The 576,716-nt window shown below is 43.6% G+C and overlaps 13 protein-coding genes, 2 long non-coding RNA genes and 3 pseudogenes across 38 annotated transcripts; 9 read left to right on the top strand and 9 right to left on the bottom strand.

Annotated features, from left to right (window-relative positions):
* Window positions 1-1,135: 1,135 nt before the first annotated feature.
* On the top strand, window positions 1,136-7,087 carry FAM219B (family with sequence similarity 219 member B). Of its 2 annotated transcripts, none has more exons than XM_077123776.1 (5): window positions 1,136-1,432; window positions 1,649-1,736; window positions 2,442-2,519; window positions 2,960-3,008; window positions 4,479-7,087. In XM_077123776.1, the coding sequence occupies exons 1-5, from the start codon at window positions 1,219-1,221 to the stop codon at window positions 4,641-4,643; spliced, it is 594 nt and encodes a 197-aa protein (XP_076979891.1). In that variant the 5' UTR covers window positions 1,136-1,218; the 3' UTR covers window positions 4,644-7,087. The 2 variants fall into 2 exon arrangements, with proteins under 2 accessions (XP_076979891.1, XP_076979890.1); XM_077123775.1 differs by having other exon boundaries at window positions 1,180-1,432; window positions 4,476-7,087.
* Window positions 7,088-8,277: 1,190 nt separating this feature from the next.
* On the bottom strand, window positions 8,278-24,565 carry MPI (mannose phosphate isomerase). 3 transcript variants are annotated; one of them, XM_077123770.1, is made up of 8 exons: window positions 24,480-24,565; window positions 17,965-18,092; window positions 17,022-17,222; window positions 16,131-16,272; window positions 15,619-15,801; window positions 10,042-10,215; window positions 9,235-9,443; window positions 8,278-8,977 (listed from the first exon to the last, which is right to left on the bottom strand). In XM_077123770.1, the coding sequence occupies exons 2-8, from the start codon at window positions 18,073-18,075 to the stop codon at window positions 8,759-8,761; spliced, it is 1,239 nt and encodes a 412-aa protein (XP_076979885.1). In that variant the 5' UTR covers window positions 18,076-18,092; window positions 24,480-24,565; the 3' UTR covers window positions 8,278-8,758. The 3 variants fall into 3 exon arrangements, with proteins under 3 accessions (XP_076979885.1, XP_076979883.1, XP_076979884.1); XM_077123768.1 differs by lacking the exon at window positions 24,480-24,565 and adding an exon at window positions 18,586-18,684; XM_077123769.1 differs by lacking the exon at window positions 24,480-24,565 and adding an exon at window positions 18,510-18,621.
* Window positions 23,498-52,837, top strand: SCAMP2 (secretory carrier membrane protein 2). 3 transcript variants are annotated; one of them, XM_077123774.1, is made up of 10 exons: window positions 23,498-23,693; window positions 42,440-42,508; window positions 42,883-42,981; window positions 43,480-43,608; window positions 44,875-44,992; window positions 45,574-45,702; window positions 46,338-46,497; window positions 47,560-47,661; window positions 51,018-51,138; window positions 51,315-52,837. In XM_077123774.1, the coding sequence occupies exons 1-10, from the start codon at window positions 23,637-23,639 to the stop codon at window positions 51,447-51,449; spliced, it is 1,119 nt and encodes a 372-aa protein (XP_076979889.1). In that variant the 5' UTR covers window positions 23,498-23,636; the 3' UTR covers window positions 51,450-52,837. The 3 variants fall into 3 exon arrangements, with proteins under 3 accessions (XP_076979889.1, XP_076979887.1, XP_076979888.1); XM_077123772.1 differs by lacking the exon at window positions 43,480-43,608 and having other exon boundaries at window positions 23,500-23,693; XM_077123773.1 differs by lacking the exons at window positions 23,498-23,693; window positions 43,480-43,608 and adding an exon at window positions 23,923-24,027.
* Window positions 52,838-53,457: 620 nt separating this feature from the next.
* Window positions 53,458-60,662, top strand: ULK3 (unc-51 like kinase 3). 7 transcript variants are annotated; one of them, XM_077123763.1, is made up of 16 exons: window positions 53,458-53,635; window positions 54,297-54,437; window positions 54,521-54,641; window positions 55,177-55,281; window positions 56,078-56,221; window positions 56,410-56,492; window positions 57,054-57,209; window positions 57,406-57,511; window positions 57,711-57,751; window positions 58,023-58,125; window positions 58,261-58,325; window positions 58,414-58,492; window positions 58,567-58,604; window positions 58,974-59,021; window positions 59,254-59,320; window positions 59,426-60,662. In XM_077123763.1, the coding sequence occupies exons 1-16, from the start codon at window positions 53,534-53,536 to the stop codon at window positions 59,440-59,442; spliced, it is 1,416 nt and encodes a 471-aa protein (XP_076979878.1). In that variant the 5' UTR covers window positions 53,458-53,533; the 3' UTR covers window positions 59,443-60,662. The 7 variants fall into 7 exon arrangements, 6 of the variants coding, with proteins under 6 accessions (XP_076979878.1, XP_076979879.1, XP_076979876.1 ...); XM_077123764.1 differs by having other exon boundaries at window positions 57,144-57,209; window positions 58,564-58,604; XR_013160548.1 differs by having other exon boundaries at window positions 53,459-53,635; window positions 58,564-58,604; window positions 58,974-59,026.
* Window positions 60,663-65,273: 4,611 nt separating this feature from the next.
* On the bottom strand, window positions 65,274-69,608 carry CPLX3 (complexin 3). 2 transcript variants are annotated; one of them, XM_077122356.1, is made up of 3 exons: window positions 69,387-69,608; window positions 68,124-68,211; window positions 65,274-66,390 (listed from the first exon to the last, which is right to left on the bottom strand). In XM_077122356.1, the coding sequence occupies exons 1-3, from the start codon at window positions 69,548-69,550 to the stop codon at window positions 66,166-66,168; spliced, it is 477 nt and encodes a 158-aa protein (XP_076978471.1). In that variant the 5' UTR covers window positions 69,551-69,608; the 3' UTR covers window positions 65,274-66,165. The 2 variants fall into 2 exon arrangements, 1 of the variants encoding a protein (XP_076978471.1); XR_013160050.1 differs by lacking the exons at window positions 65,274-66,390; window positions 69,387-69,608 and adding an exon at window positions 66,459-66,596 and having other exon boundaries at window positions 68,124-68,234.
* Window positions 69,609-70,506: 898 nt separating this feature from the next.
* LMAN1L (lectin, mannose binding 1 like) lies at window positions 70,507-82,084 on the bottom strand. The gene is made up of 13 exons (XM_077123778.1): window positions 81,812-82,084; window positions 79,381-79,535; window positions 79,169-79,276; window positions 79,022-79,080; window positions 77,389-77,488; window positions 76,917-77,037; window positions 76,015-76,070; window positions 75,207-75,339; window positions 74,744-74,895; window positions 73,651-73,718; window positions 72,689-72,809; window positions 71,897-72,024; window positions 70,507-70,845 (listed from the first exon to the last, which is right to left on the bottom strand). Exons 1-13 carry the CDS (start codon window positions 81,978-81,980, stop codon window positions 70,695-70,697), a joined length of 1,521 nt encoding a protein of 506 aa, XP_076979893.1. The 5' UTR covers window positions 81,981-82,084; the 3' UTR covers window positions 70,507-70,694.
* A 5,319-nt stretch (window positions 82,085-87,403) lies between these two features.
* CSK (C-terminal Src kinase) lies at window positions 87,404-105,766 on the bottom strand. The gene is made up of 13 exons (XM_077123779.1): window positions 105,556-105,766; window positions 92,269-92,348; window positions 91,863-91,976; window positions 91,649-91,761; window positions 90,983-91,202; window positions 90,017-90,110; window positions 89,791-89,856; window positions 89,606-89,705; window positions 89,423-89,513; window positions 88,974-89,047; window positions 88,688-88,883; window positions 88,490-88,576; window positions 87,404-88,266 (listed from the first exon to the last, which is right to left on the bottom strand). Exons 2-13 carry the CDS (start codon window positions 92,281-92,283, stop codon window positions 88,084-88,086), a joined length of 1,353 nt encoding a protein of 450 aa, XP_076979894.1. The 5' UTR covers window positions 92,284-92,348; window positions 105,556-105,766; the 3' UTR covers window positions 87,404-88,083.
* Window positions 105,767-131,123: 25,357 nt separating this feature from the next.
* Window positions 131,124-137,196, bottom strand: CYP1A2 (cytochrome P450 family 1 subfamily A member 2). Of its 3 annotated transcripts, XM_077123782.1 has the most exons (8): window positions 137,141-137,196; window positions 135,462-136,301; window positions 134,728-134,848; window positions 134,144-134,233; window positions 133,772-133,895; window positions 132,794-132,880; window positions 131,955-132,042; window positions 131,124-131,864 (listed from the first exon to the last, which is right to left on the bottom strand). In XM_077123782.1, exons 2-8 carry the CDS (start codon window positions 136,290-136,292, stop codon window positions 131,745-131,747), a joined length of 1,461 nt encoding a protein of 486 aa, XP_076979897.1. In that variant the 5' UTR covers window positions 136,293-136,301; window positions 137,141-137,196; the 3' UTR covers window positions 131,124-131,744. The 3 variants fall into 3 exon arrangements, with proteins under 3 accessions (XP_076979897.1, XP_076979896.1, XP_076979895.1); XM_077123781.1 differs by lacking the exon at window positions 137,141-137,196 and adding an exon at window positions 137,012-137,125 and having other exon boundaries at window positions 131,124-132,042; XM_077123780.1 differs by having other exon boundaries at window positions 131,371-132,042.
* A 15,096-nt stretch (window positions 137,197-152,292) lies between these two features.
* Window positions 152,293-158,362, top strand: CYP1A1 (cytochrome P450 family 1 subfamily A member 1). The gene is made up of 7 exons (XM_077122357.1): window positions 152,293-152,400; window positions 154,742-155,600; window positions 156,154-156,280; window positions 156,369-156,458; window positions 156,553-156,676; window positions 156,817-156,903; window positions 157,076-158,362. Exons 2-7 carry the CDS (start codon window positions 154,770-154,772, stop codon window positions 157,359-157,361), a joined length of 1,545 nt encoding a protein of 514 aa, XP_076978472.1. The 5' UTR covers window positions 152,293-152,400; window positions 154,742-154,769; the 3' UTR covers window positions 157,362-158,362.
* Window positions 158,363-201,286: 42,924 nt separating this feature from the next.
* On the top strand, window positions 201,287-206,783 carry LOC143651440 (E3 ubiquitin-protein ligase RFWD3 pseudogene; annotated as a pseudogene).
* A 3,694-nt stretch (window positions 206,784-210,477) lies between these two features.
* Window positions 210,478-250,979, bottom strand: LOC143652298 (uncharacterized). Of its 2 annotated transcripts, none has more exons than XR_013160551.1 (4): window positions 250,373-250,979; window positions 245,344-245,449; window positions 219,522-219,699; window positions 210,478-210,617 (listed from the first exon to the last, which is right to left on the bottom strand). It is a non-coding gene; the product is annotated as an uncharacterized LOC143652298 (long non-coding RNA). The 2 variants fall into 2 exon arrangements; XR_013160550.1 differs by having other exon boundaries at window positions 245,344-245,463.
* EDC3 (enhancer of mRNA decapping 3) lies at window positions 250,685-332,968 on the top strand. Of its 3 annotated transcripts, none has more exons than XM_077123784.1 (7): window positions 250,685-250,861; window positions 273,974-274,184; window positions 278,661-278,974; window positions 298,780-299,115; window positions 320,225-320,378; window positions 324,550-324,767; window positions 327,121-332,968. In XM_077123784.1, exons 2-7 carry the CDS (start codon window positions 274,021-274,023, stop codon window positions 327,453-327,455), a joined length of 1,521 nt encoding a protein of 506 aa, XP_076979899.1. In that variant the 5' UTR covers window positions 250,685-250,861; window positions 273,974-274,020; the 3' UTR covers window positions 327,456-332,968. The 3 variants fall into 3 exon arrangements, with proteins under 3 accessions (XP_076979899.1, XP_076979900.1, XP_076979898.1); XM_077123785.1 differs by having other exon boundaries at window positions 250,698-250,716; XM_077123783.1 differs by lacking the exon at window positions 250,685-250,861 and adding an exon at window positions 251,011-251,162 and having other exon boundaries at window positions 327,121-332,967.
* Window positions 259,613-261,183, top strand: LOC143652294 (annexin A2 pseudogene; annotated as a pseudogene).
* Window positions 322,757-344,444, bottom strand: CLK3 (CDC like kinase 3). 4 transcript variants are annotated; one of them, XM_077123787.1, is made up of 13 exons: window positions 344,100-344,442; window positions 340,477-340,628; window positions 339,694-339,910; window positions 337,774-337,870; window positions 337,431-337,497; window positions 335,059-335,175; window positions 334,095-334,261; window positions 332,651-332,745; window positions 332,433-332,562; window positions 332,058-332,140; window positions 331,385-331,464; window positions 330,961-331,051; window positions 329,887-330,298 (listed from the first exon to the last, which is right to left on the bottom strand). In XM_077123787.1, the coding sequence occupies exons 2-13, from the start codon at window positions 340,626-340,628 to the stop codon at window positions 330,122-330,124; spliced, it is 1,473 nt and encodes a 490-aa protein (XP_076979902.1). In that variant the 5' UTR covers window positions 344,100-344,442; the 3' UTR covers window positions 329,887-330,121. The 4 variants fall into 4 exon arrangements, with proteins under 4 accessions (XP_076979905.1, XP_076979902.1, XP_076979903.1 ...); XM_077123788.1 differs by lacking the exon at window positions 344,100-344,442 and adding an exon at window positions 344,056-344,093; XM_077123789.1 differs by lacking the exon at window positions 329,887-330,298 and adding an exon at window positions 330,305-330,548 and having other exon boundaries at window positions 344,100-344,444.
* A 19,616-nt stretch (window positions 344,445-364,060) lies between these two features.
* Window positions 364,061-461,782, bottom strand: ARID3B (AT-rich interaction domain 3B). Of its 3 annotated transcripts, none has more exons than XM_077123792.1 (9): window positions 461,641-461,782; window positions 458,637-459,286; window positions 386,742-386,813; window positions 386,467-386,539; window positions 372,150-372,333; window positions 370,855-371,135; window positions 370,475-370,729; window positions 368,865-368,963; window positions 364,061-366,609 (listed from the first exon to the last, which is right to left on the bottom strand). In XM_077123792.1, exons 2-9 carry the CDS (start codon window positions 459,198-459,200, stop codon window positions 366,440-366,442), a joined length of 1,698 nt encoding a protein of 565 aa, XP_076979907.1. In that variant the 5' UTR covers window positions 459,201-459,286; window positions 461,641-461,782; the 3' UTR covers window positions 364,061-366,439. The 3 variants fall into 3 exon arrangements, with proteins under 3 accessions (XP_076979907.1, XP_076979906.1, XP_076979908.1); XM_077123791.1 differs by having other exon boundaries at window positions 368,865-368,966; XM_077123793.1 differs by lacking the exon at window positions 364,061-366,609 and having other exon boundaries at window positions 366,858-368,963.
* Window positions 439,132-445,890, bottom strand: LOC143652299 (E3 ubiquitin-protein ligase makorin-1 pseudogene; annotated as a pseudogene).
* A 90-nt stretch (window positions 461,783-461,872) lies between the features above and the next one.
* LOC143652301 (uncharacterized) lies at window positions 461,873-467,499 on the top strand. Its single transcript, XR_013160552.1, has 3 exons — window positions 461,873-461,989; window positions 462,456-462,578; window positions 462,669-467,499. It is a non-coding gene; the product is annotated as an uncharacterized LOC143652301 (long non-coding RNA).
* Window positions 467,500-552,520: 85,021 nt separating this feature from the next.
* Window positions 552,521-565,244, top strand: UBL7 (ubiquitin like 7). Of its 2 annotated transcripts, none has more exons than XM_077123795.1 (11): window positions 552,521-552,595; window positions 553,561-553,773; window positions 554,539-554,658; window positions 557,992-558,074; window positions 558,845-558,929; window positions 559,501-559,558; window positions 560,283-560,416; window positions 560,676-560,725; window positions 560,991-561,158; window positions 561,753-561,875; window positions 564,762-565,244. In XM_077123795.1, the coding sequence occupies exons 1-11, from the start codon at window positions 552,556-552,558 to the stop codon at window positions 564,897-564,899; spliced, it is 1,212 nt and encodes a 403-aa protein (XP_076979910.1). In that variant the 5' UTR covers window positions 552,521-552,555; the 3' UTR covers window positions 564,900-565,244. The 2 variants fall into 2 exon arrangements, with proteins under 2 accessions (XP_076979910.1, XP_076979911.1); XM_077123796.1 differs by having other exon boundaries at window positions 552,557-552,645.
* The last annotated feature ends 11,472 nt before the right edge of the window (window positions 565,245-576,716 follow it).

A 576,716-nucleotide genomic window follows, 5' to 3' on the forward strand; every position in this document is an offset into this window, starting at 1 on the left:
CTTGATTAGGTCCCCATCAGTTTAACAAGCAGCTGGCCAGAGAAAACCCTCTTATTTGGAGGGAGGTACCTGTGTTCAAATTCCAGGTTTACCATTTAACTGGTGAATTTAATTACGTCTCAGACTTGTTTATAGAACAGGAATAACTACTCCATTGGAAAGTTATGAAAATTAAATATTAAGTTAAACCACTGAAATTGCTGTTTCTGGAGGTCAAATACAGCTTGATAGATTATGCACCAGAGGGATCTATAAAAATGATTACTTTGTGCTCCTGATTTTTCAAAAACTCCAACTTTAAATTCTTCCTTTTTCTATCCTGCCCAAGGTATAGTTCCGCCAAGCCGTTTCGGTGGCCCTCAGTTGCACACTTGATCTACCCTGTGGAGGTTAATAAATTAGCCCTGGACAGCTCATGAGATTTGGCAGTTCCTACGGGCGTCCAGGGCTTCTTTCCAGCCAGCCGCAAGCACATCCCTTGGGGGCCAGGGAAGTCAAGAGTCTTGACAGTCTTGACACAGCTTCTTGCTCTGCCACACACAGACTCAGAGCGCACTTTCACCCTTCTTCTCACGGCCTATTTTGCCCTTCTTTGTCACAAACGTGCAAAATGGGGCCTAGGGGAAAATCAGGCTTCTCTAAGGTTTGAGGTACCGCATGATGTTGGCGTCAGATCGATGGGCCCAGGCATTGCTTCTAGCTGTCACCTCCGCAAGGTCCTTGAACCTCTCAAACTTGCTTCCATTTCTGAAGGGTGCTAATACCTCTCTTCCTCGTCCAGCGGTTTTCGGTTCAACCCAAACTCCCCCCGGGTAGGTCCATCGAGGAGCTCTTGCTATGGGTAGACGTCCCCCAGGGGAGACTGCGAGGAGAGTGGAGAAAAAGCGCGTGCGAGGGCTCGCATTGGCCCGGCTCACACACGCGGCAGTCCACAAATACCAGTATTTAATAGATACTTATTTGAATAGAGACAGAACTGAATCTAGACATCTCCATACTCAGACGGAGTACGAACTCCGCGGTGTGCGGGAAAGAAGGGACCGATACCATCCAGTCCTGCCGAAGGGCGGAACGGTTGGATCAACCCCATAGCAGACGAGACCGGAAAGCACCGGGCCTGGACGGTTCACGCTTGCGCGCAGCCAACTTGCTAAAGGAGAGTCTGCTTCCCTGCTGTGGGCAGCTCAGTAGCTGTCAGGGGCGGGGCGTCGCCAGGCCATGGCAGCCGCGGAGCCTAGCGGGCGCGCGGTGCGGGCGTCCGCCCCGAGAACCCGGTCCGGCGGAGCCCCGGACCGCGCAGCAGGAGCTGCGGCGCAGCCTCCTGGACGAAGCGGCATCGAAGTCCCCCGTTTGGGGGAACGGACCCTCGCAGCGGTGGAGAAGCGAGGGCCGTACATGGTGACGCGAGCGCCTTCCATTCAGGCCAAGCTACGTGAGTGCGGTCGGATGGAGGGTCTCTGCTCCGGCGGGCTGTCGCGTTTCCTGGGCGGGCTCCGGGATCCCCGCTGGGCCTCGCTCCCGGAAGGAACGGGTTAGGTGCAGCCCACTCCCGCCCCTGAAATTCTGTTGGGAAAGAGCTGCCTCCCGACATTCGGGAGGCACGGCGGAGTGGGGAAGACCTCGCTGACCCGGGCCCTTTGACTTCCAGAGAAACACCGGGACCTGGCCAAGGCCATTCTGCGGAGAAAAGTCATGCTGGGAGCCTCGCCGAATCGCCCCGATTCTTCAGGGAAAAGGTCTCAGCAAGCGCCACCTCCTCTGTGCCCGGCAATACTCAAAGAAGGCTTTAGTCCCCAGGCTAGCAGACAGAGGCCCCTGTTTAAAAGCCCAGCTAGTGATTCCCTTAACGGCAGTCAGTCCACTATCATTAAAATGAGTAGGACAACTTTGTCTTTCTCTTTAAGGATATGACAACAGCAGGGAAAGGACTTAGGAGTAAGGGGATTATTTCAGTGCATGGGAGCATTCCCGTGTCTGAGAATCTAATTCAGGGACAAACATTGCTGCAGGGGTTCCCAAGAGTGAGGATGGAACAGCCTTTGCGGTATTTTTTTTAACAGAATAGTAACCTCTCAGATCTGGATAAGACTTCATCCAGCGTTTCCATTTACAGATTAGCACTGAAACAAAGAGGTAAAAAGATTTGCCCAAGGACTCTACAGTTTTTCTGTTCTCTGATTTAATAAAGGGCTTAAGGTCCCTAGGGGTGACTTTTCCAGACTCATAAAAAGGGAGTGTACAAAAAGCGAAGTGTGTTTTTCCCCAGTAGCAATAGCCAGATCCATGGAGCTGCAGGCAGTGGTGGCTGTGTGACCCAGTAGAAGGCAAGTGTGTGATGGGATAGAAAGTAGGTCAGGAGTAGATGAGGAAATTCTGGCTTTCCCTATGAAAGGCCCATGCTTTCACCTCTGCTTGGTCTCTCCTTCACCATGTCCCCTCAGGTCAGTGAAGTTTAACAAGGGCTATACAGCTCTTAGCCAGAATGCAGATGAAAACCTGGTGTCCCTCGACTCTGATAGGTGAGTGCTTCTCTTGGAAATACCTCTCAGTGAGTGACTTGGATAGTACTGCAAGTCACTTGGTACCCTTCACTTGTTCCCTGTCTCCTCCAAGGCCCTTCATGCACATCCCAGGGCTGTCCTCTTCTGAGCACTAACCCTTCCTAGGATGGCTTGGTTAGGAAACTTGTAAATGATTATGCTACCCTTGAATTTGGAATACCACCATTGGGGGGTAATCACCCCACTCTCTTATGTGTGCGCTGTTAATGACAGTGGCCCTGTCCCTGCCGAGACCAATTAAGGGAACCATTTATATTCACAGATTCATGGCCTGAGTTTTATAGTGTGTGGTTTTTGCTCTACAGATTCCCCAGGCCCAGTTGCATGCTTGCCACCTTGAATATGTGGCTGTGCTCCACAGTCATTCCCCTGAATTGATTGTCTTCTTCTTCTCCTAGTGATGGGGAGCAGGAATCCAGATACTCCTCCGGGTATTCCTCTGCAGAGGCAAGTTCAGAGTACAATTTTGGGTGGGGCCAGGTTATAGGCAGCATTGCCACCACTGCCAAATGCTTGTCTGGTGCCTCCTGTGTCCATAGCATTGAGTCAGGCTTCTGATGTGTTCTCACATCTTCCTCTCTGTCCTCTTATCCCAGCAGAGGTATAAGCATCTGAGGAGGGCTGTTAAGAGTGCAGGAAATCATAGCTCCTCAGGGCTGGAAATGATCACCAATGTCTTTTACTTCAGGCTACCATTCAGAAAAGAAATCCTTTTGAGAAATCCCAGCTAAGTGTTTACTAGCCTCTGCTTCCTTGACTCCTTCTTGTAATTGGGTACTCACTAACTCCTTCTCCACTCCACCTCCACCCAGTCTCCTTCTGCACTCCACACCCACTCCCCCAAAACACACACACACACAGTCCCTTCTTTGGGTAGGTCTTAGATAAACCATTCCTTATTGATTTGAAATGTCTCCTACAGCATGGATTTGGTCCACTGTTACACAATGACTCTATTCTCCCTTCTTTTGGTTGTCTTTTATCTGAGGTCAGCATTCCTATCCTTTCCTGCCCATTTTCTACCAAGCTTGCTTCCAGGCCAAACATATTCTGTTCCTTCAGTTGTCCATTATGGAAATATACCAAGACATTCCTGGGCTGGCCTTGTGGACATGTTTCCAGAGTGAACATTCTGAGTGTCCTAGGAATTTAAAGCTAGTACATGTAGCTTACTGCCTTTGACAGGTGAACTGCTGGGGACATGACTATATACTGCTGTTGTTTCTTCCTTATTCTCCTGGAAACTCTGGGCCATGCTTTGAGTTTCTGCCAAAAAGAATAGGGGAAGTTTTTAACATTGTGTCCTCTTTGATGCCTGCATGTCTCAGATTGTTAAAATTGTGATCCAGAGGAAGTCTTACAGTATACTCAGTCTCATATATTTTCCTTCTACTCAGTAGAACTGGTGAAGCCAGGCTGACAGGTTCCACTTTGCAGGGAGGGACCTAGTTATGCTTGAAGGAGAACATGTCTAACCAGCAGTGCAGGCAAAGCTGCTCCCCACCCTGTTCCCTTGCAACCCATATTCTTCTACTCTAGCCTCATTGTTCCGATATTCTTCAGCCTTAATAGGAACCAGTCTGGGTTCCCAGGGGGAACAGCGTGAACAATAACTTTCAACAATAATTTGGAATGTAATGATTTTTATCAGATCCCTCAGGATTCTTTAGTTGGAGCAGCTTTTTAATTGGAGGGGTATAGTGACAGCGCAACCTGTATATACTGAGGCTCCTGGTGCCCTACTGCTGGGTGAGGCACACCTAGGAAATGGCGGCACTTCCTCTTCCAGGGATGTGTGGGGCTAGCCTGGAGTGGAGCATAGACAGGAAACCCTGCTAAGGAAATTTGCTTTTAAGGCAGCAGTTATTTTTGCTTTGCAGCTAAACTCATGGTTCCCTCCTCTTCTGCTCTTAGCAGGTGAATCAGGATGTAAGCCGGCAGCTACTCCAGGATGGCTATCACCTGGATGAGATTCCAGATGATGAGGATTTGGACCTCATTCCCCCCAAGCCCATGGCCTCCTCAACATGCTCCTGCTGCTGGTGCTGTCCTGGAGACTCATCTTCCTGTACCCTCCAGTAGACATAACCTCAGGTGGACTCACCAGGATAGGAAACCTGCTCATCATTATGTCAGCAGAGTCCCATTGGCCCTTCATAGTCACAGTGCAGTGGGAACAGCTCTCAGCCCCAGAATCACTGTGGGCACTAACCTCCTGGGAAGGTCAGTGACCTATAGGTACCTCCTACTGGTGCTTCTCAGGCCATAAGACCCCATTTGGGCTGTAAGGTGATAGGTGGAATTCTGCAGATTTTCTCTGTTGGTAAAGCAGTGTGGAGAAACCACTTTAATAAGAACAGATAACAGGAATTTTGGTTCTGACAGTGGGTGACAAAGTTGGCTAAGAAAAATACTTGCAGACATCTTGACTGATATTTGTCATCATGCTCTATGGGAGGAAAAAAGCTTTTGTGCACACTCTGTGATGGCTAATGTTTTATGGAGGCAGAAAATAGCACTTTATGGCTTGCAGCTAGGAATATTGACAATTTAACCACCTGGGACCAGTTCAAAAAATTCCACATGGTATCCTCCTCTCCTAGGTTCTAAGATGGGTGATAGGTTTTGTCCTTCAGGAGGCATAAAGCAGGGCCCTTTTGCCCTGCACTGTGAGTCTGGCTGTGGCAGGGATTATAACAGGTTGCTTAATGACATAGCAAGATCATGGCTTCCAGAATCCCTGCATGTGGTGCATCACCAAGTGAGTGATACAACTGTATGGGTGGATTTAGTGATTCTAGCCAGTCCTTCCCTAGTCAGACAAAAACTGCTTCACCGTGCACATATTTATGTACTTGTATTTCCTTAGTTGCCATTCTTAACCTTGGTCTTGGCTAATTTCACCACCCAGTCTTCCAGCTCAAGGCTGGGAAGGTTCTGAGGCTGTTCTTAGAAGCCTGCAGTTTTTCTGGTTAACAGCAGAGGGAGCTGCAGGGAGCACTCTGGTGTTTTCCTATTTAGCTTTCTAAACTTTGACAAGTAGCAATGAGTGAGAGGTGTATGGAGGCAGCAGTGTGGGCTTTGGCCAAGACTGAGGTTCAGACAGAATGGCCAAGAGGGGACTAAGCCAGCTCATGGGGCCCCTGCCTGAGGAGAACAACCTGCCAGTGCAGGAAGCCTCCCTTCACCCCAGCATGGGACATTCCTATTGCTTTTTTGCCTTCCATATTCCTCTGAATACAGCCTCATAGTAGGTACTGGCTCAGGATTGGGCGTTACAATAAGCATCCAGGTGCATTGCAGCCTTAGCCCCTAGCCTGAACACATTAGGGACAGGCCATGTTTCCCCTGTGATCTCCATTAGATAGCATCCCTTGCTGCAACAGGTACTAGAATTTAATTTTTACTTCACCCAGGAGTGTGGATTGAATGAGTAGACTGGGTTTCCAGCCCAAAGGGCTTGGCAGTCAGGATTGGGGTTTGGACCCCACATGGGAAAATGCCAGTTTGTTGTTTCATTTTATGTCTGTGACTGCTGGAGACAGTGATTCTTCTTGCTCTTCTGCAGGAGGTGACTGGAAGACTGAGAAAGTCAGATAAAAAGATAAGGCCTTATTTGTCATTTGCCAGACAACTTCCTAATGAGGGTAATCCCAGCAGGGCTTTGACCAGTAGCTATCTTTGTGCTTTTCTGAAGTTATGGAAGATTGAGGGGAATACAAGGTCTCCAGGGAGCTATAGGTGACTTACTCTGCTGATTCGCAGCTCCATAGCAGGGAGTCAAGTTGGGGCCTGTGGAACTGGGGAGGTAGCTGGTTATTCTGGTGTGGAATGGGACTCTATGAGCGCTACCTAGGTGCCCAACGTTCTGAGCACTTTGTGCAAATGCCTACAGGGAGAACATCTCCATTCTGAACCCCTTCACCCATCCACGGAGACTATAACAAGGCTTTAATGGTCTCTGCAAAAGTGGAGAAGGGCTGAAAAAGAAAGGGCTCACATATGTCAGATGTGGTAGGGGAGAAAGAACCTAGCACGGCCAGAAAGTGGCTTTGGAAGCCAAGTGTGAAACCACATTTCTGGGGATGGGGGTGAGTTTGGGTAGAAGAGAGTAGCAGGGGTATTTGATGGCTGCTAAGGGTGAAGATGGCAGCAGGACCCCAAGACCAAGGCCCTCTATAATGAACACTAGCATTCTTGGCTGTAGTTGTCCCTAAAGAGGATGTTCCGGAGCTGAATGACCCCATTTAAGAGGCATTTCCTTTGTGGAGAAAGCATTCAGGGGCCTGAAACAGGGGACAGCGTATAGCAAAGCAGGTTATAAGCAGCTGTAGTCATGGGCCAAAATCCCAATAAAGGCACCAAGGTGTGTCCAAAGCCAAACTGCCTTAATTCAGGGTACTGGGTGTTATGTAGGCAAGTCCCCTGGGAGAATACCTGGCTTGCTTCACAGATGAGGGTAGCACCAGATGGAGTTTACAAAGGACTCCACATAACTGTGGGTTACCCTTCTACAGCTCTGAAAGTTTTCTACAGCTCTGAAAGAATAAATGCCATCATGCTAGATCAGCTATGTGTATTGTGTTGCAGTTAGACTTTTTATAAAATGCCTGGACCCAGTCATTGCCCTCTCTGAATTCTGAGATGAAAAAAATAGCCTAAAAGCCCCAGGTGTAGCCCACCCCCAACAGCCCCATTTCTGCAGCTGTTCCCGATGTAAGTCATGTCCTGTCTGCTTCATACGGGAGCATAGGTGAAATAGGCCCTTATACATCACTTCTCTTTAGAATGGGTTCTCTTTAGCAGACCCTTTCTTCCCAGGTCTTTATTCTTTTCAACTAAAGAAAATTTGGAGGCCAAAAACAACAACAGACTGGATATAACTTTTCGGAAGGTGGTTTCCTGGAATGCCATTGTAAGAGGGGCCTACTGTGGCAGCAGCCCAGAAAGATTCTTCTGTGGAAGTCAAAACCCTTACCTCACAGGAAAAAGTTGATAGTGTGGGTCTTTGCTCAGTCTGAGGTGAAAGGATCTAAGATTGCAGGTCAGAAACCTGAATGAACAGCAATATTAGCATTTGTGCAGCCTCTTGCAGAGGTGTGTTCCACCACTAGAGGGTGGGCACTGAAAGAGTAGATACCCTCCTAGGAACTTATTGCCAACTCAGAAAAGATAGACAGCTTTGTCCTCAGAAGGCAAACTGCATCATCTTATCTCTCTACATCCCTGTAAAGGACAACGATTGTGCCCTTGAGAAGGGGTCAGCACACTTTTCCTGTAAAGGTCCAGATAGGCAGCAGTTTTGCCTTTGCAGGCCAAAAGGTCTCTCTGGCACAACTACCCAACTTTGCCACTGCAGCCAGAAAGTATGTAAGTGAGTGGGCATCTTCAGATTTGACCTGCTGGCCTTAGTTTGCCAACCTGTTTTAAGGGCAGCTGAGACACAAGAGAGAAGAATGTTTCACTGATGACTAGTATATCCTTAGACCCAACTTCCTATGTGCAGAACCAAAGGGCCCACGGCCTGCCTGCAAGCTCCACATCTGAGGCTGAAGCTGGCATCCTCCCACTCCACAATAAAAGGACTCTGGAGTCCAGCCTGCCCACCCCACAGGAGCTGTTTGAAGCAGGAATAAAGCAAAAACTGAACAACATCCAGGAAGGGTTCTTTCAGCTCACTAAAGGGACTAGAATGCAAAGACTGTTCCTCACCCCATGACCTTGACATAAGTAATCTTTAATTGCTTTGATCCAGCAGGAGAGTTAGTATGAGCAACCCTAGTCCACAGGCCTACCTTTCCCCTCCTCCTCTGCAACAGAGGAAATGGGAAGTCTCAGAGCCAGAACTGTGTTTGTAAATATGAATGGCCTTCCTTACCTCTTGCTTACTGGTTTTGGCCTAATACTGGCCATAGATGACAGGGGTAGCCTAATGCTGTAGGTTGGGGCAGAGCTGCAGAATGGTGAAAGAGAATACAAGTTAACCCTTAGTCTTCACATTGGCCCTTCCCAAACAAGGATGGTTTAGCCTAAGTGCTATCAAGAGTCACTACTTTCTAGCTCACTTAACACAAGCATTCTCTTCTCAGCTCTTTCAAAGGTATATCTAAAGAATTTAGGTTTAGGGTGGGCCTGAGAAGGTGAGGCTGGCTGGGATTTAGGGCAACTGGCAAGGAGAGTTGGGGAGCTTGTGACTTCTACAGCAAACAACAGGCCCGGAATATCAGCAGATCCTTAGGTGCAGTAAGCTTTAGAGAGACATTCTCATTGGCCCCAATGAAGAGGACCCCGCCACGCTGTAGCGGGATTGTTGTCTCAGCTGTGGGTATGCTGGCTGTCACTGATCCCTGCAATATCAGGAGGATGCTAGCAGAGTCCAGGGCCAAGACCTCATATTCCCCAACGGAGCCAGGGACCTAGGTGGAAAGAAACGGTAGGTTGGTAAAACACAGATTCTGTCTGTCAGCTCAAGGATACTAAGAGGAAAGTATCCTTTCCTCTCACTCACTCAGAGAGGAGTGAGCAGTCCCTATAGCTATTCCTCCACCCCTTGAGCTTGACAAAAAGGAAACCCAGCCCCAAAGTGTTGCCAGTCCCTGGGTTCCCCACATTGTGGCACTTGCCAGGTTCCTCCTCATGCTTCACAAAGGACACTGACTATCCCCTCACTCACCTCAATCTTCATAACAGTGAAGTCTGGCACAGGAGGGTCATAGATGAAGAGGTATGGGTCCTCCTGGCTCGGTTTTGGGAGAAAGATCCTGTCTGTGCTGGGGGTGGGGATATAGCTGAGCATTTCACACAGGGTTGGTACATCGATGAACTTGGGTGTCAGGCCAGCACGCACTGTGTTGTCTGAACACGCCATGCACTCCACACAGTCTGTGGATAGACAGTTGGCATGTGCTAAGCTGATGAAATACTTTGGAGCTTGGCTCTACAGGGCTAGGCCTCTTAATCTGAGCTCTATAAACTCCTTAAAGAGTTAGGTAAAAATGCTATGTGAATTGCATTCTTTCTTGGAGAAGAGGCTAAGAAAATAGGTGACAGTTCACCCACAATAGTCAGGAAGAATCAGGTTAACCCCTGGCAGGGCCTAAACCCTCCACAGATTTTGTATTCTCCCACTTATACCATAGAATCCTATGCAGAGGGGCAAGTAATTACAAAGTCAAAAAACTGATACCCTTCTGTGGCAATGGGCATATTTTAATATAAATATCTCTGGGTAAATAGAATGGACATGCAAAGGCAATGTGATGCATGGGAAAAAACACCAGCCTTGGATCCAATGTAGCCTAGGTTCAAATGTGGTTCCCATATTTATTAGCAGGGTTTGACATCAAATATCATGACCTCACAGGGTTGGTGTGGGCCCTTAGAGAAGGTCTCCTTGACTACTCTTTGCCCCTTTTGTCCAGTTACAGAAACAAGGCCTAAGGGGGATGGGAGTGAAGCTTACTGTTAAAATGTGGCTCACCTCCTTTCAGGTATGCATGGGGCACATTGGCCTCCAAAAACATGGCCTCCCCAGGCTTCAGGGTAAGCAGGTTCAGGAAGTAGATGGCAAAGCAGCCAATATCACCTGGGTACTGCTGGTGCAGCTGCAACAGAAGCTCTCCATGGATGTTCTCCATCTTGTTTCCAGCAGCCGCTGAGGGTCACAGAGCACCCCAGTGCTAATTAGAAGACTCAGTGGTGTTCAGTCCCCCTTGGCCAGGGACCCTAGGGAAGGGTGCCTTTCCACACAGATCCAAGGATTGAGGTGAATCTGTCCTTCTAGTCACATTCCAGGCCCTCTGAGGTCCAGCCCTTGATATCCCAGCCCACACAAATGACATTTATTCATGTTTACTGGCTAAGTGCCCAGGACTCTACTCAGCACTAAAAGGGCTCAGGTGTTGTCCTAGGATAGACTTTCTCATCTCATCGCCACTGACATTGTGGGCTGCATAATTTTTTGTTGGGGAGGGGACTATTCTGTGCATCGTAGGCTACTTAGCAGCATCCCTCCTCTACGCACAAGATACTAGTAGTGCTGCCCCATCCAGGTTTTGACAACCCAAAAGTCTCCAAATACTTGCCAAATGTCCCCTGGAGGACAAACTCTCCCCTGGATGAGAACCATTACCCTTGGACCTTGAATTCTAGTTAGGGAAATAACCCAAAAGAGTTTCATGTAGGGTGACCAACTGTCCTGGTTAGCCTATGACTTTTGTAGTTTTAGCACTAAAAGTCCTACCTCTCAGGAAATCCCTCAGTCCCAGGAAAACTGGGATGGTGGGTCACCCCAGACTGCATGAGGCAGACTGTGCCCAAAGCCAAAATGTATCCAGAAAACTGACTAGGGGGGGATGAAGTCTAGCCTAGGCTAGAGTGGTGAGGGAAGGCTCTTCGGAGAAGCAAGGGGGAGTATGTGCTGGGTCACCCTGAATGTACAGATAAGTAGAGAGGGTATTTGTAAATAAAAGCAGCATGTGTAAGAGACATGAAGGGAATTGCTGATGCCCACTCTATACTAAGCACTGGGGACACACGCAAAGATCAAGAAGTGTGCCTGGATTCCTGGCCTGGAGAAACCCCCAGTTTTAACAAGTATAGGAGCCAAGCATGATAAGTGATTATGAACAGGGTATAATGGGAACTCAAGGCAGAAATAATCTGTTCTGCATTAAGTGCAAGAAATCCCAAAGGTAGAAGCATGCAAGCAGAAAAAAATGTAAAAAAATAAACATCAAGTATGATGTGTGAATAAAACTGTTAAAAAATTAACAGAGATACAAGTGCTGGAGAAAATATGGAGAGATTGTACCTATTCACTGTTGGTAGGGAAGTAGAATAGAGCAGCCCCTCCAGAGGGCAGTGTGGTGACTCCACAGGAGGCTAGGGGTGGGGTTGCTACTTGATCCTGCAACCCCGTTGCTAGGTGTATACTTGAAGGAATTAAGAGGGGGACAAGAATGGATATTTGCCCTCTGGTGTTTGTGGCGGCAGTGTGATTTGCAATGGATGGAGGTGGCCTAAGGGTACATTGACTGAGGAATGGAAGGTGGAACTGTGGTGTATACTTACAGCAGACTACTGGGCAGCTACAAGAAAGAATGAAGTTGTAAGGTATGCAACTAGGTGAATGAATCCTGAGGACAGTATGCTGAGTGAAATGTCAGAAACAAAAAGACATATATTATCATGCCACACTCATTCGGACTAACTATAATATACAAATTCAGAGATTTGAAGTTAAGAGCATGGGTTATCAGGTTGGGGCCTATTGTAAAGGGTCCTAGATTGTAAGCTCTTACAGCAGTCACATCTCTTCCAGAGTTATAACTTTTATTTCTAAATTCTGAGATGCTGAAATATTTGTTTATAACCTGGCTGATACCTGGAACTTCGGGTATTTGTGACACCTGAGACTCAATGTTAGACCCCTGAAGTTATGAAAGTCAGCATTATCCCATATATAACTGTTTAAAAAGCTGAAAAAATTATCAGACTTCGACTGGAGATATGAATGAAGGTGATCTAGATAGGACTAAGGTAAATCAGAATGCTAGGTAAAGGATGATATGGCCTATATTTCAAAACTTTAATTTCTGTGTGAGACCAAAGGAAGACATTTTATTTGGTGCAAAATTTCTATTTTTGGTAGCATAATATCTAATTTAATTTGTATAGTCAGTTTATTCAAACACATAATTACATGGAAGCTTAGGGAGTAAAATCTTTTGGTTTGCACACTTAGTGTGATGCCCCGATATATCCCGGAGTAATTTGGGCATAGAGAATAAAAAAGTATTTGCAAAGCCCCCTGGAGGGACTGGGGAGAAAGGAGGAAATATTCAACTTCCCCATCCTGATGTTTTCACAAGCATTGGGGACAACCAATTTAATAGGCTGAACCCTTGATCTTGGGGCTTACCCCTATGAAACTTATTTCTGCAAAGGAGAAGCTAAGCCTACTTATAATTATGCCTAAGAGTTACCCCCAGAGAACTTCTTTTGTTGCTCAGATATGGCCTCACCCTTAAGTCAACTTGGCAGGTAAACTCACTGCCCTCCCCACTACATGGGACCTGACTCCCAGGGATGAGCCAGGACTCAACATCATGGAGTGAGAAAGCCTTCTTGACCAAAAGGGAGGAGAAAGAAATGAGACAAAATAAAGTTTCAGTGGCTGAGAGATTTCAGAGTTGAGAGGTTATTCTGGAGGTTATTTATATATATTATAATACATTATATGTTATTTATATACATTATTATATACATTATAATATATACATTATTATATAATGTATCCCTTTTTGGCTTATGGTGTATTGCAGTGGCTAGAGGGAAGTAACTAGAACACAGGTACTTGAACTGTGTTGCAGTAGCCTTGATTCTTTTTTTTTTTTAAGTCTTTATTTTTTAAATATTTTTATTTTTTTAAACATAATACACAAACATGAACAGTCTTACCATATGATCATTCCATTCTTGGTATATAAACAATAACTCATAATATCATCACATAGTTGTGATATTCATCACCATGATCACCTCTCAGAACATTTTGCATCAATCCAGCAAAAGAAAGAAAAAAAGAAAAATAATTGTACATACCATACCCCCTACCCCTACCCCTCACTGATCACCAGCATTTCAATCTACTAAATTTAACATTTGTTCCCCCTATTATTTATTTATTTTTAGTCCACATGTTTTACTCATCTATCAATAAGGTAGATAAAAGGAGCATCAGACACAAGGTTTTCATAATCAACATAGTAGCCTTGATTCTTGAAGACAATTATATAGCTTTTATAGTGTGACCCTGTGATTGTGAAAATCTTGCAGCTGACACTCCCTTTATCCAGGCCATAGACAGATGAGTAAAAAATAAGGACAAAATACATAAATAAATAATAGGGGGGTGATAAGGGGTAAAAAGAAATGGATAGATTGCAATTCTAGTGGTCAATGAGAGAGAGGGGTAAGGGATATGGGATGTAATATAGAGCTTTTCTTTTTTCTCTTTATTTTTCTGGAGTGATGCTCCAGAAAATGTCATAAAAATGATCATAGTACCACTGTGGAAGGCAGTTTGGCGGTTCCTCAAAAAGCTGAATATAGAATTCCATACGACCCAGCAATACCATTGCTGGGAATCTACTCAAAGGACTTAAGGGCAAAGACACAAACGGACATTTGCACACCAATGTTTATAGCAGCGTTATTTACAATTGCAAGGAGATGGAAACAGCCGAAATCTCCATCAACAGAAGAGTGGCTAAACAAACTGTGGTATATACATACGATGGAATACTATGCAGCTTTAAGACAGGATAAACTTATGAAGCATGTAATAACATGGATGGACCTAGAGAACATTATGCTGAGTGAGTCTAGCCAAAAAATAAAGGACAAATACTGTATGGTCCCACTGATGTGAACAGACATTCGAGAATAAATTTGGAATATGTCATTGGTAACAGAGTCCAGCAGGAGGTAGAAACAGGGTAAGATAATGGGCAATTGGAGTTGAAGGGATACAGACGGTGTAACAGGACTAGATTCAAAAACTCAAAAATGGACAGCACAATAATACCTAATTGTAAAATAATCATGTTAAAACACTGAATGAAGCTGCATCTGAGCTATAGGTTTTTGTTTTGTTTTGTTTTGTTTTGTTTTGATTTTACTATTATTACTTTTATTTTTTTCTCTATATTAACATTCTATATCTTTTTCGGTTATGTTGCTAGTTCTTCTAAACCGATGCAAATGTACTAAGAAATGATGATCATGCATCTATGTGATGATGTTAAAAATTACTGATTGCATATGTAGAATGGTATGATTTCTAAATGTTGGGTTAATTTCTTTTTTTCCGTTAATTAAAAAAAAAAAAAAGAGAAGGGGTAATTGGAGCTGAAGGGATACAGACTGTACAACGGGACTGGATATAAAAACTCAGAAATGGACAGCACAATACTACCCAATTGTAATGCAATTATGTTAAAACACTGAATGAAGCTGCATGTGAGGTATAGGTTTTTTTTTTTTCTCTATTATTGTTTTAATTCTTATTCTGTTGTCTTTTTATTTCTTTTTCTAAATCGATGCAAATGTACTAAGAAATGATGAATATGCAACTATGTGATGTTATTAAGAATTACTGATTGTACATGTAGAATGGAATGATTTCTAATTGTTTTGTTAATTCTTTTTTTAATTAATTTAAAAAAATAATTAAAAAAATGATCATAGTGATGAAAACACAACTATGTGATGATATTATGAGCCATTGATTGTATACTTTGGCTGGACTATATGGTGTGTGAGGATATCTCAATAAAAATTTTTTTAAAAATAAGAAAATAAACATCAAGCATATGCTTGGTAAAATGACCAGTTCATTGGGCTCAAAGGTGATGGGGGAAACATGTAGAGATGGAACCAGAAGAGAGTTCTGGGGCCACCTGGAGAAAGGGGTAGAGCTGCCAGGGTAAGGAGTTGAGATTGCACCCCATGTGCCACATTATCTCACAACTGACGGTCCGTTCTGCTTGTGTTTTTCACAGCTTGCATTGACTCCCCGGCCCGAAGGTGACACGACCACACCTATCACAGTCACTTCTTGAGCTCTACTTAGTTAGCACAAGGGTGGGTACATAGTAGGTATTTAAGGAAAGATCTAATGATTGAGAGCTCTGAGTTTCAGGCTTTTGGAAGAGAGGGAAGATCCCCCTTTTCACTTCCGGTTCTCTAGTCCTCAAATGCAAGTCCATCCAAGTGAGCAGCTGAAGGACATCTTAAGAGTTTTCTAGGCCTGTCTGCCCCCAACCATCCAGAGAAGATGACCAGTTAGGAAATGCCACTCAATCTAAGACCTTGCTCCACAAAGACTTGGAAAGAAATGCTAAGTCACCAACACACTATCTAAGTTGGGCCCATTTTAGTGTTCTACTTGGGCAAAAGAGTTAAGAACCCTGTTCCCATAGCCTACTTACTATCTGCACAAGGGAGCCCACATTAGGAAACCGCAACCACCTAGAACTACAAACATGCCCACCTTCCTGGGAGATCCGCTTTACCAACAGGTTGAGCTGCTCTACCACCACCTTCTTCTCACTCTTCATCAGGTGGGAGAAACAGGACTTCAGAGCAGAGGACACGATGTGCAAGTTGCTGCCTATGCTATGCTTCAGCTGTGTTGCTGCATTTTCTCCAATCAGAAACCGGAACTCAGGTATCTCTGCAGGAAGGCCAGCCCAGGGTCCATGTCAGGAAAGTCAAGATGGAAGTGACAGAAATGGGGACTTCCATCCCTGATCAAGGAGCCAGACAGTGCTAAGGAAACTGCAGTGAAAACCCACCAAACACTACCAGCCCTAGGTGACCACACCTGAGTCTGCTCCCATAGGCCTAGCCTGCTGATTCCAAGAACTGCTTTATGAGGCCAACCAGCCCCTCATTTCCTGTGACATTCAGCCTCTGTTCTCTGCCATTATTCCTGTTCTGGCCCAGGTTCCACAGGCATCTTAGGCCTAGTACACATGCACTTGGCATTTTGCCGAACCTTACCCTTCAGAAAGGCTACAATCTCCTCAACTGGCCGGAAGCCGCACAAGCCCTGGAAGGAGGTGAGGGCAATGGCCATCTCTGGCTTGTGGTTGACATCAGGGTAGTGCTCTGGAGCTTGGTGATGCAGCTTCTCTGCTAACTCCTGTGGGGTGGCCAAGGGATGAGGAGGATGGCCAGGGCACAGCCATCAGCTAACAGAAACAGCAGTCCCACCCAACCCCTGTTCTCTACCCTCCTGTTTCCAGATAATAGTGACTTCCTGCCCCTGGCAACAAGCCCACGATGCAGACGTAGGCACAGGGGCCAAGCATGAGGGAGAGCTGGGGCAGATTTTAAGAGACCTGGCTTGCAAATCAGGAAACCCAGACACCAGACCAAGCTCTGACAAGACACAAACCATGCCATGTAACTTTGGGCAGATCCCTCCTCTCTCTGGGTCTTACTTTACACATCTAGTATGAGAGGTTTGGACAAATGACTGTTCAGGCTGTGACTCAGGGATTTGTGCTGGCACTCTTCATGGGGTGGGGCTGAGGCAACAACCAGAGAACCTGCCATGCCCTGTAGGGTGAACTCTCCCAGAGACCCAGGTGGGAAGTTCGCAGATATAAACAGAAATGGGTGGGGTTAGGGGTGCCCAGGAAGAAGTTGTCCAGGAATGGGCTTGGAAAAGCTCTCCTGAAATAGGCTGGTCAGCTGTCTACTTAGACCTAGCTGTCCGGTATGTCACCCACATCTGGCCTTGCAGAGCTAAATTAGAAGTTGTCAAGCCTTGATTTAGCTTTGGGCTGGAGCCTGACATGGGTGGGGTAAAAGCAGCAGTGAATGTCATGGGTGGGCCTTGACATAAGCCCTTCTCTACTCTGACCTCTGCACCTGCTGACCCTGTACCTTGTTAGGGTGTGCCTGGATGGACAGGGCCGTTTCAACTGAGAGCACTTTGAAGAGGAAGGGCAGCTGGCCATTAAAGATATCCTTGACCTTTGACCCCAAGCAGTCCTGGTTCTCAGCAATCCACTGGCCTAGTGTCTTCTGTGGGATGCGGTTGTCAAGGATCTTAGCATCTCCCCTGCGGTGGGTTCCCATCCATAACTGGAAAGACAAGAAACTTGGGAGGTAAGGAGGAAGAACCTGGCACCAATAGCCTGCCTACCCCAATCCCGTACTGTGCACCAGGGCAGCTGAGTCTGCAACATCCTCACACCACCACGAACTTACAGGGAGGCAGCAGACAGATCCTAGAACTGCAAGGAGTCAGGAGATTTAGGTTCTAGTTCAGGTTTTGCCTCTAACCAGCTGTAGGGCCTTGGGCTAGTTACTTCCCTTCTTAGGGTCTGTTTCTTCTGTCTGTCCAATGAGGAGAATGACACCTGCAATATCAAGATCACTGAAGAGCTGTGACTCTCAAATGACTCTGTGAGTACTTAACACTCATTTATTCTAGTCTCAGAGGCAGAGGCCTTCCTATACTTTGGCTTTCTTCTACTATATGAACAGGAGGGAAAAAGTGCAAAAATTAGTCAAAATAAAAACTCCAGTTAGTAGAGTGTTCCCCAAGGCTAAATTAAAATTCAGTAAGTGCTAAGAGTTCTTGGAGGAAGGATGGTGCTGGAACTCCAACATCTGGGTCTATCAGCCTGCACTGATCTGAAGAGCAAAGAAGGCCTCTGACCTCCTTGTTGCCCCACCCCTCCCAGCTGCCCCATATGATTTGCCAGAGGTCCTTAGTCCTTTAAGTGTACGGATCCCTGGGGTACCCCTGGTCCTTTGAGTGGAGGGGTCTCTAGGTATCTCCTGTGGGATGGGGTGGGTCGAAATACTGCCCCCGTCTCACCTCTGCATATGGTTTATCCTCAGAGATCCGAAACTGTGGGTCGCTGCTGGCCAGCAGCTGGGCCACTTCGCTCTTGGAACCCATCTTCCCCCAGGTATACTGCTGCACCATACAGGAAAGTGGGAATACTAGGAACACAGACAGAGGATAGCTTCAATCCACTCCTCAGTCCCGACCCCAACCGTCCCGGGGAAATCGGGCAGGAGCTGAGCTTTTGACCGGGAGACAGAGTCAAAGAAGGGCCTCGTAGGTTGATGGTTGAGACTCTTCTCCTCTGCAGGCCTCAGTATTCCCATCTGTAAAACAGGCACTAAGAATCTTTTGCTGACGTGAAGCAGATAGCTGCCTTGAGGTGAAGGGGAGGAAGCGGGAGATGCCCATACCACCACACGCCTTCTCTAAGTGACCCACTCGCGGCCAAGGAGAGAGAAGTCCCCTATCCTCAAGACCTTCCCTCAAGGACAGCACTAACTGCTCCATCCGGTGGCAAGTGCCTCCTCCCATGCCCAGCTCCCATCCTTTCCGGCGGAGGGGTATGATCGAACCGGCAGACGAGGCCGGGAAGAGTTTCCAGGACGGGATCCAACCCCAATCTCGCCGGCGCCTCAGCGGTCACCTCACCTCGTTGAGCCGCCATCCTCGCGGCCACGAATGGGGCTAACCACACGTACAACCTTCCCGGCAGCACCCGCGGCCCTCTTCACCCAGAGATTCATGGGAAATGTAGTCCCTTGAGCGCCTCCTCGCCAGGTGCCCTTCGCACCCTCCGCCACCCGGGATTGCGGCCCGCAAGCGTGGATCTCAGTATTTATTCCTTCCTTCCTTTGCCAAACACGTTTATCGAGCACCTACTAAATACCAGCATTGTTCTAAGAGCTGGAGATCAGGAAACAAGATAATCCCTCTGCCTTTGTGGAGCTTATATTTTGGTGAGGGAAGACATATAAAGAAGTATGATAAATAAGTAAATCATAGTATGTTGAAAGTAAGAGCTGTAAAAAGAGAGTCTGGTCGTAGAAGGCAGTTTGCAGAATTAAAAAGGTGGTCTGTGTAAGCCTCAATGAGAAGGTGAGATTTAAGCAGGCTTGGAAGTGAGGCATGAGGAAAGACCTAGGGCAAAAACCCTCAGGTGGGAACATGGAAATGTGCTTGTCAGGTTCAAGGAAAAAGTAGCAAAGAGGCCTGTGTGCCTGGAGTAGAATGAGAAGGAAGAGAGTTGAATGAGGAGGTCAGAGAGCAAAGGAAGTGGGCAGAGCTTGGTAAGCTATATATAGTAAATGAGGCAGGTTAGATAGGGAAGAAGGGAGGGGGAAGTGATCCTAAACCCCACAAGTTACTTTTGGTGTGTACACTTAACCCCCACACACCTAGCCCACATTCAGGTCAGCACCTGTAAAGAACCAATGAAAAAGTGCAGCTCATTAATCCCTTATTACTATGGTCACAGGGGGAAGGGCCTCTCCAAGCCCTTATAATGCAAGGATCACGTCATCAGACTGCTTTTCCTCCTTTGGAAAATGCTAGTGCTCACTCCCTTCGAGTGTGTACTTTCATACATATTAATATTAAAGTTTTAGCTGTGCACTGACTAGCGCTGGAGTTCTTTCCTGCAGCTGAGTTGCCTGCAGCTGAGTCAAGAACCTTCACAGCATCAGCCCCTGATCGGGGATCTAGACTTCTCCAAGAATTCCCACAGCTTTACAGCATCATGCTTATTAAACTCTTTGGCTGTACACACTGACTAGTCCTTGAAGTCTTTCTTGAGACTGAGTCTAGAACCCTTACAGCGCCAGACCTTGGTTGAGGTCTCGATTTCTCCTGAGAATTCCTGGGGGTGTCCAGCTTCAGTAAGGACTTGGGGTATTCTGAGAATCTCAATTATTAGAAGGTTAGAGCAAAGGACTCCTGTGATCTAAGAAGGAATTTACAATGCTTGATGGGTGATTGCAAATGTCACATGCAAAACCCTTAACCTCCCTAAGTTTAGGTTTCTTCTTCTGTAAAATGAGGATATTGAGGCCTGCCTTACAGGCTTGTTTGAAGGTTGGATGGAACAGTGTGGAATGGCCATCAGGCAGGCAGAGTCTTGATCCTCCCTTCCCTGCAAACGTGTGCTACAGGAGCTCATAATCCTAGCCTTTCAGGCTGAGCTGTTCACAGGTAGCACATAGAAATCAGGAAGAGTCACCAGGAGCCCTGGGGATGAGGAAGACTGATGCTGGCCTTGGCTATGGAGTAATTTTGCTATATCCTGTAGAGACATCTGGACCGTCTTAGACAACTGCCTAGGAGGAGGGCAGCCAGCTGGAGGGGTGCAGAAGCACAGGAGCCAAAGCTCCAGGGAACCTAGAATGAGGGACTGAGGTCCTGACTTGGTTCCCCACCCTACCCCATCCCACTCCACCCCACACATATACTGATTCCCACAGCCTCTACCATACATGCCCTGAGTTTTCTCTAACGTTCCACCAGGTACATACATTAACCTCCCCTAGAGCTCCCTGGCACAGATAAATCAACCTGCATTTCAGAAGAAGCTTCACCATACACTAAAGGATAACAAAATGGGAAACACAAGAATCACTCAGACAACGCGGACAACGTATCTTTTACTGAGTCAGGCTTGAACAAGAAGAGGGGAGACAAAACTGTGAAAAAGCCCTTGAATAAGGATAAGGAGTGTCGATCAAAGTCAGCAGGCCCTATGTCTGGCACAGACCCCTACCCAAGAGCTACCCACTTATGGGAAACACCTGGCAGCAGCCAACCCTTCTGAAACGACCCCTACCTGAATGGGATAGAAGAAAGCCAAACAACCCCCCACCTTCTACAGAGGGTTGAAGAAAGAGCCCTGAACAAGGAAGGGGGAAGGGGAATAGGTAGAGCTAATCTATAATTGTTCTTTACTTGCAAGAGTGCCTGCATGCTCCTTTGTCTGCATGTGTACATGTAGTTAATAAATTTCTTACCTACTTGCCCTATTTGTGCTGTGCCTCTGAATTCTTTCTTACGGTATAGCCAAAAACCTAGGGAAACTAAACTTGATAACAATACCTTGGAATATCTCTCCTTCTCATTATCCCCACTTTCCTGGCCATAGAAATTTTGGGGAGAAGGATGAACTCAGAGCTCCCTTACCACGATTACGATTGAAGTCAGAGCTAGGATCATTTCCACATGGTATCCCCACAAAGGGAGGAAAAAACTCGGATTGACAGAAGAACAGACTGACCACGCCCCCTGTCCGTCCCACCCACCTTTGGCCCAAACAGGAATAATTTTAAGGAAACTAGAGTATTTGGAGAACCTAGAATCTTTCCATTTCACCTCTTGCTGTTCTCTTTCAAATAGAACTGATCACATTTTATTATCTGGTAATTATCTGCTTTCACTAGACTTTTAGACCCTATGTCTAACTCAGCTTCATATTTCTACCAATGCCTGGCTGAGAGCTCAAGCTAGAACGGCAGCTGACATTTCTTTGTTATGAACAGGATACTATGCTAAGCACTTTTCAAGAATCCTCTCACTTCATTCTCAAGACATTTCCATGAGATAGGTAACTGGTATTAGCTCAATTATGGAGATGAGAAAAAGGAGTCTCAGAGAAGAGAAGGAACTGGCTCACCGGCATAGATCTCCAGTCTGCAATACCTCTCTCCTGAATGAATGAATAAATACATGAATGGTGCCTCTGTCACAGGGAAGTGGACAAACCCTAGGGGATCTTCAGAGACAGGTGGCTGGGTAAGCTCCACGTTGGTGACAGTTAAGCACCATTCTTTATTCACCAGCCTAGCACTAGACTAGGCTAGAACAATGAGGAGGCAGGACAAACTCATGTCACATGTACCTGTCTATTCTCTTCTCAGGCTTCTGGCAGCAGAGATCTCCGTATGCTGCCCTTAGAAGGGTGGCTGTGGGGGCTTGGGGATAAGGAATTTTTAAGGGAACACATACATAATCCCTTCTACCCCTCTACTTAGGGACATTTCCTGGAGAAAAGTTGAATTGAACCCTAAAGGATAACCGGGACTTAGAATGAAGAGAGGAAAGTAACAGAACTAAATGGGGGAAGTGATAAATATTTACTAAATGCCTATTGTGTGCTTGATACTATGTGAATACCAAAAATATAATGGAGAGCAAAATAGACCCAATCATTGTCCTCATAAAGCTTGCATTCTAGTGGGGGAGAGAGAAACAAATAACGACCTATACAAGTGCCCAATTACAATCTGCAATAGGCATGATGGAGGAAAAGTACAGGGTAATATATGAGAGCTTATGACTGGGAACCTCATCTAACCTAGGGAGTAAGGAGAAGCTGCCCCTGGGAAGAGACAGCTGTGCTTGGATGCAAAAGATAAGTAGGAAGCAATTAACTAGGGAAGACGGGAGGCATAGTTTAAGAGTACACCAGGTAGAGGGAACAGCATGTGCAAAGGTCCTGAAGCAAGAGCAAACATGAGACGTTGGTTGGAGGGACTGAAAAGTCATCAGGGATGCTGTTATGCAGGTATGTGGACAAGAGGGGTGGGAAGGAGAGACGGGTGGGGGAAGATCCTGCAGAAACTTGCAGCCATATTAAGAACTTGGGCCTTTATAGAAAGTAATTGAAGGATTCTAAACAGAAAGTTCCATGACAATTTTGTCCCCTTTAAACAGATCTCTGGTTACAACATGAAAAATGGCAGACTGATCAGAAATATTATGTTGTATATACATTAGCACAATAAAACAAAACAAAACAGACTATGTAAAGTGATAGAAGGGAGACTAATTAGCCGCTCTGTACTAACTAGTCCAAGTAAGATATAACAATGGCTGGATTCGTCGCAGCAAAGATGAATAAAGCCAGAGATATATGAATAAATGTGAGTTTGTGGGGAGTGAATCAGCCACTTCCCCCAAGGCTGAGAGCTCTTTTGCTTCATTGGCTCATTCGCTTAATACATATTTGATGGCCCAGTTCAAACACCAGCTCTGGCCCTAAATTTATCTAGGCCCAGGTATCATTTTCCATAAACGGGGAAACTTTCTGATACCAGCGGGCAAGCCCTAAAAGAAGCGAGGCTCTGCTCGTGTTGGGGATCGCTGCACGGTTCCCGTGCTTCTGTCTCAGAGTCTGGAGCTTCCGAGGAACCCTCCTTGTTCTGCGAAGGCCTCTCTGGGGTCAGGAACTCCAATCCCCACTCCGGCCGAAGTAGGGTCACACTCCAGTCCTCTGCGAGTGACCAGTGCAAGTTTCTCGACCTTGACCAACAGGAAAGTGAAGCTTCCTGCTCCACTTTAGGGAGTCTACTTTAGAAACACAAAGTTTGAAGCTATCAGACCGACAGGCAGTTGGGAAAGGCTCCGGCCCCGCTTCAGGCTCCCCGATGCCTCAGCGCCGCCCCGACCTCCGAAGCACAGGCAGAGGGAAAGAGCTATGGAAGGTGAAAAGCGCCCAGGAGCCCACAGCCGGTGGCTCCTCTGTAGTGGGTTGGGCAGTGGGGTGGAGCGGACCTCTGTGACGCCACAAGACCACACCTCTCAGGGAAGGCGCCGCGCCTGCGCCAGAACAGCTGCCTCGCTCGCGGAAGTGGAGGGTCTGCAAGGAAAGCGCCGCTGGCTCTGGGTGCCGGGAGGTAGCAGCGCTCGCGGAGCTCGCCCGTCGGCCCTCGAACGCCATGTCAGCCTTCGACACCAACCCATTCGCGGACCCAGTGGACGTAAACCCCTTTCAGGTAGAGTTTCTAACTCACAACTCTGTTTAGGGTCAAGGGCCGCCGCCTAGGCCTCTTTTGCTGGAGCCCTGAGACGTGGCGTAGGAGGGACGGGCTATCTATCCAATGAGAAAGCGGGCTCTGAGAGCAGGCCTATCGTGGCGCCTGATGGGCAGGACTAGCAGCAGGTGGAACAGCAAGGGGGCGGGGCTCTGTAGCCGGGTCCGAGGTGGGTCTTCTAGCAATTGGGATGTAATCCTTCCGACTGGGCGCTTCTGGGAGAGGGGACGGGAGCGGACCCTTAGAGAGATTCCTCCGTGTCAGGGAGAGAAGCGTCCGCGACGTCGCCTGCAGGGTAATTAATATGCATCGACCTACGAACTAGTCTGATCTTTCAAACAAATGATCGAGAAACAATCTTCCTACTTAAAGTAAAAGCCCTTCTGCCATTCAGCTGAGCGCACAGGGATATTCTCTTTCCATGATGAAAAGCTGGGACTTCTGTCAGCTCCCAGAGCTCCTTGTGCCTTTTGTTTTATTTCTACTCAAAACCAGTTCTGAGGAACTCACTTGTGCTGACTGGCTGTTTATGAGCCCTGATGTTTCTGCTCTGTCAGAATGTCGCCAGGTACATTTATACAGCCTGCTGGTACTTCATGTGGTTCATTACAGCTTCAAAGTTTCCTGCAGGTGCAGGGGAAGTCCTTGGAGGGGACCTTCCTGTGAGTCAGCATGCACTTTTCCCTCTTGAATACCTCCAAAGGTCAGAGCAAAGATAAAGGGAACGTGAAAATTAAGTAATTATACCTTGTCAGGAGAGTTTTGTTTCCTTCTTGGTCTGGAGGTGACTTAGCCAGTCAGAGCCATCAAGGCAATTTTGGGTTGCTTGTTCTTTGTGACATCAAAGAATTCTAAGCATTTCTCTTGTAGCTTAAAGCTTGACAGAACCTTTGCAGAGACCTTGTCTCTTATGTAAGACAAACAGTTGTCTCTAGTAGCAGAGTAAAGAAAGAATATGTGCATTTTTTTTCCTTCCAGTGTCTTCTGGTAACTGTTTTTGCTTTAATTATAAAATTGCTGTATAATATTGGAGTTTAGATTTTAATAAAATTCTAGGTACCTTTTTTGTGTATGGGAAAATTTACCTTTTTTGTTTTCCCCTTGTCAGAATCAGAAATAAAATATCTGCTACTATCTGACAGTCAAGGTGTCAGCTGTTCAGTGATGCAGAAAGCCTGCCACTGGGCGCGCTAGTTGAACTAAGTTCTGCCTTGTGTTAGTATCTACTTGAAAGTCTCAAACCACATCTCTAGACCCAGAAATTATTGTGCAAACTGTGGTAGACATAACTTCTGCATTCAAGCAAGACTGTCTATCAGGCAGCCCCAGGATATGGCAGAACAGGAAGCAGCTGCGGTCCTGTAAACAGCAGCATCTGATGGGGAATCCTGTGTGGGAAGAAGAGAACTGGCTGGCTGCAATTCTTCTCCACCTCATCCTGGACTGAGTTTTTTCCTCTTGGCACACAATTGTGTGGGGAGAAGCAGCTTGGAAGCCTCCAAGTTCCTTTTCTTGATCAGAGCTGCTCTTCCTCTCCTGATGATAGAAGCTTCTGCTTCCTTGACTGCCAGGGATGAGACATTGGGAGGGTGCAGCCTTTGGGTGACTGGTTATAGACCCACCCTCATTTACCTAGGGTGTTGGCACTGGAGAAGGCAGGTGGAAGAGTGATAGACTTGGAAACTGGCACTGAGTCAGCCTTTCAAAGTAAAGTTTTCCTTCACTCCATAGAATGGTGTGGGGAGGACGCTTTACAAAAATATAACTGGTAACATGATGTGCGGAGTCTGTGATAAACAGAACTGGGGAGGTCCTCAGAAATCTGTTTAACCCCTTTAGTTTAGAGGTGAGGGAACCCAAGACCCCAGTGAGGATGGGACATACCAAAGTGTCCGGCCAGCAGAAAGGGGCCCAGAGTGAGGTCTCGTCATTCCCAGGTGTTTGAAGCTCAGACATTGCTATTCAACTACCTCAGGCTATGTGGGTCAACTAAGGAAAGGATGTAACATCATCCCCATTGTCACCATTCCTGAAAGAAGAGTACTAGTAGTAATGAAATAAAAAATTATTATTAGCTGAGCTGTTTTTTTCCCCATTGTGGAGGGATGGGATGGTACAGATTTTATTGTGCTTTTTAAGACAGTACTTTAAAGCAGCATATTCCAAGTTATGATTGACATATCCCAGATACAAGTGTTCAAAATTCTGTGGCCAAATGAATTTGGCCATTTTTCTTGAAGATTGACAAGGCCTGTGAGTTTTTTAAATGCTCTGAGACGTCCTGCAATGAACTATTTGTTCAACTTTATTTGACCCAGCATTTCTCAGAGTTGTTCAACCGTGGAACTCTTTTTCTGCTAACTGTTATAATATCCCATAAAATTCACAATGTTTCTTTAAGTCCACTTCCTTATCCATGTTCTTTACCAACCTGCTTCTGTACTCAACTCCCTCTCCTCCCCACCCCTCACCTCCTGCACTGTCGTGTATGCTTTTATGACCACTTCCTTGGGTATAGGTATAATTGTGATTATTAGAAAACTTCCTGCAAAGTGAGACAGTTGTGAATGAAGAGCCAAGTCCAAGAGTGCAGAAGTTTTACCAAACTCGTATGAGGAAGCAGGAAATGGCAAGCTGAGTGAGTGCTGCTGATTTCACAACCTCCATTAGCACACCCTGATGCCTCTGTTAATTATGGCACATCTACTTTGTACCTTCTGGATACAAGGCTCCCTGCTTTGGGCTGATTCCAGGGTGTCTGCCCTCAAAAGTTTCTCGTTAAGTCTTGTCAGGTTGTTGAAAGGATAGAGGGGTTAAGGGTAGGGGCTGCACTGTACATTTTATTTTTCAGCTGACCACTGAAAATCACACAATGCTGCATCCTTACTTGGCTGTTCTGTCACATTATCTCTGGCAGACAGCACCAATCTCAGGGAGAGGTGGGGGCCAGGCTAGGAGTTGGTGCTGAATAGAGAAAGCCTTTCAGTGTTGGTGAGTTGCCAGATCACACAATGTCATTTTCACACATTGCCTCCTTGCAGTTAAAAGATAATCTCAGGGGTGTGGCTGCTTCCCAAGGATTTAGCACATTTCTCTCCTGTGGGAGGAGAAAGGGGTGGCAGAAACGTGACTTGGGTGTGAACAAAGTTGCATGAAATTCCTTGCACAAGCATTGAGGGCCTCACCACTTCTCAGAGCGAGTCAGTTCCATCTTGACCAAAGCCTTGAGAATTCTCCAAACCACCAGATGATTTCAAACCACAGGAAATTTTAAAATTGCAAGGTGATTAATAGTTCAACTCTGACTATACGCAGTTGCCCAGATGGGACATTCCTACCTTTAGCCCCCTTCATCGGATGAAGGCATTAGGATTAGTGCCTAGAGCCAGGCTGGAAGTTAGGAAGCACTTGACCAGAGACAGGTGAACTTTGACTGTACCTTCCATTAGGTTTTCTGTGGAGCCACTTGGTGTAGGATAATCCTGTGTTCAGATAAATGGTAATGTTTAACCAGTGCAAACAGGGAATACTTGCCACCCATTCAGAGAAGAGTGGTGTGCATATTACACTAGCAGAATGTGACACATCCAGTAAGCACCCTTTTGAGGTGCCCATATTTAGTTCACATCGCTGACAATGGCTCCATGGGGTTGGGTGGGAGATCGTGGTGAAAGGGTGTAGAGTGAGGTCAGCGCCTTCTGATCTGGCAGGAGAACTTAGAAGTGCTCACTGATAATGACAACACACTGTGGGGAAGATAAGGACAGTCAGAACTTGCCTAGAAGACCTGTGAAGGATCTGAGGAGGAAGGGCAGAGCCCTGTTGGGGGAAGGGCTCAGGCTGAGAGCAAAGACCTGGCAGATGGAAAGAGAGGTTGTTTCTAATGAAGGAGCACCAAGAGCAAAAATTGCTTCTGCTTATTGTCATCCTTGTGCTCCCTTGTTCTGTCAACCCCACAGCCCATGCTGCAGCCCCAGGCACCTCCTCAATCTCAGATCTAGTGGTCTTGGAGCCAGGAGCTTGGGATCTGCTGCTGCCTGTAACACATGCTTGTTTAACAAGTCTCTCTTCAAATTCCCTCTATCCCTGTCTCCTTTGATACTGATAACTCTTACCTATGTCTGCTATTTTCACTTCCTGTCTCGTACATTGAGGGGTGTCCCTGAGGTCTGTACTTTTCTCACTTTACTCTGAGTGATCTCTTCTATTCCTGTGGCCTCTGAGTAGCAGCCACACACCAGCTATCCCAAGATCTGTTTTCTAGCCCTCACCTTTCTCGTGAGCCTCAGCTCTCAACTGGAAACATCCAAATATACTCCATCCAGTCTGACTCCAGTATCTTCTCAGACCCTTACCCTATCCCCACATACCCACCCCCGATAAACCTGTTTTTCTTTCTCTGGGTGGCCCTGTGTACCAGTCACACGTTGCAGCAGTCCAGTCATTCACCTCCTTCCTTTTTCCTCTTTCTTGCCCTGTAGCCCCTCCATTCCCTGACCAACCCAAAGAGTTACCAAATCTGTGGCATCTACCTAAGGAGAGTCTCTGGCATCCATCCCCTCTTCTCCATCCCCAGCTGTCATGCCTTACTTCTCACTTTCGCCCTCATGGACTCTTGTCTCTGGCTTGGCTTCCTGTTATTCTCTGTCCTCTGTTCCTTGTGCTCTCCTCACTGCTGGCAGAGATGGTCTGGTACTCCCTGCTTACAGATCCCTGATCATTCTCCATGTCTAGAGGGTAAAGTCCAGACTCCTCGAGTTGGGGCCTCCTCTTCTACAGGCTGGTTCCCTGACACTCCTGGTTCTCCCTCTGCACATACATCCTGCGCCACAGCCTTCATGTCCTCCTCTCATTCCCGAAACACATACAAGCTCTTTTTTAAAGATTTTGTGTCTTTGCAAAGGACTTTCTTGTTTTCCTCTTTACTGCTTGCTGAATTTCATCTCTCAAAATCCAACCAAGGTATCAACCTCAGTAATGTCTTCCCTGAGTCTTCAGACAGTGTCAGTCAGTCACCCCCCTCCTTTCGGATCCTGTCCTTTGTCCTCAGCCCATTTCAGCATTGGGTGGTACCACTTCTCACCCTGGCTTCAGTTTTATTCTCTGTACTCTCTTGAGGGCAAGAAGCAAAACTTTTTCTTGATGTCTCTAGCATAGTGCTTAGTGTGGAATGGTTTCTTTAGGGAGTCCGCAGATAAGAGGAGAGGAAAGAGGCTCAGTTTGAGGATAGACCCTGCTTAAGGGAGTCCTGTGCCAGTTTACAAAAGGCCTCAAATGCAAGGCCAGATAGTTTGAATTTAATTTCCTGAATCATTTTGTACCACTGCCCTTGGCTTTGTTCCTTTGGTGGGTTCTCAGCCTCTCTTTTAAAAAACGTGCATGTGGGCGGGCCGCAGTGGCTCAGCGGGCAAAGTGCTTGCCTGCCATGCCGGAGGACCTCGGTTCGATTCCCGGCCCCAGCCCATGTAAAAAACAAACAAACAAACAAAATACAATAAAACAAGAAAATGTTTAAAGATGTTTCCCTTTCTTCCTCCCTTCCTTCCTTCCATCCTTCCTTCCTTCTCTCTGTCTTTCCTTCCCTTCCTCCCTCTCTCTTAAAAAAAAAAAAAAAAAAAAAAAAAAAAAAAAAAAAAACGTGCGTGTGTGTGTGTGTGTGCATGTGTTGTGTGTATTTAAAATGAGAGTAATATAATTACGTCGTAGAAAATTTGGAGAACCTAGTTAATAAATCGTCCACGTTTCTACTGATCTTTTGCAACCATGGTCATTTTGACATGCTTTCTTGATAGACTTTTTGTTTGTTTGTTTTTTTAATGAAGTTGTAGGTTTCCAAGGAAATCACGTAGAAAAGAGTGTTCCCATATACTCCCTGTTTTAGTGCATAGCCAGCTCAAGCAAATACCATGAAATAGGTCCCATAAACAATGGGAATTTATTAGCACACAGTTTTGAAGCCGGGAAAATGTCCAAATCAATGCATAATCAAGGTGATGCTTTCTCCCCAGAAACTGGCATTCTGGGGCTGGCTGCCAGAAATCTTTGGTCCTTAGTTTGTCACATGGCAAGGCACGTGGTGACATTTCCTGGTTTCTACCTTCTTTTCCTTGTTCTGTTGATGTTCAGCTTCTAGCTACTCCCTCTGGCTTTCTTTCTCTCAATTTCATTCCACTTATAAAGGACTCCAGCCAGTAATAGGATTAAAACCCATCTTGATTGAAGTGGGCTACACCTTCACTGAAGTAACCTCGTTAAAAGCTCCTGCTTACTGTGGGGTCACACTCACAGGAATGGAATAAATTTAAGAACATGTTTTTCTGGGCTACGTACAGCTTCAAATCACTACATCCCCTTATTATTAACATTTTACATCAGTGTGGTACCTTTGTTATAATTGATGAAAAAATACTTTTGCATATGTACTATTAACTATGCTTCATAATTTACATTAGGGTTCACTGTGTTATATACTCCTGGTTTTGTTTTTTTTTTTAATTTTTTTATATTCTAGTGACATGTGCAACCTAAAATTTCCACTTTCAACCGCATTCAAATATACAATTCACTGTTGTTAATTAGGTTCATAATGTTGTGCTACCATCACTGCCATTCGTTACCAAAACTCTTCCATCATGCCAAACAGAAGTTCTGTACCAATTAAGCATTAACTCCCCATACCCTCTCCCCACTCCAGCCCCTGGCAGCCTGTATTCTGGTTGCTGACTTTTGCTTATACTAATTATTTCATATTGGTGAGATTATGCAGTATTTGTCATTGTGTCTCACTTGTTTCACTCAGTATGTTGTCTTTAAGGTTCATCCATGTGGTTGCGTATCAGAACTTTATTCCTTTTTATGATTAAATAATACTCTATTATAGTGTATGCCGCAATATGTTTGTCATCTATGGATGGACACTTGGGGTGCCAATATCTTTTGGCAATTATGAATAATGCTGCTGTGAACATCGGTGTGAAAATATCTGAGTCCCTGTTTTCATTTCTTTGTGAAATATACCTAGAAGTGGAGTTGCGAGATCATATGGTAATTACTATATACTTAACTTTCTGAGGAACCACCAAACTGTCTTCCACAGCGGATGCAGCATTTTACATTCTCACTAACAATGAATGTGTGTTCCTCTTTCTCCACATTCTCTTTAACACTAATTATTTTCTGTTTTCTAATAGTAGCTATTCTAGTGGGTATGAAACGGTATCTCAGTGTGGTTTTGATTTGCATTTTTGTAATGGCTAATGATACGGAGCATCTTTTCATGTGCTTTTGGCCATTTGGATGTCTTTTTTTGAGAAATGTCTATTCAGATCTTTTGGCTATTTTTAAATTGCGTTGTTTGTCTTTTTGTTGTAGAGTTGTAAGATTTTTAAAAATATATGCAGGATATTAAACCCTTATCAGATATGATATGTGATTTCCATATATTTTCTCTCATTTTATGGATCATCTTTTTACTTTTGTGGTGAAGTCCTAAAGCGCCATTTTCAATTTTTTTGTTTGTGCTGTTGTGTTCAGTTTTTTCATTTGTGCTTTGTCTAAGAAATCGTTGCGAAATACAAAAGTCTTTAAGATGCTTCCCTATGTTTCCTTTTAGGAATTTTATAGTTTTGGTTTTTACATTTAGGTCTTTGATCCATTTTGAGTTGATTTTTGTATAGGTGTGAGGTAGAGGTCCATTGTCATTCTTTTGCATCTGGGTATCCAGTTTTCCTAGCACCATTTGTTGAAGAGACTGTTATTTCCCAATTGAATGGACTTGGCACTCTTGTAAAAAATCAGTTGGCCATAGATGTTAGAGTCTATTTCTGAACTCTCAGTTTGATTCTATGGGTCCAGATGTCTATCCTTGTGCCGGTACCATGCATTTTGATTCTGTGGCTTTGTAATAAGTTTTAAAAACAGTAAGTATGAGTCATCTAACTTAATTTTTTTTCAAGGTGTTTTTAGCTATTTGGGCCTGTGCTGGTTTGAAACTGTTATTTACCCCAGAAAAGCCCTGTTCTTCTAATCCAGCCTTGTGGATACAGACCAATCGTGGGTGGGTTTTATTAGGTTGTTTCCGTGGAGATGTGACCCCACCCATTTAGGCTGGGTTTTAATTAGCTTGCTGTAGTCCTTTAAGAGGGGAACATTTTGGAGAAAGCTCAGACACAGGCATCTGGAGATGTAGAAGGAGCTGAGAGGCCATTTGAACCTAGAAGCCAGGAGAGAAGGACAGGAGATGCTGCCATGCGTCTTCCTTGTGACAGAGAATCCCCCTATACAATAAGCCTTTCTTGGAAGAAGATATCCTCTTGTTGGTGCCTTAATTTGGACATTTTCACAGCTTTAGAATAGTGATTTGTAACTTAATAAATCCCTTTATAAAAGCCAATTTCTAGTATATTGCATTCTAGCACTTTAGCAAACTGAAACAGGGCTCCTTATCCTTCCATGTCAATTTTTTTTAATGTGTCTCCCTACATATGTGTATTTCTAGATCTATACATATATATATACACACAGAGGCAGATATGTGATATGTGTGTTATAGGGAATTTTGTTCACAGGTTTTTTTGGGGGAAGTGGTGGTGGTGCATGAGCCAGATATCAAATCCAGGTCTCCCACATGGCAGGTGAAAATTCTACCACTGAACTATCTGTGCACCCCTTCCATGTCAGTTTAACGATTGGCTTTTCCATTTCTACAAAGAAGGCTGTTGCAATTTTGATTGGGATTGGGTTGAATCTGTAAATCATTTTGGGTAGAATTGACAGCATAACAATATTTAGTCCTCCATTCCAAGAACTCATACTGTCTTTGCATTTTTTTAGTCTTTGATTTCTTTTAACGATGTTCTGTAGTTTTCCAAGTACATGTCCTTTACTTCCTTGGTTAAATTTATTCTTAGATATTTGATTCTTTTACTTGCTTTTGTAAATGGGATTTTTTTCTCTTGCTATCTTCTTCAGATTCTTCATTATAAGTGTATAGAAACACTACTGATTTTTGTACGTTGATGTTGTACCATGCCATCTTTCCTGAATTCATTGATTAGCTCCTAGTAACTTTGTTGTGGATTTTTCAGGATTTCCATATGTAGGATCATTTCATCTGCAAATAGGGAAAGTTTTACTTCTCCCTTTCCAATTTAGATGCCTTTTATTTCTTTCTCTTGCCTAATTCCTCTGGCTAGAATTTCTAGGACAATACTGATTAGCAGTGATGACAGTGGACTTCCTTGTCTTGTTTCTGATCTTCGAGAGAAAGCCTTCAGTCTTTCACCATTAAGTATATGATGTTAGCTGTCATACCCTATATCATGTTGAGAAAGTTCCTTCTAGTCCTGGTTTTCTAAGTGTTTTTTTTTTTTCCCAAGGAGTAGTGGGTTTTGTCAAATGCTTTTTTGTGTCAGTTGAGATGGTCATGTTTTTTTTTCCCTTTGTTCTTTCAATGTAGTGTATTATATTAATTGATAGTCTTATGTTAAAATACCCTTGCATACCTGGGATAAATTTCACTTGATCATGGCATATAATTCTTTCAGTGTGCTGTTAGATTCAATTTGCTAGTATTTTGTTGAGGATTTTTGCATCTCTATTCATAAGGGATATTGGTCTGTGATTTTTTCTTATGGTATCTTTATCTGGCTTTGATATGAGAGTGATGTTGGCCTCTTAAAATTAGTTAGGGAATTTCCCTCTTCAATTTTTTGGAAGCTTTTAAACAGAATCGGTATTAATTATATAGTTCAGTAAAATTCCTTTGGGAAGACATCTGGTTGTGGGCTTTTGTTGGGAGATTTTTTTATTACTAATTCAATCTCTTTATTAGTTAATGGTCTTCTGTTTCTTCTTGAGTTAGTGTAGGTACAGTGTGTTTTTTTAGGAATTTGTTCCTTTCCTCCATGTCATCTAATTTGTTGGTGTGCAGCTGTTCATAGTGTCCTCTTACAGTCCTTTTTATTTCTGTGGTGTCAATAGTAATGTCCCCCTTTTAATTTCTGATTTTAGTTATTTTTGTCTCATCTCTTTGTTTCTTTGTTGGTCTAGCTAAATGTTGATTTTACTGATCGTTTCAAAGAACCGACTTTTGGTTTTGTTGATTTTTTTTTTTAATTCTCTATTTTGTTGATCTCTGTCCTAATCTTTGTTATTTCCTTTCTTCTGCTCACCTTGGGTTTAGTTTGCTTTTCTTTTTCTAGATCCTCCACTTTGTGAGGTTGGATCTCTGATTTGAGATCTTTCTTCTTTGTTAATGTGAGCATTAAGAGGTCTGAATTTTCCTCTCAATACTGTCTTTACTGCATCCCGTAGGTTTTGGTATGTTGTGTTTTCATTTGCCTCAAGGTATTTCCTAATTTCCCTTATGATTTCTTCAACTCATTGGTTGTTTAAGAATGTGTTGTTTAAATTCCAAGAATTTGTGAATCTTCCAGTTCTCCCTCTGTTATTGATCTCCTGTTTTATTCCCTTGTGATTGGAGATGTGTAATTTCAGTAGTTTTGAATTTGAGACTTGTTTTGTGACCAAACAGTTTGTCTGTCCTGGAGGATGATCCATGTGCATTAGAAAAGAATATATTCTGTTGGGTGAAGTGTTCTGCATATGTCTCTTAGGTCTGGTTGTTCCTGCCAGTCTTTTTGCATATGTGTGCTTTTTACAAAATCACTGTTTGGTATTCATGTAACAAAGCTTTTTCTGATTGCTGCGCTGTCTTCATGGCTGTTATTTTTAGTGGCTGATTAAGCTGTCGAGGGGATGTACATTAAAACCAACTTACATTCTCTGTTGTTGGATTTTTAAGTTATTTCCTGCTTTTCCCCCCTATTATAACATTGTATTTTTTTGAGGGGGGAAGGTGGTACATGGGCTGGGAAGAGAACCCTGGTCTCCCACATGACAGGCTAGAATTACCACTGAACCACCCGTGCACCCTTCCCCCTGTTATAAATAACGGTGCAATAAGTATCTTTGCAGACACGGGTTTTTATGTGTTTTTGTCACATTTCCTCAGGATGAATTCTCAGGATTCCGAGTCATAGAGCACCATGGTAATTGTGGCCTTTTGTGAGCTTGGGACCCAGCCAGCCACTCTGGGGATGATTGGCCTTTCTGTTCTGTGATACACAGTCTCATCTCCAACGCAAATAAGACTCACAGAAGTTCCAAATGATTGGTGACTCTTTGCCTCAAAAAGACTCTGAATTATTTTAGTCCACGAGGTATTCAGTAAGTGTTTATTTGGGGCTTGAAATAAACTCAGCCCACACTGGGAACATGAGTGGAGCACAGGATGGGGAAAACAAGGAAAAGTTAACAGTGAGCTCAAGCACAGTCAGGACTTGTGGAACACATGGAAGGAGATTTCCAGACCTGCAGAAACGAGTATGTTTTTCAGGCCCTTCTTGGCAGAGCGCCAGCCTGCCTCTGCCTGCTTCTTTCCTCCCTTACCTCACAGCCTCACCAGACGGGAATATTTCCCTGCCTGGAGCCCTGGGCCCTGCTCACCGTCTTCCCTGGCTCTTGGGACCCCGCCTTCATCAAGTGTCACTCCCTCCTCCTGACACCGCTCAGCCTGGGCTCCGCAGCAGTGCACACACAGCTCACTGCAGTCCCCGCACACCTTGTGTGTGCTTGTCTCAGTCACCAGGCTGTGGGGCTCAGAAGGGCAGGAGCTGGGCCCAGTTTCTCTTGGCATATCCCGCGTAACTGTTTGTAGCTGTTGCTGAATGAAAAGGGCTGAGTTTAGGGACAGCTGCTTTGTTATAAATTCAGTAAAGGCTCCCGGCCAGTCTGAGTCCCTTGGGCAATGAGGGAGGTTTTAAGTTACTTCTTCTTTGTAGGTGAAACTTAACCCTTGCTAAAGTTATCCTTTAAATGACTACGTGACCCACTTAAGAGGCAGCTCATGCTTGATGAAGGGGAAGAAGGGTGGCTGATGTTGACTTTCTGTTTGTGACTTGCAGGGAAAGCTGGTGGTCCCTGCCGAGACCAGTCATCATAGTCCTTACTTGCAAGGCTCTCCGTGAGCCTTACTGAGGGTGTGCCTGAAGAACCAGCTCTTTGAGAGCCAGGAATCAAGAAATGAGGAGAAGCCCTCTCCTGGTCACTCACAGTACCCTGGCCTTTGTCCCTCTGTTTTAGCTTTTAAGCTATGGGAATACAATATACCAGAAGCAAAACAGCTTTTAAAAAGGGAATTTATTATTATGTAAACTGCAAGTTTACAGTTCTGAGGCCGTGAAAATGTCCAAATTAAGGCATCCAGAAAAAGATACCATAACTCTAAAGAAAGGGCTGATAAAGTTTGGGGTTTCTCGCTCAGCTGGGAGGGCACATGGCGACATCTGCTAGCTTTCGCTCCTCATTTCATAAGGCCTCCTTTGGGCCGGCTTCCTTCTGCATCTCCAAAGGTCTCTGGCCGTGTGGACTTTGTCCACACTATGGGCTCTTTCCAAAATGGCTCCCTCTTAAAGGGCATCCCCACCTTTAATGGGTGGAGACACATCTCCATGGAAATCATCTAATCAAAAGTTATAGTCTCCATTGAAACAGTCAAGAAGATCCCACCTGTGAAGAGATATCAAGGATACTCTCTAAAGCAAGAATTAAGTGGTATTCCTCCCTTACCCTGAATTTTGATGTTAAGGCTATGATAATGATTGCAACAAAGACAAAATTATCACTAGCTTGTTATTTAGAAAAATATGAAAACAAAAGCCGATTATTTCATAATGATAGACTGTAAACAAGTATAAGTTGTATAAAATGTTTTAAATTTTTAAGATTGTTGACTATAGTTATTTTTACATTACATTTACTTTATTTTTTTAGTGGTTTACTTAGGGTTTAAATTTCGCTTCAAAATTTAATCTAGTTCAGAAAAGAGGGGAAAGAAGTGTAACAAATAAGGTATCAGTGGCTCAGTGAGTTCAAATAGAGTCAAGGCTTTATTTTAGTTAGACGTTGCTACCTATCATAACTTGCCAAATCCCAACCAGAACCATTCCAGCCAATCCTAAAGAGCACCTAGGGCGTTATATAAGATTCTGCAAAGGTTCATGTACTAGGGTAACTTTCCGGAAACCTACAACCTCCAGATGAGTCCCTGGACCAGGCAAGTGGTGAATTGCAGAGGGGCCAGTCCTTCCAGGACGTCAGCTGGTTCCATCCCCCATCCCATATTATCGACAGCTCCTTCCAACATGAAAAAGTTAGAGTGGGCATAGCCCCAATACCCATAAAGAATGGGAGGAAGATCAAAGGTGATAGTGGAGTTATACAGAGAAGGTAGGGTTTAACAAATGTGTATGATTTGCTCAATCATTGTATTGGTATTTCTTTTGTTTTCCAGTATCTTAGAGCAGCTAGAAGTGACGGCCTAAAATTGTGGAATTTGGGCCCATACCAAACTCTGGGATCTGTTCTACAACTATTTGTTGCGATGTGCTTTGACATTTATTGCTTTTTTGCTTCTATGTTATTTTTCACAAAAAATGAACTTATGTATTTCTACTAGCCCCCAGTGTTTTGGAGCAACTAGAAGGAAAAATTTGAAATAGTGGAATGGTAACCATAACAAACTGTGAAATCTGTTCTGTAACTGCTTGTTGAAGTGTACTTTGAAAATCATTGCTTTTCTTTTATTTTCTTTGTATATATGTTATATTTAACAATAAAAAATGTTTTTAAAAAATCCCACCCAGCAATATTGTATGAGAATTAAAATAACATGGCTTTTCTGGGGTACACAACTGTTTCAAACTGGCACACCCTCCATAGTGCAGGTTATTCACTCAACCACAGATTTCTTTGCACCCTACTAGGCTCTGGGGATGCACTGGTGCACAAGACAGACCTCTCAGATGGACGATCTTGTGTTTTGGAAGACAGACAAGTTTGGGTTCAGGATCTGGCTGAGCTAGGTACTGAGATCCTGGACAAGCCACTTCTCTCTGAGCTTGGGCTTTTTTTCTAGCTGCAAAATGTAACTATGCCTCCCTCACAGGCTTGCAGTGAGGGTTAAGTAAGGTAGTAGTATGTTGTAGCGTTTCTCAGCTAGGGTTCACCATCGGAGCCACAGAACACAGAAACTGATTGGCGTGCCTTTACTCAGTTCTCTCAGGGATGGAATAGAGCTAGTATTCAGTACACAGGAGAGAAGTCATTACAGACTGTGAGTGCTTCAGGGCACTGGGGTTTAATTCTCTCAAGCAGGTTGAGAAAGGCTAGTAGAACCTTCTTTTCTTTTTTTCTTATTTATTTTTACTGCTGTAACATATATACAAATATTCCACATTTAGACCACTTTCAAATATACAGTTCAGTGGTATTCATTACTCACACAATGTTGTGCCACCATCACCACCATCTGTTACCAAAACTTTCCTGAACAGAAACTCTGTAGAGCCTTCTCTTCTGACAGTTTGACAGTAGTGGCCAGCCTGGGGTGATCGGCATTTCACAATAGTAGACACTCAGTAAATGCCAGCCCCTTCCCTCCACCCCCCATTTTCCACTTCTTTCCCCAGGCCTCAGCTTCTCTTGAAGCTACTTACATCTTTGAGAAAGGGTCCAGGTTCAGATGAGAAATATCCATGTCTCACAGTGTGTTCTAGGCTCCTTTTCCAGCAAGATGCTCCTGGTTTGCAGCTGTGAGGCAGGTGCCCTCCCTTTCTCTGTGTCCTGACGTTTGGACAGTGCCTTCTACAGAATGTGTAAGGAGCTACAACATGCAGACATTTTTTCTCAAGCATCTGCTGAGCTTGTGTTCTCCATCAGGCGGTTCACCAAGCACCAGAGAACTAGAGAGGTTAATTAGGCACAGAGACATTTGGCTGCAGAGTTTATAGCCTTCTAGTGGAGGCAGGATTTGTTCACAATGAGCCCAGTGAGGGGTCCAGGGGCCGAGTCTTGAAGACTTTAGAAAAACCAGGAGGGATCAGTGTGGACCAGGGTAGTCAGCCTCCCATTCCTCACTCTGTCCCAGACTCCCTTCTGGGTGACGTTGTTAAAGGAAAGGACATCTCTCTCTGGGCTGGGAGGATGCTTATTCAATGCAGGTTCCTTGGCCAGGTGTGTATACATGCTTGCACCTGAAACTGCTGCCCTGTCCTATAGTGGCTCAGACTTGAGTAACCAGTTCCTTAGGTGGTGATTTGATTTAATTGGCTTCACCTCATTCTCTCGGCTGTATCTCCTGAACCTGGAAGGAGAATAGATACTGACACCCGAGTCTTCCTTGCTGGAGGCCAACCCAGAAATTCTGGAATAAAACTGTCAGTTGTTCAGCCAACAGATAATCTCATTTCCTTCCTTCCTTCCTTCCTCCCTCCCTGCCTCCCTGCCTCCCCCCCCTTAATAAAACATACATACAAAAAAAAAAGCAATAATTTTCAAAGTGAATTTTAACAAGTACTTACAGAACAAATTTCAAAGTTTGATATGGTTTACTACTCCACATTTTCAGCTTTTCCTTCTATGTGCTCCAAAGTACTGGAAGCTAAAAGAAATATCATTATAGTGATTCAGCTGTCATACTCATTTCATAAATCCTGTCTTCTCTGTTATAACTCCTCCTCCTTTGATCCTATTCCCAATCTATAGGGGTCTTTGGGATATGCCCGTTCTAACTTTTTCATGTTGAAAAAGGGTGTTGACAAAATAGGATGGGGGGATGGAATTAGTTGATACTCTTTTTTTTTTCTTTCACATGGGCAGGCACCAGGAATCAAACCCAGGTGTCCGGCATGGCAGGCAAGAACTCTGTCACTAAGCCACCATTGCCCACCCTAGTTAATGTTCTTTTTTTTTTTTTTGTAATTTTTTAAATACCAAAAAACACCAAACGCAAACATTCCTATTTTGATCATTCTGTTCTACATATATAATCAGTAGTTCACAATATCATCACATAGTTGCATATTCATCATCATGATCATTTCCCAGAACATTAGCATCTATTTAGAAAAAAATAAAACGAAAACAGAAAAAAAATTTATACATACCATACCCCTTACCCTTCCCTTTCACTGATCACTAGCATTTCAAACTAAATTTATTTTAACATTCGTTCCCCCTATTATTTATTTTTATCCATATGTTCTACTGATCTGTTAACAAGGTAGATAAAAGGAGCATCAGACACAAGGTTTTCACAATCACACAGTCACATTGTGAAAGCTATATCATTATACAGTCATCTTCAAGAAACATGGCTACTGGAGCACAGCTCCACATTTTCAGGCAGTTCCCTCCAGCCTCTCCATTACATCTTGCATAACAAGGTGATATCTGCTTAATGCGTGAGAATAACCTCCAGGATAACCTCTCGACTCTGGAATCTCTCAGCCATTGACACTTTGTCTCATTTCACTCTTCCCCCTTTTGGTCTAGAAGGTTTTCTCAATCCCTTGACAAGCTGAGTCTCAGCTCATTCTAGGATTTCTGTCCCATGTTGCCAGGAAGGTCCACACCCCTGCAAGTCATGTCCCACATAGACAGGGGGAGGGTGGTGTGTTTGCTTGTTGTGTTGGCTGGAGAGAGAGGCCACATCTGAGCAACAAAAGAGGTTCTCTTGGGGGGGACTCTCAGGCCTAATTTTAAGTAGGCTTGACCTATTCTTTGTGGGGTTAAGTTTCATATGAACAAACCCCAAGACTGGGGGCTCAGCCTATAGCTTTGATTGTCCACACTGCTTGTGAGAATATCAAGAATTCACTAGTTGATGTTCTTGAAGAGGCTGGCCCCTCTGGGATTCAGGTTTTATCTGGCCTAGAAATCCTCTGGAAGTTATAAGTTTCAGGAAAATAAACTTAGCTTTTGTGGCGTCTCAGTTAGAGCCCTAGGTGTTCTTTAGAGTTAACAGAAATGATGTTGGTGGGACTGTGGTCAACCGTTGCAATTAGCAGTATCTAGCTGAAGCTTGCTTAAGCGTAACCTCCAGAATAGTCTCTTGACTCCATTTGAACTCTCCTAGCCACTGATAACTTATTTTGATACATTTCTTTCCCCCGTTTTAGTCCAGAAGGCAGTGTCAATCTCATGATGCTGGAGCCAGGCTCAACCTTGGGAGTCGTGTCCTCTGTGGTCAGGGAGACTTTCACCCTGAATGTCATGTCCTCCTTGGAGGGTAGGGTAATAATTGTCCTTGTACAGCTGAGTTTAAAGAGAGAGATATGAGAGCCAGCCATCCTCTTTGCCCCAGTGGCCTCCCTTGTCACTTTGTCCAGGTTGTAGGGATGGGGTCCTGCAGAAGGGACATGGCCTCAGTCTGTTTTGCAGAGGAGGTTAGGAGAGGGAGGTGTGGGTGCTGTAGAGTGTTAGGCTCTGCTCCTGTCCAGAAGCACATAATGAGTTGGAGCTTGTTCCCCACTCTTGGCTTGGCTTGGGGGTAGGGTCAGACACAGTCTCCCCTGCTAGAAACTGGTGGTCCAGATGGGAAGAGAAAGTCAGTAAGTGGGAAGAAGTTAGAGAGCACATTGAGTGTTGACTCTCAGCTCTACAAATGGTAAGAGGAGGGAGGGAGCCCCCATGTTGAAACCTCTGATAGGTTACTTCACCATGGCCATTGTCCCTTTCCCACTGATAAATTGAAGGGATTGATAAATGAAACATTGTGTTTTAAGAGTTCGGTCTGGGGAGACTTACTGGTGGAAGTGAGGTTGGCCCTAAAGGACAGGAGCATCCGGATGAGTGGAGAGAGGGCAGGGAGTGAGGGGCTGAGGGCAGGATGCACACCCTTCCAATCCCAGAGGCAGGTGGCTGCCCTTCATGCCTGTTCCTCCAGAGCCAAAGCATCACTGCTGAGCTGGATCCAAATGCCATTCCTATGGAGGGGAAGGGGAAGACAGGGATGAAGACAGCCTAGGCCAACAGGGAGGCCATGAAGCCTTCAAAGAGAATGGCAGGGGCTGATGCAGGCCCTGGGCATAAGGGCTGGCCTTGAGCAGAAATCAGATTGGGAAGGGAGGATTGCAAACTCAGGGGAAAAGCTGTGTTCTGAGGGCAGTTTTCCTTTTTTTTTTTTGCAAGGGCAGGCACTGGGAATTGAACCCAGGTCTCTGACGCGGCAGGCGAGAAGTCTGCCTGCTGAGCCACCATGGTGGCCCACCTGCAGTTTTACGTTTTTGAAAAGAATCTAGGGAAAAAAATAAACCAAAAACATTTTCCTGGATTTCTATCTGTACTGAATATATCTGTACTGATAGCCAAGTGTGCTTGATTTTATAAGGAAAGCACTGACAGCGGCAATAAATGTTTTCTGTAAAATGATAACACAGTATAGAAAAGTTATAAAGTGAAAAATAAGTCTCTACCCAACCACTCCACTTATTCTGCCCCCTAAAAGCCCACTCCTTGGAGGTAAAGTCTGTGGGCAGTTTTAGAACTTAAAGGTCACAAACAACATGAAGGGTCATTCTCAGGCCTCAGAATGTCAGGCTTGCTTTGGGTCTCTTCTGAGACTGAACCTCTCCTCCACGAAGGGAGAAGAGATTGCAGCTCTGGTGTGGCTGGAGCCAAGCTTAAGGGCCCTTGGGGAGAGGCTTGTCAGGGCACTAGAAAGGGCCATCAGTAGGCTCACCTCAGCCAGGTGTTACGGGGATGGGCTTCTGATCCTGAGAGGAACCAAGAGGTAGTGGTACCCCTCACCCCCCGCGGCTCACTCCCCTCCCCAGTATCTAAATGGCTCTCATTTGCCTTCACAGGACCCCTCAGTGACCCAGCTAACCAATGCCTCTCAGAGTAACATGGCTGAATTCAACCCTTTCTCAGAGGTTGGTGAGCATTCTGAGTCCCCTGGTCCTCGGGGTGGTACTGAGGGTAAGAAGTCTTGGCAGACAGCTCTGAGGACCTGCAATCCTCAAAGGGACAGTCCTAACGTGAACTCAAAGGTGAAAGGAAGAGGGGGAGGTCACCAGAGGGTCTTAGAATTTCCCCCCTTGGGGTCCAAGATCTGGGCCCTACCTGAGCAGGGCAGGGATATGGGTTGGGCACCGGATTGCCCTGTGCCGGGGGTCTCACAGACGGGGCCCAAGCCACCTGGGTTCTCCTCGGCATCTGACCGGGAACACCACTCACCCTGCTATGGGTTTGCCTCATGTCCCAAACTCGTGGCACTCACTTCACTCCTTTGCTCTATCTCATGCAGACAAATGCATCAACAACAGTTCCAGTCACACAATTCCCTGGGCCCTCCCAGCCAGCAGTTCTCCAGCCCTCAGTGGAACCAGCCCAGCCTACACCTCAGGTACCGTTGAACCCTTTGGCTTCTCCACTATGGAGAGGGATGCACCCAAACCAGTAACTGAGCCCTGAACTTGGAGGACAGGCAGAGGCCCTTAATATCTCTAGTTCCCCTTCAAGGAGCTCTTGCTAATTTCTTTAGGGCTGGCCACTTTCACCCTTGCAAGTGAAAGCATTACCTTGCCAACTGACATTCTTTCCCCCATATCACCCATCACTACCACCACCAAAAAAAAAAGCTCTGCTCACCAGGTTGACATCCCCAGTGTTTTCTGGGAGAGCTTTGCCCTTGCCATGCCATTCCAGACTCTCCTTAGACCCAGAATCTCTTCCTTCCTTACCTCATTTATTCCTGCTTTCCTGCCAGTTTTCCTTTGTCCCTTCCAAACACTTTGAATCTTACCTGCTGTGCTCCCGGCAAGGCTCCATCGTCTTGTAGCCCTGTCCCCTGCTCCTCACTTTCCCTGGTGAGCATGACCCACAGTGGAGTTGTGTGTTGCAGCTCCTGCTTAGACAGGCCAGCAAGTTCCTGCCTACCAGGTTCGTAGCAGTGAGCAAGCTTTCAGAAAGGCAGATGCTGCTAGGAGGAGATAGTACTCTCAGAGACAGCTACATGCGAACACTACCAAAGGTAGGCAAAGTATAGATGAGCAAGAGTGAGGGCAAGGCGCCTGGAGCCTGCCCAAGCTGGGCTTGAACCCCCACAGGTCCCAGGTTGTTCCCAGGGTCTGGCCAGGCTTGCTGTGAAAGTGTTGCCCTTTCCTTGGGCCCTGAGTCACTCCCATGGCCCTGGAATCTTATGGAGGCAAGGCTTGGATGCAGGGGTGGCAAGGTTTTCTTGTTCACCTGGGTGGTGTCTGCAGAGCCCTGGCTCCTGTTCAGCTGAACCATGGACTTGGGGCAAGGGGACCGAGACCCTCAGTGTTTAGTGTGGTCAGTTCTAGTCCTGCTTCTGCCCCAAATGCCTGAAGTTTACCTCCTGAAGGCAACCTTAGCTCTTTGGAGAGAGAATGTGTATGTGTACATATGCATGTATATATGCCTGGCCAGAAACCCTCTGAGATGACCAATTTGATATTTGATCCCCTAAAAGAACTGTAGGCTCATTCTTCAGGAACCTGGCCCAAATGGCTGCAGCACCTAGCAGGAGCAGGGTTTGGCTTGTAGCACCCAAGCCCTGGGACCAGTTCTTTACCTCACTTTCATTTCCCTGGCTACCTCACTCAGGGGCCCCTCTCATCCTGAAAAGGGAATAAAGCTTGGACTCATCGCGTGGTGAAAGCCAGGCAATGCAGGGCTAAACCTAAGGAGCTGTCCTCAGGTGTAGCCAGTCACGGCCCAAGTGATCATCTCAGTCCAGGTGGAACTACTTGGGCTTAAATACAAATCCCCAAGGCCCAGGTACACAGACTGTCCTAAATGTTTTCCTTCCCTGCGCACTGCCAGCAGGTTTGCTCTGATCCGCCTTTATACATATACCCCTGTATATGTATAATGAGGCTTGGGTCTTGATTTCTGGCTACAGACTAGTCCCTTGTGAGGTCTTTTCTTTTGCTGTTACCCCCAAAGGTCACTATAACTGAATTATGCCTGAAAAGTCTCCAGTCTAGGGAAAAAGGGAAGAATCTGCCTGGGATAGTCCTCCTGTCGCATGCTCAAGCAGGAAGTGCTCTGGTGACAGCTGAGAGACTAAGGGTGGGGGCCATAGGAGGCAGGTCACCTTGGCCTCCCTATGGTGGGCCCTAGTATCCAAACACTCTCTGGGGCTGGGACTGGCTCTGGGACTCCATGCTGGCCCTCCCTGCTTGGTGCAAGGCATTTTGACCTTCTGCCAGGCTGATACCATTCCTTTGTCTCTTGTGTCTGGCTGCCCACCCCCCACCCCCATTCCCTCCAGGCTGTGGCCTCTGCAGCCCAGGCTGGCCTGCTTCGGCAGCAGGAAGAACTGGACAGAAAAGCTGCCGAGTTGGAGCGCAAGGAGCGGGAGCTGCAGAATACTGTGGCCAACTTACACGGTGAGGAAGGAAGGCTACTCAGAGCCTAAGTCTGGCCTGCCTGGGGCAAGAGAGTTTCCAAGTCATGCAGGAAGGCCCCTCCCAATGCCACCCTGAGCCTCCTTGTTCCTGGGGCAACCTGGGAGGTTTTACTGAGCTCTTTTTTTTTCAACTGAGCTCTTGATCACCTTAGAATAGTTTTAGTCCTGGGGATGAGCAGGAAGAGTTAGAAATATTGGAGACCTGCAGTTGAGTGCTGGATTATGTAGATGGTGTCTGAACTCTTCCAACTCTAAGATTCTTTGATTCTTTGGTACGGTAGGGGCACTGGTCCCAAATTCCTTGCTCATGATAATAATCCCTGCTGTCATGCTTATGGGTTGGTTGTTAATAAAAATAATCACTTATGTGTTTAGCTCTCTGCTTTTCCAAGTGCTTTGGGAGGTCTGTTATCTTGGAATGAGTTTCTGTGTCTTTCCCTTCACCCTTCTCCTATCCTACCCCATGCTCCCTGAAGTCCCCAAGCCCTGGTGCTGGAGTCTCTCTGGAAACCCTGCCTCTGAGGCTGGGCCATTGCTTGTCACTCTCTTCTTTCCACACAGTGAGAGAGAACAACTGGCCACCCTTTCCCTCGTGGTGCCCCATCAAACCCTGCTTCTACCAGGACTTCTCCACTGAGATCCCTGCTGACTACCAGCGGACATGCAAGATGCTCTACTACCTGTGGATGCGTGAGTCCTGCCCCTCCCCCGGAGCCCATGGTGAGAGTGGGTGGGAACTGAGAGCACTGCCAGTCCTCTGGTCACTGCTCCGTCAGGTGCATGCTTTCTGCAGACTCCAGCCATCCTTGGTGGCTGGGAAGGGCCTCCTGCCCCATAATTGGCCCTCTCCAGCCATCCTGGGAGCCTCCCTGCAAGTAGCAGTCCTACCACAGATCAGGTAGGACTAGCCATAGGCTCCTAGATCCTGGAGAGTTCATTATGCTAAAATGCTCTCCTTAGGGAAAGGCTTGCTCTCACCACGGGCCCCTCAGCTCCTAGGGGTAAGGTTAAAAAACTTTTCCTGAACCTCCACTGTGGGCCATCCAGGCATCTAGGGCTGGGAAAGAGAGTTACTGAGAAAAGGACTTCAAACCCTGCTCCCTTGCCCCTCCACTACCTAGCGTCACCTTTTAGGAGCTTAGTGTGGTTCAAGAAAACCAGAATATGGAAGGTAACCCTGCCTGTCATCCAGACCAAAGTCCTCAACTGTTTCTGCACCTGTCCTCACAGCATGGGCTTTCTTTCATCTCCCAGGGATTGGTTTGCCATGTTGGGGAGCCCTTTAGTCACCCTGGTGCAAGCCCATCTCTCTCTCCCCTCCCCAGTGCATTCAGTGACTCTGTTTCTGAACCTGCTTGCCTGCCTGGCCTGGTTCTCAGCTGACAGCTCCAAGGGAGTGGATTTTGGCCTCTCGATCCTGTGGTTTCTGCTCTTCACCCCCTGTGCTTTCATTTGTTGGTATCGACCCACCTATAAGGCCTTTAGGTGAGTGGGGCTGGGGCAAAGCATGACAGTATGGCTGGCATCTCAGATAGCAGGTCTGGGCTCATAACTCTGGGCCCTGATCCCTGAGAATAGAATGGTGGCATATTTACTTTCTCTTCCCACCAATAAAAATTGCCAGAGCAGACAGAGACCAGGAGCCATTTTTTTTCAGTGGTTGGGTCCCTAACTTACTGTGTGAGGTCTGCCCTGGACCGTGTCCTTGGACTAAGCACTAGAAAGCTGAAGAGGGGATCAGGAGCCTTTCCTGCCCTCCCACTACTCCCAGTCTCTGTAATGAAGTGTCATTTCAGTCACTGGGAAGAGGGAGGAGACCGTTCTTAGGGTCCTCCCCTGGGAGCCTCTAAAGAGTATACAGCCACACCGCTGGACAGGTGCTGTCAGTTACTTCTCTCTTTACATGTACACTATCCCCCCCACCTCCCCAGCTTTCATATTAATGGATCCACCTCACAGACACATAGGGATTCTGGAATTTTACTTCATAGCTGATGCTTCCAGGGCTGGGAGCCCAGCAAGCCTCTGGGAGATGGGTGGGGCAGCAGCCACACCATCCCATGTACTTGGCAGATGGGACCTAAGCCCTCACTGAGTTCTAAGCATCAGGGACAGATGGAGGTGCTCAACCTTTTATAGATTTGTCTGGTGTTCCTTCCTCCCCACGTTCCTTTCTCCTCCATCCAGGCCCATAGTTTTATTATTAGAGATTTATCCCTTTGGCTTAGACTTTCGAGCCTGTTATAAAATAGAAATAAATACTTCAGGAGATGGAGCATTAAGGTCCTTTATTGTCCTTGGGAGACAGCAACTTTATTAGTCTTTGAGGAAGTGGCTCAAGCATTGCCTTCTTAAATTGCAAGGCGGTAGAAGGTGGGCCCTCCTCGATTGTGGTGGATAGTGTCTGAGTGTGTGTGGCTTTATGGACACTGCGGCTGATCCTCTGGAGGTCTGCCTGCTCTCCCATCCTGTCACCTGCCTCTCAGTCCTGCAGATACCATTCTAAGTGAGCCCTCTTGTGACTTCTTTCTCCCTCTCTCTCCACAGGTCTGACAACTCTTTCAGCTTCTTCGTGTTCTTCTTTGTATTTTTTTGTCAAATAGGGATCTACATCATCCAGTTGGTTGGCATTCCTGGCCTAGGGGACAGGTGAGGCCTGGGGCAGCACAGAGGGAATGTTGCTTTGCATGTGGGAGCTCAGCCTCTCATGCCGTTTCATAGCTCCCAGAGGGCTCCACAGATAACCCTCCTTCCACTGGGAGAGGGGTAGGTGGGCCAGCTTGGTAATAAGCCAAGCAGGGACCTCTCTGTCTCACCTTAACTCTCCACTGTCTGGGATAGCATGGTAAACTTGGCCTGAATCTAACTTAGACTGCCAAGCCAGTCTAAGGCCATTGCAGCCTCCTCTTGTCCTGCCATGCCCTCCTAGAGACTGGTGCTCCTTCCTCTGCTCTCAGACAAGCCTTTGGGTTTGGTCAGTTCCTAGTGGATGCCCTGGCCTTTTGTTTTTGGACCTCTAAGTTTCTACTTTATTACAGAGAAATTTGTAGTAAGCTATTTGTAGCCAGCTATTCCTGGCTTATTTTCTCAGATAGTTGTGAGGATTCCATAGAGATGGACTTTCAGATTTTCCCCAGGAGGGCCCTCAGCACTGAAGGCAGTGCCTACTTTCTGATTCACTGCAAATAAGGCATAAATGCTGAAGATAAATTTGGTAGAATATGTAGTGCCTGTTGTATTAAATAACAGATGACTATTTGCCATTTTTACTTTATTAATTTACTAAAAAATTCTAGGACAATTTTATACTAAACACTGTTGAGTTTTGTTTTTTTTTAATCTATTGCCTTTTACATCCTGAACTGTGACTTTTTCCAGATACCCTATAACTTTGGGAGATGGGGTCCAAGCCTTCCCCAGATAAGTTGGTTTGAGCTTCCTAGATACTCCAGTCCTTAATTCAGTTAGTCTCGAAAAGAAAAGCTGATGGCTGATATTTTCCTTTCTGCTCCAATACACAGGGAGCATTACAGAAAGGTCAGGCTGGCCCTTGGCTGACTGTACTATTTTGGTCCCCTTCCCTGGCAGAGCCGGCAGGTCCAGAGCAGTGGGGGAAAAGACTGACCTTGCCCTCGGAGCAAGTGCACACACCTCCCACCAATTTTTTCTTCTACCTCACCTTGCTGTGTCTAATATGGCCCCTTTTGTCCTTGATCAGTGACCCAGTTTCATTGTTCATTACCCTAAGCAAGATCCTGGTAGAAAGGTTGTGATTATTAACTGCTGTGTTTGCACCCTTGGCCAGAAATCAGAAGGCCTGAGTTCTGGTCCTGGTTCTGCCCCTCACGTCCTTTCTGATGAAGGGCTGGACTAGATGAGCTGTGCAGACTCAAGCCTCCTAATGCCTTTCTAAAGCCCTTCTGTGACCATTCTCACATCTCACTCACAACGTTATCTCCCCCTTCTTTTTGGTTATCAATTCTATTAATTAGGTTGCAGTTAACATAAAATTTACCTTACTTTAATTTAAATTTACTTTAAAATCCAGCCATTTTAAGGTATACAAATCAGAGGTATATAAAATATTCATAGTGTTGTGTAACCATCACCACTGTCTAGTTCCAGAACATTATACAGTCATTCCCCATTAGACTCTCTTCCCCCGTGTCCTGGCAACCACATATCTATTTTGTCTTTATAAATTTGCTTACTCTCAATATTTCATATAAATGGAATCATGTAATATATAACCTTTTATATCTGGCTTCTTTAACTTAGCATAACATTTTCAAGATTCATTCATGTGGTCACATATATCAGAACTTCATTTCTTTTTATGGCTGAATAATATCCCATTGTATGGATATACCAGACATATGGTTTATCTGTTCATCTGTTGATGAACATTTGGCTGTTGTGAATAGTACTGCTAGAAACATTTATGTTCAGTTTGTGTGTTTTGTTTTTGTTTTTTGGAACACCTGTTTTTAATTCTTAGGGGTGCATATCTGGAGTAGAATTGCCAGGTTATAGGGTAATTGTGTTTTAACCACCAAATTGTTGTTTACTGTAGCTACACCATTTTATATTCCCACCAGCAATGTACAGGGGTTTTCATTTCTCTACATTGTCACCAACACTTATTTCCTGTTTATTTTTCTTACACTAGTGGGTATGAAGTGGTATCTTGTGGTTTTGATTTACATTTCTCCAGTAACTAATGACATTGAATATCTTTGCATGTGTATTTTGACTGCTTATCTTCTTTGTGCATTTTGGCCATGTCTGTTCAAATATTTTGCCTATTAGGCTGTTTTTTGTTACACTGTAAGAGTTCTTAAGTACAAGTTCCCTATTAGATTTGTGACTTGCAGATATTTTCTCCCATTCTGTATAGTGTCTTTTCACTTTTTTGAATAGTGTCTTTTGATGTACAAAAGTTTTTAATTTTGATCAAGTCCCATTTATCTATTTTTTGTTGTTACTTGTGCCTTTGGAGTCCTAGGAAACCATGGTCAAATCCAAAGTCATGAAGGTGTTCCCCCTATGTTTTCTTCTAGGTGTTTTATAGTTTTAGCTCTTTAAAGATCTTTGACCCATTTTGAGTTAATTTTTGTATATGGTATGAGGTAGGGGTTCAACTTCATTCTCTTACATATAGATAGCCAGTTGTCCCAGCACTATTTGTTGAAGAGATTATTCTTTCCCCATTGAATAATCTTGGTATCCTTGTCAAAATCAGTTGGCCATAGATAGATGGGTTTATTTCTCAGTTCTCGGTTCTATACCATCGGTCTCTTCTTATGCTAATACCACACTTTTTTTTATTAAAGAAGTTGTAGGTTTACAGAAAAATCATGTAGAAAATACAGAGTTCCCGTATATCATCGTATTATTAACACCTTGTAGTACCCATTGTTTCGATTACTATGACTTTGTGTTGAGTTTTAAAATTGGGAAATGTGAGGATATTTTCCCCTTTTACAGATGAGGACACTGGGACTTAGAGAGGTGACATGACTGACTGAAGGCAGATCTTAGGTAGTAAGGCAGAGGGGCTGTCCCTTAGTCCTGCTGGAAGGAGCCAAGGTGATAGTGTGAGTGCAGGGGGTTGGCCAGTGGTATCCTTCCCAGAGGGTGGGCCCTCAGGAGAGAGCAACTTTCCATGCCCCCAACCCTACTCTGAAGCAGCAGGAAAAGGCACCAAGTGCTACCCTGAGGGCACAGCCACATCGTCCCTCCCAGACCTCACATGCTCTAAGATTCCCAAGTGAATCCATCTTCAGGCCCTAGTAGGGGACAGACTGGGGTAGTGTGGGGTCTGTCAGCCTTCCCAGGATCCTGGTGTCTCACAGGCCAAGGTCTTCTGGCCCACAGAGCTCTATGCTGCAGGGAGATTCCCTGGGCAGTGGTTAGGATATAGCAGCTACTTGCAGAAGAGTCCCTCAAAGCGACTTCTGGGGCCCATTCCCACTTATGCCTAGTCTGGTCTCTTCCCTTTGTAGTGGTTGGATTGCAGCCCTGTCTGTACTGAAGAATGACTCCTTGGCGGTGGCAATCATCATGATGGTGGTAGCTGGATTCTTTACCCTCTGTGCAGTGCTCTCACTCTTCCTCCTGAAGCGGGTGAGTGGTGGGGCTGGGCCAACAGCCCCCAGAGGCCCAGTGATTTTCTCCAAAGCTCTGGGTGGAGGTCAGGCAGGCTTGAGTTCTTGGCTGTCCCTTTGGGTGTACAACCCCGATGGCTAGGTTCCTGGTGGGCCCAAAGGCCAGGCTCCTCTCACCCCAGCCTCTCTTCCCAGGTGCACTCCTTGTACCGCCGGACGGGAGCCAGTTTCCAGCAGGCCCAGGAGGAGTTTTCCCAGGGCATCTTCAACAGCAGGACCTTCCGCAGCACTGCCTCATCTGCTGCACGAGGAGCCTTCCAGGGGAATTAGCCCTCCTCATGTGGGCTCTCTCTCCTCCCTTTACCCCGGCCTTTTCTCTCACCTGCCTTCTGAGCTGCACTTTCTGTGGGTGCCTTATGTGGTGGTTATGCCCAGCACAGACCCGAGGAGGGTCTCGCCATGGCTCTTCCTCCTTCCTCAGCTTCCCCTTCTGTCCGAGGGGAGAGAAGGGGGCACAGGGCTTTTTTTTTTACACAAGAGAAAAGAAAAAAACTCAAAACTGTCTTTCTTTCTTTCTCTGGTGACAGTTTGGTAGGATTCTTTTCTCTTTCTGGAAGCAGTGGGATCTTTGTTCTCCCCACTGCACCCTCAACACAGATGCTTGGGGAACACTGGCTGACTGGGCCAATCCCGCCTGAAGTGTAACACCAGATTCCTGGGACTTCACTCCTCCAGCAGGCTTGATCTGAGTCTGACTTCACAGACCCAGCCTGTGGCCTCCGCAGTCCTGCCCTTCCTTCCCAGACCGGGGTAGCCTCTGAAGGGCTGCACTTTAGAAGAGCTGCAGGCTGTGTGGGCAGCTCTGTTCCCCAGGTGGCTCTGGCTGGTCTCTGGACTACCAGAGCCCCTGGTTTGGCCACCTCGGGTTCTTCTCTTTCCCATGTTTCTCACAGATTCATAGCCCTTAGGTCTCCTGCACCCTCCTGGGATGGGTAGCATATTGCACCCTATGGAGCCCTCTGGGGCCCTTCCTGCTTCAGACTTACTGAATGTGTAGAGGGCTTGGTTGAAATTTGGGGGTGGGAAGGGGAGAGATAGAGAGGACACTGACTCCAAGTTGTCCTGCTTAAGTCTTTGGCAGTTTCCTGGGAGGATGGGGTCTGGCTGTTCTGGTATGGTTGGTTCGGCCCTGTTTATTTTGACTTCCTCTATTCAGGAGGAACAGCTGCCATTTCCCTTAGCCTCAGATTCTACACCACCTACCTGCATTAGCAATATCCAGCTTCTGTGACCCTTGGTAAGGGCAGGAGCAAGTAGTCCAGAATTAACATTCGTCAGGCTGGACTGATGAGCCACCTTTGACACTGAGGCTAATCCCCAGAGTTCCCTCCCTGCCCCTGGTAGAGACTAGGCCTCCTTGCTCTCATCCTGGGCATTCCCCAGGAGGTGTGTCACTGTGATGGGCATCTAGGATTCCATAGTTAAAATCTGTACCTTGTCCTCCAGCAGCGTATGGAAGTGGGACTTTCCAAAACCTTGTGGGTATCCTGCCTCTGGGACCTGGGCCCTAGCCCACCTATTCCCAGAGCCACTGGATAATAATGACAGTGGCCAGGGTCTTGTAAACTGCTTTCTGGTATTACGCGCCCCCCTCCTCCATGTACAAATGTATATGTTATAGCTCAATTTTGTGCTTAAATAAAAACAACATTTTCGGATGGCAGTGGTCATAAGTCTGGTGGACTTGGAAGGACAGGGGTGGCCCAAGGCGCAGGGGCTGAGGCTCTCTAATGACAGGTGAGGGGGGCAATCAAAATGCTACTGCATCTGGCCACCTGGGTCCCTGACCTGTCTACAACAGCAGGAGGTTGTGGCCCGTCCCTCCACATAAAAATGGCAGATGGAACACTGGGGAAGGGAACTTGGCCTCTTCCAAAGGCCCTTTCTTGTCCCAGTACTTCTACTTTTAGGTATAGGCCCTGGGGGACCTCCTTGAATCCCCCTTTCACACCTCAGGGGGTCTCTTCACTCTTTGGCCACAGTTCTTCCCCCACGCTCATCTCTGGAATGCTGGTGCGCCTCCGGGAGATTCCCGGGGCGGGTGACTTCGACTGCTGTCCTCGGCTCGCTTCTGTTCGGCCGCAGGAGGGCCTGAGAACCCCCAAGTGGACCCTGCGGGACCGACGGGCCGTGTGATTTCCAGGGCGGGTGAATGGCCGGGAAGAGGCAGCCTGGAGCGCGAGGGAGGACCCTGGGGGCTCGCGGAGCAGCGGGCGCCCCGCCCCCAGGCAGGCGCGCTGCGCTTCCGGCGGGCGGCGCTGGGGGCAGCGTGGAGTCCCCGCCCGGCCTCCCGCTCCGCTCCGGGCCGGAACCCAGCGCCGCAACCAGGAAGCGGCGGGCGCGGGGCAGCTGGGATGGCGGCGCCCCCCTGGGGCCCCCCGCGGCTGGACGGCTTCATCCTGAGCGAGCGGCTGGGCAGTGGCACGTACGCCACGGTGTACAAGGCCTACGCCAAGGTGGGTGTGGGGGCGGGGCGTCCCTGCGAGGGGCCCGCGGCGGATCACCGGCCAGGGGCGCCCTGTGCCGGGCAGGAATTGGGTGGCACGAGGAGAACTTCCAGAGGCCCTGGCCCCTGTGCCTGCCAAGCCCCGAGCAAACCCTTCCGAGTGCCAGGTAGGAAAACTGGGAGAGGTTAGCGACAGCGTGAGCGCTGTGGGGCAGGCCACCTGTCTCGCCCGGGTCTGACTCCAGTGGAGAAGGTTGGCGCCGACGGCCAGCCGTAGGTCTTAAAGACAAACACCCGCACCCGTGCAGACCAGTGTTTTGTCTGGAGAGATAGGTGGAGATCCCTTCAGGGCTGGAGCATGAGTGTCGGTGGGTGAGAAACTGGCTAAAATAGGGAGGATTCCACGTAGGCTGGGAGGAGTCGGGGACTGGGTTCTAGAAGGCTGAACCCAGTTAGAAGGAAGAGTGGCATGGCTTACGGGGCACTCTAGAATACAATGAGAGTTTAAGAACCGGTTGGCTTGGGAGGCTGGGATTCCAGAATCCGTATATTTCCTCAGCTTGAGAAGGGGAAGCGGAGATGTCGGTCTTCCCAGCAGGGGGGTGTGTATGGGGGCAGGGGGAACCAAACCCTTCCTTCAAGGTGAGGCCCCAAATCTCCTATCCTCCAAGAAGGATACCCGCGAGGTGGTAGCCATAAAGTGCGTGGCCAAGAAAAGTTTGAACAAGGCGTCTGTGGAAAACCTCCTGACAGAAATTGAGATCCTCAAGGGCATCCGACACCCCCACATCGTACAGCTCAAGGACTTCCAGGTGCGGGCCTAGGGTGGGACTATTTCCAAAGGGACTGGAAGAGGGACAACTGCTTCAGACTGCCTCTTCACCTCTAACCACAGTGGGACCGTGACAACATCTACCTCATCATGGAGTTCTGTGCAGGGGGCAACCTGTCTCGCTTCATCCATACCCGCAGGATTCTGCCCGAGAAGGTGGCTCGTGTCTTCATGCAGCAGTTGGGTAAAAGCCTTTGACCCCCAGCCTGACACCCCTTCCCATCTTTGCCTTCTCACCTCACCCCTGTCCCTGGCTTTGCAGTTGCCCCCTGCCCAGCTTGGATTGTTAGGTCCCTACCTTTCCCATGTGCCCAGCCCTGGCTTAAGTATATTGTAAGGGAGAAGGAACTCCCATCTTTGAGGAGTCCAGGTTTCCACATGTGAAACATAATTTAAGGACCTTGTAGAACATTCCAGGGCTGAGTGGGTAGGACCCAAGTGTTTGCCAAGGGAAAGAACAGGATCTTAAAGGGCAGGGGCATCCAACAGAGCCTCTGGGAGGAGAGACGTGAAGGGGGTAGAGGAAGATTACTACTCTAGGTAGGGAGCAAACTCTTAGAAGTAGTGGGAGCCTGGCGCTTGTAGGTGAAGCATTCAGTAGACCATCCAGGCCTGCGTGAGGGTTGTGCAGGCTTAAAAGGCAGCTGTAAGCCTGGGGAAGCGAGAGGTTGGTGTGAGATGGGCTCGTCTGACCTGTCTGCGTGGGTCCCGCCCCTCAGCTAGTGCCCTGCAGTTCCTTCATGAACGGAACATCTCTCACCTGGATCTGAAGCCCCAGAACATTCTGCTGAGCTCCTTGGAGAAGCCACACCTCAAACTAGCAGGTCTGAGTCTGGAACAGCAGGGCCCGTGAGGTTTGGAGGGTGGGTGTGCAGGGGCCTCCCTCTGCCTGGACTCACTCAGCACCCCTGGTTCTCATGGAGCCCTCTGTTGAGTCATCAGAGAGTGACAGGCTGGTTGATCCAGGGTTGGCCCCAATATCAGAAGGTCGGACTTTTCTCAGGCCACCCACAGTGGCGTAATGGGGAAGTTAGGGCTCAGTCTAGGGTCAGGGTCAGGGATGAGTCTGGAGTCAGAGTCAGGACTTGTTCTGTGACCAGGGATCAAGGCTAAGTCTACCCCAGGCTTTGCAGCTGCCGGGATTGGGGCTCAGACTGTGATTCAATCTGTGGCAGCGTAGGAGGGAATGAGTTGGAGAGGGAGGTGGTGCTTGTGGTGGTTCCTGACAAAATTTGGACAAGATTTGACTTGAGATTGGAAGCCAGAAAATGTGGTATAACCTAAGTTTGGTGGAGCAAGAAGGGAGGGTTCTGACCCCTCATGAGGCCTTCTCCACATGACTGGTGTAATCAAGGAGGACTTTCTGGGAAAAGACTGTCTGGAGGTACTGAGTAGGGTGAGATCTATACCCCCAGGGGACAATGTAGGAGAGCATTCCAAGCTGAACACAAGAAAAATGGCATGGGCAGAGACTGGGAAGCAGGCTTGATCCTGGTGAGTCGGGGGTGCAGGGGGCAGGTAGAGAAGAACCATGCAGCTGGGGCCCTGAGGAGAGGTTTTAAAGGCCAGGACCTAAAGCACCTAAAATCTGAGCCCTGCTGCCTGGCCTCTTATCTACAGACTTCGGCTTTGCACAGCACATGTCCCCATGGGATGAGAAGCATGTGCTCCGCGGCTCTCCACTATATATGGCCCCCGAGATGGTGTGTCAGCGACAGTATGATGCCCGTGTGGACCTGTGGTCCGTGGGGGTTATCCTTTATGGTGAGAGCTCTGTCCCCACCCCAGGGTCTGTACTGTGTGTCCTTAGGCAAGTCCTCTCTGGGGCAGTCCTGAAGGGTTCTACCTCCCCAGGGTCGTTTCTCTGATGGGCATCTGGCCTCCTCTCCAGGAGTGGGCCAGGCCAGGCTTGACCCCTCTCTCCTAGCCTCCCCTCTGCCTCCCTTCCACAGAAGCCCTCTTCGGGCAGCCTCCCTTTGCCTCCAGGTCGTTCTCAGAACTGGAAGAGAAGATCCGTAGCAACCGGGTTATCGAGGTGGGTCTGGCCAGGCCTTGGTAGCCATTGGGAGCATGGAGGGGCAGGGTCCTGCGGTTGGAGACTCACCCCCATCTGCTGCAGACTGGATTGTGGTCTCCAGGCCACCTTCATGGTAGTGGGACGTGCTCTAGACTGGAAATTGAGGCTCTTGTCAATTCCAGAGACACAGATCAGCCTGCAGAAGGCCTGCTCCACAGAGAACTGTGTAGAGTGTAGAACTCCACAGAGAACTGTGTAGAACTTTCTGAGTGAAAGCCATGGCAGACGCAGGGCCAGCCTGCTTAGGCACGTAATGCATGGAGTGGGAGAAGGATCCATAAACTGGGTTATACAGTGGCTAAGAGCTCCACTGAGCATGTGCGCAGGAGCCCAGGCAAGGCTGCCCAACTCTCAGCTGGCTCTACCACCTTGACCCATCATCATTGTTCCTCTCTGTCTCTAATTCTCCCTCTGTCAAATGTGTATCTCTGGGGCATCCGGGACAGGGTGACCCTGCCAAGCCCTGGGCAGGAGTGGAGGTGCTTGAGCCCAATGTGATATATCCCCTGCCTCCTGCAGCTCCCCCTGCGGCCCCCACTCTCCCGTGACTGCCAGGACCTACTGCAGCGGCTCCTGGAGCGGGACTCCAACCATCGCATCTCCTTCCAGGACTTCTTTGCCCACCCCTGGGTAGACCTGGAGCACATGCCCAGTGGGGAGAGCCTGGCACGAGCAGTGAGTAGGCTAGTGGGGATGGGGTGGGGTAAAGGCAGGTTGAGGGTCTCGTCTGCTCCCTTCATGGTAAGCAGGTGGCTTGAGACAATAGAGAGCAGAGGGTGGACTCGGGGGACCTGCTCTAACCCTACTCGTTTTGGGCAGAAGAGGGTGCAGGGCTGGGGGTAGGCGTGACTTCTGCTCCGCCTGTCCCCAGACCGCCCTGGTGGTGCAGGCTGTGAAGAAGGACCAGGAAGGGGAGGCTGCAGCCGCCTTGTCTCTCTACTGCAAGGCTCTGGACTACTTTGTGCCTGCTCTGCACTGTGAGTCCCAGCCGGGGCCTGTAGTCAGATTTGGCAGGGGTGGGGTCCGCCATAGTTGCAGTGGATGGATTCCAGAAGATCTCCTCTGGGAGATAAAGCAGAGAGGAAAACTGGAACTTGGTGCTTTGGGGGATCCCAGAGGGTTTGGAGTAAGCCAGGAGTCATTCCAGGCTCCTCATATAAACCCCACCTTTTGCAGATGAAGTGGACACCCACCGAAAGGAAGCAATTAAAGCAAAGGTGGGTGAGTGAAAGACCCCATGAGGGATCAGAGAAGAGGTGGGGAGGACAGCAGGGACCCTGAAACCTCTGGGAAATGGCTCTCTCAGAACCTGAGCTTCCTCTCCTGGAACAGAATGCTGGGAAGAGGTCAGACTTTCCTCAGCTGATTGCCGGCAAGTTATCACAGCTTGGGCCAGTCACTGAGGACCCCAAGGGAGGACTGGGAGGCAGGCAGTTGCTGGGAGGCAGGGTTGAGGCAGCCCCTCCTCAGCCCCTCTCCCTCCTACAGGTGGGGCAGTATGTGTCCCGGGCTGAGGAGCTCAAAGCCATCGTCTCCTCCTCCAATCAGGCCCTGCTGAGGCAGGGGCCCTCTGCCCAAGACCTACTCAAAGGTAGGCCCCAGCCCCTGGCTGACCCACCCGGCCCCTAGCAGACCTCCCTTTGAGGGGAGGCAGGTTGTAGTAGGCTCTCTGAGATAGGACGACAGGCTGCTCCCCTCACCCTGAGCGTTTGCACTCTCATCCCAGAGATGGCCCGGGACAAGCCTCGCCTCCTAGCTGCCCTGGAAGTGGCTTCGGCTGCCATAGCCAAGGTATGTGCCCAGGATGGGGAGGGTCCAGGTGGGACAGCGAGGAACCTCGGTCACAGCCCTGGGTGACCTGGTTGGTGTCTGGCTGCAGGAAGAGAAAGTTGGTGGGGAGCAGGATGCTCTGGACCTGTACCAGCACAGCCTGGGGGAGCTGCTGCTGCTGCTGGCAGGTAAGGGCCCCGTCTGCGCATCCCCGCATGCCCTGACTGGCCTGCCCTCACCAAGTGCCTTCTTTTTGCAGCAGAGCCCCCAGGCCGGCGGCAGGAGCTGCTTCACACTGAGGTGCCCACTAGGGTTGGGAGGGTCATGGGTGGGACTCCTCTTCCCCTTTTACTGATTCTCTCTGTGGGGACCTCTGCAGATTCCCTCTAGAGTTCCCTACCCTCGGGGTTTTTTGAGTCTGGGAGTCAAACCTCCCAGATGTGACCCTTTCAGGGGTGGAGGGTGCTCGTATCAGGGCAGTGAGTTAGCCAGCGTCTGGGAGCCCAGCAGCAGAGAATCAGCTGGACAGGTGTAGTCAGAAAGGCCTCCTGGAAGAGGGAGAAGGTAGGGGCCTCAGGGGAAGCCATTCTAATGGGGCAGAGAGTTCTCAAGAGCATCAGGGCTGAGGCCCGCCCCTCCCACATCCACGCGCACGTCTTCCCCTGGCAGGTTCAGAACCTCATGGCACGAGCTGAATTCCTGAAGGAGAAGATCAAGGTGAGGTATGGGCCATCATGGGGTGAGGGTTTGGGTGTTCTGCTCCTCTCTGCCTGTGGCTTTCTGTCTCCTAGTCCCTCTTGTGTGTCTCCCTTTGTCTTCCTCTCCATTCATGTGAAGGCCTCTCCTCCCGGTCTCTGTCCTTCACACTCTTGATTGCTCACTGTTCGGTGCATCTCCTGTCTCTCTCTCTCTCTGCCTCTCACCCTTGTGCTGCATCTGTGTCCCACAGATGAGGGAGTCTCGCTGGGAAGCAGAGAGCCTGGATAAAGAGGGACTGTTGGAGTCTCTTCGTAGCTGTGAGTCCTGCCCTGGGGTCTGACCATCCAAGCAAGGAAGGGTGAGGGCTGGGGATGACCTTGCCGGAGATCTGAGATTGCCCCTCCCTTCTTGCCCCTGCACAGCTTGTACCCTACAGTGACACCTGAGGATGACGGGACAGACCATGGGCTACCAGGACCCTGGAGTTGAAGGTCCACTCATCCCAGGCTGGGCCTGTGGATCAACCTCCAGAATTTTGTGGCCCTCTGCAGCTCTGGAAACATCCTGGGGAGGGGACTTCCTGGGTTGGCAACTCTGAGACTCCCATCCCAGGGTCCCTGGTCTCCCTCAGGCACTCTCCTTCCCCTGGAGGTTGGCCCGTGCTGTGCGCTAGGTCTTGGCCCCAGGGTGTAGGAGTCAGGACCCTGGGAGAAAAGTAATTCTTTCATGTGACCTTTACCTTGAAAGTTTAGAAGTTGCTATTTGGTGGTTGCTGGGTCCTGATACTGTCAATTTCAGGATCTGAGCCTGCAGCCTTGGAGGAAGGGGCCATCAAGGCTTTAAGCATTTGTGCTCTGAGAAGAAGGCAAAGGACCCTCTGCAGGACAATTCTGCTCTTGACCCCTCCCTGCCATGCCTACTGGTATCTTTCTTGGGATCCCTTATTCCAACTCACCTCCCTCCTTGCACTGGAATGAGGAACTCCAAAACCCCTTAGGGACCACTGAGCCCTACAGAATTCACCTGTCTTCTGGAAGCGTACCCCTGACCACCATCTCAATATTTTAAGATAATACTTAAAGCATGAAAATAATGTACTTTGTAGGAATGGTGCAAATATCAGAAGCCCATGCCTTGTCCCTCCCCTGGTGCAGGGGCATAAGGGGAGGGGTCCTTCACCCATACCCCTCCCACTCCTGCCTCTTCTCCAGGGCCCCCCCCCCCCCCAGCTTACCACAAATTTGGCACTGTGCTAGAGTTTGGGGGTCTGTAAGATGTAAACTTTATGGCTGTCTGTCCCGTCCCATCAGGCTATGGGAGAATCAATGCCATCTAGGACCCCTGATTCTAGTTCTGACTGCCGGGGGTGACCCCGGGCAAGCTGTTTCCCCTTTCTGGGCCTTGGTCTCCCTGTCTCTCCAGGAGAGCTACAAATACCTCCTCAACCTACAGCGTGAGGGCAGAGTGACTTTAATCAAGAGAAGAATGTACATGCTTGGAGTTATTTTAGGATTTCTCTAAAAATCAGAGATGATGTTGGTGGTGGCTCCTAACTCCTTTGCCCTTAAATTCCTCCTTGGAGCAAGAGTTCTCTATTCTCTCAGGAGGCTGGATGTAAAGAATGGAATTCATTGATTCTGTATTAAATTATTTTCTGGACTTGTGCTTCTTTTCTTGCTCTAGGGAAAACAGAAGAGACAGCCCTTGTTCACAGGCTGGGGCTAGAGGGGTCCCAGGGAAATCTGGGTAACCTGAGGCTAGGGCTGGGGTAGATCATGGGTGATGGGGCGTAATGGCCACATCAGTCTCTAGCCCTCAACCCCTAGGGGAGTCCCAGATAGTCAGGCTGACCAGCCGTGGTTTCTGCCACCATCGCAGGATGCCCGGGCTGGGGGAAGCATAGGCCTGGGAGTCTAGGCAAGGCTTTGCCCACTGTGCGTCTCAGACTTGCTGTCTGCACCTTGAAAAGAGGAGACACTGTTCAAGTTCAGTGCTTGAAATGCCTGCACCGTCCCGCACCCCAGACAGGGCCGGTGGGTGAGCACTGAGCTGGCTGGGGGAAGAGGGCATTCTTTGGGATGTGCTGTACTCAGACCCAACCCCCAGCACCTCCGAGCTGGAGTTGTTTCCAGTGAACGCGCACACGTGTGCTGCATCCAGCTGGTCTGGGACTGAACAGTGCTTGTTGGGAGCAGCCGTGGGGACTTAAAGTAAGGGAAGCACATCCCTGGGCAGCTGTCATTTACCCAAGAGAGCACTTCCTAGACTTCTCAGACCACCACCAAGATACTCAATTTTCCTTACAGTTGCTAAAGTGCTTCTGATACAGGGAGGGAAACAGACCCTAGAAGAGCAATCAGTTTTCCTGAAGCCTTTGGCCTGGCCTTTGGGAGGCAGTGTTGCCCAGTGACCCAGAGGACAGGTGCTGGAGTCTGTGGCCTGGGCTAAAATCGGGGCTCTGCTACTTTGGTTGTGAAATTTGAGACCCGTTGATTAACCTGTTGCTTCCTCAAAATGAGGATAAGGATAAGTTCCTGGTCGGATTTTTTTTTTTTTTTTTTTTTGAATGCTGTATGGCAGGGTCACATCTCATTGTTTTTCCATGTGAGTATCCCGTTACTACAGCACCATTTGTTGAATTTTTGTTTTTGTTTGTTTGTTTTGCTTGTTTATTTTGGGGGAAGTGCATGGACCAGCAATCAAACCCGGGTCTCCTGCATGGCAGGCAAGAACCTCGTGGGATTTTTGTAAGGATTAAATGAGGCATTGTACACGAATCTGGCACATAGTAAGAATTCAATAAAATGTTATTTTCAGATCTAGGCAAAGAAATGTACTGTGCTTCAGATTATTTCTGGAGATTGGCTGGACAAAAAGCCCTGATAAGTAAAGTGAGGGAAAGGGAAGAAGGAGAAAGAATGGACCCTGTTGGGTGGGTGAATAAGAAGCCTGGGTGGGAGGGAGCGTGGAAATGAGGCAGGGTGGAGGATGGCGGACTGAAATTGAATGGAAGGATGATGGCATAGAGGACAAGCCCACAGACCCAGTTTTTAATGTGTAATATCTGTACTGGCTGGCTGAGAACAAGGGCCTGAAATTTTTATACATATGGGTGTGGAGTGGGTAGCCCCCATGGGGGAGGTGGGGGCAGATGGCAGGAAAGGCCTGGGAGGCTGGGGGAGAAGGGCCCTCCCTGGGCAAAGCCTTTGGATGGCCTCCAAGCTAGCTCTGGTTCCAAGCCTCCAAGACATCTGCCAAGGAGAGCAGCAACCGAGCTGGAAGGCTAGAAGGGGAGGGAAGAGGCGAGGGCTCTCTGTAGGGGCTCTCCTATTTTTCCTCCAGGGGGTCCTCTGAAGTCACTAAAGCAGATGCCCCTGGCTCCCTGCAGTGTGCTGGATGCCCCACCCTGTCCTGTCCTCCAACCTACACTCAGTTTCCCAAGCCCAGAGCCAGTCCTGGGCTTTGCTAGGGAGAGTGCCCGATCCTGGGCCTTCTCTGTCTCCCAAAGAGACAGCCCTGGAAGCTTGGGAGAGGTGGTTGGACCTCTGGAGCAGATGGAGGCTCCCAAGTGTCCCTGGGTCCAGCCTGCCCCTTCTTTTGCTAGCTGGGGGCTGGGGAAGGACACAAAACCTTGGTTCCTGCAGGAGGCCATTGAAAAGGGATCCAGTCCCAAGAGGTCAGTGTGCCAACCCAGCCCTCCCTGAGAGGGAGACAGCCCAACACGGAGGCTGGGGCATGGGGACAGAGGAAACATCAATGACTACTTTCCCCCAGAGTAACTCACACCCGCACCTATACACTCAAAGTCCAGAGACTCACAAACTCACTCAGATTCAGACGCTAATAGGCCAGGGACTGCAGACACATACACAAAAATACTTGAAGTCATGTACGAGCTCAGGGATCCCCATGCAGATATCCATATAGATTCGCACAGACATGCGCGCACACACACACAGCTCTTGTTGAATAAGGCTGAGACAGCTGCAACGCTGCTGCTCCTCCGGGCCCAGCCCACCCTGGCTCCCTTGCGTTTCCCAGGCTGCTAACAGATTCTGACAACAGCCAAGGCTGGCAGGCACTGGGTTAGAGGCAGGCTGGGGGCTCCGTGCACCCCCACCTCCCATTGCCAACTCCCTTCACGTGGAACTCCCTGCTGGTGGAAACAGGGCAGGACCTCCCAGCATCACCAGGACCAAACGTCAGCTGGACCAACAGTGCCCGCAGTCCGGGCTCAGCGAATCAACTCCCCCCAGATATCCCCAGTGCCTGCTTGGGGCCTTGTGTCTGACGAAAGACCATCTGGCTGTTGGGGGAAGGGGAGGCTCTCCATACTCCAAACCCAGCTCCCTGGTTGCCCTCCCCAGCTCCTCCCTGGGGGCCAACTGGCCTCAGGGAAATCATATGTTCCCTCTGCGCCCCACCTCCCCATAGGAACTGGGCTTGAGCTGTCCATGGGTGGGTAGAAGGCAGGCGAAGGGCACTGGAGACTTCTCGGGCAGGGCCAGGGCTGGCCATCCATCTTCCTGAAATCCCCAGTATTACTGAGACAGTACTACTTGAGGGGGAGGGCCGGGTAGCAGCCTTCCGTTTCCTAAAAGTGTGGGGTGGTATCAAAGGGGCTCTGTCATCACTGTCAACATTTCCTATAAAAGGAGAAGAGGAAAGAACAGGAGACAGGGAGGGAGAGGGACTAGAGTTAAGTGTCCCGATTCAGGACCAGCCTGGAAGCCATCCAAAGACTTTGTCCAGAGAGGGAGAGGCCGGACAAGGTCAGCAAGCCTGGCGAGCCCTCAGCCTGCCCTCCTTGTCCATCTCACCTGGGCCCCAGAGCTAGCTCCTTCTGCCCCAGAGCTGGCTCCCCCCCCCCCCCCCCCCCCCCCCCCCGTTCCAGGGATCATCCAGACAGGTCAGGGACTTCTTGAGGTTTCTAGGCTGCGAGGTGGGGGGAGAGGGATCCCAGCCTCCCTCCTACTCCCTGACCCCAGGCTCCAGCCAGCACCTTTTTGTGAGGGTTTGGTGAGTGCTGAGCCTGCCCCTGCACTGCAGTTGCCTCAACACCGGTCTCGCCTGCCTCTTTCCACTCCGCCCTGCAAACCACTGAAGGGGAAGGGGTCTGTCCAGTCCCATTAGGTAGAAGGCCCCTAGAGGGTAGAGTGCTGACGTGGGTCTGACTGCTGATGTGACTGAGGAGGCCCATAACGCAACCCCCGCCCCCCGCCCCGCCTCGTCAAGGTCTCTTGCAGCTCCAAAAAGGTCAGGAGGGATTTTTGTCCAATGGCTGATGGTCCTTTTTTGGGGGCAGCCTAAGAGCAGCCCAGAGGCAGAGGCCCCTTTCCAGCGATGCTCAGGAGCGCAGGACCCAGCATGCCAGCCACAGCAATGCCGCCTGCTCTGGGGACTGTGTCCCTGTCTGTCTTTACCCTCCTGATCCCACACCTTCTCTTTCTGACCCCTCTTCCACCTTCTCCCACCCCACCCCCCAACATTACCTACTGGGTAGGTTTTGAATGCCTTTTTCTTATTTTACAAAGGAGCCCTAGTGGAAAGTTTGCCCCTGAAACCAAACTTCAGATGGTGAGTCTTGGCTGGCTTCCCACAGGTCAGTGCCTCAGCAGCAGCTGGGGCCCCAGGGCTGGAGGGAGAACACCTGGACTGGGCCTCTGGCACTTTTTTTCCCACCCAGCCTCCTGGGTGGCCCCGCTTGAAGAGCCTATTTCTTGGTTTCCTGGGTTCTCCAGCAGGTGAACAGGATGAGACTTCGGACCTTCATTTTCCCGGGGAAAAAAACACAGGCCCAGAGAGGGAAAGGGACCTACCTATTCAAAATCACACAGCTCCATCTCCAAGGTGAGAAGGAAATATAGACACAGGTGCCAGAAACAGCCATGGCTGAGCAGCAGACCCTCTTGTGATAACATCTCCCCCAGGCGCGTTCCCATCCAGTTGGCTGCCACATCCATCTCAAAGCCCTTATCTGTTTCATTTGGGTCTAGGCTGGACCACCTAGATCTGGTGCTCAGTCAGTGCGGTGACCCCACCCCTCCCCAGGGCCTTGGGAAAGTAGAGCTTGAACATCTCAGAGTCTGGTGCTCCTGGGCAGGTCCCACAGAAGACATTTCCTCTCCTAGTGCTGGATTTCTCCTCATACCTATGAAGCTGTGGGTGAGGAGGTAAAGAACACCCCTCCAAGAGCAAGGTTGGGGGTTTGGGGTACAGAAGACTCCTGGAGGTCAATAAGAAGTGGGAGGATAGACTTGTCATTTGGAGTTTTTATTTTTTACTGAGCTAGAAGAAGTGATCTCAGTCATGAAATCCAGAGAAAATTCTACAGGAACAGAACAGAAATGGGCTGGGCTGCAGGCCCAGAGAAGGCCTGGAGCTGCATGGCTGCTGTTCAGTGCCAGCTTCAGCCTTGGCACTCGGCCCCTCACACAGCATTGCTCAGCTCCCAAGAGCCAGAGCCCACAGTTGAAGCATTAGCTGCCCAAGGAGGCTTGAGGCTGTGGCTGCAGCTTCTGCCTTGCCTGAGAAAAGGACTGGGTTGGCTCCAAAGGGCAGGGAGGCCAAGCTAGGAGTCTTAGAAGTCACCTGTATGTCCCCATTTTACAGATGATGAAATGAGGCCCAGGTGGCTTTCAAGGATGGTAAAGTTGGAGACTTGAACTCAGGCCTCCTGTTTGCTGTGGGTCTGTGTCTACCCAAAGCCACCAGTGAGGGTATTTGAATGTTGGTATCTAGAGAGGCTGGGCACCCAGGGGAGCTGGCCTGTGTGTCTGTGTGTGCCAGGATTTGTCTGTGGCTTACGTCTCTCTGCACATCCCAAAGTTTTTGTACCTCTCTATGTATCTTTCTGTGGTGCTCCTGTGTGCAGACATTTGGAACCGTGGCGAGAATGGGATGGGGGTTTTTCTACAACCTTGGAAGGTCTCCTCAGGCTGAGTAGGGAAGTGGCTCCTAGGAGGGCAAGTGAAGAATAAAGACTTAGTTCTCACTGGAGAGGGAGAGATCAGAAGACAGGATTGGGACAAGGGTGAGAAGGGTCCTGGAGCCCAGGTAGGTCGAGGGAAATAAAGCCCATGATGGCGTGTCGATCTCTGGAAGTTGAGCTCATGTGGGCCCATTCCTGCAGTCACCCCACTGGGCAACCCATGGAAGGTTGTCACATGATGTGGCACTTTTCAGCTGACTGCTTGAGGTCCCCCAATGTGGCCTGGGCCTTGTCCTTGAGTGAACTGAGGTCCAAGCCAGGGAGGCTGGTCAGCTGCCCAAGAACAGAGGCCCTTTCCTCCTCCTCCTCAGTGTCCTCCTCAATCATCTTGGCCAGCTCTCGGGGCAGTTCCACGTCTCCACCTGCCATCTGGATCTGGCTCTCATCTGTCTCGTTCTGAAGGGAAGAGGGGAGGGGCACAAGGTGGTGTTGAGGGGGTTGGGAGAAGGCCTAGACTGAATTCCAGGCCCCTGGATTCTTGAGCCCTCGGTGCTCACCACCACATCCCAGAATTAAGCATTTGACACTTGGCGCATGGAGATCTTGCACTTTTATACCTTGTGCTTTTATACCACCTTACTTCACTCTGAGATGCTGAAGGACTAGCATGGTGAGGAAAGATAAAATGAAAATACCTGTAAGTCACACACACATAGTCAGCTATGCATATACTATTTATCTTTAATTACACTGCAGGATGTAACCAATAATAGTGATGGGTTCGTTCCATTTATCAAATGGCAGAACCCATCTGCCTTTCATTGACTGGGTGCTTTTAATTCTCACAATAACACTGTGAGGCAGATATCTCCATTATTCAAATAAGGAAATTGAAGCTCAGATCATTAAGTAAGTAACTTGCCCCAGATCACTCAATTAGGAAACAGGGAAGCTGAATTTAAACCCATGTCACTGATTCTAAAATCTGTGCTGTCTTCGTACAGCGCCTTCTTATGGTTATTGTACCCTCCTGTCTCTCTCTGCAGGGCTCTGCGGCTTTCCAGCTTTGTGTTTACTCAGCTGCATGCAAGTCTATCTTCTTTTACTGAACTAGGAGGGTCCCAGTGACAGGAGTTGTGTCTCTTACATGTTTAGAACAAGTATTTAGGAATGACTCTGCTCCTACCTGGGTATAACTCCACAACTTTTCAAAAAGGAAGGCTTTGGGGACCTATTTTCCCTCTTGAGAAACTTCCAAAAAGACTGTTAATCTGAGAAGCCAGGGGCTCAGTAAACATCTCCTGAATGAATGAATGTAATGTCCACGTATCTGATCTCTCAATTCAAGTGGAAGATCAAGGTTAAGAGTGCTGTATCACTATATCTCTGTTTCCCCTCAGAGATCTCTGCGCACAACTTGTGCTTCAGTTTTCCTCCTTGTGCAATGAGAGTAGAACACTCACAAGCCCACCCCTTGCTGCAGGGCCAAGCAGAGCATGGGAGCAGGGGTCTCCTGTGGCATCATCACTGACTGCTTGACCAATAAAGGGAATACTTTGCTCTCTACAAGCAGATTCTATATCCTGGTAAGCAGTCTTGGGATTTGGAACAAACATAGGCTCAATATTCACAGGCTTGAACTTCTACCCCAACTCCATCATTTGCTGGCTGAATCACCTTAGCCAAGTCCCTTAATCTCTCTGATTCTTAGTTTCCTTATTAGTAGATGAGTTGCAATGTTCTTGGGGCATTAGGTGAGGGAGTGAAGGTCAAGTACCTGACACCCAGTGTGCTGCATCCTCTGCCCCCCATTTCCCATGTGTTCACAAGCTCCAGGAGCATTCACTATTCCCTACAGTAAAATCTACTGCCCTTGTACTGCCTTCTGCCTCCTCTTCAGGTCCTCTGCCCACTTTCCTGGGCCTGACCCATGAAGGCATCAAAGAGAAGGGACCTGGCCTGGCTCCAGACACACAAACTTGATCAGTTCCCAGAGAGCTGGCTTCCTCTTGGACCCATTGGCAGGTGCTGGTTAACCATGAGTGAGCGAGGCCTAAAGGAGCGAACCATGCACCCTGAGAGCCTTTCCGAGTTAGAACTGCAGCATCCAGAGCAAGGTGAAGGAATCCTAAGTCCAGAGCCCAGAGTCCAGAGTCCAGGATATACCCCGCAGCCCAGGCCCCGCTTACCTTGGGTAGCCGGTATTTGTCTCGGAAGTGGCTCCGCAGTGTGGCCCGCTCTGCCTTCCTCTGGGCGAACTGCGCATCCCGCTCCATCCTGCCAGGGCACCGGGGGGGTGGGGTGGGGTGGGGGATGGGGGCAGAGTCATCGCAAGAGCAGGGAGAAGGGGCAAGAGCTGCAAGGAAGTGCGGGAGGGGTCTCTGCATATAGACCCCTGGGCTGGATGTTTCCATAACAATGGCCTATGTGTGAGGAGGGCGCCCACCCCTCCCTGGCGGGCTGGATTAGTTGTTGCCTCCTTTCACCTATCACAATGCCCTATGTAGTCCTTGCACCTGTCGCTGGATGGAGCTGGCAGGGCTGGACATCAGTCTGTCTAGCTCTTTCTGCGGACCCTAATATGTGTTCCGGGCAATCTCCAACTCCGCCCATCATTTCCCATCCCTGACAGGGGGAAGCAGTGTGTGGGAAAGTAATGGGGACAGACTTGGTTTCACTTCACTACCTCTTTCAGTATGTCCTTGGGTAAGTCACTCAGTTTTCTCTTCTGTAAAATGGGGCAATATTTCCCAACTCCCCAACACTGTTGTGAGGATTAAGTGAAATATTGATAGTGCTGTGTTATAATGGCCAGGGGCTATGATGAGTTGTTCACATGCATTAACTCATTTAATCTTCATAATAAATATGGAAGGTATGTACATTATGATTACCATCCCCATTTTACAAAGAGGAAGCAGAGCTACAGAGAGGTCAACTTGACTAATCACCCAGCCAAGAAGAAGCAAAGCCAGGATCCGAAAACAAGGCCTCTAGCTCCAGAGCGTAGCCTGTACCTCCACTCTGGCTACTTCTGTGTCCCAGCACTGCTGGCTCCCAAAAAGGCTCACTACCTATTAGTGCCCCTTTCAGGATCTGTCTGTGTGACTGCGAGCACCCCTCAGCTACACCTCTTTTCTCAGAGCCCCAGCTGGAAGATCCAGGCGGCTGGTACCAGAGCGGATTAAGGGATTACTTGTTTCATCAGAAATGCACGTGCCCCCAGCCTCCCACCCCGCGCCCCTGTTGTCCCCCACTCCCCACCCCCTCTAAGAAGCTGGGGTCAAGTCCTAGGTTTGAGATGGGATGGCACTGAGGGCAGCCTAGAGGGCACATCTCAGTCTCCTACCACTTCTAGGAAAGGAGGGGAGGGGGGCTTGGACCTGAGGCTAGAAGGGGCGGGATGGGCAGCTGGAGGGGGGTCTTTGGGGCCGGGAAGAGACCCCACTCACTTGTCTTCCACCAGTTGCTTCTGATACTCTTCGTACTCCTCTCGGCTCATGCCTTGTGCTTCTGCCGCCGACTTTTCCCCGTCCCCTTTGTCCTCGCCGCCCCCCAGGCTCCCGGTAAGGTTCTTCAGCTGGCCGCCCACCATGGTTTTCACCATGAATGCCATGGTCTTCGTCAGCCTGGGCACCGGTCTCCAGGTACCACGCGCCGGGCCCCGGCACGTCCGCGCCTACTTCAGCACCAGATCTCGCGGACAGCTCCCGCCGCCCGCCTGCGCCCAACGCTCTGCGCCGGCCTCCGCCGGTGCGGGCCCGCCCCCACCTCCCCAAAGCCCTCCTCACGGGGGGCGGGGGGCATGCACGGGGCTGAGGAGGCTGCACCACGTGCCCGTTCCCCACTCCCGCCTCCCCCACGTGCTTCCTTCAACGCCAAGCTCCGCCGGGCACTGCTGACAGCAGATTAGGGCTTGTGGGGGGTAGGGTCGCTTCCCAGGGGAAGGGGCTGCGCTAATACACGCCCGGAACCCTGCCTCCTACCCTGCCCCTACTTCCTTCTCTCAGGGATTGTTGATGGCCAGGATTTCAGGTGGGAGGTCTGAGTAGTACCAAGAGGGCAAGGATTTTGGGACCCCTAGCTCTCTACCCCATCCTTCCCCTTAACCCGCAGCCCCCAAAACTGACCAAAGAACTTGACACTGGGAAAAGGGAAGGGAGATTCCAGACGGGGATTCCCAGTTATGACTCTGACAGCTCATGCTCTGGGGGTTGTCGGTCTGTCCTGCTAACCCCTGGAGTTGCAGGGGAGTGGGGAAGGAGAGAATTGCTAACGGTGATGTTGGTGAGCCAGGGAAAGGCACCTAAAGATATCACTCCCTGTTCTGGGTAACTGTGGGGACAGAATTATACTTAGCTCTCCCCTGCCCCGCCCCCACCCCTGCACAGTCCTCTACCCGTCCATAGTCCAGAGCTCAAACCCTATGGAATATCTGGTCTGTTGGAGGGCAAACGTGCCCTTGACCTCCTTGCCAGCTTGGAGCGCATTCTCGGCCATCTATCCAAGGGAGGTTGGAAAACTTCAGAGAGATTCAGGCAAAGCTAGAAGGTAAATGATCACATCAAAGCATGGGGAAAGGAAATCTACCTTTAATGGGGTGGGAGCTAATTACCCAAAAGCTATGCTGTAGGTAGGAGTTGGGTGCCCAGAGAGAGAGAGAGGAATAGAAGTCACTTTGACACTTTGAAGACACAGCTGGGCAAGCCCTCTGTCCTGCAGGCATGAGAAATGGACATTTCCCTGGACTTTGAGGTGAGTCATGCATGCATGCTGGGGGTGTGGGGTTGCCTCTTCAGGGCACCCAGGGCACCCAGGGCACCCAGGGCACTGGAGACTTGTGATGCAGGACTCACAGGAAGGCTGCCTGCAAACAAACACTCCTGAAAGCTCTTGTCCCGCTCCTGCCGCCTGCCAGGGAGAGAAGAAGGTTTCTCAAGCCTCTCCTTTTTGGGCCCTTGAGACCAGACCTCCCACACTCACCTCCCACACTCATGCCCCAAAGCCCTCCTCTGGGACCTTGTCTGGCCCCCTTGGACGGCCACATCAGGTCCACATTCAAAGCCTGCCGAGGTTGATCCAGTTTTCTTGTCTACTGCACTCCTCATCACATGAGTCTGGTGTCGTCATTTCTATCTCCAAGCCTTGGCTGTTCTCCACACCTGGAAAGCTGTCCCCCTCCTACCGTCCTACTCTGCCTTTATATCTCAGCCTACTTCTCTCCTCCTGTAGGATACCCCCTAGCCCACACTGATTTTTCTAGTGTCTTGAAATTCCACCAACAAAGACTGTCAGTCTGTTTCTGAGGTCTTTAGCATACCCCACATCTCTAAATGCTTCATCCATTTAACAAACACCCACCAAGCCAAAATGGGTATCTCCTCTACCTTTTTAATTTTTTTTGCCCAATTTTATATTCTGGTCTTACCTTTTGCCCCATGGCACTGAACTTTCTACTTTTTCTCCAAAATCCTATGCTTTTTTTTCATGCTTCCATGCCTGTTCTCAGGCTGTTCCCTCTGCATCGGTGCCTTTGCCTAGCTTGCCAGCTGGAGAACTCCCAGTCACCCTTGAAGACACATCCCAAACATCCCTTCCAGGTCAATTCTCTGATGTCCCTAAGTTGGATCAAGTGCCTTTCCCTGCTCTCCAAAAGCCCCTCAGCTTCCTGCCATCATGGCACTGACTATGAGGGTGTGGCTGTCAGTTACTTGTTGACTTCTCAAACTAGAGCGTAAGCTTTGTCCTCACAAAGGCCCAGATGGGGCTGGGGGCTTAGCAGGTGTTCAGTAGTGCCTGCTGGAAAAATGGGTCTTTGCCTGGGCTGTGCTGCTAGCAAGCTGGTGAACCAGGCAGGTCTTCTCTGGACATTGGTGCCCCTCTCTCGGGAATGGCTATGGTCCTGTTCAGATCCAAGAAATGTTGGGTTGGTATGGGAAACCCTGCCCAGGGGAAGGCCCACCTGAGGTTTACATAGCAGAAGAAGCCTACAGTTTGCATGAAGAGGAAAAACAGGAAGATGCCAGGCCGCAGACACGAGGAGGCCCCTAAGGACCGACCAGGTTGGCGGGGAGTTTTGGCTGCCGCTTTCTGAAAGGGAGGGTTTAAGGTCCTGGCTCAGCTTCTTTGCGAGCAGGAGGGAGGAGATCCTGGAATCTGGGCTGGGTGTGGCTCTGTTTCTTTCCCCAGGCTTGGGGCACCCTGGCTCTCATCCAGGGAACTTGGAGAGGGGGCAGAGTACAAAGCTGCCTCCCCCGCCCTAGCTCCCATGGCTCCATCTGTGGGAACAGCAGGGAAGGCCTGGGGCCTGGGATTGTCAGGGAGCTGATGGCTCAAGAGAGGAGAGGGGGTGGCTGGAGAGCAAAAGACAGGGTGAGGGTGAGCAAGGGAAAGAATAAGATGGTACAGGAATAGGGGGAAAAGATGGCTTTACCACTGAGTTCTAAGTGGTTTGAGTACAGTCCCCCCCCACTTCATTTTTGGTCACTAAGAGGGTTGGACCAAGTGGTCTCCCTGGACTCTGGAACTCTCCAGAGAGCAGACAGGGCAGTGAGAAGGTCACATTTGTGTTCTTGTGTGTCTATGTGTGTGTGAGTGTACATGCACACACAAATCCACAGTTGTGCCTGCCAGGGGTCTCAGGAGGGGGAGACAAAGAGCAAAAGGTGCCTGGGCCTGCAGAAGTGCTGAATAAAGGGTGGCTGAGGCCAAGCCTCAGGGATGGGGACCCCCCACCCCCCGCCACCACCACCACCGAGCTCCGAAGATCCTTGTGCAGGAGGCCGAGGATCTGGTCCAGCTCCGAGAAGTGATGCTGGGTGCCCACGGGCAGGTAGAAGACCTGGGCTCCTGAGGCCATGCGTGTAGCTGCTTCCCTAGGTGGGGAAGGGGACCAAGGAAAATGATTCATTGACCCTTCTGAATGTACCCAATCACTTAGCCATTTCTCACCATCCCCACGGCAGCACATGGGTGGGGAACAGGCCCCATCCTTTCTAGGGATTAGGTTTCCCCCACCACCAGATTATCTCACTGGATCCTGGTACAGCTTCATCTCAGAGAAGGGTCTCCCTAAAGCTGCCTGTCTCAAATCCATGTTCCTCTGGGCTCTGCCTTCCACCCCCAGCCCTCTGGGAATCTAGCTCCTTCCCATCTTCCTTCATACTGTCCCCAGACATCCGCGCGCGCGCGTGCAGGGGTGGGCCCTAGCCACAGTATTTAGCTCAAAGCCTCCCTCTTCCATGGCATCAAAGGATCTCCCTTGAATGCTGGAAAATTGGGGAGGGGGGGTAGCCAAGGAAAATCCGGGACTGCCTCCTGCAACTGGACATGATCTTGGTTGTCCTTCCTACAAGAAGCCTCATCAAAATTTTCCCTCCTCCCAGGAGCTGTCACTAAAGCAAGGCTCAGATTTACTAATCCTCCCTGGGGTGGGAATGACTGACAGAGGCCTTCATGAGATGCTCCTCCCAGGGAGACTGGCTTCTGAAATAGGATTTCCAAAACTTTTAAACTTGATTCAGTTAAATTCAGGTCATCTCAACAACCTAAGCAGCCCCCAATCCCTCCCTACGAGCCAGACCTTGTGCTCAGTGCTCGGGAAATAATTAAAGGAATAACAGGCTAATGAAGGGACTTCAGACAGATAAGCAAGTTGGTGTAGGAGGACTTCTCTTCCCTCCACCCCAGGACCCCTTCCTTGCCCTGTGCCCTCACCTCATCTCTTGCAGATCCTGGAGCAGTACCTGCTGCCCGCGGAGCAGAGCGCTGACCTTGGCCAAGTCCTGTAGAATGACCAGTGTCTTCTCTCGGGGCCCAGGAATCAGCCCCTCTCACCTCAGATCCACCTTTCCCAGGAACACTGCAGCCCCCACCCTTCCCCAGAAACCTTACCAGATTATTGCCTGGGGCTTCTTCATTTTGGACCCGTTGAGTTTATTTGATCCCTGTCCATCCAGGCTCTTGGGTTCCCCTGCTCTCAAACCCTTCTCCCTAAGGGAGGTCGATTTTCCCCCAACGGTGTCCATTCCTGGACTTTCTCAAAAGTCCTTCCCTTTCTAAAAGTGGTTCTGCCCCCTGAAGGAGACAATGGCCCCACTCAATCCACTCAATCCTCCTTCTTCCAAGGTACAACCCAAGCTGGGAGCCAGTGCTAGTATACTCCCAAGGCTTGGGCCCCCACCACTAAGTCCCCACTTCAGCAGCCAATCCTAAACTGTTCTGGTTTTAGGACATGAGATTAAAATCTGGATCTGTCAGAGCCCAGCAAAGCCTACAAGAGCCTTTCCTTCCCCTCCCCAGCACCTCACACCCTGTCTGGGTTCGCCTCTCAGGCCCCCCCAACTGGGCACCATGGGACATGCCTCCCTGGGGGAGGAGTCAAGATGGTAGTGGAGCGGAAATAAAGAGTCTGGTGCATCTGAGCATTAAGCAAGCCATATGCAAATCACATGCGAAGCTACAAGCAAATTAGCACCCAGACTATTTCTGTCATTCGTCTATAGACCAAAGTCCAAGTACCTGGCATCTTCTCTCCCCAAGCTCAGCCACATGGCTCTTTGGGCATTTGTTTGTGCAGAAATGCTCCACCACACTCTCCTACCCAGCTCCCAACCCCATCCTGTGCCCGGCAGCATTTCGTGCTTGCCCTCCTTCCCCTCCAGGCCTTGGTGGGGTGCAGCTCCTGAGGGTAGCACCTCTTTCTCTGTTTGGAAGGAGAGAGCCTGCTGGGGCCATCGGACCCAATGCCTAGGAGCTCAGCCTCCCCAGGCCTGCAGGAGGAGCCTTGGTTGTCATAGAAGTCGCTCACCCAGATTCCCTCAGGTCTGGCCTGGCCTGGGGACCCCAGCTGCTGCTTCCATTGCCTCTCAGCCTGGGCCAACTGTTCGGAGAGACCCTGGAGAGCCTGCAGGATCTGGCTGTGTCTGCCCAGCATCAACTCCAGATCAAAGAGTCTTTCGCCTGGGGAAAGAGGCAGAGCTGGGATGGGCAGCCAGTTGGGCTAGGGCAATGGATCCAGTCTTTGGGGGCTCTTTGCAGTGGGAGACAGGAAGGGCATGAGTGGCTTCTGCTTCCAAGCCCCTCACCTGGAAAGATGTGCCTGGGTGTTGAAGTGGGGATAGGACAGAACACCTGGGCCCAGGTCTCACCTAGTAGTGATCTCTGCAGACTTCTGTCACCCCACTGGTTAAAGGACTCCTGGTTCTAAAGGAGGAGGGTCCTATGACTCTTATATGGGTCCTTCCCTGCCTGTTTGCTCCCCAGATCCCTACCCCCTTCATGGGCTTCAGAGTCCGATTTTGGAAGTTTGTCTCTCCTTGTGTCCAGGGCCAGCCTTGCCCTCAGCTCTTCCAGCTGCCCTGCCAGACGGAGCTCCTCCAACTCCAGAAAGGGCTGGGGGGGAGCCTGGAGGAGGAAGACAAACACTCAGACCCAAAGCCCATGGGAGATCTGGGGGCCAGGGGAGCCTTCCCCAGGACTTTCCATGAGCCCACTCTTCCTCCCGGACAAAACCCAAGCGTTCACCCTAAACAGGGAGAGCCCTCATCTCTCCTTCAGTTCAGCCCTTTGAGCCCTGCCACCACTGCTGATCCCCACACCCTTCCCTCCCCACTGTGATCCAGGCCCCAGCCTGTTTGCTCAGGCCTCGGCTTTGTATATGCTGTTCTTCTGCTAAGCCAACCCCTTCTGCACCTTCAAATTCACCTCCTCCAGGCAGCCTTCTCGATTCTACCTGGCTTGGTTAGAACCCCTCCGCTGTGCTCCCACATTTCCCCTGTGCCTTTCAGCACCCAGTACTGATCTGGGTTGTAAAGTAACAGTCTGGCTCCAACCATCCTAGAAGGTGCTTGAGGACAGGGCCTGGCTCTGGGCCACCTCCAGCCCCAAACACTGCCCAGCACAAGGCCTGGCCTGAGCAGAGCTCAGAGAATAGGTGGGGATGAGGGATGGAATGACAGGTCCATGGGTACCATGGCCTGAGTGTGTAGAGGTTAGGAGAAGCATTGGGGAATGCAAAGGGTCCCTGGGTTGCCTCTCCCCCAGCCCTTCCCCCAAAATCAGGTCTGGGATTGGCATCACCTCTGGACCTGGCTCGCTCAGACTGAAGGTCAGGAAGGACAGGACATCATGGTCATCTGGGAGGGATTGCAGAATGGAGAAGGGGCAGTAAGACCCTCCATCCAATAGCCCCTTCATTCAGTCCTCACCACTGCCCCCCCCCACCAGCCTCATCATACCCCAGGGAGGCAAGACAGCTGGGTGACCTTGATAGCTTCTCTAACCCTTGTCTTGCTCACTTCCAAGAGAAGGTGTGAAGATCAGACAAGCAAATGGGTGGGCTGTGCGAGTTGACTCCCACACACAGCCAGATGGGGGAAAACTGGACCACCCCAAAATATCCTGTGCTCGAGCTGTGATAGCAGACTCTGTGATGCCTGCAGGCCCCCAGAGCGTGCTGTCACCAGTGGAGGCAGCCACGCAGTGGCCACCTCTCCTGTTGGTGGCCACCTCTCCTGTTGGTGGCTCTCACCATGTCACTCTTCCTCAGAAACTGTCCATGGCTCCCCAGTGTCCAGAGTGTAAAGACCAAAGTCCTGGCTGTCAAGGATGCCCACCTTCTTCTGCAACCTGCTTCCCAGCTGCAGGCCCCTCCACGGGCTCCCAATTGTATTGCATCCCTTGCTCTATTTCCTAATCAGTCCTTGCCTCGTCCACCTGCCACTACTCTCAGCTAGGGGCAATTAAAGAGCCAACACTGGAGCAAAAACTTCTATCTCATTTAAGACTTTTAATAGCCTTGTCAGGAAGATGTAACTTTCCCCCACGGTAAAAAAAACTTTCCCCCAGAGGGCACTGTGACTTGCCCAGGTCACACGGTGAGGAAATGTGTGACCCCATACCCCTGGCCCCTGAGAAGGTGTGCTCAGGAGGGTACATCTGGCACCACCTCTCTGCTCCTTCCCTTGCAGCGGGACCCTCACCTGCCAGGGTGCTGGTGGCTGCTGAGATTCCAAAGAAACCTCCAGGGGCCAAGAGCAAAGGTCCCACATCGACGCAGACCTCTTCCCGGTCACTGGGAGTGAAGCCACTGTTCAAGGATACCTGAGGGGCACAGATGGCATGAGTCCCCAGAGATAGAGCCCCACCTCTCCCCTGTCCCTAACAAGGGCACTGCCCTCACCTCTGACTCACTGTGTCCCCTGGCCCTGAAGGAGGATCTCAGGTCAGCTCTAATGAGGATGTGCTATGCACACGTGCTAGGAGGACAGCCCATGTGGGTGTTGACCCGTGTGTGTCAGTGATCCTGCACGGTGTGTGTATGCCAGGGATGCTGTGTCACAGGCCCAAGTCCGTCAGGGCCATGGGCACTCACATGCAGCAACTCTAACTTAGAGACCCTGTCATCTGCCCTTGCCACCTGGAAGATGCACAAAAGCAGGAGGGGAGACTCACGCGCAGCCTCTGCCCCCAGTAGGTGATCCGAACTCTGACTGGGTATGGTCGATTGCGGAAGTCGCGGTGGCAGGAGCCCAGCACCTGGTTGGCTGTGTCCCTGTGGATACTCGGAATCCAGCTGGGCCACACAGGACCCAAGGCCTGCCCAGTGGGGGTGGTCCCAGCGGCTGCTGTGCCAGACCTGCAGTGCCACCCCCTCCCCGCTGGGTGACCCAGTACAGGATGTGTCTCCTGTGGTCTAGCTCGAGTCTCTCCTGCTGTAGACTACTTCCTCAGCAGAAGAGAGAGGAGCAGAAAAGCAAGTCCTGCTTGGCACAGGGGTGGGGTCTGGAGCTTACAGAAGAACTAGGGCGGGGCCTCCCTCTGGCCCTTCCACTTGGGGGCAAAGGCCTGGACCAATGCTGGGGCTTCCACCCCCCCATCGGCCAGGCCGACTGCCTCATCCCACTGTTCTCCCTCCTTCCCTCCTCTTCCTTTAGGCTCCAACTTCCCTGCCTTTAGATGGGGCGCCTTGCTCCTCTCTCCCTTCTGTCAAGGGCTCAGCCTGAAGCAGGCCAGACTCAGGCCAGACAACAGGAGACACACCCCAGCGGCCAAGGACAGTAAGGCCAGTTGCCCTTCCCCATGGGGGTGGTTCAGCAGGCTCTGGGGAGCTAGGAGAGGACTGGTGAGCGTGTGAAGTCCTGAGATTCGCTGGGCACGCAGGACACTGCAGGCAGCTCACCCTGGAGCATCTGTCCCTGCCGCCTTCAGCCAAGAGGGAGGCAGCACCCAGCCAGCTCCAGAGCAGACGATCGGGTTTGCACTGAGTGACCTTGGGCAAGCTACCTCATCTCTCCAAACCCATTTCCCCATCAGGAAAATGAGGTTAATAATTGAAACGACCTCATAACATCATTATGAGGGTTAAATGAGACAATGAATGCACAGGGCTTGGCGCTGAGCCTGGCATACAGTAAGCCCAGCTCCATAAATGTTAGCAATTATCCTAATTGTTATGAGCAGAGGGATGTTTGCTGAGAGACATTGACAAACTGGCCTAGCCACTGAGGAGGCAGCAGGGCTGGGAGGGGTGAGGGGCCATGTCATCTGGAGAAGGGAAGGTGCTGGCAGGCAGGCAGCCGGTGCAGGGGGAGGGCGTGGACTCTGGACAATTATGTCCGGCCTCGAACCTCAGCTCTGCACACGGTTGTGGGACCTTGGGCAAGTCACCTCACTTCTCTGGGCCTCTATATCCTCACCTGTAAATGAGGATGGGCAATTCCCATTTATTAAGGGGTGATGGCGATTAATTGAGAAAATGCGAGTAAAAACATTCAGCACAGGACCCCAGTCTCCAGCATTTTACGTCCTCCGCTGACCTGGGGTTCTTGGGCCAAATGAACTGAGGACTCAGTGGGGCAGTTCCAGAAAATAGCGAGTAAATTCAGGGCCTGGGCCACAGGGGCACGGCCGAGGATGAGTGAGAGGGAGTTCCTGGGGGTTAGCCATCAGCTCAGTGTGTGAGCCCAGAAGCGTGGTGCAGCCTGGGAGGGGTGAGCTCCCAGTCAGGGCTGCAGCACAGGGCGGTGTGTGGCGGTGCTTCCGGCCGAGGCATGGGGATGGAGAAACGGTGCAGACAGATTCTTACCCCAGTGACTCGTCGGGGGCGAGCCCATCACTGGCCAGCACATGGATGGCAGGACTGTTCTGCACGGGAGATGACGAGCAGCCTGAGCCGCGGGCACAGGGCGGAGGGGCGAGGACAGGGGTGGGCAGGCAGGAGACCGCCACTCACCTGGGTTTCCTGGGCTAAGGAGTCGAAGATGATCCCGATGCCGTCCCACGGGGCCAGTCCCCCCAGGATGGAGCCCTCCTGGCCCCTGTCCGGGGTGTACCACACGGCCTGCGGGTCCCCAGCCCCTCAGCTCCGAGGTCCGTGTGGGCCACGGCTCATCACCGTCTTCTCTGACCCACCCCCTCTGCTGGGGCTTGGCAGGGGCCACTCACCATGCCCTGGGCTCCGCGGCGGCCGGGCCCGGTCACCCTCATCTGCATCTCCACCTCCCAGGCGGAGGAGAGGACAGAGGCCCTGCTCCACACGGCGCCGCTCCGGTTCTGCATGGATGGGGCCAGCCGCACCTCCTCCAGGCCCAGGATGCTGTCTGGGGGCCACAGCAGCTCAGGGCCCGGGCACCCCTCCACCCCTGGCCCCCAAGTATCCTCTCTCCTTGGTCTGGGCTGGGCTCCGGGGGAGGAAGGAGGTGACACCTAGACCTGCCAATAAATAACTCCGGGCCGGGCGGATGCAGAAGGCAAGTGAAGAAATGGGAACTGGGGCTCAGCAAACTGGAGGGGCCCTTGCCAGGCAAAGGCAAAGGAGTACCAGGTCCAGCCTGGGCGCTTTACCTGCAGTTTCACTTAAACCTCACAAGTCTGCGGGCTCTGCTTTTATAAAACCCCATTTCACAGATGACGCTTGGAAAAGTTAAGACTCTAAGTGGATTGAGACTCGGGTTCATCTGACCCCAAAGTACAAGCTTTTTCCACCAAGGAGAGTTTTCCTGTTCAACACTCTCCATTTCCAGATGAGGAGATTGAGCTCCGTGAGTGAAAAGGACTTGCCTGAGACCACACGACACAGCAGAGCATTTTATAGAGATTTTCCGTGTGGCCGTTCAGTACTGGGAGGGACACTTTAGTGAGGTCAGGTGAGGTCGAGGCTTCCTGCTGGAGGAGACCTAGGGACACTCCAAGGTGAGGGAAGCATGAAAGGTGCAGGGACTGAGCCCTCAGGACAGGGAGGAAAGGGTGAAAGATGGAGTGTGTGTGTAAGGATTATCACTAATGGGAAGAGGGAAGAGGGAACCATCCATGGTGGAAGGGAGGGACAGAGAGAGAAACTGAGGCAGGCACTAAGGGATGGGGGAAGCACACCAGAGGCTCCACCCCAACTGGTTCCCCATTCTCCAGACTGCCAGCCTGGAACCTGGCCTAGGGCCCAGTCTCTGCCAGGACTTCCGGAGACTGCTAATCCAGCCTGTTTGCTCTGCAAAGGCCAGGATGGGGGCAGGGAGACTGAGCTGCAAGGCAAGAAGGCCAGGCTCTTGAGAGCCACCACTGACTCTGAAGTGACTTACAGGAGGCAAGGGCTGTCCAGTGCCTAATTTACACATCCTTCCCAGCTGTGGAGTGTTAGTGGGAATTCTTCCCACCCTGTAGGCTCCCCAAGACTAACTCAGACCCGTGTCCCTGGAGCCTAGGACAGGGCTGGGCACAGAGGGGCATAAGAGGGTGGGAGTCAGATGAAAGAATGAATGAATTAATTAACAGACAAAGAGCAGAGCGCCGGGTGATCTTGGAGAATGTGCATCTGGGACCCCCACATAGTCTACAATGTGACAGACTTTGCAAGTCCCAGAGGCAGGGTCTGGCATACAGTGGGCTTGGCACTGTGAGAAAGCTTCGTTCTGGTCCTTTACTTACCTCATAGGCTGCTTGGGGAGGACAGGCTAAAAGAGCCCCCTGACATGGCCTATCATCTTTAAGGGGCCCCTGGGATATTCTTTGCTGGTCTCAGACAGGAATCATGCTGTGTGTCTGATCTTACATCTCATAGATTAACGCACAACAAGTCTGCTTGCTTTCTTCCCCTTGCCTGCTAAGAGGCTCTGAACAAAATCCCAACACTGGCCGGTGGATGGACCTCACAGCAAATGTTTTGACAATAAGTCACCCCTGAACTCATGCCCCAACCCTAACCCTGGGTTTCATTCTTCTTGCTCACTCCTAATATAAGCTCCTCTCTATCTCCTTGGTCCTTGTAAGTCATCAAAAATCCTTTCTAGAACAAGACCAGGTAAAAGACAGATTCTTTAGAGGTCTGGGTTTGTAAAGCCCCAAACACAGACCTATGGGTCAAGAAGCTTTCATGCCTGCTTTGTCCCCCAAAACAGCCTGGAGAGGGATGGTTCCCTCTCTGGCCAAACAGCCAGATGTGAGGCTACCTCCGTCCCGGTAGCCCCCAGTGTTTGCGGACAACTGCAGGCCTGGCAGGACGGAGCCAAGAGAACGGGGGTTTGTGCTGGTCAAGTTGTCTCGTTTCCTGTGTCTGGGCCTGAGTGTATGAACATGCGTGTGTGTATTCACAGGTCCAAGAGATAGAGGAAGGAGAGGGAGTCCAAAGAGAGGCAAAAGGAGAAGAGAGAAGCCTTAGGGCAGAGAAGGAGAGAGGTGGAGAGGAGAAAATGAGGCTGGTGGGTAGGGGTGGAGCTGTGGTAGACAGAGCCGGAGACTAGCCTGGGAGGGGTCCTGGCCAATCTGGGTGTGGGGCCCCTAGCACAGACCCACTCCCCACCCAGTCACAGCCACCCAGACCTGGTCAGCCCCTCTGACCCTCTGAGGGATACTAGGCACAGCTGTTCACTGTCCCGACCCTCACCTCCGTGATGGCTCCAGAAAGGGATTCCAGCCCCAGGCAATGCCAGTCTCGGTCCTTTGAAGCTGAGCTTGTACTCAAACCTGCGCCTAGGCAGACTGCCCGCCTCGGGGCTGTGGCAGGCCAGCAGGAGAAGGCAGAACAAGGTATGTGGGCCACCAACCTCAGGCATTGTGAAGGGATCTGATCTCCAGGCTCCAAGGTGGATCCGTGGCTGGGAGGCCAGGGAGGGGCTCCTGGGGCTGTCCCAGGCCGGGAGGAGCCGGGGCTGGGCCAGGAGCTGGTTTTTGGCACTGTCCCCTCTCTCCCCACCCCAACACATCCTGTTCCTTCCAGGCCTGACCTAGACCCAGTCCCTCTCTCACCTCCAACCAAAGCTGGGCTGTCCCGTCCTCCTTGCCAGCCTGAGCTCTGCCAGGGCTCCTTGACTCGGCCGTTGTTGCCCTCCCCTGAGTCCCACTGCTGGGGGGGCCACAGGGATGCACAGGGCCAGGCCCCCTCCTTCCACAGCCTTGGCCTCGCCTCCCTTTTGGGGAGACTGGCCTCCACCTCCCGCCTCCTTCCCTGCAGAGGGATGTACCCCAGTGCTCAGCCCCTCCCCATATTCCTCCTCCTCCTCAGCCTCTCCTCTCCACACCATCTCTCCAGCTGTGACGCGCAATTCTCCTCCAAATGCTCATCCCTCCAAGCAACCTGATTTCTGCAACAATAAATTACATGAAAAAAAGAAAGGGAGTCTTAAGGGACCAAGCAAATAAATGCAAAGTGTGGACCTTGTCTGGAGCCTATTTTAAACCAGTCGACTTCAAAAAACAAAAGAGAGGAACAGTTGGGGAAATGTGAACAATAGTTATCTGATGATATTGAAGAATTATTAAGATTTTTGAGAGTAATAACGGTGTGGTGGTTAGGTTGAAAAAAAAGAAGGGGTCTTTTTGTCTTTCGGAGAAACATACTAAGGATTTACGGATGAATGATACAACAACGCCTGTGATTGGCTTCAAAATACTCCAGGGGCCGAGGGGCCAGGTGGTAGGGTTGGCTCAGGACTGGCCTGGAGTTGACAATTGTTGAAGCTGGGTGGTGGGCACACGCAGTTCATCATCCTACTCTCTCTGCTTTTATATGTTTGACAATTTCCATAACAAAAAAGTCTTTAAAAGGTTAGAAATCTTGTATTTCAAATATTTTTATCCAAATAAAGGTTGGTTTTCCAGTGTGACTAATTCACCAAGAATTGTCGCTGGCTTATTCTGTAAACTCCCAGTAGGATCATAACAGAAGCTCCTCAAATTGATTAAAGCCGAGGTGATAAAGGAAAATTTTAGGACATGCTAAAAGAAAAAAAAGTTCAGTTCTCAACACTAAGCCCTCCCCAAGCCTCCACTGACCGCCCCCCTCCTTCGCAGTTGCGCTCCCAGGGGGCCCCACGCTGTCCCCACTTCCTCGTTTCCCTCCTGGTCCTGAACGTGCTGCCTTCTCACTGCTCCTGTCCCCTACTGCTCTAGCAAGAACTTTGAAGACCCCTGTTCGCTGCACCCACCTGCTACTTCTCAAATTTGACCTCCCCTCCGACTCTACAATGTGAAATGTTGCTGACACTACCCCTGCTTCCCTGGTCCCTGAAAGGCCCCCTTCCCTGCGCTGAGACAGGATGCCCCAGAGCCCACCTGCTTTCCTCTTGCTCCCTGGCTGCACTTTCAGCTGCGCCCCCTCCTGCGCCTCTTATGCTGGAATTCCTCAGGGCTCGCTTCTCTCTTAACTCTCCCTATGCTCCTGGCCAAACTCATCCAGGTCCAGGATTCAAGCATCCCTGTCATGCCCGAGATTTTCAAATTTCTCTGTGTAGCCCAGCCTTTCCCCGGAGCTGCAGGCCTGGATGCCTGACTCACCGGGAAGATCCCTGCTTGGCTGTTACAAAGGCCCCAGCCACAACACATCCAAACAGAACCCTTCTTCGACCCCCCACCCATCTCAGAGTGCAGCACCCACCCCATCATGCAAGAGATCGAAGCCCCCACCCCACCCCACCCCAGATCCCTTCCTCCTCTACCTCATCCCCTACACCCAGCCACCAGCAAGCCTGAAATCAGCTCTTGTCACGTTCACACTGTATAACCTAGTTCCTTAATCTTTCCAAGACTCAGTTTCCAATTTGCAAAATGGTGGGGGTAATAGTATATACCTCCAAGAGTTGTTGAGAGGGTTTACGTGAGCTAGTACGTGAGAAGTGCTCAGAATGGCTTCGCCAACAACGGGTGCTCGATGAAACGGCAGCTGTGTTCACCTTCCTCTCCATCTGTTTCCCCAGCCCAGGGCACCATCGGTTCCTCCTGCTTGAGGGGCTGCAGCTTCCCCACCGTCTCCCTGCCTCCACTCTGGGCCCCCCACCTCCAGGCCAGACCAGAACTGGAAACTTTCTAAAATGCAGACCCGATCGTGTCCCTCCCCTGTCCTAAAGCCTTCCATAGCTCCTAGCCATCGTCACAGTTACCGGTCTCCAGCAGGGCCCACAAAGCCAGGTGGAGACTGGGCCCGGCTTTCAGTTCAGCCTTACTCGTTCCCCAGCCGCACCCCTCAGCACCTTAGCTCCGTCACACTTGAACACCCACAGTTCCCCGCCCTCAACGGCTGCCACACCTCACCGCCTTCGCTCAGGCAGTGCCCTTCCTCTGCCAGGAACACCCTCGCCCTCTGCCCCTGCCTGTCCTCCAGGTGTCTGAGATGCCGCCCGGGCCCTGCTGCCTCCTCTGCCTCACTGGCTCTGTGCTGGCCAGCAGGCAACACCCCAGCTTTTCTGGACTCCAAGCTGAGTCTTGAGCAGCTTCTCCCATTTGTCAGTGAGCTCCTTGAGGGTGGGAGCTGTGTCTTGCTCATCTGTGAGTGGCCAGTGGTCGGCTCAGAGCAGGATGAGAAAAGACAGATGGAAAACAAAGTGAGACTGGGAGAAAGAGGGTGGGGGTGGGGCGGGGTGCACGGCGGGCAGACTCCTGCACCGCCAGGTGGGGAGAAGCGAACGCCTAGCTCTGCAGGCCTGCATTCCTGCACCTAGTCGATTCTCTTGCCTGCCTGGCTCCTTTGCAGGTTCTGAACCCAGAGCCCGGTTGGCCCGGCTAGTGAGATTGAGATTATTAAATCCCCGCCCACCCCTTCAAACAGCAAGGTCAGGGGGAAACCACCATGGCGAGCGTATTTACACTACATGGACATCAGCAGACATCCTAAATCAGAGATCCCCCTACCCCTCTTTCACCCTAGGTTTGGTTGTTAAACATTTAACAGCGCCCCGCTGCTTAGCTCTCTCTCCCTCTCTGCAGTTTCCCTGGAAGGACATCCCTTTCCCTGCTCAGGCCCATTCCTCCCTTGTGCTCTGGATTCCAGCCTCTTCTTCAGGAAGATTCCACCATCACCACTATCATCCCTTTCCCTCTGTCTTCCACCTCCCTCTCAGTACTCAGGCAAGAACCAAAGACAAATGTCTCTTCCTCAGCAGCCAAATTTGCTCAAGCCTCTGCCGTCTTAGAAAATCCTCCCACATCTCTAATTCTCATCCTCTTTCATTTATAGCTAAATTCCTTAAAAGATCATCGGCCCTCCCACACCGCTCACATCCACCTCCTCTGCCAGCACGGGTCTCACGAAAGTCACTACCGATTTCTTGGAGCTAAAACCCATGAGCAGATCCATCTCCTTCTCCTGCAGATGCCAGGAGCCCCAGACCCTGGCCACTCCGCCCTCCTGAAACTCTTCCCTTGGCTCACACCTCACTGCTGGTTTCCTACTGGTCTTGGGCTGCCTTGCCTTGTTGACCCCTTCCTCTTGACTTTTAAATGAGAGCTGGCTGGTTTTTCCTTTTCCCTGTCTTCCCAGAGTGACCTCATCTTTGCCTGTGGCCTCAGGTTCACTCAACCAACTTACTCAACATCTCTTGGCAGTTTCAGAGGCACTTAACTCACTTTTCTTCTGGGACTTGTGAACCCCAGCCCCTCCTGGTTGTCTTGCTCAGCAGGGGCCCTGCCACTGCCCTCCCCATCCATCCTGCTATGATGTCAGGCACCACTGTGGCTCCTCCCTCTCCTTCACCTTCAGGCAGAATCCACTGCCAAGTTTGGTCAATTTTACCTCTGACATCTTTCCAGAGTCTGGCTACTTCCTGCCATCATCTCTTACCTAAGCCAGTCCTCACTGGTCACTCCACACCCACTGAGCTCCCCAAACTTTCTGCAGCAGAAGCTGGGCATTTCAAAACTACACTTCTTATCAAGTTACCCCATTTAAAATGTGTCACCGGCACCCCAGGGCTCTTGGCTTGCTAGAAGGCGAGTTTTTGCCACAGCCTCACCTCTCCAGCCCCACCGTACCCCTCAGCCCTGCACTCTGCACATTCTCACTCGGTCTCCTCTGAGATCCTGGAACACACACCCTCCCTCCAGTCTCAGCAGCTTTTCTTGGTATGCTGGCTACGCTGTTACTTCTTATTTATCCTTCTGACCTCAGCTTAAATGCTGCTTCCTTCAGAAAGCTCTCTCTGATCAACAGACAGGACCTAATCTCCAATTTATGCTTCTTTCATAGCCCTAATCAGCTTGCAATTATCTGTATAGGGTTACTTGATTGCCTGTCTGCCCAGCTATGGACTCCATGAGGGTCTGTGTTGCTCACTGCTGAACCCTAGTGCTAGCACACTGCAATGTTTGTTAAATGAGTGGTCTGGTTTTAGAAAATTAGTCTGGCAGTGTGCAGAAAGGATGAGTAGAGGAGGAAAGGAGCTGGTGCACTGGGCTAGGAGAGATAATGATGGCCAGAATCGGCAGAGGCAGTGGGGGTGAGAAGCAGTTCAGCTGACAGAGAGAGGAAGGGTCAGAGTCCTGGCTGGCCAAGTGACCTCTCCCAGTTTGTCTGTGTGAACAAATTCTGCCCCTCATCCAACCATGGAGGCTCTCAGCTCCACTTCCAGCACGGCTTGCCTTCTCAGTGGAAGGCACCCAGGGGCAGGATTTCCCCCACCCTCTCGTGTCCTCAGACCTTGCAAAATCCAGCAAGCACAGGGCTTGGCACATGGTGGGATGGGGATGGGCATCTTCAGTGGACTCGAAGAACTGCTGGAAGCTCAGAGCCTTTTCCCCATCACCCTTCAAGGTTAGCATTTTCCTCAGTCTTGAACATAGGGTGCAACTAAGACCCCAACCCCCTATCTGGCCAGGCCTGGAATCCCCACCCTTGGCTCCAGCCCTTCTTGTACTGAAGGCTTGAAGAGCACAGCAGTAAAGGCAGCTGGAAGACCCAGCCAGCATCCCGTGGACTGGGCCACGAGCACCAGCGCCCGGCCTAGACTGCAGCAGGACAGGGGGGGAAGGGAGTGGGCAGCGTGAGCTCACCCACGGGCAGACACAGGACACTCGCTCGTGCAGCTGACACAAAGCGGCGGCTACATCTCCCGGCCGGCCGTGCTCCCCGCCCGCCCCACGAACAGGGCAAGCACAGCCCCACTCACAAAGACAGGGGGATGGACACGATGGACACAGTGAGGGTGGGAGAGGAACCCGGCAGGACAGGCAGGCTCGGCGGAGGAAGCGCCGAGGCCGGGCAGCGGTGTCCTCATGGAGCGGTTTATTACGATTCCATCTCACAAGGCGGTGGGCAGGCGGCAGCGGTACATGAAATCCAAGCCCCTGACAGACGTCTGCCTCGGGCGCATGCAAACAGTGCAACATGGGCAAGCGCAAACACGGGGCGACCGAGGCGACACGGGACACGCAACACGGAATGGGATGAGGGTGGGACGGTGGGTCCCTAGAGAGGGGCCCGGTCCCCAGACCCTCGTGGGCAGGATGGGAAAAAATAAGATTCGTACTTCTTGTAAAATGCCCATTTGCTGGGTACTTTCTTTCTCCTTATCTTGAAAAATCATAAAAAATGAAACACACGGAAAAAAAATCTCAAAAAAAGGAAAGGAATAAAACTCTTAAGAAGGCAAGAGATGGGAGGCTGCGGAAGCATGACCATGGCAGGGCATCTGCCTCCTGCTCCTCGGCCTCCTGCCTTCTTGGCGCCTGGTGCGGGGGCTCCCCAAGCCCCATAGGTGGGTCCATGAGAGAAGGTGCCAGGCAAGGCAGAGTCCTTGGCAGGCCAGGGGGCACAGGCTGGAACAGAGGAGAGGCCCGCTGGCTGCTGGGGCTCAGTTCAAGCATGGGCCCAGTGGGCAGGGGGCCCCCAGGCCCACATCTACGCAGGTTCAGTCCCCACAGGCCCACGACCTGGGTGGAGCTGGGCAGTCACAGGTGCAGATCGTGGGTTTTGATGTGCTCAAGCTGCTCGCGGAGCTGCAGGAAGGAGGGCCTCGTGGCAGCATCCAGGTTCCAGCAATTCTTCATGACCTCGTAGACCGCGGGTGGGCAGCCGTCGGGGGCATCCATCTTATAGCCTTTCTCCACCCGAGGGACAACATCCTTCAGGGGCTGTGGGCAGTGGAGGGGAGGGTGAGCTGGCACAGCGCCTGACCCCAGAGGGGAGCCCTTCTAGAAAATGGACTGGAAGCTCCCGAGGGGAGGTCTGAGGCTTCGAGGCCTCAACCTGGGGAGGTAGGGCCCAAGAAGGTCCCCACAGCAACCCCGAGCCCACCCTTGCGCCACGCCCAGCCCCGGCCCTGGCCACGCCCCTGGCCCTAGAACCCACACTCACAATTCTTGGATAAGGCACTCGCCCAAAGGAATAAATTTCCCAGAGGAGGATTCCAAAACTCCACACATCAGACTTGGTGGAGAATTTCTGCCATGTGAGTGGGAAAAGCAGCCGTCAGGCCCTGGGAATCTGGGGGTAGGGGATACCCCAGGATCCCCGCCCACCACTGCTCAGGCCCTGGAGAGACGCTTGCCCCACCTTCTCTCTCAGGGCCTCAGGAGCTGTCCATTTGACTGGTAGCTTGCCCGTGTCCTGGGTGCTGGAGGCTTCCTTGGTGAGGCCGAAGTCGCTGACCTTGGCCACATTGTCCTCGGACACCAGCACATTGCGGGCAGCCAGGTCCCGGTGCACGAAGTTGTTGCTCTCCAGGTACTCCATGGCCTCGCAGACATCGCTGGGGGCAGGCCGGACACGTCCCCTCAGATGCGGACTCCCACAGCAGGGCGGGGCCCGTTTCCCCACCCCCAGGGGCTGCTGCACTCACAGTGAGAACTTGAGGAGGCAATCTCCACCCAGCACGGACCGTCCCCGTGACCGCAGGTAGTCCACCAGGCTGCCCTGGGGCAGAACAGACAGACCAGCAAACCCCACAGGTCAGACCTGCCCTCCAGCCCTCAGGAACTGGCCTGGGGGCAGGGTAAATGATGACACCCAAGGGAGAGGTGGGGAAAAAGGAACAGGGGGAGGGGTTGGAATGACTGTTTCCATTTCACAGACGACGAAATTGAGGCTTGGAGAGGTGATGTGACTTGTCCCAGGTCACAGTCAATAAATGATGAGCCAGGACAGAGGCCAGGCCCCAGGTGACTTCAAAGCCCAGGTGGCAAAGCTCATGTGGAAGGAGGGGACAGAGGAACAGGGCCCAAGGGCATGGCCCGGGAAGAATCTCGGGGCAGCTCCAGGAGGGGGCTGGATGGCAGGACAGGTGCACACCTTGGCCATGTACTCAGTGACGATGTAGAGCCCGCCTTTTTCCTCCACGACCACGCCCAGAAGCTGGACCAGGTTGCTATGCCGGAGTTGCCTGGAGCAGTGCAGGGATGGTCAGAGCCTGCCCAGCCTCCCCTTCACCCCTTGCCCGAGTGACCCCCCCACTCCCCTCCTGCCCCAACTCACGTCATGACTGAGGCTTCAGCCAGGAAAGCCTGGGCAGTGGCATCGTTCTTAATGCACTTGACAGCTACTTTGTTCCCTCGGTAATCGCCCAGCATCACATCTGGGGGAAAACAGGGCTGGGCTGTTCCCTGCACTCCCCACGGTTCCTCAGCATTTCCCAGGGCTCCCACGCATTTCCCACTTACCTCCAAACTCCCCCTTGCCAATGGTCTGCAGCAGCTTCAGGTCCTTCATGTTCAGGGCCCAGCCACCTACGGGAAGGGACCAGCAGGGGCACTGAGGCAAGGGCGGGGGTCACAGCTTCGGCAACAGAGGCAAACTGGACTCTAGAATGTGTGGAGGGCTCTCCAGAGCCAACAGGATGGGGAGAGGTTGACAGGCAACTGAGGACTGGGGTGGAGGGGCACTCACTTCGGGAGAATTCATCCTGAGCCGCCACCGTGCCCTCCATAACCTTTGGCTTGATGAGGCGAGTACAGAGCCCATCTGCGTCCGAGGTGTAGTGCTGGGGACGGGAGGTGAGACCCTCAGAGCCAGACCCCCTGGCCCCTGACCCAGGCAGCTCACACACGCCACCGACGTGTTACCACCAGGGGGAAGCAGAGGCTGGTCTCACCCAGCCAGGAGATGCCAGAGGGCGGGAGATGAGGCGAGAGCTCACTATTACCGGCAGGGTAGGGTTTAGGGAGGACCCAGATTCTAAGATGTGGCCCATTTGCCCAGCTGCTCCACACCCAAGTGCTGGACAGACACTTGATTGTTGCTACCACCCTGGGCCTTGCCAGTGTCTTGGGTCAGAGGCACAGGCCTGGCTCAGTCATCAGCATCTAGTCAGCTGTGCCCAGGGCCCTCCCCTGCCCAGGCCAGCAGCAGGTAGGACTTGAGAGTGAGCACTAGGTCTGGCAGAGCCTTGGAAGCTGGTGGTGTGCACACACACCTGGGCATGTCATGCAAGTGCAAGAGCCCAGGGGGCCTTTGACCATCAAGGCGTACAGCTCAGGAGCACGTGTCCATACATGACAGCTGTAGCTCTGCAAGTGATGGAAGGAAGCTGGTTCTGGGATCCAACAGACTTGGATCCTAGTCTTGGCACCCCACTCTGTAGCTGTGTGGCCTCAGGAAAATCCTTTAACTGCTCTGAACTCTCATTTCCTGGTCTACAAATCGGGGTCAGTGGTACCCTCCCCTGCGATGGCACTGAGAGGTCAGAGAGCAAGCAGGGTATGCAGCAGGGGTCCATCGAGTTGCAGGCTCAGAGGTTGTATGACATGCCCAAAGTTACCTGCCAGAAGTGGAGGGACTTGGCCAGAACCCAGGTCTGGGACCCAAATCCCCCAGGGGACTGAGGAGCATGGCGGTCGGGGAGTGACGCCTCACCTCCACCAGCTGCATGAGGTTCTCAAAATACACCTCCTCATCGATGCTGAGCTTGCTGGCATGGTACATGATCCGGTAGTGCTCCACCTTGCCCTCGCAGCTCACGCACAGCGTGTAGTCCCCAGGGTAGTTGGTGCTCTCCCGCACCAGGAACAGGCCTGTCTCTGGCGGGTACAGAAGCCGCTCCGCCTGCTCTCGTGTGATCTTGCCGTGGAACCAGCTGGGGAGCAGTCAGGCCAGGCATTATGGCGCCCCAAGGGTCCTGACCCTGGCGCCTCCGGCAACTCGCGCACCACCCAGTCTCCACTTTCTGAAGCTCTTCTCTCTGCTCGGCTTCCTCCCAAGGTTCTGGCTCATTCAGCCAGGCATTCAAGGCCCTCGGCGTCTACTTCCCACCCCGGACACACATGCACCCCACCTGGCTCTGCATGTGCTGTGCCTTCCCCTGGAGTGCCCATCTTTCTCCAGCCCTCCTACCCCCATCTTCCTCCTATTTGGGGTCCAGCACCCAGGTCCTTCCCTCATTTGGGGAAGTCCTCACCATACATTCTAGCCCCTTACTCTAGCCTCCCTGTTCTTCGCTGATTCTTTTCTCAGTTTCAGAAGCTTTTCTTTCTCCTTCCTCCCGAGGCTGGGAGGTCCCAACCTCTTCCCAGCAGTACTCACGGCATGAGGCTGAGCTTGGTGCCTGCCTTCACGCCCTCCCGTTTCTGGACGTAGTTGGCTGGGATGATGCCTTCACGGCCCACCTTGTTTTTGGCTTTGTACCAGTTTGGGTCCTGGGGGAGAGAGTAGCCCAAACAAACTCAGTCTCACCCATCCCTACAGGGAAATCCATGGGGGTGGGGGGTGAGGCAGGGCATATAAGGTCCCCAATTACCTTGGTGACGGCCACAATGGTGAGCACGTCTCCTTTGCAGAAGGGAAGGTCCTGCTCGGCAGTGCCATGGAAGTTGTACTTGGCAATACATTCTGTACCGGACGGCCAGGCGGCCTGCAGGGCAGTGATGTGGGTGGGGGCAGCCTAGGGCTTCTCTCCACCCACCTGCCCACTCATATACCCTTGAGGTTACAGTCTCTCAGCTGCTCGGTTCCCTCCGTGAGCCTGGGTGAGATACCCTACCCTGAAAATCTGCAGTTTCACCAGTGCTGTGTGCCCAGGGTGGGACGGGGTTGGGAAAGGGGAGCGTGGATCGTTCTGAGCCTGTGTTCTTCCTCCTTTACTCAGCAGCCCCTTGGGGAAGTGGGGGATGCTCGACAGTCCCAAGACCCCACTCCCCTGGTACCTGTATTGCTGACATCTTCTCAGGAGATCTGGAGTCCCTGTGTCACAGGAAGGCTGACCTGTCACTTGGTACCATGAGAGCTGCAGGGACACAGGGGAAGACCAAGGAGGAGGTGTGAGGAGACAAACTTCACCTAGTCACTGAGCTCTCACTTCCCCCACATGAGGATGAGCATGTGCTTAAAGGCCTGCTGGGCTGGGCTGGGGCGAGGGCCTTTCTCTCCAGCCTTTGCAGGCTGAGGGCCTGCCCAGCCCTGGGGTCTTTCCCAAGCATGCTGGCTAGGGTGTGGGCAGGAGCAAGAGGGCTGAGGGCCCCCAGGAACAGAGGTGGCCACCAGCCCCACCCCTGGAGGGGGTCTCCTGGGTCCAAGAGAATGGCTGACACGGGTAAGGGAGGCTGGGAAGGTTTGTAGTACAGTGCCCCTGCCCCTTCAGCCCCAACACCCATGGCAGCGATCGCTGTGCGGGCAGGACGGGGCGGGGGAGGGGGGGAGCTCTTCTGTGTGATGGGCCTCCCAGCTCCTTCACCTGTGACAGCCTGAGCAGTAATTCTAAAGCTGAATGTTCCACGGCCCCATGACCCAGCCTTCCCACTTCTAGGTCCCCACCCAGAAGAAACAGTGCACATGTTCACCAACAGACACAGGAACAAGCACAGCCGCACTCCCTGCAGCAAACCTCAAAACTCCCTGACGCCCAACGAGAGGAAAATACAGCAGATGTGGTGCATTGACAGAACAGAACACTATACAGCAGCACATAGGAATAAACAGCAACTATGGAACAACACTGATGAATTGCTGAACATGATGTTAAACCAAGAAGTTCAACACAGAGAGTACATACTATGGTTCTATCATATAAATCTGGCTAACATGATTTCTGTCAGGACAGTGATGACATCCCCTGCCCACACAACAAACAGCGGGGCATGAAGACGATGCTGGGTGCTGGTTGTATGGACTGCCCAGGCCCAGTCACGGGTGAGCTGACTTCGTGGTAATTCACCGGGCTGTACCCTTACGATTGGTACATCTTTGGGTTGGGTGTGAATGTTTTACTGTACCAAGGTTCACCCCCCAAGACAGCTACCTCTGCCTACCCTCAGCCCCAGAGCAGCAAGCAGCCCCTGCCTTGCACACACATTCTTTGCGGCCCCAGCCCAATGATCCTTCCACCATCACCTCCCAAATGCAGCCCAGAGCCCCCTTACATTCATCTTAGGGCTACTGTCCCCTTAGACAGGGTCAGTGACTTGTCCATGGTCCCAGAATGTTAGAAGAAAACTTCCTTCACATGCCTTTATATTGGGCTCATGATAGGACAGAGGAGGTGGGCGGCCAGGCTGAGGGTCACAGACGTTGGCACCTATTTCAGACCAGGCAGTGAAGACATTTTAGTGCATGTGCCCAAGGGTGAGGGGTGAGCAGGGACTGTGGCATTAGGTGGGCTTCCTGGAGGAGGGAGCACTGGCGCTGAGCCTGAAGACTGGAGAGCTTTGAAAGGCAGAGGACAAGCCAGGAGGCACCCTAGGTTTGTATGATGGCTGCAGCAAAGGTGTGGGCAGGAGACAGGTACAGCTGTGAGAAAGTGAGCTGGCTGGAAGCTGGGGGGAAAGAGAGAGGGAGGAAGACAGACTGGGCCATTCTGGGGCCCGAGAACCCTGAGTTTCTAGAGTCTACCCTGAGCACCTCTTGTCATCCTGCTGTGGGAGACTGCTTCAAGTGGGCCTGTCTTAGACCCTACTGGGCCCAGGGTATGCTTATGGGGTACCTCGAATGCCAACCTGAGGAGCTAGACTTTGATGCAATGGGGCCTGGGAGGTTTCGCCAGGGGGGCATGTAATCCAGAGAACCAGAGGGAGTTGGGGAGGCCTGGCCAGAGCCCAGCAGACTGACAACCAATCCCAGGCCTCACACCTGGGTCTAGAGTCAGGTAACCTGGCCTCGAATGACTCTACCCCTGTGAGTCTCAGACCCTTCACCCGGAAAGACAGGACAGAGGGCCCCTGCAAGCAAGCTGTGGAGGGAGTGGAATGAGAAACTGAGCTCGGAAGCGTCTAGGGCAGGCCCAGCACGCACCTCCCAACTCTCCCTGCAGAGGGGCTTCTGCCTCTCAGAACACAGCCCTTCCAGCCACGAGGGCAGCCCGTCAGCCTCTGCCTCGCACAGGAGGAAGAGCCCCACCCCAACACACACGGGATTGAACCATCAGTTCAGGGACCTCTCCCTGAGCTCCCGTGGGAGTAGGCTACAGGGTGAGCTCTTCTTACTCACATTTTATAGAAGTGGAAACTCAGGGGAAGAGAGGCCCAACGACTTGCCTCAAGTCACACAGCTCATTAAGCGTGCCAGCCCAGAGCTTGAACTGGGGTCCCACTGGGTCTGGCTGGGCCCCTAACCTTCAGGGTTATTTCTGAATAGAGGCCCTGCAAGCTCTCCTTATCCCCTAGACTCACCACCAGTGCAGGAGGCCGTGGAGGCTGCGGTGTTGTTAGCCACCCTCCCAGCTGTCAGTTTGCAAACAATCCCTTCCCAATCTGCAGCTGCTGCTGCCGCCTCCCCACTGACTTGATGATAATAATAAAAATAATAACAGCCCCTATTTTCTGAGCCCTTATTCTGTGCCAGGACCTGTTCTTGGAACATTATGGCTCATGTAATTGTCACAACAACCCCAAGGGGCTCAGAGACTACTATTGCCCCACTTCACAGATGAGGGCCTTGAGTGAAGTCCAGAGGCAAGTGAGCAGCCTGTCACACTCTGCCATGTGCCTGAGCCACTGGCCCGTCCTTGCTGGCCCCAGTGCCTCCCTGCATCTGTGCACCTCACCATGCCCCAAGGAGCTGCCAAGCTGGGATACTGGTCTAGGTAAGAGTGACAAAGTGGGAAGCACCCACAATCGGCACTGGAGCGGGGAGGGGGGGACGATTTTGCTCTTCAAGGGAAGAGCAAGTTCAGGAGTGGTCAGAAAGGGCCTCCTCAAGGGGCTGGGCTTAGAAGGACACCGAGGCTACAGAAAGGAAGAGTTAATCCCAGTTTCCCCATCTGTACAATGGGTTGGCGATGTCCCTGAGCTGCAAGGACTGCTTTACGGCCTGGAGTTGCCACTCAGCACTGGGAGCAACGCCAGTCTTGTGACAGAAACACTGCAAATGGGAGCTGCTGACCCTCTCTAACGGTCCCACCCCAGTAAGGTTAGGAGCCTAGGATGGCTCAGCAGCCTGCCTCCTAGTGCCTAGGCTGGAATCCCCCTCCGTAAGGCCACGAGGGTCTGGCCAAGCCACCCCTGGGGTGTGAGCCCTGTTTCCTTCCAGGTCAGCTCAGGCTCAGAGCCAGAGTCACTGGGAGGGGCCACTGTAAACCAAGGCCTCCACTATCCTGCCTGGGTTAGACACAGAGTGTGGAACCTTCCTGAGGTTATTTGAACCAGGGGCAGGCTACTTTGTGGGGGCTGTCAGAGGCTTTGGTCCTGCACCTGGCTCTGAGGCCACCTTGCTGTGTGATCTTGGGAGAGTCACCTGACCTCTCTAGGACTGCTGGTTGTAAAGCTGGTTCTAAACTCAGCCAAACCTCTTTTCCACCTGCAGTTCCCAGACAGCTGTGCCTCACCCACTTCCCATCTTGGCCTGCCATCCCTACTCCTTCCCCCTTCTCTACCCAAGGAACTTCCACTCAATCTTCAAGGCTCAACTGAGGAATCTCTTCTACTGCACACCTAAGAAAAAACAAAGCAGGGCAGTCCCTGCAGTGCTGGGTATAGCGGTCATAGGTTGGGAGACAACTTTATATTCATTAGTAGGAGACAGAGTAAATAAATGACGAGATAGCCCTAACAGGGAACACACATCCCTCCAGTTCTGATGGGGACAGAGTAGATCTCTAGGTGCCGGTAAAGAACACTCTCCATGATACAGAAAGTAAAACACCAAGAGATCCAGCTCAAGCTCCTGACGGAAAAGTTGTTGAGGAAGAGGAGAGTGACACAACTTCTAGATTAATTAGAAAGAGGAAAAAGCACCTTCACAGGGAGGTTTGGCAGACACCTTAACCAAGAGATCAAATTAGGCATCACCAACCACGGACAAGCAAATGCTGCATGCCTCCTGACACACAGAGGTGGACGCCCACTGCCTGTGTGGTGTCCCTGCCAGAGTGGCAGGAAGTAATCAGACAAATCGAAAACAACTGGCCTGGATCCTTAAATCATTTGGGGACTGTGGTAGTTAGATGCAGTTGTCAGCTTGGCCAGGTGAAGACACCTAGTTCTGTTGCTGTGGGCATGAGCCAATGGTACGTGAACCTCATCTGTCGCTGATTACATCTGCAGTCAGCTAGGAGGCGTGCCTGCTGCAGTGAATGATGTTTGACTTAATTGGGTGGTGCTTAAATGAGAGAGCACAACGTAGCACAGCTCAAGCAGCTCAGCCCAGGCCTCTGGAGATGTAGAAAGAAGTCACCCTGGGGAAAGTTGTTGGAACCCAGAGGCCTGGAGAGAAGGCCAGCAGAGATCACCCTGTGCCTTCCCATGTAAGAAAGAACCTCAGTTGAAAGTTAGCTGCCTTTCCTCTGAAGAACTAACGAAATAAATCCCCTTTATTAAAAGCCAGTCCGTCTCTGGTGTGTTGCATTCTGGCAGCTAGCAAACTAGAACAGATTTGGTACCTGAGAAGTGGGGTGCTGCTGCGGTTTGCAAATACCAGACATGTTGAAACGGTTTTTTGGATGGCTAAGGGGAAGACTTTGGAGGTACTGTGAAGAGAAGGATGGAGAAGTCCTGGAATGCTTGAAGAGACTGTTGGTGTAAATGGAACCACTGCCAATCTGGACAAAGGGGGACACAAAAGGGAAGAACTGGTGTTTGCAGAGTGACAACCAAGGAAGCTTGGGTCTGAAGCCAAGAAACCTCAGCTAGGAGAGTGGACCCACCCATATACGTAGAGAAGGTGAGTTTACCCTGAAGGGCAAAGATGAGTCTCCCATCTCATTGCAGTGGAAGAGTTGTGCTGCCTCAGGCCTTGGAAAATGTACAGTACACTCCTTGGGGACTGGGGAGAGCCTGGCTGCCACCACATGGAGGGGTTGAGTGTGTGCTCCAGAAATGGCAGAGCCCAGGGGTGGCCCCGATGCCTGGAGAGAGTGGAGCCGAGAAGAAGGTGGTCTCTTCAATGTTCCCCAAGGTTGATTTGGAAAGAGGTGGGCCACTGCATAAGCCCTTGGAAAGGGTGGGACTACCACTTTCTAAAGCTGAAGGATAAAAGACTTTCAGACTGAAATCCAATGGTGTTTGCCCTGCAGATTTTCCTTCCGATTTCTCCCTATGGATCCTGTGACTGTCCCTCCTTTGCCTATTGGCACCAGATAATTTGTTTTGAGATTCACAGGTCCACAGCCAGAAGAGAATTTTTTGCACCTTAATATTGTTTAAGGTGATGCGTGTAGTTGCCAAGTTGATAAGGGGTGGACATGTGGTAGTTAAGATCCAGTTGTCAACTTGGCCAGGTGAAGGCACCTAGTTCTGTTGCTGTGGCCATGAGCCAATGGTATGTGAACCTCATCTGTTGCTGATTACATCTGCAGTCGGCTAGGAGGTGTGCCTGCTGCAATGAATGATGTTTGACTTAATTGGCTGGTGCTTAAATGAGAGAGCTCAACTAGCACAGTCCAAGCAGCTCAGTATACCTCATCTCAGCACTCATAACTTAGCCTAGGCCTTTGGAGATGCAGAAAGAAATCACCCCAGGGAAAGTTGTTGACCCAGGGACAACAACTGGGGAAACAGAAATAATATCATGGAATTAATGTTAATTTCCTTACATGCGATCATGGTGTTGTGCTTATGTAAGAGATACATCCTCAAGTATGTAGGGGGTAAAAGATAGCTCTGCAACTAACAGTCAAATAAGTCAGCAAAATAAAAAGCTGGAGAAAAAAATAAGGTGCAGAAGATTATCTATGATACACTATTAATTGTGTTTTTAAAAGAGAGCATGAAATACACATATAAACTCAGAGATGCATAGATTATCTTTGTTAAGACAGGAAACTGATAATAGAGGTTGCCTCTGGGACAGGATGTTGGGAAAAGTAGGAATCAGAAATAAAAGGAAATAAAAGGGAAACTACTTTTTACTGCATAATTGCTATTTTGAGCTATCTGAAAAAAACAACAAAAAAACACACCTCTGCCCGGAGCCTTCCTAGGTTCCCAGCTGCGCTGGCTGTTCTGGGCCTCCACAGCCTCTCATACATCCTTGTGCTCCCGTAAGAACCTCACTGGCCCTGGCCTGTGGTTTAGGGCAGCTGGGGGTTCTGCAGGGGAAAAGTTGAGGCCTGACTCATGTTTGGGCCCAGAGTGGCTGCTTGGTAAATGAGTGCTGAATGAATGAATGAATGAATGAAAAGGGGAAGCCAGGCTGGCTGCTCCACACCCAGGTCGCAGTCTGACGTTCTCATAACTGATGGGACTATTTTTAACTTCAAAAGGACAGCAGCTGTCACCCCACCCCCATTGGGCTAGGGGACAGGGGGCTTGGGATGTGGCAGGGTCAATGCTTCACCCTGACTTCCTGCCCGAAATCCTACTCCCAGCAGCCTTTCTGCTGGGGTCCCGGGAACAGGCTGGGCATTGTGCCCAAGTGCTGAGGTCAGTGGCTGTGGCCTCAGGCAGGCCTTTCTTGGGAGCCCAGGCTGGGGGTGTGGGAGGGTGTGTGTATGGAGAACAGGGGATTGGAAGCTAGAAACTCCTAGGCTACCCTTTCTCTGCCCTCAGGGCAGTGGCAGACCCCAAAAGCAGGTGTAGGCTGAGGGCCAGGGTAGGTGGAGGGGCTCCTAACCCTGCCCCCTTACCAAACCTCCACTGCTTAATGAGGCATGGGAGCCTTCAGTGACTATTTATGCCTAGCTAAAAATACCCACTGAAAAGGGAAGTACACAAGAGACTGGGGGGGGGACGGGACACTTGGGGTTGTGGCCTCCAGAGACGACAAGCAGGATCAATATGCCTCCTCACTCTTGGAGCCGGTGTCTCAGGAGCCTTCCTGGGTGCCCAGCCCCATGCTTGGTGCGCCGGGGATGGGCAGCAGGAAGAAAGGGGCCATGCGCGCCTGCCCTTGGGGGGACCAAGGACTCCACTTGTTGGTTTCTCCTCTACGCCCAGCCCTGGGTTGGGAACCCTAACAAAACGCAGACTGGATCCTGTTCTTCTGACTACCGGATGCCCAATCATGGCCGGGGAGCTCAGTGCCTCCACAGACTGAGGAAAGACAGGATACTCCAGAAAGCCTCCAGGAAGACTGGGAGGGTGGAAGATCTGGAAGGATTTCAGGTGGAAAAAACTAGAAGGGCGGGGCTGGGTCAGGCTAGGATTAAGACTCCAACCTGCGTTAATTAAGGCAGAAGAGGGCTCAAGGAAGAAGTCCAAGGAGGCCTCGAACCAAGCTCAGAAGGTCCCTACAGGTTGAAGGGCAGCTAGCTATAAGCAGAATTAAGTCTCACACATGGGCACAGCTCTTCTCGCCCCCAGACAACGGGCAGTGCTCCCAAGGAGGGCGTGCTACGCAACAGTAGTTGGGCTGGTTTGGCAACTATAAAATCAGCCCCACCCCTGGTTATGCAGCACCTTCCCTGGCAGAGGGAGTCCAGACTGAGGGCACTGTGACAATCCTGGCCTCACACTGACTCCAGCGGCCCTGGCAGGTAGTCCCAGCATCCGCAGCACCCCCACTTCACAGATGTCTCGGGGTACAGCAGCACCAGAACTGGGTGTGAGACCCTCCCTGGGGGCGGGAAGGATGCCCACTTAGGCTCCTGTGTGCGCTGCCCCACCCCATGGCTTCCTCAGCCCTCCTGCCCTAAGGCCAGGGACCAGTTCAATGGCTGAAGAATGTTAAAAACCAAATATCAGCCACCCCCAATGGCTTAATGGGACCAGAAATCCCATCTAGCAGTTTGGGAGAGGTGGGGGGCTGGGGTTAGAGGAGGCTAACAGGGGAGCCTCCTCCCACAGCACCGCTGTGGCTTGAGGCTGCCACTCCTGGCCCAGAAAGGTTTCTAATTACTGCTTTGGAGCCTAATTACCTCCATGTGCTGGGCAGCAGGGACTCGGGCCTCCCCAGGGCTTTCACCCAGGCCCCTACCCACCCCCCTACTCCCTTAAGCACAGGCTGTGATCATGGTCTCCTCATCTGCATACATTTACATAGAGCCCCTCAGAACTGACCTAAAGAATCCTTAAATGTCATGTCCTTCACCCCCAAAATTCTCTTCCTCCCAGGTAACAGATGGGGAGACTGAGGCCCAGAGGCCCACAGGTTCTGGCCCCTAAGTTCCTGGTCCTTCTACCTGAGAACTGCGACCATCAGAGCACAGAGGTCAGAAAGGAAAGCCGAGGGGCTCGTGGCAGACAGACAGACAAGACTTGCTACCCACTAGAGGCAGGAGGGGACTATCACCCTTCCCCACAGGGTGGACTGTAAAAATGAAACAGGGCCTCGTGTTAGGTACCGAATCCTCAGAATACGGCTCTTGTGAGGCAAGTACTGCTGATCCTTGTTTGAGAGGTGGAAACAGGCTGCGAGGAGGAAACAGGCTGCGAGGAGGGAAGCAACCCGCCGGGTCACCCAGCTTCCGAAAGGGAGAACAGGCATTGGAACTCACATCTGCCTGACTCTTGGTCAAGAGGAAAAACCTCCACGGTTTCCCTGGGCAGATGGGGGTGGGAGGGGCCTGGGCTGCAGCTGAGGGGAGGTCTGCCCAGGGCATAGGTGAACTCTGTGCCAACTGCTTGCTGAACTCCCCTCTGCCTCTGACCTCCTCTACTGGTCAGCAGGGACCTCTCAGGTCTGGTTCTTCACTCTTCCCTCCTGTCTCCCTGAGCATGGGCAGCACAGGCCACAGAAGCACGGGACAGGTGAGGACCAGGAGCTTGGCTGGGTGGGGCCAGGTTAGGCAGGGGTCAGATGATACCCAGGCGTTCAGGGGCCCACAAAGCTTTCAACCTAGCTGGGGGTAGAACAAGCAGAGGAGCTTGTTCCTTCGACTCTGGGCCCAGACCACGGAAGGGGCGGGGGGAGACGTTGTGGGGGAAGCTGCGGTTGGAGGCCCAGCCCCACCGGGGCGTACACAGCTAGTGTGCGATGAGAAGCTGCCCCCTCCCCCCAGCACCTCAAAACCAGGAAGAGAAACCAAGCAGATAGAAAGGACAGGGTGGGCTGCAGGGAGCCCTCCAGGCCTGGGGGGCCTGCCAACGGTAGCTCCACAGGTATGATATGGACAACTGCTGAACAAACCACTTTTTCCTCTGGGGCCTCAGTTTCCCCATGGGAAAAATGGGATTCTCTACCTATTCCTGGTGGTCTGCCCAATTGGTGCAGCTGCAATCAATGGGTGCTGCAGGCTGTATCATGCCTGATAAAAGAGCACCCCTAATTGGTGAGCTCTGGCCTGTCTCAGGGTGCAAAAGCTCACCCTAAAAGCCAGCCTCTCCCTGCTCACTTCTCCCCTCAGCCACACAGGGAGCACACTAGTTCTTCCTTCACCAGCTCTTTATTTTTAGGTCTGAATTTGACTTTAATCATTACTTAGCGGATTCTATTTCCAGCCCTCAGATGAAGGGACCCAGAGGGGAGGAGGAAGGGAGGCAGTGCTCCCTGCCTGGTGTGGGGGGTAGCCTCCTCCTCCACCCATCCTGTCCCACAAACAAGTTGGAGGGGGGACTGAGAAACACTCAGCCGGGCCAGCATCTTCGGGAGGACCCCACCCTGTGACCTCATCGCAGCCCAAGCTCTGGGACAGGAGGGCAGCTGCAATGCCAACTTCCCAGGCACCAAGACCAGGAGGGAGAGAGACACTCCACAGGCAAATATCTGGCAGCCACAGCCTGAGGTTGCTTGACTGAGGGGCCTCTACACTGAATGTGCCACCTAAGGAGGAACCCCTGCCTAGGTTAGTCCTGGGCCACCCCGAGGACTCATCTGGGGCTAAGGTCTCTTAGGCCCAGTTAGTTCCAAGCTGAGATGAGTTTGCGCCCATTGCCCATGGGGCAGCCCTGGGGGAGTGGGGGGGGGCACTCCTAGTTACCCTGGTCTCCACAGAAGGCAGAGGGAGAAGAAATAAAACATCACAAGAGAACACACTCAGGTGAGGCCTAGGGGACACTCGCCAAACAGGAGGACAGTTACACCTGAGAGTTCCTCAATGACTCTGCAGGACTTCTGTGTTTCCTTCCAACTCTCAGCTAGATGAGGCTGGCATGGCTGCCCCTGGGGCTTAGAACGTCTGGGTTCCTTGCCCAGGTCTCAATTTCCCCAAGGGGCTGAGGGGACCTCTATTCCCACTGGGGAAATACTTGCCCTAGGAAGTAGCCTAGATGGGAGGCAGGAGGCAGCCAGGCTCTCAGAGAAGAGGCCTGTGTCCACTCAGCTCTAGTGCTGGGAGGCCGGAAGCGGGGGGTGGGTCAGGCCCCGGAAATCAAACAGCAGCCCATCTTCCCAGGGCAGGTCAATCACATGGTGATGAAGAAGGGGGAAGGCAGGAGGCGGGGCAAGGCACTGGTCATAGGAGCCCAGAACCTCAGTTCAGAGGACCTTGGGGCAGGGGCCATCCTCAGCCCTGCCCGGTAAGCAGTTAGCCAACTCGGTCCAGGGCTCAAACAGCTCAAACAGCTCAAATAGCTCCACCACACATCCAGAAAGCCTGCTGGAGGCATTCTCTCCACACCACCCCACTAATAAATGGGAAACAATGCATAAGCTCAGTAACAGGGCTTGGGTGAAGTTGCTCTGGCAGAGCTATTTGGAATATTCTGTAGCTTTTTAGGAGGAAAGTTACTTAGCCTGTGCAGAATGTGAGAAAATGCCTATGGCCCCAGTAGTAAATGAAAAAAGGCATCATGGCTTGTACATTCGAACGGCAACAGTAAGAAAAGAAATCAGGAAAAGCTGGCAGGAAACTCCAAAATGCTAATAATGACTGTGTCAGGTAAAGGAATAGTGGGTGATTTTTGTTTTCCTTTCTAGATTTTCTGTAGTGCTGTTTTGTTACTTTCAAAGTTAAGAAATTAGTACTCAGGTAGCAGCCGGCCTGCCCCCAGCTCAGATCCTGGCATCTGCAGACGACCCCAGCATTTTCCACTACAGGGCAACTGCTTGACTACAGGACACAGTAGTTTCTCAGACACACAAGGAGGAGAGCCAATAATCTCTCCTTACCTTCTCTTTCCCAGACCAAATACTCCTGTTCTTTGGGAACTGGGTCTCAATCCTCCAAAATACCTCAAAAGATGGAGCCCAGAACTAGACACACGCTGTCCTGCCCAACTAGGCCACATTCCCTAATAAACCACCCAGAGACTTTTTGGGGGCAGTCATGTCACACCTGTGCTCATTCGGTGTGTCCTCTCTCCAACCCTTGCCATGGGACACTCCCACTTGAGGCTCAAGCTCTCTAGGCCCAGAGTCCCCTGGGAACATCTTCTGGTCCTTTCATGCTTTCCATTTGATGTAGAGAGAAGAAAAGCCCCTTCAGAGGGGGAGGAAGGTACCAAGTTTCCCAAATGAAAACTGCACACACACTAGTACCTTCTACAATGGCCTTGGGACTCCACGCCTCATCCTCACAGCCCACGGTTCATAAAAAGCATCTAACCATGCCAGGTCCCATCCACAGGCTGGTGAGGAAGTTAGGGCTGGGGCCCAGGACAGCTGGGTCCCCTCTAATGTCCCTGATGGAGCAGCAGGGAGAGAACCCTAAACCAAGGGCAGGGGCCTCGAGTTAGACAAAACTGCCAGCAACCCCAACCAAGGAAGCCCAGGCACTGCTCAGCACCCTCCAGGGACCACCCCCTCCTAGGATAAAGATGAATCTGCCATACTTCCAACCTCACACTTGCTGCCTTTGCCCTGTTCCTACTGTGGACATGCTAAGACAGTGGGACACCCAGGGTGCGGAGTTTTGCAATAGGCCCTGTGGGTGTTCCCATTCTGACAATGGACCATGCAAAGGGTGTAGGGAGCTACCAGTGGTATCAGGGCTCCCATTTTCCTGATCCTGAGCCCATCCCTGTTCTGAACTTGGCTGTTTCCGTGCTGGGGGGCCGGGGAGGTGGGGAGGGCAGGAGGGCTGGAACACTACTGACCACCAAGTTGTTCCAGCTCAGAGTCAGGGTCCAGGACTCCAGCATCCTTGACACACCACACAGTTCGCACCTCACACCTACCACATCTCCTACCAGTGGGACCTAGCCTCAGCCACCAAGGGGAAATCCCACAGACAGTGCTGACGCTGAGTACAGACCAGAGGAGCTGGGGCCGGAAGCCCTCACCCTCCTCTCTAGTCCTCTGTAGAGGAGCACGTGCTCACCCCGCACCATCCCTCCTAGGCCACCTTAGTCCCTAGTGGGTGATGGTGCCTTCCAGACTCCCCTCCATCCATGGCAGCCCAGCTCTGCAGAGATGGGGTATGAAAGGATGGTATCCTAACTCTGCCAAAGGTCTGGGGGTAGTGACTTCCCCCTTTGGGCCTCGTTTCCTTGGTCTATAAAATGGGTGGGGAAGTAAACCCTTAGTTAAATTCCAAGGATACAGAGGCTGGACACGCCCATTCCTGACAGCTGGCCTGGGCCCTGGGAACCTGGGAGAATGGGCTGACCAAGCTGCATGGAGGTGAGGGCACAGTGCTAATGTCCAGTGTCGCCTGCACCCAGGATGGAGGCCCTGCCCAGTTTCCCTGCCCAAGGGTCAGAGGTCTCTCAGCTCAGGCCTGGTCTTCTGGGAGGCAGAGGGTCAAAGGCTCCAACCCAGGACCTGGGCCTATGATAAGGTTCAAGGGAAGTGGCTGGGCCCTGGGCTGCCAGAAGCTAGCAAGGCCTCGGTGGGGAGTGGGGAAGGGGTCAGACCCATGCAGGCCAGGACACCTGCAGGGAGGACCTGGCCATGGAAGAGCAAATTCCCATGGAGTCCAACATCAGGGTCCTGGCCCACCCTGGCACCAGGCTCCAGCCACCGCCCCCACCCCCATCCCCCCAGCTCCACAAGGGGGGGAACTCGGGTAGGCCTGGGCCAAGTCTGTGTGGCTCGCAGGGCAGTGGCTCTCCCCGCGTGCTCCCCTCCCGGTCCAGTTCTGACAGGGACTCCCGGGAGAATTTGAAGCTGGGAAGGAGGGGATAAGGGAGATGGGGGATGGGAGTGGACGCGACGGAGGCAGCCACGGAAGCGGGACGTGCGACCTCCACCGTCCTCCCTCGGTGGACACTCACACCCCGCCTCCTCCCGGGCCGCCGGGCACTCACCTCTCTCCCGGCGCTGCGGTCCGAACCAACTCGCCGCGGGCGGCATCAGCGGCCTGCGGGACAGTCCATGCGGCCGGGGGGAGGGGGGGCGCAGGGGTCCTCGGGGGTGCGTGCCAAGAGGTCCGGGGACGGAGAGAGGGGGGAGGCAGGGCGGCCAGACCGAGGCAGGGGGCAGGCTGCGCGGCCGGGTCGGGGAGGGAAGAAAGACGGGGGAAGGGGGGGTGGGAGGGAGTAGGGGGGAGGAAACAATGTAGCCGGCGCGGCCCCCGCAGAGTTTCGCTTCCGAACGCCGCTACCCAAGCTCGACTTCGGATGGTCGCGTCCGCTGCCAGGGGCCGCCCCTGACGCTCTATCGGGGGCCGCGGGGGCTCCCCGCGCTCCACGTCCCGGAGGCTCCGGCGGCCACAGGCTGCCTAGGGCGGGAGGGGCGGCTGGCCGGGGTACAGCCTCGACGGCGGTGGGGACAGGCGGTCTCCCCGCTCGGACCCCACCCCGGCAGGACCCCCCGGGACAGGGCACGGGGTGGGGCGGGAGCGGGAGGGCGGCGGCGGTCTCGGCGGCGGCGGCGGCGGCCAACCTCGGCTCGCCCGAGGCTCCGCTGGGAGGAAGCTCGCAGGCCTGGCGAGAGGAAGCGCGGCCCGGATCCTCCGCCCGCGGCAGCGCGCCTGCGCGAGGGGGCCTGCCCGGCGTGCGGCGGGGCGTGGGCCGGCGAGGCGACGCCCCCTGCCGGGCGCCGGCGGCACTGCGGGGGGGGTGTGTCCGCGCCCACGCCCTGCCCCCACCGGCCTGTCTGTGTTGGAGGCTCCTGAGGGTCCCCCTCAGAGGGTCGACCACCCCACCTTGAAACAAGCTCTGAGCGCTCTCTTGTCAGCTTTCCCAAAGTAGAAGCGATGGAGGCCGGGCCTCTCCTCCAGTCTGTAGGGGGTGGGCCTCACTGGCCGCAGTGAGCGTTCATTCATTCATTCACTCATTGCTCTCTAGGAGATCTCAGTCTGGTGGGAAGACTGACAGGTTAAAAGAAAATCGCAAAGAAATAATTGATAAAAGTAGAGAGGTGATGTACAAGGTCCACAGGAAGCAGAAAAGAAGGGAGGGTTGATGGGGAGACTTCACAGAGCTGGGACACCAGGCAAAGGGAACAGCATGGGGGAAGACAAGGGAGAGGTGAGAAAGGAGAAAACTTCTGGGAACTATAAAGAGCAAGCAGCTTGGGGTGTGGTGAGGTGAGAGTGGTAGGAGATGAGGTCCCTGCAAGCAGCATGGGCAAGAGCAATCACGAAGAGCCTTGTGGGACTTCCTTGGACTTTATTTCCAGCCTTATGGCAATGAGGAAGTTGTTAAAAGCTGTGTGACCTTGGGTCATTTACTTAACTTCTCTGTACTTCAGTGTTCACATTTGTTAAAATGGGGAGAATCATAGCACTAATATCTTAAGATTTTTAGGGAGGAAATGAGTTAATAAATTTAAAGTGCTTAGTGTGCAGTGGCTGGTACACGTTGAGTCCTTAATTAAGTATTGGCTGATATATATCTTTGCGGAAAGTGATCTGCTCTGAGCTACAGGACCACCAGACAGTGTGAGCTGGGGTTGGGGGTTGGGGCTGTGGTGGAGGAAACTGAATATACCAGTGTCAAAGGAAGGAGTTCAGAAGCATCAGGCTTGTGTGGGCAGAGAGGAGGGTGCCTTCCCTGGTGGGGAACGTGAGGCATGTTGGCAAAGTTTTGGAACCCAAAATAAATATGGAGGGGCCAAGGGAGTAAAAGGGACAGGGAAGGGCCCTGTGGGAGATAGTGCTGGGGAGACATGGTGGCTGCAGATTGCAAAGGGTCTTGAATACCAGGAGCAGGAGTTGAATGTCCCCCACCCCACCCCAGAGAAACCACAGGTTGTCCCTCTGACCCAATAAGCCCCTGGGTCAGCTTCCTAGCAAGGGGCCAGACCTTTGGGGGAGAGAAACAGCAGTAACATGCTTACCCTTTGGGGAGATATCCAGGAAGTCTAAAAAAATATCTGTGGTGTAATGGAAAAAAAGCATGAGTTTTAAGTTCAAATCTCAGGGTTAACTCTCAGCTTGTCCATTTACTAGCCGTGTTAGTTGCCTGAGGTCTCTGAGCTGTTTCCTCTTCTATAAAACCAGGCTCAGAATACACCTTTCTCAAGGGAAGTGGTGCAGATTCAGCAAGACAGGAGCCTGGGGGTGGGCGAGGGGTGCGTGGGGAGGGTGCTCAGCAGGGCTGATTTCCCTTTCTTTCCTCCGGAGATCTAGATGGAATGATAAGGTGGGGCCGGATGGAGGTGGGGTGGGGTGGCTGCCTCTCTGCCCTCAGCTGCTCAGCAGAGACTTCTGGAATGGAGGGGTTGACATCTCCTTCCCCTCCCCCTGCCTAATCTGTTGGCAGGATGGGAAAGAAGGGACTGTCAGGATTTGGAGAAAAATATTCCAATCCCTGAGGAGCTTCATCACCAACCTGTCTCCACCCCCTTCATCCCCCAAAACACTTGACCCTTTTCCTGCATGCGCCGATTGTGAACTTTGGAGTCAAATAGACCTGCATTTGAATCCTGCCTCCACCTCACAACAGGAGTCGATGGAAGATTTTTAACCTCTCTGCACCCCAGGGACTGGGGCTAAAACCCTGAACAGATCAGTCACAGGCTCCAGCCCATAGAGCTATCCTTTAGGGGGAGTGCCAGACAAGTCACCTCCAACCTCCTCATTCATTCATTCATTCAGCAAATCCTTAGTGAGTACCTACTAAGTGCTCGGTCCTGTTCTGGATGCTCAAGATGAAGGAATGACTACTACCACCCCGATTCTTGCCTAAGGGGGTAAATAAATAAACAGTAATTAGACAGTGGTATGAAGGAATTGAGCACGTGATGGGCTTGACAGGATGGAGAGATGGTTCTCCACTTTGAGACCCAGAGGAGAAGGTGGAGCCAGACCTTGGAGGAATGGGGGAAGATGTTCCAAGCCTAGGGCACCGGGAGGTTTTAGACCCAGGCTGAAAAGGGCTCTGCGGCCAGGGGACATCCAGAAGGCCAAAGTGGTGAGACCAGCAAGCAGGGGAGAGTGGCCTGAGAGGAAGCAGGGAAGGCCAGAATCAAGTGCCTGATCCTGTAGGGCATTATGGGCCTGGGATTTTATTACATGAGTTTGCATCGAATCTTGTAGAAGGATTTTAAGCCCGGGAGTGGCATGATCTGAAATGTGTTTTAGAAGGCCTCTCTGGTTGTTGGGGAGTAAGGGGGAGGGGCTTAAGAGTGAAGGGTGGAGAGAATGAAGAGGCCAGTTAGGACGTCCAATACCGCTGTTACCCTGGCCCAGGCCAGCGATGTTAGGCGCGGGCTCTGGTGGAAGTAGAGGGGAGACGAGAAGTGGCTGGAACAAAGGAGAGTCGACTGACAGCTCTATGCAAAGTTGGGTGGCTCTCCAGAAGTCCAGAGCTGAAGCATTTAATGGCTGGACTGGGTCTGAGTCCCTGGGGACGGGAAGGGCCCCTCCTTCCTCCACCCTGCTTCTTCCCCTCCCCCAGCCTCACTGCGCCAAGATGACAGTTTAGAGAAGCTGGTGTGAAATAGTTTGAAACTCAGACCTTCTGGGCGGTCCCCTGGGGCAGAAAACAGGAAGCCAAGATTAAAGGCAGATTTTCTGCAAAGTCCCTTTCTATTTCCTGCAGAGCAGGTGCTGGGGCTGAGCTGCTGAGCTCGCTGGGAAAGGGCGCTGGTCCATCTCTGCTCACTTTCAGTGGGGGTGGGACCCAGGGGAAACGGGACCCCTCGGAGGCCAGCCCTCCCGCTGGGGTAGCTGTTCTTAGGCCTTGTGATCACTGGCTTCACCAGGGAGCTCCTGCCTATTTCCTTGGAGAATCAAGCCCTCTCCAGAAGGAGATTGTGGAAGGTGGAAAAAGCTGTGCTGGGAACAAGTCCCCAGCTTTGGCATCACCCAGGCCTGGTGTGAATCCCATTTCCCTACTGCAGGTCTCACTGACCCTTGGGGTTGAGAGTGAGAGGTACAAGCAGTGGAAAGTGTGGCTTAAAGGGGAGAGTGACCAGGGAGAGCAGAGCAGAGCAGTGCTGGGCTGAGAACCCCTGTGGAGAGACAGAAACCAGAGAAACAATAGCCGCAGTGGCCTCTGTCATCTCAACATCGGGGGCCACAGGTTGAATGGCTGAGCTGACATCACAGGTGCTGAAGGCTTGGGAAAACAGGAGCCAGCAGGCCTCTCCCCAGACCTCTTCCCTGGAGCAGGCGGTCTCCAGTAGACTCATCAAGTTGAGAAGCTCAGTCCGAGTGCTCCAAGGGGATGTCCGAGTGTGTTGGTTGGAATCTATTATGTACCCCAGAAAAGCCATGTTCTTTTAATCCAATCTTGTGGGGGCAGACCTACTTGGGTGGGACCTTTTGATTAGGTTGTTTCCATGGAGATGTGACCTTGCCCATTCAAGATGTATTTTAAGCTGCTTACTGGAGTCCTTTAAGAAGGAGACATTTTGGAGAAAGCACAGACGCTTGGAGACAGAAACACACCAGGAAATGCTAAGCAAGGACCCACCTGAAGCTGAAAGAGCCAGAACCTGGAGAGAGCCCAGGGCACTCAGGGCAAAGCCACGGCCTCCCAGATAACTCCTCTCACTCTCCTTAAGGAGCCTGAACTCCCATCCTGAGAAAGCCCGTCCGAATCTAGGGAGTGTGACTCACTGACTCATTGAATCTAGGGAGTGTGACCTCCTCTGGCTGGATGAGTTTTATGATGAGGCCCCCACATTGGTCTGGGAGACCCAGGTTCTAGGAACAGAACTTGCTTCTGGCTTTGGACAAGTCCTCTCCTCTACGCCTCAGTTTCCCATCTGTGCACCGAGTGGCTGAATTTGGTGATCTCTACAGTCCGATTCCTTGTGCCTAAATGGAGCTCTCTGGGCTGCTGCAAGGGGGTGGGGTGGGTGGGGGCTCCCACTGCCTCTAACTTTTATCGCATTCTATTTTCACTTATTCTCAGCCCCTGCAACAGTAAGGCAGAATTTATTGAACACCTACTAAGTGCCAGGTACTTTATTATATAATTATCACTAATGATAATAGCTAATATTGATTACTTACTATGTTCAAGTATTTCATGTTACATGCAGGTCTGTTCTCTCCTCTGTTTGCTCCAAGGGGATGTCCGAGTGTGTTGGTTGGAATCTATTATGTACCCCAGAAAAGCCATGTTCTTTTAATCCAATCTTGTGGGGGCAGACCTACTTGGGTGGGACCTTTTGATTAGGTTGTTTCCATGGAGATGTGACCTTGCCCATTCAAGATGTATTTTAAGCTGCTTACTGGAGTCCTTTAAGAAGGAGACATTTTGGAGAAAGCACAGACGCTTGGAGACAGAAACACACCAGGAAATGCTAAGCAAGGACCCACCTGAAGCTGAAAGAGCCAGAACCTGGAGAGAGCCCAGGGAAGCTAAGAGATGAAATCCAGAGTTTTCCCCAGAGAAGCTAAAAGAGGACCCACATATGCTTAGAGAGAAAAATGCCCCAGAGATGCTAAGGAAAGACCTGCAAGACACAGAGCGAAAGCCACTGGCAACAATAAACCAGTAGCAGGGACCAGCTGACGTCAGCTATATGCCTTCCCAGCCGACAGGTGTTCCAGATGCAGGTGGCCTTTTTTTGGAGTCCTGGTATCATCTTGTTGATGCCTTAATTCTGACATTTTCATGGCCTTAGAACTGTAAATTTGTAACCTAATAAATCTCCTTTGTAAAAGCTATTCCATTTCTGGTTTTGCATTCTGGCAGGTTTACCAAACCAAAACACCTGGGAAATTAGTCTTTATGTCACGACGGTGGTAGCAATCCTGGTGGTGGTGGTGTGGTAGCCTGGTGTTAGCAATGTTCTATAAAAAATATTTTTATTGAGAAATATTCACACATGTATAGTCCAACCATATTATATAATCAGTGGCTCACAATAGTTATCATCACATAGTTGTTTTTTCTTTATCATAATCATTTTTGGAACATTTGCCTCACTCCAGAAAAATAAATAAAAAGGAAAAAAATAACTCATCTATGCATGCCCCTTACCCCTCCCTCTCATTAGCCCACAGTATTTCAATCTACCCAATTTTTACCCTTTATCTCCCCCATTATTTATTTATTTTTATCCTTATTTATTTATTTATTTATTTATTACTCATCTATCCATATCCAGGAAATAGAGCATCAGACGCAAGGTTTTCACAATCACACAGTCACATTATGAAAGCTATATCATCATACAATCGTCTTCAAGAGTCAAGGCTACTGGAAGACAGTTCAACAGTTCCAGGTACTTCCCTCCAGCTACTCCAATCTACCATAAACGAAAAACGGATATCTGTATAATGTGTAACAACAACCTCCAGGATAACCTCCCAACTCTGAAATCCCTCAGCCACTGAGACTTTATTTTGTCTCATTTCTGTCTTCCCTGTTTTGGTCAAAAAGGCTTTCTCATTCCCGTGATGCTGGGTCCAGACTCATCTCCAAGAGTTCTGTCCCACATTGCCAGGGAGATGTACACCCCTGGGAGTCATGTCACACTTATTGGGGAAGGGCAGTGAGCTCACCTGCCAAGTTGGCTTAGAGAGAGAGAGGCCACATCTGAGCAACAGAAGAGATTCTCCAGGGGTAACACTTCGGCATAATTATAAGTAGGCTTAGTTTCTCCTTTGTAGGAATAAGCTTCTTAGGGGCAAGCCACAAGATCGAGGGCTCAGCTTATTGAATTGGTTGTCCCCACTGCTTGGGAGAATATCAGGAATTCCCCGGATGGGGAAGTTGAATATTTCCTCCTTTCTCACCAGCCCCACAAGGGAACTCTGCAAATACCTTTTTATTCTTTGCCTACATTACTCTGGAATATATTGGGGCATCATTCTAACCTGGACAAAGCAGCAAGAGCTCACACCCTGTTCAAGATTCCATGCAATTATGGTGTTCAAGGAAACTGACGATGCATGTTAAATTAGAGGATATCCGGGTGGTTCGGTGGTAGAATGCTCGCCTTTCATGCGGGACACTGGTTTGATTCCTGGACTATGCACATCCCCTTCCCCCCACAAAAAAGGCAAGTTAAATTAGATAATGTGCTACCCAAAATATAAATTTTAGCAATGGTTTTGACCCAACACAGAGGCCACTGGAAGCTGGAGGATCTCAGACTTGTGGCCTGGGTCAACCTGCATACCAGGCCTCCCTCGGCCACCACCAGTGGTTAACCGGCTGATCCTTTTGATCTTGAAGGTCCCGGGTTCCCCAATTTGGTGTCTTCCTGGAGTAGGCAGGCACAGAGCCAGGTCCAAGACAGGAATTGGTTGGAATGCCAGGAATTCCTGCAAACTGTCTCAATGCTTCCCCACTGGCACCTGTTTCCCTCCTTTTTAGTCCCCTTCTTGAATATTCTGTCTGGTTGAGGCACAGATGTCAAAAAGGTGATAAGAGTTCCCAGGCAGGTTGTGCAAGTGTGAAGAACTGAGCAGAGGACTCCTCACTGGAGAGCATGGCCCTGCAGGAGGAGAGATGCCTGGGAGGCAGGCAGAGGGGGCCGTCGGAACAGAGGCTCTGGAGCTAGAAGGGGGAAGATTTCGTAGAAGGGCCAGCAGGCCTGGATGGGTTCAGGAGCAGGGTATGGGGAACAGAGTCTGCGGGGCCTCCTGTGGACCACCAAAGTTTTTGTATGTCATCCTCAGGGCAGAGGGACCTCACTATTGAAGGATTTTACCACAGCCTCTGCTGGTCACATTTGCATTTTAAAATGATCCCTCCAGCTTCTGGGTGGTGAATTGCTTGGCTTTTTGTCCTCTAAGAAGCCTGAGCTGACCCCTTCCCATCCCTGGGGCTGGTTTATTTCCCTCTGGGGCTCACTTCTCACGTGGTGATTTTTTCCTGATCTGCTATAGGAGGCTGAAAACTGGTGTTCAAAAGTTGGTTGAATGAATGGATGACGTGAAGTTCGATTAATAATAATAGTAATAACAATAACAGGCAACACTAATTAAGGGCTAATGATGTGCCAGACACTGTACTAAGCATTTTCCACATCGTGTGAATTTAATTCTCACCATATATTCAGAGGGAGGTATAATTATTATTTCCATTTGACAGATAAGGGAACCAAAGAGAGATTTAATGAGAGAACTCAGTCACCAGACCCTGGGTAGGGAAAGGACAGAGGATGCCATCCCATCATTTTAACAGCTTCAGGATCAACGACCTGACCTGACCCCACCCATATGTGTGACCTTATTCAAAAGTCACTTAAACTTTCTGAGCCTGTATTGCGTCATCTCTGAAATGGGAACGAGAGGACCCACCTCACAGGATATCTATGATGCCAACCTGAGATGATACATTGCTTAGTACGGTGCTCTGGCACAAGGCAAACTTTCACTCCCTGGCTGTTAGATTAATATTTTTTCTCTGACTCCTGAAACAGGCTTTGCAGTACAGGCTCACGCGCTCTCCCCTGCTGTCTTCTAAGCGTTCAATTGAGCTCCCCCAGGGTAGGGCCAGAGCTTTTGTCTGATCCTCAGCCTACGGTTGTTGAATGGTTGAACAGTGACTGATGAACTGAAAACCCTCACCCATCCATTCACCAAATATTGAAGGTGTTTTACAATATTCCATGTTCTTGCTTTTGTCTTCATGGGCTCTGGCAGCAAACACGGCCGGACTGGGCAGTGCCAGAGCTACCCTGGTTCCCACCCAGGGGCCTGGGGGCCCCAAGCTTCCTGCAGGTTGGCACTTCCACCCAGGCTGGCCAGGGTCCTCCACCTGCCAGGTGTCACCTTTGAGCAGGACCAACCTCTCTCCGGCAGCCTCCCAGGCTCTGCCCTGTGGGTTGGAAGCTGTTCTGACTTCCTCAGGAGTCTTTCCTGAGAAAGCAGTAAAAGGGGTCCTGGGGCTGTCTGTGATGCAAAGGTGGGAAACCTGGCGAGAGATAAGGAGCAGGTGAGGAGAAGGGGCAGGAAGTTTTCCCAGCTTGGGCAGCAGAGGGAGAGTTACTGGGCACTGGTGAACCTCAGTCAAAGCTTTTGCAAATAGGATGTAAATTCTCCTGCCCAGGTGTTGTACATGTGCACAAACCTGTGCGCCAACACCTGTCCGTATCAGAGATCAGGTGAGCTCTAGAAAGACCCCTCACCTGGTTCTGAGTGGGGTGGAGTTGGGCAGGGAGAGGACCTTCCTTGAGCCGAGGGAGGTTCTGGAAGTCACTTCCTGTGAGACCAGATGAGGCCTGAAGAGCCTAGCTTCAAGGGAAGCACCCCTTCCCGTGGGTTATTGAGGCCCTCAGAGTTTAGTTCTGGAAAGTGGATGTCAGGGTGGCGTGAGCTCTCTCAGGACAGGGATTGGCTTCTCTGTCTCTCCAGTGTGCAGCCCAGGCCCTATAGCGGTACTTGTTTGTTGAATGAATAAGTGAGTGCCTGAATTCTCTTTGGGGTCTCCTGGTGCTTTTGGCATTGTCACCTCTGCCACAGGTCTTAGGCCTCCCATTCCAAGGGGAAAGTCCTTGCCTACATCCCTGTTGTTCTTTCCCGCAGCCAGTCTCCTCGGACTCCCTAATCTAAACCTCTGGGTCCCTAGCAGCACCCTCCTGACATAAAGGTCACCTCTCCCTCTAGCCAGGGTCTATTCTGGTTGGAGAGAAGGGACTCATCCTCAAAGACTTCCTCCTTCACCCCAGGGCCCGCACTTTGATTCTGTTGCTTGTGGCCTCAGGTCCTTCAGTTCCCCAGCTCAGCCCTCAGTACCCATCTCCCCCACGTGGCCCCGTCAGAAGTAAGCTTGGCAGCCTCAGAGGGAAGCCAGGCCTGCCTGAGCCTGGGGACTCTATACCAGCCTCTTTGTCCCGGGTGCTTGATATTGACAGGGACCCAGCATTTGTTAAGTGACTGAAAGAAAGATGATGAGGTGACAAGACCAACACTTGGGAGGAGCTGGTTGCTTCCCTGGTTGCTCCCAGCTTGTAGTGCAGAGGCTTTGTAAAAGTAAATACGTAAACATAAATACAAATATAAATATTCTCTGGTGCAAAAAGGGAAAGAGACACCCCCACCACCACCACCACTGCTTCCCTCTTAGAGCATTCTTTAGAAAACTTGTCCTTGGAAATCCTTCCTCTGCCCCTTTGAGATGCATGTAGATTTTTTAAAAAAAGCTAAATAAGGTTTTTGCCAGCTTTACAATTCAGAAATGTCAACACCAAGCAATTTAGCATCCTTATCTCCCCAGTTCCATGGGAGTTTAGTTTAGGCTTCTGGCTCCAAGTTTTAATTATCTACCTTTCATAAAGATATGGGAAAGAAGTTTTATTCTTTTGGATAGAGGCAACTAACAAACAAAGACCACTCCAGTTACCAGATGAGCTGTGATTGACAGGTGATGCTGTCAAGTCCTCTTCCTTCAGGACTAGTTATCCTTTATCTTGAGGACATGTATGCAACTATGTAACCGGGTTGCTTCTGCTTGACTATATAAAAGGGTGAATTTTTTTTCTGTCTTTGCAATCTCTTTAGCCTGTAATGCATCATATTCTGTTTTAATGCTCAATTCAATAAAAAAATGGTTTTTCTTTCTCTCCTACCTTTGTGGAGAGGTTTTCTGGGTTGTGAGAAGAGTTTCTTGTTGCTAATGTTATTTCCCTAACAGCTTCAAGTCAGCTCAGGTAGGTCGTGTGATGTAAGGGCAGCAGTGCCAGGAGCACCAGAGACCCTTGGAGAAGATTCTCCGTGGCGGCGGGAAGAGAGGCCAGCAGCAGCCTGCCTGTTCAAACCGCGCTGGAGGCCGCATCGCAGCTGATCTCAGCACAGCCTCTCCCTGTAGCCGTCTTTGGGTGCCTGCCATTTCCCCAGCCTGCTTCTCTCTGGTGTTCCGTCAGCTGCGTGAGCAGCCAATGTATTTTTGCTCAAGTTAGCTGGAGGTCGGTTTCTGTCGTTTGTGACTTAGAACGCTGACTGGTGCCCCCCTGCCGCCCACCCCCATCGTGGCGGGCGGGACGCTGAGGTAAGGATGTGTGGGAAGTACCAGATTCAGAGCGGCGATTAGACAAAGGCCATTGTCTTCCCCTCGCACTCCCCGCTGTTTCTCGCCTTCTGCCCGCCTTTACAATCAAACCGGGTCTCTTCCGCAGCGCTGGGCGTTTGGTTTCGCTTTGGCTGAGGGGGAACAGCGCCTCCTGGCGGTCAGAGTGCAGACACCAAGGGAAGGGGGAAGCCCCGAGCGAAGTCAGAAGGCTCTGGCCAGCAGCCCGGCCGCCACGTCCGGACAGCGGACGCAGGTCTGCTCTGGCAAAGATGGTCTGGTAGGAGCCCGGAGAGGACCCTGTCCCAGGCTGGACGAGGGCCGGAGCCAGAGCTGACCCTCTCCAACCTCCAGGGGCAGGGCTGGCTGGGGCTGGCTGCGGTGGATGTGGCAGGGCTCTGCCAGCTCTGGGAACCCAGGGCAGCTGGAAGGGGAGGAGATAAGGCCATTTCCGGAAAGCGTTGGCGTGTAGGTTACCCCTTCATTACCAAGGAGACGGAAACCAGCCTCCCTTCCGGAAACAACCCCCAGTGGTCCCACGTCTGGCTTGGGAAAGGCCTTTCCAGATGGGGTATGGGTAGGGGCGGCCAGTTCATCACTTGCCTGCCAGGACTCCCCAGGGTCCCCTACCTTGGGCTGCACCACCATTTGGGCCACCACCACTTTGACTTGCAGGGCGCCTGGACTGATCTCAGCACTGCTGACAGCCCACACATTTTCCTGAATAAAAACGGCCCAGAGTACAGGAAGCAGGCACCCTTTGTTGAACACTTACTGGGCGCTGGGTGTTCAGACATTTGCTCTCATCTGATCCTTCCCCTCCAAGGAAAAGAGGCCCACAGAGGGTGATCTGTCCCTCACCTCTCAGCAAAACCACCCCAAGGCCTGGGTTTTTCCCGCTGCATGAGCAGCTGCCCAGACCACATCTCCACAGGTATCAGGCCCTGGGTCATGGGTTTGACTGGTAGTGAAAGTTCTGCCAGCTCTGGGTAACGTTCACACCCTGCCTGCCAGGCCTCTGTCTCGGTGTGCACGTGTGCTTGGTACAGGGTAACCTCCTGCCAGAATCTGTCAGGGCAAGAGGGACTGGGGAGATGGACCTGGACCCTGTCGGGGCGGTGGGGGGGGGGGGCAGAGAAGGGTACAAATGGAGGCAGAGTCAGGAAGAAGGCTGTAAGAGGGGTAGCTGGGGTCAAACCTCTGGCTTCACAGTTTGTCCTGAGCCCGCTCAGCAGACGTTGGTTTGGACTCAAGCTCTTTGAGGAGCTGCACAGGGGCATTGGTGCCAGGTTGGAGTGTCATGCATTGGTGCAGTGACTTCAGTAAGCTTGAGATCAAATCCCATCTCTGCAAATGACTATCTGTGTTACTCTTGGTAAGCACCCTCATTCTCTGCACCCCAGCGTCGCCATATGCCTATGGGGATGAGCACATGTCCCCACTAGTTATCGTGAGACTAAGTGCGGGTCAGAGCAAGTGCTCAGGGAACAAGAAATCAAAGGGCACCTGGACTCCAAACATCTCTGAGATTCTGGGATTTAATTCCTTTGACTCCAAGATCCCTGAGAATAAGGGCAGGGTTGGGGGAGTGTAGGATCTTGTAGAATTAGTAACTCCCACCTGTGTACCTGTCAGTGCCCCGGTAATACTGGATTACTCACCAGTTGCTCCTGCTAAGTGACTAGTCTGAAACCCCAGCACAGAAAAGATGATGGGTCAGTCTTGCAGATAGCGAGCTTTCCATCCCTGGAAGTATGAGAACAGAAGTTGAACACTTGGCATGGAGTTGGACACAGAATATCTACTTCTGCTGGTTCTGTGAAGACCAGGACAGAGAATGATAGGGGGTGGGGGTGGGGAAATGGCCCGATCTTGGGCCATTTTTTTTCCTTTATTTTTTTCATATAACTGGGCATTTATAATCACAATCAACTTTCTTCTTCTTTTTTTTTTTGTGAAAAATAACATGTACGAAAAAGCAACAAATTTCAAAGCACATCACAACAATTAGTTGTAGAACAGATTTCTGAGTTTGGTACGGGTTACAATTCCACAATTTTAGGTTTTTACTTCTGGCTGCTTTAAGATATTGGAGACTAAAAGAAATATCAATATAATGATTCAGCAATCATTCTGATTTGTTAAATCTTACCTTCTCTGTATAACTCCACCATCACTTTTTGTCTTTCTCCCACTCTTTAGGGGTATTTGGGCTATGCCCATTCTACCTTTTTCATGTTGGAAGGGGCTGTCAGTAATATGGGACAGGGGAATGGAACTAGTTGATGTTCTGGAAGGGCTGGTCCCTCTGCATTTCAGGACTTATCTGGCCCTGGGACCCATCTGGAGGTTGTAGGTTTCTGGAAAGTTACCCTAGTGCATGGAACCTTTGTAGAATCTTATATAATACCCTAGGTGTTCTTTAGGATTGGCTGGAATGGTTTTGGTGGGGGGTTGGCAAACTATTATAGGTAGCAATGTCTGAATATAACTGAAGCTTGCATGAAAGTGACCTCCAGAGTAGCCTCTTGACTATTTGAACTCTATTATTTGTTATTTGTTCCACTTCTTTTCCCCCTTTTGGTCAGGATGGAATTGTTGATACCACGGTGCCAGGGATCTCATGTTCCCCATAGCAGGGAGGGCAATGATTTCACTTGCAGAGTTGGATTTAGAAGAGAGAGAGGCGATCTTGGGCCATTTTTAGTGACTTCTCCAGAATTTCTTCTTGAAGCTTCCTTTGCAAAACAACTCACCTTTCTTCAGATTGCCTTTTTATTTAGGATGGGCCCCCCAGGGCAGCGAGTGAGGGTCAGCAGTCTCAGAAAGCATGTGCTTCTCCGATTGTCCAGGAGGCGGCGGTCCAGACTGCATTTTCCTGCTCCAGCTCCCGGTGCAGGCCGGGGGTGGGGGTTAGATCGGGCAGGAGAACTGCCTGGGGGCAGGAGGCGGGGCAGACCTGTGCAGGTGGTGGGGAGAGGCCGGTCTCCCCTCTGCAGATCACAAACTCAACTTTTTTTTATGGGGCTGTGTAAGGGGGTAAGTTTTCCTTTGAACTATGGGGTCCTGCTATCAGTAAAAAGTTTGACAAATTGGAAGACCACTGTTATAGAGAGTGCCTGGGAAGCCTTCCAGGTTGGAGTTTAGGGGGGTCCCTGACAGATTCCCACCTCCTCTGGGGCAGGGAGAAGCCAGGAGGAAGTGACATGGTGCCCAGGGAAAGGGAGCTCCAGATGGTAGGGCTGACCCCCAGGTTGGAAGCATTAAGCTAGCTGACTTCAGGCCCTATGGTGAGCTGCTGGGGATTTGGGGACTGGGGCCCTTCCTGGAGTCCCTTGCAGCACCCCCAGGTAGGAGGAACATGGTGTTAGCTTTCTGGTTTTCTGGGAAACTGAGGCCTTGCAGGGAAGGGAGGCTCAAGGGGGCACTGGCTGGGCAGGAGTGCCTGTCCTGCATGTAGTGTGTGTGCTCATGATGGTCTGCTAGTGCCTCCTCTACATCAGCTGCTCCCCTGGGCTCAGCAGGGCCACAGTTGTGGGGCAGGCACCAAGCAGTTCCATCCTTCACTCAGAGTAGGGGCCTGGAGGCTTCTCTCTGGGTGAGATGTGGGGGCTGGGAGGAGTAGCTTGGGGAGAAGGTAGCACAGCCCCTTGTCAAACTCATTAGAAACATCCCTGGGCGTGCAGGGCAGAGAGGGTCAGGACTTCTTTGGGCTCCAAATTGGGGGGTGAGGGCAGACACCAGAGCCAAAAAGACCCCAGACTAAAAGGAGGGGACCCTGCCCAGTTCCACCCTCTGCCTCTGGGTCCTGTGGCCATGGGGAGGGAGGGGTGTAGGGGAAGGGGGCTGGCTGTTTAATCTCATCCACGAACCAGCTTCCTAGATGCCTATCTAGACCTCAGTTTCCCCATCTGTGTCATGAGATTCACTCATTCATTTATTCATTCCACATTTGTTTAGTGTTTGGCGAAGGGCAGGGGCTTTGCCACCCCACTCCCCTGGGTTTGAGTTTTTTCTATGCCCTTGCCTACTGTGCAATTTTAGGCAATTCATGTGATGTTTCTGGGCTTCAGTTTCCTCATCGGTAAAAAGGGGAGAGTAATAACATGTGTCCATAGGACTGTCGTGAGGATTGAATTAGTATTACATAATGAGGGAAGTGAGAATGGGTTGCTGTCCTTGGGTTCAAACATGCTGAGAATGCCACACTTCTGAGCCCAAAGAGGCAGAGACACACATATGTGCATACTCTCATGCACTGGAGTTTCTAAATGAAAGGCGCAACTTTTTTTTTTTTAAATGCCAAAAACACCAAACAAATGCAAACATTCCTATTTTGATCATTTCGTTCTACATATATAATCAGTAATTCACAATATCATCACATAGTTGCATATTCATCATCATGATAATTTCTTGGAACATTTGCATCTATTCAGAAAAAGAAATAAAACGAAAACAGAAAAAAAATTTATACATACCATACCCCTTACCCCTCCCTTTCATTGATCACTAGCATTTCAAACTAAATTTATTTTAGCATTTGTTCCCCCTATTATTTATTTTTATTCCATATGTTCTACTTCTCTGTTGATAAGGTAGATAAAAGGAGCATCAGACACAAGGTTTTCACAATCACGCAGTCACATTGTGAAAGCTATATCATTATACAATCGTCTTCAAGAAACATAAGGCACAACATTTTAAGAGAAACACATTGGGGTGCGCAGGTGGGTCAGTGGTAGAATACTCACCCACCATGCGGGAGACCCAACTTTGATTCCCGGCCCATACACCACCCCCCACTCCCCAAAATAAAACAAAACAGAGAGACACATTGATGCAGGTGTGAAGAGGAAGAGGAGGGACCGACTCCAGGCCTGACATTACCACGGGCTTGGTTATTTGGGGGCTTTGTTGGTGCTCACACATGTGTGTACACACTCACGTATACATATAGCCTCTCTGATTGTCCCTCCCCCCATACCATCTCTGGGGGATAGTACAACCAGGGGAATGACCAACTCCTTTCCCTCTTATTCCTCACCCCAGGTCTCTGCCATCCTGTGGAAGGGCCTGGAATACACAGCGGAAATAGCATCAACTTAATAGAGTCAAAAGATCTAGGTGCCAGTTGTGGCTTCTCCTATTTCTTGGGGAGGCCATCTCCTCTCTCTGAGCTTCTGTCTCTCCATCTCTAGAATGGCCTTATTTCACAGATGAGGGGGGTATTTTGCCCAAGGGCACACAATAAGCCTTTTCCTGCCACAGGGCTTTTGCACATACTGTTCCCTTTGCCCAGAACTCTTTTTTCCCTCTGCTCTTCTTGTTTAATTTTACCTCCACTGAGAAATCTGCCCTGATCAACCTATGTACAGTCAACATCTTTTTTTTTTGTCTCTTAATTGTACCCTGCTTCTTCATAGTTCCCATTACAATTTTCTTTTCTTTTTTTTACATGGGCAGACACCGGGAAAACGAACCCGGGTCCTCGGGCATGGCAGGCAAGCATTCTTACCTGCTGAGCCACTGTGGCCCGCCCTCCCATTACAATTTATAATTGGGTATTTATTTGTATGTTTTCTTTTCAGTGTCTGTCTCTTTCACTTACCATGAGTTAGGCCATAAGCTAGTTCATTGCCATATCTTCATCTGACAGCACTGGTGCAGAGTAGGTGTTTAATCAATATAATATAAATTATTTTTTTGAAGTAGAAAATCTAATTTCATGTTACAAAATCCAAAAGTTACAAAAGGGTGAGATTTCCCTCAAACCCCTGTCCGGTAGACATCCATTTTCCACCCTAGAAGAGAAACTCTTGCCTTTTCTTGTACATCCTTCCAGGATATTCTCTTTATATATTAGCATATGCCTGTGTTAAAAAATACAAATTGTAGCAAACCTAGATATGCTGTTCTGTACCTTGTTTCTTTGTTTTGTTTTTTTACTTAATGATATATCTTGGAGAATTTTCCATATCAAGCCTATTATTTCATATGAGTCTATTGTAATTTATTTAGTCACTTCCTCTACTATTGGAATGAATGCAATGCTGCAACAACAGAAAGCCTGGGACATGTTATTGTCATTTTGGGCAAGCTTTTAACCAAAGCATAAATTGTACAAGTGGAGGGTGGGCCACGCTGGCTCAGCAGGCAGAGTTCTCGTTTGCTTCCTGGGTTCGCTTCCTGGTGCCTGCCCATGCAAAAAAAAAAAAAAAAAATTCTAGAAGTGAAATTGCTGAATCACAGGAAATTTGACAAATGTTGCCAAATTCGTTTTTTTAAGCTGAAATTCACTCTCACCAATAACGAATACATGTGCCTGCTTTTCAATATGCTAGCTGAGGCAATATAACCTTTGTTACAATTGATGCAATATTAAAATATTATTTTTAACTATATCAACTATAGTCCATAGTTTGCGTTAGGTGTATTTTTTCCCATATACCACCCTAATATTAACATCTTCTATTAGTGTTGTACATTTGTTATAATTCATGAAAGAACATTCACATACTTGTACTAGTAACCTCAGGGTTATATTTATAAATATAAACATAACCTATATTAATATATAACTCTATATTTATCTTTTGGTGAGTGAGGTTAAGCATCTTTTTACATTTTAAAATTCATCAACAATTTTCTCTTCTGTTAATTATTTATATCCTTTGTCCATTTTTTTTTTATTGGGATTGTTGGTGTGTTTTTCTTATCATTTTGTAGGAACTCTTTGCATGTTAAGGAAATTAACCTTTTGTCTGTGTATCATTCAAGACCCCAGCAGGAGCGAGATGGTAGACTCAAATCAGTTTGATTTGGGGAAGGTTAATACAGGGACTATTTACAAAGGTGTAACTAGGGGAACTGTGAAGGGAAGGCAATGGCCTGAGAGGTGCCAGAGGTGGAAGCAGTTATTAGAGCCCAAGGAGAGAGAGCTGCTGGAGAGGACACGTCTCCTCTGCTGTCAGAGCTCTGCCTGCGGGGACCCAACTAGGGACTTAGGGGACGAGGCCCTGCAAATGGGCTTTCCGGGACAAGCAGCAGTGAGGACAACGCAGTTAGGGATTGGGAAAGTGGAAGGTATTCAGCACATCATTTGTCATATGTCTTTTGACATTCTTTGATTTTTTAAAATGCAGAAATGATTTCTTCTTATGTGATAGAATCCATTTTTTCCTTTTATAGTTTTTGGACTCATGCCAAATTTAGAAAGGCTTTTCCACTCTCAGATGATTTAAAAAAAAAAATCAATTTTCTGTTTTCGTCTTGCCTTCTATGGTTTAATTTCCAACATTTTAAATCTTTGAACCATTTGAATTTATTTATTTTGATGTTAGGAGGGAGACAGAGATCCCCGATTTCATTTTTAACATTATTTATTCAATAATTTATCTTTTCTCCACTGATTTAAAGTGTCACGTTTTAATAAAAACTTTTTATGAATGAATGGATTGGGAGCACAGCTGTATCATCCACCGCACAGCATTAGACCCCATTGTTTCCCTACTGGGCATCCATCCCCAGAGCCCTGTTAAACCCCTCATGTCCTCGGGACCCCTGAAGCAGAGGTGGGGTGGGGTCCACAGAGGCTGCAGCTCCGGGGGCAGTCCAGCCACGAATATCAGCCGGCTGGTGGGGGTGGGGGTGCATGCATAGTAAATACCATAATTGTGCGTGCCTAAGACAGTAGATTTGGGGTCGCCCACTCTATGTGGGCGCACATGGACAGGTGTGGGCCTGGAGTGATCAGGTGTATGCATGTGCGTGAGTTTGCCAGGTGTGTGTTCAGGTAGATGAGCATGCCATTCGGGTATGTGCGTGCTTGCAGCCGGGTGTGTGTTTGCAGGTGTGCCTGCTATCTCCTGTGCCCTCAAGGCCAAGCGAGCTGCTCGCTCTCCGCCTGAGTCCTAGTTGCTACGTGAGAATCGAGGAACCTCTCAGTTGCCAGCTTAGCACTTCCCCCGAGGTGGGGCTGGACGTGGGGAGGTGGATGGCCGGATAATCAGGCAGGTTAGGGAAGCTTGTGCTCCACCTGTTCTCTCGTAATGGCCACACCTGATGTCCAGAGGCGGCCCTAGTGGCACCACCTTTCTGTACAGGGGAAATGAGACCCTGCCCAGTGCTTCTGGGGGCCACAGTGGGGTCTCTGTAGTTGGGCAATTCCTGAGGCACGGGGTCCCCAGACTTCAGGATCCAGTGCGCATCAAACAAGACTAGAGCCTCTGAGACAGTGTCACCCAGTTCCCTCCTAACACATACATGTCCTTTGGGTAGGGGGTGGCTGCTGCCCAGAATGAGGGTGTCTTTTGTCCAGAGCCTTTTGAGATACCTTGCTGGGTGAGGACAGACTGGTGGAAGAGCAGCACCCTCCCCATCTGCTGTCTCTCCCCCCACTCCTGCCTCAGAGAGTCCCTAGTCTGATGGTGGAGACTCTGGACCCACCTGCTGTGAGTGTGATTGTGCCTGTGTATGTGTTTGAGATGGAAGGGAGTTTGGGGGCCTGGAGAAGGAGCTGCCACATGAAAGGAGCCCTGAGTGTTGGAAGGATTTCAGGCGGAGGGGGAGAGCATTCTCTGGGCAGTGCGCTGTGCCCTATGTTCTCTGGAGGGATTTCTGGGGCCCTCACCTAATATCTGCCGTGAGCGGGAGCTTTGGCACAGCTCCCAGCTGGATCCATCTCTCACCTGTCCTGGCTCAGCCTGTGGGCCCCCCTGGCTTCCTTTGCTCAGTCACTCGCGCCATTGTCCAACACTCATGGAGACTGCTCTGGGCCAGGTCACCCGCTGGGACACAAAGACAAATGAGAAAAGAGACCTGGATCTGGGGAGGATTGGGGGGGGGGGCAGTCCCCAGGGGAGGGAGTGGGGGATTTCTGGAAGGGTCCTCTCTGAAAGAGGGGGTGGGGGTGGGGAAGCCAGTCCAGGTGGTAGGGACAGGATGCACCAAGGGTGGGAGTCACTGAACACACAGAAGCCCTTCCCCTGAGCAGCATGGGGGGTCTCCTGGTTTCCCTGGGGCAGGCGACAGGGGTGGGGCCTGCCCCACCAGGAGGTTGTTTCCTTCCAGCAGCAGCTCCTTCTCACGCAACGGGCCGGAAGGAGTTGGGGGCCCATTGTTCCTTGGCACGCCAGCAGCCCCCCAGCCCTCCCAGCTTCTGGGTGGAGGGAGCAGTGGAAGGAAGTAGGCTGAACCCAGGCCCTGGCAAGACCCCAGTGAGAGGGTGCAGGGTCCCCGGAACGCAACTCACACATGTGTGCCTGGGATACACATTGCTGAGCATGCCACGTGGGTTTGGTCCCGCCCTGAGACCACCCTTCCTTTTGTTCCTGGCGCTCGAGGCGCTGATCTCCTTAGGCTTCCCACCAACTCTGTGGAGCAGGATTATCACTCCCAGTTGCAAGATGAGAAAATCTAGATTCAGAAAGTTTGTGTAACTGGCCCAGAGTTATCGGGTGAGCAGGGACTTGGATTAGATGGTGAGCCAGCCACTGCCTTATGCCCCTTCTCAGGCCCTGCTTTGGGATTGGACTCTCTTGTCATTCATTATTAGCCCAGGATGGAATGGGGAATGCAGAGGTGAAGGGGTGGCCTGGGGAAGCCTATCCAGTGTCACCACATTATCCCTCTAGAACCTGAACCGCTCAGGTGAAGATCAAATGTTCCCTCCCTTCTTGGTGCAGTGTGAGAAGCACCGGGTGGGCCCCTTGCCCAAGTGCCCACGGCTGCACTGCCTGGACGCCCACCATCCCAGCTGCAGATCTTTGAGTTCAGGCCCCAACTTCAAGGAGATGCTGCCAACCTGGTGTCATATCAGATCAGAGGGGTAAACAGAGTCGGGTCCTGGGGGGTGGGGGATATCCCTGGGGCTTGGGATATAACTGTCTCTGACGGCAGCCCTCTCTCAGGGACAGGAGCCCATGATAGCATAAGGTGGATGGTCAATTCATGGGCTGGCTCTTTGAACTGCATAATCTTTGAGCTAGGAAAATCCAGCCTCTACTTGGTTTCCACCTCTCAAACAGTGTGCTAAATACCCTTCTTTCAGACAGCCTGCTCCCACCTCATTCCTTTGTCATTTGGAAAATCCTACCTTGGGAAGCAAGATACCAGATTAACCTGCCAGTTCAGATGCTGAGGGGGAGACCCCAGTGACTGGGTTCATTTGCATAGAGACTGAGGAGCCCCTGGGAAAGAGGTTATTTTGAGGGAAACAAGAGCCAAGCCTCAGAGGTCCCTTCAGGTAAGGGGTGAGCTGGTTTGTGATAACAATGGCAATGGTTCCTTGCTGGCTTTTTTTCCTAATTTGTCACAAGGCCCGGTCTTGGAATCACAGGGAGGTTTGGGCCAGGGTGGACACTGCGGCAAGAAGAGCCAACCATTGATTGAACTGTGACCTCTGACCTGTATGACCTAGCTCAAAAAGATGATTTGAGCCAATCAAACTCTTCTCTCAAGAACTTGAACTAGGGTGGGCCACAGTGGCTCAGCAGTCAGAGTTCTCACTTGCCATGCTGGGGACCTGGATTCGATTCCCAGTGCCTGCCCAAGCAAAAAAAAAAAAAAGAACATGAACTAATTGCTACAAAAGAAAGATCTGATTGGTGTGGATGCTTGTGATGGAAGGAGTTGAGGATCTTGCCTAGACAGAGTGGGAAGCCTACAGAAGGCATTTAACTTTCCCAGTGAGGCATAGGTGGAATTCCCAGCCTAGGAATATTTCCATTTCATCTTTCCTAAAATACTCCTCATTAATATACCAATACAAGGCCCTCACTGTATTTTGCCCACATTCCTCTAAGCAAGGCTGGCAGATCAGGGGTCATTGTTAGTAGCCCAGTCTTCAGTTTCATGGTATTGGAGAAGACCTCAGAGATGACTGAAGATGGAGGTCTAAGGTTCAGAGAGGGGAGGGACTTGCCCACAGTCACCCACACCTAGAACCTGAGCTCAGCTCTCCTGCCTATCCAGCCAAGGGCTCTTTCTAACTTTCAACACTGTTCATGGGTCACGTTGCATTTCAAAGCCACCCTCTCTATCCAGACCATCCTGGCTAAGCAGATGACAGCAGGAGAGAAGAGATGCTGGATGTGGTGTAGAGGAAATGGCACAGTCCTATGTTCAAGTCCCTCCTCCACCAATCCCAAGTTTGTGCTCTTTTAGCTTCAGATTCCTTATCTTAAAAGTGGGATAATGATGCCAACTTCCTAAAGTTGTTGTAAGAACAAACTGAAGGATGCGTGTTCAGGACCTTCCAGGAAAGGGCAGGACACAACTGTCCAGTCTGCCTCCAGCCTGCTGTGGGGGCAGGGGGTAGGGACTGGGTAAAGTCTCTGAGTCCACTCCCTTCTCCCTTGGCTCTGGCCAGAGGGGAACCCTAGGTCAGCCTGAGTGAGTTAAAAATTGGCCAGATGTGCGTGAGAAGCTCAGGCTAACTCCTGACCACAGGAAACCAGATGGGGCAGTGACCAAAGGGTGACCACTGGGCTACCTTAGGCTGGGCCTGAAACCTTCCAGGGAGCTGGGCCTTGGCTGGATCTTGGGTTGATGGAATATGGCAGTGTTTGTTTGTTGGGGGTCTTTACATGTGCCACTAGAACGGAGCAATGAACATCCTACTAGTCCAGGGGTCTGGAGGGTAGGGCCATGCGCCCCTCAGACTGGAGCTTCCAGGGCAACAGTATGTCTCCTGTCTCAGACAGGACCATGTTTCCTGGGACTCTCAGGACTGGGCAGGTCTCTTCCCTTACACTGAGATGTCAATGGCAGGGTTGTGTTCCCTTCAGTTTAGGATTCCCAAGAAGAGTTCTGCTTCCTTCCTTAGATTGGGGCTTTTGGGGCAAGGCCACATCCGTGGGCGCTCCCAGGACAAGACTGCATTTCCACCCTCAGACAGGAGATCTTAGAACAGAGCCATTTCTTCTGGAACTCCTAGGGCTGGGCTGTGTCTCCCTCCTCAAACTAGGACTCTCAGGACAGGGTCATTTTCCCTTTAGACTGGAACCCCCTGGTAGGGCTGTGTTTCTTCACTGAGCTTGTGATGTCCAGGGCAGGGTCATAAGATGCTCAGTGTAGGGTTCCCAGGGCGGGACTCTGTCTTCCCCTTCAGGCTGGGGTTGCTTAAAGCAGGGCTGTGCTGCCCGCAATCCGAGAGTTGTGCTGGCTCTCTTCTTTCAAATGGAGGCTCCCTAAGGGGTTTGCTTTGGGTTTGAGGATAGATATGGACAAAGACAAGTAGAGCTCAGATAAGGTGCTTCTCCCTGTAAGAGTTTAGCACAGACTCCAGCTGATCTATTTTTTTTTTACTCCAGCTGATTTTACTTCTTATATTTATCTTCACTAAAACCAGGGGCAGCCATGATTATTTCCAGAATGTTGGGGCAATTATGCTACTGGATGAACATTTTGGAAATGAGGGTCTTGCTCCTTTTCATCTAATCTCAGAGAATCATAATTTGTAAAATAAATAAAGCTGAGCCCTGATTAGTAATAAAGAAACCAGAAATAAACTGAAGGAACTCTTTTGCAAGAAGGCAGATGGCCTATATTAGACAGCAGCTCCTGTTGTTCAAGGATGACACTGCAGCCAAACTTTATTAGGCTGCAGGCACTACTCAGAAGAAGTGGTACAGACTGAGCTCCAGGAACTATACATATGGTGGCATCAAGAGGGCTGTTTGGTTTTCTGTCTCTAAGCCCAACTCTGCAAATGAAACATTGCCCTCTCTTTTTGTGGGACAAGATATCCAGGGGAGAAAGTCTCCCTGGCGACATGGGAGATGACCCCCAGGGATGAGCCTGGCCCTGGCACCGTGGAATCAACAATGCCATCCTGACCAAAACGGGGAAAAGAAGTGGAACAAATAAGGTATGAGTGGCTGAGAGAGTTCAAAAAGAGTCGAGAGGCTACACTGGAGGTCACTCTTACACACGCTTCAGTTAGACACTTACCTATTATAACCTACCAAACCCCAGCCAAAACCATTCCTGACAACCCTTAAGAATCCTAGGGCATTATTTAAGATTCTACAAAGGTTCCATACACAAGGGTAATTTTTCAAACCATACAACTTCCAGATGGGTCCCCGGACCAGATAAGTCCTGAAATGCAGAGGGGCCAGCTTCTCCAGAACATCCACTAGCTCCATGCCCCTATCCCATATTATTATCAGCCCCTTCCAACATGAAAAAGTTAGAATGGGCATAGATACTCCTAAAGAGTGGGAGAAAGATCAAAGGTGATGGTGGAGTTACACAGAGAGGGTAGGGTTTAGCAAATGAGTATGACTGCTGAATCATTATATTGATATTTCTTTTAGTCTTCAGTATCTTAGAGCAGCTAGAAGTAAGAAACTAAAATTGTAGAATTGTAAACCATACCAAACTCTGAAATCTGTTCTACAACTAATTATTGTGCTGTGCCTTGAAATTTATTACTTTTTTGTATATATATTTCACAATTTCAAAAAAAAGTTAAAAAATAAAAGAGGGCTGTTTGGAAAGGGGTGCTGGCTTGGTTAAAGCCCTATAAACCCACTCCTAGGACTCCAATCTCTAGGGGCTGGTCAACGTTGGAACTACTTTATCACTAGACTTTCAATTTGAATTGTTAGTGCCTTTTTTTCCCCCCAGAACACATCCCTAATGCAGTAATAAAAGGCAATAGTAAAACAGGATTCACTTTGCAGAAATCTGCCCTATTGCCATGTGGCTGGTTAAGTCTGTTCCAGGAAGCAGGGATTCATGATAGAGAGGTGTGAGCAGCTACTTTTCCTGCGTCATTTCTCTTCTCTTTCTCAGACCCTCCCTGACGATTCCTCTAGCGTTTTCTTTCCTCCATCCCTCATACCTGGGTGGGCACTCTAGAGCCCCTGCAGACATAAAGCAGTTGTCTTGGAAAGAGCCTAAGGCTGGGGGTGCATGGGGGGGGGCAGCTGAGCGGTTCAGGGGTGTGTGTGTGGCTGGGGGTTGGGGTTGGGGTGGGGGTGTTTAAATCTCACCATCCTTAAGATCCATTCTTCTGTCTCTAATTTTCAGTGGGGAGCTATGCTGTGGGGAGCAGCCTTGCTCACGCAGAGAAGGTAAAACATAAGGAATAGCCCTCTCATTTTGCAGAGAACAAAACAACTTATTATGCACTCAGAACTTAGGGCTCTCAGAGGTCATTTTACCCAACCCTTTCCCCCTGTTTCGCAGGTGGAGACACGGAGACTCCCAGCGCTGTGCCAGGCTTTGCTTGATTTGACACCATGGTTGGAGCCAGAACTGGACCTGGGGCTCGTGACAGACAGTCCAGGGCTGTGTCTTTCCCTCGCAGTTCCCTGGGCATCATCCCATGAGTGACATGAGGGACCATCTGAGTGGACACATGGGCTCTGCCATGGTGGAATTAAGCCCAGCAGGTGCCCCACCCCCGAGACTTTGGCCGGCAACCCAAGCACTTCCGGGGGAGCTTATCCTCCCCAGCTGCGGGTGAACAAATCAAGGCCCTGTGAGAAGTCACAGGTTCTACTTTTTGAGGAAGGGCATGAGGGGGTCCTGGTTCACCCGTCTGGGTTTGGCTCACAGGGCTGGGTCTCTTCTTTGTTTCCTTCAAGTCCTCAAAGCTTGAGAAGAGACAGGGAAGAAGAGAACAGTGAAAGAGATGCCCACATGTGACTACGAGGAGCCAAACAGACCTCTTAGAAATGAAGGCTTACTGACACAGGCTGCATGTGGCCAAGCCCTAAAGACATTATGCTAAGTGAAAGACGCCGGTCACAAAAGGTACATACAGTATGATTCGATTTATAGGAAATGTTCTGAAAAGACAGATCCATAGAGACAGAAAGCAGACTGCTGGATGCTTAGGACTGGGGAATGGGAGTGGGTGGGTGGGGGAAAATGGGAAGGGATTGTTGATAGGTATGGGGTTTCTTTTGGGGGTGATGAAAATGTTCTAAAATTGATTGTGGTGATGCTTGCATGACTACGTGAATATACCGCAAACCCTGGGATGGTATGCTTGAAATAGCTGAATGATATGTGAATTATATCTCCATAAAACTACTTGAAAAACAAAAAGGAAACAAGGGTTGAGCCCCCTGGGTGACCCCCGAATCCGCCCCTTCCTCGGCCTAGTGGGACCGTCTTCACTTAGCGGAGGAGCGCAGCCGGGCCTGGAAGTGCTTGCAACGGGGGAACTTCATGGTCAGCCCGTAGATGGGGGTGGCGTCCACCTTCACGCCGGGGGGCACGCTGAACTCCAATCGCTGCAGCAGGATGGCCAGGAAAAGGAAGACTTCCCACTTGGCCAGAACCTCCCCAATGCAGCGGCGCTTGCCCATGCCAAAGAGAATCACCTTCTCGCTCAGGGTCTTGTTGATGCTGGTACCTTCCGCGGTGAGGAATCGCTCAGGCCGGAACTCATACGGGTCCCCCCACTGCTTCCTGCAAGATGGGCGGAGGAGGTGGGTCCCCAGGGCTGGGAGACCCTGGGAGGAAAGGCCTGGGAGAAGCTTCTGAACAGAGACTTCTGGGGCTAACACAAGTGTGAGAATAGCTTGAAAACAGTGAGAGGTTAATGGGAAAGGTCCAAATTGTACTTTGATGTTCATTTCTTTTACAAAGCTCTGTCTGAAATGATCTGCCTTGAAAATAGTGCTTCTAATGTTCATTTGTTACTTTAAAGAAGTAAGGCCTTGACTAAACAAAAAATTTAAAGAAGGAAAATGCGTTTGTCTCCATCCTACTCAAAATATACCTACAGTGAGGGTAACCAGCCCACAAGTCCTGGTTTCTGTTTTGGAGTAATTTAATTATTAATAGCATCCCCTTTCGCTCTCAACCGTGTCCCAGTTTGAAGAGTAAATTAGATGGTCCCCCTACCTGTAGATAAAGTGGGGTTTTCCTAAAAGACGTCCCTGGGCCATTCATATCAGAATCACCTAATGTAATACCGCTCCTTAGACCTTCCAAAGCAGAGTCTTAGGGATGGGTTCCATAATCTGTAATCAACTTCCTGGGTGGTTCTTACACCCACTAACATTTGAGAAGCACAGGTCTAAAGTTGGTCACTTAGATCAGTCTAGAGAGCACTTGAGGCACCTCGCCTTCATTATGTCACCAGTTCCTAGGGGGGCACACAGCCTCCCTGGCTGCTGAACTTTCTCACCCTGTTTAGTGGGAGCCATGTACTCACTGGTCATGGTTGACCTGCCACTGGTTTATAAAAATGCAGCGGCCCTTGGGGATGTAGAAGCCATTCAGCGTTGTGTCTCTCGTGGTGCTGGGGAGAGAAGAGGATGCTGTCAGGCGCAGGAGCTGGAGAGCTGGAGCACGTCTTTGGGAGCTACTTGCTCCTAACTCGATCCCAGCCCGAGAGCCTGCCCACCAGTCTCCGTACCCCGCACTGGAAGGGAAGGAATATGAAGAATGGGAGGAGTTGGAATTATTCTTCCCCTTCCTCGACTCCTGTTCCCCAACTTTATTCCGTGTTTCCTGAGCTACTAGGTTCGTGCCCAGCTGTGCACTTGGCCAGTCTCTGGAGACAAGAAGCCAGTCCTGTGGGACCGCCTTGCCTGACTGGGGAAGTCTCTTCCTCCAGGAATAACTAGACCAACATATGGGGAGAAGTAAATTGTTCACTAGCTTTCTTGCCATTGTTAAAATTCCAGACATAAGACAAATGACTGTGAGTCATGAAGAAGTAAGAGAATGAGACCGTGTTGGCTGGATGAGCCAAGAAGGGCTTCTGGGGGAGGGGAAGCATGTGTCAGGATTAACCTTGGGTGAAGAGAGGATTCCAGTAGCCAGTGTAGAGGACAGTAGACGTTCCAGGCAGAAGGTTCAGCATAGGCAAAATTGGAAGCTGACCAGAAGGTGATTGTGGGGGATGGTGAGGCCAATTCAGCTGGAACAGGAGGTGCTTGTAGGGAGGGAATGTGAGTCAAGGTAAATGAGAGTTGAGGTCAGAAGTGTGCTTTTCTCCTGAGAGCCCTGGAAGGAATTCCATCCGGGTAGTTTGATAATATTTGGACTGAATGGGGCAGACTAGAGGCTGGAGGCCTGTAAGGAACCTGGTGTCATGGCCAAGAAGGAGATACGTAAGCCTGAGCCAAGCCAGGGCTGAAACACTTGGAGGAACAGACATGGTAAGGGCAGAATGGGCAGGGCTCACCTGTGGGGGATGGTGAAGGGAACAAAGGACGAGTGTCGGAAAGTCTCCAGGATGAAGGCCTCCAGGTAAGGCAGCTGGGGTCTGTCGGAGAGCTGGGGCCGCCGTGCCCTGCCAATCACTGTGTCTGCAGAACAGAGAGGACAGATGGGGCTTAGGGGCTGTCCTGCCTGCTCTAGGACGTCTGGATTCCCTACTATACCATGTGTCATTCTACACGGGACTATGCCCATTGACTTCTCTGAGACCCTCCTGATGCCTCAATGTCTTCTGGGCAAAGGCGGGGGCACCTGTGGCTTGGCACAGAAAAGGCACATAGCTATGTGCAGAGTGAACAAATGACCCAAGACCAGAGGGTTGGGGAACACTGCATACCCAACTCCTTCTGGATCTTCCTCTGTACCTCAGGCTTCGTCACAAGATACATAAGGCTCCAGGAGATGGCTGTTGTGACTGTGTCAAACCCTGGGCGACAAGAGGTGAGGTGAGGCAGGGAGGAAGACAGGACTAAGACAGCAATGACCAAGCACCCACCATATACTGGGCATTGTCTTTCTCTGGCCTTGGCCTGTGAGTTTCCTGAGGGAAAAGCCTGGATATCCTGAATACCAACTTGAGTCATTGGTTTGTTCTTTTTTTTTTTTTTTTTTGGTGCATGGGCCAGGATTGAACCCAAGTCATTGGTTTTGTAATTAGCTGTTGGAATCACGAGGATATAGACTTACAGGCCAGAGAAACTTGAGATAGGAAAACTGAGGCCCAGAGGAGGAGAGGGATTTGGGGGAGCTTCCACTAGGAGTTGATGGCACACTGTGGGCTCAAACCCTGATCCTGAGCCATCTGGATCGTTTACCATCTGGCGTGTGACTGGTGGATTATTTGATGGGTTTGGGGATGAGGCAAGGCAGTGGGTAACCAGTAAGTACTAATGGATGGAGGGGCAGGGGTCTGGCTCCTACCGGCCCCAAAGAGGTCGTTGACAAGGCTGACGATCTTCTCCTGGGGGATTAGGCCACTGCTGGTTCTGGGCCCATTCTCGCTGTGCTTGAGTAGGGCACCCGTGATGTCCTGGATACTGTTCTGAGGAGGCACAAGCTTAGCGGACCCCCGGGTACCTCTGGGGCCAAAGGCTGGGCCCTTCACCTGGCCCCACCCCACCTGGCATGTCTCGGGGGGCTGGGCACTCTCTTCTGGCTTCCAGGCCTTAGGTTGGGGGCTTACAGCAGAAGCCTGTAGCAACCCTGGGTAGGGCTTAAATTGTCACTTTTTGCTGCAGTGACCCTTCTTCCCAGGGATTCAATTTCAAAGGAGGAAGAGGCTGGTGTGAACATAGGGAAACAAAGTGACATCCGAGGTGGAGATTAGCCTCTGTTGGGGTTCAGGTTCCTGCAGAACAAAGGTCCTCTCAATCATAACAGCTCCCCGCATTGCAGAGTTCTGCCAGGGCCCCAGTCACATGCCTTATCTCTCTGGGGCTTTGCAGCTGCTCTCAGAGGGAGGCCGTAGGGATGAGGAAACTGAGGGCCAGAGTAGGGGAGGGATTGGCTCCAGCTCACACAGCTGGTCTGAGTCTTTCCAGAGCCTCCCTAGGGCTTGGCAGCACATTGGCTGTGTGGGTACTTTGGAGCCAGGTGAGAGGGGCCACGCCCAGACCCTGTGGGGTGCCCCTTTGCCACCTGAACCCTGGGCTCACCTTGTCAAAATCCTGATAGTGTTCCTGGACCGTTTTCTGCAGGAACTGCAGGAACCTCTGGTTGAAGGCCTTGAACTTCTCCAGGCTGCTGTTGGGCAGGTAGCGAAGGATGGGGAAGAAGTCCACGGGGTTCCCAGAAGAGGCCGACTCCACAAACTCATGGCTACTTTCTATAAGGCTAAGCATCTCCTGGCTGTTGTGGGGGAAGTGCTGCCCGAAGCACATGGCACCGATGACACTGGCCACCGACACCACCACCTGGCTGTAGGGGTCAAAGTGCCCAGCCTCTGCCATCAGGTTCTGGAACCTGCTGATGAGGGCCTCGGCCTCCTTGCTCACATGCTCCTCCAAATAGCAGGAGGATGAGGAAGCCGGGTCCGAGGCCAGGGAGAAGGTGTTGAGGGCGTTCTGGGCCAGGCGCCGGCGGGTGGCCCACACCGGCCCAGAGTCCGGATTGAAGGAAAGGCTCTGGCCGTCAGTGATGAGGGTGAAGCTGTAGAGGTCGGGTCGGCCCTTGAAGTCGTCCCCCTGGCGCACCAGGGCCTGCTGGATGGTGTCCAGGCCGCTGAGCACCACCACGGGCGTGCTGCCAATGCGGATCTGCATCACGTCCCCGTACCGCCGGCTCAGCCGGGTCAGCGCCAGGTGCGGATTCTTCCCCAGGGTCCGCACGTGACCGATCAGGGGCCAGCCCCAGGGCCCTGGTGGACTCTTCAGGCCCTTGGGGACAGGTGGCCGCAAGGCTCTGACCACCCAGAGCACCAGGCAGAAGATGGTGGAGGCGAGAAGGAGCTCCGTGATGGAGAAGGGAGAAGGCTGGAACAATGCCATTTTTACCAACTACAGGAAAGCGGGAGGAGGAGGCAGGCTGAGGTGGAGGTGGAGCCATTCGTTCACTCATTCATTCATTTTCTCACTCATGCAATAACTATGCATGCATGTTCAGTGCTTGGCTCCCAGCTGGACACCAGAAAGACTAGGATACATGCCACACCTGTGCCCCAGGAGGAACCACTTAGGGTAGCTCAGAAAATGAGAACTAGGAAGCAACCTCAAGGTGACCAACTTGAGTGTCTGCACCCCCAACTCTGCTTGTCACTTTTCCCTTCTACTATAATTTCCAAGTTTTGAAACTGGAGCAGAGGTAATTGATTACTCGCAAAGAGGGAAGCTGAAGGCAACAGCCATGCCAGCCTCCTAGGCCGTGTGTACCCTGGGCGTTGTGTCCTACCAGTGCTGGCTTCCTGTGTTCCCTCTCCTGCCGATACCTCCCACATACCAGGGAACAGGGACCTTCCACTTCAGGGGACTAAGGGCTGGTGCAAATGGCCTGGGATGACCCCTTCCCCAGGGGGCTCTGTCAGCACCAAGAAGGGTGCTTCTGAGGACGCAGTCTTGGAGGCTGAGGTTGGGGTTGGGTTGCAACCAGAGCTGCCCTTATACCAAGTGGGGAGCCCTCCCCAACTCTCTATTCCAACCACAGTTAGCGTTCTTAGAGATGGCCTAATCCCAAGTTCCCCATTTAAAAATGGAGAAACTGAGGTCCATACCTGGGCAGCAAAGACTAGAACTCAGGCCTCCTACCCCCAACCAGGTGGCTCTATCCTTCCAATTCCATTGATTCCCAGGATGTATAGTGGGGGATCCCAGCGACTGGGAAATGGGCCCAAGGAAGGTACCTGTGGAAGCAGGGGCTTGAGATCAGCAGAGCGATGGGGAGTAGTCCAGAGTTTCTTTCTGCTCTGGGCGAGGGGACCTTTTATAAACACCATTCCCTTTCTCATTGGCCCAGCTGTCCTGGACATCTGATATCAGAGTCACCTAACAAAGTTGGAAGGATCAGCCTTTGGCCTTGGGCCATGATCCCTCAGCCCCACCTCCATCCAAAGCCCAGGCGCAGCTTTGGGAACTGGCCAGAAGGTACTCTGGATCCTGGGGAGGCAGTTGCAGCTACTCTCAGGGTCCAGGGCCGGGGAGCCTGTTTATTGACGGGCAAAACAGTGCTGGAGGCAAAAACCAGGCCTCTGGACTGGTCTGGTGTTCCTTCCCATGAGGCAGGGCCCTTCTCAGGCACTCAGTCCCTGCCAGTCACAGAGCGGAGGCTCCCGGCTCCTCTCCAGGAGGAGGCTACGTGGGGTCCCGCCAACAACCTGCCCATCTGGACAGGGAATGAGCTCCCTCTGAATTTCAGCCCATGTCCCTAATCTGAGACAACAGATGATAAGGATCCTAAAGAGAGACCCCCTCACCCTCCTCCCTCTTGTGTAAGAGATGGTGAGCAATTTAAAAGTGATTTTAGAAAATCCGTTCCTCTGGGCAACTGGCTTGGACTCTTTAAAAATGGCAAATGCCATTAAAAATAAAAAAGATAAGGGCCTGTTCTAGCACGAAGAGACTAAAAAGACCAACAGCCAAATGAAATATGTGAATCTTGACTGAATCCTGAATTAAAAAGTAGAAAAAGCTACAAAAGACAATTGGGGCAACTGGGGAAATTGGAGCATATACTGGAGATTAGACAATATTATGAAATTAATGTAATTTTCTTAGTTGTGAACATTGGATGATGATTATGCAGGAGAAATGTCCTTGTTCTTAGATGGCCCATGCCGTAGTATTTAGGGGTGAGGTGTCATGATGCCTGCAATTGACATTCAAATGGTTCTGTTAAATGTGCATCTATGTGCACATCTATTTGTGCATAGAGAGAGGAGAGAGCTGGAGCACATATGGCAAACATCAGCTGTGAGCCTAGGCGAAGGTATGATGTATGTTCTTTTTTATTTTTTTTTGGCATGGGCAGACTCCAGGAATCAAACCTGCGTCTCCCTCATGGTAGGCGAGAATTCTGCCACTGAGCCACTGTTGCACTGCCCTATTGTATGTTCTTTTAACTTTTCTGAAGTTTGAAAAATTTCGTGATAAAAACAATGAAGGGGAATGAAAGGAGTCTTTAAGGTAGAGAGCTGTTTCTTGGGAAGGAGCCCTTGGTGCTCTGCCTGACCGCTGGGGAAGGAAAGAAGAGGCCCCTCCTCCCACAAAGGCAAATGAGGGGAAACACAGGAGACCAGCTCTTCAAGAAGGGGAGAATGACGTCTCACTGTGAGTTCCGATGGGTGGAGCGTGGTGAGGGAGACTGCGACATTTATGTAGACATCACACGCTGCCTCTAGGCCAGGCATTGTTTTTGAGCTTGATTTGTATTAGTTAAAAGAATTTTTTTGCAATAATCCTATGGGATAAATATTACTGTTCTCATAGGACAATCGGATAATAGAAGCATAAAGATGTCGTGGGATTTGTTCTAGGGCGCCAGCAATGTGTCAGAACTAGGACTTGGACTTGATCTCAGAAGGTTCTGCTCCGGGCCACTACTCTAGGTACTTGCTTGACATAAATCCCTGGATTTTGAGGAAATACGTGAATGTGGAGACTGACTCAAGCAGCCTGTGATGACAGGGGCAGCAGAGCACTGCCTTCATGACTCAAGTTGGCTGTCATACCAGGATATGAGGTTCCAAGGGCTGAGTGGACACTGCTGCAGGGATCCGGAGATTTAAACTGCATTGATGGGACCTCACTGCAGAAGTCTGCCTGTGGGGTGGGGGCCCAGCAGAGAGAGTTAGGGGGTATGTCCTTTTGGTAGTTAGGTTCAGGTGTCAACTTGGCCAGGTGGAGGTGCCTAGTTCTATTGCTGCGGACATGAGCCAATGGTATGTGAACCTCATCTGTTGCTCATTACATCTGCAGTCGGCTAGGAGGCGTGCCTGCTGCAATGAATGATTTTTTATTTAATTGGCTGGTGCTTAAATGAGAGACTCAACGTAGCACAGCCCAAGCAGCTCAGCATACCTCATCTCAGCACTCCCAGCTCAGCCTTCAGAGATGCAGAAAGGAATCACCCTGGGGAAAGTTGTTGGAACCCAGAGGCCTGGAGAGAAGGCCAGCAGAGACCACCCTATGCCTTCCCACGTAAGAAAGAACCTCAGTTGAAAGTTAGCTGCCTTTCCTCTGAAGAACTATATGTTAACTAAATAAATCTCCCTTTATTAAAAGCCAACCCGTCTCTGGTGTGTTGCATTCTGGCAGCTAGCAAACTAGAACAGCCCTGGAAGGAGAGGTCAGCCAGAGAGTATATCAGCTACATTAGGAAATGCATAAAGTGGAGGACATTGTTGGGGCTCAACCCTCCACGAAAAGCTGGCAGTGGAACATCTCGACACACAGGGACATCCATAGTCCAAAGAGAAGACAAACAGTACCAGGCTAGTAAAAAGAAGTTGGCATGTGGTCCAAGGGTAGTTCAGTGAATTCTCACCTGCCATGCAGGAGACCCGGGTTCGATTCCTGGTCCACACACTTCCCCCCCAAACCAACCAACCTACCAACAACAAAAGTCAATCAAACAAATTCAGCAAACGGTGCTGCAATATCGGGATAATCACATGGAAAAAGGATGAAATGTGATTCCGGGATTCTCAATTGTGATTCTCTCCTATGGCCCTCCCCCTTTCCTGGAGGAGAGACCAGCCTGAGGCAGGAGGCAGGGAAGAAAGGAGGGCAGAGACAGCCTCTCCCCTTCCCATTCGCTCAGGTGGGAGAGAAGGATGGGAATGGGTCTTGAATTGGATGTAAGAAGCAACTTTTGATTTAGACTGGATTGAATCAATTTGATTCATGGTTATGTGAGAATAAAAAAAAAAATAATAATAATTAAATAAATGAAATTAAATAAAAGAAAGAAAGCTATGGAATCTACCTGCTAAAATATCAGGGGTCAGGAACCAGAAATCCGACAGAGAAAGAGTATGTTTAAACAGCATAGAACAGCTTTTAAAGGAAAGCTGTTTCCTGTCTGCCCAATCTAGCTCACTCAATAAAAAAGGTCAAGGTTTGAGGTTATCCAGAGAAAGTTGATAATTTCTCTTTTTATTTTTAATATTTTAAAGCCTTTATTAAATGGTAAGATACATACAGAATAGTGCATATATCATGTACAACTCAATAAGTTTCTACAGACATAACCAACCTATATAACCAGAACCCAGATGCAGTTACCAGCTCTCCAGGTAATGAAGCGTTACCAGCTCTCTAAAAGCCCCCAGTGCTCCCTCCCCAAGGGTTAGCAGGACCCCAACTTCTAACAGCAGAGGTTGGTTTTGTCTGTTTTGGTTCTTTATAGCATTGGGTGCATTTGTAGTGCATTTTCATTGCTATATGGTGTTTTGTTATGATTGGAATAGACAACCATTCATGCATCCATTCAATTACTGTTAGACATTTTAGCTGTTTTCCTTGTTGGGCTCTCATGGGCACTGCTGCAGTGAGGATATTCTCCAGCCCCACCCCCAACAGGGTCACATTTTAATTCCTGAACTTTATAGTTCAGCATTAATATTACTGCATGGTAAAAAAAAAAACAAGTCCAGTGGTATTTTTGATATGAAACAAACTTGTTTTATGGAAAAACTATCTACACAGACAGCCCATCTTTTCTATTCAATAGCCACAATTAAAATTAAACATAAAATCTCCAATTCAGGGGGAACTGCTTCAATTTAAGTTATTCCAGGAAAAATGGACCAGTTTACATATTGCAAGGATGATTTAAAGATTGCAGCTAGAATTATTATTTTTAGTTGCCCCCTCCCTTCCCCCCAGTGAATTAAATTGTAGTTTGGGGACATTTTTCTCCCTTCAGCATGGTCTCATGTCATAGATGAGCAAGCAAACCAACACTGAATTATTTACAGTTAACTTGCTGTTCTAAAAAAAAAACCTCAATTTATTATTTTGAATTCATTACATCCATGGAAAATACTTTTGCTCTTTAAAAAAGTAGTTTTTATATTATATCCTTGTTTATGGAAAAGCTTCATGTGCTGTATACTAACTCTGACACTTAAGAAGCACTGGCAGTGGCAGAAAGTAATTCTGAAGCCCCAAATGTCCTTTTGGGAAGGTTTTCCTTGTCTTTACTTTATTTTGCTCTTTAGTCCCCCTAAATTTTTCATAACTATTTGGAAAATCATCTTCTGGCTTTGATTTCTCCATTGGTGCCACAACTGCTTCATCTTCATTAAACCACATCTCTTCATCCTCTTCCAAGGATGAGAAATCTGTTACTATGCAATAAAGATGGCACACTGTTCAGTCTCTGATTTTGTCTTTTTCTTGTTCTTAATTAATCTTCAATCCTTTGAATGTCTGAACATGTTCAATTAATTCAAGTGACTTGTACAAGTTTTCAACTTTCTGTGCAGTAAGGGACTTGATATCTTCCACTATTATGAATTCAAACACAAAATACCTGCTGAATTCAACAGATTGTATCGAGTTTCATTATCCAGAAGAGCATTTATAACAGGTTAGAAAAAATTCCCCTTGGTGATGCAATAATTATAAAATTCTTCTTTAAGGTCAATTATCTGCCTTATAAAGCGAAGAGCACACAAGGTCAAGAAAGTGTGCTTTGCATTAATTAAGACCACAACTCCTCTTAGCAGGTCCTTGTTCATAAATAGAATTTCTATGTGTCATGTGTTCCACACAAAACGCAAATGACTCAGAAATTAAGGCAAGCAGCCGTGCTGTTTGATAATGATTCTTTTCACATTGGTCTTCTGAAGTATTCATCAAATGTGGTGCTGTGCTCTCTCTCTAAGTCAACTTGGCAGATGAACTCACTACTCTCCCCCTCTAAGTGGGACAATACTTCCAAGGGTGTAAATCTCCCTGGCAACGTGGGGCAGAACTCCCAGGGAAGAGCCAGGACCTGGCATCATGGGAAAGAGAAAGGTTTCTTGACCAAAAGGGAGAAGAGCGAAATGAGACAAAATAAAGTGTCAATGGCTGAGAGATTTCAAACAGAGTTGAGAGGGTATCTGGAGGTTATTCCTACACATTATGTAGATGTTTATTTTTAGTTTATGGTGTACTGGAGTAGCTAGAGGGAAGTACCTGAAAATGTTGAGCTGTGTTCCAGTAGCCTTGATTCTTAAAGAAGCCTGTATAACTATATAGCTTTTACAATGTGACTGTGTGACTGTGAAAACCTTGTGTCATGCTCCTTTTATCCAGGGTATGGCCAGATGAGTAAAGAAAAAAAATAAAATGGAAAAAATAAATAAATAATAGGGAGAGATACAGGGTAAAAACTATGTAGAATGAAACACTGTGGTCAATGAGAGGAAGGGGTGAGGGGTATGGGACATATGAGTTCTTTTTTCTTCTTTTTATTTCTTTTTCTGGTCTGATGTAAATGCTCTAAAAATGATCATGGCGAAGAATAACCAACTATGTGATGATATTGGGAGCCATTGATTATATAATATGGTTGGACTATATGTGTGTGGATATTTCTCAAGAAAAAAATATATTTTTAAAATGGCATAGGCAAAATGGTGTCCCTGTAAATCTGGTGCTTTTTGGGTTTTTTTTGCCTTAATTCAGAGTCTGTTATTGGTACAACTTCTTTAAACTTTGCAGTTCATGTCAAGAATTCCTTAGGATTTTTTTGGCTGAGCCAAAGCATCCCATGCCATCCATGATATGCTCATCAGAAAACATTATGCAAACAGAGCTGCTTTATTTAGGAATAAGATTCCTTTAATGATTACATGAAAATGGTGTAAGCCTTCAGTGTTTTCTAAGTTCCTACAAACTTGGAACAGCTTGTGCTGTGAGCAGTTTTGCACATGTCTTTTGTATGAATTTCTGCTATGTATAGATCTGTTCAGCTTCTGTAGATTCTACCAAACAATTTTCCAGAGTAGTTGATTGAATTTTGTGCTCCCACTTGCTATGTAAGAGGCTTCTAGCTACTTCTCATTCCCCACAACACTGGGTATTTTCAGTCTTTTTCATTTGAGGCATTCTGGAGGGATATTGACTACTTACTTTTAAAAAAATTTTTTGAATGGTATACTTTATTTTGGGGCCTTTTTAATAAAATGCAGTCATTGCAAGTGTGTGTTTGTACAGTAAGTTACATAAACCAATTTAAAATTAAACCAAACAAGGAAAAAATATACAGACACAGATATCAGCATTTCTTGAATTCTAAATATTAAACACTAACTTAAATGCCATTTGATTAGCTATTAGCTATCAAAGTGATAGACATTCTCAAAATATCAACAGAAAGTTATTGCCACAGGGCAAGGCTCATGGTGGTGTCTGCTGGTCTCTCCCTTCTTTTCTGGGTCTCATTGCTTTCAGCTTGTTTCCATGGCTTTCTCTCTGTATTCATTCTGTTCATAAAGGATTCCAGTAAGAGGATTAAGATGCACCCTGAATGAAGTAGGTCATACCTTAATGGAAGTAGCCTCATCAGAACATCCTGCTTATAATGAGTTTGTACCCACAAGAATGGATTAAATTTAAGAACATGTTTTTCTGGGGTGCATACAGCTTTGAACCACCACAAGCACCTGCTATGCCTACGCTCAGTGCTGCATGCTTACCACAGGGTACATGTAGCTACTGGGCATTTGAAATGGGGCGAGGGCAACTGAGGAATTGAATTTTAAATTTTATTTAATTTTCTATTTAAGTAGCCACGTGTAGCTAGTAGCTACTGTACTGGTAGCAGAGCTTGAGACTCCTTGCCCACCCCGTGCCTCCATTCCACAGTCCACACTGCCACCTAAGCGACCCTTCCAAAATGGTAAATTTGAGCATATTATACTTTAGCTTAAAACTTCTGTTTGGGTTTGCTACAGCTGCCAGAATGCAATATACCAGAAATGAATTTGCTTAGCCACCGCTTTTGCAAAGGTTTCTTCAAAACCCTTTTCCAGCTCTCGTTGGCCTGGCCTGGGTCATGTGCCAGCATTATATTCTGGTATGGGATCAGCTCTGCCAGACCTAATGGCTGAGCATGTGGGTGGTGTAACCTGCAAAAGAAAGTAAAAATGCTATTGCCAGAAGAAGAGAGAAAGGATACTGGGTGTTCTACTTTGCTAGCTGCCGGAATGCAATACACCAGAAACAGAATGGCTTTTTAAAAGGGGGATTTAATAAGTTTCTAATTTACGGTTCTAAGGTCGAGAAAATGTCCCAATTAAAACAAGTCTATAGGTACATCCAATCAAAGGCATCTAGGGAAAGATACCTTGAGTCAGGAAGGCCAATGAAGTTCAGGGTTCCTCTTTCAAGTAAGAAGGTAAATGGTGAACACAGTCACAGTTTCTCCCTCAGCTGGAAGTGTACATGGCCAACACGGCGTCATCTTCTAGCTTTCTCTCCTGGCTTCCTGTTTCATGACGCTCCCCAGGAGGTGCTTTCATTCTTCATCTCCAAAGGCCGCTGGCTGGTAGACTCTCTGCTTCTTGTGGCTATGACGTTCTGCTCTCTCAGAATCTCTCCTCTTCTTCAAAATGTTTCCTCTTTTTATAGGATTCCAATAAACTAATCAAGACCCACATGATGGGTGGAGACACGTTTCCGCCTAATCCATTTTAACAACCACTCTTTATTTTTTTAATTAATTTTTAAAATTAAAAAATATATATAACAACAAACAGATGAAACATTCTTAACATATGATCATTTCGTTCTGCATATATAATCAGTAATTCACAATATCATCACATAGTTGCATATTCATCATCATGATCATTTCTTAGAACATTTGCATCAATTCAGAAAAAGAAATAAAAAGACAACAGAAAAAAATTCATACATACCATACCCCTTACCCCTCCCTTTCATTGATCACTGGCATTTCAATCTACTAAATTTAACATTTGTTTCCCCTATTATTTATTTTTATGCCATATGTTTTACTTGTCTGTCAATAAGGTAGATAAAAGGAGAGTTAGACACAAGGTTTTCACAATCACACAGTCACATTGTGAAAGCTATATCATTATATAATCCTCTTCAAGAAACATGGCTACTGGAACACAGCTCTACATTTTCAGGCAGTTCCCTCCAGCCTTTCCATTGCATCTTGACTAACAAGGTGATATCTATTTAATGCATAAGAATAACCTCCAGGATAACCTCTCAACTCTGTTTAGAATCTCTCAGCCATTGACACTTTATTTTGTCTCATTTCGCTCTTCCCCCTTTTGATTCTTCCCCCTTTTGATCAAGAAGGTTTTCTCAATCCCTTGATGCTGAGTCCCAGCTCATTCTAAGATTTCTGTCCCACACTGCCAGGAAGGTCCACATCCCTGGGAGTCATGTCCCACGTAGACAGGGGGAGTGCAGTGTGTTTACTTGTTGTCTTGGCTGGAGAGACAGGCCACATCTGAGCAACAAAAGAGGTTCTCTTGGGGGTGATTCTTAGGCCTAATTTTAAGTAGGTTTGACCTGTCCTTTGTGGGGTTAAGTTTCATATGAACAAACCTGAAGATTGGGGACTCAGCCTATTGCTTTGGTTATCCCCACTGCTTGTGAGAATATCAGGAATTCTCCACTTGGGGAAGTTGATTTTCCCTCTTTCTCATCATTCCCCCAAGGGAACTTTGTGAATACTTTTTTACTCAGTGTTCAAATCACTCTGGGATCTACTGGGGCATCACTCTGGACAAACCTACAAAATCTTATGCCCTACTCAAGTTTTCATGTACTTACGGTATTCAATTAAGCTGTTCACATAAGTTATATTAGGAATTGCAATGGTCAAAATATAAATTTTGTACCAAATAAAACATTTTTTGCTTTAGTCTCACACATAAATTAAAAATTTTAAATACTAATTACCATCTATTTTCAACACCTTGCATAATGACATTACTTTGTTCTTCCTCATGCAAAAACATTTTTAAATTTGTACATTTAGTCACTATCATTATACACTCTAGACATTCCTAGATTATACCATCTCAGTGTTTATGATCTATCTTTCCTTCTGATTTCATTTGTGCCCCCAGCCCTCCTCCCTCTATCATTCTCACATTCAGCTTCATTCAGCATTCTAACATAATTGTATTACAGTTAGGTAGTATTGTGCTATCTATTTCTGAGTTTTTACAATCAGTCCTGTTAACAACCACTCTTGATCACTCAAGATTGCATCAAGATCACATCTCCAGGGAGATGATCTAATTATAGATTTGAATATACTGTACCAAATAAGGATTAGAAGAAATGGTGCCTTTACAAAATGGGATTAGGATTAAAACATGGCTTTTCTAGGGTACATACATCATTTGAAACCATCACACTGGGCATATAAAACCCAGAGACGTCTACCAATAGATTGATTGTGTAATTTATTGTCCAAGCCAGGACTTCTTTGAAAGTGAAAGTTAGGTCAAAATGTTCCAACCAAGACTGTCCAGGGACTCTAAGTAGAGAAGCTAAGAGCCAGGATCCAGGGGCTGCCCCACCTGAGCCCTGGATCTTGTAAACTGAATTTTTGTGGCTCTCTGGGCACAGACAAGAGAGGAGCGGAAGGTGCTCAGGGCTCAGATCGCAGGTAGGGTGGAGTAGCTGGGTGGGGTGAGCACATATTGGGAGACAAGTTTCAGTTCTCCACATCCACCCAGACTCCACTCTGCCCAAACTGCCTCACCCCAACCTCTGACTACCGCGCTTCTGTTCATGTTGTGACCTCTTTTCATTCCAGAATGCCATTCTAATATTCCTCGTACTCTATGACTCTTCTCCTATTTTCTACTCTCCCTGATAGTCCCTTCAACACCCCCAGCCCTGTACCATCTCTACAACATAGGCTCTGTTTGGGATATAGTTCCTGTCTCCACCCCGTGAGTTTGTTGGGAGTTTGTTGGGGGTCTTGCTTCTTCCCCATCCCCTGACATGGAGCCCTCAGGAGGACACATGAGGCTGGATGACTCTGTTGGGTCAAGACCCTCAGCCCTCTCCATCTCTCTAGCGCAAAGCCCTTGCTCCTCCCCCTGACCTCCTGCCTCTGCATTCCTGGTATCCATGGTTGGGGAATCCTAGCCAAAGAGCTTCTCACGCAAGGCATGCAAACTTTGACCCAGGATTGGCCGTTCAGCTCCAGGTCAAGGTTCTCTAACCTCCTGCCTGTTTCCCTCCTTCTCTGCCCAGCGCTGGGTGAGGGCCCCCTTCCAGTCGCTGCAAGCTGTTGTTAGCTGAGGCAGGGCTTGGGGGATGGGAAGTCAGCACCTCACGCCTGTCCAGCGCTATGGGGAGATGGGAAGCCCTGCCTCAGGGGCTGAGCCTGTCCACGTTTGGTCATCTGGGGCTTCAGTGGAAGGCTGGGACGGTAAATTATGGTGCAAAGAACACTGGCCTGGAGGCAGAAGGCCAGAGTTCTAGGTTCTGCTTTGATCTGCCACGTGTCCTTGGGCCTTCTCCTTTCTGGCATCAGTCTTTTCAGCAGAGAAGTGAAAGAAGTTGGCTTAATTAACTAATTCATTTCTTTGGGGTCAAGAGCCCCTTAGAGAATCTGAGCAAATATACCTTCTACTAAGAGAAGGGATTCCCAAGTCCTTTATTAGAAGTCCTAGCTCCAGATCATGTCTCCTAATCATGGACTGGCTGCTATGATTCTCCAGATCTAGGGCATTGGTGGGGACTCTGGGGAGCACGGGGAGGGTGGGCTGCAGAACAGGATATGAGATCTGGGTGCGTCTTCTTTCCCACTTCCCCACAGCTTCCACACTGGCGATGTCTTCTGTCTGTGCCTCTACCTCCAGCTGGAATTGGAGGATAGATCTCTCTTGAGTACCATAAAGCCCCACAAGCAGTCAAAAATGCAGCAGGTAGAATGATTGGGAGGATACTAAAAAAGCTCAGCAAGACCTTCTTTGTCTCCTGCCTGTCTGTTGCCTAGGTTTCTACAATGATAGCATCAGCACTTGGGACCCAACATCATCCTTGCCATGTGTTCTATCTATAACTCCTTTACCAGCTATTAATATCTTGCTGAGACTTGGTTTAATCATATGGATTTCCCACAGGTTGGTGTTTTGTGTTAAGACATGGAGAAAGGAGAGGCAGCCTATCTTGGGGTTGTAGCAGGGTTCAGATGTGCTGAGAAGTACCATGGAAAAGTATTAGAAGCATGCAATAGGAGAAACTTAACAGCTATTGAAGTCCTAGGAAGGATACCTGGAGGAGGTGGTATTTTAGCTGAGACTTAAAGAAGGGGGCATTACAACTCAGAGGTGAACTCACTGCCCTCTCCCCTACATGGGACATGACTCCCAGGCATATAAATCTTCCTGGCAAGGTGAGACAGAACTCCTGGGACAAGCCGGGACCCAGTATCATGGGATTGAGAAAGCCTTCTTGACCAAAAGGGGAAAGGGAGAAATGAGACAAAAGAAAGTCTGAGTGGCTGAGAGATTTCAGAGTCAAGAGGTTATTCTGGAGGTTATTCTTACACATTATATAGATATCCCTTTTTAGGTTACGGTATATGGGAGTGGCTAGAGGAAAGAATATGGAACAGTTGAACTGTGTTCCAGTAGCCTTGATTCTTGAAGACGATTGTATGACGATACAGCTTTTACAAGACTGTGTGATTGCAAAAAAATTGTGTCTGTTGCTCCTTTTGTCCAGAGTATGGACAGATGAGTAAAAAAATATGGACAATAAATAAATAAATAATAAAGGGAATAAGGGATAAAATAAATTGGGTAGATTAAAATACTAGTCATCAATGAAAGAGAGAAGTAAAGTATATGGGATATATGGGTTTTTTCTTTTTATTTCTGTTTCTGGAGTGATGCAAATGTTCTAAAAATGATCATGGTGATGAATACACAACCATGTGATGATATTGTTAGCCACTGATTGTACACCATGTATGGATTGTATGTGTGTGAAGATTTCTCAATAAAAAAAATTTTTTTAATCTTTTTTTCAATTTTATTAATTAAAAAAAAAATACAAGACACAAACATTCCCAACACATACACTCAGCAATTCACAATATCATCACATAGTTGCATATTCATCATCATGATCATTTCCCAGAACATTAGCATCAATTCAGAAAACGAAAAAAAAAGACAGCAGAAAAATATAACAAACAGAAAAAAAAAATTTTACAGGCCATACCCCTTACTGATCCCTTTCATTGATCACTAGCATTTCAAACTAAATCTATTTTAACATTTCTTTCCCCTATTATTTATTTTTATTTCATATGTTCCTCTCTTCTGTTGACAAGATAGATAAAAGGAGCATCAGACACAAGGTTTTCACAATCACACAGTCACATTATGAAAGCTATATCATTATACAATCATCATCAAGAAACATGGCTACTGGAACACAGCTGTACATTAAAATTTTTTTTTTTAAGGGGGCCTTAGTAGTAGAGATAGGCAGGCCAGGTAGGTCCTGCTAAAACTTCTGGTTTCTAGTCTCAGAGTAGTGGGAACTATTGAAGTTTTTTGTTTGTTTGTTTGTTTTTTTAAATTAAATCAATTAATTGTTTATTTTTAAAAATTGTTATTGCGATGATATTTATACAACATCACATTCCCCTACTGAAGGGTTTTAAGACAGATGGTGACAGAATGAGATTTTATATTTTTTAAAAGATCACTCTGGGTACCACAGTGGGGAGAAGGGACTGGAAGGGGCAAAAGCAAATGCGGAAGCCAGTTAGGTGACTGTAAATTAATTTAGGGAGCAATGACTTACGTGGGAATGGACTAGAGGGTGGCAGTGGGGCTGGAACACTGTGTCCTTGCCGCTTCCATCTATTCTCAGCCCAGCAGCCAGAGTGTTCTTGCACTGCCCAGAACCCACCTCTGCCTCCACACCAAGCAGAGGGAATCCCAGTTCCTCAATGGGGTGCTTCTGGCAAATGGGGCAGGGCTGCCCCCCATAGACATCCCAGCTCCCTGGGCACTCAGTGCCCCCAAATGCAGCTGCACGATTTCATAGCCCTTGGGACTGCTCCTCCCTCAAGAGGGGTCTTTGAATTTGCTATTCCCTCTGCCAGGTACACTCTTCTCCCAGGTATTTGCAGGGCTGGAGTCCGCACCCCTCCTGCCTCAGCTCAGACTTTGGGTCACCTCAGCAAGGCCTTCCCTGACCACCACATTTCGAATTATAATCCACCCGCACATAATTCTGACCCCTTGTCTGCTTTTGTCTTTTTCCTACAGCAATCTTCACTTTGACACACTCTGCCTTTTGCTGTGTATGGCCTTTCTCCCCCTACCCAAATGTAAGCTCCATGAGAGCAGGAGGTTGTCAGATCTGTTTACATCTAAACGGGATCCGGTGTCCATAACAGTGTCTGCATATTGTAGGCTCTTGGTAAATACTTGTGCAATGCCTAAGGTGGCAATTGGGCTGCGTGGGATGTGAGGAGGCCAGAGACATCTCTGCCTTCTAGTCTGGGCCAGCAGATGGATGGCAGCGCCATTTGCTGGGATGGGGAGCAGAGCCGGGGGGGCATGATTCTGTTCCTTGGGGACACGCTGAACTAGACAGACAAATACGGCTTTTACTCTCTGGGACAACACGTACGTTGGGAGCGGCAAGGATAGCAGGCAGCCAGCCAGGTGGTATGCCGGACGGTTCTGGAGTTGTGTTCTGCCCCAGGCGAGAACCAAAAATGAGCACACACACAAACGGCCGCTTGCAGGCGGAGTTATGCACGCAAACTGGGCCCCCTGCCCTGTCCCACTCCTCATCCAATCTCGCACCAGCTAGGCCCTCTGCTTCGTGGCTCCTCTCCCTCCACCCGGCCCTCACACCCCACGAATGACTGGCCCTTTAAGAGCCCCGCCCCTCACTCCCCCCACCTCCCCACACCCCCACCCCCGTCGCGTGACAGTGCCAGGACCCGAGCTGGGCTGGGCGGCTGGGTGACTGCGCGGGCCTCTGGGCCCTTCTCACGCAACTCCCGGGCACCGTGCCCCCCACCAGGTGGGGCGGGGATAGGCCGCGTGACCTCTGCACCCTGGAAAGATGTACCGGACTCAGGCACGCCAGCCCGGGGAGGGATCCGTGCCCTGCGGCGCCCTCCCCTCTTCCCACCCCGCGCTTGGTCCCTGGGACCCTGCCCCTGTCCTGCCCGAGGGCTCCGCTCCAACCTTCTCATCTTGCCACCTGGAGCTGGCCGCGCAGTCCCACTCGCCGCCCGATTTCTCTACCCAGCCAAAGCACTAGCAAGCAACCCGGCGTGCCAAGAGGGAAACTGGAGGGCCAGTGGGTCCCGGCTGGAGGTGTCCCTGGGTTGCAGCATGCCTAAGGTAGCCCTCCAGGCGGCTCCGAGCTGCTAGTAAGCACTCAGCAAGACTGCATTTCCACCATCGATTCCCCCCAGAAGGTCGAGGAGCGCGAACTCCTGCTAGGCGCCCGGGCACTGGGGCCCAGGCCAGCCCTTCGGCGCCTCTGCCCTTCCGGCCCGGGTGACCTCGGGGCTGGGGTCGCTCCGCTTCGCACGCAAGCCGGGACTAAGTAACCCGTAGGAAGGAGGTCTTCACTCGGCAGCCCCGCCCCTGCCTGCCGGTCCCCCATCCGCTTGTAGTGAGGGGGAGGCACTTGCACGCCCAGTGGTCCTGTGGGTGCAAAAATGGGGGAGAGGCGTTCCCAAGCCCGGGGGATGAGGCCCCCATACCCTCTCTCCTGATTATCCCGGGACTGCTCCCACACGCCCCCACCTCAGATGGTTCCTGAGCTGTTTACGAGGTAACTTGGAACTGGGGCTTCCAAATGTCCTCAGCCCATTTACGTGACAGCACCTAGATAATGGGTTCTTGCCTGTTGACGTCTTCCTCATCCCCACCCCCTCACCTCCCATCCCCCGCTTTCCCTAGCGTCCTGGAGCTAGTAAAGCCCCTCAGGCTGCCCCTCCCCCATCTAGTCCCCGAGCTCCAGGGAAAAGGGCGTGGTCACGCGTGCGAGCTGCCTATAAAGGTGGTTGTGCCTTCATCCCTGAAGGTGACAGCCTTTCCTGCCTCTTTGGGCTTCTTGGCTCCAGAGACCACTCTTCCTATCCCAGCATAGCATCTCCTCATAGTCACAGGTGAGTGCTGGGGCTTCTAGCTCACTTCTTTCTCCCAATAAAAGAAAAATTTTGGTGCTTCCTGGTCACCTTAGATAGCCACTGGTCCAGCACCTCTGAAAAAGGAGGCTGAGTGTCTTTAGAGACCAGGTCCCTGCTGGGGAAACTGAGACCAGAGGAAAGGCAGGACTTGCCCAAGGTCCCACAGCCCAGTCTTCGGCTCTATCACCACTATCTCTGGGCTGCTTTGGTGCTTTGCCATAAGGTCTCAGTGGGAAGGGGGCATGAGAACTCAGCTGAGGGAACCCGGGAGCATATGCAGCCCTTTTCTCAGGCTGTAAGATGAGGGGGGCATCTCCCTAGGTGCTCAGGGAGGATGGAAGCAGGGCTGGGTTCTTACCAACTCTAGCCTGCTTTATCTACAAATTATCTTCAGCTAGCTTTTGCCTCCCAAGGGGTGTCTTGTCAGACCTGAGATGTTCTGGTCTCAACAAGAGGCTGATCTGAGCAAGAGGCTATGCCAGTGACTGTCTTTTCTGTCCTCTGCTGTGGGACAATCGTGTGAGAGTCTACCAGGTGCAGGGAACAAGAACAGAAACATGACTCTGAGAACTCACACTCACATCTCCCTTGGCCTGCTATCATTTTACTAAGGGTGGAGGCCCTTAGGGCATCTGCTATGTAGAAAGGGACACTGTGCTACACCAAAGCCTGGTGGCTCTCCCAGTTCACTTAGGGAGCCAGGGCTTGAGTGTACTTTGGGATTCACTTCCTCCAGGAAGACATCCCAGCCTAGGAAGATGACCATAGTACTTGTGGTTAGAACCATACAACTCTTTGTGGTGGGTTCCCTATCTTGGGTGGTTCTTTGTGAGTAAACCTCCCGAGTCAAACTGTAAGGTCTCTTCCCTGCGATCCATCTGGTCACCCTGAATGGGGAGCTCTCATCCCACTTACTTTCCCAGGTAATGTAGCAGGAGCCCAGAAAGGTAAAATGTCCAGTTCAAGGCTACGCCATGGAGCTTAGAATGCTGGGCCTCCTGACCTCCAAGCCTGGAAACCAGGCAGATGTGTTAATCAGAGCCCGATGCCTTGGAGAGAATGGTTCAGGAGTTTACACATCCTCTCTACAGATTGCCCTAGACCAAGCCTAGAGAGAAAAAGTATCATTTTAGCCTCTGTTAAGTCTAGATCCATTCCTGATTTCCTTTATTCCAGGCTGGAGTATTCCTGTAGTCTTGACCTGGTTGGTGCCTTCCATTTATCCTCAGCTCTCTAGTGACTGGCATGTGGGGGAGCCTTGACCATTCATACGTTGAGAACTGAGTACAACAAAAACCCTGGTCTGTATTACTGTGACCAGGAGCCTCAGTCTAACTGGTCTCTAGCTCCTTTTGAACTGTGGGTCAGTTGAACTCAGAGAGCTGGGCCTGAGAGCAGTGTGCCTGGGTCAGTGGCCCCCTCTATCCCCTTTCCCAGGGTTGGTGGTATTCCCTAGAACCCAGGACTGAGCAGGTTCTGGCAGAATGGAGGGTTCTGAAAAAATCCCTTCATTAATCTGACTGCCCTTCAAAGGAAGGCCTCTGTAACCGGAGTTGGGAACTTCCAAAGGAACTTTCCCTACAAGGTCTGAGCCCTAGTCCTGGCTCTGCCACTGACTGCTGGGTGAGTAGGCAAATCAGTGCCCCCTCTGGAGGTCAATTTCCCCAAATGTGACCTGGTACCTGTGGAGCAAATGATCCTCAATTCCCTTGATAGCAGCGTATTCCTAAGTGTGGTGGGCAGTACCTTGAGACTTTGGTGATACACATTGATTACGCATTTATTTTAATGTGTATTAGGGGAAAAAAAGCAAACCCATATTTTCTCACAGATATTATTATTACGAATAATTCAAAGTGGGTGGATTTAAGGTTCGTTTTATAAAAATAGGAAGTAAATAATAGTATGGATGCTAAATGGAATCCAAGAATGATATTTGGGAAATGCTGGTTTAGATTGGTACAGGAGTTAAGAGAGGATGTTCTGGAATTTGGCAACTTGGGTTGAAACCTGGATCCAACACTTCTTGGCTGTATGAACTTGCACAAGTTACTTACCGCCTGTAAGCCTCACTGTAGTCTGCTTCATAGGCTTGTGTCCAGGACTGAATGAAGCAATCACTGTGAAATTCTTGGCACACAGTGGGAGCTCAACAAACAGCTTCTCCCCACTTCCTTTACCTTCCCCCACCCCCCCGCAGTGGGCAGTTGTGGGTGGGAGGGTTTCCCCTTTCCTTGACCAGCGTGCTGACATTTTAGGATTCTGCCTCCTTCTTTCCCCCATCTGATGTCTTATCTTTCCCTGCTGCCCCACCTTTCAGCAGCCACCTCAAGAGCCCTAGGCTGATCATGCTTTCTGTATTTGGAATCACCGTCTCGGCCTCGGAGCTCCTTCTTGCCTCCACCGTCTTCTGCCTGGTGTTCTGGGTGGTCAGAGCCTCATGGGTGCCTGTCCCCAAAGGCCTGAAGAGTCCCCCGGGGCCCTGGGGCTGGCCCCTGATCGGCCATGTGCTGACCCTGGGGAAGAACCCACACCTGGCGCTGACCCAGCTGAGCCAGCGGTACGGGGACGTGCTGCAGATCCGCATTGGCAGCACGCCTGTGGTGGTGCTGAGCGGCCTGGACACCATCCGGCAGGCCCTGGTGCGCCAGGGGGACGACTTCAAGGGCCGACCCAACCTCTACAGCTTCAGTCTTATTGGGGATGGTGAGACCATGACCTTCAACCCTGACTCAGGGCCAATGTGGGCCACCCGCCGGCGCCTGGCCCAGAACGCCCTGAAGAGCTTCTCCATGGCCTCGGACCCGGCTTCCTTGTCCTCCTGCTATTTGGAGGAGCACGTGAGCAAGGAGGCTGAATACCTCATCAGCAAGTTCCAGGAACTGATGGCAGGGGCCGGGCGCTTTGACCCCTATAGGTATGTGGTGGTGTCAGTGGCCAATGTCATCTGTGCCATATGCTTTGGCCAGCGCTATGACCATGACCACCAAGAGTTGCTTAGCATAATCAACTTGAGTAATGAGTTCGGGGAGGTGGTAGGCTCCGGGAACCCTGTCGACTTCATCCCCATCCTTCGGTACCTGCCCAATCCCACCCTGAATGCCTTCAAGGACCTGAATAAGAGGATCTGGAGCTTCATGAAGAAGATAATCAAGGAGCACTACAAAACATTTGAGAAGGTACAGGATGGGAAGAGGCAGACGGGTGGCTGGGGGCAGGTAGGGTCAGCGGCCAAGAGGCAGGAGATAACAGGAGCAGCCTGGGGTTTGGCAAACTATCAGGGAGCCCTTGCCCTGGGATTTTGAAGCCAACAGTAGAGTGGACTCCATCCTTGGCAGGGAAATAAGACTTTTTCTTCCGTAGTCCTTCTACCCATTCATTAGACAGCAATATTCACCAAATAATCACTCTGTGCAGGACCCTGGGCCAAGCTTGTGGGGATCAGGAAGAATCAAAGGCTGCAACTCCTGTGCTCATAGCGGAGAAAAAATTAAAGAGCACATCAAGATGATAATGGTACCAGATTATGTATGTCAGGTGCCCCTTGAGTCAGGGCTGCCAGTTTTCTGAGGCCGGGGAGAATCTTGGAGGGGCAGAGGGCAGTAGGGACAGCAGTCCCAGAGGTGGGTTGCCTTATGAACAAAAGTGCTAGGAATGGTGAGGGGCCAGGCCTGGATGGAGAGGTAGGGCTGGGATGGGGCTCTTACTCATTTATGGGCCTTCCCCACCCAGGGCCACATCCGGGACATCACGGACAGTCTGATTGAGCATTGTCAGGAGAAGAGTCTGGACGAGAATGCCAACATCCAGCTGTCGGACAAGAAGATTGTTAATACCGTCTTTGACCTCTTTGGAGCTGGTAGGAGCTACCCCCCTGGGCCCTTCCTATGCCCAGGTGCCCTGACTCACCATCTGTCTAACTTCTCCCTCTGCTCTCTCCTGTCCAGGATTTGACACAGTGACAACTGCTATGTCCTGGAGCCTCATGTACCTGGTGACAAACCCCAGGGTACAGAGAAAGATCCAGGAGGAGCTGGGTAGGTGGTGGCCTTTTTCAAAGGGCTCTAGGCAGGGGGCGCTGCCAAGGTCTGGGCCACCTCTTAACACTGTCTGGTCCTTTGCATTCTGCAGACACAGTGATTGGCAGGGCACGGCGGCCCCAGCTCTCCGACAGACCCCAGCTGCCTTACCTGGAGGCCTTCATCCTGGAGACTTTCCGACACTCGTCCTTTGTTCCCTTCACCATCCCCCACAGGTGAGGCCCACAGATCCACCTCTGTCTAATACTGTGCCTTACCCCACTCCAGGAGCCTCACTTAGGGCTAATAAGAGGGTCATGGGAAGCAGGGGAATACCCTGTGGCCCCCAGCCTGACTGAGCATCCTTCCTTCCCAGCACCACAAGAGACACGAGCCTGAGTGGCTTTTATATCCCAAAGGGCTGTTGTATCTTTGTGAACCAATGGCAGATCAACCACGACCAGTAAGTTAAAAGGGGCAGAGGAAACTCCTGGGCTCACTGGGCCCCCCTCTCCCAGGCTTCAGACCCTTTCCTGGGCCACTTGCCAACCTTTACCCTTTAGGGCTGGGGCTGAACCCACTTGATGTTTCCTAGATCCTAAACTGCCATATCAGCTGCCTCACTGTGGTTACAGGAAGCTGTGGGGTGACCCATTCGAATTCCGGCCTGAACGTTTTCTCACCAGCGATGGCACAATCAACAAAGCACTGAGTGAGAAGATGATTGTTTTTGGCATGGGCAAGCGGAAGTGCATTGGTGAGACTATTGCCCGCTGGGAGATCTTTCTCTTCCTGGCCATCTTGCTGCAGCAGATGGAATTCAGTGTGTCGCCTGGTGTGAAGGTGGACATGACCCCCATCTACGGGCTGGCCATCAAGCACGCCCGCTGCAAACACTTCCAGGCCCAGCTACGCTCTTAAGGGTATCAGCACTCTGAAGCCTAGATTCCATCTGGGCAGGTGGGCCAGGGGGCTGACCCAGGGGGTCTAAGTTTCAACCTGAAACCCACAGATATCGGTCTGGATGATTTTTTGCTGTCTGAGCTGTGAGCAAGACTGAGGGGCCATGTCTGTAACTCCTCTGGACATTCCCCTCTGGACACTGATCACAGTGGGCACAGCATAGGCCATGTAGGAGCTGATGGACCTTTGGAAGTTGTGCTTGAGTTAGGAGGCCTGGTAGGGTTAGGAGGTCCTGAGGCTTCTGAGAACTTCTGAAGAATGCCTTGGAAGCCCCTGGGGTCCGTGGTTGGCTGTTTCTCTAGGAGGCTAACTGTCTTGAGACATGTTTACAGCAGGCCATGCCAGGACCTTTTTCAAACATTTTGACAATTGGAAGCTCTCAAGAGGGAAAGAAAGGGGGTGCGCAGGTAACTCCCTGGTAAAATTCCCATCTGCCATGCGGGAGACCCGGTTTGATTTCCGACCCCCTGGAACACAGCTGAGCAATCTAATCTCATGTACCTGGGATACTGCTGGGGGATCCTGTTCTGCTCTCCCTGCTGGCAGGAACAGGGCTGGCTCCCGGTCTTGAAACACTCCTGTTCCTGTCTGGGCGGGACTGGAAATTTGTGTCTATGAGGAGCAGGGAACACAGGAGTGCGTGCATCCAGGCATGAGTCCCAGGCCCAGAGTGACGGGGTCGTAGCTCAGTCACCTTCTACTGGTCTTCCTTCTTTAGGCCCTGCATTAAAATGTCTATTTTTAACACTGAATGAAGCTGCATCTGAGCTATAAAAAAAAAAAAAAAAAAAAGTCTATTTTTAATGTTTGCATACAAGGGCCTTGTTATTCTAACCTGTATTGTACTTGCATATTTGCATTTATCACATATAAGAGCTTAAGAACCATTTATTTAATACAATCGAGAAAATTCTAACCGGAGTATTCAGAAATATGTGGGAAATATCTACCTGAACTAAATAAATAAAGATATTATTCAGAAGTCCTGCAGGTGGCGATTTTTTGAATTGTGAATGAAGCCATCACTCATCTAAATGCCCACCCCAAGCCCAGTCTTGTGTTGGTTTCGCTGTGGAGAGTGGAGAGGAGGAGGAGGAGGAGGAGGAGGTGACACCGAGGGGGCAAAGCTGCAGCTCCCGGGCAGCTCACAGTCTGCTTGAGAGACAGGACTCTGTCATTTCACTGCCGTCTTCTCTCTTTAACATAACACACGTTGATAGAGAGTAAACTCTGGACTAGGGATATAAAGTGAATAAAACAGGGTCTCTGCTTCCAAGAGCCTCTGAGACTGATTGAGGAAACTGGCACACAAACATATCATTGCAATTCATTGTGATGGGGGCTTAACCAGAGGAATGTCCACCGTGTCCAGGAGGCGTACAAGTGGGTGAGGCCCAGAGCTGCAGGTGGGGTGGTAGTTTGTGCTCTGGGAAGTTACCAGGACTTGGGGATATCTGAGCTGAGCCTTCCTTGAAGGATGAAGGTCAGACTTACTTGGGTCTCAAGGCATCAGTTGCTAAAGTACAAGGAGATAGGTTCTAGTCACAGTTTTGGGGGAAGAAGGGGGTACACAGCTCAAAAGTAGTGTTTCATTCTACGCTCTTCATGCTCACATCAGATCCTGTGGCCATATTAGGATCCAAGATTGGTCACAGACAGAGAACAAGGCCTTTGGTTGTTGGGCTCCCAGGAATGTGGCCCAGATTTCAATGCCAAAAGGTGCTATCTTATCTGGGATGGCAGAGTGGTGGTGCTGAGTAGGCACAGAGGTGGGACCCAAGTAACCAGGAACTGTTCTAATGGAGGGGCTGAGGGAGACACATCTTAGGAAGTGACCTCTGGCCCAGCATTCTTCCTGAAGCATTGTGCTGTGGTCATCAGTTGGCCATTCATACAGCATGCTTTCCAGCAGGCATAGGGAACTCCCACATGCCAAGGGTTTCAGACCTCTACAAGGAGTAAGCCGAAGTTAGCTAGAGCAACCCTCTCAGGCAGGGGGATGAGAAAATTGGTACCCAATCACCCCTGAATGTATTTACTTTTCACTTAAGAAATAACTCTGCTATGTATAGACAGTCCTGAAAAATCTACAAGAAGGCTACGTGAGCTAATAAATGAATTCAGCAGGGTAGTGGGGTACTGACTAGATCAACACACACAAAATAGTGGTGTTTCCATACACCAGCAGTGAATAATCCTAAAAGGAAATCATAAAATCCATTTATAATAGAAACTAAAAGAACTGTATACCTAGGAATAAATTTAACCAAGAATATAAAGGACTTATACACAGAAAACTACAAATATTATTGAAATCAATGAAAGAAGACCTAAATAAATGGACAGATATCCTATGCTCTTGGGGAGTGTATTAGTTAGGGTTCTCTAGAGAAACAGAATCAACAGGGAACACTTGCAAATATAAAATTCATGAAAGTGTCTCACGTGACCATAAGAACGCAGAGTCCAAAATCCACAGGGCAGGCTGCGAAGCCGATGACTCCAATGGATGGCCTGGATGAACTCCACAGGAGAGGCTCACCAGCCAAAGCAGGAATGGAACCTGTCTCCTCTGAGTCCTCCTTAAAAGGCTTCCCATGATTGCATTTAGCATCACTAATTGCAGAAGACACTCCCCTTTGGCTGATTACAAATGGAATCAGCTGTGGATGTAGCTGACGTGATCATGACCTAATCCTATGAAATGTCCTCATTGCAACAGACAGGCCAGCGCTTGCCCAATCAGATGAACAGGTACTACAACTTGGCCAAGTTGACACCTGTCCCTAACCATGACAGGGAGGAAGACTTCATGTTCCATACAGGGGGTAGATTTTCCTTGAAGAATTGGGCTTATAGAGAGAGGGAGGCCATATCTGAGCAACTAAAGAAGTTTTCTGGAAGTAACTTAGGCATAACTATAGGTGGGCTGAGCTTCTCTGTTACAGAAATAAGCTTCACAAAAGCAAGTCTCGAGAACAAGGCCTTGATCTATCGACTTGGGAGTCCTTCATACTTGAGACAGTATCAGGGGTTTCCCGGGTGGTAAAGCTTAATAGTTCCATATTTTTTTCTACCATCCCTCAAAGGGATTTGCCAGTACTTCTTACTTAACTGCCCAACATACTCCAGATATATCCAGAGATTACCTTAAGCTATACACTATACAGAATTACAAGCTCTTATTCCCAGTCTGAAGACTGTGTGTTTGGGTTGTTTAAATGAATTATCCAGACAGATTGAGTTAGATTATGTGCAACAGAAAATTTAGGCTTTGGGTAAAATAAACCTCTCTTCCTTTGGTCTCAAACAGCAGGTGAAGTTCTAAAATACAGACAATGATGTCATCCTTAACCCTGTATTCTGATTCACCTTGGTCCTAATCCAATTGGCTTTGTTTTTATCTAATTGAAGCCTGAACTCTTTTTTGGTTTCTTTAACAGTTCTACATAGCAATGCTGAGTTTCAGAGCTGCACAGCTCCAAGTCTGAGGTGTCCCACAGTCAGCCAAAGTTCCAGAGAGATAGCAGGTTCTACATATATAGCACAGCATCTCAAAATCTAGAAATAACATTTACAGCTTCAGACTAAATGTAACTGCTGTAAGAGCTTACAATCTAGGCCCCAATTTTGTTATAGGTATTTTCTGAAAGATACCATACAATGTTTGTTATTTTGTTTCTTGCTGATTTTGTACCACATAATATCCCCAAGGTTCATTCACTCATTGCATGCCTCATGACTTCATTCCTTTCTGTAGCCACACAATATTCCATCCTATGCATACATTACAGTCCACCATTCTACTTCTCAGTCAATGTATCCTTCAGCTACCTCCATCTATTGGGCATCATATATAATGTCCAAAGTCAACAATCCATGTCTCACATTATCCTCACTTAGTTGTGCAATCATCAACACTCATTTTTAGATGATTTTCATTACTCCAAAGAGAAACCTAACCAATAAGCATACTCTTACCAAATAGAAAGTCCAAACTTCCCCATAACTCTTGTCCTTTACCCCCAATATTTACCCCTGGTATTGCTGTGGTACTGTTGATATCTTCCTTAAATATAGATCATAGCATGCAATAGTAGTTCCCCCCATGCCCCTCTATTATTGATTCTTTGTATAGGATTCATACCTTTGAAGTAGTTCATGCAGGAAACCTATTTATATTTGGTTTCGATCAGTGGGATACATGGCTCTATACAACCCCTTTCAATCATGTTCACCTTCAATATGGCAATATTACTTATAAACCCACTAATGAACTGCCTTCACTTCTATCCATTCCCTCACATTTAAGTTCAACCTCATTGGGTGACCAATCACCCATCTCTAGCTTCTGTGTCTTTCTAGGTCATCTGTGTTGTATAAGATAAGCCTCTGAGTTTACTATTGCCAAGGTCTTAATAGTGAAATTATACAGTATCTATCTTTTTGTGTCTGGCTTATTTCACTCAGCATTAAGTCCTCAAGGTTCATCCATGTTGTTATGTGTTTCAGGACCTCATTTTGTCTTACTGCTGCATAATATTCCATTGAACGTATATACCACATTTTGTGGTCTCCTACTGTTATTGTTGAAACATCTATCACTCCCTTCAGTTTTGCCAATGTCTGTCTCATGCACTTTGGAGCTCCTTGATTGGGAGTATAAACATTTATGATTGCTATATCTTCTTGATGAATTGACCTTTTAATTACTATATAGTGTCCTTCTTTGTCTCTTATTATATCTTTACACTTAAAGTCTGTTTTGTCTGATATTGGTATAGCTACCCCTCCTTTCTTTCATTACAACTTGCATGGGAAATCTTTTTCCATCCTTTCACTTTCAATCTATTTGTATCCTTGTATCTAAGATGAGTCTCTGGTAAACAGCATATAGCTAGATTATGTTTCTTAATCCATCCTACCAATCTCTATCTTTTATTTGGTAAATTTAATCTGTTAACATTCAAAGTTATTACTGAAAAGGCATTTCTTTTTTTTTTTCAATTTTTTTATTAATTAAAAAAAGAATTAACAAAACAATTAGAAATCATTCCAATCTACATGTACAATCAGTAATTCTTAATAACATCACATAGTTGCATATTCATCATTTCTTAGTACATTTGCATCGATTTAGAAAAAGAAATAAAAAGACAACAGAATAAGAATTAAAACAATAATAGAAAGAAAAAAAACCAAACAAAAACAAAAACAAAAGACCTATACCTCACATGCAGCTTCATTCAGTGTTTTAAGATAATTGCATTACAATTGGGTAGTATTGTGCTGTCCATTTCTGAGTTTTTATATCCAGTCCCGTTGTACAGTCTGTATCCCTTCATCTCCAATTATCCCTTCTCTTTTTTTTTTTTTTTAATTAACGGAAAAAAAGAAATTAACCCAACATTTAGAGATCATACCATTCTACACATGCAATCATTAATTCTTAACATCATCACATAGATGCATGATCATCTTTTCTTAGTACATTTGCATTGGTTTAGAAGAACTAGCAACATAACCGAAAAAGATATAGAATGTTAATATAGAGAAAAAAATAAAAGTAATAATAGTAAAATCAAAACAAAACAAAACAAAACAAAACAAAAACCTATAGCTCAGATGCAGCTTCATTCAGTGTTTTAACATGATTACTTTACAATTAGGTATTATTGTGCTGTCCATTTTTGAGTTTTTGTATGTAGTCCTGTTGCACAGTCTGTATCCCTTCAGCTTCAATTACCCATTGTCTTACCCTGTTTCTAACTCCTGCTGAACTCTGTTACCAATGACATATTTCAAGTTTATTCTCGAATGTCCGTTCACATCAGTGGGACCATACAGTATTTGTCCTTTAGTTTTTGGCTGGATTCACTCAGCATAATATTCTCTAGGTCCATCCATGTTATTACATGGTTCATAAGTTTATCTTGTCTTAAAGCTGCATAATATTCCATCGTATGTATATACCACAGTTTGTTTAGCCACTCTTCTGTTGATGGAGATTTTGGCTGTTTCCATCTCTTTGCAATTGTAAATAATGCTGCTATAAACATTGGTGTGCAAATGTCCGTTTGTGTCTTTGCCCTTAAGTCCTTTGAGTAGATACCTAGCAATGGTATTGCTGGGTCGTATGGCAATTCTATATTCAGCTTTTTGAGGAACCGCCAAACTGCCTTCCACAGTGGTTGCACCCTTTGACATTCCCACCAACAGTGGATAAGTGTGCCTCTTTCTCCGCATCCTCTCCAGCACTTGTCATTTTCTGTTTTGTTGATAATGGCCATTCTGGTGGGTGTGAGATGATATCTCATTGTGGTTTTGATTTGCATTTCTCTAATGGCCAGGGACATTGAGCATCTCTTCATGTGCCTCTTGGCCATCCGTATTTCCTCTTCTGAGAGGTGTCTGTTCAAGTCTTTTTCCCGTTTTGTAATTGGGTTGGCTGTCTTTTTGTTGTTGAGATGAACAATCTCTTTATAAATTCTGGATACTAGACCTTTATCTGATATATCATTTCCAAATATTGTCTCCCATTGTGAAGGCTGTCTTTCTACTTTCTTGATGAAGTTCTTTGATGCACAAAAGTGTTTAATTTTGAGGAGTTCCCATTTATTTATTTCCTTCTTCAGTGCTCTTGCTTTAGGTTTAAGGTCCATAAAACCGCCTCCAGTTGTAAGATCCATAAGATATCTCCCAACATTTTCCTCTAACTGTTTTATGGTCTTAGACCTAATGTTTAGATCTTTGATCCATTTTGAGTTAACTTTTGTATAGGGTGTGAGAGATGGGTCTTCTTTCATTCTTTTGCATATGGATATCCAGTTCTCTAGGCACCATTTATTGAAGAGACTGCTCTGTCCCAGGTGAGTTGGCTTGACTGCCTTATCAAAGATCAAATGTCCATAGATGAGAGGGTCTATATCTGAGCACTCTATTCGATTCCATTGGTCGATATATCTATCTTTATGCCAATACCATGCTGTTTTGACCACTGTGGCTTCATAATATGCCTTGAAGTCAGGCAGCGCGAGACCTCCAGCTTCGTTTTTTTTCCTCAAGATGTTTTTAGCAATTCGGGGCACCCTGCCCTTCCAGATAAATTTGCTTATTGGTTTTTCTATTTCTGAAAAATAAGTTGTTGGGATTTTGATTGGTATTGCATTGAATCTGTAAATCAATTTAGGTAGGATTGACATCTTAACTATATTTAGTCTTCCAATCCATGAATACGGTATGCCCTTCCATCTATTTAGGTCTTCTGTGATTTCTTTTAGCAGTTTTTTGTAGTTTTCTTTATATAGGTTTTTTGTCTCTTTAGTTAAATTTATTCCTAGGTATTTTATTCTTTTAGTTGCAATTGTAAATGGGATTCGTTTCTTGATTTCCCCCTCAGCTTGTTCATTACTAGTGTATAGAAATGCTACAGATTTTTGAATGTTGATCTTGTAACCTGCTACTTTGCTGTACTCATTTATTAGCTCTAGTAGCTTTGATGTGGATTTTTCCGGGTTTTCGACGTATTGTATCATTTCGTCTGCAAACAGTGATAGTTTTACTTCTTCCTTTCCAATTTTGATGCCTTGTATTTCTTTTTCTTGTCTAATTGCTCTGGCTAGAACCTCCAACACAATGTTGAATAATAGTGGTGATAGTGGACATCCTTGTCTTGTTCCTGATCTTAGGGGGAAAGTTTTCAATTTTTCCCCATTGAGGATGATATTAGCTGTGGGTTTTTCATATATTCCCTCTATCATTTTAAGGAAGTTCCCTTGTATTCCTATCTTTTGAAGTGTTTTCAACAGGAAAGGATGTTGAATCTTGTCGAATGCCTTCTCTGCATCAATTGAGATGATCATGTGATTTTTCTGCTTTGATTTGTTGATATGGTGTATTACATTAATTGATTTTCTTATGTTGAACCATCCTTGCATACCTGGGATGAATCCTACTTGGTCATGATGTATAATTCTTTTAATGTGTTGTTGGATACGATTTGCTAGAATTTTATTGAGGATTTTTGCATCTGTATTCATTAGAGAGATTGGTCTGTAGTTTTCTTTTTTTGTAATATCTTTGCCTGGTTTTGGTATGAGGGTGATGTTGGCTTCATAGAATGAATTAGGTAGTTTTCCCTCCACTTCGATTTTTTTGAAGAGTTTGAAGAGAATTGGTACTAATTCTTTCTGGAACGTTTGGTAGAATTCGCATGTGAAGCCATCTGGTCCTGGACTTTTCTTTTTAGGAAGCTTTTGAATGACTAATTCAATTTCTTTACTTGTGATTGGTTTGTTGAGGTCATCTATGTCTTCTTGAGTCAAAGCTGGTTGTTCATGTCTTTCCAGGAACCCGTCCATTTCCTCTAAATTGTTGTATTTATTAGCGTAGAGTTGTTCATAGTATCCTGTTATTACCTCCTTTATTTCTGTGAGGTCAGTAGTTATGTCTCCTCTTCCATTTCTGATCTTATTTATTTGCATCCTCTCTCTTCTTCTTTTTGTCAATCTTGCTAAGGGCCCATCAATCTTATTGATTTTCTCATAGAACCAACTTCTGGCCTTATTGATTTTCTCTATTGTTTTCATGTTTTCAATTTCATTTATTTGTGCTCTAATCTTTGTTATTTCTTTCCTTTTGCTTGCTTTGGGGTTAGCTTGCTGTTCTTTCTCCAGTTCTTCCAAATGGATAGTTAATTCCTGAATTTTTGCCTTTTCTTCTTTTCTGATATAGGCATTTAGAGCAATAAATTTCCCTCTTAGCACTGCCTTTGCTGCGTCCCATAAGTTTTGATATGTTGTGTTTTCATTTTCATTCGCCTCGAGGTATTTGCTAATTTCTCTTGCAATTTCTTCTTTGACCCAGTCGTTGTTTAGGAGTGTGTTGTTGAGCCTCCACGTATTTGTGAATTTTCTGGCACTCTGCCTATTATTGATTTCCAACATCATTCCTTTATGGTCCGAGAAAGTGTTGTGTAAGATTTCAATCTTTTTAAATTTGTTAAGACTTGCTTTGTGACCCAGCATATGGTCTATCTTTGAGAATGATCCATGAGCACTTGAGAAAAAGGTGTATCCTGCTGTTGTGGGATGTAATGTCCTATAAATGTCTATTAAGTCTAGTTCATTTATAGTAATATTCAGATTCTCTATTTCTTTGTTGATCCTCTGTCTAGATGTTCTGTCCCTTGATGAGAGTGGTGAGTTGAAGTCTCCAACTATTATGGTATATGAGTCTATTTCCCTTTTCAGTGTTTGCAGTATATTCCTCACGTATTTTGGGGCATTCTGATTCGGTGCGTAAATATTTATGATTGTTATGTCTTCTTGTTTAATTGTTCCTTTTATTAGTATATAGTGTCCTTCTTTGTCTCTTTTAACTGTTTTACATTTGAAGTCTAATTTGTTGGATATTAGTATAGCCACTCCTGCTCTTTTCTGGTTGTTATTTGCATGAAATATCTTTTCCCAACCTTTCACTTTCAACCTATATTTATCTTTGGGTCTAAGATGTGTTTCCTGTAGACAGCATATAGAAGGATCCTGTTTTTTAATCCATTCTGCCAATCTATGTCTTTTGATTGGGGAATTCAGTCCATTGACATTTAGTGTTATTACTGTTTGGATAATATTTTCCTCTAACATTTTGCCTTTTGTATTATATATATCATATCTGATTTTCCTTCTTTCTACACTCTTTTCCATATCTCTCTCTTCTGTCTTTTTGTATCTGACTCTAGTGCTCCCTTTAGTATTTCTTGCAGAGCTGGTCTCTTGGTCACAAATTCTTTCAGTGACTTTTTGTCTGAGAATGTTTTAATTTCTCCCTCATTTTTGAAGGATAATTTTGCTGGATATAGGAGTCTTGGTTGGCAGTTTTTCTCTTTTAGTATTTTAAATATATCATCCCACTGTCTTCTAGCTTCCATGGTTTCTGCTGAGAAATCTACACAAAGTCTTATTGGGTTTCCCTTGTATGTAATGGATTGTTTTTCTCTTGCTGCTTTCAAGATCTTCTCTTTCTCTTTGACCTCTGACATTCTAACTAGTAAGTGTCTTGGAGAACGCCTATTTGGGTCTAATCTCTTTGGGGTGCGCTGCACTTCTTGGATCTGTAATTTTAGGTCTTTCATAAGAGTTGGGAAATTTTCAGTGATAATTTCTTCCATTAGTTTTTCTCCTCCTTTTCCCTTCTCTTCTCCTTCTGGGACACCCACAACACGTATATTTGTGCGGTTCATATTGTCCTTGAGTTCCCTGATACCCTGTTCAAATTTTTCCATTCTTTTCCCTATAGTTTCTGTTTCTTTTTGGAATTCAGATGTTCCATCCTCCAAATCACTAATTCTATCTTCTGTCTCTTTAAATCTATCATTGTAGCTATCCATTATTTTTTCTATGTTTGCTACTTTATCCTTCACTTCCATAAGTTCTGCGATTTGTTTTTTCAGTTTTTCTATTTCTTCTTTATGTTCAGCCCATGTCCTCTTCATGTCCTCCCTCAATTTATCGATTTCATTTTTGAAGAGGTTTTCCATTTCTGTTCGTATATTCAGCATTAGTTGTCTCAGCTCTTGTGTCTCATTTGAGCTATTGGTTTGTTCCTTTGACTGAGCCATATTCTCAATCTTTTGAGCGTGGACAGTTATCTTCTGCTGCTGGCGTCTGGGCATTTATTCAGATTTCTCTTGGTGTTGGACCCAGCAAGGTTGTAATATTTTTCTGTGAAATCTCTGGGTTCTGTTTTTCTTATCCTGCCCAGTAGGTGGCGCTCGTGGCACACGTTTGTCTGCGGGTCCCACCAGTAAAAGGTGCTGTGGGACCTTAAACTTTGGAAAACTCTCGCCGTCCTGGGGGTTCGCTAGCCGAAGCGGCTTGAGCCGGCCCGGGGTCTGAACGCAGGGAGGGTTGCTGGTCGCCGCAGCCAGGGAAAGAGCCCGTCCGAATTTCCCAGTCGGCCCTGGGCAACAAGCGTGGCGGGAGGGCGCCAGCGGCAGCGGCCCGCCCGAGAGAGTGCACGTTCCCCGGGAGTCACGGGGTCACCGTTCTCCGCGGCCTGGGGGTTTCCGATCCAATTCTCTCAGTTGGTCCGGGGGCTGCGCGTGGTGTGGGCGCCAGTCGCCTTGGTTTCAGGGGACCACCTCTCCAATTCTCCCAGCCGGCCCGGGAAGGGGGAAGGGAGTAACTCCGGCCGCTTCCCGCCCCGCCCGGTAAGGCCCGCGCGCCTTGGCGATCTCACCCGAGCTGCTTCTCTCAGCCAGCCAGCCGTTCCAGGATGGGGTACGCTGTCTTTTTTATCTCTGTTGTGGCTTTGGGCGCTTTCTGTATCGTTTCTACTCCCCTAGTAGGTGTCCTGGAGAAGAAACTAAGATCCGCGCGTCTTACTAAGCCGCCATCTTCCGAAAAGGCATTTCTTGAATCCATCATCTTATCTTTTTTATTTTGTCAGATCTATATATTCTTTTCCCTCTTTTTCTTTGTATTTAAATTACCTTAGTGGTACTCTTCAATTTTGTGCCCTCCTGCAGACCTCCCTCTTGTTTCTGCTTTTATCTTTCTCTTCTACTTGCTTTGGGGTTAGTTTGCTGTTCTTTCTCTGGTTCTTCCAGGAACAATTAAGTCCTTGATTTTTGCTGTTCCTTTTTTTTTTCCCAATATATGCATTTAGGGCATTAAGTTTCCCTCTCAGCACTGCCTTTGCTGCATCCAATAATTCTGATATGTTGTATTCTCATTTTCATTAGTCTCCAGTTATTTACTGATTTCTATAGCAATTTCTTCTTTGACCCACTGATTGTTTGAGTGTGTTATTTAATCTCCATATATTTGTAAAAGTTCCGTTTTGTTTTTTTTTTGGTGGTTATTGATTTTCAGCTTCATTCTGTTGTAGTCAGAGAAAGTGCATTGAATAATTTCAATCTTTTCAAATTTATAATTACTTCTTGTGTGCCCCAGGATATGCTCTCTCTTGGAGAACATTCCATGAGCACTAGAGAAGAATGTATATTCTGGTGCTTTGAGATATAACAATCTACATATGTTTGTTGTCTAATTCATTTATCAAATTCTTTAAGTTCTCTATTTCCTTGTTGATCCTTTGTCTGGTTGTTCTAGCTGTAGAGGACAGTGGTGTACTGAAGTCTCCCACTATTATTGTTGAGACATCTATTGCTCCCTTCATTTTTGCCAATGTTTGCCTCATGTACTTTGGAGCTCCTCTATTGGAAGCATAAACATTTAGGATTGGTATTTCTTCTTGGTGAATTGCCCCTTTTATTAATATGTAGTATCCTTTCTTATCTTTTATGATGTCTTTACATTTATTTTGCCTGATATGAGTATAGCTTTCTTTATTATAGGTCCTGATATTAGACTGCTTTCATTTGGTTACAACTTCCATGGGACAACTTTTTCTATCCTCTCACTTTCAATCTATTTGTATCCTTGGGTCTAAGATGACTGTCTTGTAAGCAGCATATGGATGAATCATTTATCTTAATCCATTTTGCCAATCTATTTTTTAATTGATGAGTTTAATCCTTTAACATTCAAAGTTATTACTGTAAAGGCATTTCTTTTTTGTGTGTGTGTGTTTTTTGTTTTTTTTAAACATGGTCAGGCACCGGGAATCGAACCCGGGTCCTCTGGCATGGCAGGCGAGCATTCTTGCCTGATGAGCCACCGTGGCCTGCCTAAGGCATTTCTTTTTTTTAATTTTTATTGACAAAAAATAACAACATACAAACATGAACATTCTTAACACATGGACTTTTCATTCTTGGTATATAATCAATGAATCACAATATCATCACATAGTTGCATATTCATCACCATGATCATTTCTTAGAACAGTCGCATCACTCCAGAAAAAGAAACAAAAAGAGAAAAGAAAAAACTCATACATACCATACCCTTACCTCTCCCTCTCATTGACCACTAGTATTTCCATCTACCCAATATATTTTAACCTTTGTGCCCCCTATTTTTTTCCTATACCCTTACCACTCCCTTTCATTGTTCACTTGTTTTTCAATCTACTCAATTTGTTTTAGCATTTGTTCCCACTATTATATATTTTTAATCCATATGTTTTACTTATGTGTCCATACAGTAGATGAAAGGAGCATCAGACACAAGGCTTTCACAATCACACAGTTACAATGCGAAAGCTATATCATTATACAATCATCTTCAGGAAACATGGCTACTGGAACACAGCTCTACAGTTTCAGGCACTTCCCTCTAGCCTCTCTAATACACCTTAAACTAAAAGGGGATATCTATATAATGCATAAGAATAACCTCCAGGACAACCTCTTGACTCTGTTTGAAATCTCTCGGTTACTGATGCTTCATTTTGTATCATTTTTTTCTTCCCCTTTTTGGTCAAGAAGTTTTTCTCAATCCCTTGATGCTGCGTACCAGCTCATTCTAGGATTTCTGTCCCATGTTGCCAGGGAGGTTTACACCCCTGGGAGTCATGTCCCACGTAGAGAAGGGCAGGGCAGTGAGTTTGCTTGCCATGTTGGCTGAGAGAGAGGCCACATCTGAGCAACAAAAGAGATTCTCTTGGGGGTGACTCTTAGGCCTATTTTTAAGTAGGCTTAGCCTATCCTTTGCGGGAATAAGTTTCATATAATCAAACTCCAAGATTGAGGGCTCAGCCTATTGATTTGCTTGTCCCCACTGCTCACAAGAATATCAGGAATTCTCCAAATGGGGAGAAAAGGGGACTTTTCTCACCATTCCCCCAAGGGGACTTTGCACATACTTCTTTATTCACTGTTCAAATCACTCTGGGATTTATTGGGGCATCACACTGGACAAACCTACAAAATCTCATGCCCTATTCAATTTTCCACGCACTTATGGTGTTCAATTAACCTGTCCGTAAAAGTTATATTAGGAAATGCACTAGTCAAAATATAAATTTTGTACCAAATAAACATTTTTTGCTTTAGTCTCACACAGAAGTTGAAGTTTTAAAATATGAATGACCATTTATTTTCAACACCCTGCAATGTGTACATTCCTCTGTTCTTCCTCATGCAAAAACATTTTTTAACTTGTACATTTAGTCACTATCATTGTACACTCTAAGCATTCCTAGATTATATATCTCAGTCTTTATCGTCTTTCTTTCTGGTTTCATATGTGTCCCCAGCCCTCCTCCCTCTATCATTCACACATTCAGCTTCATTCAGGGTACTTACATTATTGTGCTACAATCAGATAGTAGTGTGCTATCCATTTCTGAATTTTTACAATCAGTCCTGTTGTACAATCTGTATCCCTTCAGCTCCAGTTACCCATTATCAACCCTATTTCTATCTCCTGATAACCTCTGTTCTTAACTGAAATTCTCCAAGTTCATTCATTAATGTTAGTTCACATTAGTGAGACCATACAGTATTTGTCCTTTTGTTTCTGGCAAATCTCACTCAGCATAATGTCCTCAAGGTCCATCCATGTTGCTACATGCTTTATGACTTTATTCTGTCTTACAGCTATGTAATATCCCATTGTATATATATACCACAGCTTGTTTAGCCACTCATCTGTTGATGGACATTTTGGCTGTTTCCATCTCTTTGCAATTGTAAATAACACTGCTATAAACATTGGTGTGCAAATGTCCGTTTGTGTCTTTGCCCTTAAGTCCTTTGAGTAGATACCTAGCAATTGTATTGCCTGGTCACATGGCAATTTATACTTAACTTCCTGAGGTACCGCCAAACTGCCTTCCACAGTGGTTGTACCATTTTACATTTCCACCAACAGTGGATAAGTGTGCCTCTTTATCTACATACTCTCTAGCACTTGTCATTTTCTGTTTTATTGATAATGGCAATTCTGGTGGGGGTGAGATGATATCTCATTGTGGTTTTGATTTGCATTTCCCTAATAGTCAAGAAAGTTGAGCATCTTTTCATGTGCCTTTTGGCCATTTGAATTTCCTCTTCTAAGAAGTGTCTGTTCATGTCTTTTGCCCATTTTGCAACTGGGTTGTTTGTCTTTTTGTTGTTGAGCTGAACAATCTTTTTATATATTCTGGATATTAGACCTTTACCTGATATGTCATTTCCAAATATTATCTACCATTGTGTAGGCTGACTTTTTACTTACTTGACAAAGTTCTTTGATGCCCCAAAGTGTTTAATTTTGAGGAGTTCCCATTTATCTATTTCTTTCTTCAATGCTCATGCTTTGGGTGTAAGATCTAGAAAACTGCCTCCTATTACAGTTTATAAGATATTTCCCTACATTTTCTTCTAAAAGTTTTATGGTCTTGGAGCTAATGTTTAGGTCTTTGATCCATTTTGATTTAATTTTTGTATAGGGTGTAAGATGTGGATCCTCTTTCATTTTTTTGCATGTGGATATCCAGTTCTCCAAGTGCCATTTATTGAAGAGACTGTTCTGTCCCAGATGAGTTCTCTTGAGTGCCTTATCAAAGATCAATTGTCCATAGACAAGAGGGTCTATATCTGAACACTTTATTCGATTCCATTGGTCAGTATATCTAACTTTATACCGTGCCATGCTATTTTGACCATTGTAGCTTCGTAATACAACTTAAAGTCAGGTAGTGTGAGCTCTCCGACTTCATTTTTCTTTCTTAGGACATTTTTAACTATTCAGGGCACACTGCCCTTCCAGATGAATTTGGTTATTGGTTTTTCTATTTCTGAAAATTAAGTTTTGGGATTTTAATTGGTATTGCATTAGACTCTATAAATCACTTTAGGTAGAATTGACATCTTAACTATATTTAGTCTTCCAATGCATGAACACGGTATGCCCTTCCATTTATTTAGGTCTTCTGTAATTTCTTTCAGCAATTTCTTGTAGTTTTCTTTGTATAGGTCTTTTGTACCCTTAGCTAAATTTATTCCTAAATATTTTATTCTTTTGGTTGCAATTATAAATGGAATTTTTTTTCTTGATTTCCCCCTCAGATTGGTCATTACTAGTGTATAGAAGCACTACAGATTTTTAAGTTGTCGATTTTGTAACCTGACACTTTGTTGTACTTATTTATTAGCTCTAGTAGTTTTGCTGTGGATTTTTTTTGGTTTTCAACATATAGTATCATATCATCTGCAAACAGTGAGAGTTTTACTTCTTCTTTTCCAATTTTGATGCCTTGTATTTCTCTTTCTTGTCTAACTGCTCTGGCTAGAACTTTCCCTCAACACAATGTTGAATAACAATGGTGACAGTGGACATCCTTGTTTTGTTCCTATCTTAGGGGGAAAGCTTTCAGTTTTTCCCCACTGAGGATGATGTTAGCTGTGGGTTTTTCATAAATTTCCAAATGTTGAGGAAGTTCCCTTCTGTTCCTATCCTTTGAAGTGTTTCAACTAGAAAGGATGTTGAGTTTTGTCAAATGCCTTTTCTGCATCAATCGAAATGATCATGTGGTTTTTCTGCTTTGATTTGTTGACATGGTGTATTACATTAATTGATTTTCTTGTGTTGAACCATCCTTGCATCCCTGGGATGAATCCTACTTGGTCATGGTGTATAATTCTTTTAATGTGCTGCTGGATTCGATTTGCAAGAATTTTGTTGAGGATTTTTGCATCTATATTCATTAGAGAGATTGGTCTGTAATTTTCTTCTCTTGTAGTATCTTTGTCTGGCTTTGGTTTGAGGGTGATGTTGCCTTCATAGAGTGAGTTAGGTAGCCTTCCTTCCTATTCAATTTGTTTGAAGAGTTTGCGCAGGATTGGTACTAATTCATTCTTGAATGTTTGGTAGAATTCACATGTGAAGCCATCTGGTCCTGGACTTTTCTTTTTTCATTACCTCCTTTATTTCTGAGGGGTCAGTGGTTATGTCTCCTCTTCCATTTCTGATTTTATTTATTTGCATCCTCTCTCTTCTTCCTTTTATCAACCTTGCTAAGGGCCCATCAGTTTTATTATTTTCTCAAAGAACCAACTTCTGGTTTTGTTGATTTTCTTTGTTGTTTTCATGTTCTCAGTTTCATTTATTTCTGCTTTAAGCTTTGTAATTTCTTTTCTTTTGCTTGCTTTGGGGTTAGTTTGCTGTTCTTTCTCTAGTTCTTCCAAGTGAACAGTTAATTCCTCTAATTTTGCTCTTTCTTCTTTTTTGATACAGGCATTTAGGGCAATAAATTTCCCTCTTAGCATTGCCTTTGCTGCATCCCATAAATTTTAATATGTTGTGTTTTCATTTTCATTTGCCTCAAGATATTTACTGATTTCTCATGTAATTTCTTCCTCAACCCACTGGCTGTTTAAGAGTGTGCTGTTGAGCCTCCAGATATTTGTGAACTTTCTAGCCCTCTGCCTATTATTGATTTCCAACTTCATTCCTTTATGATCTGAGAAAATGTTTTGTATGCTTTCAAAATTTATTGAGACTCGCTTTGTGACCCAGCATATGGTGTATCCTTGAGAATGATCCATGAGCACTTGAGAAAAAGGTGTATCTTGTTGTTATGGGGTGTAATGTTCTATAAATGTCTGTTAAGTCTAGTTCATTTATTGTATCATTCAAATTCCCTGTTTCTTTATTGATCCTCTCTAGATATTCTGCCCATTGGTGAAAGCAGGTAATTGAAGTCTCCAACTATGATGGTAGATATGTCTATTTCTCTTTTCAATGTTTGCCTCATGTATTTTGGAGCACTCTGGCTCGGTGCATAAATATTTATGATTGTTATGTCTTCTCATTGAATTGTTCCTTTTATTAATCCATAGTGTCCTTCTTTGTCTCTTTTAATTGTTTTACATTTGAAGCAAATTTGTTGGATATTAGTATAGCTACTCCTGCTCTTTTCTGATTGTTGTTTGCATGAAATATCTTTTCTCATCCTTTCACTTTCAACCTATGTTTGTTCTTGGGTCTAAAATGTATCTCCTATAGATACCATATAGATGGGTCCTGTTTTTAAATTCATTCTGCCAGTCTTTGTCTTTTGATTGGGGAGTTTAATCCATTAACATTTAGTGTTAGGGCCATATTTTCTCCTACTATTTTGCCTTTTGGATTTTATATGTCATATTTAATTTTTCCTCTTTTTACCCTTACTGATAGTCTTCATTTCTATACTCTTCTCCACACCTCTTTCTGCTGTCTTTTCCTATCTGTCCCTAGTCCTCCCTTTAGTATTTCTTACAGAACTGGTCTCTTGATTACAAATTCTCTCAGTGATTTTTTTTTGTCTGAAAATGTTTTATTTCTCCCTCTTGTTTGAAGGACAATTTTGCTAAATATAGAAGTCTTGGTTGGCAGTTTTTCTCTTTTAGAATCTTGAATATATCATACCACTGTCTTCTCACCTCCATGGTTTCTGCTGAAAATTCTATGTATAGTCTTATTGAGTTTCCCTTGTATGTGGTGGATTGCTTTTCTTTTGCTGCATTCAAAGTTCTGTCTTTCTTTTTGACATCTGACATTCTGATCAGTGTCTTGGAGTATGTCTATTTGGATTTATTCTGTTTGGGGTATGCTGCACTTCTTGGATCTGTAATTTTAAGTCTTTCGTAAGAGTTGGGAAATTTTCAGTGATAATTTCCTCTGTTAGTTTTTCTCCTCCTTTTCCCTTCTCTTCTCCTTTTGGGACACTCACAACACATATATTCATGCACTTCATGTTGTCATTCAATTCCCTGAGTCCCTTCTCATATTTTTCCATTCTTTTCCCTATATTTTCTTTGACTTGTCAGATTTCAGATGTCCCATCCTCAAGTTCACTAATCTTATTTTCTGCCTCTTGAAAACTAACATTGTAGTTTTTCACTGTTTTTTTTTCATTTCTTCTACTGTGCTTCCTATGAGTTCTGTGATTTGCTTTTTCAGACTTTCCATTTCTATTTTTTATTCATCCCTTCTCTTCTTTATATTCTCCCTCAATTCATTGATAGATTTTTGATGAGATTTTCCATGTCTGTTCAAACATCCTGAATTAATTGTTTCAACTCCTGTATCTCATTTGAATTGTTGGTTTGTTCCTTTGACTGGGCCATATCTTCAATTTTCCTAGTATGATTTTTTTATTTTTTGTTGGCATCTAGACATTTAATGTCCTTAATTACTTTATTCTGGAGGTGTTTTCACTCTTTTTCCTAGGATTTTCTTGCTGGATGACTTTGCTGTCTACCTGTTCTTTGACATTCAGTTCAGCTTATTCAAGATCTCTAGCGTAGGCTTTGTTTAATAGATGAGAATTTTTCAGCTCTTGTTTTCTTGTTTCTTGTCCTGCCTGTATGGTGCCTTTTTATTTACCCCTCCCCCCCTTAGGAAGGTCTACTTAGGTATTTTAGATCCCAGACAGATTTTCCCAGACCAGACTGGCCTCCTCTCTGGAGCAAAGAGTCACCGGCATCAGTTTTCCCTGATGAGGGTGAGACCCACCCAGCAGGTTGACAGCCTTTGCCATGAAGCCTCTGAACTTGGTGTTTTTAATATCCTGCCCAGTATGTGGTGCTTGTCTGCCTGCAGGTCCCACCAGCATAAAGTGATGTGGTACCTTTAACTTCAGACTCTTCCTGCTGGGGGTGTGTTGAGACAGAGGAGAGGCTGTAGGCTGGCTTTAATGGCTTCAGTTTTCCAGTCCCTGGTGTCTGAATTCCTTGAGGGAGGGATTCCACCTGAGCTGGGCCCTACCCCTCTCATGCGGAAGGTACAGCCTCCAAGGAATTGCCTCCTTTCACCTGACCAGCGTCTTTGACTCTTAGACAAGCTTAATTCCACCTGTGCCTGGGGCAGTTGGAGCCCGAGAGCAGTTAACTGTAGAAACAAAGAAAAAAAAATCCTTTTCAGAGCAGGACCACCTCTTCCTTGGGTTTGTTAATCAGGAGCTTAAATTGATATGTTGCTCTACGTATCTCCAGGTCCTATGTGCCCCCTCTTTCTTTTTTTAGGGTCCAGACCTTTTTAAGTATTTTGTGCTGTCCAAGCCAAATTTTTTTTTTCTCCTTGTCAGCCCTGCTCCCTCTGCACCAGGGCAAAACCTAGTAATTTTAGCTTTTATTTGAGGTTTAGCTGAGCTGGGGGCCCATTTTTAGTAGTCAGAATTTGTTATTAATCCCACAACTAGGGCTTGGTTGAGCTTAGTCCTGTACTGTTAGTAAAGTCTCTTTCCTTTCCCCTCTGGGAACCAGTCTGTTGGGGAGGGGTGCCGGCCTTCATGACTTGGTGAACTCACAGTTCTGGGTGGGCTCGTACCTGGTCCAGCTTATCCAGACTAGTGTACGCTGTGTGTCCAGTCACTGATGTGGCCCCAGCAGTTGCTCTGTACTGTTCCTGGCTATTTACTAACTGCTTTGGAGGATGAACTAAATCCCACACCTCACTAAGCTGTCATCTTGGACTCTCCCTATATTATGCGAATCTAAAGGCATTTCTTGAACCTACCATCTTTTCCTTTGGTTTTTATTTGTCAGATCTATATATTCTTTTCCCTCTTTCTCTTTGTATCCTTTGAGTTACCCTTACCCTTCATTTCTGTGCCCTCCTCAAGACCTCCCTCTTCTGTCTCTTTTTTCAGCTGACAGAACTCCCTTTAGTATTTCTTGTAGGGCTAGTCTCTTGTTAACAAATCCTCTCAGCCTTTGTCTGTGAAAATTTTAATCTCCCCTTCACTTTTTTAAAAAACGTTTTTATTGTGTAGTATAACATATATACAAAGCAAAGAAAGAAAAAAGCAATAGTTTTCAAAGCACTCTTCAACAAGTAGTTACAGGACAGATCCCAGAGTTTATCATAGGTTACCATACCATCCTCTCACATTTTTCCTTCTAGCTGCTCCAGGATATATTCTCCCTCACTTTTGAAGGACTACTTGGCTATATAAAGAATTTTTGGCTGCAGGTTTTTCTCTTTCAGGATCTTAAATATGTCATACCACTGCCTTCCTGCCTCCATGGTGCCAATCTTAGGTGGATTTCTTTGTATGTGGTGAGTCACTTTTCTCTTGCTGTTTTCAAGATTCTCTGCTTCTCCTTAATATTTGACCGACTGATTAGTATGTGTCTTGGAGTAGGCCTATTAGGATTTATTCTATTTGGGGTTCATTGAACTTCTTTGATTTTCATATTTATGTCTTTTATAATGGTTGGGAAGTTTTCCCCCATTATCTCCTCAACTAATCTTCCTAGTCCTTTACTCTTCTCTTCTCCTTCTGGGTACTGATGATTCTTATGTGAGCTTCATGTTATCCATCATTTCCCTGAGATCCAATTTAAAGTTTTCCATCTCTTTTGCCATTTGTTTTTTGTGTGTTTGAATTCAATTTTAATGTTCTCTTTTTGCTTATTCTATCTTCTGGCTCTTCAAGTCTGCTGTTGTGCATGTCTAGTATACTATAAATTTGGTCTACAGTATCTTTCATCTTTGTGGTATCTGCTATTTTCTGATTATTCTTTATGTTCTTCTGGTATCTTCTTGATATCCTTTATGTCAATAGCCAACCCAGTCAATTTATTTAGGAAATTTGTATGAACATCTATGATTAGTATTCCAAAGTTTGTGTCTTCTCTGGTGTTTTAATTTGGTCATTTTGCTGGGCCACATCTGCCTGCCTTTTCATATGCTTTGTGATTTTTTTTGTTTGCTTTGAGGCATTTGATTATCTTTTTTTTAAAAAAAATTTTTATTGATGAAACAACATACAAACACAAACATTCTTAACATACAAACATTCCATACATGGTATACAATCAGTGGCTCACAAATATCATCACATAGTATTCATCACCAGTAATTTGCATCACTCCAGAAAAAGAAATAAAAAGAAAAAAGGAAAAAATCATACATACTATACCCCTTACACCTCCCTCTCATTGACCAATAGTATTTTCATCTACCCAATTTATTTTAACCTTTGTGCCCTTATTACTTATTTATTTTTTATCCATATTTTTTACTCATCTGTTAAGGACTTACGCTTTTAATGTGAAATGGGAAACCCCTGGAGGAACAAAGTGCAGACCTGGAAAGAATCCCTCTACCTTATGACATAGAGAGTCGATTGTATGAGTCCAAAGGCAGAAATAGGGAAATCAGGCAGGATGCTATCAAGGTGATCCAGGTGAGAGATGTGGGTGGCTCGACCAGATTGGCAGCAGTGAAGGAGGTGAGAAATGGCTGGATTCCAAATAAATTTTGAGAGTAGCATTTGCTGGTGAACTGGATATGGGATGTGAGTGAAAGAGAGGAGTCAAGAACAACTCCAAGGTTTTGGGCCTGAGCAAATGGAAAGAGGGAGCTGTCATTGAGATGGGGATGAGTACAGTAGGATCAGGTTTGGGGGATAATATCAACATTTTGTTTTTGGACCTCCCTGTTAAGTTTGACACTCCTGTTAGACATTCAAATGGAGATGTCAAGAAGGCAAGTGGATATGAGACTGGAGTGCAGAGGAGAGTTCTGGCCTGGAGATAGAAAGTTGGGGATCATTGGCATTGAGAGAGTGTTTCAAGTCATGAAAATGGATAACATCACCAAAGAAGTGAGTATAGACAGAAGAAGGCTGAAGACTGGGTTTCAGAACACTTACACATTTAGAGTTGAAGACAAGGAGGCTAAAGGTAGAGACAAACAGGGAGCGATCCTAACATTTTTGGAGTGTCCTCTCAGTTTACTGATTTTACTCTCTGTCAAGAAATATTTATTGAGCACCTACTGTGTGTCAGACACCTACTATGGACAGACAAATCCCAGCTGTTTCAGTTTGCTAATGCTGCTGGAATACAATCTACCAGAAAATTGATTGGCTTTTATAAAGGGGATTTATTAAGTTTCAGGTTACAATTCTAAGGCCATGAAAATGTCCAAGTTAAGGGACTGAACAAAAGAATACCTTCTTGGAAGAAATGCAGCATCCGGGTTCCTCTGTCACATGGGAAGTCACATGGCAACGTCTGCTGGCCCTCTTGGGTTTTGTTGCGTTCAGCTCCTGGTTCCAGTGGCCTGCTCTCTGAGCTTCTGTCTGCCTCAAAGCATCTCCAAACTGTGCCTTGGTTTGATTTCTCTGCTCCCCATGTCGTTTCTCCAAGCATCTTCAAACATTTGCATCTGAGCTTTCTCCAAAATGTTCCCTTCTTAAAGGACTCCTGTAAGCTAATTAAGACCAATCATTTTTTTAAATTTTTAAATTAATTTTTAAATTAAAAAAAATTACAAGAAAGAAACACAAACATTCTTAACATATGATCATTCCATTCTACATATATAATCAGTAATTCATAATATCATCACACAGTTGCATATTCATCATCATGATCATTTCTTAGAACATTTGCATCAATTCAGAATAAGAAATAAAAAGACAATAGAAAAACAAAATGAAAACAGAAAAAAAATTATATATACCATACCCCTTACCCCTCCCTTTCACTGATCACTAGCATTTCAAACTAAATTTATTTTAACATTTGTTCCCCCTATTATTTATTTTTATTCCATATGAACATACTCGTCTGTTGACAAAGTAGATAAAAGGAGCATCAGACACAAGGTTTTCACAATCACACAGTCACATTGTGAAAGCTATATCATTATACAATCATCATCAAGAAACATGGCTACTGGAACACAGCTCTACATTTTCAGGCAGTTCCCTCCAGCTTCTCCATTACATCTTGGATAACAAGGTGATATCTACTTAATGCATAAGAATAACCTCCAGGATAACCTCTCAACTCTGTTTGGAATCTCTCAGCCATTGACACTTTGTCTCATTTCACTCTTCACCCTTTTGGTCAAGAAGGTTTTCTCAATCCCTTGATGCTGAGTCTAGCTCATTCTAGGATTTCTGTCCCATGTTGCCAGGAAGGTCCACACCCCTAGTAGTCATGTCCCATGTAGACGGGGGAGAGTGTTGAGTTTGCTTGTTGTGTTGGCTGGAGAGAGAAGCCACATCTGAGCAACAAAAGAGGTTCTCTTGGGGGTGACTCTTAGGCCTAATTTTAAGTAAGCTTGACCTATCCGTTTTGGGGTTAAGTTTCATATGAACAAACCCCAAGACTGGGGGCTCAGCCTATAGCTTTGGCTGTCCACACTGCATGTGAGAATTTCAAGAATTCAACTTGGGGAGGTTGAATTTGCCCCCCGTTCTATTCATTCCCCAAAGGGAACTTTGCAAATACTTTTCCACTCACTGATCGAATCACTCTGGGATTCATTGGGGCATCACTCTGGACAAACCAACAAAATCTCATGTCCTACCCAAGGTTCCATGTACTTAAGGTGTTCAATCAACCATCTACATAAGTTATATTAGGAGATGCACTAGTCAAAATACAGATTTTGTACCAAATAAACTTTTTTGCTTTAGTCTCACACATAAGGTGAAATTTTAAAATATTAATTACCATCTATTTTCAACACCCTGCAGTAATGACATTGTTTTGTTCTTCCTCATGCAAAAATATTTTTAAAATTCGTACATTTAGTCACTATCATTATACACTGTAGGCATTCCTAGATTATACCATCTCAGTCTTTATTGTCTATCTTTCTTTCCGATTTCATTTATGCCCCCAGCCTTCCTCCCTCTATCATTCTCATATTTAGCTTCATTCAGTATTTTAACATAATTGTATTACAGTTAGGTAGTATTGTGCTGTCCATTTATGAGTTTTTATATTCAGTCCTGTTGCACAATCTGTATCCCTTCAGCTCCAATTACACAATATCTTACCCTATTTCTATCTCCTGATGGTCTCTGTTACCAAAGAAATATTCCAAGTTTATTCACTAATGTCAGTTCATATTAGTGAGACCATATAGTATTTGTCCTTTTGTTCTTGGCTAATCTCACTCAGCATAATGTCCTTAAGATCCGTCCATGTTGTTACATACTTTGTAACTTTATTCTGTCTTACAGCTGCATAATATTCCATCATATGTATATGCCACAATTTGTTTAGCCACCTGTCTGTTGATGGACATTTTGGCTGTTTCCATCTCTTGTTGATTGTAAATAAGGCTTCTATAAACATTGGTGTGCAAATGTCCGTTTGTGTCCTTGCCCTCATGTCCTTTGAGTACAGACAGCATACAGATGGGTCCTGTTTTTAAATCCATTCTGCCAGTCTATGTCTTTTGGTTAGGGAGTTTAATCCATTAACATTTAGTATTATTACTGCAGGGATAGTACTTTCTTCTACCATTTTGCCTTTTGGATTTTATATGCCATATCTAAATTTCCCTCCTTTTTACTTTTACTGATAGTCTTCATTTCTACATTCTTCTCCACACCTCTCTCTCCTGTCTTTTCAAATCTGTCACTAGTGCTCCCTTTAGTATTTCTTGAAGAGCTGGTCTCTTAGTCACAAATTCTCTCAGTGATTTTTTGTCTGAAAATGTTTTAATTTCCCCAGCATTTTTGAAGGACAATTTTGCTGGATATAGAATTCTAGGTTGGAAGTTTTTCTCTTTTAATAATTTAAATATATTATCCCACTGTCTTCTCGCCTCCATGGTTTCTGCTGAGAAATCTAAGCATAGTCCTATTGGGCTTCCCTTGTATGTGATGGATTGCTTTTCTCTTGCTGTTTTCAAGATTTTCTCTTTCTCTTTGACCTCTGACATTCTGATTAATAAATGTCTTGGAGTGCATCTATTTGAATTTATTCTGTTTGGGGTTTGCTGCACTTCTTGGATCTGTAATTTTAAGTCTCTCATAAGAGTTGGGAAATTTTTAGTGATAATTTCCTCCATTAGTTTTTCTCTTCCTTGTCCCTTCTCTTCTCCTTCTGGGATACCCACAACACGCATATTCATGTGCTTCACATTGTCATTCAATTCCTTGAGTCCCTGCTTATATATTTCCATTTTTCCCTATATTTTCTTTTTCTTGTCGGAATTCAGATGTTCCATCCTCCAGTTCACTAATCCTGTCTTCTGCCTCTTGAAATCTACCATTGTAGGTTTCCATTGTTTTTTTCTTCTCTTCTACTGTGACTTTCATTCCCATAAGTTCTGTGATTTGTTTTTTCAGACTTTCAATTTCTTCTTTTTGTTCACTCCTTGCCTTTACATCCTCCCTCAATTCATCGATTTGGTTTTTGAAGAGGTTTTCCATGTCTGTTTGTATATTCTGAATTAATTGTTTCAGCTCCTGTATCTCATTTGAATTGTTGGTTTGTTCCTTTGATTGGGCCATATTTTCAATTTTCCTAGTATGATTTATTATTTTTTTGCTGGTGTCTAGGCATTTTATTACCTTAATTAGTTTTTTTCTGGAGATTGCTTTCACTTCTTTTACCTACGGTTTTCTTGCTGGATTAATTTGTTGTCTATCTGTTCTCTGACGTTCAGTTCAGCTTTATCTGGACCTCTCATTTAGGTTTTGTTTAACAGAGGAGAATTTTTCAGTTCTTGTTTTCTTGTTTCTTGCCCTGCTTGTATGGTGTCTTTATCTCTCCAACCTTAAGAGGGTCTACTTAGGTATTATAGACCCCAGCCAGATTTTCCCCGACCATACTGGCTTCCTATCAGGATGAAAGAGTCACCTGCATTGGCTTTCCCTGAGGGTGAGACCCAGCAGGTTGAAAGACTTTCCTGTGAAGTCTCTGGGCTGTTTTTCTTGTCTTGTCCAGTATGTGGCTCTTGGAATGACCTTGAGCTGTGGAACTGGGTAGTGGTCCATTGATTTTTTTTTTTTTTTTTTGCGTGGGCAGTGTTCTAGTTTGCTCGCTGCTGGAATCCAATATACCAGAAATGGAATGGCTTTTAACAAGGGGAATTTAATGAGTTGCTAGTTTACAGTTCTAAGGCCAAGAAAATGTTCCAATTAAAACAAGTCTAAAGAAATATCCAATCAAAGGCATCCAGGGAAAGATACCTTTGTTCAAGAAGGCCGATAAAGTTCAGGGCTTCTCTCTCAGCTGGAAGGGCACATGGCAAATACGGCGTCATCTGCTAGCGTCTTCTCCTGGCTTCCTGTTTCATGAAGCTCCCCAGGAGGCATTTTCCTTCTTCATCTCCAAAGGTTGCTGGCTCGTGGACTCTCTGCATCTCATGGCTACATCGTTCTGCTCTCTGAATCTCTCTGAATCTCTCTCTCCAAAATGTTTCCTCTTTTATAGGACTTCAGAAACTAATCAAGACCCACTCAAATGGGTGGAGACATGTCATCCCCTAATCCAATTTAACAACCATTCTTAACTAAATCACATCAACTAGGGGAGATGATCTCATTACAGTTTCAAATATACAGTATTGAATAAGGATTATTCTACCTTTAAGAAATGGGATTTATATCAAAACATGGCTTTTCTTAGGGGACATATATCCTTTCAAACCAGCACAGGCAGGCACTGGGAAATGAACCTGGCTCTCCAGCATGGCAAGAAAGAATTCTACCACCCAACTGATTTTTTTTTTTAACTTTTTTTATTGTGTAGTTTAAGATATATACAAAGCAAAGAAATAAAAAAGCAATAGTTTTCAAAGCACTCTTCAAAAGTGGTTAAAGGATAGATCCCAGAGTTTGTCATGGGTTACCATATAATTTTCACACATTTTTCCTTCTAGCCGCTCCAGGATATAGGAGGCAAGAAGGCTTAGATACTGTTTCATCATCACAATCAACTTTTTTCCTTCTTTCTTTTGTGAACAATAACATACATACAAAGAAGCTATACATTTCCAAGCACAGCACCATAATTTATTGTAGAACATATTTCAGACTTTGACATGGGTTACTATTTCACAATTTTAGGTTTTTAATTCTAGCTACTCTAAAATACTGGAGACTAAAAGAGATGTCAATTTAATGATTCAGCATTCATATTCATTTGTTAAGTCCTTTCTTTTATGTATAATTCCACTATCACCTTTGGCCTTTCCATACCTCTCATTGGGGTTGTTTGGGTTATCACAATTCTAAATTTTTTATATTGGAAAGGCCTGTGTATTAGTTAGGGTTCTCTAGAGAAACAGAATCAAGAGGGAACACTTGCAAATATAAAATTTATGAAAGTGTCTCACGTGACCGTAAGAACGCAGAGTCCAAAATCCACAGGGCAGGCTGCGAAGCCGATGACTCTGATGGATGGCCTGGATGAACTCCACAGGAGAGGCTCACCAGCCAAAGCAGGAATGGAATCTGTCTCCTCTGAGTCCTCCTTAAAAGGCTTCCCATGATTGCATTTAGCATCACTAATTGCAGAAGACACTCCCCTTTGGCTGATTACAAATGGAATCAGCTGTGGATGTAGCTGATGTGATCATGACCTAATCCTATGAAATGTCCTCATTGCAACAGACAGGTCAGCGCTTGCCCAATCAGATGAACAGGTACCACAACTTGGCCAAGTTGACACCTGTCCCTAATCATGACAGTCCACCCCTTGTCAACTTGGCACCTATATATATATATATCACCTTAGACCATACTTAATTTCCAAATGAAAACAAATAAGCACACATTTTTTCTTTTACCTGACAATACTCAACTGTCCTGCATATAACTGAAAACACATTAAATCTCTCCAGAATAGGGTGCAAATCCTTGGGCAACATTCATTCTTAAACTTGATATCTTACAACCTAAATAGTATAACACAAACAAAACAGCATTACAGTCCTCGTTTCTATAACTGATCACGTGGTCGAAGTTCGTATTTATCACTACCTTCTTCCACTACCCATTCCATCTTCCCTTTCCCCTCAGCAAGCACTTCAGCTGGCCGTGGTTCTTTGCCTGGTGGGGTGACCCAAACCTTCATTCCTGAAGTCTCAGAGCCATTAGTGGTCCTGCCTGGATTGTATTGTTGCAGTTTTCCATTGATTTTAATCACAGGGCATGGTAGTACTAATAGACGCCCCAGGGGATCTCCTATATTCCAAGAAAACTCTTCTTTACCTCCACTATGTAGTTGCAGTCCTACTTCCTTCTGATAGTCAGGGTCAATTACCCCAGACGATAATGTAATCCCCTTCTTGGTGTGTTGATCCAGAGGCATAAGTAGCCCAAAGTGACCAGGTGGCAATCTTAACTTCCAGTTCAGTGGTATCACTGTTGTTTCTCCTGGAGAAAGCACACCCCATTTTGGAACTAAAACCTGTAGACCAGCAGAACTCAGGGTAGCAGAGACAGGAAGCAAAAATTTTCCTAGTGGATCACTAGGAGTAATAGTGAGTGGCACCACACCCATTCCACCCCTTGGTTCCTGGACCCATGGATCCTGGCTATGGGAGAAACAGCACCATACAGTGGACGCTGATTCAGAGCATACACAGCTTCCTGGAGAACATTACCCCAGCCTTTCAAGTTTTTGCCACCTAGTTGGCACTGTAATTGAGTTTTCAAAAGGCCATTCCACCGTTCTATCAATCCAGCTGCTTCTGGATGATGGGGAACATGGTAAGACCAGAGAATTCCATGAGCATGTACCCATTCCCGCACTTCATTTGCTGTGAAGTGTGTTCCTTGATCCGAAGCAATGCTATGTGGAATACCATGACGATGGATAAGGCATTCTGTAAGCCCACGGATAGTAGTTTTGGCAGAAGCATTGCGTGCAGGGAAAGCAAACCCATATCCAGAGTATGTGTCTATTCCAGTTAGAACAAATCGCTGCCCCTTCCATGAAGGGAGTGGTCCAATGTAATCAACCTGCCATCATGTAGCTGACTGGTCACCTCGGGGAATGGTGCCATATCAGGGGCTGAGTGTGGGTCTCTGCTGCTGGCAGATTGGGCACTCAGCAGTGGCTGTAGCCAGGTCAGCCTTGGTGAGTGGAAGTCCATGTTGCTGAGCCCATGCATATCCTCCATCCCTACCACCATGACCACTTTGTTCATGAGCCCATTGGGCAATAACAGGAGTTGCTGGGGAAAGAGGCTGACTGGTATCCATAGAACGGGTCATCTTATCCACTTGATTATTAAAATCTTCCTCTGCTGAAGTCACCCTCTGGTGTGCATTCACATGGGACACAAATATCTTCATGTTTTTAGCCCACTCAGAAAGGTCTATCCACACACTTCTTCCCCAGACCTCTTTGTCACCAATTTTCCAATTATGGTCTTTCCAAGTCCCTGACCATCCAGCCAAACCATTAGCAACAGCCCATGAGTCAGTATACAAACGCACCTCTGGCCAGTTTTCCTTCCAAGCAAAATGAACAACCAGGTGCACTGCTCGAAGTTCTGCCCACTGGGAGGATTTCCCCTGACCACTGTCCTTCAAGGACACCCCAGAAAGGGGTTGTAATGCTGCAGCTGTCCACTTTCGGGTGGTACCTGCATATCGTGCTGAACCATCTGCAAACCAGGCCCGAGTTTTCACTTCCTCAGTCAATTCACTGTAAGGAACTCCCCAAGAGGCCATAGCTCTGGTCTGGGAAAGAGAAGGTAATGTGGCAGCAGGAGTGGAAACCATGGGCATTTGTGCCACTTCTTCATGTAATGTACTTGTGCCTTCAGGACCTGCTCTGGCTCTATCTCGTATATACCATTTCCACTTGACAATAGAGTGCTGCTGTGCACGCCCAACTTTATGGCTTGGTGGGTCAGACAACACCCAACTCATGATAGGCAACTCAGGTCTCATGGTAACTTGGTGGCCCATGGTTAAGCGTTCAGTCTCTACTAAGGCCCAGTAGCAGGCCAAAAGCTGTTTCTCAAAAGGAGAGTAGTTATCTGCAGCAGATGGTAAGGCTTTGCTCCAAAATCCTAAGGGTCTGCATTGTGATTCTCCTATAGGGGCCTGCCAAAGGCTCCAGACAGCATCTCTATTTGCCACTGACACTTCCAGCACCATTTGATCTGCTGGATCATACGGCCGAAGTGGCAGAGCAGCTTGCACAGCAGCCTGGACCTGTTGCAGAGCCTCCTCTTGTTCAAGTTCCCACTCAAAATTAGCAGCTTTTCTGGTCACTCGATAAATGGGCCAGAGTAGCACACCCAAATGAGGAATATGTTGTCGCCAAAATCCAAAAAGACCAACTAGGCGTTGTGCCTCTTTTTTGGTTGTGGGAGGGGCCAGATGCAACAATTTATCCTTCACCTTAGAAGGGATATCTCGACATGCCCCACACCACTGGACACCTAGAAATTTTACTGAGGTGGAAGGCCCCTGTATTTTTGTTGGATTTATCTCCCATTCTCTGACACACAAATGCCTTACCAGTAAATCTAGAGTAGTTGCTACTTCTTGCTCACTAGGTCCAATCAACATGATATCATTAATATAATGGACCAGTGTGATGTCTTGTGGGAGGGAGAAACGATCAAGGTCTCTGCGAACAAGATTATGACATAGGGCTGGAGAACTGATATACCCCTGAGGTAGGACAGTGAAAGTATATTGCTGACCTTGCCAGCTGAAAGCAAACTGTTTCTGGTGGTCCTTACTAATAGCTATTGAGAAAAAAGCATTTGCCAGATCAATAGCTGCATACCAGGTACCAGGGGATGTATTGATTTGCTCAAGCAATGATACTACATCTGGAACAGCAACTGCAATTGGAGTTACCACCTGGTTGAGCTTACGATAATCCACTATCATTCTCCAAGACCCATCTGTTTTCTGCACAGGCCAAATAAGAGAGTTGAATCGGGAAGTGGTGGGAATCACCACCCCTGCATCTTTCAAATCCTTCAGAGTGGCAGTAATCTCTGCAATCCCTCCAGGAACACGGTATTGCTTTTGATTTACTATTTTGCTTGGTAGGGGCAGTTCTAGTGGCTTCCACTTGGCCTTTCCCACCATAATAGCCCTCACTGCACGAGTTAGAGAACCAACGTGGGGATTCTGCCAGTTGCTCAGTATGTCTATGCCAATTATACATTCCGGAACTGGGGAAATAACTACAGGATGGGTCCGGGGGCCCACTGGACCCACTGTGAGACGGACCTGAGCTAAAACTCCATTGATCACCTGGCCTCCATAAGCCCCCACTCTGACTGGTGGTCCAGAGTGACGTTTTGGGTCCCCTGGAATTAATGTCACTTCTGAACCAGTGTCTAATAATCCCCGAAATATCTGATCATTTCCTTTTCCCCAATGCACAGTTACCCTGGTAAAAGGCCGTCGGTCTCCTTGGAGAAGACTTAGAGGAAGGTTTACAGTATAAATTCGTAGCAGTGTAACAAGTTTCTCCCCCATAGGGACCTGGCCTCCCCTTCATTCAAGGGACTCAGGGTCTGTAAACTGTTTCAAGTCTGGAAATTGATTAAGGGGCCATGACTCTGTGCTTTTGTAATTCAGGTTAGACTTCTGTTCCCTTGACCTAGAACTCTTTTGTTTATACAGCTCCAACAAGAATTTAGTAGACTGCCCTTCTATTGTATTTCTAGGCACCCCATGATTTACTAGCCAATGCCACAAATCTCTGCGTGTCATATAATTTTGATGCCTCCTTTGAGTTTGTTGTCTATTATAATAGCCGCGTCTACCCTGTCTTTGGTGATTAAGTGCTGCCACCTGGCTTCTGCCAACTCGGGATCCTGTCATCCCCATTGTGTTTAAGGATTCCAGCTCAGTGACAGCAGTTCCTACAGTAATATCTGACCTACAGAGAAGTGCAACCACAGAGCTCTTGAGGGATGATGGTGCTAGTCTCACAAATTTATTTCTCACTATTCTGGTAAAAGGTGCATCCTCTGGACATTCCTGGGGTGTAAGAGCAGGCTTTGCATGATCAATCCACTCTAACACCCCAATCTCTCTAAGCCTCTGGATCCCCTCATCTACATTATACCAGGGCAGTTCTGGCATTTCAACCTCAGGTAATGTTGGCCACCTTTTGATTCATGTTTCAACCAATCACCCAAACAAGCTGTTAACACCTTTTCTAACTGCTCGAGCTATAACACTGAATGCAGAATCTCTGCTTAGTGGGCCCATATCAATAAATTCAGCCTGATCCAGCCTTATATTCCTCCCACCATTATCCCACACTCTTAAAATCCATTGCCACGCCCACCCTCCTCTCCCTCTTCCCCCTTCTGCTCTGGCGGCGCTCCATCTGCCATCTTATCCTTCCCTTTCTCCTCCTGCTCCGGTGGCTCTCCAACCACCACCGTGCCCTCTTCCGCCTTCACCGGCTCCTCCGCCACCGGCCTCGACAGCCTTGCCACCCTCACCTTTCCTCCTCCGGAACAGCTACTGGGGGAGTAGAGACGATACAGAGCAGCTCCCGGAGCCACAATGGAGATCAAAGGAACGGCGTACCCCATCCTGGAACGGCTGACTGTCTGGTAGAACCAGCTCCGGTGAGATCGCCGAGGGGCGCAGGCTCTCTCGGGCAGGACGGCAAGCAGCTGGAGTCCCTCCCTTCCTCCTTCCCAGGCCAGCTGGCAGAATTGGGCAGGCGGTCCCCTCGGGCTGCGGCAGCCGGCGACCCTCCCTACGTTCGGACCCCCGGGCTGGCTGGCACTCTTCCAAGGCGCTTCCGCTGCCGAACCTCCCCCACGGCGAGAGTTTTCCAAAGTTAAAGGACCCACAGCAACTTTTACTGGTGTAACCCATAGACAAACGTGTGCCACGAGCACCACCTACTGGGAAGGATAAGAAAAACAGAATCCAGAGATTTCACAGAAAAATATTACAACCTGTGGAGTCCAACACCCAGGGAAATCTGACTAAATGCCCAGACGCCAGCAGAAGATAACGGACCACGCTCAGAAAATTGAAAATATGGCCCAGTCAAAGGAACAAACCAATAGTTCAAATGAGATACAGGAGCTGAAACAACTAATGCTGAATATACGAACAGAAATGGAAAACCTCTTCAAAAACGAAATTGATAAATTGAGGGAGGACATGAAGAAGACATGGGCTGAACAAAAAGAAGAAATAGAAAAACTGAAAAAACAAATCACAGAGCTTATGGAAGTAAAGGATAAAGTAGAAAAGATGGAAAAAACAATGGATACCTACAATGACAGATTTAAAGAGACAGAAGATAGAATTAGTGATTTGGAGGATGGAACATCTGAATTCCAAAAAGAAACAGAAACTATCGGGAAAAGAATGGAAAAATTTGAACAGGGTATCAGGGAACTCAAGGACAATATGAACTGCACAAATATACGTGTTGTGGGTGTCCCAGAAGGAGAAGAGAAGCGAAAAGGAGGAGAAAAACTAATGGAAGAAATTATCACTGAAAATTTCCCAACTCTTATGAAAGACCTAAAATTACAGATCCAAGAAGTGCCGCACACCCCAAAGAGATTAGACCCAAATAGGCGTTCTCCAAGACACTTACTAGTTAGAATGTCAGAAGTCAAAGAGAAAGAGAAGATCTTGAAAGCAGCGAGAGAGAAGCAATCCATCACATACAAGGGAAACCCAATAAGACTATGCGTAGATTTCTCGGCAGAAACCATGGAAGCTAGAAGACAGTGGGATGATATATTTAAATTACTAAAAGAGAAAAACTGCCAACCAAGACTCCTATATCCAGCAAAATTGTCCTTCAAAAATGAGGGAGAAATTAAAACATTCTCAGACAAAAAGTCACTGAGAGAATTTGTGACCAAGAGACCAGCTCTGCAAGAAATACTAAAGGGAGCACTAGAGTCAGATACAAAAAGACAGAAGAGAGAGGTATGGAGAAGAGTGTAGAAAGAAGGAAAGTCAGATATGATATATATAACACAAAAGGCAAAATGGTAGAGGAAAATATTATCCAAACAGTAATAACTCTAAATGTTAATGGACTGAATTCCCCAATCAAAAGACATAGACTGGCAGAATGGATTAAAAAACAGGATCCTTCTATATGCTGTCTACAGGAAACACATCTTAGACCCAAAGATAAATATAGGTTGAAAGTGAAAGGTTGGGAAAAGATATTTCATGCAAATAACAACCAGAAAAGAGCAGGAGTAGCTATACTAATATCCAACAAATTAAACTTCAAATGTAAAACAGTTAAAAGAGACAAAGAAGGACACTATATACTAATAAAAGGAACAATTAAACAAGAAGACATAACAATCATAAATATTTACACACCGAATCAGAATGCCCCAAAATACGTGAGGAATACACTGCAAACACTGAAAAGGGAAATAGACACATATACCATAATAGTTGGAGACTTCAACTCACCACTCTCATCAAGGGACAGAACATCTAGACAGAAGATCAACAAAGAAATAGAGAATCTGAATATTACTATAAATGAACTAGACTTAATAGACATTTATAGGACATTACATCCCACAACAGCAGGATACACCTTTTTCTCAAGTGCTCATGGATCATTCTCAAAGATAGACCATATGCTGGGTCACAAAGCAAGTCTTAACAAATTTAAAAAGATTGAAATCTTACACAACACTTTCTCGGACCATAAAGGAATGATGTTGGAAATCAATAATAGGCAGAGTGCCAGAAAATTCACAAATACGTGGAGGCTCAACAACACACTCCTAAACAACGAGTGGGTCAAAGAAGAAATTGCTAGAGAAATTAGCAAATACCTCGAGGCGAATGAAAATGAAAACACAACATATCAAAACTTATGGGACGCAGCAAAGGCAGTGCTAAGAGGGAAATTTATTGCTCTAAATGCCTATATCAGAAAAGAAGAAAAGGCAAAAATTCAGGAATTAACTATCCATTTGGAAGAACTGGAGAAAGAACAGCAAGCTAACCCCAAAGCAAGCAAAAGGAAAGAAATAACAAAGATTAGAGCACAAATAAATGAAATTGAAAACATGAAAACAATAGAGAAAATCAATAAGGCCAGAAGTTGGTTCTATGAGAAAATCAATAAGATTGATGGGCCCTTAGCAAGATTGACAAAAAGAAGAAGAGAGAGGATGCAAATAAATAAGATCAGAAATGGAAGAGGAGACATGACTACTGATCTCACAGAAATAAAGGAGGTAATAACAGGATACTATGAACAACTTTACGCTAATAAATACAACAATTTAGAGGAAATGGACGGGTTCCTGGAAAGACATGAACAACCAACTCTGACTCAAGAAGAGATAGATGATCTCAACAAACCAATCACAAGTAAAGAAATCGAAGCAGTCATTCAAAAGCTTCCTAAAAAGAAAAGTCCAGGACCAGACGGCTTCACATGTGAATTCTATCAAACATTCCAGAAAGAATTAGTACCAACTCTCCTCAAACTCTTCAAAAAAATCGAAGTGGAGGGAAAACTACCTAATTCATTCTATGAAGCCAACATTACCCTCATACCAAAACCAGGCAAAGATATTACAAGAAAAGAAAACTACAGGCCGATCTCTCTAATGAATATTGATGCAAAAATCCTCAATAAAATTCTAGCAAATCATATCCAACAACACATTAAAAGAATTATTCATCATGACCAAGTAGGATTCATCCCAGGTATGCAAGGATGGTTCAACATAAGAAAATCAATTAATGTAATACACCATATCAACAAATTAAAGCAGAAAAATCACATGATCATCTCAATTGATGCAGAGAAGGCATTTGACAAGATTCAACATCCTTTCCTGTTGAAAACACTTCAAAGGATAGGAATACAAGGGAACTTCCTTAAAATGATAGAGGGAATATATGAAAAACCCACAGCTAATATCATCCTTAATGGGGAAAAATTGAAAACGTTCCCCCTAAGATCAGGAACAAGACAAGGATGTCCACTATCACCACTATTATTCAACATTGTGTTGGAGGTTCTAGCCAGAGCAATTAGACAAGAAAAAGAAATACAAGGCATCAAAATTGGAAAGGAAGAAGTAAAACTATCACTGTTTGCAGACGATATGATACTATACGTCGAAAACCCGGAAAAATCCACAACAAAACTACTAGAGCTAATAAATGAGTACAGCAAAGTAGCAGGTTACAAGATCAACATTCAAAAATCTGTAGCATTTCTATACACTAGCAATGAACAAGCAGAGGGGGAAATCAAGAAACGAATCCCATTTACAATTGCAACTAAAAGAATAAAATACCTAGGAATAAATTTAACTAAAGAGACAAAAGACCTATACAAAGAAAACTACAAAAAACTGCTAAAAGAAATCACAGAAGACCTAAACAGATGGAAGGGCATACCGTGTTCATGGATTGGAAGACTAAATATAGTTAAGATGTCAATCCTACCTAAATTGATTTACAGATTCAATGCAATACCAATCAAAATCCCAACAACTTATTTTTCAGAAATAGAAAAACCAATAAGCAAATTTATCTGGAAGGGCAGGGTGCCCCGAATTGCTAAAAACATCTTGAGGAAAAAAAACGAAGCTGGAGGTCTTGCGCTGCCAGACTTTAAGGCATATTATGAAGCCACAGTGGTCAAAACAGCATGGTATTGGCATAAAGATAGATATATCGACCAATGGAATCGAATAGAGTGCTCAGATATAGACCCTCTCATCTATGGCCATTTGATCTTTGATAAGGGAGTCAAGCCAACTCACCTGGGACAGAACAGTCTCTTCAATAAATGGTGCCTAGAGAACTAGATATCCATATGCAAAAGAATGAAAGAAGACCCATATCTCACACCCTATACAAAAGTTAACTCAAAATGGATCAAAGATCTAAACATTAGGTCTAAGACCATAGAACAGTTAGAGGAAAATGTAGGGAGATATCTTATGAATCTTACAATTGGAGGCGGTTTTATGGACCTTACACCTAAAGCAAGAGCACTGAAGAAGGAAATAAATAAATGGGAACTCCTCAAAATTAAACACTTTTGTGCATCAAAGAACTTCATCAAGAAAGTAGAAAGACAGCCTACACAATGGGAATCAATATTTGGAAACGACATATCAGATAAAGGTCTAGTATCCAGAATTTATAATGAGATTGTTCAACTCAACAACAAAAAGATAGCCAACCCAATTACAAAATGGGAAAAAGACTTGAATAGACACCTCTCAGAGGAGGAAATACAAATGGCCAAAAGACACATGAAGAGATGCTCAATGTCCCTGGCCATTAGAGAAATGCAAATCAAAACCACAATGAGATATCATCTCACACCCACCAGAATGGCCATTATCAACAAAACAGAAAATGACAAGTGCTGGAGAGGATGCGGAGAAAGAGGCACACTTATCCACTGTTGGTGGGAATGTCAAATGGTGCAACCACTGTGGAAAGCAGTTTGGTGGTTCCTCAAAAAGCTGAATATAGAATTGCCATACGATCCAGCAATACCATTGCTGGGAATCTACTCAAAGGAATTAAGGGCAAAAACTCAAACAGACATTTGCACACCAATGTTTATAGCAGCGTTATTTACAATTGCAAAGAGATGGAAACAGCCAAAATGTCCATCAACAGACGAGTGGCTAAACAAACTGTGGTATATACGTACGATGGAATATTATGCAGCGTTAAGACAGGATAAACTTATGAAGCATGTAATAACATGGATGGACCTAGAAAACATTATGCTGAGTGAGTCTAGCCAAAAGCTAAAAGACAAATACTGTATGGTCCCAATGATGTGAATTGACACTCGAGAATAAACTTGGAATATGTCATTGGTAACAGAGTTCAGCAGGAGTTAGAAACAGGGTAAGATAATGGGTAATCGGAGCTGATGGAATACAGACGGTGCAATAGGACTAGATACAAAAACTCAAAAATGGACAGTACAATAATACCTAATTGTAAAGTAATCATGTTAAAATACTGAACGAAGCTGCATCCGAGCTATAGGTTTTTGATTTGTTTTGTTTTGTTTGTTTTGTTCTTATTATTATTACTTTTATTTTTTTCTCTATATTAACATTCTATATCTTTTTCTGTTATAATGCTAGTTCTTCTAAACCGATGCAAATGTACTAAGAAACGATGATCATGCATCTATGTGATGATGTTAAGAATTACTGATTGCATATGTAGAATGGTATGACGTCTAAAAAAAAAAAAATGGTCAGCACAATACTGCCTAATTGTAATGTAATTATCTTGGAACGCTGAATGAAGCTGCATCTGATCTATAAAAAAAAAAAAAAAAAAAAAAAGAGATAATGACCCTGTAAGAAGTACCAGGAAGAAAACAAATAAAAATTGAGTTTTCTGATTTAGTATTCAATATGTATGTTAACTCATGTTAATGTAAATATTAAATATGCATATTAAAAAAAATCCATTGCCACACATATTCCCCTGATTTCTGTCTATATAAATTGGAAAACTCACACAATTCTTTTGGAGTATAACGTACCTCCTCATGTGTGATACTTTGTACCTCACCTTTAGGGGCCTGTTGGGACTTTAGTCTAGTTATAGATCTAGAAGAAATGAGGGGTGGTGGGGGTGGGTCATGAAAAGAATTAGAAATATCTTCCAAGCCATTTGCTTCAGGGCTTTCATTTGCAGTTTCATCTGGTGAAACAGGATTAATAACTCTAGGACTAATCCCTTCAGGAGGAGGTTGGGTGGCCAATTCCTCAAGGCAGGCTGGAGGTGGGGTGGCTATGTCCTCAGGGCAGACTATTACAGGGTTATCTAAAGAAGGCTCAGCATGGTCTAGGGTTTCAACCTTAGCCCCAACATCATTATCAATCCATATGTCACCATCCCATTTTTCAGGGTCCCACTCCTTTCCAATCAATGCCCTCACTTTAACGGCATACACCATGCAAGACTGAGATTTCAGTTTACGTTGTAAAGTTGCTACTCTAACAATAAGATTCTGAGTCTGATTTTCAGAGATCTCAAGTCTACGGCTACAGGAAACAAGATTTTCCTTCAGGATACTCATAGAAACCTCTACATCTTTCAGACGGCGCTTAAGCTTCTCGTTTGAAGCCTTAAGCCCATCCCTTTCACCCTTTAATGTAGACAGTGTATCTAACAACAACCAACCAACATCTCTATAACTCTTATTCCTACAAAACTCTGTAAAGGTGTTAAAAACATTATCCCCCAGAGTCTGGCTTCGTACAAGCCAAGCATTAGGAGAATCGAATGATGATATTTTGACTATCTCCTTTGTCAACTCAGTCCATGGATTGGGAGTGTCATTCTGATTACGGGAATCAGAGTCCTTAGTGTCTCTGAGTCCAATCAGAGTAGAAAACCATTCATAAAAACCATTTTTAAGATTCTGTTCCTTAAGAACCACTCCTGGTACCAAGATGTATTAGTTAGGGTTCTCTAGAGAAACAGAATCAACAGGGAACACTTGCAAATATAAAATTCATGAAAGTGTCTCACGTGACCGTAGGAACGCAGAGTCCAAATCCACAGGGCAGGCTGCGAAGCCAATGACTCCGATGGATGGCCTGGATGAACTCCACAGGAGAGGCTCACCAGCCAAAGCAGGAATGGAATCTGTCTCCTCTGAGTCCTCCTTAAAAGGCTTCCCATGATTGCATTTAGCATCACTAATTGCAGAAGACACTCCCGTTTGGCTGATTACAAATGGAATCAGCTGTGGATGTAGCTGACATGATCATGACCTAATCCTATGAAATGTCCTCATTGCAACAGACAGGCCAGCGCTTGCCCAATCAGATGAACAGGTACCACAACTTGGCCAAGTTGACACCTGTCCCTAACCATGACAGCCTGTCACTAATATGAAGTAGGGAGATGGAACTATCTGATGTTCTGGAGAGGCTGGGCTAGATTTCAGGACTTATCTGGTCCAGGGGCCCATCTGGAGGTTATACGTTTCTGGCTAGTTACTCTAGTGCATGGAACCCTTGTGGAATCTTATAAATTGCCCCAGGTGTTCTTTAGGATTGGCTGGAATGGTCCTGGTTGGAGACTGGCAGGTTATGATAGGGAGCAAGGTCTACCTGAAGCTTGTGTAAGAGCAACCTCCAGAGTAGCCTCTCGACTCTCTGTGAATTCTCTCTGCCACTGATCCTTTATTAATTACACTTCTTTTCCCCCTTTTGGTCAGGATAGAATTGTTGATCCCACGGTGCAGGTCTGGATTCATCCCTGGGAGTATCTCCCACGTCACCAGGGAGACTTTCACCCCTGGATGTCGTGTCCCATGTTGGGGGGAGGGAAATGATTTCAACTTGCAGAGTTGGGCTTAGAGAGACTGAAGCTATATCTGAGCAACAACAGAGGTCCTCCAGAAGAGGTCCTACTTAAACATGCCTATAGGTAGTCTAAGCTTCTATGCTACCTACATAAGCTACACAGGAGTAAGCCTCATGATCGAGGGCATGGCCTATTGATTTGGGTGTCCCTAAAGTTTGACACAGTATCAGGGGATTCCTTGATAGTAAGGTTTAATAGTTCCAAAGTCTTTATCCCCTCCCTCAAGGGAGTTTGCCAATACTTTTTGATTATCTGGTTAATATACTCTAGGATGTTTCCAGGCATTACAGTCTATACAAGATTAAAGGACCTCTTTCTCATTCTGTGCTCTCTGTTTCTGTTGTTCAAATGAGCTGTAAAGATAGGTTGAATTAGACTATGCACTACAGAAAACTTCAGTTCCCAACCAAGTAAACCTTTCTTCCATTGGTTTCAAAGAGTACGTGTGATTCTAAAATATAGACACTGTCTTCCTTATCCCTATATTATGAATTACTTTAACCCCAACCTATTCGGCTTTGTTCTTATCTCTGAAAATCAGGTTATATATATATAACAGCCTCCCAAAATCCAGAAATAATAATCACCACTCCAGACAATGTGTCTGCTCTAAAAGCTTACAATCTAGGCCCCTGTTTTCTCATAAGCATTTTCTAAAGGTGACCATACCATTGTTGTTTTTTTGTTTCTGGCTTATTTTGTCTCACTAAATGTCCCACATGTTCATTCACATCATTGCATGCCTCATGACATTGTTCCTTTTGTAGCAGCACAGCCTTCATTCATAAGTATACACCATCATTTGCCATTTTACTTCTCCATCAGTGCATCCTTCAGCCACCTGCATTCATTGGGCATCATGTAGAGGACCCAAAGTCCACAGTCCATTAACATTCTCAATTTTAGATAATTTCATTGTTCCCAATTGATTTTTGATGAGGGTGCTACCTCCACTCAATTGGGGAAAAATAATTTCTTCAACAAATGGTGCTGAGACAACTGGATAGCCACATGCAAAATAATGAAAGTGGACCCATAACTCACACCATATACAAGATTAACTCAAAATGGACCAAACACCTAAATATAAGAGCTAAAACTATGAAACTCTTAGAAGAAAACATAGGGAAATATCTTTGGGATATGAGTATTAGGCAATGGATTCTTTACACCAAAAACACAAGCAACAAAAGAAAAAATAGATAAGTGGGACTTCATAAAATTAGAAACTCTGGTGCATCAAATGCATAATCAAGAAAGTGAAAAGACAACCTACAGAATGGGACAAAATATTTGGATACCATATATCTGATATGGGTTTAATATTCAGAATATACAAAGAACTTATACAACTCATTAAGAATAAAATTAATGACCCAATTAAAATATGGGCAAAGAACTTGAATAGACATTTCTCCTAAGAAAATATATAAATGGTCAATAAGCATGTGAAAAGATACTCAACATCATTATTCATTAGGGAAATACAAGTCCAAACCATTAGATACAGCTTCACACTCACTAGAATGGCTATTTTTTTTTTTAATGGAAAATAACAAGTATTGACAAGGATGTAGAGAAATAGGAATTCTCATACATTGTTGGTTGGAACATGAAATGGAAAACAGTTTGGTTCCTTAAAAACTTAGAGAATTATCATATGACCCAGCAATCCCACTTCTAAGAATACACCCATAAGACTTGAAAACAGGGATTCGAACAGATACTTGTACACCAATGTTCCTACCAACATTACTCACAATGGCCCAAAGATGAAAGCAACCCAAGTGCCATCAACTGATGAATGGATAAGCTAAATGTGGAACATACATACAATGAAACAGTATTCCGTTGTTAGCAGGAATTGTTAATGAAGTTCTGATGTGTGCTACAACATAAGAACCCTGACGACATCATGTTGAGTGAAATAAGCCAGACACAAAAGAACAAATATTGTAAGGTTTCATTTATGTGAAATAACTAAGAATATGCAAATTCAAAGTGACAGAAAATAGAGTATAGATCACCAGGTTCTGGGGGAAGAGTAAAGAGAAAGTCAATGCATAATGGATGGGTACAGAGCTCCTGTTTGAAGTGATGGGAAATTTTGGTGACGGATGACGGTAATGTAGTAAAACATTGCAAATGTGACTAATGCCACTGAATCACATGTTTGGAAGTGTCTGAGAGGGAAATTTAAGGTTATATATAGTTATCACAATTTTAAAAAAGGAAGAAGAGACTCAGCAGACAATGGCAACTAAATACAAAACATATAGTATCTCAAAATAGAAGAGAAAATGTCCAAAAGGACTTTACTGGGACAGTTGAAAAAATTGGAATATAGACTATGTGCTTTGTACCAATGCTAAATTTCTTGAACTTGATAACTATATTTAATGTGGTTACATAAGTGAATATCCTTCTTCTTAGGAGATGTAAATGAAAGTATTCAGAGTTCAAGGAGCATCTTGTATGCAATCTACTCTCAAATATTTATAAAATAGATAGGTATGTAAGTAGATAGATGGAAAGAATGATTTAGAAAATGTGACAACATGTTAAAAGTTGGTAAATCTGGGTATCTGGGTAGGGGATGTATTGAAATTCTCTGTATTTTTTTGCCTGTGCTATTTTTCTGACTTTCCTGTAAGTTTGAAATTGTTTCAAAATAAAATGCTAAAAAAATGCATTATATGCTACAACAGGGATGAACCTTGAAAACACTGTGCTAAGTAAAAGACAGACACAAAATTCATATTGAATGATTCCATTTGTATGAAATATAACTGTTCAGATGAAATATAATCTGTTCAGAATAGGCAGAACAATAGAAACAGAGTAGCTTAAAGGTTGCCAGGGGCTTGGAAGAGGGGGCAATGAGAAGGTATTGCTTAATGGGTAAGGAGTTTCCAAATGTGGATGATGAAAATATTTTGTAAGTAGAGCAAGGTGGTAGCTGCACAATACTGTGAATGTATTAAGTACCATTGAATACTCAGTTTAAAATGACTACTTTATAGAGCATATTAAGCAGATAATCAAAAAGTATTGGCAAACTCCCTTGAGGGAGGGGATAAAGACTTTGGAACTACTAAATCTTACCATCAGGGAATCCCCTGATACTGTGTCAAACTTTAGGGACACCCAAATCAATAGGCCATGCCCTTGATCCTGAGGCTTACTCTTGTGAAGCTTATATAGGTAGCATAGAAGCTTAGGCTACCTATAGGTATGCCTAAGAGTTACTTCTGGAGGACCTTTGTTGTTGCTCAGATGTAGCTTCAGTCTCTCTAAGCCCAACTCTGCAAGTTGAAATCATTTCCCTCCCCCCAACATGGGACACGACATCCAGGGGTGAAAGTCTCCCTGGTGACGTGGGAGATACTCCCAGGGATGAATCCAGACCTGCACCGTGGGATCAACAATTCTATCCTGACCAAAAGGGGGAAAAGAAGTGTAATTAATAAAGGATCAGTGGCAGAGAGAATTCACAGAGAGTCGAGAGGCTACTCTGGAGGTTGCTCTTACACAAGCTTCAGGTAGACCTTGCTCCCTATCATAACCTGCCAGTCTCAAACCAGGACCATTCCAGCCAATCCTAAAGAACACCTGGGGCAATTTATAAGATTCCACAAGGGTTCCAGGCACTAGAGTAACTAGCCAGAAACGTATAACCTCCAGATGGGCCCCTGGACCAGATAAGTCCTGAAATCTAGCCCAGCCTCTCCAGAACATCAGATAGTTCCATCTCCCTACCCCATATTAGTGACAGGCCCTTCCAATATAAAAAATTTAGAATTGTGATAACCCAAACAACCCCAATGAGAGGTATGGAAAGGTCAAAGGTGATGGTGGAATTATACATAAAAGAAAGGACTTAACAAATGAATATGAATGCTGAATTATTAAATTGATATCTCTTTTAGTCTCCAGTACTTTAGAGAAGCTAGAAGTAAAAACCTAAAATTGTGCAATTGTAACCCATGTCGAAGTCTGAAATATGTTCTACAACTAATTGTAGTACTGTGCTTTGAAATGTATAGCTTTCTTGTATATGTTATTTTTCACAAAAAAAGAAGGAAAAAAGTTGATTGTGATGATAAAAAAGTATTTAAGCCCTCTAGCCTCCTATATTCTGGAGGAGCTAGAAGGAAAAATCTGAGAGGATTGTATGGTAGGCCATGACAAACTCTGGGATCTGTCCTGTATACTTGTTGAAAAGTGCTTTGAAAACTATTGCTTTTTAATTTCTTTGCCTTGTATATATGTGATACTATACAGTAAAAATCAAAGTAAATAAATAATCAGAAAACAATAAAGAGCTCTTGGAAATTAAAAATAGAGGTTGCCAAAATAAAATAATCAGAAGAAAGTTAGGAAGATAACGTTAAGCAAATCTCCCAGAAAACAGAACAACAAATATTGAAGATTGGAAATATCAGAGAAAAGACAAGAGGAAAAGGCTCTATGCAAGAGGCCTCGTGTCCTGCAAATAAGAGGTCCAGAAAGAAATAATAGAGAAAATTGAGAAGACATCATCAAGAACTAATACAAGATAGTTTTTCAGAAATAAAGGAAAGGCCTTTCTCAATTGAAAGGGCATCACAAGTGCCCCTCAAAATTAATTTAAGGCAGAGTTCTGGCCTGCCATGCCGGAGGCCTGGGTTTGATTCCTGGTGCCTGCCCATGCCAAAAAATCAAAACAAAGCAACAACAAGAAAAAACTTATGGGCGAGCCACAGTGGCTCAGCAGGCAAAGTTCTCACTTGCCGCGCCAGAGACTTGGATTTAATTCCCGGTGCCTGCTCAGGCAAAAAAAGAAAAGAAAGAAAGAATTAATTTAGAATGATCCATGTTTGGAATTGTAAAATTTCAGAAAGTTAAGGTTAAAGAGAAAATCGTAAAAGAACTAGTGAAAACAAAAGTCAATTATGAAGGAATCAGAATCAGGCTATATTAGATTTTTCGTCATCAACAGGGAATGCTATAAGATGACAGAGCAATGCTATCAAATATATGAGAGAAAATGAGTTTTAGTTTGTAATTCCAAATCCATCCAAAATGGATGTCAACCAACAGCAAGAGAAGACGAAAGACATTTTCGGGCATGGAAGGATTCAGAAAGTTTATTTCTCATAAATCCTTTCCTAGAAAGTCACTAGAACAAAAATTCTAACAAAATGGGAGAATAAAGTCTCTCATACACACGATGAAAAAACAAAACCAGGAAGATAGAAATCCAAGAAAGAGTGAATCTAATTTAGGAGAGGAATGAACATCAGTACCAGAGCTGGAGAGTAAGCCGAATGCTCAACCAATCCAGACTGGAATTGGACTTTAGAGGTTGCTAAGAGGAAAGGTAAAGATGGAATTCAAGAAATCTATACAATTTAAGGCGGGGAGATACGGCTGCTTAGGAAGTGGCGGTTGGGGCCCGGGCAGTGCTGGTTCTACGAAAGCAGGAGCTGCCACTGCGCGGGCTCACGAGCTCTACGCGTCCTTCTGTCTTCAGTGACGTCTCATGAAGCAATGGAATATAATCTTCAGGAGCAGATTGATCATCATGCTGCAGAACTGCCTGCTTCTGCTGAAGTGGTCAGCAGCCATGTGACACCGCCCCTGCTTCAACCTGCTCCAACCTGCTCCACAGGTGTCCATTGACCTGACAGAGGAAGTAGACCTTTCTAGAGAAGAGAATGAAGAGAATAACAATCCAGGAACTTCAGAAGAGAATAGGCAGGAATCTGATGTTAACGCCACTGTCCAAGTGTCTTCACTGAATTCAATGAACAGCTTTATCACTGGGCTACAGAGGCTTCATGGCATGCTGGAATTCCTGAGACCTCCACCTTCAGACCATACTGTGGGGCCAGTAAGAGCAAGGAGAAGAAGGGGGTCTGCTTCACGTAGGACAAGGCACAGAGGGTCTCAGAGGGCAGACAGTGCCAGATCAAGAGCCCCATTGGATGCTTACTTTCAAGTGAGCAGGACCCAGCCTCCCTTGCCAGCTGCCTCTGACCATTCAGACACTAGGAGTCTTGTCTCTGAAGACTTGCAGGTATCAAGTAGTTCCGAATCTGACAGTGACAGCTCCACAGAGTATGAAGAGGTTGTCCAGACAGAGGAATCTGGGACAGTCATTCTGGAAGATTCTGAGAATGACTCAGCAGAGCCACCAGGAAGTAACTCAGCAGAGCAAGAAGCTACGTGTATTGATGGAGGAGACATCCTCCCCAAGCAGTCTCCCCAAAAGTCCAACTGTCTTCTCTCTTCTGTTCCTGTGGATGAGGAAGAAGGGGACACTTGCACAATGTGTTTGGAACAATGGACCAATGCTGGTCTCAGCATTACACTGTGGGCACCTCTTTGGATATAGATGCATTTCTAAATGGCTCAAAGAACAGGCACGAAAATGTCCCCAGTGCAACAAGAAAGCCAGGCACAGTGACATCGTTGTCCTTTATGCCCGAACCCTAAGAGCTTTGGACACTAGTGAACAGGAGTGCATGAAAAGTTCTTTGCAGAAGGAACAGATGTTAAGAAAGCAGGCTGAATTAGAATCTGCACAGTGCCGGCTCCAGCTTCAGGTCCTCACTGATGAATGCACTAAGCTTCATAGTCGTGTCCAGGAATTGCAAAATCTTATTGTGCAGCATCAGGATCAAGTTCTGCAGCAATCCAGGAACTCCCAAGCACATTTCCTAGGCTGCCTTCCTTCCAGCCAGGGCCAGCACAAGTACCATTTCCAGAAATCCTTCACAGTGTCCCAGACAGGGTACTGTCAAATCATGTCGTACTGTGATACTTTGAGCTGCCTGGTAGTGTCACAACCATCTCCTCAGACCTCCTTCTTTCCAGGCTTTGGTGTAAAGATGCTGAGTACTGCCAACATGAAAAGCAGTCAGTACATTCCATTGCATAATAAACAGATACGTGGACTGGCTTTCAGTGGTCGGTCCAAAGGCTTGCTGCTCTCTGCTTCCCTGGACAACACTATTAAACTGACCAGCCTGGAAACAAATACTGTGGTCCAAACTTATAATACTGGGCGCCCTGTCTGGAGCTGCTGCTGGTGTCTTGATGAAAACAATTACTTCTATGGTGGACTAATCCATGGGTCAATTCTGGTGTATGATCTGCGAAACACAAGCTATCATGTCCAAGAGTTAGTACCTCAGAAAGCCAGATGCCCATTGGTATCCCTTTCGTACATACCCAGAGCAGCCTCTGCTGCATTTCCACATGGTGGGGTGCTGGCTGGAACCTTGGAAAATGCTTCCTTTTGGGAGTTGAAAATGGGCTTTTCTCATTGGCCTCATGTGCTGCCGTTGGAGCCAGGGGGCTGTACAGCCTTTCAGACAGAGAGCAGCACCCGGCACTGTCTTGTGACTTACAGGCCTGATAAAAACCACAACACTTTACGAAGTGTGCTAATGGAGATGTCCTACAAAGTGGATAATGCTGGAGAGCCAGTCTGTTCCTGCCATCCTGTACAAACATTCCTTGGGGGACCCAGTTGCAAACTACTGACCAAAAGTGCCATTTTCCAAAGCCCAGAGAATGATGGCAGTATCCTGGTGTGTGCTGGGGATGAAGCATCAAATTCTGCCTTGCTATGGAATGCTAGCAGTGGCTCCTTGCTGCAGAAACTGCAGACTGATCAGCCTGTCTTGGACATCTGCCCATTTGAGGTGAACCATCACAGCTACTTGGCTACCTTAACAGAGAAGATGGTCCACATCCATAGATGGGAGTGACCACAATATTGAAGCCTGTCAGACATGCCACTGGTTACGTTAAACTGGTACCAGCAGCTCTGAGCAAGATCCCTGCTTGTTGCTTGCGGCCTAGAACTGTTGGGGTGATGGTTCATTTGGATGAGTGTGATTCTACAACTGCGTCCCTGAGGCACTATATATTGTATCTGCTTTGTCAATCAAGAGAGTGAGTGTCTGGCATTCCATCCACATTCTCAGTTTCTTGGGTTAAAAACCGTCATGGATCTTGTTGGTTTGTTGTGTCATTTCTCTGCTGGACCTTAGAGTTTTCTTCAAGCACTCATTTAGGGTAGTGGTATATATCCAGAATTTTCCAGGAACTATGACACCCCAACTGAGTGATCTTATCACTTGGGCCAGTAGACTTGGGAATTCTGAGTCTCTGAAAGGACCAACCATCTTGCTGCTTCTTGGTGGATGAAGAAGATACTTCAGTTAAATACAAGAGGGCACTATAGAGTCTTGATTAAGATTTGATTTGTTTCTGACCTTGAGTGGTGAAAACTTTTTGGTACCTTGTTCTCTTATCCCACAGAAATGTGTGGTAGTGTACATCTGGTGTGCTTTGTGGCACTATGTCCCTGGTGTGCTGTGCTGGGATATTGGCAAGCTCAGGGCTGGAAGTGGCTCATGAGCCATAGACCCTATCCTAATGCTGAGTGCATTAAGTTCAGTTTATTGTGAGAGCTAAGGAAGGAAACCACTTGTTTGAGCAGTGAGGAAGACCCATTTTTCCTAGACAACTTAGGATTTGTTTTATATAAGCCATACTTTGAAGACCATTTTCCTTCTTACTAGGAAAAGATGAGTGATATATCAAAGCTGTTACCTGAATCATCTTCCTCCTCCTGCCCCAGTAACAGGATAAGGGAAAGGGGCCACCCAAGATGGCTTCCAAAAGTGAAGCTGCTCAGACTGCTGTCGAAACAGGACAAAGGGTTTGTCTCTTCCTTTTTGAGAGAGTTCATATCTGAATAAAGCTAAAGTCCTTGGGAGTGAGGGGCTATTCTTGAGAGTGTTCATAATTCCCAGGTAAAGCCTTCCCCATGAGAACTGATGCTTACTTCCAAGTTTCTCTGATTTGCCTCCGTTCTTAAACTTTTCTAAAGGTCTTTCACGTGAAATGGTTGTTCTCGGGAAGATAGTAGCAGTTGGAGAACTGTGTGGGTGATGGAGAGATGTCTGTCAGCTTCCATTCCAAGCCTGATTGTCCTAAATCGAGAGCTGCACTTTTCTCAAATAAAGACCTCATTTACATATGTGTCCTTTTGATAGTAAAAACCCACAGCCCAAGGCTACCCTGCTATACCATGGGTCCACATTAGAACTTGCACATTGATGTTCTGTCCTTGAGAGATGATAGCTTAACACAGTGTGATTTTATTAAATAATTGTTACAGAGATGTTGTCTTTATTGTTCATACATAACAGTTCTGACTTACTACAACTCGGGAGCTGTTTCCAGGATTTTTCTCACCAGTAAGAGATTTTGGGGTCAATTTCCCTAGAATTCCAAGTTCTAGTGGTACTTTTTAGTGGCTTTTGTGTTGGACTAGTCTCCCTGAATTGCTCTCCTCCCATCGCATATTTGAGGACCTCTTTCAAAAACCCAGCTTCTGGCCCTAGGGCAAATCCCCCTTTTCTAAGATAAGAGCTTCTTTCTAATATATGGATGCTTAAGATTGGTTGCCCAGGTCTCTGACTGGTGGCAGAACAGTATCTGAATTTATAAAACTACAACTCTTGGTTTTAGCAGACTGTCACAGAGAGGATACAGGTGGTCACTCCTTGACTGCCTTTGTTTTAGAACTGGGATACAATTGGGATTTGATTTTCCTGTCCCCTTGGCAGCGCCAAGGGCTGGGGCCTGAGTAGATTGAAGTACACTCAAATTATTTGGTTATTAATTCCGCTAAATGTACGAACCAAGGGACATATTACCAGGGAAGTTGGGTGACTCTTATGTCTTGCCATTCCTTGCAGAAGTATACACGTGGAATTAAATTCATGTGACTATATAACGTAACCAATTTCTCCAAGGAACGTTCCCCTCTCCCTCCATCTGTAGCCGCAGGTTCAGGTCTCCTCTGCACCACAAGGTTCTCTGCCTCACCATATTTCTTCACCCCTATCTCTTAAGGTTATTTTCCATAGGTTTGGATTTAAGTGAACTTAAAAATGTCTTGGCATTATATATATCCTTGTACCTATTTTGGAAACAGGACAGTGGGTTCTGTGTTTTAACGTTAAGTTGAAAATAAAGAATTTACCACGTGAAAAAAAAAAAAAGAAATCTATACAATTTAGAACCAATTAAGAAGGCGATAAAAGAAGGTTCAAGGAAAAAAGAAAGGCAGTGAAATATGAAAAATGCAAGGGAATACAGCATTTATGGTTCCTTCTGAGAAGACCTACTTAAAAACTAAAATCCAAGAAACCAAAGGAATAATCAAAATTTAAAACTAAGGATTTAAGAAGCTGAAACTCCCAGGCATGAGCTTGGTCCTGGTGTGGTACTGACATTGCTTTCCTGGGCAAAAGGGGGAAAGGAATTGTAACAAGGTGTTAGTTGCTGAGAGTTCAAATAGATTCAAGCCTACTCTGGAGGCTACTCTTATGCAAGCGTCATCTAGATATTGCTGTTTTATCATGGTTTGCCAACCCCCAATCAAAATCATTCCTGCCAACCCTAAAGAACACCTAGTGTGATTTTCTTCTTTTTTCTTTCCATTTCTTTTTCTGGAGTGATGCAAATGTTCTAAAAAATGATCATGGTGATGAATATACTACTATGTGGTGATATTGTGAGCCATTGATTGTACACCATACACGGATATTTGATATGTTAAGAATGTTCATGTTTGTATATTGTTTTAATTAAATAATACAAAATAAATTAAATTTTAAAAAATGACTACATTATGTGAATTGCACCTCAATAAACTGCTTCTAGGGAAAGAAAAACCATCAGTGTTTCTCAGCTGATTTCAATGAACATGATTTCCTAGTGTTGTGGCCCACTAACAGAAGTGTGGTGATGGTTGTGAGAATGGTCTTAGCAGACAGCCAGCTACAAGGAGCTTAACTGACTAATGGCTCCCTGCTGCCATGTCCTGAAACCATTGGAAAGTCCGCGTGGAGGTCATGCTTCCCATGGGCTGCTCGCAGCAAATGGCTCACCAGCAGGTATATGAAGACAGGCTAATCCCTGGGAAATAGAGGACTCCATTAATGGCCAACTTTGACTGGAGAGCTACCCATCATTCAGGCCCAAGCTTCCTTAGACTGCATGGTAATCCGGCATGCTTCTACACAACTATGCTGGTTTGAAAGGAAGTATGCCCCCTAAGAAAAGCCATGTTTTAATATAAATCCCATTTCATAAAGGTAGAATAATCTCTATTCAATACTGTATGTTTGAAACTATAATGAGATCATCTCCCTGGGTGATGTGATTTAGTCAAGAGTGGTTGTTAATTTGGATTAGGTGATGACATGTCTCCATCTGTTTGGGTAGGTCTTGATTGGTTTATTGGAGTCCTATAAAAGAGGAAATATTTTGGAGAATTAGAGACTCAGAGAGGGCAGAGAATGCTGCAGCACCATGAAGCAGAGAGTCCATCAGCCAGTGACCTTTGGAGATGAAGAAGGAAAATGCCTCCTGGGGAGCTTTATGAAATAGGAAGCCAGGAGAGAAAGCTAGCAGATGATGCTGTATTCGCCATGTGCCCTTCCAGCTGAGAGAGGAGCCCTGACTATGTTCACCATGTGCCATCTCACTCGAGAGAGAAACCCTGAACTTCATCAGCCTTCTTGAATCAAGGTATCTTTCCCTGGATGCCTTTGATTGGACATTTCTATAGACTTGTTGTAATTGGGACATTTTCTCGGCCTTAGAACTGTAAACTAGCAACTCATTAAATTCTCTGTTTTAAAAGCCATTCCATTTCTGGTATATTGCAATCCGGCAGCTAGCAAACTAGAACAACAACCGTCCTGTGGTTTGAAATGATTTATGTACCCTAGAAAAGCCATGTTTTAATCCTAATCAATCTTGTGGGAGCAACGGTTTCTTCTACTTCATATTCAGTATTATAATTTGGAAAGTTGATTAGGTTATCTCCATGGAGATGTGACTCGATCAATTGTGGGTATTAAACTTGATTAGATGAAGACATGTCTCCGCCCATTCTACATGGGTCTTGATTAGTTTGCTCAAATCCTTTAAAAAAAGAAGCACTTTGGAGAAAGCTTCAGAATGCTGCCGAACCAGTGTTGCACAAAAGGCAAGGTGATATTTGTGGCCATTTAATTTATAGACTCAGATTTACAAGTAACACAGACTTCAGTGATATGAAACCAGAGTTTATTGGGTGCACAGGTGGTGCAGTGGTAGAATGCTCGTCCTCCATGTGGGAGACCCTGGTTTGATTCCAAGATCATGCACCTAAATAAAAAAGAAAAGAAAAAACAGAATTTATTAGGAAAGTAATTAAAAGATTATTAGAATTGAGACAGAGTTACATCACCAGATGGGACAGCATCAACATCTAAAGAGGAGTGCTGGGGAATCTCAGAGACAGCATTCAGGGTCTGATTAGTAAAAATCCAAGCAGAGCATCTTCTTCCCATATGAGATTCTCTCTATCTCATATTTGAGATTCCCTCTAGTCTCACTGTCTGCATGCAGTGTATATGGTATTGTTACACAATAGTGGCTAGAGTCCAATTAGATTACGTGACCAGGCCCAGGTGGTCCTCTAGGAACTGGCTGGGGACCAAGAGGAGTTTCCTGGGACCTAGATAAATCCTTTTTATCAAAATGCACCTCTTTCTGGGAGGACAGCCAGTTCTAGTTTGTTTTAGTTTGGCTAGCTGTTCTAGTTTGCTAGCTGCCGGAATGCAATATACCAGAAATGGAATGGCTTTTAAAAAGGGGAATTTAATCAGATGCTAGTTTACAGTTCTGAGGTTGAGAAAATGTCCCAGTTAAAACAAGTCTGTGGAAATGTCCAATCAAAAGCATCCAGGGAAAGATACCTTGGTTCAAGAAGGCTGATGAAGTTCAGGGTTTCTCTCTCAAGTGGAAGGGCACATGGTGAACACGGCATCATCTGCTAGCTTCTTCTCCTGGCTTCCTGTTTCATGAAGCTCCCTGGGAGGCATTTCCCTTCTTCATCTCCAAAGGTCGCTGGCTGGTGGACTCTGCTTCTCGTGGCTGTGTCGTTCTGCTCTGCTCTCTCTGAATTTCCCTCATTATCCAAAATGTTTTCTTTTTTATAGGACTCCATAAACTTATCAAGACCCACCCAAATGGGTGGAAACATGTCGTCACCTAATCCAGTTTTTAACAACCACTCTTGATTAAATCACATCTCTAGGGAGATGATCTGATTACAGTTTCAAACATACAGTATTGAATAGGGATTATTCTACCTTTACGAAATGGGATTTTGATTAAAACATGGCTTTTCTAGGGTCCATACATCCTTTCAAACTAGCACAATACCAAACACCAAGAACCAGTGAGAGTGGTCCATTATAAGTGCAAAGGGTCTTGGGAAGGGGTATGTATGAATTTTACCTCTTCATCTATTTCTTGTAAAGCATTTTCCACAGAATTTTTATTATCAGGGAAATAGATATATATATTGTTATATTATAAGTATGTAATTATAGTATATATTGTTATTATATATATTGTTATACAATATTCCACATGCATAATGGCACAAGGTCCTTTTTGAGCAGTTGTTAGATTTAGTCAAGTTTAGTTCTTTCCAGTGGTTGGTGTTATTTGCCACAGAAGTCCTGCAGCTGCATCAGTCAGGAATTTTGCACAGATCCAGCCGTGAGTGGCATTATGCACTTGGGCATGGGTGTAAGTCCATGATGGCAGACTGTCAGTCAACCCCTCAGTTGAAGATGAACACTGTAACATACTTATTCACGAAGAAAAAGTTGATCAGTGGGCAATAAAGGATAAATATCTTTAATTTATCCTTTCCAGCATAGGTCACTATCATTCTATTATTATTTCTCTCTGCTATTATTTCAGTTGCTATTGGTCTGTCTTGGTTGTGTTTCTTTATTCAGATTTTGTCGCTAACTTTGATATCAGTAGAGCCAAATTTTCCTACACGAGTTGTTACATTAGGAGCATGATTTAGCTTTTCCCAGTTTCCTTTTTATAAGGAGTAATTATTCATTGCCCTTAAGATGGGAACCATTGTCACTTTGGATTGGTAAAAAGGGATCCATAATACAGTGTAATAATATCTAAAGTTTTACAAGTCTTTCTTTGGGTGGCATGGTGGTACACACTGGCGACAAGGACTCCAGAGCAGGTGTCTGCACAGGTGCATATGTACTGGCACCCTCTATTACAAGGACCATTTTTGGAAACATCTTTTTTACAAATTTTATGTTGATTTTTAATCTGATTTAAAATAGAAAAAGGTGAATCAGCTCTTCTGGCATGTGCTCACCTGCGCACAGTTTGTGAACCTAAATGTCCAGATTGCCAATTGTGCAAGAATGGAGTCTTCTGCAGTAATGGCATTCACAGCAATTTTTGCCAAGGGATCTGTGGTAGCATTATACTCACTTTCAGGTGAATTTAGGGTCAAGTGGGCATCTACATGAAAAACAGATACATCAGTACATTGAACAATGTTCCATATTTTTTCATAATGTTTTTTCCCATAATTTCCCTTCCATGTTTTCTCAATCATTGTTTCCAGATAGACATTCAAATATTTAATCCACTAGCCATTGTTTATGAAGCAATAAATCATTTTCAAACAATGTGATGATTTATTTTTCTTACACAGGTAAGAACGTGATAAAGATAACATAAAGTACAAGAAGTTATTCTGATAAAAAACAGACTCTCCGCTTTTTACATTGATTATTTAGAAAAGACTTTTGTAACTTTTCACTAAAATGGACTAATAGTCCAGGAAAACTTTGCCACTTTAACAGAGGAAAACCAAATTTTAATCTTGCATCCGTATATAATTTGATAATACAGCTTTTAAACATTTTGTAGATAGACTTATTAAAATCTGTCTTGATTTTGACCATAATTTCTTTTTCTGTGAACCTTTAGCAACTTATATTTATTCAGGCTTTGTCCTATACTTTTTCCTCATTTTGTAACAACCATTTATTTTATCTCAGGATAAAACTGTCTTTTTTCTTTTCTTTTAATAAAAACACATTTTTAATATCATTTATATTTGTTACTAAAATGACCTTGGAAATTGTCTGCAAACAAACATCTCACCATGTATATAAACTGTGCCAGTTTGAAAGGATGTATATACCCTAGAAAAGCCATGTTTTAATCTTCATCCCATTTCGAAAAGGCAGCCGTTTCTCCTAAACCCTGTTCAGTACTATATGTTTGAATCTGTAATCAGATCATCTCTCTGGAGATGTGATTAAATCAAGAGTGGTTGTTTAAACTGGATTAGGTAGAGGCGTGTCTCCACCCATTTGGGTGGGTCTTGATTAGTTTCTGGAGTCCTATAAAAGAGGAAACATTTTGGATAATGAGGGCAATTCAGAGAGAGAGCAGAGCAGAATGACACAGCCATGAAAAGCAGAGTCTACCAGCCAGCAACCTTTGGAGATAAAGAAGGAAAATGCCTCCTGGGGAGTTTCATGAAACAGGAAGCCAGGAGAAGAAGCTAGCAGATGATGCCGTGTTTGCCATGTGCCCTTCCAGGTGAGAGAGAAACTCTGACTGTGTTCACCATGTACCCTCTCACTTGAGAGAGAAACCCTGAACTTCATCAACCTTCTTGAACTAAGGTATCTTTCCCTGGCTACCTTAGATTGGACATTTCTACAGACTTGCTTTAATTGGGACATTTTCTTGGCCTTAGAACTGTAAACAAGCAACTTATTAAATTTCCCTTTTTAAAAGCCGTTCCGTTTCTGGTATATTGCATTCCAAACGGTATATAGCAAACTAGAACAATTAAAATCAAAATTAAACTTGTCAGAGGGCAGTATAATGGTGGCTCAGTGGCAGAGTTTTCTCCTGCCAGGCCTGAGACCCAGGTTCAATTCCCAGAGCCTGCTCATGCCAAAAAAAAAAAAAAAAAAAAAAAAAAGAATTAAACTTGTCAGAATAATGCCAAATACTTAAACCATTTTTGTCAGTGCATTTTTTTCACACTTTAAAAAACAACTTTATTGATTTATAATTTATAAACTATAAAATCCAACCATCTTAAGTGTACAATTCAATGATTTTTAGTTTATTTACAGACTTATGCAACCATTTCTAGTTTAGAACATTTCCGTCTTGACCAAAAGGGGGAAGAGAAAATGGGACAAAATGTATTTTCAGTGGATGAGACATTTCAAACAGAGTTGAGTGATTATCCTGGAGGTTATTCTTATGCATTATATAGAAATCCCTTTTTAATCTGTGGTGTATTGGAGAGGCCAGAGGGAAGTACGTGAAACTGTTAAACTGCATTCTAGTAGCCTTGATTCCTGAAGACGATTGTGTAACTATGTAGTTTTTACAGTGTGGCCTTGTGCTTGTGAATATCTTGTAGCTGAATCTCCATTTATCCATGGATTAGACAGATGAGTAAAAAAATTAAGGACAATAAATAAATAACAGGGCTTTGGGGATAAGGAGTAAAAAAAAGGGGGGTAGATAGCAGTACTAGTGGTCAGTGAGAGAGAGGGGTAAGAGGCATAGGATGAATGGTTTTTTCTTTTGTTTTTATATTTTTCTGGAGTGATGGAAATGTTTTAAAAATGATCGTGGTGATGAATACACAGCTATGTGATGATATTGTGAACCATTGATTGTGTGCTTTGGATGGACTATATTGTGCATGAAGATATCTCAATAAAAATACATTTTTTAAAAAGACCCTCCCCCCAAAAAATTCTAGATGTGGACTAAAAAGCAGGTACAAAACAACAGATAAATAAATACATAACTTCATAACTATTCATCTGCCTTCTAGCTACATAGAAAAGATTATTCATCCGCGCGGGCTGCTCAGCGACCTGCTGATCTTCCCAGACTGACTCCCCCACTTTGGGGCAGGCAGCCCTGCCTCTGGGGCATCAGCTGTCACCACCTGCGGGCCTAGACCTCAACTTTGGGCCAGGACCCAAAGCCTCTTTTACCTATTGCCAGGGAAGTATGAGCAGCAGGTAGCTTGCTACTCCCCTGATGATTCTTTCTGCCAGCACTGCCTCATAGGCAGGGGGAGGACCCAAGGACGGCAGAGATGGCAGGGCCCCAAATCTTCTCAGCCTGCAGTGGCACAGATGTGGGTCTCTACCCAGAAACTGACCTGCTGTGTGACTTTGGCCAGTCATTCTTCCTTTCCTCCAGCCTCCCTCTGGCTTGCAGCACCCCCTCGCCCTTCCTCCCCAGCCTAGCAGTGGTTAAATTCAAGGCCGACATCAGCCTGGTTGACCACGGACAAACAGTGTGGCTTTGGCAAGTCATTAGATATCTCTGAAACTCAGTTTCTTCACCTGGAAAATGGGACTTCAAGGGGTGGTGATGAGGGTTAGGCAAAGTCATATACATACAGGATTTGACTACCCCAGTGGGGACTTGTGTTTGTGTTACTGCCCATGGGAACTGTCCTTACCAGATTTTTTACTGTGTCCCAAAAGACTTGGCATAGAGTTGGCTTCAGTGAATATTTGTAAAATAAATAAATGAGTGTCACAGCGAACAGCAAAAGAAAAAAAAAGATAATTCATTATCTCTGGTTGGGGAGTTCAGATTTAGCTAAATTTTTATTTTTAGTATTTTGTTTATGGGCATTTTTTAGGTTTTCTGTAATGAAATTTAACAGCCTCTGACGTCCAGACATGATCTGACAATTACAGTTAGACCTCAGTATTATTACAAGGAGTTCTGACACTCACAGCCAGGCCATTTTGTTCTCTTGTCGGAAATAAACAGTATCACAACACCAACTTCAGACAAGGTTACTCTGAAACCATGACAAAACGACACATAACAAAGCCACTTCCTAATTTTGCCTAAGGACAGACAAAAATAAGTTTGCTATGAGATACCTAATCAAAGAATTAACTCCCATTTCTAAAGAATCGAATCTAGAGCTAACCTTTGCTTCCTTAGACCCTACCCCAAATAATGACCCAATCAAAGCCCAAATCCTATAATAGGTTCTTTATAATACCCTCCTACTTAGACAACCGAGGATTCCCATCATGGTTTGTGTTCTCCCTCACCGCAGTGAGTGACAAACCCAGCTTGTTTAACTCCAGGTGTGTCCCTGGTTGTCTTTGACTGAAGTCCATTGATAGAGTTAAAGGTTCCACTGAGATTCAGCTGAAACCATTACTGCCCTGGACCGAAACCCTCAACTCAGTAACAGTGAGCACATCTATGGTGGTTTGAAGCAGTCAGAAGCTGAAATTCAGTAGAACCCCAAGAGAAGAGAGAGGCCAGGAGAGGCCACGATGTGACTTGTCGCGTGACAGAGGAGCCAAGGCCTGCAGGCAACCAGCCCCAGGACTTCAGCGTCCAGGAAGAAAGCATCACTTTGACGACAACTTGATTTGGACTTTTTCCTAACCTCAAACCAGGAGCAAATAAATTCCATTGTTTAACCCAAGCCATTTCATGGTATTTGTTGAGGAGCCAAGGAAACCAACCTCTTGTATCTCTACTTAAGGTGCCACCTGACCTTGGCTGGGCAATAAATTCAAACTGAGCTGAGCTAAGGTGTTTCATTAAGGCCCGTCAGTATTGAGTTTATTTTGTTTTTCTAGAAATAGGTCTGTCTTTGGGATTTTGGTTACTCTGTCAGATTTGTATTGTTCTTTTGTGAAATTGTTTTCTGGCATCTAGCACCTCCTTGTCCATCTGTCTGCTTGTCTAATGCCTCAAAGGTTATATGTCTATAGAGGGAAAGCCTTTAGGGAGGGGACAGGTATAAACCTTAGTCCCCATCCTTAAGTTGGCTTCAGGGACTAAGAAGTTCAGAAAGTTTCCCCTCACACTTGCTTCTTTCATATAGACCGTGTCCGGCGTCACTATTTCAAAACCTTAAAAGGACTCTTCTTTAGTCTTGTTTTTGCATCCCTGAGAAACTGCTTTTGTTTTAGTTTCCGCCTGTAATCAATTTTGCCTAGTCCCTGATTGAACAATTAGCCTTTGACCAAGCTCCAGAGACACAAAGTCACACAAGCATCATTCTGAAACTCACATTGAAGTTCTTACGGGGTCTCTTTCATCTAAAGCGGTTCCTTCTCCAGGCAAAACACCTGCTTCTTTGATGTTTTTTCACCTTAGAGCTAGCTGCTATGCTATCTTTTTAACTGGCACAATTTCGCCAAGGACAATTCAGAATTGCAGTGGCCACTTTTGGTGAACTTTAATGTGGACAGATTGCTCATTTGAAAGGTGCCTTAGAGTTGTTCCACTTTCAGCTGTCCAATGATCTGCTTTCTTTAATTGGTATGAGGAGGCTTCTAAATGCAGTTCAGATGCAAAAATTGTCTCCCTAAAATATCCTTTAGCTAAAGTTAAGGCATGATGTAAGAAACTGTTTTCCTATTAGCAGCTTTAAATGGTAAAATATTCACTATTAGCTCCTGATATTGACATTCCCAAATGTCCTTTCCGCTTCTTTGGTGATGGTTCAAAGTCAGAAATCACAGATAGGTTATATAAGCAAAAACTGGCAAATTACCCTATCATGTGAACTTCAGAATTTGACCAATATATTTTTTAAATTATTTTATTAAATACCAAAAAACACCAAACAAACGCAAACATTCCTATTTTGATCATTCTGTTCTACTTATATAATCAGTAATTCACAATATCATCACATAGTTGCATATTCATCATCATGATCACTTCTTGGAACATTTGCATCAATTCAGAAAAAAAATTTATACATACCATACCCCTTACCCCTCCCTTTCATTGATCACTAGCATTTCAAACTAAATTTATTTTAACATTTGTTTCTCTTATTTATTTTTATTCCATATGTTCTACTCATCTGTTGACAAGGTTAGATAATAGGAGCACCAGACACAAGGTTTTCACAATCACACAGTCACATTGTGAAAGCTGTATCATTATTCAATCATTATCAAGAAACTGGAACACAGCTCTACGCTTTCAGGCAGTTCCCTCCAGCCTCTCCATTACATCTTGGATAACAAGGTGATATCTACTTAATGCGTAAGAATAACCTCCAGGATAACCTCTTGACTGTGTTTGGAATCTCTCAGCCATTGACACTTTGTCTCATTTCACTCTTCCCCCTTTTGGTGGAGAAGGTTTCCTCAATCCCTTGATGCTGAGTCTCAACTCATTCTAGGATTTCTGTCCCACGTTGCCAGGAAGGTCCACACCCCTGGGAGTCATGTCCCACGTAGACAGGAGGAAGGTGGTGAGTTTGCTTGTTGTGTTGGCTGGAGAGAGAGACCACATCTGAGCAACGAAAGAGGTTCTCTTGGGGGTGACTCTTAGGCCTAATTTTAAGTAGGCTTGACCTATCCTTTGTGGGGTTAAGTTTGCCTGACTTATTTTTAAAGTTGCTGCACCATTATAGAGTTCCACCAGTAATGTATGGGTATTTCTTTTTATGGACAATAAATAGTATATCATACTTTCTTTCAAAAGACACCCAGATGTCTCCAAAATGAGTCAAGAAGATTATTTAGGAGAACTTCCAGGATGGTTAACTGATTCATTCTTTGTGCATATTCTTCAAGCTACAATTCTCACAGTGGAAATAGCATAACTATAAAAGATTTGAAACTTGTCTCTGACTTAGCAGAAGTCCTATAGGATATCACTTACGCCCTGAAAGCCCAACAAACTAGCCTACGTTCATTAACTAGAGTTCTCATAGACAATTGTACAGGTCCTGATTTCCTCTTACCTAACCAACGAGGAATTTGTGTTCTAGCAAAAACTACACACTGTGCCTATATAAATACTACAGAGCAAATATAATAGTTTGTGACTAGGCTAAAAGAAAAAGCCTCCTGGGTCTCTAAAACAGACCCAGCTGGGTTCTGGGTTTTTGCTAGAACACAAATCCCTAGATTTCATAATCTAGGCCATTGGCTTTGAGACTTATTACAAGGACTAAGAGTCATTTTTGATTGTGAAAATTGTCTCTGTCACCATTAGGTCAGTGTAGCCTGTACTACTGGGCAGAACATTGTCACATCAACTGATTCAACAATCCTATGACAAAATGAGAATAGATTAATCCTGGTTCATTTATAGATTATATCCAGCAGACCCTTCTTGATCTTAGCTGGTAAAATCTTGGCACTGTTGAAAATCTGAGATTACCTGTGGCCTGACGTCCTCTGTCCTTGACCAAAAATGAAGACTGAGAAAGATCAAAAGCAGCCCCTGGCGCCAGGGCTGATCTGACATTTACATCCCTCACGGTCTGGCTCTTCAGTTCTCTTGTTCTCCCGTTTTCTTCTCCTAGAACACCAACCTCAGACAAGCACCTACTCTGACACTATAATAAAATGAAACAAAATAATCATTTCATAATTTTGCCTAAGTACAGATAAAAGCTACCTATAAATACCTAATCATAGAATTGTCCCCACTTTCTGACAGCATCCGACCTAGTGTGAACCCACAGTTCCCCAGGGACTGGGGTCTCCCTCACTGCAATGAAAAATCAGCCCAGTTTGTTTAGCTACAAGTTTGTAGGTGTGTTCTGGGGGTCCTGGGCTAAAAGGCATTGACAACATATATTCATGGCATTTCTAAACAGAAAAAAACAATACAAGTTTACATACACACATACGTAATTTTCATTTTTATGAGATAAACAACCTTGTAATCACGTCCAGGTCAATTACCCCAGAAGTTCTACACATGTCCCATTTCAATTATAACCCACTCCCTGCCCCCCAAAGAAACCATACTCCTAACTCTCATAGTAATCATTTCTTCATTCTTCATAATTTTATCACCAATCTTGTATTCCTAGACATACAGTATTCACTTTTAAAAATTTGATATGTCTTTTAGGTCTCTTTTAACTTACAGGTCTTGCCTCCATCCTTTTCTTTTCCTACTGTTTTTCTATTGAAGAATCCGGGACTTCTGATCTATAGAGTTTCCCAAAGTTTACATTTTACTGATTGCACAATCATGTTTCAGCTCAACAAGTTCCTTTACCTTTGGTTTTTATTGCAAATTAGCAGCTGGACCCAGACGGTTGATCAGACGCTGGTTCAATTCCTTTGGCAATTCTATAGACTGTGCTGTGCTCTTTCATCAGAAGGAACAAAATGTCTACTTTTCTCTCTTTCTCTCTCTCTCTTTTGATGTCAGCGGTTACTGAGTGCAATGCTCAGATTCATTAATTTATTGGTGGTTGCAAAATACTGACATTCAATTCTTTTAATTGTTTTTCACTTATTTGTTGGAATGCTTTTATTAAGAGAGGCACCTTGGTGATGGTAGCACAATATTATGAGTGTACTTAATACCACTGAATTGCACACTTGAAAGTGGTTAAAATGTTAAACTGTGAGTTATATATACGTTACTAAGATTAAAAGTTAAAAAAGAAAAAGAGAGAGATGCCTCTGAACTACTCTTTTGTTATCCAGAGATACAGCTCGTCAGGAAGGGTAGGATAAATGCCTGACTCTTTGCATTGCTTTATCACTTTTCAAGAAAGTGGATTGGTTCCTATTATCCTCTGAAGGTGACCAGATATATTTTTAAAATATCATTATGAAGTCATGGATTCAAACATGCTTGAGGGTTTTAATCAGTGGCAGTTATTACTATTGACACTCAAATTGTCCTATTTCTAACAACTCGCCGCCTTCTGAAGTTGGTTTATAAGTGACTTGATCCATTCCAGGTAGTCTTTGCAGCTTCCTTGCGATTTGGTATGGCAAAGTGCCACTTTTCCTCTACTGCCACTGAGGGGGTAGCTGCACATTCAAGCCAGGGTAGTCTAGGCAAGGAGGTGGGTGCTGGGGGTGGGAAGGGGGAAAGGGAGAAGGGGCATGGTGGACAGGGCAGGGCAAGGTGCGGGGAGGGACAGGGGATGAGCGAGGAGTGAGGGGTGGCAGAGATAGACAAGTGTAGAACTTTAACCTTACATAGAAAATTACTCGTTGACTTACGACTTTTCCTGGTGCTTCTCTTGCAGAGGGAGTATCAGTTTCTCAAGATGTGGGACTGAAGTATATGGTAGTGGAGGGGGAAGGGTTTTCCAGGGAGCAAGAAGGTATGCAACATGTAGTTTTCAACCAATTTAGCTGTGGGGAACATGCAAAAGTGTCCTGAACTCCTAAATGTTTTGTCCAGTAGTCTGACCCTGGAGACAAGCTGGGGAGGACCCCTGGCTTCCAGACCTCCTGAACCTTAGAACAGAGCCCACCCTGTGGACTATTTACCAAGATGACCTGGGATGCTACCCAGCCCTCCAACCCCACCTCCAACATCCAGGCATTTGGTCCAACTCTGTTGCTGTAAGCTGAGATCACCAATCCTGAATATTTTAATAGTTGGCTTGCAAGGTCCTAGTAAAGAAAATCAGGAGCCTCAGTCTGCATGCAACTCTTCAGACTTCCCTGAGAACCTGAGAGGAAATGGCTAGGCTGTTATTCCAGAAACTTTAAAGCCCCTGACAGAAGCAAGTTGCTGAGCTGCTTTCTTTCTAAGGGAAATTGGGCTTTTGGGGAGTTGGGGGGAAGCAGGAGGGAGGGATGACAGTACAGAGGAACTGGGGCTGGGAGGTGCCTCATGCAGGAGGCTGGGGCTGCTGCCTCCCCAGTGCCAGGTGTCTATTTTCCCCTTGGGTGTCTTTTTAAACAGGCAACCCAACCTCCTCTATTTCCTGGCCCTGTTCTGGGATCCCTTTGTTTGTTTGTTTAATCCTTGTTCTTTATCTTATCCCCTTGTTCAGTATTTATCCTTTCCCCATTTTTAAATTAAGACTATTCTTTCTAGTTTAGACATAGAGAATGAAGTATGAGAGAGCAGGCCAAGGGAGGGATGTGGATTACAGGAGATTATGGGAGGGGTGAAACAGAAAAAAAGGCATTGGAGTAGAGAGAGCTGTTGTGAATGAGTAGAGGAAACAAACTGGACTCCTTGGTGTCAGGTTTGTAATCCAGCTTCATCTGCTGGGATTCAGGTTCCCTGTTTACTGCATCTCACTACTGCTTCATGCTTAAATTGGTTTCACTCAGATGATTTCAGCCAAAATGTAAAGCTATCCCCTCATAAATCTGGGCTCATTGTTTGGAGAGTTCTTTCTTAATGGGAGCTATGAATTGCTACAAGTTTGATGGTGAGGCGAGTTTCCATAAGATGAATCCCATTTCCCTTTCATCTTCCCTGAATAAATTGATGCTGTCTACTGGTTGAAAGAGTTTCTGAACTTGAAAACAAGGATAATTGTGATAATAATGTTAAAAGTGAAAAAGCTAAATTTGTAAAGAGTACTGGGTATTCGTTAGGCATTATCTATCTTAAAAAATTTAAAGATAAAATTCAGATAACATACCACACACCCTTTTAACCATTTTGAAGTGTACTATAGGGTGGTTTTTAGTATATTCACGATGTCACACAACTCTTACCACCAATTGGTTCCAGAACATTTTCACACCCCAAAAAGGAAACTCCATACCCATTGAGCTTACCCATACCCATTTCCCATCCACCTAGCTCCTGGCAAACATTAATCCACCTATATTCTGTTTCTATGAATTTGCCTGTTCTGGTTATTTCATATAAACGCAATCACACAATATATAGCCTTTTGGTGTGTGGCTTCTTTTACTTGGTGTAATGTTTTCAAGATTTCTCTATGTATCACATATCAATACTTCATTCCTTTTTTATGGCTGGATAATATTCTGCTGTATGGATAAACCATGTTTTGTTTATCTACTCATCACTTGATGGACTTTTGGGTTGTTGTCACTTTTTGGCTATTATGAGTAATGCTGCTGTGAACATTTTTGAATGAGTTTTTGGGCGAACACCTGTTTTAAATTCTTTGGGGGTATATACCTTGGAATGGAATTGCTGTGTCATATGATAATTCTACACTTAACTTTTTGAGGAACCGACAAACGTTTTCTACAGCAACTGTACCATTTTATATCGTTGCCAGCAATGTATGAGAGTTCCAATTTTTCTACATCCTTGCCAACACCTGTTTCCTTTTTTTTTTTTTTTGATTATTATTTATTAGTTTGTTAAGCCACCAGAGTGCAATATACCAGAAATGGAACGGCTTTTAAAAAGCAAATTTAATAAGCTACAAGTTCACAGTTCTAAGGAAGTAAACATGTCCAAATTAAGGCACCAATAAAAAAGGCTCACTCAAGAAAGGCTGATGGCTTTTCTGAACACCTCTGCCATCTGGGAAGGCACATGACTGGCATCTGCTGTTCCCTTACTCCCGGACTGCATTGCTTTCAGCCTCTGTCCCTGTGGGGGTTCCTCACTTTGCTTCTCTGGGACTGGCTTTCATCTCTTGGCTTCTGTATTAGTTAGGGTTCTCTAGAGAAACAGAACCAACATGGAACACTTGCAAATATAAAATTTATGAAAGTGTCTCACGTGACCGTAGGAGTGCAGAGTCCAAAATCCACAGGGCAGGCTGTGAAGCCGATGACTCCGATGGATGGCCTGGGTGAACTCCACAAGAGAGGCTCACCAGCCAAAGCAGGAATGCAACCTGTCTCCTCTGAGTCCTCCTTAAAAGGCTTCCCATGATTGGATTTAGCATCACTAATTGCAGAAGACACTCCCCTTTGGCTGATTACAAATGGAATCAGCTGTGGATGTAGCTGACGTGATCATGACCTAATCCTATGAAATGTCCTCATTGCAACAGACAGGCCAGCGCTTGCCCAATCAGATGAACAGGTACCACAACTTGGCCAAGTTGACACCTGTCCCTAACCATGACAGTCCACCCCTTGTCAACTTGGCACATATATATATATATATATATATATATATATATATATATATATATATCACCTTAGACCACACTTAATTTCCAAATGAAAACAAATAAGCACACATTTTTTTTTTTTACCTGACAATACTCAACTGTCCTGCATATAACTGGAAACACATTAAATCTCTCCAGAATAGCGTGCAAATCCTTGGGCAACATTCATTCTTAAACTTGATATCTTACAACTTAAATAGTATAACACAAACAAAACAGCATTACAGTCCTCGTTTCTATAACTGATCACGTGGTCGAAGTTTGTATTTATCACTACCTTCTTCCACTACCCATTCCATGTTCCCTTTCCCCTCAGCAAGCACTTCAGCTGGCCGTGGTTCTTTGCCTGGTGGGGTGACCCAAACCTTCATTCCTGAAGTCTCAGAGCCATTAGTGGTCCTGCCTGGATTGTGTTGTTGCAGTTTTCCATTGATTTTAATCACAGGGCATGGTAGTACTAATAGACGCCCCAGGGGATCTCCTATATTCCAAGAAAACTCTTCTTTACCTCCATTATGTAGTTGCAGTCCTACTTCCTTCTGATAGTCAGGGTCAATTACCCCAGACAATAATGTAATCCCCTTCTTGGTATGTTGATCCAGAGGCATAAGTAGCCCAAAGTGGCCAGGTGGCAATCTTAACTTCCAGTTCAGTGGTATCACTGTTGTTTCTCCTGGAAAAAGCACACCCCATTTTGGAACTAAAACCTGTAGACCAGCAGAACTCAGGGTAGCAGGGACAGGAAGCAAAAATTTTCCTAGTGGATCACTAGGAGTAATAGTGAGTGGCACCACACCCATTTCCACCCCTTGGTTCCTGGACCCATGGATCCTGGCTATGGGAGAAACAGCACCATACAGTGGACGCTGATTCAGAGCATACACAGCTTCCTGGAGAACATTACCCCAGCCTTTCAAGTTTTTGCCACCTAGTTGGCACCGTAATTGAGTTTTCAAAAGGCCATTCCACCGTTCTATCAATCCAGCAGCTTCTGGATGATGGGGAACATGGTAAGACCAGAGAATTCCATGAGCATGTGCCCATTCTTGCACTTCATTTGCTGTGAAGTGTGTTCCTTGATCCGAAGCAATGCTATGTGGAATACCATGACGATGGATAAGGCAATCTGTAAGCCCACGGATAGTAGTTTTGGCAGAAGCATTGCGTGCAGGGAAAGCAAACCCATATCCAGAGTATGTGTCTATTCCAGTTAGAACAAATCGCTGCCCCTTCCATGAAGGGAGTGGTCCAATGTAATCAACCTGCCACCATGTAGCTGGCTGGTCACCTCGGGGAATGGTGCCATATCGGGGGCTGAGTGTGGGTCTCTGCTGCTGGCAGATTGGGCACTCAGCAGTGGCTATAGCCAGGTCAGCCTTGGTGAGTGAAAGTCCATGTTGCTGAGCCCATGCATAACCTCCATCCCTACCACCATGACCACTTTGTTCATGAGCCCATTGGGCAATAACAGGAGTTGCTGGGGAAAGAGGCTGACTGGTATCCATAGAACGGGTCATCTTATCCACTTGATTATTAAAATCTTCCTCTGCTGAAGTCACCCTCTGGTGCGCATTCACATGGGACACAAATATCTTCATGTTTTTAGCCCACTCAGAAAGGTCTATCCACATACTTCTTCCCCAGACCTCTTTGTCACCAATTTTCCAATTATGGTCTTTCCAAGTCCCTGACCATCCAGCCAAACCATTAGCAACAGCCCATGAGTCATTATACAAACGCACCTCTGGCCAGTTTTCCTTCCAAGCAAAATGAACAACCAGGTGCACTGCTCGAAGTTCTGCCCACTGGGAGGATTTCCCCTCACCACTGTCCTTCAAGGACACCCCAGAAAGGGGTTGTAATGCTGCAGCTGTCCACTTTCGGGTGGTACCTGCATATCGTGCTGAACCATCTGTAAACCAGGCCCAAGTTTTCTCTTCCTCAGTCAGTTCACTGCAAGGAACTCCCCAAGAGGCCATAGCTCTGGTCTGGGAAAGACAAGGTAATGTGGCAGGAGTGGAGACCATGGGCATTTGTGCCACTTCTTCATGTAACTTACTTGTGCCTTCAGGACCTCCTCTGGCTCTATCTCGTATATACCATTTCCACTTGACAATAGAGTGCTGCTGTGCACGCCCAACTTTATGGCTTGGTGGGTCAGACAACACCCAACTCATGATAGGCAACTCAGGTCTCATGGTAACTTGGTGGCCCATGGTTAAGCGTTCAGTCTCTACTAAGGCCCAGTAGCAGGCCAAAAGCTGTTTCTCAAAAGGAGAGTAGTTATTTGCAGCAGATGGTAAGGCTTTGCTCCAAAATCCTAAGGGTCTGCATTGTGACTCTCCTATAGGGGCCTGTCAAAGGCTCCAGACAGCATCTCTATTTGCCATTGACACTTCCAGCACCATTAGAACTGCTTGTTCATATGACCCAAGTGGCAGAGCAGCTTGTACAGCAGCCTGAACCTGTCAGAGATCCTCCTCTTTTTGAGGTCCCCACTCAAAACTAACAGCTTTTCTTCTCACTCAATAAATGGGCCAGAGAAGCACACCCAAATGAGGAATATGTTGTTGCCCAGATCCCAAGAGACCAACTAGGTGTTGTGCCTCTTTCTTGGTCATAGGAGGGGCCAGATACAGTAACTTTTCTCCACCTTAAAAAGAATGTCTTCACATGGTCCACACCACTGGACACCTAGAAATTTCATTGAGTTGGAAGGCCCCTGTATTTTTGTTGGATTTATCTCCCATCCTCTGACACACAATGCCTTACCAGTAAGTCTAGAGTAGTTGCTACTTCTTGCTCACTAAGTCCAATCAACATGATATCGGAATGGACCAGTGTGATGTCTTGTGGGAGGGAGATAAGATCAAGTTCCCTGCAGACAAGATTATGACATAGGTATGGATAGTTGATATACACCTGAAATAGGAGAGTGAAAGTATATTGCTGACCTTGGCAGCTGAGAGCAAATTGTTTCTAGTGGTCCTTACTAATAGCTGTTGAGAAAAAAGTATTTGCCAGATCAATAGCTGTATACTAGTGTATTAGTTAGGGTTCTCTAGAGAAACAGAACCAACATGGAACACTTGCAAATATAAAATTTATGAAAGTGTCTCACGTGACCGTAGGAACGCAGAGTCCAAAATCCACAGGGCAGGCTGCGAAGCCGATGACTCCAATGGATGGCCTGGATGAACTCCACAGGAGAGGCTCACCAGCCAAAGCAGGAATGCAACCTGTCTCCTCTGAGTCCTCCTTAAAAGGCTTCCCATGATTGGATTTAGCATCACTAATTGCAGAAGACACTCCCCTTTGGCTGATTACAAATGGAATCAGCTGTGGATGTAGCTGACGTGATCATGACCTAATCCTATGAAATGTCCTCATTGCAACAGACAGGCCAGCGCTTGCCCAATCAGATGAACAGGTACCACAACTTGGCCAAGTTGACACCTGTCCCTAACCATGACAGCTTCCATTGGCTCTCTCCAGGTTCTAGCTTGCTTAACATCTCACGGGAAGGCGCACGACAATGTCTGCTGGGCTCCAAGCATCTCCAAACAGTCGTGTCTCTGTTCTGAAACAACTATTCTCCAATTGTCTGTGTCTGCTCCACTCTGAGCTCTCTCTAAAACGTGTTCTCTTTTAAAAGACTCTAGTAAAAACAACAACAACAACAAAAAACAAAACCCAAAAATAAAAGTAAAATAATAAAAAAAAATTTTGGAAACAAGATTAAAAAAAAGAAAAAGAATTAAAAAAAGAAAGCAAAGATAAATAAGACTCCAGTAAACTAATCAAGACTCACCTGGAATGGGTGGAGTCACAGCTCCATCTAATCAAAAGGTCACACCCAGAATTGGGCGTGACTCATCTCTGTGTTGATCATCTAATCAAAAGTTTGCTCCTACAATATAGAATCAGGATTGAAAGAAGCAGCTGCCCTCACAAGATAGGATCAGAATTAAAACATGGCTTTTCTGGGGTACATAAAACTTTCTAATCAGCACATTATTATTACTGTTATTGTTGCAATCATATCTCATTATGGTTTTGATTTGCATTTCCCTAATATCTAATATGTTGAGCATCTTTTCATGTACTCATTAGCTTTTTGTATATCTTCTTTGGAGAAATGTGTATTCAAACCTTTTGCCCAATTTATAATTAAAAAAAATATGTTTGTTGTTGAGTTCAGGGTTCTTTATATGTTTTGGATAGTAAACTCTTACCAGATATGATTTTAAAATTTTTTCTTGATGCATAAACATTTTAAATTTTGATGAAGTCCAGTTTATCTATTTTTTCTTTTGTTACTAATGCTTTTGTTATCATATTTAAGAAAACATGGCCTGGTACAAGGTTACTATTATTTTCTTTTTCATTAATAGACTATTGTCAAAAATAGACAAAATAGTCTATTTTTCATTAATAGACTTTATCCTTTAGAGAAGTTTTAGGTTTACAGAAAATGAAGCAGATAGTACAGAAAGTTTCCATATATCCCTTTTCCCTGGGCTTACAATTTCCCCTATTATTATAATTATAGTTATTATTTTAAAACTCTTTTTATTTAGATTTCTTCATGTACCAAACACTCCATCCAAAGTATACAATCAATGGCTCACAATATCATCACATATTTGTGTATCCATCACCATGATCATTTTTAGAAAATTTGCATCACTCCAGAAAAAGAAATAAAAAAATATAAAAACCTGTCATGGTTAGGAACATTTTCAACTCGGCCAAGTTGTGGTAGCTGTTTATCTGATTGGGCAAGTACTGGCCTGTCTGTTGCAATGAGGACATTTCACAGGATTAGGTCATGATCACATCAGCTGCATCCACAGCTAATTCCATTTGTAATCAGCCAAAGGGGAGTGTCTTCTACAATTAGTGATGCTAAATCTAATCATGGGAAGCCTTTTAAGGAGGACTCAGAGGAGACAGGCCCCATTCCTGCTTAGGCTGGTGAGCCTCTTCTGCGGAGTTCATCCAGACCCTCCATCGGAGTCGTCGGCTTCACAGCCTGCCCTGTGGATTTGGACTCTGTGTTCCTGCGGTCACGTGAGATACTTTTATAAATTTTATATTTGCAAGTGTTCCCTGTTGATTCTGTTTATCTAGAGAACCCTAACTAATACAAAACCCCACACACCCCATGCCCCTTATCCTTCCCTCTCATTGACCACTAGTATTGCAATTGATCCAACTTTTTTTAACTCCTTATTCCCCTTCCAAAATTATTTATTTATTTTTTGTCATTATTATTATTATTATTACTCTTCTGTCCATATCTTGGATAAAAGGAGCATCAGTCACAAGGTTTTCACAATCATATGATCACACTGTAAAAGCTATATGGTTACACAGTTGTCTTCAAGAATCAAGCTACTGGAATACAGTTCAACATTTCAGGTACTTCCCTCTAGCTACTCCAATACACTATAAACTGAAAAGGGATATCTGTATAATGCATAAGAATAACCTCCAGGATAATATCTCGACTCTGTTTGAAATCTCTCAGCCACTGAAACTTTGTTTTGTCTAACTTCTCTCTTCCCCTTTTCGGTCAAGATGACTTTCTCAATCCTATGATGTCAGGTGCTGCCTCTTGCCTGGGAATCATGTACCACATAGGGTGAGGGCAGTGAGCTCACCTGCTGTGTTGGCTTAGAGAGAGAGAGGCCACATCTAAGCAACAAAAGAGGTTCTCTGGGGGTGACTCTTAGGCATAATTATAAGTAGGGTTAGCTTCTTTGCAGGAATAAGTTTCATAGAGGTGAGCCCCAAGATTGATGGCTCAGCCTATTGAATTGGTTGTCCCCACTGCTTGCAAGAATATAAGAAATTCCCCAGATGGGGGAAGCTTAATATTTCTTCCTTTCTCCCCAGAGAAAGTATTTGCAAATACTTTTTTTTCTCTGCCCACATTATTCGGGGATGTACTGGGGCATCACACTAACCTGTACTAACCAACAGGATTTCACTCCTTATTCAAGATTCTATGTAATTATGGTGTTCTCAATAAACTGATCATACAAGTTAAATTAGATAATGTACAGCTCAAAATAGAAATTTCGCACCAAATAAACATCTCTTCCTTTGGTCTCCCATAGGAGTTGAAATTTTAAAATATAGACCATATCATCCTTTACGCTGTATTCTGATTTACCTCAGTCCTATGCAGCTCAGCTTCATTCATATCTCTATTCGAAGTCTGATCACTTTTTCAACTTTTTAAACAGCTATTATATGGGGTAATGCTGACTTTTATAGCTTCAGGGCTACCTTATTATTAACATATTGTGTTAGTGTGATATATTTGTTACAACTGATGAATCAATATTGACATATTATTAACGAAAGATCATGGTTTACATTAGAGTCACTCTTTGTGCTGTACAGGTCTATAGGTTTTGACAAATGCAGAATGCCATGTGTCCACAATTACAGCTCTATAAGGAATAGTTTCACTGAGCTAAAAATACCCTGTGCTCTACCTTAGTCATTCCTCCTCCTCCCCATCCTTCCCTGAATCCCCAGAAACCACTGAAATTTTTACCGTCTCTATAGTTTTGCATCTTCCAGAATATTACATAGTTGGAATCACACAGTATGCAGCCTTTGATAAAGCAATATGCATTTAAGGTTCTTCCATGTCTTTTTGTAGCTGGATAGCTCATTTCCTTTTATGCTGAAAAGATTTCCATTGTATGGATGCACCACAGTTTGTTTATCCATTCATCCTTTGAAGGATGTCTTGGATGCTTCCAGTTTTTTTCTTTTTTGTAATCTTATTAAAGTTGTATATTTACAGAAAAATAATTCATGTAATACAGAGAGCTTCCAATTTTTGAAAACTGTGAATAAAGCTACTATAAACATTTGTGCAGCTTTTTGAGTGGACAAAAGTTTTCAATTCATTTTAATAAATGCCCAGGAGCATGATTACTGGATCATATAGTAAGATTATGTTTAGCTTTGTAGGAAGATGCCAGCAATGAGAATGCTTGTTGCTCTACATCCTCACTAGCATGTAGCATTGTCAGTTTATTAACCTTTGTTTAGCATTTTATAGTTTGAGATCTGCTTTCTTGTACATTAACTCACTAATAAAATAATACTTAAGACTTTAGTAGACTTTTGGGATCACTTAAAAGAAAAATACAATCTTACATTAAGTAACTAATAGTGCTTACCTAGCCCCAAAGTATATGAGGTAAGTAGGGTGACTGTAGTATTTATCATCTAAATGAGAACACATTTGATAATAAAAGGGGGTGATATTAATTATGCTGTAGTAACAGGCAAGAAATGGGATATATGTTCCCTTACATATAAATAATGGAGACCTGAGTTTCAATGTCGTATCCATCATTCACTTGCTAAATCTTCACCTATACAACAGGGGGTGAAGTAATGATTTCTAAGTTTCCTTTCAGCCCTAACATTCCAGAACTCTATAGCATGTACTGTCCAATCAAGAAATTAGAGCTATTCTACTGTTAACCTAAGAATTGATTTAATTCTTTGACAGTTAATGTCCTTGTTTGAGCTGTGAGTGTAGCCTGCAACACACTAAGCAGAAGCAAGTCTTGTTAAAACAATTTCTATAAATGGAGATAGAAAAGTGGGTACTGTCCAATGGTTTTGTCTACACTTGTGTCCCCAAACTTGTCTCTAGTGGTCAGGTAGTTATGTAGCCATTTCAGAAAACTGTCCATAATAATAATACTTGGAGATTTTTAACTTGAGGGTTTAGAAGGCTTGAAGAGCATTTATTGATTAATGAACTCTGTCACTGAACTGTTCTCCCATCCCATCTGTAGGTCTTTCTACATCTTGAGTCTTCACTCCATAGTCAAACTTCTTGGAAGTTATCTACGCTCACTATTTCTATTTTCTCCTTCTATTCTCTTCTCAACGCATTGACACTTGATTTCTGACTTCACTTCACTAAAAACACCTTGCCAAAATCATCAGTGACTTCCTAGTTGCCAAATCCAATGAACATTTTCGGTCTTCCACTGATTTGAACTCTGCAATATTTGGCACTGTCAATTTTTTCTTGTTTTTATGAACATAATTTAAAGATAGACTTTATTCTCTGATGGTTTACTCATGCAAACTGCACATAAAAGAAAATAGTACAGTTTTTATAACACTGCAAATGTAAAGACTCAAAATGCTAGGTAGAGGTTGGGTCATGGTGGCTCAGCAGGCAGAGTTCTCACCTGCCATGCCAGAGACCTGGGTTCAATTCCCAGTGCCTGCCTATGCAAAAAAAGAAAGAAAAAATGCTAGGTACATAAGTAGTGTAACATCCTGAAAGTTAAAATGGAATTTGTTTATACAACTAATAATGATTTTTATTTGCTGAAATAGATTGGTTTACAATGAAAAGTTTGCTAACCCTGGTAAGCTCATTAACCTTTTACATGATTTCTTACATCTATGTAGTTTTATTTTACAGTTGCAAGAATTCTGTTACCAAACAGTAACATGAAAGAAAATGCACTGAAGGACTTATGAAGGTGAAGCAAATGAGGCTTTTCTTAACTCATCAAAATCATAATAAAAATAGCTTTCTTGCAGAATTCATATTCTTTGGCATAACTGTGGCAAAATCATGTTTAGAAATTGATTACTTTGAAATTACAAAATCAGCTGAAAATAAATTTTAGAAGTAGAAGTATCAACTAAAAATTCTCTCATTTTTCGTAAGTCAAACAATAAAATTCCTATTATCTTCATATTTAAAAGTCCTGAAATGTCATTTGTAGCATCTGACTGTTTCCCAGTTTGAAACTTAGGCAGGTAGGATATTTCCTTGAATTATCAAGGATGTTCCATACAGGTTTTTAAAATGTCAGTCTCGTTAGAGATGGCACTGAGACTTTAGAAAATAGCGTAGTGTGGATGCAGAGCAAACTATACAACTTATCATAAATGCATTACAGATTTTTACATAATGGAATCCTGCTTGAATGCCAGATGTTGCTACTGAGGAAGACTCAGAACTATTTTACAAAATTTTCTTATGCACATCCACTACTTTATATATATATAAATATATATTTAACAATTTCATCTATTTAAAAATATTGTATTGTATTCTGAACATAAATGCAGAATAAAAATAGTTAATAGCACATTAGAAAACTCAGTATCCCACAGATGACTGGATATTGAGAAAAGTGTGCCTACAATCATCTCTTTAGAAACAAACTACATCATGGGAATGTTAGTTATCCAAGCCTGCACAGTAATGACATTTTAAACTGCAGTCATCTATTGGCCAACATCACACTGAAGGCATATTAAACATTCGAGCAAAGATTACTGGCCTAAACTACTGAAAGACACACACACAGTCATTCACTCTCTCTCTCACACATATTCTTGCTTCCCACATTATAATTACACTGTTCTAAAGATAGATACTGATTTTTTTTCCATGAGAAACATTATCAAGATTTACTACTAAAAGACGACAGCGCTTTCACAAGAACAAGTACAAGTTAGCTCACAATACGAGATGATGGGGGAAAACAGTCTTAAATTTTCTAAGTGCTAATTTTAGGCTTTTCTGACAACCATACCATACTTGATTATGCATAAACTTCTCATTTTGTAATGTGAAATCTGCTCCCTCTAAAACCCACAAAATCCTCAAACATTAATTCCAAAAAAATTATTAGGTATCTGATAACCCTGTAATGCACATTCTATAATTACATATTTTAAGCCTCATAAACATAACATAATACTGAATTTAAGATTTGAAAAATAAATATTATTTTTGAAATGATGAAGGATTCAAAAATTCAGATCTATTTAAAACCTTAAAAAAAGGAAACTATTATTGACACTGATCTAGTTCAAGATAAAGAATGTGCATAAAAGCACTGTACGTCCTTTACCATGTTATCTCTCACTTGAAAATAGTGTTCCCCAACATCTTTTTTTCTCTTGGTCTTTTTGGAATCACCTATTACTGGATTTTCTTCTATATTCCTAGTTTCTGCTTCTCAATTTCCTTTAAATAGTTCCCTTCCTATGTATATTCTTTAAATGTTGGTGGTCCTCAGGATTCTATCCTTAGCCTTTTACTCTTCTTATGCTGTACACTATCCTTGGGCCATATCACCTATGCTAGTTTGAAGATATGTACCTAAGAAAAGCCATGTTCTTTTCCTAATCCAGTCTTGTGGGGCAGACCTATTGTTTAGGGTGGAAACCTTCTTTATTAGAATACTTCCATGGAGATGTGACACACCCAATTGTGGGTGTGACCTTGATTAGATGGAGATGTGACTCCACCCATTCAAGGTGAGTCTTAATTAGTTTACTGGAGTCCTTAAAAGAGCTGACACAGGGAAACATTTAGGAGAAAGCTTAGATGCAGATGTTTTGAAATGCAGATGCCCTAGTGTAATCGAGAAATTAGGATTTAAGGAATGATTTTGATTCCTGAATCATTAGATAAATATTCCTTTTTGTTTTGTTATATTGGCACTTACAGAAGGAAATACCTGAAATCCCTAAAGTATAATTCAGCTGCCCTGATATCTGAAATGATTGTAAAAGCCCTTATCTTGTGTCTTTCTGACTGTAAGAGCTTGTATTGGTCATTTTCTTGTAGGGCAAAGACCCTAATGCTAATGAAGAATTTGATGTCAGCCATATAATTAGCTTCAGCCCTGGACATTTATAAATTACATCAGCTAGACTCTACTATTGAAAGGTAACTTGTCTCCCTTCCTTTTGGTTCACACCTTTAGTATTGAAATGATAGCTCTGCCTCCCCTCCTTTCAACTCATGTTCTATTGAAATGATAATGATAACACTATTTCCTTTTCTGCTTTAACCGCCATTCAAAATGACCTCATTTCCCCTTGCTAATATCCTCAAAAACCTTGAACCCCCTAAACTTGGAGAAAGATTTTGGGCCACTAGGCCATCTGGTTTCCTACTATGTGCCTAGTAATAAACCTGTTCTCTCTTTGAAATCTTGATGTCTCAGGAATTGATTATTGACTGCTTCAGGCAAAAGAACTCATGGCCTTTGTCCAGTAGCAATTTGGCGGCCCACAAGGAACAAATGCCTGATCTCTGGAGCCCCAGCAGAGCAGGTAAGTCAGGTAATCAAGCCTTTTGAGGCTGCTGGACTGAATTTAGTCTGGAGGCTTGGCAACTGGAGTTCTCTGTTCTGCCGGCACTCCAGAGACTTTTGATGCTGTAAAAAGCTTCAAATAGAGAAACCATTTCAAGTTCCATGTCAGACCTCTGACTGGGTGAGTGGGTCATCAGGGTAAAAAGTGAACCAGGGAATAAATAGGTGATTTGAGTGCTCTTGACCGAGGCCTGGGTCATACTTCCAGAATGACCCCCATTGCTCTGATCTCTACACTTTGTTTTCTGGGTACCATGCTGTATGGGGTTGGAGTTGCTGACCTAAATTTGTCTGTTGAGTATACTCCTAGACAATGAGAAATTAACAATTAATTGGTATTTAATAAAATTATGTAGGCCTGTTTAAGTGCTAACCGGTGTGTTACCAAGGTATAGTAAGAGTTTAATGCTTATTTAATTGTTAATTAGTGTGTTAAGTATTAAATTCCTGTTTAATTGTTAGTTGGTATGTTTGGCCTAGTTATTAATTGGTGTGTTATTTAAATATAATAAGCATTGTTTGTTTAAATTTGTTGATATGTTCCTAATTAGTTACTGATTGTGGGAATTCTTTAATAAGGGAAGCTTTGGGCTATATTGAAAATATTTTAGGTATGAGTCTATAAAAAGGTTTTGTTTCTGTAACATAATCTGGCTTCAAAATGATTGAAAATGAAAATACTGCCATTGGTTAAAATTATAAATGTTACAGTTAAAATTGTTCTGCAAAAAGGTAGAAACAGGATGAGATTATATTCAAATCCTTTAGTTGTCCCTCTTACAAGTATTTCTTTATTTCTTTTCTTGTGTAACTAACTCTCGATTTGTTTCTGCTTGCCTGTTCAGTGTATATTCTCATACCTCTGGATGGTAAATAACAGATTAATAAAAAAATTCTTAAGGCGCTCTATATGAACTGCTTAGAAATAATAAGACATTTTATATAAATATATAAATTGGTACTTCTAAAATAGAAAAGGGCTCTTGAGCAGTAGGATTCAGAGCCTTAGTTTTGTGATTGCTGTGAACAAACCTGGACATAGGAGGGAAGTGGAGTCTCCCTTGAGGCAGCAGAAAACTGTCAGAGGGTTGCCTCTAGAAGAAGTAAAGACCTTTTCCAATGGCTCTGGTTACAGCTTTTAGTAAAATAAATTTAATAATTGGAAATAGTTAAAGATGGGTATAGGAACCATTGAGGTAGCCCTGCCTGGATTGGATTGTTGCAGTTTTCCATTGATTTTAATCACAGGGCATGGTAGTACTAAAAGACGCCTAAGTGGATTGCCTATATTTTAGGAAAACTCTTACCTCCATTGCATAGCTGCAGTCCTATTTCCCCCTGATAGTCAGGGTTAATCACCCCAGCCAGTAAAGTAATTGCCTTCTTGGCTTCTTGATCCAGGGGCATAGAGTATCCCAAAGTGACTAGGTGACAGTTTTAGATTCCTGTTCAATGGAATCATTGTTGTTTCTCCTGGTGGAAGCACTCCCTCTTCTGGAACTAAAACCTGTCGACCAGCAGAGCTCAAGGTCAAAGGGACAGGAAGCAAAAATTTCCTAGTGGATCACTAGGGGTACTAGTGAGTGGTACCACTCCCATTTCCACCCCTTGGTTCCCGGACCCATGGATTCTGGCTATGGGAGAAATAGCACCATACAATGGATGCTGATTCAGAACATACACAGCCTCCTGGAGACCATCACCCCAACTCTACATAGTATGGCCACCTACTTGGCACATTGAGTTTTCAAAAGGCCATTCCACTGTTTCATCAATCCAGCTGCCTCTGGATGATGGGGAACATGGTAAGACCAGAGAATTCCATGTGCATGCGCCCATTCCCACACTTCATTTGCTGTGAAGTGTGTTCCTTGATCTGAAGCAATGCTATGCGGAATACCATGACGATGGATAAGGCATTCTTTAAGCCCACAGAGGGTAGTTTTGGCAGAAGCATTGCATGCAGGGAAAGCAAACCCATATCCAGAGTATATGCATTCCAGTTAGAACAAATTTCTGCCCCTTCCATGAAGGGAGTGGTCCAATGTAATCAACCTGCCACCATGTAGCCAGCTGATCACCTTGGGCAATGATGCCATATCAGGGGCTGAGTGTGGGTGTCTGCTGCTGGCAGATTGGGCACTCAGAAGTGGCTTTAGCCAGGGCAGCTTTGTTGAGTGCAAGTCCATGTTGCTGAGCCCATACATAACCTCCATCCCTACCACCATGACCACTTTGTTCATGAGCCCATTGGGTAATGCAGGAGTTGCTGGGGAAAGAGGCTGACTGGTATCCACAGAACAGGTCATCTTATCCACTCAACTATTAAAACCTTCTTCTGCTGAAGTCACCCTCTGGTACACATTCACATGGGACACAAATATCTTTATGTTTTTAGTCCACTCAGAAAGGCCCAAGTTTTCCCAGACCAGAGCCTCTTGGGGAGTTCCTTACAGTGAATTGATTGAGGAAGAGAAAACTCGGGCCTGGTTTACAGATGGTTCTGTACGATATGCAGGTACCACCCGAAAGTGGACAGCTGCAGCACTACAACCCCTTTCCAGGATATCCCTGAAGGACAATGGTGAGGGGAATTAATGTCACTTCTGAACCAGTTCTAATAATCCCCCAAATAACTGATCATTTCCTTTTCCCCAATACAGTTACCCTGGTAAAAGGCCATCAGTCTTCTTGGGGAATGCTTAGAGGAAGATTAGCAGTAAAAATTTGTGGCAGTCTAACAGGGTCCTCCCCCAAAGGGACCTGGCCTCCCCCTCATTCAAGGGGCTCTGGGTTTGTAAATTGTCTGAAGTCTGGAAATTGATTAAGGGGCCTTCACTCTCTGTTTTTGTAATTCAAGGTAGACTTCTGTTTACTTTACCTAGAACTCTTTTGTTTATACAGCTCAAACAAGAATTTAATGGACTGCCCATCTATTGTACTTTTAGGTACCCCATGATCTACTAGCCAATGCCACAAGTCTCTGTGAGTTAGACTATTTTAACTCCTGCTTTGAGTCTCCTGTCCATTATGATAGCCATGTCCACCTTGTCTTTGGCGATTAAGTGCTGCCACCTGGTTTCTGCCAACTTGGGATCCACCCATCCCATTGTGTTTAAGGATTCCAGCTCAGTGACAGCAGTTCCCACAGTGATATCTGACCTACAGAGAAGTGCAACTACAGAGCTCTTCAGGGATGATGGCGCTAGTCTCACAAATTTATTTCTTACAGTTCTGGTAAAAGGTGCATCCTCCGGACATTCCTGGGGTATATGAGCAGCCTTTCCCTGATAAATTCACTCTAACATTCCAATCTCTTTAAGCCATTGGATCCCCTGATCTACATTACACCAGGGCTGTTCTGGCATTTCAACCTCAGGTAATGTCGGCCACCTTTTAATCCATGTTTCAGCCAACATTCAAACAAATCGTTAATGCCTTTTCTAACTCCCTGAGTTATAACATTGAATGCAGAATCTCTGCTTAGTGGGCCCATATCAATAAATTCAGGTTGATCCAACTTTATATTCCTTCCACCATTATCCCATACCCTTAAAATCCATTGTCACACATATTCCCTTGATTTCTGTCTATATAAATTGGAAAACTCATGTAACTCTTTTGGAGTATAACGTACGTCCTCATGGGTGACACTTTGTACCTCACTTTTTAGGGTCTGTTGGGACTTTAGTTATAGGTCTGGAAGAAATGAGGGGAGGTGGGGGTGGGAACGAAATCATGACCACATGTAATTAATTCATAAGAAATTGAGTTCATACTTGATGACTTTCAAATATTTGGCATCTTATGAAAGAACATCAATGATTTCTGTGATGTCAAATTGAATTTTTTCTTTATGTTTTGGATTTCATCTAATATTTTTGCTCTGTTTAGATAATTTCATGTTTTTTCTGCCTTACTGTCGTAGGGCAGGCTGTGAAGCTGACAACTCCGATGAACGGTCTGCTGAAGCAGAAAGAATGACTCTCTCTTCTGAATCCTCCTTAAAAGCCTTTCAGTGATTAGATTTAGCATCACTCATTGCAGAAGACACTCCCCTTAGCTGGTTACAAATGCAATCAGCTGTGGATGTAACTGTCATAAGCATGAAATCCATGAAATGTACTTATAGCAAGATAGGCCAGTGCTTGCCCAACCAGACAAATGGGTACTATCACCTGGCAAAGTTAACACATGAAACTGACCATGACACCACCTAAAGCAGTTATGGTGGGAGGGGTAGGCACAGAACGATATGGTGAGGTGTGGCTTAGAATTTTTTTTACTGGGCCTGGAGATTAGAAATGGTAAGAATAAAAAATGCTATAGTATAGGTTATGTTTGTTATTATTTTTTCAATAATATCTTTGCAATGGTAATTGCAGTAATCAGATTATTATTAAACTATGAATAGCCTTGGGCTAGGCATAACTGAATAAAATCTAATTATCAAATTTCAGTAAGTAAAATGAAAGATCTTTGAGAGCTATGGAAAAGTTTTCCTGGGTTTAGGCTTGGAACAAATTAAACAATTGCAGTATATTTTCCAGAACATGATAGTCAATGGACTTTTAAAATTGTATTTTAAGATATAAAGAAAACAAAGAATTTTTTTCAATTTCTGATAAAAGGAATTTTATGATAAATTTTGAATTGAACAAATGTGATTTATTCTGCTTGGGTATGTTCTCCCTAAATTTATACAAGCTTACTAAAAAAATAAGCTAGAAGTATAAGTACATTCTCAATATTCCTCCTAAAAATAGCCCAACTAGACAGGTTAGGTAACATGAACTGAGCAATGTACCTGGTAAATGATGACACTTATAAGATACACTAAAATAGGAATATGCTAATGCTTCAAACATTTTATGTAAGAAATCAGTTAAGTTTAGTAAGAAATATAGATGGATTTTAAAAATAACTTTGATTCCTGGATTTCAAAGAATCTGGCCTTTGGTTACTTGGGCATTTGTTACCTCAGTATGTGGAAGAATTTGAATTTGTAGTGACTTTGTTAATGTCAGCCAGTATATTGTTGTTAGTAAATGCTGTCATGAATAGAAAAGACATAAATCTTAGTTTCAAAGAATTTATACTTTAGTTAGAAGATACTTACACTAGGGCATAGTGTAAGACAATCATAATGAAGGAATAAAAACACTGGAAGAATTTAAAAGCAGATAGATAAAGAATGACCTAAGAATCCTCATAGAAGAGATTATACTTGTAAGACTTTTAAACAAGAAAGTAGCATTTAAATAAATAGAATTGTGAACTAGTTTTTTTAGAAGCCATAACTTAATTTTGTAAACTAACACATTCCTGTTATTTAGCTCCTGAGAATAATGTTGTGGAAAATTTGAGTTTTCTTTTCTGGATATAATTCCTTATACATTGAAAACCTGATTATATTTCAAATTTGGGCTTTTCTGACCTTTGAATGTAGTGCTGGATTGGACTGAGAGATTTTTAGGCATATTCTAAAGTAGTCATTTATGTGTTCTGAGTATCAAGTATATGTTGCCTGGCTATATTCCAAACCCAAGCATAAATTTCTTCCTTCTCCCATTATTTTGCAATATTGCTGTCTCTTCTTGTCTTCATGAATATTGTTACTGGAAGGAAGTATGTAGTTCAAAAAGCTATGTGAATTTGTCAAATTTATTTCTGATTATGTACAGTCTAGATAAATAAAAACTATAGGTGGAATGGATATGGAAGGTCATAGAAAGTTTAAGAAAATGTATTTTGTTTGTTATAGTCATTGCTGACTATAAGCTCTGAGTGAATATAGAGAGTTGTAAAAAGGAGTTTATGAAAGTGAATACTGTCTGTCATAGTTAGCGTTGACCAAAATTTAATAAGCCTGTTTATTATATTTTAAAAAATGGATGCTTTTATGTTAAACTGGCTATTCACTAAAAATTATAGTTTAGTTTTATCCCTGTTAAAATAATGTGGATTGGGCAGGCCACAGTGGTTCAGCAGGCAGAGTTCTTGCCTGCCATGCCGGAGACCCGGATTCGACTCCCAGTGCCTGCCCATGCAAAAAAATAAATAAATTAACTAGTTAAATTAAATAAAAAAAAATAATAATGTGTATTGTTAGTCTGTCCTTAAAGTTTTTCTTAAAAACAGTTTTTCTTAATCATCTGAGCATTCTGTCTAGAAAACAAAGATTTTACATAATGTTTATGTTGGCCTTATCCTTTATTTCAGAAGACAAGTCTTCTTATTGTTAAGGGAAAAACTGTTACAGATAATTTGTTCTTTCACTTTGTATAAGTAAGGTGCTAAAATAGTTTAACCTATTGCATAGAGGTATTTGGGAAGTATTACAGTGGTTTAAAGGGATTTTCTATCCTGTTGCTCATTAAATTTATATAGGTAAAATATTATTCATATATTTAAGATTGTATACAATTCCTAAAAATTTGACAATGTTCTCACTGTCCATGTTATAGTCTGATACTAATTTGTATGATGTTAAATGGTGGTAAGGTGTTAGTCATAGTTTTAGTTGTTCTGTAAAAAGCTGCAGATCATAGAAACAGTCATATAGTCAGTTGCACTGCTTTGCTCTAATATTTCTGTAAAAGTATACATAGTCAACCATAGGTCAAAGCTCCATTTGTAACAAGGAAAGACTTTAAAAGAAAGGCAGGACCAATATATAAATTATATTTTATCTGTTAATATAAGTCTGGTAAATAAGTAAAAAATCAGAACAAAACTTCTGCTATGGTGTGTTAATATAAAACAATTATCTAATGTTTTTATTTCTGAGGGTAGCTTCATGAAAAATGCTTATAAAAATTAGAGTTTAGATTGTAAGCTTTAACTTTTTTTTTGCTTTTTTTATTGATATATATATTATATATTTACATATCATATAATCATCCAAAGTGTACACTCAGAGGTTCACAATATCATCATATAACTGCACATTTACCATCACAATTGACTTTTTTTTCTTTCTTTGTGAAAAATAACATATATACAAAAAAGCAATACATTTCAAAGCACACAGGAACAATCAGTTGTGGAACAGATTTCAGGGTTTGGTATGGGTTACAGTTCCACAACTTTGGGTTTCTACTTCTAGTTGCTCTATGGTACTGGAGACTAAAAGAAATATCAATATGATGATTCTGCAATCATACCCATTTGTTAAAGCTTACCTTCTCTGTATAACTCCATGTCTAGTGTGCTAGTTGCTGGAATGCAATATACTAAAAACAAATGGCTTTTAAAAAGGGGAATTTAATAAGTGGCTAGTGTACAGTTCTAACGCTGAGAAAATGTTCCACTTAAACAAGTCTACAGAAATGTCCAATCACAGGCATCCAGGGAAAGATTCCTCGATTCAAGAAGGCCGATGAAGTTCAGGGTTTCTCTCACAAGTGAAAAGCCACACGGCAAACACGGTCAGGGTTTCTCTCTTGGCTGGAAGGGCACATGGCGAATACAGTGTCATCTGCTAACTTTCTCTCCTGCTTCCTGTTTCATGAAGCTCCCCAGGAGGCATTTTCCTTCTTCATCTCCAAAGGTTGCTGGCTCATGGACTCCGCTTCATGGTGCTACAGCATTCTCTGTTCTCTTTGAATCTCTTTCATTCTCCAAAATATTTCCTCTTTTATAGGACTGCAGAAACTTATAAGACCCACCCAAATGGGTGGAGACATGTTGTCACCTAATCTAGTTTAACAACCACTCTTGATTAAATCATATCTCCAGGGAGATGATCTAACTACAGACTCAAACATACAGTATTGAATAGGGATTATTCTGCCTTTATGAAATGGGATTTAAAACATGACTTTTCTAGGGGACGTACATTCTTTCAAACCAGCACATTCCACCCTGTGGACCCTAAAAATAGACGTTTTCCCCATATAAAAAACACATTAATTTCATAACAATATCACAAATCCTTAAACCATTTCAGTAGCAATACACATGAAATACAAAGTTAGAAACATGCAAACTCCTATCAAAGTTAGTTACAGACATAGTCTGTTCTAAAGCAAAATTATCCTCTGTCTTTGGACCTACAAAAACTCAAAACAAGTTATTTACTGCCAACGTACAAAGGAGAAACAGTCATAGGATACATATACGCATTTCATAGGGAAGAAGGAACACAGGGGTCACCAGAACCATACAGTTTTGAAAACCCGCAGGGCAAAGTCCATTAGATTTCAGTCTGAGAATCATTTATCTTCAGGGCTTTAGAAGGCAGCAGTTCCACCCTTTCCAAAGGCCTATGCAGAGGCCTGCCTCTCTCAACCTTGGGGGACACTGGGGAAACCACCTTTTTCTCAGCTCCACCCTCTCCAAGGATCGGAGCTCCACCCAGGCTTTCTGCCATTTCCAGGGCACACACTCAACCCCTCCATGTGATGACAACCAGTCTCTCCCCAAAGCCAAGGAATGTGCTTCACCCTCTCCAACGCCTAAGGTGGCATGACTTTTCCACTGCAACAAGGTGGAAGGCCCATCCTCTGCCTTTGGGGAAAACTCACCCTCTCCACGGGCTTAGGTAGGTCTGCTCTCCTGGCCTGAGGCTTCTTGACTTCAGACCTCAGCCTCCATGGTTTTGCCTCTGAAGTTATTTTTCCTCCAATGCATCTGTTGTCTGAACCCCCCAGTCCAGACTGGCAGTGGCTCTGTTTATATAGGTCCCACAGCACTCTTGTTGGCTTTCTATGGAGTAGGCTTGGATCATACCCATTAGACATAAGGAGTTTCCACAAATCCTTCCTGGATAACCCCATGTCCAATCCTGGCCTTCCCTGAAATGGCTAACTGGTTTCACCTTTGACCAAGACCTCATGCTGGGCACTATTCTCTGGGGTCTCCCTTCCTGGAGGCCCAGAATTTTCCAGAACTTCAATTTCTGGTTTCTTTGTATCCAAGAGTTCAGTTCTCAGTTTATCTTTTTCCTGTCACATTTCACCATAAGCTGTAAGGAGAAACCAGGCTGCACTTTTGACATTTAATTTGGAGATCTCTTCTGCTAAATATCCAAGTTCATGGCTTTTAAAATCAGCCTTCCAGCCAAAGCCACTCGTCAATTTCGCCAAATTATCTGCAATTTTAAAACAAGGATCGCCTTCCTTCCACTTGCAATAACACATGTCTCATTTCTGTCTAAAACCTGGTCAGAGGTATCTTTAGAGTCCACATTTCTACCAACAGTCACTTCAAAGCATTCTAGGCCTTATCTATTAAGCTTCTCACAACTTTTCCAGAATTATCCCCTTATCCATTTAAAAAACCATTCCAACATGTTTAATATTTACAAACCATAGCAGCACCCCACTCTCCAGTGCCAAAATCTGTTCTAGTTTGCTAGCTGCCGGAATGCAATATATCAGAAACAAATGGCTTTTAAAAAGGGGAATTTAATAAGTTGTTAGCGTACAGTTCTAAGGCTGAGAAAATGTTCCACTTAAACAAGTCTACAGAAATGTCCAATCACAGGCATCCAGGGAAAGATACCTTGATTCAAGAAGGCTGATGAAGTTCAGGGTTTCTCTCTTGGCTGGAAGGACACATGGCGAACACAGTGTCATCTGCTAGCTTTCTCTCCTGGCTTCCTGTTTCATGGCTCCCCCGGAGGCATTTTCCTTCTTCATCTCCAAAGGTCACTGGCTCGTGGACTCTGCTTCGTGGTGCTACAGCATTCTCTGCTGTCTCCGAATCTCTCTCTCTCTCTCTTTTTTTTTTTTTGCATGCTGTATGGTGGGGGTCACATTTCATTCTTTTTCCATATGAGTATCCCATTATTACAGCACCATTTGTTGAATTTTTGTTTGTTTGTTTTGTTTTTTGGGAAGTGCATGGACCAGGAATCAAACCCGGGTCTCCTGCACGGCAGGTGAGAATTCTACCACTGAACTACTCTTGTACCCCCTATAAGCTTTGACTATTAACTTTACATTCTGAGGCACTTTACCGTTTGTATAGTCTAGTAGTTCCCTGGAAATTTAAGTGTCTGTGTTACATCTGAGACTCAGATTTGGTTCTCCAGCTCTGAAAGTCAGCATGGATCCATACAGCAACTGTTAAAAAAAAACTGAAAAAGATCAAACTCTGATTAAAGATGTGATGAAACTGATCTGGTTAAAACTAAGGTAAATCAATATACAAGGTAAACACACACACACACACACACACACATATATATATACAAAACATATATACATATACATATAAAATATATATATATATAGTCTATGTTTTAAAGCTTAAAGTTTTGTGTAAGACCAAAGGAAAAATGTTTATTTTATCCAAAATTTAAACTTTCTGTAGCACACTAATTTAATATGTCTAATCAGTTCATTTAAACAACCTAATACAGCTTTATTTGACCCTGGAATAAAGAATAAAATCTTAATATTCTATACAAATTAATGTTATACCATACTGCATTTCAGAGTATTTGGGGCTGAAAATGGAGGAGTGTTTGCAAAGTCCCTTGAGGGGCTGGGAAAAATAGAACTATTGAACTTCCTCACCTGGGGAATTCCTCACATTTTCTTAAGAGGGCCTTGCAATTGAGTAGGCCAAGGCCTCAATCTTTTTTTTTTTTTTTTACATTCAATGAATATATTCTTTTTAAAAAATATTTTTATTGTAAACAACAAACAAACATGCAAACATTCTTAACATACAAACATTTCTTGACATGGTTATAATCAATGGCTCACAATATCATCATATAGTTGTGTATTCATCACAAGGGCTCAGTCTTGAGGCTTGCCCTTATGAAATTACTTCTGTAATAGCAAACTGAACCTACTTAGGATTAGTGCCTAAGAGTCATCTCCAGAAAATTTGAGCTGTTGCTCAAATGTAGTCTCTAAGTCAAACTCTGACCTTTCCTCCTACGTGGGACATAACTTCTAGGGGTATAAGCTAGGCCCTGGCATCGTGGGACATAACTGGCCCTGGCATTATGGGACATAAGTTCCAAAGATGAGCCTGGCCTTGAATTGTGAATTAGTTGACTAAAAGGGGAAAAATAATGGCTAAGAGATTTCAAATGGAGTTGACAGGTCATTCTAGAGGTTACTGCTATGCAAGTTTCAGCCAGATATTACAAACTGCCACAGTATGGCAAACCCCAAAGATATCCTTGGTTCTATAAAATTTTACTTATTAAATTTGTTTTTTAGAGACTTAAAACCTCCACATTGTTTCAATGCCAGAGAAGTTCTGAAACCCCAAAATACTGGACCCTCCAAGAGTAACAACCGGCTTCATTGTTTCATTCTTCTGCCGCTTAATGACAATGCTCCTTTTCAGCTTTGAAGCAGTTACAGAGTCATCCCTCAGATATCCCTCAAGATTGAGAGATAATTATCAAATGAAAGGGAGAAATTGTAACTGAAAAATTAGGATTTAAGAGATGATGATTTTGATTACTAAATCATATTCCTTTTTTGCTTTCTGGAATATTGGAATAGACAGGGGAATATCTGAAATCCCTAAACTATAATTCAGCTCCCCTGATATCTGAAATGATTGTAAAAGCCCTTATCTTGTGTGTTTGTGACTGTAAGAGCTGTTACTCCTTTTATCCGGTCATTTTCTTGTAGGGGAGAGGCTCTAACGCTAATGAAGAATTTGAAGTCAGCCATTTAACTAGCTTCAGGCCTTGACATTTGTAAATTGCATCACCTAGGCCCTACTATTGAAAGATAACTTGTCTCCCTTCCTTTTGGCTCATATTTTTACTATTAAAGTGATAGCCCTGTTTCCCCTCCTTTCAACTTATGTTCTCCTATTGAATGATAATAGCACTATCTCCTTTTCTGCTTTAACTTGCTATACAAAATGACCTCATCTCCCCTTGCTAAAATCCTTAAAACCCTTGAGTCTCCTAAACTCGAGGAGACAGATTTGGACCGCTAGGCCATCTGCTTACCTACGACATGCCTAGTAATAAACACTTTCTCTCTTTGAAACCTTGGGGTGTCTCAGGAATTTGTTATTGAGCACATTGGGCAAAAGAATCCATGGCCTCTATCCAGGAATACCAGGAGATGCCAGGAGCTAAGAGTGCCAACAGAAGTTAGATAGGAACCAGAGCCAGCAGATGTCACCATACGCCTTTCCAAGACAGTCTAAGATAAGAGATGAAACCCGAGTTTTGCCCCAGAGCAGCTAAGTCAGGACCCACAAATGCTTAGAGAGGAAGTCACTGGAATCACTAGCACAAAGCAACCAACTGGGAGCAAGGACCTCAGATGCCAGCCATGTGTCTTCTCAGCCAACAGAGGCATTCTGGATGCCATTGGCCTTTCTTGAGTCAAGGTATCTTTCTTCTGATGCTTTATCTTGGACATTTTTATGGCCTTAGAACTGTAAACTTGTAATTTAATAAATTCACTTTATAAAAGCCAACCCATTTCTGGCATATTGCATTCTGGCAGCATTAGCAAACTAAAACATCACCCATTATTAGCACTTTAATAACTGCTTAGTTACTGATGACTTCTAAATCTCATACCTCTCTCCTGAACTTCAGATCCACATATCCTATTTACCACCAGATGCCCCACAGTAGGCCCACCTCTAACATGTGCATGGCCTGGACAAGAATATAAAGGGAGATCCCTGACTTATTACCCTTTTTCTTTCTACCCATGTTCTACTGCCTCTACCCTCCACCCCACTGTAAAGAACCTGTCAGGTGCACATTTGTGAACACCTCAACCTGAATTTCCAAGCTTTATCCATATTCCTCCTAAATTTCCAAGCTCTATTCATAGTCCTCCTAAATGACCATCTTTTTGGCCACTCTTTAGATTTAGTAGTGTGCACATTGGTGGTGTGGTCCACCCTTAGGAGGAATGACCTGGAAAAGTGCTTATCTATTGAAGGATGTGAGCTTAGCACCATTTGGGAGAGAATTTAGGGACCTAGGAACCCAAAGTGCAATAGGATCTGAAGAAGGGTGTGAGCACTGGATAGTCATATCCTCTTGGTGCCACAGGGAAAGGCTTGGCTTAAGGGTAACCATCTAAAATATGGGGTCTAGAATAGGGACCCAGTTGCCACCAAAAGATAAATATTGTATTATTTCACTGATAAGAATTAATTAGAATAAGCAAATTCATAGACAGAATTCAGGTTTCTAGAGGCCAGTGTGGGGGTAGGGAATGGAGAGTTAATGCTTAACAGAATTTCTGTTTGAGGCGATAGAAGAGTTTTGATAATGGATTCTGAATCATATATCTGAATGTGGTAATAAGGGAGACTTTTAGGATGTATATATGTTACTAGATTAAAAAAAGAAAAAAGTACAATATAGCTGAAGCAGAGTGAACCCTTGGGTAACCTATGCACTAGTTAATAGGATAATTATGTTTCATCAGCTTAAACAAAGGTACCACACTAATACATTATCAATAATAGGGAGAACTGTGTTTGGGGTGGTGTTATGTGGCCACTCTTGTATTTTCTGCATTATTTTTCTGAAAACCTGTGAGTTGACTAACAAAAAAATTTTTTTACAAACAGAACTGCAAAAAAGAAAGAACACCTACTTGTCTTTCACAGCTTCTTTGCTTTCTCGTAATACAAGAAGTTCCAGTATATGGTGTATACTCCTTGCTCCCACTAATGTTTACTTTTTTTTTTTGAATGGTTAGGCACCGGGAATCGAACCCGGGTCTCCAGCAGGCAGGCGAGAACTCTGCCTGCTAAGCCACTGTGACCCACCCTCCAAACTAATGTTTATTTTTAACACAGTATAGAGTCAACTTCTATATCTAATAGTTGCAGCAAGGACAAGGTGTTTGGAAGAGTGTTACTGCACAATCGCCTTCCCCAATTCTGCTTTAATTTGAATTCTACATTCTGCTGAGAAAACACACCTACTGTGTAGAACTAGATATGTATTAGTGTGGAGATGATCAGAGCCCAGAGAAAATGGCAGTGAAAGAAACAACTAGATGAGGCATTGGAGGAGTGAACCCCTCAATTTCCGTGTTTTGGGCACTGAGGGGTGAGGGAGGCTTGGAGAGGCACAACAGAATTAGCTAGTCTTTTAGGAATATCAACCATGTGCAGGTGCACATTTTGCGATTTAAAGTTCACAACCACTTTAGCTATCATCTCCAGTTTGCCTTCAGAATTGTACACCTCTGGTTTGTAGAAAAACATGTTTTTAAATGGTAGAGCAGGTAATACTTTCGCATTTTCTAAAACAAATTGTTCATATAATTTAGAATTTATAGCCAAGGAGCCTCAAAGCTTAGTTTCACCATAGGATGGTGCTGGTTAATTCTGAGAGAAATCGTTCTGTAACAAGGTAGGAATGTCCATCTCTGTTTTTTTGGTATTAGGGATAGGTGGTATAAAACTTATTAAAACAATCTGACCAACATCAAAGGAGAGAAATGTTGATTATATAGCATAGGATATCATAACTTGAATGTTCTCAGGGAGGCAGCATGTCAAAAGGTCTTGGTTCCAGTCCTGGCTTCATCATTTACCAACTGTGTGACTTTATTTAATCTCTGATACTTGTTCTCCTCTCCTAATAGGAAAATAACACCTACTCGGCCTAACTTACAAGGATGTGTGGTATATGTGAAAGTACTTTCAAACTTGTAACATGTTATACAACTATAAGGACTCATTATTATATTTGTTCCAAAATTATGAACACAAATCTGAACATAAAAAAAAAACGTGGAGCCAGGATTCAATCCTGAATCGGAAACACCAATGGCTCTCAAATCCGTGTGCGCAGCAACTTACTGGAAAAAAAACTTTAAGAAACAGATGCCAAGGCCCCTCCACACCTAATAATACTGTATATTCTTGGTGATGGAGGGTGAGGTGGGGAGAGAGAGGGCGGGGCGCAGAACAGGACGCTATCCTTGGGGAATGTAAAGTCTATAAAATTCCTCAACTGGTTTTGTAGAACCAAGTTTTAAAACCACTACTTTTTATGGTTTACTTTATGTTACCTGATAAGAAGTGGTTCCCCAAACAGGAGTCAGACTTCAAATATTCCTGTAAACTTTAAGTTAGAAAATTCCTCATTACACTCAGTATTGGTCGTAAGCATGGTTTTTCGAAATTGAGACTATCAAGAGTATAAACTGCTAAAAGCAAGGAGAGTGGTTGTGGGCTGGTTCAGCCAACCAGACAGGCTGACTCTAATCCCCCAAAAGGGGTAAAGCTGTTAAACTTGAGGATTAATCACAAAAGGAATTGTTGTTTCCTTTAAGTCGTCGCGGGGTTGGCCTACTTCTTGCGACTCACAGCAACGACTGAGCAAGGATCGGGTCTCAGGTTCCCAGGAGCGTCGGTAAGTCCTCCGCTCTTGCTCGATTAGAGGGGTTGGGGAGAATTGGAAGCTTTCCCTCAAGCCTGCAAAGGAGTGTGGAGTCGCTCAGATGACTGGGCTTGGGAAAGAGGGCAGGATCTCGACTCTAGCCAGGATTCAGCCCGAAGTAAGTAGGCGATGCGCAAAATGGCCGCCCAAGAGCTGCTACGGAAGTCCCCAAAGTCGGTCTTCGCGGCGTTCTTTTTTAAGTTCTCAAATTTCCCGACGCTCCGCCCCTTAACGGTTTTCCGGTTTGCAAGGCGTCGCGCCGGAAGTGATGTTACGGTGGCGCCGACACGCCGAGGTGCTTCCTGCGGGGGAGTTTGTGGGGGTCTGTGTGGAGAAGCTCTTCAATCCCTGTTTCCTACACAGGTTACGCGGTCGTCTGGGTGTCGAGTGCTGCCGGGGCGCGGGTCGGACGCGCGGAGGTGGGAACCAGGGGAGTTGGCTTATTTGTCTGTGCCTGTGGGAGGGGGCTTCCGGGGCTGCCAGTCGGTTCTGTCTTTAGGCTCCGGGTTCCGGCCTTGTAGACTTTTACAGAGCCATACACGAACTGGAGGCCCCATCGGTAGGGCGGGGTGGGGGGGCAGTTATTAGGGGATGTCCTAGGAGTTGAGGTGGGAGTCCGAGGACAGCGCGGTTTTAAATATCCTGGGAGTAGCTTGAGTTGTGAGGCATTAGCAGCCTGGGCTCTTAGTCCCGCCTTGTTGGTGGCTGTTGCAGTTCACATGTTTGCTTATATACTTTGCTCCATACTTCACTTTCCATTTGCACCATGAGGGAGGTTGGTAGGGAAGCGCGTGAGTGACTCACCCATGACATAGATTCAGAACAGAGATGAGTAGATTCAGGACAGAGATGAGTCCGGGTCTAGAAGGAGACACCTGCCAGGGCGCAGGTTCTACTAAATCCCGGGAACTTACCCTTGATTCTTTCCTGCCTGTGGTGTAAATCTGCCGTTCTTATTATTAGTACCCTGAATTGATATTGACTTATCAATTGGCCGGTTGCTCCTCAATAAATCTCCAAATTCTAGAGCTAAAAAGAGTATTAACAATTCTCTTTCCTGGTTACAGGATGAGGCACTCCAGACCTGGATTTTTTCCCCTCTCCTTCCTCACAACAGACTAAATTAATTTTAGTTTGTCGTCTTTCAAATATAGGTCTTATTTTCACACACAAAAAAAGTGACTTTCTTTGAGCAGCTCAAAATTTCAATTGGAAAACTCAGATGGATTTTAATTTGAATGGCAGGTTTAGGTATATTGAATACAAAACTCCTAATTGTTGATTTCTCTGTATGAAGTGAAATGGTTGCAAAAAACATGACTTTTTGATAAAAGTTTTTTTTTAACAGAAAAATCATGCAGAAAATACAGAGTTCCCATATATTCCCCCACTTAAGAATTTTTTGGGTGGAGCCACTTTTTGGGGTAGGGCTATGGTACCAGAAAAGTGCCTCTGAAACTTTTTTGATCTCTGACCCACAGTTAGATACATTTTCGTGATGACTTTGAGTGCCTCCTACATGCATGAGCCTGCGCACACACACAATGAAACAAAATTTACTTATTCTTTCTACAGATGATACCTTCTGACATTTGTTTCATTAAGAGAAAAAAAAGGTTGGTTGCAACCTAAGAAATTGATTGTGATCACCGATGGGTCATGACCTGAGGTTTGAATAATATTGGGTTAGAATATGTGTTAAGAGTCTTGTCATTACTGAGATTCTGCCATTAGTACAAAATGGAAGATGTTTCATTTTTCTGTTCTTATCAGGCAGAAGAGCAAGGTTATTTGAGTTCTGAATTTTTCCAGGACAATAGCAGAGGATACATAAATTTGCATTTCAATGGTGTATTGTCTCCATGGTGTCATAATTTTAGCAAGGCTTGTTAAGTCTTTTTTTGGTCGCCTGGTAGGTGAGAGCGAATTTGCCAGGAGGTGGTAGAATTAGGTGACATCATGACTTCCAGCATCTGTGTCTAGAGGGGTTTGATTTATTGATGTATCACAACTTAGCGCTGGGATGCTGATGATTATAGCTGAGACTCTCTATACACAGTATGAATTTGAAACCTTATCTGGAAGGTGTACGTATCAGATTTGCTGCCTTATGAAGAGAAAGTGTCGTCTGGTTGATGACTTGCCAAAGTCATCATAAAAAATCTCAAATTTAAGATGGAAGAACTGGATAAATGTGAGGTATTCCACTTGGGTCTAAAATTATGTTACTTAGCAGGGTAGCAGGGAGGGCTTCATGTAATAAAAAGATGTGGGACCTCAAACACTACTGACAAACACCGTCTGAATCAGTGGTATAGTTAGGCTGTGAAAGAAATTGATGTGATCTTCATTAGTCTGAATCAGTGGTATAGTTAGGCTGTGAAAGAAATTGATGTGATCTTCATTAGTAGATCATATTAGGACAATGTAATCACTTATGCAAGCCAGGTAGGATATTAGGTTTAAATGGAATATTAGATTTAAATCTGGTTACACAGAGTAAATTTATGGGTAGGAGTTAAAAAGAAGTCAGAATTTGTTACATTTTAAAAATTTTTTGTTGGCTGACAAGATGTAATAGCATTGTTTTGGCATGAGTGATTTTTTTTCCCTTGTCATTTTAGGCTTTCAGGTATAGGCTGGCTAGTGGTCTTAAAACATTTTTGCTTGAGAGTCCCCAAAAGATTGGAAGTTCAGTGTATCTCCTTCACACTTTGAAGTTGGATCTGAAATTTTTTGTCATAAATTTAAATAGCTTGGAATGTAATTTCTGACATGCAAATATATTAACATTTTTAGTTAAATACAAAATTATTTAAATACAGTAGCAATTTTGTTTTAAAAATATGCAAATAAGCTTTTAAAAATTATGTAATATAGTCTATTCCTTGATTTTCAGATGATAAACTTTGCATTCCTGGATTGAACCCCTTCTATTCATGGTATATAATACTTTTTATATGTTGCCGAATTGAGTTTGCTGTGTTGTTTTTTTTTTTTTTTGACATGGGCAGGCACCGGGAATCAAACCCAGGTCTCCAGGAGAGAACTCTGCTTTGCTGAGCCACTGTGACCTACCCGAGTTTGCTAATATTTTATTAAGAGTTTTTTACAAGGAATATTGGTCTGAAGTTTTCTTTTCATATGATGTCTTTGTCTGACCTTAACCTTTTGTTCCATGTTGCATTTTTTTAAACTTTTTGTTTTTATTTTTATTTTTTATCTATTTCTTATAAATATAACAACATACAGGCGCAAACATTCTTAACATATGAGCATTCCATTCTTGGTATATAATCAGTGATTCATAGTATCATCACATAGTTTTATGTTCATCACCAAGATCATTTCTTAGAACATTTGCGTCACTCCAAAAAAAGGAATAAAAAGAAAAAAACTCATGCATACCATACTCCTTACTCTTCCTTCTCATTGACCGCTAATATTTCCATCTACCCAATATATTTTAGTCTTTGTTTCCCCTATTTTTTTTCTATACCCCTTACCACTCCCTTTCATTGATCACTAGTATTTCAATCTACTAAATTTATTTTATCATTTGTTCCCCCTATTATTTATTTGTTTTTAATCCATATGTTTTACTCATCTGTCCATACTGCAGATAAAAGGAGCATCAGACGCAAGTGTACCATGTTGCATTTTGTGGAAGGTCTGAGCTTTGTGCTAGGATGGTACTAGATGTTTTCTATTAAGGTCTTTGCCATTCCCAAGATTTTGATTCTACAAAAACCTTTCCTGATACATGGAAACTATCTAGCTTTTCAGAAGTCCCTAACTAACCAAGTACCCATCTATCTATAGCTGTTGATTATGGTTGTCTTAGGCCAAGAGGTTGCTCCTTGAATCTGAATACTGAGTTATACTTGATGAGGCAAGTGAGATAGAAGTAGCTAGGTCTATGGTTGACAAATGATTTTTTTGTGCTTTATGGATCATTTTGTCAATTGCTTCAGTTGCATATTAGGTGGAAGTCCATTTAGGGCTACCTGACTGTGTCATCTAAAGGCCTCTTACCAGAGAAATAATATTTTTGTAGTCGGAAAATCCTGACGGTTTAGCATTAGACCAAAATTGTCCCATTAAAAAAAAATAATCTAGAAAGTCCTGATGATCTGATATCTGTGTCTCCCTTCCTGGCTACACAAATAATTTGCTCGGATAAATTTTCTTTGCAGAGTGGTAGAATAAGTGTTGACTGGTGAATGCACCAACATTGCGTTTTTGTGAAACTTGTTAACATTGTTGAGTACCACACAAAAGAATTAGTTCTTTTTTAGGTGGTGGTATTTGATTCATTATCATGGATAAAATTTTTAGGAAAATTATATGTGCTTTTATGGTACATTAAATCCTATCACCAAACTTTATACAAGAGGTAGTAGAGGAATGGAATGTCTTAGTAGTATCTGAGCAAAGTAGTAAATGAATTAAAGGGTCCTTTCTGGAGATACTTAAGAAATGGATGCAGAATCAAATGAACTTTGGTACAAGATACTGATTGAGTAATAGTTTGCTAAGTTTCTGAGTTCAACATCATTTCAGTACCTTAGAAATGATGGAAAATAATTGGGGAACAAACAGTATCAGTGAAATAAGAGTACATAAGGAATTTGTTTAGGAAGATATCAAAACTATTGCCTTCTCAACTAAATGAATAAAATTAGAGTGTTGATACCAAGTGTTGGTGAGGACATGGAACACAGGAACTTGCATACATTGTAGGTGGGAGTATAAAATACCATCTTTGAAAACTGTTTGGCAGTTTCTTTCCCTCCCCCCCTCCCCAAAGCACATTGTAACAATTACTTGCAGAACAGATTTCAGAGTTTGTAATGGGTTACAATTTCACAATTTTAAGTTTTTACTTCTAGCTGCTCTAAGATACTGAAGACTAAAGAAATATCAATATAACAATTCAGCGATCATACTCATTTGTTAAACCCTACCTTCTCTGTATAACTCCACCATCACCTTTGATCTTTCTCCCACTCTAGGGATATTTGGGCTATGCCCATTCTAACATTTTCATGTTGGAAGGGGCTGTTGATAATGTGGGATAGGGGGATGGAACTAGTTGATGTTCTTGGAGAGGCCTGGCCCCTCTGCATTTCAGGACTTACCTGGTCCAGGGACCCATCTGGAGGTTGTAGGTTTCTGGGAAATTACCCTAGTGCATGGAACCTTTGTAGAATCTTATATAATGCCCTAGGTATTCTTTAGGATTGGCAGGAATGGTTTTGGTTGGGGTTTGGCATATTATGATAGGTAACAGTGTCTAACTGAAGCTTGTGTAAATGTAACCTCCAGAGGATGGGAGAAAGAATGTGAAACTATTAAACCTTACCATCAGGGAATCCCCTGATACTGTGTCAAACTAGGGACACCCAAATCAGTAGGCCATGCTCTCAATCATGAGGCTTACTCTTGTGACGCTTATGTAGGTAGCAGAGAAAGACTACCTATAGTCATGCCTAAGAGTTACTTCTGGTGGACCTCTTTTGTTGCTCAGATGTGGCTTTAGTCTCTCTAAGCTCAACTCAGCAAGTGAAATCATTGCCCTCCCCCCACGTGGGACATGACATCCAGGGGTGAAAATCGCCCTGGCGATGTGGGAAATGACTCCCAAGGGTGAATCCAGACCTGGCACCTGGCATCAACAATTCCATCCTGACCAAAAGGGGGAAAAGAAGTATAATTAATAAAGTATCTGTGGCAGAGAGAGTTCAAATAGAATCAAGAGGTTACTCTGGAGTCTGCTCTTATGCAAGCTCAGGTAGACCTTGGTACCTATCCTAACCTGCCAACCCCCATGGGGACCATTCCAGCCAATTCTAAAGAACACCTAGGGCAATATATAAGATTCTGCAAGGGTTCCATGCGCTGGAGTAACTTGCCAGAAACATATAACCTCCAGATGGGTCCGTGGTCCAGATAAGTCCTGAAACCTAGCCCAGCCTCTCCAGAACATCAAATAGTTCCATCTCCGTACCCCATCTTAGTGACAGACCCTTCCAATATGAAAAGTTTAGAATTGCCATAGCCCAAATACCCCTAAAGAGAGGGATGGAAAGGTCAAAGGTGATGGTGAGAGTTATACAGAGAAAATAGGATTTAATACATGAATATGAATGAATGCTGAATCATTAAATTGATATTACTTTTACTCTCCAGTATATTAGAGTAGTTAAAAGTAAAAACCTAAAATTGTGAAATTGTAACCAGTGTCAAATTCTGAAATATGTTCTACAACATACTTTGAAATTTATAGTTTTCTTGTATATGTTATTTTTCACCAAAAAGGAAAAAAAGTCGATTGTGATGATAAAGAAATATTTAAGTCCTCTAGCCTCCTATGTTCTGGAGCAGCTAGAAGGAAAAATATGAGAGGATCATATGGTAGCCTATGACAAGCTCTGGGATCTGTCCTGTAACTACTTGTTGAAGAATGTTTTGAAAACTATTGCTTTTTTATTTCTTTGCTTTATATACATCTTATATTATACAATTAAAAAAGTTAAAAATCATATAGCTTGATTTATAGCTTTTTATTCTGCTTTTATCTAAAATAAGCATCAGAGTAGAATTATGATGGAATGTAAGTAAAAAAAAAAAGCTGAGCACAAAATGGGAACTCAATAAATGTCAGTTTTCTGATATTTAAAAAAAATGACCTCCAGATTAGCCCCTTGACTTTATCTGTACTCTCTCAGCCATGATACCCTTACTTGCTCCACTTCTTTTCCCCCTTTTGGTCAGAATGGCATTGTTGATTCCACGATACTAGGGCCAGGCTCATCCCTGGGAGTCATCCTCCATGTCATATTTGGCAGTTTCTAATAAATAATAAAATTAAAAAAAGAAAAAGGAAGCATCAAAGATTGATTCCTTTCTAGCTCTATATCTCCTGCTACTTCAGCTGTACTCTTCTTTTGACATGAAGATGTTAGTTCTGTAATTGATGAAGCCTCCTACCTTGGTGAATTCATCTGTTTGGAACACAGTTGATGGTGGTTCACTTGTTTTAGATGTACTGTTTTCAATAAATGAATTTTAAAAACAGAATAATCCTATTTGATGAGTTTTGAATAATCTGTTAATGGTATGTAACGTGGAAGGAAGTTTCTCATAATAAAAGGGTTTGCTATACATTATATTCAGTGGTTACTTTTTAAGAGTTTTTGTTAATGTAGAACTAAATAGAAAAATACATATTAACTATCAACCCATAATTTAAAATTACTTTAAAAAATTCTGTTCAGTTGTTAACGTAATAGAATCTTGAAAGTCCATCAACAGGGTCTTAAAGATATATATTGAATGAAGGAAAAGTAAAAGCCTTTCAAATCTGATTAATTTCTGGTATCTTTTATTCTTATAGCTTTTTTTTTTTAATTAAAAAAAAATTTTTTTTGAAACAGTGCTTTCTTTTTTTTTTAACATGGGCAGACACCAGGAATTGAACCCGGGTCCTCGGGCTTGGCAGGCAAGCATTCTTACCTGCTGAGCCACCGTGGCCTGCCCTCTTATAGCTTTTTATTCTGCTTTTATCTAAAATAAGCATCAGAGTAGAATTATGATGGAATGTAAGTGATAGGAAAGGAAATCCATGCTTTTGTGACATTAAGTAGACGATTATCAGGAAAGAGAAATAGCCTAAAGTATGTATATCTTGTACCTTTTTATTATCATCATTTTTCTGGTAATTGTGTTGTATTTGCGTGTTACCTGATCTCTTAAATTATTATAAATATATTATTGTTGCAATTCAGTGATGGGAACATGGGCTTACATTGTGCTCTTTGCTCTGCTATTGTGTATGTATGACGATTTCCATAATAAAATGTCAAGAGAAAAAAATCTTATGGTTGATTCTGCTAATGTATTGTTTCTTTTCTGTTCCTTTAGCATTGTTTTATGATATTTGCTTAGTTAGATCACTGGAGAATAGTCTAGCGTTTGATTAGTCCATACAGCAGGTCTCTTTAGTGCTTTGTGTTTCCGATGGGACATACTGTTTATCACAGGAGTGCTTTTTATTGCTCTTTTATATCCTGTTTTGCTCTTTTTTCTACTTTTATAGATTCTATATTTTATTTAGATATACCTCTGAAAATATTATTTGAAATGCTATTCTTTTTTCCCTCTTACTTGTCATGGAAAACTGAGCTAGTGTTTAATTTTGTGCTTAATATTGTATATTATGTTCATTTTATCTGCCAGTTGTTTCCTGAGTTCCTTCTGTGTGTAGGGCAGTGCTATATTTCATATCTTATATAGGATTTGGCAGAGTACACCTTAAAGATAATGAATGTATTTTTAAAGCAATTTTCAAGAATCAAGACATTTAGATATAAATATTTAAATGATCTAGACTTTGATTAGCTTCTATCAGATTTATTATATCTAATTCACTCATTGATTGAGTAAATATTTATTGAGTTCTTCCATCCTAGGCATTTTCTAGGCTAAATAAGAGACAAGTTTCTTTGCCTTTGTGGAGCTTACATTATAGTGGGGTGACACAGACAATGTAAACAAATATAATGTAATTCATATGGTGATTTGTTTTGGGATGATGATACAGAGTGATGGGTTGGAGAATGATGGGGTGGCTACTTTAGATTGAGGGGCTAAGGAAGGCCTCTTTGAGGGGGTAACATTTTAGCAGATACCGGAAAAACAATATGAAACTGACTTCAAAAAGCTGAGGAAGGAGTATTCTGGGAATGGCTGGTGCAGAGTTCTGGAGGGAACAAGCTTGATATGTTTGAGGAACAGTAAGAAGACTGGTATGTTGGGAGAATAATGGGAAGGGAGTAGTAAGAGATGAAGCTATAAAGATGAGCAGAAATCAGATCATATTGGATCTTTATTCCCTGGAAAGGAAGTTGGACTTGATTATAAATAAGGACAGAAGCCTCTAAATGGTTTTGAGGAGTGTGACATGAACCGATTTACACTGTAAGATATACCCTCCTGCTATGTAGAGAAAGGATTGAAGGAGGGCAAGAATGGACTCAGAGGCTCGGCATCTGGAGATGCCTGCAGTTTCGCCGACCGGCCCAGCTTCTTTCAAAATGTCTACCGTTCATGAAATTCTGTGCAAGCTCAGCTTGAAGGGTGATCACTCTACACCTCCAAGTGCATATGGGTCGGTGAAAGCGTATACCAACTTTGATGCTGAACGGGATGCTCTGAACATCGAAACGGCCATCAAGACCAAAGGTGGGGATGAGGTCACCATTGTCAACATCCTGACCAACCGCAGCAATGAGCAGAGACAGGACATTGCCTTCGCTTACCAGAGAAGGACCAAAAAGGAAATTGGGTCAGCCCTGAAGTCGGCTTTATCTGGCCACCTGGAGTCGGTGATTTTGAGTCTGTTGAAAACACCTGCTCATTATGACGCTTCCGAGCTCAAAGCCTCCATGAAGGGTCTGGGAACTGATGAGGATTCCCTCATTGAGATCATCTGCTCAAGGACCAACCAGGAGCTGCAGGAAATTAACAGAGTCTACAAGGAGATGTACAAGACCGACCTGGAGAAGGACATTGTTTCCGATACGTCTGGTGACTTCTGCAAACTGATGGTTGCCCTCGCAAAGGGCAGACGAGCAGAAGATGGCTCTGTCATTGATTATGAACTGATTGACCAAGATGCCCGGGATCTCTATGATGCTGGAGTGAAGAGGAAAGGAACTGATGTTCCCAAGTGGATCAGCATCATGACCGAGCAGAGTGTGTGCCACCTCCAGAAAGTTTTTGAAAGGTACAAGAGCTATAGCCCTTATGACATGCTGGAGAGCATCAAGAAGGAGGTCAAAGGCAACCTGGAAAATACTTTCCTGAACCTGGTCCAGTGCATTCAGAACAAGCCCCTGTATTTTGCTGATCGGCTGTATGACTCCCTGAAGGGCAAGGGGACTCGTGACAAGGTCCTGATTAGAATCATGGTCTCCCACAGTGAAGTAGACACGTTGAAAATTAGGTCTGAATTCAAGAGAAAGTATGGCAAGTCCCTGTACTACTACATCCAGCAAGACACCAAGGGCGACTACCAGAAAGCACTGCTGTACCTGTGTGGCGGAGACGACTGAAGCACGAGAAGGCACGAGCATCCAGACGCGGGGCTCCCTATGCTTCCAGCTAACAGTTCTAGAAAATCAGCTTGTGACTAACAACCCCTTGTGCTCATCCTGCTGAGGATGACATCGGCATTGGTTCCCCCCTACTGTATTTTAGTTACCTGAGCATTGCCTGGCTTTCCTGTCCAGTCTCTCCTTTTAGCCAAAGAAATGAACATTCCAAGGAGTTGGAAGTGAAATCTATGATGTGAAACACTTAGCCTCTGTGTACTGTGTCATAAACAGATGAATAAACTGAATTTTTACTTAAAAAAAAAAGAAGAAGAAGAATGGACTCAGAGAGATCATTTAGGTGACTCTTGGAATGATGAGATGATGGTGGCCTGGACTAGGAAGGTAGTTGTGGAGATAGAGATAAAGAGACATATTTTTGAGGCGCTGACAATAGAACTTGCTGATGGATTGAATGTGTGGGGTGAAGGACAGGAAGGAATCAAGGATAATGCTTGTTTTTGGTCTAGGTGACTGGGTGGATTTGGTACCATTTATTGAGATGGGAAAGGCTTGGGAAGGAACAAATTGGAAGGTGTTGAGTGTTGGATGGGAAATCAAAAATTATCTTTGAACATTTATGAGATGTCTAATAGAGATCTGGCTAGTTGCTGTCCTACATGTGGGTTTTCATTTTGTTTTGTGTTTTGTAGAAAATCTTTCTTAGGGAATTGATCTTTTGTACTTGAGGAAATGATAAATATATTGTGGTGTTATTTAGTGCTCATGTTGTGTACATATACTTTTCCCCCTGTTTTTTATTGAAGTATAGCTTGCATACAATAAAATATATAGGTGTTAGGTGCGCAGTTCAGTGAGTTTTGACAAATGTGTGCACCCTTTGTCACTGCTGCAGCAGGAAAGAAACAGCATTTCTATCATGTCAGAATCGCTTGTGCTCCTTTCCATCAATCCTAGAGGCAATCACTGTTCTGATTTTTCTTACCATAAAGTAGTTTTGCTTGTTGTGGAGATTCTTATAAAGTGACTCATATGTACTTATCTGTGTGATTTCTTTCTCTTGATTTCTGAGAATTATCCCTGTTCTTGCATAAATGGCTTGTTCCTTTTATTGTCAAAGTAGTTTTCCTTTGTGGGATTATACCACCATTTGTTTATCTAGTCTTCTCTTTTTTTAATTTTTAAAATATTTTTATTGAGATAATTTTCACATACCATACAATATATCCATATTATACACTCAGTGGCTCGCAATATCATCACATAGTTGTGTATTCATCACTATGTTCATTTTTAGAACATTTGCATCATTCCAGAAAAACAAACAAAAAAAACAACAAAGAATATACATCCCATACCCCTTACCCCTCCCTCTCATTGACCACTAGTATTGCAATCTACCTAAATTTATTTTACCCCTTACCCCTCTATTATTTACTTATTTTTTGTCCTTTTTTTTTTCTTTATCTTTCCATACCCTGGATAAAGGGAGCACCAGCCACAAGATTTTCACAACCATATAATCACACTATAAGAGCTATATAGTTATACATTCACTCCTTAGAAGTATTGGGCTACTGGAATACAGCTCAACAGTTTCAGGTATTCTAGCTGTTCTAATACACTAAAAACTGAAAAGGGATCTCTATATAATTAATAAGAATAACCTCCAGAATAACCTCTGAACTCTACTTGAAATCTCTCATACTGAAACTTGGTCTCACTTCTTAATCCCATGATGTGGGGTCCCGACTCATCCTCAGGAGTCATGTCTCACATTGCCAGAGAGATTTACACCCTAGGAGTCATGTCCCATGTAAAGGGGAGTGCAGTGAGTTCACTTAGGTCACATCTGTGCAACAAAAGAGACTTTACGGGGTGATTCTTAGGCATAATTATCAGTAAGCTTAGCTTCTCCTTTGCAGAAATAAATTTCATTGGGGCAAGTCCCAAGATTAAAGTCTTCAGCCTACTAAATTGCTTGTCCCCAGTGCTTATGAGAATATCAGGAATCCCCCAACTGGAATGTATTAGGGCATCACCCTTGTCTCACTCTCTTTTTTAAAATTGTGAAATATAACCTACAAATGAAAAAGCAAGATATTTCAAAGTACATTTCAACAAGTAGTTACAGAACAGGGTTTCAAGTTTGGTATGGGTTATAGTACCATGATTTTCTGTTTTTTCTTCTAGCTCCTCCACAACACTGGAGACCAACAGAAATATCAATATAATGATTCAGCAGTCATACTCATTTGTTAAATCCTATCTTCTCTGTTATATTCCTCCTTTTCTTTCTTTCTTTCTTTATTTTTGCATGAGCAGGCACCAGGAATTGAACCCAGGTCTCCGGCATGACAGGTGAGAACTCTGCCTGCTGAGCCACTGTGACCTGCCCTCCTCCTTCTCTTTAAATAATCTATATACATAAAAGCCATAAATTTCAAAGTACATCATAACAATGAGTTATAGAACAGATTTCAGAGTGAGTTATAGAACAGATTTCAGAGTTTGGTATGGGTTACAGTACAACAGTTTTAGGTTTTTATTTCTAACTGCTCCAAAGTACTGGAAGCTAAAAGAACTATCAGTATAATGATTCAGCACTCATACTCATTTGTTAAACCTGACCTTCTCTGTATAAGTCCACCATCACCTTTGATCTTTCTCCCACTCCTTAGGGGTATTTGGGCTATTCCCATTCTAATTTTTTCATGTTGAAAGGGGCTGTCTATAATATGGGATAGGGGGATAGAACTAGTTGATGTTCTAGAAAGGCTGGCCTTTCTGTATTTTAGGATTTATCTGGTCCAGGGACCCATCTGGAGATTGTAGGTTTTAGAGAGTTACCCTAGTGCATGGAACCTTTGTAGAATCTTATATAATGCCCCAGGTATTCTTTAGGATTGGTAGGAATGGTTTTGGTTGGGGGTTGGTAAATTGTGGTAGGTAGCAATGTCTAACTGAAGCATGCATAAGAGTGACCTCCAGTGTAGCCTCTTGACTCTATTTGAACTCTCTCACCAACAATACCTTATTTTTTACACTTCTTTTCTCCCTTTTGATCAGGATAGCATTGTCGATTGCATGGTGTCAGGGCCAGGCTCATCCCTGGGGGTCATCTTCTATACCTCCAGGGGGCCTTCATCCTGGGATGTCATCTCCCATGTTGGGGGATAGAGCAATGATTTCATTTGCAGAGTTGGGCTTAGAGAGAAAAAGGCCACATTTGAGCAACAAAAGAGATCCTCCAGAAGTGACTCTTAGGCAGTACCTATATATAGGCTAAGCTTCTCTGCTACATACATAAGCTTCACATGAACAAGCCTCAAGATCAAGGGCTTTGCCTGTTGATTCAGATGTCCCTAATGTTTGGCACAGTATCTGGGGTTTCCCCAGCGGTAAAGTTTAATAGTTCCATAATTTTTCTCCCATCCCTCAAGGGACTTTGCCAATATTTTTTGATTATTTGCTTAATATATTCTGGGATGTATCTAGGCAATACATTAAACTATACAGGATTAAAGGCTGTCGTTCTTATGCTGGGCTCTCTGTGTTTGGATTGTTAAAATGATCTATCCAGACAGGTTGACTGAGATTATGTGCTACAGAACATGTTCTTGTCTTGATGGGCATTTGGATTATCTACTTTTTGACTGTTGTGAATAAAGCTACTGTGTACATTGTGTACCTGTCTTTTTGTGAATATACCTTTTCCCTTCTCTCAGTTAAATTCTAAAAATGAAGTTTTGGGTCTTAGAAGAGGTATATGTTTAACATTATAAAGAACTGCCAAACTGTTTTCCAATGTGGTTGTATCATTTCACACTCTGTCAGCTATGTGAAAGAGTTCCAGTTGCTCCACATCCTCACATGCCTTCACACACATTTGGTATTAGAATTGGTATTAGAATTAAAATTATAATGGCTTATAATTGTAAGCCGTTCTAATGGGTGTAAAATGGTATCTCATGTTTTTGAACTGCAAAAGGCCAACTGGGATGTTAATTGATATTTATATTGGATCTATTGATTTTTATATTGGATCTATTGATCAATCGGGAGAATTGACAACAGTAAGTTTTTCAACCCATGAACACTGTACTCGTCCCCATTTATTTATATCTTTAATTTTCTCAGTAGTCTCATAGTTTTTGTTGTGGCGGTCTTACGCATTTTTCATTAGACTTATTCCTAAGTATTTTATATTTTGAATATTGGTTGATTATCAATGGTATTTTTAAATATCATTTTCATTTATTTGTTGCTGTTATTTAGACTATAGTTCATATTGTATATTAAGCATGTATTCTGTGACCTTGTAAATTCATTTATTAGTTCCAGCAGCTTTTTATTTTTGTAGATTTCTTAGGATTGTCTCTGTTTACAGTCCATCATGTACTTTGCAAATAAAGACAGTTTTATTTCTTCCTTTCCAATATTTGTGCTTTTAGTAACTCTTTTTCTTTTTTTAGCAGTGAAATACCCAGCTTTATTTAAAATTTTATATTGGGTCATATGATAATTTGACAATAATTTTGAATAGCCTCAAAGGAAATGAAACACCAACAGAATTTATTCAAGAAGCTGTGTCATCTTGTACACTTAGAATTTTTAAAAATTCCAGTAACAGAGAGTACTAGTAGATTTATCAAGTAATAACACGACAATAATCTTCAGCTTCATTTACTGGTAATTTTACAAATGGGATACTTACTGATTTCTCTGGAGTACAATTTAGAAATTTTGGAAGAGAGATAATTTCATTACTTGATAAATGTTAGCAACCTCCTTTGCAATTGATTTTTCTCTGAACTGTGCTTTAAGGATGTTTTCTTAAAATTAACTTACAATGATATTTTGTTTAATTAATTAAATTTAATTTTTGAATTAAATTACCTCTTTAAAAATATCTATGTTGGGTCAGATTTCTTGGGAAATCCAAATGAAATGGAAATAAATGTATACAGCTAAGAGACAAAGAATATATTTAAAACATACATAAACATAAATTTAAACCTTTCTGTTTGACAGCTTTAGTCTGATGTACTTTATGTATTTATGGAAATAATGGGGAAAAAATTGAATTAGTAGAATGATATTTCTGCTCCTGAATTTGTCAGTTGACTCATTTCTTGGCAGAGGAAGTGAGACTGTCCACATAAAGTAGTCACTGACTGGGGACCCAGAATGACTGGGTCTGAACCCTGACTCGGTCGACGATGAGTCGCTAAATGCCTGTATATTGGGTCCCCACTCACGAGATATTTAAATGATACTTTTAGACTTAGGTGTATGGTGAAGGATGTTTTACCAAGTGCTAGTAAGATGCCTTGCAGGTTACAAATTCTGAATTTTATTATATCACAATATATAGTGTAGATGGAGCATTGAAAAGCTGTTCACCCCTTAGTGTCCTGTTTGAAGCGATTTCTTAAGATTGGGAAATGTACTTAACCAAATATAGAGCCCAGTTGATGGCGTTTGGACAGAAAACTGCTATGTTGGACTTACTGAGTCAGTCTCTAATGTAACATGGATATAGACTTACATACTTGATTTTGCTTAATTTGGTGTCTTCCATATTGGTCCTCTGAAGAGCTCATAATCTCAACTTCACATGATTTATTTTAATATTATTTTTGGTCACATCCAGTCTTTAAGGGCAGAGAGATAAATCCTTAATTTAAATCCAATCACAGAAATGTAAATGCCCCCACTGCCAATTGGCTTAGCTTTGATTGTTTTATTACCAGTGTTCTGCCTAGCCTGTCACTGATTGCTGAGAGCTTCAGTTTTTTTTAAATTTTTATTAATAAAACCAATCAACATATAATATGAACATTCTTTTTTATTTCATCACATAGTTGTGTATTCATCATGATCATTTCTTAGAACATTTGCATCAATTCAGAAAAAGAAATGAAAACAAAAAAAAAATCATACATACCATACCCCTTACCCCTCCCTTTCACTGATCACTAGCTAGCATTTCAAGCTACTAAATTTATTTTAACATTTGTTCCCTCTATTATTTATTTTTATTCCATATGTTTTACTCATATGTCCATAAGATAGATAAAAGAAGCATCAGATACAAGGTTTTCACAATCACAGTCACATTGCAAAAGCTTTTATCATTATACAATCATCTCCAAGAAACATGACTACTGGAACACAACTCTACATTTTCAGGCAGTTCCTTCTAGCCTCTCTGTTATGCCTTAACTAAAAAGGTGATATCTATTTAATGCGTAAGAATAACCTCCAGGATAACCTCTCAACTCTGTTTGGGATCTCTCAGCCGTTGACACTTTATTTTGTCTCATTTCTTTCTTCCCCCTTTCAGTCAAGAAGGTTTTTTCAATCCCTTGGTGCTGAGTTCCAGCTCATTCTAGGATTTCTGTCACATGTTGCCAATAAGGTCCACACCCCTGGGAGTCATGTCCCACATAGAGAGGAGGAGGGCAGTGAGCTTGCTTGTCATGTTGGCTGAAAGAGGCCACATCTGATCAGCAAAAGAGGTTCTCTTGGGGGTGACTCTTAGGCCTGATTTTAAGTAGGCTTAGCCCCTTTGCTAGGTTAAGTTTCATAGGAACAGACCCCAAGACTGGGGGCTCAGCCTATTGCTTTGGTTGTCCCCCTGCTTGTGAGAATAGCAGGAATTCTCCACTCGGCCAAGATGGTGGTTTAGCAATGTGCACGATTTAGTTCGTCCTCCAGAACAACTACTAAATAACCAGAAACAGCACAGAACAGCTCTAGGGGCCACGTCAGTGACCAGACACACAGCATACCCCAGTCTGGACCAGCTGTGAGCACCCCCAGAACCGTGAGTTCCTGAAGCTGCGGCAGCCAGCGCCCCTTCCCCACAGGCTGCTTCCTAGAGGGGAAAGGAAAGAGACTTTACCAGCAGCAGGGGCTGAACCCAACCAAATGCCAATTGTGGAATTAATTAACAAATTCTGACTACTAAAAATAGGCCTCCAGCTCAGGTGAACCTGATCAAAGCGGAGGGCACTCATTTTTGCCCCGGTGCCAAGGGGGCAGGGCTGATGGGAAGAAAAAAAAAAAAGGAAATAGATTTTTGTGACTGTGTTTCTACAAAGGCTTGACTACCTTTGGATACAGCGGTAGGGCTTCTCTGGCTGCAGCTGCCCCAGGTATAGGCAGAAACAAGCTTGTTTGACGGCTTGTCTGGAGCCTTTGCCTTCCCCAGGGGAGGGGTGAAGCCCAGCTCAGGTGGAATCCCTCCCTCAAGGAATTCAGACACCAGGGCTTGGTAATTTGAAGCCATTAAAACCAGCCTACAGCCTCTCCTCTGTCTCCACCATGCCCCCAGCAGGGAGAGTCTGCCAAAGTTAAAGGTACCGCATCATCTTATGCTGGTGGGACCTGCAGGCAGACAAGCACCACATACTGGCCAGGATAAGAAAAACAGCCCAGAGACTTCACAGGAAAGTCTTTCAACCTGCTGGGTTTCACCCTAAGGGAAAACCGATGCAGGTGACTCTTTCCTCCTGATAGGAGGCCAGTTTGGTCTGGGAAAATCCGGCTTGGGTCTATAATACCTAAGTAGACCCTCCTAAGGGTGGGAGGAAAAAGGCACCATACCAGCAGGGCAAGAAACAAGAAAACAAGAACTGAAAAATTCTCCTCTGTTAAATAAAACCTAAACTAGAGGTCCAGATAAAGCTGAACTGAATGTCAGAGAACAGATAGACAACAAATTCATCCAACAAGAAAACCCTAGGTAAAAGAAGTGAAAGCAATCTCCAGAAAAAACTAATTAAGGTAATTAAATGCCTAGATGCCAGCAAAAAATAATAAATCACACTAGGAAAATTGAAGATATGGCCCAGTCAAAGGAACAAACCAACAATTCAAATGAGATACAGGAGCTGAAACAATTCAGAATATATGAACAGACATGGAAAACCTCATCAAAAACCAAATCATTGAATTGAGGGAGGATGTAAAGGCAAGGAGTGAACAAAAAGAAGAAATCGAAAGTCTGAAAAAACAAATCACAGAACTTATGGGAATGAAAGGCACGGTAGAAGAGATGAAAAAAACAATGGAAACGTACAATGGTAGATTTCAAGAGGCGGAAGACAGGATTAGTGAACTGGAAGATGGAACATCTGAAATCCGACAAGAAAAAGAAAATATAGGGGGAAAAAAGGGAAAAATATGGGCAGGGACTCAGGGAATTGAGTGACAATATGAAGCACACTAATATACGTGTTGTGGGTGTCCCAGAAAGACAAGAGAAGGGAAAAGGAGGAGAAAAACTAATGAAGGAAATTATCACTGAAAATTTCCCAACTCTTATGAAAGACTTAAAATTACAGATCCAGGAAGTACAGCGTACCCCAGAGAGAATAGATCCAAATAGACGTACTCCAAGACATTTACTAATCAGAATGTCAGAGGTCAAAGAGAAAGAGAGAATCTTGAAAGCAGCAAGAGAAAAGCAATCCATCACATACAAGGGAAGCCCAATAAGACTATGAGCAGATCTCTCAGCAGAAACCATGGAGGAGAGAAGATAGTGGGATGATACATTTAAATTATTAAAAGAGAAAAACTGCCAACCAAGAATTCTATATCCAGGAAAATCATCCTTCAAAATGAAGGAGAAATTAAAACATTTTCAGACAAAAAAATCACTGAGAGAATTTGTGAGCAAGAGACCAGCTCTGCAAGAAATACTAAAGGGAGCGCTAAAGACAGATACAAAAAGACAGGAGAGAGAGGTGTGGAGAAGAGAGTAGAAAGGAAGACTATGAGTAAAGGTAGAAAGAAGAAAAATTAGATATGACATATAAAATCCTAAAGGCAAAATGGTAGAAGAAAGTACTACCCGTGCAGTAGTAACACTAAATATCAATGGATTGAACTCCGCAATAAAAAAACATAGACTGGCAGAATGGATTAAAAAACAGGACCCATCTATATGCTATCTCTTCTCAAAGGACATGAGAGCAAGGACACAAATGAACATTTGCACACCAATGTTTATAGCAGCCTTATTTACAATTACCAAGAAATGAAAACAGCCAAAATGTCCATCAACAGACGGGTGGCTAAACAAACTGTAGCATATACATACGATGGAATATTATGCATCTGTAAGGCAGAATAAAGTTATGAAGTATGTAACAACATGGATGGACCTTAAGGACATTGTGCTGAGTGAGATTAGCCAGAAACAAAAGGACAAATACTGTATGGTCTCACTGATATGAACTGACATAAGTGAATAAACTTGGAATATTTCATTGGTAGCAGAGACCATCAGGAGATAGAAATAGGGTAAGATATTGGGTAATTGGAGCTGAAGGGATACAGATTGTGCAACAGGACTGAATATAAAAACTCAGAAATGGACAACACAATACCACCTAACTGTAATACAATTATGTTAAAACACTGAATGAAGCTGAATGTGAGAATGATAGAGGGAGGATGGCTGGGGGCATGTATGATATCAGAAAGAAAGATAGACAATAAAGATTGAGATGGTATAATCTAGGAATGCCTAGAGTGTATAATAATAGTGACTAAATGTACAAATTTAAAAAATGTTTTTGCATGAGGAAGAACAAAGGAATGTCATTACTGCAGGGTACTGAAAATTGATGGTAATATTTTAAAATTTCTACTTGTGTGAGACTAAAGCAAAAAGTGTTTATTTGGTACAAAATCTATACTTTGCATCTCCTAATATAACTTATGTACATAGTTGGTTGAACACTGTAAGTACATGAAACCTTGGGTAGGACATGAGATTTTGTTAGTTTGTCCATAGTGATGCCCCAATGAATCCCAGAGTGATTTGATCAGTGAGTGGAAAAGTATTTGCAAAGTCCCCTTCAGGGAATGGTGAGAAAGGGAAAATTCAACCTCCCCAAGTTGAATTCTTGATATTCTCACAAGCAGTGTGGACAGCCTAAGCTATAAGTTGAGCCCCCAGTCTTGGGGTTTGTTCATATAAAACTTAACCCCACAAAGGATAGGTCAAGCCTACTTAACATTAGGCCTAAGAGTCACCCCCAAGAGAACCTCTTTTGTTGCTCAGATGTGGCCTCTCTCTCAGCCAACACAACAAACAAACTCACCACCCTCCCCCTGTCTACGTGGGACATGACTACCAGGGGTGTGGACCTTCCTGGCAACTTGGGACAGAAATCCTAGAATGAGCTGAGACTCAGCATCAAGTGATTGAGAAAAACTTGAGAATGAGCTGAGACCCAGCATCAAGGGATTGAGAAAACCTTCTCGACCAAAAGGGAAAAGAGTGAAATGAGACAAAGTGTCAATGGCTGAGAGATTCCAAACAGAGTTGAGAGGTTATCCTGGAGGTTATTCTTATGCATTATGTATATATCACCTTATTATCCAAGATGTAATGGAGAGGCTGGAGGGAACTGCCTGAAAATGTAGAGCTGTGTTCCAGTAGCCATGTTTCTTGATGATGATTGTATAATGATATAGCTTTCACAGTGTGACTGTGTGATTGTGAAAACCTTTTGTCTGATGCTCCTTTGATCTACCTTGTCACCAAATGAGTAGAACATATGGAATAAAAATAAATAATAGGGGGAACAAATGTTAAAATAAATTTAGTTTGAAATGCTTGCGATCAGTGAAAGGGAAGGGTAAGGGGTATGGTATGTATAATTTTTTTTTTCTGTTTTCATTTTATTTTTCTGTTGTCTTTTTATATTTCTTTTTCTGAATTGATGCAAATGTTCTAAGAAATGATCCAGAGGATGAATATGCAACTGTGATGATATTGTGAATTACTGATTATATATATGTAGAATGGAATGAGCAAATGTTAAGAATGTTTGTGTTTCTTTCTTGTAATATGTATTTTTTAAATTTAAAAATTAATTTAAAAAATTAATTCTGTACTTGGAGAAGTTGAATTTAACCCCTTTCTCACCATTCCCCCAAGGGAACTTTACATATACTTTTTTATTCACTGTTCAAATCCTCCTGGGATTTATCAAGGTATCACTGTGGACAAACCTGCAAAATCCATGCCCTACTCAAGGCTCCGTGTTCTTATGTTGTTCACTTAAGCTGTCCACATAAGTTATATTAGGAAATGCATTAGTCAAAACATGAATTTTGTACCAAATGTTTTTTACTTTAGTCTCATACGTAAGTTGAAGTTTTAAAATATTACCATCTGTTTTCAACACCCTGCATTATTGACATTCCTTTGTTCTTCTTCATGGAAAACTTTTAATATCTTTTTATTTGTTTTATTCTACTGCCAAGAGCCTATGGTTTAATGTGGAATAGAAGTAGAAGTGTGAGAGTGGATATACTTGTCTTGTCCCCATCTTAGGGTGAAAGCAGTCATTATTTCAACATTAAGTATGTTAGTTGTGTTTTGTGGATGCTCCCCTGTTAATATTGTGAACACATGTTGAATTTTGTCAAACTATTTTTCTACGTTAATTGATATTATCATGTATTTTCCTCATTTATTTTGAACATGGTGAAATAACATTGATTTTTAAAATAGTAAATGAAGTTTGTGTTTTAGAAGTAAATCATGTATAATCATGATACGTTATCCTTTTAAAATATATTGTTGGATTTGACTTGTTACTATTTTGTTGAAGGTTTTTAGTTTATAGATATATTATTTTCTTGTAATGCCTTTGTCAGGCTTCATATCAGAGTTGTGCTGGCCTCATTGAACAAATTGGGAAATATTTCATTCTTCTGTATTTTCTGAAAGTTTATTTAAGATTGGTATTATTTCTTGAAATGTTTGATAGAATTCATTGGTGAAGCCATCTAGGCCTGGGGTTTTCTTTGTGGAAGGTTTTAAATTGCAGATTCAGTTTTTAAGATAAATATAGAACTATTGAGGTTTTCTATTTCTTCTTGTGTCAATTTTGGTAACTTTTGGCTTTCAAAAATTTCTCTTTCATCTAAATTGTCAAATTTATTGGCATAAAGTTGATATCTTTTAAATATTTGAGATGTCCTTTTGTTCATTGCTGATACTTGTAATAGGAGTTTTATCTTTTTTTCTTGATTAGCCTACTTAGGGATTTGTCAACTTGTTAATATTTTCAAAGAACTAATTTTTTGTTTTGGTGTTTTTTTTCCTTAATACCCATTTCATTGAATTCTGCTTTTTAGTTTCCTTTCCATTATTCTATTCCTTTCTTTGGGTTTAATTTTTTTTTCCATAAGTTCTTAAGATGGAACCTTAGATCATTAGTTTCAACATTTTTTTTCTAATAGAAGCATTTAAAGTTGTAAATTGCCATTTAAGCATTGGTTTAAGCACCTCCCACAAATTTTGTTATGTTGTATTTTCATTATGATTATGTATGAACTATTTTCTGATTTTTCTTGTGATTCCTTCTTTGGCTTACATGTTATTTGGAAATGTTTTGCTTAATTTCCAAGTATTCTGGAATGTTCTAAATATCTTATTGTTATTGATTTCAAATTTAATTCTGTTGGGGCCAGAGAATATACTCTGAATTATTGTATTCCTTTGGAATTTATGCTAGATTAAGGCCCAGAATATTTTGATGGGCTTCCCAAGTGGACTCGAAAAGATCTTATATTCTGTAGTTCCTAGGTGTAGTATTCTATAGTGCCTTTAAACTGTTGTTTTTTTTTTTTAAATGTCCAGAGTTTATCATTCTCATCAGTAGGAGGGTTAGTCTGAAAATGAGCTATTTTGGCATTACCAGTGTTATTTTTTTTCACATATTCTTAAGAAAATATCCTCTTTGAAAGCATTCTGGTGACAGATATCTTAAAATACAGGAGATTATAAATAGGTGAGTTTGTGTGGTTTGCTGTCAAAGTAAATATTATCTTTATCCAGTGTATGTGCTTGTAAAGCAGCTATAAGATCTTTATATATTAAGTGATATTGCCTAATTTGTTAAATATGTGTACTTCTACTAAAAATAATTTTTTAAATTTCCTATGCTTTATTACCTTATTTAAGGATGGGACAGAATGTTTATTATTAGCAACACCTGGTACAGAACCTGAAACATAATTGGCACTGAGTTCATACTTACTGAATTTAATTAATGATTTGTCTGTTTGTCAAGGTACGCTGAATGATTCCTTCTCTTCACGGTAGTCTCATATCTGAAAAATGGCTTCGGATTGGCTGGGCAGTATTGTGTCCATCAACTGTGGAGATAGCTTGGGTGTCTATCAAGGAAGAGTGTCAGCAGTGGATCAGGTCAGCCAGACCATTTCTCTCACTCGGCCTTTCCACAATGGAGTGAAGTGCCTCGTGCCAGAGGTCACCTTTAGGTGGGTATACTGACTGATTCTTCCATATTCAGTGTGTAGTCTCTGGAGCTTGAATGCAGGTCTTATTGCCAGTATTCTCTTGCATAGAGCTGCTTTTGACTAGAGGCTTTTCGGGGTGAAGTTTTATAGACTTAGCTCTTACAGTACAACTGCAGTTTTCACCAGGGACTTTGTGTTATAATTAGCTTTCAGCTAATGATTCAGGGCTTGTGGTACCTTTTTTTGTCTCTGTCAAACCTGCAGTACTATTTATTATCATTTAAATGGATCAATTTCAGAATAATTTTTCTTTTTTCTTTTATGGCTTCAGATTTTCTTTCTCAGTTTTATTTTATTTGTGCTTTTCCCTATCTGTGGTCCTTATTGATTTTTCCCCTGTATAAATGTCTCTGTCTTTTTAGGTTTGTATTATAATTTATCCCTGGAAGCACATTGTAGTCAGTAGCTAAAGTCCTTAGTTACCAGAAAGTATTTTTTATTAGTATTTGCTAACAGAGCTCAGATTCAGTTGTTGTCCTCACATCTCTTTTCACCAACTTGGCAGACAGCTTCTCTTTTGTTTAAAAAAAAAAAAAAAAGGCTTCCTTGACTTGACTTCTGGGCAATTCCATCCCTCTGCATACACACGTCACCTCTTCTCTAGGTGTACCATTCTTATTTTTATTTCCTTTGCAGTCTCAATGGAAGAAGTATTACATATGTTCAGGGCTAACCTTGTTATATATACTTTATATGCAGTCTCTTCCTTACCTCCTTTGGGACCCTATTCCATCTGTTCTGTGTCTTCTTTATACTATCTATTTCCATTTTGTATTCTGTCATTCCCAGGCCTCCCTCATATTAAAAAACAGGCCCTTCCCCCACATTGCATTCACCACTAGGTATTTCTCTGTCATTTTCCATCTTTTTATATCCACGATTCTTTACAGAGCAAAGCAGTGTGTTCACTTCCTTTGTGATCTCATTCTCCATTCCCTCCTTACCCCTACTATTTTCTTTTTTCTGATTTTTGCAGTGTTGCTGAACTAGCTCTTGCCAAAGATACAAATGACCTAATTACCAAATTCAGTGGTAGTTTCTCAGTTCTAATCATATTTAAATGTTCCCTCACTTTTGACGTAATCCTCTTCTTTTAGTTTCTATCACATCTTTGGGTTTTCCTTCCACATATTTCTCCATTTCTTTACATGTTTTTGTTTTTGTTTTTCCCTCAGATTACTTTTCTTTTTATCTCTTAAGGGTTCTATCTTTGGTTCTTTTCTCAGTCTAGACAATCTCATGTGTACCTTCTTATCATTAACGAGACCCCCAAATCTTTAGCTTTAATTTAAACCCATTATCTGAGCTCTAGATACTTTAATTGTCTACTGGTTATTTCCATTTGGATATCCCACAAGATAGCTTAAATTCTTTAAGGATTTTATGAGAGTCACCCCAGATAACTTCTTTTGTTGCTCAGATGTGGCCTCTTTCTCTCTCAGCCAACATAGCAAACTGACTCACTGCTCTCACCCTCTCTGCGTGGGACGTGACTCCCAGGAGTGTAAATCTTCCTGGCAACATGGGACAGAAATCCTAGGATGAGCTGGGACTCAGCATCAAGGGATTGAGAAACCCTTCTTGACCAAAAAGGGGAAGAGAGAAATGAGACAAAATAAAGTGTCAGTGGCTGAAAGATTTTAGAGTTGAGAGGCTATCCTGGAGGTTATTCTTATATAAGGGCATTATATAGATATCCCCTTTTTAGTTTTTGGTGTATTAGAGTGGCTAGAGGAAAGTACCTGAAACTGTAGAGCTGTGTTCCGGTAACTGTGTTTCTTGAAGATGATTGTATTATGATACAGCTTTTACAGTGTGACTGTGTGATAGTGAAAACCTGTGTCTGATGCTCCTTTTATCTATGGTATGGGCAGATGAGTAAAAAATATGGATAAGAAATAAACAAAAATAGGGGGAACAAACATTAAACTGAGTAGATTGAAATACTAGTGGTCGATGAAAGAGAGTGGTAAGGGGCATGACATGTATGAGTTTTTTCTTTCTTTTGCTGGAGAGATGCAAATGTTCAAAAAAATGATCATGATGATGAATACACAACTATGTGATGATATTGTGAGCTATTGATTGTAACCATGTCAAGAATGTTTGTATGTTCATTGTTTATTATAAAAATATTAAAAAAAAATTCAAGGACTTTAAAAATTGAACTTACTTTGTTTACATACGTATTTCTTGTTTCAAAGGTCTACCCATTATTGATGACTAATAACACTTTTCACCCAAGTTAGAAACTTAGGTTTCTAATTCTTCTTTCTCTTTAATCCTCATGTTTTGTAAGTCATCAAATCCTGAGGAGTCTAATGCTCTCTTGGCCCCATTCTTCCTTCTCCCTTCGCATTGTCACTTGTCCTGTTCATCCCTCTTATTTCTTGCCTGGTCTGCTAACTGGTGCCCTTGCTGCTTGTTTCTCTACCTTCCCAGTTAGCTACCAGAAAAAGCCAAGGTGATCATTATCTGACCCCTGATTCCTTCTTCAGCCTTACATCCTGATGGCCATCTATGAGCATCTTTCCTTTAGTAAAACTATAACACTTGCAGCTTCTAAAATGGGCCACATTTTCTTAATCTCTGTGCCCCTACCAAGGTACCCTTTTCCCTACCATCCATTGCTCAGCCAGCTCTTATTCCCCTTCCTTAAAGACTTAGCTTAACTGTTGCATTTACTTCCACTAATCTAACTTAGGTATTCTGCTTCTGAGCTCTCTGGTTCCCTGCACATACTTGCATCATAGCATTTAACAGTTTTGACTGATTTGTCTCTTTGTCTTTTCCCCAGACCAGACTGTGGGTTCCATGTGAGCATGTATTGTTTTTTCATCTCTGTACACCCACTACTAGCACAATAGCACATAGCATATAGACGTATGCCTTTTGAATGAGTGAGCGAATGAATGGAAAAAACCCTCATAAAGCATAGAGGCAATATAAGATGATGATAGTTTTGTTATTAACAGTGGGTCTCTTTTTAAAATATTTTTATTGGTAAATCTTCGCATACATACATTTCATACATGGTGTACAACCAGTGGCTAACAATATCATCACATAGTTGGGTATTCATGACCATGATCATTTTTTAGAACATATTGCATCACTCCAAAAAAAGAAATAAAAAGAAAAAAGAAAAAACTCATGCATACCATACCCTTTACCCCTGCCATCATTGACCACTAGTATTTCCATCTACCCAATTTGTTTTATTCTTTGTTCTCCATTATCTATTTTTTATCCATATTTTTTTACTCATCTGTCCATACCCTGTATAAAAGGAGCAACAGACAAAGTTTTCACAATCCCACAGTCACATTATAAAAGTTATATCTTTATACAGTTGTCTTCAAGAATCAAGGCTGCTGGAACATAGCTCAATGGTTTCAGGTACTTCCTTTCAGCCACTCCATTACACCATAAACTAAAATGAGTTATCTATATAATGCATAAAGATAACCTCCAGGATAACCTTTCAACTCTGTTTGAAATCTCTCAGCTACTGAAACTTTATTTTGCCTAATTTCTCTCTTCCTTTTGGTCAAGAAGGCTTTCTCGGGCGGGCCACAGTGGCTCAGCAGGCAAGAATGCTTACCTGCCATGCCAGAGGACCCAGGTTCGATTCCTGGTGCCTGCCCATGTAACAAAAACAAAACAAAACAAAATAAAAGGGCAACTTTGGGCCACGGTGGCTCAACAGGTAAGAATGCTTGCCTGCCAAGCCCAAGGACCTGGGTTCGATTCCCGGTGCCTGCCCTGGTAAAAAAAGAAAAAAAAAAAAAAGAAGCCTTTCTCAATCCCTTGATGCTGGGTCCTGCCTCATCCCAGGATTTCTATCCCACGTTCCCAGGGAGATTTAACGCTTTTGGGAGTCATGTCCCCTGTTGGGGGGAGGACAGTGAGCTCACTTGCTAAGTTGGCTTAGAGAGAGAGGCCACGTCTGAGCAACAAGAGGTTCTCTGAGCAACAAAAGAGGCTTAGCCTATCCTTTGCAGGAATAAGTTTCGTAGAGGCAAGCCCCAAGATCGAGGGTCTGGCTTATTGTTTTGGTTATCCTCACTGCTTGTAAGAATATTAGAAATTCTCCAAGTGGAGAAATTGAATATTTCCTCCTTTCTCCTCAGTTCCCCAAGGCGACCTTGCAAATACTTCTTTATTCGTTGCCTAAATTCCTCTGGGATTTACCAGGGCATCACACTAACCTGGACAGCCCAACAGTAGGTCTTTTTTTAAAGGCCAATTCTGTGTCAGTTGAATGTTGGTGGCTGAGCCCTGTAACTGACTGCTCTGCCACTTGCCTAGTCTTCACCTCTGGTATTCATTGAAATGCAGTACTGAAAGGTGTAGCTGGTTTTCCTGTTGATCCTGGTTTCATTACTGTTATCTTTATTATTATAGTTTTGAGATTTGCACTCTTATGTATTTCAGGGCAGGTGACATTACGGAATTAAAAATTTTGGAGATTCCAAGTCCAGGAGACAACCAACATTTTGGAGAACTTCAGACAGATTTAGGCTCCTCTGGTGTTGGGTACCAAATGGGTATCAATCAGAATGGCATGGGCAAGTTGGTCAAGAAGCCAACCTCCAGCAGTGCCCCTCAGAACATTCCTAAGAGGACAGATGTGAAGAGCCAGGACGTTGCCGTTTCCCCGCAGCAGCAACAGTGTTCAAAAAGCTATGTGGACAGGCACATGGAATCCTTGAGTCAGTCCAAAAGTTTCCGTCGTCGGCACAACTCCTGTAAGTAGGGTCTTTGGTATTTCTTTTTAACCTGAAACAAGTCCTTTATTACCCTAATAAAAAAGAATGCTGGCAGAACTTCACAAAAAGATGGCATGGTTCTCTTATTCCAACCCTACTCCCTGAAGATGCTAAGGAAAAGGAAATAAACTGTTAAAGACAAATGCCATCTTCCTGCCCTATCTCACCACTTCCCTTCCTTCATGAAAAGTCAGTGATGTGCCCACAGCTCATTGAAACTAACAGTGGTGTTTTTAATTTGGTAGCTGATGATGGTAGAGATGACTGCGTGTGAACCTGCAGCTGGGCTGTTACCAGGGGATTCTTGAGTGACTTTTCTTCTTGTGACTTGACTCTTGTCCTCTGTTAGAGTAGAGCAGGAGACTGGTTCTGTGATCTTTCAGCCTCTGACAGACTGATAATTTTAAGTTTGCTGTTATTTGCTGTCTCTGTTGGCACAGCAAGGATAGTTTGCATTGGTGTATGTTGATCCCCAGTTTTGTTAGTATCAGAGTGTTCAATGCCATTTGCCATTATAGTAGATTTCTTTCAAAAAAATTTTTTTTAAGTGACAAGCTATTCTGATTTTTACTTAAATGGTTTTATATCCATTGGAGGTAGTGGCAGAGCAGGTCTTCATTAACCCACATAAAGATATAAGCTAGAGTCATATTATTGTAGTACCTTCTATAAAAGGCAGAATTTAAAGTAAGGTAGGTCTGTCTTGGACCTCCAGTTAGGGAAAATTCCAGAGATACTTTTTTTTGTATTAGAGAAGTTGTAGATGCATAGAAAAAGCATGCATCCAATACAGAGTTCCCATACACCACTCTATTATTAACACCTTACGTTGGTGTGGTGCATATGTTACAATTGATGAAAGCACATTTTTGTAATTATATTAGTAACTATAGTCTGTGGTTTAACTTAGGGTTCACTGTGTTGTGCAGTTTCATGGATTTTTTTTTTTTTAATTTTTATTCTAGTAACATGTATTCAGAGAGAGATGTACAGATACTTCTTGAGGCCATTGTTGCCCTTCTCTGAGATCAGGGGCTTGGACCTCCACACAGCTGTGTAGTGAGGTTTTAGTGTACTCTAAATTTTTCTAGTTTATGGTCTGGCTCCTGTGTCAGAAGCCAGCATTTTAAGTTTTGCAAATGCCTGAGTCAAATGAATAAACAATTGAAATTTAAAATTTAAAAATTGAATTTTTAAAAGCTTAAAAAATGTATTTCTTGGCAGTTAATTAATATTATTAAAATTAATATTAACTTGCTTGTTAAAAATTCAAATAGTCAAGCAGTTGATAATCTGCCATGTTCCTGGAAATAGCCCTGTACTGACAATTTATATATTATTTTTTCTTATATACTTCTATATGTACGTTAATATTGTTAGTATGAAAAAATGGGATGGCACTGTAATATTTTCTTGTAATTTGTTTTTATCATTTAATAATAGACATTAAATATGTTCTGTAAATTTACTTTTCATATGAATGTACTATAATTTTTTAAATAAATTTTAATTTTAAAACAGTTTTAAATTTATAGAAAAATTGCAGAGATGGTACAGTTTCCTTATAACCCACACCCAGTTTATATCTTATATTGGCGTGGTACATTTGTCACAATTAGTGAGCCAATGTTGATACCTTAATACCTAGAGTCCACATTTTGTTCAGATTTCTGTAGTTTTTACCTAATGTCCTTTTTCTGTTGAAATTCCCATCCAGCATACCTCATTATGTTATGTCTCCTCTTAGCTCTAACAGTTTCTCAGACTTTCTTTGTTTTTGATGACCTAGACAGTTTTGATTAATATTGGGCAGATATTTTGTAGAATGTCATTCAATTGATATTTTTCTCACAGTAAAATTGGAGTTATGAGTTATTAGGAGGAGGACCACGGAAGTGTATACTATCAGCATGATTTATAACCTTAGATGTTGACCTTCCTCACCTGGCTTGATTAAGGTAATGTGTCAGGTTTCTCCTTTTAAAAGTTACTCATTTTTCCCTTTTCCATACTGTACTCATTGGAAGGAAGTCATTTGTACAGCCCACACTTAAGGAGTGGGGAGTTATGCTCCCCATTCTTGAGGGTAGAGTAACTACATAAATTTGTTTGGAATTCTTTTGCACTGGAGATTTGCCGCCCTCCATTCATTTTTTATTAAATCATTTCTGATTAAATCATTTATTAAATCCAGTGTGTAGTCATGGATATTTATTTATTTATTCATTTGTTTTTACATGGGCAGGCACTGGGAATCAAACCCAGGTCTCTGGCGTGGCAGGTGAGAACTCTGTCACTGACCCACTGTTGCCCTTGGATATTTATTTTATAATTTGGATTATAATTCCATACTATTTTATTTTGGTAGCTTTGGCCGTTGGGAGCTCTTTCATTTAGTCCCTGTATCCCTTTGATATACCTCCATTATTATATTGGTGTTTTTTAATTTTAGTACTTCCTTACTTTCTAGCACAATAGATTCTCCAGGCTTACTATATAATTTTTTGCCCCAGTCCTAGAATCATCCAGAAACCCTGGTTCTTTTTAATGGAGAATGATATTAGAAACCAAGACCTGGGTGCTAATTTGCTTGTTGCTTCTAGGCCCTCTGAGTTGTTAGACTGAGGCAATATAAGTATGCAGGCTAATCATTGCACACACACACATATATATGTATTTCTGTAACCACCTGAATCTATTTTAAGCTAAATACGAGTTCATGTCGATGTCTCTAATCCATTAGCACAGGGATCATTCTAGCTTCCTCCCTTTGCTTATCTGTAACCTCTCACCCCAGCAGTGAGAAACCTGGCTCACATCTTCCAACATCCATTTACCTCCCCACCTCCCACCCTTGCCCATGGAAAACAACTTTATCGAATAGAACACAGTGCTTATATAGTTTCTTTACCCTATCATTTTATAGGCACCACCTATTTCCAAAGTTACTTAGGTACTCCACCTCCTTCATTGAGATTACTTCATACATTTGTAATACAGTTAGATTGTTTTGTCACATTGTGCATTCTATCTTGGGATCCCCTGTCCCCCTAAATCATTACTTTTTAAATTTGTATACATTAAGGTTCATTTTTTTGTACTTTAAAGTTCCATGGGTTTTGACAAATGTATCACATCATGTTCTTACCATTACAGTATCAGAATAGTTTCATCACCCTAAAAAATCTCTTGTGCCTCACCTATTTAACCCTAACCATCTCCTCTTCCTCCTCCCTGCTGGCCACCACTGCTCTTTTTACCATCGCTATAGTTTTGTTTTTTCTGGAATGTCACATAATTAAAGTCACATGATATATAGTCTTTTCAGACAGGCTTCTTACACTTAGAAATATGTGTTTAAGAGTCATTCATGTATTTTTGCGGCTTGATAGTTTATTTTTCTTTACCGTTGAATCTATGTATTGTATCAGAGTTTATTTATCCATTCATACCTTTAGAAGGACATCTTGATTCCTTCCATTTTTATTGGTTCTGAATAAAGTTGCTTTAAAATTTGGATACAGGTTTTCCTGTGCATGTAATTTTCAGGTCAGTTGAGTAATTACATAGGAGTGAAATTGCTACATGTTATGGTAAGACCTATCAATCTCTGTTGATGATTTTGAGTTGTTTGTAGTTTTTTCCCATTACTAACAATTATAGCAATTCAATTGAAAGAGTACACTTAACTTCAAAACAAGTAAATTATTTGACCTTTAATGAGTCACCCTGAGATACTAAATAATGGTGTCACTGAAAAGTATTCTCTAGATGGTGCTTATTCAACTTTTGCTGCTTGCTCCGTTCTCTTTTTCTAGATTGTTGACTGCACATACAAAGATAAAGAGACCATGGGCAGCAAAATGCTATTATTTTTTGAGGAACTTCTTTTTGAATCTAGATTAGTGTGGAAAATATTTGTGGCCTGAGATTTTGATGATGAGATAATGCTCAGAATTTGTTTCTGACCCAAATAGGAGTTAGATTTATCTGTACATGAGTCCTTGTAAGATGAGTAGAAAGGTCTGCCAGAGATTGATTTATTTATCATTTATGTAGCATTTTAAGGATTCCAAGAGATTATTTACCATTTTTCATTGATGAACGAAGAAATAGATCAAGTATTTTTTTCCTAGAGGTTTATAAATACTTAGAATTTTCTCCATTGTATGTACATTTATGTTGATACCAGTAAATTGATGAAGCTTTAGGAATATAATCTCCCTTCAACTCATAAATCAATGATAGCAATGAGGACTTCAGAGATTTGTTGGTTCTAGTTATCTAATCCAATGTGAATGAGAAGTTTAACACAAGCAGATTTTAATCTCTTCCCTTAGGTAGGGGCTGTTTAAAGAATAGTTCTTATGGCTGTGGTGAATGAATGAAAGAAGCAGAAGCAAACCACTTGGACCCATTAAAGATATAGGTGTGTGCATGGATAAAAATTATGTTTGTTGAATCCCATGGAAGAACCAAAAATGGTGGTCATTAGGGGCAAATTAATGTCATTCCCCTCTGAATTCTCAGTCTGAACTAGAGTAGTTATTGGCCACATACAGTTAAAATTTTGAAGGTTGAGTTAGGGCTCTTTTGCCTATAGAACATGAAAGTCAATAGCTGGCCTTTTTTATCTAAACAGAAGTGGTCCCATAGGCCTGACATTGTCTCTGCATGACACTGGTTTCCCTTGTTTCCATTGTTTATGGAGGTAGAGAGAAATGAGAAAATGGAATTTAAAATGAAAGATGTGGATATTATGTTGCTGTATAGTTAGGCTTTAATGGTCTGTTGAGTGGAACAGTGATCCCACCATGTGCGCTCAGAAGTTATTTGCCAAGTTTTCATGGTCCTACTAAAGTCTACTGACTTCTTAACCCATTTGGCTGTTCTTCATATATGCAACACAGTTGAAAACCTTGGTACTGCTGCTGGTTCAATGCAAGTGGTTGACTGATTAACAGGGTCTAGAATTAAGGAGTTGAGAAGAAGATCCCAGATACTCTTAGGCACCTTCTCATGAAGCCCATTGCATCTGAGACTAAAATACGTGTAGTTTGACTTCAGGTGGCCTTTAGCATGCCAAGTGCAGGACAGAGTTTTCCTGTACAATATGTGTGTGACAAAACTCAATAAACAGGTGGTATTGAGGGTTACATAACAATGGATTTGTTATGAGGTATCCGTGCCAAAGGCTGCCAGCAAAATGGCACAGGAAGGTGGCCAACCTCCAGTCTTAACATGTGCCTGGCCCTTGTAATGGAAAGGTAAAAGAATCTGGGAAGCACTGTTTATCTTTTTGAAGGGGAGTGTTTTTCTCTCCCAGTGGCCAGAGGCCAGCTTCAAGGCCTTTTGGACTGAGTAAACCAAGCATTAAGACAGCTAATTCACCCAGCACTTCCCAATATTTGTATTAAAGAATAAGGATAGGGAAGAATGAGATAACTGAACATGTTAGCCTGCCTTTTATTTATTTTATATTCTCTTTTTCTTGCTATGTAATGTCAGTATTTCTGCTTGGCTTAATGATTTTTTTCTTTCAGAATCCCTGCTTTCTTGACTTTGTTTGGAACATAGCAGTGTATATTTGTCAGATGAATGAATGGAAAGTTTTTCATTGAGAGGGAGCATAATAAAAATACCCCATACCCTCTAAGGACACAACTCTGGGTTTGGTTTCAAATTATGTTTGTGGTGTCCTTGTAGTAGAACAAAATGTTCACCAGTGGAGATGACATCATTAGGGGCAGATTTAAGGCTTTTCCTCTGTAAACTGTTGCTCTTTACAGTGGGGCATTGTGCCGACATGTTCAGAAAGTGCTTTACAGCTAGCTATGGTTATTTTCTTTGCTTTTCTAGTTTGTGCCTTTCAGCAGTTCTTCATCATGTGGCATGATATGAAACAGGTACCACTTATTAGCTATTTTTCTTTTTACTGAACAAAGTGTTTTGTTTCTGCAACCACTAGTCCCCATGCTTCTGAACAATGATTTCACATTGGTATAGGCCCAGTGCTTAGGATAGAGAAGCAAATGATGGTATAAAGCAGACTTGCAGAGTTTTGGGGTCTTTGAAGTCTTGGTTCTTTTCTGTTTCCTTCCATAACTGTTTTTATGCCTCTGCTTGTTTCTCTTTAGTGATGTCTGTTTCCTTTTTGTCTGAGTTTTGTTCTTGGCCTGTCACCTGGCTATGGGAGTTTGGGGTTTCATCTGAATGTGGATGGTTCCCTATTTTGGGTCATTTACCCTGCCTTTTCCCCCACTGTTTAATCTCTTACCCTTACCTGTCTTTTTGATAGGTGCAAGATAGGTCATTGCCAGTTCATACTGGACATAACTGAAGTTCTTTTCTCTGAAACCCTTGCCTCATACTCTCTCTTACATCATTGTTAGCAATTTCATCTTGCTGTTGTTTTCAGTCATGCAACAAACTTGGCATAATTTTTGATGGTCCTCTTTATTTTTCATAGTTAATCTCATATTGTCCCCACCTTTTTTTTACCTCTTTAGATGCTCAACTTTTTTTTTTCTTTTTTTGATATGGCTGTTCTTATTTCTTAATTCACAGAAATTTGTGTAATTTTAATGGACTAAGCATAGTATTGGGTGACAGATATGAATGGCATCATTGCTGCCCTCTGTTAGCTAACAAGCTCCTTAGGGAATGTTAACCACACTGCTATATGGTCATATGGGATTGAGTTTTCAGCTGGAGTATTCAAACATAGCATGTTTTGGCTTGTCTGTAACAGTAAAAATGAGAAATATAGTGAAAGTTCATCAGCAGAGAATTGTTAAATTTATGATAATCTATGCTTTGTAGGGCCATAAAAAAAAGATAATTGAAGAATTCTTTTATGAAACAGGGAGATGCTCCTAAGTAAGAAAGTAGCATACAAAACTTTATAAATATGGATGCAAAGTTTTTATTAAAAGAAAATATGTTGTGATGATATTGTGAATCACTGATTATATATGTAGAATGGAATGATCAAAAGTTAAGAATGTTTGTGTTTGGTGTTTTTTGGTATTTTAAAAAATAATAATAATAAATAAATAAAAAAATATGTCAGAATATTAAGTGATTATCTGCAATGTTCAATAGATTTCATGCATTGCCTACTGTAAGCTTTTATTGAAATATTTACTGACAGGCTCTTTTGTGCTGGATGTTCCTGAGCACATGTCTCCAACATCCACACTGTCTCCAACACACAGCAGGCCCAGTGAATTGTGTTGAATGCCTATATAAAGAAGGCATGGCTCTGCTTCTGTGAGAAATTCACACAGTATTTGCTCTATAGTCTGGGAAACAAGAACTAAATATATAAAAATTTAAATAATATTACACAAAAAGACATAGATATATAGAATAAGATAGACAGTGCCAAGGATGCTAGTGATTCTGTGGTTCTGTGTCTTTGGCAGCATTGATATCCCCAGAGGCAGCAGTCAGAGTCCTGCAAAGAGGGTCTGCAAATGAAAGGCATTTCATTCCCATGGGCACAGCTAGGGTGGCCTGTTCTTACAGCTCCCTTGGGCTCTACAGGAAAGGTTTCTGGGTTGATTCGGGTATTGGTCCAGGCTGGGAAGTAAAAAATGGGTATGCATTGGCTGGCCCAAGGCTGAGCTCAGGACTGTTGAGAACAGGTTCAACGTGGACAGGGTGGCAAATTGGCAGGAGGGACCCAGGGACCCACAGTAAGGGAGCTGAGGATAAATGTTGGAAGAAAGGCTTAGCCTAGTGCACCATCTGTATTTTATAAAAATATAAGCACATGGAAACTAGCTCATGTCAGGTCTTCATCTGCTACTGTGGTTTCCATAAAGCACCAGTTGTCTAAAATAAGTGAGACCCTTGGTTGAATACATAATTTTCAAATCTCTGGTCCTTGTATTAGACTTTATTATAATATTCAGATATCCTGAAAATGTTTTTTGCTTTTTTTTTTTACTTTATGCTTATTTTCCAGGTGTCATCCTCTCTACCAATTCTTTTAACTTTGCCTACGTCTACCAGAGACATATGTTTTCCCTGTTTTTCACATTTTTATATGTAGAAATAGCAAAATTTGGAGTCTGACAAATCAAAGTTCAAATCCTGACATTTATTAGCTGTGTAAATTTGGAGCAAAGTACTTAACTTCTCACCCTTTATTTCCTGATTTGTAGGATGGTAGTTTTTTATTTTTCTTTTCTGAGAAGTTGTAGGTTTGTAGAAAGTACAGGGTTCCCATATACCTGCTTCTGTTTTTAATATTGTGCATTAATGTGGTACATTTGTTACAATTGATGAGAGAATATTACTATAATTGTACTATTAACTATAGTTCATAGTTTACATTAGGGTTCACTGTGTTACACACGCCTATGAGTTTTTTTTCTCTTTTTTTAGTCTTTATTCCAGCAGTATGTACCAAAATATACCACCCGCTTTTAACCACTTATATAGATCTATAATTCCATGGTGTTAATTACATTCACAATATTGTGTTACTTTCACTATTATACGTTACCAAAACTTTTCCATCACCCCAAACAGAAACTCAGCATCAATTAAGAATTAATTCCCCATTCCCTGTTCCCACCCTGACCCCTAGTAACTTGTATTCTACTTTCTGACTCTATGAATTTTCTTATCTAATTATTTCATATAAGAAGCATACACTATTTGTTCACTCAACATGTTGTCTTCATGGTTCATCCATGTTATTGCATGTATCAGAACACAACAGAATAATTATAATAGCGTTGTTTTGAAGATGAACTGAGATAATGTCTGTATCAAGGTCTAAAATGGTACCAGACAGTAGTTTCTGCAAGATGAGAAATGGTAATAGTGGTGTCTTTCTTCCTTTGCCTTAGTAGAAGACTATAGACAATAATAACCATCTTAAAATACTTTAATGCTTCTCTAATACCTTAATTGCCTTATAAAAATTAATGAAATAGTGTTAAAGCATTAAATAGTTTATATCTGTTAGGATGCTCTGTCTGGGAGTAATTGAAAACCCTCCTCATTGGGTTAAACCACAAAGAGATTTTATTACAGTAAATCCAGAGGTTGGGCATTTCCAGGTCTAGTATGATCAGGACTTCAGACTTGTTCCTCTGAAATTCTCCTTTGTGTATTTGTTTTGTCCTTAGGTTGATACTACCTAGTTCTAGCAGTTCCATGTGTCTCATCCAGACATAACATTCTTCAAAAGGAGAAAGGAGACCCTCTCTTCCAGTGCATCATCTTTAGCAGGTTTTCTTCACCTTGGTACTATCAACACTTTGGATCATATAATTCTTTGTTGTGGGGCGACTGTCTGTACAATTCTAGAATGTCTAGCAGCATTCCTGGCCTCTACCCATTAGAGATGCCAGTAGCTCTCCCACACACACACATACAGCAGTTGTGACAACCAGAAACAGCTATGGACAATATGTAAATAAATGAGTATTACTGTGTTCCAATAAAACTTTATTTACAGAAACAGTGAGTGATCTGGATTTGACCCATGGGCTATAGTTTGCAGACTCCTGATATAGAGTATATACTTAGGCTGAAGTTAATTAGTGATAGTAGATACAGATTCATGTTTCAAATAGTTTCAAATAGCCTTCTTGATAATTTTTAACGTGGGAGACCTTTTTCTTAGATGTGATTAGATTATCTTTAGAAAAAAGAAAAGGGAGAAACCAGCCTCAGTCAAGCTGTAGAAGGGCCCATAAGGGGAATAAGGAAAGTATTAGCTTTACTATTGTCTTGTTCACTTATGATTACATTATTAGTATTATCTTTAATACACAGTTTCTTTATAGGAATCTGTTTAAGCCATTTATACTTTTTGGGATCTTTAGTTAAAAATGGAAGTAAACCCATTTGCATGGACACACTTCTCATTATTATGGAACTTTGCTCTTTCCTCAAATATCTCAAATTCTAGCTAGACTGTAACCTAATAAGGGTGCCAAGTTTCCATCAGTACATTGAATTTCACAAAACTTAATTTCTTACTGTTTTTAGTTAAAATAAAAAGTAAATAGAACATTCAGTATCATCTTTCTATATCCTAGTGGATCATCCTGTATATTCCTTGGGCATGCAGATACCCACTGGGAAGAGACCACTAGTTTAGAGAGATCTGTTTCCTAATAGCATATTTTGATTTAGTATTGAGGCAGTGCTTTGATGATCCTGCAAACTGGACTTTGACTGTTGTTTTTCTGCCAACTGCATATATTGCTAACGGTGTTATCCTGGCTTTGTATTTCCATGCCTCCTCTTTCATTCTTAATGTAGCTCTGCTTTCTCATTTGTATTTCTGTGGCACTTTCTCTGTACTTATAATTCTAATCACATATTTTAGTTTCTTCCTTATGTTTCTTCTTCTCCCCTCATTTTGAGCAAAATGTCTCGGATATTTCTTGATCATATACCGTATTTCTAGCACCTAGCTGTGGCATACAGTATGCCCTCATTAAATGGAAATAGAACTTAAGGACCCAAATTTTGGCTAGTTTTGGAGTGGTTCATAATCGAAGTTGCTTATGGCAGCTAAGCCTCTCTTCCATTCCTTCATAATTTTGGTCAGCCTTGTTCTTTGTCTTTTGTTTTTTTTCTTCCAGAGGCCTAAACTTCATATTTACTATTAGCACAACCCTTTTCTATACCAATATTTGTCATTAAGAAGACTTGAACATGAATTATATTTGCATAGTACCTCCTTTCAGAATAATTAATGTAATTAAGCTTGCTAATGTTGATTAATTTGTTAAAGAAATATTTGACAGCCTACTATATGCTAGAACTATTCTGAGGATACCACAGCGAGCACTTGATGTAAAAGAAAATTGAGTCCCCAGGAATTGGATGATGAGTATAAAATTATATAACATAGTAATGATAGAACTACAACCAGAGTGTAGGTCTTCTGACTCATGATTCATTGTCTTTCCCTATGTTAAGCAGCATTAGGAATAGGACATTGCTTTCCCACCCTACTCCCTTAGTGAACTGGGACCAGTAAATTTATATTTAAGTATGCCAATAGACATACTTAAAAAAGGGTATGCTGATCAGCTTAAACACCACTTTATTCTTATTCTGTCTGGCAGGTAACATTGGGGCATTGGGAAATTGTGAATAAAATGAACAGATAGATGCCTTTAACTTTTTACTTTTCAGTAATAAACAGATGAACCATTAGTAGATGATAGTGAGACATGTTAGCAGGGAACAAAATTTCACAATAGGAATAGGAAGATTCAGAAATTCCCTTGAGTAGGCTGTTCTTCATTTTCTCTGTAACATAATTGGTGTTTAAGAAGACTCATGCTGGTTCTTTATGGTTCCTGGGGTTTACCAATAACTAAATTTTACTAGTGGCAGGTAACTTTAAATATGTTAATAATTAGTTTTTTTCCTTACATGGCATTTTTTTTTTTTTATTAACGGAAAGAAAAAAAAAAGAAATTAACACAACATTTAGAAATTATACCATTCTACATATGCACTCAGTAATTCTTAACATCATCACATAGATGCATGATCATCATTTCTTAGTACATTTGCATCGGTTTAGAGGAACTAGCAACACAACAGAAAAAGATATAAAATGTTAATATAGAGAAAAGAAATAAAAGTAGTAATAATAGTAAAACAAACAAACAAACAAAAAAAAAACCCCCAAAAAAACCCTATAGCTCAGATGCAGCTTCATTCAGTGTTTTAACATGATTACTTTACAATGAGGTATTATTGTGCTGTCCATTTTTGAGTTTTTGTATCTAGTCCTGTTGCACAGTCTGTATCCCTTCAGCTTCAATTACCCATTGTCTTACCCTGTTTCTAACTCCTGCTGGACTCTGTTACCAATGACATATTTCAAGTTTATTCTCGAATGTCCGTTCACATCAGTGGGACCATACAGTATTTGTCCTTTAGTTTTTGGCTGGACTCACTCAGCATAATATTCTCTAGGTCCATCCATGTCATTACATGTTTCATAAGTTTATCTTGTCTTAAAGCTGCATAATATTCCATCGTATGTATATACCACAGTTTGTTTAGCCATTCTTCTGTTGATGGACATTTTGGCTGTTTCCATCTCTTTGCAATTGTAAATAACACTGCTATAAACATTGGTGTGCAAATGTCCGTTTGTGTCTTTGCCCTTAAGTCCTTTGAGTAGATACCTAGCAATGGTATTGCTGGGTCGTATGGCAATTCTATATTCAGCTTTTTGAGGAACCGCCAAACTGCCTTCCACAGTGGTTGCACCATTTGACATTCCCATCAACAGTGGATAAGTGTGCCTCTTTCTCCGCATCCTCTCCAGCACTTGTCATTTTCTGTTTTGTTGATAATGGCCATTCTGGTGGGTGTGAGATGATATCTCATTGTGGTTTTGATTTGCATTTCTCTAATGGCCAGGGACATTGAGCATCTCTTCACGTGCCTCTTGGCCATCCGTATTTCCTCTTCTGGTAGATGTCTGTTCAAGTCTTTTTCCCATTTTGTAATTGGGTTGGCTGTCTTTTTGTTGTTGAGTTGAACAATCTCTTTATAAATTCTGGATACTAGACCTTTATCTGATATGTCATTTCCAAATATTATCTCCCATTGTGTAGGCTGTCTTTCTACTTTCTTGATGAAGTTCTTTGATGCACAAAAGTGTTTAATTTTGAGGAGTTCCCATTTATTTATTTATTTATTTCTTCAGTGCTCTTGCTTTAGGTTTAAGGTCCATAAAACCGCCTCCAGTTGTAAGATTCATAAGATATCTCCCTACATTTTCCTCTAACTGTTTTATGGTCTTAGACCTAATGTTTAGATCTTTGATCCATTTTGAGTTAACTTTTGTATAAGGTGTGAGATACGGGTCTTCTTTCATTCTTTTACATATGGATATCCAGTTCTCTAGGCACCATTTATTGAAGAGACTGTTCTGTCCCAGGTGAGTTGGCTTGACTGCCTTATCAAAGATCAGATGTCCATAGATGAGAGGGTCTATATCTGAGCACTCTATTCGATTCCATTGGTCGATATATCTATCTTTATGCCAATACCATGCTGTTTTGACCACTGTGGCTTCATAATATGCCTTAAAGTCCGGCATCGCTAGACCTCCAGCTTCGTTTTTTTTCCCCAAGATGTTTTTAGCAATTCGGGGCAACCTGCCCTTCCAGATAAATTTGCTTATTGGTTTTTCTAATTCTGAAAAATAAGTTGTTGGGATTTTGATTGGTATTGCATTGAATCTGTAGATCAGTTTAGGTAGGATTGACATCTTAATTATATTTAGTCTTCCAATCCATGAACACGGTATGCCCTTCCATCTATTTAAGTCTTCTGTGATTTCTTTTAGCAGTTTTTTGTAGTTTTCTTTATATAGGTTTTTTGTCTCTTTGGTTAAATTTATTCCTAGGTATTTTATTCTTTTAGTTGCGATTGTAAATGGGATTCGTTTCTTGATTTCCCCCTCAGCTTGTTCATTACTAGTGTATAGAAAAGCTACAGATTTTTGAATGTTGATCTTGTAGCCTGCTACTTTGCTGTACTCATTTATTAGCTCTAGTAATTTTGTTGTGGATTTTTCTGGGTTTTCTACGTATAGTATCATATCGTCTGCAAACAGTGATAGTTTTACTTCTTCCTTTCCAATTTTGATGCCTTGTATTTCTTTTTCTTGTCTAATTGCTCTGGCTAGAACTTCCAACACAATGTTGAATAATAGTGGTGATAGTGGACATCCTTGTCTTGTTCCTGATCTCAGGGGGAAAGTTTTCAATTTTTCCCCATTGAGGATGATATTAGCTGTGGGTTTTTCACATGGCATTTTTGATGAATAAGAGAGGGTTGAAAAATTATCCCACTTTGATATACTGTTCATATAACCACAAAAAAAAGAATGACCATAAGAAGACCAAAGTTTAAATAAATGCTGAAAACTGGGGGCTGTCAGAGGTCTATGATGAGTAAAAGACTTTACAGTTTTTAATTCATAATACTAATTAGCTTTTTTTTATTGTGAAATATAACATGTACTAAAAAGCAGTGCATTTCACAGTGCATTTTAACAAGTAGTTATAGAACAAATTTCAAAGTATGGTTTGAGTTAGTTTCACAATTTCGGTTTTTCCATCTAGCTACTCTAAGACACTGGAGATGAAAAAGAAATATCAATATATAATGATTCAGTAGTCATACTCATTTGTTAAATCCTGTCTTCTCTGTTATAACTCCTCCTCCTTTTATCCTTCTCCTTATCTTTGGGGATATTTGAGCTATGCACATTCTAATTTTTCATGTTGAAAAGGGGTGTTGATATTATGGGATAGGGGGATGGAACTAGTTGATGTTCTTGGAGAGACTGGCACCTCTGCGTTTCAGAACTTATCTGGCCTAGGAATCACCTGAAGGTTTTAGATTTCTGAAAAGTAAACTTAATGCATGAAACTTTTGTAGAATCTCAGAGCCCTGGGTGTTCTTTAGGGTTAACAGGAATGGTGTTGGTTGGGTTTGGAAAACTGTGGCAGTTATCAATATGTAGCTTGCATAAGTGTAGCCTCCAGAGTAGCCTCTTGACTCTATTTGAACTCTCTTAGCCACTGTTACCTTATTTTGTTACATTTCTTTTCCCCTCTTTTGGTGGGAAGGCATTGTTGATCCCATGTGCCAGAGCCAGGCTCGCCCTTGGGAGTCATGTCACAGGTTGCTAGGGTGACTCACAGCCCTGGATGTCATATCCCACCTAGTGGAGAGAGTAATGATTTTACTTGCAGAGTTGGGATTAGAGAGAGGTTACATCTGAGCAACATAAGAGGTTCTCTGGAAATAACTCTTAGGCATAACCCTAGGTAGGCTTAGCTTCTCCGCTACAGAAATAAATTTCATAAGAGCAAGCCTCAAGATCAAAGGCTTGGCCTGTTAACTTGGGAGCCCCTAATGTTTGAGAGAGTTATCAGGTGTTTTCCCGATGGGAAAGTTTAATATTTCCATATTTTTTCTCCAGTCCCTAAGCAGACTTTGCTAATACTTTTTAATTAACTGCCCAACATACTTTGGGATGTATCCGGGTATTACATTTGGCTATACAGAATTACATGCCCTCATTCCCACTCTGGGCTCTATGTGTTTGGGTTGTTTAAACTGTCCAAACAAGTTATGTTAGATTGTGTGCTATGGAAAATTTAGGTTTTGGACAAAATAAAGTTCTCACTCTTTGGTCTCCTCAGTAGGTAAAGGTCCAAAATACAGGCAATATCATCCTTTACCCTGTATTCTGGTTTCCTTAGTCCCAACTAGATCGACTTTGTTCTTATTTCTGATTGAAGCCTGATCTCTCTTTTTTTTTTTTTTAACAGTTGTTGTATGTAGCAATGCCAGCTTCCAAAGCTCCAGAACTCCAGCTCTAAGTCTTAGATGTCACACAGATACCCAAAGTTTTGGGGAAATACCAGGTTATACACATATAGCACAGCATCTCAGATCTAGAAATAACACTTAAAGTTCAGGAATAAATGTGACTGCTATAAAAGCTTACAATCTAGGCCCCAGTTTTCTTATAAATATTTTCTAAAAGAGACCTTGCAATATTTGTTCTTTTGTTTCTGACTTATTTTGCGCAACATAATGTTCTCAAGATTTGTTAACCTTGTTGAATGCCTCACAACTTTGCTCTTTTCTGTGGCTACACAATATTCCATCATATGTATTCACCACAGTTTGCCTTTCTGCTAGTAATTAGCTTTTAAATGGATGACTTTAATAGTCATGAATATTTTCCTTCTACAAAAAGTTGACACTTTATAGGAAATTATATTGCCTTATGCTTATATTGGGTTAATTGTATAATCATAATCATATCTGTATGACAGCTTTTGTGAAATTGATTAATTCATTAAATATTCATTGACCACCTACTAGGTGCCAGAAACCCTGTTGGTGATATAACAATGAGCATAATAGATATAATTCTATTCTCATAGCACTTTCAATATGGTTAGATGAGAAACATTAAAAATGACTACAAAAATAACTATAATTTAGGGGCCATGATGGCTCAGCAGGCAGAGTTCTCGTCTGCCATGCTGGAGACCTGGCATCGATTCCCAGTGTCTGCCCATGCAAAAAAACAAAAACAAAAAATAATAACTATAATTAGGGTTGCAATGTAAGAAAAAATTACAGTGTGCTATGAGAACATGTAACATTTCCAGGGGACTTGGGGTCATCAGAGAAGTGCTCCTGAAAAAGTGCTATATAAATGGCGATCCAAAGGATGAGGAGGTGTTAGTAAGTAAAGGTGGAAAGAAGAGCATTTTGGATGGGGAAACATTGTGGAGGCCTTGGGGTAGGAAGAAGCATGATGAGTTCTAGGAACAAAGAAAAAGCTGGTGAAGTGATAATCAGTGAGAGAGAGAGGGGAAGAAGGGCAGGGAATAGACCATGCTAGGCTCATAGATCATGGTAAGCCTATTGGATTTTATCCTAAGTGCAACAATGAGCCATTGAAGAGTTTTAAGCAAGGGAATAACTGAGTTGTATTTTTATTATTAAAAGAGCATTCTTAGCATGTGCAGAATGGCTAGAAAGACTGGGTGTTAGGAGGCTATTGTGGTAGGACAGGAATGATGGTGGCTAGTAATGATAATAGAGATGGGAAGAACTTAAGGTTTTGAAAGATATTTAGGAAATAGAAATGTTAGGACTTAAGGATTAGAGTGGGTGTGTGGGGGGTATTAAAGAATCTCAGGTTTCTTACATGAGTGACTGAATCCTTGTTGATGTTTTTTATATTGAACCCTGGAGAAATAACAGTTGGGGTTGGAGAGAGGTAAGAATTAAGTTTGGATATGTTGATTCAAGATGCCTGTGGGAGATATCCAAATAATTATTTGGATGATGCTCAGAGGTTCAATATAGGGATACAAATTTGGGAGTCACTGGCCATTAAAGATGATAATTAAAACCATGGGTGTGAGAGTGTATAATAATAGTTAAATGTACAATGTACACATTTTAAAAATGTTTTTGCATGAGGAAGAACAAAGGAATGTCATTATTGCAGGGTGCTGAAAATAGATGATAATTAATACCTTAAAATGTCACCTTATGTGTGAGACTAAAGCAAAAAATGTGTTACAAAATTTATATTTTGACTAGAGCATTTCCTAATATAACTCATGTAGATAGTTTGATTGAATGTCATAAGTACTTGGAATCTCAGGTAGGACAGGAGATTTTGTTGGTTTGTCCAGAGTGATGCCCTGATGAATCCCAGAGTGATTTGATCAGTGATCAGAAAAGTATTCATAAGCCCCCTTCGGGGAATGGTGAGAGTGGGGGAAAAATTCAACTTCCCCAAGTTGAATTCTTGATATTCTCACAAGCAGTGTGGATAACCAAAGCTATAGGCTGAGCCCCCAGTCTTGGGGTTTGTTCATATGAAACTTAACCCCACAAAGGATAGGTCAAATCTACTTAAAATTTAGGCCTAAGAGTCACCCCCAAGAGAGCCTCTTTTGTTGCTCAGATGTGGCCTCTCTCTCCAGCCAACATGACGAGCAGTCTCACCACCCTCCCCCTCTCTGCGTGGGACATGACTCCCAGGGGTGTGGACCTTCCTGGCAACATGGGACAGAAATCCTGGAATGAGCTGAGACTCAGCATCAAGGGACTGAGAAAAACCCTAGAATGAGCTGAGAATTAACATCAAGGGATTGAGAGAACCTTCTTGACCAAAGGAGGAAGAGTGAAATGAGACTAAGTGTCAATGGCTGAGAGATTCCAAACAGAGTCGAGAGGTTATCCTGGAGGTTATTCTTATGCATTAAGTAGATATCACCTTGTTGTTCAAGATGTAGTGGAGAGGCTGGAGGGAACTGCCTGAAAATGTAGAGCTGTGTTCCAGTAGCCATGTTTCTTGATGATGATTGAACAGTGATACAGCTTTCACAGTGAGACTCTGTGAATGTGAAAACCTTGTGTCTGATGCTCGTTTTAGCTACTATATCAACAGAAGAGTAGAACATATGGAATAAAAACAAATAATAGGGGGGAACAAGTGTTAAAATAAATTTAGTTTGAAATGCTAGTGGTAAATGAAAGCGAGGGGTAAGGGGTATGGTATGTATAATCCTTTTTTTTCTCTGTTATCGTTTTATTTCTTTCTCTGTTGTCTTTTTATTTCTTTTTCTAAATCGATGCAAATGTTCTAAGAAATGATGAATATGCAACTATGTGATGATATTAAGAATTACTGATTGTATATGTAGAATGGAATGATATCTTAATGTTCTGTTTGTTAATTTTTTTTAATTAATAAAAAAAGTTTAAAAAAAAAAAAAACCATGGGGGTGGACAGTACTGCCAAAGAAGTGAGGATAGAGTGAACAAGGGACTAAGGACTACACACTGAAGAACTACAATCTTTGGAGGTTGGTGGGGTGGTTTGGGAGGGGCTATAAGAACCAAGAAAAGGGATGAAGAGGGAGTGTGGTCAGATTAAGAGGAAAATAAAGAGCACAGAGGTTCAGTTCTATTGAATACTCCTAAAAGGTTATGTAAGATGAACATCTTAAAAAGTGTTAAGTGGATTTAGTGACAGAGGAGGGCATTGGCAGGTCTTGTTAAGTATGGTGGGTTGAAGGGGTTTTCTGTGAGAAGAGTTAGAGAAGTATAATTGGTATGGTGTTGGGAGTGCATGTATGGAGGGGTGTTTACTTATGATCATTCTAATCTCTAGAGTATTTTCAGTAATTGGAGAATTGATTCTCAACAGGAAGTTCATTCCATTTATTTAGACCATGTTAGAAGTTCAGTTTAGCATGCCAGTAAGCTGGTCCACCCTTCCAGGGTGGTCAGGTGGGGATCAGAGTATTAATTCAGTTTAGGATTCTCTGGGAATGGATGACTTCAAAAATTCTATGGGACCTTCTGCTTTGGTCACTAGAGAAGTTGTTGAGTGATGTGTAGTGGTCAAATAGGGTCTGTAGACAGAGACTTAATAGTAGCTCTGGTGTTGATCTGCATCTTGGTTTGGCCTCTGCAGACTCAACTTGATATCAGATACTTGTCATCATTTGATGGTTTAGAAACCAGAATTTGATCTACTTACCAGGGAGTGATAAAATTGAGAGAAAAGAGATCACATTAACCAACAGGTCTAAAGACAGGTTTATAAACCAAAATTTACCACCAAATTATGGTGTAGGTATGTGTCTAGCTCAAGATCTGGAATCTGTTGTCTAAACCAGGGATTCCCTCTTGCAAGGGTTTAGCCTAGGACCAAATTAAAAGTCAGAAAATTGCTTGTTTGGTAAACATAGAACTAAAGAATAGTATCTTTTTATGGTCTTTAGTTTATGAGGATTTGCCCTTTTTTTACTCTAGGTGTATTTCTTTCTTAAATCCTGGACATTCAGAATCAAACCACCCTAACCTGTGAGAAGAAATTGCTATCTTCTTGCCCTTCCACTTCTTTTCTGATAGTCAGTTGTCAAAAAAGCTTCTGTCATTTCCTTATAGAGACAGAATTGTTTAAGGTTTCCAGGAATACTGCTTATTTTGTATTTTCTAACTAGTTACCTAGGCAATATTTAAAATCTCTTACTCCATATGAAATTTATGGTAGTTTGTGTATGTTTAATTCGATTAGGAGTAGCTTTCCTTTACACATCTTCACTTTGATTTCTGTAATAGTCTCCACAAAGGACTAATGTACTATATTTCCCACTTCTATTGAGCACCTTCTGTGGGCACACTGACTTTAGTCCCCATTTCTTTTCCAGGGTCCTCTAGTAGCAGGCACCCAAATCAGGCAACTCCAAAAAAAAGTGGCTTAAAGAATGGCCAAATGAAGAATAAAGATGATGAGTGCTTCGGGGATGATATCGAGGAGATCCCAGACACAGATTTTGATTTTGAAGGGAACCTGGCCCTTTTTGACAAGGCAGCTGTGTTTGAGGAGATTGACACTTATGAGAGAAGAAGTGGTACCCGTTCCCGAGGCATCCCAAATGAAAGGCCTACTCGGTACCGCCATGATGAGAACATCCTGGAGTCAGAGCCCATTGTCTACCGGCGGATCACAGTGCCCCACAACGTGAGCAAGGAGTTCTGCACGGGTGAGTTGCGCCAGGTTCCATATCCCACTGGCTGCTCTTTTCTACTGTGGTTGAAGCAGAAGGACCCAAATTCTGAGGCAGAGTTTTGCACTAGGAATTAACTCAAATAGCTTAGTGTGGTGGTTAAACCATTATTATTGTTTCTTGGGGATTGCAGCCAGTATAGCATCCTACCACTGTGGAGGGGCTAATTTCTCTGCTTGTCCATTTATATCCAACATCTGGCAGATCTGGTCTGCTGTTTATTGCTATGATTAACAGTTAAAGACATAGGGGCCAGGTATCTGGATTCAAATACTACAGATCTCTTTCACTTGAAAATCATTGTTATTGCGTGATCTTCAGAGCTAAAGGAGGAATAATCATTGTTAGAGAAGGAACAGGGTACAATATTTTTATTCTGGCTTGAGGTTTGGAGTATAGGGAATGTAAATCTTTGATGTTAGTAATGGTTATACAGAGAAAATATGGAGACAGCTTAATTGCATTTAGAGGAAAGTCAGAGACATGACTTTTATTGACAACAGTGGGGGTCTGTTGTATTTGGTTTTGCTGAGTATAGAAACTTGTGTGTGAAAAAAAAATAGGCAGACTGTTGGACTAAGAAAGACTACTAAATTGTTCCAGTCTTTCATCAGCAGACTCTGGCAGGCACGCCTCTTCACCGAGGTAGTTTTCTTTAAGTGGCATTGACATGACTTGCTAAACGCCTTTGATTCTTACCACCTGTGCAAACACAAACCGCCTAGCTCAGAATAAGACTTGATTTAAATCGCCAGGTTGTAAATTTTTCAATGGCAGCCATCATCCAGCAAATCTAGTACCATCTCCAGAACCTGCCCTTCACCTACCTCTTACCGTTCCCATTTTACTGTCCTAACCTAAACTATATCTGTAGTTTAGGTTTTGCTGTTGAGGTTTACACAGTGTGTGACTTCCTGAAACTAATTATACTGCAGGATTCTTGAGTTTGTGAAGATTGTAGCCTGCCTTGGAGTGAAGTTACAAAAAGGGTGAGAATAGCACTGATCGTCAGCAGAGAGAGAGCTAGAAGAGCCTGAAGAGCCTGAGAAAATATTTGCTAAAGTAGGTGAAGGGAAAGGTGGAGATTTTTCCCTTCTACTCATCCACCTCCCCAACTCAATCTTCACTTAATATCAAAAGTGAGAAGTACTCTCCTATCAAATGAAATGACATCCCCAGAATTGCATCAACAAACACACTATAAAACACAAGTGCTGGCGGTGAAAGAGAAGTTCAATGGTAGAATTCTCACCTACCAGGCAGTAGACCTGGGTTCGATTCCCAGCGCATGTATATCTCCCAAAAATTCAACAAATGGTGCTGCAATAACAGGATAGTCACATGGAAAAAGAATGAAATGTGACCCCCATATATAAAAACAACACACCTGTACACAAGTTCTGGTTCTTGGCCAATAAGTCAGATATGGTGGCTTGTTGGTGAGTTGGGACCAGTTGCATTGCACTGTCACTAGTACATGATAATGGAGGGTGCAGGAGGCCCAGCAGCCTCATGCCATCTGGCTTTTCTCTTTATTCTTAACGGTAATGAGGAGTAGAAATGAAACCCTTTTTGCCAAGCAGGGTCTGTGCTGGAGAGAGAGCAATAAGCAGTTACTTTGCTGAGCAGCTTTTACAGGTGATTTAAAATCTCTGTTCCATCTCCAAGGCACAAGCCTTGAATCGGGTTTTTACTGAGTAGTATTCAGATAGCTCAGTGCTGGGGACACTTTCCAGTTGGACCTACTAGACAAATATTAGGATCAGAATAAGGTGAACTGTCTGGAATACTTGGAAAACAACCTAGGATCATAAAATGTTAGGTCACTTGATCACCTTATTAGGTCACATTTTACGTGTCAGGATATTGAGGCCCAGAGAAGTAAAGGCTCTCACAGACATCACCCGCATAGATCTTTTAGCCTTGTGGTATTCATATTCTGGCCTCCCAAACCCCTTATTTTCCATTAATCCCCAGAGTAGGAAAAGACCAGCATGTTTATAGTTTATTTGGTTGTGGCTTGGATTTTAGGATTCTGACTGTGGCGGCTTGCTGCTGGTGTCCTACATAATGACTGCATGCAAAATAGTGTTAACAGTATATAAGCCATTATTCTCTGATGTCTCGTACTTTATCTCCTCTTGGTAATACTCTATCTACTGTGGTGGTCCGTACTTTATCTCCTCTTGGTAATACTCTATCTACTGTGGTGGTCCATTGATTGGTAAAACAGTTTCAGGAAGCACCTAAATTTAGCCTTTTATTTATTTAACCCAAGTCTTTTCACACTGGAAAGCCCTTTCAAATCTTATGGTAGTGCTGCTGTCTTCAGCAGTCATGGATTGTTGCACATTCCTCCAGCTTAGCCTAGCTTATTGAATAATGGTATCTGGTAGATACCAATCACCCCCTAGATTGATTTATCAGGGTCTGTCTGGATTCAAGCTTGTAATTTGAAAACTGTTAGAAGACGGATTGTATGTGTGTGTGTGTTAAGTTTAGTTATAAAATGCTTGGTATGTTGTGATCACTTTTATGTTCAGTGGTGAGAGATTCCCCAAAGAGCACTGCTTATGAGAGTGATAAGGTTTCAGAGAAGAATCTTTGTTTAATACACATAATATTCTAAAAGAAATATTTAAGACAGTTTGGATCAGTCAGAATACTGCTTATTAGAGACAGTCCTTGCCTTCAAGTTATTAAAATGTGATAGGAAACAGACAGATACAGTATGTGCCCAGAGTCCAGTGGGGGTGTGGACATTAAGAGTTCTAGGTGTTAAGACGTAGGAGAGATCCTGAAGGCTGGGTTGGTCAGGGAAGCGTCACAAAGGGAGCAGGACAAAGATTTGAAACATGGGCAAGATTTCACCAGGCAGAGAGAAAGAGGAAGGTATTTGTTGGTAGACTGGGCAGGTGATGATGAATAATGTGAGTAAAGTTAACATGGGAGATAGGTCCGTGGCCTGTTTGGCCGGCAGAGAATTTGTGTTGGGAAGTAGAAGTAATTAAAAATAGCCCTGACATAGAACACAGAGGCCTTATGTGCCAATGCTGTCCTTGTCCTGTGACCATGAGGAACAATGAAAGGATTTAGGATGGGAAAATGATGTGATCCAAACCTGTTTTAGGAAGATTGGTCTTATGATAGGATTCAGGTTAGAATGCTAGAAGAAATGAGACAAAACAGGAAGACCAGTTAGGTTCTTGATGTAAACCAGGATATAGGCAGTTGGGACATGTCCCGGAGGTTTGTACCTCTGAGTGTAAAGGCACACGAATGTGAGAAAGGTTACAAAAGGGTATTAGGTAGGATTTGATAATGGAAATCATCAATATCTTAAATCATCCATCTTGAACAAGCAAGAGATTCTGAGGCAGTGAGCCTGTGGGTTAGGAAGAATGACCATGAGAATCAAGTTGAAGTTAGATTGCGTACATTTATGTGGGCCTAGTCTGTGTAGTTTTCTGATTATCCTCCTGCAGTGCTTTTGTGACTGAGCCCAGAGCAAGCAAACAGAGTTGCCACAACAAGACAGGTAGTGGGATGAGGGAGTTATTAGTAATTAAGTTCTTCTGTGAAGGGGCTTCTGTAGAGTTATGTGGCCAAAGGTGGTCTACTGAAACTATTTACTGATCTATAAAGTGGGATAATACCATGCGAGGTTTTCATTCAGTTAAATTGAGATTATGTGGAAAAACAGCTAATTTAGTACCTACCCAGTAATTATTCTTCAGTAAATGACTATAAATGTGAATTGCAAAAGTTGTCTCAGTAATTTATTATGATGTTATTTCAAAACATCAGAATTTACTGAATACCTACTATTGTGCCAGGCATTGTTCTACATACTCTGGGTAAGACATAGTCCCTTGGGGGAACAAATGTTAAAAAAAAAAAAAAAAAAAAAAGACCAATCCTCATTCGGTTGGGACACTCTTTAACGAAAATAGCACCTTCAAGAGGTCCTGTTTACAATGGGTTTGCACCCACAGTTGTGTAGATTAATATTAAGAACATGTCTAGGGGGTACCAGGGTAGTTCAGTGGTAGAATTCTCGCCTGCCATGCAGGAGACCCATGTTCAATTCCTGGTCCATACACTTCCCAAAAAACAAACAAAGCAAGCAAAACAAACAAACAAATAAAATAAGCAAGCAAACAAACAAACAAAAAGACATAGTCCCTTGAATCAGGGGCCTTAGAGTATAGAGTAACCAAATGTGTAAACAAATTAACAGAAGTGTGTGCAAGGTTTAGAAGTGGCAGAAAGGAGAGTGTGAGGCCCTGGTTCAAGAGAAGCAATATCATTATCATCAGTGTCATAGTAGCTAATACTTGTTGGTGTTTACTGTGTTCCAGAGGCAGTGGGGTGCTGTTTGTGCATAAGCTGAATCTGTGCAGCACTCCCATCTGCTTTGCCTGAAAGATGTTCCTCCACCTCCATACTATGTATTTGCTGAGATTTGGGAAGCAGCAAGTATGTGAGGATGAGTTACTATTTACTGTTTTGCAAAGGATAAAGTCAAAGCTTGAAAGAAGCACTTGGGTCTGAGCTCCCTTTGAGTCCAGCACTAATTTACTTGTTTCTCTTGGTAAAAGCAGTTCTAGTTCCTCCTCTGAAGGGGAGCAGCTAATGAAGTCATGGTCAGTTAGTTCCTGCTGCTTTGGGATTTGCCTCCTTTGCTCAGATTCTCCTTTAGCTGACCAAGTCTTTGAGTCTTAGTGGGGATGCATCTTACTCTCAGGGCAAGTTGGCTTTCACCATTTCAGGCTGGCAGTTGTCTTCCAAAGCTGGCATTCCATTTCTGCTTCTGTGCCTGGCTACCCTGCTCTGCTTCTTGTCACCAAGAGTCCCTCAAGAAGGGCTCTAGTGGTTTCAAGTCCAGCAAAATTTTTACCTCTTAAGAACAGATAGTCAGGAAATACACTTTGGTGTTTTTTTGTTGTTGTTGTTGTTTTTAATTATTATTATTATTCAGAAGGAGTTCAGGAAGAAATAAATCTTTTGAGTTTAAAAGTGGCCATTGAAGCTATTGTACTACTGAAGAGATCCTTCTCATGCAGAGAATCCAGTGTATGCTGCTGTGGAATTATAATGATCTCATTGCAGTGTATGCTGCTATGGAATTATAATCTCATTGCCTTCTGAAACCACAGACCCAACCCACATGGGTTCCTCCCTTAATTTCCCTGTAACATCCACCCTCTGCCCTAATCCCTTTTCCTGGGTTTACAGGCTGGATCAAGTGCTACAGTGGTGTTATTCTGAGAAAGGTACCTCTTGTACGTTGCTTACTGTGGTGGACTGAATTGTGTACCCCGGTTTGGACATGTTCTTGGTCTTGGTCCACATTCTGGTAGGCGTGGACCCATCATAAATAAGATTTATTCAAGATGTTACTTCAGTTAAGGTGTGGCCCCACTGAGTCAGGTTGGGCTTTAATCCAGATTAGTACTAGAGTCCTTTGATAAGCAGAGTGAAAGTCAGATGGAGAGGGAAGCCACAGATAGCCACCTGAAACTGGAAATCAATGAAACCTAGACCAGAAAGAAGATGCTGCCGTGTGCATTGCCATGTGACAGAAAAGCCAAGACCAAGGTTTGTTGGCAGCCAGCTCCAAAACACCAGTCTTTTGGGAGAAAGCATCACTTTATTGACACCTCAAGTTTTGGACTGCCACCCTCAGAATCCTAACCCAATAAATTCCTGTTAAGCCAACCCACTGTATGGTATTTGTTTTAGCATTCAAGAAACTAAAACATTTACCTTAAGAGAGCCACAGGAAGACATCAAGACGTAAATTCTAGTTATTCTGGGCCAGAACCCCTGCACTGATCCACACTTAAGTTCTTGCCTCAAGTGTCACAACTTTTCAGTGAGCACAGCTAATGAGCCTAGTTTCTGAAATTATGTCTCTGCAGGCAGAACTCCCTTGATAGCGACGTGGTTGATTTGGGAACCTCGGGTTCTAACAGATCCTCCAGTGCCAGGAGTAGAGCAGGAAGCCCTTTAATGTGGAATCTTTCAGAGTTTCTGGGCCTGGATAATCAGGTGGAGGGTTATAATAGGCCTGAAGGGTTTGGTTGTGCTCATTGGCGATCTCACGAGGTCTTAGCTTAGCACTGTTAAAGTTAACAGCTGGTCTTCTGCCCCAATTAATTAACGCTTGGGGTTCCTACAGTTTTTCCACTGGGAAAAAGCCCTCATGGCAACTTTTGCCAAAGTTTTAATTTAAGAGTTCTAAATTCAAACTAAGGGCTGGAGAATTGGGAGACTAGCACATTACAGCCTGACACCTACGTTACAGCCTGACAACTGAGTTTTTAATGAACCTGCCATTTGGTCACTCCAAGGTCTGCTAATGTGACCACTTTGCCTTTGTGCACCGTCTTGCAGTTGCAGAGCCACAGGTGAATAGCTTCAGAGAGAAAGGAGTTGGGTTTTAATGTATCCACCATCCTCCTTAAATTTCAACATGTCAATGCCAAGTTGTTCACTCTCTTCCCACATCTTTGACTCCTCCTTTGGATTTTTGGGGGTGAAATCACCATTTTTTAAGTGTCCAGTATGAAACTTTAGGGCCTTCTGTGACTCCTCCTTCTCATAAAATTTCAAGGCTGGAAAGGACACCCCCCCCCCCCAGCAAAAACCATTTTTTCTAATTCAACAGCAGACACAATGATACCTTCTCTAAGAGCCCTAGCAGGGAATTTTCCTTCATCCCCATATTCATTCTGGCTCCAGATTCTATTGTTTCTTCTTTCAAAATTGCCCTTGAAATTATCCTGACCTTTTACTTTCTTGTGTTACCCTGAAACCTCCCCATGTCCAGTTGAAATCCTTTCTGCTTGTTCTTTCTGCCCTCAGTTTTCTCCCCTGTCAGTTTCACCCTGCTTAAAATAACTTGGCTTTTAAAGCCCTCTGGAGTCTGGCCCTGCCTCTTAAGCTCACTTCTCCCTAATACCAGCCTGGGCTCCAGTCAGGGACATTTTCATCTGTACATGTTACACCCATTCTAGCATCTGAAACTTTGTTTATGGACCCTCTCCACCCCACCTGGGGTGCTCTCCCCCTGCTGTTTACAGTGACTGTAATCCTGCCTGTCTTTCAGATTCAGAATCTGCCATCTACTTCCTGTAATTCCTGGTTTGAAATCCATACTTTACACTTATGCTCAGGATACACAGTTTAGGCCTGTTGTGTATGCTATGATATTTGCACATACATAATTTTGGTTTCTAGCTAGATAATAAGACTCTGGGAACAGGGTCTGTTTTCATACACTTTATTTTTTCCCATCTCCTGCTACCCCCTACCACACTACTGGCTTGATATATTGTTACTCTACAAACATTTGTTGATCATATTTGGCAGCACTTAACTCTGTTTCTCTTTTTTCTCATTGTTTTATTGTGAAAAAATTTTTCAAACCTCAACAAAGTTGCCAGAATAGTTTAATAGTTGTAATGAATGACCATACACCCTTCATTTAGACTCACCAGTTATTAATGTTTTACTACATATACTGTATATAACTATTATATATTTCTGAACCATTTGAGATTTAGTTGCACTCATCATGACAATTCACCCATAAATACTTCTGTAAGTATTCAATGAGATGATCCTCTACATAACCACAGTTCAAAATTGCTCTCCAGAAATTTAACATTAATACAATATACTATCAAATATATGATCTATATGTAAAAATTTCCACTTGTCCTATTAATGTCCTTTATAGCTATATTTTTAAATCAAACATTGCATATTACATTTAGTTGTCATATCTCTTTACTTTTTTTAAACTTAAAACAGTTCCTAAAACTTTTGTTGTTTTTCATGATATTTGACATTTTTGAAGAGTGTAGGCCAGTTGATTTGTGAATGTTCCTCAGCTTTAACTGATTATTTCTTTATGATTTCATTCATGATAAACATTTTTTCCCAGGATTCTAATGGGGCTGTGTATTCTCAAGGCATCATTAAGGGAGTACATCATGTCAGTTTGCCACATGACTGGTGCTAAGTTGTCCACCAGATTTCTCCATTGTAAAGATATTTCCCCCTTTGTAATTAATAAGTAATCTTGTTGCAAAGTCTTTTATCCCTTGAGGCCCAAGCTAGGGCTAAAGCATGCCCAACTAGAAGCAGAAAAGAGTTTGGCTTGTAGAAATATGTGATGTTCCTCTGTAAACTTGTTCCAGTGGAGCTTTATCCTGAAGGAATTAAGGTCCAGTGCTGGGGACTTGGTTGGGCACAGGTGGAAAAAAAAGTTAGAAATGTCTTCCGCATACTTGTCTTTGGCTACAGTCACGCTCTTGTCCAGCTGAAGAATGGAATGTGCTGAGGCTGATCTCAAGTCTGATCTACAGGTTGCCTTCTCATTCATTCATTAATTCGACAAATATTTATGAAGCTCCTCCACAAGGTACCATGTATCAAGCACTGGGCTAGCACTGAGGATCAGTGGAAAATAAGGGAATATAGCTTGAATAAGATAGACATAGTTGCTGCTCTTATAGAGCTTACAGTCTAATGAGGGAAATAAACAACAAAGTAAAAACATTATAATTGTATTAAATACAGTGACAGAAATAAGCAGCATGCTGAGACCAAGGGGTATTTAAGCTGAGCCCTGAAGAATGAGGAGCTAGCCATGTGTAGCACTGGAAGAGAGAAGAGAGTACCAGGACATGAAACAGCATGCTTCATGCTTCCTGAAGCCAGAAGGAATTTGAAGTGTTTAGGAACCAGGAGGCAGTCAAGCTGCCTGGAGCCTGGTAGAGGTTGGGACAGGACACAAGGTAAAGGTGATGAGGTGGGCAGGAGCCAGATCATGGGAGACCTTGTGGGACATAAAAAAAAATTCTTGTAACTGAGCCTTCTTGCAGAAATACACTTGACACCAAATTGTATTTTGTAGTGGGTTTAATGTAGAGCTACAGAGGCTATCTGTATATTGTTGGTGTGGGGGATGTAAATTTACTGGTGATTTTATAGCCGCAAAAGAATCAAAGTGATATTGTTAGTCAATGTTTTTTCCCCTACAAATTCCTGGTTCAAAAAGATCTTGTTTATTTTGAGGAAAAAGGTTCCAATCATCAAGCTATTCATGAAGATAAACCATAGTATCAATTTTAGAAAACAGATCTTAATACTATCACACAAATTATTTTTCTAGAGGATGTTTTTGGCATGCCAACTCTTCTTCCACAAAAATACATTGTCACATTTGTGTTGGGCAGCCCCTCCCAGAGCTCTTATCTGCTATTGGACTCACATATGTTTGACTCAGAGCTACTCTTAGGTGCTGTAATGAGACTGCCTTTTTGCCATTAGGGAAGCAACTACTGAACTGATATATATGAACGGTGAGAATTGTATTGCTTGAATAACAAGATTATTTTGGAGACAGTTGATAAAAACCATATATGTTTTTTTTTTGTTAAATCATTAAGAAATCAAAATTAAAAGCAAAAATTATAGGGTAAGATTTAACATAACTACAAGGAGTGTCAAAGGAAATGAAAATGGGACTAGGCACGGGGCACTATGAAGTAATGAACATGGAAAACAGTGACTGTGTGCTGAAGATCTAGTGAGAAATTTGATCTTAGACAAGCCCCTAGGTAAAGAAATAATGGTTCTGTTGTTTTGCTAGTTCTTTTCCTAAATCGATGCAAATGTACTAAGAAATGATGATCATACATCTATGTGATGATATTAAGAATTACTGACTGCATATGTAGAATGGAATGATTTCTAAATGTTGTGGTAATTTTTTTTTTAATTAATAAAAAAAAAAAGGAAATAATGCGATAAGATTTCTAAACCCCACTAACCCTCAACATTGGTGCTGTCTGTGTCATACTCTCCTTGTTCTTTTTCTTTATCCTTGAATGTCAGCTGGTCATCCTCCCGAACTTCATTATCTTATCATCCAGTAGGTCTCCGTTATCGGCAGGGTCCTCTCTGCCCCTCTCAGACTTCATCTTTTTTTAAAAAACATCTTTATTGAGATATCTTCACACACCATACAGTTCATCCAAAGTATATAATCATTAGCTTACATTATCATCACATAGTTGTATATTCATCACCATGATCATTTTTAAAACATTTGCATCACTTCAGAAAAAGAAAAATTCCATACATCCCATACCCCTTACTCCTCCATCTCATTGACTACTAGTATTGTACTCTACCTAATTTTTTTAACCCTTTACTCTTCCATTATTTTTTTATCCCTATTTTTTTACTCATCTTTCCATACCTTGAATAAAGGGAGCATCAGACAGAAGAGTTTCTCTGTCACATGGTCGCACTGTAAAACCTATATAGCTATACAATCATCTTCAAGAATCAAGTCTACTGGAATACATTCCAGCAGTTTCAGTTATTTCCTTCTGTCTGTTCTAATATGCTAAAAACTAAAACAGGACTTCCGGGTCAAGATGGCGGCTTAACAACGTGCGCATTTTAGTTCGTCCTCCAGAACAACTACTAAATAACCAGAAACAGTACAGAACAACTCCCGGAGTCACGATAGTGACCAGACACACAGCGTACCCCAGTCTGGACCAGCTGGACCGGCTGCGAGCCCCCCCCCAGAACCATGAGTTCCCAAAGCTGCGGCGGCCAGCGCCCCTCCCCCACAGGCTGCTTCCCAGAGGGGAAAGGAAAGGACTTTACCAGCAGCAGGGACTGAGCACAATCAAACACCAATTGTGGAACTAATTAACAAATTCTGACTAATAAAAATAGGCCCCCAGCTTAGGTGAACCTGATGAAAGCGGAGGTTGCTCATTTATGCCCCAGTGCCAAGGGGGCAGGACTGACAGAAAAAGGGGGGGAAAAAAAAAAGAAGAAAACAGAGGTTTTTGTGGCTGGGTATCTACAAAGGCTTGACTGCCTCTGGATACAGTGGCAGGACTTTTCAGGCTGCAACTGTACCCAGGCATAGGCAGAAGTGAGCTCTTTTGGGGGCTTATCTGGAGCCTGTGCCTTCCCCAGGGGAGGGGTGAAGCCCCACCCAGATGGAATCCCTCCATCAAGGAATTCAAACACCAGGGCTTGGTAATTTGAAGCCATTAAAACCAGCCTACAACCTCTCCTCTGTCTCCACCATGCCCCCCAGCAGGGAGAGTCTGCCAAAGTTAAAGGTACCGCATCATCTTATGCTGGTGGGACCTGCAGGCAGACAAGCGCCACATACTGGGCAGGATAAGAAAAACAGAGTCCAGAGACTTCACGGGAAAGTCTTTCAACCTGCTGGGTCTCACCCTCAGGGAAAACCGATGCAGGTGACTCTTTCCTCCTGATAGGAGGCCAGTTTGGTCTGGGAAAATCTGGCTGGGGTCTATAATATCTAAGTAGACCCTCCTAAGTGTGTGTGTGGGAGAGGCACCACACAAGCAGGGCAAGAAACAAGAAAACAAGAACTGAAAAATCCTCCTCTGTTAAACAAAAGTTAAGCTAAAGGTCCAGATAAAGCTTAACGGAATGTCAAAGAACAGATAGACAACAAATTCATCCAGCAAGAAAACCCTAGATAAAAGAAGTGAAAGCAATCTCCAGAATAAACTAATTAAGGTAAGTAAATGCCTAGACGCCAGCAAAAAATAACAAATCACACTAGGAAAATTGAAGATATGGCCCAGTCAAAGGAACAAACCAACAATTCAAATGACATACAGGAGCTGAAACAATTCATTCAGAATGTATGAACAGACATGGAAAACCTCATCAAAAACCAAATCAATGAACTGAGGGAGGATATAAAGAAGACAAGGAAAGAACAAAAAGAAGAAACTGAAATTCTGAAAAAACAAATCACAGAACTTATGGGAATGAAAGACACAGTAGAAGAGATGAAAAAAACAATGGAAACCTACAATGGTAGATTTCGAGAGACAGAACATAGGATTTCTGAACTGGAGGACGGAAAATCTGAAATCCAACAAGAAACAGAAACTATAGAAAAAAAAATGGAAAAATATGAGCAGGGACTCAGGGAATTGAAAGACCATATGAAGCACATAATATACGTGTTGTGGGTGTCCCAGAAGGAGAAGAGAAGGGTAAAGGAGGAGAAAAACTAATGGAGGAAATTATCACTGAAAATTTCCCAACTCTTATGAAAGACTTAAAATTACAGATCCAAGAAGTGCAGCATACCCCAAAGAGAATAGATCCAAACAGACATACTCCAAGACATTTAATAATCAGAATGTCAGAGGTCAAAGAGAAAGAGAGGATCTTGAAAGCAGCAAGAGAAAAGCAATCCATCACATACAAGGGAAGCCCAATAAGACTATGCACAGATCTCTCAGCAGAAACCATGGAGGTGAGAAGACAGTGGGATAATATATTTAAATTATTAAAAGAGAAAAACTGCCAACCAAGACTTCTATATCCAGCAAAATTGTCCTTCAAAACTGAGGGAGAAATTAAAACATTTTCAGACAAAAAATCACTGAGAGAATTTGTGACCAAGAGACCAGCTCTGTAAGAAATACTAAAGGGAACACTAGAGACAGATACGAAGACAGAAGAGAGAGGTGTGGAGAAGAGTGTAGAAAGAAAGACTATGAGTAAAGGTAAAAAGAAGGAAAATTAGATATGACCTATAAAATCCAGAAGGCAAAATAGTAGAAGAAAGTACTACCCATGCAGTAATAACATTGAATGTTAGTGGATTAAACTGTCCAATCAAAAGACATAGACTGGCAGAATGGATTAAAAAACAGGACCCATCCATATGCTGTCTCTACTCAAAGGACACGAGGCCAAGGACACAAATGGACATTTACACACCAATGTTTATAGCAGCATTATTTACAATTACCAAGAGATGGAAACAGCCAAAAGGTCCATCAACAGACAGTTGGCTAAACAAACTGTGACATTTACATAAGATGGAATATTATGCAGCTGTAAGAGAGAATAATGTTATGAAGTATGTAACAACATGAATGGACCTTAAGGACATTATGCTGAGTGTGATTAGCCAGAAACAAAAGGACAAATACTGTATGGTCTCACTGATATGAACTGACATTAGTGAATAAACTTGGAATATTTCTTTGGTAACAGAGACCATCAGGAGATAGAAATAGGGTAAGAAATTGGGTAATTGGAGCTGAAGGGATACAGATTGTGCAACAGGACTGAATATAAAAACTCAGAAATGGACAGCACAGTACTACCTAACTGTAATACAATTATGTTAAAACACTGAATGAAGCTGAATGTGAGAATGATGGAGGAGGGCTGGGGCATAAATGAAATCACAAAGAAAGATAGACGATAAAGATTGAGATGGTGTAATCTAGGAATGCCTAGAGTGTATAATGATAGTGACTAAATATACAAATTTAAAAAATGTTTTTGCATGAGGAAGAACAAAAGAATGTCATTACTGCAGTGTGCTGAAAATAGATGGTACTTAATATTTTAAAATTTCAACTACTGTGTGAGACTAAAGCAAAAAATGTTTATTTGGTATAGATCTATACTTTGACTAGTGCATCTCCTAATATAACTTATGTAGATAGTTGATTGAACACCTTAAGTACATGGAACTTTGTATAGGACATGAGATTTTGTTGGTTTGTCCAGGTGATGCCCTGATGAATCCCAGAGTGATTTGATCAGTGAGTGGAAAAGTATTTGCAAAGTCCCCTTCAGGGAATGGTGAGAACAGGGGAAAAACTCAGCTTCCCCAAGTTGAATTCTTGATATTCTCACAAGCAGTGTGGGCAACCAAAGCTATAGGCTGAGCCCCCAGTCTTGGGGTTTGTTCATATGAAACTTAACCCCACAGGGGATAGGTCAAGCCTACTTAAAATTAAGCCTAAGAGTCACCCGCAAGAGAACCTCTTTTGTTGCTCAGATGTGGCCTCTCTCTCCAGCCAACACAGCAAGCAGACTCACCACCCTCCCCCTGTCTACGTGGGACATGACTACCAGGGGTGTGGATCTTCCTGGCAGCGTGGGACAGAAATCCCAGAATGAGCTGAGATTCAGCATCAAGGGGTTGAGAAAAACTCTAGAATGAGCTGAGACCCAGCATCAAGGGATTGAGAAAATTTTCTCGACCAAAAGGGGGAAGAGTGAAATGAGACAAAATGTCAATGGCTGAGAGATTCCAAATAGAGTCGAGAAGTTATCCTGGAGGTTATTCGTATGCATTAAGTAGATATCACCTTGTTATCCAAGATGTAATGGAGAAGCTGGAGGGAACTGTCTGAAAATGTAGAGCTGTGTTCCAGTAGCCATGTTTCTTGAGGATGATTGAATAATGATAGAGCTTTCACAATGTGACTGTGTGATTGTGAAAACCTTGTGTCTGATGCTCCTTTGATCTACCTTGTCACCAAATGAGTAGAACATATGGAATAAAAATAAATAATAGGGGGAACAAATGTTAAAATAAATTTAGTTTGAAATACTAGTCATCAGTGAAAGCCAGGGGTAAAGGGTATGGTAGGTATAATCATGGGTTTTTATTCCTGTTTTCATTTTATTTCCTTTCCTGTTGTCTTTTTATTTCTTTTTCTGAATTGATGCTAATGTTCTGGGAAATGATCATGATGATGAATGTGCAACTATGTGATGATATAGTGAATTGCTGAGTGTATGTGTTGGGAATGTTTGTTTCTTGTAATTTGTTTTTAATTAATAAAAAATTTAAAATAAAGTAAGAAATGCAAAAAAATAAAAAATAAATTATCATAGTAAAACAAAACAAAAAACTAAAACGGGATATCTATATAACGCATAAGAATAACCTCCAGAAGAACCTCTTGACTCTATTTGAAATCTCTCAGCCACTGAGACTTTATTTTGTCTCATTTCTGTCTTTCCCCTTTGGGTCAAGAAGGCTTTCTCAATCCCACGATGCTGGGTCCTAGCTCTACTCCAGGAATCATGTCCTCCTCACTACATGGGGAGCACCTGGGAGTCATGTCCCATGTAGCGAGGAGGGCAATGAGTTCACTTGCCAAGTTGGCTTAGAGAGCTCATGACATCTGAGCAAAAAGAGGTTCTCTGGGGTAGACCCTAGGCATAATTGTAAATAGGCTTAGCTTCTCCTTTACAGGAATAAGTTTCATAGGGGCAAGCTCCAAGATTGAGGGCTCGGCCTATTAAATTGGTTGTCCCCAATGCTTGTGAGAATATCAGGAATTCCCCAGATGGGGAAGTTTAATATATCCTCCATACAGATGTCATCTTCACATTAGTCTCATCTTCAGGGAGCTGCTGTTCTGCTCCTCTTCTGACTTATCATTCTTCATCACTACTCCTTGCTTGCTCTGTTCCTTTTCAGTTTTTTCCAGGCCTTTCAGTAGAGAATCCACTTTTTGTTTTTATCTTCCTAATGGTCTGAAGGCCATCTCCTTTCAACCACTGTTGGAATTGAGCCCCTTCATGAAGTGTTTTCCTGATATGTGCTGGTATTTAAGGGCACTACAGTCCAAGCAATAGGACATCTTACCATAATAATCCTACAGAAAGTCAAGTCCAAGTCAAAAGAAGAGCAGAGGGGATCAAAGGGTGTTCTGGTACTGACCTGTATATCTCTGCTGTATGTCATTTCACACCTGCTTTTTCTTAGTTCTCTTGACTATGAAGTCAGATTAATGTCTAAAACCTTCATGCAGTCATTCTGACATCCTCTCCTGCTACAGCAGCCTGTGCATTTCTCTTGCTAACATACTGAACAAAAGCAAAGCCCTCATGAACAGAGCAACTCATAATTTTGCCGTACTTTGAGAAGATTGCCACCACATCAAGACTTCTTCAGAACAAGAGTACTGAGATTCACAGTGAATACACAGGTGTCCTGGAGTGGGGATCTGTCTTTTGATAACATTGCTGGCCTGACATTTAGTGGTAAAATTCATCACTTAGCTGAAACATGTGACTGAAGATCAAAAATATCTCACTGAAGCAAAGTTCCATTAGCTTCTACATTTCAAGTGACTTGAAACTAGGAGTGGGGAGGGAAAAGAGATTTAAATCTGAATCTCCTACTCTTGGGTTCCACGTGGAGAAGGACTGCTGTTTGGGGTTGGCAACACAGCTGGAACTGCTCAGTCATCTCTTCATGGAATGCTTGCCAACCTATTTTTTTTTCTTTTTAACTTTTTTTGTTGTATACTATAACATATATTCAAAGCAAAGAAAGAAAAAAGCAGTAGCTTTCAGAGCACTCTTCAGTAAGTTACATGACAGATCCCAGAATTAGTCATGGGCTACCATACCATCTCAGATTTTTCCTTCTAGCTGCTCCAGAATATAGGAGGCTAGAAGGAATAAATATTTTTTTATCATCACAATCAACTTTTTTATGAAAAATAACCTGTATGGAAAAAAGCAATAAATTTCAAAGCACAACAGTTAGTTGTAGAACAGATTTCAGAGTTTGGTATGGGTTACAATTCCACAATTTTAGGTTTTTACTTCTAGCTGCTCTAAGATACTTGAGACTAAAAGAATATCAGTTTAATGATTTAGCAATCATATTCATTTGTTAAACCTACCTTCTCTGTGTAACTCCGCCATCACTTCTGATCTTTCTGTCCCACTCTTTAAGGGTATTCTGGCTATGGCCATTCTAACTTTTTCATGTTGTAAGGGGCTGTCAATAATATGGTGTAGAGAGATGTAAGTAGCTGGTGTTCTGGAGAGACTGGGCCCTCTAGGTTTCAGAACTTATTTGGTCCAGGGACCCATCTAGAACCAGTAGACACACCCTCACCAAATAGGAAATCTAAACCTCCCCTAAACTCTTGTCCCTCCCCCCATTATTTACCCCTGCTGTTGCTCTGGTAGTGCTGATGTTTTCCTATTAAACATAGCCCATAGCATGCAATAGTAGTTTTCCCCCTGTATTCTGGACTTAAACATTTTTTGTACAAGAATCATACCTTTGAAGTAGTTCTTACAAGAATTTATTTATATTTCTAATATTAATCAGTGGGACACATAGGTCTATACAACCCCTTTCAATCTTTTTCACCTTCAATATGGTAATAGACCCACTAGAGAACCACCTTCACTTCTATTCCCTTACATTTAAGTTCAATGTCATTAGCTAACTGTTCACCCATCTCTAGCTTCTTTGTATCTCTAAGTCCACTATATTCTGTATTATAAGCCTCTGATTTTACCTTTACCATGGTCATAAAAGTAGAGTCATGGTCATAAAAATGGAGTTATATAGTATCTGTCCTTTTGTGTCTGGCTTATTTCACTCAGCATTATGTCCTCAAGGCTCATGCATTTTGTCATGTGCTTCAGGACGTCATTTTGTCTTACTGCTGCATGATATTCCATCGTATGTATATAACACATTTTGTTAATCCACTTGCCTGTTGATGGGCATTTGGTTTGTTTCCATCTTTGGGTGATTGTGAATAGTGCTGCTAAGAACATTGGTATGCAAATGTCTGTTTGTGTTACTGCTTTCAGCTCTTCTAAGTATATACTGAGTAGTGCTATTGCTGGGTCATAGGGCAGCTTGATATTTAGTTTCCTAAGGAACCACCAAGCTGTCTTCCTTACCAGCTATATCATTATACATTCCCACTGTGCATAAATATCCCAATTTCTCTATATCCTCTCCAACATTTATAGTTTCCTGTTTGTTTAATAGCAGCCATTCTTACAGGTGTGAGGTGATATCTCATTATAGTCTTGAGCTGCATTTTCCTTATAGCTAATGAAAATTAGCATCTTTTATGTGCTTTTGAGCCATCTGTATTTACTTTTCAGAAAACTGCCTGTTCATATCTTTAGCCCATTTCATAAACTGGATTGTTTGTTCTTTGCCAACCGATTTTATGACTGCTACAGAATGGAATAAGAATTCATAGTCCTGGAGAAATCTCCATGCCCATTAATAAGTTGTGCTCCTCACTGATAAGCCGCAAGACACATGCAGCCTTTGCAACTAAAGGGCCCTGTCTATGTAAGGATTGAGTTCAGATCTAAGAAAAATGCTTTTTTGTGGGAGTCCTGTTATGCAGCAAAGGCTGGAGAGGTTTGAGGGAGACAGGAGGATATCCATGAAGAAATTGCTGGGGAAGGGTTGGATGTGGTGGGGAAGTGCAATGGAGAGTGTGAGAGCATGCATATGTGTCCATAAATTGAGGGACAGGCCTGAAATGCTGTATACAGGAACGAGCAATGTTGAAATGGTAAAGACAGGAAGAAGGGGCAGTTGGCAGCAGACACATGAAGTAGCCTGACCACTCAGATCCGTGGCCTTGAAGAGATGGTCCTCACTTCATGCTGTGGAAACCAGCCGTGCAGAGAGGTGGCATCTTCTTTTCTGGCCAACAAAAATACCTAAGACATTTGTCTTGATTCCTTAAGGTTTATCAGATCCTAAGAAGTGGTCTTCTTGTCATGAACAAGTTAAGAGAAACCCTACCAACTGATTTTACTGCCATAATTCCAAACAATTAAGATCCACCTAACAACCCAAACATAATTAGGCTTGGCTCATATTCAGGCTTTGGCAGTGTTATTGTTTGTAATTTATACTCTGTGTTCATGGTTCCCTTCCTCTGCAGTGTATTTTTACTTCCTCTGCCTGTTTCTGATAAGCTGGTCAGACTGGTTGGACCTCATGTGTAAATATTTAAAAGGAAAATTTTGTGGTGCTCACATGTATTTTCAGAAAAGCAATCAGAAGAGAGTACAGTGGAGCCCTAGATCCTCCAAATGGCAGACTGTGAGCAGAAAGGGTTCTTTGCCTTGGCTTTCCCTTGACTGCAGAAATATGCTTCATCAACAGCATCCCTTTTCTTGACACAGACTAGTGAGGAGAGGGTAATAGGGACAGCTTCCATCTGCAGGATCTAGCCAGCCAGGGTGGGTTAGCTTTTCTCTCTTTGTACCATGACTTTTGTGCCCTTAAGGTCTGTTAGGAGAAAGCTAGCAGAAAATATGTCAGCCTTTCCCCAGAGAGCCCTCTGAAGGGCAGGTAGGAGGTGCCTATACACATAGCACAAGAGGCAGACCGAGAAAGAAAGACTGATTGTAGGGTGGCAGGCTTGAGAGCTGTTGTGCTGACCAGTTTCATATTCAACAGAAAGAGAACTGATAAATAGAAGAAATGCTTAGATTTGAGTGGGAGCTCTACCTTGCGTGATTTTGAAGGTAGAGAGGGTGTTTAAAGCAGGTAGATGCGTGACTTGTCTGAGAAGTTTAGGTTGTTAGGAGGCTTAGGACTCCTGAGAATTTATTCAGCTTTTTCACACTGCTATCAACAGTTCCTAATTAGTTCCGATAATATGTGCGTGTCTGAAGAAGGCCATAAAAGTGGCTGTTTTAATCTGCTGTTGACATGCAAGGTCAGGCTGCAGCTTCCAGCACTGGCACCTGGACTCCAGTGACTGACATTTCAGAAAGGGGTGGGAGAACAGGTTCACTACTCCTAATAGTACTGTTTGTTGCCGCTGCCCAAGATGGAAATAGGACTCAGGCAAGACTTAGAGTGGTACAGTTAACTAACAGGGATAGTGTTTGATATGTAGACATTTTTTATTATCATTATTAAACATTAAATTATTATCATTCCACCTTTCCTTGAGAGAATATAGACCTGGGTGCTTTCCAGTTCAGTCTTTGTGCTTGGGTTCCTACTGTTAAAACGTACATCTATAGCCTCATTCTGTGTGATTTTAATAAACTATGCAGGCAAGACTGGACACCTGATAGAAATTTCTCCTTAAATGACTAGTGAGGAAAACAAGTTTTTCCATACAGGGCTCTAGAACAATGAGATGATGATGAACTTACTAAAAGCCTCAACCTTAGAGTTAGGCCAGATCAAAGATAGTACTGTATTAGCATCATTTATATGTTGTATACCTGATGAGAACTCACTTCTCGATAAATGTAGCTGAGACACATTGAGGAGGTGGGGGCTGATAGAAGTAAAAGTAGTTTACAATTCAATATAGTTGAGGAGACAGGATCTAAATAGGCATCTGATCCAACTAGACAAAACTAGTTATGTGGAATCCCAGGAACACTTGCTCATTGGAATCTGTGTTTGTTGGTCTGTCAGTGAGGCTGAATGGGGCTCTTTGGCAAAGGGGCTGCTCTTCTGGGACCAGCTCAGTGACTTCAGCCTTTGTAAGATAGCACTGGCATCTTGGAGGGATAGAGACCCAGTTATCAAGACAAGAGCTTTCCATTACAGATCAGTCTTTGAGTTTGCTGTTTCTTTCCATTTCTGAAAGAGCACCTGCATGTTGATACGCATGCATATCATACCATAGATTTCCTTCAAGTATACCAGTTGCCATATTGCCTTTGAGCCTGAAAAAAAGTTGCTTTCCATGCTGTACTTTCAGTGACTGTGATTCTCCCTAACATTTAACATGAATTAAAGTTTATGCTCTGAGTAGCTTCAAACAAGCCATAGGTTATTTTCCATGTAATATTTCCTTGTAGTAATGTTGGATTAATGACAAGTTATTTGAGAAATAAGTTGCTAGTTGAATTTCTTAAGCAAAGAGGGAAGGGCCAAGTAAAAGAGAGAAAGTGAAATAGGAGGTGGGTAGCAGATGGGATGAATACATTGTCCTCCCTGGAAACTGATGAGAATATGAAGGGTAGAGGGTCAGTTGGGTTAGCTAGTCCTGTTCCACCTCTGGGGAAAGATAAGGGACCTATTTGTAAGGAAAACTTCACTGCCAGAGATGGTACATTCTCCTAATATGGTTGGTAAATTGTTGTATACATTGGCCTTTTCTTGGTGATATCAAATACATCTTGGTTGATTTAGCTTTCTTGGTCTGAAGTTTAACTTCCAAAAGAACTTAACTCCATGATAACCTGTAACGAGGTGTTACTCAGTTCACCAACCATCGCTTGAGCTCTGGTAGAGGGCTGCAGAAGATGCCTCAATCCCAGAAGATTAGAAGGGTGGGCCAGCCGAGGGTCAGTCTGAGTGAGTCTTGGCTCTCACAGGATCCTGGAGAGGGTACACCCATTTTTGGACCTCGTTTCCTGTAGTCACTTTCCTTTTCTCTTCTCACCTTCTCTTCAACTGCAGACTCTGGCCTGGTGGTCCCAAGTGTTTCCTATGAGCTGCATAAAAAGCTGTTGTTTGTGGCTGAGAAGCATGGTTTAACTCTGGAGCGGAGACTGGAGATGACCGGCGTCTGTGCCAGTCAGATGGCACTGACCCTACTTGGAGGACCCAACAGGTAAATGCTTCTTGCTTGGCGGAGGCTAAATGTAAGGTGCTAATCCTCCACCTTGTTCCCACTCAGGACCTCACAGAGGAGTTCATTAGACTGTTGCTGTTCCCCTGTGTCACAGAGTATATATATATATATATATATATATGAAATCACTTTTCCTGGACGCTACCAGGATTCTTTATTTATTCCTCTTTTCACTGATCTCCTGGAAGTTCTCTTCTCCCAAGAAGCCACTTTTTGACCCTTTCCTGACAGCAGATGTCTCACCTTGCATTACTACTGACTACCAGAGGTCTTCCTTCTGGTGAACTTCGGAGACTCTGTTCTTGGCACTGGTCTTGTTATTTCACTCAGGTTGGCTGGGCAAAAGTACCTAAGAACTTCTAGAACCACCCTGACAGTGGGTAGGGGAGCTTCCCACCTGCGCCTTGGGCTCATGTATCAGGACAGACACATCAATACTTAATTTTATTATGGACACTTCCTCATACCCACTATGAACCAGACTTTGTCCTAGGCACTGGGGACTCAAAGAAGAATAAAACACTGCTCCTGCCCTCACATAGCTTAGGAGAGGTTTCCAGTAAGTACAGTGTTGTAGTAAAGGAAATGAAAAATTCTCCAGAAAGTCACATTTCTACTCCAGGATGTCCTAGAGCAATGATATTCAATCTGAGTCCTGAAGAATAAGGGAACTGGACCGGGGCTAGCAGGAGAGGTGGCAGTGAGGTAGTATTCTAGGTATAGAGAGTAGATATGCGAAGGGAAGAGTTTTGAGAGACCGAGGAACTATATATCATTCTGTGAGGCTGGAAAGTAGGGTCTTGATTGAGCTGAGCAGGAGTGAACCATGGAATGGATTTCAGTTGGGCTCTGCCATGATGAGCCTTGTTTTTTACAAAGATGACTTTGACTACAGTGAGAATGGTAGATTGAAGGGAGGCAAGACTGGAGGCAGCAAGACTAATTAGAAAGCTGACAATTAGCCAGGGGACAGATGACAGTGACCAGAGAATTAGGGATCAGAAAAGTGGATAGATGAGACTTTTTTTTTTTAAAGTAAAATCAACAGGGCATGGTAATTGAATGAGTGAGGAACCTTAAGTGGAGGGCAGGGAAAATGGATTGTCAGTGATCCCTGATCCTCAAGCTTTTTGTCTTGGACACCTGGTTGGGCAGTGATAAAATTCACTGTGACAGGGGACATGGGAAGAGGAGCAAGACCTGAGGAGATGGTGGGTTATGTTGAATTTGGGATGCCTGTGATATATCTAAATAGACTTTATGGATCTAAAGTTCAGAAAAGGTCTGGGCTGAAGCTGGAGATCTGGGAGTTGTCAGCTTGTAGATGGGATAAGAATTGATGAGGTCCTCTAAGGAGAAGGGTGTAAAGAGGAAAACACCAAGGGCAGAATTCTGGGGACATCAGCATTTACGGCACAGTTAGGAGGATGAGGAACCTTCCAAAATAGTCTAAGAAGGAAAGCCGGGGGGGGGGGGGCGGTGGTGAGTAAATCAAGAGCCTCACAGAATGATATATAGTTCCTCGGTCTCTCAAAACTCTTCCCTTGGCATATGCTACTCTCTATACCTAGAATACTTCCTCACTGCCACTTCTCCTGCTAGCCCCGGTCCAGTCCCCTTGTTCTTGTATTGTTTAAGAACCAAAAATACTGTTTTAAAAAGAAAGGAGTGGTACTTTGGAGAGGTCAAGCAAAATTAAGTTGACACAACTCTGTTGGATTTGTCAGTAAAGAGGAGGACTTTGGCAACCTCCGGGGAGAACAGTGCCTAAAGTGGGGAAGGTGGTTTTCAAGGAGCAGGGTAGATCTTGTTTCTCTGAGCAGCATTCAGAGTTTATTTCCCACAGAGCTTCTTAAGAGCCCCTGCCCCATTCAGTTTGGGAGATGGATAGTTCCTTGGCTCATGCTTCCAGCCATGTTGTTCAGAGGTCTTTGTCAGAATAAACGCCACAGCTCCTCACTTCGGCCTCTTCCCTCCCACCATGTCCTGGTGATGTTCTGAGTGGATGAAACAGAACTGAGCTACAGTGGCTTTGATACAAATAACTTGATCCAAGGTGGATATGTGTTCCCCTCCTTGCTTCTCCTCCCTCCCTTGTTCTGTAGTTGTGGAGGTGTTTGTTCCTCCTTGTTCTTTGATTTAGGCCTGCTTCCTAACTGTGCTGGATTCCTGACCTCTCCTGTCCCAGAGATGAGCCAACAGAGACTACCAAAGGAGGCAGTATTATGGGGTGCCCTCTGAAGAAACATCAGGCCCTCAGGTCTGTTGGCTGCTGCACCTCCTCCCAAAGCAGCCATTGGGATTATCTGAGACCATTAGTAGGCTTCCCGAGAAGTTATTCTTGGGAAGATGCTGAATGTCCTCACCAAGTTGCGTTCCTCTCTAGCCAGTTTCTTGGGACTGGCTGTACCAGTGCCTGTTTTTTTTCTTTCAATGCCCATGAAGAGTCATCTCCCATCTTTTGCAGCAGTTGCTGGTTTTTCTTTGAGAAATCAAGTCTAAAGTTATTCATATTGAAATCTGATGTATGTCAAATACAGTGTAGTTTTTCAGCACAGAATTTAATTTGGTCCTCATAACTTCACCTTGAAGGTAAATAGTATCCCCAGTTTTGAAGATGAGCAAGCTAAGGCTCAGAGGTAAAGGTCTTGCCTAATATGACCCTGCTTTTAAGTGGTAGAGCCAGGTCTCCAGTCCACATAGGTCTGTTTCACATTCTGCCCTGTGCTGCTGTATATGTGGGTGCCACGCTCTGCTCTGATTCCTCCTGTGAGGTCGGGGGAAATGGAATGCCTTAGTGTAAAGAAGAGCCATTTAGAGAACAGATACAGGTGAGTCAGATGCCAGAACTCTGCAGCATCAGTCTGAAAGGAGAAATACATATCTTATTTACTCAAAATGCAAAAATAATAGGGAAAACAAGAGCTTAGTGTGTATATAGTGTACATTGTTAATTAATTCCCTAAAATTTATTTGGCAGGAGGTGTTAGGACACTCCTTGGCTTGACAGCATCTATCATCTTCCTTCCTTTGAGAGACCAGTACAAGTGACTGTCACTGCTCTGTCCCTAAGCAAGGATCTACAGCCTGTTTCTTGCTGTTCATCTCTTGCCACCTTCCCTGTCCTGTGGACAGACCGCACTGCCTGTGAGTTGGACACAGGTCCAGGGCTAATCCTCCTTACTTGTGGCTTCTCTGAGACCAGTGGGATCTCAGCTTTGAATGGCCAGGAAGCTGGAAGTGACTACCCCAACAGGCTATGGGTATCCAGGACAACTACCAGCCTAGGAAGCTGGGCAGCCCCAGCCTGCCACCTCCTCACTGACCAGCACGTTAGTGATGGGCAGCATTGATTGCTTTCTCTCTGTCATGTGCTCTGCTAAGTGCTGGACATCCATTATATCATTCAGCCTACACAGCAGCCTATGTAGCAATGTCTGCAGTGTCACTCTTACTAGCTTACTGGCCCCAAGTAAAGAGAACTTGGACTAGAAACCAATTGAAGACAATTTAGAATATCCTGTTTGGTACTTACTGTGTTAGGAGTTCAGAAAGGGAAAAATAGTGTGAGCCAGAGTAATTAGGGTAGGCTTCCTAGAAGAGACTTATCTTAAGCTGGATCTCAAAGGAAAAACAAGGTCAAAGCTTGAAAAGTGGAGGGCTTTCTGGGCAGGGGACAAAATTTGAGCCCAAGCAAGGAGTCATACAAATAAATGCAGGATAGAATAATGAGTCCAACCAGGCTGCGGGCAGCAGCTGTGCTGCAGAAGAACAGAGAAGGCTGCAGAGGCAGTTAAGCCATTGTCCCAAGCAGAGTTTGGCCCTGATAGGCTACACAGTGAGGAACCATTAAGTGTTTTGGGGTCACAAAGCAATGTCCTGGCATCAGTTTTACATGGAACAAGATGATAGTGAACTACCTGGAGAGAAAACCCAGCAGATGACGCGGCACTCGGGGATGGGGCAGTGGTAGTGCCCCTCTGTGGATCTGGCCTATAATGGAACTTGGTGCTCTCTGGAGACCAGAACTTGGGAAGCAGCAGGAGAGCACTGTGAGAGCAACAGGTGCCTTCAGGCACTTGTCTGGTGTAAGTTGCAAGGAATTAGCAGGTCTATGACTGATACTGCTTTTCACCACCTTCTGTTCCAGGTTGAATCCCAAAAATGTACACCAGAGGCCTACAGTAGCCCTGCTCTGTGGCCCCCATGTGAAGGGGGCTCAAGGTATCAGCTGTGGAAGGCACCTAGCCAACCACGATGTTCAGGTCATCCTTTTTCTGCCCAACTTTGTCAAGATGCTGGAGTCTATCACCAACGAACTGTCCCTCTTCAGCAAGACCCAAGGTCAACAAGTGTCTAGTCTCAAAGGTGAGACCTGTGCACTAGTTTGATGGTCCAGTGGTGCCACCCTGTGGCCACAGGTAGAAAGGCGCCATGTGTAAAATTAGTGCTCTGCCTATCAGGAGTCTCAGAGCTACATAAGGAAAATGCCCTTGATAACTAGCTTGCTTCTCATCCCTTCACTCTCCTCTGTTTTCCATTACTCAGATGGAGAGCTTGGGGCCTCTTTATTCATTTCACAACTATTTATGGCACTATTCCTGGAACTGGGGATATGGAAGTAGACTTTAAAAATCCATGCCTCTGTGAAGCTTACATGCTAGTTAGGAAAAAGTCAAGCAGATGAGTAGGTAGCATTTATGTTAAGTCAGGTGGTAAGTGTCATGAGAAAAATAAAGCAGAGAAGGGAGACAGGGAGTGTTAGAGGGTGAGTTGGGCATAGGAGATGAGGTTAGAGAGGCATTGCTGATTGTGGTTGTGAAGGGCCTTATGGATCACTAAAAGAGTTTGGGCTTTTACTCTGGTGAGATGCACTGGAGGAACAAATAGAGGAATGTTATAATCAGACTCAGTTCAAACCATCATTCTAGCAGCTGTCTGAGAGTAGCCTGTAAGAGTACAAAAGGAAGTGTTAAGAGGGTCTTTGGATATAACCTGAGAGAGAGTAGTGGCTAAGATGGTGCTAGTGGTGGAGGTGGTGAAAAGTAGCTAATTCTGAATCAGAAATTTTTTATATATTTTTACTATAAACCTTAAAAAACATACAAACATTCTTGACATACACTGAATCAATTTTGAAGACAGAGTCAACAGATTGAATGTGGAGGTTGAGAGAAAGAACGGCTCCAAGGATTTTGACCTGAGGAACTGGAAGGATGGAGGGATCTTTTACTGAAGTGGGAAGACTGGGGGAGGGGGAGCAGAAGCTCAGTTTGAGATGCCCATTGGATATGCAGGTGAAAATGTTAATTGGATAGTAGGATATATAAGTGAAGAGATGTAACGAGAGTTACAAATATTATGAATGTATAGGTGTTAAAGGCTTGATAATCCTGGATAAGGTCACTTAGGAAGAGAGAATAGAGAAGTCTGAGCTTCTTGTTTAGAACTCAGAGAGTTGAGAAGAAACCAGCTAAGGAGACAAGAGCCTGTGAGGGAAAAGGAAAACAGTATGGTACCTACAAGCCAAGTGCAAGATGTGATCAGCAATTCACTAGAGGTTCATTCAAATGAAGATTTGAGAGTTGAACACTGGATTTACCAGTGGAGAGGTCTCTGATATCTGGACAAAAGCAGTTTCAGGGGAGTGGTAGGGCAGAAGTATGGAGCAGGTTTAAGAGAAAATGGGGAGAGACATATTGGAGAGAACAAATATGGCCCAGTGAGTGAGCCTTGCCCGAGGTCATATGGCAGGTCAGGGGCAGAGCTTGGACTGTCTTACTCAGGCCAGGTTCCTCTGGGCACTCAAGATAAGATACTATGCTCATCTCAAGAACCTCGTGGCCCACAGGGTCCCTAGTGGTCTGCTGTTAAGTAGAGAAACTATGAGTCTAGTTGAGAAATGTCATTTCTTTAGGCTGATAGCCAGGAAAGGGGCCTAGTGTGGGTTCACCTTAGACTTCTGGCTACCCAAAAGGCTTCATATCCCAACTGCCTCAGGAGGCAAGTCTAATGATGATGACCCTTGAGTTCTGTCTGCTTTCTGCTATTCTCAATTCAACCTCTTAGGCTGGTTCAAGACTTACAGGGATGTACTGTTGAGATGTCCTGTTATTATACTGTCCCAAAGACCGGGTTATAGCAGAAGAGCCTTTTTTAAATACCTTGGAGAACAGTGATAGGTTCTCTACCCATTCTTAAGGCTGAGTTGAGAAGAAGACCCATTCCCATTACATAAGAAGGGACCTGGAGGAAGGCAAGCCTACTCAGGTGAGAAAGTGAACCCTAAGTCGAATGAGTAAGCATATTTTTGCCCTTCACATTTCTCTGAGTTCATCAGCGAATAGTAGTCACCCCTGTTTCTTCTGGGCCCTGGGCAGGATTTCCCTGTGAGGGCTGTCTTAGCAGTGGACTCATTTAGTCAGAGGCTTGTCTGTAAGGCAGAGCAGGTGAGGACCTCATGTACAGTCTAGCAGGACACTGGACCCTGGGGACTCCGTGAAGGCAGTGGCCCATCAGGTCAACATGTCCTTGGTCTCCAGCACCTAGCTCAGCCAGGACTTGGAACTCCCAGGGTCTGGGCCAGGGTCTGGGCCAGACTTTAGAAGGTTAGTCTGCGGAGATGTATCAGGGTGGTGTTTGAGAACAAGATGTTCTTGGGGGTACCTGGGCTGCTTTTTGCTTATAGGGAGTTTCAGATGGTGCTTGTCTCTGTCCACAGATCTGCCCACTAGCCCCGTGGACCTGGTGATCAACTGTCTGGATTGTCCTGAGAATGCCTTCCTGCGGGATCAGCCCTGGTACAAGGCAGCTGTGGCTTGGGCCAACCAGAACCGGGCACCAGTACTCAGCATAGACCCTCCTGTACATGAAGTTGAACAGGGCATTGATGCCAAGTGGTCATTGGCACTGGGCCTACCTCTGCCGCTGGGGGAGCACGCAGGCCGTATCTATTTGTGCGACATCGGCATTCCCCAGCAGGTCTTTCAGGAGGTGGGCATCAACTACCACTCACCCTTTGGCTGCAAGTTTGTCATCCCCTTGCACTCTGCCTAGAGGGACTCTGGGCAAGCTGGACCTTGCAGTTTTCAGCCACTCCTAACACTGAACTTGATAACGAACGCCTTAAAGGATGTGAAGCTTCATGGACCTTGTTAAATTTTTTTTCTTTTGGATTTGTTTTTTCTGTGAGAGAACAGAACGTATTTAAAACTGACCTGTCATCTGCCCTTAGCCAAGGAAGGCTTTCCCACTGGCTGTTGGGCTGCAGGCCAAGTGCACAGTGGCTCTGCACTCATTTCCCTGCATGGCCAGGTGGAGCTTTGTTTACAGACATAGGCAGCTCTCAGACTGTTTCAGGTTTACAGCCATTGGACCTGGGCAAGTGCCTCACAGGGTGGGGTACTTCCTGCCTAGGGGCCTGTCCCAGCTCTGTTTCAGGGCTTGTGGCTTTGTGTTTCTCTGGCTTCCCCCAGCCGGGGCAGCCTTTTCTCTAATCATGCAGAACCAGTGGCACTGCACTTGTCCACAAGAGGGCAGACTTTGGGTCTCCATTCATTTTGAAGGCTGAGCCCTACCACAAGTTGATTTAGGAGCTTTGACCCTTTTTCTGAGCTGATCCAATTTTATGCTGGGATTTTTCCAACAGTACTTCCCTCCTTTCCACTCCAGCCCTGTGAGAGGCAGGAAAGGGATTGCATCAGGATGGTGTTACTCTATTGGGGTTTTATATTGTTTTTCTGTTGTCTTCAGCACAGGTAGTGAAGTTAGGTTATTGTAGCACCACAGTGCCCATCTTGCCAGCAGTGCCCCCCCACCCCATACCATCTCTAGCTGGGGGCTGAGCCTTTGCCTAGACTGGGACCAGATTCAGCTTTAATGCTCAGTATTGGGGAGCCTGGTGCTGAGTCAGAAGAGGCTCTCTGACACTTCTGTCCTAGGCCACCACTTCGCCCACCTCCTTGCCCTCACACACATTATCCTCCCCCCACTTACTTTGTCTCCTTACCTCTCCCCCTAAAAATATATATCCCTATAGCTATCATGCCAGACCAGAACAATATGTGGGCTCCACCCAAGCTCCCAGAATGTCCAGACTTGGAACCTTATATGGTTGTCCACTGTAACAGATGGACAGAGGCCAGTGCCTGATGGCAAAGATGCCAATGAGGCTTGTTCTAGATAAGCTAGCTGGTGGGGTTCAGCCATAGGTACATAACCACTGTTTGGATCCTCAGGGGCTGAGCCCCAGGACCGCAGAAGCTTTGGAGGCTGCAAAGGGCTGGTGCTTTAAAGCCTTTTTCAGAGCTTCAGGCTTCCTTCTGCTCTGTGCCTCCCAGATCGTTAAGGGGGCAAGCGTGGGAGGGTGTGCCAAGGATTGTGACCTGGGTGGGTCCTGGTACCAATGGTTTCACACTGTTCATGACTTTTCTTGTAGGAGCAAAGCCAGGAGCAGATGAGGAAGGGCAGAAGGCTGGTCCCTCCTTTCCTCCCCTCCTCACTAGAATGTTAAATTATCTCCAGTACTGGGAGGTGGTCGGGGACTGTGAGCCTTGTGCTGCCATCCTCTCTAAGCCTCTGCTCACTCTCAGGGCCAAGAAGCTCCCAAAATGTGGCCTTTCTGAGAGGCAGGGCCATAATCTAAGGAGCAGTGCTGGGTAACAGGCATTTTAGTGGGCAACCACTGAACAGGTTCTGGCTGCCTATCATTGCAGTTAGCCCCCCAGCCCTCACCCCCCCGACTGGGTTCAATAGAAAATGGGCTAAAGGAATTCCTGGCCCAGAAGATTCTGTTTACCCCAGTAAGTCACAGTGGCCCTGGGGCTGACAGCCTTGTTGAAGGGCCATTGGGAATTTGTATCCAAGCTTCTCTCTTTCCCCAGGTGGCACTGGGGCCTCTCCTGCCCTCAGCCTGGGCCTTCTCCAGTGGTATTAAAGATAAGTGTGATTCTTCTATCTTCAGCTCTTCTCATAGATATCCTATCCACAGTGCCCAGACCTCAAGGCTCCAGTCAGGTGTCCAGACTATCACTCATGCAGCTCTTGGGGGACCAAAAACCAGCACTAAAATAAAGCTGAATAACCAAGCCCACCTTGATTGCCTTACATCTGACCACCTTCAATATACCAGTCACTGTCCACTCACAGCCTGGAGTCTCAGCCAGCAACAGGAGGTAGGAGGACAGGCAAAACCCAGGCCCTGCATGGCTAGCTACAAAGGGATGCTTCCCTTATATTCCTCAGGGTTCAGAGGTAGAGGAGACAGCAGGAGAGTGGGTGCAGAACAATGCGTGGGGGCCTTCCAGGGCTGCTCAGCAGGCCAGTTCCCTCAGCCCCACCTGCAGGTCTTGCTGGCTGTTACTTTTGTGCCTGGCCCAGTTCACACTTAGGCTCTCCACAAGCTCAACTGCTAAGAAAGACTTTATTAATAAGGTTGGGGAAGGGAGAAGGCAGGGAGCCTGGAGATGGACACACTGGTACCAGGGGGTTACAAACAGTAAGAAACACTTTATTATAACTTTACAACATATAAATAGCTTGGGTCAAATCTGTGCTTTCTGGCAGCTGGGCACCATGTCTCCTCCCCCACAAGCTCCTGCCTTCCTTCACATTGCACTGTTCATTGGGTGGCTCTGGCCCTGAGGCCCAGTGGTAGAGGCTGGAGAAAAGGGGTCGGGGCAGCCCAATCCCAACCTCCATCTCTGTGCAGTGGCCTGTGCCTGTCATCTGCTTGGGTTGCGGCTGTTGTGGAAGGACCGCTCCTCAGGGGTCAGGCCAGCAAAGAAGGGGTGCAGCAGGGCCTCCGCCAGTGTGATGCGCTGGGCAGGATCAAATTCTAACATCCTCCTCATCAGGTCAAACAGCTGCACGTGCTCCAGGGAATCTTGGAGCATATAACTCTGCTCAGGAACACAAGGTGCCTCAGTGTGATGGCAGGTCCTGGGAAGCCACGTCAGGTCCCCTCGCCTCTGGGAATCCTTGCTGGACTGGGCAAAGGAGGCACTAATGCCTCCCAGAGGGCTCTACTTCCGCCCTCCTGGACAAAAACGAGCTGCTCCTTTCCTTTCATGGTGGGATTTAGTTTTGATCTGAACTCAGCAGACTACTGGGTATCTTGAAGGACTGGTGCCTCTGCCCCCACATGCAGTCCTGACAGGTGGGTAGAAATCACCTCTGTGAAATTCACTTGTCCGAGCACCAAATGCAGTTGACAGAGGCTTCCTGGTCATATCTAGTTCTTCCCTCCCCCTCACCTCAGTTCTGCCTAGTTCTTCCCAAAATTGAGGGGGCAGAAGCAGCAGGGTCTCTGACATTTGGCTCTTCTGGTGTTCCCCAGTTACATCCATAGCCACCCTGTGGGGAAGGGGTGGGGCTAATGGCCTTTCTGGGGCAATTTGCAAGAAGCCCCACTGCCAGCACCCAGCAGTCCTGGGTACAGCATCCCATAGAGGTAGAACGAGGAGGCAGCCCTTAGCTGCCTGTCCTGTCTCTCTGCTGTATGTCTGCCCAGTGCCTGAGGTCTCCTTGGCATGAGATGAGCTGGGGGAAGCCAGAAACTGACCTTCAGAGGTTTGCAGTTCTCCTTCACATACCGGCCATCTGAGCTGTTCTCATCCCAAACCAGGCCCCCTTTGTAGAAATATTTCTGCTTCCTGGAAGTGGTGAGGAAGGGTCAAGTTATGGGAGTGCTAGGGAACAAGCCTCAGTGGGTCATGGCAGGATGGGGGTAGGGGGCAGAGGGGACCGCATTTCCTGGCTAGACAAAGGAAAACAGCACCCTGGGAAAAGGCAGTAAAGCACGCAAGTGGTAGTGGCCTGACTGAGCAAAGCAGGAAGGTCATTCAAAGTGAGGTACAGGGAAACCTGCTGTGAGCCAGAAGGAGCCATGGACTTCTAGCATCGACTATCCATCCAGTACTCTGTTGACCCAGCCAAGAAGAGAAAGGCCCCTAGCCCAGCCCTGAGGGAACTACCAGGGTCCTTACCTGGTACGATGGATCATGTGTGAAGGGATGGGCCCTAGGATCTTCTCCATCATCACCAAGTGCTCTCGGTTTTCGTGGGTCTGTGGGTGATCAGGGACAGAGCAGGTTGGGGTCAGAACCAGCTTCAGCCCCCTCAGGGAGAATAAGGGACAAATATATGAGCAAATGCCCTCCCTTTCCAGGAGATACAAACCCTCCAATGGAGCAACAATCTGAACTGGTGGCAACCTATTCTCAGGGTCAGGCTCTCAGTCAGCCTGACCTCCAGGGTCTTTCACGTGAACTCAGCCTAACACAGCTCTCTGGTTAGGTTCCTCGTTCTCTCAAGAACACGCTTTGTTCCACCCCATCTCTGTGCTTTTACACATGCTGTTCCCCTTGCCTAAAATGCTCACTCCTCCCACCCCACTCTACCACTGCCTAAAATGCTCACTCTTCCCACCCCATTCCACCATCCTTGATGGCCTAGCTCAAGATTCCTCCTTGGGTGTCCCAGTTACACTGACCTCTTCCTTCCCCTGGGCACTTCCAACCCTTAAGAGTCTGAATGTCTCAGTGGATGACTGATGGAGAGTGAATGGCACCTGTCTCCTCAGCCACACAGGGATTCCTACCCGAGGCCTTATCAGGGAAGCACTGCTCAGGATGGTGAAGCCACATGGGGAGGCTGTACCTGGAAGAGTGTGAAGCCCCGGTAGTACTCAAAGAGAATGCAGCCAATGCTCCAAACATCACAAGGCTGTGCCCATCCCAGCTCTGAAAGCCAAGGGGGAGAGGTTATGAGTTTGAGTCCTGCTCCTAGCCCAGTGGTCAAAAAGGGCAGCCTCCACCTTGGCTGCCAGGACTTTTGCCCCAACCCCAGCAGAAGTCCCTCACTCCAGAGGGCTGACCCTACAAGGCCATGTCACAGCCACAGTGAACCATGAAGCTGATGCCTTAGCTGGAGACACTGCCCACCCTGGTTAGCAGGCAGTTCAGCACACTACTGCTCTGCTCAAACCCTTCCAACCATCACTTAACAAGGTGTGGGGGCTGTACAGTCACTCACCAAGAATCACCTCTGGTGGACGATAGTGACGGGTGGCCACAATGGTCGTGTGATGCTCATGGTCAAAGGTGGCACTGCCGAAGTCGGCCACTCGGATGCTGGTGTTCTTTACTGACTTTTCCTCACAGCTCTGAACAGCAAGACTGTGGGTCAGGACTCTACGTCCAATGTGTGGCCCACCCCCAAGCAAGGCCTTGCCATCTCACCACCACCAATACCTTGTGCTCATTGTAGAGGGTTTCAAACTCAGAATTCACAAACAGGATGTTCTCTGGCTTCAAGTCTGTGTGGGTCAGTTGGTTCTCATGTAGAACTAGGAAGTCGGGGAAGAGGGCAGCAGGCACTGAGAACCTGGACTTCCTCTCTAGCTCTCTTACCAGCTCTCATCCAGAAGCCTCAAAAGCCAGCAACTGCCAGAGCCCTCACACCCCTAACACTGACAAGGGGCCAAAGGAGCTGGACCCAATTCTGCCTCGCCACTGGCTTCCCTCTTGAGAATACTCTATGCTTGGGGTCTTCGGGGAGTTCTGATACTTTAAAAGGGGAAAGGCTAATTTTCCATTCAAAAACAAAAACAGGGCGCGCCATGGTGGCTCAGCAGGTAAGAATGCTTGCCTGCCATGCCCGAGGACCCGGGTTCGATTCCCGGTGCCTGCCCATGTTAAAAAAAAAAACAAAACACCTCCCTCTGCCTTTCCTCGGAATAGTCAAAACCTCATCGACCTCACGCCAAAGCTGCAGCCATACCCTTGGGTGGTTCCCTCTCCTCAGCACCAGCCACTTAATTAGTGCAGCTCAGTGCAAAATGAAAATGCAGGTCCCCTTGTGAAAACTGAGAATATCGAGATGGTGACAATAGAGCACTAAACCAAGCAAAGGACCCTGTGCAACTACCCAAGCCATACATCCCTACATCTCCTTACTCACAGCCCCGCACAAGGAAGTAAGTCTGCCTATCCCATCTAGCCCCCATCCCGATGACAGGGGCTCTCTGCTACTTATCACTTATAGGCTCAAAGTTCCCACTTGGCATTCAAAACCCTCAAAATGGTGTGGCCCACTGTTCCCCAATATGAGCCCGCTGTTTACTGGAGTAAGTCAGAGTCCGTGCCAGGGTTGAGGCCTCTGCTTAGCAGTTCGCCTTGTTCAGACTGCTCTTGCTGTGCCCTCTACTACCCAGACCCTACATGCTCTAGCTCTGGGTCTATCTACCTTTTCTCCAGAAGCCTTTCTGCACTGTTCCAGCCTTCCCAAGTCCTGCAACACTGAGCACTGTAGGTGGCAGTGAGGCATGATGCTTAGAGGGTCTCGATGAGGGTAATGCCTGAGGATGGGACCTGCCAGGCCAGGCTTCTACCTTTTTATCCTAGGCAAGGGGTTGGGAGGTGGAGTTGGTAGCTGATAACTCTAGTGTAGCTCTTTGTTTCTCCCTGAGTGCCTGGGGCAGAGGCTGGCTCAAAGGGGTCTTGGAAGGCATGCCTGCCTTTCCATCCTCACAGTGAAATTCCAACTTGAAGTCAGAAGGCCTTTCAGCCAAGGTCTGTGAGGCTAGCAGATAGGTCAGCAATGTGCTGTGGGAATAGGGGAGAATGTGATAACCAGGTGATGCTGCTGCAGTATGTGACTGCCCCAAGCTCTATCTGAGCATGGGTGAGCACTTACATCGAAGGGCGTGGCAAAGCTGGTAGGCCATGTGCCGGACATGTGGCAAGGGATAAGGCTGGAAGTTATTCTCCTTCAGGAACTCAAAAGTATTCTTGCCCAGGAGCTCAAAGGCGATGCACATGTGGCCGTGGAAGTTGAACCAGTCAGACATCAAGACACATAGGCTAGAGGAGAAGGATGAGTGGGGCTCAGGCTCCATGCTGGGGGGGCTACCATCCTCAGATAAGGCCAAACCTACTCCCTCTTAGGCCACTGAGTCACACATCATGATAGAGATGCACAGGGAGAGAGAGAATCAATTAACACAGGAAGAGGGTATCTCCCCACTGGCTCCCTCATAGACTAGCTCTGAGCAAGGACTGACATGGCTGTCACGTGCCTTGCCACCTGCCTCCCATTCCATATTAATAATATGGGGCCAAGCTCTGGCTCAGAGTTGCTTTTAGGAAGAGGTAGAATAACACGTGCATGCTTCCCAGGCCTACTGCTGCTTTATTCACCTTCCCGCTCAGCTGACCTACATGACGGCAGGTCTGCGTTGGAGATACATGCCTGTCCAGGGCTCAGCATTGCTCAGAGGAGAGGCTGTGAGCATCCTGTTTGCTACAGGCAGGCTTCCCTTTGGATGTCTCCTGCTACACGAGCACCCCACACAGCTTCATGTTAATTATTGTATGTTATGCCCTCCACAACCCAGTGAGATCCCAATTCCCAAATGCAGGGAGAAAGGTCTGCCCCTGCCCTGGAACACAAAGCTGGGGAGGGTGGAGCCTGCACAGAAGTCCAAAGACTCCTTCCAGCAAGACTAACTTTGCTAAACTCCCCTGACCCTGATTGTGGGCAGAGGCACAGTGCCAGCCAGGTACGTAGGTCACTGCTCAGTGTGGAGTCCAGGCCTTTGGGGCAGGAACAGACTCTGTCTCCATGGAAGGCTTCTCTCCCACTTTTGGCTGACACTCACAACTTATTTTCTTTGTCTTTCTCCTTGATTTTTTTGAGAACATTGATTTCTAGCCGGGCAGCCTCCCGATACTTGCCCACGTTGCGGATGATCTTCAGGGCAACCTGAGACTTCCCTCTGGGAGAAGGAAGCAGGGATTCTCATCAGTAGCTGTTCAGCCTTTCCCCTAACTCCCATCCCAACCCAACTCCCAAGAAATGCCACTCTGGATCTCAAGTACCAGGCCTGCCCCCTGCAACACTGGACCTCTAACAAACAGTAAGTGCCCCGCCATCTGTGAATTAATGCTCTTGGCACCCATGCCAGCCTTGGACTTTTATGATCTCAGACACTACCAGCTCCCAGGGGACAGTGTAGGCATAGGAGCAGAAGCCAATCCTGCTGACCAGTGGTCCCAGACTTCACTCAGTAACCCAGCCTGCAGGCCAGTTTAGTCCCAACCTAGCCAAGCCACCCTTTAGTGCTCTCATGCTGCACTGCCTGACCTTCCAGAATGTGCTTCCAATGGCTGGGCAACAACTGCCCGCTGGGGTGGGGGTTGCAGGGTGAGTGAAAGCCTGCCAAGAGGTTAAGAGTACCAGAAATGGGGTCCTCTTGCTGTGATGCCCATGGTCACTCCCTTCACCACAATCCTTTCCAGACTCACCCACCTACTTACTGGCCACAAGCATGTACTGTTGCCACTGAGTGCTACACAGTGTCACTGAATGCCAGGCCCCTTGGCCTCCAGTGAGGATTTTAACAATTCCTACTTTGCACACTCCACCCCCAAACCCACCCCCATAGGCCACTTCCAGAACATGAGTAGAGAAAGAAGCCTCTGGCTGAGGTTCAGTTGCTAGGGCCTGTCAGGAAGGGACAACTATGGATCAGATGTCCAGTAGGGAACTGGAGCAAGGCAGTCTGGCTTGCAAGGTGTGTCCTCTGGGGCCTAAGAAAAGGCTCAGAGGCCTCATGGCAGAGAATCCTCTATAGCTTTTTTCTCCCTATCCCATTTTCGAGGAATTACGGGTACTCAGGGCAGGAAAGGACCTCAAAGGAAAGGCCACCCCTCCAGCCTCCTCCTTGACCAGGATCCCTCAAAAGTACTCCAATTCTAGATTTGGAAGCTCAGCACCTCCAAAGGCACCCCTGTCAAGACTGGATGACTTTGAGAATAAGGGTCTTCTTTTGCTGAGGTGAATTCTGCCTCCTCCTAACAACTCTCACTGCATATGACTCTGCTTTTGGGACCCAAAGGTTTCCTGAAACCTGTGCCTGATTCTTAGTGATTTGGGCTCATTTCCCTCTGACTACTCAGGGTGGCATGGCCCAGAGAGCTCAGCTTCCTCAAGGGTCCCTGCTCTCAAACCCGCCACATCTCCACCGGCCATGTTCTCTGGACAAGGCACAGTCTGGACACTGGCCCACTGGGTCTGAAGAGTGCTCAACTGGGAACTGGGAACAAAGGGAGCAGTCACAGGGGCATGGGACATTGGGGATGGTTCACTATCCTTTCTGAGCACCCTCTTCATGTGTCTGATCCCCTCAATGTGGGAGAGCTCTGCAGGACAGGACAGCCATGCCCAGCGGTACCAAGCTGTAGCTGTGGCACTGTCCTGAATGTGCTTATCTCTAAACCAGTTGGAAGGTCACCAATGGGCAGCACAAGGGTCAGACAACACAGCAGGAACACAAGCCCTACATACCTAAAGAGCCATATCAATGAGAGCCAGCAAGATTATAGAGGTAACTGGCTCCCAGGAGATGTGCTTCCCCAGCTCAGAGCTAAGCGGGAAGGAGGTAAAGGGTTCCAGTCTTTGGGAATAAGGGGACTATTAAGCCTGAAGGGAGGGAGATGCCCTCAGCAGTACCCCAGCACATGCAGGTATTCCCTACCTCTCCTTGAGCACACTCAGTGAGGACCACACCCAGGCCTAGTCACACTGGAGAAGGCAGTTGCCTGCTGGCTTAAGAAAGCCCAGGATCTTCTTCTCTTGATTGGTCCTGGCCCTGAGGGCGGGGCTCAGGCTTGGACTGGGCTCAGAGGCATTCCCAAACCCCCTGCCAGGCCGAGAACTTAAAGAACCACAGGAAGCCAGGACCTCTGCCCTGTCCTGATGCTCACCACAGCCCTGGGTAAGTGGGGAAGCTGGGGTAGAACCATTCACTGAAGAGCAATTTTTGGGCAGGGATGCCTGTGGACCCTAAGCATTTCTCCCTTATTTCAGAGATCAGCAGAACACCAACTTGTGCAAGTCAAACCCTGCTTTGGTGCTACCCTCCAAAGAGAAAAAAAGTTGAGCTCTGATCACCATCCACCTCAAGACCCTCAAGCTAGCTCTTCCCAGGATGATCACACCCCAAAGGCAGCTGCTGCCCCAACCCCTCACCTGGCATGGTCCAAGCACTCCACGACCTTGCCAAAGGTGCCTTCGCCCAGGTTCCCCACGATCTCATCTAGGAGAGAAAAGAAGCAGGGCATAAGCGTCTGGATGGCAGAGGGCAGGCAACTCTGCAAGTTCACAGCATTCAAATTCTCAAAAATAAAAAAGGTTTCTCTCTCACTGCTACACTCTTTAAAACAGAAGTTGCTAGCGTCTGTGTCACTCAGGCAATTACTGGTGGCCCCACTAAGGCGCCACGCGCACTAGAGGCCCCTCCAGGCAGGAGAGGTCTTGTCTAACAAGGGGGGTAGAAAGTAGAGAGGTAAAGTTTTACGAAAGGTGGCTGTACATCGCTCTTGGAGCCAATCGCCGATCCGGCACACCAGGTGGCCCTCCTTGTCATCTTCCACACTCCGGCTGCTGCGCTTACTGCTCTGTTGGCTTCTCTGCATGCACCGCCCCCCGAAACGCCATCCGACCAATCGCATGGTAGGCGGTTCCGATTGACAGATTGAGGTGTCAGTCAAAGGCAGAGGTGGAGACGGTGAGGAGCCGGTGGGTTGGTTGATTGGATTTTCCAGATCCCAGCATTTCATAAGGCACACAGCATATATAACGATAGGGATATTGCAAGGGACACGTCAAGACACAAACTGACTTCAAAAACAGAAAAGTAAAAACAGCTACAGGTATGTAAAGAAAACTCGGACATTATCTACAAGGTGAGGCGCTGCAAATGCTCAAAAAGATGAACAGCCTCTGCTGCTGAGGGCCAGGCTGTGAGGAGAGCCACAGCCCTGACTCCCTCCTCCAGCGAGTCTCCCCCTCCCGGCCCCCCATGGTGGCTTCAGCCAGAACTCAAGACGCGGTGAGATCGGCGCAAGAAGGCAGTTGGTCCAGCTTGGGTCCTGACCATCCAGACTAACCAGCAGGCCACTCTGGCTTCAGATGCAGAATGCCCAGCCTGTCCTCGGCTGCCTGTTCTGCCCTGCAGCCTTGCACGTGCCCGACAGCCGCCACTCAGGGCCAAGCTGCTACCTGCCCCCAGACAGCATCCTTGGCCAGACATCATCACCACTACAAGAATCAGCTTCCTATTAGCAGCCCTCCGGCCAACAGCCTCCGGCAGGGAGGGAGCCCAGGATCCTCTAGGCCCCTCGGCCTCTGAGCCTCCTACCACTGCGGCCTGCACAGGCCCCTTGCTAGCTCCTTCCCTGGCTTTGGCGCCCACGCTGTTCCCAAGCTTCACAACGACGGAGGGTACCAAAAAGAGAAGAAACGGAACCAAAGACCTACACTGCCATCCTGTGGCAGCATGTGGAGAGGCCATCAGGCCATGCTGGGTTCACCTGAAGAGTCAGCTTCAACCCATGGCCACTCAAAGACAGAGAGGGAGCAGAGACCATATCTGGTTCCCTCCACTGACCCCATCACTATTCCTCAGGGGCCTTGTGGCTAGCAGGAGGGAGAAGAATGGGGAGGAAAAGAGAAGGTAGCACACAACCCCTGAGACACAATTAACTTTCCTTCCCCAGGAGACTGAGTGCAGCATGTGCTCCTGGTCTCAGTAGAGTTCTGTGAAATCCTCCACATTAGAAACCTTGGCCAGGCCCTGCTCTTGGCCTACCACTGCATGAGGCCTGGAGTTGCCTGAGGTGAGCGCCCAGGCGGTTTCTTCACCTGCCCCATCACACAGGCAGCTCCCTCCTCCTTGCCTTGACTGCCCCTCATGTAAAGTGGCTAGGCTGAAGAGGGCCTGGCTGGAGGTCTGAAGGGATGCTCCCAATCTGAGCTGAATGAGACAAGCCCTCTCCTACTCAGGAGCACTCTAGCCTCAGGCCTTTGTGGAGGCTGGGTGGAAAGGAGACTGCAGAGGGGCAGTCCACGCCAGTTAGAGCATTCAGCTGTGTTGGGGGCAAGCTCCAGGAGGGAAGGAAGGACCAGAGCACAGAGCGGCAACTCTACTAGGATCCCTAGGAAGCTTTGGCCACCTGTACCGCGTGGCCTGTGTCTGGAGCAGCATGTAGACATGGACAGGCCGGGGTCAGTCAGTGCCGGAACCAGAGCCCCTGGGGGCCAAGAAGACAGAGGGGCCGGGCCACCCAACTTAGCCCTGCCCCTGGACCAGACGACACAGACACACACACATGCACACACACCAGTGCGTGCGCAGGGCTGGCAGTACTCACCCAGACCAACCAGCCTGAGAAAAGGTGAGAAAGAGACGAGGCCTGTAAGCCCTAGCCAGCACACTCTGGCCACCACTCACCGAGGAGGCGCTGCTACAAGACCTGGTGCGGCGTTTGTGGCAGTGGTGAGCGTGCTTGCGGGTCCGATACGGCTCCCTCTCACGTGACCGCCGACGATGATGGGAACGTGATGATCCATAGCAATCCTCTCCAAAGGATGGACTCCGCTCTTCACAACGGTATGTATCGCTGTCACGGCGCTCCCGGTATCTCCGCTGGTAAGGCAGGCGGTCGTGACTGCCAAGATGGGGTCAGAGAGACCAGTCAGGCAGAGCCCTTCCTCCCGCCAGCCAGGGCCCTACTGCCTGGCAGGAGACCTCTGTGTGGTCTTTGCTCACAGGGCTAGCCTGTGGGAACAGAGGCATCTAGACAGGTGGGGGTGGAGCAACAGGGGAGAGAAAGGTACGAAGGTACTGAGCCCACCCTCCAGAGGCTATTAACTTTGGCCTGGGGTTTGAGATAGGACCAGGGACCAATGTTGAGAAAGGACTGGGGCTTCATTTTTAATCTCCATTGAGGTTACAGGGGAGAGGTTGGCCTGGAAATGTTCTGGGAGAAGGAAGAGAAGGAACGGGCACTCAAGCTCAGAGAAAGGAGGTAAGGCAAAGAGGACAGCTAATGCTGAGGCCAGGGAATGCAGGTGAGACACAGGAGAGAAGCCCCGAGGACAGGGCAGTGATCCTAGAGCAGGCAGAGAGGCAATGATTATCTCAAGGAGTCTTGGGGCTGCCAAAGACCTCTAGATAACCTCACTAGCCCAGCTAAGGAAAGGAGCCCTTCTCCCCTACCTAGTTTTCTCTCACCTTCTGGACCGAGATCTCCGGGGGGGAGGCTCCCTTCGGGATGGGTAGCGCAGTCTCCCTTCATGTTCCCGACTGTAAGACCTCCTCCTCTTCCATCGGTAGCTCAGGTATGGGTCTGGCTCAGGGGAGCGGTATCGCTTACAGTGATGCATCTAGGCCAGGAGACACAAAAAGTCCTGCTCAACAGGCCATCAGCCATCTCCGGCCTTAGGGCTGCTCAGGGCTGCCTGGGTGCTCCTGAAGCTGAGGCCCATTGTTCTGTTTGGGGGCAGCCCCTCCCAGGGGTTTATGAAGTGAAGAAGAACTCTGAGGTCACACTGGTCAAACAACAGACAATGGGTAAGACCCTTCGCTGCCAGTGACCAACAAACAGCTGCCTCCTCAGCAAAGCATCACTGGTCTTAGAACTTGGGGAACTGGGTGAGCTGCCTCCACCATGACCAAGGGTTGACTGCAGGGAACACAGACAGGGGGTGGTGAGCACTGTTCTAGGGAGACAGTCCAAAGAAAAGGGGGAGGGGCTACTGTGCTTGACTTCCTTCTTCCCATGGGGTCCTACGAAGCAATTGCTGCCACAGTCAAAAGGCTGTTGACATAGAGTCAACACATGGGAGTGAAGCCTAGAACAGCTCAAGTTTGGGAAGCTCAAAAGTGCCTGGCTGAGGCCTGAGCCTGGAACCCATTCAAGGAAGTAAGGACCATGTGGGGGAGCCCTGGCAGATGGGAAATGAGCAGTCCTTGGAGCAAGGTGTTCAGTCCCTCACAAACACTCCCTGGCCTACCCAAGTATCTGGCCAAGTAACTCCACTGGGAGAAGGGGGAAACAAGACATGGACCCAGGGGAGCTGTCCAGCCCCTGATGGTCAGCACTAGATCTCAGCACCACTTAAGATGCCAAGGTCCTCAGAGCAACCAAATTTCTTGCCAGAGGCTCGTCGAGTACCCTTCAGACCACCTGCCGAGCGCTTTGCCTCCACCATTCCATTACTGCCCCCTTATCTAGCGCCCTTGCTTTAGGATCCACTCCTGGGCCACCTCAGGAGTATCCAAGCGGCTGATTGTCTGGCAGGCTTGTCTGTATAGGGAGGCAGGCCAAAAGGGCTCCACCCCACTATCTCTATTCAGCAGCGACTTATATCCACCACTGGGAACACCAGGCTGAATCAGTCACCAGCCGAGAAAGGTAGTTATGTGATGTGAGCTCTCTGTCCCACCCACACCCAAAATCCTGACTTTGCCTCCATGGGAAGGCCAAGCCAGAGACAGAGGCCAGCCTCCTTTCCAACCCTTCACTTGGCCAGAGCTACCCTCCAGGCATGCTCAGTCCTGTGCTCACCTTTGAGCATTACTTTAGGCCAAAACCACTGAGTTTGCCCCATTTCAACAAAAGGATCTGTCAGGAGGAAAACAGCATGGAACAGCAGCAAGGCAGATCTGACAAACCCCCTGGAGCTTCTCTGTGATCCTAAGACAACCGCTGCCCCTCTCTACCTGGAGTCCATGAGGTGATACTGGCCCAGCTTCATTAATCTTCGGAGATAAAATACTATGTGAATTCACTGGCACCTCCCCAAGAGCTTAGATTCCTGTCCTGTTTTGATGATCAGCTGACTAATATTTCACTCTTTTCCTGCAATTACCTGGAGGCAGTTGCCCAGGCTATGGAATGAAAACATTTCACATCTCACTAACTGACAGGAAGATATGCCAGGCCCTCCCACAAGGCAAGTGTGACCCTGCTTATCCTCACTGGGCAGGCAAAGCACCAGAAGACTTGGTCCAGTCCATACCAGGCCAAAAATTCCCTCCTGGCACCTAGAAAATACATATATACACACATGTTTACATTAGTGGAAAGAGCATACTCAGGTGTCGGTTTGAATCCTGGTACTGCCACTTCTGGCTGTGTGCCTTTGGGCAAGTTATTTAACTGCTCTAACCTTCAGCTTCCCCTTGCAAAATGGGGATGATAATCTCTCAAAAGCTTTTGTAAGGATTGAATGCAGCTCTCTTATAAGTCAAGGGCCTAGCACAGGTCTGGGACCACAAAAGGCACTGCAGGCAACTTACTATTGGCAGAATGCAGAAAGTTCTAGGTTAACACTTTGGGTTGTGTTTAAATGCCTTAGGAACATTAAAACATTCTGTGAGTCCCTTCTAAGGGACTTGGGGAGAGAAAGCTCTAGGCAGAAACCCTTGAACTAAATCCCAGAGCTGTCACTTACTGGCCTCATGACCGTATATAAGTAACTTTAAGCCTTAGTTACCATACCTGGAAAATGGAGATAACAACATCTACCAGCCAACTTGGCAAATAAAAGGACAGTATGAGAGGTATAATGTACCATACACCAAGGCAATGATAGGGGCAATCATCTCTCCTTTAACACATTCTAGGCAGGTAAGATATTGGAAATAGCCAACTCCCCCTCCTCATCCTCCCAGTAAGGGCACTAGGACCCATTCTTTATCCACTGTCTCTGATTCTCTTGAGACCCCAACAGGTTGCTTATGGCTAAGGGGTACAATTAGGCTTTAGGAGGCTCTGCTCTGCACGGTGAAAACGGGATTGCTAAAGAAAACCAGGTAGAGGATGCCAGTTCTCTGAACAAAGGCCTACTAGTCGCCTTCTCATTTGCAGCTACTGGCCAGAGAACTGGGCTGACAGGAAGAGCAGCCAGCCAGGTCAGCGGCTCTCCTCCCGGATCCCAGCCACCCCAACGCCCCATGGTTATTTTTGGCTGGCTCTGCCCTACCACTGCAACCTCAAACCTGCCACCTCGCAAGCTGCCGCCACCACCGGGCGAAACGCTCCTCCTTTTCAAGGGCACGGAGGAGGAAAGCTGGAAGGCCGCCAATTCCGCCTCGACAGGGGCCTCTCTCAGGCAATACCCACCCCAGGTCCACACTGGGGGACCCGCACCCGGAACTAAAGCACAGAAGACTCCTCGGCCGAGCAGCACCCCGGGCATTTGTACGGTCGGCTTGGCCTGGCCCCTCCCCAAGGGCTGGAGCGGATCCACCACCACAACAAAACACGGAGAGGCGCCTGCAGCCCTCGCTCGCATTTGTTCCTGCCGCCCCAGGTCCCAAGGATCTCATAGCCCCATCCCCTGTAACCGCCGGCAATGGCGCCGAGGGAGGACCGCAGGGGTAGCAGGGAAGGCTGGCCTGGGCCACAATCAAACTCCAGGCCGCAAGAGGAGGGGTCTGTGAATCGGAGAACAGGAAAGGGTGGGTCTGAAGGCCCCTCCAGCTATCCTAGGTCGGACTCCGATCCCATTCCGCAGGCAGGCACAGGGCCGAAACTGGATCCCTGCAGAAGCTGGGAGAGGGGACCTCAGAGGCCGCTCTGGCTCTGGCTCCGACTCCGACCCCTCGGGCTCTCGAGAGGTCGAGGTCCGCAGTGACCGACCTCCCCCCGGGGTGGGGGAGGCGGCGGGTCAGGGGTGAGAGGTCGGGGCTGCGGCCTGAGGAAGGCGGAGGAGAAAGAAAAGGAGTAGGCCGAGACCCAACAGGGAGACCGGGGACCCGCACCCAGGGCTCGCCCTGCCCAATTCATCCCCCCGCCCTACTCACTGCCCCTGCAGCCGCCGCCGCGGCGGCCCGGGGCCCACACTCACCGTCTCCCAGGCTCCCGCTGCGGCTAGGCCCCACTCCCCGCTCTGAGCGCCTCTTCCGCTTCCGGCTCCGGCCTCCGCCCGTGGTCGCCCCGCCCTTCTTGTGACGCAGCCGCCGCCAGCCGCGACTCTACCCGGCTCGGTGACTCGGCCGCTCTAGCCCTTGACTCGAAGGCTCTGGGGGACCCGCCTCCCCCTCCCGGGTCCTGACTGCAGCGCTGCAGAGACTAGTTCCGGGAGAGCCGGGGGTGCGTCTCCGGTCGCGGCCCCCCCCCCGCCTCATACCGTGTCGCGATGCACGTAAATTCTCAGGCCCTCCAGGTGTGCTGTCTCCGCAGAGGGAGCTCCGCCTGCTCTCGCGCACCGATTCGCGCGTGTCCGCCGACCCCTTCCCTGTGCGAACAGTGAAAACTGGGCGAGCTGAGCGGCGGTCGGCGTGGCTTGGCCCCGGGGCAAAGGAGGGCGCGAAAGATGGAGGCCTAAGCGCAGAGGCTAAGGAATGCGATGGCGACTCCGGGTGAGGGAAAAGAAGCAAAGGGAGAATCATTCTCTGGGTGGGAGCCTTAAACAATGTCGGCATGCCGAAGTTCGTACCTGCACGCAGACCAATTTCCCGGGAAAATACTCGAGGGCCACGTGGTGGGCCTCTTGGAGGGGCCGGGGTCTGGGATGGAAAGGGGTGTTCTTTTTCTTTTTAGCACCTTCTGAGCGTCTCACTACCGGCCAACATTGTTTCTCTGTTTATAAACCTGGCCATTTCTCCGACATCCCCCTTTTGCGGGGCCGCGAGTGTGAGATCACCATAACGCTTCCCAATAACCGTCCATCGCTTTGTGCGTGGCGGGATTATGAAGCCCTCTTTTCCAGATGAGAAAAGCGAGGTCGGGGTCCTTCGGGAGACCTCACGGTTTGTGAGCGTGCGCGCCGGGTCTGGGCAGGCTGTGGCGTCTCCGCCTCCGGGCTCTCGCTGGCGTCCAGCAGCCCAGCTGAAGGGAGTGGTTCTTAATTGCCCCGACGCCACGCGGGGGCTAGAACCCCCCTGCCCCGCCCGGCCTGAGCGGGCGAGGCGGGCTATCCCTCCAAGCTTCGGCACCCCCACTGCCTCGGGGTAGCAAGGGTTTCCCCATCCTTGCAGTGCTGGCCTCGCCCCTTCAAGAGGACTGGTCAAGTTCCTGGCGTGGGGGCGCGGTTTCCTGGCCCGACAGGCGCGGTGAGAAGAGATCCTCCCTCTCCGTAACTGCGGTCTTAAAAGTTTTTCCCCTTTTGCTCCTCTTAAATTGGGGTCTGACAGCATGGCTAGAGGAAGTGCTTAATACACCGCAGATCTGTTGGCAGCACCCCCCGCACCCCAAATAAACCCAGGAAACTCAGTAAAAATGGGATGCTTGTGACGCAAAGGCAGCTTCAAGACCGGCCCCTGGGTCCCCTTCCAATCAGATGCTCCCCCCGCCCCGCCCGTCCGCATTCCTTTGTCCCAGGATAGATGTTTGGCTGCTGATTCGTGTGCGTGCAGTGAATGACCCGGAGCCCTGCGGTCGCGTCCCAGGTCCTGCTGCTTTGGGTCCTGCTTAGGGGCCGGGATTTTGAAATTCCCGCGTGCCCCGAGATGCCTTTCCCAGCCGCCGGGTCCTTGTAGTGGCCACACCAGCCAGCTTTCATCCCCTCAGGCGAGGTGGGAGGGCTCTGTGGCGTCTCCTCCCACCAGCTAATGTTGCCCGTGGTTTCCATGGCTCCTGGGAGCTAGGCCGCAGTCTATCCAGCAGCTGAGAATGGTGGAGATTCCTGTCCACAGCCTTGCCTTGGGCGCCAGGCTTGGAGGGGTAAGTCGGCCTCCCACCATAGAGAACTCTGTCTCCCAGTAACTAAGCAGCTCTCCCTCTCCCAATTCTGCAGCCAGAGTATCAGATAGGTACCTGGAAAAAGATTTACTCTGAGGTGCAATATGGGTAACACCCCCACCCCATCCTGACAGACCGAAGTCATTTCTCCAGTGCTCATTGACTGCCTGGCACCTGACAAGAGACCCTGGCAACTCACAGCTAGGAGCTCAGGGGGTGGCCCACCCTCAGAGGAGGCTTGCTTCATATCCACCTGCCCCTCAGACCCAATCTCTTTTCTGTGTGGGTCTGGGTTGGCAGGAGGACTCAAGGATGCTCAGGAGATACCCTTGCCCTGTTCCTCTCCCTCAGCCAACCTGGCCCTATAGTTCCTCTCTAGGGCCCAGCCCTGCCCCTCTTGGTCTCCTCCTTCCCCTATCCAAGCCCCAGCTGCTCTGAGCCCCTCTCGTGCTGCTCGTCCTCTCTCCTCTGCTGCAACCATCTTTGCCTTCTCTGGGAGTAGTTAATTCACCCTCAGGCCACAACCCTAGGGTCACTGCCCCTGAAAGCCTTGCTGGGAACCCCAAGGGAGAGTCAAGCGGCTCTTTCCTCTGCCCCCATAGCTTTGTGCTTCTGCCTTGGTCCCTCAGTGGCTGTGCTGTCCCTTTGGGCTGGTCTCCAAACTCAACAGACTGACCTATGCATGTCCGTCTCCCCAGCAGATGGAGAGCCCCTCTAGAACCCAGCCAAGTGGAGGGCAGGTTCTCAGTGAGGGCTGGGGCCAGTCCTCATGGTCCATTGTGGAGAAGCCTGTGTGGTGGTGAGAAGTAGAGACAACTCAGGAGGGGGCTGTGGGAATGCGGGCATGGAGTTGGGACTAGATGGGAGAGGGTCTGGGGGCTGCTGGTGCCATCCTGGGAATGAGAGGAGTGGGCTGGGCAGGGGGGAGCTCAGCTCAGTGTTCCCCTCCCCTCAAGTGAAGATGGCTTTCCAGGACCCTGCCACACGCTCACTTTTCCCTGGGTACCTGGTACCTGGGGGAAAGGAACAAGGGAGGGGACCATGGTAGGACTCAAACCCAAAAGAAGGAGTGGGTGGGGTGAGAAGGAGTGGGTGGAGCAAGACTAGCTTAGCAACCCCTGTCTGTACCATGAGTTCCCACCTCAAGCTACTGGAACATGGGGTCAGGGCCCCCATCGGAAGCTGTGGAAGCTACAGAGGTAACCAGAGCAGGGGGCTTGATTTGGGGGCCTATGACCACCACATCATGGCTAAACTATGCTGGCTGCAAATGTTTCCCTGACCCCTGCCATTTCAAGACCCCACACCTGGAAGGGGAGCATTGAGGGGCAGCAGGGATGGGGGAAGTGTGGGCTTTGGTTCCAGACAGGCTAGGATAGGAATCCCAGCTCTGCAGTGAAATTCTTGCAACTGACACCCCGCTTCTGAGCTTCTGTCCCATGTCCTCAGAGTCTTTACCTGCAAGGTTTAAATGACATCATGTTTATTCAGCAAGTGGCCTCACCTGCTGGCAGCACCCGCATCTCACGGAAAATTAAAGAACCATTTAGTGGGGTTGAGGCAGGGGAGTTTCTGAAGCCTGACTCACCAGAGAGAATCCTGGGCTGGGGGGCGTGGAGGTGGAGGGTCTGAGTGCCTGTTCGCCCTCAGGGGCGATAGCCCTGGGCTGCCCGGCTCCAGTGTCTCTGGCCTGCCCTGCTCTGCGAACCCACCAAGGTAGAACCCATGGAGCTGGTGCCCAGTCCCACCTGTTGTCCCTGGCACTCCTGTCACCTCCAGTCACTGGATGGTGTCCATCCACTGAGCCCCACTGAGGCATGCGGGTGAGTAGAAGGAAGGTGGGCGCAGCAGCCCCCTGGGGCTCTGGCTGCAGCCTGAATGCCCTCTTCCTGGCAGGTGCCCCAGCAGGGCCCCCAAGAGGATCTGGAGGTGGTTAGAGAAGGACCTGCGGGTGTGGCTGGCGGAGAGCAGGTGGCAGCAGGCTGAGCTGGGTGGCCATCTGTGGGTGGCCTTGGAGGCCCTGGCGGAGCAGGCACAGGTGCTGCAGAGGTGGGCGCACACGCTGGGCCTGGGTTGGGCCGTTGTGGGCTGCTGGCTCAAGAGCAGAAAGTGAGGCTCCCCTTCCCCGAACCTTCCTGGCTTGGCTGGGGCCTCGGGGAGCCCTCTCTGGGCTGATAGGTTTGTTTTTTTGTTTTTTTGTTTTTTGATGTTTCTTTTTTATTGTGAAATATAGCATATGTACAGAAAGGCAATAAGTTTCCAAGTACATTTTAACAAGAAGTTATAGAGCAGATTTTTTTTCCATTTTTAAAAATTTATTTAAAAAAATTAAACCAAATAAAACATTAACATATATAATCAGTAATTCACAATATCGTCACTTATTTGCATATTCATCCTTTCTTAGAACATTTGCATTAATTCAGAAAAAATAAAGAGACAATAGAAAAAGAAATAAAACAAAAACAGAAAAGGAAAAAAAAATTATACCTACCATACCCTTATCCCTTGCTTTCATTGATCACTAGCATTTCAAACTAAATTTATTTTAGCATTTGTTCCCCCTATTATTTATTTTTATTCCATATGTTCTGCTCATCTGTTGACAAGGTAGATAAAAGGAGCATCAGACACAAGGTTTTCACAATCACGCAGTCACATTGTGAAAGCTATATCATTACTCAATTATCATCAAGAAACATGGCTACTGGAACACAGCTCTACATTTTCAGGCAGTTCCCTCCAGCCTCTCCGTTACATCTTGAATAACAAGGTGATATCTACTTAATGCATAAGAATAACCTCCAGGATAACCTCTTGACTCTGTTCGAAATCTCTCAGCCATTAACACTTTGTCTCATTTCACTCTTCCCCCTTTTGGTCAAGAAGGTTTTCTCAATCCCTTGATGCTAAATCTCAACTCATTCTAGTGTTTTTCTGAATCCCTTGATGCTGAGTCTCAGCTCATTCTAGGATTTCTGTCCCACGTTGCCAGGAAGGTCCACACCCCTGGGAGTCATGTCCCACATAGACAGGGGGAAGGTAGTGAGTTGCTTGTTGTGTTGGCTGGAGAGAGAGGCCACATCTGAGCAACAAAGGAGGCTCTCTTGGGGGTGACTCTTAGGCCTAATTTTAAGTAGGCTTGACTGTCCTTTGTGGGGTTAAGTTTCATATGAACAAACCCGAAGACTGGGGGCTCAGCCTATAGCTTTGGTTGTCCACACTGCTTGTGAGAATATCAAGAATTCAACTTGGGGAAGTTGAATTTCTCCCCGTTCTCACCATTCCTCGAAGGGGGCTTTGCAAATACTTTTCCACTCACTGACCAAATCACTCTGGGATTCGTCGGGGCATCACTCTGGACAAACCAACAAAATCTCATGTCCTACCTGAGATTCCAAGTACTTATGGTGTTCAATCAAACTACGTAAGTTATATTAGGAAATGCACTAGTCATAATATAAGTTTTGTCACAAATAAACATTTTTTGCTTTAGTCTCACACATAAGGTGACATTTTAAAATATTAATTACCGGGAGGGCCGCGGTGGCTCAGCGGGCAAAGTGCTTGCCTGCTATGCCGGAGGACCTCGGTTCGATTCCCGGCCCCAGCCCATGTAACAAAAACGGAGAAACAGAATACAAGAAAATGTTTAAAAATGTTTCCCTTTCTTCCTTCCTTCCTTCCTTCTATCCTTCCTTCCTTCTCTCTGTCTTTCCTTTAAAAAAAAAAAAAAAAAAAAAATATTAATTACCATCTATTTTCAGCACACTGCAGTAATGACATTCCTTTGTTCTTCCTCATGCAAAAACATTTTTAAAATTTGTACATTTAGTGACTATCATTATACACTCTAGGCATTCCTAGATTATACCATCTCAATCTTTAATATCTATCTTTCTTTCTAATTTCATTTATGTCCCCAGCCCTCCTCCCTCTATCATTCTCATATGCAGCTTCATTCAGTGTTTTAACATAATTGTATTACAGTTAGGTAATATTGTGCTGTCCATTTCTGAATTTTTATATTCAGTCCTGTTGCACAATCTGTATCCCTTCAGCTCCAATTACCCAATATCTTACTCTATTTCTATCTCCTGATGGTCTCTGTTACCAACGAAATATTCCAAGTTTATTCACTAATGTCAGTTCATATCAGTGAGACCATACAGCATTTGTCCTTTTGTTTTTGGTTAGTCTCACTCAGCATAATGTTCTCAAGGTCCATTCATGTTGTTACATACTTCATAACTTTATTCTGTCTTAAAGCTGCATAATATTCCATCGTATGTATATACCACTGTTTGTTTAGCCACTCATCTGCTGATGGACATTTTGGCTGTTTCCATCTCTTCGCAATTGTAAATAATGCTGCTATAAACATTGGTATGCAAATGTCCGTTTGTGTCTTTGCCCTTATGTCCTCTGAGTAGATACCTAGCAATGGTATTGCTGGATCATATGGCATTTCTATATTCAGCTTTTTTATAGAGCAGATTTTAAAGTTTGGTATGGGTTACAGTTCCACGATTTTTCACTTTTTCTTCTAGCTGCTCCAAGATGCGGGAGACCAACAGAAATAGCAATATAATGATTCAGCAGTCACTCATTTGTTAAATCCTGTCTTCTCTGTTACACTCCTCCTTCTCTTTAAATAACGTATATACATGAAAGCTATAAAATTTTAAGTACATTGCAACAATTAATTGAACAGATTTCAGGGTTTGGTATGGGTTACAATTCCACAATTTTAGGCATTTATTTCTAGCTGCTCTATGGGACTGGAGGCTAAAAGAAATGTCAATATAATGATTCAGCATTCACACTCATTTATTAAACCTGATCTTCTCTGTATAACTCCACCATCATCTTTGATCTTTCTCCCACTCTTTAGGAGTATTTGGGCTATTCCCATTCTAACTTTTTCATGTTGAAAAGGGCTGTCGATTTTATGGGCTAGGGGGATGGGACTAGTTGATGTTCTGGAGAGGCTGGCCCCTCTGCATTTCAGGACTTATCTGGTCGAAGGACCCATTTGAAGGTTGTAGGTTTTTGGGAAGTTACCCTAGTACATGAAACCTTTGTAGAATCATATATTGCCCTAGGTGTTCTTTAGGATTGGCTGGAATGATTTTGGTTGGAGTTTGGCAAGTTATGATAGGTAGCAATGTCTAACTGAAGCATGCGTAAGAGTGACCTCCAGTGTAGCCTTTCAACTGTATTTGAACTCTCTCAGCCTCTAATATTTGTTACACTTCTTTTCCCCCTTTTGGTCAGGATGGCATTGTTGATCACACAGTGCTAGGGCCAAGCTCATTGACAGGGTCCTTTTACCAGACTGAGAGCTCAGGAATGCCAGGAGCCAGTGCCTATATCTGGTGCCATGTTCTCAGGAAGAAGGCTTGTCGGAGTCTGGGTTACATAAAGAGAAAGAGGGAAGTTGAGTACAGAAAAGATAAGGTGTCGTGTCCCTAGGGGAAGAGAAGGGGGCAGCAGCTGGCTTCAGCTCAGTGGACTAAAGAGTGTCTGTAGAAGCCCAGTCGCTCTTGGTGAGAGAGGGTATCCCCAGAGAGGGAGAGGAAGCTTCTGGGGGGAGGTCACTCACATTCCTGCCTCATGTGAGGAAATAGTCAAGGCTCTACCAGGCCTGAGTGACCCTCAGGATCCAGATAACAACCAGTCTCCAGAAGAGTGCCTGCCTACTCTCTAATATCGCATGATGGTGTCCCCGGCCCTCTTTCTGGCCTAAGCTCTGACACCATCAGCAGCTGGGTGAAGAGGTGGTATGTCTCAGGCCCCGTTGGAGGCAGTGGGTCACCCAGCTAGAGCCTGTGGTGATAATAGCTGAGCACCGCCCTAGAGCTATAGCCTAGTCCCTTGTTATAAGCCAGGCACAGGCCATGCTGGGACTTGTCACAGCTGGTGAGTGGACTTGCTTTATCAGAGGTTGCAGACACTGCGTTGCCTGATGGAAATGGGGCTGGGGGTGGGTGGGATGTGTGCTGCCTTCAGCCTTTCCCTCAGGAGATGGGATGTTCCCTGGCCAGCCTGGAGCAGGAAAGGTGCCAGCTGAAGGCACCCCAAGGGCAGGAGGAGTGGAGGAGGCTAGACCAGGACATAGAAGACAAGTGAGGGGTGCTGGAAGATGGGGGCAGGGGGCCAAGTGGCAGAAGGCAGGTAGACTACTGCCTCTGCCCCCAGGATCCTGCTCCTGTAGAAGGAAGTGGAAAAGGCCTGGAGGCATTTGGACCAGATGAGCCGTGAGTCCTTTGGCCCAGAGCCCACCTTCTGAAGGCTGGGGTAGAGTTGACACCAGCTCAGCAGTGGGTTGGAATGGGTTGTGGTGAGACCTGAATTCTGACCGTGCCACACCTTCAGCCTGTCCTACACTCCATTACCTTCATTCTCCCAGTAGTAGCTGGGAAGGGGTGGGGTAGTGCAGGCTTTCTCTCCCGCCCAGAAAGGGATCAAGCCATTCCACCCACCCCTGAGGTCATCCAGCCCGCTCCCCTCCTGTTACAGATGGAAAAACTGAGGCCACAGAGTGGGGAAGAGTCTGCTCAGGGTCATGACTCAGGTGGGGGCTAGGCCCATAGCAGTCTTCTTGCAATAAGCCCCTTGAGGCAACAAGGGTATGTCAAGACCACCCCAGCATGGTCTGGAGGCTGGGAAGAAACCCCAGGGTTCTGGATTGAGTGTCTGCAGGGCATGGTGATTCCAGGCCTGTAGGTCCGGGAGCAGTACTGGGATGGGGCTGTGGCCCAGGTGCTGCAGGACCCGGGCAGAGTCTCCATGGGGGCCGCTGAGGCCCCTGCCCAGGCTCAGGACACAACCTTCCTGCAGGAACAGCTGGCCATGGTCACCCAGGTGGGTCAGGGCAGCTGGCAGCATTCAATCCCTCGGGGAGTCAGGAGCACCCTGGGCTAGGCTGTACCCACCTGTGTCAGGGTGTGGACAAGCAGAGGAACCTGGTCCCTGCCCTTGGGAGTTTTTGAGGCTAGGTGAGGTGCTGTAGGGACATGGTGGAAAGGAGAATGACCGGAGGGACAGCTTTGGGCTACACACAGCACAACTCCAGAGAGCACCATTCCCATGTTCACATATATGGAACTGTTTGGTCCAGAGTTGAAGCCTGGAGTTGGGAGAGGTCTCTGTAGGCTGAGATGGGCAGGAAAGGCCTCCTGGAGGGGTTGAGAGCCAAAGGGTAAGGAGGTCAGGGGCTTGGGGAGGAAGGAGTGCATGGGCAAGGGCTTGGGGCCAGCTTGAGCAGACGGTTCCCAGCCAGGTGACCCCTGAGCTCTTGTGGAGACTAAGGCACAACTCTGGGTGAATTTCTTCCCAGTGAGCAAGAGACTCTCAGAAGAGCTGGGCTGGAGCCACCAGCAACTAGGGGCCTATCTAGAACTGCTACCTCCCCTGCAAGGAGAGCTGAGGGTGTCAGGTGGCTGCATGCAGGTCATGTGATTCAGGATTTGGGGCTCTGGGCCATTCCCCGTTATTCAGCAGGTGAGAGAGGCAGGCCCATCTGCCATCAGGGCCATCTCATCCAGTGTGAAGGACAGGTACCCACGGCACCCACCCCAGCCTAGCTTGGACATTCTGAGGAGTGGGCCTGAGTAGCCACCTACCAGTCCTCCTGGCTTAGGGCCGCCCCCAGGGCTGCCAGCAGCATTCACCTCTCCCCTAGCAGCCAGGCACACTCTGCCTCCCCTATGCATGGCCAAGCGCCCCTCCTGTTGGCCCAGGGACAGGCTGGGGAGAGGTAAGATGACCTTAGGTGCTGGACTCAAGTCAGGATACTCAGGAGTGGAGGTGCCCAGGACAGCAAGGAGCCATGTTGGACGAATCTCTGCCCTGGCCCAACAAGACCTAGAAAGACATCTATTCAACTTGGAAAGAAACCGTTGAAAAAGGTGGGTCCATGCTGTGCCCGAGACTGCCAGCTTAGCACACCTTATCCCCAGGAGGTACCAGTGACCCTCAGGAAAGAGCTGGGAGAAAAAGAGTCACATCCCAGGCTTCACGGGAAGGTGGCCGAGTACTGGAGGGCACACTGGCACCAGATGGCCATTGCCCAATTAAAGAGGGGGAACTGCAGAGACTCCAGAGGCAGAGTGGGGTCTGGCCTCCCCAGGTAGGTACTCTCTGTCTACCCGATTTATCTCCCTTCCCACAACCCCACCCTCTCCATTCTCCCTACCCCACTATCCTGTCTCCCACTGCAAGTGAACTAGTCTTTTTCCCCTTAGGATGCCCCCTAGCTTTATCCTGCACTTTCTTTTCTTCTTCTCCCTCCTCCTCCTCAGGCTCCATTCATTCATTCAGCATTCATTTATTGAGCACCTACTACGGGTGTGGCCAAGGAGAACCAACGTCAGATCAGACCAGCCCTTGCCCCACAAAAACTTATGGTTTGGATACGCACAGTCATTGAGCAGTAATGATGATATGATGTAATGGGAGAGGCATGTGAGCTGGGGGTAGGCGGCAGTCAGGAAAGTCCTCTACAAGGAGTGGGTTTCTGAGCCTTTGCACCCTCACTAAAGGATGAACAGTCATTTGCCAGCAGGAGAGAAGGAATGAAGTGCATTTCATGGGAACAGTGGAAACAGCAGGTGCAAAGCCCCAAGAAGAGAGAAATGGGGGTTGTGGAGGTTTTAAATAGTCTGTGATCCAAATGAGCAGTGGAGCAGGTGAGGGGATGTTCTAGTTTGCTAGCTGCCAGAATGTGATATATTGGAAACGGAATGGCTTTTATAAGGGGGAATTTATTAAGTTGCAAATTTACAGTTCTAAAGCTATGCGAATGTCCCAATTAAAACAAGTCTGTAAATATGTCCAAATTAAGGCACCAATAAGAGGTTACCTTCACTCCAGAAAGGCCGATGATGCTCTGGGTTTCTAATTGGAAAGGCACATGGCTAACATAGCAGTGTCCACTAGCCCTCTCTAGGCCTCTTGTTTCATGAAGCTTCCCCGGGGTCATATTCTTTCTTCATCTCCAAAGGTCTCTGGCTGCATTGGCTCTGTCGTGGCCCTGTTGCAGCTCTCTCCAAAAATGCTTCCCCTTTTAAAGGATTCCAGTAAACTAATCAAGACCCACCTGGAACAGGTGGAGTCACATCCCCATCTAATCAAAGGTTAATACCCACAATTGGGTGCATCACATCTCCAGGGAGATAGTCTAATCAAGTCTCCAAACTACGGTACTGAATAGTGACTAAAAGAAATGGTTGCTCACACAAGATGGATCAGAATCAAAACATGGCTTTTAAAACTAGGGCACATAATCCTTTCAAACAAACACAGGGGGTCACTATGAGATGCGGGACAGGCCCTGTCCACTCAGACTTCAACTCCAGCTTGGTGGCTGCCTTCTCCTGGCCAGCCTCCTTCCTTAGTCTCCTGGGAAAAGGTACCTTTGCACCTGCAGACAGACACACAAACACAGACAAGACACAGACATGTACAAGCACATGTACACACACATCAAGATACATATCACACACACCCAGAGACATGCCCATGGGTCTAGATGTGCACACACAGACGCAGACACTCACTCACAGACCAGTGAGGTGGCTGGGAGACCTAGAGACTAGTTTTGGAAGGACCGGGGTTGGGTCCATGCTCCAGCCCCCTTGAAGCCGATCCATTGATCAGACTGGAAGGAATGGGCAAGGTCCCAGCAGCTGTGCTTAGACAGCCTTGGGCCTCATCTCCCCACCTATAGAGGCAGATTTGGTCTAAATCAGTGTATCTCAGGCTAGTGTCCAAAACTATGCTCTGAAGGGGCTAATTCCTCAGAAAAGCACATTTGCAATGCAAATCTGCAACTGCATGACATTTGTATGGAATAAAATCTTTGTTTTTGTCTATTTCTCAAACCAGACCCTCGAGGGTTGAGGGGCCTGGAAGGACGATATTCTCTAAAAGAGAGTGTGGGTTAGTCCAGTTGGACCTGCAGTGAACAATGTCAGCCAGGAGAAGGTTGGGCACAGACTGAGGGGTTGAGGGCTGGACCCACTGGGCAGATTCAGGTTCCTGGCAGGAAGTGGTGCCTGGGGAGTCATTTGCAAACAACATGCAAATGATGTGCAAACTGGGGCTTTCCAGGCTCTGGCCCCTGAGGGACTGCCCAGGCCATTTCTCCTCTCCCCCAAATTCCTGGGAGTCAGGCCCAGGACTCAGCTGGGCCAAGGGCTTCTATGAGCAGATGGGCACCCCAGGCCCTAGGTCACGGGTGGCAGTTTGTGTGGGGGAGTGGATCATGGGCCAGACTCACATAGCAGTCTTCCAGCAGGGAGATGGAGCAGCAGCTGGATAGTGGGATCTGAGCTAGAATGCTGGGTTTAAATCCTGGCTCCACAACTTACTAGCTATGTGACCCTAGGCACGTTACCTCACCTCTCTGGGCCTCAAGTGTTAAGAACAGTAGCAGTTTCTCCCCCCCACACCCCACCCCCAGGGTAGCTATGGGGATTAAATTTGACAAGCATGTAAAGGGCCTGGTGCTGTACTAAACACATGCCATGCATTTGTGAAATGTGAGCTACTCTCATTACACCCTGCAAGTTGTTGCAGGTGTGATTGCTGGCAGGCGGAAGTTCTCTAACTCAGGGTCCTTTTTTTTTTTTAATAATTTTATTGAGAAATCTTTACATACAAACAGTCCATACATGATATATAGTCAATAGCATACAATATCATCAAGTAGTTTTTTCATCACCATGATCATTTTTAGAACATTTTCATCACTCCAGGAAAACGAAAAGAAAAAAAAAACTCACGCATTCCATACCCCTTACCCTTCCCTCTCATTGACCACTAGCATTTCAGTGTACTCAGGGTCCTTTTGAAGTCAGAGAGCTGCCACATGGGGTTAATCTCAGCACTCCTCAACTTGCCTTTTGCTGCTTCCCTGTCAGGTGGTTTGGCATGACTTGGGATCTACCTTGGGAGGACTCAGCTGCTCCCTAGCTGGCTGTTCTCTTTTGACACCAGGATCCTGATACAGATACAAACAGGCAGGAGTGTCCAGGGGCAGAGGGGCCATGAGTGACCCAGGGGAGAGTGGGCTGGGTTGGGGCTGAGCTGGGGACTGGGCTCCTCCATGCAGGCTAGGCCCTGCCCAAACCCAGTGGGGATGTCTGCGGGTGGGGCCCCTCAGGTGGGGTGCAACCCACCCCTTCACTGCCCATCCCTGGCCAGGACCAGGAGCAGGGTGCAGGCATTGGAGAAGGGCCAGATGGCTGCTGAGATCCAGAGGCGGAAGATGGGGAACTGCTGAGGGATGCCCGGGGCGGGGTGAGGCCCACATAGGGTTAGGGCCCCAAGATGCTCCTTCTGATGACCCCAGTGCCCTCCCCAATCCCAAAGTCAGGTGAGTGGTCTGGACTCTGCCACAGTCACCAGTCCCTTCTCTCCGTGGCATGGGACTTCATGACTGACTGTATAATGAGCCTCAACTGTACTCTGGTCTCAGCAGTACCGGATGGCCCACGCCCAGGGTTGTGGAGCCTCTTGGGTTAAGCGGCCCCTGTCTGTCCACAAATGTATGAGGTCCTCACACTCCAGGGTGAGCTGGATGTCCTGTGCAGCTGGTATTGGAGTCTGCAGTTCCAGTTGCTAGGGTCAAGGGTCAGGTGCCCCAGGTCAGTATGGCCTGGCCTTGCCCACATCCCAAAGACAGGAGCATGATAACTTGGACCATACAGTCCAGCCCCAGGAGGGAGGGCAGCAGCCCACGGAGCAGCCGGGGGCTCCTGAGTCAAAGCCACCTGCCTCTTCCATAGGCGCAGGCCCTTGCAGAGACCCCAGGCTAGCTCCCACAGTGTACGAGTGGAAGGTGGGCTCTGTCCCCACCCATACCCCATCCAGCCCCCCTGTGGAGGTCGGGGTCGGGCTTGGCTTCTCTCTGAGGACCAAGCTGGCATCCATCCCGAGTGGGCATCAGCCAGGCCTCCCAATCTGTGGATGAGACCACTGTGAAATCCTCCCTGGGCCCACCAGGAGACAGCGTTCCCCAGAGCACAGAAGTGGGGGTCAGGTCCCAGCTCTGCTGCGGACTGACCAAGAGGCATGGACAAGCCCCTGGCTGTCTCTGGTGCTCCGATTCCCATCTGTGCATGGAGATGGTGCTGGATGGACCCTGAGGAGCTGTGATGCTCAGGATCCTATGACCCTATTCAGTTTATCTTTGGGGTCACTGTCACTGGGCCACTGTCTCTCCAGCTCTGGGCTTGCAGGGGAAATCCCCAGCTGAGTGGCTCACTGGCCTTAGGAGGGCTGGTGTTGCTCAGAGTGGGGACGGGAGTGAGGGTAGGGGAAAGTCCTCTGCTTTCCCTGTCATGCTCTAACAGCTTCTCAGCCTCCCAGCCCCCAGGACCTATCAGAGTCAAGACTTGAAGGGGATCCGGAGTCTCCTGGGTGGGCTTTGCCAGCAGCTGATGGGCGCGCTCAGGGACAGGCTGGGGTGGTGCTGTTATAGCCACCACCAGAGGTGAGAGATGGGCTGGGGCCATGGTCTGCCTCTGGTCTGGCAGCCAAGTGTTTGGACCAATGAGTAGGGATGAGAGCATCTCACTGAGGGCCGAAAGCTGAGTGTAGAACCCAATCTAGAACCCCCAGCTGCCTCACCTTTGCACCATCTCAGAGGTGACCCCGGGAGGCCTACTTCTTGGCAGGGCAAAGCCAACAATCAGTGCAAAGCAAGTGTTTCAGGGTCCAAGGCTCTGTGCTCAGGGACCCTCTGCAGGAAGTCAGAGGGGAAAAGACTGCCCTCATCTGGAGAGATGGAGCCTAGAGTCTGCCCTCAGGAAGCTCTCAGGCTGGGTAGTTCCATATATACAGGGAGCATTAAGGGAATATCACCCATCAATATTTTTGGATTCAGGGGTATAAGCAAAGAGGTAAATGAAGTATGGAGGAGTCTGGACATTTATTTAATTATTTATACAGTTTGGAGGGGAGGAATGAGGCCATCCTGCTTCCCATTCCCCAAAGCTGTTCCACCAGCCTCTCCCAACACCTGAGATCCCCCCATTATGGCCCCTTATTTGGGCCAAGGCTGTCCCAGAAGGCCCCTGTGAAACTGGAGCTTTGACACTAAGGTGGGGTGTTATACTTGGGGAAGTACCAGAAGGAGATAGGAGCCCCCACCCCCATCCCATCCCAGATTTCCCTGCAAGGAGGTGGACTTGGAGCTGGCCCGGATGCAGGTTGAACTGGAGAAGGTCTGGGACATGCTGAAAGCTCAGGACTCAGAGCTGGAGTCTCAGCTGCGGGCCCTGGAGGCTGCCCAGAGCCAGGTGCTCAGCACTCTGCCCCCCACCACCTCCCCACCTCCCTGTCTGCATCTGCCAGGCCTGCATGGTCAGGGAAGGACCTACAGTTTCCTCCATGCCCTACCCCTGGGGCACATGGTGGCCAACCACGCTCCCTTCCCCACCCTCGGTGAAGTTTCTTCAGAGTACTCACTGCCCACGCCTGGGTCCCGGTGAGCACTGAGTGGGGGAGGGGGGGCAGTTGGAGGAGATGGGGGTGAGGTGGGGTGGGGTGGGGTTTAGGTCTGGGAATGTGCTCACTGCCCCCACCTCCTCCCTCACGCTGGCAGAGAGCTGCATTGAGAAGCAGAAGCTGGAGCAGCAGCTGAGGACTGTGGAGCAGGAGCTGGTGGAAAAGTGTGGACTGTCATGGAGCAAAGGGCTGAGGGGGCCTGAGGAGCTCTGGGATGAGAAACCCCATCACCTCTCCCAGAGATGTTCACCTGGCCCTGCAGCTTTTCCCCTGAGGGTCGGGGGCAGGTGGGAGTGGGCAATTTTGGGGCACACTCCCCTGGGGAGGATGGGGCTGGGACTGCAGGCTGTGGACACTGCCAGGCCTGGGGCCGGATGTATCTCCTAGTCTGTCTTCTCCTTTCTGAAGAAGAGAACACAGGGGAAGAGGCAGAAGGGGGTGTGCTGGGTGGGGTCTGGGTCTGGGGTAATGGATGGAAGGGGAGTTGTCTTCAGAGCTGAGAAGTCCTGGGCTCCAGTCAGCTTCACCCTTGACCAGCTGGGTGAATGTGCACAGTCTTGCTTTCTCTCTGCTTGTTTCCTGATCTTTAGAATGGAGATAATGACAGCACTTACTTCAGAGGACTGACGTGCAGGTTACATGAGAATGCACCTGGCATGGTGCCTGTTTTCCCCTCTATCTGGAGTCCAGTTAGGCTGATTCCTGACTCCTGTTTCATTCTGACCCATGTCTTCATCTTGGAGAGCCTTTGTGGTGGGGCTAGATGGGATGAGGGCTCCTGTCTGTTTACTCAGCTTCTCTTTGAGGGCCCTAGGGAAGGGGATCAGAGGTGCTTTGGGGTCTTGGGAGACTCCAAGAGTTTAGGCTGAAAACTGTTTTCAGGCAGGAGGAGGTGGTACAGTTCCAAGCATTGTGGGTTCCAGCACCTGGGGGCAGGAGCCTCTGCCACCTCCCAGTCCCTTAAGGTAGCATCTGGGGGCTCTCCAGAGGGGTAGGAGAAGCAACCCCTGCCTTTCTGTGGAACCCAAGCAGTTTCTCTATCTATGCCTGGGTCTCCCCAACTATACGTTGGTGGGGTGGAAAAAGAAGGCTGAAGGGGTCCTTCCAGCTTGGGCTTTTGCTAGTTCTAAATGGACTCCTGGTCTGGCCTCCCCCCTCCCTGAACAGAGCCAGAGCTACCCCATACATTGGCACCTAGTCCTCTACAGTGTCAGCCTCTGCTTCATCTGTCCCCAGAGCTCAGCCACGGCCCTGGAGCCAGAGGAGAAGAGCTTCTGAGCAAAGCTGGAAGCCAGGGCAGCGCCCAAGTTGGCAAAGAAAGGGGATATGGCATAGGTGGACTGGGGAACAGAATTAGGGCCTCACACATAGGAGAATGAGGTCAGCCCCTTGCCCACTCCCAGTGAGCTGGGAAGTCCTGGCACAAACAGGTCGAGCTGGGAGGCCTCAGGGAACCAAGGTTGGACAAGGACTCCTTGGGGAGATGGGAGGTCCTGTGGCTATGCATTCAGCCTCCAAGGCCAGGGACTGTATCAGGGATGGGGCATGGGGCCTGCGGTGGGTGGCTATAGTCAAAGACTCTGCTGGCAAAAAAAAATCTTTCCTTGCTCCCTTTTTGCCATGGTACCTGAAATGCCTATGTTGCCATCAAGGTTCCTGACCGTTGGCTTAGATGACTCAGCAGCCAAGGCCCTCTGGCTCAATGATGAAGGCCTTGGGCACTGGGCTTTGGACTTTCCAGTCTGTTCTCCTTCACCGTTGCTCAGATCAAAAACAGCCCCTATCTCAGTCAAGGAAACTACCCAGAAAAGGGCATTAATGTGTCCTAGGTCACACAGTAAAACAGCAGTTAAGCCCCCTGGCTTCCTAAACCATTCCAAAATGGTGGTCTCTCAGGTGGCACACTGCCTATTCTGAGCTTGACAGCCTTACCATCCTCAGAGCTACATGTAAGTCAAGCCTAGGGCTGGTGTTACCCTCCAGGCCATCTGGATGTTCTTACCTAAACATCCCTCACCACGGTGCAGGGTGCTTCCTCCCCCTACAGGACTCTGGCAACCAGGCCATGTGCCCCCAGTACCCTCCTTGGCTCTCATTGAACACTCCCTCCATATATTGCCTTAACTGAAGCAGTTTTGCAGACAAGGGTTCTGTTCTACCAAGGAACATCTCCTGGATGTTTTACCCAGCATGTCTTTTGTCCAGTGTTCTTTGTCCTCCTTGCCATGCACATAACTGCTGGGGGGCTGCCAAGTTCTTACGTGACCCCACCTTCAGCCTTAACTGATCCATCCAGGAACCTGAGCCAAACTGGACCAGTGGGCCCTTTCTGGGATCACTGGACTTGGGACAAAAGAATGCAATCTCTCCAGTGCTGACGACTAGATACATAAAACCTCGGAACTGTCAACTGCCCTTTCACCACATGGAAAAAGCTGAGTTTTAATGAGGGTGAATGGAGCAGACAATTTCCAAAAAGTGAAATAGTTCAGCCCAGGGGCTCTCTTGCTTGGAGAAGAACTAAACTTGACCTTTACTGTGGGGTGGTCGTCTTACCTTGCCTGGTATCTGAGCAGCAGAGTAAGCTGGTCTTCAGAGAAAGCCTTCCATGGGCAGAGCATCCCAGGTTCCGGGACCACCCTGAGGCCAGCTCAACATCCAGCTGCCCTTGGGTTCCTCCAGACACTCAGGTGTCAGAGAATAAATCTGTCCTCTCTGTGTACCTTGGCCTGGTGGTTTTTGTTACCTGCTAACAAAGAGCCTTTGCAAAACATCCCCAGTGCTGCTCCAAACCGGACTGGGAAGCCCCTTCAAGGCAAGGGCCCTCCACTCTACCAGCCTGGGGCACTAGTACCATCCAGGGGCCCGAGCCTCAAGCCCTAGCTCCTGCTTGTTTCCTTGGAGGGCCCAGCAATGAGGTGGAACTTCACCTGCTTGTCAATGCAGCTCAGTCTACTCTTCCATGGCCTTCTTGTCTACCCCTACATTTAAGTTCCAAGGGTTGGCATGGGGGCTGTACCTCAGTCTCCAAGCTCAGCTCAGGGTCTCCTAACTCTTTCTAGCCCTGCTATATGACCCTGTCAGTCCTCCCATTCCCTTCAGTGGGGTTTCCAAACCTTCTCTCTCCACAAGCCCCCTGTCACCACCCACTTCCCTTTTCCTTTTCGGCATTATCTTCACTCTGGTTTCAGAGATCCACCAGCCCTCCTTCCCTGTGAGAACATGCAGTCTGGTTTTGAGGGGCTTTTCCTTTGCCCTGTGCAAGTTGTCATTATATCATGCTGCCTCCTCACTTCCATTGGTTATAGGAAGGCATATAACCCAATGCTGGCCAGTGAGGGAAGATCGGCTGTGGGCCACCAGGTAGCTTTTCTTCACCTAGGCTGAGGTTTTTGGAGTTGCTAAGGGCCTCTTGGTTGACCCCATGGCTGGGCCTGGGAGGGCAGAGCAGAGACATGGGGCAAACTAAACATGCCGTCCATTCTCTGCCTCCTTCTGGTCACTGCACTGGGTCAGTCCATCCCCTCACTGAAGAGAGGCAGCTTGGGAGTCCAATGCCAAATCTGCCATTCACTGACTAGATCTTCAAGACCACATCAAGTTTCTTAATACTTACTTCATCTGTAAAGTGAACAGAACTACCTCACAGGACTGGGGGTGGGGTATTAAATGACAATAAGGTCTACAGAGTGCTCAGCACTTGTGGTTAGAACAGTGGTTAGAATCAGAATCCCAGTAGTGAATGGTGTTAGTTTGGGCTATTTATTTGACCTCTCTGTAACTCAGTTTTCTCATCTGTAAAATGGGGTAATAGTCCCATCTCAATGTTCTACAGATGAAATAAGTCAATTCAAAGAACTTAGAACAGCACCTGGTACACACCAGGGTTCAATAATCAGTAGTTTCAGTCAAGTTATCACCCCTAGAGCTGGCTTCAGCCTTTTTCCCAATTCCTGCCCACTGACCTCAGGCACCTGCCAGTTTTCCATATCAACCCCCTTGATGCACTGCATGTCCTCTTGCTGGAAATGCTCTTCCTTCATTTCTTCAGTTGGCAGCAAACTCTGGTTCTTCCAGCTTAAATGCCACCACCTCTGGGAAGCCTCTTAGAGGTTCCCAGAGTGAACTCCTCCAGCTTCCATCTACTCACTAGTAGCCTACTGTTTAGAATCCACGCATGCTGTATTCTATATAATCAGTTTCTGTCTAAATAATTCCATCTTCCAGACAAGAGCTTGAGCTCTGTAAGTAAAGGGACCATGACTTATTCTTGGTTATCTCCCCCTTTAGTGTCTGGCACACAGGAGCTCAAAAAGGGCTTGTTAAACTGAGGAGGGGATCCCTGGCCCTATACCTGCCAGGACACAGAGGTGACATCAAACAAATCAGTTTTGATGGCTGGACATTGCCAGAGCATACCTGGCAGTACAGAAGAGGAGCCAGCAGTGGAGTGAGCATTTTGGGTAAGCAGTGAAGGAGACAAGGTTGAGGAAAAACTGGAGGCTCAGAGGACTGGTTCAGTTAGCCCCCTTTTATTCAGAAGAACCTCTTTTATTCAGAAGGACTGTCCACTGGAAGGGCCACACAAAGCAACTGAGAGAGACCTGCTTATGTGAAGAGGTAGAGGTTTATTGAAATATAAACATTCGAGAACGTGTAAAATAGAAAAAACCACAACATATACAGACACTTGCTGCAAGAAGACGTCTGAGGTATTTATCCACTGCCTAGGCTACCCATGTGCTATCACGTTTTTTTCTGGTTGGAATACATGAGCTGGGAAGGGACGGACAGATCTGCTCCAGACCACTGCCTCCCATGTGCTCTTCAGGACTGCCCCTTCAGGGAAAGACCTCTTGGGCCAGGCCTCCATTCCTGGGACACCTGCTGCCACCCTTAGGCTTTCTGGCCAAAACCCTGTGGTTGTCTTTGAGGGCCGCAAGGATTCACTCAGAGGGTGAGGCTGGGTCCTGGGGAAGAGAAGAACCCTATGACCACAAGGACACAGCATGCTGTCCCCACATCCTCTGGATGGGAAGAATCTCTTCTGTGACCAAACCCCTGAGAAAGATGCACTGGCCAAATGTCTGAGACACCTTCAAGTGGCCCAGGGTGGGCAGGCCAGGCCTCTCTCTGGCACCAGATCCCCGATGCCCTTCCTCTGCCCATGCCCTGCGCTTGCCTCGTGGCTGAGGCGTCTGAGGCCAGAAGAGGGTCAGCCCCAGTGAATGGGGCAGTGCAGGCATGTGTGTGTGTGTGTGTGCGTGAGAGAGAAGGGGGTGGGGGAGGGGAGACAGAGAGGACATGCAGTCCAGCAGAGGTGCAGCTTAAACAGGCTGAGGTATCTGTTTTGTGTGAAAACTTTTGATTTTCCTTTCCTAGACAGGATTAAATGTTACTGTGCCTTGGGCTCATGCTTGCGGGGTCTCCCACCACCACAGCCCTACAGCGTCACAGTGAATGATGTCCTATGGAACACTTCAGGGCTTACACAACTAAGAGGTGAGCCTTGTGCAAGAATCACCTTTTCTTCACAACATAGGAGCAATCTGCTCCACCCTAGGATCCAAGAGGAGAGAATGAGTGCTCGCCACATCTCCTCGTTCACCTGGGCAGCTTGACTTCTGGCAAGGCTGGCAAGGTCAGGGCCTTCACAGCCTGCTCACGTCCTGAGGGGGGAATGTGGAGTGAAGGGGAGCTGTACTGCCCCCACACTGGCGCGCTGGGGAGAGGAGTCTGGGACAAGCCCTCCTTTGGCAGGTAACGGGTGAAGGACCATCTTCAGAAAAGGTGGGGTCTCAAGACCCAACCCTATGAGAGGAGGTCTCTCCATTCTGCCTCCTTCCCCATCACCATGATCCCTGAGTCATCTCTCCTGCCTCCTCCCCCGCCTCCTCGCTGGGGTCTTAGGAAACGGACAGAGGGGCTGGGTACCAAATCACTTGGTTGGCTTTGGGGATGATTTGCTTTCATTTCTTTGGTACTACAACAATAATAAAATTCTTAAAAGTTAAAAAAAAAAAAGTCAGCAAAACCATATAAAAAAGATTTCAGAGATGCAAATACTTCCTGAAGAAAACATCAACAATTACAAATCTGAGGTATTTCAATGAACCTGACAGTGGCAGGTTTGGGGGAGGTGGGGGCTGAGATGGCTCCGAGAGAAGGGTGGGCGAAAGGGACAGATGGGCTGTTCTTGGGAGAGCTAGCCAACAAGGGTGAGTGGGGAGCATGAGGTTTGGGAGTTCAGAAAAGGGCCAGTATTAAGTCAGTGCCAAGGCCTGGGCACCCCCTGAGGCTCTGCTTCCCCCTCAGCAGTTGCCCAGGAGGCCCTGGGACCTGAAGACTGACCTCATGTGCTCTCTCTTAGGACTGTTAAAAGAGGGAGATGGGGCCCTGAGGACTAATTCAACTCTTGAATTCGAGGGACCTACACCCTAAAAACCAAATGTGGTAGAGTCAAGGCAGGATGGGAGGGCCAACCATCCCATACTCAGCAGACAAGGACCACAAAGACATGCTTTTGGCTCCTGGCAGCCCCAGCCATATGGGAGATGAAAATCTGGGGATGGATCAGGGAAAGACCAGTGACCCTGGGATCATGGCAGAAGGAGGGGAAGGGAAATAAATTAAAGGGAAAGAGTCGTGGGGGGCCTTGTGTCGGCTCACAGATTGTCGATACACTGTGCCCCGGGATGGGAGGTGGTCTGGGAACCCTGGAGAACGCTGGCCACCCATAGACCCCTGCCCAGTTCTCCAGGACAATCCCTGATTGGACAACGCTGCCCTGTCCTGCCCCTCCAGTCCCTCCCTGCCCCTAGAGTATAGCAGGACCTGAATGGAGCCCAGACAGACGGATATATCCAAACCCTCAACGTTTGGCCAAATGGTGTTTGACGTGGGCTCCTTGAGATGAGGTAAATTCTGTGCATCAACTTCCTTCACTCTCAACGGGAGAGTGAGGAGTGGGAAGCTGGGTCCTGCCCATCAGAGGGACCAGCTGGTGGAGGGCTCTGCACTGGGGGTTCCCCGGGATGAGGTAGGACTTGGCGAGCAATGAGAACTGTTGCTGCTGCTGGTGCTGGTGGTACTGCCGATGCTCTGGGGGGCAGATCCTGTGAGAAGGTGAACCACAGGCTTCTGGGCAAAGAGCACACCTGGGGTGGGGGAGGTGGGTGGGCAGGACAGGAGAAAAGAGTTACAGTCAGTTCATTCCAACAAGTAGTTCCTGCTTGCCTACCTTAACACAACAGTCCATCTGAGAAGTTATGCTAGGGGCTGAGAGGAGCAGTCTACACCCTGCCCTGCCTTCAGAGGCTTTGAGCTCGGTGCAGAGGTAGACAAAATGGTATTGCTGAAATGTCCTAAATGCTGAGCTGTGTACCCAGGTTGCTAGAGGAATACAAAGGTTTTGGAGGGCAGGGGAAGGTCAGTCAAGGAAGGTTATGGCGGCAGCAGGGAGAAGAGGCCTGGGCTATCTGAAGGAGGAGAAGGAGTCAGAGGAAGAGGAGGATGATGTGTGCCAGGCAGAGGAAATCTGAAAGGACAAAGACATTGCAGTGAAATGTGGCAATTGTTCTGGAGGCTATGACCATGGCTTGCTGAAAGCAAGGAGTAGCAGCAAATGAGGCTGAAAAAATGCAAAGAGAAAGTTGATGGAGGTTTGGGTGCCTCAGGAACTCGGGTTTTACCCTACAGGGATTGTGGAATCCCTGAAATTTTTAAGGAGGGGAGAGACAAAATGACATCTGCATTTGAGAATGCTCTGGGGTTGGGAGGAATAAGGGTGATGAAGGAAGAGAGGCCTGCAAGGAGAAGAGAGGCACGAACCAGGGTAGCGAGGATGGAACAGAGGAGAGAGCAGAGTCCTAATGTCTGCTTAGCTGTGGGAGGGTGAAGACAGGGTAAGGAAATGATCAGAACAACTTCCAGGTTCCTGGTCTAGGCAACTGCACACCCACTGACAAAGCACAGGGTGGCCCACTGACAAAGCACAGGGTGGGAACAGGGTACTAAGGCAGACAGGGAAGTGGGCTCTTTGCACTTCAAAGGTTCGAGGAGTCCTAAACTCTCTTCTGACCTCTCCCCATTCCAAGAGGGAAAGAGGAAGTCATCTTCTCCTTTTTCCTGGATAGAGGATGAGAAGATAACTTTCTCCATGAGGCCCAAACCCAACCCCCAAACCTCCTCGACCACCAAAGTACCATGAGAAAGCAGAGGGCACCCAGGCCCTACTTGCTGGCTTGCCCAGCCAGGGCAGGCCTGGGTCTCTCTAGGGGCCCCGTTAGGCAGAGACATGTGAAGGTGGCCTGGGGATGAGGTACTAATAACTCAGGTGACTGGCAGGTCAACCTGGTGTCACTGCTTCTCTGGAGGCTGCTTCCAGGAATTTCTGTTCCTTCCCTGATGTACAAGGTAGGTGGTCCAGAGAAGATCCAGGGCATGAGGGGGGTCCCATGAGGCCTGCATGGTGGAACCTTAATGGGGCTTAGTCCCCAGAGTAATTCATGCCCTGAGGAGATGGTCTTGATTTTCATGGACAGTAGAGCTGAAGGTCTTTAAACCATTTCTACTGGCCATCTCACCAGACTAGCTGGCACTCTCCATTCCCTATGAAATAGGTGACCAATGCCAACCCCTAGAATGCTGGGCCTTTGGCCCCCATTCACCAGGCTGTGCTTAACCAAGGTCAGCTTGGTTCATTCCCAAACTTACACCTAAATCAACTAAATGGGAGTAGAGAGACTGCTACTTCTACCAAAACTAAACTGAATGCCTTAAAAAGACTTGGTAAAGAAGTTAGGCAAACCAACATACAAGGCTGTTGGCCAATTAGGTTTAGAGAGAGAACTCTAAAAGATGGGGGGGGGGGTGAGTGAGTTGTCAAAAAAAACATAGAATGATTTTGTTGTACTCAATTATCTTGCTGTGTCTTTGGTCCATTTTAAAGAATGGGAAATGACAGATGAGGCAATATGGGTGTTTTGTGTGAAGACAAGAACAGATGAATCACAGTCAAAGAAAGGGTCTTGGCCCTGCATTAAAAGACCCGTGAATGGTGGACACTGACTTAAGTTAGAATATAAAGTTTAAGGCATAGATGTACCATCGACTAGGAATCTTTATGTTAAATAACTGTCTTGATTAATAAACCAGTCATTAGACCAACAGGGTTAGACAATGGGTTTCTATTGTTTTGTCAAAGGTGGAAGAGGATCTGTCACCTCTGTTAACAAACCTCAGCCTCTACCAGCACAGAAGAACCACTTTACCTTTGTGTCCTGATACTGTGTAAAAGCATGCCACTCCTGGGTAGGTATTCAAACAAGATGGAAACCAGCAGGGCTAGCTGTGGTGCTGTACAGAGGCTGGGACTGTTCCGTGGGCCTCCCTGAAGCTCCAGGAGCCTCACCTGTGTAGGTAGTGCCGTCGATGTCCACAGACATGTTAATGCTCCCAATGCTGCTTGTAGTTAAGTTCAGGGCTGCAGCCGAGGCCTCTGATCTGTCTTCTGCTATGAATGAGAGAGAAACTGGGTAGGGTCAAGCTTTCCACAGCACTTCCGTCATCCTCTCCAACACTTATCCAGTTTCCTTGTCTGGCCACATCAGGCTGAGGCCTTGTGCTGTTAGAAAGTATCTACCCACCCTTCTCCTGAGCATAAGATCTGGTAGGAGAACACAGACTTGTGAACTCCCTGTCGCTTGCTTCCTCCACTGAACTAGTTCACTTCCCCAACTCCTCTGCTCTCAGAGTCAGGAGATCACCATCAGCAGGGAGGTTTCCAGTGCAACCGGAACCCTACCTGAGCACCCACCAGGCATGAGACCCTGAGAAATAAGACCTAGGCCCTGCCTTTGAGGACTCTGCTTGACTCCTCCTCCTGTGGCAAGAGATCTCCTTTACCAGGCCACGAGTTCCTCAACGAGAGAGCTCACCTCCCCAGCACTTGGCATAGCACCTGGCCCTCAGATATCTGAAATTTGAGCATCTGGTGTTCTTCGAAGGCTGCAAGAACTGGCAGACAGGGCCTCTGCATGGCTCACCCCAGACACTGCCCTTTTCATCATCCTGAAAGCCAAGAGTCCTTTCAGGTGATTTGCCTTCTCTATGAGCCTTTGCCTTTGCAAGGACCAAGGGCACCTGGCCCTGAGTGGGTAATGCAGAAGAAAGCTCTGCTCCAGGAGCTGTTACCTCTCAGCTTCCTAAGGGTTCTCACTCAGGGAAAGTGGGACAGTCGGGAATTGTCTAAGAATATGCATCAGCTGCTTTCACACCTCATTTCTTCCTAAAACAGGCTTATTCATATTTTTGAGAAAAAAGTCAAGGCAAAAATTGCAAAGAAATGTATGTGAGAGGGCAAGGGAAGAAAGAGGGACAAGGGAAATGGAGTGTGTGGCTCAGGGAGAGAGAAGGTGGGGCATTAGAAAAATGTTGAGAAGGGTAAGGATGTCAATTATGCTGCCAAACTTGTATTCCCTCCTTCCTTATGATTCCTGAGGGTCACTAACAGCCCCACTCTCTGTTGTGCTACGGCTGTAGCTGTTTCTACCAGTCCAGCCTGAGGCAACTCTGGCCCCTCCCTGAGCCTCAAGAATGATGGTGGCATCCTCCTCCCAGATCAGACTGCCCCCTGCCCTGATCTTGCCTACATCCGGTGAGGTACTGGGGTGAGGGGCTGAGCCCTCTAATTTAGATCAAAAAGTTGGTAGGGGAGAAAATCATAGCCATTATTTCTGAAGGCCTCTGGATCCTCCTCCTTGAATAACTGCTTTTCCTTTTTTGCTAGTCAACAGGGTACTTGCCTGAAGCCATTTCTAGACTGCTAGTAAATGACCTCAGGATGGTGAACCAGAGGCTCCATGTGGCTCTCTTATGGGGGCCTCAAAGGCAGAAGCTGAAAGAATCCTTTCTAGGGCTGAAGTATATGCTTTAACCCCCATCCCCCCAACTGGCCCTCCCTGGAGCTGGGGTCTGGCATGCATCAGGATGGGAGGCACCTTCCCTGAGCCCAGCCCTCACCCCTGCCATTGATCCTGATCTTCATGGGGAGCTGCCGTGCCATGCTGAAAAAGTTGCGCTGGAAGGCCTGTTGCACCAGACGCTGCTCCTCCTCGGACAGCCTTGATGCCTTTTTCTCAGCTGGCTCCCCTGACTCCAGCCGCTCCCGCAGCTGCTCCAGCGTGGCAGTCCGAGTACCGGCCTGTTGACCTGCCAAGGTCACAGGCACAGCCAGGCGATTTGGCACGGACACTGCTGTCACTGGGATTCCATCACCTGTGAAGGAGGTGGAGTTGAACCATCCACCATCAATCCTGCCAGCAACAACCTGGATCTTTAACACAGGGAGACTTGGCTCCCTGCCTCCTCTCCCTCCCTCCACCCCCAAGGGCCCTGCTGACCTTTCCTGAGAGTGGTTCCTGGGGATATTCGAGGGCTACTGGCATTGGTGCCACTGCTGGAGCCAAGCCCAAGGATGGGGAAGCGGATCTTGGGTGGGGAGAGCAGGGGAGGGGCCCCAGCAGCAGCAGCAGTAGCAGTAGCAGATGAGTAGCTGAAGAGGGAGGAACTGTAGCTGGGCCGCCGGCCTTCCCTCCTGTTGCCATCAATGGCTGCCTGTAGTTCAGCTGGGGAGCTGAGGGCTTTCTTCTCACACTCATAAGCATATAGATACTTCATGTACCTGGAGGGAAGGAAGGAAGCAAAGAGAATAAAAAACATGGCACCAGAGACTATAATACTAGGTTAGGCTGCTCAGCTCCCACTGTGTGCGGGACCTGGAAATGCTGTCCTTTTTGTCAGTTGCCCCAAGAACAATTCTCTACCCAAGAACATTGAGAAAAGGTTGAAAAGGAAACACATACTCTGGTTCTACTTCAACTTCTGCTGAAACAATTCCAACAGACATACCCTTTCTACTTTGAGTCAAGGCCATGAAACACTACCCAACGGATATGTCTGCTGCTCATTCGATGTTCTTCACAGACCAACTTTCAGCATGTTCTGAAAGAACAGATTCCCCTCTGCCCTCATTCTCTAATGCTATTTCTGGTTTCACTGCTTCCAATACCCTTGTAATTAATTTAAATGGTTACAAAAATAGGTCACCAATCCCTATGGATTCTGCTTGCTTTCCTCCGGGTCCCCTGATGCTGGACAAATGGTGCATCAGACAGGGCCAGGTTGAAGGTAGAGGTGCTGTATGGGAGACAGTGCCCTGGAAAGTGTGACTTTCAGACACACAAGCCCAAGTTTGAATCTAGGCTCCCTCACTTACTGGCTAGTAGGTTTTGGTCCAGCAGCTCCTTTGACATGGCTGAGCACACATGAGACTCAGTTTTTTATAAACTTCACCTCTGAGACTCAGTTTTTATAATCTGGGAAATGGGGATAACACTTATTTCACTTCACCTCTGAGACTCAGTTTTTATAATCTGGGAAATGGGGATAACACCTATTTTATAGGGTTGATTGCGAGACTGAAGTGAGACAATGAAACACTGGCAAATGCTAACTCTCATTATTATTTAAGTTTAATAAGGGATTCATCTCAGAAAGCCCCCTACTGGTTCAGGAATGCCACTCATCTTGCTCACTGTACAATGGAATTTCCTTCCTTCCTTTCTTCTAGATGAAAACATTTCCCTTCCCCTCTCTCCATCCCCGGCTTCCTTCCCCTGGGGCTCTGGCTACTCACTGGGTCCTCAGGGTGAAGGCAGCGCTGGTAATGGATGTAGGTAGGTTCAGGCCTTTGGTGATCTCCCTCCAGATCTTCTTATTGATGATCTCCACCAGGCCACCCTTCTCCGTTACAAGCTTGTACAGCATGTACAGGTCAAGGATCTGCTTGGCCATGATGGGGATACGGTTGATGGGAGTCCCTGAGATTGTCCAAAGAGAAAACAAGGGTAGGGTCAGCATCAAGCAGAGAAAGAAGACATCTGTGTTTGCTTATCTTTTGCTAAATTGGAAATAATGTTCATGAATCAGCTTAGAAGTGTAACTGGACTCAAACCTTGTATGCCTGAAAATTAGACTAGCTTCTAGTTCTTTTGGGGATGAGCAGGACAGGTAGAACTTAATAGTTGTTAATAGTCCTGGATAATACAACCTCTCTGGGTCTGTTTTCCCATCTATTAAATAAGAGGGACGGACTAGATGATTAAAAACATGTATTTTTTCTCTGGAGCTTTCAGTCATCCCTTCTTCAGGGTATCATTTTCTGATTCTTTAGAAAAGAGGAGAACCTGCCCAATCATCCACCTGTATAGTTTTCTGTACTTTTCCTTTGTGGTACTCCATGCAGTTTGTAACACTGTGTTTATTTGCATACACCTGCTTTCTCCTCTTTTCTTCCCAACACTTAGTTACTGATCCTGCTGCAGGATGGAGAAACTGTTTTTCTCTCATGTGTGCTCAGCCATGTCAAAGGAGCTGCTGGACACACAGGTCTCCAGGGGGATGAAAGGCCACTCAACAATTCTTTCCTCACTAATTATTCTACTCCCTCCCTTGCATATGAAAGAGGGAGGGTCAGAGTAGCTTCCGCCCACTGGCCTCGAAGGGAAGCATGAGGAGCCAGGGACTTGATTAGGAAACCTGGCACCAAGCAGGAAGGGCTACTAATGAGCACCAGGGGACAGTAGGGAGGGCAGGGCCTGGATCCTTTCACAGCCGGCTGGGATGCTCGTCAGGAGGCATGATGGATGACTGTCATTTGGCAGCCGGGGGATTAATGATCAGGAGGTCAGAGGGGAGAATTCCATAGGGAAGGGTCGCTGGGGGCAGGGTATGAGACCTGTTGCCTTTGCTCTTATTACACACAGGCTGCCCCTCCTCTGCCTTGCCCCCTCCCACTGCTCAGTCTTGCTGAGAGCTCATGAGCTGCCTGGAGGACTTGAGGCCAGCTGGACTGGAGAAGAGCTGTTGTTTCTGCTCGTCCTGCTTCTTTTGCCTAAAAAAATTACTTTCTTCTCAGCCCTGAAATGCCAGCCTCACCATCCCAGGACAGTTCTTTTATGGGACCAGGTGAACCAGAGAATGGAGTGAGGGATCCCCCTATTTATGAAGAAAAAGCAGTGTGCGCAAGGAGATGCAAGACTGCTGTGGCAGGAACAGATTTTTTTCTACATGTGGAAACTACAGCTCTCTTGACCAGTGGGTCTTTGGAGGGTCAAGAGCAAAGGGATCACAGACTTAGATTCATAAGTAAAGTATCAGGGGACTTCCTAAGATACCCAGATTATATACTGGTTAACTTATTCTCCCTATACTATTACAGACAGTAATCGCTAGTCCTGTCATAAAGACAAATGCCCAAAGTGACAGAACTGGCCCTCCATCAAGAGAACTGAGGCCCAGCTCTCTGTGGAGGCATGTCTGTCCACATACACTCACACCTTCCATGGTATCACCTGGAGATTTGGGGAGGTCTGCTCTGTCCCCACCACGGTACACTTCATATAGGCCCCCAAAGACTCATATATCCAGAAGCTTCCAGGACATTTTCATGTGTTTGACCTGTTTACTTATAAGTCAGAATGTTCACAGTGAGCTTACTTTCATCCCCCTCAGCTAGCTCCCTTTCTCCATTGCTTTCTTTTCTTCTTCTTTTTTTTTTTCCCCAGCAGTACCATCATTCTTTGAGGTCTAAGGAACTTCAGAGCCAGCACTGGCTTCTCTTCTTTCCTTTAACATTTCACTTTTAGGTTATCAGGAGACTCTTAAGAGTCTTCCGTTGAGCTACCTTTCAAGGGTATCTTCCTTCTAAGATCCATAGCCATCACCCTGGACCAGGTGCCTGTAATAGTCTCATATCTATACACTCAATTTGCACATTGCTACCAGACTATCATTTGATCATGTCATTTGCTTCATTGTTTAAAACCTACAAAGATATTTATTGTCAATCCACACATCCCACATATCCAATCTGTGACCCATGTTCCCAGCCCTCCTTTAAAAAATTAGGTATGAAATCTTTCAAACATATCTCAACAACTCACTTTTATTCCAGTTAGTTGGGTCTTCTCCTATCACCCCCAAAACAAGCTCATTTGTGCCTCTACTTTTTAGTCTGTGCTTTCCCTTTAAGTCTAAAATGTCGTATTGCCATTCATATCTTCCACATCATTCTTCAGTATCTGCGTCCCCCTGGAAGAATGTCCTAACTATCCCGGGTCACAGAGATTTTGTTCTTCTCAGAATTTCTATTATAACTCCTACAAGTTCAGCAAATAATTATTCTCTAATTGTTTCATAATGTTCATCTGATTTCTCCAGAAAACTGTATACTCTTTGAAGGCAGAAGCTGTCTTTCCATTACAGATTATAGTGTTTAATAAATTAACCTATTGTGCAGATAAAAAAAGTATGCTTCTCAGAGTCATAGCAACCAGCTCTGTGGCAACCCAACTGTGAATCGCAAACATACTTCTCTCATGTTTGCGGTGTGTTCTCCAAGACCCAAGAGGACTGTAAGAGTCCTGAATGGGAGTCAACTTCTCCATTCAGGTCCCAGAGAGCATGGTTCTTTGGCATAGTCTTATTACCACACTGAGAAGTGAGAGGCCCAGAGTGGTCAAGCTTCCTTCTTCCACTTCCCACAATAAAGAGAGGACTAGCAACAGGATTCCATCAACAGGAAGGGCTGAAGAATGGAGATTTAGGGATTTTGAGAAAGGAAAGAAACCACCATTTCACACAGTAGTGCCAAAGGGAAGGTAGCTAAATTATGCCTGTGACCTATAAAGGACAGATTTCTTCCTTTTTCTGATAGTGGAATGTTTAACCAACACAGCAGTGCTTATACAGTCAATGGAGTATTACTATCCTTGAGTCCTGTCTCCAAAGGAGCCAGACATCATATGTTTTTACAACTCCTTTTGCTAACAGCTTTTCAAGTTTGTGGTTTTCTTCAGAATCTCTGTAATGGAGGTACATCTTCAAACATGGAGGGTGAATTCTGTGTTTAGAAATGGTCAGGATTTATTTGGAGGCAACCCAGATGAGCAGGATGAAATGACCATACCATTTATATTGTTTTTGACTAAAGATAAAGTATGACTATAAACCACGGCAAATTTTCTGGTGTGGCTCGAACTGCCTCTTCAGAAAGCAACTCTTCAGAGAGGAATTATGAATTCATTTTGAGCAGTCACTGGACTAAAATGTCTTGCCATTTAAGGTGGGTTTTTTTTGTGTGTGTGTGAAATGTAAAATATATAACAAAAAATAAATTAATTTCAAAGTACATTTTAACAAAGTAGTTATAAAATAATTTTCAAAGTTTGATTTGGGTTACAGTTCCACAATTTCATGTCTTTCCTCCTCGTTTCTCCAAGTCACTAGAGCCTAAAAAGAAATATCAATATAATGATTCAGTAGTCATACTCATTTTTTAAATCCTAATTTCTCTGTTACACGTCTTCCTCCTTTGATCCTTCTCCTAATCTTAAGGGATATTTAGGTTGCTCATTCTGACTTTTTTTCATGTTGAAAAGGGGTATTGATAATACAGGATGGGGGATGGAATGGGTTGACATTCTTGGAGAGACTGGCACCTCTGGGTTTCAAGATTTACCTGGCTTAGGAATCATCCAAAGATTTTAGAATTCTGAAAAGTAAACTTAGTATGTGAAACTTTTGTAGACTCTCAGATAGAGACCTGGGTATTCTTTAGGGTTAACAGGAATGATGTTGGTTGGGGTTTGGCAAATGGCAGCAATCAGCAATATCTAATTGAAGCTTGCCTAAGAGTAGTAGCCTCTAGAAAAGCCTCTGATACCTTATATTGTTACATTTCCTTTCTCCTTTTTGGTCAGGAAGGCATTGTCCATCCCAAGGTGCCAGGGGGAATCACACCCCTGGATGTTATGTCCCACATAGGGGGGAGGGTAACGATTTTCCTTGCAGAGTTGGGCTTAGAGAGAGAGAAGCCACATCTGAGCAATAAGAGTTCTCTGGAAGTAACTCTTGGGCATAATTATGGGTAGGCTTAGTTTCTCCACTACAGGAATAAGTTTCATATTAACTTGGGAGTCCCTAGTGTTTGAGAGAGTATCAAGGGTTTCCATATTTTAACAGTTCCATATTTTTTTCTTCAGTCCTTCAAGGGACTTTGCTTATACATTTTAATTATCTACCCAATATACTCTAGAATATACCCAGGTATTACATTAAGCTATACAGAATTATAAGCCCTCATTCCCATTCTGGGCTCCATCTGTTTGGGTTGTTTAAATGAACTATTGAGGTGGCTTCTTTGAAGGGCTTTATTTTAAATGCAAAAATTTCATTAAAATTTAGTCTCTTTATAATCTGTATTTGACTGAGAATTGCTTAGAGACAAGAGAAAACAGTGGCAGATACAGGACCTGAGAGACAAGGATAGGTCAGAGTGGCATTTGAAGTCAAGGTTATAAACCTAACCAATAAATGAACTCTTTCCACCACCCCCAGATGTGTGAGAACACTATCTGGGGAACTGTCTCTCCACAACTGAGAGAAACCACAGGTGAGGGGTGCATCGGAATCTCTGGTGGTGGCCCAACCCCACTCCGGATGGACCAGGGATACAGTTTTCCCTCACCCCGGGGTGCTCTCTTCATGCGGACCTCTGTGCCCTGGTCAGACACCCTGGTTCCAAAGATCAAGTTGCTAAGGGAATGGATGCTTTATTTCAGTGGCTGGCCCTTTGTAAAACTCCAAGTAGCTCTCAGTGCAAGGAATGTCCCTTAGGATCAAATAAAGCAATGCTATTTTGAGTGTTAGCTCAAGATAGTATGGTTTCCTCACTTGTTAGGTGTTTTTTTTTGTAATTACCTAGATAATCCAGACACAAAAACTGCTATAGCTTCAATTTTCCCAACAACCAAGAGAGGCAGACTCCTCACCTGGTCTGTCTCTGGAGTTTGCTGTATGCTTAATGAACCTTGTACATTCTCCTTGTCCAAAGGAGATTTTACTAAGAAGAAAGATGGGAAAAAAAACTTTTAGCAGAGTTTGCCTTTCCCAAATAAGAAATAACCCATATATAAGGGGGCGGGGGGCTGTTACACATATCAGGCCTCAGTTTCCACATCTGTGAAATGAGGAGTTTGGACTAGAAGACCTTCAATTCTAAAGTTCTACAACTCTATGAACTTAAAACAAAATATGACAGTTGTAATTACTACCAAAGGGTAATAATGTCTGAATTATGGAGTAATATTGCCAAACAACCTTGAGTCAGATGGTTTGGAAACTTCTCTTGTAAAGGGTTCCTGTGTGGCTTAGGATGAGATCTGTGAAGTTCAAGCCAACAAGCAAGGTCTCCGGTGAGAAGCCTCGTGGGAAAGATGGGTGTGTGTGTGGGTGTGTGTGTCTGGCCTGCTCTCTGGCTGTATTTTATCTCCCCGAAGAAGGCCCTTCACCCATGAAGGGACAGACCTCTGTCCATTCTGCCCACAATAAATACAAAAGCAACCTGTGGAGAACCAGGAAGGAGGCAAACATCCACTGAAGAGAGCTCTTTGTGGGTCACCAGTGTTGGCCCTGCTGGAGGTCAAATCTCCACCCCTACGAGCCTCCCAGAGCAGGACATAAGCACCTGATGGGGAAGTCTGTAGACTGTCAGTCACTGCTATCAAAGCAAGAGCCCAGGACTGAGGGTAATTAATCATGCTCCCTCTGACAGGAATCCAGAGCCTTATCTGTACCCCAAGAAATGCCACTGGTCTCTAGTTCCCTCTTCAATAAAGTAAACTGACAGTTCCAACAAAGAGGCCCCTTATCAGATTTCAGTGAGGGAGCCCAAAGGACCCTGAGGGACAGATGTGTAAAAGGCTTTTATGAGGACCATGGACCCAGAGAAGCTGCTGGAACTCCTGGGACTTTAACCCTTGTTGGTGGGAATGCCACTGGGCACCAGCACTAACAGGCCAAAGCGGCAAATGGTGTGATTAGGAGCTTCCAGCACACATGTGGCTAAACAAAAGCTACACTTTGACATTCTGACAGGCAGGGAAGTAGGTGGGAATAGGGGTGAGGGCAGAGAAAGAAAAGATAGTCTCCTCTGGCTCTAGCAACAAAGATGGGAGATGACACAAGTGCTGAAAGGAAAGCCACTTCTTCCCCACCAGAGAATGGGCTCATTCTGGTAAAGACCAGAAGCAACAGGGGGGCAGGCACCCCAAGCAGGCTCACATGGTTGCCTTCCTGCTACTGGTCAGGGGTGAGGGCCCAAGACCCAGGGCGTGGCCCTGCCAGCGACCCTCGCTTTTTCCTGGCTTTCAAAAAGATCATTAATCATTTCTCTAGCCAGACTGTCAAGAAGCTAGGCGGCTGGCCGGAGAACTAGAAGAGCTAAGACCCGTGCTAAGCAAGGATCGCCCAGGCAGCCAGGCAGGCGGGGATCCTGACTGTTCCTCTGCATATTGATTCTTGCCTGCTCTTCAAAAGCAAGCAGAGAAATGACTGGTAACTTTTTCCCCCTGACTTGTTTATGCAGAAAATACCTCCACGGAAACCAGGCAGCAGGGTCTGTCAGTCCGCAGCAGCCTGTGGTCACACTGCTCCACCAGAAAGGACAAAGGCAACGATGTACAAATATCCTTACTACTGTATAGCTATGCTCAAGGCCTCTACCTCATCTTGCCCACTGAGTAATGTAGATTCACTTTTCCTTTTTGACCTTAGATTTATATATATATATATATATATGTATATATATGTATCTCAGTTGAAATAACTTATATATGGTGTACTGCACTAATCTTAAATATGTAGCTCAATGGATTTTTACTTCCATATACATCCATGTAACCATCACACAGGTCAAAACACAGAACATTTTCAGGATCACAGAAAAAATACTTATGTTCCTTCCTAATCAATATCCATCCCTTGACCCCACCCAATCATAGAGGAAACTTCTGACCTTACCCTTCTTGAACTTTGTACAAATGGCATCATAGAATATATATTCTTTTGTGACTGGCTTCCTTTTTTTTGCTCAATATTAGGTCTGTGCATCTTCCCAGTCATGCACAGGCACAGCCCATACTTGATTACTGCTGCGTAGCAGTCAACTTTCTGACAACACTACCCTTTATTTATCCATTATACTTCTACTATGCATTTCGGTTGTTTCCAGTTTGGGGCTATAATGGATGGTGCTGCTGTGAATATTCTTGCATGTGTCCTTCATTGAACATAAGCAGTTTTTTTGTCAGATATACACCTAAGAGTGGAATTGCTGAATAATATGGCTGGCACACAGTTAGATTTAGTAAATACTACAAGAGAGATTTCCAAAGTGGTTGAACCTATTGGTATTACCACCAGCAATGTATGAAAGTTCTGGATGCTCTAAAATCTGGGAGGCTTATTATAAATTTATCAACCTTTCTGACATTCCAGCTTGGACTAATTGCTTTAGGTGAAGTTCAACAGTACATGTAATGCTATATTCTACTATGGCTAATAATAAGTTATTAATATGGCTGCTATATTTTTCCTAAGAAAGTTTTCAACTTCTACTATACACAGATAAGTTAACCAAGGAGTTAGAATGAGGTGGCAAAGCGAATACCAAGAGCCTGTCGTGCCTTCTCTGATTTGCCTACTGCTGGATTATAGACCTGGCTGGTTTATCTGGGAGATGGGGGTATAAGGCTGATGTGGGGGAGATGCAACAATGCAACGGCCTTCCGGTATGGTGAGTGCACAACTATCTGAGCTTCAATTGCCCATCTGTGCCAGGAACCTTTCAAGACCTAGCAGAATTTTTGCATCATGTAAATGGGGTCAACTTTTACTTCAACCGTTCCCTGTACCAACTCTTGGACTATTTGCTGAATACTGGCTCACTTTGGAACAAAAGAGGTGAAACAGTCAATCCAACTTTACTATATTTTAGAAGAACAGATAAAAGACTTTAAAGGGAAAGAGGCTGCACTGAATGACAAAGGTGGACTTTTCAAATTAATTGTGACTTTCAACAGCCAGGCTCTCAGGGTGTAAGGGTAGTTCAGTGGTAGAATTCTTGCCTGCTATGCTGGAGACCTGGGTTTGCTTCCAGGCCCATGCACTCCACCTCTCAGCCCCCCTTAAAAAATCAACAAACAGTGTTGCAATAATGGGATACTCACATGGAAAAAAAGAGTCATATGTGACCCTCACCACACAGCATACAAAAAAAAAAAAAAAAAAAAAAAAAAGCACCAAGCTCTCTTTCCATTATTGTGGAAATTGATAGCTAGTTACAGGGCATTAAATGACCATTAAAAACGGAAACAAAACAAAACAAAACAAAACTGGTATATCTATCAACAGCAGCTGGATCACCTGGGGAGAGAAAAAGATCTACCTTCAGATAAAGGGCTAATCTTGAGACTTAAAAGATTGAGTTTTAGACTTTCATTTGGAAAGTTAGAAAATGAAGCCACAAAGCCCATTTTTTCTAAGACAACATATTTCAATCTACCAGGAAGGGTAGCCACAGACCATTTACTGCAAGATACAAAGAATATACAAAAAATTGCCTTACCACCAAAAGGCAAAGCAATATATGTCATGAACATTTCCTTGCCTGAGATGGATAGATAAGCGCACAACAGAAGGAAAAACACTCAAATTGCACTTTGAGGGAGACCAAGCCCTTTTCCCACAGTAAATTCTTTGTATATACCCATCAAAAACAGATTCAACAATCCATTTGGGAAAACCAAGGTCAGTTTGCAGCCTTGAACAGAACTTGGGGGGAGGGGGGCAGCTCTGCAAGGGAGGTCTGGACAAAACCTGCCTTTCACACAACCACGTGCCTCCTTAGCTTTGTAGTCTGGTGTGCTCAGATGCGACAGGGACTAAAAAGGACGGTTTTGCTCATGGTATCCCGGTTGTGTACGAGATGCTTCTGTGTCCTGTACAATTTATCTCCTGGTCCCAACCCCATACTATCTTGACAGATGGCAACCTCTGTGTCACTGTGAATTAGTCATATGTCCCCTTCACTAAGAGATATGCTTTACCCTGAGATAAAGATTTCTCTTGTATGCAGAATTCTATCTTGTATTAACTACCTGGCTGCTGTGAGATCCTCCTGTCCATAGCTGCCATGGAGGCAGGCCGGCATTCTCTGGGGGGCTAGAATGCTAAAGGGGAGTCAAGGGATTGTCCATTGTCCCAAAGGGAGGAGAAGTGATGGAGCTGCTGGTGCAGGAGAGGGAAACAGCACTGGTCTGGGAATTAAGACACCAAGTTCCAATTCCACTCTGTGGCCTGAGATGAGTCACTTAACCTCAGAGTTGCTTCTACATGGGTAATGGTGATAACCTCTACTCAGTATACCCAATAAGCTGGAGCTGTGGGAAGAAGTAGATCAGACAATGGGCTGAAAGGGCTCTGTAGTATATGGGATAATAATAATAATAAAAATAACACCAAAAATACCACAACCATCAATCATCCTGATTCTTTGATGAGACCACAGTTCTGTTTCACCTCCTAAGGAACAAGTTTCTTCTTCCTCACTGATGAAGAAAGAATGGAATTGTTTATGCATAGCCTTTGCTTATTCGACTGCCAAATTAACCCCACCCTGGGAACTGGAAGACTAAATAGAAAATCTACCAGGGAATAATATTTCAGAAACCACCCAATATGAGTTAAATCAGCTAGGGAATTTTATTTAAAACTGTTTGGCTTTATCTCTGGGAAAGAAATATGTTATGTATTTTATACACACACAAATACATAGGTAAAAGGTGAGCAAAAAGGACATAAGAATTTTGAAATCTAAGCAATCTTTTCTAGAGAAAAATTTGGGGGGATGGGGAACAGAATCAAGGGCAACTTATTTAATTCAATTTGGCTTTAGTCAGCAAAAGAGGGAATACTTTATTCAGTAGGGGAATGGGAGAAGCATTTGACCTTGGAAGTCCTTTGCAGTTTTTACATAGACAATTGTTTTGGAAAATTGTTAGTAGGATTTTTTTAATTTTTGGTCATCAAGGTAGCTCATTGTCTGTTGGTAGCTCAAAACACACACACAGGCACACAATGCAAAAAGGCAGAAAGAACTTGGAAGGAACTTCCAAACTGACTCTAACTGAACCCTCTCATTTTATAGGTAAGATAACTATGGCCCCCAGAGGGGAAGGATTTGCTCAAGGCCACAGAGAAGGATGGAATGCTAGGCCGAACTTCGTGCTCCTGCAGTTCAGTGCTCTTTCTTCAGCAGACTGGAGACTGGGAGCCAGTCTAAGCACTGACCTGGGCCCCCCAAACTCTTCTCAGGCTTCTTCTACTGGTGGGCACTTCACCAGAAGGACAGGACATAACCAGGGTGAAAGTCACTTTAACCAGGCCTAGGAACTCATGGTACCACAAGCCTGAAAGGCCCATCTGTTGCAGTCAATTCACTCCAACATGCTAACAAGTGACTGAGACGGCACAAAGCAGCAGTCACTCCTTGGCCCCCTCTCCTCTTGACAGCCACTTAACCACCTACAGCTGCAATCATTTGGGGCAGTCTGCTGGGTGCTACTTCCCTCAGGGCCCTGTCCACCGCCTCTGGGCATACAGCCTGTGGTGTCAAAGCTCCCCAGCCCCACTCAGCCCAGGGGGGCATCACCAGACCTTTCAAACTCAGGCACATTTTCAGTGGCTCCTGTGAAAACTATTGTTTATCTTTCACATTAGCTTTGGAGGCTGAGTTGCTGACCTGCTACAGAGATCTATGATACTTCTTCTTGTTCCAGCTAACGAGACCTGTCTCCTGAGTGCCCTAGATGCTCCAATTTAGGAGTAATAAATAAATCACACATGTCCAGGAGCCCTGAGTCTCATCATTATGTGAAGAGCAAAGATACCAAGCTTCACATCATTAAAAATGCAATCTACTCTCAGCCTTCTTGAACCACTTACTCCAATGTAGACTATTAGAATTAGAGTTTCTTGTAGAAGAGATCACAGTGAATTTAAAGGAACAATCTCCACACTGGTCTCTCTGCCTCAGTCTTCTTCCTTCTCCAACCCATCTATACACTGTTGCCAGAACAAGTTTTCTGAAAGCTTGCCTCTGATGACACCCCCTGTGCTTTGCCTTCAGTAACTGCTAGACCACGCACTGAAATGCTAACTTCTCTGTCAAATAAGGCTCTTCAAGGTCTGATGCCAGCCAGGATGGCCCTTGATCCCAGGCCATAGACAAGAGTTCTTCCAGCTGTGTCAGGGCTACACCATGACCGTAGTTTTGTCCATTCTCATGCTGCTGATGGGCTGAAAGCCGCAGCTTTCCCAGGGACCTTCCTTGCACTTCAACCCAGGATGGGGTCCCAGGAGGGGAGCTCAAGACATCACTGGACCTGGCCCCTCCCTCAGATACTGCTCCCTGTGAATAAAAATATAAAAAGTTGCTCTGCAGGGGAAATTTTAGACCCTTACTCTCCTCCTTTTCCTTCTATAGCAGTGGTTCTCAATAGGGTATAATTTTGTCCCCAGGGGGCACTTATGATATCTAGGGACAGTTTTGGTTGTCACAACTTGGGAATGCTCCCAGAATCTACTAGGTAGAGGCCAGGGATGCTGCTAAACATCCTACAATGCACAGGACAGTGCCCCATAACAAAGAACTATCAGGTTTAAAAAGTGAGTAATACCAAGGTTAAGAAACTTTGTATTAGACTAAGTAACCAACAAGTACCAAAATTGATTGAACTATTTCTCCTCAGTTGGTAATGGCAACAAACAGAAATACTGAGGACAGGAAAAACATTTACTTGGGATTATGTATAACCATAAATTATCATTATCAAAAAGAGTCACTTATTAGGAATAGAAATAGAAGTATACTAGATGGCAATCTGGTATCCCAGCTACTGTGGAATAGCAGGATATACAGCAAAGACTGCTCTGCTGCTGACTTTCAATTACAGGGCAGCTGTCTAAAGGCAGGCAGATGCACCCAAAACTAGCTGGCAGCCCAGTCTCCCGGCAGGCAGCAAGCTGAGTCAGGAAAACCAATGGATGACTCATACAATGCACATGTACTAAGCACCTCCATGCCTGTTCTTGTGCTAGCACTGGGGACAAAAGGATGACAAAGTGGCTGCCCTCAAGGAGCTCCTCATCTAGTGGGAATATAGAGTAATAAACAAACAATTACCCATCTTCACTCTTGGCTAAGCTTACGTAACTTCCATTTTCCTTTAAAAATCCTTCTGGGAAGGAGAAAAGCAATAAAGTAGAAAATAAAGCAGTGAAACTACACCACTGATTAAAATCTATATTGCTATGGCAGCCCCTCAGAGACAGGATCAGCTCCTGGGTTTGCACCAGCTGGGCTTGTGGAGCTTGTAAATAATTAAAAGGTAATTGGAAGGAGAGACCAAAGTATTAAGTGGATTTCTCTCTCTCAGGGCAACGAGAGTTTCATTGCTGCCAATCACATTATCACTCGGGATTATATTCTTGTTTTTTCTTTTTTACTGACACACGCAGTTCCAGATAACAGTTGAAGGAGTAAACTAATTAGGGCCTGCTTAGAATCCTTTGATAGGGCTTGGGGATTGGGGGAAATGACACTCTAAACTTCCCAGTGTCTTTTTAAACAAACCAGAAGTTATAGGCATGCTACTAAGAGAGCAATAAGGCTATGGAAGATAAAGGAAGAGGGCAGACAGAGAGAGAGAGATGAGTTAACTTAGACTATGTAGCTGCTGGGGGCTACCATTAGAGCTCAGCTTGGGATAAAGGGGATTTCATTACCAGTCTCAATGAAGCAGTTGACACAAAAACCATGCGATGTGGGATCAGATATCCTGAGGAAACTGGGGGGAGCCAGGGTCCAGCTGGGGGGGAGCAGCTATCTCCTGTGGTTTTGCCCTGAGGGTGATGAAAACGCAGCCGCACAGGTTGCTGCAGACCTTCTCCTAGAGAGGCTGGGGTTTTGACCATGCTTCCTTAGGGCTGACCCTGGTGGGCAACCCACTGCTATTAGAGAATATAAAGCTAGGACATTGAGTCCCTGGGTTCAAGGCTCAGTCACACCATGGTCCAGGCTAAAGATGGTTATGGGACAGAGATTTTTTTTTTAATGTTTTTGTTGACAAATATTCACACATACACAGTCCATACATGTGTACAATCAATGGCTCACAATATCATCACATAGTTGTGTATTTATCACTATGATCAGTTTCTGGAACATCTGCATCACTGCAGAAAATAAAAAGAAAAAGGAAAAAACTCATACATCCATACCCTTTACCCCTTCCTCTCATTGACCACTAGTATTTCCATCTACCCCATTTATTTTACCCCTTATCCCTCTATTATTTTTTATCCTTTTTTTTTAGAGAGAGAAAGGATTTTGATAATAGAAGGACAGAGACATCAGGAGGGCATGTTATAAAGCAGATGCCAATGCACCCTGTTTTTAGAGAGAAAGGATTTTGATAATAGAAGGACAGAGACATCAGGAGGGCATGTTATAATGCAGATGCCAATGCACCCTGGAATTAAACTGCAGGAATGCTCCAACCATGACAATGGATAAGGAAAAAGAGTTGGCCTTTCCTTTTCATGGATCATTTCAGACTCTCCCAAGAAGTCCTGAGGTGCCTCTGTTCTTTCATCTGCCCTTCTCAAACTCTGCAATGCTAGATGCACCAACAGAAGGCTCCCACATGCTACTTTAAATGAAGCCCAGGGCAGCAAAAAAGGCTAAAATAAAAGTATATTTGAGTTTGAAATGACTCCACAGACCGGTTAACTGGAGAAGAGAGGAAAAAGCAAGGTAGGACCAAATGTGGACAATCAATTCATTCACTTTCTGCTGAGATTCTCTCTGCCTTCTCCAAACTGTGTTGTCAATCATTCAGTTAAATCCAGAACCAATCAGCTACAAGGCCTCTCATCATCTTGAATAAGATGTCAGCCCTCTGGGGAGAAGATGCTAACAGTGACTTGCTCAGAGCAGGCACTCAATAAGTATTTACTGAACTGAACTGATGAGCAGACTGTACACTTACCCCTTTTCTGCATAAAGACGAAGAGGTCATCCAGGAACTCTTTTCTTTCAGGATCACTGTCCAGTTCATACAGCTGCAATCGCCATTCCCCAAGAAAAAAATAACAGTGAAAAATTCTATCTTGCTGTAGGAAGTCTTACACCATATTTACTACAACCATCTTAATGACTATAAATATGATTCACAGGCTACTCCTCTCCTTATACCTTGGGGATCAGATCAATCACCCACTGCAGAACTGCTCCTTTCTTTAACACAAAGGAAATATAACAGACCTTGGCAAAATCTCGAGAGATCTCTCTTCCCCGGCCTCCATCCACATCATCACTCCAGGCCAAACCACCATTCTAAAAGGGAGCAAAATACAAAGTTCAGAGGGGAAAAGGAAGAGACAGAGCATTAATGGCAATCATTTAGGGGGAAAACAGAGACCTTTAGCAACGTGCTCTTCTGGCTCATACTGTGAAAGACTGTCCAGATAGCTACCTCTGCCACTGTTGTAGGGCATCATTTTGTGCTTTTAATTACAGCTCCAAACAAGAGGGAGTTGTGGAAAAATCATCTATTTGTTGGAGGAGAGTGGGTGTGATTAATACTTGAAAATCCTGGAAGAGAAGGGCACAAAGACCCAATTTTCTGAGAACCTGTCTACCCCTGATTGATCTGCTAGAAGTTATCCCTCTGAGATGCACCACTGTTCTGTAGATTGTGTAAATCCCTAGTCTGGTTTTCCATAAGACATTCTAAATGGGGGCCCAAAGGGCCAAAGGGAGCAAGACACAGATCCTAAAATTTTGGCCTCTCAGCCAAGCTTCACTATTAGAAGCTCTAAGCCTAGAGATCTAAACACCCTAGTGATCTAAGGACCCATGGCTGAGATTGTTTCCAAAGCACAGAGAGCTCGTGCCATGAGGGTAAGAGTCCATTTTCCTTAGAGACGCAAGAAAAACCTAATCCTAATCCTGATCAGGTTAAACCAACACCATTCAAGTGCCTAGGAAGAAATGGCAAATATGCTTTTGTTCATGCTCCTGACCCATGCTTCCTACCTATCTGTGGGTAGATAACTCTTATCCCTTCCTTGAGACTCAAATCAGGCACCATTTTTATGGGAAAGCCTTTCCTCATCCATAGCTGCATGAAGTACTCTAGAAGTAATCTCTGTATATTTCTAGCTTAGAATTACGCATATTATTTTTAAATTATTTATCATCACCACATTATAAGCTCTTTTAGAGCAAGGATAAATTATTTATCTTTGTACCCCCAAGATATAGCACATTGTTTGGCAGAAACAGCCTCCCAAAAATAGTGAACTGTAGTCATTACTAAAAGGTATTAACTGGTTATTTAAAACTCATTAAGCACTTTCTGGAAAAATACACGAACACATATATCCATACAAGAGAGTCAAAAAGTCTGCCAGGAGAATGTGTAACGCTGCTGTTCACCCCTGAACCACTGGTGTGTGGGCCCTACAGATGGGACTGGACACTCTGAGCAGGCATACACCCTCACTTGCCCCTAGGATCACAGGCATAGGCATGTCAGCCTGCTGGCTGGGGTGTGTGTGTGTGTGGGGGGGTGGCTGGGGATGGGAAGCACAGGTTTCTCGTGAGGCCTTTCTTTGGACTTATGAGTCCAAAATCCCATGCCAAGAAGAAATGAAAAGCCTGGCCCAATTCCCTTCTTTCCCATTTCCTCCTTTAAAATAAAGCTTGCCTGAAAGCAGGAGTATTATTCAATTAAATCTTGAGACCATACTTTGCCTCCCCTAACCAAAGTGGACTCTGAGATGCAGACCCATTTTCTAATAGCAGCAACTGAGCACAAAGTGAGGTAAGTATAACCAAAAAGTGACACCCTATCTGTTGAAATAAATAGGCTACACCAAACTGTTTCCCTGCTTATCTAGAAAAAGACATGTTTAAGGAAGTGCTCAGGAAATGTTATCTGACTGTATCCTCATCCTTGAGGCAGATGTCACCGAAAACCTTCCGACAGCACCTTCAGCTCAGGGAAGTCAATAACCAAGAAGGAGGGTCACTGATAAAAACAAAATAAAACAAAGCCCAATCCCTAAACTAAAACTCACCCCTTCATTGTAATGACAGTCACCAAAAATCTGGTGTCATCTGGTGGCAACAAGCACACTGAATAATCAAGATGAATTACGCCTGTCAGGTCAGCAAAACCAGAGTTACATTCCCCCTTTCAAAAGGATGCAGTAGTTACCCTAATGCCCAGTGATTTCATTTAAGCCAGTAATTCCTGCTGGAAAGTCAATTATCCCAGGAGCCTCTATCGGCTGAAAGACATTTAATGGGGGATCACTGCTGCTTCTGTTATGTCAGCTGTTTACCACAGCAGCTCAATTCCCAACTCTCTGGAGCCAGAGATGTGAAGGCTGATTTTGTTCACAGGAGGATTCTTTCTCTATCAGTCACCAAGAGAGATGAAAAAACAGTTTTTTGCTAATTAAAATAACTTCCAGGCACTTTAAATGTTCACTCAGAAACTACTTAACAAACACTCAGTTGCTCTGAGAGAATGGAATCCACAACCTAGAATCCTGAGACAGGGCTTTCCCCAGCAGAAGAATATAAAAACAAGCACATCAGCGTGACCGCTATGAAACCAAGACTTGTGAAAATAAACACCCAAGTGTGAGGGGCCTGCCCTCCAGCGAAGAGAGAGAATGCTTTGGCATGGGGGTTGGGGGAGAATAGGAGATGGGGGTCCTTTCCGTCCCTTCAGCTTCCTCCAGGAAAAGATCTGATTCATAGGATGGTAAGGCCTTATACCACGTGGCAATCTGCTCAGTGACGGGATCAAAGCCTGAAATGCTTCTAGCTCTGACCACAAAGGACATGGAGACCTGCCAGAACAGGAGAGAAATGGGAAACTGAACTCCTTAAACAGTCCCATGGCTGGACCCAGTTCCACAGATATAATCAGTCAGTTACTATTTTAAGAAAACGCGAGGGGAAAAAAAAAAGTTACCCAAGATGGGGGGCGATTTCTTTTGTTCAAGCCCAAGATAAAGATTTAAAATATCCAGGTGGCTGGCAGGCAATGGTGGTGCAGTGGCAGAATTCTCACCTGCCATGCTGGAGACCCGGGTTCGATTATTGGTGCCTGCCCATGCAAAAAATATATATATATCCAGGTGGGGCTGATGGAGAACAGTCAATTGTGCCTTATGTTCTATGTCTTAGGGCAGTTAAACTCTGACCCAGGATTCTCTGGCTGAGATGGGTTTAATTCCTGAACCCTGTCTGCCTTCACAGTCCAGCTGGAATGCCATATCCTCTGTGAAGCTTCCCCAGCTTCTGCCCACCAGGTAGCATCTATGTCTTTCTTCTCTGGGCTCCATTACCTGCATTCTGGTTACTTGCGCCCCTTCTTTGTTCCCAGTCTGTAAGCATCTGGTCAGGGCACCTCCAGCTCCAGCACATAGAAAGCACTAAGACACATCTGCTGGAAGACAGGGATGAGTTTCCCCAAGGGAACTCCCAACCCCAGGACTCCTCTGCTGTCCGCAGGCCCCCCCCCCCACCGCCCCCTTTCCTCAAGAGGATTACAGACTTCAGCAGTTATTTTCTTGGTTCCTAACTCTGATGAATAGCTATAAAATATGACTCACTTATGCAAGTCAAATCTATATGCTGGAGGTTTCCTGGTCTATTAACAGGGTATGGGTGCAAGTGCTTGAAAGTTATCAGTCCAGAAATAATTTTTTCTTGGATGTAGGGCATGGCTGACTGATACTGTGTAGTGGTGGAAGAAAGTACACGGAATGTCTGCAAGGGAAACACATCCAAAAAGAGACAGCTTCGACATTTTAGGGATCAAGAGGGGTCCACAAGAAAAGCATTTCAGTTGAAGGGCTGCTGCTACAAGTCTAACCCGCCTAAGGAACAGGCTTTGTTGCCCTGTCAGCAGCAGTATTAAATAGCCCAGAAATGCTGGCAGAGGAAAGTCAACAGTAGCTGGAGTTCCTTACTTATTGCCATTTACAACCTTCTCTGACTTTTCTACTTGAGAACTCTCCTTTAACATCTTTGATCTCACCAGGAGCTCACAGGAAGCTGACAGTTTGCTCCCAAATACCCAGCCCAAACTAGCTTTGGCTCTTATACCCACATTCAGCTCATTTTCCCCAGGGAAGCCAGAGAATGCTTTGCCTTTAAATAACTCAAAAGTCATAGTGAAAGAAGGTTAGAGGAAGGAGAGAGAACAGGAAGATAGTGTTAATGTCTTCCTCATATTAAAGATTGGGCCAGGAGCTTTACAAACATTTGCTCATTTAATTTTACAATATGGAGGTGGTTATTTAAAAAAAAAAAAAAAAGGCTTAAAGAATTCAAGTTAACTTGCCTAGGGTCTCAGACATCACAAGTGGCAGCTCCAGGATATAAACCCAGGTCTGTCTGGCTCTCTTTGTTACACCTGCAGCCATGTGGGCTAAAAGAATGGTAGAAAGCATGCTACGTAGGGAGATTGGGGGGAGAGAGGGAGAGAAAAAAAAAAGAGAAATTTTTTTTTCACAGAACACCTAGAATGCTTAAGTCCTGGCCCTGCATGGCTTCTATCAATGGGAGGTTCTTTTATTCCTTGATTGGCTTGGACAACCAGCCCTCACGCACTTGCCCAGGAGAGTTATCTGGTGTTACAGAACAATAAGCACTATTACCCTTTTACCATTACTTCCGAAACAGAACATCCTGGGGAGAATGAGACTGCTGGAGCCCCTATTCTTCCCTGAGAGAACTGCGGATCATGGGTGAGGGAGGGAGGGAGAAAAGAGGGTTACATCCTTGAAGGGACCAGAGGACTATGGCACGTCACACTGTGACAAACATAAAAGGCCTTCAAAAAATAATGAGGTGCTTCCCTAACACCTCAACCCTGGAAGAGTTAAGGCAGAGGGGAAATGGGATCACTGTCTGCAAAAATCTAAAAGACTGACTAGTAGAAGAGGAAGCAGACATTTTTTTCTCTAAAGCCCCAGAGGGTAGAAGTAGGGTCGCTGGGCAGAAGTTACCAGGAGGAAGATTTTGGGGTTGATAGAAGAGCTTTTCTAACAATTAAACTGTCCAATAATGGAGTGGGCCTTCTCAGGAGGTAGGCAGCTTCCTGTCCCTGGAAGACCATCTGTCTGGGATGTGAAGGTGTGAAATCCAGCATGAGTCAGGACTGGACTAATGGCCTCAAAGAGCCCTTTCTGTTCTGAGAAGCTAAGATCCTGTGGCAAATTCAATCAACACAGATCTTGTAAGAACTTACTCCAGGTAAAGCAATGCACTGAGGAGGACACCAAAGAAAAAATGCAGTTCCCACTACTGGTGGTTCTACCATGTAGGTGCAAAAACAATTTGAACACAGATTTAACAGTGAATGGGGCAAGGCAATAAGTATCAAACACAAAATGCCTAAGAGGTGGAAGAAAAGCCTAGAGTGTCTCAGAGGTAGAGACTAAACTGGGCCTTGAAGAATGGGTTAAAGGGAGATTTACAGTTTAAATGAGCATGAAGTAGGAGATAAACAAAACATGTTTTGGCAGAGAAGTTATAAGGACTGCAAGTGGGAATAGTTACAGTGCAAAGAAGCTATGAAATACCATGAATTCCAGGAGGAAATTTAAATTCTAAAACTGTAAGTAGTGGGGAGGCACCGGTTTTTTTTCCTAAAAGAAAATAAATAAATAAATGATTAAATCAGTATTTAGATAGTTGCAACAATCCACTTTTGTTGGAGAAAATATATACATACGAATGTAGATAGGCACCAAACAGGATTGGGATTAAAAGGGGGACTTTGCTTGCTCATTTTCAATTTTTTTCATTATATTAAATTCACAGAAACATTTTATGACCTGTCATCTACTAGACACTGCGAAGGGTTCTGAGGAAAAAAACACAGACGAGTAGATAAGAACCTCTGATCTCGTGGAACTTATACAGTATGGAAGGGAAAGAGTAACATAAAAGCAATTGTATGTATTTTTTCCTTGATTAACTTGGGTCATTTGTCAAGATCCATCACTTACCCTCTCTCCTTCTCACCCAACAAAGCAGATTTGGATTTGGACTGCATTGAAATTATAGAATAATTTAGCACAGAACTGACACCTTCCAAGTATTTAGTTATTTAAGTCAGAGAATGGTACAGTTCTTCATTTAATAAAACATGTTATTTAAGTCCCCTCAGCAAGGATTCACAATGTCAGCCTATGACTTTTGTAAACAGTATTGAATACTTGAGAGGGAAAGCCAACACTAGGGCTGAGTGGCTGTGCAGTAGCCAGTGCTGAAACTGGACTGGGGGAGGGGGGGAGGGGCAGCAAAATCAGAATTGTAAGATGCAGCCAAGTCAGAGCTGTATCTGGGCTGAGGGGATGAAAGGGAAAGTGAAGGATGACTGAATTCTTATAGTGAGAAAGGTATGTTTCTGATGGGAATTGAAGGAAACTGGGCAGGGTATCAAGCAGGAAATCTATAATCAATCAAGAATATAGACCATTGTCTGGGGGTTGACCAGACCAATTCCAAAGCCCTGTAGAAAGTCAGGTTAAGGTAGCTGACAGCAGCAGAAGCCAAAGGTATACTGCCAACTTTTTAGTGAGGGGAAAGAGCGAAGGAAATTTAACGACTATCTCCTGAGCTAAGAAGTCTGCTTAGGTCTTTCTTTTAACTGGGATTAAAAAAAACTCCACCAGACCACGCCTCTAAGATCTCAGGAGCCAGTGCTGCATTCCTTAGAGCCAAACCTCCCCAGAGAGAGGAGCGCCTGACTTTAAAAGCAATTAAGTATCTAGGCTATTTTAGGATTACTTCTTGACCACCTGGAATATCTTATTAAAGCACAGCTCAGATGTCCAAAGCAATTTTAGCTTCCATTCCTCACTCTTTCCCAATGCAAGAATTAACCCTTTCCCTAATATTTAAAGTACAGGGCTATACTATACTGAACCAACAATTTACTTGGGTTCCAGTATTCTGAAACCTCTAAAAAAGTTCTATCCTTTGTAACACCATTGCACATATTAACAATTTTTTAGAGTGTTCTCTGAAGACACCGAACAATAATGAGTTTTCTTTCCATCTACTCTCTATAATCTAAAAAGATTCTGAACCCCACAGTCAAGGAACTAAGTGAATTTGAGGAGGACCTGAACCTCAAAGTACTCAAATCACTAGACTTCAAGCCCATATATACCAATTAATTGCTCTGAAATGCAAAATGTAACTACAGCACTTGGGCTGAATATTGCTGCTATTATTATTATTATTCTTTCTTAGTAAGTAACACATAAACTACCTTATCTTTAGCCAGATCCATGGCTCTGTAAGTATTACCTGTACCACATTTGTGACTACTCTACTGCTGGTCTGGTCGATGATGTTGTAATGCTAAAAGTCCTATTCCCAGATCTTGGTATGAAGAAAAGAAAAACACTCTTTACCCTCCCACCAGCTTTAGCAGATTCCTGGAGGTAAGGAGACATACAGAGGGGGTATGGGCAGGATTGTAGGAGAATCCTAAGAGGAGAGAGGAGCCCCAGGAAGTAAAACAGATACTTTTATAAGCAACACTGTTGGACTACAAAACCCTCCTGATAAGATCAGCATTACTGCTCTTAGCTAAATCGCTCAGGCCTCAGAAGCACTAGAATTGTAATTATCAAATGCACACCTTCCGCTGCCAGGTAACTTTAGCAGGAACTAGTAGGAGTCCTCCCTACCTCTTACTGGAAATAGAGATCAGTTCAAACTCAGTGGCTTGGAAAAAGAGCTAAGGAACACTTTTCTGGTGAGGCAGAAAGGAAGGGGGAGATGGAGAGCCAGCAGCAGACCTGTCTATCCATACGGGCATGTAATCCCTCCAGGCAATAATAAAGAAGACTACCCAGAAATGGGGTGCTCCTACAAAAGGAAGAAAAACTAAAATGCAGTGTTGTTGATCAGGACTACAGAGATGCGGAGAGGTAAACTGGCCCCGCGAAGTCCAACTGCGAGAGCTACAGAGGAAATCTCAGATCTTTTACTCTGCAGGAATCCGAATTTATGGCACCATGGCTTACTCTACCCTGAGCTTTCATATAGTTGCTGACATCCATTTATACCACATTTTCCTCAGAGTTCCAGAACGTCAGAGTCAGAGAGCCTAATAGGACTCTTAATAGTCATCTGACTTTCAAGTGACAGAAGGGGAAACCAAGACCTGCAAAGGTCAAATAACTTGCCCAAAGTCAATGCTTCAGAAAAATTTCATGACAAATTTTTCCAAACTACATATTTTAAATGTACAGGAAGAATGTTACGCTCTTAAAAAATGCTATGATGAATTATTTCATCAAATAGTTAAAAGAATATTATTTTTCTTTTTTTGTTGTTTTCCTCTTTTTTATTTTATTTAATTTTAGATTACTTTATCTTTATTTTCGAGTTTGGGATTCTACAGAGTCAGTTTCCTTAGGTAGAACATAGGTGTATTTCTATTACAAGTCAGTCCCATTCAGAGATTCTCAGAACTTCTCTCAAAAAGAGAAAATTCAACTTCTCCGAGTGGAGAATTCTTGATATTCTCACAAGCAGTGGGGACAACCAAAGCTACAGGCTGAGCCTCCAAACTTGGGGTTTGTTCATATGAAACTTAACTCTGCAAAGGATAGGCTAAGCCTAGTTAAAATTAGGCCTAAGAGTCACCCCCAAGAGAACCTCTTTTGTTGCTCAGATGTGGCCTCTCTCTTTCAGCCAACACAACAAGCAAACTCACTGCCTTCCCCCTCTGTAAGCGGGACATGACTCCCAAGGGTGCGAACCTTCCTGGCAATGTGGGACAGAAACCCTAGAATGAGCTGGGACTCAGCACCAGGAGACTGAGAAAAAATTTTCAACCAAAAGGGGGAAGAGAGAAATGAGACCAAGATAAAGCGTCAATGGCTGAGAGATTCCAAACAGAGTCAAGAGGTTACCCTGGAGGTTATTCTTATGCATTAAATAGATATCACCTTTTTAGTTAGGGTATAAAGGAGAGGCTGGAGGGAACTGCCTGAAAATGTTGACCTGTGTTCCAGTAGCCATGTTTCTTAAAGACGATTGTATAATGATACAGCTTTTGCAATGTGACTCTGTGATTGTGAAAACCTTGTGGCTGATGCTCCTTTTATCTACCTTATCAACAGACCAGTAAAGCATATGGATTAAAAATAAGTAAGTAATATGGGGAACAAATGTTAAAATAAATTTAGTAGACTGAAATGCTAGTGATCAATGAAAGGGAGATGTAAGGGGTATGATATGTATGAATTTTTTTCTGTTTTCTTTTTCTGAATTGATGCAAATATTCTAAGAAATGAACCTGATGATGAATATAAAACTATTAAAAAAATTTATTGAAAGAAAAAAATTCTCTCAAGCCCACACCCCATCCCAGGAGATGGTAGTTACAATGAGGTACATGTTCCTTTTCTAATACCAGCTGCTCCTGTACTAACAACCACCTTCACTGGGTTGCAAGTCTCTGGGGCAGGGACTTTTCTGCCTGGCACAGGGCCTACCAGTGTGTGTGTGTGTGTGTGTGTGTGTGTGTGTGTGTGTGTGTGTGTGTGTGTGTGTGTGTGTGTGTGTGTGTGTGTGTGTGTGTGTGTGTGTGTCTGTGTGTGTCTGTGTATGGTCTTCAAATGAATGCTACTGCCAGAGATAAACCTAGGAGGATAGCTGTAAACTAATTCTGCCTGGCACAGGGCCTACCAGTGTGTGTGTGTGTGTGTGTGTGTGTGTGTGTGTGTGTGTGTGTGTGTGTGTGTGTGTGTGTGTGTGTGTGTGTGTGTGTCTGTGTGTGTGTGTCTGTGTATGGTCTTCAAATGAATGCTACTGCCAGAGATAAACCTAGGAGGATAGCTGTAAACTAAATGTGTTGTGAGTAAATCTGGGGGGATGGGAAATTAAAACATACTTTAAAAAGGTGACTGGGCTCTAAGTTCTAAACTACAATTCCATAAAAGGGATTTTTTAGGTGGCAATATAAAGCATTTCTTAAAGACAGTAGTTTAATTTTTGTTTTAAACTTTTCATTCTGAAACACTTTCAAACTTATAGGACAGTTAAAAAAATAATACAAACCAGATACACAAAACTCTTAACATACCTCTACCCAATATTACTACCTCCACCAGATAATCAAATCCACCAATACTAACATCTTGCCACATCTGCCACATCATTCTTGATATCTATGCATCAATCCACTTTCTGAACACTTAAGTGTAGGTTCTGTACATCATGCTCCTTGAACCTTTAATATGCCATGTACACTTCCTAAGAACAAGGATAATTGCTCATCTAACTACCCTCAGGGCAGTTATCGAGTTGAAGATATTTAACATTGATATAGAGCTTACAGACTCTATTCTATTTTTTTCACATGTCCCCATAATGTCCTTTTCTCTCCTCCCTTCTCAGATCTGCCCCAGATCAAAAATTTAATAAATTGCTAGTTTACAGTTCCAAGGCTGAAAAATGTCCCAGTTAAAATGAGTTGATAGAAATGTCCAATCAATGGCATCCAGGGAAAGATACCTTGGTTCAAGAAGGCCAATGAAGTTCAGGGTTTCTCTCTCAAGTGAGAAGGCACATGGCCAATACAGTCAGGGTTCCTCTCTCATCTGGAAGGGCACATGGCAAACACAGCGTCATCTGCTAGCTTCTTCTCCTGGCTTCCTATTTCATGAAGCTCCTCAGGAGGCATTTTCCTTCTTCATCTCCAAAGGTAGCTGACTGCTGGACTCTGCTTCTTGTGGCTATGTCGTTCTGCTCTCTCTGAATCTCCCATTCTCCAAAGTGTTTCCTTTTTTATAGGACTCCAATAAACCAATCAGCACCCACCCAAATGGGTGGAGACATGTCATCACCTAATTCAGTTTAACAACCACTCCTGACCAAATCACATTATCCAGGGAGATGATCTGATTACACTTTCAAACATACAGTATTGAATAGGGATTATTCTACCTTTATGAAATGGGATTTTGGTTAAAACATTAATTTTCTAGGGGGCATAGTTCCTTTCAAACCAGCACATGTGGAAACACATACACAAATAAACCTTCCCATCATCACCACTCCCAAGCTTACTATTCACATTCAGTGGGATTAATTGCATTCACTATATTGCAGTACTCTCACCACCTTCCATTACTGAAACATTGCCAGAAACCCTACACCCATTTTTCCATTAACATCCCATTCCCCATCTCACACCCTAGCAAGGTTGCTCTATAATTTTTGTCTCTATGAGCTTGCACGTTCACCAATTTTTTTTTTTTTGTAATTACCAAGGGACTTAAATTTAAAATAAATCTGTAAAATCTTCTTTTCTTTGGTACCAATGTAACTACAACAGTGAACATAAACTATGTTCCTATACCCCGTCACACCCCACCTTTATGTAGTTCTTGTCACAAAACACATTTATTTTATCCACTATATGTCTAAGACCAGTGATTACTTCATACATTTTATATATTTGCCTTTTAGATCCTATAGGAAGTAAAAAGTGGAGTTACAAACCAAAAACACAATAGTACTGGCATTTATATTTACCCATGTCATTACCCTACCAGAGATCTTTATTTCATCATGAGACTTTGATCTAGTGTCTACTGTCTTTCCTTTTAATTTACAGAACTCCCTTTAGCATCTATCTCTTACAAGTCTGGCCCAGTGATGACGAACTCCCTCAGCTTTTGTTTATCTAGGAATATATTAATCTCTCCCTCATTTCTAAAAGACACTTGTCAGATACAGAATTTTCAGTTGGGAGCTTTTGCTTTCAGCACATCATCCCACTATCTTCTTGGCTCCCAGTGAGAAACTGGCATTAAACTTACTGACGCTTCCTTATACATGACACTATGCTTTTCTCTTATGGCTGGCTTTCAGGATTCTCTCTTTATCTTTGGCATTTAACAGATTGGTTATCATGTGTCGTGATCTGGATCTATTTGGACTTCTGTTTGAAGTTCATTGAGTGACTTTGCTGTGTATATTCATGTTTTTCATTAAATTTGGGAAGTTGCCACCCATTAATTCTTTAAATATTATCTCGGCCCCCCTCTCTCTTCTCCTTTTGGGATTCCCACAGGGTGTATATTGGCATGCCTGACAGTGTCTCATGGCTTCCTGTTCACCTTTTTTTTTTTTTTTTTTGGGTTGTTTCTCTTTTTGTAAAAAAAAAGTTGTAAAATCTCTTTATGTGTTCTGGACTTTAATTGCTTACCTGATATATGGTTTCCAATATTATCTCCCATTGCAAAGGCTGACCTTTTTTTTAAAAATTTTTTTAATTTATTAATTTAAAAAATTAACAAACAAAAACATTAACATATCATTCCATTCTACATATATAATCAGTAATTCTTAATATCACATAGTTGCATTATTCATCATTTCTTAGAACATTTGCATCAATTTAGAAAAAGAAATAAAAAGACAACAGAAAAAGAAATAAAACGATAACAGAAAAAAAAATTACACATACCATACCCCTTACCCCTCGCTTTCATTTATCACTAGCATTTCAAACTAAATTTATTTTAACATTTGTTCCCCCTATTATTTATTTTTATTCCATATGTTCTACTCATCTGTTGATATGGTAGATAAAAGGAGCATCAGAAACAAGGTTTTCACATTCACAGAGTCACACTGTGAAGGCTATATCATTGTTCAATCATCATCAAGAAACATGGCTACTGGAACACAGCTCTACATTTTCAGGCAGTTCCCTCCAGTCTCTCCACTATATCTTGAACATCAAGGTGATATCTACTTAATGCGTAAGAATAACCTCCAGTATAACCTCTCGACTGTGGAATCTCTCAGCCATTGACACTTAGTCTCATTTCACTCTTCCCCCTTTTGGTCGAGAAGGTTCTCTCAATCCCTTGATGTTAATTCTCAGCTCATTCTAGGATTTTTCTCAATCCCTTGATGCTGAGTCTCAGCTCATTCCAGGATCTCTGTCTCACATTGCCAGGAAGGTCCATACCCCTGGAAGTCATGTCCCATGCAGAGAGGGGGAGGGTGGCCTGTTCACCTTTCTTCATTCTAACTTTCTTCTGCTTCTCAGACTGGATGATTTCAGTGGTCTTTTCTTCAAGTTCATTTTATTATTCCTCCTTCCAGGGTTAAAAAGCAGAACCTGCTAGGTAATTTTTAATTTCTGTTACTATGGTCTCTAGCTATGTTTGGCTCCTTTTTCATAATTTCCATCTCTCTATTGATACTCTTTTTGTCTACCAAACATTTTCTTTTAGCTCTTTGGGCATATTTAGGACCATTCTTTTTTTTAAGTCTTTGTCTGGTGTGCTGGTTTGAAATCATGTATGTCCCCTAGAAAAGCCATGCTTTAATCAAAATCCCATTTCATAAAGGTAGAATAATCCCTATTCGATACTGTATGTTTGAAACTGTAATCAGATCATCTCCCTGGATGATGTGATTTAGTCAAGAGTGGTTGTTAATCCCATTTGGTTGGGTCTTGAGAAGTTTCTGGAGTCTATAAAAGAGGAAACACTTTGGAGAAGAGGAGATTCAGAGAGAGCAGAGCAGAATGACATAGCCACGAGAAGCAGAGTCCACCAGCCAGCTACCTTTGGAGATGAAGAAGGAAAATGCCTCCTGGTGAGCTTCATGAAACAGGAAGCCAGGAGAAGCTAGCAGATGATGCCGTGCTCGCCATGTGCCCTTTCAGATGAGAGAGGAACCCTGACCGTGTTCAACATGTGCCTTTCCAGATGAGAGAGAAACTCTGACTGTGTTCACCATGTGTCCTTCCACTTGAGAGAGAAACCCTGAACTTCATTGGCCTTCTTGAATCAAAGTATCTTTGCCTAGATGCCTTAGATTGGACATTTCTATAGACTTGCTTTAAGTGGGACATTTTCTCAGCCTTAGAACTGTAAAGTAGCAACTTATTAAATTCCCCCTTTTAAAAGCCATTCTGTTTCTGGTATATTGCATTCTGGCAGCTAGCAAACTAGAACATCTGGTATGTCTCAGGCTTAGTTTTCCTCACTGATGGTTTCTGATGCTTTAATTTCTGCTTTGTATGGGCCATCTCTTTTTGTTTCTTCCTATGTTTTGTAATCTTTTGTTGAGACCTAGACAATTTTGTTATTTTAATGTGCAATTGTTGGAATTTATACTCTGAGGTATCTGCTCCTTAAAGTTATGGCCAGCTAATTTTATGACAGCACTTTCCTTGAATGCCAGGATTAACAAACAAACAAATAAAAAAAAGCAAACACCTTTTCCAGTCATTGCAGATTGATCTATGTGAACGTTCTCCTTCAGGACTTATTCATGCAATGAGTTTAAAGAACAACTCCAGTTCAAAGCGTACAGGTCTCTCTGATCCTTTTTGTGCATGTGTCTTGTCTTAGGCATGCACATGTAACCCTAGAAATTCCCCCTTTTAACGAACACAAATGTCCCCTCTTCCCTAGGAAACAGTTTCCTCGTGGTCCCTCCTGAACACTGTACCGTATGTTGTATAGCCAGCAATCTCCTACCAGGTAGCACAATTTGATTGCTCTCCTACAGCATTCTGTAGGAGAGCTCTATGTGCTGCCTTCTACATGCAGGATAAGTACTGGACAGTGAGTTCCTCAGGCTACCAGCAGACAGACTGGGCTAGACACCAGGACCAGGGATCTGCTCTGGGAGCACAAGTCTGTGCCCTGCCAAGACAGTGAAGGGTGGGACAGGGGCCAGCCAGGACATGAGGAGATCTTACTACTTTTTTTCTAATGAATTAATTTTTATTGTGGTAAAATATATATAACTTAACCATTAGAAGTGAGCAATTATTTAACATTAAGTACAATGAGACTACTATACAACTTTCACCATTATTTACTTCCAGACTTTTTTCATAATTCTTAAGTAAACCTCATACTCTTTAGCAATAATTCCCCAGTTTCCCCTCCCCTCACCACTGGTAACCACTAGTCTGCTTCTGTCTATAGGAATTTGCTTGTTCTAAGTATTTCATTTAAGAGAAATTATACAATATCTGTCCTTTTGTTTGGCTTATTTCACTCAACATGAGGTCTTCAAGGTTCACCCATACTGTAACATGTACCAGCACTTCATTTATTTTTATGGCTGAATAATATTCCATCACAGGTATATACCACATTTTTATCCATTCATTGGTTGATGTATACATGGGTTGCTTCTACCTTATAACTATTATGAATAAAACTGCTAAGAGTACAGGTGCACAAACATCTGCCTGTATCCCTGTTTTCCATCCTTTTGTATATAAACCAAGGAGTGTAACTGCCAGGTCGTATCGTAATTCTATATACCATTCTGAGGAACCACTAAACTGTTTTCCACAGTGGCTGTACCACTGCACACTCCCAACAATATTCTATTTCTCTGCATCCTCGCCAACACTTGTTATCTTTCAGTTTTTAAAAACACAACCATCCTGGGTGGTAGAATTCTCACATCCCATGCAGGAGACCCAGGTTCGATTCCTGGCCCATGCACTTCCCAAAGAAACATGAAAAACCAAACAAAAAACAAAAATTCAACAAATGGTGCTGCAATAAGGGGATACTCACATAGAAAAAGAATGAAATGTGACCCCTGCCACACATACAAAGAAAAAAACATAGCCATCTAGATTGTGTGATGTAGTATCATGTAATTTTAATTTGTATTTCTCTAATGTATAATGATGTTGAGCATCTTTTCATATACTTATTTGCTGTCTAAATATCTTATCTTGTGAGAACTGCTTATTCAAATCCTTGGCCAATTTTTAAATTGGGTTGTCCGTCTTTTTTATGATGACCTATAGTTCTTTACATAGTCAGGATATTAAAATCTTATCAGTCATATAGCTTACAAATATTTCATCCCATTCGAGTAGGTTACCTTTTAACTTTATTGATAATGTCCTTAACTTCTAATGCATGAAAGTTTTTAATTTTGATCAAGTCCATTTTATCTATTTTTTCTTCTGTTGCTTGTACTTTTAGTGTAAAATCTAAAAATCTAATGCTTATCACAAGATCCTGCAGATATTTCTCTATGTTTTCTCCTAAGAGTTTTATAGCATTAGCGTTCATATTTTGGTTGCTGACTGATTTTGAGTTAATTTTTGTATATGATGAGAAGTAGGGAAATCACATTCCCCATTTTTGCTTGTGGATTTCCAGTTATCCCACTATCATCTGTGGTAGAAACTATCCTTTCACTATTGAACGGATTTGGCCTCCCGGTTGAAAATCAACTAGCCAATTATGTGTGGCTTTAACTTTGAACTATCAACTCTATTCTTGAACTATCATATTCTGTCAACATGTCTATTCTTATGCCAGTATGATACTGTTTTAATTACTGTAGCTTTGTAATAAATTTTGAAACTAGGAAGTGTGTATCCTCTTTGTTCTTTTCCAAAACTATTTTGGCTAGTTGGAGCCCCTGGCAATTCCGTATGAATTTGAGGATCAGCGTTTCCACTTCTGCAAAAAAGGGTACTGGAATTTTGATACGGATTGCACTGAATTTGTAGACCACTTTAGGCAGAACTGACACCTTAATAATATTGTCTTCCAAACCATGAACATGGGATGTCTTTCCATCTATTTAGATCTTCTTTAATTTCTTTCAGTAACATTTTATAGTTTTCAGTGTACAAGTTTATCATTTCTTGGTTAAATTTATTCCTAGGTATTTTACTCTTTCAGACGTATTATAAATGAAGTTATTTTCTTGATTTCCTTTTCAACTGTTCACTATTGGTGAACAGAAACACAACTGACTTCTGCATGTTCATCTATCACTCTACAATTTTGCTAAATTTATTAGCCTAGTAGCTTGTTTGTGGATTCTTTAGGATTTTACACACACACACACGGGATGATGTGATCTATGAATAGGGATAATTTTACTTCTTCCTTTGCAATTTGATTGCTCTGGCTTGAACTTCTAGTACCCTGGTGGTGACAGGGACATCTCTGTCTTTTTTCCTGATCTTAGGGGTAAATCTTCAGTCTTTCACCACTGGTTATGATATTTGCTGTGGATTGTTTATAAGTGCCCTTTTTCATGTTGAAGAAGTTCTCTTTTGTTCCTAGTTTTCTGAGTATTTTTATCATAAAAGGATGTTAGATTTTGTTAAATCACTTTTCTGCCACAAAATTGAAATGATCTTTTTTTTTCATTCTACTAGTGTGAATTTTTTATCAAATATTAAGTTGATAGGATTTTTCTTATGTTGAAAAATTCTTGCATTCCTGAAATAAATTCTACTTGGTCATGTGTGTAATTCTTTTAACACACTATTGGATTCAGCTTGTCAGTATTAGGTCAAGGAATTTTGCATCTATATTTTTATGGGATATTTGGTCTGAAATTTTCTTTTTCAGTACTGTCCTTATCTGGCTCTGGTATCAGGTAATGCTGGCCTCAACAAGTTAGGAAGTAATCTTTCCTATTCTATTTTTTTGAAGAGTTGGAGAAGGATTGAAGTTAAATCTCCTTTAAAAGTTTGGTAAAATTCAGCACTGAAACCATCTCACTTGAACTTCTCATTGTTCAGAGGGTTTTTTTACTACTGATTAAATCTCTTTACACCTGCTGAGATTTTCTATTTCTTCTTGCCTCATATAAGGTTATTTATATGTTTCTAGGAACTTGTCTATTTCATCTAGGTTTTCTAATTTGTTGGCATATAGTTGTTTATAGCACCCCCATGATCCTTTTTCTTTCTTTCTTTTTATTTAATGTACTCACTTTTTAAATTTTTATTTAATGTACTCACTTTTGCTCCTGATTGTAGTTATATCCTCTCTCTTCTTTCTCAGTCTGGTTAAACGTCTGTTGATTTTACTGATCTGCTCAAAACACCAATGTGTGATTCTGTTGATTCTATTATTTTTCTATCTTCTATTTCATTGCTCTCTCCTTTTTTTTTTTCTTCCTTCTACCAACTTGGTGTTTGCTCTTTTTGTTTTAGTTTCCTTAAGTGTGAAGTTAGATTACTGATTTGTGATCTTTTTAAATGTAGGTGTTCAGTACTAGAAATTTGCCCCCGAGCTCTATCTTTACAGCAGCCCATAAGATTTTAGTATGTTGTGCTTTCATTTTCATTTGTCTCAAGATATTTCCTAATGTCCCTTATATTTATCCTTTGACCCATTAGTTGTTTAATGTCCACATATTTGTACATTTTACAGTTTTCCTTCTTTTACTGATTCCTAACTTTAATTCCTTGGTGGTCCAAGATGATACCTTGCATGTGTTCATAATTTTAAAATTTATTAATATTTGATTTGGGGGATAACATATGGTCTACCCTGGAAAATAGTCTCTGTGCAGTTGAAAAGGAGGTATATTCTGCTGTTATTGGGTGAACTGTTCTCTGTATGTCCATTAGGTCTAACTGGTTAACAGTGCTTGTTCAAGTCTTCTTGATCTTCTGCTTAGATGTTCTATCAATTATCAAAAGTGGTATACTGTAGAACTATTTCCCCCCTTCAATTCTGTCTATTTTTGCTTTGTATATTTTTGGGCTCTGTTGTGAGGTTCATACATGTTTATAACCATTATGTCTTTTGTTGGAGTCAACCGTTTATCAATATACAATATCCTTCTTTGTCTCTTAAATCTTTTTTTACTTACATCTAATTTGTCTGACAATAAAATGGCTACTCTGGCTCTCTTTTAATTACTGTGAATGGAGTATCTTTCTCCACTCTTTGCACTCAACTGTGTTGTATCTTTATATGTATCTCTTGAGGATAGAATAACAGATGGATCATGATTTTCTTTTAGACTTCCAATTTATGCCTTTTAATAAGGGAGTTTAATATCCCTTTACATTTAAGGTAATGACTGAGAATAAATAATTTACTTCCATCATTTAGTTATTTATTTTCTGCATGTCCAGTATGTTTTTTTGTTCCTCAATTACCCCATTACTAGTTATTTTCTTAGTGTTATTTTTTTATTTTTTATTTTTTATTTTTTTTTTAGTGTTATTTTAATTACAATGAACAACTTAAACCTAATTTGGCTAGTATCAACTTAGTTTCAGTAGTAAACAAACTTGCTACTTCTATATATCTCTGTCCCTCCCTCTTCATATTGTTCTTGTCTCAGAGTACATCTTTACACATTGCATGAGCATTAACATAGATTTATAATGTTATTTACATATAATTTTATATGCCTGTTAAGGCCTATGGGGAGAAAAGCAGTTACAACCCAAAAGTACAATACAGGATTGAATGTTAATCTATGCACTTATTTTTAACAATGTTCTTTATTTCTTCTTAGGATGATAAGTCACTCTCTAGTGTTCTTTATTTTAGCCTGAAAAATCACTTCAGCTTTTCTTGTAGGGCAGGTTTTCTGATATTTAACTCCTTCAGTTTCATTTATCTGTAAATGTTTTAATTTCTCCTGCATTTTTGAAAGATAATTTTGCTGAATGTATATCTTCATGGGATCACTATTTGACCTTTTGGCTAAGACCAAGTGTAGAATTCTTGGTTGATAGTTTTTTTTCTTTAAGGATCTTAAATATGTCATTCTAAGGTCTTGGCCTCCATGGTATCTGATGCGAAATCTGCTGTTAGCCTTATTGGGGATATGACAAGTTGCTTCTCTTTTGCTACTTTCAAAATCCTCTTCTTCTATATCCAAAGCACAAGCAACATAAGAAAAAACTGACAAACGGGAATGTGTCAAAATCAAACGCTTCTATGCCTCAAAGGATTTTGTCAAAAAGGTGAAAAGGCAGCCAACTCAATGGGAGAAAATATTTAAAATCACATATCAGATAAAGGTTTGATACCCTATATACATAAAGAAATCATACAGTTCAACAACAAAAGAATAAACAACCCAAATATAAAAATGGCTAAAGATATGGACATTTATCCAAAGAACAAACACTGATGGCTAAAAAGGACATGAAGAGATGCTCATTTTCATTAGCTATAATGGAAATGTGGATCAAAACTACAATGAGATATCCCATCACATCTATAAGAAAAGGTGCTATTAAAAAAACAGGAGAGGGAGGGCAAGATGGCAACTTAGTGAGGTGTGGAATTTATGTCATCTTCCAGAGCAGCTAGTAAATAGCCAGGAACAGTATACAACTGCGGGGGCTACACCAGTGACCGGACACAGAGCGTATACCAATCTGAACCAGGTGAACCGGCTGAGACCCCACACAGAACTGAAGAGTTTGTTGAAATTAAAGGCACCAATCACTTTACACTGGTGGGAAGCCACAGGCAGACAAGTGTTACATGCTGGGCAGGATAGTAAAAACAGAGTCTAGAGGCTTCTTAGGAAAATCTGACAACCTGCTGGGTTTTCACCCTCAGGGAAAACTGATGCTGGAGACTCTTTCCTCCTGAGATGTGGGCCAGTCTGGTCTGGGAAAATCTGGCTGGGGTCTATAATATCTGAGGAGATCCTCCTCAAGAAAAAAAAAGGCTCCATACAGGCAGGGCAAGAAAAATAAAATAAGAACTGAAAAACAGTGATCAGTTAAACAGAACTGAAGTCTAGAACAAGTTGAACTCAATGTCAAAGAACAAACAGAAAACAAAGCCATCCAGAAAGAAAATCCTAGCTAAAAGAGTGAAAATAATCTCCAGAATAAACTAACATAATCAAATGCCTAGACACTAGCAAAAGATAAGGAGTCATACTAGGAAAACCAAAGATATGGCCCAATAGAAGAACAAATGAGCAAATCAAATGAGATACAGAAGTTGAAATAACTAATTCAGAATGTTTGAACAGACATGTAAAATTTCATCAAAAATCAAATCAATGGGGCAGTGTGACAGTGGTTCAGTGGCAGAATTCTTGCCTGTCATGCTGGAGACCTGGGTTCAGTTCCTGGTAACTGCCCATGCAAAAAAACAAAACAAAACAAATCAATGAGTTGAAAGAGATATAAAGAAGATATTGGGTGAACAAAAAGAAGAAACCAAAAGTTTGAAAAAGCAAATCACAGAATATATGGGAATGAAAGGCAGAATAAAAGATATGAAAAAAACAATGGAAACTTACAACAATATATTTGAGAAGGCAAAAGAAAGGATTAGTGAACTAGAGAACTGGACATCTGAAAGTCGATACATAAAAGAAAATATAAGGAAAAGAATGGAAAAATATGAGCAGGGTCTCAGGGAACTGAATGACAACATAAAGTGCACAAATACACATGTTGTGGGTGTTCCAGAAGGATAAGAGATGAGAAAAGGAGGAAAAACACTAACGGGGGAAATTATCACTGAAAATTTCCCATCTCTCATAAGAGACATAAAATTTCAGATCCAAGAAATACAGTATACCTCAAACAGGACAGATCCAAATAGATATATTCTAAGAAATTTACTAATCAGATGATCAGATGTCGAAGTGAAAGAGAGAATTCTGAAAACAGAAAGGGAAAAGCAATCCACTACATGCAAGAGAAGCCTAATAAGACTGTATGTGTCAATTTCTCAGCAGAAACCATGGAGGCAAGAATGCAGTGGTATGATATATATAAGATTCTAAAAAAGAAAAACTGCCAACTAAGAATTCTATATCCAGCAAAATTGTCCTTTAAAGATAAGGGAGAGATTAAAATATTTTCAGACAATCACAGAGAATCTGTGACCAAGAGACTGGCTCTGCAAGAAAAACTAAAGGGAGCACTACAGGCAGATAGGAAAAGGTAGGAGAGAAAGGTCTGGAGAAGAATATAGAAATGAAGACTATTAGTAAAGGTAAAAAGAGAAAAAAAAAATTAGACATGACATATAAAATCCAAAAGACAAAATGAAAGAAGAGAATACTGCCTTTACAGTAATAACACTAAATGTTAATGGATTAAACTCCTCAATCAAAAGACACAGACTGGCAGAATGGATCTATATGCTGTCCACAGGAGACCCATTTTAGACCCAGGCAAAAATAGGTTGAAAGTGAAAGGTTGAGAAAAGTCATGCAAAAAACAATCAGAAGGGCGGGCCACGGTGGCTCAGCAGGCAAGAATGCTTGCCTGCCATGCCAGAGGACCCGGGTTCGATTCCTGGTGCCTGCCCATGTTAAAAAAAAAAAAAAACAATCAGAAAAGAGCAGGAGTAGCTATACTAATATCTGACAAATCACACTTCACATGTAAAACGATTGAAAGAGACAAAGACTATGTATTAATAAAAGGAACAATTCAAAAAGAAGACATAACAATAATAAATATTTATGCACCAAGCAAGAGTGCTCCCAAGTACATGAGGCAAACACTGACAACACTAAAGGGAGAAAAAGACACCTCAACCATAATAGTTGGAGACTTCAATTCCCCGCTCTCATCAATGCATGGAACATCTAGACAAAGGATCAATAAGGAAACAGAGAATTTGAATAACACTATAAATGAACTGGAATTAACAGACATTTACAAAACATTACACCTCATAACAGCAGAATACATCTTTTTCTCAAGTGCTCATGGATCATTCCCAAAGATAGACCATATCTTTGAGGTCACAAAACAAGTCTCAATAAATTTAAGAAGACTGAAATCATACAAAACACTTTTTCAGATCCTAATAGAATGAAGTTAGATATCAATAACAGGGAGAGGGCCAGAAAATTCTGGCTAAACAACACACTATTAAACAATGAATGGGTCAAGGAAGAAATTACAAGAGAAATCAATAAATACCTCAAGGCAAATGAAAATGAAACACAACATATAAAAATTTATGGGATGCAGCAAAGGCAGTGCTAAGAGGGAAATTTATTGCCTTAAACGTCTATATAAAAAAAAAGAAAGAGGGCAGTGCAACGGTGGCTCAGTGGCAGAATTCTTGCCTGCCATGCCAGAGACCCAGTTCGATTCCCGGTGCCTGCCCATGTAAAAAAAAAAAAAAAAGAAAGAAAGAGCAAAAATCAAAGCATTAACTGTTCACTGGGAAGAACTAGAGAAAGCACAGCAAACGAACCCCAAAGCAAACAAAAGGAAAGAAATAATGAAGATCAGAGTGGAGATAAATGAAACTGAGAACATGAAAACAATCAAGAAAATCAACAAAACCAGAAGTTGGTTCTTTGAGAAAAATCGAAGGGCCCTTAGCAAGTTTGACAAAAAAAAAAAAAAAAGAGAGAGAGAGAGAGAGAGAGAGAAGATGCAAATAAATAAAATTAGAAATGGAAGAGGAGACATAACCACTGACCCACAGAAATAAGAGGTAATGAGAGGATACTATGAGCAACCAAATGCTAACACACTAGACAATGGAGAGGAAATGGACAACTCCCTAGAAAGGCATGACCAACGAGTCTTGAGAAGAAACAGAGGACCTCAAGAAATCTATCACAAGTAAAGAGATTGAATCATTCATCAAGAAGCTCCCCCAAAAAGAAAAGTCTAAGTCTAGATAACTTCACACATGAATTCTACCAAGGATTCAAGAATTAGTGCCAATCCTGCTAAAATTCTTCAAAAAAAATTGAAGAGGAGGGAAAGCTACCAACTCATTCTATGAAGCCAACATCACCCAAATACTTTGGGTAGCCAGACAAAGATACTACAAGAAAAGAAAATTACAGATATGTAAATTCTACCAAGGATTCAAGAATTAATGCCAATTCTGTTCAAACTCTTCAAAAAAAAAATTGAAGAGGAGGTCTGCAGATGATGATTCTATATGTTGAAAATCCCGAAAAATCTGCAACACTACTAGAGCTAACAAATGAGTACAGTAAAGTGGCAGGTACAACAAGATCAACACCCCCAATATCAGTAGTGTTTCTATACACTAGTAGTGAACATTCTGAGGAGAAAATCAAGAAAATTATTTAGGAATAAATTTAACTAAGGATACAAAAGACCTATATACAAAAAACAACAAAAAATTGCTAAAAGAAATCATGAAAGACCTAAATAAATAGAGAGACATACCGTGTTCATGGATTACAAGACTAAATATAGTTAAGATGCCAATTCTATCCAAATTCATTTTCAGATTCAATGCAATACCAATTAAAATCCCAACAACTTACTTTACAGAAATAGAAAAACCAATGGAAGCATGCCCTGAATAGCTAAAAAAAATCTTGAGAGAGAAAAATGAAGTGGGAGGTCTCACACTACCTGACTTTAAAGCATATTACAAAACTACATTGGTCAGAACAGCATGGAACTGGCATAAAGACAGATATACTTATCAATGGAATCAAATACAGTGTTCAGATCTAGATCCTCTCATCTACAGACAATTGATCTTTGATAAGGCAGTCAAGCCAACCCACCTGGGACAGAGCAGCCTCTTCAATAAATGGTGCCTGAAAAAATAAAATAAATAAAATAAAAATAATAAATGGTGCTTGGAGAACTAGATATCCATATGCAAAAGAATGAAAGAGGATCTATATCTTATATCCTATTAAAAAATTAACTCAAAATGGATCAAAGACCTAAACATTAGAGCTAAGACCATAAAACTTTTAGAAGAAAATGTAGGGAAATAACTCATAAAACTTGTAATAGGAGGCAGTTTCCTAGACCCTTACATCCAAAGCATGAGCACTGAAGAAAGAAACAAACAGGAACACCTCAAAATTAAACACTTTTGTGCATCAAAGAACTCTATGAAGACAGTAAAAAGGCAGCCTATGCAACGGGAGAAGATATTTGGAAACCACATATCAGATAAGAGTTTAGGATATAGAATTTATAGATTCTTCAACTCAACAACAAAAAGACAAATAATCCAATTTAAAAATGGGTAAAAGACATGAACTGACACTTCTATGAAGACAAAATACAAATGGCTAAAAGGCACATGAAAACATGTTCAACTTCACTGGCTATTAGGGAAATACAAATCAAAACCACAATGAAATAGCATCTGACACTTATTACAATGGCCAGTCTCAAAAAACAAAAAAAAGACAGTGGTGGGGAAGATGTGGAGAAGGAGGCACACTTACCCACTGTTGGTGGGAATATAAAATGGTACAACTGCTCGGGAAGGCAGTTTGGCGGTTCCTCAGGAAGCTAAGTATAGAATTGCCATATGATCCAGTAATCCCATTACTAGATATATATTCAGAGGACATGAGGGCAAGGACACAAATGGACATTTGCATACCAATGTTAATAGTCGCATTATTTATGATTGCCAAGAGATGGAAAGAGCCCAAATGTCCATTAACAGATTAATGGCTAAACAAGCAGTGGTACATACATATGATGGAATATTATGCAGTTGTAAGACAAGTCATGAAGCATGTGACAATGTGGATGTACCCTGTGGACATTATGCTGAGTGAAATTAGCCAGAAACAAAAGGACAAATGCTGGATGGTCTCACTACTGTGAACTAACATTAAAGAGCGAACCTGGAGAATTGAAGTTAAAAACACATGTTAATCAGGAGATAGGGTAGAGACTGGGCAACTGGTGCTGAAGGAATACAGTTGTGCAACAGGACTGACTATAAAAATTCAGACACGGATAGCACAATACTACCTGATTGTAGCACAATAATATAAGTACTAAACAAAGTTGAATGTGAGTATGATGGAGGGAGAAGGGCTGGGGGCACGTATGAAACCAGAAGGAAAGATGTAGGATAAAGACTAAGATGGTATAATTTAGGAATGCATAGAGTGAACAATGATGGTGATTAAATGTACAAATAAATGTTTTTGTATGCGAGAGAACAAATGAATGTAGTATTCCAGGGCGCAGAAAACAGATGGTTTATGGGAAAAAGTATAATCAATGCAAGTTAGGGTCTATGGTCATCAATAACAATGTAAAATGTTTTCACTGAATTTAACAAAGGCATTATGTCAAAACTAAATGTCAACAGGCAAGGGGCATGGAGAACGAGTACAGATTCTTTGTGGCAGAAAAGGAAATGTCTTCAGATAGATTATGGTGGTGAAGGTATATGTATACTTAGACTGGATTTATGATGTGTGAATAAAACTCTTTAAAAAATGAAGAAAGAGATTGGGAAAGAAAATGTCCTCTGTATTATAGTGGCAGCCCACAGGCCACTGGCTTGGAAGACAACTGAGCTGAAGAGGGAGTTCACAGCATGCGGGATGTAACTTTCTGCAGCTCTTTCATGCTTCCCTCAAGAATCAACCTTTAGATGGAGGCGGCCTAAGGGCACAAAAACTGAGGGATGGAAGGGGGAACTGTGGTGTATACATACAAAGGACTACTGAGCGGCTGCAATGAAACAGTGAGGCATGCAACCAGGTGAATGAATCTACGGACAGTGTGTTGAATGAAATGGCAGAAACAAAAAGACAAACATTATCATGCCTTACTCATATGGACTAAGTATTATATACAAACTCAGAGAGGAGGGGTTACCAGGTTGAGGTCTAACGCAAAGGGCCCTAGATTGTAAGCTCTTACAGTATTTGCATATATTCAGGAGCTGTAACTGCTATTTCTAAATCCTGAGATATTGAGAGCTATTTCTGTATAACCTGGTCATTTCCTGAAACTTTTGAGTATTTATGTGACACCTGAGTCTCTAAGTCACAGTATTGAAGCTATGAAACTCCATAAAGCAATTGTTTAAAAAGTTGAAAGGTGAACACTCTTTGACTAGGGACATAAATGAAGCTGATTTGAACAGGGCTAAGGTAAATGAGAATATAGGGTAAAGGATGATATGGCCCATATTTTAAAACTTCAACTTCTGTGTAAGACCAAAGGGAATGATTTTTTTGATGGAAAATTAATGTTTTGGGTAGCACATTATCTAATGTAGCTTGAATGGTCAGTTTATTTGAATATCATAATTACGTGGAATCTTGAATAGGGCATGAGATCTTGTTGGTGTGTCCAGGTTAGTGTGATGTCCTGATATATCCCAGAGTAATTTGGGCAGAGAATAAAAAAGTATTTGCGAAGTTCCCTTGAGGACTGGAGAAAAAGGAAGAAATATTCAACTTTCCCACTTGGGGGAATTTCTGATATTCCTGATATGAAGCAGTGGGGACAATCAGTTCAATAGGCTGAGCCCTTGATCTTGGGGTTTGCTTCTATGAAACTTATTCCTGCAAAGGAGAAGGTAAGCCTACTTATAATTATGCCTATGAGTCACCCCCAGAGAACCTCTTTTTGTTGCTCAGATGTGGCCTCTCTCTCAAGTTAACTCTGCAAGTGAATTCACTGCTCTCTCCCCTACATGGGACATGACTCCCAGGGGTGTAAATCTTCCTGGCAATATGGGACAGAAATCCCAGGATGAGCTTGGACCTGGCATCATGGGATTGAAAAGGCCTTGTTGACCAAAAGGGGGAAGAGAGAAATGAGACAAAATTAAGTTTCAGTGGCTAAAAGATTTCAAACAGAGTCTAGAGGTTATCCCGGAGGTTATTCTTATGCATTATATAGATATCCCTTTAAGTTTGTGATGCATAAGAGTGGCTGGAGCAAAGCACCTGAAACTGTTGAGCTATGTTCCAAAAAGCCTTGATTTGGGCGGGCCACAGTGGCTCAGCAGGCAAGAATGCTTGCCTGCCATGCCAGAGGACCCGGGTTCGATTCCCAGTGCCTGCCCATGTTAAAAAAAAAAAAAAAAAAAAGCCTTGATTCTTGAAGACAATTTTGTAACTATACAGTTTTTACAATGTAATCATGTGATTGTGAAAACCTTGTGACTGATGCTTCTTTTATCCAGGGTATGGATGGATGAGTTAAAAAATAAGGATAATAAATAAATAAATAAATAGTGTGCGTGTGTGGGCAAAGGGTAAAAAATTGGGTTGACTGAAATACTAGTGGTCAATGAGAGGGAGGGGTAGGGATGTATGACTTTTTTATTTTATTTGTTTTTCTGGAGCGATGCAAATGTTCTAAAAATGATCATGGTGATGAATACACAACTATGTGATGATACTGTGAGCCACTGATTGTATATTATGGATGGACTGTGTGTATGTGTGTGAAGATTTCTTAATCAAAAAACAAAGAAAGAAAAATAAATAAATAAACAGAAATACATGCTACAGAAAATGTGGAGAAAGAGTTGAACCTATTCACTGTCAGCAGGGAAAGTGAGAGGTGCAGTCCATCCACAGGGCAATGCGGTAGTTTCAGAGGAGGATAGGGGTGGGGTTGCCATATGATCCTGAAACCCCGTTGCTCAGTATGTATCTGGAGGAACTGAGTGGGGGGACACGACTGGATATTTGCACACTGGTGTCTATGGTGACAGTGTTTGCTATCTACAACAGATGGAGGTGGCCTATGTGTACAATAACTAAGGAATGGAAGGGGGGACTATGGTAAAACAGCCACAAGAAGGAGCAAAATTGTGAGGCATGCAACTAGGTGAACGAACTTTAAGGACTGTATGTTGAATGAAATGTCAGAAACAAAAAGACAAATACTATCATGCCTCACTCATACGGACTAACTACAGTATAAAAACTTGGTGAACTAAAGCCGAGAACATGGGTTATCAGGTTGGGCCCTATCGTAAAGGGTCCTGGACTGTAAACTTTTGCAGCAGTCACATATATTCAGGGGTTGTAACTGTTATTTCTAAATTCTGAGATACCGAACTGTTTGTTTATAACCTGGTCACTCCCTGAAACTTCAGGTATTTATTTGATACCTGACACTCAGAATTAGAGCTCTGAAGCTATGAAAATCAGCAGAATCCCATAAAGGATTGTTTAAAAAGTTGAAAAAAGCATCTAACTTCGAGTAGAGATATGAATGAGGCTGGTCTGGATAGGACTAAAGTAAATGAGAATACAGGGTAAAGGATGATATCATCCACATTTTAAAACTTCAACTTCTATGTGAGACCCAAGGGAGAGATGTTTATTTGGTGCAAAATTTATACTCTGAGTAGTGCATTTCCTAATTTAACTTGTACGGTCAGTTTAGTTGAACACCGTTAAGTACATGGAACCTTGAATAGGGTGTGAAACTTTGTTGGCTTGCTCAGGTTAGTATGATGCCCCAATATATCCCACAGTAATTTGGGCAGTGAATAAAGAAGTATTTGCAAGGTCCCCTTGGGTCACTGGGGAGAAAGGAGGAAATGTTCAACTTTCCCATTTGAAGAATTTCTGATATTATTGCAAGCAGTGGAGACAACCAAATTAATATGTCGAGCCCTCAATCTTGAGGTTTGCCCCTATGAAACTTATTCCTGCAAAGTACAGGCTAAGCCTACTTAAAATTATGCCCAAGAGTCATCTCCAGAGAACCTTTTTTTGTTGCTCAGTTGTGGTCTCTCTCTCTAAGTCAACATAGCAAATGAACTCACTGCCCTCCCACACTACATGGGACATGACTCCCAGGGGTGTAAATCTCCCTGGTAACATGGGACAGAAATCCCGGGATGAGCTGGGACCCAGCATCAAGGAACTGAGAAAGCATCCTGACCAAAAGGAAGAAAAAAGAAATGAGACTAAATAAAGTTTCAGTGGCTGAGAGATTTTAAACAGAGTTAAGAGGTTATCCTGTAGGTTATTCTTATGTATTATAGAGATATCCCTTTTTAGTTTATGGTATATAGGAGTGGTTAGAGAAACTGTTGTGTTGTGTTCCAGCAGCTGTGATTCTTGAAGATGACTGTATAACGATACTGCTTTTACACTGTGACTATGTGATTCTGAAAACCTTGTTCTGTTGCTCCTTTTATCTGGGTATGGATAGATGAATAAAAAATATGGATAAAAAAATAAACAAATAATAGGGGTGGATGGAAATACTAGTGGCCAATGAGAGGGAGGGGTAAGGGGCATGATGAGTTTTTTTTTCGCATTTTTTTCCTGGAGTAATGAAAATGTTCCAAAAAATCATCATGGTGATAAATACACAATTATGTAACGATATTATGAGCCACTGATTGTACAACATGTATGGAATGTTTGTGTGTTAATATTTGTCAATAAAAATATTTTTTAAAAAATAGGAAACTACAAATGTTGGAAAGGATGTGGAGAATTTGGAACACATGCACTGCTGGCGGGAATGTATAATGGTACGTTCGTTATGGAAGACAGTTCAGCGATTCCTCAGAAAACTAAATATTGTCCTACAACCTGGCAAGACCACTCCTCGGTATATACCCAGAAAAGCTGAAAGCAGTGACACAAACAGACAGTGATGTTCACAGCAGCATTATCTACAATTGCCAAAAGAAGGAAACAATCTAAGTGCCCATCAACAAATGAGTGGATAAACAAAATGGTATATATATGTGGAATATAATGCAGCAGTAAGACAAAATTAGGTCCTGAAACATGACAACATGGATGAACCCTGAGGACATAATGCTGGGTGAAATAAGCCAGACACAAAAAGACAGATATTGTCTGATTTTGCTGTTACGACCTTGGTAAAGGTAAACTCAGAGGCTTATAATATAGAATGCAGGGGAACTGGAGAGACACAGAAGCTAGAGATCGGTGGACAACCAACGAGGTTGAACTTAAATATAAGGGAATGGATAGAAATGAAGGCAGTTCATTAGTGGGTATATAAATAATATTGCCATATTGAAAGTGAACATGATTGAAAGGGGTTGTATAGAGCCATGTATCCCACCAATTAACAGTAAAAATACAAATAAGTTCTTGCATAAACTACTTCAAAAGTATGAAACAATCACTTTGATTGTTTCCATGGAGATGTGACCCACCCAATTGTGGGTAGCAACTTTTGATTAGACAGTTTCCATGGAGATGTGTTTCCATCCATTCAAGGTGGGGTTGCTTACTGGAATCCTCTAAGAGGGAACCACTTTGGAAAAAGTTGCAGAGCCAAGGGAGCCCACACAGCCAGAGACCTTTGGAGATGCAAATGGACAATACCCTCAGGAAAGCCTTATAAAATGAGAATAGAAAACTAGCAGATGTTACCATGTGCCTTCCCAGTTGAGTAACAAACCCTGAAAGTCAATGACCTTTTTTTGTAGTTAAGGTATCTTTTTCTAGATGCCTTAGTTTGGACATTTCTATGGGTTTAGAACTATAAACCTGAAACTTAATAAATTCCCTTTTTAAACTCTATTCCATTTCTGTTATATTGCATTCTGGCAGCTCTAACAAATTAAAACAATGTATAACCTGGTACCTCCCTAGAACTCTGGCTATCTGTGCCATACCTAAGACTCAGAGTTGGAATTCTCATGCTCTGAAAGACAGCACTGCTACAAGCAACAACTATTAACAAAACTGAAAAAGAGATCACACTTCAATTAGAGATAGAACAAAGCCAATCAAGTCAGGACTAAGGTGAATCAGAATACAGTTGTAAAGATAACATTATCTGTATTTTAGAATTTGATTCACTCTATGAGACCTAAGGAAGAGAGGTTTATTTTGCCCCAAACCTACATTTTCTGTAGTAAAAAATCTAACTTAATCTGTGTGGACAGCTGATTTAAACAACCCAAACACTTGGAGCCCAGAATGGAAACGAATGGAGCCAGAATTAAGGTTGTAATTCTGTATAGCTTAAGAGAATACGCAATACATCCAAGAGTATGTTGAGCAGATAATTAAAAGTACTGGTGGGTGGTGCAACGGAGGCTCAGTGGCAGAATTTTCGCCTGCCATGCTGGAGACCTGCGTTTGGTTTCTGGTGCCTGCCCATGCAGGAAAGAAAAAGAAAGTATTGACAAAGTATACCAACAAACACCATGCCAGGCATGTGTAATTGCTCAGAATGTTATTCTCATGTTCCAACTTCAGAAAAAGCTTCTCTGAGAGATTGGCAGGCCACCAGAATGCTGGAGTGTGTTGTGTTGGGTGGGCAGAGAAGTTTCTGTTGAGCAGTTGGAGACCCACATGAGCAAATGCCCTGAAATCTACCCTGGGAGTTCAAAGTTTCCTTAAGAGAATGAGCAGTTATGTGGTTGGTTGCTCTGTTATTACCAATGAAGATTACTAGGTTAATGTTACATAAAGCTGGATTCTATTATCGATGATGTCAAGACCGATTGCTGGCCTAATTTGCAAGTCTATCTAAAAACAAAAAAATTGGCACAGAATGTAAAACATATGAATAAAAAAAAAGTATTTTGTAGTGAGCTGGAAAAAAAGAGGTATTAGCACAGTCCCTTTAGGGATGGGAGAAAAAATATGGAACTTTTAAGCTTTACCACCAGGGAAACCCCTGATACTGTCTCAAATTTTAGGGATTTCCAAGTCAATAGGGCAAGCCTTTGATCTGAGGCTTGCTCTTGCAAAGCTTATTTATGCAGTGGAGAAGCTAAGCCTACCTATAGTTATGCTTAAGAGTTATTTCCAGAGGACTTCTATTGTTGCTCAGATATGGCCTCTATTTCTTTAATCCCAGCTCTGCAAAGAAAATTATTACCACCCCCCACTACATGGGACATGACATCCAGGGATGAAAGTCTCCCTGGCAACGTGGGACACGACTCCAGGACAAGCCTGGCCCTAGCACCATTAGACTGACAATGCCTTTCTGACCAAAAGCGGGCAAAGATTTGTAACAAAATAAGGTATCAGTGGCTAAGAGAGTTCAAATACAGCTGAGAAGCTATTCTGGAAGCTACTCTTATGCAAGCTTCAGCTAGATACTGCTAATCACCATGCTTTGCTAAACCCCAACCCAATAGGGTTTATTTCTGTTAACCCTAAAGAACACCTAGGGCTCTATCTGAGATTCTACAAAAGTTTTATATACTAAGTTTACTTTTCAGAAACCTAAAACCTCCAGATGGGTTCCTAGGCCAGATAAATCCTGAAACCCAGAGGGGCCAGACCCCAAGAACATCAACTAGTTCATCCCCCCATCCCATATTATCGACTCACTTTTCCAACATGGCAAAGTTAGAAAGCGCAGCACTCAAATACCCCTAAAAATTGGAAGGATCAAAGGAGAAGGAGAAGTTATAACAGAGAAGATATGAATTAAAAAATGAGTATTACTGCTGAATCATTACATTGATATTTCTTTTTAGTCTCCAGTGACTTGGCACAGCTAGAAGGATAAACCTAAAATTGTGTAACAATAATCCATACCAAACTGAAAACTGTTCTGTAACTACTGGTGACAATGTATTTTGAAATGTATTGTTTATTTGTATATATGTTATATTTCATAATAAAAAATGTTTAAAATATTTTTTCTATCCCTCTTTCTCCTGCCCTTCTGAGATTGGTACATCTGATATGTTGGTACATCTGATGATGTCCCATATGTCCCTCAGGCTCTATTCATTTTTGTTCGTTACTTTTTCTTTCTGCTTCTCACACTGGATAATTGTTACTGTCTTATTCCTTCTTCTGCTCAAATCTCCTGTTGTATCCATATAATGAGTTTTCATTTCAATTACTATACTTTATAGTTGCAAAATTTCTGTTTGGTTCCTTTTCATACTTTCCATCTCTTTTATATTGTTCAGACAATGGTTTCCTAATTAGTTTCCTTTAGTTCTTTGTGTATGGAGTCCTTTAGCTCACTGAACATATTTAGGACAGGTGATTTAAATCCCTTGGCTAATAGTTCCAATATATGAATATCCTCAGGGATGATTTGTGGCAAATCTCATTTTCCCATTCTCTAACTCCTCTTGGGTTTACTAGGGTTTTTCCCCCCCCTTCTGGTTATTTATTTATTTTCGAGTCCTAGAGTTGTCAATTTGTGACTTTTCCAAACTAGCTGTGCTTCTGAATGAGAAATCCAAAGTCTTAAGATGGGAAAAAAATAAACACTGCCCCTAAATTCTTCCCTGATCTGGGGGTGGGGGTCTGGAGCAATAGTTACCCTCACAACTATCCCCCCCACAGCCCCATGCCAAGTGACCTGAACTTGTTGATCCAAAGGAGTAATCAGCAAACAGACCACACTTTCCTGGATTTGGAGGGACAAGGTCCTTATAGTCCACTCTAGCACCAGTAGGCTGCAACAAAAGCCTAGGCTGCAGTTTTCAACTGCTTCCTGCTACATGACTGGGGGGGAGGGGGAGGGATAGTAGCCACAGCAAGCAGGGGGAAATTCAAATGTATTTACCACCATTTACCACCTTCTTCAACCAGCTTTTCCACGGATGCTGAATAGTGTTCTACTAGGCTCCAGGATTCCTGAAATAGTTGATTTAGACAGTCCCAGTGAGCTGTTTTGGTGGAGTGACTGACTCCTGGAGCTTCCTACTCTGCCATCTTTCCATAATTCTCCAATTTCTCTTTTAAGTAGCCTTCTTCTTTGGTTTGGCATCTGCCCTGTTACTGCAGCCCATTAAATGTTTTCTGGAGTTTTGAAAACAATTTTTCTGCCAGTTCTTGATGGTTGTTCAAGCTCCTGTGAGGGGATGGAGCTCTGAAGTATATCACTCTGTCATTTTGATTGGGGTAGGGTCAGTTAGTGTTTAATTTTAAGGCTAGAGAGGTAAAAACACAGGAGGGTGCACTGGAATAAAATGAGCCTACCATTCATATGTAAAATCAGCAAATCTTAAAAAATGACAATATCAAACAATAACAAAGGTTGGTATAATAGGATCTCTCTTACAGCCAGTAGAAACATAAAATGAATGACCATTCTGGAACTAATCTGTCTTAAAATGCCTATCACAGTAAAAACAACCACAATAGCAGTAACTAATACTGAGCACTTACTACGTGCAGGTACCATTCCAGGGTTTCATACGGATTAATCGTTTAATCCTCACAAGATGTTAAGGTAGGCACTATTATTATCCTCATCTTGCAGATGAGGAAACCAAAGCACCGTTAGCTGAGTGAATTGCAGAAGCTCACAAAGCTATCAAATGTGATGGTTTGGAGCTGTAAGTACCCCAGAAAAAAATGTTCCTAAACTTGGTCCATTCCTGTGGGTGTCAACCCGTGGTAAACAGGTCTTTGATGAGATTACTCTGATTAAGGTGTGGCCCATCACAATCAGGATAGGTCTTAATCTCATTACTGGAAACCTTTATAGATCAGAAGAAACTCCAAAAGATAGAGAAAAGTCTCAGGGAGGGCGGGCCGCGGTGGCTCAGCGGGCAAAGTGCTTGCCTGCTATGCCGGAGGACCTCGGTTCGATTCCCGGCCCCAGCCCATGTAACAAAAACGGAGAAACAGAATACAATAAAACAAGAAAATGTTTAAAAATGTTTCCCTTTCTTCCTTCCTTCCTTCCTTCTATCCTTCCTTCCTTCTCTCTGTCTTTCCTTTAAAAAAAAAAAAAAAAAAAAAAAAAAGTCTCAGGGAATAGTCAGAAACTGAAATTCAATGGAACTGGTAGAGAACGGAGAAGCCAGGAGATGCTACCATGTGCACTGCCATCTAACAGAGAAGCCAAGAACCAAAGATTGCTAGCAGCCAAACCCCATAATGCCAGTTTTCTGAGAAGCACCTCCTTGATGATGCCTTGATCTGAACTCTTTTCCTAACATCAAATCTGTGAGCTAATAAAATCTCACTGTTTAAGTCAACCTAATAAATAGTATTTGCCTGAACAGCCTAGGAAACTAAAACAGTCATTAACAGAGAATGTGGCAGTAAATAATTACTATGGAATATTGTATAGCCACTACAAAGTATGAACTAAATTACACATATTAACTGACATGGAAAAATATCCAAGATTAAGTAGAAAAAAAAAAGCAACAGGTAGAATTGTCTGTATTTTTGTGCTAACACAAACATACACACATTCACATACTTAATCACACATTCTGTGACTACACACTAGTATAGATAAAAACAGAAATAGCCCTAGAAACTGATTCACTCCAATGGTCTCCTCCAGGAAGAGGGGTGGGATTAGAGGGAAGAGGGTAGACAAAAGAACATTATTCAATTTTTTTTTAACTATAAATTTTTACTCAGTATTGTCCTAATCTTTTATGAACATCTATTGATATTACTTTTGTATTCTTGAGATAAATTATCATAAAAACATGAATAGACTGTTATGAACAGAGGTGAAAGGGCAATCATAATACGGAGTAAAAACCCATGTTGTAGAACAAACTGTAGAGTTTCTGTTTTTGGAAAAAACAAATGAAATATATTTGTGAAGAAAAAAGCTCTAAAAAGGTATAAACCAACCTGTTAACAATTACCCCAAAGGGTCAGACTGACCTTTTTTTCCAGACTGACTTTTATTTTATACTTTGCCATATTTTTTATATTTTTATTAATTTTTAAATTAAAAAAATTACAAGAAAGAAACACATTCTTAATATATGATCATTCCATTCTACATATATAATCAGTAATTCACAATATCACATAGTTGCATATTCATCATTATGATCATTTCTTAGAACATTTGCATCAATTCAGAAAAAGAAATAAAAAAGACAGCAGAAAAATAAAATGAAAACAGAAAAAAGAAAAATTATACATACCATACTCCTTTATCCCTCCCTTTCATTGATCACTAGCATTTCAAACCAAATTTATTTTAACATTTGTTCCCCCTATTATTTATCTTTATTCCATATGTTCTACTCGTCTGTTGACAAGGTAGATAAAAGGAACATCAGACGCAAGGTTTTCACAATCACACGGTCACATTGTGAAAGCTATATCATTATATAATCATCTTCAAGAAACATGGCTACTGGGACACAGCTCTACATTTTCAGGCAGTTCCCTCCAGCCTCTCCATTACATCTTGAATAACAAGGTGATATCTACTTAATGCGTTAACCTCCAGGATAACCTCTTAACTCTGTTTGGAATCTCTCAGCCATTGACACTTTGTCTCATTTCACTCTTCACCCTTTTGGTCGAGAAGGTTTTCTCAATCTCTTGATGCTGGGTCCCAGCTCATTCTAGAGTTTTTCTTAATCCCTTGATGCTGAGTGCCAGCTTACTCCAGGATCTCTGCCCCACACCACCAGGAAGGTCTACACCCCAAGGAGTCATGTCTCACATAGACAGGTGGAGGGTGGTGAGTTCGCTTGTTGTGTTGGCTGGAGAAACAGGTCACATCTGAGCAGCAAAAGAGGTTCTCTAGGGGGTGACTCTTAGGTCTAATTTTAAGTAGGCTTGACCTATCCTTTGTGGGGTTAAGTTTCATATGAACAACCCCCAAAACGGGGGCTCAGCCTATAGGTTTGGTTGTCCACACTGCTTGTGAGAATATCAAGAATTCAACTTGGTGAGGTTGAATCTTCCCCTCTTCTCACCACTCCCCGAAGGGGACTTTACAAATACTTTTCCACTCACTGATCAAATCACTCTGGGATTCATTGGGACATTACTGTGGACAAACCAACAAAATCTCACATCCTACTCAAGATTCCATGTACTTATGGTGTTCAACCAACTATCTATGTAAGTTATATGAGGAGATGCACTAGTCAAAAGATAGATTTTGTACCAAATAAACATTTTTTGCTTTAGTCTCACACATAAGGTGACATTTTAAAATATTAATTACCATTTATTTTCAGCACCCTGCAGTAATGACATTCCTTTGTTCTTCCTCATGCAAACACATTTTCAAAATTTGTACACTTAGTCACTATCATTATACACTCTAGCCTTTCCTAGATTAAACCATCTCAATCTTTATCGCCTTTCTTTGTGATTTCATTTATGCCCCCAGCCCTCCTCCCTCTATCATTCTCACATTCAGCATCATTCAGTGTTTTAACATAATTGTATTACAGTTAGGTATATTGTGCTGTCTATTTCTGAGTTTTTATATTCAGTCCTGTTGCACAACCTCTATTCCTTCAGCTCCAATTACCTAATATCTTACCCTATTTCTATCTCCTGATGGTCTCTGTTACCAACAAAATACTCCAAGTTTATTCACTAATGCCAGTTCATATCAGTGAGACCATACAGTATTGGTCCTTTTGTTTTTGGCTAATCTCACTCAGCATAATGTCCTTAAGGTCCAACTATGTTGCTACATACTTCATAACTTTATTCTGTCTCACAGCTGCATAACATTCCATCGTATGTATATGCCACAGTTTGTTTAGCCACCCGTCTGTTGATGGACATTTTGGCTGTTTCCATCTCTTGGTAATTGTAAATAATGCTGCTATAAGCATTGGTGTGCAATTGTCTGTTTGTGTCCTTGCCCTCATGTTCTTTGAGTAGAGACAACATATAGATGGGTCCTGTTTTTTAATCCATTCTGCCAGCCTATGTCTTTTGATTGGGGAGTTTAATCCATTAACATTTAGTGTTATTACTGCATGGGTACTACTTTCTTCTACCATTTTGCCTTTTGGATTTTATATGTCACCTGATTTTCCCTCTTTTTACCTTCACTCATAGTCTTCCTTTCTACACTCTTCTCCACACCTCTTTGTTCTGTCTTTTCATATCTGTCTCTAGTGCTCCCTTTAGTATTTCTTGCAGAGCTGGTCTCTTGGTCACAAATTCTCTCAGTGATTTTTTTTTGTCTGAAAATGTTTTAATTTCGCCCTCATTTTTGAAGGACAATTTTGCTGGATATAGAATTCTTGTTTGGCAGTTTTTCTCTTTTCATAATTTAAATATATCTTCTCGCCTCCATGGTTTCTGCTGAGAGATCTAGGCATAGTCTTATTGGGCTTCCCTTGTATGTGATGGATTGCTTTTCTCTTGCCGCTTTCAAGAGTCTCTCTTTCTCTTTGACCTCTGACATTCTGATTAGGAAATGTCTTGGACTATGTCTACTTGGATCTATTCTCTTTGGGGTACGCTGCACTTCCTAGATCTGTAATTTTAAGTCTTTCATAAGAGTTGGAAAATTTTCAGTGATAATTTCCTCCATTAGTTTTTCTCCTTCTTTCCCTTCTGGGACACCCACAACATGTATATTCGCGTGCTTCATATTGTCATTCAATTCCCTGAGTCCCTGCTCATATTTTTCCATTTTTTTCCCCTTTAGTTTGTTTCTAGTCAAATTTCAGATGTTCCGTCCTCCAGTTCACTAATCCTATATTCTGCCTCTTGAAATCTGGTACTGTAGGTTTCCATTTTTTTTTCACCTTTTGTATCATGACTTTCATTCCCGTAAGTTCTGTGATTTGGTTTTTCAGACTTTCAATTTCTTCTTTTTGTTCATTCCTTCCCTTCTTTATATCCTCCCTCAATTCACTGATTTGGTTTTTGATGAGGTTTTCCATGTCTGTTTGTATATTCTGAATTAATTGTTTTAACTCCTGTATATCAACTGAATTGTTGGTTTGTTCCTTTGACTGGGCCATATCTTTAATTTTCCTAGTGTGATTTGTTATTTTTTTGCTGGCATCTAGGCATTTAATTACCTTAATTAGTTTATTCTGGAGACTGCTTTCACTTCTTTTACCTAGGGTTTTCCTGCTGGATGAATTTGTTGTCTATCTGTTCTTTGACATTCAGTTCAGCTTTTTCTGGACCTCTAGCTTAGGTTTTGTTTAACAGAGGAAAATTTTTCAGTTCTTGTTTCTTGCCCTGCTTGTATGGTGCCTTCCTCCACCCTCCCACCCCCGCCTTAGGAGGGTCTACTTAGGTATTATAGACCCCAGTTGGATTTTCCCAGACCTAACTCGCCTATCAGTAAGAAAGAGTCACCTGCATTGGTTTTCCCTGAGGGTGATACCCAGCAGGTTGAAAGACTTTCCTGTGAAGTCTCTGGGCTATGCTCTCCTTCTTCTGGTCAGTATGTGGTGCTTGTCTGCCTGCAGGTCCCACCAGCATAAGATGATGGGGTACCTTTAACTTTGGCAGACTCTCCTTGCTGGGGATGTGGTGAAGAAAGAGGAGAGGTTGTAGGCTGGTTTTAATGGCTTCAAATTACCAAGTGCTCGTGTCTGAATTCCTTGAGGGAGGGATTCCACCTGAGTTGGGCTTCACCCCTCCCCTGGGGAAGGCACAGGCTCCAGACAAGTCCTCAAACGAGCTTGTTTCTGTGTATGCCTGGGGCAGTTGCAGCCTGAGAAGCCCTGCTGCTGTATCCAAAGGCAGTCAAGCCTTTGTAGAAACACAGCCACAAAAATCTCTGTTTCCTTTTATTTTTTTTTCTTTTTCCATCAGCCCTGCCCCCTTGGCGCCGGGGCAAAAATGAGTGACCTTCACTTTGACCAGGTTCACCTGAGCTTGGGGCCTAATTTTAGTAGTCAGAATTTGTCAATTAATTCCACAATTGCCATTCGGTTGGGCTCAGCCCTTGCTGCTAATAAAGTCTCTTTCCTTTCCCCTTTAGGAAGCAGCCTGTAGGGGAGGGGCACTGGCCACTGTGGCTTGCGGAACTCACAGTTCTGGGGGGGCTTGCAGCCGGTCCAGCTGGTCCAGACTGGGGTATGCTGTGTGTCCGGTCACTGACGTGGCCCCAGGAGCTGTTCTGTACTGTTTCTGGTTATTTAGTAGTTGTTCTGGAGGATGAACTAAAATGCACACATTGTAAGCCGCCATCTTGGCCTGGAAGTCCTTTTCATATTTTTAAAATTATTTCATGAGTCAGTATTACATCCACAATATTTTAAAAGCTAAATTAATTTAAAATAAATTGTAAAGATAAAAACTGTTTATTGTCTGGGCAGAAAATTGTATATAAAATCAGAAAATATACTTATAACAAGTATTTTTTTCAAAATAGAAATGAAACACAACAATATGGTTTATAGTTATAGTTAGCTTATGTGATTGTGGTAATTATATATTTTCTTCCTTAAAATTTCCTACATTTTTCTGGGCGGTGGAAAGTTGGCTCAGTGGCAGAATTCTGGCCTGCTATGTCAGAGACCTGGGTTCGATTCCAGAAGCCTATCCATACCCCGCCGAAATAAAAGAAAAAAAAATCTGTATTATCCACAATGCACTAAATTACTTTGACAATTAGAAAAAATAAAAGCTACTTTTATTGTAATGAGAGACAATGAGAAAAGATTATCCTTTCTATGATACATCTGGAATGGAGAGTATGAGGCAGGATGGGAAGAGGTTAAATGTGAGGGCTCAAAGTTGATGGCCAGATTCATAAAACCAATGATGAAACTAAGAGCCTACTTTACCTCGTACACAAAATAAAACACATAAAAGGGGATAATATCAGGGCCTGCCTCACAAAATTCAATGAAATAAGGCAACTACTTGGCACATAGGAGTTCAAAAAAATCTTAGCCACTGTCTTAATTTTCCAGCATTAAGAACTGCTATGACAAATACCACACAACAGCTTGGCTTAAACAACAGGAATTCATTGGCTCCTGGTGTGGGAGATGAGAAGTCCAATATCAAGATGTTGGCAAGGAATTTGACGGAGCAGGCCCTCAATCACGCAGCTTGCCCTTATGAGAGAAGCTAAGCCTACTTATGATTATGCCTAAGAGTCACCCCCAGAGAACCTCTTTTGTCACTCAGATGTGACCTCTCTAAGCCTACATGGCAAGTGAATGTACTGCCCTCCCCACTACATGAGACATGACTCCCTGGGGTGTAAATCGCCCTGGCAATGTGGGACATGACTCCTGGGGATGAGCCTGACCCTGGCATTGTGGGACTGAGAGAGCCTTCTTGACCAAGAGAGGGAAGAGAAGTAAAACAAAATAAAATTTCAGTGGCTGAGAGATTTCAAATAGAGTTGAGATGTCACTCTGGAGGTTATTCTCATGTAGTATATAGATATCCCTTTTCAGTTTTTGGTGTATTGAAATAGCTAGACGGAAATACCTGAAATTGTTGACGTGTAATCCAACAGCCTTGATTCTTGAAGATGATTGAATAACTGTAAAGCTTTTAAGGTGTGGCCATATAATTGTGAAAACCTAGCGACCAAAATTCCCTTTATTCAGTGTATGGACAGATGAGTAAGAAAAAAAAATGGACAATGAATATATAATGGAGGGAGGGATCATGGGATGTTTTGGGTGTTCTCCTTTTATTCTTATTTTTATTTCTTTAATGAAAATGTTCAAAATCTGTTGTGATGAATGCACAGGTATATGATGATACTGTGAATCAGTGATTGATTGCACAAGTTGGATGATTATATGTATGTGAACATTTATCTCAACAAAACTGCTTAAAAAAAAATGTTAGCAAGGCCACGCTTTCTCTCAGAGTTGGTAGTGTTCTGGTGATGGTTTGCCATAATCCTCGTGGTTCCTTTGCTTGTATCTTTCCCTGTGTGTGCTCTTCTATTTCTGCTGATGACAGGCTTCTTCATGTGTTCTTCTCTGACTGCATCTGAATTTCTTCTGTTGCCTCCAGTCCTGTGGATTAGGCCTGACCTCAAACAGTTTGGCCACACCTAAACAGGATCTTCCAAGATCCTATCCACAAAAGAGTTCACACACTGGCTCACCTGAACATACTCAAAAATACTATTTACAAATGAGTTTACACCCACAGGAATGCAGATTAAAACTTGAACATGTATTTTGTGGGGCATATAATTCAACACTCAATAGCTATTTAAAAACAAAAACAAAAAACAAAGCAGTGGAGGGGGGACAAGATGGCGGCTTGGTAAGGTGCGCGTGTTTTAGTTCATCCTCCAGAGTAACTACTAAGTGACCAGAAACAGTACAGAACAGCTCCCGGAGCCACGGCAGAGACCAAACACACAGCGTACCCCAGTCTGGACCAGCTGGACTGGCTGCGAGTCTCCGCAGTGGTGAGTTTCCCGAGCAGCGTGCGCTTCCCCAAGCCGCGGCGGCTGGTGGCCGGCGACCCTCCCTCACAGGCAGCTTCCCGGACTGGCTGCGAGTCTCGGGAAAGCGAGTTCACCAAGCCGTGGCAGCTGGCAACCAGCGCCCCTCCCCCACAGGCAGCTTCCCCGACCGGTTGCGAGTCTCCGGACCAGTTGAGAGTCTCAGAGCAGCGAGTTCCCCAAACCGCGGCGGCCGGCGCCTCTCCCCAACGGGCGGCTTCCCAGACCGGCGAGTTCCCCAAGCCACGGCGGCCGGCGACCAGTGCCCCTCCCCCACAGGTGGCTTCCCGGAGGGAAAGGAAAGAGTCTCCAACAGGAGCAGGGACTGAGTCCAACCAAACACCGGTGGTGGCATCAATGGACAAATTATGACTACTAGGGGTGGGCCCCCAGCTCAGGCGAAACTGATCAGGGTGGAGGTCGCCTATTGGGCTGACTGAAAGAGAGGAAAGGGGACAAAACGGAGCCTTCTGCGGCTCTTTCTGCGGAGGCTTGGTTGCCTCTGGGCTCAGCGCCAGGATTGCACAGGCTGCAACTGCCCCAAACGCAGAAGCAGGCTGCTATCGGGGCTGTCTGCCACCTGGGCCTTCCCCACGGGAGGGGTGAGGTGCAACTCAGGTGGAGTCCCTCTCTCAAGGAATTCAGATTTCAGGGCTTCGCAATTTGAAGCCATTAAAACCAGCCTACAACCTTTCCTCTGTCTCCACCACGCCCCCAGCAGGGAGAGCCTTCCAAAGTTAAAGGAGCCACAACATATTTTGCTGGTGGGACCCGCAGACAGACAAGCGCCACATACTGGGCAGGATAATAAAAACAGAGCCCAGAGACTTCACAGGAAAGTCTTTCAACCTCCTGGGTCTCACACTCAGGGAAAACTGACGCAGGTGATTCCTTCCCCCCGAAAGGAGGCCAGCTTAGTCCGGGAAAACCCGGCTGGAGTCTGTAATACCTATGTAGACCCTCCTAAGGGTGGGGAGGGAAAAGGCACCTTACAAGCAGGACAAGAAACAAGAAAATAAGAACTGAAAATTTACCCTCTGTTAAACAAAACTTAAGCTAGAGGCCCAGTAAAAGCTGAACTGAAGGTCAATGAACAGATAGACAACAAACTCATCTAGCAAGAAAACCCTAGGTAAGGTAAGTGAAAGCAATCTCCAGAATAAACTAATTAAGGTAATTAAATGTCCAGACACCAGCAAAAAATAACAAATCACACCAGGAAAATCAAAGATATGGCCCAATCAAAGGAACAAACCAATAGTTCAAATGAGATACAGGAGCTGAGACAACTAATTCTGAATATACGAACAGAAATGGAAAACCTCTTCAAAAACCAAATCAATAAATTGAGGGAGGACATGAAGAAGGCAAGGAATGAACAAAAAGAAGAAATGGAAAGTCTGAAAAAAACAAATCACAGAACTTATGGGAATAAAAGATACAGTAAAGAGATGAAAAAAAACAATGGAAATCTACAATGGAAGATTTCAAGAGACAGATTTAGAATTAGTGAACTGGAGGAAGGAACATCTGAAATCCAAAAAGAAACTGACACTATAGGGAAAAGAATGGAAAAATGTGAACAGGGGCTCAGGGAATTGAATGATAATATGAAGCGCACAAATATATGTGTTGTGGTTGTCCCAGAAGGAGAAGAGAAGGGAAAAGGAGGAGAAAAACTAATGGAAGAAATTATCACTGAAAATTTCCCAACTCTTATGAAAGACCTAAAATTACAGATCCAAGAAGCGCAGTGCACCCAAAAGAGAATAGATCCAAATAGGCGTTCTTCAAGACACTTACTAGTTAGAATGTCAGAGGTCAAAGAGAAAGAGAGGATCTTGAAAGCAGCAAGAGAAAAACAATCCATCACATACAAGGGAAACCCAGTAAGACTATGTGTAGATTTCTCAGCAGAAACCATGGAGGCAAGAAGACAGTGGGATGATATATTTAAATTACTAAAAGAGAAAAATTGCCAACCAAGACTTCTATATCCAGCAAAATTGTCCTTCAAAAATGAGGGAGAAATTAAAACATTTTCAGACAAAAAGTCACTGAGAGAATTTGTGACCAAGAGACCAGCTCTGCAAGAAATACTAAAGGGAGCACTAGAGTCAGATACGAAAAGACAGAAGAGAGAGGTATGGAGAAGAGTGTAGAAAGAAGGAAAATCAGATATGATATATATAATACAAAAGGCAAAATGGTAGAGGAAAGTATTACCCAAACAGTAATAACACTAAATGTTAATGGACTGAATTCCCCAATCAAAAGACATAGACTGGCAGAATGGATTAAAAAACAGGATCCTTCTATATGCTGTCTACAGGAAACACATCTTAGACCTAAAGATAAATATAGGTTGAAAGTGAAAGGTTGGGAAAAGATATTTCATGCAAATAACAACCAGAAAAGAGCAGGAGTAGCTATACTAATATCCAACAAATTAGACTTCAAATGTAAAACAGTTAAAAGAGACAAAGAAGGATACTATCTACTAATAAAAGGAACAATTCAACATGAAGACATAACAATCATAAATGTTTATGCACCGAACCAGAATGCCCCAAAATACGTGAGGAATACACTGCAAACACTGAAAAGGGAAATAGACACATATACCATAATAGATGAAGACTTCAATTCCCCACTCTCATCAATGGACAGAACGAACATCTAGACAGAGGATGAATAAAGAAACAGAGAATTTGAATATTACAATACATGAGCTAGCCTTAACAGACATTTATAGGACATTAAATCCCACAACAGCAGGATACACCTTTTTCTCAAGTGCACATGGATCATTCTCGAAGATAGACCATATGCTGGGTCACAAAGCAAGTCTCAACAAATTTAAAAAGACTGAAATCATACACAACACTTTCTCAGATCATAAAGGAATGAAGTTGGAAATCAGTAATAGGCAGAGTGCCAGAAAATTCACAAATACATGGAGGCTCAACAACACACTCTTAAACAACCAATGGGTCAAGGAAGAAATTACAAGAGAAATTAGTAAATATCTCGAGGCGAATGAAAATGAAAACACAACATATCAAAACCTATTGGATGCAGCAAAGGCAGTGCTAAGGGGGAAATTTATTGTCTTAAATGCCTATATCAAAAAAGAAGAAAGGGCAAAAATTCGGGAATTAACTGTCTACTTGGAAGAACTGGAGAAAGAACAGCACACTAACCCCAAAGCAAGCAAAAGGAAAGAAATAACAAAGATTAGAGCAGAAATAAATGAAATTGAGAACATGAAAACAATAGAGAAAATCAATAAGACCAGAAGCTAGTTCTATGAGAAAATCAACAAGATTGATGGGCCCTTAGCAAGACTGACAAAAAGAAGAGAGAGGATGCAAATAAATAAGATCAGAAATGAAGAGGAGACATAACCACTGACCTCACAGAAATAAAGGAGGTAATAACAGGATACTATGAACAACTTTATGCTAATAAATACAACGATGTAGATGAAATGGACAACTTCCTAGAAAGGCATGGACAACCAACTTTGACTCAAGAAGAAACAGATGACCTCAACAAACCAATCACAAGTAAAGAAATTGAATCAGTCATTCAAAAGCTTCCCAAAAAGAAAAGTCCAGGACCAGACGGCTTCACATGTGAATTCTACCAAACATTCCGGAAAGAATTAGTACCAACCCTGCTCAGACTCTTCAAAAAAATTGAAGTGGAGGGAAAGCTACCTAATTCATTCTATGAAGCCAACATCACCCTCATACCAAAACCAGGCAAAGATATTACAAAAAAAGAAAACTACAGATCAATCTCTCTAATGAATATAGATGCAAAAATCCTCAACAAAATTCTCGCAAACCAAATCCAGCAACACATTAAAAGAATTATACATCATGACCAAGTAGGATTCATCCCAGGTATGCAAGGATGGTTCAACATAAGAAAATCAATTAATGTGATACATCATATCAACAAATCAAAGCAGAAAAATCACATGATCATCTCAATTGATGCAGAGAAGGCATTTGACAAGATTCAACATCCTTTTCTGTTGAAAACACTTCAAAGGATAGGAATACAAGGGAACTTCCTTAAAATGATAAAGGGAATATATGAAAAACCCACAGCTAATATCATCCTCAATGGGGAAAAACTGAAAACTTTCCCCCTAAGATCAGGAACAAGACAAGGATGTCCACTATCACCACTGTTATTCAACATCGTGTTGGAAGTTCTAGCCAGAGCAATTAGACAAAAAAAAAGAAATACAAGGCATCAAAATTGGAAAGGAAGAAGTAAAATATCACTGTTTGCAGATGATATGAAACTATACATCGAAAACCCTGAAAAATCCACAGCAAAACTACTAGAGCTAATAAACGAGTACAGCAAAGTAGCAGGTTACAAGATCAACATTCAAAAATCTGTAGCATTTCTATACAGTAGCAATGAACAAGCTGAGGGGGAAATCAAGAAACGAATTCCATTTACAATTGCAGCTAAAAGAATAAAATACTTAGGAATAAATTTAACTAAAGAGACAAAAGACCTATACAAAGAAAACTACAAGAAACTGTTAAAAGAAATCACAGAAGACCTAAATAGATGGAAGGGCATACCGTGTTCATGGATTGGAAGACTAAATATAGTTAAGATGTCAATTCTACCTAAATTGATTTACAGATTCAACGCAATACCAATCAAAATCCCAGCAACTTATTTTTCAGAAATAGAAAAACCAATAAGCAAATTTATCTGGAAGGGCAGGGTGCCCCGAATTGCTAAAAGTATCTTGAGGGAAAAAAATGAAGCTGGAGGTCTCACGCTGCCTGACTTTAAGGCATATTATGAAACCACAGTGGTCAAAACAGCATGGTACTGGCATAAAGATAGATATATCGACCAATGGAATCGAATAGAGTGCTCAGATATAGACCCTCTCATCTACGGACATTTGATCTTTGATAAGGCAGTCAAGCCAACTCACCTGGGACAGAACAGTCTCTTCAATAAATGGTGCCTAGAGAACTGGATATCCATATGCAAAAGAATGAAAGAAGACCCATATCTTACACCCTATATAAAAGTTAACTCAAAATGGATCAAAGATCTAAACATTAGGTCTAAGACCATAAAACAGTTAGAGGAAAATGTAGGGAGATATCTTATGAAGCTTATAACTGGAGGCGGTTTTATGGACCTTACACCTAAAGCAAGAGCACTGAAGAAAGAAATAAATAAATGGGAGCTCCTCAAAATTAAACACTTTTGTGCATCAAAGAACTTCATCAAGAAAGTAGAAAGAGCCTGCACAATGGGAGGCAATATTGGAAACGACATATCAGATAAAGGTCTAGTATCCAGAATTTATAAAGAGATTGTTCAACTCAATAACAAAAAGACAGCCAATCCAATTACAAAATGGGAAAAAGACTTGAACAGACACTTCTCAGAAGAGGAAATACAAATGGCCAAAAGGCACATGAAGAGATGCTCAATGTCCCTGGCCATTAGAGAAATGCAAATCAAAACCACAATGAGATATCATCTCACACCCACCAGAATGGCCATTATCAACAAAACAGAAAATGACAAGTGCTGGAGAGGATGTGGAGAAAGAGGCACACTTATCCACTGTTGGCGGGAATGTCAAATGGTGCAACCACTGTGGAAGGCAGTTTGGCGGTTCCTCAAAAAGCTGAATATAGAATTGCCATATGACCCAGCAATACCATTGCTAGGTATCTACTCAGAGGACTTAAGGGCAAAGACACAAACGGACATTTGCACACCAATGTTTATAGCAGCATTATCTACAATTGCAAAGAGATGGAAACAGCCAAAATGTCCATCAACAGACGAGTGGCTAAACAAACAGTGGTATATACATACAATGGAATATTATGCAGCTCTAAGACAGAATAAACTTATGAAGCATGTAATAACATGGATGGACTTAGAGAACATTATGCTGAGTGAGACTAGCCAAAAACTAAAGGACAAATATTGTATGGTCCCACTGATATGAACCGACATTAGTGAATAAACTTGTAATATTTCATTGGTAACAGAGACCATCAGGAGTTAGAAATAGGGTAAGATAATGGGAAATTGGAGCTGAAGGGATACAGACTGTGCAACAGGACTGGATACAAAAACTCAGAAATGAACAGCACGATACTACCTAATTGTAATGTAATTATGTTAAAACATTGAATGAAGCTGCATGTGAGGTATAGTGTTTTGTTTTTTTTCTATTATCGTTTTATTTCTTTTTCTGTTGTCTTTTTATTTCTTTTTATAAATCGATGCAAATGTACTAAGAAATGATGAATATGCAACTATGTGATGATGTTAAGAATTACTGATTGTACATGTAGAATGGAATGATTTCTAAATGTTTTGTTAGTTAATCTTTTTTAATTAATAAAAACAAAGCAGCAAGTAAAATCATGAGAGAGGCTTTATTTCCAGTCAGTGCATAAAATAGTCTGATGTGGAGGAACCTATGGCCTGATCCATCCCCAAAGAAAAATTCACATACAAATGCTAAATAAAACTTAACATTGCCCTCCTTTCCCCCATCCCCAATATATGTAGCTAAAAAAAAAAAACAAAAAAAAAAACAGAGTCCACAAGGCCAGAAACAAAAAGGAAAGCTCCAAAACCACAGGAACTCAAGGAAGAGTGAGACCTAGATACAGTTCCTAATATCTGAGGGCTGAAGATTAGGGCTTTAACCCCCAAGGGAGAGGAGTCCAAACTCTAGGTTCTATGTACGCCAGGAACCAAAACTGAGATAACTATACAAAGCCAAAATTCCATAAAGGCCACATCCATACTCTTCATGAGTTGAGGTCTAAAAAAATTGCCCACTATCTTGGAGAAGCAAGGAACCCTGCCATCTGGCAAGGGCCTAACAGAAAAAGAATGTCAACAAGAAATGGAAATCCAGGTTCTTACCATACACAGATGTAGAATCCAAATTCAACTATCCCAAACAAATAGGAACCAGCAAAATTTATACGGTTTCAGCATAGAAGAAAACAAAACTCCCCTTAGGAACACTTCCACAATTCAAGGCACATGGGACTCACATGGAAACAAACCAACACTCAAAGTGAGCTTACACTGAAAAAAACTAAAACAAAACCACCACAGAGGAAATAATCCATTATAAAGGAGCATAAGGTAATGCAGAGAGAACTTACACCCCAAGAACTACAGATAATAAAATAATCTAATCATGTTTAAAATAACCATGTTTAAAGAATAGCAGAATGTAATTGTTGAGAGCTAGGTAAAAGACACAGCTGCTTCATTACCATTCTCTTGTATGGCACAAAGTTTCCATAAAAACGTTTTAACAATAATATAAAGTTTTCAGAAAGTGAAATAGGTTCAGCTCCACTTCAATCAAGAGAGCCTAGTGAGATGCTTCAGGGCTCCATCTCCCCTACAGGTGCTTTGAGCAACCAGCAAAAACTGGCAGAAACATCTTTCTCAAAGCTCCAGAAAACCAAGTACTGCAGTAGCAAGGCAAAGGCTGAATCAACAAAAATGCAGCTTAAAAGTGGGAGAATTAGTTATACTCAGAAGATAGGATTTAACAAATGAATAAGAATGCTGAATCATTAAACTGATATTTCTTTTAGTCTCCAGCATTTTACAGTACCTAGAAGTAAAAACCTAAAATTGTGAAATTGTGAGATTAAAGCAAAAAATGTTTATTTTGCACAAAATTTATATTTTGACTAGTGCATTTCCTAATACAACTTGTGCAGACAGCTTAATTGAACACCATAAGTACATGGAACCTTGAGTAGGACATGAGATTTTGTTGGTTTGCCCAGAGTGATGCCCCGATAAATCCCAGAGTGATTTGAACAGTGAATAAAAGAGTATCTGCAAAGTCTGTTTGCAAATGGTGAGAAAGGGGGAAAATTCAACTTCCCCAAGTTAAATTCTTGATATTCTCACAAGCAGTGCTGACAACCAAAGCTATAGGCTGCACCCCCAATCTTAGAGTTTGTTCATATGGAAACGTAACCCCACAAAGCCTACTTAAAACTATGCCTAAAATTCACCCCCAAGAGAACCTCTTTTGTTGCTCAGATGTGGTCTCTCTCTCCAGCCAACACAACAAGCAAACTCACCACCCTCCCCCTGTCTACGTGGGACATGACTCCCAGGGGTGTGGAACTTCCTGGCAACGTGGGACAGAAATCCTAGAATGAGCTGAGATTCAGTATCAAGGGACTGAGAAAACCCCTAGAATGAGCTGAGACTCAGCATCAAGGGATTGAGAAAACCTTCTCAACTAAAAGGGGGAAGAGTGAAATGCGATAAAATAAAGTGTCAATGACTGAGAGATTCCAAACAGAGTCGAGAGGTTATCCTGGAGATTATTTTTATGCATTATATAGATATCACATTTTTAGTTAAGGTATATTGGAGAGGCTGGAGGGAACTACCTGAAAATATAGAGCTGTGTTCCAGTAGCCATGTTTCTTGAAGATGATTGTATAATGATACAGCTTCCGTAATGTGACTCTGTGATTGTGAAAACCTTGTGATTGTATAATGATACAGCTTTCGTAATGTGACTCTGTGATTGTGAAAACCTTGTGTTTGATGCTCCTTTTATCTACCTTATAGTCAGTGAAAGGGAGTGGTAAGGGGTATGGTATGTAGGAATTATTTTCTTTTTATTTCTTTTTCTGAATTGATGCAAACGTTCTAAGAAATGATCATGATGATGAATACACAACTATGTGATGACATTGTAAGTTACTTATTATATACCAGGAATGGAATGACTATATGGTAAGAACGTTTGTGTTTGTATGTTGTTAGGTTTTAAAAAAATAAAAAACTTAAAAAAAAGAATGTGAAATTGTAACCCATGTCAAAGCCTGAAATATGTTCTACAACTAATTGTGGTGCTGTGCTTTGAAATTTATAGCTTTTTTGTATGTAAGTTATTCTTCACAAAAAAAAGAAGGAAAAAAAGTCGATTGTGATGATAAAAAAGTATTTAAGCCCTTTAGCCTCCTATATTCTGGAGCAGCTAGAAGGAAAATTATAAGAGGATTGTATGGTAGTCCATGACAAACTCTGGGATCTGTCCTGTACCATTTGTTGAAGAGTGCTTTGAAAACCATTGCTTTTTTATTTCTTTGCTCTGTATATATGTTATACTATACAATAAAAAAGTAAGAAAGAAAAAAAAAAGTGGTAGGATCACATCGTGCTTTGGCTAGCCCCTTCCCCAAAACTCACTGGCTCAGGGCACAGCCAGCCTGCACGCCCCCTAGTGTGGATCCCTGGTCCTGGTTCCAAATGGTACAATGGAACCCTTGTGCACATACTGGGAACTTGTTTATTTAGCCCAATCTACCTGGAAGCGGCCTGAGGGACTGAGCCAGGACACTCATTGCAGGCCATCCCAAGACTTGCACTGCCTGTAAAGCAGCTTACCGAATGCAATGGAACAGCAATCATAGCATTTGCCTCAGGAACAGGCAAATACATAAAATGTATTAAGAAATCAGTGGTTTTAGACGCAATGTATAAGATGCAATCTATGACAAGAACTACATAAAGGTGGAGTGTGAAGGGGTACAGGAACATAGTTTGTGCTGTAGTTACAGTGGTACCAAAGAAAACAAGACTTTTACAGATTTATTATGTTAAATTTAAGTTTCACAGTAACTACAAAGAAAATACTGGAGAACGTGCAAGCTCAAAGAGACAGAAGTTATAAAGCAACTTTGCCAGGGTTGTGAGATGGGGGAATGGGAAGTTAATGGAAAATGGGTGTAGGGTTTCTGGGAATGTTTTAATAATGGAAGGTGGTGAGGGTACCACAATATAGTAAATGTGACTGATCACAGTGAATGTGAATAGTATGCTATTCATACTAGCATATGAATAGGAGTGGTGACAATGGGAAAGTTTATTTTGTATGTACGTTCCCACAGAAGGAAAAAAAAAAAAGAGCAACTAAAGAGACAATGATAACAAAAGGTAACACATGATCCTGGAAAGGATCTAACAAAGAAGGAGAAAACGCTCAAAGGACATTAGGGAGCATATGAAAAAATTAGAATATAGTCTGTAAACTCTATATCAATGTTAAATTTCTTCAACTTGATAACTGCACTGAGGGTAGTTACATAAGTGAATATCCTTGTTCTTAGGAAATGTACAGGGCAGTATTAAAAGTTCAAGGAGCATGATGTACAGAACCTACACTTCAGGGTTCAGAAAATGGATTGATGCATAGATAGCTAGAATGATATGGCAAAACTAAAGGGAGAAAACAGACTCTGCTACAACAGCAGTTGGAGACTTCAATACACCACTCTCATCAATAGATAAACATATAAATAGAAGACCAATGAGAAAACAGAGAACTTGAATAATACGATAAATGAACTAGACCTAACAGATATACTGAACATTGCACCCAAAACAGCAGGATATACATTCTTTTCAAGTGCACATGGATCTCCACTATAGACCACATACTGGATCACAAAATAAGTCTCAATAAATTTAGAAAGACTGAAATTATACAAACCTTTTTCTCTGATGCAATGATGCTGAAAATCAGTTAACAAGTGGAGAACTACAAAATCTGCAAATATATGGAAGTTAAAAAACAATTTATTCAACAATCAGTAAGCCAAAGATAATGCTGCAAGGAAAATCAGTATCTTGAGATGCATGAAAATGAGAACACAAGCTATCAAAACTTATGGGATGCAGTAAAGGCAGGGCTAAGAGGGAAATTTATAGTCCTAAATGCTTATATTAAAAAAGAAGAAAGAGCAGATGGTGCAATGGTGGCTCAGTGGCAGAGCTCTTGCCTGCCATGCTGGAGACCCAGGTTCAATTCCCCAAGCCTGTCTGTGATAAAAAAAAGAAGAAGAAGAAAGAGCTAAAATCAAAGACCTATCTGCACACCTGGAGGAACTAGAAAAAGAACAACAAACAGCAAACCAAAGTAAACAGAAGGAAAGAAATATCAAAGATTACAACAGAAATAAATGAAACTGTAATAAAAAACAATAGAGAAAATCAACAAAACCAAAAGTTGGTTCTTTAAAAGACTAATAAAAGTGCTAAACCCTTAGACTGACAAAGAGAAAAAGAGAGAAGGTGCAAATAAAAATGAGAAAAGAGAGGAGGGACATTACTACTGATCCCACAGAAATAATAAGGATCAAAGAGGATACTATGATCAACTGTATGCCAAGAAATTAGACAATTGAGGAAATGGACAAATTTCCTAGAAACACATGAAGAACCTACATTCTATGAAGCTAACATTAGTCTAATACCAAAGCCAGACAAAAATACTACAAGAAAAGAAAATTATAGCCCAATCTCTAATGAATATAGATGCAAAAATCCCCAACCAAATTCTTGCAAATGGAGTCTAACACCACGTCAAAGGAATTATAGACCATGATCAGTGGGTTTTATCTCAAGCATGTAAGCATGGTTCAACATAGGAAATTAATTAATATTCTACATCACATTAACAGATAGAAAGGGGAAAATAGCATGATCATTTCGATTGACACAGAAAATGCATTTGACAAAATCCAGCATCCTGTCTTGATAAAAACACTTAAAAAACAGGAATAGAAAGAAACTTGTTCAAAATGATAAAGGGCATCTATGAAAATCCACAGCTAGCATCATATTCCATGAAGAAAGACTGAAAGCTTTCACTCTATATCTGGGACTAGACAAAGATGCCCACCATCACCACTATTATTTAACATCTTTCTGGGAAGCTCAAGCCAGAGCAACAAGGCAAGAAAAATAATAAAAAGTACCCCAATCGGAAAGGAGGAAGTAAAGCTTTCACTATTTGCAGATGACATTATCCTATATATAGAAAATCCTGAAAAATCTACAACAAAGCTACAAAAGCTAATAAATGAATTAGCAAAATGAAGGGGTACAGCCTGAAAATGTAGAGCTGTGTTCCAATAGCCATGTTTCTTGAGGATGACTGAATAATGATACAGCTGTCACAATGTTACTGTGATTGTGAAAATGTTGTGTCTGATGCTCCTTTTATCTACCTTGTCAACAAAGGAGTAGAACATACGGAATAAAAATAAATAATAGGGGAACAAATGCTAAAATAAATTTAGTTTGAAATGCTAGTGATCAATGAAAGTGAGGGATAAGGGGTATGGTAGGTATAATCTTTTTTTTTTCTTTCCTGTGTTCGTTTTATTTCTTTTTCTATTGTCTTTTTATTTCTTTTTCTGAATTAAAGCAAATGTTCTAAGAAATGATGAATATGCAAATAAGTGATGATATTGTGAATGACTGATTATGTATGTTGACATTTTAGTTGATTTCTTTATTTTTTAATTAATAAAATTTTTTTTAATGAAGGGGTACAAAATCAACATGCAAAATTCAGTAGTTCTATATACTAGTAATGAGCAATCTGAGGAGGGAGATCAAGGAAAAATTTCCATTCACAATAGCAATCAAAAGAATCATGTATCAGGAATAAATTTAACCAAGGATGTATAAGACTTGTACACAGAAAACTACAAAACATTGCTACAAGAGATCAAAGAATACCTAAATAAATAGAGACATCCATGTTCATGGATTGGAAAGCTGAGTATCATTAAGATGCAAATTCTACCCAAAATGATTTACAGATTCAACACAATTGCAATCAAAATTTCAACAGCCTGTTCTGCAGAAATGGAAAAACCAATTAGCAATGTACTGGCAAAGATAAGGCGCCCCGAATAGCCAAAAACATCTTGAAAGAGAAAGAAGTTGGAGGGCTCACATTTCTTGACTTTAAAGCATATTACAAAGTTATAGTGGTCAAAACTGCATGGTACTGCCACAAGGACAGATACACTGACCAATGGAATCAAACTGAAAGTTCAGAAATAGACCCTCACATCTATGACCATTTGATTTTTTTTTTTGTTTAAATAAATTTACTTCTTGTAACTTTGCTCTGTTTAGACTATGTAATTTTGTTCAATTATAAGAACAATCTTTAAAGGATTGGGGATCATTGACTAGCTGAACGGATGGAATAGAAAGTGGAAAACGTAAAATGCCAGGAAACATACATTCAGAGCTAGGTAAGTTTGTTCACTGAGCCTAACCTGGCTAATCCATTAAAGATAATCTCCTCAGAAAAAGCACAAAGATTCTATTAACTGATATATAGGGCTCCTCATTCAAATAAAGGTAGATATACCAACTAACCTAGAAACTAGCTGAAATACTACAAAGAAGAAATCCTATTTAGAATACCCCAGTTTCAAGATAAAATGCATGCATTTAAATGTGGTCCATCTGGATGAAAGTTGGCACAAGTTACTAAATTCTTCCCCCAAATAGAAAACACAAACAAAGACTGGAGAGGAGTCTAACTTTATGATCTTGCTCTCAAACTGCTTAGTGCTCCTCCACTTGAGACAACAGGTGCTGTCGCAGTAGGAGAGAATACCAAAGTAGCACTCACTGGGGCTGGTTTTCTCATAGACAACCCCCATGCAGATCCCACAAACCATGTCCTTACTGTGTTGGGCAGCAAATGAGAGCTCCATGTCCTTTATATGGGCCTCAATGCAAGACTTTATATGTTGTGATCTCTGGGCAGTTTCTTTTGGATGTAGGACCTGCAGTCCACACATATCACGTGAATCTCCATAAAGATACACACAGTTCTCCCCATATTGGCACTCTTCCACTGCAGCATAGGGGCAAAGCTGATTATTTGTTTCCAAAGCAGTTTGTTCTTTCTCTGATTCTTCCTTGGTCACTGAGCCCCATGGGGGTGCTTCAGTGCAGGAAGGGGTAGTAGGCCACAGTATTATTATCCAGGGACAAACTCAGTGGCATTCACCAAGTCTTCTGTTCCTGCTCTTTTAGCTGCAAAGTTTGAATTTCTTGACTCAGCTTCACCTCCACTTATTTGAACAAGTGGTCCAACTACTGATGAGAAACTTGAGGAAGCAGCAAGGTATGATTTTGCAGTTAGAACTACAACAGTTGCTTCTTTCCGTTTCAATGACTTGCTTTGTTTGTATCTGCAAAGGTTTCCATAAATATAGTACCCTTGCTGAAAATACTTGCACACTAGACCATATGGACTGTAAGAGAGGTCATGTGAGTAGCGACAGTTATGTACTCCCTTACAATCCCCCCGCATAAAATACCTGCAAGTGATCCTTTTAGTCTAGCTACTCCTACTGCCGTGGCTGCTGCCTCCCCCTCCTCCCACCCCCAGGGATGGGAAGGTGACTGTGGAGACAGGGATGGTTGAGAGTGCTGCCACTGCTGCCCCTGCAGCTCCTGCTCCTAATGCTGTGGCTGTTGTTCCAGGAGCTACAGCCTCTGCCATTACTATTTTTCCCACACAGCAATAGCTTCCAGGGTCACAGAGTTCCAGTCTGGTTTCAGTGAGAGGATGGCCAAGAGAGGGGAAGGGGACTTGAGGTATCTGCTAGCACCCCATACTGCTCCACCCCAATTGATTTCTGACATGGCTGTCAAATCCACTCAACTGGGAAAGAATCATCTCATCAACAAACAGTACTGGGAGAACTGGATATCCATATGTAAAAGAATGAAAGAAAACCCCTTTCTCACACCTTATACAAAAATCAACTCAAAATGGATTGAAGACCTAAATATAAGTCAGGACTATAAAACTAGAAGAAAATGTAGGGAAGCATCTTATGGTAGACAATGTTTTCTTACATTATACACCCAAAGTATAAGCAACAAAAGACAAAATAGATGGAAGCTCCTTAAAATAAAAAAAGTTGTACATCCAAAGATTTTGTTATGAAAGTGAAAAGATAACCTACTTAGTGGGGGAAAATATTGGTGTTCTAGTTTGCTAGCTGCCGGAATGCATCACACCAGACACAGATTGGCTTTTAATAAAAGGGGATTTATTTTGTTAGTTCTTCAGAGGAAAGGCAGCTAACTTTCCACAGAGGTTCTTTCTTACATGGGAAGGCACAGGATAGTCTCTGCCGGCCTTCTCTCCAGGCCCCTGGGTTCCAACAACTTTCCCCGGGGTGACTTCTTTCTGCATCTCCAAAGGCCTGGGCCGAGCTGTGAGTGCTGAGATGAGGAATGCTGAGCTGCTTGGCTGTGCTAGGTTGCGCTCTCATTTAAGCACCAGCCAATTAAGTCAAACGTCACTCACTGCAGCAGACACGCCTCCTAGCCGACTGCAGATGTAATTAGCAACAGATGAGGTTCACATGCCATTGGCTTATGTCCGCAGCAACAAAACTAGGTATCCTCACCTGGCCAAGCTGACAACTGAATCTAACTAACACAATTGGTAACCACAAATCTAATACGGATTTAATTTAGAATATATAAAAAATCCTACAATTCAACAATAAAAAGACAAACAAACCAATTCAAAATGGGTAAAAGTCTTGAATAGACATTTCTCCAAAGAGGATATACAAAAGGCTAAAAGCACATGAAAAGATGTTCAATATCACCAGCTATTAGGGAAATACAAATCAAAACCACAATGAGATATCACTTCACACCCACTAGAATGGATATTATTTAAAAAAAAATTACAAGTGTTGGAGAAGACGCAGAGAAATAGGAATACTCTTTCATTGTTGGTGGGAACGTAAAATGGTGCAGCTGCTGTGGAAGACAGTTTAGCAGTTCCTCAGGAACTCAATATAGAATTACCCTTATGACCTGATAGTTTTGCTACTAGGTACAAACCCAGAAGAATTCAAAGCAAGGACTCCAACAGATACCTGCACACCAGTATTCATTAAACGGCATTATTCACAATTGTGAAAAGATGAAAGCAATCCAAGTGTCAATCAACCAGTGAATGGATAAACTCACAATGGAATATTTTCAGCTATAAAAGGGAATAAAGTCCCAATGTATGCGACAACATGGATGAACCTTGAAGATATTATGCTGAGTGAAATAAGCAGGCACAAAAGGACAAATATTGTATGATCTCACTGATACGAACTAATCATAGAGTCATAATCTAGAGCACAGGTTACCAGGGGATAGATGGGGGTAGAGAACAGGAAACTGATGCTTAATTTGTACAGAATTTCTATTTATGTTGATTATAAAGGTTTAGAAAATGATGATGGTGATGGAAGCATGTTATTGTGAGTGTAATGAACAGCGTAATTATATATGTGAATGTGGTTGAAAAGGGATATTTTAGAATGTGCATGTTATGAGAATGAAAGAAGATAAAATATGAGATTGTATAACACACTAAACCGTGTTGTGACAATCGGCTGTGATTAACAGAAGTATATGAGGTAAGTGCCCCAAAATGTAGAGCTGCATTCCAGTAGCCACATTTCTTGAAGATGATTGTATAGTGATATAGCTTTCACAATGTGACTGTTTGATTGTGAAAACCTTGTGTCTGAGGCTTCTTTTATCTACCTTATGGACATACTAGTAAAACATATGGATTAAAAATAAATAAATAATGGGGGAACAAATGTTAAAATAAATTTAGTAGATTGAAATGCTAGTCATCAATGAAAGGGAGGGGTAAGGGGCATGGTATGTATGAATTTTTTTCTTTTTATTTCTTTTTCTGAATTGGTGCAAATGTTCTAAGAAATAATCATGATGATGACTATATAACTATGTGATGATATTGTGAGTTATTGATTATATATCAAGAATGGAACAATCATATGGTAAGAATGTTTGTGTTTGTATGCTCTTATGTTTAAAAATTAAGAAAAAAAATTTTTAAAAATGCAAAATACTATTTACAAAGAGAGAGAGAGAGAGAGAGACTAAAGAGACATTGACAATTAAATGAAATACATGATCCTGAATTGGATCTAATAATGGAGGAAAAAAGTACATGGAAATATTAAATGTTCAAGGAGTAAAAAAAAAAAGAAATGCTAGTGATCAATGAAAGGGAGTGATAAGGGGTATAGAAAAAAATTGGGGAAACAAAGGCTAAAATATATTGGGTAGATGGAAATACTAGCAATCAGTGAGAAGGAGAGGTAAGAAGTATGATAGTATGAGTTTTCTTCTTTTTATTTCTTTTTCTGAATTGATGCAAATGTTCTAAGAAATGATCATGGTGATGAATACACAACTATGTGATGATATTGTGAATTACTGATTATATACCAAGAATGGAATGATCATATGGTAAGAATGTTCATGCTAACAAGCAATCTCACCACCCTCCCCCTGTCTATGTGGGACATGACTTCCAGGGGTGTGGACCTTCCTGGCAACGTGGGACAGAGATTCTAGAGTGAGCTGAGACTCAGCATCAAGGGATTGAGAAAAACCTCAGAATGAGCTGAGATTAAGCAGCAAGGGATTAAGAAGATCTTCTTGACCAAAAGGGGGAAGAATGAAATGAGACAAAGTGTCAATGGCTGAGAGATTCCAAACAGAGTTGAGAGGTTATCCTGGAGGTTATTCTTATGCATTAAGTAGATTATCATCTTGTTATTCAAGATGTAATGGAGAGGCTGGAGGGAACTGCCTGAAAATGTAGAGCTGTGTTCCAGTAGCCATGGTTCTTGAGGATGATTGAATAATGACATAGCTTTCACAATGTGACTGTGTGATTGTGAAAACCTTGTGTCTGATGCTCCTATTATGTACCTTGTCAACAAACGAGTAGAACATACAGAATAAAAATAAATAATAGGGGGAACAAATGCTAAAATAAATTTAGTTTGAAATGCTAGTGATCAATGAAAGTGAGGGGTAAGGGGGATGGTAGGTATAATCTTTTTTTTTCTTTTCTGTGTTCATTTTATTTCTTTTTCCATGGTCTTTTTATTTCTTTTTCTGAATTAATGCAAATGTTCTAAGAAATGATGAATATGCAACTAAGTGATGATATTGTGAATTACTGATTATATATGTTGATGTTTTATTGGGTTTGTTAATTTTTTTAATTAATAAATAAATTTTAAAAAGAATGTTCATGTTTGTATGTTGTTATGTTTAAAAAAAAATTTTTTTTTAAAAAAGAAGTATAGGAATGTTCCTTCATGAATTGTAACAAATGTACAACACTAACACAAGGTGCTAATAATATGATGGTACATGAGAAAAAATATACCCAATAAAAACTATGGACTATAGAGGCAGGCCACAGTGGCTCAGCAGGCAGACTTCTCGCCTGCCATGCCAGAAACCCGGGTTCAATTCCCAGTGCCTGCCCATGCAAAAAACAAAAAAACAAAAATATATGGACTACAGTTAATAGCACTGTTTCAATATTCTTTTATCAATTGTAAAAAAGATGCCACAGTAATGCAAAGTGTCAACAATAGGGGAATATATAGGAACACTGCAGTTTTTACATGACTTTCTTGTAAACCTACCACTTCTCTAACCAAAAAATAATAATAACTTAAAAAATTATGCTAAGTGAAAGAAAATTGTGGAATTGAAACCCATACTAAACTCTGAAATCTGTTCTACAACTTACTGTTGTGATGTACTCTGAAATTTTTGGTTTTAAGAGAAGGAGTATAACAGAGAAGACAGGATTTAACAAATGAGTATGACTGCTGAATCATTATGTTGATATTTCTGTTGGTCTCCAGTGTTTTGGCGCAGCTAGAAGAAAAAATGAAAAATTGTGGAATTGCAACTCATACCAAACTTTAAAATCTGCTCTATAACTACTTTTTAGAATGCAGTTGGAAATTTATTGCTTTTTTTTTTTTTTGGATAGGCACACACCGGGAATCAAACCCAGCATGGCAGGCAAGAATTCTGCCACTGTCGCACAGCCCTTGCTTTTTTGTATATATGTTATATTTCACAATTTAAAAAAAAGCATTATGCTAAATGAAAGAAATAAGAAGCAAATTATTACATAGTATATGATTCTATTTATAGAAAATATAACTATAAATAAATCTAGAGACAAATTGTTTAGTGGTTATGTAGGCTAGGGAAGGATAAAGGGATTGAACAGTGACTGCAGAGCAGCAGAGAGTTTTTCTTTTTAGAGTAACGAAGATGTTCTAAAATTAATTGTGATGAATACAAAATTTTGTGACTATACTAAAAGGCAGTGATTGTACACTTTTGATGGGCTGTAAAGTATGTGAATATATCTCAATAAAACTGCTTTAAAAAAAAAAAGAGGCAATCACAACTGATATTCTAAAATGTTTGCTACTTTACCATCAGTGAAAGCCATTCATATCAAAATTTATGAGACTCAACCAAAGTGAGATCTAAAGAGATACCTTCAGCCTCAAATGCATTTATTAATGAAAAATTCAGAAAATGTGTTAAACATACAACTAGAAATGCTAAAAAATAGAAAAGACAGATACAAATCCATATAAGCTAAACTGGGAAAATCCGAATAAAATCAGTGGATTGTGTCAATGTCAATATCCAAATTGTGATACTATACTATGGTTTTACAAAATTTTAAAACTGGGGGAAACTGGGCAAAGTGCACAAGGTGCAAATCTCTCTGTATTATATTTCTTATAATTACACGTGAATCTATAATTATCTCAATCGAAATTTCAACTACAGAACAGGGTAAGTTAAAACAAAATGTCAGAATCAAATATTTGCTGAACACCTATTATGTTCCACCACTATAGTGGGTGCTGGGATACAATGATAAGCAAAACAGATATGGTCCCTTTCCCTCTTGGAGCTGAAATCATCTAGCATAGGAATCTGACACCAAATAAATAAAACATACAAATGTAAAATTTAATGTTCAACGTTAGCATATAACAGGAGAATATAATATACACTTAGAGTGAAGACAATGCCTCTGAGGAAGTGAGAACTGAAGGCTGGCCAAGGATTATCCTAGGGAAGAGTGCCTTAGGCAGAGAGCCCAGCACATGCAAAGGAAGGATGGTTGGAGCACAGCGATGTGTAAGAAGATTGGCAAAAATAAGACTGGAGAAGTAGGTAGGGGTCAGGTAGATTTTAGCTATTATAGTAAGAGCGAAGGCATTAAAGGCGTAACATAATCCTTTCTGTATTTTAGAAGATTACTCTAGCTGCTCTGTAGAGAATGGATTAGAGTGGGAGGCAGGGAGCAGAGAACTGTGAGAACTGTGAGAACTGTAGCAGTAAGGAGGATGCTTGGATTAAGTAGACGATGATGGAGAAGGATTCCAGATACTTAGATGGTGGAAATGGTGATAGACTGAAGATATTTACATGGAAGAATTGATAAGACCTGGCAATGGACTAGACATAAGGGGTGAGGAGATAGTCAACTGTATAATTTCTGACATGAATGACTAAGTGGACAGAAAGGCTATTTACTAAGATGGAAAATAAAAAAGGAAATAACTATGTGGGAGTAGGTTAGAAATCAAGAGTTCAGTTTTATATGTGTTAAGTCTGAGAGACCAGTTAAGGCATCTAAGTGGACATGTCAAGAATATAGTTGGGAGTATATTCATTGCGCTCAGAGTATAAAACATATTTTTGAACAATATATACTGGGCCAATGGCTTGTAGTTAGTCTCTAAAGCCATGGGAGTAAAACAAGTTACCCAGGGAAAACATGTAGAAAAGAGGGTTTAGGACGGAGCCCTGGTGAACTGTGAGTCTTTAGAGGACAGAGAAAGGAAAGAGTTATAGACACAAAGGGAAAGAAATATATTAAGGGATTACAGAAATCAAAAGAAAAGAATGTTTCAAGGAAGGAGTAGATGACTGCATTCAATATTGCTGAGAAATCAAATGAGGTCAGGGCAGGGTGGGTTTAGCAACATGGTGGTCATTGGAGACCTTAACAAGAGTAACTTCAGGACATGGAAAACCACACTGAATAATGCTGAGAAATGATCAAGAGGTGACAAAGTGGAGGTACGGAGGGCAAATAATTCCTTTGAGAAGCTTTGCTGGGGGGAGAATGGACAGAAAAAGTCAGCAAATGAAAGTTTTAAAAAAGTATCTCATTTCCTTGTAACAATCAAATAAGGTAGATTTTATTATTTAAAACTTTTTTTTTTAATTAGGGAGACAGAACATGTGAAGAATGTGAGAAGGCTTCAGAAGTGAGTCAAAAGGAGAATGGGGGGTATTCACTGATAGAGCAAGGTTTCTGAAAATCTAGGAGGGGATGGGATCTAGACACACACGGAGGGATTAATCTCTGGTAAAATACTTCGTCTCTAGCAACAGGAAGGAAGAAGTCAATGGGTACAGAGTTAAGCGTTTTTTTGTCCTTGGGACAATGAGGGGAGTGCCTGTCCACTGATTTCTTTTTTTCCATGAAGTATCAGACAAAGTCAAAGGATGAGGGTGAGGGAGACAGGTAGGGAAATGAGAAAGTAGAAAAGACATGAAATTATTCTTTTGGTTAGGGGGAATAAAAATGTATTACAGAAATGTTATAATTTGTTAAGTGGCATTAAGGACCCAAGTTAAGTCAGTGATAGAGATTTACAAGGATTTAATATAAATAAACCTTATGTCAACTTAAAGAAAAAATAGACACATATCCCTATTCTAATATGGAAAGATGCAGCTTAAAAAAATACAACTGTTCAAGCTCACAAAAGCCTACAAGGTTTCCAAGAAAACCAGAATTCTAGAGTTTGGTCAGAAATCTAGAAAATGTGACAAGAAGATGTTTTAGAGTAGTGTCCAGGAGGAACGGAGCATCTTACTTACAAAGGTAGTAAAGACTAAAAGACTGAATAAACCCGTCCATCTATGGCAAACTGATTTTCGCCAAGGATGCCAGGTCCACTCAATGGGGAAAGAATAGTTTCTTCAACAAAAGGTGCTAGGAAAACTGGATTTCCACATGCAAGAGAATGAAGTTGGACCCCTACCTCATACCATTTACAAAAATTAAGTGAAAAATGTATCAATAGCCTAAATATAAGAGCTAAAACAACAGAATCCTTGGAAGAAAACAGAGATAAATCTTCAGGACCTTGTGTCAGGCAATAGTTTCTTAGACACGACATCAAAAGCATGAACCACAAAAGAAAAAACAGATATACTGGACTTGATCAAAATTTAAAACTTCTGTGCATCAAAAGACACTGAGTAAAAAGATTAACCCAAGGAATGATTTTCAAATCATATATCTGATAAAGGTCTGGTACTGAGAATATATAAGGAATACCTGCAGCTCAACAACAAAAAGACAACCCAGTTTAAAAATGGGTAAAGGCCCTGAATAGGCATTATCTCCAAAGAAGATGTACAAATGGCTAATAAATACATGAAAAGATGCTCAGTATCTTCACCAATTAAGGAAATGCAATTCAAAACCACAATGAGACACAACCTCACACCCAGGATGGCTACTATTTATAAATCAGAAAATAAAAGTATTGGCAAAGATGTGGAGAAACTGGAACCTTCATACATTGTTGGTGGTAAAATAAAATAGTGCACGTACTGTGAAAAGTATTTGGTGGTTCCTCAGAAAGTTAAACATAAAATTACCACACAATCAGCAATTCCACTTCTAAGTATATACCCAAAAGACTTGAAAATGGGGACTCAGAGATATTTGTACACCAATGCTGATAGCAGTGTTGTTCCCAAAATCAAAAGGTAGAAACAACCCAAACGTTCATCAACAGATGAATGGATAAATAAAATGTGGTATACACACACAAAGGAATATTATCCAGCTGTATGTACAAAGGAATGAAAGTCTACAACACAGATAAACCTTGAAAACATTATGCTGAGTGAAATAAGCCAGACACAAAGGACAGATATTATATGATTCCACTTTTATGAAATCTCTAGAACAGGCAAATTCATCCATACAGATAGCAGAAAAGAGATTACCAGAGGCTGGGAAGAAGGAGAACTGAGGAATTACTGCTTAATGGGTACAAAGTTTTTATTTGGGGGATGAAAAAGTTTTGATAATAGAGGGTGGCCATGGTGAGGTGAACGTCATTAATGCTGCTGAACTGTATGCTTAAAAATAGCTAAAACGGGAAATTTTATGTTATATATATGTTACTACAATAAAATAAAACAAGCGATTTTTAAATAAAATCATGGTGATCTAAAAGGAAACCTATTAAAAATAAAAACTGTTTAGTGCAAAAGAAAAATGTATTTAGGTGCTAACAATCTGATGCAATCTTTATTCAGCAATATAAATTTTACAAAGGTCTCTCAAACTCATATTTCTCTTCCATTTTTGTAATATTATTACAATAGCTCCCTGATGGCAGAGGAGAATCATTGTCCTTTGGAATAGAAGTAGGCAAAGGTTCAGAGAGGTAGGCTGTCCACCATGCTACAGCAAGTAAGCGGTGGAGTGAGGGTCTAAATCCACATCCCTTGGCTCCAAAACCAAAGCTGACTTAATAATTAATCTGTTACTAAGTAACAAGTGTATAAACTATTTATACTTTAATCTTTTGGAATTAAAGTCTAGAAGAGCTCTCTTGCAAACTAAGCTCTCTTACAAATCATCACAGACATCTTAGAACACTGAGCCAGTGGTAAGAGGTCTCAAGATCTGGTCTCAATCGTCTCCCCAGGGACTTGACTATTCACTCAGATAACTACAGAAGGAAGATGCAAATGCGACATGGATATTGAAAATAGAAGTGAAGAAAATTTGGAGTTTGCAAACTTCTCAAACAGTTATGGAGAGTGAAACACAAAGAGACAGAGGGTGTAGAAACCCTAGGACAGTGTCTAATCAAAGCACAGAATATGCTTTTCCTAATAACAAAACCCAGAGCAAGGTTCCTTAACTTCAGCACTACTGAAATTTTGGACAATAATTCTTTGTTGTGGGGCCATCCTGTGAACCACATATGTGTAGCAGCATTCCTGGCCTCTACCCATGAGATACCAGTAGCACACTTCCCCTTTCCAAGTTGTGACAATTAAAAATGTCTATATATGTGCTATATATGTATAACCTGGTTTGGGTACCTGTGTGACACCTAAGACTCAGAGTAGGAGTTCTGCAGTTCTGAAAGTCAGCATTGCCACATAAACAACTGTTAAAAGAACTGAAAAAGAGATTAGGCTTCAATTAGAAATAAGAATGAAGCCAATCAGGTCAGGCCTAAGATAAATTAGAAAACAGGGGTATGGAGGACATTGTATTTTAGAATTTCACCCACTCTATGAGACCAAAGGAAGAGAGGTTTATTTTATCCAAAACCTAAATTTTCTGTAGCACATCCTCTAACTCAACCTGTTCGGATAGATCATTTAAACAACACAAACACAGGGAGCCCAAAATGGGAAAGAGGGCTTGTAATCCTGTATAGCTTAAGGTAACACCCAGACACATGCCAGAGCATGATGACCAGGTAACTAAAAAGTATTAGCCAAGTCCCTTAAGGATAGGAGGGAAAATACGGAACTATTAAACTTTACCACCAGGGAAACGCCTGATACTGTCTCAAAATTAGGGACTCCTACGTCAATAGGTCAAGCCCTTGACCATGAGGCTCCCTCTTGTGAAGTTTATTTATGTAGCAGAGAAGCTAAGCCTACCTATAGTTATGCCTAAGAATTACTTCCAGAGGACCTCTTTCATTGCTCAGATGTAGCCTCTATCTCTCTAAATTAAACTCTGCAAGCAAAAGCATTATTCTGTCCCCCTAAATGGGACATGGGGTGAAAGTCTCCCTGACAATGTAAGATATGACTCCCAAGGATGAGCTTGGCCATGGCACTGTGGAACTGACAATGCCTTCCTGACTAAATGGGGGCAAAGATTTGTAACAAATAAGGTATCAGTGGCTAAGAGAGTTCAGAGTTGAGAGCTTACTCTTATGCAAGCTTCAGCTAAATATCCCTATTCATTGCGGTTTGCCAAACCCCAACCAAAACTTTTCCTGCCAACCCTAAAGAACACCTAGGGCTTTACCTGAGATTCTACAAAGGTTCCATGCACTATGATTACTTTCCAGAAACCTACAACCTCCAGATGGGTTCCTAGGCTAGATAAGTCCTGAAAGGCAGAGGCGCCAGCCTCTCCAGAACATCAACTAGTTCCATCCCCTTATACCATATTATCGACTGCCCTTTAGAACATGAAAAAGTTAGAATGGGCATAGCCCGAATACCCCTAAAGATTGGGATAAAGATCAAAGGAGAAGGTGGATTTGTAACAGAGAAGACAGGATTTAACAAATGTGTATGACTTCTGAATCATTTATTTCTTTTAGTCTCCAGTGTCTTGGAGCAGCTAGAAGGAAATACCTGTAATTGTGGAACTTTTAACCTATACCAAACTCTGAAATCTGTTCTCTAAGTACTTGTTGCAGTATGCTTTGAAATTTATTGCTTTTTTTGTATATATGTTATTTTTTTATTAGGAACTGTATTTATTATTACTGCTATTGATATGATTCTTACTTCCTTCTTTTATGCCTTGGAATTACTTCTGTGAAAGGTGCATGATCTCTGGGAGAGGATAACCCACAAACCCATGTGACAGCAGATGTCACAGTATATGGAAAGGTGAAGAGAAAAAGGCTGTAGACATATCCACACTTATCCTTTTTCTGCTGGGAAGGAATGAATATTTTATCCCTCTTGTCATTTTTCTTGCTTTTTATGAGCAGAAAAATTCTAGGCCAAGTGAACAGAAGTCTAACTTGAAGTGTTAAGTTAGGTGCTGAAGTGTTAAGCTCTTCAGGTGGAGGTGTAAACTTGTGGAAGGTAACAGAGAGTAACACAAGTAACAGAGAGTCACAGTCCCTTAATCAATTCCCACACTTGAGACAGTTTACAGACCCAGAGTCCCTTGACAAGGGGAGAGTCAGGTACTCTTGGAAGGATCATTTTACACTGCCTAAAATATATGTTATTTTTCACAATTAAAAAAAATGTCTCCTGGGTGGGATCACCATCCCCAACCGAGAACCACTGACCTAGAGAGATTCTACTCTGACTCCGTAAGTCAAGATATCTTTACAGAGAAAGTGGGAAAAGCCTACGATGTCTTTTCTTTAGAGCAATAGTTTTTACAGTCTTTACCCAAGAGGTCTGAATGTTTCAAAGATATGCACAATACACCAAAAAATGCAGGCCTGGCACAAGAGCCCAAACCTTACTACCTAAGGGGGGATCTTGGTAATAGACTCTCTTCCTTTTTTTTTGGTACGGACAGGCACCAGGAATTGAATCTGGGTCTCTGGCATGGCAGGCGAGACTCTGTCTGCTGAGCCGCTGTGGCCTGCCTGGTAATAGACTCTTAAGACCAAGCAGTCAGTCTTTCTTCCTCCTTCCCACCCCAAGTGGCTAAAAATCAGTCACACACACACACATGCCTATTAAGCCATCGCTCATTTTTCTATTTCATGGGAAGACGCCTATATTGTTCTGGAAATCTGGCTCCTTTAATGGGCTCAAGACAGATATAGCCTGTACTGTCTGAACTGTCCTCTCCCCAGGAGACAAAAGACCACTCCTAATAGGTCAGCAATCCCAACCCCCTACCCCTCCACCTCCAGTTGGTTGTGTGCTGACAGGGCTCGCCTGATCTCCCTTGAGGGAAGGGACACTCAGCTCTTTGTCTGTTGTCTTGTTTTACAATTATTTACTCTGCCCATTGAAATTTGATGGGTTTTAGAACACTTGGCTCAACGTAGTTATCCATCTTTCCATCAGTGGGAAGCAAAGTCTGGGTCTCTCCAACTGGATCTTTTTACTAATCCAGGCTTTGAGAAGCAATTCTTTTCTGAGAGCTTCTTTAAAGAGAATATATAAAATAATTTTGACTTTATATGTTCTAAGAAAGGGATTTTAGAAACATAAACTAATCTGTGGCGCCCTTAAGTTTTCAGAATTTTGCTTTTCAATTAGCAAATGCCTTCCCTTTCCCCTCCCCGAAACAATCTTACCAAGATGAAATGAATTTTACATTGGTGTGTGTTTGAAATAAAACCCTGTTTAAAAACATCTGCACCATGGCACTGTCTGGGCAGTGTCAGTACAGAGCGAAATTTTTGCAACCTAAGATTCAATCTCCCTGAGGTCTCCCACTGCCTTCACTAGACTACAGCTCCTTAAGAAAGAAACATGCCTCAGTCCATGGAGGACAGGCCTGGCTCAAAGAACAGAATGGACACCGTAAAATTAACTGTAAGATTATTTTGGTGCAATTTTGCTGTGGCAAGGGATACTCTATTTCTGCTCTCTAGGACATAAATTGCATAAGGAACAAAAGATGACTTTGAATAACTTTTTTAAAAAGCTTGTTTTCAAAGTCTGTAATGGTTTCTATAGGCTCTCCCCAGGATATTTTATTTGTAGCTCCCCCTCAAAAAAACAAAATGCTTCAAATCCCAAAGGATATTATTTATTCCTTTACAAGCAGGATTTAGACAAGGGAGAACACAGAACTGATTTTGAAAAATTAAGTTCAAAATAGGACAAGGACATGCACATCTAAGGTTTTAAACCCTTACTACTCATGACCCCCTAACCCAGTTCTTGATCTTCAAATCCAGTGAGAAGGTACATTTAGAGTAAGGGATTAGGTATGAAGTATATTGGCATTCACAAAATATTTTGGCAGGTGCTCTGCCATTCTATATTATTAGTGATCAGGTTTCGGAAACTTAAAATGAACCCAAAGGTTTCACCACCATCCAGAATGCAGCAATGGGTGACCTGCCACGAGGCATACATGTATGCACACACAGGCCAGCTCTAAAGAGCCTCTTTTTTCAGAGCCCTAACGGCTTGACCTCAACACCTGCTGCACTTCCTGAAGACAGACAGGCTCTGGAGCTCCACTTGTTCCTCGCACACGGCTGCACTTTCGAGGAACGACCGCACACAAGCAGAGGCTGGCCAGCTGCCAAGGCAGGGGCAGCCCAGCCGCCTCAGGCCTGAACTTTCCCTGTGCTGTCAGGGCGGGATCCTGCTATGAGCTGACTCAGCGGCCAGCATGGAACTCTGCCAACCAGAGAGCAATGCGGGGGCTGCAGGCAGCACACAGATGTTTTGCTAAACCAAAGTAATCAGACGGGAGGCGGGCCTGGGCTGGAAGCCAGGGTGCTGCTGTCGTGGAAGTTGGGATTCTCTGATCCTACTCACTCTCTATTACCTCCCTGGATGATCTGAGGGAAAACCTCTATGCATCCTAGTGTCTTCTGTGCTTCAGAGGCATGTCAGTGTGGACACAAGAGAGATGGCATCATTTGCATAAAAGAGCACCACTACCCACCATGTACCTAGTACTGCACAGACTTTCACATGTGGTACCTCAGCTAATCCTCATAGCATTCTTGAAAGGTAGCTCCATTATTTTTATTTCACAGATGAGAAGCCCCAGGCTCTTCCTGTAGGGCCCTACCACAAGCTCATAAGGTAATAAATGGAAGAATGGGATTTGAACCCACTTCTTTGCCTCTAATCTACTATAACTGCTGCTATTGTAAGACTTATATCAATTGCACAGAGCTCCTTGATCCAAACACCCTGATTTTTCAGGTTCCATAGGACCTTTCTCTTAGATTGGCCTGTGTAGATCCACAGCTCACCACAACTTATTTCTAAATAACATCATGGGTCTATGTAAAGAGTGGGTGCTTATAGGGAAGACATGGGTATTATTGATGGCTTCATCATGAGTTCCTTATCTAAGTACTAAAAAGTCATTTGACCTGAAACTAGTTCAGGGTGTTACAAAATGTGTAGCTGTCAGCATGACTGAGACCTAATACCTCATTCTAAATTCAGCACTCCTATTCTCTAGGTGAAGAAAAACTACACTAAAGGTCAACAAGAAAAGACGAATTAGAAATCAAAGCTTTGGTTCAGAACACAAATTTCCCAGGTTATACCCTCTTGAGATATTTCATTAGGACCCAGGGATCTGCATTTTTTTAAATGCTCCCTAGATGCCTGTGATATTTAGCCATGTTTGGAAATCGCTTATGCTTGTTTTGGATTAAAAAAGGAATCTTGAGGACTACCCTTCCTTATTTCAAAGGGTGAAATGAAATCATGCTTAAAAGCCTCTGATTGGAACATATATAGAACACAAACACTTCCTATCAGTTATTTTGGCTGCAAAATAACAAATGATTTTTAAGAACATGATAGTTGGTTAGCCTAGAAGTAAGAAACTGTTTTAGGAAAGATTGTTCCTTTACATAATTATTAGAAAAACTAATTAAAGCCACACATGTCATTTTAGACATCCCTCAAGACATTGTTGCAACCTCATCCTTCTTTTAAAAAAAGAGATAGTACTGATGTTCTCTCACATCAAGCTTGGAACAATCTATATCAGGAGTAATTTACACATTCCATTGCTTTACTCAAGAAGATAAACATTAAATGAGAAAAAAAAAAGTCAAAGTCTGTTCCTGTTTAGGTTGCTGCTCATTGAAGTAGGAGAATTAGAGGCCTGGCAGAGTCACTGCCCCTGGCAGTACACCTCTCTGGCTAGCCTTCTGGAAGAACAAATGACCTCCCACACTAGAAAGACTGACCTGCTTGAGCTGCTCATCTAGATTCCAGCTCGGCTGTGCAGATGTGGAGACTGAAGGTGGGGCCTTGGATACATCTGTGGCATGGTCTTCTTTTGCCTGCTGCCCATGAGGTGGGGGCCCTGGTGTCGGGAGGAGACCAGACAAAGGCACCACTCTGGGGTCTGGGTGAGCTGCTTTCTGCACATGAAAATATTTTGAAGCAGCCTGGGCCTCTTTCTCAGCCACCTCTCCATCTTCATCACCCCCATCCTCATCTTCCAAACCTCCTTCCTCTTCCTCAGGCTCAGAGTTCATATTGCTCCGTTCAAACACTCGGGCAGCCGCTGTAGCTGGTGGAACTCTGGCTAAGGGACCCAGGGCAGGGCTGCCAGAGGGCCTCCCAGGTGTGGCAGAAAGGAGAGTCTGCTGTGTGGTAAGCTTCTGGGCATACAAGAACTGGGCTTCTCTCATCTGCTGTTCTTGTTTTTCCCTGGCATCCATCTGCAGAGGAGCTAGGTGCAGCTGTTGTTGCTGCTGCTGCTGCTGCTGCTGCTGCTGTTGCTTTTGCTGCTGCAGAGACTCCATCACTACCTCAAGCTTCACTCCTCAATTGGCATGGCTCTGAACCTGGGAGTGGTCCAGCAGGCACAATAGGTCTAAACTTTAAATGACTAAGAGGAAAAACAAAGCAGAAAAAACAGAACCATGTAAAATGGGTACAAAAAGGCTTTATTTTCTCCATTAAAGGACCATGAGTTCTGAACACTAGCACATGCTTCTAAATCTGAGTTTTAAGATCACACTAGTGGTGAGGCTTTGGGGAGCAGGCTTGAAAGAAGAGGACAGGATTTAAAGAGGATGAATTTTAGTAGCAGTGTGCTATTCTAGCCTGCTAATATCTGTGCCCTCTTCTCTCTCCCTCAACATTAGCAAACAATCTGCGTATTATTGAAAAGGCAACTGAGTTTGCACTGACAGCCACAATAATAAAGGGAAGAAAGAGCCTGCCTGCAAAAGAGAAAATGCTGCTTACATTCCCATCCCCAACAGAAATAGAAAGATATCACTATCCAAACTGAATATAGAGCTAGCAGGCACATAGAATGACTTCTCTCACAGAAAAGCAGGACCAAGCAACTGCTTTTAGGTTTAAACTTTTCGAATTTCCCAGCTCAAATTGTCAGGTGTCTGCAGAACGGACTGAGCCATGCTAAATGGACATTACAGCCTCAGAAAGAATCCAATTTCAATGCCATGAGAGGTAGAAACATACAAAGAAGCAAGAGTCTCGAATTGTAATCGTCATTCAAAAATAAAGGGGGAATTCCTCTGGAGATTTTTAAGTTAATTAATTTGAAACAGGTATCAATATTGTATAAACAACAAGTGAATGCTTCTTTTTCACAAACAGCCAAGTAAAACTCTTCACATCCCCTTTCTTTTTGGTTCACTTCTACCATGATATCCTATGACCAGTACAAAAAGAAAAGGCTTTCAGGCCAAAAGCATTCTGGGGGCAGGTTTATCAGCATTCTTACCAATCAGTCTCCAAGCACACACCCCTTTCACACCCTCTCCTCCTCTAACTCCTCTCTCCCTTCCTCCTCTCCAGGCTTCCACCCTCAACAAACCTCTCCTAAATTGTTTCCTCAGTAAATCTCCATAACAGAATGGATTACTACTCACAGGAAAATTTTAGGTGAAGGTGGTGTACAATTTTGTCAACACATCAAAGAAGCAGCTGCACGGCACAGGTTGGGACTTGATATTTGCATTGTTCCAGCATTTGTGGACTAGGTAGAGAGGTTTTTTTTTCTTTTTAAAGAAAAGTAAACGTCTTAAGCATCCTTAAAAAATCACAGAGAAGTAATCAGATCTCTAGCAATAAAAACTTCTCGTATTTATGAAATATGTGGTTAGAGTAAAAAAGGTACAATTTTCAAAGCTAGGCAAAAAAAGTAGTGATAAAGAATTCTCATTTTCTGTTTATCTCAGAAGCACTGCTTTTGCTTTTTGTAGTCTGTGAAAGATTCAAATTCCAATTTGCCTCTTACTACTTTTACTTCCTTTCTTAGCACTTCAAAATCTGAGGTATGCCCGTACAATACTTTCACTCTGCTTGAGCTCTTCTTATGCAGTAACAAAGCATGAAAAGATTTATATCTACATTAAGTCCAGTTGACAGAAGTGTTCATTTAAAATAAAAGCAATGTGGGTCAAAGAAATTAAAGAATAAAGCAAATAATTCGGTGGTCATTTTAAATTTCCTTATAATCACAAGTCAATCACAAGCCGAATCAACTAAGTCCTGCCAGTCACCGAACAACTGCTTCTTGTCTTGTGGCACCATCTTCCCTGTATGCTGTCCCCAGCAGAGGGGGAGGTGTCTCACAGCCTCTTTAGTAAGACTGAGATGACTCAGTTCTACAACTCAATACACACACCCTCCCCCAAAGAGAACATCTTTCCCCAGTCCTTAAGCAACCAGTTGATCCAAACAATACACCTGCCTACATTTAGAGAACTTGGTTTCAAAAATACCTAAACCACTTCATCCCCTCACGCGGCCCCCATCCCCCATCTGTCCTAAAGTTCTTAGACCACCAAGCCTGGCGCAACCAACTACTCTCTCTACCTTCGATGCCGGCTCCCTCTGGCCCCGGCTCCCTTCAGTCTCCATATCTCCCTCCTTGACCCTCTCTAGCCCCCCCATTCTTTATACCCCCAGACTCAGTCCTATCACTTTTACCTTTACCAAGCCCTCCCAGTCAACCCAACCACATCTATCCTCGTCCCCTCCGATCCCGAGGGCCCGTTACCCATTCCATCCCTTTATAAGGGGCACTAGGCGCCACGGAGCTTCTCTCTGCGCTCGCACTTTCCCTCCGCGGCCCCCGCGCTCCGCCCGTCAGCGCCTTCCCGTCTCCCACACACACCTGACTCCTCTCCCACCCCTCCGTCTCCTCCACCTGCCACAACCTTCGCTCCCGCCGCGGCTGAGGGAGCCGGAATCCGCGCGGCTTACCTGTGCGGGGCGCTCGGAGTCCGCCCGCGGTGAAGAAGAAGGCAGCTCAAACCCCAGCGCAGCAGCAGCGTCTCTGCCTCCTCGGCAGCCTGGGGCCACAGCCGGGGCGGGGCCCGCACCGGAAGCGGCGCCGCAGGGCCGAGCCGGTCGGCCTAGGGCGGGGCGGGGGCGGGGCCACAAGGTTGGGGCGGGGCCCTGGCCGGAAGCGGCTCCAAAAGGAGCGAGGGGCGGGGCGAGGCGGAAGTGACTCGTAGGGACGGCCTCGCCCTACAGAATCTCCAGCGGAAATGGGTTGAAGCGGGCGGAAGCTACTACCAATGGGAAAGCGTCCACATGGAGCAGTTCCGGTGTAAGTACTTCCGCGGGGAGTTGAAAAGTTGAGTCTTTTCTGAGTTTTTTTCACTTGTGGAGGTTTGTGTGGCGCTGGCTGAGAATTGGGAGGAAGGTAAATAAAGGATAATGGGTGTGGCAGAGGCTTCTAATGGTTCAGTCGGCTCCTCACCCTCCCATTTTCAAGCAGATGGGAATCTCGCTTCTAAATCAGCTTTTCTCTGAACTTTTCCACTCCTTGAACCGAGACGTTACTGTCCTCTGAAGATGCTGCATCCCCTGGAACGCCCTCATGTGGATTAGTATGCTCACTTCTTAGGTTCTAGAGGTAGGGCTGCATTCTGAATACTGTCACCTTAGTAAAAACGCTTGCTTCTTCGAAGCTTATCTTTAGACATTGTGCCCTTTTTAACTGTGTCTGGAGAGATCATCTGCACATTTGTGCATCCAACTTGTCTTAACTTTTCTTTCCTTGATTATTTTAGAATCAATGAAGACAATGCACTCAACATCCAGGTTTCCTTTCTAGCAACACGCACATCAGTCTCCCGATCTCATGAGTCAGATCCTGGACCTTGTTACCAGAAGTGCTATCATGTCACGAGCCAGTAATTCTAACATCACTCTCTTCATCCATATCCGACTGTCCTTTCAAGTTGCTGAAGAACTTCACCATAACTGTTCTTTCACTTTGCCAGAATCTCCAGTCTACTAAATTTTAGAGTCTAAATCTTCTCAGAGGACAACGGTGAAGGAGAAGAAACAACACTGGAGTTATAAAAAGTCTTTCTTTTCTCCATTAAAGGGCCACCACGCATCGTCTTCAAATAGTCCTTCTCCCTTCAGATTTCTCAAACTTTTGCTTTTATATAGCAGGAAAAGTCTTATACATTACCTCTCTTATTATTTCAACTTATTTGGTAAGGATAATAACATTTGCATGACTTTAAGTATCTGGCGCATAAAAGACAAGAAAGAACAAGCAAATAGCCATATTATAAGATAATGATGTAAATAGTAATACTACTGAAGAGAAATGCCTTTAGTTTGTGTTTGTAATTAATATAATTGTGTCTGTTTTAATAAGACTTGCTATTTTAGCATGAGTGGGTGTCAATTTTGGGACTCAAGGAATATATAAAAACTTTTCCCATTGAAATTAATAGGAATTACATTTTCAGCTTGAATTGGTGCTACAAAAATCTTTTCAGGATTAATTATCCTAGTAAATGGGGTGAAACTATCCTTCAGCTATTTTACCTTTTACTGTCTGGGAAAATTAAGATGTAACCGGGTGTTGAAGGTTTCTTCTTGTCCTGGAATCAAGCTGCAGGAGCCTCATGTTTAAAGCCTCTGCTGGGGGCAGGCCATGTTGGTTCAGTGGCAGAGTTCCCACCTGCCATACAGGAGACCCGAGTTCAGTTCCTGGTGCACGTCCATGTTTAAAAAAAAAAAAAAGGCCTCTGCTGGGTAAATGGTATTAATGTGTGTAAAGAAAGAATGTAACAGTCTGAGGGCAGGTAGTTAGCAAGTCAACCTGGGGTCCTAAAAGAGGCGTATCAAATCAACACATTACGGAGGGGGTCCTCACCTTTTGAAGAGGTGCATGCTTCCAGTGCATTTTCTGGGGGTTATGGATGGGTGGGGTGTCTCTTGGATCATCTTTTTCACAGTCCCTTTAATGTTGTCAATCAGAATTGGTTTTTGTGGTATGTAGTTTCACAAGCCAGTCAACTTTAAGGGATCAAAAGGCCCAAAACAACCTTGAAATCTAAAGCTGCATTTTGAAGACTTCAAAGTAACGAGACCTCCTCGTAGTGTGCAGACCAGCATTCTCCTGAAGGTAGTTGCTCACTTACTGCATTACCTTCCAACCTGTTCTTGCTGCAGAGGTCCTTTCCAAACCTTTGGTTCTGTGATTTGCCAACATTCTGATTAATTGACTTGACCATATTGTTTTTTCCCTCATCTGGGAACATAAAAGGCCAGACCTCTAAGGCAAACAAAAAGGCCAATCCTAAAATGATTCATCCTCTTTGAAAACATTGGATTGTTTCACTCTCCTTGCTATTTAATGAAAGCTGTCTTTGCAAAGCTCCATCCAGATTTCTGTGCATCCAGCACTCATAACAACCCTACAAACTGCCAGAGCAAAAGGGTACAAGAGGCATCTATTGTAGAACAAGACATCTTTCACAGGCTGGTGCCTCTGGTAGGCACTCTGGGAACCATCTGGACCCTCATTTGAGAGAGTTGTCATAAGCTAAATACTGCCTGGTGAGACATAAGAGGAGAGGGGGCCCAAGCTGAAGCTTGCCTAGGAGTGAGCTTAGTTGGCTGGGAGAATCAGTAGGGGCAACCAATTCCTGTAAATATCCCACTGATACCTACACGTCTATGGGCTTTAGACATCAAAAATACTCACTTCCAAGTACCAACAATGAACGTTGGGTATTAGGGAAAGTAATGTAAATTTTCTTTTGTAAAGGATGGCCTGGACACTTGTTCTCTCTGGATTTAAAACACACACACACACACACAAAACTGCCAATATTTTGGAAACATGAGTCAGAGAATGCAAAACATTCTGGATAAACATCAGTGAAAAGGGAGTTTCTCAGATATAGGATAGGAAGCACTTGATTTTGTTAGGTTTGAGATGTTTGGACCCCTGTCGTTTGCTGCTCTCACCCAGCACATACCACAAGTTATGTCCCTGTTGCAAGCTTGTGGTTATTTTATCTCTGATACTTAGTTAAAGGAAATGAAGTATAACATAATGGGCGTTTCTGACATTTATTAAGGTGAACTCTATTCAGTCCCTGAGAGGTTGAGAAGGTTAAACTCCAGGCCTTCATTTACAGCTTTATGGCAAGAGCCCATGTTGAAGGCCTGAACTGATCCAAACCAATCTCACACAGATTTTTAATTCACTGAAATTTCAGGGAATGACAGATAACCTCCTTTGGTAATCTGATTCAGAAACCTCATCTTTAAAAATTGAGCTGGTTTTCAATCTCTGCAAAGAAAGTGCAAGTTTGATTGTATAGTGCTTATAAATGCACTACTATGTTGAAAGAGAATAGAGTGGTTATAAAACTAACTGATTTAATATCCTCCTGACCAACTCCCTTCCATCCCGTCCCCACCTCTCCCTGAAAAAAGTCAAAATACTTAGCTTAACACCGGTCATCAAGCAACCAGTCACTTCCTAATATGGCAGTAAAGCCCTCCAGTTTCACTTCTGGAATTCAAGTGCCAGAAGAGTGGCATTTACACTTGTGTATATTTTCTACAACTCCTTCCTTTCTTATCCACAGTAGTGATAAACCCGTTTTTTGTGCTTTAACATTAATTATGGCATCTAAAATAACTGAACTTCCTGAACCTATAATATAGGATCAACCTAACCCACAAGACAATGAAACTTTAATAGTTTTGACTACAAAATTTGAAGATTGTCTCCTTATTAAAATTGAATGGTCCCAGCCCGTGTACTCCCCCCACCCTTGCAAAAAAACAAAAATCAACATGGTGCTGCAATAACAGAATAGTCGCATGGAAAAAAATGAAATGTGACCCCCACTGTACATACAAAAAGAAAGAAAAAAGAATGGTTATCAAAACAGACAGATGAGTGGAGAAAAGCAAAACGAAACAATGGTAATAACTATTCAAAAGAATGAGATTGATCCATTTTTACTGACATGGTAAGATATCAGTGGGACAATTTAAAGAGAAGCTAGCAAGTTACACGAAAATATATGAAAATCATTTTTGAAAAAGAAAATAAATGGTAATTTAATTTTTCTAAAAACTATGTCATATCTTAACAATAAGGATAGTCATGATACATATCCTTAGACTCAAGTTTTCTTTCCTTTCTTTTGGTAATTGTTGAATATTATATAATAAAGAAAAATCTACAATACTTCTTAACTGATGGTTAAAGTGCTGAGCACTTCACTAACATTATCATTTAATCTTCACAATAATCCCCATTTTATATGTGAGAAAATTGATACTTACAGGAGTTAAGTAACTTGTCTAAGATAAGTAACTTGTTCATAAGTAGTAGGACTGGATTGGAACTCAGGGCTGTCTGATTGTAACTCATGCTGTTAACCAAACGCTATACTCCTCCTATCGATTTAAATATTTGACTTATTAACCAGTTGAATGTATTTGGCAATATACATTTTACAATAATGGGCCACATATAGTCACTATGGCTGTATATAAGCATTGTAATTTGGCTAAAAGAAACTAAGTAAAGTTCTAAATTAGAGAATAGAGCTAGACATTGCTAGCTAGACATGAAAGGTGACTGTCTTTTGCATTTGAAGAGTAGCAATTGAAAGTACCTGAACATAGAACACTAGCGAAAGGTTAATAATAACCTGAATGTCTGTCTGTAGGGAATCAGTTAAATAATATGTGGTACTTAAGCCATCAAGGCGCTGAAAAGAAAAAGTTTTGAGTGTGCTGTACGGAACACTTTCTGAGACATGAGGGATAGAAAAGGCTCACTACAGTGTGTTTAGTATGCAACCATAAGAATAATTATTTTAAAGTGATAAATAAAATCATTATATTGACCTAACGTGACTCTTAGAGTGTGCATCAGTTAATGTAGGCTGAAATACACCAACAAATATATCCAAAAACATGGCTTAGCGAAATAGACATTTCTTTCTTGCTCTCCTAACAATCCTGAGCAGATATAGAAGTTAGTGAGATGGAACTCTTCTGTGTTGTCGTCTGGGGTTCCAGGCTCCTTCCAGCTTGTGTCTACCATCCCCTAGGACTTCATTGTCTGCATCCAGGTGACAGAAAGGGAAAGTGCATGGAAGAGCCGTGCGCATGGGACATTTTTATGGTTCATGTCAAAAAGTGGCACATATTACTTCCAGTCACATTACATTAGAGAAAACTTCACATGGCCACATCCAAATTGAAAGGGAGTTTGGGAAACAGTCAAGCTGTATCCCCAAAGAAGAGACAAATGGTTTTTAGTAGATACCCTGAGGTCTCTGCTACTGTCAGTCCCCCGGCCACCAAATAACTCTCCCTTCCCCCAAGAGACACAGCAAAAAGTCCGATCCAATTATCGCATTCATATCAGAATCAGATTTGCAGTCTTTAATCAGCCTGGATGAAGTTCTTTATGGTTCTGCAACCTCAGAACTAAAAGCCAGGTTGTTTGTATCACCTCACTAATCAAAACACTCATCCATCCAGTATACAAAGATGAAACAGAGACAGGAAAAGTGCAATAAAAACTATGTGGAAAAGGGAGAATGGGAAACCCAACAGTCGTGTCCAAAGCAATTACGGAATCCTGTTAGATATGCATTATGAAGACTCCTTTCCCTGGCAGTGGAGGAAGTTCTTTGATTAGACCCGGATTTTGCTCTTTGGGAGAAATTCTCTCGTCATTGTTCTCTTTATACTCTGGTTCTGCCCTCTGACAAGTTCTTCCTCAGCCATTGTTCTCCACAACTGTATGTAAAGTGGGGAGCAGCCCTCCTTGGGGACTATTCAGTGCTCACAACCTGCTTCCTGCTGGGGCAAGTTTGGAGATCCAAGTGTTGTTTTATGACTTTATTTATTTTGGCCAGACTTGTGGGCTTTTGGCAATATAGTTCCCTCAAAAACTTTTCAGGTCTCTCTGCTTCTAAGCAGTTTCTTGTGACAGAAACCATGCCCAAAGATTTTAATTCAATATATAAATATCAACCCTCATTTATTTCTCTATTTCTTTACGTCTTTTTCTTTCAACTTAATGGTAGTTATGATGAGGCCATGTGAAGCGATTGGCTTAGATGGGAAGGAAATATCTTTAAACTGTTCTTAGCAGTAGCGCTGAATTCCTCTGTTTAATTGAAAAACCTTAGTGCACCTTTGTTTTTCAAAATCTTTTCAGTCTTTTTTCCTGCTGTTGGGGTCCAACAGCTTCTCCAAACCTGTAAAGCCCTATTTCTGTACTCCCTTAACTTTTCATTTTTTACTTGCAAACCTGTATGTTCTTGCTTGAGTTTATCTTATATGATATCAAAAAGGAACAACCAATGCACACTGGCAATCTGACTTATGGTTCACAACTTCAGAATGTCCAAGACTTCAGAAAACAGATATTTTTTAACCTTCTCAAGTGCTCCTATTAAAAATGGGCACCAAATAAATGAGTTTCTTGATGTCTTGGTGTTACCCAAGGAAATTGCTGTCATTAGGTAGAGGCCCACACAAAATTTTAAAGGAAATGCTCTGGAAGATCATTATGTGAACACGCTGCTCTAACTGAAGTCTTTAAACAGGGACTTCTTTTAAAAGAGAATAATGGAAAAAAAGAGAATGATGGATACATCCAAAGCACAAGCAATGAAGAAAGAAATAGGTAAGTGGAATCTCCTCGAAAGTGATTACTTTTGCACATCAAAGGACTTTGCCAGGAAAGTAAAAGGGCCACCTACTTACTCAGTGGGAGACAATATTTAGAAACCACTTATTGCATAAGGTTTAATGTCCAGAATATATAAAATATCCTACAGTTCAACAGCAAAAAGACAAACAACCCCATTTAAAAATGGGCAAAAGGCATGGACATACACTTTTCAGAAGAGGAAATACAAATGACCAAAAGGCATATAAAAAGGTGCTCATTTTCATTAGCTACTAGAATGACCATTATAAAAAAAAAAAAATTGATGTGCATGGGTGGTTCAGAGGTAGAAAGCTTGCCTGCCATGCAGGAGACCCAGGTTCAATTTCCCACCCATGTACCACCACCACCACTCCCCCCAAAAAAACAAAAACAGAAAACTACCAGTGCTGGAGAGGATGTGGAGAAATAGTACACTTATTCACTGTTGTTGGGAATTTGAATGGTGCAGCTAGCTGCTCTGGAAGGCAGTTTGGCAATTCCTTGGGAAGAAGCTAAGTATAGAATTGTCTTAAGATCCAGTGTGCTGGTTTGAAATGATGTATGTACCCTAGAAAAGCCATGTTTTAATCCTAATCCCATTTTGTAAAGGCAGCTGTTTCTTCTAATCCCTGTTCAGTATTGAATGTTTGAAACTGTAATTAGATCATCTCCCTGGAGATGTGATTTAATCAAGAGTGGTTGTTAAGCTGGATTAGCTGGAGGCATGTCTCCACCCATTTGGGTGGGTCTTGATTAGTTTCTGAAGTCCTATAAAAGAGGAAACATTTTGGAGAAAGAGAGATTCAAGGAGAGCAGAGCAGAACGACATAGCCACGAGAAGCCGAGTCCACCAGCCAGCGACCTTTGGAGATGAAGAAGGAAAATGCCTCCCGGGAGCTTCATGAAGCAGGTAGCCAGGAGAAGAAGCTCACAGATGACACCGTGTTTGCCATGTGCCTTTCCAGATGAGAGAGAAACTCTGTTCAGCATGTGCTGTTCCACTTGAGAGAGAAACCCTGAACTTCATCAGCCTTCTTGAACCAAGGTATATCCCTGGATGCCTTAGATGGGACATTTCTATAGACTTGTTTTAATTGGGACATTTTCTCGGTCTTAGAACTGTACACTAGCAACTTATTAAACTTCCCTTTTTAAAAACCATTCATTTCTGGTATATTGCAGTCTGGCAGCTAGCAAACTAGAACATCCAGCAATCCCATTACTTGGTATGTACATGGAAGAACTAAAAGTAGGGTCATGAACAAGACATTTGCACACCAATGTTTATAGCAACATTATTCATGATTGCCAATAGATGGGAAACAGCCCAAATGTCCATGAACAGATGATATGAAGGAATATTACACAGCTGTAAGACAGAATAATGTCAAGATGCATGCAACAACCTGCATGAAGCTTGAAGACATTATGTTGAGCGAAATAAGACAGAAACAAAATGACAAATACTGTATGGTCTCACTAATGTGAACTATCTATAATGAACAAATTCAGAACTAAAAATGAGAACACAGGCTATCAGGAAATAGAAAGAGGTTAGAGATTGAGCATTTTGATGCTGAAGTAGTAATAGAAGGGTTAACAAGATTGATTGTAAAGATTCAGCAATGGATAGCACAGTACTGTGTGGTGGTAGCACAATATTGTAAGTATAATGAACAAAGCTGAGTGTGAGTATGGTTGAAAGAGGGAAGCTGGGGGCATGCATGACACCAGAAGGAAAGATAGAGGTTAAAAATTGGGATTATATAATTTAGCAAAACCTAGAGTGGACAAAGGTGGTGATTAAATGTACAAGTATAAGAAAATTTTTATATGAGGAAGAATAAATGAACGTCACCATTGCAAGTTGTTGAAAATGGGATGGTATATGGAAAAAATGCAATAATCCAAACTAGAGTTTATGTAATTAGCAGTATCATTGTAAGATTCTTTCATTAACTATAACAAAGGTAGTATACCAAAGCTAAATGTCCATGAAGGGAAGGGTACAGGATTGTTGTTGTTTCTCCTTCTGTCTTTCTGTTCTTTCTTTGAAGAAGAAATGAAAATATTCACACATAGATTTGGTGGTAAATGCATAACTATGTGCTTACACCAGGAGCCATTGATTATACACTTAGGATAGATTGTATGTGTGTGAACAAAAGTGTATGGTCAGCTTATTTGAACACCATAACTTCATGGAACCTTGAATAGGGAGTGAGATCTTTTTGGTTTGTACAGGTTGGTGTGCTGCCCTGACACATCCCAGAATAATCTGGGCAGAAAATTAAAAGGTATTTTCAAAGTCCCCTTGTGGGGAAAAATGTGGAAATAGTAAACTTCCCCACCTGGAGAACACCTGATATTCTTGCAGTCACTGGGGACTGCCAATTTAATGGGCCAGATCCTTGATCTTGGGGCTTGCCCTTATGAAACTTATTCCTGCAAAGGAGAAGCTAAAATCAAAAGCCTACTTATGATTACGCTTAAGAGTCACCTCCAGAGAACCTCTTTTGTTGCTCAGATGTGGCCTCTCTCTCTAAGCCAACTCTGCAGGTGAGCTCACTGCCCTCCCCGCTGCATAGGGGATGACTCCCAGGGGTGTAAATCTCCCTAACAATTTGGGACATGACTCCTGGGGATGAGCCGACCCTGGCATCGTGGGATTGAGAAAGAATTCTTGACCAAAAGGGGGAAGAGAAATGAAACAAAATAAAGTTTCAGTGGCTGAGAGATTTCAAACAGAGACAAGAGGTCATTCTGGGCGTTATTCTTATGCAGTATACAGATGACACTTTTCAGTATTTGGTGTATTGGAGTAGCTAGACGGAAATACCTGAAACTGTTGAACTGTAATCTAATAGCCTTGATTCCTGACAACAATTGAATAACTATATAGCTTTTAAGATATGACTATGTGACTGTGAAAACCTTGTGACTGACACCCCCTTTATCCAGTGTATGGACAGATTAGTAAGAAAAAAAAGACAATAAATAAATAATAGGGGAAGGTTATATGGGATGTTTTGGTTGTTCTTTTTTACTTTTATTCTTTTTTTTTTGGAGTAATGAAAATGTTAAAAAATCTATTGTGGTGATTAATACACAGCTATATGATGATACTGATTGTACAATTTGGATCTTATATGGTATGTGAATATATCTCAATAAAATTGCATTAAATAAAACCAACAAACCTCATGTCACCTCTTAATGAATATACGAAAATTAAATAAACAGAGAGATAAAAATGCTGGAGAAAATGTAGAGAGAGAGATATATCTATTCACTGTGAGTAGGGTGCAGTCCCGCTGGAGGGTGGTGTGGTGGTTCCACAGGAGGCTAAGTATAGTGTTGCCATATGATCCACAACTTGGAAGAACTGGAAGCAGGGACGCAATAGAATTTGCACGCTGGTGTTTATGACAGCATTATTCACAATTGCCAACGGACGGGTGGCCTCAGTGTACATCAACTGATGAATGGAAGGACAAACTGTAGTGTATACATATGATGCAATATTATGCGCTGCAGAAAGAAGTGAAGTCATAAGGTATGCAATTAGGTGAATAAAACTTGAGGACATCATGTTGAATGAAATAAATCAGAAGCAAAAGGACACGTATGGTCTCACTAATATAAACTCAATTATAATTAGCAAACTCTGAGAATTGAATTTGAGACCATAGGTTCTCAGGAGATAGAAAGTAGGCAGGTATTGGGCAATTGGTGATTAAAGAGTTCAGAATGTTCAATAAGTCTCATTGTAAAGGTTCCTAGATTGTAAGCCCTTACAGCAATCACATTTATTCCTGAGTTTTAACTGTTATTTTGAAATTCTGAGATACTCTTTGTGCATAATCTGGTAGTTCCTGGAACTTTAGGCATTGATGTGACAGCTGAGACTCTGAGCTAGAGTTCTGTAGCTCTGAAAGTCAGCATTACTCCATCAACTGTTGAAGAAGGTGAAAAAGAGATCAGACTTCAATTAGAGATATGAATGAAGTGACTCTGGTTAGGACTAAGGTAAATCAGAATACAGGGTAAAGGATGATATTGTCTGTATTTTAAAACTCCAATGTCTGAGAACAAAGGAAGAGATGATTTGTCCAAAATTTAAATTTTCTGTAGCACACTAATTTAACCTCTTATCAGTGTATTTAAACAACCTAATTACATGGAACCTAGAATAGGGAATGAAATCTTGTTACTCTGTGCAAGTTAGTATAATATGTGATACATTCCTGGGTATTTGGGGCAGAAAATGAAAATGTCTCCAGTTCTTTTGAGAAAAATGTGTGGGCCTATTAAACTTCCCCACCAGGGGAATTCCTGATATTCTCTCAAAGATTATGGACTCTTAATTTAATTAGCCAAGCCCTTGATCTTGCGACTTGCCCATACAAAACTTATTTCTGCAATGGCAAAGCTAAACCTACTTATAATTATGCCTAAGAGCCATTCCAAGAGAACCTCTTTTGTTGCTCAGATGTGACCTCTCTCATTAAGCCAACTCTGCAGATGAACTCACTATCCTCCCCTCTATGTGGGACATAACTCAAAGGGGGTTAAGTCTCCCTAGCAACAGGGGCCATGACTCCCAGAGATGAGCCTGGCCCTGGCATTGTGGGATTTAGAATGCCTTTTTGACCAAAAGGGGGAGAAGAAATGAAACAAAGTACAATGGCTGTTTTAGTCTGCCAAAGCTGTCAGAATGCAACACACCAGAGATGGATTGGCTTTTAATAGAAGGGGGTTTATTTAATAAAAAACTTACAGTTCTTCAGAGGAAAGGCAGCTGACTTTCATCTGAGGTTCTCTCTCACACAGGAAGGCACAGGATCTGTTGCCCTCTACCAGCTTCTGGGTTCCAACAGCTTTCCCCAGGGCGATTTCTTTCTGCATCTCCAAACATCTTGGCTGAGCTGCGTGTGCTGAGATGAGGTATGCTGAGCTGCTTAGGCTGTATTGAACTCTCTTCTGACCTCTCTCTTATTAAGCCTACAGCTAATTAAATTAAACACCACTATTGTGGAAGGTGCTCCCCTTAGCTAACTACAGATGTAATCCACCATAGATGAATTTCACATGCTGGTGATTCAAGCCCATAGCAACAGAACTAGGCACCATCACTTGGCCAAGTTGATACCTGAACCTAACTACCACAGTGGCTAAGAGATTTCAAATAGGGCAGAGCAGTGATTCTGGAGGTTACTCTTATGCAAGCTTCAGCCAGATATTGCAAATTGCCACAGTATTCCAAGCCCAACCATTAGTATTCCTGAAAACCCTAAAGAATGCCCTGGGCTCTATCTAAGGCTCTACAAAAGTTTTACTTACTAAGTTTATTTTTTCAGAAACCAGTTTCATTCCCCTACCCTATTAGGTTGACACCCCTTTCTAGCACAAAGAAGCATAAATGATCATTGCGCAGATACTCTCAGATTGAGAGAATGATCAAATGAACAGGAGGAGGTGAAACAGAGAAATTAGGATTTAACAAATGATTATGACTACTGACTTATTATATAAAATATTTATTTTTAGTTTCTAGTGTATCAGAATAGCCAGAAGGAAATACCTGAGATAGTTGAACTTTAATCCAGCAGTCTTCATGTTTGCTAATGATTATATAACTATATAGCTTTTAGCAGGTAACCATGTGATTGTAGAAACTGACTGATGGTCCATTTATCCTGTGTATAGCTAGATCAGTAATAAAGACATGCATGAAAAAAAAAGATCAGGAATATGGGGAAAAAACACCCCAACATAAGCTATGGACAATAGTTATAGTACCATTTTAATATTCTTTCATCAATTGTAGCAATGTAACTACTGTTTAAAAAAATAGTAGAATTACAAAAAAAAGTATTATCATCAATTGTAACAAATTTTCTACACCAATGCAAGTGTTTATAGGGGTAATATATGGAAATCATATATTTTATGCATGATTGTTCTGTAAACCCACAACTTCTCTAATAAGAAAACTAAAAAAAAGAAAAAAAGAAAACGCCTCCCAGGGAGCTTCATGAAACCAGAAGCCAGGAAAGAAAGCTAGCAGATGATGCCGTGTTCGCCATGTGCCCTTCCAGCTGAGAGAGAAGCCCTGACTGTGTTCGCCATGTGCCTTCTCACTTGAGAGAGAAACCCTGAACTTCATCGGCCTTCTTTTGAACCAAGGTATCTTTCCCTGGATGCCTGTCATTGGACATTTCTATAGACTTGTTTTAATTGGGACATTTTCTCGGCCTTAGAACTGTAAACTAGCAACTTATTAAATTCCCCTTTTTGAAAGCCATTCTGTTTCTGGTATATTGCATTCCGGCAGCTAGCAAACTAAATCCCATTGTATATTTGAAACTGTAATCAGATCATCTCCCTGAAGATGTGATTTAATCAAGAGTGGTTGTTAAGCTGGATTAGGTGATGACATGTCTCCACCCGTTTGGGTGGGTCTTGATAAATTTCTGGAGTCCTATAAAAGAGGAAACATTTTGGAGAATGAAAGATTCAGAGAGCGGGGAATGGTTATGTAAGAGAATGTCCTGATTTTAGGACACATACACTCAATAACTTAGAGGTAAAAAGGCACCATGTCTGCAATTTATTCTCAGATGGTTCAGGAAAAAAAATTCTATGTATGTAGAGAGAGAATGATAAAACAAATGTGGTAAAATATGAACATTTTGGGAATCTAAATAAAAGGTATCCAGGAGGTCTTTGTCCTTTTCTTACAACCATTTTGTAAGTCAGAAATTGTTTCAAAATAAAAAGTTAAAAGAAAAAGAACTAGTAATTATACTTATAAGGTTCGTGGGCTTTTGTACTAAATAATCTTAAATAACAGATTTTATGAAATACTGATTAGCTATACTTTTTGTAATACAATTAAGGTACAAGAAAATTAGTTTTTAAATGTGTCACAGAATTTTTGTGAGGCTCAAATATTGTAACATGGGTGAAGGCAATTTGTAAATCACTATTCAAATGCTTTGTTTCCGTTAATATCATTGTTTTTATTTTGGCTGAAGTGGATGATTCCCATTAGAGAGTAAAAGAGGTTGGGGTTGAAGAGTGACTTGAGAAACCTGCTGAAGAAGCCCAGGGAGCTTGGCTTTTGCCTTGTTGTAAAGGTCACTTTTGGGCTACTAAAATGGGGTGGGGGAAAAGTGAATTCTTAATGCTAGAAGGTATCCTGCCCTCATTCTACAGTTAAGCTGGTGGGTTTTGCAGATGAGGCATCTGGACAAGTGTCTCGAGGATGAACCTGTGAAGATTGAAAACTGAGAAGGTAAATAAAGAAAAAACAAGGAGATAAGAAATGTCACATTACCGGGACCAGCTACATAATTCAGGGGGCCCACTCTAAAATGATAATGCAGGGTTTGTAAGTTTATAAGTTACAAATTTTGAAATGATGACAGGAGAACAGTAAACCAGACATGGGGCCCTTCCAAGCATAGGGCCCTGTGTAAACACCTTGCACATCCCAATCCACCAAGTACGTCCAGTCATCTAAGGTCAGTGATGGTCTTATACCAGAAAGGTGCTTTCAGTGGAAAGAGACAGAAACTTTGATTCAAACAGGCTTAAATCATAAAGAAATGCAGACCAGCAGAAGGTTGTTCTTCAGGCATAGGATAACCGCTGGCACTTGATGTCATTAAAGCAGTAAAGGCCCAGACTCTTTCAGACAAGTCTTCATGCCCTACTCTTCTTTGGTGTATGAGATTTGCCCTAGCACTATAACTTCCAGTATAAGAAATGGACCACCCTGCCTGTTCTCCTTGACAGGAGCAAGGATTATACTCCCAAGTGCCCTTTATGTCTCCTTCATCAGAATTGGGGCCTGAGTCCATGGCAGGAGGGATGTGTGGCCATGACAGGGTCAGACCATTGGGTGCCACCTCCTGTAGCTGGACGTGGGTCATCTTCCCCAGAAGCACAGGGCTATATGGAAGAGGCTGGACTCCTAGAAAAATCAGGCTTCTGATAGGAAAGGAGAAGGAATATGTCGACTACAGTTCCTGACATACTGCTGGTTCTGGAACTGCTGATACAAAGGCAGTGGTTGGCAATGGCAGGCTATGTGAGAGAAACACAAGAGCTTCTCCGAATAGCTGGAGGATAAAGTACAGAGAAGGGAGCACTAAGAGGAGGCTGGAGGGCTTGGCAGGGCACGATCATGTATTTCTCTTAGACAGTTTGAGCTTCATCCAGTGAGGCCCATGAGGACTGCAGGGGTTACATAATCTAGCCTTAGGTGGTTCACCAAAGAGTATTTTTATTTTGATAGATATGTGTTTATTATTAGGTGTATTTTAAAAATGATTAGTAAATAGAAAACAAGAAGCTCTAAGAATAAAGAAAAAGATGGATAATTTGAACTTAATAAAATTAAGAACTATTGTTCATCAAAAGACAGCATTAAGAAAGTGAGAAGGCCAGCCCCAGAGAGGGAGAAGATATTTGTACTACATACATTTGAAAATTGACCCTTATCAATAATATATATGTACTTTAAATCACTAAGAAAAAAAGGACAATTTTGAAACGGCAAAAGACATGAAAATGCACTTTCATGCATTTTCAGAAGATACTCTATTGACTGATACACATGAACGTTTTCAGCCTCATTAGTCATCAGGGAAATACAAATTAAAACCACAACAAGATACCACTGTATACCAATGAGAATGGCTAAAATTAGAACAGCTGATGATATCGTGTTGTTCAGGATGTGGAACAACTGCAGTTCTCCTTCTGTGTTCCTGAGAGAGCAAACTGGTACAGCCACTTTGGAAGAATATTTGGCAGTATCTAGTAAAGCTAAATAGATATAACCTATGACCAGCTATTTAACTGCTAGGTACATACCTTCAGAAATGTGCACGTGTGCATGCACAATGTACAGAAATACATATATGTGAATCCAAAAGAACTACAAGAATGTTCATAGAAGCATGATGTGTAATAGCTAAAAACTGGACACAATGTATATGTCCACCAATGGTAGAATAGACAAACAAATTGGGGGGTGATTATACATTAAAATACTGAGAAATACAATAAAAATGAGAAAGAACAAACAATTGCTTCATGCCAAAATGTGAGTTTCACAAACAATCTTTAGGGAAAGAAACAAGACACAAAAAAAATCAGAATATATTTCTATTTACATAAAGTTCAAAAGCAGGTAAACAAGTCTATGGTGATAGAAGGATAGTAGTTTCCTTGGGAGAAGGAGATATTGATGGAGAAGATGGACTAATAGGGCTTCTGTGATGCTGGTAATTCCTATTTTTTTTAATCTACATGATGGTTTCATGGGTGACTCACCAAGCTGCACTTATGATTTATGCACTTTCCTATATGTATATTAATGTGGGATACCTGGAAATGTTCTGCCCAAATACCCCTCCAGAGAAGAACTTGCTACCCAGCTGTAGGGAATATGGTCAGCAGGGAGCCTTCGGCTCTCAGCTCCTTCAGGGTTGGCCTCAGATGCAGAGAATGTGAGGTCATACCCATCCTGGGGCAGCCCAACTCTGGTAACTGAAGGAGGCAGGGGTATAAATGTCCAGCTATTCAGGCCTGATGCTGAGCAAACTCTGATGGGCACTTCTTGCTTCAGAGTGATCTGTTGGGTTCACTGAGACTGCAATGAGCTTCTCTGATCCACAAGGGAAACAGAAAAAGTGATGACCCACAGTGAGAAAGGCTCAAATGTCAGAACTACTGATAATGGAGAATGGGATTAAAAGACTTGGAAAGTGGGTGTGCTGGAATGGTTAGACTATGGATGACCAGAAGACCTTCCAGATAATTATGTTCCATGAGAAGATCCAGAATACACACCATCTACCCAAGGCCATAAGAATTTGCTGGTAAGAAGCCTGTAAGAATCACTAAAAAGTTGAGGAATAGCTCTCCTTTGTGGGTCAGGGCTGATAGTAGAAAGGACTGTATGGAACCTGGCTCATTGATAGCAATTGGGATAATTGGATCTGAAACGGAAAAGGCCGGGTGGGCAGTGCTTAACCTCACAAGCTAGGAAATGGTGGTTTGAAGCTGTATGTGCCCTAGAAAAACATGTTCGTAAATTTAATCCTTTCCTGTGGGTGTGAACACATTATAAGTAGGACGTTTAGATGAGGCTACTTCAGCTAAAGTATGACCCACCTCAGCCAGGATAGATCTTAATCCTATTACTGGAGTCCTTTGTAGAATAATGAAATACAGACAGAGAGAATGACAGGGAAGCAATAAACTGAAGGTCAATGGAGCCTGGAAGAGAAGGAAGAAATCAGGAGACACTGCCATGTGCCTTGTCATGAGACAAGCTAAGTACCAAGGGCTGCCAGCACCCAGCCTCAGAACACCACAGTCTTAGAGAGAAGCATCATCTTAATTTGGACATTTTCCCAGACTGAGAAACAAAAGCTAATAAATTCCCATTGTTTAACCTGAACCATTTCATGGTATTTGCTTAAGCAGCCTAGGAAACTAAAATAGTCAGTGAAGAGTTATAGAAAGTGGCTAATAGAGCACAATATCCCTAGAGGCCAAACAGATGAGCATCTGTCAAAGGTACTATTCAGCCTAGATCGATGACAAGTAGGACAAAAAGGGCATGAGCAAGCTGCATGACCAGATAGCCTAGACTCTCATATGCCTACCACTATAGTACCTGTGACTATTCCTCAGCTAACACTGAAGGCTGTATGTTTTGGTTTGCTAAAGCTGCCAGAATGTAATATACCAGAAATGCAACAGCTTTTAAAGGGGGAATTAAGTTACAAGTTTATAGTTCTAAGACCATTAAAATGTCCAAATTAAGGCACAGACAGGAGGTTATCTTCACTTGTGAAAGGCTGATGCCATCCCGAACACCTCTGTCAATTGGGGAGGCATGTGGCTGGCATCTGTTTGTCCTGTGCTCTTGGGCGCCATTTCTTTCAGCCTCTGTTCCTGTGGGGGTTCCTCACTTTGCTTCTCCAGGGCTGGGTTTAATCTCTTGGCTTCCCTTGGCTCTCTCCAGGTTCTGGCTTCCTTAACATCTCATAGGAAGGCGCATGGTGACATCTGCTAGGTTTTTACTGTGTCAAGCCATCTTCTCTCTCTTTCTGTCAGCACTCCAAGCATCTCCAAAATTCCAAGTGTCACCTCTGAAGCTAGTGTCTCAAGTGTGTTCTCCAAGTGTCTAATCTGAGGTTTCTCCAAAATATTTCCCCTTTTAAAGGACTCTAGTAAATTAATCAAGACCCACCTTGAATGGATGGAGTCACATCTCCATCTAATCAAAAGGCCACACCCACCCTAGGGCTTGTCACATCTCCATGGCAGTGATCTAATAAATGGTCATGCCCAGAACTGGGCATGTCACAGCTCTGTGGAGATAATCTAATCAAAAGGGTTTCCACCTACGCTATTGAATGAGGATTAAAGAACATGGATTTTCTGGGGTATACAACAGTTTTCAAACCAGCACATTCCACGCTCTGGACCCCAAAAAGACATTTTCCTTCCATATACAAAGTACATTCATTCCATGACAATATCACAAAAGCCTTAAACCATTTCAGTAACAACAAAAATACCACACAAAGGAAAAAAAAAAGTACAAAACTCTTCAATGTTCACTACAGGCATGGTCTATTCTAAGGCAAAAAAATTCTCCTCTGGCTCTGGACCTGTGAAATTCATACCAAGTTATCTTCTGCCAATATAGAAGGAGGGACACTCATAGGATACATGTTTCCGTTGCCATGGGGAAAAATCGAAAGGTCAACAGGGGTCACCAGACCCAAACCCAATGGGGAATCCTATTTGATCAGCTGAGGTAGAAAAGTCTGTGCTTGGTTTAACTATGGGTCAGCTTAGATTGTAGGTACAAGTGAAAAAATGAACAGCAGCTGAAAAGGTGACCTTGAAAGAAAACAGTGAGAGAATTCTCCCAGGAGGCAGAGCACTGGGCACTACACTTGGTGATCCAATTTGCATGGAAAGAGAAGTGGCCCAAAGTTAGAATAAATATAGACTCAAAGGCAGTGGCAAATGGTCTGACTGACCAGTCGGGGTCCTGGAAGGAAAAAAATGGGAAGATTGGAAGCAAAGAGATCTGTGGTAGAATCATATGGATGTACATAAAGGAAGTGAAATGTGAAAATTTTTGTATCACGTGTTAATGCCCGCTAGGGAGCCCCCAGTAAGGAGGCCTTAAATAACCAAGAGAAAAATGACTCAGCCAATTGACTTAGCCAGCCTCTGTCATCAGCCATCCCTATGCTGGTACTAATGGTACTGTAGAAAGTGGCCACTTGGCAGAGATGGAATTAAACATGGGACCAACAATGTGGACTCTCACCCACCAAAGCTGATCTAGCTACTGTTCTGCTGAATGTCCAGTTTGCCAGCAACAAAGACCAACTCAGAGTTCTGGATATGATATCATTCCTTGAGAAGACCAACTGGTCGCTTGCTTGCGATTTGAACACATAGGACCCCTTCTATCCTGGAGTAGCCAGTGGTTCATTCTCACAGGATCAGACGCATATTGCAGATATGGGTTTGCCTTTCCTGCCCGCAGGTTCTCAGCCAGCACCACTACCAAAGGGTAGATGGAGTATTTGATCTCTTAGCATAGGATCTCACATAGCTGTCAGACAAGGACCCACTGTAGCAGGGAACTATAGGAGTAGGGCCCATGACCATGGGGTCATGGGTTATAAACTATGCTGCACCACCTAGAAACAGTTTGCCTGATACAGTGTTGGGACAGTAGACTAAAGTCACAGATGAGACAGAGGCATATTTGCAAAGATGGGGTGCCATCCTCCAGGACACAGAATATACATTGAATTGATAATGACAGGAATGGTGATCAGGCTTGTCCACGAGTGCTTAAACCTCTATTAACTTCTGCCACAAATGTTTAGAATTATTCTAAAATGGATTACTGGGATGAGTGATCAAAGGTTAACTTCCCATGCCAATATTCCCTTCTTTGTAGGAATAATCAAACCATTCCTTCCAAAAATTAGCAATTATTTTATATTGAAGTATTTACAAAGTTACACGTAACTGTAAATTCAAATTGGACTTGTGCTGTTTTGTTTTACACCCACCCCTGTCCCCTCATTGAATCAGAGGCTAAAACAAGATTTTTCCCCCTTTCTTCTTATTCTGGAATAATTTCAAATTTACAGAAAAATCACAAGACTAATGCAAATAATTTTTTTTTGCCTCAAACCATTTAAGAGTTTGTTGCTGACCAAATGACTTAGCACCCACTTGATGCTTTACTTGCCTTTTTCCTACAGACTGCAACATTCTCTTACATAGATACAATATAACCATCAAAATCAGACATTGAGACTCAGCACCAAGGGATTGAGAAAACCTTCTGGAGGGAAAGGGGGAAGAGAGAAATGAGACAAAATAAAGTGTCAATGGCTTAGAGATTCCAAAGAGAGTTGAGAGGTTACCCTGGAGGTTATTCTTATGCATTAAATAGATATCACCTTTTTAGTTAAGGCATAGCAGAGAGACTGGAACTGCCTGAAAATGTAGAGCTATGTTCCAGTAGCCATGTTTCTTGAAGATGATTATATAATGATACAGCTTTCGCAATGTGACTGTGTGATTGTGAAAACCTTGTGTACGCTGCTTCTTTTATCTACCTTATGGACAGATGAGTTAAACATATGGATTAAAAATAAATAAATAATAGGGGGAACAAATGTTAAAATAAATTTAGTAGATTGAAATGCTAGTGATCAATGAAAGGGAGGGGTAAGGGGTATGGTATGTATGAATTTTTTTCTGTTTTATTTTTATTTCTTTTTCTGAATTGATGCAAATGTTCTAAGAAATGATCATGGTGATGAATATACAACTATGTGACAGAAAAGCATGTTCATATTGTATGTTGATTGGTTTTATTAATAAAAAATTTTTAAAAAAAGAATTTAAAAAAATCAGGCATTGACATTGCTTTCATACTCCCATCTAATCCATAGATCCCATTCAAGTTTCACCAATTGTTCCAACAGAGTCCATTTTAGCAAAAGAATCCAATCCAGGATCATGCATTGCCTTTGATCTTCATCCGTCTTTAGGCTTCTTTGTCTGGGACAGTTCTTTGTTCTTTCCTTGACTTTCATGATGTTGACACTTCTGAAGATAGCAGGCCAGTTACTTTGTAGAATGCACCTTATTCTGGATTTGTCTGATATAGCCTAAGTTATACATCTTTCTCGGCATCCCAGTTTCCTGGGGCTGCCGTAAAAAGCACCACAAACCAGGTGGCTTAAGACAACAGAAATTTACTGTCTCATAGTTCCATAGCCTAGAAGTCTGATTAAAAATGTCACAAGGCCGAGCTTCCTACGGAGCCTGTAGAGTTCTGGCCGTGGCTTGCTGACAATCCAAGGGAGGGATTCTTTGGCTTGAGGCATTACTCAATCACATAGCTTTCTGCTCTCTCTCTGTGTGGGGGCCCAAATTTCCTCTCTTCATAAGGACACCAAACGTACTGGATTAGGGCCAACCCTAATCCAGTTTGGCCTCATCTTAACTAATCGTATCTTCAAAGATCCTAATTCCAAAAAGGATTATGTTCACGAGAGTGGTGCATCTTTTTTTTTTTACATGGGCAGGCACCGGGAATCAAACCCAGGTCCTCTGGCATGGCAGGCAAGCATTCTTACCTGCAGAGCCACCGTGGCCCACCCAGGAAGTAGTGTATCTTTTTGAACATATCTTTTTGAGGGACACAATACAATCCATCACAGGCAGGAATATCACAGAAGTGATTCTGTGTCTTTACCATTACACCTATCAGATGGTGCACAAATTTCAATTTGTCCCATTACTGGTGATATTAACTTTGATTAATTGATTAAGATAGTGTCTGCCAGGCTTCTTAGCATTCAGACTCTAAGATCTGGGTGCTATGTGGGCTCCTTGCTCTGGGATGTTGCTGCTCCCAGGCCCTCTTGATGGACAGGTCTACAGAAAATATGTTTTTACATATGCATTTGTCCAGACGCTCACATATATATGCTGTACCTATCTATATCAATTGAAACCATGAATTCACCCCAATACTGCCAATGCCAATCTACCACCACAGGGGTCATTCTAATTTTGTGCATTACTGTATTTTGTGCCTTCATTCCTGGATAGTGAGAAACTTGCTTCCCACTATCCTCAAAATGTTTACTTGTTTGACTCATCCTTTTGTATCTTCTGTTGTCACTGCTGACCTCCTCTCCATGAATGCTCTCCTCTCTTAGCTCGGATTCTGACATTCCCAACTGGGCTGCTATTGCCATCACCCCCACCCCATGTGGAAACCCTCTTCATGCTCAGGCTCCAACACCCACCTTCACTGCCACCAACTCCCCAATCCCCACAGACACCCTCTTCACTCTGTTTGATCTTTGATAGCCTGAGCCCAGCCATGAAATGAGATTTTTTTTTTGAGCGAGGGATTGCGAATGTGCAGTGTAAATTGAGACTATGATGAATCAGTCATATATCTTCAGATAGGCACGAGACTCAAGTCAGCAATGATCTGAACTGCTGTTAGAGTTCTAAAGGTACCAGATGCAGTCAGCATTTCATCTGTTTGGAGTTTATGTCTGTTTATAGTATAAAATGGGGTTTCAAGTTTTTTCCCCAGCACCATATTCTACAATCATCCTTTTCCCACTGAATTAAAATTCTGCCTTTCTTATGTTATGTTCTTATAAACAGTTATCTATTTCTGGTTCTCTATTTTGTTCCACTGGGGTATTTGTCTCTTCCTATGCCAATACCATATTGATTTTATTATGGTAGCTTTATAGTATCTTCTGATATCTGGGAAGCCAGCTGTACCCTTAGTGTCTTCCTACCTTCACTGGTTGTCCTCAGGTGCTTTATTCTTTCCAAATGAATTTGAAAGTAATTTAGTCCAATTAAAAATAAATCTGTCAGCAACATAAAAAAGGTAGAATGGGCATAGCCCAGATACCCCTAAAGAGTGGGAGAAAGATTAAAGGTGATGGTGGAGTTATGCAGAGAAGGTGGGGTTTGTTAAATGAGGATGATTGCTGAATCATTATATTGATGTTTCTTTTGGTCTCCAGCGTCTTGGTGCAGCTATAGGTAAAAACCTAGAGCTGTGGAATTGTGACCCATGCCAGACTCTGGGATCTGTTCTACAACTAATTGTTGCCATGTGCCTTGAAATTTATTGCTTTTTTGTGTTTATGTTGTTTTTTCACACGCATAAAAGATTCGATTGTGATGATAAATGCACAGCTAAATGATGATATTATGAGCCATTGATTGTTCACTTTGGATGACTACATGGTAGGTGAATACATAATCTATATCAATAACAATAAGTAATTTAAAAATCTGTCAAGATTATAATTGGAATTTTATTAATTTTATATAAATGTGTGGATAGTTGACCTTTTTGTGACGTTAGGTCTTGGTACTTAAGAATGAAGCAAGGAAGGCCATACAATGCCTTTTCGTTTATTTATCCAACAAATATTTTTGAGCACTTACTGCATGCTAGACAGTGTTCTACATGCTGAGGAGACAACTGTGAACAAAATGGACAAGGTTCCTGCTTCCTGAAGTTTATGTTCTAATAGGGGGAGATGGGTGGCAATCAAATATGTAGCACACATAAGAAGTAACTATACCATATGTCAGATGGTGTTAAATGCCATGGCAAAATGAATCCAGGTGAGGGGGATATAAAGTGTGAGAAAAGGGGCTATTTTTTCCCTCTAGGATGGTGAGGGAAGGCCTCATGGACAAGGAGATGTGGTGTCATCTGAGCTCAGGCCTGAAAGAAATGAGGGGTGAGCAGGCATCCCAGGCAGAGAAGACAGCAAGTGCAAACGTGGGTGTATGCCTGGCGTGTTAAACCAGCAGAGGACAAGCTGCCTGGCGGTGGCTGGAGCAGAGTGAGCAAAAGTGGGGGCGGGACATACAGTGTGAGCCAGGCAGCCCCATAGAGAGGGTTTAGGCTTCAACTCCGGGGGAGAAGAGAAGGGAAGTCACTCCTGAGTTTTGGGCAGGGGAGTAATGTGATCTGATCAAAGCTTTAAAAGATCATTCTAGTTGTTGGGGGGTAGGGGGGAGTGGACAAGAATGAAAGCAGGGAGACCAAATAGGAGTCTGTTCGGATAATTGCTGCCTGAGATGGGTGGCTTGGATGGGGGTGGCGGTGGTGGCGGAAGTGCTGAGAAGTGGTGGGATTCTGATCTTCCTGCCTCCAGGGCTGCCCAAGGCCACCAGAGGGCACTGCACGTGCCCTGGTGATGCAGGGCTGGGTCAGAGGACTCTTCTCCCTGAAGCCATGCCTGCCTACGGAAGACCCACCACACTCCCTCTCCCCCCACCCCCTGCCCACAAACACACACTGCCTCCTTCTTTGCTAGTCGAACTTAGATTTAGTTCGGGACTGTGGTGTGCCCAGCCTCAAGGGATGAATCCTGGCGGTGTAAAGTCATAAGCTTCCTGCACTTCCAAGACCCTCACGGCTTTCCAGCAACCTTTCTTCTCATACACTTACGTGCATTGACCAGTGTATTGATATAGTCGAGGACATCAGGTTTGCCTGGTATGACTAGACACTCCCATTCCATGGAGTGGAAGAAATTCCACCGTTATTTCTTATGGGAACATTATATTTTTTACCTGGAGTGTTGAATGAAAAAAAAAAGTTTTAGAATTCAATTTGTGCTCATGTTCATGTTCACACATACAAAAAAAAAATCTGAGACATACAAGAGATTTTACTGCAACACTGTCCAAAAAAACTGTAATGTAAGCCACGTCTGTAATTTTAAATGTAATCTATAACTTCACTGCTTATTATTTATTTAAACTTTTTTTATTGTATAATATAACATATATATGAAGCAAAGAAAGAAAAAAGCAATAGTTTTCAAAGCACTCTTCAACAAGTAGTTACAGGCAGATCTCAGAGTTTGTCAGGGGCTACTTACTATACCATCACCTCAGATTTTTCCTTCTAGCTGTTCCAGAACATTGGAGGCTAGAAGGAATATATATTTTTATCATCACTTTTTTTTCTTTTTTGTGAGAAATAACATATATACAAAAAAGCAATAAATTTCAAAGCACACCACAACAATTATTTGTAGAACAGATTTCGGAGTTTGACATGGGTTACATTTCCACAATTTCAGGTATTTACTCCTAGCTGCTCTAAGATAGTGGAGACTAAAAGAAATATCGATATAATGATTCAGCAATCATATTTGTTTGTTAAACCCTACTTCTCTGTATAACTCCACCATCACTTTTGATCTTTCTATCCCACTCTTTAGGGGTATTTGGGCTATGGCCATCCTGCTTTTCCATGTTGGAAGGGGCTGTCAATAGTAAGGGGTAGGGGAATGGAACTAGTTGATGTTCTGGAGAGGCTGGCCCCTCTAGGTTTCAGAACTTATCTTGTCCAGGGACCTATCTGGAGGTTGTAGGTTTCTGGAAAGTTACTCTAGTGCATGGAACCTTTGTAGAATCATATATGTTGCCCTAGATGTTCTTTAGGAATGGCTGGAATGGTTTTGGTTGGGGTTTGGTGTAAGTTATGATAGGTAGCAAGGTCTAAATTAAGTTTGCATAAGAGTGACCTCCAGAGTAGCCTCTTGACTCTATTTGAACTCTCTCAGCCACTGATACCTTATTTGTTACACTTCTTATCCCCCTTTTGGCCAAGGAGGCATTGTTGATCCCACCGTGCCAGGGCCAGACTCATCCCTGGGGGTCAACTCCCACACTCCCACACTCCCACATCTCCCACACTCTCACATCTCCAGGTGAAGTCTCCAGAGACTTTCACACGTGGATGTCATGTCCCATGTAGGGGGGAGGGCAATAATTTCACTTGCAGAGCTGGGTTTAGAGAGAGTGAGGTCACATCTTAGCAACAAAAGAGGTCATCTGGAGGTGACTCTTAGACATACCTATCGGTAAGCTAAGTTCTTCGGCCACATACGTAATCTGCTTCTTTTTATTAAAAAAATAGATATGTGACATTTTAAAAGGCAAAAGAAGCAGGTGAAATTAATTTTAATAATATGTTTTATTAAATTCAATATGTTAAAATGTTATCACTTCAAAGTGTATTCAATATATTTAATGAGATATTTTTAATTCCTTTTTTCATACTAAGTCTTTGAAATCCTTTGAAAATATATTTAGTACACGTCTTAATTCCAAATGGCCACAGTTCAAGTGCTCAGTACCCACCTGTGGCTAGTAGTGTCTACTGTTCCGGGTAGTGCAGGGTTACAGGACACAGGAGTAATTGTCCTGTAATTAATTGTTCTCTCAGTGTTCATTCTTCTCTTGTTTTCCTTACAGAACCCCTCTTCCACGTTTCACAAGGCTCCTGAATGCCCAGTTTGAGACATCCATTTCCCAACCTTCCTGAGAGTTAATGTGTCATGTGTATTAGTTTTTTATTTCGGTGTAATTACCACAACTTTAACAGCTTACGACAACGCCCATTTCTCTAAATCAGAAGTTTGCAGTTCTCTAAATCAGAAGTTTGCAAATTCTGTCAGCTCTACTTCCAAAACACACTCAGAGTTTAACCACTTCTCAGCACCTCACAATGCCCTGTTCTTGGGCCAACGCCCATCATTCGCCAGGATTAGTGCAGCACCCTGCTAACAGGCTCGCCCCTCAGCAGTCAGCTCTCAACACGGCATCCAGAATGTTCCAGTACAACATATGTCAGACCATGTCATTCCTCTGCTCATCACCCTTAATGACTCCCTCCTTGGAATATTAGTCACAGTCCCTAGTATGGACTAGAAGCTTATATTTGATTCAGTCTCCCTATTTACTCTGCAAGCACAGCTCTTACCACCCTTCCTCTCATGTAATTCGCTGTAGCCTCACACACACACACACACACACACACACACACACACACACACACACGCACACACACACGCGCGCGCGCACACACACACACACACACACACAGCTGCCCTTGCTGTTCCTTAACAGGTCAAAAAGTCCTTTGGGGAATTTGCACTTGGTATTTTCTTTGCCTAGAATGCTCTTCAAGACATCTGCATGGCTACCTATCTCACTTCCTTCCGGTCTTTATTCAAAATTCATCTTCTTAGGGAGGACTTCCATGGCCAGCATAACTAATATTTTGCAAACAGGCATGCACACATGCACACACATTTCATGTTCCTTTGTCCTACTTGACTTTTTGCTCCTTAGTGCTTTTCATTTGCATCCTGTGTATTTTAATTTTGTATCTTGCTGGTTTCCCTCCTAAAATGTAAATCCATTTGCCAAGCTACATATACATGCTAAACATTTAAGGGTTACCTCTAGGAAAGCAGAAATAGAATATTGACTTCCGTGTCAATGGGAAGGGAAGGCCATACAGAAAATCTGATTAAGCCAAATGCAAGGCAGCAAAGAAGAAAAAGAAGCAAAGATATTATAAAAAGAAAGCACCAAGCTTCCTGATTCCTGTAGAATAATAGCAAATGCCTAAAGTTCTCACAGTCTTCCAAAAACCATAAAGACCAACAATGAAAGCAAATTAAATCACCCCAGCCCTCACTAACATCATCTCTAGGAGACAGAGAATACTTCAAATTTCAATTTACATGTAAATAGGAAGATAAAAATCTGAAACCGGCAGAACCAGCTCTAGAGTTTTCACCTGAACGGAGTCAGGGGGGTGATGTGAAAGAGACAAGAGTGCAGGGAGGGTCCAAGAAGGGACCCAACACAGAGATCAACCAGGACTATCTCCAGGAGAGGATTCTACCCTGAGGGGAGAAGCGGAGGGCAGGTCTAGACCTGGGGCATCAGAACTGACTGCTAGGTAATGAAAAGGAACATTCATGAAAATTGACGATATATTAGGTCACAAGGAAAACCTCAATAACTTAAAAGAAATAGCAATAGTATGAATAACATTCTCTGATCACAAGGCTAGAAAATTATAAATTAATAGAATTAAAAAGCAGTTCTTTATATTTTTATATCAAAAATATTTTTTTAATTTATATTTTTATATAAAAAGGTCTACCTAGACATTTTTAAAATTCTCTATGAAATGACTGTGGGGGTCCAGGACCTGGGATTCCCTCCAAATGGAGAGCAAGTCATTGCATGTAGTGTCCTCATGACCAGGACAGACATCAAAGGTCATCAGATCTCCTCAGGGGGGAAAGAACAGTGCAAATGGAATCATAAACAAGACTCTAAAACTCCCCTCCTTTGATCACTGTGATAACTCAACTCCAAACCCTGTCAAGAGACCCTCTGAAACTCTGTTCTCATACCTTTGTCCTAAACCCTTGTCACATCCTATGAAATTTTTTTGTCCTGAGCCCATAAGCCCTTGCACTGCTCTACCCCCTTTGTGGAGCATTAACCTCCATCTTCCACGACCAGCTGCCACCGTGGGGATCCTCTCCTGTTCCTAAGTCCTAATTAAAGTTCATGTCCAAGTCCTGTGTTCTTTGGTCTTTGGGCTGCCCTGATTAAAGCCTTGCAAGAGCTGGGCTAGAACAATGACTCTCCAGTCATTAAGGTAATAAATACGACCAAAATGGTAGAATTTCATGAAATAGCAATAATGAAAATAAAGCTTACCTGAATCTATGGAATACTATAGAAGCAGTCATAAGAAGAACAAACAGGTAATGCATTAAATATCTGTATCAGTAAAATTAAACACAAACTTTTAAAAAGCTATGAAAAAGGCAAAGCAAACCAAATAAAGCAGAAGGCACTAATAAAGATATAAACAGAAATTAATGTATTAGAAAACAGAAAAAAATGTAGAATAAATCAAATTTCTGGTTCTTAGAAAAAACTACCAATCAGATAAACACACCATTAGCAAACTAATCAAGAACATAAAGAAAAAGGCATAAATATGCAAGAAAATAAATGACAGGGAGAAAATAACCATCAAAACAGAAGAAAATTAAAATTTAGAAAGTAGTATCTTAATGGACCTTGAGGACATAATGCTGAGTGAAATAAGCCAGACACGAAAGGACACAGACACTGTATGATTTCGCTACTATGACTCAGAGGTTACACAGTAGAATATAGCAGACCTACAGGTACACAAAAGCTAGAGAGGGGAGGAAGTCTACCCAATGAGGTTGAACTTAAATGCAAGTGCACATATAGATGAGATGGTAATGAATTAGTGGGGTTATAAATCACAGTGCCATATTGAAGGTGAATATGATTGAAAGGGGATCTATAGTGCCATGTATCCCACTGATTAAATCTACAATTATACGATAAGTTCTCACATGAACAGTTTTAAAGGTATGATATTGAACAAAGAGTCAATAGTAGAGAGGTATTGGAGGAAAACTAAAATTCCATGCTAATGGCCAAGAGTTAACAGGAAGTCATCAACTATACTTCAGCAGTACCGGGGCAACTAATTGGGAGGAGAGGAGGTAGAGGGACAAGTGATAAGGGATAGTTTTGATTTGGTATTTGGTGAGGTTGTGTTTGTCAATTCTTTGTCTCTGGACCAGTGAAAATTGTCTAAAATTGAGAGTGCTGCTAATAGTAGAACTAAATGAAGATACTGTAAGACGTGGTTTGTTTATTTTGAACACATCTATGATGCCCAATAGATGGAGGAGCCGAAGGGTGCAATGACTCAGAGTCAGAATGAAGAACTGTGATACATTCATATAGTGGAATATGGTGCAGCTACGAAAAGGAATGAACTCGAGAGGCATGCAATGAACTGAATGAAACTTGAGGACAATGTGTTGTGCAAGATAAGCTAGAAACAAAAGAACAGGTATGCTCAGGTCTCTTTCAGAAAATACTTATAAGAAAATTGTAGCCTAGATTGTAAACCATTACCATAGCCACACTTAGTTTGAAGTTGCAGGCCTATTTCTAGATTCTGAGACACTGAGCTATATGTGTACCAGCTATATTTACCTGGAACTTGAATAACTCTGTGACGCCTAAGACCCAGAAATGGAATGCTGCAGCCCTGAAAGTTAGCATAACTATACATAATAAAATTTAAAGTAGTGGAAAAAGAGATCATGCCTCAGTTAGAGACAAAACCAAAGATAATCAAGCTGGGACTAAGGAAAATCAGAATGCAGGGTAAACGATATATCCTAGAGTAATTCAGGCAGAGAATAAATATGTATTTGCAAAGTTCCCTTGAGGGGCTATGGAGAAAGGAGGAAATATTCAACTTCCTCATCTAGGGAATTCCTGATATTCTCTCAATAAGTGGAGACAACAAATTCAATAGGCTGAGCCCTCAAACTTTTTAAAAAATATTTTTATTGATAAGACAACATACAAATATTCTTTTTTTTAATTTATTTTTTATTAGCATACCAAAACAGCATACAAACATGAACAATCTTAACATACAAACAATCTGTACAATCAATGGCTCACAATATCATTACATAATAGTATATTCATCACCATGATCCTTTTTTAGAACATTTGCATCATCACAGAAAAAGAAAGAAAAAAGGAAAAATGTCTATATACCTTACTCCTTGTCTAGTTTGCTAGCTGCCGGAATGCAACACACCAGAGATGGATTGGCTTTTAATAAAAGGGGATTTATTTTGTTAGTTCTTCAGAGGAAAGGCAGCTAACTTTCAACTGGGGTTCTTTCTTACGTGGGAAGGCACAGGATGATCTCTGCTGGCCTTCTCTCCAGGCCTCTGGGTTCCAACAACTTTCCCCAGGGTGATTCCTTTCTGAATCTCCAAAGGCCTGGGTTGAGCTTCAAGTGCCGAGATGAGGTATGCTGAGCTGCTTGGGCTGTGCTATGTTATGCTCTCTCATTTAAGCACCAGACAATTAAATCAAACATCATTCATTGCAGCAGGCATGCCTCCTAGCCGACTACAGATGGAATCAGCAACAGATGATGTTCACACGCCATTGGCTCATGTCCACAGCAATAGATCTAGGCACTTCCACCTGGCCAAGTTGACAGCTGAATATAACTACCACACCCCTTACCCCTCCCTCTCATTGACCACTAGTATTTCCATCTACACAATTTATTTTAATCTTTGTTCTCCTTATTATTTGTTTATTTTTATCCATATTTTTTATTCATCTGTTCATACCCTACTTAAAAAAGAGCATCAGACACAAGATTTTCACAATCATAGCCACATTAGAAAAGCTATATCATTATACAATCATCTTCAAAAAGCAAGGTTACTTAAGAGTCACCCCCAAGAGAGCCTCTTTTGTTGCTCAGATGTGGCCTCTCTCTCCAGGCAACACAACAAGGAAACTCGCCACCCTCCCACTGTCTGCGTGGGACATGACTCCAAGGGGTGTGGACCTTCCTGGAAACGTGGGTTAGAAATCCTAGAATGAGCTGAGATTCAGCATCAAGGGACTGAGAAAAACTCTAGAATGAGCTGAGACCCAGCATCAAGAGATTGAGAAAACCTTCTTGACCAAAAGGGGGAAGAGTGAAATGAGACAAAGTGTCAATGGCTGAGAGATTCCAAACAGAGTGGAGAGGTTATCCTGGAGGTTATTCTTATGCATTAAGTAGATATCACCTTGTTGTTCAAGATATAGTGGAGAGGCTGGAGGGAACTGCCTGAAAATGTAGAGCTGTGTTCCAGTAGCCATGTTTCTTGATGATGATTGTGTAATGATATAGCTTTCACAATGTGACTGTGTGATTGTGAAAATCTTGTATCTGATGCTCCTTTTATCCACCTTGTCAACAGATGAGTAGAACATATGGAATAAAAATAAATAATAGGGGGAGCAAACGTTAAAATAAATTTAGTTTGAAATGCTAGTAATAAATGAAAGTGAGGGATAAGGGGTATGGTATGTATAATCTTTTTTCTGTTATCGTTTTAGTTCTTTTTCTGTTGTCTTTTTATTTCTTTTTCTAAATCGATGCAAATGTTCTAAGAAATGATGAATATGCAACTATGTGATGATATTAAGAATTACTGATTATATATGTAGAATGGAATTATATATTAATGTTTTGTTTGTTGTTAATTTTTTTAATTAATAAATTAAAAAAATGAAAAAAAATTTAGTTTGAAATGCTAGTGATCGATGAAAGGGAGCAGTAAGGTGTATGGTATGTATAATTTTTTTTTCTGTTTTCGTTTTATTTCTTTTTCTGTTGTATTTTTATTTCTTTTTCTGAATTGATGCAAATGTTCTAAGAAATGATCATGATGATGAATATGCATCTATGTGATGATATTGTGAATTACTGATTATATATGTAGAATGGAATGATCATATGTTAAGAACATTTGTGTTTCTTTCTTGTCATATTTTTTAATTTAAAAATTAATAAAAAAAAATTTTTTAATAAATTTTTAAAAATATGATGACCCAAAAAAAGAAAAAAAAAAAAAAACAAGGCTACTGGGTGGGACACAGCTCTACAGTTTCAGTTCCTTCCCTCCAGCCACTCCAATAAACCATAAACTAAAAAGGGATATCTATATAGTGTGTAAGAATAGCATCCAGGATAACCTCTCAGCTCTGTTTGAAATCTCTCAGCTACTGACACTTTATTTTGCCTTATTTTTCTCTTCCCCATTTTGGTCAAGAAGGTTCTCAATCCCTTGATGTTGGGTCCCAGCTCATTTCCCGGAGTCAGGTCCCATGTTGCCAGAGACATTTACACCCCTAGGAGTCATGTCCCATGTAGGCAGGGAGGGCAGTGAGTTCACTGGCCATGTAGGCTTAGAGAGAAAGGCCACATCTGAGCAACAAAAGAGATTTTCTGGGGGACCAAAGGGAGACATGTTTATTTGGTGCAAAATTTATATTTTGGGTAGCATGTTACCTAATTTAACTTTTATGATCTGTTTACTCGAACACCATAATTACATGGAATCTTGAATAAGGTGTGAAATCCTGTTGGTTCGTACAGGTTAGTGTGATGCCCCTATATATCCCAGAGTAATTTGGGCAGAGAATAAAAACTATTTGCAAAGTGTCCTTGGGGGGCTCGGGAGAAATGAGGGAATATTCAACTTCTCCATCTGGGGAATTCCTGATATTCTGGCAAGTAGTGGGACAACCAATTCAATAGTCAGAGCCCTCGATCTTGGGGCTCGCCCCTATGAATCATATTCCTGCAAAGGAGAAATACAGCCTACTGACAACTATGCCTGAGTCACCCCTAAAGAACCTCTTTTGTGGCTCAGATGTGGCCTCTCTCTTTAAGCCACGTCGGCAGGTGAACTCACTGCCCTTACCCCTACTTGTGACGTGACTCCCAAGGCTATGAATATCCCTGGCAACGTCGGACATGGCTCCCAGGAATGAGCTGGGACTGGGACATCATAGGAATGAGAAAACCTTATTGACTAAAAAAGGGGAAGAGAGAAATGAGACAAAATAAAGCCTCAGTGGCTGAGAGACGGCGATTCAACAGTGCAACTGACCTGGGAGAGCCTTCTGGGCCACATAGAGTGGCCCTGGTTGCAGACGCTGAGGAACTGAGAGGCAGAAAACTGGAGCCTGGTGCAGAGGCACGGAGCCTGTGGGAGTGCATGGACAGGGAGATGGGGCTAGGAAGTAAGCCAAGTCATGTTCCTTGAATGCGCTGTCCTCACCAGCACAGCCCCGTGACCCATGACTTATCCCATACCCCACGCACCCAAACCCCATCACCCGCCCCCACTCCCTGCACTCCAAGTGTCCCCACCCCACCAACCCCCAGTGTGTACTCACCCCACACCCCCACCCCGAGTTCAGCCCAACCCACCTTTCCTGCACCCCTTCCAAAAACTGCCTCTCCCTCCCTGCTCCCTGCAGGCTGTCACCAGCACACAAAGGCTGCAGGCACTAACCTCCATACCCAGGCTTCTCCCACCCTCTCACCCCGCCCATAGAATCAACAAAACCAAAAGTTGCTTCTTTGAGAAAATCAGTAAAATTGATGGACCCCTAGCTAATGACTGACAAAGAAAAAAAAGAAGTAAGATTCAGATAAACAAAATTAGAAACAGAGGGGAGTTGTTACCATGGATCCTGAAGAACTTTTTATAAAAAATCATAAGAGGATACCATGAATAATTCCCTTCAAAATAGCAATCAAAAGAATCAAGTATCTAGGAATAAGTTTAACCATGATGTCAAAGATTTAAATATAGAAAACTATAAAACACTGCTAAAAGAAATTTTTAAAAAGACCTAAATAGATGGAAAGACATTCCATGCTCATGGAGAGGAAGGTTGAATGACATTAAGATATCAATTCTACCCAAATTGTTCTACAGATTCAATTCAATATCAGTCAAAATTCCAACAACCTACTTTTGAAGACTTGAAAAAGCTAGGTATCAAATTTATTTAGAAGGGAAAGAGATCTCCAATAGCTAAAGATAGCCTAGAAAAGAGAGCAAAGTGGGAGAACTAACACTTCCTAACTTTAAAGCTTACTATAAAGCCACAGTGGTCAAAACAGCATGGTACTGGCACAAAGATAGAATATTGACCAATGGAATCAAATGCCCCTCAGTGCCCTGCCCTCTCCTTTTCCAGGACCACAGCTCCTGCCCTAATGGCCTCTGGTCCCCTCCCTGGTTTCTTATGTAGTTGATTCTCTCCTTTCTTTAGTCTTCCTCTGGACCTGCTCCCATCCCCGTGGCCCAGTCCCTCTCCTTTCTGTGGCAGTTTCATATTTGCTAAGATGAATTTGCTCATTAAACATTTTGTTGTATTTTACTTTAAAAAAAAAAAAAAAAGCAGGGCACTGAGGGCAGGGCACAGACCGCCAAATCTATGGTCAAGTGATCTTCAATAAGTCCCCCGAATCCTCTGAACTGAGATAGAATAGTCTTTTCAATAAATGAAAATAAAGAGAACTAGATATCAATAGCCAAAAGAATGAAGGAGGACCCCTTCCTTAAACCCTGTGCTGGTTTGAAACTGTTGTATACCCCAGAAAAGCCATGTTCTTTAATCTTCATTCAATTTTGGTGGGTGGGCTTTTTGGTTAAGTTATTTCCATGGAGATGTGGCCCACCCAGTTGTGGGTGGGACCTTTTAATTAGGTGGTTTCCATGGAGATGTGTCACCACCCATTCAAGGTTCACTTACTAGAGTCCCTTAAGTGGACACCATTTTGGAGAAACCTTCAGAGCCCACACAGCCAGAGACCTTTGGAGATGCAGAAGGAAAAAGCCCCCAGGGAAGCCTTATGAAACAAGAAGAGAAAGCTAGCAGTTGTCACCATATGCCTTCCCAGCGGAGACATGTGTCCAGAAGCCAAGACCTCAGCAGACACCAGTCATGTGCCCTCCCAGATGACAAAAGTGTTCTGTATTGCATCAGCCTTTCTTGAGTGGAGGTAACCTCTTGTTGGTGCCTTTATTTGGACATTTAAATGGCCTTAGAATTATAAACCTGCAACTTAACAAATTCCCTTTTTGAAAGCTGTTCCATTTCTGGTATATTGCATTCCAGCAGCCTTAGCAAATCAAAACATACCCTATACAAAATTAATTCAAAATGGACTAAAGACCTAAATATAAAAACCAGTACCATAAAACTACTAGAAGAAAATATAAGGAAACATCTTCAAACTCTAGTAATAGGAGGTAGCTTCTTAAATTTTACATCCAAAACTCAAGCAATGAAAGAAAAAATTGATAAATGAGAACTTAAAGTTGAAAGCTTTATGCCTCAAAGGACTTTGTCAAAAAAGTGAAGAGACAGCCAACTCAATGGCAGAAAATGTTTGGAAACCACATATCGGACAAAGGTTTAATATCCTGTGTACATAAAGAAATTATACAACTCAACGACAAAAGAACAAACAACCCAATTATAAATGGGCAAAGGAAACGAATAGATATTTTTCCAAAAAGCAAATACAAATGGCTAAAAAGCATATGAAGAGATTCTCATCTTCATTAGCTTTAAGGGAAATGCTAATCAAGACTATAATGAGCTATCACCTCACACCTGTAAGAATGGTTGCTATTAAACAAACAGAAACTTACAAATGTTGGAGAGGATGCAGAGAAATTGGAGCAATTATTCCTTGCTGGTGTAATGTATAATGGTATAGCCACTATGGAAGACAGTTTGGTGGTTTCTCAGAAAACTAAATGTGCTGGTTTGAAAGGAAGTATGCCCCCTAAGAAAAGCCATGTTTTAATATAAACCCCATTTCATAAAGGTAGAATAATCTCTATTCAATACTGTATGTTTGAAACTGTGATTAGATCATCTCCCTTGTTGATGTGATTTAGTCAAGAATGGTTGTTAAACTGGATTAAGGGACAACATGTCTCCACCCATTTGGGTGGGTCTTGATTAGTTTCTGAAGTCCTATAAAAGAGGAGAATGAGAGATTCAGAGAGAGCAGAGAATGCTGCAGCACCACAAAGCAGAGAGTTCATTGGAGATGAAGAAGGAAAACGCCTCCCCGGGAGCTTCATGAAACCAGAAGCCAGGAGAGTAAGCTAGCAGATGACGCCGTATTCACCATCTGCCCTTCCAGCCGAGAGAGAGACGCCCTGACTGTGTTCACCATGTGCCTTCTCACTTGAGAGAGAAACCCTGAACTCCACTGGCCTTCTTGAACCAAGGTATCTTTCCCTGGATGCCTTTGATTGGACATTTCTAATTGGGACATTTTCTCGGCCTTAGAACTGTAAACTAGCAACTCATTAAATTCCCCCGTTTTAAAAGCCATTCCATTTCTGGAATATTGCATTCTGACAGCTAGCAAACTAGAACACTAAATATCAAGTTTCCCCAGGACCCAGCAATACCAATACTTGCTATATACCCAGAAGAGCTGAAAGCAGTGATACAAACAAACATTTGCATACTGATGTTCATAGAGGCACTTTTCACCATTGCCAAAAGATGGAAACAACCCAAGTGCCAATCAACAGATGAGTGGATAAACAAAAGGTGGATACTGTATATGATGGAATATAATGCAGCAGTAAGATGAGATGAGGCACTGAAGCACATGACAACATGTATGAACCTTGATGACATAATGCTGAATGAAATAAGTCAGACACAAAAGTATAGATATTGCATGATTTTGTTATCTTGACTCTGGTAAAGGTAGTCTCAAAGGTTTACACTATAGTATATAAGAGACTTAGAAGTATACAGAAGCTAGGGATGGGGAAAAGGTTACCCAGTGAGGTAAATGTAAGGTAATAGATGAAAGTAATGGTAGCTAATTAGTGGGGTTATAAGAACCATTGCCATATTGAAGGTGAATGTGATTGAATGTATTGGCCATGAATCCCACTTATTAACTCTACAATTATAAATAAGTTCTCACATGAACTCCTTCAAAGATTTGGTCTTGTACTAATACTCATTAATAGAACGATATGGGGGAAAATTAATATTGCATGCTGCTATGGCCTATTGTTAACAGGAAGACAGCAACAGCGCCAAAGCATTACCAGTGGTTAATTATTAGAGGGGGGGACAAGAGATTAGGGGAGTTTTTAATTTGATGCTTGATGAGGCCATGCTTATTGGTTCTTTGGACCAACAGAAATTGTCTAAAACTGAGAGTGTTGATGATTGCACAACCAAGTGAGGATACTGTAAGACATGATTTATTTATTTTGGACATTATCCATGATGCTCAATGGATGGGGGATTGAAGCGTACAATGACTGAGAAGCTAAAAGGTGAACTGTGATATATATATGTGATGGAATATTGAGTGGCTACAAAAAGGAATGATACTGTGAGGCATGCAATGAACTGAATGAATCTTGGAGAAAATGTGTTGTGCAAAGTAAACCAGAAACAAAAGAACAAATATGCTAAAGTATCCTTCAGAAAATACTTATAAGAAAATAAGAGCCTATATTGTAAACGCTTATGGCAACCATACTTAGTCTGAAGTTGTACGTATATTTCTAGATTCTGAGACACTGTGCTACGTGTGTATATGCTGGTGTTTCCCTGGAACTTTGAATTCCTCTGTGATACCTAAGATTCAAAGCTGGAGTTCTACAGCTCTGAAAGTCAGCATTGCTGCATACAATAACAGTTAAAGTAATAGAAGAAGAGTTCAGGATTCAATTAGCGATAAAAAATGTAGCTGATCTGGTTGGGATTAAGGTAAATCAGAAACAGAGCAAAAAATGATTGTGTATGCATTCAAAGCTTCACCTACTATATAAGACCAAAGGCAGAGAGGTTTAGTGTGTCTAGAACTTAAACCTTCTGTAACACACAATCTAAATCAATCTGTCTGGATAGCTCATTTAAACAACCCAAACACATGGAACCCAGAATGGGAACAAGTCCGTGTCATTCTATATAACTTAATGTAATACCCAGAGACATCCCAGACTGTGGGGGGCTGATAATTAAAAAGTATTGGTAGAGTCCTTGAGAGACTGGAGAAAAAAATATGGAAATATTACATTTTTCCATCTTGGAAACTGCTGGTGCTCTCTTAAGTATTAGGGACTCCCAGGAAAATAGGCCAAGCCCTTGCATTTGAGGTTTGCCCTTATGAAACTATTTTCTGTAGTGGAGAAGATAAGACTACTCATAATTATGCCTAAGAATTGCTTATAGAAAACCTATTTTGTTGCTCAGATGTGGTCTCTCTCCCTCTCTAATACCAACTCTGCAAGGAAAATCATTACCCGCCCCACTATGTGGGACATGACATTCAGGGGTGAAAGTCTCCCTGACAAAGGGGGCATGACTCCCAGGATTGAGTCTGGCCCTGGTAGTGGGATCGATAATGCCTCTCTGACTAAAAGGGGGAAGAGAAATGCAACAAAATAAGCTATCAGTGGCTAAAAGAATTCAAATGGTGTTAAGAGGCTATTCTGGAGGCTACCCTTATGTAAGCTTCAGCTAGATATTGATAATTGCCATGGTGTGCCAAACCCCAACCAGCGTCATTCCTGTTAACCCTAAAGAACACCTAGGGCTCTAACAGAGATTCTACAGAAGTTTCATGCTCTAATTTTATTTTCCTGAAACTATAACATCCAGAGGGTTCCTAGGCAAGATAAGTCCTGAAACCCAGAGGGGCCAGCCTCTCTAAGAATATCAACTAATTCTATCTCCCTATCCTATATTATTGATACCTCCTTTCAACATGAAAAAGTTAGAAAGAGCATAGCCCAAAGACCTCTGTAAATTGAGAACAGGATCAAAGGAGAAGGAGGAATTATAACAGAGAAGATAGGATTTAACAAAAGAATATGACTATGAATCACCATATTGATATTTCTTTTAGCCTCCAGTGTTTTGGAGTAGCCAGAAGGAAAAACCTGAAACTGTGGAGTGGTAACCCATACCAAACTATGAAATCTTGAAATCTGTTCTGTAGCTGCTTGTTGGAGAGTACTTTGAAAATTATTGCATTTAATTTTTTTGTATATATGTTACGTTTCACAATAAAAAACTTAAAAATGAAACAAAACAAAAACCTGGTGCTAGGACAGAACCATCCCAGGAATCACATGGATCCCAAAATGGAAAATAGAGTTGGTTGAGAAGGGGGCAGGGACTTCTGGTGCATGAGGTAGGGAAATAAATGATAGGAAGACAACCAACAAATTTCTACCAGAATATCTAAAGAAAGAAAGTTTAACTGAAGGCAGATTAGTTAGTTCAGAAAACACTAAACAGGGTCAGTTCATGAGGGCGCACTGGCTGTGTTCATGGGAGCACTGAAGGGGGAGAGGGAGGACTTAACAAATGATTATGATTACTGAATCATTATACAGCTATTTCTTCTTATTTTCTAGTATATTAGAATACCCAGAGGGAAATACTTGAAATTTCTGATCTGTGATCCAGCTGTCTTGATCTCTGAAAATGATTGTATAACTATATAGCCTTTATCTTGTGATTGTAGAAATCTTGTGACTGACTCCCAGTTTGTATCCCTTATCTGTTTTTTTTTTAATTTTAGGTTCTTATGACCACTAAAGACAGCCCCTAATGTTTATTAATGAAGGGCCTTGAGTCAGCTCAGCACTAACCCACCCCAATTCCAAAACTATCTTGTTGGACAGAGCTGGATCTATCCAAAATTGGCCCCTCTGACATGCATAGTAGCTTAATGACTAAGCAGGTAATCAATCTGCGCATACTTATTAATTAGATCATCTCTAACCTTGTCATCTCAAGCCATTGTGTTCATTATCCTAAAACTTGCCCATCTTTTGACAATATAAAACCATCAGAGCGGGCGGGCCGCGGTGGCTCAGCGGGCAAAGTGCTTGCCTGCTATGCCGGAGGACCTCGGTTCGATTCCCGGCCCCAGCCCATGTAACGAAAACGGAGAAACAAAATACAATAAAACAAGAAAATGTTTAAAAGATGTTTCCCTTTCTTCCTCTCTTCCTTCCTTCTCTCTGTCTTTCCTTTAAAAAAAAAAAAAAAAAAAAAAACCATCAGAGCTACTGCAGTTTGGGGAGACAGGTTTTTAGTCTGATCTCCTGCTTCATGATTAGCAATAAACTTGTTCTCTCTTTGAAACCCCAGTGTCTCAGGAATTGGTCATTTGAGTGCATTGGGCACAGAAGCCACTGCTTTTGATTGGTGTCAAGGTCATGTCTTGTCTGGGTCCAGTGGCAGATCCATCTTTACTGTGAGGGCCTTGGAAGCACATTCCTTTTCTTCCTTCTTACCCTCTCCCATTCTGATGCTCTTATTGCACTCACTATGTAGCCTTCTGACTGTATTTGGCTTCTCGTGTCATTTTCTTGTAGGGGAAGGGTGTCCTAATCAGAGACTGGAATGCTTGGCAGTTCTGGTTCATACTATACATTAATACATTACCATTCTGTTTTCTACCTTAATTTCTGACTCTTGTGTTTTGAAAGCTCTTTTCTGAACCTGTGTGGCTTAGAACCAGACTGTCAAATACTGGTGATTCAAGGTATCTGACAACTTGTGAGTTCATAAGCAACCAGCAGATGTGTTACCCTTAGAGATCCCCCTACACAAGGCCATGAGTCCAATTACCACCTACCTTCTAGGTGTCACTTTGAGACCTCAGAGAGTTCCATATCTTATGCTGGAATTTCACAATATCATTCCTGATATTGATAAGGCTGGGTTTGAGCCAATGCAAAGTTCTTTTAATCTTAGGGCTTTCTTGCTGTGATCCCTCTGATCTTGCATAGAAGAGTCTATAAATCACAAGCTTAAATATTAAATGAACGCTTAACCAAAGAGAATATTCGCTAAACATGTGAAAATATACTCATCACCACTGGTTATAAGGAAATTGTAAATTAGGACCAAAATGAGATACCACTACATGACCATTAGAATGACTAAAATTTATAAAGACCGACATACAAAGTGTAGGCAAAGATGTGGAAAAACTGCGACTCATACATTCTTGGTGAGAGTGTAAGTTGGTATAACTATCTTGGAAATCTGTTTGGCAATATGTACTAAAATTGACCAAATGCTTATTCTACTTGCAAGTATGTGAAAAAGACATGAACGGGGATATTTATTGCAAATTATTCCTAGTAAAAAAAAGTATTAGTAGTAGTGCTAAATAGAAAACAATCCAAATGTGTATCAACAGAAGAATGTATACGTTGTGACATATTCATGCCATGGTATTATGGTCAGGTTCATGTGTCAACTTAGCCTGGAGGCCTGTCTGTTGCTGTGGGGACATTTCATGGACTTAAATCATGATCACATTGGCCGCATCCATAGCTGATTGCATTTGACACTTAATCTAATCACTGGAAGGCTTTTAAGGAGGATCCAGAGGAGACAATCACTCTTCCTGCTTCAGCCAGCCAGCCTCTCCTGAGAGTTTGTTGAGGACCTTCATAGGAACTGCCAGCTCGTGGCCTGCCCTACGGATGTGGGACTCTTACATCCCCACAGTTACATGAGACACTTTTATAAATTTTGAATTTACAGATATCTCCTGCTGATTCTCTAATATACATGGTATATTAAAAAGCAATGAGAGAGGTGGGGCCAAGATGGCTGCTTAGTAAGGTACGCGCGTCTTAGTTCCTCCTCCAGAGCAACTACTAGGTGAACAGAAACAGTGCAGAACAGCTCCCGGGGCCATGGCAGGGAATGGAGACACAGCGTACCCCAGTCTGGACTGGCTAGACTGACTGCGAGACTCTGCTGCGGTGAGATCCCCGAGCGGCGTGTGCTTCCCCGAGCCGCAGCAGCTGGCGGTCGTAGCTCCTTCCTCCCTCCTTCCCGGGCTGGCTGAGAGTCTCGGAGAGGCAAGTTTCACAAGCCGCGGTGGCCGGCGCCCCTCTGTTGCGGGCGGCTTCCTGGACCGGCTACGAGTCTCGGATCAGAGGGCTACCCAAGCCACGGTGGCCGGCAACCGGCACCCCTCCCCAACAGGCGGCTTCCTGGTCCGGTGGTGAGTTGCCCGGGCCGTGGCGGCCGGCGACCGGCACCCCTCCAGGGAGAGGAGGGAATTTCCGACAGTGGCAGGGACTGGGTCCAACCAAACACAAATAGGGGCATTAATAAAGGAGCCACAGGGTCTCCTCAAGCCGTGGCGGCTGGCGCCCCCACCACGCACAGCCCCCCGGACCAACTGAGAGAATTGGATCGGAAATCCCCAGGCCGCGGAGAATGGTGACCAGGGGGATCCCTTCCAAACACGTGAGACAAACGTGTGCCATGAGCGCCACCTACTGTGCAGGATAAGAAAAACAGAACCCAGAGATTTCACAGAAAAATCTTCCAACCTGTTGGGTCCAACACCCAGGGAAATCTGACTAAATGCCCAGACGCCAGCAGAAGATAATGGACCACACTCAGAAGATTGAAAATATGGCCCAGTCAAAGGAACAAGCCAATAGTTCAAATGAGATACAGGAGCTGAGAAAACTAATGCTGAATATACGAACAGAAATGGAAAACCTCTTCAAAAACCAAATCAATCAATTGAGGGAGGACATGAAGAAGACATGGGCTGAACAAAAAGAAGAAATAGAAAAACTAAAAAACAAATCACAGAACTTATGGAAGTGAAGGACAAAGTAGAAAAGATAGAAAAAACAATGAATACCTACAATGATAGATTTAAAGAGACAGAAGATAGAATTAGTGATTTGGAGGATGGAACATCTGAATTCCAGAAAGAAACAGAAACTGTCAGGAAAAGAATGGAAAAATTTGAACAGGGTATCAGGGAACTCAAGGACAATATAAAGCGCACAAATATACGTGTTGTGGGTGTCCCAGAAGGAGAAGAGAAGGGAAAAGGAGGAGAAAAACTAATGGAAGAAATTATCACTGAAAATTTCCCAACCCTTATGAAAGACCTAAAATTACAGAACCAAGAAGTGCAGCGCACCCCAAAGAGATTAGATCCAAATAGGCGTTCTCCAAGACACTTACTAGTTAGAATGTCAGAGGTCAAAGAGAAAGAGAGTATCTTGAAAGCAGCAAGAGAAAAATAATCCATCACATACAAGGGAAACCCAATTAGACTAGTGTAGATTTCTCAGCAGAATCCACGGAAGCTAGAAGACAGTGGGATGATATATTTAAATTACTAAAAGAGAAAAACTGCCAACCAAGACTTCTATATCCAGCAAAATTGTCCTTCAAAAATGAGGGAGAAATTAAAACATTCTCAGAAAAAAAGTCACTGAGAGAATTTGTGACCAAGAGACCAGCTCTGCAAGAAATACAAAAGGGAGCACTAGAGTCAGATACGAAAAGACAGAAGAGAGAAGTATGGAGAAGAGTGTAGAAAGAAGGAAAATCAGATATGATATATATAATACAAAAGGCAAAATGGTAGAGGAAAGTATTACCCAAACAGTAATAACACTAAATGTTAATGGACTGAATTCCCCAATCAAAAGACATAGACTGGCAGAATGGATTAAAAAACAGGATCCTTCTATATGCTGTCTACAGGAAACACATCTTAGACCCAAAGATAAACATAGGTTGAAAGTGAAAGGTTGGGAAAAGATATTTCATGCAAATAACAACCAGAAAAGAGCAGGAGTGGCTATACTAATATCCAACAAATTAGACTTCAAATGTAAAACAGTTAAAAGAGACAAAGAAGGACACTATATACTAATAAAAGGAACAATTAAACAAGAAGACATAACAATCATAAATATTTATGCACCAAACCAGAATGCCCCAAAATACGTGAGGAATACACTGCAAACACTGAAAAGGGAAATAGACTCATATACCATAATAATTGGAGACTTCAATTCCCCACTCTCATCAATGGACAGAACATCTAGACAGAGGATCAATAAAGAAATAGAGAATCTGAATATTACTATAAATGAGCTAGACTTAACAGACATTTATAGGATATTACATCCCACAACAGCAGGATACACCTTTTTCTCAAGTGCTCATGGATCATTCTCAAAGATAGACCATATGCTGGGTCACAAAGCAAGTCTTAACAAATTTAAAAAGATTGAAATCATACACAACACTTTCTCGGATCATAAAGAAATGAAGTTGGAAATCAATAATAGGCTGAGTGCCAGAAAATTCACAAATACATGGAGGCTCAACAACACACTCTTAAACAACTAGTGGGTCAAAGAAGAAATTTCAAGAGAAATTAGCAAATACTTCGAGGTGAATGAAAATGAAAACACAACATATCAAAACTTATGGGATGCAGCAAAGGCAGTGCTAAGAGGGAAATTTATTGCCCTAAATGCCTATATCAGAAAAGAAGAAAAGGCAAAATTTTAGGAATTAACTGTCCACTTGGAAGAACTGGAGAAAGAACAGCAAACTAATCCCAATGCAAGCAAAAGGAAAGAAATAACAAAGATTAGAGCAGAAATAAATGAAATTGAAAACAATAGAGAAAATCAATAAGACCAGAAATTGGTTCTATGAGAAAATCAATAAGATTGATGGGCCCTTAGCAAGATTGACAAAAAGAAGAAGAGAGAGGATGCAAATAAATAAGATCAGAAATGGAAAAGGAGACATAACTACTGACCTCACAGAAATAAAGGAGGTAATAACAGGATACTATGAACAACTTTACGCTAATAAATACAACAATTTAGATGAAATGAACGGATTCCTGGAAAGACATGAACAACCAACTTTGACTCAAGAAGAAATAGATGACCTCAACAAACCAATCACAAGTAAAGAAATTGAATTAGTCATTCAAAAGCTTCCTAAAAAAAAAAGTCCAGGACCAGACGGCTTCACATGTGAATTCTATCAAACATTCCAGAAAGAATTAGTACCAACTCTCCTCAAACTCTTCAAAAAAATCGAAGTGGAGGGAAAACTACCTAATTCATTTTATGAAGCCAACATCACCCTCATACCAAAACCAGGCAAAGATATTACAAAAAAAGAAAACTACAGACCAATCTCTCTAATGAATATAGATGCAAAAATCCTCAATAAAATTCTAGCAAATCCTATCCAACAACACATTAAAAGAATTATACATCAGGACCAAGTAGGATTCATCCCAGGTATGCAAATGGTTCAACATAAGAAAATCAATTAATGTAATACACCATATCAACAAATCAAAGCAGAAAAATCACATGATCATCTCAATTGATGCAGAGAAGGCATTTGACAAGATTCAACATCATTTCCTGTTGAAAACACTTCAAAAGATAGGAATACAAGGGAACTTCCTTAAAATGATAGAGGGAATATGTGAAAAACCCACAGCTAATATCATCCTCAATGGGGAAAAATTGAAAACTTTCCCCCTAAGATCAGGAACAAGACAAGGATGTCCACTATCACCACTATTATTCAACATTGTGTTGGAAGTTCTAGCCAGAGCAATTAGACAAGAAAAAGAAATACAAGGCATCAAAATTGGAAAGGAAGAAGTAAAACTATCACTGTTTGCAGACGATATGATACTATACGTCGAAAACCCGGAAAAAACCACAACAAAACTACTAGAGCTAATAAATGAGTACAACAAAGTAGCAGGTTACAAGATCAACATTCAAAAATCTGTAGCATTTCTATACACTAGTAATGAACAAGCTGAGGGGGAAATCAAGAAACGAATTCCATTTACAATTGCAACTAAAAGAATGAAATACCTAGGAATAAATTTAACTAAAGAGACAAAAAAATATATATAAAGAAAACTACAAAAAACTGTTAAAAGAAATCACAGAAGACCTAAATAGATGGAAGGGCATACCATGTTCATGGATTGGAAGACTAAATATAGTTAAGATGTCAATCCTACCTAAATTGATCTACAGATTCAATGCAATACCAATCAAAATCCCAACAACTTATTTTTCAGAAATAGAAAAACCAATAAGCAAATTTATCTGGAAGGGCAGGGTACCCCGAATTGCTAAAAACATCTTGAGGAAAAAAAACAAAGCTGGAGTTCTCGCGCTGCCTGACTTTAAGGCATATTATGAAGCCACAGTGGTCAAAACAGCATGGTATTGGCATAAAGATAGATATATTGACCAATGGAATCGAATAGAGTGCTCAGATATAGACCCTCTCATCTACGGATATTTGATCTTTGATAAGGCAGTCAAGCCAACTCACCTGGGACAGAACAGTCTCTTCAATAAATGGTGCCTAGAGAACTGGATATCCATATGCAAAAGAATGAAAGAGGACCCGTATCTCACACCCTATACAAAAGTTAACTCAAAATGGATTAAAGATCTAAACATTAGGTCTAAGGCCATAAAACAGTTAGAGGAAAATGTAGGGAGATATCTTATGAAACTTACAATTGGAGGCGGTTTTATGGACCTTAAACCTAAAGCAAGAGCACTGAAGAAGGAAATAAATAAATGGGAATTCCTCAAAATTAAACACTTTTGTGCATCAAAGAACTTCATCAAGAAAGTAGAAAGACAGCCTACACAATGGGAGACAATATTTGGAAATGACATATCAGATAAAGGTCTAGTATCCAGAATTTATAAAGAGATTATTCAACTCAACAACAAAAAGACAGCCAATCCAATTACAAAATGGGAAAAAGACTTGAACAGACACCTATCAGAAGAGGAAATACAAATGGCCAAAAGGCACATGAAGAGATGCTCAATGTCCCTGGCCATTAGAGAAATGCAAATCAAAACCACAATGAGATATCATCTCACACCCACCAGAATGGCCATTATCAACAAAACAGAAAATGGCAAATGCTGGAGAGGATGCGGAGAAAGAGGCACACTTATCCACTGTTGGTGGGAATGTCAAATGGTGCAACCACTGTGGAAGGCAGTTTGGCGGTTCCTCAAAAAGCTGAATATAGAATTGCCATATGACCCAGCAATACCATTGCTGGGAATCTACTCAAAGGACTTAAGGGCAAAGACACAAACGGACATTTGCACACCAATGTTTATAGCAGCGTTATTTACAATTGCAAAGAGATGGAAACAGCCAAAATGTCCATCAACAGACGAGTGGCTAAACAAATTGTGGTATATACATACGATGGAATATTATGCAGCTTTAAGACAAGATAAACTTATGAAGCATGTAATAACATGGATGGACCTAGAGAACATTATTCTGAGTGAGTCTAGCCAAAAACTAAAAAACAAATACTGTATGGTCCCACTGATGTGGACCGACATTCGAGAATAAACTTGGAATATGTCACTGGTAACAGAGTCCAGCAAGAGTTAGAAACAGGGTAAGATAATGGGTAATTGGAGCTGAAGGGATACAGACTGTGCAACAGGACTAGATACAAAAACTCAAAAATGGACAGCACAATAATACCTAATTGTAAAGTAATCATGTTAAAACACTGAATGAAGCTGCTTCTGAGCTATAGGTTTTGTTTGTTTGTTTGTTTGTTTTTGTTTTTTATTTTTTTGTGTTTTTTTTTTTACTATTATTATTACTTTTATTTCTTTCCTCTATATTAGCATTCTATATCTTTGTCTGGTGTGTCACTAGTTCTTCTAAACCGATGCATATGTACTAAGAAACGATGATCATACATCTATGTGATGATGTTAAGAATTACTGATTACATATGTAGAATGGTATGATTTCTAAATGTTGGGTTAATTTCTTTTTTTTTCTGTTAATTAATAAAAAATAAAATAAAATGAAATTAAAAAAACACTGAACGAAGCTGCATCTGAGCTAAAAAAAAAAGCAATGAAAATATAACTATGTGAAGATACTGTGAACATTTAATCGTATACTTTGGGTGGATTGTATAGTGTATGAATAAATCTCAATAAAATTACACCAAATACCTGCTGTTACATTAGCTATACTTATCTATATAGAACATTCTCCCTTCTATATTGTGACTAATTTGATATACAGAGCTATGAATATTCTTGGGGGATATTTTGGAAAAAGTTTTATAATGCCAAGGACCTGGACTTTTCTAAGACTTGTAGATCACTGATGCTCGCCTGTCATGACCACTTCCCAGTTCATGTTTCCCCAAAGTGCAAAATGCAATTGTCTTCACATTTTGTGGAACTCATCATTAGTCTGATGATGTGTATGTGTAGATATAGTAATGTATATATGTGCTGCTGTTTTCATGAGTTGTCCCATTAGCCGACTTGATTAAAACAGTCTTTACTGATGCAATAGAATGTTACAAGTGGACACCTCAATAAAATAAAGTTGGTCTGAGAGTTGAAACTAAAATAAAAATAAAAATAATGTTTCAACTTTATACAATATGTAGTATCATTGTATGATTATATATATTATAACCCAATGCCCACCAGCAGATGAATGGATATACAAATTGTGCTATATCCATACCACGGAATACTACTCAGCAATCAAAAGGAATGAACTATTGATAAACAGACGTGGACACATCTCGAGAGTGAAAGAAGCCACACAAAAATAGAAGAAGCTTTTGTTTTTCCATTTATAGGAACCTCAAGAAGAATGAAAACTAATCTATAGTTTCATACAGAAAGCAGATCCATAGTTGCTTGGAGAAATGGGAGTGGTAAGGGTTGAGGGAGGGACAAAGGGCAGGAGAAATCTTTTGGGTGTGGTGGTGTTTTCGTTCTCTTGCTGATAAAGCAAATATCGTGCAATGACTGCCTTAATCAATGGGAATTTTATTGGCTTATGGTTTTGAGGTTAAGAGAAGTCCAAATCAAGCCATCATTATGGGTCGTATCATTTTTACCTTTTATAAACAAAGCTAATATAAACACAAAAAAATTACACTAAAAAATGGAAGCTATGAAAATGAAGGAACTACTGCTACTTTCACCACGACATGCAAGAATCTCATTAACATAAATGTGGAATGAAAGAGACCAGACACAAAGAGGCAAAATTGATCTGTAGGGTGTTAGAAGTCAGGGTAATGGTTTGGGTAAGGGGTAGGCAACGACTGCAAGAGGGGCCTTAGAGGTGCTTCTGAGATGTTGTAATGTTCTACTTCTTGATCTGGGTGGTGATTACAAGGATGTGTTCACTTTGTGAAAATTCATCAAACTGTATAATTAAAAATTTTTTAATTATTTTATTTTATTTTTTAAAATACCAAAACCACAAAGCAAATGCAAACATTCCTATTTTGATCATTCCGTTCTACATATATAATCAGTAGTTCACAATATCATCACATAGTTGCATATTCATCATCCTGCTCATTTCTTGGAACATTTGCATCTATTCAGAAAAAGAAATAAAACAAAAACAAAAAAAGAATTTATACATTCCATACCCCTTACCCCTCCCTTTCATTGATCACTAGCATTTCAAATTAAATTTATTTTAACATTTGTTCCCCCTATTATTTATTTTTATTCCATATGTTCTACTCCTCTGTTGACAAGGGAGATAATAGGAGCATCAGACACAAGGTTTTCATAATCACACAGTCACATCGTGAAAGCTATACCATGTATAATTAAAGTTTGTACTCATTTCTTGACTCAGCTCACTTACATTTCTATAGGTCATCTGGCAAGTAGCTGACCTAGTCTGGCCTTGGCTTTGCAACTCAGAAGGCTCAGCCCTACAACCTGGATCTTTCATTCTCCAGCAAGCTAGCTCAGGCATGTTCTCATGGTGATGATGGCAGGGGTGCATAAGGGCAGCTCCCAATGTCCAAGTGGGAGTTTCAAACCTCTGCTCCCATCATGTCTGCCAGCATCCCATTGGTCAAAGCCGGTCATATGGTAGAAGCAAGAATCAAAAGGTGGAGCAGGTTATCCATTATGGTGCAAAATTACATGGTAAAGGGCTTGGAAACAGGGTGGGTGATGAATTGGGACTATCAATGCAATCTACCACAGGGGGGAGAAGAAAAGTGAATTGCTAATGAAAATATGGTGAAATACACATACAATAACTGAGAGAAGTACAGGGTGCTTTATGGACAGAGAAAGAGGCATATTTCATATTTTATCTTGTATTAAAATTATTCATGGAAAAAATTATGCATGAGTATATACCCTTCTATACTGTGAACTTCTTGTATATGCTTCATTTTTACATTTCCCACAGCTCCTGGCATAATGCCTTGAGTATAATAGGCATTTGAACATTTGTGAAATATATTTTCAGCCATAAAGGCAGTGATTTCTTCTTTGTTCATTTTTATTTCAGTCTCCAGGAGAAGAAAAGAGGCCTACGTAAGCAGCAAGATACAACTTTATATTTTAAAAACATTTCAGTTAACTCATAGTCTCCATTCTTAGAATACTCTCCAGTCAAGCAGTGGACTAGTAGAGATAAAACACAGTGACTGATGGGCAGGATCATTCCAGTTTTGATGTGCTCCTTTTGATGGGCAAGGCAAATTCCATGCAGGTTTGAAATTCTGGAATGGAAAGTGCCTAGACACTCAGTTTGAAAATGAAACCAATCATAGCCCCATCAGAACAGATAGTTCAGACACGTGGCCTAATTGTCTTTCATCAGAAGTCATTTTTTTAAATAGGGATTTTGATAATGATATCCAAGAGAAACTAAGAATTACATTTCTGGGGATGATATATCTTGCAGGGAATTTAGGAAAAGAATGTGACATTAAGCTAAACCTCATTATAACCCCAGGAACAACATTCAGTGTAGCAAATGCCATGATTTCAAAACTAGACTTATGGGTGGAAGGTCATAGGGGAACAGACAAGGTTATATCTAAGGTCTGTTCTTAGCTGTGCCTTGCCTCTCTTAGTCCTTGTTAAAGCCTGGTCTCGTTGATTCTGTGGGCTTCCATTCCAGTATATTCCTTCTCTGCTTAAGTTAACCAGAGTTAATTTATTTAGTTTGTAACTAAGAACACTGGCCAGACACTGTGGTGACATCTCTTCATTGTCACTATTTTAAGACAAATTAAAACTTTAAAATAATTCATTTAAAAACCTATCAAGTGGTTCAGTGGTAGAATGCTTGCCTTCCATGCAATCCCCAAACCATGCACCTAAAAGTACAAAAAACAATAAACTATCAAATGGGCATGAATTAAAGAGAGATAATATTCATTGTTGAAAAGGGTGTGGAGAACAGGTGCTCTCATGCAATGTTGATGGGAGTTTTACTTGGAATACTGTTTAAAGATTGAAAGTTAGGAGAGAAAGATCTTGGGAAGGTGGTAGTAGCGGCATAAGATTTTTGATCTGTCTGAAACTAAACTTAAAAATAGAGCACAGGAAGTGGATTCCTATATCTTACACCCAAAGCATGAGCATCGAAGAAAGAAATACATTAATGGGAACTCCTCAAAATTGTTTGCACTTTTGTGCATCAAAGAACTTTGTCAAGAAAGTAAAAAGACAGCCTACACAATGGGAGACAATATTTGGAAATGATATGTCAGATAAGGGTCTAATATCCAGAATATATAAAGAGAGTGTTCAACTCAACAACAAAAAGACAAACAAACCAAAATTGTAAAATGGGCAAAAGACATGAACAGACACTTCTCGGAAGAGGAAATACAAATGGCTAAAAGGCACATGAAAAGATGCTCAACCTCCCTGGCTATTAGGGAAATGCAAATCAAAACCACAATGAGATATCATCTCACACACACCAGAATGGCCATTTTCAATAAAACAGAGTTGGAGAGGATGTAGAATGAGCAGGGTCTCAGCATCAAGGGATGGAGAAAACCTTCTCGACCAAAAGGGGAAGAGAGAAATGAGACCAAATAAAGTGTCAATGGCTGAGAGAGTTCAAACAGAGTTGATAGATTATCCTGGAGGTTATTCTCCAGGAGAAAGAGACATACTTATCCACTGTTGGTTATTCTCCAGGAGAAAGAGACATACTTATCCACTGCTGGTGGGAATGTCAAATGGTACAATCGCTCTGGAAGGCAGTTTGGTGGTTCCTCAGGAAGCTAAGTATAGAACTGCCATATGATCTGGCAATACCATTGCTAGGTATGCATTCAGAGGACATGAGGGCAAGAACACAAATGGACATTTGCACACCAATGTTAAAAGCAACATTATTTACAATTGCCAAGAGATGGAAACAGCCCAAATGTCCATCAACAGACGAGTGGCTAAACAAGCTGTGGTATATACATATGATGGAATATTATGCAGCTGTAAGGCAGAATAAAGTCATGAAGCATGTAAAAACATGGATGGACCTTGAGGACATTATGCTGAGTAAAATTAGCCAGAAACGAAAGGTCTTACTGATATGAACTAACATTAATGAATGAACTTGGAGAATTTCAGTTAAGAACAGAGGTCATCAGGAGATAGAAATAGGGTAGACATTGGGTAATTGGAACTGAAGGTATACAGAATGTGCAATGGGACTGAATGTAAAAATTCAGAAATAGATAGTACATTACTACCCAATTGTAGCACAATAATTTAGTACACTAAATGAAGCTGAATGTGAGAATGATAGAGGGAGGAGGGCTGGGGGCACAAATGAAACCAGAAGGAAAGATAGATGATAAACATTGAGATGATATAATCTAGGAATGCCTAGAGTATACAGTGGTAGTGACTAAATGTATAATTTAAAAAATGTTTCTGCATGAGGAAAAACAAAGGAATGTCAATATTGCAGGGTGTTGAAATGGATGGTAATTAATATGTTAAAACGTTAACTTATGTGTGAGACTAAAGCAAAAAATGTTTATTTGGTACAAAATTTATATTTTGAGTAGTGCATTTCTTAATATAACTTATATGGACAGTACAATCGAACACCGTAAGTACATGGAACCTTAAATAGGGCATGGGATTTTGTAGATTTGTCCAGAGCGATGCCCTGATAAATCCCAGAGTGATTTGAATAGTGAGTAAAGAAATATTTGCGAAGTCCCCTTGGGGGAATGGCAAGAAAGGGAGAAAATTCAACTTCTGCATTTGGATAAGGCCTGATATTCTTACAAACAATGGGGACAACCAATTCAATAGATTGAGCCCTTAATCTTGGGGTTTGTTCATATGAAACGTATCCTCACAAAGGATAGGCTAAGCCTACTTAAAATTAGGCCTAAGAGTCACCCCAGAACACCTCTTTTGTTGCTCAGTTGTGGCCTCTCTCAGCCAATGCAACAAGCAAACTCTCTGCACTCCCCCTCTCTACATGGGACATGACTCCCAGGGGTGTAAACCTCCCTGGCAATGTGGGACAGAAATCCTAGAAAGAGCAGGGTCTCAGCATCAAGGGATGGAGAAAACCTTCTCGACCAAAAGGGGAAGAGAGAAATGAGACCAAATAAAGTGTCAATGGCTGAGAGAGTTCAAACAGAGTTGATAGATTATCCTGGAGGTTATTCTTATGCATTATATAGATATCCCCTTTTTAGTTTAAGGTGTATTAGAGAGGCTAGAGAGAAGTGCCTGAAACTGTAGAGCTGTGTTCCAGTAGCCATGTTTCTTTAAGATGATTGTATAATGATATAGCTTTTGCAGTGTGACTGTGTGATTGTGAAAACCCTGTTCTGATGCTCCTTTTATCTACAGTATGGACAGATGAGTAAAAAATATGGATTAAAAAATAAATGAATAATAGGAGGAAAAAATGTTCAAATAAATTGGGTGGAGGGAAATACTAGTGGTCAATTAGAGGGGAAGGTGTAAGGGGTATGGAATGTATGAGTTTCTTCCTTTTTCTTTTTATTTCTTTTTCAGGAGTGATGCAAATCATGTTCTAAGAAATGGTCATGGTGATGAATGTACAACTATGTGATGATATTGTGAGCCAGTGACTGAACACCAAATATGGAATGTCTGTAGGTTAAGAATGTTTGCATTTGTATGTTGTTTGATGTTATCAATAAAAATTTAAAAAATAAAAATAGAGCAATCAGGTAGCAAAACCCTAAAGCTTGTGCAATGTTTATAAGAAAACAAGATAACAGGGTTTCCCCATGAACTCCAAAATACAAGGGGATGAGCACAAAGTTGTCAGTCACAAGACTTGCATGGTATCACTATGTATGCTGGAAGAAGAAGGAAGTAAGTAAGCATTTGACAGATCTGAGAAAAGGAATTCCTCCAAGTAGTCAGCAGGTATTCACTGGAAAGTTCCACGACTAATTTTAAAACGCAGCTGAAACTGGGAGGGGTTTTGCCCACTCCAACAATGGCAAAGAACAAGGGGGCCTACTGTAAGGTATGAAAGGCATGGAGCAGGCTAACCTGGATGAACTCTAAAACCAATTTTCCAGGACTCCCTTCCAGGACAGGGCCTCATGCTGAGAAGAAACTGCTAAGAATGGAATAAAAATAGAGCAGGACTGAGATGAATAGAGATGAAGGAATGAGAAGGTTTAGATAAAAATTGGGAAGGGGCATAGAGCTGGAAAATCTCAAAAAGCAAGCTGCTGTATTTTTAACACTACATGAAAATGTAGATGGGGCGCTTGCTGGGGAGCAGCCAAATGAAAGTCACCCTGAATGGGGTTGGGGAGGAAAAAGAGAGATTTATTTATGCCAGACAGCAGAGGACAGGGGAGATTCCCCAAATCAGCTTTCCTGAAGTGATTTTTTCAATTGGCTTTTATACAAAGAGATAATCATCTTAGTTAACAGGTATAGAGGTCTGGAGAACTTCGGTAGTCTTTTTTCTTCTTAATTGCAGTTATTTTCTACTTCCTTTAGGATTTACATCATCTGTGACACCTGGGAAAGCTGCCTCCAAGTCTGGGGAGATGGATGAAAGCTTATTCATAACTTGGAGGTCTGGGGCAAAAGATGAAAGCTTATTCACATCTGGGTGCAGAACTTACATTTACTTATTGCTCCTTTGTGAGACTAAGAGCTCACCGTCACAGCTTGCTTACAGTTTGAAAGTTATATTCAAAGGCTATTATTACAATTTCCAGCTTGCTTACAGATTTAAGATTACATTTAAAAAGGTACTGTTACAATTTCCCCTTAAAATCCTATTTCTAATCTTGGGAATTTGGCCGGCGTTCATTCTGGCTACTTCCTGCTAAAATTGGGGCAACTTAGGGAGTTGCAAGGTAGAATTTCTGACTCATAACTTGCAGATATTGACAATTTCCTTTGGGGGAGAATGGATTGCTCTTGATAGGGGTTCTGGAAGATGAAAAGGGTTTCAGACATGTTTGAGTTATAATTTGAGCACTGTGTTGGTTTGAAACTGTTATGTACCCCAGAAAAGCCCTGCTCTTTTAATCCTGATGCAAAATTGTAGGGTGGGATCTCTTGATTAGGTTGTTTCCATGGAGATGGACACACCCAGTTGTGTATGTGACCTTTTGATTTAGATGGAGATGTGACTCTGCCCATTCAAGGTGGGTCTTGATTAGTTTACTAGAGTCCTCAAAAAAGCCCACACGGGAAAAACATTTAGGAAAAAAAGGCTTAGACACAGACATTTGGAGATGCTTGGAGTGCCATTAGAAACCAGAGCCCAGCAGATGTCACCATGTGCCTTCCCATGAGATGTTAAGCAAGCCAGAACCCAGAGTTTTGCCCCACAGCAGCTAAGTCAGAACCCACAGATGCTTAGAAAGGAAGCTACTGGAATCAGAAGCTGGACGCAACAGAACTGGGAACAAGGACCAGCAGACGCCAGCCATGTATCTTCCCATGTGACAGACATTGGCCTTTCTTTAGAGTCAAAGTATCTTTCTCTACATGCCTTAGTTTGGATATTTTTATGGCTTTAGAACTGTAAACTTGTAGCTTAATAAATCCCCTTTATTAAAGCCATTACATTTCTCCTATATTGCATTCCTGGAGCATTAGCAAACTAAAATGAGCCCATAGGGACAAAAAACACTTAACTAGAACAAGAATAGACGTAAAGATCAGGAAGATTATAAGCACGGTTTGAAGATGAGTCCATAACCGTGACCCTATTCCTGAAGGTAGCCAACTCTGAATAGAAATTAAAATTATCAACTGGAATAGTCATAGCCTGAACTTGGTTATGTAGGTGATCTAGGTGAGAAGAGATGTTACTAGATTCATCAGGAATATAGGTACAACAGTCTGTTTTGACCGGAGCACATGTTCCCGTTTGGGAGTTGATGAGGCTACCTAAGGCCATTCTATTTTGTAGTATGCTTTATGTATTAAAACTATTCCTGGCGCGGCGCCCACGCCCCGCAGCAGCCGAGCCGCCCGACCTCCCTCTCCCCTCTCTTTCTCCGCCGGCCCGCCGCGCGGTGCCCACGCCCCGCAGCAGCCGAGCCGCCCGACCTCCCTCTCCCCTCTCTTTCTCCGCCGGCCCGCCGCGCGGCGCCCACGCCCCGCAGCAGCCGAGCCGCCCGACCTCCCTCTCCCCTCTCTTTCTCCGCCGGCCCGCCGCGCGGCGCCCAAGCCCCGCAGCAGCCGAGCCGCCCGACCTCCCTCTCCCCTCTCTTTCTCCGCCGGCCCGCCGCGCGGCGCCCACGCCCCGCAGCAGCCGAGCCGCCCGACCTCCCTCTCCCCTCTCTTTCTCCGCCGGCCCGCCGCGCGGCGCCCAAGCCCCGCAGCAGCCGAGCCGCCCGACCTCCCTCTCCCCTCTCTTTCTCCGCCGGCCCGCCGCGCGGCGCCCAAGCCCCGCAGCAGCCGAGCCGCCCGACCTCCCTCTCCCCTCTCTTCCCCCTCCTGCTCCGGCTGCTCTCCAACCACCACGGTGCCCTCTTCCCCCGCCTTCACCGTGCTCCTCCGCCACCAGCCTCGACAGCCTTGCCGCCCTCACCTTTCCTCCTCCAGAACAGCTACTGGGGGAGTGGAGATAATACAGAGCAGCTCCCGGAGCCACGACGGAGATCAAAGGGACAGCGGACCCCATCCTGGAACGGCTGACTATCTGGGAGAACCAGCTCCGGTGAGATCACCAAGGGGCACGGGCTTTCCTGGGTGGGACGACAAGCGACCGGAGTCCCTCCCTTCCACCTTCCTGGGCCAGCTGGTAGAATTGGACAGGCGGTCCCCTTAGGCCGCGGCGGCTGGTGCCCCCACCACACGAGGCCCCCCGGAACAACTGAGATAGTTGGGTCGGAAACCCCCAGACTGCAGAGAACAGTGACAGGGGGATCCCTTCCAAACACGTGACTCCCCCGTCGGCTGGGAACAGTGTACTCTCCCGGGCTGCGACAGCTGGCGCCCTCCCGCCACGCTTGGTGCCCCGCGCCGACTGGCTAATTTGGCCGGACGCTCTCCTGTGCTGCGACGGCCGGCGACCCTCCCCACGTTTGGAACCCCGGGCCGGCTGGCATTCTTCCAAGACGCTTAGGTTGCCGAACCTCCCCTACGGCGAGAGTTTTCCAGAGTTGAGGGACCCACAGCAACTTTCGCTGGTGGAACCCACAGACAGGCGTGTGCCACGAGCGCCACCTACTGGGCAGGATAGGAAGAACAGAACCCAGAGATTGCGCAGAAAAATCTTTCAAGCTGTGGGGTCGAACACCCGGGGAAATCTGACTAAATGCCCAGACGCCAGCAGAAGATAACGGATCACGCTCAGAAAATTGAACATATGGCCCAGTCAAACGAAGAAACCAATAGTTCAAATGAGATACAGGAGCTGAAACAACTAATGCTGAATATACGAACAGAAATGGAAAACCTCTTCAAAAATGAAATCGATAAATTGAGGGAGGACATGAAGAAGACATGGGCTGAACATAAAGAAGAAATAGAAAAACTGAAAAAACAAATCACAGAACTTATGGAAGTGAAAGATAAAGTAGAAAAGATGGAAAAAACAATGGATACCTACAATGACAGATTTAAAGAAACAGAAGATAGAATTAGTGATTTGGAGGATGAAACATCTGAATTCCAAAAAGAAACAGAAACTATCCGGAAAAGAATGGAAAAATTTGAACAAGGTATCAGGGAACTCAAGGACAATGTGAACCGTACAAATATACGTGTAGTGGGTATCCCAGAAGGAGAAGAGAAGGGAAAAGGAGGAGAAAAACTAATGGAAGAAATTATCACTGAAAATTTCCCAACTCTTATGAAAGACCTAAAATTACAGATCCAAGAAGTGCAGCGCACCCCAAAGAGATTAGACACAAATAGGCGTTCCCCAAGACACTTACTAGTTAGAATGTCAGAGGTCAAAGAGAAAGAGAGGATCTTGAAGGCAGCGAGAGAAAAACAATCCGTCACATACAAGGGAAACCCAATAAGACTATGTGTAGATTTCTCAGCAGAAACCATGGAAGCTAGAAGACAGTGGGATGATATATTTAAGTTACTAAAAGAGAAAAACTGCCAGCCAAGACTCCTATATCCAGCAAAATTGTCCTTCAAAAATGAGGGAGAAATTAAAACATTCTCAGACAAAAAGTCACTAAGAGAATTTGTGACCAAGAGACCAGCTCTGCTAGAAATACTAAAGGAAGCACTAGAGTCAGATACAAAAAGACAGAAGAGAGAGACATGGAGAAAAGTGTAGAAAGAAGGAAAGTCAGATATGATATATATAATACAAAAGGCAAAATGGTAGAGGAAAATATTATCCAAACAGTAATAACTCTAAATGTCAATGGACTGAATTCCCCAATTAAAAGACATAGACTGGCAGAATGGATTAAAAAACAGGATCCTTCTATATGCTGTCTACAGGAAACACATCTTAGACCCAAAGATAAATATAGGTTGAAAGTGAAAGGTTGGGAAAAGATATTTCATGCAAACAACAACCAGAAAAGAGCAGGAGTGGCTATACTAATATCCAACAAATTAGACTTCAAATGTAAAACAGTTAAAAGAGACAAAGAAGGACACTATATACTATTAAAAGGAACAATTAAGCAAGAAGACATAACAATCATAAATATTTACGCACCGAACCAGAATGCCCCAAAATACGTGAGGAATACACTGCAAACACTGAAGAGGGAAATAGACACATATACCATAATAGTTGGAGACTTCAATTCCCCACTCTCATCAATGGACAGAACATCTACACAGAGGATCAATAAAGAAATAGAGAACCTGAATATTACTATAAATGAACTTGACTTAACAGACATTTATAGGACATTACATCCCACAACAGCAGGATACACCTTTTTTTCAAGTGCTCATGGATCATTCTCAAAGATAGACCATATGCTGGGTCACAAAGCAAGTCTTAACAAATTTAAAAATATTGAAATCATACACAACACTTTCTCAGATCATAAAGGAATGAAGTTGGAAATCAATAATAGGCGGAGGGCCAGAAAATTCATAAATACATGGAGGCTCAACAACACACTCTTAAACAACAAGTGGGTCAAAGAAGAAATTGCAAGAGAAATTAGTAAATACCAAGAGGCAAATGAAAATGAAGATACAACATATCAAAACTTATGGGACGCAGCAAAGGCAGTGCTAAGAGGGAAATTTATTGCCCTAAATGCCTTTATCAGAAAAGAAGAAAAGGCAAAAATGCAGGAATTAACTGTCCACTTGGAAGAACTGGAGAAAGAACAGCAAACTAATCCCAAAGCAAGCAAAAGGAAAGAAATAACAAAGGTTAGAGCAGAAATAAATGAAATTGAAAACATGAAAACAATAGAGAAAATCAATAAGACCAGAAGTTGGTTCTATGAGAAAATCAACAAGATTGATGGGCCCTTAGCAAGATTGACAAAAAGAAGAAGAGAGAGGATGCAAATAAATAAGATTAGAAATGAAAGAGGAGACATAACTACTGACCTCACAGAAATAAAGGAGGTAATAACAGGATACTATGAACAACTGTACGCTAATAAATACAACAATTTAGAAGAAATGGACAGGTTCCTGGAAAGACATGAACAACCAACTTTGACTCAAGAAGAAATAGACGACCTCAACAAACCAATCACAAGTAAAGAGATTGAATTAGTTATTCAAAAGCTCCCTAAAAAGAAAAGTCCAGGACCAGACGGCTTCACATGTGAATTCTATCAAACATTCCAGAAAGAATTAGTACCTACTCTCCTCAAACTCTTCAACATAATCGAAGTGGAGGGAAAACTACCTAATTCATTCTATGAAGCCAACATCACCCTCATACCAAAACCAGGCAAAGATATTACAAAAAAAGAAAACTACAGACCAATCTCTCTAATGAATACAGATGCAAAAATCCTCAATAAAATTCTAGCAAATCGTATCCAACAACACATTAAAAGAATTATACATCATGACCAAGTAGGATTCATCCCAGGTATGCAAGGATGGTTCAACATAAGAAAATCAATTAATGTAATACACCATATCAACAAATCAAAGCAGAAAAATCACATGATCATCTCAATTGATGCAGAGAAGGCATTTGACAAGATTCAACATCCTTTCCTGCTGAAAACACTTCAAAAGATAGGAATACAAGGGAACTTCCTTAAAATGATAGAGGGAATATATGAAAAACCCACAGCTAATATCATCCTCAATGGGGAAAAATTGAAAACTTTCCCCCTAAGATCAGGAACAAGACAAGGATGTCCACTATCACCACTATTATTCAACATTGTGTTGGAAGTTCTAGCCAGAGCAATTAGGCAAGAAAAAGAAATACAAGGCATCAAAATAGGAAAGGAAGAAGTAAAACTATCACTGTTTGCAGACGATATGATACTATATGTAGAAAACCCAGAAAAATCCACAACAAAATTACTAGAGCTAATAAATGAGTACAGCAAAGTAGCAGGCTACAAGATCAACATTCAAAAATCTGTAGCATTTCTATACACTAGTAATGAGCAAGCTGAGGCGGAAATCAAGAAACGAATCCCATTTACAATCGCAACTAAAAGAATAAAATACCTAGGAATAAATTTAACCAAAGAGACAAAAAACCTATATAAAGAAAACTACAAAAAACTGTTAAAAGAAATCACAGAAGACCTAAATAGATGGAAGGGCATACCGTGTTCATGGATTGGAAGACTAAATATAGTTAAGATGTCAATCCTACCTAAATTGATTTACAGATTCAATGCAATACCAATCAAAATCCCAACAACTTATTTTTCAGAAATAGAAAAACCAATAAGCAAATTTATCTGGAAGGGCAGGGTGCCCCGAATTGCTAAAAACATCTTGAGGAAAAAAAACGAAGCTGGAGGTCTCGCGCTGCCTGACTTTAAGGCATACTATGAAGCCACAGTGGTCAAAACAGCATGGTATTGGCATAAGGATAGATATATCGACCAATGGAATCGAATAGAGTGCTCAGATATAGACCCTCTCATCTATGGACATTTGATCTTTGATAAGGCAGTCAAGCCAACTCACCTGGGACAGAGCAGTCTCTTCAATAAATGGTGCCTAGAGAACTGGATATCCATATGCAAAAGAATGAAAAAAGACCCATCTCTCACACCCTATACAAAAGTTAACTCAAAATGGATCAAAGATCTAAACATTAGGTCTAAGACCATAAAACAGATAGAGGAAAATGTTGGGAGATATCTTATGGATCTTACAACTGGAGGTGGTTTTATGGACCTTAAACCTAAAGCAAGAACACTGAAGAAGGAAATAAATAAATGGGAATTCCTCAAAATTAAACACTTTTGTGCATCAGAGAACTTCATCAAGAAAGTAGAAAGACAGCCTACACAATGGGAGACAATATTTGGAAACGACATATCAGATAAAGGTCTAGTATCCAGAATTTATAAAGAGATTATTCAACTCAACAACAAAAAGACAGCCAACCCAATTACAAAATGGGAAAAAGACTTGAACAGACACCTACCAGAAGAAGAAATACGGATGGCCAAGAGGCACATGAAGAGATGCTCAATGTCCCTGGCCATTAGAGAAATGCAAATCAAAACCACAATGAGATATCATCTCACACCCACCAGAATGGCCATTATCAACAAAACAGAAAATGACAAGTGCTGGAGAGGATGCGGAGAAAGAGGCACACTTATCCACTGTTGGTGGGAATGTCAAAGGGTGCAACCACTGTGGAAGGCAGTTTGGCGGTTCCTCAAAAAGCTGAATATAGAATTGCCATACGACCCAGCAATACCATTGCTAGGTATCTACTCAAAGGACTTAAGGGCAAAGACACAAACGGACATTTGCACACCAATGTTTATAGCAGCGTTGTTTGCAATTGCAAAGAGATGGAAACAGCCAAAATCTCCATCAACAGAAGAGTGGCTAAACAAACTGTGGTATATACATACGATGGAATATTATGCAGCTTTAAGACAAGATAAACTTATGAACCATGTAATAACATGGATGGACCTAGAGAATATTATGCTGAGTGAATCCAGCCAAAAACTAAAGGACAAATACTGTATGGTCCCACTGATGTGAACAGACATTCGAGAATAAACTTGAAATATGTCATTGGTAACAGAGTTCAGCAGGAGTTAGAAACAGGGTAAGACAATGGGTAATTGAAGCTGAAGGGATACAGACTGTGCAACAGGACTAGATACAAAAACTCAAAAATGGACAGCACAATAATACCTAAATGTAAAGTAATCATGTTAAAATACTGAATGAAGCTGCATCTGAGCTATAGGGTTTTTTTTGTTTTTGTTTGCTTGTTGGTTTGTTTGTTGTTGTTGTTTTTTACTATTACTACTACTTTTATTTCTTTTCTTTATATTAACATTTTATATCTTTTTCTGTTGTGTTGCTAGTTCCTCTAAACCGATGCAAATGTACTAAGAAACAAAGATCATGCATCTATGTGATGATGTTAAGAATTACTGAGTGCATATGTAGAATGGTATGATTTCTAAATGTTGTGTTAATTTCTTTTTTTTTCCGTTAATAAAAAATAAAAAAATAAATAAATAAATAAAAAATAAATAAATAAATAAATAAAAAAACTATTCCTGTATTTATTAGAGTTGTATCGTGATAAATGTCATTTAATGATCAGGCAACAAAGGTGTTTACTGGATCTACCTTGGTAATTGTATTTTTAACCCCTATAGATGGGACAAAATTGATCATTGGGTTCTGTTGGGGCCTGCCTAATATACTTTAGGTCTTAGATTCCAGTCAGTTCCATACCAATCACTAGCTAATAAAGTAATGGTTTGTTGATCATTTTCAGAGGGTAACTGGCCCATTTTTGCTTATCAAGGAGGGGATGTGTAGCAGGGAATGATTTTTCTGTTCCCAACAAAGTGTAGCGTTCTGGCTTAGTCTCCCTCATCATGGGACAAGTTAAACCATTCTATCCTAGAATTGAATGTGTCCATTTCCCATACTTTCAATAAAGTTCTCTCCTTTTCTGTTTAACTGGTAGGAGTAAGATAGCATTGTTTCAGTAGTGATTTTGGTAGAGAAAACAAAACGATATTCTGGCTGAGTTAAGTTTAGTGGCCAGTGACTAGATTATCTTTGTTGATGTTATTGGTGCTTAGCACACTGTATTTTTCTTGCATCTTAATTATTAATGACTTGACAGCCGTCAAGTTTGTCCCACATAAGGGGTATATCCACCATGGCAAACTAGAGACACTGGAGATAGGCAGCTGCCTACAAATCCAGTAGTTAGACTGGTTCATAGAAGCAGCATATGAATGGCCCCTTGTAAGTAGCAATTATTATCTCGGGTTGTTTCTAAGGGGTACATGAAGGTTACAGAAAAATAGAAGACAAGAAACATCATAACCAATCTGACTAGGAAGATTTTTTTTTAATTTTTATTGATAAAACCAAACAACATACAAACATGGACATTCTTGACATATGAACATTCCATACTTCGTGTGCAATCACTGGCTCACAATATCGTCACATAGTTGTGTGTTTATTACTATGATAATTTCTTAGAACATTTGCATCACTCCAGAAAAAGAAATAAAAAGAAAAAAGAAGAAACTCATATATACCATACCCCTTGCCCCTCCCTCTCATTGGCAACTAGTGTTTGCCTCTACCTGGTTTATTTGAACATTTGTTCCCCCTATTATTTACTTATTTTTAATCCGTATTTTTTACTCATCCTCCATATCATTGATAAAAGGAGCATCAGAACAGAGTTTTCACAATCACACAGTCACACTGCAAAAGTTATATCATTATACAATCATCTTAAAGAAACATGACTATTGGAACACAGCTCTACAGTTTCAGGTACTTCCCTCTAACCTCTCTAATACACCTTAAACTAAAAAGGGGTTATTTATATAATGCAAAAGAATAACCGCCAGGATAACCTGTTGACTCTGTTTGAAACCTCTCAACTCTGTTTGAAATCTCTCAGCCATGACACTTTATTTTGTCTCATTTCTCTCTTCCCCCTTTTGGTCAAGAAGGTTTTCTTAATCCTTTGATGCTGAGTCTCTGCTCATTCTAGGGTTTCTGTCCCATGTTTCCAGGGAGGTTTACACCCCTGGGAGTCATGTCCCATGTAGAGAGGGGGAGTGCAGAGAGTTTGCTTGTCGTGTTGACTGAGAAAGAGAGGCCACATCTGAGCAACAAAAGAGGTTCTCTGGGGGTGACTCTTAGGCCTAATTTTAAGTAGGTTTAGCCTATCCTTTGTGGGGATAAGTTTCATATGAACAAACCCCAAGATTGAGGGCTCAGCCTATTGAATTGGTTGTCCCCATTGTTTGTGAGAATATCAGGCCTTTTCCAAATGCAGAAGTTGAATTTTCCCCCTTTCTCAACATTCCCCCAAGGGAACTTTGCAAATACTTTTTTATTCACTGTTCAGATCATTCTGGGATTTACTGGGGCATCACTCTGGACAAACCTATAACATTTCATGCCCTATTCAAGGTTAACACATAGGTTAACAGCAAGGTTAAGCTAAAACCTATAGTTTATGCCATCCAGAGGTTCACAAATATACTTATGTTCTGGATCATCAGGAGGATTTACTGTCACTGCAGCTTTCCAGCTAACAGGAGGTGTGTCTCCATCCTGGAGCAGTTGGGTTTGACTCTGGTGTGGTGAATTCCAGGGCTCTGGTCCCTGCAACTTAAGAGAAGAATGAGTAATAAGCAAACACCAAATAAGGCTTAACCCATGCAGGATTTACTTTAGCCTGGGGATACTTGTTCTTCTAAATGCAGAGCCATATTTTATTTCCAGGCTGGTAATGGTATAAGGGGGTACCTGAGGGGAATTTAAGATAATTAGTAATTTCAATTAAATTAACACTTAAAGATTTTACGTATTTAATCGTAACTACTTCTGAACTGGGATGCACGTAATTTGCAAATTCAACGTTTAGAAATCGCTTTCTAAACGTTATTTTATAAAGGCTCACACTTAACCTGCTTCAGGGTGCTACTCTTATCCTCAGGAGGGCAGCAAATAGAGTTTTACTCTATTTTAAATGAGTTTTCAAGCAGATTTTGGGAAAGCTGTCTTTTAAAGTTCAATTCATGCATTCTGTTTCTCCTTTAGACTGTGACTTGTTAGCAGAATGTAGGCAGTAGTTGAAGCTGGAGTCTTGAAACACCTTTAACAATTTTTGCTATAAAAGCTGGTGTATCGTTGCTTTAAATAGAAAGCAGAAGTCCAAATTTCTCGAAGTAACAATTTTACAACTTATGCTTTTTTTAGTCTAACAAGGGGGGAAAAAAAGCTTTTTACCATTTTATAAAAGTGTCCAAAACTACTATCAAACACTTGAAGTTTCCAGGGACTTTTGGCATTACTGTAAAATCTATTTGCTAGTCCTCTTCACTGTCTAAGCCCTCTTATTATCCATGGATAGATGTCCTTTGCAGCGGTTGGCGAATTCCTTGGGATGTACTACTGCATTTAACAATATAAAAATTACATCTATTATGTCTTTGTTGGTTGCAATATTTAACCATGCTCTTTTTAAATTGTTTTGTGAACAAGCTAAATGGCAAAAACATATCTTAAGTCTGTGAAAGCAGGTGACTCTGTCTTGCACTCAGCTGTAAGGAGGGCTTCTAAGAGCACAATCAGCCCTACCCTTTGTGCTGATGTTCCTGGCAGGGGTGGAGGAGCAGTATTTGCTACTGAATATCTTGCTTTCTGTTTACCTTGGTCCGTGTAACTGCTTCCATTAGTAAATATTTCTAGGTCTGGGTTGCTAGTGCCACAGGTCTGCTTGAATTCAAGCCCTGGTCTGCTTGAACAGACTTCATCGAACAGCTGAACACAGTCATGTTTTGGCAAGTCCATTCAAACGCTTTTTCAGTTTCCGGGAGAAAGGTGGTAGGATTGAGTCTATCCATAGTCCTTAGGATGATACTCAGATTGTTCCGAGCACCAGTGTCTGATATCAGCTTAGCCCTGCTATTGTGAACCACTGTGTCCTTTTTGTTCTAATACATGAAGGACACAATGGGGAGCTAAAAGTAAACTTTTCTGCTTCTTCTAAGAGTTCATAGGTGGCTGTCATTGCCCTCAGACAAGCGGCCATCTTTGGGCCACCGTTAAGTTGTTTTACTGATCGTATACTTCTTCCAAAATGCTGCCAAGCGCCCCTAAGGCAATGCCCTGCTTTTAACGGACAAACAAGTCAGAGTGCTAGACACCCGGGCAAGGAACTCGTCCAGCTCTTGAAGAAGTCTCCCCCATGGCCACATAGCTAAGATGCACGAATGTCTTACGTCAGGGTCCAGGAATCCACTGAGCAGCATGCCCTTCAAATTGTGCCCTGCATTGGGTGTCAGGCTGTAGATGGGGCACTCCCAAATCTGCGTTCCTCGTTTGGGGCAGCCATAACCAATGAAAGTCAAACTGAAGGGGGCTGAGGAATTAAATAAAAGGTTTATTTATGCCAGAGGAAGGACAGGGGAAATTTCCCAACCCAGCTTAGCTTTTATACAGGTCAGAGACAAAGAGAGATAATCATCTTAGTTAACAGATAACAGAAGTCTGGAGACATTTCCTACCTCCTTTAGGATTTACATCTTTCTGTGACACCTGGGAAAGGTGCCTCCAAGTCTGGGGAGATGATGAAAGATTATTCATATCTGGGAGGTCTGGGGCAATAGAGGAAAGCTTATTTACATCTGAGTGCAGACCTTACATTTACATATTGCTCCTTAGTCTCACAAAGCTCACTTTTGCAGCTTGCTTACAGTTTGAAAATTATACTTAGAGGTAACTATTTTAATTTCCAATTTGCTTACAGATTTAAAATTACATTTAAAAAATTACTGTTATTAGAGGAGGGAGCGCTTTCAAGTTTGATAAGCTACCTGAATCATACTTCCTTCTAGAAGCTCAGAAAAAAGGATTTCGTGAAAAAAATGAAGAAAATAAAAGAAACAAAAAAAAGAGAATAAGAAACAGAATTACATCTCTATAGACAAAGAGAGCATATCAAGAAGACATTATCAGGTGATACCAGACAAAAGCGGGGGACTGTCTGCCATTTGTGCTCAAGTGACCAATTCCTGAGGCACTGGGTATCAAAGTGTACTTTAAATCCTAGAGTTTACTGTTAGGCGAGAAGTAGGAGATGAGATGGACTATCAACCCAAAAATCTGTCTCCCTAAACTATCAGTAATTCTGATTGTTGTATGGTATTAAAAGATGGATAGGCTTTAGGATAATGAGCACAATGACTCCAGATAATGTAATTAGAGTTTATCCGGTTACTGAGCACGTGCAGATTGATTGCATGCTTAGTCACAGAACGTATGTAAGAAAATGAGGCCTTAATATGATGATGGGCATGATTTTTAGTATGATAACGAGGTTAGGTCCTTATAGGTTAAAGTGTAAGCTACTGCATATATCATCATGGGCCAATTTTGATTAGATCCAGCTCTGGTTATCTAGATAGTTTTTGAATTGGGGTGGGTTAGTTCTGGGCTGACTCGAGGCCTTATGTTAATAAACATTAGTTTATTTAATATAATCTTTAATGATCACCTAATCTTTAGTGATCACAAGACTCCAAAGTTGAAAAATTGGATAGAATGGTTACAAGTGAGAGTCAGTCACAAGGTTTTTACTACAGCATAAGGGCACAAGATAAAGACTATACAATCATCATCAGAGATCAAGGCAACTGAATTACAGTTCAAAGATTTCAGGTATTTCCCTGTCTAATATGCCAGAAAGTTAAAAGAAAAAAAGGAATATCTATATAATACTTCAGTTATCATAATCAACCCTTAAATACTAACTTCTCATTTACACAGAGAACAGATAAAAGCTATAACCTTCTATTTTAAAATGAACCAAAAGATATTAAGAAAATGATACAAGGCATGAAAGTACAACATCAATTAGAAGTAGGAAAACTCAGAAATAAGGTGGCAAAACTCAGGAAAGAATTACCAATAAAAGAAAAATAAAACAAAATGAAGACTAGAAATACAAGAAGATTTGAAGAAGAAGAGATAAATACAACAGATAATGTCTCAGGAGAAGCAGAAAGTGAAGGAACATCTTAAAAATAAAAGAAGTGAAGAAAGAGATATAAAATTTGAGAAAAAGTGACAATATATGGAAATAGAAGTTCTTTAAGAACCTCATGTGTTGCTCAGATGTTGCTTCTCTCTCGAAACCCAACTCAGCAAGGAAAATCATTACCCTCCCCACTACATGGGACTTGACACCTAGGGAAGAAGGTTTCCCTGGCAACGTGGGACATGACTCCCAGAGAGTAGCTTGACCCTGGCACTATGGGCTCAACAATGCCTTCTTGACTAAAAGGGGGGAAAGATATATTAGAAAATAAGCTATCAGTGACTAAGATAGTTCAAATAGAGTTGAGAGGCTATTCTGGAGGCTACTCTTATGCAAGCTTCAGCTAGATACTGAAATTGCCATGGTGTGCCAAACCCCAACCAACATCATTCCTGTTAACCCTAAAGAACACCTAGGGCTTTCTCTGAGATTCTACAGACATTTCATGTATTAAGTTTACTTTCTAGAAACTATAACATCAAGAGGGTTCCTAGACCAGATAAGCCCTAAAATTCAAAGGGGCCAGCCTCTCCAGAACATCAACTAGTCCCTCCCATCCTATATTGTCGACATCCCTTTTCAACATGAAAAAAGTTAGAATGGGCATAGCCCAAATATCCCTAAAGACTGGGAAAAGGATCAAAGGAGAAGATAGGTGTTCTAGTTTGCTAGCTGCTGGAATGCAATATACCAGAAATGGATTGCCTTTTAAAAAGGGGAATTTAATAAGTTGCAAGTTTACAGTTCCAAGGCAGAGAAAATGTCCCAATTAAAGCAAGTCTATAGAAATGTCCAACCTAAGGCATCCAGGGAAAGATACCTTGATACAAGAAGGCCGATGAAGTTCAGGGTCTCTCTCCCAAGTGAGAAGACACATGGTGAACACAGTCACAGTTTCTCTCTCTGCTGGAAGGGCACATGGTGAGCAAGGCATCATCTGCTAGGTTTCTCTCCTGGCTTCCTGTTTCATGAAGTTCCCTGGGAGGCATTTTTCCTTCTTCATCTCCAAAGGTCGCTGGCTGGTGGACTCTCTGCTTCATACTGCTTCAGCATTCTCTGCTCTCTCTGAATCTCCTCTTTCTCCAAAATGTTTTCTCTTTTATAGCACTCCAGTAAACTAATCAAGACCCACCTGAATGGGTGGAGACACATCTCCACCTAATCCAGTTTAACAACTACTCTTCATTGAGTCACATCTCCAGGGAGATGATCTAATTACAGATTCAAGCATACAGTACTAAATAGGGATTAGAAGAAATGGCTGTCTTTACAAATTGGGATTAAGATTAAAACATGGCTTTTCTAGGGTACATACATCCTTTCAAACCAGTGCAATAGGATATAACAAATGACACCCGTTTTCAACATAAAGACATTAGAATGGTCATTGCCCAACTATCCCTGAAGATTGAGAGAATGATTAATTGAGGAATTGTAACAGAGATGTTAGGATTTATCAAATGATTATGACTACTGAATTTTTTTAAATTTTTTAATTTTTTTAAATACCACAAAAACACCAAACAAATGCAAACGTTCTTATCTTGATCATTCCGTTCTCTCTATATAATCAATAATTCACAATATCATCACATAGTTGCATATTCATCATCATGATCATTTCGTAGAACATTTGCATCTATTCAGAAAAAGAAATAAAGCGAATACAGAATAAAAAATTTATACATACCATACCCCTTACCCTTCCCTTTCATTGATCACTAGCATTTCAAACCAAATTTATTTTAACATTTGTTCCCCCATTATTTATTTTTATTCCATATGTTCTACTCATCTGTTGACAAGGTAGATAAAAGGAGCATCAGACACAAGGTTTTCACCATCACACAGTCACATTGTGAAAGCTATATCATTATACAATCATCTTCAAGAAACATGGCTACTGGAACACAGCTCTACATTTTTACGCAGTTTCCTCCAGCTTCTCCATTACATCTTGGATAACAAGGTATTATCTACTTAATGCATAAGAATAACCTCCAGGATAACCTCTCGACTCTGTTTGGAATCTCTCAGTCACTGACACTTTGTCTCATTTCACTCTTCCCCTTTTTGGTTGAGAAGTTTTTCTCAATCCCTTGATACTGAGTTTCAGCTCATTCTAGGGTTTTTCTCAATCCCTTGATGCTGAATCTCAGCTCATTCTAAGATTTCTATCCCACGTTGCCAGGAAGGTCCACACCCTTGGGAATCATGTCCCACATGACAGGGGGAGGGTGGTGAGTTTGTTGTGTTGGCTGGAGAGAGAGGCCACATCTGAGCAACAAAAGAGGTTCTCTTGGGAGTGACTCTTAGGCCTAATTTTAAGCAGGTTTGACCTATCCTTTGGGGGGTTAAGTTTCACGTAAACAAACCCCCAGACTGGGGGCTCAGCCTATAGCTTTGGTTGTCCACACTGATTGTGAGAATATCAAGAATTCAACTTGGGGAAGTTGAATTTTCCCCTTCTCACCATTCCTTGAAGGGGAATTTGCAAATGCTTTTTAATTCACTGTTCAAATCACTCTGGGATTTATCAGGGCATCACTCTGGACAAACCCACAAAATCTCATGTCCTACTCAAAGTTCCATGGACTTATTGACTACTGAATTATTAGATTTTTTTTTTTTTTAGTTCCTATGTATGAGAATGGCCAGAAGGAAATACCTGAAATATATATATTGAGGAAAATGGGAGCCAGGTTTCTTTCTTTTCTTTCTCATTCTCCTTCTTCTTTTAGTTCATTGTGGATTGATTGATGGATTTACATTTTTTAGAGCAGTTGTATGTTTACAGAAATATCATTTAAAAATTACAGAGTTCCCATATATCAGACCCCATCACTTAGCCCCTGAAGGCCAAGTTTCTAACTGGTGGAGAAGGGACTTAAAATTATAGAGAGGAGGAAGGCTAGGAAAAATAAATATGGTGTTGGGTTGGAATTGGAGGTTGTTGTAGTTTACTTGGCTATTCAAGAAAATACCATGCAATGGGTTGGCTTAAGCAATGGAAATGTATTAACTCTGGGTTTTGAGGCTAAGATAAAGTCTACATCAAGCTGTCATCAATGTGAGGCTTTCTTCCCAAAGACTGGTGCTCTCGTGCTGGCTGCTGGTGACCCCTGGTCCTTGGCTCTTCTGTCACATGGCAATGTACATGGCAGTCTCTCCTAGCCTCTCAGTTCTCTTCCAGTTCTGTTGAATTTCAGCTTCTTGTTTCCTGTGACTAGCTCTGTCTGAGTTTCACTCTGTTTATAACGGACCCTAGTAATAAGATTAAGACCTATCTTGAATGAGATGGAGCACACCTTAACTAAAGTAACCTCATCAAGAGTTCTTACTTACAATGGGCTCACACCCACAGGAACAGATTAGATTTAATAACATGTTTTTCTTGGGTACAATACTCCAAACCACCACAGAGGTATTGGTGTGAACTCAAATTCATTTTGTTATAAAAAATAGAAATATATATGCATGTGAGTGCATGTACAAACATTCATATATTTCCTTCTACTATCCACTGAGAGGGACTGGAAATAATGAATCCCAGTAGCGATAAGTATACCTAGCACCCAGACTTGGCTTCTCAATACCATTCTCCACTAAAAAGGACCAAGGCCCTTTGGAGAAATGACTGAAATGACAGACTTTGTGAAATATTCCACATAACTTATGAAAACAGCAGATGGGTGATGAGCCTCCACCTGACTGGGATAATTAAAATTTGAATGGGGTCTGTGGATTAAAGGATAGTACTATATTTGTATTAATTTATTGATTCTGATGGGTTATACTAGGTTATGTAGGAGACTGTGCCCTTATTTTGAGGAAATATCCACTGAAATAAATAAGGGTAATGGAGCATCATGTCTGCAACTTACTTTCAAATGACTCAGGAAAAAAAATAAGAATAACATGTACATAGAAAGAATGAGAGAAAGAATGATAAGGTAAATGTTGTAAAATGTTAACGATTACGCTGGGTGAAAAGTTGAGGAGTTATTTTGTACTATTTTTGAAATTTTACTGTAAACTTGGAGTTATTTCAAAATAAAAACTAAAAATATTACATTCTCAAAAACAAGTCAAGCATATTGGAAAATATTCAAGCTAAATGAAAATGCAGATTATTAAACAAATGTGCAGTGATGTCTAAAATTTTTTGAGGCCATATACTAATTTTATTCAATAAAATTATACTTTTAGAACTATAAGAATGAAAAAGTTAACAGTTGTCATCTTTTGGTGATGGAATAGCGAAGCCCATCTTAAAATAAAGTTGAAGGATTGACGCTGTCAGATATCAAACCTACTCTAAGGCCATAGTAATCAAGAAGTGGGGTACTGGCACAGAGACAGAAAGGTAGACTCCTGGGACAGAATACAGACTCCAAAAACTCACCCATACATACACAGTCATCTGAATTATATCAAAGCTGCCACAGAAATACAGTGGAGACAGGATTTTTTTCTCAATAAATAGTGCCTGATCATTGGATACTGTTCTAGTTTGCTAGCTGCCAGAATGCAAGATACCAGAAACAGAATGGCTTTTAAAAGGGGGGAATTTAATAAGTTGCTAATTTACAGTTCTAAGGCTGAGAAAATGTCTCAATTAAAACAAGTCTATAGAAATGTCCAATTTAAGGCATCCGGGGAAAGATACCTTGGCCTCAAGAAGGCAGATAAAGTTCAATGTTTCTCTCAGCTGGAAGCGCACATGGCGAACATGGTGGCGTCTGCTGGTTTTCTCATCGCTCTAAAAAAAGGGACTCTCTCTAAAATGTTTCCTCTTTTAAAGGATTCCAGTAAGCAACCCCACCTTCAATGGGTGGAGGCAGACCTCCATGGAAACCATCTAATCAAAAGTTACCACCCACAACTGGGTGGGTCACATCTCCATGGAAACAATCAAAATGCTTCCACCCAGCACTATTGAATGAGGATTAAAGGGCATGGCTTTTCTGGGGTCCACCACAAATTCAAACTGGCACAGTTACCCATATGGAAAGAGAACCTTAATCCCTACCTTACATCACACAAACATTAATTTGATGTTAATCATAGGCCTAAATGTGGAAGTTTAAACCATACAATTTACAGAAGAAAACAGGAAAATCTCTTCCTAAATAGCTTATATAAGTAATTCTTAAATAGGATACAAAACCCACTAAACATCAAAATATTTCATAAATTTGACTTCATTAAAATTAAGAAAGTCTGTTTCCAAAAATACCATTAAGAGGGTGAAAGCAAGCTGCAAACTGGGAACAAATATTCACAATGCACATTTCTAAAAATTTCGATTGTGGTTAACGTATATACAATATAAAATTTCTCACTACAATCATGTATCATCACCAGTCACATTCACAGTATTGTACCACCATCATCCCTATCCAGTACCCAGTCTTTTCATTATCCCAAACAGAAACTCTTTATCCACTAAGCAATAATTCCCCATTCCTCCTTGGCCCATTCTAAAACTTTTGTCTTTTTTTTTTTTTTTTTCACCTGGCAGGCAGTAGGAATCAAACCCAGGTCTCCAGCATGGCAGGCTGAGAATTCTGCCACCAAGCCACCATTGCACTGCCCCCCCACTTTAAAAAAATTTTTGTCTTTTTGTGGTTGAGTTGGAGGAGTTCTTTATATACTCTGGATATTGAAATTATTTTACATATGATTTGGAAATATTTTCACCTATTCTGTAGGTTATCTTTTAAATTTTTTGATACTATTCTTTGATATACAAAAGTTTCAATTTTGATGAAGTCCAATTTTTTGTGACTTGGGTGTGAAGTCTAAGAAACTTTGCCTAATGCAAGGTCCTGAAGATTTTCTGTTATGTTTTCTTCTAAGGGCTTTATAGGTTTAGCTCTTATATTTCAGTCCTTGAAAACCATTTTGAGTTAATTTTTGTATATGGTGTGAGATAGGGGTCCATTTTCATATATATATATATATATATTTTTTTTTTGCAAGCATCTAGTTTTCCCAGTACCATGTGTTGAAGAGATTATTCTTTCCCCATTGAGTGGTGTGCTGGTTTGAAAGGGTGTATGTCCCCTAGAAAAGCCATGTTTTAATCTAAATCCCATTTCGTAAAGGCAGAATAATCCTTATTCAATACTGTATGTTTGAAACTGTAATCGGATCATCTCCCTGGATGATGTGATTTAGTCAAGAATGGTTGTTAAGCTGGATTAGGTGATGACATGTCTCCACTCATTTGGGTGGGTCTTGATAAGTTTCTGGAGTCCTATAAAAGAGAGAACGTTTTGGAGAATGAGAGCAATTCAGAGAGCGATTCAGAGAGAGAGCAGAGAAGAACACCATAGCCATGAGAAGCAGAGAGCCCACAAACCAGCGACCTTTGGAGATGAAGAAGGAAAACACCTCCCAGGGAGCTTCATGAAACAGGAAGCCAGGAGAGAAAGGTAGCAGATGATCCCTTGCTCGCCATGTGCCCTTTCAGCTGAGAGAGAAACTGTGACTGTGTTCACCATGTGCCTTCTCATTTGAGAGAGAAACCCTGAACTTCATAGCCTTCTTGAACCAAGGTGTCTTTCCCTGGATGCCTTAGATTGGACATTTCTATAGACTTGTTTTAATTGGGACATTTTCTCCGCCTTAGAACTGTAAACTATCAACTCATTAAATTCCCCCTTTTAAAAGCCATTCTGTTTCTGGTGTATTGCATTCCGGCAGCTAGCAAACTAGAACAAGTGGACTTGGCATTCTTGTTGCACATCAATTGGCCATAGATGTGTGTGTTTGTTTCTGAACTTCCAATTCTATTCCATTGGTCTATATGCCTGTCCTTGCACCGGTACCACACTTTCTTTAAAAATGGCTTTACTGAGATATAATTCATATACCATATACTTCACCCATTTATAATATACCATTCAATGGTTTTTAGTATATAGTCACAGAGTTGTGCAACCATCCCCACAATGTAATTTTAAAGCACTTTTGTCACCCTAAAAAGCACATTCTATCCATTAGCAGCCATCTCTTCATTCTTGTTCCCCCTTGTCAGCCCATGGAAAGCACTAATTTACTTTCTGTCCCTATAGATTTGTCTATACTGGACAGTTCATAAAACTGAAATCATGAAATATGTGACCTTGTGACTGGCATTTTTCAGTTAATAGGATGTTTTTAAGTTTCATCAATGTTTTAGAATGCTTCAGTACTTCATTCTTTTTATTGCTAAATTATATTCCATCATATGAGTATATCGCATTTTATTTATTTATCCATTTGTCAGTTTATGGACATTTGGGTCATTTCAACCTTTGCCTATTTTAAATAATGCTGCTATGAATATTCATATAGGAGCCTTTGTGTGGATGAATGTCTTCATTTATTTCAGGTGTATGTATAACTAAGAATGGAATTTCTGGGTCCTATGGTACCCTATGGTTAATACTTTGAGGAACTGCCATCCTGCTTTCCAGCTCTTAGAGCAGTCACAATTAGTCTGGAGCTGTAATTGTCATTTTTGGATTTCAAGATGCTGTGTTATATATGTAAAACTTGGTATTTCCCTGGAACTTTGGGTACCTGCGTAATATCTAAGACTCAGAGTAGGAATTCAGCAGTTCTGAAGGTCAGCATAGCCACATACAACAATTGTTAAAGAAATTGAAAAAGAGATCAGGCTTCAGTTGGAGATAAGAACAAAGCCGATTGGGACAGGACCAAGGTAAACCAGAATAAAGGGGCAAGGAGAACACTGACTGTATTTTAGAATTCACTTACTATATGAGACCAAAGGAAGAGAGAGTTACCCTGCCCAAACCCTAAACTTTCTGTAGCACATAATCTAAATCAACCTGTCTGGATAGATCATCCAAACAATCCAAACACATGGAGTGCAGAATGGGAATGAGGGCTTGTAATTCTGCATAGTAACGCAATGCCCAGATCCAACCCAGAGTATGTTGAACAGATAATTAAAAAGTACTGGCAAAGTCCCCTGAGGGATGGGAGAAAAAAACACGGAACTCAACATTTATATTGGGGGAACCCCCTGATACTGTCTCAAACATCAAAAACTCCCAAGTCAATAGGCCAAGCCCCTGATCTTGAGGCTTGCTCCTGTGAAACTTAATTATGTAGCAGGGAAACTTAGCCTACCCATAGTTATGCCCAAGAATTACCTCCAGAAGACTTCTTTAGTTGTTCAGATGTGGCCTCCCTCTCTCCAGCTCTCCAACTGAAATCATTACTGTCCCCTTTTTGTAGGAAATGACCCCCAGAGATGAGCCCCACCCTGGCACCTTGGGATTCATAATGTCCTCCTGACCAAAAGGGCAAAAAATTGTAACAAATAAGCTATCAGTGGCTGAGAGAGTTCAAATAAAGTCAAGAGGCCACTCTGGAGGCCACTCTTACACAAGCTTCAGCTAGATATTACTATTTATCATGGTTTGCCAAATCCCAACCAAAACCATTCCTGCCAACCCCAAAGAACACCTAGGGCTTTATCTGAGATTCTAAAAAGTTTCCATATACTATGATTACTTTCCAGAAATGTTCAACCCCTAGATGGTTTCTAGGCCAGATAAGTCCTGAAACCCAGAGGGGCCAGCCTCTCCAGAACATCAACTAATTCCATCCCCCCATACTACACTATAGACAGCCCCCTCCAACATGATAAAGCCAGAATGGGCATAGCTCAAACACCCCCAAAGAGTGGGAGAAAGTGCTAAGGAGGTCGAGCTATAGTAGAGAGGATAGTATTTAACAAATGAGCATGACTGCTGAATCACTATATTGATATTTCTTTTAGTCTCCATTGTCTTGGAGCAGTTGGAAGGAAAAACCTAAAATTATGGAACTGCAACCCACACCAAACCCTGAAATCCATTTCACAACCAGTCGCTGCAGTATGCCTTGATGTGTACTGCCCCTCTGTATGTTATTTTTCACAATAAAAAATAAAACAAAGGGCTGTACCATTTTACAGTCCCACCAGCAACGTATGAGGGTTCCAACTTCTCCACATCCTCACCAATACTTGCTATTGTCTGGTTTTTTTTTAAAGCAAAAAAGGTGAGATTTATTATTCTTAGGTTACAAGGACCAGAAATTACAATGTTAGCTAAAGGATAACCTTTGGCTATTTTATATATAAATGCATATGCTGAAGCCTAATTGCCCAAGAAGCATTTTCCTGATTAATGGTGTGCCTAGAAAAGGGGAGGGAGAAGAAACAGGCAGGAAGACAGTTTTGGGATTTTATCCAGGGCTCTGATAAGTCTGGGTAACCTAGAAAAGTGAATAAATGAGAGCTAACTGCCTGCTTATGGCTCTTTAAGAAGATCTCAGCAATTAAAGGACTTTGCAATGAAGATGGGCCATGGTGGCTCAGTGGCAGAGTTCTTGCCTGCCATACCAAAAACCCTCATTCAATTCCCGGTGCCTGCCCATGTTAAAAATAATAATAATAATAAGCAACTTAAAAAAAAAAGACCTTGCAATGAGGGCTAGAGAAAGTTATGAGTTGGTAAGCATCAATTTAGGGAGCCTAAGTTCACTATGAAAGCCTGCTAAGCCTTATCACCACAGGAGACATTAAGTGGAAGTCTTGGCCTCTTCTAGCAAAAATGAAAACCATAATGAACTTAAGTGATAATAAAAGGCTGATGTTTAATAAGTCTATAGTATTTTATTTTTTATTTCTTATTGTCTTGTTCTATAATCACTTCTAAATAGAAAGAGATTGACCTGCTGAATTTTACAAAAATAATTTAAAAAGCTAGTTAACTGGCTTTTTCTGTACCCTCAGTTAACCAAATCTAGATAGCTAAGAATAGATTTTAGTTTCCCCCAATAGGTATTGGGGGGAATACCTCAGGACGAAGTCATTTAATTTGCTGCATAATATACAATAGAAAATAAATAATCAGGTTTTATATGGAAAGGTCATCCTGAATATTCTAATTCAAGGGCTGTACCACTTTACAGTGGTACTGTAAAGTATGAGGGTTCCAACTTCTCCACATCCTCGCCAATACTTGCTATTGTCTGCTTTTGTTTTATGACCACCCAAGTCTCTGTGAAGTGGTATAACAAAGCATACTTTTTCAAAAGCAGTATTTCTAGATGCTTCCTTACTATTTTGAAATTAGATGCATAGATTGGTTGTTCTTAAATTTTTGTTCTCTGGACACTTTAACAGTCTTAAAATATTGAGGATCCAAACATTTTATTTATTTATTATTATTGTTTTTCTGCCATGGGCAGGCTCCGGGAATCAAACCTGGATCTCTGGCATGGCAGGCGAGAATTCTGCCACTGAGCCATTGTTGCCTGCCCAGGGCCCAGGTATTTTAATTCATCTAAAAATAACAATAATAAACCCATTACATGTAAACATAAACAACATATTTTTGTGAAAAATTGTACATTACCAAGAGAAAAAAAATTAGCAAGAAGAGTAGCATTGTTTTACACTTTTGCAAATCCTCTTAAAATGACTGTTGGAGCATATCTGTTTCTGCATTCAGTCTGCTAGGCTATGTTGTTTTGATGGAAGTATATGAAGAAAATCCAGTTTTACCCAGACACGCAGTTGGAAAAGAGAGAAGTATTTTAGTAGGCTTTTCAGATAATCGTGGATTTTTTTCTTTGATACCACACCAAAACTCAATGAGGGTAGTTTCTTCTTGCACACTATGTATTTTTTCATTCTTTCACTTTAATTGTTAAGTCTTCTGTTGAATTGACCCTTTTATCAGTATATGTTCTAGTTTGCTAGCTGCCAGAATACAGCACACCAGAGCTGGATTGGCTTTTAAGAAAATGGGATTTATTTAGTTAAAAACGTGTAGTTCTTCAGAGGAAAGGCAACTAACTTTCAACTGAGGTTCCTTCTTATGCAGGAAGGCACAGGGTGATCTCTGCTGGCCTTCGCTTCAGGCCTCTGGGTTCCAACAACTCTCCCCAGGGTGATTCCTTTCTGCATCTCCAAAGGCCTGGGCTGAGCTGTGAGTGCTGAGATGAGGTATGCTGAACTGCTTGTTGAGCTCTCTCACTTAAGCTTCCAGCCAATTAAATCAAACATCATTCACTGCAGCAGGCACACTTCCTAGCCGACTGCAGATGTAATCAGCAACAGATGAGGTTCACCTGCCATTGGCTCATGTCCACAGCAATAGAACTAGGCACCTTCATCTGGCCAAGTTGACACCAGAACCTAACTACCACAGTATATAATGACCTTCTTTGTCCTTTGTTAACAGTTTTGATTTAAAGTCTATTTTATCTCATATTAGTATAGCTACCCTAGTTCTCTTTTGGTTACCACTTACATTAGTGGTAGTTTCTTAACTTTTGATTGCAGTGTGGAATCTGAAACCATATCAATGAATCTTTCACTCTGTTACATTAAAATGCATTGGCCTATCTTGCACTTTGAATGGATCTTTTACCCATATATGATTTTGTAACGTCATGCATTGGTTGCATAAAAAATTTTGGTTTGCTGACTCATGCAGATCTTCCAAAAGATGACCCATCTCACTAAACAATGCCAAAAAATCACATGCATTTGCATCAGCCTTTAAAATCCTGGGAGGCAGTCTTGGGGTTTGTTCATCTGAAACTTAACCCCACAAAGGATAGGTCAAGCCTACTTAAAATTAGGCCTAAGAGTCACCCCCAAGAGACCCTCCTTTGTTGTTCAGATGTGGCCTCTCTCTCCAGCCAACACAACCAGCAAACTCACCACCCTCCCCCTGTCTACATGGGACATGATTCTTAGGGGTGTGGACCTTCCTGGCAACGTGGGACAGAAATCCTAGAATGAGCTGAGACTCAGCATCAAGGGATTGAGAAAACCTTCTTGACCAAAAGGGGGAGAGTGAAATGAGACAAAGTGTCAATGGTGAGAGATTCCAAACAGGCGAGAGGTTATTCTGGAGGTTATTCTTACATATTAAGTAGATATCACTTTGTTATTCAAGATGTAATGGAGAGAGGTCTTCCAGAGAAGATGGCGGCTTAGTAAGACGCGCGGGTCTTAGTTCCTCCTCCAGAAAAGCAACTAAAGAAACAGAAACAATACGAAACAGCTCCCGGAGTCACGACAGAGACCAAAAAGACAGCGTACCCCATTCTGGAACGGCTGAACGGGCAGGGAAAATCCGCTGCGGTGAGATACCCGAGGGGTGCGCGTTTTCCCGGCCGGGCGGCTGGCGACTGAGGTCCCCTCCACGCACGTGGCTCCCCGGTCTGACTGGGAACGTTGGATAGCGGGGCCCTCCCGTCATGCTTGGCGTTTCGGGCCAGCTGGGCAATTAGGACCGGCACTCTCCCAAGCCGCGGCGGCCAGCGACCCCCGCCTCCATGCGCGGTTTCCCGGGCCGGCTGCCGTGCAGACAGACGAGCGCCACGAGCGCCACCTACTGGGCAGGAAAAGAAGAACAGAGCCCAGAGATTTCACAGAAAAAGCTTTCAACCAGCTGGGTCCCACACCCAGGGAAATCTGATTAAATGCCCAGACACCAGCAGAAAATAATGGATGACGCTCGGAAAATTGAAGATATGGCCCAGTCAAAGGAACAAACCAATAGTTCAAATGAGATACAGGAGCTGAGACAACTAATGCTGAATATACGAACAGAAATGGAAAAACTCTTCAAAAACCAAATCAATAAATTGAGGGAGGACATGAAGAAGACATGGGCTGAACAAAAAGAAGAAATAGAAAATCTGAAAAAACAAATCACAGAACTTATGGGAGTGAAGGACAAAGAAGAAAAAATGGAAAAAACAATGGATACCTACAATGGTAGATCTAAAGAGACAGAAGCTACAATTAGTGAACTGGAGGATGGAACATCTGAATTCCAAAAAGAAACAGAAACTATAGGGAAAAGAATGGAAAAACTTGAGCAGGGGATCAGGGAACTGAATGACAATATGAAGCGCACAAATATACGTGTTGTGGGTGTCCCAGAAGGAGAAGAGAAGGGAAAAGGAGGAGAAAAACTAATGGAAGAAATTATCACTGAAAATTTCCCAACTCTTATGAAAGACCTAAATTTGCAGATCCAAGAAGTGCAGCGCACCCCAAAGAGAATAGACCCAAATAGGCGTTCTCCAAGACACTTACTAGTTAGAATGTCAGAGGTCAAAGAGAAAGAGAGGATCTTGAAAGCAGCAAGAGAAAAACAATCTGTCACATACAAGGGAAACCCAATAAGACTATGTGTAGATTTCTCAGCAGAAACCATGGAAGCTAGAAGACAGTGGGATGATATATTTAAATTACTAAAAGAGAAAAACTGCCAACCAAGACTCCTATATCCAGCAAAATTGTCCTTCAAAAATGAAGGAGAAATTAAAACATTTATAGACAAAAAGTCACTGAGAGAATTTGTGACCAAGAGACCAGCCCTGCAAGAAATACTAAAGGGAGCACTAGAGTCAGATACGAAAAGACAGAAGAGAGAGGTATGGAGTAAAGTGTAGAAAGAAGGAAAATCAGATATGATATATATAATACAAAAGCCAAAATGGTAGAGGAAAATATTATCCAAACAGTAATAATACTAAAAGTTAATGGACTGAATTTCCCAATCAAAAGACATAGAATGGCAGAATGGATTATGACCCAGCAATACCACTGCTAGGTATCTACTCAAGGGACTTAAGGGCAAAGACACAGACGGACATTTGCACACCAGTGTTTATAGCAGCATTATCTACAATTGCAAAGAGATGGAAACAGCCAAAATGTTCATCAACAGACGAGTGGCTAAACAAACTGTGGCGTATACCTACGATGGAATATTATGCAGCTTTAAGACAGACTAAACTTATGAAGCATGTAATAACATGGATGGACCTAGAGAACATTATGCTGAGTGAGTCTAGCCCAAAACTAAAGGACAAATACTGTAAGGTCCCACTGATGTGAACCGACATTCGAGAATCAGCTTGGAATATATCTTTGGTAACAGAGACCAGCAGGAGTTAGAAACGGTAAGATAATGGGTAATTGGAGCTGAAGGGATACAGACTGTGCAACAGGACTAGATACAAAAACTCAAAAATGGACAGCACAATAATACCTAAGTGGAATGTAACTAGGTTGGAACACTGAATGAAGCTGCACCTGAAATATGGTTTTTTGTTTGTTTGTTTGTGTGTTTGTATCTTTTGTTTTTGTTTTTTTTCTTTTTCCTTTTTATATATATATATTATTAGTATTATTATTTTAATTCTCTTCTCTATATTAACATTCTATAACTTTTTCTGCTGTTTTGCTAGTTCTTTTCCTAAATCGATGCAAATGTACTAAGAAATGATGATCATACATCTATGTGATGATACTAAGAATTACTGAGTGCATTTGTAGAATGGAATGATTTCTAAATGTTGTGTTAATTTCTTTTCTTTTTTTTGATTAATAAAAAAATTAATAAAAAAAAAAAAGATGTAATGGAGAGGCCTGAAAGAGTAGAGCTGTGTTCCAGTAGCCATGTTTCTTGAGGATGATTGAATAATAAAGCTTTCACAATGTGACTGTGTGATTGTGAAAACCTTGTGTCTGAAGCTCCTTTTATCTACCTTGCCAACAGATGAGTAGAACATATGGAATAAAAATAAATAATAGGGGGAACAAATGTTAAAATAAATTTAGTTTGAAATGTAGTGATCAATGAAAGGGCAGGGTATGGTATGTATGAATTTTTTTTTTCTGTTGTCTTTATTTCTTTTTCTGAATTGATGCAAATGTTCTAAGAAATGATCATGATGATGAATATGCAACTATGCGATGATGTTGTGAATTACTCATTATACATGTAGAACGGAATGATAAAAAAAAGAATGTTTTTTTCAGAAAAAAAAAAATCTTGGGAGGCTGTCAAGCTCATGGTGGTATTACCCAAATACTAATTTCGCCTTGAAAGTTCACATTTTAACATGGGCAACAAATGCTGTCAATTTTCTTTGAAATGAAAAGCTCATTTCACTCATTTCTGAGAAACTCTCTGCCAAGTCTGAATGACCATTATTTTTTAATAACCAGAGTTGTTGGTGTTCTTTCAGGTAAAAATGGTGTTCCATGAAAGAAAGCAACTAGTTCGTGCCAACTCAAACAACTGTGTGTGCTCTATGCGCACGTCCTATTTCCCAACACAGGATATTAAAAAGACGTGTCTCCAAGGGCTGAGATTTAATGAAACGTGATTTAATGAAACGTGCCCTTCACCTGCGTCATCAGGGACGTTCTGAAGAGTACCTGGCATCCTCCAGCAAGAGCAGGTCTGAGAGCAAAACAGGGCGATCAGCCCTTTGGCACCCTGCCTCGCTGGGCGCTGGGGCTCTGCTGCCCAGCAACATCAACACAGCGACAACCACTACCATGACTGAGCCCGTTAGGAGGGGAGGTTTGACCCTGGAGACCCCTGGACGGGCCTCAGAAACCCCCGAGTTCTGTGCACCTCAAATTTACCTACACATATAACTTAAAAAACCATCACGCCCCAACTAATATATAAAGAAATAAAAATAATAATTTCAATAAAAATACATGCCTCGATACATTAATGCACAGCCACAATTCCGCCAGCAGACATAAAGTGGTCAGGCGCTCACACTATGTGGAAAAGCGTTACAAAGACACAGTTACAGGGGGCTTAAGGAGACTGTTTTAGGTCTGTCTACTGGGGTAGAGAGGCTGCTATCAGTGTTGTGATTTTCTGAGATGCTCAAAAACTCTTGATAAAGTTCCCTTCACTGAAGAAAGGCTGATTGCCAAGCCCTTGATCTTGGGGCTCACCCCTATGAAATTTATCCCTGCAAAGGATAGGATAAGTCTACTTAAAATTAGGCCTAAGAATCACCTCCCAGAGAACCTGTTTTGTTGCTCAGATGTGGCCTCTCTCTCTAAGCCGACACAGTAAGTGAACTCACTGCCCTCCCCCTCTACGTGGGACATGACTCCGAGGGGTGTAAACCTCCCTGGAAATGAGGGAGAGAAATCCTGGGATAAGCTGGGACTCAGCATCAAGGGATTGAGAAAACCTTCTCGACCGAAAGGGCAAAGAGAAAAATGAGACAAAATAAAGTGTCAGTGGCTGAGAGATTTCAAACAAAGTCAATAGGTTATCCTTATGCATTATATAGATATCCCCTTTTTAGATTATGGTGTATTGGAGTAGCTAGAGGGAAGTACTTGAAACTGCAGGGCTGTGTTCCAGTAGCCATGTTTCTTGAAGATGATTGTATAATGATATACTTTTACAGTGTGACTGTGTGATTGTGAAAACCTTCTGTCTGATGCTCCTTTTATCTATGGTATGGACAGATGAGTAAAGAAATATGGATTAAAAATAAACAAATAATAGGGGGAACAAAGGTTAAAATAAATTGAGTAGATTGAAATACTAATGATCAATGAGAGGGAGAGGTAAGGCTTATGGTATGTATGAGTTTTTTCTTTTTTCTTTCTTTTGCTGGAGAGATGCAAATGTTTAAAAAAAAAGATCATGGTGATGAACACACAACTATGTGATAATATTGTGAGCTACTGATTGTACAGCAGAATAGAATATTTGTACATCAAATATGTTTTTATGTTTGTTAAGGTTTGACAATAAAAATATTTAAGGAAAAAAAAAAAAAAAGAAAGGCCTATTGGTTTGTGTTCAAGTTCGCTAGCTGCTAGAATGCAATACACCAGAAAAGGAATGGTTTTTAAAAAGGGGAATTTAATAAGTTGCAAGTTTACAGTTGTAAGGTCATGAAAATGTTGGAATTAAAGCAAGTATACAAAAATGTCCAAATTGAGGCACCAACAAGAGGTTACCGTTACTCAAGAAAGGTCAATGAAGTTGGGAGTTTCTCTCTCAACTGGAAAGGCACATGGCAAACATGGTGTCTTCTGCTAGCTTTCTCTCCAGGCTTCCTGCTTCATGAAGTTCCCCCAGTGGCGTCCTCCTTCCTCATCTCGAAAGGTCTCTGGCTATGAGGGCTCTCGTGGTTCTCATGGCTCTGTTGCTTCTGGTGGCTCTAAAAGGGGCTCTCTCCAAAATGCTTCCTCTTTTTAAAGGATTCCAGTAAACTAATCAAGACACAACTGGAAAGGATGGAGTCACAATTCCCTGGAAGCCATCTAATCAAAAGTTACCACCCATAATCGAGTCGGTCACATCTCCATGGGAACAATCAAAAAGCTCCCAGACAGCAGTATTGAATGAGGATGAAAGTACATGGTAAAGTACATGGCTTTTCTGGGGTCCACCACACATTCAAACCCGCACAGTTGGAACACCTCTGTTAGCTGGGTAGTTACGCAGCTGGCATCTGCTAGTCCTTTGCTCCTGGGCTCTGTTGCTTTCAGTCTCTGTCTGTGTGAAGGTTCCTCACATTGCTTCTCTGGGGCTGGCTTTCATCTTTTGGCTTCCCTTGGCTCTCTCCAGGTTCTGATTTGTTTAACATCGCATGGTGACATCTTCTGAGCTCCAAGCATCTCCAAACATCTGTGTTTCTATTCTCTGAAGCAACTGCTCTCCAAGCACCTACATCTGCTCTCTCTGTTAGCTCTATAGCTTGTCAGTATCACATTTTTGATTACTGTAGTTTTGTAGTAAGTTTTGAAATCAGAAGTGTGAATCCTTCAACTTTGTTCTTTTTTTGGATGGCACACGCTATAGCTATTCAGGGCCCCTTATCCTTCCATGTCAATTTGATAATTACCTTTTCCATTTCTGCAAACAAAACTGTTGGATTTCTGATTGGGATTGTATTGAATCTGTAAATTGCTTTGGATAGTATTGATATCTTAATAATAATATTGCCTTCTGACCCATAAATATGGAATATCTTTCAATTTATTTAGGTCTTCTTTAATTTATTTTAGCAATGATTTATAGTTTTCCAAGTACAAGTCCTTTGTCCTTAACATCCTTTGTTAAATTTATTCCTAGGTATTTTATTCTTTTAGTTGTAAAGGGATTTTTTTTCTTGATAAGCTTTTCACACTGTTCATTGCTGGCATAGAAATACCCAAATGCTGATTTGGGTGTGTTGATCTTATAATCCATCGTTTTGCTGAATTCACTAATTAGCTCTCACAGTTTTCCTGTAGATTCTTAAGGATTTTTAATATATGAGATCATGTCATCTGCAAATAAGAATGGTTTTACATCTTCCTTTACAATTTGGAGACCTTTTCTTGCCTAATTGCTCTGGCCAGAACCTCCAATACAATGTTGAATAGTAGTGGTGACATGCATCCTTGTTCTGTTTGTCTTTCACTATTGAGTATGATGTTAGCTCTGTGTTTTTTCATATATGCCCTTTATAATGTTGAGGAGTTTCCCATCTGTTCTTAGTTTTCTCAGTTTTATATATTTTTAATCAAGAAAATGTGGGTGATTCTGTCAAATGACTTTTCTGCATCAATTGGGATGATCATATGTTTTTGTTTCCTTCATTGCATTAATGTGCTACATTGTTGATTGATATTTTTCATATTGAATCACCTTTGCATTTCTAGGATAAATCCCATTTGGTCATGGGATATAATCTTTTAATGTGCTGTTGGATTTGCTTTGCTAGCAACTTTTAAGAATATTTACATCAACACTCATGAGGGATACTGGTCTCTAATTTACTTTTTTTTGTGTGTGTATCTTAATATGGCTTTGGTATTAGAGTGAGACTGACTTCATAGAGTGAGTTAGAATACTGCATCTTATATTCAGCTACTGTTAAAAGAGAGATTTCCTTGAATGCCAGGAGCTAATAACAAAATATAAAGAAAAAAAAATCCCATCTTTCCCAGTTTTTGTAAAGTGACTATGCTGGTGCTCTCCTTCAGCATACAGAATCCCTTACAGCAAACCTAAAGGACTGCCTGGAGTCCTCTCGGGTCTTTTCTCAGCATGCACCTTGCCCTGTATTGTTGGTGTGGTGGTATAAATTTCCCCAAATACAAGGCCACTCATCTTGAGGAAATCTGTAGCCTTTTCACCTGATCCTGGGTGCTACTGTATGCCTCAACCTGTAATCCATTGCCCCAGGCAGCTGTGGTTTGTTGTCCTATGGTGGCCCCATCAGTCACTTCTATGTCCAAAACAAGTTCAGGGACTGGTAAGATAGGAGTATCCTGGGGCAGTTCTTCAGGCCGCCACTTGATGGATTGGTCTGAACCACATACAGGCAGTCCAACGTGCACATAAGGGTCACTCAACTCCCTCGGGAACTGGGACTAGGAATCCACACTGGGAATGTAGACTGGCCATGTGTTAAATCAGGGAAGGTTTGGGGAAAGACCAAAAAAAAGCACTGTGAGGTTTTCCTATAGTTTTTAAGTTGCTTTCTTCTTGATTTGGCACTACCCTTGTTACTGCAACCCTTTGACTATTTTTCTAGGGCTCTGAGAAGGTTGGTTTTGCCAGTTTTTTCTTGTTCTACAATGTTGATGTGGGGAAGGCGGGACCCTGGATTTTTTCATTCTGCCATCTTGCAACCCAATATACATTTTTGACAAGGATCCATATCTGTTGAATTTTTAATTTCAGTGATAATACTTTTTATTTCTAGAATTTCTTTTCAAATATGCCTTTTTTTACCACATGTCTTATTTTCTCTTAAAGGTTTGACATCTTCTTAAATGTCTTTAATAAATGTTATCATGTTTCTTTCATTTCCTTTTCGATTTTCTAATATCTGATGTTGTTGATGAGTGACTCTTCTGTTCGTTCTGCTGACTCAAATAATGGATTATTATTGTGAATATATGCTAACTGTCTTTGCAAAGTCGTTTTCAGTTTGGCTTTCTTTTTTTCCCCATTGCATGGTGTGGGTTTTGGTAGTGTTGCTCCAAAGAGAATTTATATTTGTTTTACAGTTTTGAAGGTTCCTGGACAATCTTGGAAATTTTGATCCTAAACTTGCAAAAAGCACAGGACTGAGTTTTCAGATTTGCAGGGAAGACTGTTATTCTTTCACACATCAGACACCCATTCAATTGCCTTTCCCACAGAGCCAGAGAGAATTTATCTTCTCTTAATGCTAATACATGACTTTATTTTTGTCTGTTCTTTTACTGTAGGTAGAGTTTTAAAGTTTCAACATTATGCAGAGCTCTCAGTTTCAACCTCTATGAGGCCCAATGCTTTGGTGTTAAAAGCCCCCCAAACAAGGTTTCCAGACCACGAATCTCTTGGAGGGGTGCACATCATCTCTCAAGCTCACTGCCGCATTTTTATTTCCTCCTTCATTTCTGGCATCTGAAGATTTTCTGTTTCTGTGACCACAGTTACGTGATTTTTAAAATGTATATTATTTTATCTAACATTTGTAGCTGTTAATAGGAGTATTTTACAGATTAGCTTCATTTGCCAGAGCAAGAGATACCCATTTTACTTTTATAAACTTAAAAAAAGGGTATTTTTCAAATGCAAATGCACATTCCTGTAACTTATCCAATAGTTACTGACTGGGCTAAATAATCTTTTGATGGTTTAACGAATAATTGTCTACCACTCTCTTTGAGAAAGATGATGAGATATCACTTGCTGATGAGACTGGACTCAGGTACTGTCCTTCTTCTCATTACTTACATCTTGTCATCCATTTTGTCTTATGTCCAGGCTTCTAATTTTTCTAGGATTTGATCCTCAATTTTGAGCACACCAATTTGGCACACCAATTTGGTAACTTGGTTCCCAAAGAGCCAGTTCGGTCCTGGGTTATTATTCATTTGTTCATTTAATTATTACAGTATTTCTGAATAGGCTTACTTCTTCCAGGAGCAACAGGCTACAGTAGGCAGCACATTTGGTAGATAGCTTTGACTTGAATTACTCATTTAATTGCTCACTTATACACCAGGAACTGACCATTTTGCTGACGATAAAAGCAGAAGACAAAAATAGACATAGTACCTTCCCTCATGGAGCTTATAATGAAAGTAATCAAAACAAGAAATTCATAAGCACCTATATATTCAACTCCACTTTGAGGAAAGCAAAATGAAGACAGGGTTCCTGCCTTTTTCCTGTAGGCAGTTACTGCACAGCGTGGAACAAAAGTTTAATGAACACTAAATTATGCAGTTCAGATGCAAAGAGCTTAGTAGATAGGAGCCTACAGATGGTCAGATAGGCTTTCTGAAAGAGTGGGTATGTCTAAAAAAGAGTAAGGTTGAGGAAGTGGGGTGGAAGCAGGTATTCCTGGAGAAAGGCCAGTATAAGAGTAACCGGGGTGGGGAGGGACCTGAGCTTCAGCCTGAAGACAGCTGCAGTGACAGAGTTTGTGAAATTCTCTCTTATAACTTGAGGGGTGAGCTGTCTCCAACGTTAGGTACCCCACTCCCCACCTCCGCAGTCTGCCTGCTCTCCTCAATCAAGCTATCCTGTAGTTGTCCTGGTCCCAGACTGTACATTTGGAATGTCTGAGAGTTAAACTTTTACGTTTGTGCGCACAGGATCGGCCTTTAGCTACTATGATCAACTTAATTACTTCTTCATTCTCACCGCTTTATTTTTTTACTTCCCTTTAGTCCTTGAAATAATTCATTGAACACAGCCTAACCAGAAATAGCCCCTCTTCAATATTTAGCTCATCCTAACTTTTGCACAAACACAACCCAATTTTAATCGTGCAGAACTTCTTCAATGGCCTAAAATATGTAGTTTCTCTATGAGCATTCAGTGGAAATCCCCTTCCCCAAACTGATTCTAACGATGACTAATACAAACCCCACCGCTGCATGCTGGGGGCATATCAGGAACTTGACCTGGTAACTCCCCTCGACCCAACTTGTGAGAGGTCCTTTGGTTTCTGGTGTGTCCCCATATCCAGAATCGCCAGGATAAATCAATGGCGAGGAAAACAAAGAGGCTGGCTTCACCCGGAGGGCAGCCGTTTTCACCTTAAGGGGAACCGCTGGGGGTGTCTGAAAAAGCCACTTGGGAAAGCGCGCTCTCGAAGCGGAAAGCCAGGGCAGCGGGAGATCCGGGGTCCGTGATCCCGCCCAGGGCCGGCCAACCGGCGGTATCACTCCCGGGCGCTGTAACATCTCAACATAATCGACAGGCTTTCTTTGCTTCTGAGAATTACAGGGCTTTTTATCTTTTTTAAAAACTCGCACCAGGTTTCCCTCTTGCCACTCACACCCGGAAAGACCAACAAAAAACAGGAGGGTCTCGAACAAAAGCACGGAGAAGCCTTCGCGCCAGAGATTTCGAACCGCCCACGACCTACGTCCTTCCGAGAATCGGAAACTCCTCAAGTAGGGGCGCCAGCAGGTCGGCTATTTATAGGGGGCGGGGGCGGCAGCCGGAACTGCATCTCCCAGCATGCTGCGCGGAGCTTCCGGTTTCCGGCAAGAGGGCCAGAGTGAGTGTTTACACCGGCGGCTCCGCGGCCGGGTTCCTTCCGCGGGACGGGTGAGGGCGCTGGGCCCCGGGTCGCGCGGGCTCGACGCGAGTGGACTAGTTAGCAGGACCCACAGGAGCGGTGGGGTCGCCACCAAAGAAATAGTGTCTCTGCCCCACTACTAGCTAGCTGTGACATTAGGCCAGTGACTCTGCCTTTCTGAGTTTCTGTACCCTCATCTGTACAATGTAGATGACGGTGTCTGCCTCAGGGAACAACTGTGAGGATTAAGTGAGATATGGTATATAAAAAGGACCTTTATCTTCTCTTGTCATAGCAAGGTGGAAGATTATTTGAAGATGCCTTAGTATCTGCTGGCAAGTCACTCAGCCTTTTCTTTCTTCTTCCCTACCAGAGAAGAGGAAGCATTAAAAGATGACTTTTAAGAAGCGTTTGTTCAAGGTCTTAACAAGGTGAAGTTGTGGAGTTTAGATTTATTCAGAGATGGATTGGAGCCATTGAAAGTGTTCTAAACAGAGGAGTGACTCAGTCAAATCTGTGCTATTTAAAATGAGTTGGGTGGCAGCGTGGTTGTTTGATAGGGTAGAAGCAAGAGGCAGGAAACGTGTTATAAAGCTGTTGTAATAGTTCAGACAAGAGTAGGTAGAGAAAATCTGAAAGAAGGAGTGTCAGAAGAAAGAGGTTTGTTTGGTGCCATTTGAACCTCACAACATTCGGGTTAGGTTGGATGGTATTTGTATGTCCACTTTAAAGATGAAGAAACTGAGGCCTCGTCAGCTGTAGTTCCTTGCCCTTCATCAGAGGATAAGAGAGGACCCTAGACTCAAGTTCTGGACTCTTGACACTAAATCCTGTATTTTTCTCACTGTTAAACTGAATTATCTCTCATTCAGTCCCTTGGTAGGGTTAGGGTGGAATAGGATGGTGAGCTGCTGTACAGCCACTGAGGCTTTGTTCTTTTACAGGGAAAAAGAGAGAGCGCGAAAGAGAGAGGATGTCTCTCTCAGACTGGCACCTAGCGGTGAAATTGGCTGACCAGCCACTTGCCCCAAAGTCCATTCTTCGGTTGCCAGAGACAGAGCTGGGAGAATATTCACTGGGGGGCTATAGTATTTCATTTCTGAAGCAGCTCATTGCTGGTAAACTCCAGGAGTCTGTTCCAGACCCAGAGCTGATTGGTGAGTCTCTACAGACTAGAGATGGGCTTCTGCTCTGGTATATTTTGGGGGAGTATGTTTGGGAATTATAAGAGTAAAGTAAAATAAAGGGTTTGGGATTTGTTGCCTCATAATGTTAACACTTCAGGAAAGTAAGTGTTGGGCAAATAGAAATACAGATTTAACAATAAAACTGTTGGTTGTTATTTCAATCATGTATTATACTCAGCTATTTTATCACAAAATTCCTTAACTCTGACATTGCTGAATTCTTTCTCTGGGAGAGCAGAAGTTTGGGGTGGGCTAGGGAAGAAGGAATTGGTCAGGGGGAGCCCTCTGGTATATGGCATTTGAGATAGGTCTTAAAGAGAAGATTAAGGGGATTTTTTTTTTGGTTGGTTAGTGAAAAGGTATAAAAGAAAATGGAAATGGAAAGGGCATTCCAGGCAAGAAGGTATTTGCGGTAATTTATAATGGCTAATTTATAATTCCAGTCATTCAGGGGATTGGGTTAATCCTTTTCTGTTGTGCTTTTCCATTTATTCTCTATAATGTTAATTCTAGGGCTCTTTGCTTTAGACAGATTCTGTATAACTGCATTTTATGTGTTTGTACTTTGTAACAATTATTGTTAGATGTATTTATTAAATATATAAAGTACTTTTTTTAAAAGCATTTATCATTCTCTAGCTCTTTGTCCAATCAAGATGATGTTCTCAGAGGATAGAAACCAACTGTCTAAATTGTTTTCAGGAACAAAATATAAATGGACTGTTCCTTTTTTAGATCTGATCTACTGTGGCCGAAAACTAAAAGATGACCAGACCCTTGACTTCTATGGCATCCAACCCGGTTCAACTGTCCATGTTCTGCGCAAGTCCTGGCCCGAGCCTGATCAGAAACCAGGTGAGTAAGGGACTTGCCCTAGTCAGATAGGCAGAATTTCTATAGTATCTGCAAGGGAAAAGTTTGTATGTTCTTTGGGCACAGGCTTGGGTAGTGCAAAGGGTGATTTACTGAGGTGGTTATAAGGGATGTCTTTATTGGATTAGATGACTTGATAAGCAACCCAATTTTGATCTTGCTGCCACAACTACTAATGGGAAGGGATTTGCTTTTCTACTTTCTAAGTTCCTTACCCAGTGTTTTCTAATGTGGTGGGGAGCATGTGTTTATTTTAAACTCTTTTAGGTTAAGAGCTTATTTCTTAGTGAATTTTGTATTCTTCTGTTATTGGTCACATTAGAAAAGAGCAGGAAACTTCTTGCACTCCTCTTGTGCTGTAGTCTATTCTCATGTTACCATTTCTTCCTATAAATTACCTTTCTTTAGTTAACTGACTCCTGCTGTATTAGTAGTTTATTTTCCTGAAGCTTGAAAATATGCAAACAGTATTAATGTAGCTCTTGGAGAAAATATACAGGGCTCCCAGTGCCTATGTTTGGTTTACCAGTACAAGGTGCTGCTTATAATTTGTGCTTTAAAAGGCTACCCAAGGATAAAAGTAAGCTATATAAATGAGATTACCTTGGAAGTTTGGCATATTTTTATAATGTTCATGATTACTCTGACTAGTTATCCACTTGAAGTTTACCCTCTTTTCAATTTTAAACAAAAACAGGCAAAAACAACTTTTGAACACTGATGGGAATTGAGAAAGAAAAGCAGTCCCTAGTGTCTGGGTGTTGGCCTGACAATTAGGTAGGCCTTGGTGTTCTACTCTTGAACATTAACAATTTCACAGATCATCAACCTGCGGCGGGGTCACTCACTCTGAGAGTATGATGGATCAAGACAAAAACAAGATCCCTTTCATGTCTGAACACAGGCAAAAGCCCTGAACCATTGTTCAAACCACAAGAATGTCCAACTAGCCTTCTGTCTTGGCTAATATGAGTGACTGCTGCTGCTTTACCAATTACAGCTTTAGCCTTGCTCTAGTTTTCTCTCCTTCTAGGTAAGATTTATTAAGATACCTAATTATAAAAGCACTTGGGCTTCCTGGAAGCATCCAATCCAGAGCAAAATCTGTTTCCTTAAACTTCCCCCCAAACCATACAACCAAAGCCCAAATCTTATAATAAGTTCTACTGACATTCTCTTATTGAAATGCCATACTCTTCTCTGCTGTGTGTATTCTCCCTGTCCGTAATGAGTGGTATAAACAACTCATTTAACTACAGGTGTGCCCTTGTGGTCTTTGATTGGAGGGCACTGGCAGAATGAAAGTAACATTTGTTTCTTCTGTGAACCAGATTTCCTTTCCTTTGATACATCATCTAATCAATACAGGGGAACTGAATGGTTGGTAATAAGAGCATTAGCAATTTAAGGATGAAAAGAGGGTTAGAAAAGCATTTATTTCAGATCATCTATTTAAAAAATGAATACAAGAGCTGGGATGGAACCAGGTTAACTTGGCTCATGAGCCCATATTTTCTCCACTGGACTGGCTGCCTCTCAGTTCTAAAGAAAGAGTGGTGTCAAGAGTCTTTTCCCTTCCCCTTTTGTCTAGAGATTTATTTTTTACATGAATGGGTTTTTTATTGGGAGGTGTAAATGAACTTTTAGATTTGAAAATAAACTTTTTTGTGAAGATATTTGAGATACTTTATCCCTGAGTATTATTCCAAAAGAAAGCAATTTTCTTGATCTCCCAGTAGATCAGTCCTTCTCTTCCCACCTGGACTCCTTTGGTGGTTCTCCATGGCAGATTACAAATCCCCTCAGGATCTCACCTCCACATGCTCTTTGAACAGGGCTGTGCATCCCAACCTCCAGCCACAGAAAACAACTTGCTGCTTCTTCAAAGCACCACATTCTTTTATTCTTCCACGCCTTAGCACATGTTCTTGCTTAGGCTTGAAATGCCTTCACCTGCCAGTAGACATCTGCTCTGCCTTAAATACTCACTCACACGGTCTGCTGTGGGACCTCCTCTCTTTCTGGGAGGCTTGCCTGCCTTTGTGCTCCCTGCCCCTGGGGTCCACATCTCTGCTCAGGTCCTCCGTGGTATACTGAAGTCATGTCTTTGTGTGTGTGTTCTAGTGTCTTTTCTCCTACTGTCCTAAGAGTTCCTTGGTGTCCGGGGCTTTTATTCTTTGCATCCTGTGCTTCACCCAAAGCCAGACATGGAATAAATGCTCAATACATGTGTTTTTAAATGAACAAATGAGGTAGTTTACTTAAGATGAGGTTTTTCAAAAGAGACAGTCATCATAATTAGGACTGTAGGTAAGGGCATGGCCGCCACACTGAGTAACCTCAGGAGTGTCCTTGGAGTTATGGCAGCGCACAGCCTATGTGGTCACAAGGAGTGGAACTAGGTGATGAGAAGCACGCATTAAAAAGTATGTCCAGGGAAACCTGCCCACCTGCTCCTGCTTTCATTACCCAAAGTTCTTTACCTATGAAATGGGCTCATGTCCTAAATAGTAAGGTAACCAAGGAATACTAAGACAACTGCTAAACTTTTCCGTATATGAGTAATAGCTGTTCTGGGGGTTGAAAAGGAGTTTTGAGCCTGAGTGGAATATTTGTTTTTGAGCATGGAATGAAAGTTTGTTAAGAGGCTTAGAACTACAGTAAATTTTCTTGGTTCATTTTGAAATTTCTTGTAAATTCAAGACAGTATTACAGAATCCTGAAAGAGAAAACATTTACCCACGATCCTCTCACTTCCCTGAGTGCCCTTTTTACCTTTGTCCTGTTTCTCTCAACATAACTGTGTCAACGTGGCTCCATATTGATAGGATGGTTTGCAGCACTTAATTTTTTTTAATTTCTAGTTTTTGCATGGGCAAGCGCTGGGAATCAAACCCGGGTCTCTGGCACAGCAGGCGAGAACTCTGCCTGTTGAACCACTGTGGTCCGCCCCGCAGCACTTATTTTAAATCCCTGCATTAGCAGCTCCTGAGTTGATTATACCTCCCTCCATTTCCATTCTTTGAAATCTAGAATTCCTGCGGTGGGAAATCACATTATTTTCTTTTGGGTGGTAGTATCTCCCTCATTTAGAATTTGAATTTGAGTTTGTTTTATCTACTAAAGATTCTTTTAAAAGAGTACAGTTTTCACATCTGTGGCATAAATGGGTTTTTTCCGAACAGGTCCTCACATTCTCAGTGGGGTGATGAGGGAAGGGAATCCTGGGCCCAGGCTATACCCGGGCACGTGCTTAAGTGATGTTGCCATTGTGTCTGTGGCAGGGCCAGAGTAACGTGAGTGTCTTGTCCCCAGAACCTGTGGACAGAGTGGCTGCCCTGAGGGAGTTCCGGGTACTGCACACTGCCCTGCACAGCAGCTCTTCCTACAGAGAGGCGGTGAGTGGGTGCAGTGGCCCCCAGCCTGAGACTCTCTCACCAGGACTGCAGGAGAGGGTGTGAATGCTGGCAAGTGGTGGAGAGTGGGAGCAGGAAGGCTGTTGCCATGGCAACCATGAGTTCCTCAGGGAGTTTTTGCCATGTCTGTGGGCCTCAGTAGAGTCCTGTCTTTCCCAAAGAGGCTGCCTCGATCAGGCCTGTTGACTCCCTCTAATGATAATGATACAACCTCTTCTGCTGGTGACCTCAGGGAATGAATATGGTTACAGTCAAAGGATCCAGATATTGTTTCTCTGGACCTCAGCTCTGGCTGAACTTCCTGTCCACCACCCCTTACCTGGATTTCCTCGCTGAGGAAATAGGGTAATGCCTTTTTATAGGAGAGTTGGCATGCAAAATTAATACAGCCGTAGAATTCTCAGTCTATATAAATACGAAATGATAATCATGTGTGATTGAAAAAGATTTTGGGGGCCTTGAAAAACCCTTGTTTTGGGCTTGTCATGAAAGCTTTTATTTTGGAAGCATTAGAACTATTGGTTGGGGAAAGGACCACAGCGATTGAAGGTTTATTGTGGTCTTGATTTTTTTAATTGTTTCTTCTCCAGTAAGCCATGATCTCAGAGAAATAAAGAGGCTCATCTGTTTTGTGAGGCTGTTTTTCCATTGCAGTGGTACAGATGCAGGCACTTAAAGGACATAGTTAAGGGGAATGTGGATACTTGCTGAGTGTGTGGTTGGAATGCAGACGCCCCTCATTTCTCCTGCAGGTCTTTAAGATGCTCAGCAATAAGGAATCTCTTGATCAGATCATTGTGGCCACCCCAGGCCTCAGCAGTGACCCCATTGCTCTTGGTAAGTACAGGACTGAACTTGAGGAAGTAGAAGTTGTTGCAGAAGGACAAATCAGGAGAAGGCATTTATCCTGCAGAGACTTTGGCCCTCTATTGAAAAATCACTGGTTTTGTGGGGAGAAGGGGTATAACCAAGATGTGGTAAATAGACCCAGTTCTTCAAGAGCTCTCAGGCCCGTGGAGATACTGTGGCCTAACCTCATAAATGAGGTATGAGAATGCCAGATGAGGGCAACAGTTAGCCCAAACCACAGCAATCAAAGAACATTTCCTGCAACCCTTGATGGTTAAGGGAAGAAGAGACTGTGAGTGGTAGGAACTCAATATGTATCTTAAGTGCAGGGGGCAGAGGAGAGCAGGGAAAGATTCCCAGCAGGACAGGATGCAGTAACAAGGTGGAAGGTGGTACTTAATGTTGTGTTGCTTGATGCTTGTTTTCCTCCCCTCCTTGTGAGGGCTGATTTTTAAGCCTATGTCCCTGTTGAGCCTGTGGCTCTGAGGCCTGAAACCTCTTCTCCTTCCTGGATCTGGCCAGATTTTCATTTTCTGAGGTGAGCCGTCTTCTCTTTCAGGGGTTCTTCAAGACAAGGACCTTTTCTCTGTGTTCGCTGATCCCAGCATGCTTGATACGTAAGTTTAACCATCTTATCAAAGGGCATCTCTGTTGAGCCAGAACTTTATTTGTTGCCCTTGATTCAGCTCTTGGAGCCCCTTCTTAGTCTGTCGCCTAAATATGTTAAGACAGTGTGGAAGTGAGAAAGAGCAAGGGCTACTTGGGGGACGATAGATCCCAAGGTCAGGGAACATGTGGAGAGTGTTTGGATGAAGCAGGAAGTGTTTGGATAAGTCTGAGGGAGGGGCTTTGCATGCCAGACTCAGTTTATATTTCATTCAAGAGCTATTAGGGAGTCTTTGAAGGATTCTAAAAGAGTACATAGATCCTTAAATTTTAGAGCTGGAAAGGACAGTAGAGATTAATCTCCTTATTTTGCAAATAAATAAACTGAGCCCCTCCCTGGGAAGAGAAGGACCCTGTTACATATTGTCCAATGAAGTTGCAATAAAATCTAGACCAGTGACTGAGTCGTGAGCCTCCCAGGCTATACATTTCCTGTCATGCCATGTGCCTCTTGCCTCTTTTGGGGGCAGGGCCCCTGAGAAATGGTGAATCTACTGTGGGTCCCAGGAACCAAAGGACAATGCCTCCTGGAGGAAGTTGCTGAAGACAGGGATTTAAGGGCAGGCACAGTGGGTAGATTGCTGTAAGGGAGCATCCAGAGCTCTTCCCTTCCCCCATGGCTTAGAGTGCTCTTTCCTTCTCGGTCATTGTTAGGTTTCTTTCCACCCCTCCCAGGTTGGTGCCTGCCCACCCAGCCCTGGTCAATGCCATTGTCCTGGTTTTGCACTCGGTGGCAGGCAGCACCCCACTGCCTGGGGCGGACTCCTCTTCCCGGAGCATGCCCTCCAGCTCCTATCGGGATATGCCAGGTAAGCCCCAGGAGAGTGTCAGGTGGACCTCTCAGGAGCCGGCAGCACCCAGGGATGCACTTTACTCAGCAGCTATGTATAGCGCTGGCAGAGGGTGTTCCTCGGGAACTCTCGGTTTGAGTCAGGAAGTGCATCTGTCCTGTAATTTTCCAAAGGGAGAAATGAAAATATGAATTTGGAGAGTAACTTGAGCTGAGATTTTGGAGCTGTGCCTGTGCCTCTCTGTTCTTCCTTCTGAAATCTGTTCTGCCTCCCCCAGGTGGCTTCCTGTTTGAAGGGCTCTCAGATGATGAGGACGATTTTCACCCCGTGAGTGGTCTGGCTGCCTTCTGTTTGTAGGAGATGGTTTCAGGGATGTGCCCCAACTTGGACCCGGCACCCCCAAGGCTGGGAGGTGGTCACAGGTCCTTTGGTTGCCAAGCCCATGTCATGCTATTCCTTTTTTCTGGATTCCTTTCTGGACCTAGAGGCTGAGAAACTCTTCCTTCCTAAGAACAGTTCCTGAAAATGGGGTCAGGTTCATCTGGGAAATACACAGTGCTGTCTCCCTAATTCTGGTGTCTCTCTTCTTTAGAGTGCCAGGTCCACGCCCTCTAGCAGCACACCCAGCTCCCGCCCAGCCTCCCTGGGCTACAGTGGAGCTGCCGGGCCACGGCCCATCACCCAGAGCGAGTTGGCTACTGCCCTGGCCCTGGCCAGCACTCCGGAGAGCAGCTCTCATACGCCAACTCCTGGCACCCAGGTATGGAGAGAAGGCTGGGAAGTTCTAGGCTGGGCCCCCAAAAGAGAAGCTCCCCAGCAGGAGATTGGGTCTGCCTTTGCTGACCCTGGTGCTAAGTCTGGTTTGAGCTGAACTCAGCTTGGAGAACTGGTGGAGATTTCTTATTGTAGGGGGTGGGGTGGGTGTTTTCCCATTTGCTTTTAGTACCGAGAAGTCCAGGGTTCAGCATAGTCCTGATTGATCCTCCTAGTAGTTCAGAAGACTCCCCTTACATAATGTGCCCTTCCACATACCTGACAGGGACCAGACATCACCTGTTTAAGCATTCCTGGTGACAGGTCACACCCAGTTTCCAAGGCCATCTCTCTCAGTGCTGGGGTTCTATGCTGAATCAGGGGACTTGGATTCCATTTCCCTGGAGCAGAAGACAATGGAACCTTTCCTGCCTACATGGAGAGCTTTTAGATACCTTTGTGTAGTTGTCTCATGGGCAGACCCCTGTTGGGAGGCAGTAATTAGGCACCCTAGGGGCCCTGTGGGCAATGTTTCAGCAGTAGACATCTGCTGAGATTGAGATGGTACTGAGGGTGGCACTGCCCACTGATTTGTCTCTAGGGCCACTCCTCAGGGACCTCACCATTGTCCTCCAGTGTCCAGTCAGGGACACCCATCACCAACGATCTCTTCAGCCAAGCCCTACAGCATGCCCTGCAGGCCTCTGGGCAGCCCAGCCTTCAGGTCAGTCTTCCCCACTTCCCGTTTTCCATGTGGCTTCCTATTTACATTGGATAGCAAGTTTCTTCTGCCTTTGAGAGGTCTTTCCCACCTGGCGTGCTTCGTTCTACAAACAACTGGGGCATGGTAGTGGGACAGTGGGAAAGCTCCCAGCAGGGGCAGTTGTCCCCCTGGCCTTCATTCTTGCACCCAGTGACCATGGTCTGACAACACTAACCTGGCTTAAATAACTATGGCAGTTTTGATCAAGGAGTTATTCATTCATTCAGTGAGCATTGACTGAGCATTGGGTATGTACATACCAGGGCTAGTTTCAGACACTAGGACTTTTGGTGAGCCAGGCCCCATGCCTGCCTTCTAAGGCCCCCCAGCCTGGTGGGAAGACTGGCAAGTTACCAGGTAGTTACTGAACAGAAGGAGCAGCAAGGTGAGAAGCCCAGTCCAGACTGGAGGTAAGGGGCAAGATCAGGAAAAATGTTTCCAAGGAAGGGATATTTAAACTTATTGTCAAAGAATTGGTAAAAGGATAGCCAAGTAGTGTAGGGGGTGTTTGGGGATGGGGCTGGTTTACAGGTAGAAGTAGCTACTTCTCTGAGCAAGTATGTGGAGATGTATGTGACATACTCAAAACTGCAAACTAGAAGGCAATGTCCTAGAATAAAAGGTCCTAAGAAGCCAGAGAAAAGGAGAATAGGAGCCTGAGTGTGCAGTGCCTTGAATGCCTAGCTCAGGAGAGTAGACTTGATCTAACAGTCACTGGGGAGCCATTGAAGGGTTTTAATGGGGAATGACACTATCCACCTTTCATGGAAAGGTACTTAGCACCTGGGTGGGAGACCTAAGGAATCAGAGTTGTATTCTTGCCTTCATGCACTAGCTGATTGCTTCATGTGTGTTTCCTTTACTCCTCACAGTAAGCCTGTGAGGTAAGTGTCATCCCTGTAACTTGCTCAGTGTCATGAAGCCATTAGGTGTTACAGACAGGGTTCAGCCTGTGTTATTTTCATTACCCTATGTGGCCCTCCTGACTGAGTTGAGAACAGGGCAGGACATATAGACAACTTGTCTTTTGTATTCCTTCACCTTCCTGAGCTAGATTCCTGCTGTCATTGCTCTCCAACTCAGGAGTTTTCAGTGGCCCTGCCTGGGCTGTAAAATGAATCCAGTTTGATTTGTGTGGTGTCTTAAGTGTGCCTTATTTTTACCCCAGCCTGCCTGCCTCTGAATTTGCATTTCATCCCCACTGCCTTCTCCTTCCCACCTGCAAACACACTGTTTCCCTCTCTAAGCTATGCACTTCTCTCCTGTCTTTGATCTTCCATTCCCTTATCCTCAGTGCCACCCACCCAACCTGGGACATCCCAAGCCCAGTTATGTGCTGAAGTTAAAGGGTCTCTGCCTTATGCTCAGCTGATTTGTTGTATTTCTTTGCTGGGTAATTTTCGGGGTCCTAGCTTCTCACACCTGACCTGGTATTTAGCAGATGCTCAGTGAATGTTTGAATGAATAAATAGTGAATGAATGACTTTTTAGTATTTCTGGAGATTGCCAGATTGGTTTGTTACTCTCCCCTGCCCTCAAACTTGCACCCAGATGGAAGGCACTCTAAGGCCAAAGGAATGGTTTGTTTGTCCCTGTAATTTTCTAGGACTGTGTTTCTTAAATCTTGTAAGACCATGAAATACCAAATAATGATATTTTAAAATGTGAAACACTCTGGGAAAACTGTAGAAAGCCTCCTAAGCAGTCTTCAAACAGAGAGAAAAAGTAATTTAACTTCATGGTTTAGATATCAGTGAAGCCATGGAAGTACTAGAAGAAAATGTGGTTGAATTTCCTTACATCCTTATAATAGAGAAGCCCTTTCATAGCTGAAACTCAAAATCCAGAAGCCATTAAATAAAAGAGTAATCAAGTTTGAGTTTCTAAAAGTGAAAATTTCTGCTTGGCAAACCAAACCAGATGAAAAAGCAAATACAATCTAAAGGTTAAGGACAAACCGGGAAAACAAGTTCTATAACAAATATCAGACAACGGGCAAATCTCCCTGGTTTGTAGAGGCCCTAGAAATTTAAAACCAATTATCTCACAGAAAAATGGGCCAAGGATATGAACAAATAATTCACTGAAAATGAAATACAGATGTCCCTTAAACCTGTGGAATTCCTAGCAGTCCTATTTCTAGGAATTAATCCTGGAGATATACTTGGATGTAGAAAATGACATTTGTACAGCCTTAGTCATTGCACTGTTGTTCTTAATGGCAAAAGGTTGGAAATAGCCCAGTTATGTTAAATTTCGGGCCATCCACAAGACAGAATATTATACAGTTATTCAAAAGCTCTGTATGAACTGGCATGGAAATATTTCCAAGATAGATTGATTCCATTAAAAAAAACCCTAGAGAGTATAGAACAAGGTTATGAAGAAAGGGTAAATATAGAAATATGTATTTAAATTTCACCAAATAACAGATAGTATTGGTTATCTGGGGGTGGAATGGGAGTGGAAGAGAGTAAAACTTTTTACTACACATGTTCAAAACCAAAACTCATTTTAAAATTTATCCTCCTCCTCGTATGTATTTATATATTTGTAAGACACTCATATAGTGGGGAAATAAAAGGTAATTTACTCTTATAGAATTTAGACATTAAGTAATTTGTGCTTTCTTCTTTGATCCTGAGGCTAAAATTTCCTTTTTAAATTATAAAATTATTTATCCTCTTAACCCTCTAGCCCATCTTTTAGCCTTTCTAGAAGTCATCAGGCTCTAAGTTCAGGAACATTGTTGTAGGAATCCCATCTTCCTTTCTTCCCCCGAAAGGATCGAGCCAGCATTAGGATCCCAACTAACTGCTTCTTGCCTGGTCCCCTGTCTTTCCACAGAGCCAGTGGCAGCCCCAGTTGCAGCAGCTGCGCGACATGGGCATCCAGGACGATGAGCTGAGCCTGCGGGCCCTACAGGCCACCGGGGGGGACATCCAGGCGGCCCTGGAGCTCATCTTTGCTGGAGGAGCCCCCTGAATTCCCTCTTCCTTCTGAGCCCCAACAGGCTGCAAAGGCAGCTGCCCATGGGAGGCACTCATAAAGGTGCCATCTCTCTCATCTCCCGCAATACACCTGCTGATCAGCTCTCCTTGCTTTGTCTGGTGTTTAGCCCTTCTGGCTGATCTGAGTTGGTGGAGGCAGCGGGGCAAGCAAGGTGTGTGGATCTTGGTGCTGTGGCATCAGAGAACAGGGCTGGCCCTTGATTCCGGACCCTAGATGAGGAATTTTGGACCCTATCATATCATCGGATACTTCACCTATGCTATGCCCACATTTTTTAAAAAATTTTTATTAATAAAACCAATCAACATACAATATGAACATTCTTAATGTATGAACATTCCATACTTGATGTGCAATCAGTGGCTCACAATATCATCACATAGTTGTATAGTCATAACCATGGTCATTTCTCAGAACATTTATATCACTCCAGAAAAAGAAATATAAAGAAAAAAGAAAAAACTCATACATACCATATCCCTTACCCCTTTCTGTCATTGACCACTAGTATTTCCCTCTACTCAATTTATTTTAACTTTTGTTCACCCTATTATTTAATTATCCTTAATCCATATTTTTTACTCATCTGTCCATACCATCGATAAAAGGAGCATCAGAACAAGGTTTTCACCATCATACAGTCACTTTGTTTGCAAAAGCTATATTGTTATATAATCATCTTAAAGAAATATGGCTACTGGAACACAGCTCTACAGTTTCAGGCTCTTCCCTCTAGCCTCTCTAATACACCTTAAACTAAGAAAAGGGGTTATCTTATAATGCATAAGAATAACCTCCAGGATGACCTCTCGACTCTGTTTGCAATCTCTTAGCCACTGACACTATATTTTGTCTCATTTCTCTCTACTCCCTTTCAGTTGAGAAAGTTTTCTCAATCCCTTGGTGCTGAGTCCCACCTCATTCTAGGATTTCCGTCCCACGTTGCCAGGGAGGTTTACACCCCTGGGAATCATCTGCTACGTAGAGACAGGGAGGGCTGTGAGTTTGCTTGCCATGTTGGCCATGTCCACATTTACTTTCAAGAGAAATTTCCAGCAATAGCCCTCGTACTTTTTGGTCCTTTAGGGTGTGACATCCTCAGAATGTGCCCAAGGCTGGAGCTGGGCCACTGCCCAGTCTTTAAAGTGGCTGTTGTGTTGCAGCTATGGCCAGCAGATCTCTATTTCTGTGATATTCAGAGTTTGGGGAGTGTCTGGTCAGACTTTCATAGGTAACATGTGGGAGCAGCTTGCCCTCCAAATCACTCCCTCTTCCAAAGTTTTCTGAGAGATTTGTGTCCCTTTCCTGGCCCAACCTCACCAAGAGTCTTTTCTGTAGGGCTCTCAGGTTCTAAGCCTCAGAACTGCCGGGAGGCAGAGCCCTCTTCTCTATCCTGAAGGCATAAATACAAGAGCAGTTAAATAACAATACTAAACACCAACACCAACACGAGCAGGCTCAGCTTTAATATTGAAGAGAGGGCACCAACCCCCCAGCTGCTGCTCCATCTGCCTGTGCTCTCATTCCCTTTGGCACAATGTTCCTGACGGCATCGCAGACATGTCCAAATTGAGCAAGTGGGTTTCACGTGCTTTGAATACTTTTTTAGAAAAAGTCCTTCCCCTCAGATAGTGTTCCAGTTCATTTGAAAGGCAACATGGGTGGAAGGGTGCTCAGAGATCTATGACAGCTTCGTGCCTTCAGCAGACGTTTCCTTCGCAGTATCTGCAGTTGTGGTCCTTCGGCTTCTGCTCATCACCTCCTGGGGCAAATAGTTGACCATGTATAAGGATAGCCTCTTCTGTCCTTTAACGGTTCTCCAGAGCATTTCCCCCTTAGTGCCCTTTCTGCCCTGAGGGGCCACAGAAAAGGACCTTGTTCCCTCTTCTGCATTAACAAGACTTCAGATACTTAAGGAGAGTTAGTGATGCAACTGTACTTTGGCTTGTCCTGGTTTGGGTCCCTTGCACATCCTGTTCTTTCCTCTGATGGCCTCCAGTTTATCAGGGATACTTTTAAAGGGAGCTAATCAGAAGAACCCACTATCCAGACATGGCCTGAATAGCACATTGTTCTTTCCCTCCTCCAGAAAATGTGAGAAGTCTCTCCATATTTCCCTTTCAATCCTAGGATTAATGTTGAGAGGTGTCTGCATTGGCAGAAAAGATTCAGAACCCACCAGGCTTCTTGGTGCCAGGCCTACTTGTGCCTCAATGGTCTGCCTGGAGCCCAGCTGCCTTCCTGTGGTTGGGAGCAAGAGCAGGAATCTCTGTCTCAGAACCCAGTGTCTCTTGCTCATTTGTGGAGGATACAAAGGCCAGTTTGGTCCTCTTGGTCCTGGCTTGGTCAGATGGGGCTGACACAGCCCTTCCTGTTCCCATGATGCAAGCCTGCCTAGTGCTGGTTTCTATTTTGTGGCAACTCTCACCCTGCCCCCAAGGACTGCTTTTAAAGGCACTGGGGCTCCTAACTCCCCCACCCCATTATGCTGTGGAACATGTGGGTAACTGCCCTATCCTAGGAACTGAACCCCAAATACCGGTTAAACTGCTTCCCAGAAATTGAGCTGCCCCCACGATTTCCCTTTCCTTTCTTTGTCATCTATCCTCCAGGGTCTTGGCAAGTTGACTTTGAGCTTCCTGTGGCCACATTTTATATAGTATATGTTGCATTTGATAAGTGCCCCCACCGAGCCTGGGGCTTTCCATGGGCTGAAGGATTCCTTCCTCACCATTGTCCCATTTGGCCTAAAGCTTCACCCTTTCAACAGACATTAATTGAGCCTCTACTCTGTGCCAGGTAAACATGACAGGTTCCTTGCAGTTAGGTCTGTGTTATCAATATGACAAGTAAGCAGAAATTTACTCTAAATCCTGAAGAGAAGTGTGCCAGGCATGCCCAGTGAGCTGTGGGGGCTACTTGGGTTGGGTTGAGGGAGAACCAAGTGAAAGGTTTTTGGACAGAGTGGTGTCCAAGTTGAGACCTAAAGGGTAAGGAGGAATTGGGTAGGAAGGAGGGCATTCCAGCCAAAAGAAATGTTTGCAAAGACAAGGAGTGGGGAGAAAGCAAAGTGTCTGTAGCCACGTATGTCAGGGTGGAGTGTGAGCTGGGTAGAAAGGCAGGGACTAGGTCTTTTTAAGTCACATTAAGGAATTTAGGGGAACTCTGAGGATAATGGGAAGTCACAGAAGAGTTTTAATAAAGGGAGAGAGATGGAATTGTAGTTTACGAAAGTTCACCCTGGCTGCTGTGTGGTGAATACATGGGAGAGGAAAAATTTGAGGGAGACCAGGGAGGAAGCTGTGACAATGACTTAGGAATGCTGGTGGGCTGACCTAGCAGTGTGGCAGTAGGGAAGGAGAGGAGTGGGAGTACAGACACTTTAGGAATTAAAATTGATGTCACATCTTTGGGAAAGGCGAGTTTATTATTGCTATCTCCATTTTACAGATGGGGTTGCAAAGGTTCTGAGAGGTGAAATAATTTCTCCTCATTCTCAGGGTCAAGCAGTGTAAGTTGACCTGAAACTCAGATCTTTCTTACTTGAAAGCCAGGCCCTTTTTACCACTCCATACAGCCTCTGAAGAGGGGAGGAGTGTGGAGGAGTGAGGGGCCAGATTGGGCTGAGGAGCTTGGATGTAGGTATCCTGAGGGCAGAGAGCACTCTTTAGAGGGGACCATATTTGTATGTGAGATGAATCTGACAGCTGCGTGGAGGCTGGATTTGTGGGAAGTGAGACTGGGAGCTGGAAGAGCAGCTAAGAGGCTTGCTGCCTCCAGATGGGACCTGGTGGGGGCCTCATCTAGAGCTGCAGCAGGGGAGTAGGGTGGAGGGGAGGGATGTGAGGTGTAAAGACAGATTAGTTCTGGGGGATGAGGGAAAGGAGGCAGGCAGGATGTGAATGGGTGGATAGTGGTGCAGCAAGAAGAAGGAACCGGGCTCAGGATTTGAAATGCAAACCAGTTTTGGCCATGTTGAGCTTGAGGTGCCATGGAGTGGCCAGGTGAGGATGTCCTGTGGTCTGTTGGGTGTTTCTGGACTGAAGCTAATGATCAGGAAGTTTTAGATTGAAGACTGGGCATGTGCCACATAAGAAGGTAATTCAGCTTTTCAGAGACAGGAGGGAAGAAGAGATATCCACTATCTTCCCTGACAAAGGAGTTAGTTTGTATAGGAAATTGTGACTGGTAGTCATGGGGAATGAAAGGGGGTTAGGATCCGCTGCCTCTGGGAAGGGAAGAGCAGGAGTCAGTGAAACTGAGGAAGTGGAGGGAACTGGGCAAAGAGGACAGGGTCAGTGGGGTCAGATGCCACAAAGAAACCTAGTAAAGATAAGCTGGCCTTGGACTTGCTGACTTTAGCTGTGGTGACCTTGGCAAGATGTTACAGTGGGCCCAAAGCAGGATACCAGGGGCTGAGTGCTCAATAGGTGGGCAGTGTAGGCAGGGAGGGCAGAGAACCTTGATGCTCATGGTGAGAGAGAGTGGCAGTTGGAGAGGAGATGGAAATGAGAGTGAGCCTTTTCAGTTCAGCAGAGGTGAAGTTGGAACTGATCACGAGCCCTTTTCTAGGAAGCTAAGGGAAAAAAAAGGAAGAGACCTCGAAATAGAATATGTAAATATGCAGAGATGGGTGAGTTCTCGGAACAGATCCCTTCTCCTGATATAACTCAAATTTGGCTTGGCTGGCATGGGCTGGGCTGGCACAGCTTGCTGGGCACATGGGCCCTGGTTCTGCTCCTTGCCTCAGCCCCATCTGGCCTGGGCCCCAGAGCAAGCCCTCAGAGCCCTACCCTGAGGTGGCTTCTGGTTGCCTCTGTCATACGACTTGGCAGTGAATGTTTGGTGAGGATGTCCGGGTGGTGTGTGTGTGTGTGTGTGTGTGTGTGTGTGTGTGTGTGTGTGTGTGTGTGTGTGTGTGTGTGTGTGTGTGTGTGTGTGTGTGTGTGTGTGTGTGTGTGTGTGTCTGCTTACCCAGCCTCTCCAATAGGTTGGGAACCCTTCTGGCTCTGGGTTGGGCTCAGGTCAGCTTGGCTGTATCCCTCATTCCCCTGGGCCTGGCCCTGTCTGACTCCCATAGGCTCTGCAGTTGCTAGTAACAGAATTCAACTAAATGCTTTTGCAGCCACCCAGGCACTACCTTGGTAAAACTGGCTAACAAACAATACCGTACAATAGTGTTCATTTTTCAGGCACCCTGTCTGTGCCAGGCTCTAATCTAGGACTCACAGGCCATCTCAGTTGATTCTCATAACTCTGGAAAGTATACATCATATACTTTGATATATATATCATAAATGAATGCTTCCTGTTAGAAGGATGTGAGTATGTTCTGGGAAACTGGCTGTTTGAGGGCTTGGGTGGGATTGTATCAGCATTATTCCATCAGTGCATCCCTTGCTCCATCAGTGCCATATGCCTGGCTGGGCAAGCCACTCAGAGGGGCTGAAGGATGTGCTAATCACTTATTTTTCTTTGGAATGGCAGCTTTGGAGTGTTCTTGGAGGGGAATTAGGCATCCAAGTCCGATTGATTGAAGTCCAGATCTCTTTCCATAGATGACCTAATCTCTTAGAGCCTTAGCTGTGTCCTGTTTTATATTTTTCCTCAACTTATATAAATGGATGCCGGCAATGTGTGTATCAGAGATGCCGGGGCACTCACAGCTGGTCTAGTGAATGTTCTAGATGACCAAATCAGAATCTGGACAATAAGGCAACCATAACAAGAGGGATAGACACTGGGAAAGTCTAAGGTCCTATGGTAGGGATCAGAAAATTAATTGCTCTTATAAAGCATAGGATTTCATTTTTCCCCCTCTTGGGGGCCAGATTCTCAACCCAGAAAACCACTACAGATGCATGGGAGTTGGCTCAAGGATGACCCTGGGCTAAGATCAACAGAACTGAACAGCTTGGTGTCTCAGCCAAATAAGGCAGTGCCTTCTGAGGTGCTATAATCAGGAGCAGCGAAGCCAGTCTTTCCCAGCCCTTGACTGCTCAGCTACTACCTTAGAGGTTGCATTCTGATCTGAGACCTGGTCTTTATATTTTATTTTATCGTGAAATATATACACAAAAAGTAGTAACTTTCAAAGTACATTGTAACAAATAGTTACCGAGTAGATTTCAGAGTTTGGTATGGGTTATAGTTCCACAATTTTAGGTTTTTAGCTGTTCCAAGACACTAGAAACTAGTGACTTCTTTTAGTGAGACTAAAAGAAATCAATACAATGAACAGTCATACTCATTTGTTAAATCCTATCTTTTCTGTTACAAATCCTCCTCCTTTGATCTTTCTCCCATTCTATACGGGTCTTTGCACTATGCCTATTCTAACTTTTTCATGTTGGAAAGGGCTGTTACTATGGGATAAGAGGATGAAACTTATTGATGTTCTGGAGAGGCTGGCCCCTCTGGGTTTCAGGATTTATCTGGCCTAGGAACCCATCTGGAGGTTGTAGTTTTCTGGAAAGTAATCATAGTGCATGGAACCTTTGTAGAATCTCAGATGGAGCCCTAGGGGTTCTTTAGGGTTGGCAGGAATGGTTTTGGTTGGGGTTTGGCAAACCATGGTAAATAGCACTATCCAGCTCTTGGTAAGAGTTACCTCCAGAATAGTCTCTCGACTCCATTTGAACTTTCTCAGTCACTGATACCTTATTTTGTTACAATTCTTTCCCCCCATTTTTTCAGGCAGGCAGTGTTGAACCCAGGATGTCAGGGCCAGGTTAAACCCTGGGATTCATATTCCACATTGCCAGGGAGACTTTCATCCCTGGATGACATGTCCCATGTAGTGGGAAGGTTAGTAATTTTCCTTGCACAGTTGGGCTTAGAGAGAGTTGGGCTTTGAGTAACAAAAGAGGCCCTCTGGAAGTAACTCTTAGGTAGGCTTAGCTTCTCTGCTGCATAAATAAGCTTCACAAGAGCAAGCCTAAAATGAAGGGCTTGTCCTATGGACCTTGGAGTCTCTACTGTTTGAGACAGTATCAGAGTTTTCCCCGGTGGTAAAGCTAAATAGTTTCATATTTTTTTCTCCTGTTCCTCAAAGGACTTGGCCAATACCTTTAAATTATCTGCTCAACTTAATCTGGGATGTATTCGGGAATTACATCAAGCTATACAGAATTACAAGCCTGCATTTCCATTCTGGGCTCCATGTGTTTGGGTTACTTAAATGATCTATCTAGACACATTGAGTTAGAGTATGTACTATGGAAAATTTAGGTTTTGGACAAAATAAATCTCTCTTCCTTTGGTGAGACCTGATCTTTTAGAGGAATGGACTCACACAGGACTGCTTAGTAGCTAGGAGGAAGTCAGTAGGTGGTGGTTAAATGGATGGACTCATTATGTCCTGGGAAATGAGTAGGATTAGAAAGACTCCAAGCAGAGTCCCTTGAGGGATCTATTTGGAACTAGAGATATTTACCCTGGAAAAAAAGGGCAGATTTAGAAGGGCATGCATGACCTCTGTGGTGAAATCCCTGAAGGGCTGTATTCTAGGGAAGAGGGATTAGGTGTGGTCCATGTGACCTTGGAGGGCTGATTTAGGACATGGGTGGATGGATCTTCCACTGGGGAAGGCAGCTTTTATTAAAGCTAGACAAGGTGTGCAAGGCCACCTTGTGAGGTGACTCAGTTACTGGAGGTATGTTAGCAGAGGCTGTGTGATCACCTTAAGAGCTGTTGTGATTGGCTTCCAGGCTGGACTGAATGACCTCTGAGAGTCACTTCTACTCCCGAGAACTGGGATTCTTGGATTACTGTATCCATGAAAGAAAGTGAACGGTTTGTAGGTAAGAGTAAGTATGTACCTGTATGCTTATCTCCTTACTGAAGTGGTCCTGGCAGGTCCAAAGGCCACAGCAGAGCTGGGAAGGCCCTAGAACATCTTATATCCTGGGGAACCTTTAAAACGCATATTTTATTCAAATATTGTCCTTGGAGTACAAACCAAAAAGGATATGTGGAAGATAGAATTAGGGAGTCTTGTCTGTACCTGGCCTAGATAGGAGGCCGGAAAAGAGCTGCTGTTGTAACTCTTCTTTCCTATTTTATAAACATAGAAATGGAGGTCTGGGCTGGGCGGCACCTTGCTTAATTCTGGTCAGTGGCCAGGCAGGGACTTGATATTTGGTTTCCCAGTCATGTCTAGTCAAGAGATTTTGTTGGGCCTGATTTGTTCAGGTGACTTCCACAGCTCCTACTCTGCCTCAGGTCTTGGGCATGAGGAGGGGGGGTTGGCTCAGAGATGGATTTAGGGAGTGGGGGTGGGGTGGGGGAGCTTGTCTTCGGCAAGTCTTCCTAGTACCTGTCTCCTGGCTGCCTCCCTGCTACACACTTAGTCTCCGTTGCCGACTCCTCTGGTTGTTCCAGGAGTGACCACCAGGTGGCAGTCCTGCCACGAGCCCAGTGCCCTGTTGGCAGAGTTAGGCACAAAGGATGCTGAGTAGACCCAGGATACCCTGGAAGGACCTGCCATGTTTTTAGGTAGATTGGGTACTCCGATGGAAGGAGAAAACATCTGTCTCTTCTCTACCAGTCCCCTTTCTGTCACTGGATTTCTGTCTTTTGTGTCTCTCACTTTCGCTTAATGTGGCTGGCCAGACTCAGATCTTAGCAGTTTAGGTAGAATCAACCAAAGAAAAATGGGTTTAGAATGACTGGGGCAGAGGACAGAAATGCAAGGATGGGATCTGCTTAGAGGTATTGACCCTTGGGGCCGAGAAGGATGGTGGCAATTCTGAGACGTTTTCCCCTAAGAGTGAGCTCAACAGACATCTAGGGGATGGTGGGCTCTGAGCTGGCCTAGAAGGAAGAGGCAAACTTGGAAGTGTGTGTGTGTAGTGGATTGTAGTTGCTCTTGGCAGAAGTTTGGAGATGGGCTTGAGCAGTGGGGGTGGGGAGGTGGGGCAGGTGAGATGCTGGGACCAGGACCCATGCAGTCAGAGGATGATTTCCTGTGCATTCCTTGCCTGGTCCCTCCTTGAGCCCTGAGAGTTGGTCTTCTGAGAGTTAGACCAAGTGCAGTGGTCGCTAGGAGTCCAGAGGCCACTGTGTCTGGGAGATGGTTGTGGGCCTGCTAACAGTGAGCACCTAGTAGGTTGGAAGTCTTAGACAGGGGCTGCAGATCCACTTTTGAATTATTTCCAGTATTTTAAAACTGGGGGGTTCAGCAAAAACTCAAGTTTCTAGCTTCTCTTGAAAAATCAGTCTCCCCCTGTCACCACTGGGTATACTTCCCTGTGACCCCCATGGGCTGTAGCGGAGCAGTGACTGCCCCGTAGACAGAGTATATGTTCTCTAGTGTTCCCCAGGTCCTACCCAGCCCACTTCACTCATTGTCATGCCCTGGCTGGTCTCTCTGTCCCTGAAATAGGTGGTGGGTAGGGGAAGGGGGGACAGTGGTAAATCCTGTAGATAGCAGCCAGAAGGCCTGGGTAGATGCCAAGCGCTGAGGCCTTACAGCAGGAGGGGTCCAGCATCAGGTGGTGGCTGTGGGCTTGGGCTTGGGCTTCATCCTTACACCTTCCACAGGCCTCTTGTCCACGTGAAGGCCAAGTGCAGCTATGGAGTCAGGACTGGGTAGGGTGTGGGCTGAGGAAGCTTGGAGAGTGGTGGAATGAGGTTGGAGAGGAGAGAAGAGCTCTCAGGGCCTCTGGTTGCTTTGGGGCCATGAACTTCAGGTCTGTGTGTGTCCATTTTTTGTGATTACTCAAGGGGTCTTCTTGGGTTTGTCTGTGCCCGCAGTTGCCCCAGGGCTCAGGAACTGGCCCCTTCAAGGCTTTTTTCTTCCCTCTTTTCCATCCTGGATAGAAGCCCCTGTGTCATGTTTTCTTCCAGCCTCCTCTCCCCATGCTTTTGTATGTGAAGTCACGGGGAGGGGGAATGTGAAATGTGCCTCCTCCTCAGACCTATCAGCATTTACGTCTGTTACTTCCACTGCTGGTCCATTTCCCATCATTGCCTGTGAGTGGGGATTGTGTCCCCGTCCTTGGTCCAGGCCCAAGAGCTATCCTTGGCCTCCAGTGAAGCAGGCCTCCATCATCACTGCCCCATTCTGATCTCATTTCCCTGTACTTCCTGAGGCAGAAGAGTCCACACCCAAATACCAGTGCCATGTCCTTCCTCACCCTGGGTACCTGCCCCCCTCTATGCCCCAAAGTCTAGCTGCCTTCTCCCTCTATAGTACACCTACCCCAAAGCATAGGCCGGGTACTCACTACCCCGAGTGGGCTGCCATCTGGCCCTTGCCCTTGGCCCCAGGTTGGTTGATTCGGGGGTGGCTGTTGGTGGCATCCTCTTCTCTAGAGTGTAGAGGGAGGGTGGGTGAAGCAGGTGCTGAGCTGAGCATGGAAAGCTGAGCCAGAGGCCCACCCTGAGATGTGGGTGGCATGGTCTTTAGCACTCCCCACCCTACCTCCAGCCTTGGAAAAAAAATTTTTCTGTCATCTACCACAGTTTCCATCTGCTGTCCTGTTGACTAAGAGGCTGAGCCCTGCTACTGGCCTGCCCTTCCATCCAGCACCAGGCAACTTGGTTCCAGAACCTCTCTGGGTTCTTTCTGAGGATTCTTAGGGCCCAGACATCAGACACACACAGGGGGCAGACGTGAAAGTGTCCATCTCACTGAGAGGCAATGCAACATGGAGGTTAAGGTGTGGGCCCTGGAAGGACTGCCTGAGTTTCAATCCTAGTGCCGTGCTTCTAACTAGCTGTGTGACCTTGGGCAAATCGCTTCTCCTCTCTTTGCCTTGGTTTTGTTTTTCATAAAAGGAGACAAATAATAGCACCTACCTTTAAAGTGGTGAGGATTAAATGAATTAATACCCGAAATATGTGCATAGCACACAGTAGCCTCAGCTATTGTTATTTGGAGTTAAAAACCCAGGTTCCCATCTTTACCAGCTGACCTCGGACAGATCCCAGCCTTTCCCTATGTCTCAGTTTTGTTCTTTCTAAAATGGGGTTATGCTCTCTCCCTCACTGCGGAGATGATGTAGATGGAAGTGGACTGTGTTGTGAGTTGCTGTGCACATAGGCAGTGTTTTCAGTAATTCTGAATTTATTTGAATTCCTAGTTTTTAGTTTTTAAAGGCAGAGGCACATGATGTTTTCCCCCTTAACTCTGCACAGAGGGCAGACACTGGGGGCCATATAGTTCAGCAGATTGGGCCCTGGGCTGGAAGCAGGTTGACATTCTCGGAGGCTAGTCTGGGCCAGGCCATGTAGCCACAGGGTTGGCGGGGGTGGGGGATAGAGGTGGGGGTGCCGTCTAGGGAAAGGCTCTGAGACTGTCCATGACCTCCCTCTCTCTGGGAGTAGTATACCCCTGAGCATCATGGCATTGTTGGCCCCACCCAGTGGGTCAGGAACCCAGCCCTGCACTATCTTTAGGGGCATCTTGACATCACCTAAGATGAAGTACTTTTAGGGAAGAAGGAGGGGACAGTTAGAAGCAGAATGTGAAATGTAAAGCAAAACTTCCCTGGTCATGGAGGAGGGCAGGGGGCTGGGGCTGGGGTCAGGGCAGGTTGTCTGCTGTCTTTGCCAGTGTCTGTAGTGTGTGAATCAGGTCTAGCTAAACCTCTGAGTCCTAGAGGCTGAGCCCATGTACGCCGCTACCACCTCCTCACCCTGTCCCATGCTGTCTCTTCTAAGCACAGCCCACCTTAGGCTCAGCATCCAAGACGCACTGGATAAGTGCTTACAGATCTGGGTGCAGTTCCCATCAGTGGTTCCCTAAGGCACCCTAGTGGGTCTGCATCCTCTCTGGCTTGAGGG

The sequence above is a fragment of the Tamandua tetradactyla genome, chromosome 12 (assembly GCF_023851605.1).
Source record: "Tamandua tetradactyla isolate mTamTet1 chromosome 12, mTamTet1.pri, whole genome shotgun sequence".
In the NCBI taxonomy this organism is placed as follows: domain Eukaryota; kingdom Metazoa; phylum Chordata; class Mammalia; order Pilosa; family Myrmecophagidae; genus Tamandua; species Tamandua tetradactyla.

Excerpts from the sequence above, each read along its gene's own strand:
- CPLX3 (XM_077122356.1), bottom strand. The coding sequence starts at position 69,550 with ATGGCATTCATGGTGAAAACCATGGTGGGCGGCCAGCTGAAGAACCTT. Across the intron at positions 68,212-69,386 it reads AAGCAACTGGTGGAAGACAA|GATGGAGCGGGATGCGCAGT; the intron begins GTGAGTGGGGTC and ends GTGCCCTGGCAG. Across the intron at positions 66,391-68,123 it reads ACAAATACCGGCTACCCAAG|AACGAGACAGATGAGAGCCA; the intron begins GTAAGCGGGGCC and ends TCTTCCCTTCAG.
- FAM219B (XM_077123775.1), top strand. The coding sequence starts at position 1,219 with ATGGCAGCCGCGGAGCCTAGCGGGCGCGCGGTGCGGGCGTCCGCCCCG. Across the intron at positions 1,737-2,441 it reads CCCGATTCTTCAGGGAAAAG|GTCAGTGAAGTTTAACAAGG; the intron begins GTCTCAGCAAGC and ends ATGTCCCCTCAG. Across the intron at positions 3,009-4,475 it reads CCGGGTATTCCTCTGCAGAG|CAGGTGAATCAGGATGTAAG; the intron begins GCAAGTTCAGAG and ends TTCTGCTCTTAG.
- CYP1A2 (XM_077123781.1), bottom strand. The coding sequence starts at position 136,292 with ATGGCATTGTTCCAGCCTTCTCCCTTCTCCATCACGGAGCTCCTTCTC. Across the intron at positions 134,849-135,461 it reads ACTATCAGGATTTTGACAAG|AACAGTATCCAGGACATCAC; the intron begins GTGAGCCCAGGG and ends GTGCCTCCTCAG. Across the intron at positions 133,896-134,143 it reads GAAGATCCAGAAGGAGTTGG|ACACAGTGATTGGCAGGGCA; the intron begins GTATGCAGTGTT and ends TCTGTTCTGCAG.
- UBL7 (XM_077123795.1), top strand. The coding sequence starts at position 552,556 with ATGCTGCGCGGAGCTTCCGGTTTCCGGCAAGAGGGCCAGA. Across the intron at positions 552,596-553,560 it reads TTTCCGGCAAGAGGGCCAGA|GGAAAAAGAGAGAGCGCGAA; the intron begins GTGAGTGTTTAC and ends GTTCTTTTACAG. Across the intron at positions 558,075-558,844 it reads GCTCTTCCTACAGAGAGGCG|GTCTTTAAGATGCTCAGCAA; the intron begins GTGAGTGGGTGC and ends TTTCTCCTGCAG.
- MPI (XM_077123768.1), bottom strand. Across the intron at positions 10,216-15,618 it reads AAAGCGGATCTCCCAGGAAG|CGGCTGCTGGAAACAAGATG; the intron begins GTGGGCATGTTT and ends TGTGACCCTCAG. Across the intron at positions 8,978-9,234 it reads TCACTGTTATGAAGATTGAG|GTCCCTGGCTCCGTTGGGGA; the intron begins GTGAGTGAGGGG and ends CTTTCCACCTAG.
- ARID3B (XM_077123791.1), bottom strand. The coding sequence starts at position 459,200 with ATGGAGTCTCTGCAGCAGCAAAAGCAACAGCAGCAGCAGCAGCAGCAG. Across the intron at positions 372,334-386,466 it reads CGTCTTTATGCAGAAAAGGG|GGACTCCCATCAACCGTATC; the intron begins GTAAGTGTACAG and ends GGACAATCTCAG. Across the intron at positions 368,967-370,474 it reads GATCAGGATCAATGGCAGGG|CAGAAGACAGATCAGAGGCC; the intron begins GTGAGGGCTGGG and ends TCTCATTCATAG.
- EDC3 (XM_077123784.1), top strand. The coding sequence starts at position 274,021 with ATGGCTTCGGATTGGCTGGGCAGTATTGTGTCCATCAACTGTGGAGAT. Across the intron at positions 274,185-278,660 it reads GTGCCAGAGGTCACCTTTAG|GGCAGGTGACATTACGGAAT; the intron begins GTGGGTATACTG and ends TATGTATTTCAG. Across the intron at positions 299,116-320,224 it reads GAGCAAGGAGTTCTGCACGG|ACTCTGGCCTGGTGGTCCCA; the intron begins GTGAGTTGCGCC and ends CTTCAACTGCAG.
- CLK3 (XM_077123787.1), bottom strand. The coding sequence starts at position 340,628 with ATGCATCACTGTAAGCGATACCGCTCCCCTGAGCCAGACCCATACCTG. Across the intron at positions 337,871-339,693 it reads CTTGTAGCAGCGCCTCCTCG|AGAAGCCAACAGAGCAGTAA; the intron begins GTGAGTGGTGGC and ends CGGTGCATGCAG. Across the intron at positions 331,465-332,057 it reads GGGGCTTCACACTCTTCCAG|ACCCACGAAAACCGAGAGCA; the intron begins GTACAGCCTCCC and ends GATCACCCACAG.
- CSK (XM_077123779.1), bottom strand. Across the intron at positions 89,048-89,422 it reads TCACTGAGTACATGGCCAAG|GGCAGCCTGGTGGACTACCT; the intron begins GTGTGCACCTGT and ends GTTCTGCCCCAG. Across the intron at positions 88,884-88,973 it reads TGCCTCCTCAAGTTCTCACT|CGATGTCTGCGAGGCCATGG; the intron begins GTGAGTGCAGCA and ends GCCTGCCCCCAG.
- ULK3 (XM_077123761.1), top strand. The coding sequence starts at position 53,534 with ATGGCGGCGCCCCCCTGGGGCCCCCCGCGGCTGGACGGCTTCATCCTG. Across the intron at positions 53,636-54,296 it reads TGTACAAGGCCTACGCCAAG|AAGGATACCCGCGAGGTGGT; the intron begins GTGGGTGTGGGG and ends CTATCCTCCAAG. Across the intron at positions 56,222-56,409 it reads CGTGGGGGTTATCCTTTATG|AAGCCCTCTTCGGGCAGCCT; the intron begins GTGAGAGCTCTG and ends TCCCTTCCACAG.
- SCAMP2 (XM_077123774.1), top strand. The coding sequence starts at position 23,637 with ATGTCAGCCTTCGACACCAACCCATTCGCGGACCCAGTGGACGTAAAC. Across the intron at positions 47,662-51,017 it reads ATTCCTGGCCTAGGGGACAG|TGGTTGGATTGCAGCCCTGT; the intron begins GTGAGGCCTGGG and ends TTCCCTTTGTAG. Across the intron at positions 51,139-51,314 it reads CACTCTTCCTCCTGAAGCGG|GTGCACTCCTTGTACCGCCG; the intron begins GTGAGTGGTGGG and ends CTCTCTTCCCAG.
- CYP1A1 (XM_077122357.1), top strand. The coding sequence starts at position 154,770 with ATGCTTTCTGTATTTGGAATCACCGTCTCGGCCTCGGAGCTCCTTCTT. Across the intron at positions 156,459-156,552 it reads AAAGATCCAGGAGGAGCTGG|ACACAGTGATTGGCAGGGCA; the intron begins GTAGGTGGTGGC and ends TGCATTCTGCAG. Across the intron at positions 156,904-157,075 it reads TGGCAGATCAACCACGACCA|GAAGCTGTGGGGTGACCCAT; the intron begins GTAAGTTAAAAG and ends CTGTGGTTACAG.
- LMAN1L (XM_077123778.1), bottom strand. The coding sequence starts at position 81,980 with ATGCCTGAGGTTGGTGGCCCACATACCTTGTTCTGCCTTCTCCTGCTG. Across the intron at positions 79,277-79,380 it reads GCCGCGGAGCCCAGGGCATG|GCCGTGTGGTACACCCCGGA; the intron begins GTGAGTGGCCCC and ends GGGGACCCGCAG. Across the intron at positions 72,810-73,650 it reads CAGGATCTGCAAGAGATGAG|GGAAGCAGCTACACGCATGG; the intron begins GTGAGGGCACAG and ends TTCCCCACCTAG.